This window comes from Phodopus roborovskii, unplaced genomic scaffold (assembly GCF_943737965.1).
Source record: "Phodopus roborovskii unplaced genomic scaffold, PHOROB, whole genome shotgun sequence".
NCBI classification, from domain to species: domain Eukaryota; kingdom Metazoa; phylum Chordata; class Mammalia; order Rodentia; family Cricetidae; genus Phodopus; species Phodopus roborovskii.
In genome coordinates this window covers 25,451,710-26,028,425 of record NW_026126434.1, presented here as the reverse complement: position 1 = coordinate 26,028,425, position 576,716 = coordinate 25,451,710, and the positions used below count along the sequence as shown (strand labels likewise).

General features: G+C 42.1%; 5 protein-coding genes, 1 non-coding gene and 1 pseudogene across 7 annotated transcripts in view; 2 read left to right on the top strand and 5 right to left on the bottom strand.

The window, feature by feature from the left end:
* The window catches only part of Zfand3 (zinc finger AN1-type containing 3), a 191,604-nt gene extending 13,883 nt beyond the window's left edge, over nt 1-177,721 (top strand). The window contains exons 2-6 of the mRNA XM_051187085.1: nt 42,729-42,769; nt 117,801-117,983; nt 135,259-135,324; nt 159,844-160,011; nt 175,709-177,721. Coding sequence (XP_051043042.1) covers nt 42,729-42,769; nt 117,801-117,983; nt 135,259-135,324; nt 159,844-160,011; nt 175,709-175,863 — 613 coding nt within the window. The 3' untranslated portion in view covers nt 175,864-177,721. The remainder of the gene's footprint in view (nt 1-42,728; nt 42,770-117,800; nt 117,984-135,258; nt 135,325-159,843; nt 160,012-175,708) is intronic.
* An 8,662-nt stretch (nt 177,722-186,383) lies between these two features.
* Btbd9 (BTB domain containing 9) lies at nt 186,384-529,325 on the bottom strand. 2 transcript variants are annotated; one of them, XM_051187068.1, is made up of 11 exons: nt 528,323-528,391; nt 491,353-491,564; nt 488,604-488,967; nt 487,034-487,298; nt 479,585-479,804; nt 476,054-476,173; nt 306,227-306,336; nt 272,459-272,648; nt 247,410-247,517; nt 196,497-196,575; nt 186,384-186,897 (listed from the first exon to the last, which is right to left on the bottom strand). In XM_051187068.1, exons 1-11 carry the CDS (start codon nt 528,374-528,376, stop codon nt 186,700-186,702), a joined length of 1,920 nt encoding a protein of 639 aa, XP_051043025.1. In that variant the 5' UTR covers nt 528,377-528,391; the 3' UTR covers nt 186,384-186,699. The 2 variants fall into 2 exon arrangements, with proteins under 2 accessions (XP_051043025.1, XP_051043026.1); XM_051187069.1 differs by lacking the exon at nt 528,323-528,391 and adding an exon at nt 529,069-529,325 and having other exon boundaries at nt 186,387-186,897.
* On the bottom strand, nt 292,948-293,707 carry LOC127224197 (sigma intracellular receptor 2-like). Its single transcript, XM_051187090.1, is given in 2 exon segments — nt 292,948-293,573; nt 293,575-293,707. Coding segments are annotated over 2 exon segments (531 nt in total). The 5' UTR covers nt 293,704-293,707; the 3' UTR covers nt 292,948-293,171.
* Nucleotides 350,787-351,795, top strand: LOC127224191 (glyceraldehyde-3-phosphate dehydrogenase-like; annotated as a pseudogene).
* LOC127224443 (small nucleolar RNA SNORD65) lies at nt 518,180-518,247 on the bottom strand. Its single transcript, XR_007834719.1, has one exon. It is a non-coding gene; the product is annotated as a small nucleolar RNA SNORD65 (small nucleolar RNA).
* Nucleotides 529,326-543,363: 14,038 nt separating the features above from the next.
* On the bottom strand, nt 543,364-564,730 carry Glo1 (glyoxalase I). Its single transcript, XM_051187087.1, has 6 exons — nt 564,612-564,730; nt 555,127-555,209; nt 551,077-551,217; nt 548,963-549,030; nt 547,960-548,049; nt 543,364-544,754 (listed from the first exon to the last, which is right to left on the bottom strand). The coding sequence occupies exons 1-6, from the start codon at nt 564,693-564,695 to the stop codon at nt 544,666-544,668; spliced, it is 555 nt and encodes a 184-aa protein (XP_051043044.1). The 5' UTR covers nt 564,696-564,730; the 3' UTR covers nt 543,364-544,665.
* On the bottom strand, nt 549,423-549,856 carry LOC127224201 (60S ribosomal protein L30). Its single transcript, XM_051187095.1, has one exon. The coding sequence runs from the start codon at nt 549,789-549,791 to the stop codon at nt 549,444-549,446; it is 348 nt and encodes a 115-aa protein (XP_051043052.1). The 5' UTR covers nt 549,792-549,856; the 3' UTR covers nt 549,423-549,443.
* Nucleotides 564,731-576,716: the final 11,986 nt, after the last annotated feature.

Sequence of the window (576,716 nt, the reverse complement as noted above, 5' to 3'; positions counted from 1 at the left end):
ATTGCTCGTGGGACCATGAAAGTCAACCAAAGGGTTTAGAATGTGCTTCATGTTTTGTTCTAGTTTCCTGTTTATTATAAGGTAAAATTTGTCATAGCCTTTAAATTTCTGGTATCACTGAGCAGTTTATACCTAAGCCGTAAACAGTGAATAAATGAAGGCCTTGGTTTATATTTTGGAACCTCCACTCACTTTTTTTTTTCTATTGAGAGTGTGTAAAGTCCCCGTCTGTAAGTTTACATTTTAATTGAAATTGTCTCTCTGTCCTGTTCAAGCTTTCCGTGGGTGGCGTGGGGTGGGGGATGGAGAGAGAGATTGAAGTGCTCTAAGTCAATGTTCTTAGGTGCTATTGTCCTCAACTGATGCTCTTTCTCACTTGAACGGATAACGTTAAAGTCATGTTGTATTCACTGAGTAGCCACAGGGATTAGGGAGAAAGTTATTTTCAAAGCCAGAATAAGGTCTTGATGCAAGCCATCAGGTGTGAAGTGATCTTTCTGGGAATATAAAATCTACAAGATAACTTAGTTGATGTCTATTCAAGTCTGGGCCTAGAACATTTCCTAATAGTGTTAGAAGCCTTGATTTGTAAGTGCTTAGTAGTAGTCTTACAACGATGCCCCTGAGCCATTTGCACCTGTAATGTCTGTCCTCCCTATTACTTTGTGTGCTTGAACATGGATGAAGAAAAAAGATAATGGGCAAGTTGGGAGTATTTTGATTTACAGTTATTTTGAGTCGGTATTAACCAAACATTTATGCTATCAAGCTTTCTTAAATGATCTTAATTCCTTTTTAGTAATAACATGCTTAAATAACTTTTTCCTCATTTGTCTAATGATTAGTTTTGAGAATTACTATTAGTAGTATAGAAACACAATTGTACCTTACACTTATTTAGAACTTAACCAATTTCCAATATATTCTTGTCTGTCTTTCATCTTCCTAAGTATGTTCAGGCTGGGCAGTTACCTGAATTTTGCAAATGAGACACCTGACTGGTTTGGTGTGTGCCTACTGCTCAGGAGGGCAGGGCAGAAGAAGAGTTTGAGCTTCTCTGGAAGAATGTCATTTTTATGTTGTTCCTTTTAAAATTTATTTTTATTGTTTGTATTTTGATCATAATCTCACCCTTCTCAACTCCCAGACCCATCCCCTTTCTATCCATATATAGCTTTGTGTCCTCATTTTGTTTTTGTTTTTTAAACCATCAAGTCCAATTAGTGCTGCCTATGTAACTCTTAGATGTGTGAACACCTACCTTGTCAGCTTACCAGGGATCAACTCTCTCTCTTTTGGCAGCTATTGGTTACTAAAAGTTCCTTAGGTACACGTAGGATTTTGTGACCACTTATCCCTTCCATTCTGGGATTTTGTCTGGCTTGAGTTTGTACAGGTCTTGTGCATTCTCCCCCAAACAGTCCTTTGAGACCGTATCAACATGACCTTTGATGGGAAGAATCTTTCCATTCCTGCCTTGTTTGCATCTCAACCATGACATCTATATGTAATGGAGAGCATTGCAGTCACAACGAACTCATCAGAAAGTTGAAATTAGTATTACATCATCATGAAAATTGTTGGTATCTGGATTACTTAACAAGAAGCTACAGAAAGGAGGCAGGAGTGTTTTCAACACACCATTTCTCAAGTGATCAACTTTCCATAACACTTGCCATCATATATTGCACTGACTGTATGTGTGTGTTTTCTTTGTATAATAATTCCCTTTGTAAAATATTTTATTTTTGAAATTAAAATATTACATCATTTCTCCATTCCCTTTCTTCCCTTCAGCCCTTTCCATGTCTCTGTCAAATTCATGATCTCTTTTTCTTTAGTTATATATATATGTTTATATTTATCTATCTACCACACACACACACACACACAACATTCTCTCACACACATGCATACACACACACATACTCCTAAATTAAATACAATCTCCTCAGTCCATATAATATTTTTTGTTGTGTGCATATTAATTTCAGAATTGACCACTCATTCTCATTTTTTTCATGATATATTAGTTGCGATTTAATTTGGAGCCTTTTTTTTTTTTGGAGACTATTTTTCTCTGTAGCCCTGGCTATTCTAGAAGACTTTCTGTAGGCCAAGCTAGCCTCAAACGCACAGAGATTCACCTGCCTCTGCCTCCCAAGTGCTGGGATTAATGGTATGTACTACCACTGTCTGGCTAATTTGTAGTATTTTGATGTATATTATCCAATAACAATGGTGTGCTTGTGAAAAGTTCCTTTAGACATGCATGCGTAGTAATGTACTATTATTTTGAAAATTAAAATTTAACTTGTATAATTATTTGCTCAACTTAACATGCTAATGGTATCTCATCAGTAGTCAATAATCAAATTGGGAGATGAAATGATTTGAGAGATTGTTTCCTCATTTCTCCATTTCTCAGGAAGTAATTCCTCAGAAACATGTTAGCAGGTTCTCCCTTAGGGCCAAATTTGTAGGTGAATTAATTAAATAAATTAATAAGAGTATTTTTACCTATTGAAAAAAAAGAAATATTTCCATGAAAATTACACAAAATTCAAATCCTGGTGAATAAAGTTTTAGACTATGCCAGTGACCATTGTTGACCAGTGCCTTCCAGTGTTTGTTCTGTAACCTCAGATGAGGAGTGGAAACCTCTGTTAGGTTGCTGTAGCAGTCTTTGTATTTAAGAGAATGAGTGTTAGAATTGGTTTGAAAATTTGAACCTTTCCTTGCTTGTCATTTGGCTTTGACAACTGCAGCCTAGATTGGACATACAGGCTTTGTCCTTGCATGGTGAGCTTGACTTAGCCCATTGTATTTGGCATTTTGAAAGCACTTTTCTAATGGCTTGCATTGGGATTTGCTTTTGAGAATCTACTAATTGGCATTTCCAACATGGACAGATTGAGGCCAAGTAAAGCCTGTGGGTGCTTATCAGGCAGTGGTGAAGTTAAAAATCACCTGCTGTCAACATCAGGGAGTTTTATTACCGTTTTTAGTTTTGAATAAATGAAGAGTCATTAGATTCCTGGAGCTGCAGACTGAATGGAGAAACTGGTTATTCTCCTTATGTGGAGTATTCCCTTTGTCTCTGTAGCCTCATGAATCACTCTTTGCTAGTCTGTATTTGTGTTTTTAGCTAGGAAATTTAGAAGTAGAATTGCTTGAGTTGTAATAACTTAACCTAGCCATAGAACTGGAGAGGGAGCTGGCCATCCTAAAAGATATATTAAAGAATGAGGTTGTGTTGCTATTTTGAAGCTGGTAGTTTGTGTTTATAGATTCTGAAGAACACTGACAACCCTTATAGACAGATGAGGGACCCATCAGTAGATCTGTTAGCTTCTTTGAAGTTCTGTTTATGTAGAACTTATATAACTTTGATCTGTTTTTGACAAGTGAGGTTCATCAACATGGTTTTCTGCAGAAGAGGAATTTAAATAAAAATCAGCTTTGCTGAGTGGTGGTGGCACACACCTTTAATCCCAAGTACATGGGAGGCAGCGACAGAGGCAGGTGAATCTCTGAGTTGAAGGCCAGCCTGGTCTATACAGTGAGTTCCAGGATAGCCAGGACTACATAGAGAAACCCTATCTAGAAAAACAAAGCGGAACAAAAACTTTGACAGAAGTCTTTAAACTTGTATTGTGTGTGTTATTTGCTGCTTTCCAGGTTGAACAGAATGAGCTTGGGTTCCACATCCCTACTGTTTAGCAGCAAGAGCCTGGAAGTTGGAGTGAAGATAGAGCATGCCAGATTCTATATATTCTGAGAATATGGGGCGATATGATGTTAGTTCAAGAGCAGGGTCCATCATGTGCCTTGCAAATATACTTCTTACACTGGACCTTGAATCTGCCAGGTAGGCCTGAATTCGGGAAGGTTCTGAGGACCTTAGCACTAGGCAAAGTGTTTATCCCTGATTGATTCCCAGGCTTCAGAGTGCACTGTTGAAACAGATGGCTGGTAGCAATTCAAGAAAGGACTAGATATTTTCTATTGGTGACACGTTCCCCTGTGGGGCAGATGTGCCTTGGGAATCATACTTTGAGAACCAGGGCCATAGTTGTTCTTTGAGGGATTTTTTTCTCTCATTGATTCATCTCTTATGCATGTCTGTTTCCTAATATTGTTCTACTATAAGGGATGTCATGTTTATCTCTTGATTTGGAAGTTTTCTCAGGGGAGTTACTCTAGAAAGGGTATGAAGGTATGTACTGGTTATGAAACCAGGCCTAGTTAGTTGAACCTGTAAAACTGCTTGGTTCTGTAGCTAACTCTTTCTGCATTTTTTTTCCTTCTTCATTCCTCCCCCCCACCCTTTTATTTTTGCCTACTTTCACTCTTTGGGTGTGTGTTGGGGAAACTTCCTTCACAAAAACTAATTGGATTTGGAGGTCCTCTCTCCAATGGGGATTGGAGTAGACAAAGGAATGGATGGCATTCCACATTGTCTCCTGAATGATACTGAACACATGTATTGCCGTAATGATTATGCTTTCAGCCAGCCCATTCACACCTTCACATTCACAGGGAGCTGTCTTCTGTAAATGTTGGCAGATGTGAGATTACTGGAGAAATGTAAAGTTGAACTAGAACTGGGGCAGAGAAAAGATAGGATGGAGTAGAAGCAGCATGTAGAGGTGAAGAACCTGTGGATGGAAAAGACACTCAGGTTCAAGTTCTTAAGTGTAAATTTCCTATGATAGTTGCAGTGAAAGCCAAGGAAAACAACACAAATAGCTAGGAAGAAGCCATTGGTGACTTAAGTGAAAATTTAGAGTAGAGTAATTAGAAATTTGTGGTAGGGAAATGAAGCTGTAACCTATAGGCCATTTTGTTAGCAAAAACAAAGAAGTATTCCTTATTAAATAGTTTTCTTCCAAATGGCTTTATTTTTACACAGGGTTTCTTTGTGTAGCCTTAGCTGTCCTGAAACTGGCTTTGTACACCAGGCTGGCCTTGAACTTAGAGGTCTGCCCTGCCTCTATCTCCTGAGCACTGGGACAAAAAGGTGTACGCCATCACCCCTAGCTCCCAAACTATTTTTATTGTTGGTTGAGTATTATTTTCCTCCATTTCACTGTGGGTGGAATTTAATAAAAACTTCATGATTTGCTTAAGTAAAGTTGACTTTACTAGTGTTTTGAGGCTAAGCCTTTAAACACACATTCTCTCTAAATCTAGCTTATCTAAATCTAGCTTATTTTACTCCTCATAGGTATACTTCTCACAGTTTTCCCATCTTGGTTGCATGTCTTCATCCCAAAGTCAGTGACTTCTTTGTTTATCGCCTCTCCATTTCCCACCCATGATTCATGAACTTGGTTTTTGGGGTGTGTGTCTGGCTCTATCCTTGCTCTTCCAGCTCAGGGAGCCTCTGCTTTCTGTTTGTCCCAGGTTTCTTATTGAAGCTGCTTGCTGTGTCCAGAGGTCTTTTTTCTGTTTTTATTCATTGTGCTCTGAGTTGAAATTGTTAGTCCTCATCTACTTCTGAATTATTCTGTTTAGTCTGCTTTACCACCTATTCCTACATACATTGTGCTTGGGCTCTGCAAAACTAGTTATTTATTGTTCTCTCTTAGAAATATTCCATGAAATTATGAATGGGTTTCATAATAACTCTGAGTGTTAAAATAGAGGTTAAGTTACCTTTGATATTCTTTCTGTTCAGGAGAGTTAAGATAGTTTAAAAAATACATGGTACTTCAGCTAGCTTTTTTAAAGTACTTAGGCATGCAGGGATTTAACTAGCTTGTATAAGTTCTGTGTTGAAGTTCTGCTTAGACTTCTTCAGTAGCTCTGTTTTGCTAAGTGGTTCTCCATGGGGTTTTGCAGGGTGATGAATTTTAACTCCTAGGAGGCATGTGACAGTGTGTGGCAAGGCATTTGATTGTCACTGTTTAGTGGGCAAGGGTGAGCCCAAACATGATGTATACAGTATACCAGTTCGTGCAGGTCAGAGGACAACTTGGGTGGGCTGAGGGTTGGCTCTCATGGATTCCTAGGATTGGGCTCTGGTTATCAGTGTTGGTAACAAGTGTTTTACCTGCTGAGCCATCTCAAATCTCTATGATTTTTAAAACAGTGTTTCATGTAGTGCTTTGAAGACCATGTGTTTATTCCTTGAGACAGGTATTAATGCTTCATCTGCTTGAGAGAGAGAGAGAGAGAGAGAGAGAGAGCACACAAATAAAAAATTCAATTGAAACTATGAGAGTGTGTGAGGGTGCCCCTGGAGGCCAGGGGAGTCAGATCTCCTTGGAGCTGGAGTTACAGGCATTATGAAGTGCTTGACATGGGTCCTGGGAGCCCACCTCAACCTCTGCAACAGTGCTGTGCACTCTTAATCTGACCAGCAGTTCACACTAACTGCTGAGCCATCTTTGTGGGTCCCTACTTAGCTTTTTCTTTTGTTTTATCGAGACAGGGTTTCCTCTGTGGCTTTGGAACCTGTTCTAGAACTAGCTCTGTACATCAGGCTGGCCTCAAACTCACAGAGATCTGCCTGCCTCTGCCTCCCAAGTGCAGGGACTAAAGGCTTGCACTACTGACACCCATTGAGCCTACTTAGCTTTTCTGTAATCACTTTTTTTTTTTTTTGCATTTGCTAGTGTGTCTGTTTTCTATAACTGACAAAAATTCTTGAGGCTGAGTTCTTTATAAAGCTCACTGTTTGGTGGTGTAACAACAGTAATGGTTGCTAGCATGGTTTGTTTGATATTGGCAAGGACCTCCTGTTAGATGCCATTACAGTGTTGGGAGCATGTGTGATAGGTAGAGATGGTAATATGGAGAAATGTGGCATGTATATCTTCTGGCTTCTTTCTTCTCCAAACACACATGTATTCAATCATGGCAGTTATATACTAACGACTATCTAAACCTTTCCGCGTCTCACAGACCTCAACTGTAAACACAGTTCTCACCATTGTAACCCCTCACAATTGTCACCTCCAAATTGAGTTTTGGGGGTGACAAACCATACTCTTGAGTTGTAGTATCTGCATATTTTTTTTCTTTGGGGTGGAAAACCCAGATAGAATGAATTTGCTACTAGGTCCAGTGTTGGGCATGTTAATGCTTTTATTCATGGGTCTTTTTTTTTTTTTTTTTTTTTGAGACAGGGGACAGGGTTTCTCTGTATTGTTTTGGAGTCTGACCTGGGACTACCTCTGTAGACCAGGCTGGCTTCTAACTCAGAGATCTGCCTGCCTCCCGAGTTCTGGGATTAAAGGTGTGTGCCACCAACACCCAGCTCTGTTTTTTTTTTTTTTTTTTTTTTTTTTTTTTAATCTCTTTGTGTGGAAACAGGTTAGCTATGTTTTTAATATATGTATCAATCCTTACTTCCTAGAAACCTGCAGGCAGGGCTTGTTGTTGGTGACAGGTGAGGGTTGAGCAGACAGTGACTGGGAATATTGTGACTGTGCCTCAGTTTGGAGATCCGCCTGCCTGTGTCTCCCAAGTGCTGGGATTAAAGGCATGGGCCATCACTGCTTGGCTAAGCACATTTTATTTTTAACATTGTCAATTGAATTTTGATTAATACTGGTCTATTTTTCTGTTTAAAGAGGGTGTGTAATTTATATTTTACTTGAATATACCCACATCTCTAAAGGACTTGATATAGTAGCTTTATGGAGTATCTGTACAAAGCAAAAGGAATGATTGTGTGATGCCATATGCCATAATTAAAGATGCTCATGATCCTTTTTTTCAGGACCAATATTCAGAAGTTTAGTTTTTTTTTTTTTTTTTTTTTTTTAGTTTTTCTCTTTTTTACTTTAAAAATTCATTTACATATCAGGTCCAGTTTCCCATCCTCCTTCCTCCTGCCCCCTCCCCCTCTACTTCTCAGAGACGGTAAGGCCTTGGGAGTCAACAAAGTCAACAAAGTCTGGCATACTCAGTTGAGGCAGGGCAAATTCTCCCTCCTGTTATCAAGGTTGAACAGGTATCCCACCATAGGGAATGGATGGGCTCCTAAAAGCAAGTTCATGCCCTTGGGATAGGTCCTGGTGCCACTGCTAGGGTCCTCCCCAACAGATCAAGTCACATAACTGTCACCCATTTTTGGAGGGTCTAGTATGGTCTCTTGCAGTTACCCTAGCTGTCAGTCCATAGTCTATGAACTCCTACTAGCTCTGGTCAGTTGTCTCTGTGGTTTTCCCCATCATGGTCTTGACCTCCCCTTGTTCATATGATCTCTCCTCCCTCTCTTCAGCTGAACTCCAGGAGCTCAGCTCAGGGCTTGGCTGTGGATCACTGGATCTGTTTCCATCAGTTACTGGAAGTAGCTTATATGATGACAATTAGGGTAGTCACTAATTGATTAAAGGGGAAAGCCTGTTCAGACACCTCTTCACTATTGCTAGAAGTCTTAGCTGGGGTCATCTTTGTGTATTCCTGAGAATTTCTCTAATACCAGGTTTCTCTCTAACCCCATAGTGACTCTCCATCTTTCATTGCTCTCCCTCTCTGTCTCTCCCCCAACTTGGTCTTCTTGATTCCTCATGTTGTTCTCATTCCTCCCTCTCTCCCTCCCAGTTTACTGTTTTCCCTTCCTGAGACCCTCCTTGTATGTCCCTTTTAGGGTTCCTCTTTTTACCTAGCTTTTCTGGGGTTGTGGATTGTTCCTGGTTATCCTTTGCTTTACATCTACTGTCCACTTATGAGTGAATACATACCATATTTCTCTTTCTGGGTCTGGATTACCTCACTCAGGATGTTTTTTTCTAGTTCCATCCTGCAAATTTCAAGATGTCATTGTTTTTTACCTCTGTGTAAATGTACCACATTTTCTTTATCCACTCTTTGGTTGATGGTCATCTAGGTTGTTTCCATGTTCTGGTTATTACAAATAAGGCTGCTATGAACATAGTTGAGCAAATGTCCTTGTGGTGTGAGTGTGCATCTTTTGGGTTATATGCCCAAGAGTGGTATTGCTAGATCTTGAGGTAGATTCATTCCCAATTTTCTGTGAAACCAGCATACTGATTTTCAAAGTGTCTATATAAGTTTGTACTCCCACTAACAGTGAAAGTTTAGTTTTTTTTTTTTTTTTTTTTTTTTTTGTTTTTGCTTTTGTTTTTTTTTTCCACCTAACTTTTCAAAGATTTGTTAGCCACAAATATCTTGGGACTATAGTGTTAATGAACTTCCACTCCCCCTGCTGGCTGACTCTTTAGAAATATATTTAAGAAAAAAAAACAAGAGTTCCAATTCTGTCTTGAGAATATTTGTCAAATTTCATATTCTCTGTTCAATTGGGTAAAATTATAGGTGATGCCATTTTGCCGAAGTGATTATATCCTGTTTTTTTTTTTTTTTTGTTTGTTTGGGGCTTGTTTGCAATAGTCTGGAAGATGTCCATAGACCTTTTAAAAAAGTTAAACTAGATTTTCATTGAAACATGCATCAGAAAGGGGCCATCTGCCCCCCCCCTTTTTTTTCCTATTTTAAGAGAACAGCTTGTTTCTGTGCCTTTTAAAAAATCATTTCATTCACGTGGCATTAATTACAGAATGCAGTTTAGTTTCTGTGCAGTGTTGTGCTATAGGGTAAATGTGGAAGAAGTGATCCTCCATGAGGCTCTTTCTCTTGTGCTTGGGAGCCATTGAAATGTTAGGATAGAGACATCACAGGTAGTCAGTTGGGTTTCAAAGAGGAAGGACTGGCATTCCCAGATGAAGGGAATGTGACAAAAAAAGAGGTAAGCAGAAAATGTTGGTAATTTCCTTAGAGCTGGGGAAAGCACTGTTTCAGGAGCTTTGTGTCTTCACTATATTAACCATACCACCCCGACAGGTGACCCCACTCTACAGATAAAGTAAGACCTGTGACTTTAAAGCTTTGGTTAGCTTTTGTATTTACAGATGATAAATCTGCAGATTTTATTCTGTATGTATCTGGCTACAAGTGAGGGAAGTCTGTACCTTTTTGGCTGTAAATACAGACTATTGGATAGTTTATTGGGACGTAAGTATTGATGTGTGGATGTTATGATCATCGTATATTTAGAAGTACAACTTTGTGAGCATTAGGTGTGGTAACTGGGGTGTTACTTTAACACTTCGATATTTTCAAAACTTGTTAAAATATTGCTTAATATAGAGATGGGAAATAGGAATATGTTGTATATGTTCTGTTTCTCTGTGTCCCTCCTGCATTACTCTGTAACTGGTAGAAATCTTCAGAGTTTTGTGTGCACACAAGTGTCCTTAATAGGGATGGAACTTGTACATATTAGGCAAGTGCTCTCCTACTGAGCTATACCTGTAATCCCTGGAATTCTTTTTGGAAAATGCATTCAAGGAGAGAATGACACAGGAACATTCTGTGGTGCTGGAGAGATTGATTGTCCTATGGTTAAGAGTACTTGCTGCTGTTCTTAAGAATATCTTGGTTCAGTTCCCAACACCTACACCAGGCAGCTCACAACTATTTGTAACTCCAGCTCTAGGAGTTATAAATCCTATGCCCTCTTCCTCCCTCTTCGTACCCACATGCATGTGGCATCACAGACACATATACACATATACACATAAAAAAAATAAGGAATTTTGTGGAATTAAATTTTATTCTTGGTTTAAGTTATGCTTAAATTTAAAGACTTGTTTTGGTATTATTTTGATATTATTGTTGAAAAGTTTGAGCTTTCATTCCTCCCTCCCATCTTCCCTCCCTCCCTCCCTTCGTTTTGAGACAGGGTTTCTCTGTGTTTAGCTGTCCTGGTACTCACAGAGATATGTGTCTGCCTCTGCCTCCTATTGCTGGGATTAAAGGTGTGTGCCACCATGACCTGCTTGTTTTTTCTTATTTTACCTTAGCCAAAAACAATTCATTAAACATATTTTTAAATAGGCAAGGAGTCATGGCTTTGGGCTAGGCAGTCATCTGTTCTGAGGGAAGCAACAGACTAAACAGCATGGGACAAGTGGTGTTTGGATCATTTGCCAAACACTTCTGTCACATCATGTTTGTCTAGAGTGTAGGTGGATTGGCTTGATAGCATGCAGGAAGTTCCATTGGGGAGGGAACTGTTTGGCTTTGTTTGTACTGTATTTTCAGTGTCTAAAACATAATAGGCATGCAAAAAGTATTTGTGGAATGGATGTGATCTAATGAGTAATTTGATTAATTTGCCAGCATAAAATATGCCTAAAACAATAAGCTTTGGAATAAACATTCTGTCATTTCACCTTTCTTTCCAGTGGGCAATTGTAAACCAGCTCATCAGGTATAAACATTTTAATTTTTTTATAGCCTGTTGGTCATAATACTGCTCACTAAATTAATTAGTAATGGCGTTCTTTTTTTTTGTTTTTTTCTTTTTTTAAATGTTAGGCAGGAATGACACATGAGGTTTTGATGACATAGCAAGCTTTTTTATTTGTTGTAAAAATTTGAATGTAAGTTAGGTTTGTATTTTCAGAACTCATATGTAATATTTGCACCTAGTAGTTCAGTGTCATGAAAATAAAGTTTCTTTGTACAGAACAGTTGGGAGTCAAGAACTGTCCATACATTTGGTAGCATTAGCCTGCAAAAATACTTTGTTTTGAAAGGTTTTGAATTACTGAGAACTAAGGCAGAGACTTCACTCTTTATTTTTAAAAAATTTTTATTTATTATGTACACAGTATTCTGCCTGCATGTATGCTTATATACTGGAAGAGGGCATCGGCTCTCATTGTAGAAGGTTGTGAGCCACCATGGGGTTGCTGGGAACTGAACCCGGGTCCTCTGGAAGAGCAGGTAGTGCTCTTAACTGCTGAGCCATCTCTTTAGCCTGAGTCTTTACTTTTTTCTACTAAGATATTTAAAGGTAAATGTTTGCCAGGTTTCCAAAGTTGATGCAACTGTCCTTACCAGTTAGGGACAATTTAAACATTGTTATTGATTTTAAAAATCAAAATAAAAAGATATTTGGCTTTGAGGCTTAAATTATTTTTTAATAGCCAGTTTGTATTTCTGATTTTACTAAATGGTTTTTAGTACTAAGTGTCGGGGGGGGGGGGAGAGAGAAGGGTAGGTGTCACAGATGAGGTGGTCTGTAGGCAGTTTGAAGTCTGATGGTTGGCACAAAAATGATTGTTTGCTGCAACAGTAAAACTTGGAATGGAGCTTTCACCCCAGCCTCATCTCTGGCTGCTCTACTTGGCTGAGTGCCCCAAAGCTATTTCTGATGGAAACTCCTGCTGTAACCTTAGTGAGACAGGGCTCCTTGGAGTGTTCAGCTAGGAGTTTTAAAGAACTGTTTAAAAGGCAAGCCTGACGGCTCATGCCTGTAATGCCTGCATTTAGGAGACAGGAACAGGAAGATTGCAACTCAAATTTGAGTCCAGACTGCACTTTATAACAGGATTCTGTTGTATCCCCCCACAAAAAAAGTTTCTTCCTGAGATTACATTTGAGGGTGGTATTGTGAAATTAGATTGGGTATGTCTGTGGTTTAATCAACACTCTTAATTTGATAGGAGCTTGGAAAAATTTATATTATCTTAATAGGACCCCAGTTTTTTTCTGAGATGATTGGTAGAAAAGGTTTAAATCAAAGGATGACTTTTTGGGCTGGAGAGATGGCTCAGAAGTTAAGAGCACTGGCTACTACTCTTCCTGAGATCCTTAGTTAAATTTCCAGCACCCACATGGTAGCTCACAACCATCTATATTAGGATCTGATGCCCTCTTCTGGCATGTAGGTATACATGTAGAGCGCTCATATATAATATACAAATAAATATTTTAAAAAGGGCCTTTTAATTTTAGACATGGTTAGAAGCCAAGTAGTAGTACATGTGTGTAATCTCAGCACTTGGAAGCATGCACAGGGAGGATTGCCCCATTGCCAGCATGGTCTTTGTAGTTTTAGGTTAGTTGTGGCTACATATAGTGGGGCTGTGTATTGAAACAACAATAAAGAATGTTTATGAATTTTTTGGAATTACAGAAAGCTTGAAATTAAATTTTGGTTCTTCTACAAAGTCACCATTTGATTTTTTTTTTTTTTTTAAATAGGCCACCCCCATTGTTAGATTGTTAGAAGCAGGTGTTTTATGTGCAGACATAGCTGAGGTTCTAGGGCATTGCACTTAATAATGGATTATCAGTAATGTTTGAATTTTATGTGTCTCTTAAAGAGGTCCATTTTTTACTTCAGTCACTGTAAATGTCAGTCAGAAATGCCTTTGAGGCCACTGAGTGAGGTCAAGCCAGAAGTCATCAAGCCTTTTAGGAACTTGTCAATAAAGGGCACTGTGTTACCATGAAATATTCGGACTTGTGCTAAGGATCTGGGATACTTAATGAAGATGGCATCTCCCTTAGTGGGGAAACTGCATTTATCCGCATTGTATCAAATTTGTCCTAGACAAATGATGATTCAGAGTCACGTGCAGTTTAGGAAATAACAAGGGAGGATAGGCATAGAGGATTGAGGATTGACTTCTAGGCACAGGAATTAGTTTAAAGAAGAAAAAAGGCCTTCTGCCCCCCCCCCTTTTTTTTTTTGATTGCTGTTCTGTTAGCAAGCTTGAAGGATGTGCATTCTCCTTTATGGGTGTGAAATGAAGCCTGTTGTACAATCAAGAAACAAATCCAACCTCACTGAAAACTTGATTGCAAATGGTGTATCACAGATAGAAAAATTTGAGGAAATACTCATTTTCTTGCATGAAAAAATGATATGAATCAGAGCTGTCTTAAGTCTCTGTGTTAACCTTGGTTTTCTCTGCTAAGGAGCTGTAGTCCTGACCTCCAGCTGACAGCTTCTGCTCAGTAAAGGCAAACACTGATTGGTGGAGAGTAATTGGTGGAGAGGCCTGGAGCTGTCTGTGCTTGCCCAGCATCTAACTAGAGGAAGGAAGGCTGGCAAACCACTGAGGTGTCTTCTATCTGTGCCATGGCTATTTTGGAGAAAAAAATATTTGAGGTTCTTCTTTGTGTCCTTTGTGTGGGCTTAAAATTTTTTATTCTGTATTATCTGATCAACTAATGAAAAGTAACGACATCTACTATAGTCATCTAAACCAGAAACCTTGCTGAGAAACCCTAAGAGCTCTGATATAGCCAGATCAAATTCCACTTTTTGACAGGGCTACCAAACTCACTTTGTGGATAGGACTTGAATTTGAAGGTGAAGCTGCTTACTATACTGAAAAGGTATTTGTAGATGAAAGCCCAGGCTTTACTTCTGGCTTTGGCTACATGACTTCTCACTTGTGATCCAGAGTTGCTGTTGTATCTGTTGGGATAACAGTTCCATTCCTCCCTTCTTGCCCTTTGCTCCCAGGAGAACTAATGAAGGGTAAATGAGCATATGTGCTTGTTGAATCTTTGTGCTGATTTTAGTACTTTTGGGGTTATTAATGTTGATTTTTTTCTTATATATTTATTAGGTTGAAGGTATTTCTTTCCCTCAATTCTTAATTTCTTCAATTTTTTTCACAAATATGTATTGACTGTTGCCGGATTTTAAAAAAATTTATTGAAGTGATTATACTCTTTTTCTATAAATGTAATGAAAAAAATCCAGCCTATGACTTTTAAAGAGCAATAGTTGAATAGAAGAAAATATAGAAATGATACAGTTACAATTGAGTTTCAAGATGTAATGGGAATTTTAGAGACAGTAGGTATGAACCTAGCTGACAGGTCCCGGGAAGACTTGGAGATGCAGTTAGTTGAGCTGTGTCTTTGTGTGTGTTCTGAGGAAAGGGAAAAAGGAGGATCATGTCTTGGGCACAGGGTCATTGGAGCTTGCTCATCTTCTGAAACAGTGAGGCCTGTTCTTGGTTCAGCATGTAGCAGTTTAGGCTGCAGTTGAGTATAATGTCTTATAAATGCTGTCTAGTTCAAGGCTGTTACATTGTTTCTGGCTTTTCTTTTTTTCTTTTCTTTCTTTTTCTTTTTCTTTTTTTGTAGATCTGCTTTTATCAGCTACTGTTAAAATTTCCATCTGTAGATTTGCCTTGCTGTCATAGAAGTTGCAGAAATTTTTGTGTTTTTGCATTTTGAAGTCTTAAGGCCTCATCATTTATTTTTCTCATGCTGTTAGGAATTGGTTCTTTTACCATTAAAAAATGTTTCTCTTTTTCTTCAGCAATACTATATGTGATGATTTGAATAAGAATGGACCCTAAATAGACTCATATTTAACTGCTTAGTCACCAAGGATATAGAACTGTTTGAAAGGGTTATGGAAATGTGGTCTTGCTGGAGGAAGTGTGTCACTGAGGTTTCAAAAGCCCACAGTATGAAAAAAGAAAAAAAGTCCACAGTCTGTCAGAATTTCTATCTGCCCATGGATCAGCATGTGGCTCTCAGCTGTTGCTCAGGGCCCGCCTGCTTGCCACCATGCTCTCCACCACGAAGATAATGGACTAACCCTCTGAAACTGTAAGTAAGCCCTAGTTGAATGCTTTCTTTTATGAGAGTTGCCTCAGTCATGGTGTGTCTTCACAGCAACAGAACAGTGAATAAAACACTACATGAATCTTAAGTTTGCTCTCCTGAAACATCAGCTTTCTTAGGTTTATTTGCACATTGGCATAGCCACAAGTTCCAATCTTTCTGAGTTTTTGAACATAAACTATGTAATCTTTGCTTTAAAAAAATTGGGGGATTGGAGAGATGGCTCAGAGGTTAAGAGCACTGGTTGTTCTTCCAAAGGTTCTGAGTTCAATTCCCAGCAACTACATAGTGGCTCACAACCATCTGTTATAAGAACAGGTGCCCTCTTCCTGCCTGCAGACAGAACACTGTATGCATAATTAATACATCTCAAAAACAAAACAAAAAACTCTACTTTTTTTTTAAAAAAAAATTGAGATTTTAATTGGAATTTTTAATCAATTAACATTGTAATTACTGATGTGGTTGAACTTGTGTTTACTTTGTTTTACACAAAAGCATTCTATCACCAGATTATATAGCCATGGTTTCTTCCTTTTTTAAACACAGGGTTTCACTATGTAGTCCTGGTTGGCTTGGAATTTACAGCCTGCCTCTGCCTCCTGATTGCTGAGATTAACAAGGTGGCCACAACCACAGTCTATTCTTGGTAGTTGTTTTACATATTCCTGCCATTTTGTTTCTTCACATTTTCCTGATACATTTTTTGGTTAAAAGAAGACTTTTGCTCTACCTTCTCTATTTTGTTTGAGTAGCTTTCTGGAGATATAATTTTGTATACATAAAATCCACGTTTTTCAAGTATGGCATAGTACTTTTGATACACTCTTGCCCCATGTAACTGCAAGGATGATGGACCACTTACAGAACAGTGATCTTCTAAGAGTCCATTTAGAGGTGGAGCCATCTTTGTTTGTGTAAGTGAATTCGTTATTTGCCTCATGGTGGCAGAGGCACCTTAAGGAAGATTTATTTTGGTTCCTGGTTTTAGAGGACTCATGGTGCCTGGGAAGTCAGGAGCTTGTGGTGTGACTTTTTCACGTCAGCAGGTGTGTAGTAAGGAATGAGAATTTGGAAGCAAAGTTGGGCTGTTACAGTTTTTTAAAGGCTCTCCCTCAGTGTCCCCACAGCTTCCCAAAACAGCTTCTCCAGTGGGGATCAGTTGTTCAAACATAGGTGCCTTTGTGATGTGTTTGTATGGGGGTACACATAGGTAGAGCTACATTTCAGATTCAAGCCTAAAGAGTACGCATGCTCTATGATGTTCCCATAATGATGAGATTGCCCAGTGATGCTTTATCAGGCTGTATCTTGTCCTTAGGTGACACAGGATTGTGTATCCAGAGTTGTACAATCATCAAGTAGTCCTATTTTGGTGCCATGCTGGAGATTGAACTGAGTGCCTCACACACATTCTACGTGAAACACATATTCTACGTCTGAGTGTCTCACACATGAGAAACACATGTCCTACCTCTTGAGTGCCTCACACATGTGAAACACATGTTCTAACTCTTGAGTGCCTCACACATGTGAAACACACGTTCTAACTCTGAGTGCTTCACACATTTGGAATGTGTTCTACTCTGAGTGCCTCACACATGTGAAATGTGTTCTACCTCTGAGCTTTACCCTCAGCCCTTGGCACCTTCATTTTATCCCTGCTGCTTGTAGTTTGATTTTGTTAACTTTGTATGAAGACTTTGAACTTTTTCTTTGTGACTCTCTGCCTGTCTTCCCTTCCAGATGTTCCCCTCTACCACCCCCTCCATTTCCACCCGATGACATCACTCTGAATTTTGCCCTTGACAGTTGTCAGTGAGATTCCTTTCTATTCAGATGGCTTAATTGAGCCTGCCATCAGTCAGGAAACTGAGTTGGGGACTCAATTGACAAAGTACTTGCTGTACTGGCATGAAGATCTGCATAGGTGCAAACATGTACCTCCCTCCCTCCCACTCTCCCTACCCTCCTTCTCCTTCCCTCTATGTTGTTCCTTTATTTTCATGGTTAGTTTTTCTATAGTTTCCACGTGTTTTTGGTTGCTGACCAGTGCCTTGAGGTAGTTACTTTTTATGTTCTGTCTGTATTTTTCTTGTTATCTATGGGTCAGTTGATCCAAAAGGAGCATATTAAGTTCAGCTTCTAATAGTCTTAGGATTTAGTGTCTAGAAGAAGTGTTAGTTATTTTTGTTAACCTTTTTATTAAAATATGGCATGTTATGGGCATGCAGGCACATATAACACTTCATCATAACTCAGTTGTCTGGTAGTCTGACCAAGCTGACATGACTTAGAGACAGAGTATATTACCAGTCCTCAGAAGCCATTTGATATCCCTTGCCAGCCACTGTTCTCATGTGTCTCCAGAATAGCCATTATTCTACCTTCTAGTGCCACTGGTAAAATGTATTTGTTGTTGATCGTTATATGAATTCATAAGCTTTGCATTTTGGTTTCTGTCTTGATGGTTATTATAAATTGTGTGTGTATGAATATCCTTAGTGCTGTAAAGTTCTCATTGCCTGAGTTTACTACAGATAGTTCACCCTTCTGCTGTTGAATAGCTTTTGGGTTATTTCCATGTTGTAGCTGATTAAATACACACACGTGCACACACGTATACACATTTCCTACACCTACCACATGCATATACATACCACACATACATACACATACTACACTCACACCTCTCTACACCCCTCCACATTCAAGTGCACACATACATCCTTACACACACCACACATGCACACATGCACTACATCCCCCCCCCACACTTGAGTTTAGCATTTTATGTCGTTAGGGACACTTTCATACAGTTGACCAAATGGTGGCATTTAATATTTTTCTTTTCTGTTTTTTGAGGCAGGGTTTCTCTGTAACAGCCCTGGCTGTCCTGGAACCTGCATTGTTGATCAGGCTGGCCTCAAACTCAGAGATGGCCTGCTTCTGCCTTCCCAGTTCTGGCATCAAATATGTGTGCCACCATGCCTGGCTGTTTTTTTTTTTTTTTTTTTTTTTTTTTTTAAACTAATAAGCTTTAGGAATTTTTAGCTTCAGTAAATTGGAACTGGAGTTAATACAAATACAGTTCATCATTCTTTTCATGTGCTAGCCTCTAGTGTTTGGTCAATAAATTGGTTTTTTGATAATAGAAGGCAAACAACCTTAATTTAGACATAATTCCTTGTTTGTCCTCGATAGAGCTTCCTTAAGTGGACTAATGAGTGATTACGACTTTAGATTTATCATTTATTATATGAGACATTTTATATCCTTTCATACATGGGTAAGTTCTACTAACATAGTGGTTTGTCCTCTCATGGTTTAGGGTAAGTAAGTTGTCTGCTGCCCTGAAGGTTGTTTGTTGCCATCTGTTCATCCTGTTTTTGGGTAGAATTGTATAGTTTCTATCTCTTGTGGCTTAATGAGGGGTTTGCACTTACCATCTCATTTATAATCTACACACAGGTGTTTAAATACAGATGTTGAAAATAGGTTTGTTGTAGTTGTTTTTAGACCTAGTTATTAGAAGAAAGGGAAGATTCTGGAGGGCATATGAAAGATGGAAAAGAAAATGTTAACTAAATATAAAAGATTTTTATATTTCATGCTGAACACTTGGTCTCAAACTGGTAGTATTATTTTGGGAGGTTCTAGAAACAAATCCTAGATATTAATGCTTATATATTTATGTAAGTACTCCATGCATTTTATAAGGAAGACTAGAGAATTTATATACATGTACATATATATGTATGTATGTATGTATATGTACACACACATGCACACACACATACACACATTTTAGAGATTTTTTGGAAAATAGATTTCATTAGTGATGGGTCCTTGTTTATTCTGACAATAAACAGGTAATGCCACTTACTTTTTTTTTTTGGACCATTGTTTCATGGGGGAAAATTCTTTAATGCTGGTATCTTTGTATATATCCATGCATGTATTGGCCATTGATTCTAGAGCACCATGCTAGGCAAGTGCTCTACCACTGAGACACAGTCCTAGTCTTAGTATAGTATCTTATATATGTTCTGTAGCATTTTATAAAAGGAGCTTCAGCTTCCAATAGAAATGGATTCTTTCCTTGGTTCCTGCTGTGTGGACCACTTGCTTGCATCTGGGGAAGCAAAGAGTGGGGAACAGTGTTAAGCTTTTGGCTGCTTCAATTTTGTTCACTTTCTGAAAATAGTGCTGGTCAGGCTTTTCAGAGTGGCAGGGAAGAAGGGGGCACCTGGTAACTCAAGGGATGGAAGGAGAGGAAGACATGGAGTTTGCTTTCCTGTGCTGTCCAGTCTCTTTGCTATCAATGTTGTTTTTAAGTTGCTGAGGGAAGTGTCTCCCCTCTGCCTGGGGTCAGCTCACTATTCGAGGCACTTCTTTGCCACCTATGAGTTTGTTCTAAAGACAGGGTGTGATTGGCTTGATATTACATGTGCTTGTAACACATGGTCTTGCTGATCATCACTGGACTGGGAACCTTGTAGGGAAGCATGCCATGCTCAGCTCATGTGTAGCTGATGTTCAGCCTGAGAAAAGGGACCTTTGTAACCCTTATTTGTAATGTTCTTCATGAGTATGCACTAGAAAAATAAATGTGAGAACATAGGCGGCAGGGGTGGGGGGTGATGATAACACTTCAAACTATCTTGGTATGTGACAGGATACCTGCTCAGTTTTCAGCTTTACTGCTTAAGTTTTGTTTCAAATGCAGAAAGCTTTTGAAGGGGTCAGGTAGGAGATTGATCTTAGAAAGTGGAAAAAATGAAATGGAAACTTGATATCAGGATAACTCGCACTGTAGGAATTAGTTTTTGTGCTTGTGAAATATATTCTGTATGTAACAAATAATGTAGATATTCTAGAGCCAACAAAATGCATTGTTCCATCAAAGACATAATAGAAGTATGTGCCCCAAATTTTTGTTTTGTTTATCATTGGTAAATATTTAAGAAGAATATTAAGTAATTGGGATGAGCAAGCATTGTTTTTTTTTGTTTTTTTGTTTTTTTTAGCATGGATGATAGTTTATTACTGGTGAAAGATTAGCTTGCTGTTACAGATACTTCAGAACATGTGTTTGGGTATGAAATATTAAACAACACAGAAACAGATGTGTGTGACATTTAATTCTTTTGAACAGAGTTTTCTGTCACTGTCAGGATGGTGTGGAGATTTGCTGTGGGGCTTTTGAGGGATCTTGCTATGTGTGGAGGCAGGCCATTAGGTGACTACCTCTCTGTATCCTAGGATTAAAAGAAAAATCTTTTTGTGTGATGTTTTGTGTACTTAACTTTAAAAAGTCTTTGTCTGGATGATTGGCCAATAGAGCATTTACTAAGTTGAAATGTTTTCTTTTCTCCACTCTTAAGTTTTCAGAGGACAGTAAATGAACAACACAACAAAGCAAAACAAAATTAAAGGATTTAATTTAAAAAGCATAGCAGCAAACACTCTAGCTGCCTGGGTTACTTAAACTTCCTGTTGCAGAACTACATCCCAGCTGCAGGAGTAGACCCTCCAGTGGCTGGTGGAATGAGTCCAGGCTTTTCTCTGCATCTCCATCCTGCAGCAGGTGTTTTGATCTTAAAATGACTTTGTTGTGGAACTGAAAAAGAAGAATGTCCTGCTTGCTAGGAAGTTGGAGGAGGATTTTGACATGCTCCAGAGTGGACCATGCCAAGCCTTTTGACACCTGAAGACTGAGTGGAATATACCCTGATCACCCTCTCTGAACTTAAACTTTTAAAAGAAGCTAGTCTGTTTTAAAACTCTTGAGAAAAACATTGGTGGAAATAATTTATTCAGGACTCACTTCAGGAATGTTCTGTACATTGCATTTTTCATACAGCATATACTTATTAATAGAAAGCGTTTTTTAAAGCTGCATGGGAGTCTAGACCATAACTGATTGTTTCAGCACATGTGCTTTGATAAGTTCATGATTAGGTCTCTGACTGTTGTGTGTTTGTGTCTCATGATAGATAGTCTGCAGGGGAAGGAAGGCTGAGATTAATTAAAGAGCTGTGTGAATGCTTGTCCAGAGTGCCAGTCATTGCTAATGCTGGGAGAGCTAGATGTGATTGCCTCTCTGTCTTTCAGCTTAGGCCAGCAAGAAGCAGGATTGCTGCTGGAGAGAGGTTGTTGGCACTGGACAAACCTTCCTAGGTTCTCTCTTCTCTAATTAGAAAATAAAGTAGCTGGGTTACTGGAGTTTTATACAGTTTTTAGATCTCCTTAGCCAGAAGGAACCCACTGTGTAGGCTTTTAAATAAAACAGTAGAGTACTAAAAGCAAGGACTTTTCAGCCTTTGGGGCTTTAATGGAAATTTTTGTTCCTGACTTCATAGGGATTGAAAAAAAATGTTTCAATTTTGAGAAAGCAAGGAATGCAGAGGGGGTTGGGATACAGATAAGAGTTGAAGGCTATTTCTAATTTTAACAATTGTATTTTTCTTTAAATTGTTCCTTGTGTACTGGAATTAGGGTAGAAATTAAGAGCCCAGAAAGCTCCCCCTATAAAAATCACATGGAGACCACAGATAAACTGAGCTGAGCTGTGAAGTAGTCTAATGAAGTCAGATGTTATATTTTAAGAGAATTAACATCTGAATTGCAGTTGCATTCTGTAAGAATACACAATGACACACCCATTTCTGGCTTACTCTTTTAGGGCATACTATTTCTATGCCAGTTGGATCACTCTTGCATGGAACTACTTCTTAGACTCCTTTCTTTTGTCCCACACTTTTCTGGGATCCTTGGAAAATTGTAACTTGACAGCAGACCTCAATGCTATTCTTCAGATTATGTTAATTTTCATTTTTGTTTAAATCTTTTTTTTTTTTTTTTGAGACAAGGTTTCTCTGTAACATCCCTGGTTGTCCTGGAACTCACTCTGTAGACAAGGCTGGCCTTGAACTCAAATACGCTTGCCTCTGCCTCTTGAGTGCTGTGATTAATGGTGTGTGTTACCATGCCTAGCTTAAATTGGTCTACACTTTTAATTATCCACAGAAAGTTAACCTTTAAAATGGGATGGGGTCAGTTGTAAGAGGAGGACTTGTATAAACTGTTCTCTTAGATATTGAGTTTCTTCTGTAGGTGGGTTAATAACATGGCCTACATGCTTTTTTTATTATGTGGTGAAAAGCTGCATTCTCTGTTAATTTCCACTTACCTTGGACTTAGATGCTAGAATAATGTGGCAGTGAGGGAGTATAAGGGGTCTAAGTGCTTTGTCTTATGAGTGTTCATCAGATGCTCAAGACTTCCTCTCCTGCCATTTTGAGCATCATGGGCTTTAACATCACATACTTTATTTAATAAGAAACCAAGACTTGGTGAGTTCAGCTAATTTAGGTAAATAGCAAGGAGTATGTTTGTTGGCTTGTTTGGTAATGTTTAGTTTTTGAGAAGTTGTCAGGCAGTCTCTCAGAGTACCATTTTTGCATTGTTGTCAGTAGTGAGTGAGACTGTATTGGCCCTCACCCTTAAGCACATCTTGTAGTGTTTTGGATTTTGGGCATTTTGATGAAGTGTGGAGGTCTCTCATTGTTTTAATTAACAGAATAAGGAGTTGAGTATCTTTTCATATGCTTATTTGCTATGTGAAATCATCCACCCAATGTCAGTTATTGAACCTAGAGCCTTAAACACACTAGACAACACTATATGTCTTTGGATGTCTCTTAGGTCTTTTGTTCATTTCTTAATCAAGTTTTATTTTGTTAATTTTAAGAGTTTGTATCATCCCCTCCCCAAGACAGGGTCTGTCTGTATAGCCCTGGCTGTCCTAGAATTCACTCTGTAGATCAGGCTGTCTCTGAATGCATGGAAATCTTCCAGCCTCTGCCTCCTGAGTGCTGGGATTATAGGTGTATGTCACTGCTATTGTCTTTTGTTCATTTGTTTTTCAAAATTTTCTTTATTTTCATCCATGTCTATGTGTGAAAATAAAGTCTGTAAATTTCCTTTTTGTACTTGTAATGCCCGTGTGGAGTGTTGGCAGCAAGGTTATATTGGTCTCCTCAAATGAGTTACTTCCTTTCTGTTCTTTGTTTTGTGTTTGATTGATTTACTGTATTACTTGTAGAAATTGCCAGTAAAATCCCCTGAAGTCATTTAACTTTTCTTCATTTTCACTGAAGCTTTAAAGTATGTTTTTTTACATTATAAGATTGGTTAGATTTTCTAGTCTCAATTTAGCTAGTTTTTTTTTTTTAATCCTAGAAGTTTACATTTTAAACAATTACATTTTTTGGTACAGTGCTGATAAAATCCTCTTTTATAAGTTTATGTATGCATCCTTAGGTATACTATGTTAAATATACAACTTCATGAATTAAAAAATGTACATTTTTATTTTGTATCTGTGTCAATATAGTCATTTAATTATCAAACCGATGTAAAGAGTATTTCTGTGACTCAAATAGTCTTCTTGCCCTTTTGTACTCAAACATTCTCTATAAATAGCTACTGTTTTAATCTCTGTCACCCTGTATTTAGGTTTATATACTATAAACATATACTATAAAAATATACTATAAACTATATATATTATCACTTTTTTGTTGTTGTTCAGCATTATCTCAGTAAGGTTTGTTTTTATTTTATTTGTTGTACTAGTTATTGTCATGTTGTGACTACAGAGCAGCTTGCATGTTTTCTTGTGGCTGGACATTGATTTTTGAGCCTTAATTAGGGATGATGCTGCAGTGGATATTATTCTGTATGTACCTTTTGGTAGAAAGATACATGTGTGTCCATTTTTGTGAATGAGTTTGTGAGTTATAAGCTATGAATGTTTAGCTTTTTTTTTTTTATAATGGTTGCATCACTTCACTCTCCTAGAATCAATATACTCTGGCACACACATTTGCCAACATTTAGTTATTTTGGTAGAGGTGTATACTGGTATGATGCTGTGGTTATTGCTTTACTTTTAGTACTAGGGATTGGTCCCAGGCCTTGTTCATGTTAGACAAGGCTCTGTAGTAAAGCTGCACCCCCAATCTCTAATGTCTAGTGATGTAGAGCTGATTTCCATGTGTCTTTTGGACTACACATACGTCCTACAACTGTGAAGAACCTGGGTATTCTAAAGTGAGATTATAGTCTTCTTACAGTTTTATAGGAATTCAAGAGTGTATTTTACATACATCATATATGTATTGCAGCCTTTACCCCAGTTTGGTTTGTTTAATCTCTGATGTTAACAAAATATAATTTACCAATGTTTTATGTGGTTAATGTTAACTTTTGATGTTTTTTCAAAATTATAAATATTTTTATTCTTTTTGCTTTATTTTCATTGGTTTGCTGTACCTATTTATATTTGATATTGGATAATGATGAAAGGTCATTTTTTTAATGTGTGTCAAATTGACTCAGCCAATATTTATTGATAATGTATCATACTCTAACGAACAGTTACAAAATTAACTGTTCTTTGCTTTGATATATACTATACACACTATTGAACATCTTGTGATACATGTTATGGATTACTCTGTTAGCATGTATGTAATTGTATCATTGTAAATAGAATTAGATAACTTCAATGTATGCTTTGTGGTTTCAACACATTTCAGTCTTTTCATGAATATTCATGTTGTTGCCAGGCTTGCTTTATAGCTATTTATCTTTATTACTGATTTTTGAGATGGGTCTGATGCATCCCAGGCTGGCCTCAAACTCAGTACATAGCCAAGCATGACCTGGAGTTTCTGGCTGGGATTACATGTGTACTCCACTATACCTGATTTTATTCAGGTCTTAGGATCAGAATCCTATTTTTGCATGCCTGGCAAGCACAATTCACCATTTAGCAGTTCACTGTTCAGTAATTTAACATTGAAACAGAAAGGCCTATTGTACACCTTTGTGCATATGTGTGGGGATTACTTTTTAAAGAGACAGGGTTTTTGGTATTTAGACTATGCTGGCCTCACATTTGTATAGCTCCTCTATCTGCTTCCCTGAATGCAGGCATTATAGTGTGTGCCACATCTGGCTACCATATCATATTTACATTTAATGTTTTGATTTATGTGGTTTATTTGTACCTTGACCTGGAAAACTACCTTTTTAATTTTATTCCTGAGATTGTAAATTACTATTTATAAATTATTGTCTTGGGTAGACTTGCAGAAGAACTCTCGTTTTCAATAAAGCCTTAGGGGACGTAGGGGAATATAGTTTTATAAGTGATATTTGAGCAGACTTCCTTTTATGTTGAAATTAAATATAAAATTTATAATTTCACATAATGGGTAGTATTGAGTGGTCACAATTGTAGTTGGTTTTAAATTTATTTAGCTCCATAAGTAGAGTATGATGTTTCTATAGTCTAACCTATTTATGGAAAAGTACCAATGTTCTCTTGAACAGGTAGCTTACAGACAGCTGCACTGGCACTTGTAATTACAAAATAGTTAACTCCTCTGGCCAGTGCATGTCAGGTGTGCATTTTGTTCTGGGTAGTGCTCTATGCTTTAGGAATGTAGGACTCTGCAGACTCTCTTTGTGAAGCTTTTATTTTAGTTTCAGGTGGTGATGTAGTAGGAATAAAATATTGTCTTATAAATATTAGAATTAAAGTTTAATCCCAGCACTTGGAGGTAGAAGCAGAGAAATCTATGAGTTCAAGGCCAGCCTGGTCTACAAAGTGAGTTCCAGGACACCCAGTGCTACACAAAGAAACCCTGTCTTGAAAAAGAAAACAAAAAAATATTACAAACAAATATTGGCAAGTTGATTGGTGATTATGGATGAAGAAGAAAAATTAGGAAGTGCTATGAATTTTAGAATCTTGAGAGTTCCATTTTAAAATAGAATGTGTCCAGTGGAAGGAACTACAAGCAATGGTTGCTTTGACAGGGGAGAGTCTGGGTATCTAGAAGCCAAGTGTTGGGATGAGTCATAACTTTGAGTTTTAACCTTTTATATACACTGATTTTCTAAAAACATGTTTTATTGCAGAATAGGCTGTTGTGGTCTTCCCTAGAAATGAAGTTGAGAACAGAGCCATCCCAGTTTCAGTGATTTATTCTTTCTTTCATTGTGGCCAGAGCCCTCTTTACTTAAAGCAGATATTAAATGGTTTCTACTAGTAACTTACTGGAAAAGTGCTTCCTGAGAAAGTAAAGATTTGATTGGCAAACGACTGAGAAATGAAAGGCTATTACAAAACCTTTGCTGTTATTTTAATCATTAATGAGGCTGTTTGTCTTTTGAACATAGAAATTAAACAATCAATAACTAACTTCCTCCATGTTCAGTTAAGCCTTTTAGAGAAACTCAAGTTGGTTGAAGTAGTCCAGTGCATCTCAACAGCCAGTTTAGTCTTTCTTGAGGTTCGTCACAAGCCGAAAGGATTCTCAGGTCTTGCTCTGCTTAATACTGGAGGGACCTGGTGCTGGCTGGGGACTCTGATAGAATTTCTTTTTTTCTGTACCTCTGACTCCTTGAATTAGACCAGTTGATAGGAGTACTTATAGCTGCTGAGGACCATTCTTGATTATTACTTTAGTTTGTTCTCTTTTATTATCTGCTTAAAAATATATATTCTTTCATATGTACTGGTGCTTGGCGTCCGTATATGTTTGTGCAACAGGTGTGTGTCTGCTGCCCACAATGGATATTGGGTACCCTGGGACTGAAGAGATAGATGATTGTGAGCCACCATGTGGGTGCTGGAAATCCAGTCTGGGTCCTTTGGAAGAGAAGCCAGTGCTCTTAATTGCACAGCCATCTCTCCAGACCCAATACATTTGTTTTTCACTTGAGCATCTTTATTTCTAAGTTTGGAAAATGATTAGTGCTCATCAAAGCTAAAGGTGGAGTAAATTTGTAATTGAATTAAAAATCATTTATAGAGATTGTTAAAGCAACATACGAATCCCTATCCAGTGACTCCAGTGTCTATATTGTTAGCTCTTTTTCTCTGGTGCTTTCATGCCCATCTTTACAGTATGTGTAATCAGCAATGGGTTTCATTTGACTAGTATAGTCATTGTTCTGAATTGTTTACTTTGTTACTTTGAAAATAGTTTGACATGCTAGAATAATTTCAGCTTGTGACAACTTGGGAAAGTATAGCAAACTATATTTGCATCATCAAGAATAAGTCTTTATTGGGCTCCACAAAATGGATTTGTTTTTGGTTTTTGTATTTTGCTTCTTGAGACACTATAGCTCAGGCTGTCTTGCATCTCACTCTGTAGCCTAGGCTGGCCTTCAACCTGGGGTGATGTTTCTGCCCTAGCCCCTGCCTCTGAGCTGGAAAGTAAGCATGAACCACCAGGCCCAGTGTAATCGCTTTAGAAGGTGGCTTCTGTTAGCAATCCTTCCTTTGGAGGATCTTTGTACATGGGACTTGTCAAAGCTTAGAAGAGTTTAGTTTCCTTTTAGGTGCTGAGGAGCAAACCTGGGGCTTTGAGCTTGCTGGACAAGCATGAAGACCCAGTGAATCTCCAACTTTGTAGAAAAGTACTTAGCTTACAAGTCTTGTATGTATTGGGCAGAGTAGTGTCAGGATTGGTTATGCAACTGAAAAATGCTGTAATTTAAATGTATAAGTGTTTGTTTTCCTGTTAGGTTCAGTAGCCAGAAACTAAAGTACTGCAATAGCTGATACTTGTTCATTGTTTGATCATAAACTTTTGATCATGATCAGTAGTTTACCATACAAATGTTCCAAAGTTACAAATTACCTTTTTTTTTTTTTTTCCTGGACTTTGTCTTTCAGTGGGTGATCATCTGGTTCCAGATTTTTAGAGCCTCCCCTCCTGTTTTACTACTCTTTCTTGCTCCCTCAGTTTTACCAGAGCCTTAATGACTTTTAACTAGAAGCCATAGGTGGAATTGAACAGAAGTCTGCCCCTTAGGACAAGTATAGTATGATTCTTGAGTGGGAAGGATAAAGGAAGCTTTGTAACTGAGATGTTTAAGCATACATTGATTTTGTTATTAATCTCTTGTCAGATACTGTCACAGCATGAATAAATTCATCATAACTAGATAGGATGGATAAAAGCCATTTAAAATTTGCAGTTCATCAGAAACTTTAAAAAATTACCTTTTTATACATGAGTTGGGATCTATGCTCTGTACCTTGCACGTTGTTACAAGTTGCTATTATGGAACAATAGCCCCTTTGTGAGGTGTGGGGTTTGTTTTGTAGATATTCCCATAGGGCTCTATGAGGAAATTCTAAAATAAAAAAACAGATTAACTTAAAAAAAAAAAAAAAAAAGGCAAAAGCAACCTACTTGGCTTACTTGGAAGGGAATAAACAACTACAGGCTACATACAGTTTTTGCTTTTCTGGAATGCCAAATTTTAGCTCAGAGCAAATTCTTCAGCAGAGCAATAAACCTTTGAAAATTGCTTTATAATGGAAATGCTGACAGACCATTAACTATAGTGGTGCAAATGCACTGATCTCTCACACACAAGGCTGTCCCAAGTTGCTAAATAAAGCATAGTTTGTTGGGTAGTGTACATTCTGTAGAAGCCTATATGGGCCTATATAGTTTGTCATGTTATGCTACCTAATTATTAATGGGGATACTCAAAACAGACCACCTCTGACATGCAGGAGGAATATCAGTTCAGAAGGAAAGAGAGTAGTTTAGGCTCTGCTGATGCTGAGAGCTCATTTTATATTTGCACATTGGAAAAGGCCCAGGGTAAATTTAACATGATGCATTTAATCACCATTCCAATTACAATGCCACTGAAGCAGATCAATGTTTTCTTACTACCAATTCATTGGAACTTCTAGGTCATAAAGTATCATTATTAGGCATATTGGAAAGTCTCAGCCCAGTGGAAATGGGGATTCTGGGATTTTCCAATTGCTTTGAAATAATAATAGAGGCTGCCTGGATGTACATTTTTTTCCATGTGAAACGAAAACTAGAATTTTAAGGGATTGAAATGACAAAGTGATAATCCTATAATGCCACAGGGAAGGGTGAAACAGAGTCTTCATATCTAAAAGTAAAATAAGGGCTGTGATGAGAAGAGATGGCTACTTACACAGCAGCCCACTTAGTGACTGGTGTCCTGGCTCATGAGCTTTGTGAGGTGGGTCTCATTCTCACTGTGTTCACAGAGCCAGGTGCACAGTTCAAGTCTTGGGTAATTACTTCATTCTGGTTTTGTCAGGCACCATCCTACATGTTTTGTAGGGTTTGCGTGTGTGTGTGTGTGTGTGTGTGTGTGTGTGTGTGTGTGTGTGTGTGTGTGTTATGCACACAGGCAGCTGGTCTTGATTCATAGAAGATTGCTCAAATGCAGAGTTAGGTACAGTTTGATAGCGGAGTATCATGAGTTAATGCAAACACTCAAGCTATTTTGGTTTTAGTTATGCCCTGAAAGGTACAACGTATAACATCTTAGCTATATTATAAATGTTGAATTCCTATATTTCAGAGCAATGCAAATAAGTTCTTTTTATTTCTTAAATACCAGTCATAGTTCTCACTTGTATCTTGTGGGGTGCCTTAGTTTGGATTTCTATAGCTATGAAGGGACACCATGACCCTGTGGCAACTCTTATTAAGGAAAAATATTTAATTGGGGTGGATTACATTTTCAGAGGTTTAGTCCATTATTATCTGGTGCAACATGGTGGCATGCATGGTGCTGGAGAAGTAGTTAAGTGTACTGTGTCTTTCCTTGCAAGCAACAGGAAGTGATCTGTCTTACTGGGTGTGGCTTGAGCATATATGAGACCTCAAAGCCTGTCTCCATAGTAACATACTTACTCTAACAAGTCCACACCTCCTAATAGTGCCATTCCTTTTAGGGCCATTCTCTTCCAAGCCACTTCATGGGGCCTGTGACATGTAATTAAAACATGTCTTTGGGTGTTTGTATTCAGCTATATTTTCTCCTCCCACTTTTTTGATTGACTTTGAAATGAGTGGTGCCAGTTATCTTTATTTGGTTCTCTGCAAGTGTTAATGAGAGCAATAAAATAATAGTGTTTTTGTGGAAGGAAGCAATGATGTGTACAACTGAAAAACCATTACCAGGACAGGCTGGGAAGGATGGCATTTTCATCTTCTCATGTAGCTCGTTCATAGTTTTATTGCTAGAAAGGTATTAACAGGCTATTTAATTTATTCCATTTTTATGTTTGAGTTAATCTTGAAAAATATTAGGGTTTGAATCCCAGCTTGGCCTCTAATCAGTTTATTTGTTTTGTTTCTCTGGGCTTTGTTTCTTACACATAAAAAAAAAAAGAGCTTTTGTAACTACCCACCTTACAGGTTTCTGAAGACTAAACCAAAGCTCACAGGGTATTTTCTTTGTAGCAAAGTGGCAAGTCCTCAATAAGTGTTAAATGCTGTGGCAGACCCACACTATGACCTGTGGCATATACACAGGTAGAAGGACTGGCTACTTAATGCCTCAGCAATAAAGGTGCTTGCCACCAAGCCTGGCAGCCTGAGTTTGATCCCCAGAACCCATTTGCTAGAAGAGAGAACAGACTACTTCAGGTTGTCTTCTGATCTCACCCTTCTACTTACATACCATGGCCCACACACTCCTTCAAAGCTATACATACGCAAATAATATTTTAAAAGATAGAGGCAGCAGACAAAAACAGGTTTAAATAGGATGAAAATGGCTGGTTCTACAACATTTTATCATTTTATAGAGCCCTTCCCCAGTTGAGTGGCCATTTCCCCTCTTTGACACCTCTTTTTATCCGACCCCTGGGACCTCCAGTCTGCCTTCTTCTACCTATATGGATGTGTGAATTTTACTGTTTGCCTTGTTGGGATCAGTCAGTGGCTGTGACATTTGATTCCACTAACAGTATACAGGGTTTTCAATGTTTTACACCCAGGATACCACACTTTCTGTTTAGTGTGGATACTTTTTATTATGGGTGTGACATTTGTTCTATTGTTGCTTGGACTTGTATTTTGCTTATGGTTTGCTAATCACAACTAGCATCTTTTATGTGCTTTTTGCTTTTTTGAAGTCCTAGTTTAGATTATCAAATGGCTTTTGAAATGTGGAAGTAAGGGATTGTGGTTTATACTATTCAAGTGAAATTATATGGAAACTTATTACCTGTTTTTGTAGAAATGTAACTCACTTTAGTTTTATATGTTAGCCCGCTGATTTGACTTTTCAGTCAGTCCTAGAAGATAATTGAATGCACTCACTTTCCAAATCATGTCCTCTTTCTTCAGACTATAGATTTGTTCCAATTCCAGTTTATTAACAGCTTTATTGAATGTAATATACATACCATAAAAGCTACTTGTTGTTGTACAGATGAATGGATCTTACTAATTTATAAAGTTCCATGCCCATGACTTTAATAAAATTTCAGGTCATTTCTATTATTACTCTGGAAAAATTCCTTCAGGCCTGTTGACTAATAATTTCTGTGTCTCTTTGTGTGCTGCACATCCCATGGCCTCTTACTTGATTTGCCTTGAAGAGTTGTGATACAACTCAGGCTTTTGAGATTAACTGCTCTGAGCAGAATGTTTGTGGTTCATCTACATCACATTTAATACCTTCCCAGAGTGCTACTTATTGATAAAGAGTGTTTCATTCTCTGGGTGATGGAGCATACAGTGTGTCCATTTGCCAGTTGATGGACAGGCTGTTATATAATGGGAATTTATGGACTTTTTGTTTTTTGGATGTACAGTCTTTTTTTTAACACCACAGAGGGATAAGTCTGTATAGGGGAGTGTCATGGACTTTTGTATTTTAACAACCCACCGATTAACATTAACACCCACACTTGTCTTTGGAGATCAGATACTTTTCCACTGGTGTGAATACTCTAAATACCAGGTCACATAACCAGTCTTGTTTGTCACACTTAGGAAATGAGCAGTTAACATAGTTAACAGTTAACAAGCAGTTAACTGTTTGGTAGACTGCATTGAAATTTGCCCAATTATCACTCAAGAAGCCCTAGTAGTCCCTTTCTCACCTCTCAAATTTAGGATCTCAAAACTCGTTCATGGGGTCTACAATTGGTTATTACTTCTCTTTAGTTTCTTTCATTGTAGCATAGATCTCTGACTCTGTTTTTCTTGGCTGAGGTTTGGCAGAAAACCATCCAGTTATCTTTCAGTTGGGACTCATTTCTTGCTTTCTCTGGACCTCTAAGCAGTTTATTTATTTATTTTATTTGCAAGATACTTAGTATTAAGGTGAAGTTGTAGAGTATTTAAAATATACATAATATTTTAAGTAGTGTTTGAAGCCATGCTGATTGCTGCTTTATTCACTGTAGTTAAGAATCTGAATCAACCTAGATATGTATCAACAGATGAATGGCTAACAAAAATTGTGTGTGTATGTTTATATGCTTGTGTGTGCATTTAATAAAATACATTCAGCTCTAAAGAAAAATGCAACCACAGGATTTGCATGAAAATGGATGGGTGTAGAATGTAATACTAAGCAAGGTCACACAATCTCGGAAAGAAAAAGAACTGCATGTTTTCCCTCTTATTTGGAGCCTAACCAAATGTAAACAAATGTACATGTGGCCACAGTATAACACGTTTCAAAGAGGACAAGAAATATCCCCTGAATATTAGGGGATGAGGAAGGAATTGAATGCAGGTAATGGGACATGAGTCATGAAAGGGGGCATATTGTTAAATCTTTTTCTAATTTCAACTCTTATTTATTTATTTATTGTTTGTTTGTTTGTTCTTGGTAGTGGATGAATGCATAAACATTTAATAGTGAAAGTGTAAAATCCAGTGAGAAACTCCACTGATTCTGAATGCCTATTTTAACTATATAAAAGTTCATTGAAATGTGTAGACTTTGGATCTGGTTAATTTTGGTATGTGATTTTCAAGTTTTTAATAATAAAGTTAATTTTAAAAGCCTTAGTGGTTGAGTGAAAAAAGTGAAATCATAACATCATAAAAATAACTTGCTTTTAAAAAATTATTTTAGTGCCTTTTTAAAGTTTAAAAACATTAGTGGTTTGAGTAGGGGGCAATATAATGCCAGGTCATATTCTCATTTGCGTAGCAGAGTTTGAGTGAATCAATAAATTTTGGTTTGTATTTGTTTGGTAAGTAATGTATAGGATGAAACTTTCTGACCACATGGTATTTTATTTCAGAATGTTTTTTAAAATTGTTTGAGTATCCATTGCTTAAAATAATTATACACTGGGGGCTATGTAGAATACTTACTTTAAAAGAGCTTCCTGGACCAGTGAGTTAGCTCAGCTGGTAAAGACATTTGGTGACAGGCATGACACCCTGAGCTTGATTGCTAGAAAGTACATCGAGGAAGGAGAGTCCTCTGCCCTCTATTGGTTCACACACACACACACACTAAATAAATAAGTGCAATTTCAAGATACCTTCTTAAACTGCATAGCTGAAAAGATGCTGAATTCTCTTCCTGAGATTTCTTGGTAAATATACCCCATAAAGTGCAATTGTGTATGAGGATGCTTTGAAACTTGGGGCCAAAGCTATGAAAAGTTAGGGGAGTACTGGAAAATAAACTGCTGGACTGTTTATAAAGTATCTCAGAAGAGGGCCCAGGCTGAATGTGTAGAAATAAACACATTTGGAACAGAATATCAGCTGACCAAAGATCTGTTTTTCAGAGGAAGATGGCTGGGGTAGGGAATGTGGCTAGTGGCCAGGTACTCTAGCATTTTGGGAGATGAAAATTTCTTTCTAGATTGCCTAATCTTTGAGAATTTTGGGAATAAATCGAGAAGGAATTTTTTTGGATCAAGAGAAACCTCTTCAGGTCAAATAGAAAAAGGAGGTAGGAGACAAGGAAGATGGCTAGACAACCTCTCCCTACCTCCGTCGTCCCCCCCTACTCCACCCCCAGCCCCTTTCTCTTCCCTGGAATGCAAAGGTCACCTTAGAGAACAATTGCAACAGGGCCATAGTTAAAGAAGCAGAAATGCTTGCCACAACGCCACATGACATATTTCCTGATTCCCTCTCACAGGTAGCTCCTTGGTGTGCTGCATCTTCATTTGTACTTAGAAGTTTAGAGAGGAGTTACTGTGGTAGCTATACATGAAAGTGTGAGGTAGATTTTCTTTTAGGAGTTGCTTGTGATTTTAAAGTGGTGTTTGAATGCCGTTCAACACTCAGCAAAATGGGAGAGAAATCCATAGAACCCACTCAAAAGAATTTTCTTGATAGTAAATAATCTCTTTTCTAATAGATCAGTTAATCAGACAGACTAGATTTCCCCTTTTTGGTTTGTAGTTTTTTTTTTTTTTTTTTTTTCTTAAGCTCAGATAAAGTTGTCTGTTTCTTTTTTCTGGATCTCTGAAACTGCACATTATAGTGCTGGTTAATTATGGATAGAATCTTGGAAGGTTACATCTTACCTGTGAAGTGAGAATGTGTTATATCAATAATGTCTGTAATTAATATGGAGTTATTTGCTTTGCCCTTGTGGTTTATGGTGGATTGGCTTACCTCAGCATGGGAAAGCATGGCAGAAGTCTTTTATTCAAATTCATGATGAAACCGATAGGTAATTGAAAAAATGTGTTAAGACATGGGATCCTTAAATATAACTTGGCTGCCTGAGCATAAACCTGAATGCATGTGGTCTTTGTGTCTCACTATGTTTACTTTGAATTAGTTTTTAAAATGAGCAGGATTGGCGTTGCTGCAGTTTAGAACTAATCCCCCTTATTAACACATATGTCATTTCCTTTGAATATTCCTTTAGAAAGGACACTGTACAGCCATCCTCTGAATGACTGAGTGATGTACAACAGCCAGGATGGCATCTGTTTGAATTGGCTTTTTTTCTTGTTTGCCTGGAATGAACTGGACTGATAATTTAGTAGAGCTGTTTGCTGCTTCCTGTTTATGGTAGGAGTTTAGACTATGCTATTTTAGGTGGCAGGCAGGCACTAGTATTCATCTAATCTTGTCTAAGGCAACTGAAACTATTTTAGAGTGAACCCATTTGTTCATTGTACCTTTCCTCCTTTGTTCTCTGTCCTCTTTCTCTCACCCTTTCATTCATCTGCCAGGTGTTAAAGAAGGTTGACTGAAGATCTGTGATTATTCATCATTTGGAGATTAGTGCTTGCTGTGTAACAAAGAGATCTCACTAGTCCTGTTGGTCCATGCCAGCACCTCTGAGGCTGAGGCAGGAGAGGTGCCACAAATAGGAAGTCAGCTTGGATTACAGAGTGAGATTTTGTTTTAAGAAACCAAAACCAAGGGCTAGAGAGATGGTTCAGCAGTTAAGAGCATTGGCTGCTGCTCTTCTGAAGTGTTGAATTCAATTCCCAGCAACCACATGGTGGCTCACAACTATCTGTAATGAGATTTGGTGCCCCCTTCTGGTGTGTAAACATACATGCAGGCAAAATACTGTATACAGAATAAATAAATAAATCTTAAAAAAAAAAAAAAAAAAAAAAAAAAAAAAAAAAAGAAAGAAAGAAAGAAAAAGAAACTTAAACCAGACTAAGCAAAACCAACCAGAGGGCTGGAGAGATGGCTCAGTGGTTAAGAGCATTGACTGCTCTTCCAGAGGACCCAGGTTCAATTCCCAGCCCCATATGGTAGCTCACAACTGTCTAACTCCTGTTCTAGGAGATCTGACACCCTCACACAGACAGACATGCAGGTAAAATAACAAATGCACATAAAAGTTAAAAAAGAGTAGTGTACACACACACACACACACACACACACACACACACACACACACACACACCCCAAAATTAGAAGTATGTCCCTTTGTAGAATCTACGTATTTCTTGTTTTAAACTCATCGCTAGCCTAGAAAAGTTACTGCAAGAATATTGGAAGAACTTGGTATGGTTTTGTTTGAGTTTTTTTCAATACAGTGTTTCTCTATGTAGCCCTGGTTGCCCCAGAATTTGCTCTGTAGATGAGGCTGGCCACAGAGATCCACCTGCCTTTACCTCTCGAATGTGCCACCATTGCTCAGCGAGCTTGGTGTGTTTTATTCTTTAGTTTTCTAGTATTTTTTACTGATGAGTGTGCTGAGGAAAATAAATACATAGGGGGACTGGATTATCGATTACAATGTTTATGCTGACAGTTTTAGGAGGGCTTGGCAGTGGCATGTATGTGCATTTTGGGTACTGAGAGGTAGTACTCTTCATAAAAAACACAAATTTATAGAATTCAAACTAATTAGAAAATATTACTTTAATTACCCACAATTAATTATCCTGAAGGTTTGTTTGTTTGTTTTTTAAAGGTAAAAATTTGTAGGGGTTGGAGAAATGGCTCAGTGGTTAAAATGTGTGCTGCTTTTCCAGAGGACCTGAGTTCAGTTCCCAGCATCTCCATCAGGCTGTCTCCAAGGGCACCTGCACACATGTGACAGATACAGATACACATAAATAAAATCTTTAAAACATTTTGTTAGTATTTCAATCCTGGTGTTAATGCCACAGTTTACAGGGATGTGTAATCACTGCAGTCAATGCAAAGAGAAAAAGAAAAAAGCTATAGCAGACAGAAAACGTGAAGAGCCGCATCAGATTGACACTTTGCTGCATTAATTGATAGCTGCAGATTTGCAGACTATTGTGACAGTCCTGAACAAGGAAGGTTTCTGTTGAAGCTGCAGTAGCCACTCTTAACTAGGATTCATTTCTTTAATGTGTTTAAGACAACTGTCTTAAAGCAACCTGTAGCTTTGCTGACACCTTTCCATGTTCTCTCCTGTGCTTTTAAAAGCCTGTTGCTACTCTACCCACCACAGTTTCACCAGAACTGCCCCTCCCTCAATTTGGTTGCTGTTGTCCACTGTGATTTCTAAAACAGTATTTCCACTAGTACTATGATTATACCAACATTTCTTGCTTCATTATAGACATTTTTTCCTTTACCTTCATTTTCTATCTTCCACCTTGGTCTCCACATCCTGATCTCCACAGTGGCCTCCTCTACTACTTTAACCACCGCTGTAGATGTCACCACTATCCTTTCCTTAACTGTCTCAGCCCCACTACTTCTACCATAGCCTCCTTGTCACCATGGTCTCTGCCATGCTCAAACTTACTTCAACTACTACAGTTTAATACTCACTTCAACTACTATAGTTTAACAACTCAGAAGTTGCTAGCTCTATTCATATGACTTCTTTGTGATTCAGTGGACTGCACATCTTGTTGAGAACTCCATAGTTAGCACCTGTTAATAAATAGTGTGGTATTTCTAAGTGTGGTGGTGCACACCTTTAGTCTCAGTACTCAGAAGGCAGAGGCAGAGGCAGGGAGGCAGAGAGGCAGAGAGGCAGAGGCAGGTGGGTCTTTGAGTTTGAGGCCAGCCTGGTCTACAGAATGAGTTTGAAAGACGCGAGGGATATTTCTAAATAAAACCTTGTCAGCTGAATCATGATCATCAGAAATTGTGAAAACAGATCCTCTTCCTCTCCTCCCTCCCCACCCCTCCTCCCTCATTCTCTCCTCCACCCTGTCTCCTTTTCTTTTCCTTTTGTCTTTTAGTCTTGATATACTTTTCAAAGTGGTCTCTCAAATTTCTTTCTCTGCCTTCATTTAGTATCACCACTAAATTTTTATAAACTGTTAGATGGCTGCCAAGGGGTACAGAATCCTCTCTAGAAATTGCTATGGTTCCATTGCACCCAGTCAGCTTGGTATGTGGACATTGCTGTACTCTCCTCTTCAGGCTGGGTGGTTTTGTATTTGGGTGTCTGCACCTGTACATGGATGAATGTAAGAGGTTAAAGGTCAATATTGGATGTCCTCTGCTACCATTTTCCATTTTATTTTTTTAAGACTTTATTTATTTTTATGTGTTTGAGTGTTTTGCTTGAATGTTTGTTTGTGCCTCATATGTGTTTTGGTGCCTGTGGTCAGATACCCTGGAACTGCGGAACTGAACTTAGGTCTCCTCTGAGAACAGTAATTCTCTATCCCTTCCACCTTATCTTTTGAGACAGAGTCTCTTAGTGAACTTGGAGCTTGTTGGTTAAGCTGGAGTCCTTGGAGATTTCCCTCCCCCACCCTCAGTGCTAGGTTACAGAAGTGTACTGCCACCCGTTTTTATGTGGGTGCTATGGGTGGGACTCAGGTCTCCATGCTTCCACAGTGTAAGCACTTTCCCACTGAAAAAGTTCTCTTTAACTGTCACCTGGGGCTGGGTAGCTGACTCAGTACTGACCATCCAAGCTTGTAGACTGGAGTTTAGATCTCCAGAAACCACATAAAAACTGGGCAGCTTGCTTGAAATCCTTCCTAGCTCTCAGGAGGTAGAGACAATGAAATCCCTGGGGCAAGATTAGCTAGACTAACAGAATCAGGAAGCATCAGGCTCAGTGATAGACCCTACCTAAGGAAAATACAGGAAGTGATTGAGGAAGATGCACATGCACCTACATGACATAGAAATGCCTGGTGCACCTGCATGCACATGCAAAGAACACATGGTGCACATGCATGTTCCCCCCTTCTTCCATGTATACAGCACATGGAAAACATCCAAAAAACTCTATTCTCTAATTTCAAAGTTCACATGAATGATAATCAACTTGTTTACCTGCTTGGGTTCTTTTGCATGGCACTTTTCCTACTCTGGTATTTAATTGGTGGAGGTTGGAGCTGGGCTGGGGTTTGGGAGAACCAGAGTTCAATTTTCCCTCCATTTTGAGATTTCTTTTCCTTTGTTGAAAAATTAAAGTTCAAAAAATTAATATCCCCAAAACCCAGTGTTAAATTAATATAATTAAAATTGTTCTTTATACAAAATTGGGGAGGAGGAAAACACACACCATTAAACAAGATAATCATTTTTCCATAAAGCAAAGACTTGAAAATAAAAATACCTAGTATTGGGCAGAATGTTTTGAAAAAAGCAAGTAAAACTGACACAGGACGTAACTTCACACAGCATGTACAAAATTCACACTTTTTCATCTAGTAAACTCTCTGAAACATTTTTAAAGAAAAATCATTCAGATACAGGTTCATTACCAGAGATCTATGTCTAACAATATTCATTGTGGCAGTATTTATAATAGAAAAATAGCTGGGAAAAAGGTAATGCATGCAATAATAAGAGTGCAACAAAATATAGTGTGAATACACAGTAGATTGAGTGTTTACAATGCTGTGTAGCCTAGAACAAAATTACAGAGCAGCAAGAGAAGTGGGCCAGAAATTGTTCCCTGACCTTCACTCTTATGCCATCGCACATGTGTGTCCTCATACAAAAAATATGAAACAGATAAAATGACAAATGAAAGTGACCAAGAGCATTGTTGCTTTTATGGCACTAATAGTACTTGATATTGTTTAAAGATCATCAATAAACCAGAGGTGATAACATTAACCTAATCAAAAGATTCGGATAGTTAGGAGGAGAATTATGACTGTAGGTCATCCTCAGTTACACAGCAAGTTTGAGGCCAGCCTGTGCTTCATACTGCTCTGTCTCAAAACAAAAACAAAAGAGCAAAAAGACAAGTGCTGAGATACACTTCTGTGGGTTGTGAGGGGGAAAAAAACGTGGAACTGATTGAAGTAGTTTTTCAATCTGAGAGGTCTGAACTAGGTGGGACCACTTCACAGTGACTTGCAGATGCAGGGAAGAGCATGGGAAAGGCTCTAATGGTCCATTCCGAGAACAGAAAAAAGGCCAATGCAGTATGGTGAGTGGAGGTGAAAATAGAAAGGAGGAGGAAGGTTGGCAGAGCCAGACCACAGAGGACACACAAGGCCTTAGCAGTAAATGCATAAATACATACATACATACATACATACATACATACATACATACATACATAAGATTAAATTAATGACTGTAGGAAATGGTTGTGTGACATTAAGAAAACAGCCTGCTGGATGGTGGCAGCACACACCTTTAGTCTTAGTGCTTGGGAGGCAGATGCAGGTGGATCTCTGAGTTCAAGGCCAGCTTGGTCTAGAGTATGAGTTCCAGGATATCCAGGGCTACACAGAGAAACCCTGTCTTGAAAAACCAAAAAGGGGAAAAAAAAAAAAAAAAAAAAAAAAAAAAAAAAAAAAAAGGCATAGCATCCTTTTAAAACGATTACCCTGGCTGTTAGGTGGAAAATCATTGTAAGAAGGCAGGAGACAATGAAAAGCCATTTGTGATGGCCAGAGGGTTTGAAGGGCAGAGGCTTGTAACAAGTATGGTTGCAAGTGGAGCTGGTGGGTCTTGCTGAGTGTCATCCAGAAAACAGCAGAAATGAAGGGAGTTAAAGCTGCCACCTGAGATTTTGATTTGAGCAACTTGGAAGAAGTATAGCTGTTTTTAAAGGTTAGGGTAAAAGGGGTCAGCCAACTCTGGAGGATGGTGAGAGTTCTGATTTGGCACTTTGAATAAACTAGCTGAAGAGAGATCAAGGAGACTGAGGAAAAAATATTATTTTGTCCTCCCACCCCCACCCCGCTGGATTGTTTTTTCTTACAAGTTTTGTGGAGCTAGATTTTACAACAGGTGAGCATGGAGCTGCACTGCTGCCAGCTCTGTGCGGGCGCAGGCTTGCCAGTAGACCTTGTACAGCTGGCTCTTTAGATACTGCATGAAGAAGAGAAAACATAGGGATTAACCTGCTTCTTTGGGGAAGTTAAAGGTCCCAGAAGAATCCTTCAGCCTCCATCTCAGCTGACAGGAGTACTGGTTGTCTAGTCTTGTGTAGGTGGAGGCCAGAGTTTGTTGTACTTTATCAGAGAGCAGACTTGACCTGTACAGACCAACTCTGCAGTTGTGGGAGCATTCTCATGAGCTGCTAATGTGCTAGACTGGTATTGGTGTGCACCCTTCGGCTTCTGTGGAGAGCAGAAGCCCTTGTTTTTCATTGTGAAACGAATAGACTTCAGTGTTACATGAGAATTATTTTTCTGTCCTGTAATCTTTGGCATAAATAGTTAAATACCTCCTGTGGGAAGCTCCCCCACATCTCCCCCCCCCCCCCCACAACAAGTTGTGGTTGTTAGCATTATGAGTCAAGGTTTTTGCTATGTAGCCCAGGTCTGGCATCAGCCTCCTTTTTCCCAAGTGGTGGAATGGTTGGTATGCACTACCACACCCAGATCTGAGGCTTATTGTAAAATTTAGTAAAGGACAGAAGAAAATTGGCTTATTCTATTTGTCAGGGCAACTCTGACCAAAGGCTTAGTGTTGGGAGGAGAGTTGCTTAGGAATGAAGCTGCAAATAGGTCAATTTGCCCAATGTAGCATATTCTTGGAAGTCTTTGGAAGGACCTCTAAGCATGAGTTTGCTTGGAACAGGATGGGTCAGGTAAGCCTCAGAGAGTTGCACCTGGTGTATAAATTGATCTTTGTAGGCCTTGGCTGGCTGTGTGTTACTAGTGCTGTGTTGTGAAAAGGAGGATGAGAGGATGGCCTAAGAGTTAAATCTGACAGGAGTTCACATATGTAACTATCTGCCATCTCTAGATGTATGTTTTGGGAAAGCTGTTTGCAGGTCAAATGGGGATGAAGAAAGTATGCTGTGGTCTTTTTTTTTTAGATCCCCTCCCCCCAGTTTAAGAATATCTTGGAGGAGATGGGGAACATTTCCTTAATACTCATTACTTATAGCCAGTTATAGAGTGTTTCCTGGTTATACAGACAGGAATGTGAACTTTTTAAAATAGTGAAACAGGCAATATGGTCATATCCATCTGAGGGATCCTGGGATGATAAATAAGATAATGTATGTTAAATGTCCATCCTAGTTAGTAGTCAGTGAATTATAGCTATTATTAGCAGATGAAAGGACATGAAAAAAGAATTTGATTGGGAGCAGCTGAAGGAAGAATTTAAAACAAGGTCATTATTGACCAGGATCTGAATGAGAGGAAAGAGGAGGAGATAAAAGTGATGGGGACAGTAGGTGCCAGTGATTATGGGTGAAACACCTTTGCAGACATTTCTGCTCTTCACAGAAAGGCTGTGGTAAATTCTGTGAGGTAAATTGACCCCTGAGCTACAGTACTCCTAAACATTGCTACCCTAGCTGTTAATTGCAGCAAATAAAATAAAATAAAGCATTGGCTCTTGCAAAGGTAAAAATAAAAACCCATGCATTTTACTTTAGTTTTGTTTGCTTTTGTTTTGTTGGGAATGGGATAGACAGCTGGCCAGACTTGCTGTTAATTAGCTTATTAGAGCAGTTGTCTGGCCAGTAAATTCTTTGCCTGCATTTAATTTTTTGTTTTGATTAGAATGATATGGAATTTTTAGCTCTTCTTTCTTTCTTTTCTTTCTTTCTTTTCTTTTTGTTTGCCCCAGGTCCAGCAAGACTATGAATCTCTGTTCCAAATGCTTTGCTGGTAAGTGCAGAAAAGGGTTTGGGTGTTTTGTTTTGTTTTTCGTTTTGTTTTTTTCTCCAACAATTTATTTATTTATTGTTATTTTAAGATTATCTAAGTCATTTGTCCCTCCTATGGATTTTGCATGGGGCTCTGTTTTCTTTGTGCGTGAAAGCAGGTTCTCTTCACTGGGTGCTACATATGCTGGTTAAGATTGATGATTCGCCTCTCAGGCTGAAATGGAATTTTATGTATACTTGCATCAAATACAGTTTGCTCTGTTTACTGGGCTACAGAGGAATTTCAAAAATGTGTCTAGTTTAGTAGGGTCCTGTATATTAATCTCTGATCTTGATTTAAATGATTAATAGTAAACATTGCTTTACAATGAGAATACCACAGGAAGAATATTTTCATGTTGGAGTCAGGAAGCGAGTCATGCTGAGTTAGTCCCTTCTAATCAGATCCTCCTTGAAATCATCTTGGGTAAGTCACTTCATCTTTTTGGACTTTAGATCCATCATTTGTAAAATATAGGATTGGGGCTTGGTGCTTTACCATCCCCACATACTGATTGAGTCCTTGAATTATAGCTCTTTCCTGAACTTAAAATCCCCAATTTAATTTCTTAAAAAGCAGTTTATAGCCAGAGATCTTCCATAACTCAGTTCACTCTTTACTGATGAAATATGTTTAGTTTCTCTTTAATTTGTCAAAAGTAAGCAACACTGAATACTATATAGAGTGTTATGGACAGATTTTAGTGATATACTGTTGGAGCAGACAACATGGTGTAGCATAAACTGAGCTCAAGAACAGACTACACAGTGTTGGTACGGACCTTTAAAGGGAGAAGAATTCAGGAATGTGGGCACTGGTGACAAAACAGACATTCTGTAGAAACAGAAATGAAACAGTGTGCACACATAGGCCAACCCCCAACTCGGTATGAGCTGGTGATGAGCCAAGTTGGTAATTACATTTTAAAAACATGGCTTTCAATTCTTGAGAAAGACACACCCAAGTTGTAGGAGAGGATACACATATATCTCAAAGGGACATAGAAAAATTCATAATTCTAAGTTCTTTTTAGTAAATGCTCTGAGCATGTTTCAGACATGCCTATGAGCGTTGGCTAGAAGAATGCATTCTTTTGGTAGTCGTTAGGTTTGAAGATGCAAACTGGATGGTGGGTGGTTGTGCGTGGGGGTAATTCTAAGGATGCAAACTTTATTCAGAAGGCTGCTAATGTTTAAGTCTCTTTATATTGGGTTGTGTCTGTCATAGTTATATAGGCAGAGAGGAAGCCCAGTCAAGAAAGGAGCTCAGAAGAATTCAGGCAAAGCAATTTTTGTTATTGTTCTTTTCATCTTGGATTTATTATGCTATTTGGGTAAAGAAACAATCAGCCTGCAAGCTTTAAACCTTGACATTTGTACCTAAACTAAAGGGTAGGCGGGAATTGTGTGGCTGCGTGTGAGTGAGTGCGTGCGTGCATGTGTGTGTAGCGGTAGGGAAACTTATCAATTTGTATCAGTTTAAAGTTTGCAACTAGACTTTTAAAAGAAAAGCATTATTGGTAAATTTGAGCCTCATCCAGTTTTAAGCACATTATGCCAGATTCTGTGGAGGGCAGTATTAGTATTATGTAAATAGTTGTCATTACAGATATAAACAAATATTTCTTCAACAATGAGAACTTCACTAGGGTAGATGAACATAGCAGATGCAGTTTGCAGTAGACTATAGCTCTATCCTCAAGAGTACTTTGAAATGATCTTCCCTTGGGAAGGCCAGATACCTTTGAATAAGGTAGCTTATAACAAATACTTAAGAAGAATTGTCTCATGTCCCCAGATGAATATAATGTTTAAAAAAAAAAAATCAACAACAGAGTCAGTTTGTGGTCTTCATGTTGGTTTAGATTTATTACAGTTTTACTTTCTTTGGCTATAGTTATTTATTGCTGCTGTTCTGTCATTCTTTTTGTACAGGTTTCCTTTAAAGAATTTTAGGAGAGGGCTGAGATGTAGTCCCCTTGACAGCTTGTTTAATTAATATGCATGAAGCCCTGATTTAAATCCATAATAACCCAGGTAAACTGAACATGCTGGTACCTACTAGCACTTGGGATGTGGAGGCAGGAGATTCAGAAGTTTAAAGTCATCCTTGACTGCCTCCTGAGTTTGAGTTCATGAAACTCTGCTTTAAAAAAAAGAATATTTTCTAGATTGTCAAGTACTTCTTCTATTACTTGCTTCTGCCTGCTTGTGCAGCACTTGCATTCTTGAAAAAGAAAAATTATCAATGATCTTTAAAAATACATTTGTGTATTGTTTGATTATGAAGATAGAGAAGCATAGGAAGTATATTATTGACATGTGATGTATACAAGATAGCATGAAGATTTCTTTGGCTACAGCTACTTTAATTTATTAAAAGCCAGGTGTAGTGGTGAATACCTTTAATCTAATCCCAGCACTCAGAAGGCAAAGGCAGGCAGATATCTATGAGTTAGTCTGTCAGGTTTATGTAACAAGTTTCAGATCAGAGCTATATAGAGAAACCTTGTCTCAAAGCTAAACAAAGCAGAACAAAAACAAAAGGCAAGCTATACACTTTAAAAAATGGATATCACTTAAAGAGTACCTCTTAGGTACTGGTAACCTAGATATCAAAACATTTCTTTTTAAAATGTGTTTTTAAAAAGGAAGCAAGAGTATGGGACCGGAGAGATTGCTCAGTAGTTAAGAGCAATCAGTGCCTGCCTGCTCTTGGAGAGGATCTGCATTTGATTGCTAGCATCCACCTGGTGGCTCAGAACTATCTAATTCTAGTTCCAGGAATTTGATGTCTTCTGGCCTCTGAGGGCACCATTCATGCACATGGTGCACAGATACACATGCTCGCACCCATGCATGCACGCACACAGGTGGGCAAAACACCCATATGCATAAAATAATAAAATCAAGTTTGAAAAAGCAATACTAATGTCCTCACTGTTTCTAGGCTAAAAGAAAAATATTTCGAAAAATCATGGTAGGCAGTTTTCTTTTAAACAGTGTGTAACTATATTACTAGTTTTCTTACTGATGTGACAGTATCTGACAGGGACAACTTAAAGAAGGTGCTTATTTTGTTTTTAATTATGAATGCATTTTTGCTTACAGTATGAGAGGGGAAAGTCTGGGACAGTGGGGAGAGCATGGCATGGTAGCTGCTAGAGTATGAAGCAGTTTGCTTGTATCTTAAGGTCCATCCCCAGCAACCCACTTCCTCCATGTGGACTAGTGGTTCTCAGTGTTCCTAACATTGTGACACTTTAGTACAGTTAGTTCCTCATGTTGCGGTGATCCCAACCATAACGTTATTGCCATTGTAACTTCATAATTGTAGTTTTGCTACTGTTATATATTATAATGTAAATATCTGTGTTTCCCAATGGTTTTTGGCCACCCCTATGAAAGGGTTGTTCCATATTGAAGGGGTCGTGACCCTTGGGCTGAACTGCTGATCTGCACACAGCATCTTAAAGCTTCCACAATGTCACAAAATAGAGCTATCCATGAAAGACCAAGTGTTCAATCATATGCCACTGAAAGGAAAAATTTCACAGCTAAATGATAACTATAATTTAGACCCATTTCCCATTTAAGAATAACCTAAGACTTAGTTTTTTCATGATTGACATAATACTGAGTAAATAAGAGAGGGATGATTATTCACAGTGAAAGCAGTTTTTTAATCTTTATGGAATAGGTCTTTTAAAATAAGTTATGAATTACTGATTGTTAGCTGACCAATTTAAAATGCAGCTAAAACTTTTTTTTGGTGGGGGAGGTTTTCAAGATAGGGTTTCTGTGTGTATCCTTGTCTATCCTGGAAACTTGCTCTGTTCTCCAGGCTAGCCTCTAACTCACAGATCCATCTTTAAATTTCAAAGTAATAATGAAATCTCACTCTTTAAAAATCACTTTCATCCATTTCCTTTTCTGTGTATGTGTGCTAGGCCAGTGGTCAATCTTGGGTATTGGTCCTCAAGTTTTTGACAAAGAGTCTCTTACTCTTTGTCAATTCAGGGATCCTCCTGTCGCTGTCTTACAGTGCTGGGATTACAAGTTTGTGCTCCTATGCCTGGCTTTTTATTTTTATTATTATTTTAAATATATGTGAGTGTTCAAGTCCTCTTGCTTGTATGGCAAGTACTTTACTGAGATGTTTTTCTTAGGGTGTTAGAGATTAGACCCAGGACCTTACACATGGTAGGCAGGAGCCCTTTAATGGCAAGATGCTGCACACTGTTCATTCTGCTTTAACTATTACCTTTGGCTTTTACAAGCTTGTGTTATTTTAACTGTTACTGTTAAAGTGTTGTCATAACAGTTGACCCTCATTTGGCTTTAAATAACAGTGTTTCTTTTCTGAATTCTGGGAAGCCGAAGCCTCATTCAAGGATTGGTTTTTCCTAGAACTGCAGAAACAGATCATCCATGTTTTGCCAGTAGTCTGATGTTCCTTGGCTTTTAATCATTCTGTTGTTGGCTTTCTGTGTGCTCTGAGTCTGTCTTCTGTCTCCTAAGGACAAGTGACATTGGAGTTAAGAATTGTTCCTTATTCAGGATTTTTTTAAAATTGAGGAATCTTTAATTACATCTTCAAAGACCCCCTTTTTCAAAATATGGTGGACATATTTTGGAGATGGAGGTGGACGTATTGCATCACTTAGTCCACTTTAGGAATATGTAATTACTTTTAAATCAAACAGTATGTAAGAGGCTTGTGCTCCAGTAACATTTCTTTATCACAGAAATTCAGTGACCTCCCATATCTGAGAATTACTTGGTTTGGAGATGGTTAGCTTTTATGTCATAGACACGAAGAACAGCCTGACATAATTGTAACATCTCCTTTAGCGTGTGTACTTGGGGGATAGTGAGCTAGCAAGATGAGCAAGCTCTATCTGACAAATATGAGTAAGTAATTGGTGATAGATGCAGGGTGGTATTGCTCACCATGGGGTTTTTATCTCCGTGTGTGCTTCTCTGGCTTTGACTCCACATAGCTATTGGTGCTCAAAGTATTTCTTGATCTGTTTAATTTTGTGGATCTCTGGATACTTTCCCTCATTATACCCCCTTTGAAATTAATCTTTCACCTGCAGAAGGGATATCAAGTGAAAAAAATAGAGACATTATCTTTAAGCTACTAAAGTGTAACTAAACTTTGATTTTTAGTACTATAAAATTTTATATCAGAAGTCCACAGTGTTTGTTGACTCCTAGAGTCTAAAATACATCTATCTTTTAACAGTCTGAATTCATATCAGAGGCTGGATTTAACTTTCTTGGTTTACTCTTTCACTGAATATTAGATACAAGAAAGAAAAAGACCCTTAAGACTTTGTTTGGGTTTGATAGAAATAGAGGACTTGTTTGGAGAAAATTAAAAACAGTACACGATCAAACAGTGTAAGGAGGGTACTTGGATGTGAGCCAGAGTAACTGTAACAGAAAGATGGAGTATGGACAGTTACATCTCTGTTTTCAGAAGGGTGTAAAGTCTGTAGTAATTGCCCTGGTGACTACGATTGCTGTGTACAGTGTCATCTCATTTGATCTCAGAAGTTTCAGATCTTCATTTTCCAGATAAGGAAACTGCAGCTCATGCCAAGATTAAATAGATTTTAGAATGAAGACTGGAGGTTGGTTCTAGGTATTTGAATGCCAGTGACTAGGCAGGAAACGGCGATAGAGTAGATGGAACTATAAAAGCTCCGGTGAAGTGGATTTAGAGGAAGCTGAGTAGCAGGTTATAGCCTAGTCAGTGCATTAGCATGTAGTTCCTCCTTTCCCTTGCTCTTTTCTGTGAGTTCAGTAATAATTTGTTGCTAGAGCTCCAGGGAAAATCAGAGAAGTCTGCTGGAACCCTCACAGATTAGCTAATGCAAGAAGGCTGTGTGTGTTTGTGTGCGTGGGGGGATATTTTTTGTATAAAGCATTTTCTATTTTTGTGGTGAGATTTTAATTTCTTAACATCCTTTTCTTGTGCCTTTTCATGTAACTTTTAGCTCATTAACCTTTCTTTCTGTACTGCATAGCAAAGTTTTATTTCTAATTTAGTCTCCTGTGTTTAGCATCTCAAAAAGTTAAAAAAGGTTTGGAAATGTGATTTAATTTTGGGCTTGTTGGTGCTTTGTCAGTGGGAAGGCAAAGATGACTTTCATATTTAGACAGTGTAACTGTAGGTTTTGATTGTTAAACTGCCTTGTTGGTATTCCTGTTCTCATAAATATGTGCATAATTGTGTTAAAGAAACTGGTTTCTTCATATCCATATTTAGCAGCTTGGTTGAGTTATGGAAAAGCCTGTCCTCTGGCTGTGTATTTGCTCATTTGGAAACCTTGTATGGTTTATAAGGACACTAGTGATTTGTTCCCCAGCTTCCCTGTGGAATTTGTTTCAAATTACAGTCTAATTCCACTACCCTGTCCCATATTCCTGAACTGTTAATTTGTACATTTCAATGCAGTTTGCTTCATTGTGTGCTTTTGTAATCCAAACTGAATGTAACGAGCTGTGTGCTTTAGAGACCTGGCTTTGCCTTGCCAATTAGAACAGAATGGTTACTGAGATAGAATATATTTTAAATAAACATGGTACTGCCGAGTGGGACTGAGACTCATTTGGGTGTCTGCTAGACAGATCAGTACTTTAGGTGAAAAGAGTCTAAGGACTTAGCTCCACAGAGTGGTTTTGTAACTTTCCTCATGTGACTTCATCAGTTTAAAGCTTTGCCATTACAAATCTGCCCTTTTCTCTTTGTGATCATTTGAGACATGGGTTAACAAAATTCTCTCAATTCCTAAGCATTCAACCAATGAATGCTGTAGTTCTTGAGTTTTGCTTGCTGCTGTTTAGGAGAGTGAGGGCATATGAAACTAGTGATTATTTAGATATAATTATCCTAGCATATGAATGTACTCAGTGGAGTAGAGATGCTGTCTTCAGAGTTGCATGAAATTATGATGATTAATTTGAAGTCCTAGAATTTCTGGGATACTATTTTATCTTTAGCTGATAGTGGCAAATACTAGGTATCAATGACTTAAGACTGGAAGTCTAGTTTCAAATTTTATCAGGTATTTAAAATCCCAGATGTTTTTGGATAGATCATCATAGGCTAATAAATTTACCAATTCATCCTCAAGAAAGACCATATTTTGGTGTTGTATTTGCATGTACTCTAAAAACAGTAAAATTATTTTTAGCTGATATATCAAATAAACTGTAGAAATTAGCACTGGCACAGTTAAATGGTAATGTTGCATATGCTTTTCTATATTGTGCAGGAATTATTTTGAAAAAAAAATCAAATTGTACCAATTGCTTTGAAATAATAATGTCAAGAGAAAAATTGGATAAGTAAAGAGTTGGTAATAAGTTTATTCAATATTTTAATGTTTGTTAACCCATGTCGGGAGAAAGTAAGAAGAATATATCTTCTGAACAGTTCAATTAAAAATACATAGGACTATGTTAATGAACATTTCTAGAAAAATGAGCTGCAGCCAATTAATTGGGCTTAAACTAAACATATTTTTAGCTGTGTCCTATGAAAGTCTTGCAGGTGCTACTGATATCTTTTAAACTACTTTTATTTATGTACTTTATGTATATGGGTGTTTTGTCTGTATGTACATTTGCACATCAGAATAGGGCATCGGATCCCATGGGACTACAGTTGTAGATGGTTGTGAGCTATCATGTGGGTCCTGGGAGTTGAACTCAGTACCTCTGAAAGAATAGCCAGTTCTCTTAACACCTGAGCGGTTATCCCTCTAGTCCCATCTACTAATGTTTTGAAGAGTACTGGTAGGCATGATATTATTAAGTGCCCCATAGTTCATTTCTGAATGTTCACACCCACTATTGATAATTATCCTGCTAGTTTTCTGAGTGAATGTATAGTAAGGCTTAAGCTTGTTCTATCTTGACAAACAGCTTAGCAATAGGGTAATGAAATGTTATACAGACTAGGGCAGATGATTTTGTTTGAAATTATTTGACACTTGATTTGCCAGCTTTATGTGAAATGACAGTGGTGTACTTTAGATTCATGGCATGCATTGGTAAGCTCTTAGTTTCCATGAGTTGTAATCAGGAATTCTTGTAGTACTGGTCCCAAGTTACTGGCAGCTGAAAGCTGTTGCTGCTGTCTGCTCATCCTGTCCACTTAGTGCACAACTTGAGTGCCTAGCACTTTGTGGTTTTAGGAAGTCTGTAGTCTTATATATGTAATGGTGACCACATACTATCCAAGTGAAAGGAATTTTAGAGCTTTTAGGTGTAAAATACCAGTGCTCATTCTTGGTATTTTCTGAGTGAAGGTTGAAGGTGAGCTATTAAGGTAATGCTGGAAAATCAGCTGTTTTATCTTTTGTTGTCAGTTAGCTCCATCTTTAAAGAATATCTATTTATACATCAGTTTCCTTTCTCCTTGTATGAGTATGTTATGTTAGTAATCTTAAGATAACACTAGAAGTCTTTAGATTCTATCAGGTTAGAAATTTCAATGGGCAAGAAGAAAATCTACAAGGGGTGGCAGATTTGGGGGCGCCTCTGCTTCAAGAGCACTGGGATTAAAGTTGTAAGCTACTCTTTAACATCTTAATGTTTTCTCAGGTAAGAGTTGTTTGCATTTTATGTTGGATTATATCACATACATAAATTAAAAGATGATTTGAATGTCCTACATTATTAGTGCCTTAAAGAAGTCCTTCTCAAATATAATAGAAGTTTTTATTAGAGATATTTATTTTAACTTAAGATCAAGTATTTCATTTCCTGGTATACATGTCCCTTTAAAGTGTCCTCTCTTGTTTTTGTGTGTTGATGGTTATGGCTAGGGGAGTTCATGGTAAGGGGAACATGAAAAGTTAGTATTCATTTTCTCAAATAAGATCACTTAATTCATCATCACTTTATAACTTTATAGCATTGTCAAGGAATTCATTTTTATGCTGCTTTGTACAGTATAAAAAGCTTTAAAGTATCTTGCTACCACATATAGAAGGCATAATGCTAAGTGAAATAAGCCAATCATAAAAGTGTGACCTACTCAAGGAACCTAGGCTAGTCCATTCATAGACACATAAAGTGGGATGTTGGCAGTAATGGGAATTTACTATTGGATACAGAGTTTTCAAGATAAATTACTATCTTGACATTAGACATGTGACAGACATACCACAATAAAAATATAATTTTGTTTTTCATGATTTAAAAATAAATATTTATTCACAAGTGAAATGTTAAACAGTCTCTGAACAAGCCATCTTAGTAAAAAAAAAAAAAAAAAAATTAAAAACCTTTCCATGAGTAAATATAACACTCAGAACAGAAAATATCTTTTAATATTTCTTCCTGGCTAATCTTTGTAGATGATGGCTGACTGAGCATATGTGACTAAATCAGAGAAACTGTATTGTAGGAAGCCTTGGTGAGTGAAGTCTTGAGTGCATGTTTATCGTTGACATGGGCACAGCCATGCCAGGACCTGGTAGCCTCAGACCCATGAGAAAAATTGAACCTTCCACTATGAGGTTCAGAGGGATAATAAAGCCTACCGTGGGGCTTCCAAGTGTGAATTGTGACAGTGCGTGCAAAAAATATCTACTGTAGCTTTCTTCTCTGAATTTTATGACCTGATTCTACTTCCTTGTAGAGGCTGCTTTTACTTGGATTCTACTAAATCTGTCCCCTTGTTAAGCTGTGTGCAGTAACCCTGCCTCCTGCTTCCACTGTATGTAATAAACACACCCACCTCCCAGGGTGCTGTGGATTCATTATCAGAAAGCCAGCCTGTACCATCCCCCTTTTCTGCATATCTGTCACTTCATTCCCTCACTGCCCCAGTCTCTGGAGCTATGAAAGGATATGACATCCTAGTGGACTCTTGTCACATGGTGACCATTATAAACCCTTCACTGTGAATCAAATTAGATGACATTTATGAAATATGTTTTTAAAGTATCATTAAAATTATATTAGCCAGGTGGTGGTGCCACAAACCTTTAATCCCAGCACTTGGTAGGCAGAGGCAGGTGAATTCTAATCCCCCATGTTCTCTGGTATAAGGTGAAGTGTCTCCCTTTCATCTCTGCTTTTATCTGAGTCTCCTTTGTCTCTCTGATGGTCTGCTTCCATCTCTGTGGGACTCTGCCCTTTGAACTCTGAGTTTGCTGCCCCCCCCAATAATTCACCCACCTTACCAGTTTCCCACAACTATGGGCATCATTGCCTTTTGTGTCTGAAAATAGCTTCCTGGAGTTTGCAGAGATCACTTGTGGAAAGCTGGGGAGTGCACATATCTAATACTAATGCTGGGGATGGCCATATTCCAAGGGCTTCCTGAAAAGTTATCTGCCTAGTGAAATCAGGTTAAGTGAGATACATTGTCTCAAAAAATGAGACTAGTAGAGAAAGATACTTCCAGACTTTACTGAACACCTTACCCCCAAAGCTTCATTTACTTCTAACAGGTTTGGTTGTTTACACTGGGGAGATAAACGAGTTCCTCTGTCCATATTAGCTAGAGGTGGAGGCCCTCTTAGTCATCCTTAGATAAAGAAACTATTTAGTTCTGAGAAATAGAAATATCTCAAGTGCAGTGAAGATCCCTTCCTTTATTCCTTCCTTCCTTCCTTTCTTCCTTCCTCTTTTTTTTTTAAAGATCATTTTTCAGTTTAGGGATTTCATCCTATCTTAGGAGTTTATAGTGACCCTTAATGTTAGTAATGTGTGTTTGTGCACGCCATTTGTTCCCATGGAACCAGGCAGAGATATATAGGTAGTATAACATTATACATTATGCATAATACATAATATTTGGTCTTTTAAGGTGCAGCAACAGAATGCATAGTGATGGATCATGAGAAGAGCATGCTGGCTATGTCGATGGAATAGTTTTCAAGTGCCAAAATAGTAATTCTGTTGTGATCTGGAAGCTGTTGTAAGCTGCTGGGGATCTTAATGGAGAGTTGAGTAAGGTCATTGATACACTCCAAGATGACAATATAGCTTAATGGGTGAAAGGACAGTTCTGAGCCCTTTCGTGGCTCTGCCATTTGTCTCTTGGAAAGTTATCAGTTAGATTTACATAATATAATAGATGGAATAAAATTCTAAATCACAGTGAAATAGGCTGGGGAGCAAGGGTGATCTAAATTACCCTGGAATAAGATTTCGTGGGTTGTTGTTGGAATTCATATGTTGAGAGGAAGAAATAAACGTGACTAAAGCTTTATAGTTGCTGAACAGAAAAAGAAAATTGGTAGTGTGCGATGGGAAAAAGGGTTTGGAGTTGAAGGGATGTTGAATTTGGTTTTGGACTCAGTTATGATGAAGCTGCATATATTCTCCAGGGGCTATGTTAAAAAATCTAAAATCAGTTTCTAAACATTGTCACATTAAACAACTGAGATCCCTGCACATAGCTAGTGTTTATTAAATCTTTGAATGACCAATTAGAACAATAGAGCTGGAGCTTGTACACATGGCAGTAGTACCCAAATTTGCATGTACCTGAAGGTATGTTAAAACGTACTGCTGGAGGGCTGGAAAGATGGCATAGTGGTTATTAGCATTGGCAGCTTTTTCAGAGGATTTCCTTTTCCAGCTTACAACCACCTGCAACTCTAGTCCCTGGAGCTCTGACACTCTGTTCTGACTTCCACAGGCACCAGACATGCCTGTAATAACAAGACATACATGCAGACAGAATACCCATGTGATTAACCAGCCACATTTGGATGCTGTGTTGATAAGTTCATTGTTGGCATCTTAGAATACTGTTGTCTGATAGTTTGTTCTCCCACACTTCTATTTTGAATAAAGCAGCGAAAGTTACTTATTTTTGAGAAGCTTCAGTAAGGGAGGTAGGACTTACTAAAGAGAAGATATTCCCAAATGTATCAGAGCCAGAGTTTCTACTAATGTATCCCAAACATATTCATGCCATATTAACCTTTTTAAAGTTTTTAAGAGTTTAATTTATAAAGAAGCCAGAAAGAAATTAACAGTAGCGAATAATAGAATGATTTTAACAGTGGCAAAAGGTGTGAGTGAGGAAGAGGAATTTCGAATCTTTTGGATGCAGGTTGATTAACTACAGCTGCCCTAAAACTGTGGAAAGCTAACTGCAAGGACTTGGAAAGGTTTTCACCTTTGGAGTCCTACTTTTAGTTTCTTTTCAAAGGAGTTTGTGAGCGGTGCTTAGCCAAGGATTAGTTGCCCCTTATTTCTGAGGCAGATTCTTAAGTATGCCATGCCTGCATCACTAGTTTCTCTAGTCTGACTTTGGGGACAGGCAATACAGAGACACTGTTCTGTGAGATCCTCTTTTTGGTTCTTTTCCAGGCATAGGATGGTGATCTCAAATACGCTCAGTGATCTGTAGTCTGTGGACTTCTGGAATACGTCCCTGGGTGCATCTCTGAGTTCATTTATGAAATGTGTTCCTCTGTCCTATGAATTCTGCTTTGTTTTCACCAGACTCTTGTTTCTTTAGTTGAGGTCATTTTCTGGGCAGGGCCAGTTACAAACTTTCAGGTCCAAAGTATAATGAAAATGATAACTCTTTGTTCAAAACTTGTTTCATATTTTAAGAGAGCAACAGTGGAACATTACAGGGAACCTAGCCCCTTCGTACCTGGCAAGGTCACTTGTCTGTGAAGCAGACCTGTTGCCGGCTTTATCTCATCCTCCCTTCTTTCTGCATGGCTTGGAAACTATCTTTAAAGAAAGTGAGCAAAGACAGTTGGAGAGCTATGTCTCACCTTTTAGTGCTGACTTTATTATCTGTATGTATGTATGTATGTATGTATGTATGTATGTATGTATGTATCTATCTATCTATCTATCTATCTATCTATCTATCTATCTATCTATCTATCTATGTATGCATGCCAGATGTCCAGATTGCTTCCTTCTGCCTCATGTATCTTGTCTGAGTTATTTGGTTTTCTCAGGCAGGAGGCAAAATCCAATTTGTGTTACTGCATCTTGTACAGAAGCAGAAATTTGTAGTCTGCATTTGTTTAAGGACCCTAGTAGATGCTTTTTCTTATTTGGCCTGTTGTTGGCTTGGTGCCTTGTTTAGATCTCTGAAGTAGACCCTCTCATATCATTTGCTGTTCTCCAATTTTAATCCCTGGACTACGGGCCTTCAAGTGGAAGCAGACCTCTTGGGAGCCGTCAACTTGTTTTCTGGGTTGTACATCTGGTTTCTAGCAAGGGCTGCTTTCTGTTGAAAGCGCTTGGCCTCTGTCCTCTTCCAGCCTGCATTGAAGTACAAGTTGCAGACAATTGAGGACAGTAATTTACATACCTTCTGCAGAACACATCCCCTTGCACCGCAATTTGGTTGGCATTTGTGCAGTAAAGTATTAATACCGTTTCAGATATGCCCTGCTCTATTAGCAAGAATATACAGTGATACAAAAATGAATTTGTCAAGTTTTTATGGTGGCATGATCTATTGTACAATATTAATTCTGTTGCAGTATTATTAAGTCATTTTTCATCTTCCTTCAAATTAATGTTGACGTTCTATTACTGGATTTGCTCCTGTCCCCAGATTAAAACATAAAGGAAAAAAATTCCCTACTGCAATATTAAAATTAATTGTAAGGTAAGCAGTACCATGCTTGGTGAAGTAGAATCTTCCTGGAAAATAAAATAGGAAGGAATTATTTCTGTACTTTCTACATGCTCTCTCTCTCTCTCTCTCTCTCTCACACACATACATACACACACAGAGGTTTGTTTGTATATATACAATTGGCACATCTAAGGAAACCAGGAGAGCATAGCAAGGGACAGGAGTTAAAGTACATAATTTCTTAAATGATAATAAATCAGTGGCCTAGGCATGTGCCACCACTGCCCAGTGTAGGGAAATAAATTTAACCAGAGTGGCAGTGGAGATGCATGCCTTCAATCCCAGCATGTGGGAGACAGAGGCAGGAAGATCTCTGACTTTGAGGCCAGCCTGGTCTACAGAGTGAGTTCTAGGACAGCCAGGGATATACCCAGAAAACCCATCTCTCCCTCCTTCCTTCCCTCTCTTCCTCCCCCCTCCCCCATTTGTATGCATTTTTTTGTAAGTGACATAAAGACTACAGCAGCCCTTAAGAGAGCAAAGGTTGGGGCCAGAGAAGTAAAGTAGATGTAGAATTTTCTGGTGGGCTCACCATCTGAATACAATATATTTTCTTGTTTTTAATGAATTATTATGAGCAATATTCATATAAGAGTAACGAACAATGAAAAGTTAAAGGAATTTTCCTTAGACTGTAAATGTAGCAAGCTTTTATATTGGGTGATTTTGGTATACTAGCATCATAAAAGATGGAAAATACTGCTTTATGTAGTTTCATGGAAACTAGGGATCTCGTCCCATACTGAGAAGTGCTGTGTGATGGAGTTGTTGTAAATGACTAAGTGAATGAGCAAACCACATTTTATTCTTAGAGGCTTTCTGTTTGCATTCATCTTGCTTGTCTAATCATTATATACCATCTACCTCTGTTTATTTTCTTCTGTTTGCCATCATGAAAAGATAATGAAAAATTCTGTATTCTTAGTGCTGTTCCTTGGAAGCTAAAAGCAGACTGCAGAGGCAGTGTCAGCAGGCTGCTTTCACCCCTTGAAAGATTATGCAAATACTGTGGCCATTGTCGTGAAAACTCTAGAATGAGATCTGTCTTTCACATTGTCTCATGTTGCAGTGTTGCCACTTCCTTCTTACTATCACTGTCATCTTTAAACAACAGAGTTGATAGAATTGATGAGTAATGATAAAATAACTGTCAGAAGAACAAAAATGTCAACATGCTTTTAAAGAGACAGGAAAACCAAATCACTGAACTCTCATAGTGCTGTGGGTAGATATAATGAATCCAGTGTACTAGTACGACAATTACAAGGTGTCTAAGTGTTTTGTTGCTGTGAAGAGACACTGTGAACAAGGAAACTTTTAGAAAAGAAAATATTTAATTGGGGCTTACAGTTTTAGAGGTTTGGTCTATTATCATGGTGGGGAGCATGACAGCAGGCAGACAGACATGGTGCTAAGAGTTCTATATCAGATCTCTGGTAGGAGGAAGAGAGAGCAACACTGGGTTTGGCATGGGCTCCTAGTGACATACGTCCTCCAACAAGGCCCTGTCTTCTAATCCTTTCAAATAGTGTCACTCCCTGGTGACCAGACACTCAAATCTGTGAGCCTCCACGGAGGCTATTCTCATTCAGACCAAGGTGACTCTTAACAAAGAACAAAGATTTTTTTTTTACAGCTGCTCAGAACTGCTACAGAAGAAACTCAAAACCAGAGCTGGTCTAAAGATCCAATTTGTAGGTACTGTCGTCAGCAGTGTATGCATTCCAGCAGCAGAACTGTGGACTAAGGTAAGGTCGGTTCCAGTGTCTCCAACTTTAGCTTCTACAACAGATGGCATTGGACAGCAAACTAGAACCTGAACATTTCTTGATCTTGTGGTTCTTTCTGGGAGTGTTTGCAGTTTGTGTGGCTTCCTACTGTGAATAAAACACTGTTGCCCCTGATGTAGCTTCCGTAGCTTTTTCACAAAGCGTTTCCAAGTATCTGGAGTCCCTGTCACTACAGATGCCCAATGCAGTAAATGCCCATTACTCACCCCAGAGACAGAGAGAAGTAAGACTAAAGCATTTCAAGTCTTATATGGGGAAACCACTAATGATGAAACATGTTTTAGACAGTTTTCATGTTCAACTTTTTGAAACCGCAGTGAAAAACACAACTGTGGCAGGTCTGAACAGCAGGTATTGCATTCATCAGTGTCTTCTCTGAGAACATACTAGGCAAGTCCTAAGATCCCACATGCTCCCAGGAGATACAGCCTTTCCTTCTCTAGAAGAGCAGCTCACCCTCAGACTGCAGTCATGCTAGACATCTGGGGATGGACAGGTGGTAGCCCTCTGATGTAAACAAATCATTTTTAAAGCCGTTTACAAGTCTGCTTCAAGATCTATTTAAAAAGCTTTTTTTCAAAAGAATCTTTAGGTTTATTTACTTGATGTGTACTTTATATGTATGAATGTTTTATCGGAGGCGTGTGTATATGTAATAACAGGTTCATGTTTAGAGCTCTCAGAGGTCAGGAGAGCGAGTCAGATCCTCTGGAACTGAGCTACCATGTGGGAGCTAGGAATCAAACCTGGGTCCTCTGGAAGAGCAACCAGATCTCTTAACCATCAAGCCACCTCTCCAGGCCCCCAAAAGCTTTTTGAAAAACAAGTTTTTAAATATTTCTATAAAGAAAACAGGCATATAAGGAAATAGGTGGAAAGATAGTAATAGAACAGTCTAGGATTGGAATAAAAATAAGTTAAACATTCTTTAACTCACAGTTAAATCTTTTAGTTGGTGTTAAAAGGTCACAAGTATAGTAGAATAGGAAAGTGGGGGGGGGGGGAAGGAGGAATCGATAGAAGAGACTTAAGTATGGGTAGGTTGGCCGGAGAGGCATTGTCTGTTTGGAGCTTTGTGAAATTGCCTTAAACTCTGTCATTTTTTTTTTTTTATACCACCTGTCTCACAAGTCTTTGGAACCCCCACTTAGATAATATCTCTAGACCCCCCCAAAAAAAAACCACGCTGATAATTAGCTTTCCTGGGATCATTGTACTTTAATAGGAAGCATAAAAGTAGATGTTTTCAGCAAATATGTTTGACATGATGACTGCCATTTTAAAATAGGGGAAATAAATTCTCAACATTTGGCTTCTCATTGCAAAATATCATTCCTGGGTCCCGCCTTTTAAGTTTCTGTGTGGTTGTCTGTGGTTGAGTACATGTTTTTCCTTTAGATTATGCAGGTCCTCTTCTCTGAATCTGGCTCTCTTTGTTTAAGTTATGGGACCAGCCATTAACCTGTGACTTGCCCATTTCCTATGTATGTTTAGTGACTTGTGCTAGTTAGTGACAACACTAATGAAATCCATCAGTTGCTACCTAAGAAAGTAATGTAAGGACTTTCAGAGTGATAGTGATGGTTGAGTGATATAATAGGCTTCAGAAAAGTTGTTTATTAAGTTACCACCAATGTCTCCTATGCATAAGGAAATGCATCTTTGGAGTGAGAAATAATGTCATTAGTTTCCTTAAGTGTCAGATAGGGGATAGCCCCCAAATGTGGGTTTCTTGGCCTGATTTTAGTGCTAGAAATAAGTATTTTAATGAGTTAATATGAAAAAAAAAAATAAACCAGAGCTCTGTCTCCTCAGAATTTTGGGGCCATTTTGAGCAATTATTTATTCTCTTACTATCCAAGAAAATTTAATTATCAAAGAAAAGGAAAAGTAGCTGAAGAAAGCAGAAATATCCCATTATTGAACCATCCTTTATTGAGGAGAGAAATTTTCCCTCTGTATTCATCAGTCTCTTAATATATAGTATTTAGTTAAAAACAAAGGTCCTCCCATATTTATCCTGTTATGAAGTCTAAGTCACATTTCCTGCCTGTAGGGAATAGATGAGCTTTGAAGTGAAGTTTAAATTCACCTGCTATAAGGCAAGGCAAAGGAGAGGCTTCAGAGGTGAATAGCTGAGCTCTGATTGTGACCATCGTAGGCTCAGAGGAGCAAGTTTCTAAGTTTCAGAAAGATGGTGCAGTAGAAGTATTTATCATTACTTTTAGTTGGACTATTGCCCAAAAAATTTATAATCAAATGTGAAATTAGTAGGAAACAATTCTATTTTATGGAATAAAATGTTTTGAGACTGAGTCCCTTGTAGCTCAGGTTGGCCTTGAATTGGCTGTGTAGCTGATAATAATAGCCTTGAACTACTTTTGATTATTCCCCGCCCCCACCCGAGTGCCGGCATGGCAGGCTTGTGCTACAAACTTGTTTCATGAAGTACTGGGGTGTTATGTTATATATGCCAACTGAGATATATCCCAGCCTCATCATTTCGTGGGCACTTTAACATAGAATCTGGGTATAGCAGCCAGACTGTAAAACTAAAAAATAATAATCATACCAGTAAAATTGTCCCTTTGGAGTGGCTGCTCCTGATTGCCTATAGAAATAGATGAATACATATAATCTCTATAACCTATGATATATAGTAAACTGAATGCCTTTCAGTCCTTCTTCAGAGAATCTAAATCTTCCTCACAGTGCTGTACCAGAGTAGAACTTCCGAGACCACTCACTCCTTAGCAGTGTTGGTTAGGTGAGAGGAGAGGACAGGACAAGCCTGTCCAGATAGTTCACATTTGGACGCTGCCTGGAAACTGGCAAAAAGATGTAGTCACCCTTGCCCATGATTTGGTTCATTGCCCTTCCTTTAAAAAGGAGTATTAATACTGTTGTTGAGCATGTCTTTGAAATTTTGACTTACACAGTTTTAGCAGTATAAACTGATGGAGTAAATTCCAGCTTCTCATTCTAGGCCAGAAATCTTCTAATTATCTGAGTACTATTAGATGTACAGAGCAGAGTTCAAAACCACTGGTTGGTAAAAGTTATTGGAGTCAGAAAAAATATATGATAAGTTAATTGTTGTCACATTTTAAATTTATATTAGGTGAATACATTCATTTTGCCAAAATGTAGAAAACTCTAGAATAAAGGGTTTCCATGGTAACATTATCTTAGCCTTCACACACCTGCATCATTACCCCATTGAACTGTGTGATTAATGCTTTTTCCTGGTAACTGTAGAAGCACAGAGGATTCTTTATGTATCACTGAATATGAACTTTAATACTGCTTTCCCAGTAAGATGTGTAAACATGTGTGCTCAGTATGCAATTTGACCTTTTGTTTTCTATTCCTGCTAAACTTTGTCCTTCCTATGGCATCTTGCTGCATCTGTTGCAATCTCTCCCTTCCACAAATGTCACTGTCCTGAAACATGCGTATTTTGTCTTTCCATTTCTGATGTTCTATGTTATTTTTCTCCATGTAATTTAAGCTGTTTATTTTCTCTGAATACAGTTTCTGTCCATAGGCTTTTTTTTTTTAATTAAAAATATTACCTTCTAAATGCTTTTCTCAGTTCCTTGGCTCCTTGAAGCCAGGCTTCATTAGGAGGCAAACATATTTAATATTAAATATTGATTTGTTTCCATAGTTATGCCTGTTCACTTAGGATTTGGCCTCTGCTTAGATTGTTAGCCCCTTTTACACACTTTATTCTTCCCATATGTATTGTTTACTCTTTATCAGGGACTCTTGCTTGGGTCCTGCATATTGTGCATAAATAGTTTTCATTTGTGGGTGTGTCTCTGTGTGTGTCTGCGTCTCTGTCTGTCTGTCTGCTTTTATAAATTATTTTTGCCTGCACCTCCTGCATACCTGGTGCTTGCAGAGGCCAGAAGAGGGTGTCTGATGCCCTGGAACTAAATTCACAGATGGTTGTGAGCCACCATGTGGGTGCTGAGAATTGAACCCAGGTCTTCTGGAAGAGCTGCCTCTTAACCACTAATCCTTCTTTCCAGCCCATTTGCATATTTTTAAGATGTCTAGTTTTTATTCATTATGTAGATACCTAGTTGAAAATGTATACCCTTAAGGGACTCAGGAAAATGAAACTGGCAAGGTTTGTGGCTTCAAGAATACTATATTCTTGTGAGACAGCAGATAAACAGGTATATAAATACACAATATATAAATCTGTAGTGCCTCTAATGGTCGTGAGAGCTATGGAGAAAAATAACCGTGGTTAAAGGGAGAGGTGCTGCCATGGGAAGGGAGTATGAATATGCAGTTTTTCTATTTCATACATAGTTTGTGATTTCCTTTGCATTAACATCTGTAATCTGGTTGTTAGATGAAATGCTATGCTACTCTTGGTGATGAGCCTCATAAAGGGAATATTGGAGAGTCTAGGTTACACCTACACAGAGTAGCTATTGAAACACCAACAAGCGGCAGTAGTTGTAGCTCGGCTTTTCTCTGGCTTTCCGTCATCATCTTTTTGGGGAGGGTTCAGATGATGGTTACTAGTGAAGGACAGTGTAGCTAGCCTCACACTCCAGTTATGGGTCACCATCAATTGGAGGTCTGTTAAAATGCAGGCTTCTTCTTGACATCTACCTACAGAGTTTGATCTTCGTAGATTTGCAGCAACATGAATCCTGGACAGTACTGATTATCTCTATTTTAGACTTGGCTTATGTCCCAGAATCCAAAGATTTTTGTTAAATTCCTGTTCCAATACTAACTAACTGTGACTTGGGACCCTTTGTTATATGTTCCTCCCCCCCCCACTACAATTTCCCTACTTTGTACCCTGGGTCTGTTTTTTTTTTTTTTTTTTTTAAGTGTCATTCCAATAGAGGAATGCTTGCTGTATTTCAAATACTGCACACTTTGAGATCTGGTTCGAACCTGTAGGAAATTTAAGTTGCTGGTGCTTTTATCATGCTTTCTTTGGTTGGAATGTCTAACTTGTTACTGTCCAGGTGTGAAGCATTCATAATATTGTTAGTATTTCAGTTGGAACCTAAGCAAAAGCAAAATGTAAATTTTACTTTGATGGTTTTAACCTACCATGGTGAATGAATGATTTCTTTATAAAATCAAATACAACTTTGGGCATTTTAACATTTCTTTTTGTTCATAATGAAATCTTTTATTATTGGATATACTTGTGTTGTTGGGAAGACTTCGTGGACCAAGATGCTTATGGAGAACCCTGACGTGAGACCTACATGATAGAAGGAGACAGCTGACTCCTGCATTTTGTCCTCCTTACCACTGCGCATGAAACCCATGGGTGTACATTTCATATAAAAAGTACTGCATGTAGTTTATACTTACAGTCCTTTTACTCCAGACTAGGCAGATTGTTCTCTCAGTCATACGTTTAGATACAGGAAGCAACTTCATGGGCTCCCCCAGAAGGCAGCTTCCTTTCTCTGCCCATGTAATGAACATGAGCTCTCTGGATTTCTTGCTCATGGTACTGCACTGTGTACGATAGCTCCTGTAAGTTTATAACGAGCAATTTGATTAGCAGTTTTTAAAGAATGTTTTCTTCCTGACTGGGTTTCTTTAAATTGATGTTTTCTTCAGGATTTTTTTTTTCCCCCAGACTTCAGTATTCACTTATCCTTGAAGAGCTTTCTTTTAGATTTGCATTTCTAGACAGCATTTTCTTTGCTTATAAAAATAGACAGGATTTTATGCCTTTGCTGCCCACTGCATACCAGCATTTAATTTCTCATCTCTTGCTATTGAGGAGTTGTTTGGCATTTGGAATAGCAGCAGTGAGGGGATGAAAAGAATAGAACTTGATTGACTACTTGCCCCACTTTGCAGCTAACTTCTATGAAATGCTTGGGGTTCACACTAATTTTTGAATTTAATTTTTAGATAATCAAGAATTTCTTTTCCATCCAGAACATAATTACCACTTATTAGTGTAATTTTGAGTGTGTGTGTGTGGGGTAGGTAGTTCTCTCCCAAGACTTTGACCTTAAATTAAGCCTACAGAAAAATTGGAACCCTGGAGCAGTGAGTGCCTAGATTACTAGTTAGTCATAATAGATAGACCCGTGTTAACATTTTTCAGCACATGAGTTCCTTTCTTCTGACAGTGGTGGTGGGGAGTCCTCCTTTGTGTTCAGAGGTCTGTTCCCATGGTTGAGCAAGGAACTTAGTTTTCCTTTAGTAGCTTCCACTAAACCATATTAGGTAGACTACCTTGTATGTGACTAGAAATATTTATGAGCTGGCAGAAGCAGTTAAGTATCCACTTCTGTGATGGAGAGAGGCTGCTTATTACAAACTTAGACATTACTTTTCCCCCAGAAATTGCCTGTCACTAACCCCAGCAGTAGAATGACTAATTACGAGTTGGAGTGTTAACATTCTTCACTGTTTTGATGTTGTATGCTTGGCAGGGTATATGGTGTACTTCTTTTTTTTTTTTTTTTAACTTTTTCAGGGTGTCTATATTTATCAAAACCATGTAGATGCCTTTATAATAGTAAATATGTGATTTGTAATTCTTATTTTACAATTTCTATCAATAAAGCACAGCTGCTTAGTTACAAATCAGAATGGATTAAGCAGTTTGTTGTACCATGTGGCTACCTACCTAGAATAATTTCAGCAGTGAAGATTTGCCAGGAGTCTATAGCACTAGATATTTTGCAGATGCTGTCCTATTGCTAGGAAACATTTATCTTAGTGGCCACATGTCAGAGCAGGATTCACAAATTTGTGATGGCCAGTGAATTTTCTTATGGTAACAGAGAAGGGGTGATCCTAGAGAATTGTGATCCCCTGGATCTGACTGCCCTTGTCAATGGATGGATAGCTGTTAGGTAGCTCTTTGCATGGGGTAGTGAATCTCTGGAGAGCCAGTGGTAAATAACAGGAAGGTGATGGCCTCTCTGAATGACAGAGATGTCTGTAAGGTTATTAGTTCTGTGGATGCAGTATGCAGCTGTTGACTCCAGTCAGAACTCTTTTATTTAAGACTTTATGTGAATGGTTGCTTTACCTGCATGCATATATGTGTACCATGCCTGGTGCCTATGAAGGTCAGAAGAGTGTGTAAAAATTCCCTGGAACTGGAGCTAGAGAAGGTTGTAAACCTACCAAGTAAGTGCTGGGAGCCAAACTCTGGTCCTCTGGAAGAGCAGCCATACTCTTAAATCACTGAGCAGTCTCTGCAACCCTTTTAGTCAGATAGTCAGATTTTATTAATGGTCCCCATCCCGTTGAGGTGACCTGAGTAGACGTTTGATAATCTCTGTCTTAATGGAGGGAAACTTCTCTTGTCTGCCAAATCCTTTCTAATTGGGTTTTGAGCCAATAAATCCTCAGCTTGATCTGCCATTAACAGTCCAGTCTGTCTGTTTTGTGTGTGTGTGTGTGTGTGTGTGTGTGTGTGATTTACCTTTCCTTTTTTTTCCCTCTACCTTTGTCTTCCTCCTCCTCTCCCCCATACCTCCTCTCCAAAAGGAAGAGTGGTGTTGGCTAGACTTGTTACCAGTTCCTTGGTGTAAGCATGTCTCCTGTTCAGCTTCCAAAGTATTGGGCTGTGCAAGCACTTTTGTGTTTTTTATGCACACCATATTGGATTTGTATGAAGGGAAGGTTCTAGAAGAAAAATAAAAATTATCTTTTGGAAATTTATATTAGTAATGTTCAATGATAATTATCTCTTAGTATCATTGTTGTATGATATAACTGGGGTGGGAATTGAAAATGCTTAAAGAATTCAGTTGATAAATATTTATTGAATTATGGTATGTCCTGGGACTGGATAAAGCAGGACATCTGTGAATGAAATTTAGTTACAAAAACTTATAATGAGTAAAATATTAGTACTTGGTTGAGTAAAATGAGAAGCAAAAATATTTGAAATGCTAAAAAGTTAGAATAAGTATATTATCAAGTTATCCTAAATAATTTTTTTTTTTTTTTTTTTTTTTTAAATCTCTATGTAACAAGCACTTTGGTATGAAAAAGGTGAATAGACTTGCAAAGCCTGTTTGGTTTTGCCAGTATCAGACATTACAACATATTCACAGCTTTAAGACATGTTTAAGTACATGCAGTGTCAACTATGCTTGTTATATATGGATGTTCTTAGTTCTTTCCTCCGGGAAGGGTGGATGGACATCTTCACTGTAAGGATACCAGTATGCAGAGAGACTATTGAATCTCTCAGTTGCAGAGCCTGAATTCAGCTAGGTAGCCCGATCTTTTTTTCTATTTTTTTTTACTAGACTCATACCCTCTAACCCTACCATGACAGATTCTGCATTTTCGTTTCTTTTTGAGTTGTGGTTTGTCAGACTAAGGGATCCTGCCCCTGAAACACACGCACCCACGCACACACTCTTTTATTGGAAAATTGATTTCATTATATTCTGCTTCTGTGTATACAAACTTTTTTTATTTAATTTATTATTTTAAATGTCAATCCCAGTTCCCTCTCCCTCCCTCCCTTTTACCTTCTATGCCCCCTCACATGCACCCTGACCACCCTCCCCTCCTATCCCCCCACACCAATTCCACATGTAGGGCAATGCCATCCAGGTGGGGTCATGTAGATCTGTCAGGTCATTTGAAGTAGGGACTAGGACTTCTCTCCTGTCTCTAGGTTAAGGCAGTATCCCTCCATGGGGGATGTGTTCGCAAGGTCCTTTTGTGCACCAGGGATATATCCTGGTTCCACTGTCTGAGGTCCCTTAGACTGTTTAGTCCTTCTGGCTGAGACCCATATTCAGGGGGGCCTGAGTCAGTCCCATGCTGGATTGCCAGCTATCAGACTGGGGGGCCGTTAGCTCCTCCTTGTTCAGGTCAGTTGTCTCTATAGGTTTCTGCAACCCAGTCTTGTCCTCTTCTTCTGCATCTGGATTCTAGTTCGACTCAGTGTTTAGGTATGGGTGTTTGCTTGTATTTAGGTATGGGTATTAGATGAAGGCTCCATAGATAAGTTAAGTTATTGATCTCACTATCTGGGAAGGGCATTTATGGTAGCCTTTCCACAGTTGCTCAAATTAATAGTTGGCGGCAGCCTTGTAGTTCTCTAGACCTTTCTTTGGGTTCAGTTTTCTCTTCAAACAAATAATGGCTCCCTGTTTTATTCCCCCCCCTTTCCTTCTCTCTCTCTCTCTCTCTGTCTCTCTCTCCTGTCTTTTATTCCTACTCTGACGCAATCTTCCTGGTCGCACCCACTTTCTTCTCTTCCCCCTCTCTCCTACTTCTCTCTCCATTCACTGTCCCCCCCCCCTTCCCCTGTGCTCTGGGGGGACTTGTCCCTTCCCTCTACTGTGAAGGACTTTATATGAATTCTTACACCTTGTATCCTAGTTCCTCTGGTGGTATGAATTATAGGCTGGTGATCCTTTGCTCTAGGTCTAAAATCCATATATGAGCGAGTATATACCATGTTCCTCTTTTTGTGACTGGGTTACCTCATTCAGGATGATTTCGTCAAGTGCCATCCACTTGCCTGCGAATTTCAAGATTCCATTATTTTTTTCTGCAGAGTGGTATTCCATTGTGTAGATGTGCCAAATCTTCTCTATCCATTCTTCAGTTGAGGGGCATTTAGGTTGCTTCCAGGTTCTTGCTATTACAAATAATGCTGCTATGAACATAGTTGAGCAGATGTCTTTCTTGCATGGATGTGGATCATTTGGGTATATGCCTAAGAGGGGGATTGCCGGGTCCTGTGGTAAACTAATTCCCATTTTCCTGAGGAACTGCCATACTGATCTCCAAAATGGCTGTACAAGTTTGCACTCCCACCAGCAGTGGAGGAGTGTTCCCCTTTCTCCACATCCTCTCCAGCATGAGTTGTCATTGGTGTTTCTAATTTTAGCCATTCTGGCAGGAGTAAGATGGTATCTCAAAGTTGTTTTGATTTGCATTTCCTTGATAGCTAAGGATGTTGAGCACTTTCTTAAGTGTCTTTCAACCTTTTTGATTTCCTCTATTGGGAATTCTTTCTTCAGTTTTTAATAGGGTTATTTGGTGTTTTGTTGACTAGTTTCTTGAGTTCTTTGTATATTTTGGAGATCAGCCCTTTGTCAGTTGTAGGATTGGTGAAAATCTTTTCCCAGTCTGTGGGCTGCCGTTTGGTCTTGTCCACTGTGTCCTTTGCCTTACAGAAGCTTCTAAGTTTGAAGAGGTCCCATTTATTAATTGTTGCTCTCCGTGTCTGTACCCCTGGAGTTATGTTCAGGAAGCGGTCCCCTATACCAATTTGTTCAAGGGTACCTCCTACTTTCTCTTTTAAGAGGTTCAGTGTGGCTGGATTGATGTTGAGGTCTTTGATCCATTTGGACTTGAGCTTTGTGCATGGCGACAGACATGGGTCTATCTGCAGTCTTCACACCATCATCCATTTGTGCCAGCACCATTTGTTGAAGATGCTGTCCTCGCCCCATTGTATTCTTTTACTTGTTTTGTCGAAAATCAGGTATTCATAGGTGTGTGGGTTAATATCAGGATTTTCAATTCAATTCCATTGGTCTACCTGTCTATTTTTGTGCCAATACCAGGCTGTTTTCAGAACTATAGCTCTGTAGTAGAGCTTAAAGTCAGGGATGGTGATGCCTCCTGATGATGGGAGATGCCATTATGTATATATGTTTTATATTTCTCCTCTTGTTTAGATGTTGTGTTTATATAACTCAGAAATGTAATGTATAATTTAGTACAGGTTTTAGATAGCTACCCATAATAGTCAAAACTTATAGTTAAGTTAGTTAGGATTTCTAGATATACAGATATGTATTTAAGACGAATAGGCATTCTTCAAATCTTTCAAAGACTTAAACAATATGGCATTTAAAGTGGTTTAGGGTTTTTCTTGACAATGAGACATAAATGCTCCTGGCAACACCACCTGAGTCAGAAAGGAAGATGAAGATGAACATTGAAGAAACTCGTTATGGAGTTTACTTCTATATGGCAAGACTAGCCATTTGGACAAGATACTGCTCTTATCTGGACTGTTTGACTTTGTGCTATATAAACTGGACATGCAGAACCCACAGAAAAGTGACTTGATTCAAGATGGACATTGCTACAGAGTTCCTGTTTCATGGAAGAATCTGCCAGACAGTCTGCAGGACACAGAGAAAATTGATTGACAAACTGCCAATACAAGAAGACAGTTTAAACTTTCCTGCTTTGCTGAAGAGTTGGCCAGACATACTATGGCCTATGGGCTGAAGATGGAAGATTACATAACTTCTGGTGACTTACCAGGCAGTGAGTTTTCTCTGTCATTTCTAGAATTTATATATTATCCTTCTGTGGTCTTTGAAGGAATTGAAGACAAATAGTTATGGTTATAGTTTTCCTTAGTTAGGCTTAAAGATAAGTTACATATAGGACTTTAGACACACAAAGGTAGAATAGATGATGGAATATTTTCTTCAAATCTTGCTAAATGTTAATGGACTAAATAATGTTAACCGTGATTCTTATTTGATAACTGCTGTGTGATATATTTTGCTATGCTTAGGTTAAAACCCTTCTATTTATTTAGACAGAAAAGAGGAGATGATGGGAGATGCAATTCTGTAAATATGTTTCTCATACTGGTTACTGAATAAAGCACTTTTGGCCAATAGGAAAGGAAGATAGGAGGGAGTAGGAGACAAGGGGGACAGAGGAAGTAGATAGGAGGAGTCAAGATGGAAAGTCTGGAGAAGGCAGAACTGCCAACCGCCTCTCCCTGGTAAGACCACGTGGAAATACATAGAAATGGGTTAATAATTAAGACAGAGCTAGCGGATAAGAAACAAGTAACTGGGCCAACAGCATTGTATCAAACAGAGTCTCTGTGTGTTAATTGGGGTTGGTGTGGCGGTGGGAAAAGACTGGCAGGGGGAGGAAAAACCGTACTCCTTACATCCTGAAGTTCTTTTTTTGTACAGTGTTGTTTTGGTTATCCTGGGTCTTTTGTTTTTCCATATAAAGTTGAGAGAGAGGGCAGCCTTGTCCCTTATTTTAGAGGAATCGCCTTAAGCTTCTCTCCATTCAGTTTGATGTTGGCGGTTGGTTTGCTGTATATTGCTCTTATTGTGTTTAGGTATGTTCCTGTTATCCCTGGTCTCTCCAAGACCTTTATCATGAAAGGGTGTTGAATTTTGTTGAAGGCTTTTTGAGCATCTAGGGAGATGATCATATGGTTTTTCTTTTTCAGTTTGCTTATATGGTGGATCACGTTGATAGATTTTCGTATGTTAAACCATCCCTGCAATCCAGGGATGAAGCCTCCTTGGTCATGGTGGATGATTTCTCTGATGTATTCTTGGATTCAGTTGGCCAGTATTTTATTGAGTATTTTTGCATCGATATTCATCAGGGATATTGGTCTGTAGTTTTCTTTTTAGTTGTGTCTTTGTGGGGCTTCGTACCAAGGTTATTGTGTCCTTGTAAAGAGTTTGGCAATGAACCTTCTGTTTCTATTGTGTGGAACAATTTGAGGAGTATTGGTATTAGTTCTTCTTTGAATGTCTGGTAGAATTCTGCACTGAAGCCATCTGGCCCTGGGCGTTTTTTTGGTTGGAAGTCTTTCAATGATTGCTTCTATTTCATTGCGAGTTATAGGTCTATTTAAGTTGTTTGTCTGTTCTTGATTTAATTTTGGTGGTAGTTATCCAGAAATTTGTTCATTTCCTTTGAATTTTAATTTTTGTGGAATACAGGTTTTCAAAGTATGACCTGAAAATTGTCTGGATTTTGTCTGTGTCTGTTGTTATGTTCCCCTTTTCGTTTCTGATTTTGTTAATTTGCATGTTCTCTCTCTGCTTTTTGTTAGTTTGGATAAAGGTTTGTTGATTTTCTCAAAAAAACCAACTCTTTGTTGCATTGATTTTTTTTTTCTTTTTCTTTCTTTCTTTCTTTCTTTCTTTTCTTTTTTTTTTTTTTTTTTTGTATTGTTTTCCTGGTTTCTATTTTGTTGATTTCAGCCCTCAAGTTGATTATTTCCTGGCATCTACTCCTCTGGGGTGAGTTTGCTTCTTTTTGTTCTAAGGCTTTCAGTTGTCCTGTTAATTCTCTTATGTGACTATCCTCTGTTTTTTTTCATATGGGCACTTAGTGCAATGAACTTCCCTGGTAACACTGCTTTCAAGGTGTCCCATAAGTTTGGGTATGTTGTGTCCTAATTCTCATTGAATTTCGTTATTTCTTCTTTGACCCAGGAGTGGTGCAATTGCACATTGTTCAGTTTCCATGAGTTTGCAGGTTTTGTGCGATTTGTGTTGGTGTTGAATTCCAATTTTAAAGCATGGTGGTCTGATAAGATATAAGGGACTATTCCAATTCTCTTGTATCTGTTGAGGTTTGTTATGCCGCCTAGTATGTGGTTGATTTTAGAGAAGGTTCCATGTGGAGCAGAGAAGAAGGTATATTCTTTTCTGTTTGGATGGAATGTTCTATAGATGTCTGTTAAACCCAGTTGAGACATAATTTCTGTTAGTTCTTTTGTTTCTTTGTTGAGTTTCTGATTGGTGGTCCTGTCTAGTGGTGAGAGTGTTGAAGTCTCCCACTATAAGTGTGTGAGATTTTATGTGAGCTTTGAGTTTTAGTAGTGTTTCTTTTACGAATGTGGGTGCCTTTGTATATGGGGCATAGAAGTTCAGAACTGAGACTTTGTGTGCGATGAATATGAAATGACCGTCTTCATCTCTTTTGATTAATTTTGGTTTGAAGTCTAACTTGTTAGATATTAGGATAGCCACATCTGCTTGCTTCTTGGTTCCATTTGATTGGAAGATCTTTTCCCAACCCTTTACCCTGAGGTAATGACTATCTTTGAAGCTTAGATGTGTTTCTTGTATGCAGCAGAAGGATGGATTCTGTGTTCGTATCCATTCTGTTAGCCTGCGTCTTTTTATAGGTGAGTTAAAACCATTAATGTTGAGGATGAGTTAGGACCATTGATTGTTGATGCTTGTTTGTTTTAGATTTGTTGGCAGTGGTATTGTGAATATATTTGTCCTGCTTTACCCTTGGTTTCTGGTGTAGTTAGATTATCTGTTGCCTACATCTTTGTGGGCCTAGTTAAAACATCCTTGGGTTGGAGTTTTCCTTCCAGTGCTTTCTGTAGGGCTGGATTTGTAGATACGTATTGGGAAAATCTGGTTTTGTCGTTAAATATCTTGTTTTCTTCATCTATAGTGATTGAGAGTTTTGCTGGGTATAGTAGCCTGGGCTGGCATCCATGGTCTCTTAGTACTTGTAGAACATCTATCCAGGACCTTCTGGCCTTGAGGGTTTCCATGGAGAAGTCAGGTTTAATTTTGATAGGTCTGCCTTTATATGTTACCCGTCCTTTTTCCTTTGCTGCTCTTAATATTCTTTCTTTATTCTGTATGCTAGGTGTTTTGATTATTATATGTCGAGGCATCTTTTTTCTTTGGTCCAGCCTATTTGGGGTTCGGTATGCTTCTTGTACTTTCATGGGCATGTCCTTCTTCAGATTGGGAAAGCTTTCCTCGATGATTTTGTTGAATATGTTTCCAGCACCTTTGAGGTGGGCTTCCTCACCTTCCTCTATGCCCATTATTCTTAGGTTTGGCCTTTTCATGGTCTCCCACATTTCCTGGTTGTTTTGTGTTAAGCATTTGTTGGATTTACGATTTTCTTTGGTCGATGAATCTATTTCCTCTAGTTATCTTCCTCGCCTGATATTCTCTCTTCCATCTCTTGAATTCTGTTGGTTATGCTTTCGTCTGTAGTTCCCTATCTTTTGCCCAGTTTTTCTATTTCCAACATTCCTTCAGTTTGTGTTGCCTTTATTTTCTCTATTTCAGTTTTCTAGTCTTGAACCGTTTCCTTCACCTGCTTAATTGTTTTTTCTTGGCTTTCTGTACTTTCTTTACTTTCCTTAAGAAATTTGTTCATTTCTTCCACTTTTTTGTTTGTTTTTTTTTTCTTCCATTTTTTCTTCTATTTCTTTAAGGGATTTTTCTCACATCTTCTTTGAGGGCCTCTATCATTTTTAGGACGATCATTTTTCATCTGCTTTGTTGTTGTAGTTGGTGTAGATTCCCTAGATTCTGGTGGTGTCATGTTTGTCTTTCTGTTGTTAGGTGTTTCCTTGTATTGCTGTCTTCCCATAGTTTCCTCCAGTAGGTGTTGGTGGGGTCTCTCCCTATTTGTATGGTACTTCCCCGGTGGGCTCATGTGGGTCAGAGGTTCGATGTCTGTAGCTCTGGGTGGTCCAAGCTCTCTAGAAGGTCTCTCCACAGGCAGGAGCCCAAGGATGGGGGTCAGCGATCAGTCTCCAGCAGATGACTGGCGGTGGGGGTCAAAGACCCCGAAGGCTGGGAGTCTGGATGTTCCTTGTGCCTAAGGCAGATGTAGCCTGGGCCTGGTACTGTCCAGCTGAGGCCTTTAGCAGAGGCCCTGCTATGGGGGTCAAGGATCCTGCTGGAAGGAAGTCAGAGTGGTCCTGCAGAGATAGGCGGATCTCTTGAGAGGGGCCCGAGACTCCAGTAGAGGACTGGCGGTGGGGGTCAGAGACCAGGCAGGTGGAAATTATGGGTGGTCCCGCGTGGATAGGCAGGTCTCCTGTGTTCAGAGCCGCTCCCAGAAGTTCCCCGAAGTTGTCTGGACTGTTGGCTCTCCCCTCTGTCCCAGTGCTCAACCAGAGCGGTCTACAAATTCTTTCAGTTTGTAAATGTGATTGTGAGCTTATGGTCTCTTGGGTCAGATAGTTGGCATACTTCTTGTTTTGTTTTTAAATTATTTGGAATTGGTACTCATCATGCTATTGGCCTCATTTAGCTACATTGGGGTTGTTTTCAATTTTTTAATTATTATATATAATGTCAAATGAACATTTCCTGCATTCTTATGTTTGGAGAAAGGATCTATGTATCCCAGGCTGACCCAGGACCCAGAACCCCTGCTCCTACTCCTGGAGGACAATGCTATCAGACTGAAGCACCATATTCAGCTGTTGAGTTACTTTTGTAGGGTGAATTTCTGTAAGTAGGTCATATTTACTTTAGAACTTAATATGAGTTTGTTTGTGTTCAAACTGTTTAACTGGTTATGGGAATTTGTTACCTTTATTATAACATAGATAAGGTAAAGAAAATGGGCAAAAAGAAATGTATCCTGTAGTCCTTTGCATATAAATAATAGTAAAGAGCTAAAATATTGATAGTTTTCTTCCTGCTTGCAATGAGAAAAGGAAGAATTGCAGAGATAATAAGCAGCTGTTAAAGAGAAGCACTTTAGCTTTCAGTCATTCTTTGGCTATCTTAGGTTTTGTATTTTTAGGGAGAGAGCTGACAGCTCTCATCCTTCATAAAGAAAATCAAGGTGGAAGAAAGGATTCATAGTCCTGATAGAGCATGCAGGAGTGTCTGCTGACTCTGGTGAGAAGAATCAAAGTGGGTTTATCATTCATACAGCCAGAAAACCCGGCATTTAGTCAATTTAGATGCATAGTGGGTGGAGAAGAATAAGTCTCAAATGAAAACACAGAGGCAGCTCTTACATCACCTTCTCCTGAACCCTAACCCCTCTTCTGCTTGAGGTTAAGACAACAGCTTCAGGGAGCAGTGGCTGCTGACAAAGTGTGGGTGCATTCAATGCATTCTTCAGGTGCTTTATGTTCCAGGCAAACTCATTGGAAGTGCTTTATTCTTTCATTGAGGGACAGGATCACATTTTCTTTGTTCTTTCAATCTTGGTGCCGTGCCTGGTACACAGTCAGCTCTGTAAATGCTTCACTTTTATTGTGATGTCCAAATCCTAGAAACAACTAAAATGTCCATTTAAAAAATGTGGATAAATAAACACAAATTGTAGTATATCTACACAATGAAATATTAATTACGAAGCCACAGTTAGATACAGATTAATCTTAATGGTAGATTTGCAAATGAAAGAAACTGAAATGGAAAGGCTGTATTCATGTAATTTCATTGTTTTAATGTGGATAATGGAAACTAAAGCATTGGTGCAGAGTTTAGTGACATTTTTTTTAATTAGTATTTTTTTATTTATGTAAAGCCAGTGACTTCTAAGAGCCAAGGGAGAGGATTGGTGAAGCTCTTATCTGTGACATTGATTGGCAGGTATATGGCATTTGTCAATATGTAAACCTTTCAGTACAGAGAGTCAGCCTTGATGTCCATAAATTTAAATCATTTAGGAAATTAATGATGTCTGAGGATACAGCATATGACAAATCAGCCTTACTGTATGTAACCACCTTACTAAGGAGAGCAGGGTAGGGTGCTGTAACTAAGTGGAGCCTGTACTACTAAAAGCATAGGAAGTGTACTTAAGTACAGCTGTCGTTGGTACTGTTGTTTTCCACGGAGACAGGAATGATCCTGACCCTGCTGTATGTGTACCCTGGAGCTGGAAACTTAGTAAATGGAGAGGGATGGGAAAGCCAGGAAGTGTGGGTGGGGGGAGGAGAGATGGAGGAAGGAACAGGAAAACAGAGGGAGAGGAGAGGGAGAGAGTAGAGAGAGCACACAGCAGTGGCAGCCTAGAAGCATCAACAGCAGCGACTTCCAGGAATTATCTTAAGAAGTCCCTCTGGGAAGAGCACCTGTGTCCCAGCCAGCATCCAGTGTCGTCTTCTGTTTGAGATATACTCCTCTGCATGATTGACCACCTGAACCTCTGGCCCACCTGCACCTAGAGGAGTGATCACCAGAGCCGTGGCCCTGCCTGCACCTGGGGGATGATCAACTGAGCCACAGCCACAAACTGCACCAATTGGAGGTAGAGGGATCCCTTGAAGCACAGATGGAGCTCTGCCCTGCCTATACCTGGATTAGTGATCAGGTGAGCCACAGCCACCAACTGGACCAGTTGGAGGAAGCGGAACCACCTGTACCTGTTGGAGGAAGAGATGGGTAGACAACAGTGCAAGCATACACTCAACAACAGAACAATATGGCAACACCAGAAACTAGTGGTTCTACAACTGCAAGACATGAACATCCCAACACAGATGAAGCAGAAGAAAATGATTCTGAAGATGATTGAGGCCCTGAAAGAGGAAATTAAAAATTCCCTTAAAGAAATGGAGAAAAGACCAAAAAAAAAAAAAATTGGAAAAAAAATCAATAAATCCCTTTAGGAAAATCAAAATAAAGCAATCAAACAGGTGAAGGAAATGGTTCAAGACTGAAATAGAGGCAATAAAGACAACACAAACTAAAGGAATTCTGAATACGGAAAATCTGTGTAAAAGATCAGGAGTTACAGATGTAAGTATAAACAACAGAATACAGGAGATGGAACAGAGAATCTCGGGTGTTGAAGATACAATAGAGGAAATAGATTCATCGGTGAAAGAAAATGATAAATTGAACAAATTCTTAACATAAAATATCCAGGAAATTTGGGACACCATAAAAAGACTGAACCTAAGAATAATAGGGATAGAAGAAGGGGAAGACACCCAGCTCAAAGGCACAAAAAAATCTATTCAACAAAATCATACAAGAAAACTTTCCCAACCTAAAGAAGGAAATGCCTATGAAGGTACAAGAAGCCCACAGAACACCACATAGACCCGACACTACCCCCCCCAGGTTCCCTTGTCACATAATAATCAAAACACTAAACATATAGAATAAAGCAAGAATGTTAGGAGCTCCAAAGGAAAACAGCCAAGAATGTTAAGAGCTCCAAAGGAAAACGGCAAAGTCAGACCTATCAGAATTACATTCGACTTCTCAGTGGAAACGATGAAAGTCAGAAGGTCTAGGAAAGGCATTTTGCAGACACTAAAAGACCACAGATGCCAGTCCAGACTAATATACCCAGCAAAGCTTTCAGTTACCATAGGTGGAGAAAACGAGATATTCCATGACAAAACCAGATTTGAACAATAGCTATCCACAAATCCAGTGGTACAGAAAGTACTAGAAGGAAAACTACAACCGAAGAAAGTTAGTTACACCTACAAAAACACAGGCAATGGATAATCCCATACCAGCAAACCTCAAAGAAGGGAAACACATACATAATACCAACAACAACAACAAAAACAAGAGTAACAGGAACTAGCAGTCACTGGTCATCAATGTCCCTTAATATCAATGATCAATGTGCCTACAACAGATTGGATATGAAAATAGAAGCCATCCTTTTACTGCATACAAGAAACACACCTCAACTTCAAGTACAGACCTTACCTCAAATCAAAGGACTGGGGAAACATTTTCCAATCAGTGGAACCTAAGGAACAAGCTGGTGTAGCTAACCTAATATCTAACAAAATAGACTTCAAACTAAAAGTAATCAAAAGAGATGAAGACCATTTCATATTTGTCACAGGAAAAATCCATCAAGATGAAGTATCAGTTCTGAACATCTATGTCCCAAATACAAGGCCACCCACAAACTTAAAAGAAACATTACTAAAGCTTAAATTATACATCAAGCCCCACATATTAATAGTGGGAGACTTCAAGACCCCACTCACCACTGGACAGGTCTGCCAGACAGAAACTTAACAGAGAAATAAGGGAACTAACAGATATTATGACTCAAATGGGCATATCAGACATTTATAAAACATTCCATACAAACACAAAAGAATATACCTTCTTCTGAGGACCTCATGGGATCCTTTCTAAAACTGACCACATAACTGCCAAATTTAGGTCATAAAGCAAACTTCAACAGATAAAAACAAACAAACAAACAAAAAAACAAACACCAAAGAAAAAATTGGAATAACCCCCTGTATCCTATTGGATCACCATGGCTTAAAGTTAGAATTCAGCAACACTCATTGAAGAAAGCCCACACATTCATGGAAAAATGAACAGTGCAAAAGTGAATTACTACTGGGTCAAGGAAGAAAGAAATTAAAAACTTCCTAAAATTCAATGAAAATGACCTCACAACATAACCAGGCCTATGGGACACAATGAAAGCATTGTTAAGAGGAAAAGTTCATAGCACTAAATGCCCACATAAAGAAGCTGGAGAAATCCCCCATTATGGAATTAACAATTGAAACCTCTAGAACAAAAATAAGCAAACTCACCCAAGAGGAGTAGACAACTGGAAATAAACAAATTGAGGGCTGAAATCAGTAAAATGGAAACAAAGAAAACAATACAGAGAATCAGTGAAAGAGTTGGTTTCTCAGTATACATGAGAGACCCCCACAGTTATCTAGATCTGGCTGTATTACAGTCTCCTATTTAAAATGGCATGGTATTTACTTACAGTTTATATACTTGTAAATATTTTAAATAATTTATTGATTACTTATGATGCCTAATACCTTTGAGTGCTATACAAGTAGTTACTGTATCATATTGTTAAGGACTAGTAACAAAAAACTATAGACTTAGTACAGACATTACATTTTAAAATAAAAATCCTTAATAAGAGGGTGTCGTCAGATCTCCTAGAGTTGGATTTACAGGTAGTTTTGAAGCACTTTGTGTGGGTAATGGAATAAAAGTTTATTTGCAAGAGCAGTTTGTAGATTTCACCACTGAGCCAAGTTTCCAGCCCCAGATACTACAGCTTTACAGAACATTCTAAACCTTTGGTTGAATCTGAGTGTATTGGCATAAAGGAAGGATTTGTCAGACAAGAGGCATGTTGCTTCAGGACAGCAGGATGATGTAAGATTTCATTGTACTACTTAGAATGAGGCAGAATTTAAAACTTGGGAACTGTTTTTTCATTTTCCACTTAATAGTTTTGTGTTGTTACTTACTGTGGGTAATTGAAACCATCAGAGGTGAAGGTCTGGCTGTACATGCTTGGAAGAGTCTGAGCAAGGGAGAAATCTGGGTTCTAGCACGTGGCTTATAGCATGTCACTTTCATTGGAGATGACCGGTGCTCCTTTTTTGTAGGCTTTACCTTTCCCGCCACTTTGTGTTGTGTGTTTGTGTGGGGCCATGTTGATTGTAGCAGTGACTTACAGTGGCTGCACAGCTCCGTTGTGAAGGCAGAAGCTTTGTCTTGGGTCAGGATTGGGGTGCAGAAGGGGGACAAAGCACAAGTGTTCTGATTGAGTGGACAGTGAATACTGTGGTGACTGTAGTTGTTTCCATGCGCTCCTCTTACCCTGTACTCTACAGATTGGAATATTTGATGTGTAAAATATGTTTATAACTGCCAAATTTAGGTTTTTAGCTTAAAACATTGTTGCAGAATGGGAAGGATAAGAAAAGTGAATCCACGGGTACTTCACAACTTCTGTTTTATTGTTAAACCTTTTGCTTTCCCATTAAAGCTGCTGAATAACATCACAGTCTTGCAGATATACGGAGAATGGCATCTTCTTTGAGGGTCTTCTCTCAGAAGTTACCAGGTTGGGCTTAAAGCCTGTAGCATACAGACTTGAACTCTGCTGACTCCTAGCTGGTGATTTTCTTGATGTCACAAATGTGTGTAGGTGTGAGTGGACAGTGAACTGCTTACCCTGTAACAGACATGATGGACAGCTTCCAGTGAGATACTTAGCCTCTGAAAGCTCCATGGCTTGGAATCCTTTATGTGACAAGATTAAAAGTGAGAGACAGCTCAGCAGATTGGCTCAGAATATCTTTAGTGCCATTTCCAGCCCCAAGAGCCCCATGTGGGATGGTTTTATTTTGAGTTGTATTATGGATGTATAGTATATGTCTGTTCTCACTATATAGACCCATTAAGCATGCTTTGAAAGGTGAAACTTCAGTCTCAAAGTTTGGCTCTAATAGCTTTATCAAAAGATGTCAGACATTGACAGATGGTTTCTAGGGATAATTCTTTGCAATCAAATCTTAATTTCTTTATCGTGGCAGTATATAAAAATGACTGTAGGCATTCATTATTGCATTGCCAATAATAACTAACAATTGCCTGCCAAAAATACACTGTAATAGCACCCGACTTTCCCAGATCAGATTATGTCATATAGGAGGAGCAGCTCTTAAGCAAGGTCCACAAGGCTCCATCTTTGTCTGGTTTCAGATCTCAGCTCTAAGTCATTTATGTATTTGAGAGGTAGCCTATTTCTGTAATGATATATCTGAACCACAGGATTCTTTTGTGAAATAAAAATAAGTTGCATATTAAAACTGAAAATATGTATTTCTTGGCCATAAGATTATTATAAGTTCCTTTTATGACTGGGGGGGGGGACCTCCAGTGGAAACAGTTCTTATACTTGAGATTTAAAATTAATGAAACCGAGCAGAGTCTCATGAAGCCAGACATTGCATATTCAGTGGATCTAGAGTTCTGCTTGTGCCATATTGTTCCATACAAACCATAGGGTTCTGAATTTGCCTTATCACTTAAAATTACCCATGTGCTTTTTGTTTTCCTTCTCTTCAGGTAAGAGGATTGGGAGCTGGGCATGGTGGTACACACCCTTTAATCTCAGCACTGCAGAGCTGTTTTAGGACAGCCAAGGCTTTATAGAGAGGACCTGACTGAAGAGACAAAGAATGAAAGAAAAGGAAAATAAAGGATTAAGAACTAGTCTTGCACACTTACAAGATATATGCATTTTAGATAAAAAGCATTTGTCTAGTAGCACATGCTAGAGTTTATTTACTTGTTTATTTATTTAGGGTCTCATTAAATCCTGGGCTGACCTAGACTTCACAGAGATCCGCCTGCCTCTGCTTCCTCAGTGCTGGGTTAAAGGTGTGTGTCACCATGCCTGATGCACCACATATTTTAATGGGCTAAATATTAGTGTGATTAAATCTACTCTCTGTGACACTTCTCTCTTTTTTCTTTTCTTTTTGTTAGGCTGTACTAGGGTTGTATATAGAATCCATTAAGAACTCTGTACTTTTTTTCCCAACTTGGTTAAAAATAAATCACTATTGTGTATGTTTCAGCATATGTGGTAAAATTCTTTACTATAAAAACCAAGAAAGTGTTGACAAAAGCTGCTTTTCTCAAAACATTGAAATGAATGAGTTCTTTGCCAGAGGATGCTTGGCTTTCTGTTCATACAGCACAGCACAAGAATCTGGATACAATAAATCAAACAATTAAAATATTCCTTTAAAATTATTATAGTTATTGCATTCTACATAGGTAATAACATGTAACTTGCCAAAAGATGAGTTTTATTATAGCCAAGGTTTTTTTTTTTTTTTTTTGAAATTTGATTAGCTTTCAAGAACATCAAAAAGTAGGATTCAAATAGTTCTTAATTACGTAATATCAGGAAAAGTAGATTATTTGGATGTTATAATCTCTTAAACTGAATGTACACTTGAGAGGGTGTGTTCATGTGTATAGATATTAGGCAGTTTTGTTAAGCCTGTAGTTTCAGTTCTTTGAAAGCTTTAGGTAGAAATGCTATATGTGATCAGAGGTCATTCAGTCAGAGCAGTGTCATCTGGATGCTGCATGAGCTCAGTGAAGGCCAGCTGGCAGCTGCCCTGCATAGTGTCTCCTGAGGAGGACCATCAGAATCCATAACATGGCTTACTTTTGCTTTGGTTTCCTGAAGAAATAGCTTCACCATGGATCATCATTTCCCAGAGAAAAGTGATCATCTTTTATATGCACACAGCACATTTACAGCATACACCAGCTCCTGTAAGAAAGTGAGTTCAGTGGATGTAAGTTAAACTGACCAGCTGTCGCATCTGTTCTTCTACTGTAATAGAATGTAGGATGCCATTTCACACCAGTTTTATTTCACAGTAAATAATTTTCATTTTATACACATATGAGAGAGAGAGAGAGAGAATGTGAAATAGGCTTGATTAAAAAGCTGTTCTTTCTAAATAAATATAAAGTTGGTTTTCTTTTGGAACTCTGCTGTTCTCAGAGTCATTAATGTACCCAGCTAAAGCTGTTTCTTAGTGTTGTGAATCATATAGGCTGTTGAACTCTTAGGTATTCCTCCACAGCACACAAAATTACAAAACACTGATTCATACTCAAAACACTGGTTTAGGCTTCAGAGGGTTGCTGAGGGAGGAGGGAGGAAGAAATAGTGGATTTCTTGGATTTCCAGGTTCGAGTATAAGACTTAATAATCAGTTGTAGCCTGAGTGTCTCGTTGTGCACACTGGAGCCAATGTAACTCTCAGTAAATTAAGCCACACCCCGGGATTGGGAGGATTTCAAAGGCCAAGGTGGTTTTCATCGATTATGTAGACATTCCTACTGGTCCTAGTAAGGATCCATATGTGAGAGAAGACAGGGGTGTGAAGTAATTTGAATTTGGGGCATCTCAGGCTTTTGTATAGCTTTAAATAGTTAACATTTTTTGAGAATGTCCAGCAAAGGTTTTCTGACTTTGAGTTTGTTCAGTTGGAAACTTTCCACTATAGACGTGAAGTATAGCAAGTGTAGCATGTGTAACAATGTAGGATACACTGACTTTATGAAAAGGTGATGGTGTCCTTAGCTTTACTACCTTATATAGCATTATTTAGTCCTTGGCTCAGGATTTAGGAGTCAACAATGAAATGATTATAGTTAAATTCAACAATAATATAACATTGTAAAATAAAAACTTTGAAGTGCCAGCCTTGTTAGCTTAAGTTAATTCTGGCTAATGGTAAAATTATTGTTAAAATTAATACTAAACTCAGTAGCTAGAGGGAAAGGTAGAAAACTTGGAAAAAAAATGACCAAGAAAACAGTTTCTGTCATTTCAATGGAGACTCTTTCCTCAAAGAGATGGATGGTATCCACCCATTGACTTCTTAGAAATGCAATTCTCTTGAGATTTTAGAATTGATAGCTTGAATTCTAGAAAAATTTCTAGGGCCTTGCAGCTAAATGTTGGGCCCAGGTGATAGCTGCAGTAGGATCATGTGGGCTGCTGGAAATGGAAGCCTTAGGTGCCATCCCAGACCAGCTAAATTAAAATCTGCTTTCCTGACAGACACGCGGCAGGTAATTCCTGTGCCTTCGAGGTTGGAGACAGAAAGTTAGGAACTTTGAAGTGGGCTTCAGTTATATGAAATTAAAAAATGTCCCAAACCAGGATTATTGGAAGAAATAGAATATTTAAAGTGGCAATTAAAACTAACCTAAAATTGCAGTATGAAAGAGGCCTTAGACCTATATTTTTGAGAATGTGATTGATGTACTCTTACTTTACCAGTTAGACAAACTGGTGTATCTGTAAGGCTTGGAAAAAGTATATTTTGGGGGGCTGGAGAGATGGTTCTGGAAGAGCATTAGCTGCTCTTCCAGAGGTTCTGAGTTTAATTCCTAGCAACCACAGAAGATCTGGTGCCCTCTTCTGATATGTAGGATCCTATGCTCCCTTTTGGCTTACACAGACACCACAGAAACCATGTGGTCATATATACCTGCAGGCAAACACACTGGTACACATAAAATAAAAAGAAAAGAAAAGAGTATACTTTTTTTTTTTTTTTTTTTTTTTTTTTTGGTGCTGGGATTTATATTTTAAAAACTCAGCTACAATTTCAAATACAGGAACATTTCTTAAAGCAGAAAGTCATCTCACTTTTTTGTCAAAATCATTTAAGTTAGTTTGCAAGAGAGGGTTTTGAGCATGAGATCCGAACTCTAAGCAGAGATCTGCCATCCTCACCCTATTGCCCCTCTTTTTTTCTCCCTCCCCAGCCCACACTTTTTTTTTTTTTTTACCATTGGAAGCTTAGCTAAGCATCTATCTGAGTGGCCTACAAAGTTCTGAGCTTCCTGTGGGATTTGGCAGTACTTAGACTCACTTTAAGGCCCAAGTGGAGGGCACAGATTCGGAGTAGTTAGATATATGTAACACATGATATGTAACACATGGAATTCCTACTGGTAGGAATTGAAATATGTAATCATTCTTATAAGTTTGTATCCAGGATTCAGAGGTTTTAGTCTCTTTATAATTAAGAAGACTGGTGATACTTGCCTACAGGATAAGTAGCTTGGACTTTTATATCAGAACTGTTTTCCTTGGACACTTGTGCTATCATCAGTAGCAAGTATCTGAAGTGCCTCTATGGAGGGGACTGTATCAATGTAGGACCTGAGGGAAGGGAGTATTCATTGGATTCCTTTTTGTGACTTGAATTTTGAGCCCTATAAATTATAATGAATAGCTAGTTAAAATTTAAAGAAAAAGATTCTAACCTCTTTGACTCAGAGTATGTGGTCTCTGTTGCCAGGCACTGTTGTGTGGAAGGGGAGAAAAATGCTAAGTTTGGGTGGCATTTTAACAAAGGGATAAATGCTGCCGGCCTCATTTCCCACTGACATCTGATTTTTTTTTTCCCCCTCTCAGCAGCAAATAACGTCCAAATGCTGCTGGATATCAGGTTATAAAAGAGCCAGTATTTACCTCCCACTCTTCACCCACAGTATAAAATATCTGAAAATACTTATATCAGGAGAGACAAAATGATCCTCTAAATTTCTCCCATGTATCTGTTAGACTGTAAGAGTGTGCAAAAAATGCATTCTAAACTCTTGTCAGATCCTGTCATAGCCCCATATGTATTGCCACCACCCAGATTTAGTTTTGGAAATGTGGTCCTTTGTGGGGACTTTCCCAGATAATTCCAGGGGCAGTTTAGATCTGCTACAGCCAGTGTTTGGTGCTGAGACTTCTATGCCTGGGTCTGGATACATTTTAGAAGAATAGATGTAATGACTGGTAGTTACACTGTGTAACTAGAATACTGTTACCTTCTCTGAAACTTAAGTTTATGTCTTACCTGGTGAAATAAGACTACTATAATGGGTGGTGTGGGAGAGTGCAGATTTCAATTTTGGTTTCTGTCAGATAACTAGGACAAGGCTGAGGCTGCCTGTGAGTGTTCAAATGCCTCTGTGCTGGACTTATCTGGGACTCTGTTTTATATACTACATGGCTAGTCCAGGTTCAGAGTGTGCTTCTAGCCTTTGTCTGCAACCCTTGGTATGTTGCTGCAGTGTACGAATGAGAAATGGTGAAAAGTCCTTAACTTCTCTGTTTTAGACTGTTAATTTAGGCAAATATTTGTCTGAACACTGTATTGGGAACATAAAAGATAGCTGGTGAGTGCTTAACTGCAAGATCACATTAAGATAGAGGTTCCCCACAGCCCATTTTATGTATCTTAACAATTTAAGAATCTCACAGAGCCCTGAAGAGAATATGGACCTAGACAGTACTGCTATCCTCAGATAAACTGCAGCCCAGCAAAGTTCCCTTTACTCCTGGATTGGGGGTGACACCACAGGTATCTTGGGTATGCCTAAAGTAAGATTTGATTGTTCTATACTTATTTGGAGGATAGATTTTAAAAAACATTAGGTGTGTGATGTGTGTAGACATTATGTGTAAGAATCATATGGATTTTGTACATGACTATATGACTTTCAAAAGTAATTGCACTCTGAAATTCTAAGATAAATGGTCTATGGAGAGCTGTAAAGTCAGCATTAGGTCAGAAACTTGTTTTAATTTTTATCTAGTTTTTACCTAATAACCTTGGACATGTCAGTTTTACGCACTAATATTTTTCTTTTATTAAAAAGTTGCCAACATTGTTGTCTGAGGCATCTTAATATTGTGTGATAATGGTATTTTGTATGGCAGTTTCATAGATCAAGAAGCTGGTTGGCTAAGATACTTTAGTAGATGATTAAAAAAGTAAAACCGAAGAAATCAGGAAGTCAATGGGTAAGAAAAAACAACAATAATGTTAATAATAGTTTCTATTAAGGAAATTAGATATTTATGACCACCAGCTCTGGGATGCTCCTCTTCTTCTTTCTTTTCCTTTTTAAAAAAGCATGCTTAATATCTTACTTCCCAAGGCTTACCCTTCCTGCTGTGAGTGAGTGCATGCTGTCTGCTTCCCTCTGACCTCTGTATTGCTACTCTGGTGCTCATTCTGACACCCAATGCCTGAATTTCCCCGCACTAAGCATATTTCCTTACCTGTGCCTTTATGCTATATCAACAACTTGTGACTCCACTGTTCAGCTGTAAACTAGCATGGAAAATTAGGTTGATATTTTACAAAGAATTTGGTTGAGAACTAATTCACATCTCTACAATAATTAACTTAGAACTTCAGTGATTCTCGTCACTTCCATCACCACCATCTTAGCTCAGAATGTTTTCACCTCCCACTTGGGGTGTGCATAGACTGTGTACACTGTATTGTGAATCACGGTCAGTATGCACCCCCTAGCCACATTTGCACACTAAGTTAGGGCCTTTTGAAGATAATTAATGACTGAAAGGATGACTCAGATGGTGGGGATATGAGCATCATGTGGAGAGTCTAGAGAAATGTGACTTGGCTGTGCTGTTCAGCTCAGTAACTAGGGCAGAGCCTGGGGAGGGGAGCGATGGGAGTTCCCATTGGTGCAGGATTCAGTGTGTGGGTTACATGAGCTTGTTTCAAAGGTTTAATTGCTAGCCTATGTATTATTGATGCCCATGAGAACACAGAAATTAAGACTTGTTTCACGTGGAACATGTGGTAAGCAATAGTGACTGGATGTTTTTCCAAATATGAACAATAAGTTGGCTTTTGTTTTTTAAACCTTTACAAGTGCTTTGCATGTGTATATCTTCTCCTTTGTGACCATGCAGACATTCATGATGTGTTTTCTGGAAGAGGAAAAAGTACTTTTAATTGCTAATCCATCTCTAGTCCCTTAATATATATTTTTAAGGTATTTGTTTTTAACACATGTGGATTTGTGCTTAGGGCATTATTGTTAAGATACCAAGGCTCCTTGATACATGCCCTCAGTCCCAGTGCCTTGGAGACAAAGGCAGAAGGATCTCTGAATTAAGACGAGTCTGGTCTACATAGTGAGAGACACTCTCTTAAAAGAAAGATGAAAGGAAGAAAGGAAAGAAATAAAAATAAATATGTGGAGAAAAGGAAAAAATGTATTAAAAATTTTATTTGTTTTTATTTCATGTGCATTAGTGTTTTCTCTGAATGAATGTCTGTATGAGGGTGTGGGATCCCCTGGAACTAGAGTACAGACTGTTGTGAGCTGTCGTGTGGGAGCTGGGGATTGAACCTGGTTCCTCTGGAAGAAAAGCCAGTGCTCTTAACCATTGGGGTAGCTCCCCAGTCCCAGCAAAAATTTCTGCCAATCAAATAGAAATGTTTTGCTTTTCTCTAATTTTTTCATGAAGTTTTATGTTCTCTGAATATTATTTTCCTTCTCACAGTCAGTAACACCATTACTTTTATATTAGTCTTACTCGTGTCCAGAAATCTCTTAATAAAATGAGTATATACTGTAGATAATTGTTTGGGATTCTGTGGAATAGGACCTTAAAGCCACTCTGGTTTTGTTTTTGTTTTTGTTTTCAGTTAAAAATACGAAGTTATATATAATAATAAGTCATTTAAATTTTTGGTGAAAGTATAATGTGGACTTTTAAAATGTGGAAGAGAAGAAAAAGTTTGCCATTTGAGAGTTGTATGTATAGCACTGTTAGGCACACTCTGTAGTTGTCAGTGTTCAGGAAAATGGTAATTAGCTGCTTAAATGCTATCTGCATTGTGTTTGGGCAGTGGAGCTTGTGGCGTGCTGTTGCAGTGCAAACATTCTTATCCTTATTGGACAAATTGCATCTTCTCTTCAAGACTTGGATGAAGAAATTGGGCAAAATATCAGAGTAGCCAAGTTTGATATTCAGTACACTTTATTGCCTCAAAGGAACCTCTTATTTCATTTTAATAGTGATTTTTGTCTTTATGTAATGAGGTGTTATGGTACAAAAATCTTAACCAATATCAATAAAGGATCCTTGAGAACAAAGTAAGGGGGATGATGGATGCAAGAGACTTGGTCACCCTCTAGTGGCCACTGTGGCCATCTCCTACTTCACCTGTCATTTGGGAGGGAGGGATGCCAAATTCCATTTTGTACTAGAGAGTCCAAACCACTAGAGTGGTAAGAATAGTGGAATACCACTAGCAAAAGTATTAGAATGTCAGCATCAGTTATCTTGGGAGTGTGATTATTTCATTTATACTTTTCACATATTTTTAAATTTTATTCAGTTAAACTTTGTTTTCTTGAAAAATAAAAAGGATGCTTGAGAGGCAAACAAAGTATACATAGTATTCACCAGTATGTTCCAGGCACTGTTAAATACATTACATACATACAGTCCTTAAAGTACAGCTTTGGATTGCATGAAGAATCTATGTGCCTTGTGTTTCACTCAGGCCCATTGGTGTTTTCAGGGAGTAGCAGTTGCTGTCTCGCATTTCTGCGGCCGGAGTTTCTGCCAATAGTATTTCCCATATATTGAATCACTCTATCTCAGTCTTGCTGGCTGAAGCCCATTTTCTTTCATGATTATCTCAAATGTCATCTTCCTTGTACACTGCTCGTCATTCCAGTGAACCTTCAGTAAATGTAGCCTGAATTTCTGTTTTAAACATTTTAAATATGGCACTTACTACTTTTTGCTGTGCTTTTGTCTACTTCCTGCCTTTGTTGTTTGTTTTTGTTTTTTTACCCAACTGAGTCAGAAAAGAAAACACCTAAAGCATTTGCTTGAAACTATATTAGGAGTGCCGCCTCAGGAGACATTTCTTGTTCACCTTGTAGAGTGTAGAGATAGTGGTATTTCCTTGTTTATTTGATTTTCATACATGTATGGTTTTTTTTTTTTCCATAGAAGAGATTGGGTGTTTTTTAAACACATTGTTTAGTTGGTAAATATCATAGAGTTTAATCTCCTCATTTTTGTCAATAAAATGACTAGACCAAGACTGATGGAAATTTAACTCCACATTGATCTATTTAACATTACACCTGTACCCTTGATGCTTAACCGTGCTTTGTAGTTTTTTTTAAAGATGCAATCGTTAATTATGATAATGTGCCCACTCATTACTAATAAGGGACATGCAAATTAAAATAAAACTTAGATAATTTCACACTATTATATCAACAGAAGTTAAAATATCTGGCAATATCAGCTATTTATGTTGTAGGATTTGCATTCATGGAAAAGTTGGAAACTGTTTAGCAGCAGTTGAATATATTGTTTATCTGTAAACTGATTACCATGTAGTTTAGTTACATGGACTGCATCTTAGAAATGTGGTTAAAATGTTTCTGAATGATGCATATGTACTGAATGATGCATAGTTTAGAAACATGCAGAGTCATCTCTGGCTGTCTGCCTATGGATGCTTGGTATTAGAAATAGGTGTACCCAGACATGGGAATGCAGGTCCTGACTCAGAATTTTCAGGATAGTAGTTCCATCTGGGAAAGAGAAGGGAATAGGAGTGAAGGACAGTGTATGAAGAGCCTTAGATTGAGCTGCTAGCACTCCTTTTCTTTTGAGACATGAAAGCAAATAGAGTGAGGTCCTGAGACTGAAAAAAGCTAGACGGTAGATGCAGATGTCATGCTGTTTTTGTAGAAAATATATGATGGAGTAACTGTGGGTGTATATGATGTAAAGGGTCACAAATTCGATCATCAGTAGTATATAGAACAGAGAATGTAACTGTGAAGCCAAAGGCAGTGGTTCAAATTTAGGTTTTAGATTCAAATCCTAGTTGTGCACCTACTAGTTACTGACTTGAGCCTTGTTGGACTTATCCTTGAAATAGTAATTACTAATCTAGGGATGTGTCTGTAGATTTGAAAATAGAGTGTAGGCAAAGTTTTCCCATTTTGGGATTGTCTTTCAGATTACCACACAGAGGCTTCTATTAATTGTAAATGCTTGGCCAATAGCTCAGGCTTATTACTAACTAGCTCTTACATTTTAAGTTAACCCATATTCTTTATTTATGCTCTGCCATCTGGCTGTACCTTTATTAGCATGGCATGTTCATCTTCTGCTCCCTCTGTCTGTCTGGCAATTCCTGATTCTGTCTTTCTTCATCCCATCATACCCAGTTTGGCTTTCCTGCCTAACTGCATCCTCTTGGCCAGCTTGTTTATTAAACCAGTCATAGTAACATTTATTCAAACAATGTACAGAACAATGGAGAAGGGTATACTGAAAGTGGTGAGCACTCAGTGTTCTGCATCCGTGTGTAGCACGTGCAACTTGTTTTTGGTCTGCTTACATAAGTAAAGATTTCTAAAATACAAAACCATACCCACTCAGAGAACATATTTATGTTGTATTCTGAATTCAGATCTATCTCAGATTCAGTTTAAAATCTTACAAGACTGCATTAAAGTTAACTTACTGTGCTTTCCTAATCACTGCCCCCCAAAAAACATTCCTTTAAAAATAAATCAGTTATTTACAACCTTCATCCACTAAAACCTCCATCTTTAGTGGGCTGGTCTGGTGTGCAGGCCAATTTATGTCAGACACTAGGCATACGCTAGAATTATTTGGGGAGAACAAACCTCAGTTGAGAAAATGTACCTAGATTAGCAGGTGGGTAAGCCTATGGTACATTTCCTTAACCGGTGATTGCTGTGGGAGGGGCCAGCTCTATATGGGCAGTGCTACTCCTGAGCTGGTGGTTCTGGGTGCAGTAAGAAAGCAGGCTGAACAAGCCATTGGGAGCAGTAGCAGTGCTTCTCCATGGCCTCTGCATCAGTTTCTGCTTTCCAGGTCCCTGCTTTGCTTGAATGCCTGTCCCGACTTCCTTGTTTAATAGACTACAAGTCATAAGCTGAAGCAAACCCTTTCTTCTCTGTGTTGTTGGGTCAGCGTTTTATTATAGCAATAGAGACCCTAAGTAAGACAGCCAGTGAACAGTATGAATTAAGAAATAAAACTGGTGTAGGTGCAAGAAATGAAATGGTGTTTCGAGGACAGGGCAAAACTTGTGAGGTGGCATTTTTAGTGGTGATTTTCAGTACAGGATCATAATGTCCTTTTGAAACCTTGTTTGCATGAGATTCAGGCAGGAGTCGGGTAGATAGACCTGTTAACTGTTGCTGTTTTTTCCTCTTGTGCTCACCTTCTGGTCACAGCCATCTAGTTTGGATATGATGAAGTGCATTTTTTTTTCAAGTTTCATTTTTTTTTTTTTTTTTTTTTAAAGAAAGGTGTGCGCATGCACGTTTGCAGGCACACACCATGTGAGTACAGGTCACAGAGGACAGAAGAGGGCATCAGATCTACTGGAACTGAAGTTCCAGGAGGTTGTAAGCCTCCTGATGTGGGTGCGAGGAACTGAACTCAAGACCTCTAGAAGGGCGGTACATACTCTCAGCTGTTGAGCCATCACTTCTAGCCCTTGGCATTTCATCTTAGAAGTTCCTCCCAGAAATAGAATTGTAGGCATTTTAAAGCTATGGTGTTTGACAGATGCCCACAGCTAAGGATGGTAAAGATTCTGAGCCCAGCTATGTGGTAGGAATGCAGCAATCAATGTCTTTATCTATATCCTTTCACTGATCCAAATACCTGTCCTTCAGGCAATTCACAACTTGAGACCAAGGGCTGGGGAGTCAGTGGTAGGTGTATAGGGATTTTTTTTCTTTCTTTTTTTTATACACAGGAGGAAGAACCAAATCAAACGGGTCTTCTCATGGGTGTTTGGTATTCAGTTAGAAACACTGCCTTTCCATTCCACAATGATTTCAGCTGGTATTTGAAGTTTGTTATTAGTGTGTCCATTGAGCCATGAGTTCCTGAGCTAGCTCAGTGTTTTTAAAATGAAGTCTGAAAGCTTGGTTTGCTTATTGTCACTAAACTACTGTTTACATATACTTACTGGCACTTCAATTGAAACTGTCTTTTTGTTTTGTGAGCATTAAACTGTAAACTGTCCTGAAAACACATATGTTTAGAATGTCTATGTTTGATGTTTGAAAGATTGGGGAGACCTGATGTTTCTGTCCTGCTGGAGAGAGATATCCCTGCTAATTTAAACAAGTAAAACCAGTCCTTTTCTAGAGGTACATTTCTTTCTTCTCTTTCAGAAATTAATAACTTCCTTTATGTTTCATCTTCCAACCAAAAACGTGGGCCTGTTTGATTTATATAAATATTTATTAACTATTTTGTTTTCAAATTACAGAAAATGATTTCCATGTCAGCACTTTTGGATCTTTATTCTTGAATTTTGTTCTCTTCTTCCAACTTCTTAGTCCTATTTTCCCTTTCAAGTGTATTTTTTTTTTTTCTGAGAAATTGTGTGTAGACTCCTTTGCAGACATTGGGAGTTTATACTTGTTGGGGAGCTAAGGTTGCACTGTTAAAGCCCAAGAAGCCACTTTGTTAATACAGCATGAATCTTAGCAAATTAAATGTAGCTTTCAGATTGGGGTAGGTCAAATAATGTCACCTTTGAGTAGATTCCTGAATAATTCTCTCCCACCCTCCTCCCACCATTCCTCCTCCCTTCCCTCCCTCCCCCCTCTCATTTCTACCTTCTTTTGTACCTTTAGGAATGAAATACCTTTGAACTTGTCCTTAATTGTGGAGTGGCCCACATGGCACAGACTTTAGATAAAAACAGAAATAGACCATAGCTCTGCTAGTGAAGTGATACATGCGGTGGAAATGTGAATGTATCTAGGCTTATTTTCCCACTTGTAAAATGAGGATAACTGTACTACCTCCAGGGCTGTGGAAATTGTAAGAAAATATATATGTTGACTGTATTTTTAGAGCCAGGGCATAATTTGTGATCCAGTACCTATCAGTTCTCTTTCTTTTCTGTTAAGGTTACAGAATTGGAAAAACAATTTAGATAGTGGAATAAGTTGATGATAAAAGCATGTTCCAAATTATCTCATAAAGTATGGTGCTTATATGACAATGGTAATAACAAAGAAATCTGCACAGCGTCACTGATGGTGTTGTTTACAGTTGAGTAGTAGTACCTGTTTTCCAGAGTGGAGATCACTGTTATTAAGGAAAGAGAGCCACACAGTGGCATGTGGGGGGGGGGGAATGAATGGGCTGGGGGTGGTGGGTAATTTATAAAGTACCTCTTCTCATTTTGCCCCTTTGCCCATTACACAGTCTCATATTGTGCAGATTACTACAGGTCTTCTCGCCAAATGACTTTTGTATCTCTAAGTTAATTTTCTGCCAGAATCACTTGAGGCTGATGACTGGTGTTTGTAGAGCCATTAAGCTCACTGCCAGGATATGTCCACTCCTTTCCACCTCTCCCATTAAAGAACTGTCACAGATTTGCAGATCTGCCCCCTTGCTCTGCATTAATTATAGGGGGCATGGGGTATGGTATAGGGTGACCTGTAAAGGAGTTGGTCAAGTTGTCATAGATGGCAAAGAAGGAAAATGTAAATTCTGTCACCAGGTGGGTCAGTTTTATTAGAGATTCATACCTGCATAACTAGAAAAGGTAGGGAAGGAGTTGAATTGTTTAAATTCTGAGTCTTGGTTAACCTTTCCCTTGCCTCATTCCACAACTTCTAACCAGTAATATGCAACAGTTCTGAGGCAGCACATATTGGAGGAGTCTTGGATTAGAAGCTCTCATTAAGGTTGTATATAGCACCCTGCTGAGCTTTACAATTGGTTTTGAAATGAAAATCTGTTAGATTAGAGCAAATATTATCGTAGCTGTGGTGATAAGTAATGTGGGGAGATGAATGGTTTGTCTGTGAAAGCCAGTGAGCATTAAGTCTGCTTCAGTGCCCTGTTTGAAAAGGTTGAGGTGAGAGAGGCGCCAGAGAAGTGGGATGATAGTGATTCCACAGCGCCTTTCCCTTGATAAACCAAGGCAGCTTTAAATTTCAATTATACCCCCAAGGGTAAGGTAGACTGGCAGGAAACTGCCTCCTTAAATGACATTGAAGAATCTCACTTCTGGCTTCTGGTCTGTTGTGTTCTTTTCCCCCCTTTCTTTTCTTGGGAAGGTTGTGGTTCTGTAAACTCTCTTAAGAGCAGGCATCTGAAGATGCATGGGTGAAATGTGCCTCATTTCCTCACCCATTGCACACACCACATTGAAGGTAAAGTTGATTTCATTCCACCTAAGTTTCATTCCACAGGACTGCCTAGAACACTACTTGCTTTCTTCATTCTGTTACAAGCACCTCTGAGTTTTGAGACTTAACCTGTTGAAGCGGGGGAGTAGCATCCTCACCATTGAGTGCTATGGTGCCCTGGCAGAGAAGGATGAATTTGGGTGAGCATTTGATGAGCCATTAGCACTTCAATATGAGTCTGTATAGCTGAGTGGACTTAGGGTGGTGCCCCCACTTTTCTAGCCTTATGATTTGGAAGTCAAGTATCCTTATCAAGATTAAAATTACTTTTTTTGTTATATTCTTTTGAAGTGTGGTGTCCTGTAAACTCTTGTTCAGAGTGCTCTCTGTATCAATAGCACCAAGGATCCTATTAGGCATCCACTCAGACCGTGTCTCTGACCTTGTCTCCTATAGGGAGTATTTAAACAAAATCTTAGAATTACTGCACATCAGAGTTGGAGAAGCTCTGTAATGAACTACATCTGCTGTACTGTTCCTTTTGTCCAAAGCAAGCAAGAAGCTGCAGAAAAAAAACAGGAGGACATACCTTTTGATTGAATTTACTGTCAGTGTAGTGGTGTGCCGCTTGGGGCTGCTTCTGCTCCTTCTTGGAGATGTTTTTACAAAGCCAACAGAGCACACAAGTCAGCTCTTTGCTTTGTAGGTGTTTAGGAACAACAGCTACCATTTATTGAGCGTTTTATTGTGTTGCAGGCACACTGAATTTAAAAAGTAATTGGTATTGTGTGTGTGTGTGTGTGTGTGTGTGTGTGTGTGTAGGGAGGGAGGGAGGGAGGGAGAGGGAGGAAGCAAGTTAGTCAGATTTTTTTTTTTTCCTAAGAGTAGGCAAAAAGAAAATACTTTTCCTTAATTCTTAATTTGTAATAAATGACTTTAGGGTCACCATTATTTTGGTCCTATTTGACATAGCATGATCTGACAATGTCAAGTATAGACTAAAGTTCACAGCAGATGAGGGTTCTGGTAGCTCTGCCACTGTTTACTGTGGTCTGCTGTTACCCTTATTGTTTCCCATGTAACTGTAGAGAGCAGGGAAGTGTCACCCTCCATAGTGTGTAATTTGCAGGATGTTAGCCTAGCCAATGCACCACAAGTCTGTAAGGCGAAGAGGTTTTGCAGCTACGCCAGTCAGATGCTGCACGGATGGTGAAGGGGTCTTCTTTTTATTGTTTTTACTTCTACAGCTCGACTGGTGAGGGATCTATGCTTGTGTGTGAGGGTATTTCCAGTTAGACATTCCTCTTTTCATTGGGAATAGTTGATCTGATGAGGCATCACTGTTGACGGTCCTAAGACATTTTACTAACAACATGGAAGTTTATTATTTTAAAACGATATAAAAACAGAGGTACATGAGTGACACCATGTAGATAGTCATCATATCTGTTTCAAAACAACATATTGTATATGGTAAAATATGTAATTTTCTCAATTTAAAATATTCAGAAAGAAAATCTGGAAGGTTTAGAATCTAGAATTTATGCCTCGTAATTCAACTTTTTGGCATAGGCAGCAAGGAAGCGCCTTTTTTTTTTTTTTGGGGCCAAGAGGAAAAATATCTAAATGTAAGGTGAAAAATGTTGGCCAGGCGGTGGTGACACATGCCTTTATAGTTCCAGCACTTTGGAGGCAGAGGCAGGCGGATATCAGTGAGTTTGAGGCCATGTTGGTTTACAAAACGGGTTCCAAGACAACCAGGGCAACAAAGAGAAGCCCTGCCTCTAAAACAAAACAAGCAAACAAAAAAAAAAAAAAAAAAAAAAAAAAAAAGGAAAATGTCAGTAGTTGGTCAAGACAAAAGTAGCATTAGCGTTTTAAGTAAGTGGTAGCTATGTTTGAGCATTGACACTTGCTACTTTGACCTTTTAAAGTTTTCATGATATTCACCAGTTGAAGACATCACTGTGTTTAATATATCCTTTAAAAAAAAAAAATTATTGCTCAACCTGGAAGTTGTGCTAGCAGGTAAGGTGAAATTAGCCCATATAGCCATTATTGGATAAGTGTTTAAACCAGAGTGATACTAACAGATAAAATATTATGTTGGAATGAAAAGTGATAGAATATCTAAACACTACATGGGAGAAGGAAGACATAAAAGACCATTTACCATATGATTTCACTTTTATGACCTTTGCAAACAACCCTATACAAGTAAACTAAACTAGGTTGGTGTTTTCTTAGACCTGGGAGTTAGAGGGAGGGAGGGAGGGAGGGAGGGAAGGAGGGAGGGAGGGAGGGAGGGGACGGACAAGAGACTGACCGAGAGTGGGGGAGAGGGGAACTGTATTTTGTGTGGATGTCAGAGGTCAGCTTTTAGGAGTTAGTTCTTATCATCTATTTTGTTTTGAGGTAGCACATTCTTTCAGATGAGCTTAAAATGATTTTCACATCTAATCATGGGCATCTGTCATGTATGGTACCTCTTAATAGCATTTTAGAAAAATAATGTTGTTTCTGTGTCTGTGTGTCTCTCTGTCTCTGTCTCTCTCTGTGTAGAAGTAATGTAATACTAGATACTTGGGAAACAGATTTAGCTTTAGTTTCTGTGTGAACATTAGCTAGTTCACTGTAGATAAAGTTTTAGGTTTAAGTGTTTGAATTGGTTAGTGCTCACTAAGTAAGGAGTTGTTTCAGTTTTTTTGTGGAAATAGGGAATTGCTATTTTTCATATTTTCTCTGCTCAGGGTAACAGTTCTTTAAGGCTCCAGGGCTTTAAGGACAAGAGCCTCAAGATGCATAATGGACACTTGCCTCAAGCAGAAGGCGGTTGTATATAGATGCTTGCTAGTTCCTTGCTCAGATTCTTCAAGGTTAGCAATGGTTAGCAGTGCAGAACGTGGTGATTGCCTTCCATGTCACTTTCCTCCTGCTTTTGAAAATAGTCTTTCAGTTCTTAATCTAGCAGTGCTTGGAATGCTTCATAGTTGACAGTCATCTTTCCCATAGTCCTTGCTCAGCAGCCTGTGTAGGACACACAGGACCCTCAAGGTCTCTCTCAAAAGAGCCACAGTTGAATAGCAGAAAGCTAGCCTGTTTTTGTGAATATATTTTAGACAACAGCTTCATTTTAAATGGTACCTCTTCTTAAATGGAGCATTTTAAATTTAGAATATATTGCCTAGCTGCTTTGGAATTGAGTCTGTAAGTATTAATAACAGTTCCAAAAAAAAAAAAAAAAGCCAGTGTATAACTTTCTATCTTTCAGGAGCTTTGAGAGAGGAGCAAAGGGTTTTGAAGCAAGCAAACTTTTGAAGAAAAAAATGTGCTTCATGGTCAGTCGCCTTGGTAGGCATAAAATATTAATATTTGTACAAAAAGGCTGTTGCTCCCAGCAAATGCTTTGAAACCCACCTGCGTGTCTTAGGAGGGGCAAGAGCATGACAGAGTGAGCACAGTACTGAGTCAGCAAAAGTTCTTAGCGAGCCCCTAGCTGTCTCTGGCTGATCACAGCTAATCCCTCAGGAGCAGAGTACTCCTGCTGTGGAATTTTTCTCACACTCCTTTCCTTGGAGACATTGCTTCTTTAATGAGGCTGCATGGAAAGGTGGCCAGTCTGGCTCTCTAGGACACGGTGTCTCTAAATTTCTCTTGGAGTGCTTAGAATTTGTCTCCAGTTCCTTATGGTAGGGAGTCTGTGAGTCTGCTCCTTGCCAACATCTCAGAAAGGCTATCAGTCTCAGGAAGGCTCTGCCTTTGTTTCTGTTCTGTACTTTATACACATGCTCTGCATGCAACCCTTTTATAAGACAGTGGCATTTGTGAATTGGAAAACATAAATTTATAACTTCCTTTATAATTTTTGAGCAGGGTTTGTAGGCACTAAATGTATGAAAAACATATTAAGAGAGTTTTAGCAAAGCATTACATGAAAGTTTCTGTATTATATTATTTGTATTTCACATTGTTTATTATCTAGGTAAGATGCCTTTGTTCTGAGTTTTTTTCCTCCACACACCACAGCTCTGTATGGTTAGGACCAGAAGGTACCATCTCTTTGTAACTAAAGGCTGTTTTACTTAAGCTTCTTTGATGAATAATCCATTCACTGACCAGACCCTCACTTTGTGGTGGAGCAACAAAATGTCAAGGTTAAGATGCTGGTGAGGGAATTCCAAGTTGCAATTTCTCATCTTGGCTTGAAGTGTGCAGTTGGATTTTGTTCTGGCTTATATGGAGTAGATTACAGTTGCTCTCTTTCCTCTCTGAAGAAAGCATGGAATAGAATTAAGCCTTCTTTTCTGCTGGTAAGGAATTACTTTAATGACTTAGGATTTGTATTTAGTGGGTTTGACTTTAATTCTCTTTTTCTTGGTTGTCCTTGAGTCTTAGAGAGTCATAGGAATAGGGAGTCAGTAGACCATAGCTCCTTAGTATTGGCTCCACATAGATATTTCAGGTAAACCTGAACTCCTACCCTAGAGAAAAACCTGAGTTAGTAGAAAACACATTACATGTAACAAAAACACATTACAATGTAACCAGGCTTCTTAGCATCACTACCATGGTCTTCCTGTTTCTATCTTTGGGTCAGGATTTCATGTAGTCAAGGCTGATCTCAGACTTGATTCGTAGCCAAGGATGCCTTTGAAACAGATTCTTTTCTTCTGTAGCTGTTTCCTATGTGCTGGTATCACAGAGCCATACAACTATACCTTGTAGAGTTATAGTAGATCATCTTTCAACAATACACATCTTTAAAATAGAAGGTCTTTTATTTATCCTCTGCCAGTTTCAAAGATGAACAGTGCTTTTGTTTTTGAACTGCCTTCGTCTAAGGTATATTCACAAGCCACTGTAAGTTGAGGCCACCTTCCTGACTGTTGCTGTCAGGTGTCAAGGATGATAGTCATTTCACAAGTTGAGTTTTACAAATTTTCAGCTGTTTGATCTCAGCTGAAATTCTGACTTAGTTTTACCATTTACTTTATCTTTATATTATTATTAGTTATTAAGAACTAATATATAAATAGTAGAAATCAGGTATATTCCTTGTGGTTTTTTTTTTTTTAACTTAATTTATTAAATAATCATTTGGCTCTTCAATGCCAGGAAAAGACATAGCATTCTGGTTGTTTGGCTTAATCTCTTACTCAGTGAGTAAAGGCACAGACCTAGAATATATAAAGAGTATCTGTGTATTGATTTAAATGTTGACACTGCCCTCTACTTACAAAATAACCCTGTGGGAACTGGTGAGATGGCTCAGAGGTTAAGAGTCCTGAGTTCAATTCCCAGCAACTGCATGGTGGCTCACAACCATCTCTAATAGGATCTGATGCCCCCTTCTGGCCTGTAGGGATACACGCAGGCAGAACACTGTATACATAATAAATGAATTTTTTTTAAAAAAAAAAAAAAATAAAAAGTAGAAGTCTTTATTTAAAACCTGGTATAGACAATAAAAGATGTCTAATAAAAGATGATATCTAACTGGTTAACCATGTGCAAAATAATCGATTGTCATCAGAGAGGTGGAAAGAAACGAAGTGCTGGTGAGGGTGTAATATAGCAACAATCCCTAAGCACTCTGAACACAAGAGGGTATAGCCTTACATCCCTTGTATGTATGTGAGGGTTTGCTGAGTTGTCAACTTGACTGGATTTGGAATTGTCATGGAAACACACCAGCAGGTATGTCTTTGAGGGTTTCCCCAGACCATTTAACAGAGCATGATACACTCTGCATGGGCTTTAGACCCTAGGCTGAATTAAAAGGAGAAAGGAGTTGAACCAGAGTGCTTCCTGAGTGCAGATGCCATATGATCTGAAGTTCCTCTTTGGCTTGGCTGCCTATGTCATGCTGTGTATATGGAGGACAACTTGCAGGAAGGAGTTTGTTGTCCTCAACCATCTGGGTTCTGGGGATTGAACTTAGTCAGGCTTGGGGACAAGCACCTTTAACAGCTGAGCTATATCATAAACCCCTTCATTGGAACAACATTTGTTACATGCCTCTTCTGTTGACAATACAATACATTCTTCTTTAATTTTTTTTTCAAGTATACTTGTGGTCTTTATGTATCCTTGATATTTAAAATGTGTTTCTTATTTGGCTATAGGAATACAAGTTGACAGTTTTTTGTCTTCAGCATTGAATGTGACACTCAGCTTTGTTATGGCTTTCATGTCACAACAAAGACATCTTCTTAGGTTATTCTTCAATGTTTCTTGCTGCCTTTTAACTCAGTTTCAGCTTTTAAGTGGGATATGAACACACACACACACACACACACACCATTTGTGTGTGCATGCACATACTAGTGTGTCTGTGTATCAGTTGGTATTTGTTTTGCTTCATGTCTCTTGACATGTTGGATTGGGACTTGGCATCTTGTTAGTAAGTTCAGGAAGGTCTTTGTTTCCTTTTGCCTTCCTGATAGTACAATTGCAGATATGAGACATCTTATCCAGTTGCCTTTGAATGTTGCTGTCCATGTCTTTGCCTCTCATTTTGATCCAGTTTGGGTAATTTCTATAGACTGTCATCAAAATATGAATTAATTCAGAAATATATACCAGTGCTTATAGGAAAACTGATTACAGAGACTGGGGAGGTACACAGGCAATTTCAAAATAATCACAATAAAACAAAGCATTCATAGAAAAGGACAGATTTTATTCAAAGAAACAATACGATTAACAACTGTTTATTCGAGAGTATGAAGTCCAAGTCCAAAAAGTTAGTGAGATGTCATCATTAAAGTAATTGTCAAATTAGAATCCAAACATAATGAAAGAAGAAAAGGATATTGTCATGCAAATAAGACCTGAGGCATCCTCTCACCTGCAGATCTGCATGTAAAAATATCAAAAGAAATCAGCAAGTCCACCAAACCAGCCATCAAACAAAAATCTCAAGGGAGGAGGGAAATGCTAGATAAGTTGGTAGAGAGAATGAGGAAGGGGAACAGAAATTAATAGTTTTGTATTTCCTGTTCATTCAAAATGATGACAGTAATAGAGGAAGGGGGACAGTGCAGGTGCACATAGTTTGCTAAATACCTGGAATGGCATTAAAACAGAAATTCAATTAAGAATGTGATAGATTATAGAATATAGTTCAAGTTTTCCATAATTCAAATTGCTGGTTTTTAACTTTTTTAAAGTTTTTATTTTTAACATTTTAAGTATTTTGAGCTTTATGCTTTTGTTTGTTTCCTTGTTTGTTCTCTAAGAATAATCTAGGTTAATCTATATGTACTTGGATTTACTAAAAATTTCATTCTTTATTTTACTACTTGGTATTTAATATTTAAGTTTGATGCTCACCTTTCATAGTTACTCTTCTCATCACATATTTCTGGGTCTATAGCACACCTGTGTTTTATGCTAGTGAGCCCTGCATTTCACCTTGCTTTTCTAGAAACAAACAAACAAACAAAAACAACAAATAGACTATTTAGCACATTCATTCCTGTTTTTAGTTCAAGACTTTCCTGCAAACCTGTCTCTTAAAATTGGGGCTTGGGTTTTTCTAACTGTGAACTAAGATAATCATAATCTCCAAAGGTGGTAGTTTAACTTAAATCACATATAATTGTTGAAGATTTTCCATTTGGATGTTTGCAACACATCCACACAAATGTACCTCCTTTTTATATGTGTTTTGCCTCACTGGACTACTATTTATAGTTTTGTATTCTGCTTAGAGTGTTTATTTTTTTGTACATAATGATCATTCTATGTTAATCATAGTAATACTCAAAAGTATATTTGTAATGTAATGGCTACAACAGTTATATGTTACAGCAAAGATAATTTTTTTTGAAGATGTTCTTTGATGTGTTTTTGGTTTTGGAGACAAGAATTTGCTGTGTACCCAGACCAGCCTGGGATGTGTATCCTTCCTTTGTCAGCCTCCCAAATGCTAGGATTACCACTCCCACCCCCATTTTGTCTTCATTGGGATTGTTCCCAGGGCATTGTTCCTGAAAAACCTGCAGCTCGATGGATCCCACCCTCCCTCCTGCTTTCTCTACCACCCATCCAGGGAATCTGACTCAGGGCCTTACTTACACATGCTAGGCAAGCTCTTAAAAACTCTTAAGATGTTCTTAATGGTATCAATATGCAAACTGCACAATATGCAGATGTGTTTAATCATTCTGTCACAGTATATCAAGTGTTTGAAATATAGTAGTAATACTATAAAGGGCATCTCTGAACAATTACATTGTATCATAAATACCATTTGGCCTTTGCTCAGTAGTTATGGAGATACACTGACAAAGGCCTTAAATGACAGAGCAAACTATGGAAAGACATGTACCTTATTACTCAAAAGTGGGAAGCAAAACAAAACAAAACCAAAAACCAAAAAAACCTCTCGTTTCTTCCTTTAAATACTAAGAAAAATGATCTGATCTGGAGGACTTAAAATTTAAAAGAATAGCTCCTAATGAAAGAACATTACTTTGTGCATCTGTTTTCTGCCTTTTTTGTCTTGTTAGATCTGAAAGACCATTAATTCAAAATTGAACTAATAGAAAAACAACAGATTTCCCTCTCATGTTCCTACTTGTTATTTTGCACAGGTTTGACTTATCCTGTGGCATTTTATGTGTTGTTACCTTCTGATGGAACTTAAATGATTCATTTAGTAGAGGTGTTGTCTCTTTTATATGTAAGCACGAGATATTTAAGTGTAAGAATAACCCAGATGGAGGGCGAAGTCCAATTTGACCAACCTAATAGATTTTTGCTAGATTGTTTTCCTGGAGGTTGTCCAGTATCTCCCAATTGGATTGTCACCCTTCTGTAGCCGTTTGGTTAGGAAAGCATATTTGTATTTATGTATTTATGGATCCAAAGGAGCTTCAAGAAAATTTTCATGAAGCCAGCAGGGGGTGTACATCCAATGTTTATGAGAGCAACTTGAAAATTAGACTGTATATTTTGTTGTGGTTCTGTGTTGTTTTGAGACAGTGTTTCTCTGTGTAACAGCTCTGGCTGTGTAACAGTCCTGGAACTTGCTCTGTAGACCAGGCTAACTTCCAACTCAATAGAGACCCACCTGCTTCTGCCTTCTGAGTGCTGGGACCAAAGGCATGTGCCACCATTGCATGGCTAGATTGTAGTTTTAAGAGTTTATTACCAAAGTCTTTAAAAAGACTTTTTTGTTTTGGTTTGGTTTTTTAATTGTGGATTAAAAACTATTGTGAAATAAAATCAGAAGAAAAAATGTTTTAAGGAATTGTTGTCAAAACTAACAATTGATCTTCTCTGTAAGTGGGAACTGGAGTTATATGAAAAACAATCAGCTTCTAAAGAGTGGTTCTCAAAATATAGTGTCTCTACCAGGCACTTAAATGTGGTCTAGCCTTTTTTTTTTTTGTCTTTAAAAAGATTTATGAGTCTGTGTGTGTTTGTGTGTGCCCATACCACATATATGCAGGGGAGCTGAGGAAGGCAGTATAGGGTGTTGGGTCCTGTGGGCTGGAGTTACAAAATGGTTATGAGTCTGCTGGTGTGGGTGCTGGAAACCAAAGCACTGATCCATCCCTCCAACCTCAAAAAAGAAAACAAACAAACAAATCAATCAATCAATCCAGAGATCAGCTCTGAATAGTGTGTAACCCTCGATGACCCGGAACTTTATAGACCAGGCTGACTTGGAATTCACAGAAAGCCACTTGCCTCTGCCTCCGTGGTGCTAAGATTAAAGGTGTGTGCTTTAAGATCACTCCTGTGATCTAGACACTTTTAGGGAGGAATGGAATGGAACAAGAACTATAGCTTATTCATCAAGTGGTATTTATTTTACATTTCTGATATTTAATTAAAGACAAGTGTTTTTAAACATTTTAGATTAAACAAATTATAGCAATGACTGCTTTAATTCATGTAACGAATTTGAAGATCAAACTTCAAGGAACGAGAAATTAACATTGCACATTACAATTTTGAATCTGATGTTCTTTCTGTATGTTATATGTAGACTTAGATGTCATTTCAGGAGCCCTGACATCTCCCCCCCGACACAGGATCTCTTACTGGACTGGACCTCAACAGTTGTATATATATATGTATATATATGTATATGTAGTATTTTAGTGATTGTGTGGCTTGGCTTTGAAACCTATAAAAATCATCTTTACAAAAGGGCAAGGTGGTGGTGCCCACATTCTTGGTTATCAATATCTATGTTTAGATAGATTTAATTGCTTATAATTAATATGTAGGAGTTCCTTGTTAACATAATTTTCTTATTGTGAAAGTATACAGATTTTCTTTTTTTAATCAGTGGAAATGGTTTGGTAAAATAACTGGTAATATAAGTATACAGAAGATGTTGGTTCTGCCACCACAGACCCATACTTTCACCTTCTTGAAGTAGGTAGTTGAGTGTGAAAATTTTGGAATGCTGGAGCATAGTTTTTCTTCCCACTCAACCATTTACTGAAAATTAAACAGAACAAAGTCTCTGGTAGTTGTTCTAAGGGCAAGAAGCAAATGGAGAAACTCTTAAGTCAAGAAAGCTATTCAATCTTGATGAGAACAGCAAGAGCCTGGGCATCTGAACTGTAGCCTTGAGCTGTTATCTTTCTTTCACAAAAAGCATGTCTAGGGTTCAGAGAATGGAGCTTGCCACTAGCTAACCATAGAGGTCTGTACAGACAGACAGACAGGAAGTGATGTAGCTGGGCAGAATCAGGATATAAGCAAGGACAAATAGGATATCACTCCTCTTCTCTGCGGAGATGCTTAGGAGGTAAGTTGTGCTGTGGCTTGCTCCTTTCTGATCTCTGAGCATATCCTTTTATATCTGACTCTGTCCTTTTATTATCTAAACTCCATTTGCATAACCTCCCCTTACCAGCTCCAAGGTGTGGAATGTGGGTCCCAGGAGAGTGCATAGGTTAGGTACACTGGGCTCGATCTCTACTGGCTGATCCCGAGTCTAGGAATACCATAGGAGGAGCCAGAAGCATCTTTTAACTCCATACTCTACAGGCTCTATTCTGGGCTAGTGGAGACTCCTTGCTAAGAGGAATAGGGCTTTCTTGACTTGGGTGCTTGCCATGTGACCACACCCTGCCCCACAGTGAGTTCATAAGGTAGAGGCTCAGGCTCTATGCCACAAGGGGCTGCCAAGGAAGTAGACAACAAAATGGTCTTCAGATAGTGCAAATGTGCCACACTTAGAACAGACAGCAGTTATAAATGTTTCAAAGTGATATAAATAAGTTTAAAGCAAGGTTTGACTAGTGATTTGTGAAGTACAGAACATCAATAACAAGATTATTAAAATGAGCAAAAAAGAAATTGAGATTCCAGAAACTAAGTTACTATGAAAACTTTAAAATCCAAAGCTTATAAACTGTCTCATAAGGTATCCAGGAACTGTAAAATCAGAATTGATCTTCTTTATAATGTATTACAACCTTTTCTCTCTTGTACAGACATATACCTTTTTCCTTTTCATTTAGCTGTATGTATTGTATGATAGACTAAAGCTTTTAAAAATGCAGTATTCTTGCTGGGTGATGGTGGCAAATGCCTTTAATCTCAGCATCTGGGAGGCAGAGGCAGGCGGATCTCTGTGAGTTTGAGGCAGCATAAACAAAAGTCACACACCTTAAAGTAATATTCCCTAACAGATAATAACATTGGGTGATACTCATAATATAATTGAAAGACCACAGTAGACAGGTAAAAGATGTGTAACTTTAGTGTTAATATCATATGCAGACCCAGATAGGGTTCCCACAAGGGGCATAAGCTGTTGACACTTCTCCTTGAGCCCTTAAAAGAATCCTGAGGGGTGGATGTAAGCTTGTTCTGTCGTTGTTCTGGAGACTAGCCATATGCCTGTGTAAGTGGACTAGGTGTTGTAGCTTGTGCCTTTAATCCCAGCATTCAAGGGCCAGCCTGGTATACATATAGTTTTATGCCAGCCAGAGTGAGATAGTTAAGACCTGTCTCAAACAACAACCAAATCAAAGTGTGTCTAACTGACAACAGTCTTTCACTCTGCTCTTTAATGCTTACTGCAACCATTGGGTGAATCAGAGATAGGGTGCGTATACTTTACTCTTATGTTACACGGAGTGGGCTTTCCTCATAGGATTTAAATTGTATTGGCTATGATGTAATGTGTGGGAGGGCAGGAGACATTGCAAGTGTAGGATAACAGAAAGGTTGGGGCATAAAGGCCTAGACCACAAAGTGGAACAGTGCTGTTTCTGGAGCAGCTCGGTGGCAGTTAAAAATCAGTGACATTGGATTTCAGAGGGTCAGTCAGTGTATCCAGGTGCTTTGGTTTTAACCTATCACCCTGCTGCTTTTTCCCTTTGCCATTTTGAAGATCCATAGGATCCTCAGAGAAGCACTCTTGGAACAAGTCTGTCTCTCTCTAGCCTGTTGATTTTGCTGTTTCCTGCAGGTAAAGGTTGAGGTATTAACAGTGCAGCCATATGATTGCAATCAAAGTGGAGAAACAAGAGCAACTTGTAATGAATCTTTCCAACTGAAGCTTAAGCAAATGTATAATTTTAATTAGGACTGGAAAGAATGCACAGAGAAATGATAAAGCCGAGATATTTTCAAATGATAGAGGTAAACCTAGGCTCCTAGGATGGATGGTTTTTTGAAACAGTCTCCAAAGATACTCCAAAGAGAGGTCAGTTTGGAAGGCATTTCCCCATTTGATGTTTTAATTGAATCATTTCTGGCATGATTTACAAGATGTAGAACTCCTCTGTGATACCAATAGAGATCATCATAGCTGTTTGCCTTGCACACAGCAGTAGTCTCCAGGGTTCTAGGTGTTATTCTCAATGCAGGTCTTGAAAATGAAGCAGACTACAGGTGGGTCTTGTGCTCTGCTTGGCTCACACTGTTGAAGCCCAGATCACACCCTGGTTTAGAATTGGTTAGTTTGAAGATCAAGCCAGTTTTGATCTGGTTAAGTTTGCTTTTAGAGTGGAAGTAAAACCATGGAGCTTAAAGTAACAGTTGGGGTAGGTTAGAAAAAGATACCTGGTTTCAGTCTGAGATCAACAGACTGCTTGCCAATTACGTATTTCTCTGTTTCTTTATATAGTGTCAAACTATGATTTTTAAAAAGAGAATAAGAAATCTGCCTTTATTAAGTATACTATTTCTTTGAAATTCACTTTCTTATGAAAGGACAAATAGAGATTATTTGGAAACAATGGCAAGATTTAAGTTTGTGGAATCTCAGAGTTTTGTCTGATATTGTTTCCTAGCAAGTTGAAGACTGAATCTGTAACCAGCTTCATAACATATATATAGGCTGTGCTGACTTAAATGGGCTCTTCACTCTTTACATTTTATTTTATTTACTTGTTTGTTTGTTTGTTTGTTTGAAACAGGGTTTCTCTGGTAAGTGGCTCTTCTGGAACTTGCTTTGTAGACCAGGTTGGCCTCAGGCTCACAGAGCTCAACCTGCCTCTGTCTCCTGAGTGCTGGGGTTAAATACGTGTACTACCACAACTGGCTTTATACATATTTTTAGTCTTTCTTTGTCAAGGATTTTTTTCTTTTTTAGTTTTTTCATAATGATTTGTTTCAGAAGACAGAAGAGTGTGATAAATCCATTAACATGGAATTATTCTTACAAGTTTAAATTGAATATATTAAATTATGTATTTTAGTACAGATGTATGTAAAACCCAGCATTGAAGAAAGCTAGCTTTAGTGAGCAACATGCAGTAGAATATAATTTCTGTAAAATGTCTACATTACAAATAGAGTGCAAGGCAACACAGCTATAAATACATGGCCTTCAGGGGGACATTCCAAAATCATGGCCATGACTCTTACAAGGCAAGGCCGTACCAGGGAAGACAGCTACAGCTTTCTGACAATGCATGTGTGCTTAGTTCTGGGTTGTGGACAAATGATATTTGTCATTGTTTTGTTTTTAAACAGTATTGAAGATCATGCATATTTAGGAACAAGAATAGCAGCAACAAAAACCCTCAGTCATTACATAACTTTAGAGAAAACATTGTTCCTCCAGATGTAGTGTATTAAAGATAGTGCTTTGTAAGCCTGCATTTCCTACTGTTGCCATTTTCTGTATATGCACATTTGCCTCTTCTGCAGAACATCAAAATCAACAGGCTAGAGAGAGACAGACTTGTTCCAAGAGCGCTTCTCTGAGGATCCTATGGATCTTCAAAATGGCAAAGGGAAAAGGCAGCAGGGTGATAGGTTAAAACCAAAGCACCTGGATACACTGACGGACCCTCTGAAATCCAATGTTACTGATTTTTAACTGCCACCGAGCTGCTCCAGAAACAGCACTGTTTCACTTCTCTCTCCATCCTCCATCTTGGATCTCCTCCCTACTACTTCCGGAATCCTCCTTGTCTCCTAGTCCCTCCTGTCTTGCTTTCCTATTGGCCAACAGTGCTTTATTCATTAACCAATACAAAAACATATTTACAGAATGACATCTCCCATCATCTCCTCTTTTCTGCCTAAAGTAAAAAGAAGGGTTTTAACCTTAACATAGCAAAATATATCACACAGCAGTTATCAAATAAGAATCACAGTTAACAATATATAGTCCATTAACATTTAGTAAAATTTAAAGAAAATATTCTATCATTTATCCTATCTTCGTGCGTCTAAAGTCTTATATGTAACTTATCTTTAATCCTAACCAAGGAAAACTATAGCCATAGCTATCTGTCTTCAACTCCATCAAAGACCACAGAAGGATAATACATAAACTCTAGAATGACAGAGAAAACTCGCCTGGTCAGTCACCCAACATTCTTCTGTAATGTTCCATCTTCAGTCATAGTGTATCTGGCAGATTCCTCAGCAAAGTAAGAAACTTTAAACTGTCCACCTGTATTGGCAATTTGTCAGTCACTTTTCTGTGTCCTGCAGAGAGTCTGGCAGACTCTTCCAGGAAGCAGGAACCCTGTATTAATGTCCATCTTGTATCAGCAGTCACTTTCCTGTGGGTCCTGCATGTCCAGTTTATACAGCATAAAGTCAAACAGTCCAGACAAGAGCAGTATCTTGTCCAAATGGCTAGTCTTGCCATATTGGAAGCAAACTCCATATGTGTTTCTTGGATCTCCTCCCTACTACTTCTGGAATTCTCCTTGTCTCCTAGTCCCTCCTACCTTGCTATCTTATTGGCCAACAGTGCTTTATTCATTAACCAATACAAGAAACATATTTATAGAATGACTTCTCCCATCAGATCAGCAGTTTCCATTAGCTTTGTGGGGTGACATGTCTACTGTCGTTGGTCTTTTGGGTGTCTCATAGAAGGGCTTAGACACTTGAATGCTCTAGCCTCAGTTCATTCCTGACACTTTAATGACTCAGCAAGGACTTTGCTGAAGAAAATGTGATTTTCCTTGTCATACTCTGTTTTAGTTTTCAAGAGGAAAGATGAATATAACTTATTAAATTGATAAATTCAAATTAGAAAGGAAATTGGTAATGCGCTACAGCCTCTCCTTGCTGCTAGCCCTTTGCCTTTAGTTTGACCTGTAGTATTATTCACACATAGTCAAGTGAATTTAGAATCATCCACGAAATGGGAGCTTTGGGGCTGGCTGTGTTTGGGATTTTCTTTTGATGACATTTGAAGATGCAATGGTAATTATGTTTTAGATGTATATGATTTGTGCTGAGGCAGTTGAAGGGTGGAGTGCACAGGGAACTGTACTGCTCAGCTGCCTCTGTTGTGTGTCCAGTACTTTCAGAGCAGTTTTAGGGTCCATAACTTTAATATGACACATCTTGACTTAAAACCTATTCAGTTCTATTTAGCTTATGCTCTGCCTGTATTCTTTGCCTGGAAATGTAAAGTAACATTGGAAAGTCACCCATAACTATGGCTTTTCCTTAAAAATTCTAACATCCTAGTTCTTAATTCTATGTGTTCCCTCTTCTGTAGAAGAGACAGTGGACTCGTATAGTCCTGGCTCCCTGTATAGGTGCTCCAAGGCTGTTCCCAGGATTGGATGTTGGCTCATCAGTAGTCTCCATTTAACTACAGTTGCTGGTTTTAATATGGGCCATTTTAGATGTTTTCCTTTGTGAAATCACCCACATTATTTTTTACTTGATTTTCATGATCTGTTTTTAAAACAAGTAAAAAAATTAAATTTGAGTGTATATGTATGTGATTCATATGTGAGTGAGAACAATGACTGTTTTCAAATGAACTTAACTGCACAAAGGGAAAATTCAGACGTAGCACCAGATAAAGAGAAGATTCTGACTCAGAAATGCATGCCATAGATGTCTCTCTAATCATCAGGGTTATTGCAGGTTGACATCTGAGCTTCCCATGGTTGAAAGCAAAACCATTGTATGAGCTTTAAAGGAGATAGATTAGTGGCAAACAGTTGTTTTTAGAAACAGCCAACAAATGGCTTGTTTCACATGACTGTTTATACCATCTCTCATTAGAAACCAGGGGCCTTTTATGTAAACGCTTAGGACTGATGGTGAGAACTGAAATGCACCTTACTTTTCCTTAGCCAGAATTACTGTTAAGCACTGTATCTCTGATGTGAGATTTAAGCTTTTGGGCAGCATTGAGCAGGATTGAGAGATTCTGAGAGTTCAACTTACACAGAATACAATCACTTTGTGTAGCATTGATGCCAAGAGGAATTTGCCTGTATTACACACCACTAGTATTTTAAAGATAATTTCAGGTGGGTAGCATCTACCTTCCCCTCTCCCAATCAGAGTGTATTAGCCATCCTTGCAAGAAAATATGGTCCCAAATGTATTAGTTTAACCAAATTTCAATTTTTGTAAGTAAAATTTAGATAAACCAGACATTGCTTACAAAAAATTTGGTACATATGGTGATTAAACCAAGGAGGTAAGTGTATCTCTGGTGTATGTTACTATAATACTAATGGACTGTTAGATATTTGCTGTAATGTCAGATGTTACTTTATGCCTTGTAAATGAGATACTGTAGTCAGCACAATGAATGCCTGTGTAAGGAGCAAGCTTTCCTGCAGACACCTGTGGTAGTTTACACTCAGAACAGTCTCTTGCCTAGACATGAAGAAATTCTGGCATGTATACTTTCAGTGCTAAACCAGATTATAAAATAAATTTAATTACATATGAATAAACTCTGTCAGCTTCATATATGGTTGACTATTTTTGAAAGCAGCATTTAATGACAGGCTTTGAGAGCCAATCAAATGTTATCTCTGTTTCTCAATACATGTTTGCAGCTTTGTGTTTGAATGTAAGCATATAGGAGGCAGCTTTAGAGAACTTTGGGGTTCTGTCAAGACCAGTTACCCATACTGAGTAGTTGGGAATACTTTTTTGAGTCATTCATTCATTCATTCATTCCGTTGGGGGGGGTGAGCAGGAATTATTTGTAAAGCCAGACATCTGCTTATTGACAGGGATGCTTAATGTTTGTACTGTGAGTGGAAGCATTCTTGCTTCCTATAAATACACTTTATAGCATTTTAAAATCCATTAGTGTCTTAGAAAACTAATATTCATTAACTTTGTATTCACCAGAATCCAGTAAGTTAAACTCAGCAAATCTAGGTTGTTAATTATATGGCAGGCATTGTGCTATGGGCTGGGTCTATGGTGCTTGAGACATCCGTTTATCTAGCATGTGTCTAAGTGCCTTCTGCATATGGGTAAGCCTTTACATTTGGTTGTACCAAGTTTCTAACATGGGGCTTGTGAAGGCTAGACAAGAACTATACCCTGAGCTTTACCACCCTCTGTGGTGAAGACTCCAAGAAAGGTAGGTGTGTGTGTGTGTGTGTGTGTGTGTGTGTGTGTGTGTGTGTGTGTGTGTGTGTGAGTAGCATTAAAAGATAAGTGGTGGGTGCCAGTATGGATCCCTGGGTTACGGCTCCATCATGCCATGGAGAAAAGCCTAGAGTGTTCAGAAAACCAAAGAAACCAGTAGAAAGGCACAGGTGAGGAGGAGCAGTGGTTTAAGATTAAAAGGCAGCCAGAAGCCATTTTCCCCTCAGATTTTATATTATTCTTGTGTGTGAAGTGAGATGTATTTAGTGGGGGCATGCTCATGCCACTGAGTTTGTGTGGCATAGTACATGTGTGGAGGCCAGAGGATACTTTTAGGAGCAGAATCAGGCTCCTCTGATCACCAGACTTTCCTGCCAAGGCTTTTCCTCCTGAACATCTCCTCCAACCCACAAGTGCTCTCTTGAGGGGACATCCCACTTTTTAGCCATGTCTAGATTTGATTGTAGAGGCAATGGGTGAAGGGGCATTCAAGGGTTTAGATACAGAACTGACATCAACATTTGGGCTTTAATGGGAGTTTTATTTCTTTGTTTTTCACAATCATTCTAATTGTTTTGTGGAGAATAAGTTACAGTGATCCCAGAGAGGACACAAAGATTTCTGCTAAGTTGAGCTGATGGAATTTGGCAGGTGAGATATTAGGATGGAGTAGTAGTAGAGACGTGCATGTGGTCAAGAACGTTAGCAGTTGTGAATGATGAGGCCTGCTGGAGCTTGAGATGGAGAGTTTAGGAAGGGAAGATAAGGGGACGTGCTCCCCAGGCTTCTGTGTTCAGCCTCTAGGTGAATGCTGTTGCTAGTTCCATGAGACAATAGGAAGAACACAAAACAGTTTATTTTAGATAGGGCCTTCTGTGTCCTATGTGAATTGGTCTGGAAGCCTGACTGGGATAGTGTGGGAATGAAGAAGTGAGAGTTTAACATGAACAGACCTGCATACAGAAAGCGGGGATTGAGTGGACTGTGCTTCCTCTGATAGACATGTCCTGGATGCTCAGAACCCAATGTTTTGTTAAGTACAGCATAAAGAGGAGGAGGGGTTATCTGGTCTGCATAGGTGATCTCTGTAGGGAAGCACTCTCAAGTTGCAAGTACCTGAGAGGTATATATATGACATATATGACTTATATGACACATATAAGTCAATCTTTTTGGACCAAAGGAAGACTGCCATTTCTGTGGATCTGAGCTGAGGCAATGGGCTTTTTGACATGGCTGTGCCCATGTCAAAAATACATATTCACGCAGTGCTTGATCTGTTCCCCACAGGACCACAGGAGTTATTTGTTTATCAATGTCTGTCTGTCTGTCTGTCTGTCTGTCTGTCTGTCTGTCTGTCTGTTTCTGTCCCTTTGTTTCTCTCTGGGTGTGTAGCATGTATTTAACCTTTCCAGAAGCTTGCAGAAAGCAAAATATCTTCGTTTAGTCTGTTCTGAGGTTCACAGTCTTTGTAAGAATCAGAGAAATTAATCAGCATGAGAAGGTAAGAATCTGGCCCATAATTTCCCATTTCATCATTAACAAAGCCAGAAGAGATTATTCATGGAAGGAGTTTAAATGAACCCACCCTATTAAGATGTGTTTTCTCTTTAAACTAAAGTAGTATACACGGTGGCTTTATTGCAAGATTTTCTATTGTTCTTACCTCTTGCTTAAGCCAGGTCTTGCTTAGCATTAACTCAGGGTAACATCCAACCCCTAGAATTTTATTAAGATTTTAGTCAGAAGATTAAAAGTCTAGTTTATGAATTAGCTGGCTTTTTATAACTTTTTAAAGTAGGACACCCAAGTTGGTAGTGGGTGAGGGCTCTAGCCTCTGATGTATAGAAACTGGGAAGATGGGAAGAACCTCAGAGCTCTGCTCTATTAAAGGGAGTTTTTATGCAGTGCCTTGCATGAACCAAACTTCTGAGATACAGGAAATGAATTTTTATTTGTAAGTGGGTTGAGACAAAACTCTTGGCAACATTCTGCTTTTTTCTTTAATTGACTGCTTGAAACATGAAGTACTTTATGGCATGAAATAACCAAACAACAGCTTCCAGTGGGAATAGGAAGATGGAATCTGTGCTGAAGGCAGTTTGGGTTTGAAGACTGGAGAGGGAATGTGCAGAAACCCCTCCTGTAAGCACTACATTTCTGGTTTCTCTAGTGGTACTACTGTCGGGTGAGCCCAGCCCAAGGCCTAGCTCCAGCACTCACTCGCAGCTAGCTGCCCATCCCCTCCATATCCCAGTGTATTTGGAGAAAGAATGTACAACTACTGGCGGTAGCCACACTATGTAGAAATGCTAACTCAAAAGAAACTATAAAGGCACACTGAATTGTTAGTGGTTCACACTAGTAATTGATAGGTATTTTAAATGTGACCCAATGGTGGCATTTTGTTTTAGATTTATTTCTTGGGTATGGGTGTTTTGCCTGCATGTGTATCTATGCACCATGTGCTAAGGTCAGAAGAGGATGTTGAATCTCATGGAACCATAGTTACAGATGTTTGTGAGCCACTGTGTAGGTGCTGGGAATTGAACTTGGTCCTTTGGAATTATAACAAATGTTTTTAACTGCTTAGCCATTTCTCTAGTCCTGGCTTTTTTGAATGGAGTTTCTCTGCATTCAGGTTTATGTTGGGGCTGTTGAGCTTCAAGTATTTGAACACCACTGAAGACTGATGTTGCTCTGAGACTTCTGCCCTCAACTCTCATGGAGGGCCCTGTGGGAAAGACAGTGCGTTTTTTTCTTAGCCTAGTTGCTATTATTCTGTTCACAGTGCTAAATACAGTTGACATGTCCTGGGGCTAGAGATGTAGCTGAGCTGGTAGAATGCCTGTCTGGTGTGCACAGGGCCTGTAGCATGACCCAGTACCACAGAAGTGGAACTGAGCAGTTAACCATTCAGTAACCCATAAAGGTAGTAGATTCAATTAGCAAGAAGTAAAAAGTCAGGAAGTCCCTAGGATTGCTGAGCCCACACCCTTATATGGGTATTCACACAAGACACTTGGTATTTTGAAACAAGGCTCCACCATCATCTGTATTCAACTAGTTTCTCTTTTAAAGACAGCTTTTGGCCTGCTATTCATCCTTAGTAGAAACTGAACATTTGACAGTGGACCACCATGTTACCATGCAACATGATCTGTCTAGGTCAGGGTGAGAGGGGCCAAGGGTAGTGACAGGGTAGGGAAGGGGAGAAAAAGACAAGTCTCAGGTATTTGTCCACTTAGGTAGTTGACAATTCTGGAGCCCCATTTTTGTCTTGTGACCCCTATAAACTGTGAAAGATTGATGGGTGTAACCCTGATTCTCATCTTTCTTTTTAAGTTATACTTACATGATTATAAACTCACAAAAAGCAGTGTCTTGTAACTATTTTATTTAAGCTTAGTTTACTTAGTTGACTAAAAAACCATCTTTTAAAATTAAAAAGATAATTTTTAAAAAGAACGTTTATGATGTTTTGACCTGGCCTAAAATGGGGCAGGAGGCACAGTTTTGCTGAGACTTCTGTCATGTACATCTATGTCCAAGGGTTTGTTCAGGTCCCCTCTATCTTCCTATCAAGGCTTATGTGTGTAATTTGCATTATGTGCAAATTTAGTGTTTTCTTTTGAATTTCAGATTTTCTCAGTGATGACTCAGCAGAGTATTTCTATCTTGTTGGTAAATGACAGAAAAACACTGTGATTCTTGTATATGTGTGTGGTGGGCTGTGTGGACTCACAGAGTGCTGCTGTTAGAATCTGACATTATATATGAATTCTTTAAAAATAAGCCTCCTTCCTTCCTTCCTTCTGATGTCCTGTCAGGTTCTCTCGCTGCTTAGAGAATGGCTGGAAATGAGTAGCACCTAAGAAGTGGCTTACTTAATAGACTTATACTTTTGAATATGTACAGAATATGTAACAGTACAGTAAAACATGGATAATTACTCTTGATTGCTTTCTCATGTACTGTGATGGATTTGTTTTGGAGATTTCTGTTTTTCCCATTTATTTCAGAATTTTAGAAAAACAAGTGAACCAAACTTTTTAGTTCCTGATCAGAAGCAGCAGCTGTCTGTGGACCTCTCATTCTCTGGCCTCATTTGGCATTTTCCTTCGCTTTTTGCCTTACCCTGCCCCTTCACCTTCTGAATGGACTTGTGGGCTTCATCAGTCCCCTTGTTCCAGCCCTGCTTTCTCTTGGTGTTAGTTAGAAAGTAGGTGCTAGATGAAATGGATGAGCAAAGTGATGCTTTCAGGCATGCATGGGGCCAGAAGGAAGAACTGCTGTTTAACTAGTGGGACAGGCCTTGTGTTACAGTAAGTTTGTGTCTGTCTTGAGGGGTTGAGGGATATACCAGATCCCATTTCAGTGTAGTAGATTCTATTTCATGTGTTTCGGGCCTTATAAAATTGCCAGTTGTGTGGTACATGATTGTAATCTTTGACATAGGGGTACGAATGAGATGGTGTAAAAATCTTTTATACTTTGTTATAAAATATAAAGGGCAATATTTCATTCTATCTGTGTAGCACTTGTTTTGACAAATTCTATACAATAATATTGAGACAAATAATCATTTTGAAAATGTCAAAACATTGAATAAGAAAGTGGCTAGGAGAAATTCACAAATGAAACCATGCTGCTGGAAATGGGAAGGGCTTGACCTGGTCTGAGCTGGTGCTTTCCATCTACTACACCCTGTGCTGTTAGTAGGGGCCATGAGCTGTGTCTTCAACTGGAATTGCCCTGCTCTCCACTTGCTTTTAACTACTCACAAACTAAGTAGTGTTACTTCTGCTTCAGAGTTTTCCTGAGGATTAGTTGAATGAGTTACACTGATAGCTAGCTGTTATGCTAAGAATAGGTTAACATGCAGTGGTCCTGATAAGGTTAAATACATGATAGCTGTGGCTTCTCTCTTTCCATGGTAAAACCATGTGGAATTCTAAAGATCATGTCTTCAAATTGATAAATGCAGTCTATACTTCATACAAGAGTTAGTTACTTTAATGAAAGTATACAGAGAATATTGTAACAAAAACATTTGTATACCCATCATCAACTTTAAAAAAAAAATCAAAGAGATCACTAACCAGAAAACTACTCTCCTTCTGTCTTTTTGTCTGTTGTAAACTAAATGGAGCCCGTTTCCTTTATCTGTTTTTTCCTTTGCTCTTATGTTCATTTATTTTATATTTATCTTCATTACTGATAACACACACACATTCACCAACATCTGCCATTTTATATGGGTTTTTCTGGGGTTTATGCTATTTTTTATATTGCCATCTTCCTTTTGCTCTCACCTGTTAGTGTCAGTCACTTTTATTTTTTTCCCTCTTCCTACTGGTTACTCTTGAAATGCTAACATCCATCTTTTGGTTTTAAAAGCTTAGTATTGAAATCAGTGCCTACCATCATGTGAACAAGAAAAGGCTTTAATTTATAAATTTAAAATTTAAGTCATTCTCTACAAATTGTGCATGGGGTTTTATTTTTGGTTTGGTTTGGGTTTTTTGATGTTGTTATTGATTTTTTGTTTTGTTTTGTTTTGGGGGAGGGTTTTGAGATAGGGTTTCTCTGTTTTGCTTTGGAGCCTGTCCTGGAACTAGCTCTAGCTGGCCTTGATCTCACAGAGATCCACCTGCCTCTGCCTCTTGTGTGCCGGGATCAAAGGCGTGCACCACCAATGCCCGGCTTTGGTTTGTTTTTTAATTGGGGATTTACTTCTATGCTTTTCTTTTACTTACTCACATTAGTCATTTTGCTGTTGGATGTAACTATGATACTAACATAAATGTTTTCTAGTGACTGCTCTGTCTATAAGTTTAATTAGCAGCTTTCTTACCTCCTTTTCTCTTTTAGATTTTCAAAAGAAACAACCAGACGATGATTCCGCCCCAAGTACAAGTAACAGCCAATCAGATTTGTTTTCTGAAGAGACCACCAGTGACAACAGCAATACCTCCATAACCACGCCAACTCTTAGTCCCAGCCAGCAGTCGCTTCCGACAGAGCTGAATGTATCGCCACCGAGTAAAGAGGAATGTAAGTCCCTAGACACAAGAATCATAGAACAGCCCAACATTTTGCATGAGTGCCTTGGTCTTGAGTGCTTAACCTTAGGTTCTATTCATTTAGTGCTCAGCAGGTTAGAAAAGTGGTGTCAGCCATTCCATAGAATGTTAAGGTCTCAGGAAATAGCCTTTTACATTTACTATAGAAGGATATGCTGTTTTTGAACCCACCTGGAATCTGCTGGGAATGTTTAAAAAAAAAAAAAAAAAAATTCTAAAAAGATTTATTTGTGTGTGTGGGTACACACTTGCATGCTGCATCCAGAGGGCAGAGAACAACTTTCAGTCCCAGGAGCAGAACTGAGGTCCTCAAGCTTAGTGACAAGTGCCTGGACCCACTGGGCTATCTCATCATCCTCTGCTGAGGTTTTAAAGAACACTTTGTCTTTATTATCTTCCCTGAGCTTAATTTAATTTGTTCAAATAGAAGGAAACCCAAAGACTCTGCTTTTTTAAGTCTGTAGAGAATTCTAATGGATAGTAAGCATTTAGAACCCAGGGGCCTTAGCTTGAACTTTGCCTCTGCTAACTGGCCTTGATTAGTGTTTAACTTGGATAATAAAACACAGGCTCTGTGAATAAAGTAGAAGATACTTTCTTTTATTTTTGTTTAATTTTTAGTGGTTGTTGTCATGTTGTGCGAATGCATGCATACATGTAGAATGTGAGGATGCAAGTGAACCAAGCCAGCATGCACTGTTCTGTCCTGTTAGATTATGGGACTTAGGGAGTGAACTCAGTTAGTCAAGCGTGGGTCAGTGCCTCTATCTATTGAGCCATGCCGTTGGTCCTCTTGTTACTCTTTTGTATGTGGTATATAAAGATACTGTTTAGTTAACCTTTATAATGCTAGAACTGTTTCTTTTGGGACACAATTATAACTCATAATATTTGTTCAAATTTAGAAAGATATTATGACATAGCAGTTTTTGCCTCTCATGCTTTGCTTAAACTTGGAATTTAGTGTTTCAGGTTTAGTGAATATTTAGAGATGTGGTAGTTCAGGCTATGTACTAATTTGGGGAAGATTAGCAGGGAGCAAATATTTATTTAAATCCTTTCATGAGTTATATTGAGACTATAAAACAAAGAAGATTTTATTGCTTAGCAGGGACATGTAATACATTTGTTACTTTAAATCAGAGGATGGCAAACAGTAGTGATCACCCTGCTGTCCTCTCTCAGAGCAATGGGAAACTACCTGCTTTTGCTGAGTTCTTTATTCTGTTGGCTGTGCCTGCATCATGCTGACTGTGGAGTGGGTGGTTTTGGGGTGTATGATGCCTCCATGTGTGTTCTTTTTGCTTACAGTTGCTTTGGCTTTTGTGGATACTTTGTGAATTACTTAAAAATTTTCTGGTTTTATTTTCTATTTCTGTGAAAAAATAGATGCCATTAGTATTTTGGGAGAGATTGTGTGGTCATTTAACAATGTTCTGCTAGTCCATGAATATGGGGTACCTTTCTCTGAGAGGAGTTGTCTTTTCTTTCTCTCCCCTTTCTCTGTGTGTATTCTTGAGTTTCTTTCATTGGTGTTTTATAATTTTCATTGTAGAACTTATGCACGTACTTAATTAAATTTATTTCTAGATCTTATATTGGTTTGTAGCTATTGTGAATGGTTTGATTTCTTTCTCATCAAATTTCTTATTGATGCAGAAACACTACTGGTTTTTTAAAATTGATTTTGTATCATGAATATTTATTGAAGTTATCAATCTTAATTGTTTGGAGTGAAGGCTTGAGAACTTTCTACCTATGAGGTCATGCCATCCAATTTTCCTTCCTCCTTTCTGGTTTGGATGGTCTGTCTTTCTCTTGAATAATGGCTTTGGCTGGGTCTTACAGTTCTATGTAGAGATGGTACTAGAGAGCCCCTTATCTGTCTTCAGAACTGAGGGGAAGTAGATTTGACTTTTTTCCATTGGTTATGTTGTTTGCTGGGTTGTGTGTTTGGCACACATGATCTTAATTGTGTTGTGATATAATCTTTCTATATGCCTAATTAATTAGAGCTTTTATTGTGGGAAATGATTTTTTTGTTTGTTTGTTTGTTATTTCATAGTCTCACTCTCTAACCCTATTGGTCTGAAGCTGAATGAAGCTCACAGCAGTCCCCTGCACTCAGTAAACCACTAACTCTTATATTCACCTCAGGCTGAAAGGGCTGTCTTGTCCTCAGCATGACTGACTGGAGACTAAATCTCTGAGAGTGAATATTGAATGCCTCACTCCTATCTTATATACTTCTCTAGAGCTGGGATTAAAGGCGTGGAATCCCAACTACTATGATCTCATTTATGTGGTCTGTTTCTCTTTTAGACTGGATCATTTTTGTGTAGCTTAGTGTACCTTGAACTAACAGAGATCCATCTGCCTCTGTCTCCTGAGTCCTGGAATTAAAGGTGTGTGCCACCACTGCCTGCTTCTGTGGCTGTGGCTAGCTTTGTAGTTTGATCTTCAGTGACTTTATTAAATCATAAATGAACAGGTTATGTTCATCAAAGTTAGTAGTCACTAATTTCTTTTTGTGTATGTGTTCTTGTCTTGTTTTGGTGTTGAGGTAATGTAATGTTATACATGAGTTTGAGAGATTTCCTTCCCCTGTGAGGTTTTGGAGTGAAGTGGTGTTAATATTCTTTAGAGGTTTGGAAAAATAGAGCAGTGATGCTATCCAGTTCTTTTCTGTTGGTAAGTTTTGCTAGCTCATTGTTGGTTAATTTAGATTTTCTATTTTCCATGGTTTAATCTAGAATTTTATCCCTCTTTTTAGGTTTTTCAGAATGTGGGTGAATAGTTACTTGTAATGACTTCTAGTAGTCCTTTTTATTTCTAGGCCATCATTTGTAATAAAATCTTTTTATTGTCTCTGATTTTATTTATTTGACTATAATTTTTCCCCTTATTTTTAATATTGTTGATTTTTTTTTTCTTTTCTTTCTTGTGCTTTTTTGTCCCCCAGTTTAAGTTTGTTTTTGCTTTGGTTCCTACTCTCCCTAATAATTTCTGATTGGTTTGTTGCTTTTCTAGCTCCTTAAGTTGTCTTGTCGGGTTGTTTTGCTTTGTTTTGCTTTGCTGTGTGTCAGGGTCTCATTGTGTTGCTGTGCTGCCTTGTCTTATGTCACCTTGACACAAGCTAGGGTCATCTGAAAAGAGGAAACCTCAATTGAGAAAATGCCTTCATAAGATCCAACTGTAAGGCATTTTCTTAGTGATTGAAGTGGGAGGACCCAGTCCATTATGGCTGGGGCCATCTCTGTGATGGTGGTTCTGGGTTCTATAAGAAAGTTGGAGCAAGCCATGGGGAGCAAGCCAAGTAAGCAGCACCCTCCATGGCCTCTGAATCAGTTCTTGCCTATAGGTTCCTGCCCTGCTTGATTGAGTACCTGGCTTCCTCCAGTAATGGAAGTGTAAGCCAGATAAACCCCTTCATCCTCAGCTTGCTTTTGGTTATGGTATTTTGTTAGTAGTAGTAGCCCTAACTAAGACAAGTTGCCCAGGCTGGTTTTTCTTTAATATACGCCATTGATTCCCAGAATGTGGCTATGAGAACATTCTTGGGTTGTGCCTACATTATTTTGGTTGAACAGGATGCACTTTGCTTCCCCAGAAACTGGTTTCTGCTAATGCTTTAGCTCACCAGGAATTAAAAAATGGGGGTGGATGTTGTCAAATCTCACCAGTGAGCTTGGACTTGTCTCGTCTTTGCAATCCTCCTGCCTCTACCTCCTGCGTGTTAGAACTATAGAAGTAAACCATCATCCCTAGGATGTAGTGCCTTATATCATGTCCTTTATAGCCTGTTGTTGATTCTAGGGAAGCCTTACCTGCTCTCTGCAAAGTGAGTATCACTGCTACCAAGTAGATAAACTTTTTATTTGATTTTCCAATTAAATTTCTAGTAATCTCTAAAGGGAGCCAGTGTGCCTCTTTTTAGACTGGCTTCTGTAGGAGGGTAGATATTGGACAGAACAGGCTAGCAGCTTCCAGTAAAGTGTTTGGAAAATATTACCTATTAAAAATATTTTATGACTTCCTGCTGGGCTGGTTTTAAGTGAAATATGGAGGAACGATTTATTTACAGTTCTCTCTGTGTGTGCCTTTCTCTTCCCTTTTCTCTAATGAAGCTCCAAGCATCAAGCCGTTTATCAGAGATAATTATACAACAGATGGAGCTTTTCTGATATATAATAGTCTCAAAGTGGAAGATTCTCTCCTCTAATAAAGAATGCCTAAACTTTAAATGTCTCTTGATTTTAATTTAGAGCTTTTTTTTTGTAGTGTGTTTATTTATTGATCCTAAGGCTGGCTCTACAAAGCACGCTGCTTTCACTGGGGCCTTGTTTTAAAGAGATTGATACTTTGCAATACAGTTTAGTAATGTCCATTATGTGTTTTACTGAATCAAATAGCTCTCACTCAGGAATCACTGGATGATCTCTAAGTTAGTTCTTGTCAGGATACAGGATTTGCATACACAGACTGTTGGTTTCTGCTCTACCTTGTTCACGTACCTGCAGTGTCGTTTGACCTTTAGCTTGTCAAAATAAGAGCCCAATTAAAGCAAAACTATCATTTTCAAGTTCCTCACCTGATGTTCTTCAGCTTCAAATCCTGCCTTCAAGTAGCAACGTGAAGTACGGCAGCATCTTCAGATTCTGGGTTAACAGAATGACTAATTTGCCTGTCTGTGTTCTTTGCCTATTTAGCTACCCCTACCTTGCTCATGTGTAGGAATGCTTCATACATTCAGGATAAAAAGTCTTTGTTAAATGTAAAAGTGGAAACTGTAGAAGTGAACAATTCTCAAATTGTGTGTTTTGTTGTATCCCTCTTTCTCCTGCCTGGGAGTCCTCCTTTTGCCTACCTGACCATGCTGTGTTTACTGTTCCCTGCAGATAACCAGAATTTTGATTTTCAGTTTGGTTTAATGCTTATGCCACAGTAGTGTGTTTACTTCAGTGTGTTTACTAATAGCCACATAACCCCAGTAACCGTTGCATTGGTAATTCTTTTGCAACTGTAAGTATTCTATGCCACTATTACTCATGTTAATCTCTTACTGGTCCCAATTTATGAATTAAGCTTCATTGTGAGTATGTATAGGAAAAACACAATGATACAGAGTTTGATGCTTCTGCAGTTCCAGGGTATCTTTTGGGAGATCTTAAAGGATAGCCCTGCAAATAAGAGGGACTATTGTATTACATACAACATTGCCCATTTATTTAGGTTTCTAAATTATTGAGAAAAATTACGTTATTCTTAATTTTTAAAAATTTCTTTTACTAAAAGTACTCTAAATGTTAAAGTATATTACAAGATTACAAACTACAGATGACTGTATATGTTGGGGGGGTTATGCTTGCATGATGATGGGCAAATGTGTGTATTTGGGTGCTTGGTGGGTGGAGTGCACGTGGAGACCCAAGGTTGACATCTTCAGTCTGTGCTGTCTTATATTGGGTCAAAGCTGTGAGCCCAGAGCTCACCTGTTCTGTTAGTGTAGCTAGCCACCTTGATCCAGACATTCTGTCTGCCTTTTGCATGCTGGAATTATGAGCAGACTCTTGTGGCAACCGTATGCAAGGGAACCTAAACTCTGGTTCTCTTGTTGCAGAGCAAGCATTTTACTCACTGAACCATCCATTTCCCCAGCCCTAAATTTTAATTTTAAGTTACCTATAGTGTTGTTTATAGTTCCAACTTCACCTTTATTATCCTGTAAGTAGTTGATTGACTGGAAAATTTTTAAGTCTGGGAAGTTGCTATTGCCACTCTGTTGTTTTTGTTTTTTTAAATAGGAATATATCTTGAATCTCTCTTCTTGCTTCTGGTTTTCCTAGTACAAAAAAACCTGTCAGATGAATGTACCAGTGGTAATCATGTTAGAAAAGGAAGTTCTCTTGTTGACTTAACTCTTCCAGTGTGGGAATCCAGATTTTTTTTAAGTAATATTTTTATTCTTTGAAAATTGCATGCATCTATGCAGTGTATTTTGATTACAATCACTTCTCACTTTACCCTCTCCCCAAATCCTCTACTTCGAAACACACATCGCCCTCCCAAATCCATGTCCTCTTTCAGATTCTTAATCTTGTGTCAGATGTCCTTCTCCATGACTAGTCCTTGGTGTGGCAGATCTTGTGCTTGCTTCTGAACCAGACTCAGGCTTTTCTTTGCCCAGAAACCACCTGACACTCATAGAGCCATTCCATTCATGCTCTCTGAGGCCAAGCTCAGAACCAATCCTTTAACCTGTTTCCATTAAGGAACCCCTAAACCACTCATTTGTGACACTTGCTTTCAAACTGTCTTTATTGTTACCTTTTAGACTTGGATTTTCATCTCTCTCTACCAGTTTAGAGTCTCAAGTCTACAGAGGCAAAGCCTCTTTTTTATAATGGTCTACTAGACTTCAGAGGGCCTGGCATGGTGCAGTGCTCAGTCAATTCTTTAACTATGTAGAGAAGTTTTATTGTTAATTTTGATATTTCCTTAGGACTACTTACTTTATGTAGTTTGGGTGGTGGCAGTGCATGCCTTTAGTTCTAGCACTGGGGAGACAGAGGTAGGTGTATCTCTGAATTTCAGGATAGCCAAAATTACACAGAGAAACACTATCTCAAAACAAAACCCTACTTTATATTTTGATACATTAGAGGTCCCATTGTTTGAATTTTAAATAACTGCTGTTTAATGTATTAATATATAATAATACATTTAATGTTTAATGGTAGAATTCAGTAATCTGAAGACATAAAAATTTGAAGTTTGTGTGTGTAATGTGACGATTCATCTCAGTATTAGTAACAAGTGTCTCTACCTGTCTGACCCTGTATGGGTAGCCAACTGCCTCTTGTCAGAGAAGTTTTTGCTCATGGGTCTTTCTTTTATCTTCTGAATTTCCCCTTTTAGATTCCTCTCTATAGGAGAGAAGACTAGGAAGCTTCTAATACTTTTGCTCAGGGTCTCTGAGGCCTGAAACCTAAAAGTTTTGTTTCCATGGTCTTGCCTGATGGCTGTAAGACTTTCCAGTTACTGCAGACCTGGCTCAGTGTTCATGTGCTCTTGCCACTGACCAGCTTTTTACATGCAGAGGCTCAGAGGGTCCTCTCCCTGGATAAATGTTCTGCAGTTGTCTAAAGGTAAAGGGCACAGTGAACAATGTGTCATGTCACACTAGCTTAGCCTTTGCAGTTGTCATGTTTTTGTTTTGTGTAGGTATAGGAAATGCATGACACTGATAACTTTAAGCTAAACCCAAGCTTTATTTATGGCAAAATGTTTGGCTGAAAAATCATAAGAGAGATCTCTACTTGGATATGTTAGAAATAATTATTTTAACTTTGTAGAAATATATTTGGTGTTTTTGCAGTTCTCTGAAACCTCAGGCCTGCCAGGATAAAAATCCCAACCATATTCATTTCCTCCATTGCCTCATAAGGCATTTCACATTTCAGTTCATCACCAGGGGTGCCACTTTAGTAAAGGATTTGTAAAATTTCAAAATACCAGTACAATCCTTTGACTACTTAATTCAAATTGTGACATTTCTAGTCACTCAAGGGCAAAGAAAAATTTCCTAAGACCTGGCGGTATGGATTCTATGTGCGCCTTTCATTCAGTGTGAATCTTAACCCACCACTTCTGCTAGGACAGTGTGCTTTGGAGGGATTGAGCAACGAGTAGAGATGGGCCCCTGTATCCTTGTTGTTTTTAAAAATCCCATGGAATAGCAGCACCTGTGGTCTGGACAGATGTCTTGTTTCATTCTTGCTGATACCTCTTAGGAAGAGAACACACAAGTCATGTCCTTTTCTGAGGTGGGCACAGCAACTTTTTGCAATTCTAGTGCAGACAAGATTTATGAGAAGGGTCTTTCTGCCTATGTTTTTATTTTATTTATTTTTATGTTGTATATTTAAGTGTTTTGCCTACATGTATTCATGTGTACAATGTACATGGAAGTGTCTGTGAAAGGCCAGAAGAAGGCATCAGATCGTCACCAGCCACCGTGAAGGTGCTGGGAACCAAACCCAGGTCCTCTGCAAGAGCAACAAGTGCTCTTAACCTCTGAGCAATTTTTTCAGCCTGATTGATATATATATATATATATATATTTTTTTTTTTTTTTTTTTTTTTTTTTTAAGGAAAAAAACCTTCCATTGCCAACTTTCTCCATCAGTGTTATGAAAATCATGCAAATATTCAGATCCCAGTTGGGCCTTTAATGATCCTGTAAATAGTCAGAATTGAAGCCTAATACCCATATTAGATGTGCTTTGTCATGAGGAAACAAAAGGTGTGTCTAAAATTAGAAATGACTTTTTTTGTTTTGTTTTGTTCTGGTTTTTAAACTTTTCCCAAAGGGGCTATGGTTTTGATCCCCAAGATGACACTCAGTTCGCTGCTTTTTTTTCTTAGGCCTGTCACATTCTCATCCCGAGGATCTGATACTGAACACATTTAGCTGCTTACATAGAACCACTTGAGTTCTATGAAACATTGTAGCCATCCTAGATAAACAGCAAAATCAGTGCCCTGATTTAAAATAACTATGGATTTATGTCTCTTGACTTCATTTACTTACATGTTAACATAGTTTTAGATTAAATAGTTTATTTACACTGCAAACATGGATTAATCTCTGCCAAGAGTAATAATGTGAGAGGGTCATCTTAAAAGAAATGTGGGAGAATTGGAAAGTAAGGGTTCACTGTTGTGTTCTGTGCCTTAAGTTGTAAACCGGAGTCTGAGAACCTGTTATATCCCTCCCAGGGTCTTGGAGGCCATTCTGACTCCTTATAGGTCTGTGTAAGAGTGGGTTCCTTTGCAGGGATAGTGCAACGGATGTGTTGTAGAATCAGGTGTAAAACTTGAATGCCATCTCTTAAACCTGGGACTCTAAGTTTTTTAAAGTAGTTGTGTTTCATAAAAGATATATTCACGTGTAACTTTGTTAATTTACGTGAAACATTTTTGTATTTTTTTTTTTTTATTTCAGATAGGTAAGTGTCAGTCAATACGGTGCATGTAAACCAAAGTTCTTTGTGATCTTCATTCATTTTAATTATAAAAAGATTACTTGAGGATGAAAAATTCAGGATCTGTCATGTGAGATTAGCATGTAAATGTGGCATAAAAGAAAATATCAACTGTTTTAATTTGTATGACGGTTCTTCCATGTATCCCATGATTTTTAGCTTGGATTGTTTTCATCTAGTGTAGAACTGTTTTTGAACACTTGATATGCCAGATGTCTTAGACCGCCTCTGCCCGTGAGGGTCCAGCCTCAGTGCTGCTGTTCAGGCCTAGAGATCGTGGTCCTTCCATAGCTCCTCTGATCCTAGTGTAGCTGCCCTTAGTGTTCCTTGAAGTCTCCATGAGTCCAGGCATGTGGGAAGCACTTCTAATGTAGCTGTGCTCCTGGTGCTGCTCTATAGGAAGGTGTTGTGGGGAAATTTTTATTTCTAGTGAGCAAACGTGGTAACTGCACACACATTTCCCATTGTTTGCAGAGATGGGATGATAGTCTATTATTTTGTTGAACATAATCAGCATACGACAAATAGCAAGGCCTGGCCCACTTTGAAAATCTCCTGAGACCATTCAGATATAAGTTAGGGAATTATGAGAGGTCATGCAGCAAGTTAAGATTAGGATTTCTGACAGAGAGCATATATATATATATATATATATATATATATTATATATATAGTTCAGTTTGAAGAAATGTGAGGCCATCATCTGTGTTGGTTTTCTGTAAACTTAGATTCCTACCCATTATATCTTTATGTTTACTTGTTTTTAAGCAGAACTTTTCAAACCCAGTTATGTAGATAGATTGATTAGGCATGTCCCTTCTGGTTATACTAACTCATTAATTGCAGGTGGGGAGTAATTGTGGAAGGTGTGTGTGTGGGGGGGGGGGTCCTGTCTGAAAATATGACTGGTTCTTCTGCAGCCTTGTCTGTCGTTGGTTGTTACTACTATCTGTTCTTGGCTACTTTAAAATCACCACATACATGTTGAAGGCATTCGGAGAAAGACTCCTTTTTACCCAAGAAGTAGTAATTTTGTAGGTTTTTATTTTTAACATGACCACAGAAAGGTACAGGTCTGTGTTTGCTTTGCTCAGGTCCCTGTACCTCTTTGAAAGGCTTCATCAGCAAGCAATTCCAAATTTCAGAGAGAGGAGAGAATTATGCTGTTGGAGCTGTCTGAGGTCACCTTTAGAATGGTGAGCCCGAAAGAATGAACTGCTGCACAGTAAACAGTGTGTGGATTATGATGGAGTGAAATTGACCAGCTGGGTAGAAATGGATGATACATTTCTAATAAGCCCACAGTGCCTTTTGGTTGGAAGTTAATTAGATACTGTTATGTAAATGTCATGTTAATTAAGCAAGAAAATTGAAGTGTTGTAAATCTGCTCGAGGAGTGACTATTTTTGTGTATTAATGTTTTTCAGTTACCTTGGAAGGGCAGTAGTAGAATATTTGATTATTGAGTTTCTGGCGATTTTAGCTGACTGACTCGTTGACAGTCTATTTTTTTCTAATCGATACTTTAGCACCTGGTTTAACTACAGGCAATGAAGGCTTGTTGGGAGCAGAACCAAAAATAATCAGCCATAGCAGCTGCTTTAACAAAATCTTTTAGAATAGATTGTTCTCTACTTGAAGGAAAATGATAAATGCTATTTTTCATATTTGTTTTGCCTTGGATTTCAAGTTCTGGAGAGCAGTGCTTGTCCAAGTGTAGCCGTTCTCTATGCCAGTGCTGTCTTCTTCCTCGAGTCCTCAGTAGCCCGATCGCCTGTGGATTGAATTGCACTGTGAGATATCTTGAGCACAGCCTTGGCCCTTTTGATATGCTCAACAACTATAGAAGACTGAAAAAATTCAGAATTCTGATACTTCACTTTGAAATGAAATGTGACTGTTGATAGTCAATGGCACACCTTTATGTAGTCCTGATTTTTACAGGTTACAGCAGTGGTTCTCAACCACTTGAAGTTATCTAAGGAAACTTTCGTAGGAGTTATCTAGGACCATAGGAAAACACAGGGTATTTACATCATGATCCATAACAGTAGCAAAATTACAAGTTATGAAGTAGCAATAAAAATAATTTTATGCCAGGATGGTCACTACAACATGAGGAACTGTTAAAGAATCACAATATTGGGAAGGTTGAGAATCACTGGGTTACAGTGAAGTGACTGCAAATTTATTCTTTGTCTTCACCCTCACAGAGCTGAAATCAGTAGTTTCCCCAAGAAAATCCACTGCTCTGTTGAATTTGCTATTTAAAGGATAGTTTCTGCTTGTTGGGAGAACAGCTGAAGAATAGCATTTCGTAATGTTCCTGACATTTTGCATGTGGCCTTGCATTACATGTGACAACCTTTAATACCAGCATAGAAACAGCCCCGGAAGAGCAGAAAGACTATTCAGACTTCCTGATTATAAACCACAGGCTTCCCCAAGCATCATTCTCTTGTAAATCAAAAAGTAAATTGAGAAAGTTGGCATTTTAGAAAGGAGTCTTCCTATTATAGCATCAAATGTAATGTGCTAGTCTGTTATTAAACACCTCTGGATAATGAAGGATCTTGGAAAACTTATTCACTTTAGCAAAGGAAATCAAAGAGAATACATGATGATTGGCTGAAAGGCATCTCTGGGTACTTTTGTGGGACAGGGTCTTGCAGTATATAGCCTAAGCCAATCTCCTACTTGAGATACTCCTTTTTTGGCCTCCCAACTGCTGAGATTGTGGTTGTGTACTGCTTCTTGAGCTTGGGGATCATTTGCTTTCCTGAGAGCCTATTTTAGTCAGGGTGTCTACTGCTGAGATGAAACACCATGACCAAAGCAACTTAGGGAGGAAAGGGTTTATTTGGCTTTCACGTCCCCATCACTGTTCATCACTGAAGAAAGCCAGGACAGGAACTCAAAACAGGGTAAGAACCTGGATAAAGGAGCTGATGCAGAAGCCCTGGAGGGATGCTGCTTACTGGTTTGTTTTGCTGGTCTTGCTCAACTTGCTTTCATATAGAACCCAGGACCCATCAGCCCAAGGATGGCTCTACCCACAATGGGCTCCCTAATCAATCACTAATTAAGAAAATTCCTTATGTCTGATCTTATGGAGGCATTTATTTTCTTAATTCAGATTTCCTCCTTTTAGGTAACTAGTTTGGTGTCAAGTTGACATAAAACTAGCCTGCATAGAGGCCAACGTATTAAACAAGTAATTTTGTGATTTTTTTTTTTTTTCTTACTATAGGCACAGTCAAAAGTTGTCTTTCTGAAGTTGCCACAATCCAGGCTACATATGTGACACAAACTTGATGGCAGTGACTGTAGCCTGTGCCATGGTGATCACTCCATGAGCCTCCTGGTTTCCCAGAGAGCAGCATGCTGAGTTTCCTGCAACAGTGGTGCTTTGTGCCCTATACTAAACAATTTCCTTTACCTGTAAAGGATCCTCTGAACTGCTCAATGGGACACACACTGGTCTCTACTAGCATCTGAGCTCCCTGTCTTGTAGGCACAGAATATTAGTTAATGTCTTTTTTGGCATCACCAGTTGTCTTGGGCCTATATGGTTCACAAGATCATGATTTTAATTTCCTCTGCTTAGCAATGTATTTATTTTCTAAATTTCCCATCTTCATCCATGTAACTCACAGTCATACAGTTGCTTCCTCAGCTCAGCTCACTCTTTTGGTTTTTTGAGACAGGGTTTTCTCTGTGTAGCCCTGGCTGTCCTGAAACTAGCTCTGTAGATCAGGCTGGCCTCGAACTCAAAGAGGTCTGCCTGCCTCTGCCTCCTGGGTACTGGGATTAAAGGCGTGCACCACTGACTGGCCTCACCTCATATATATTTTACTGACTTTTCTGCCCTGCTTCTTAGTGAGAGTAAAGATGGCCAAGAATGGAGCAGAGCTCCCAGTGTGCTGCAGGTACACATGCTAGCTTCCTCAGGCAGTAGAGAGTCCAGAAAGGAACACCAGTCCTGTTTTTGGTGGAGTGGACACCTCCGTTTTGACTCTTGCCAGCAGTTCTCAGTACCATTTTGTTTACTGGAACCACATGGGACATAACATGTTTTCCTTGTTGATAGAAACACTTCCCTTAGTTACCTATATTCATTATAATTAGTAGTCTAAGAGCAGATACCATTTTTAGTTTTACTTTTTCTTTCCAGAGCTTGTGGTTTGGATGACACACAATTAATATAGGATGCATGTGTGGTACTCATCAGTTTTTGATCTGTCAGACCAAACTTCATTCCAAGTTCTCCATTTATAATATTGCCCAATTATCAAAGCTGGGATATATTATCATTGTCAGTTGCTGTTGGTGTCAGTTTTTCTTGGCTCAACTGTGGTTCTGTTTGTACTTTACTGTAATGGAGTGAATACATTGGATTGGGCTGCTAGCTTAACAAGCCTCTGGAGAACACTTGTATGGTGATGTATGTTGAGATGTTGAGCTAGTTCTGTAGCTAGAAGGTTATTTGCCTCCCCCCCCCCAGCCTACAGAAATTAAATTTAAATAGATTTAAAGGGTAAATTCCTAATCTTCAGGTGAGGTAAAAGTTCCTTTATTTGATAATTACCTGGGCATTTGAAGACATGGAGTGTTAACCCATGAGTTCCAGACATGTCTTTCATTGTTTTAATTCCATAATCTCTTCTCATTGATGTCCTTTAAGAAAGCATTGAAGCACTCTTCACTGAATTCTCTCCACAACTCACTATGTTGTGGGAACCCTTGATCCTGGCCAAATTCTGAACTAGGAATTTTTAAAAAGCCATCATATATTGTCACTTATTGGACTGTTAATACTTATGGTGTATCCAACTAGTTTAAATATACATAACTTTCCTGCTTACCTTGACTCATTCCATCAAGAATTCCATATTTAGTGCTTAGCCTGTATTTTTTTAAAAAAATTATTTTGTATGAGTGTTTTGCCTGCATGTATATAAGCACTGTATATGTGCCTAGTGCCTGCATAGGCCAGAAGGGGGCATTGGATCCTCTGGCTAGGAATCAGAACTGGGTCTTCTGAAAGAGCAGCAAGTGCTGTCAACCACTGAGTTACCTCTGCAGCCTTAGTATCTCAGAAGATGTTCTACTATTTTGGTCTGATGATCATTATATAATTCATTCTAGTACAGCTTGAGCATCTGTCTTAATTTATGTTTCTAATACTGTGATTAAACAGCATGGCCAAAAAAAACTTGAGGAATGGGTTTATTTCATGTTACAGCTTGAGGCTATACCTTCCATACAGGGAAGTCAGGATAGGAACTCAAGGCAGGGACCTAGAGGCAGGAATTGATGCTGAGGCCATGGAGAACTGCTGCTTACTGGCTAGCTTCTCATGGGTTTGCTCACCCTGCTTCCTTATACCATCCAGGACCATCTGGCTAGGGGTGGTATCACCCACATAATGGGCTTGGACCTTTCCACGTCAATCACCCATCAGTAAAATGCATCACAGGCTTGTCTGTTAGCTGTGATGTTGGAGGCATTTTCTCAGTTGACATTTCTTCTTTCTAAAGGATTCTAGGTTGAGTCAGATTGACAAAACTAGTTAAAACAGTGCCCTTAATCCAAGCACCCAAGGTGCTCCAAAATCAGACACTCAGGAGACACGAGACATTGATCTCATGTCCTGGGCTACTAAAGATACTGTGTGCAGTGAGTGATGTATAATGGAATATGATGTTCAGTCTTGGGACTCCTATCCTCAAGATAACTTTACATTTGAAATATTCCAAAAATCCACTAGAAGTATCCAAATCCAAAACAGTTTTGATCCAAAGTATTTTGTATAAGGAATTCTCAACCTGTATTCCATTATTTGCAGTCCCTTTATATTATACCTCCATTAAAATTTTAAAAATCTGTTTGCTTCCCTAATTAAATCTACCAGCATTATTAGATACCCAATTTCCACATAGTCATGACAAGACAGATGACAAGTTTATTTTGATGAACGAGAATGTGATGATACACAACAGAAAGCCTCACAGTTCATGAAGCCTTTTTACCAAGATAGTCCATGGACCCTTTGACTAGTGAGCGGCAGCTGTCATCTTTGAAAAAGCCTCTTGTGGGGCTGGAGAGATGACTCAGAGGTTAAGAGCTCTGACTGTTCTTCCAGAGGTCCTGAGTTCAATTTCCAGCAACCACATGGTGGCTCACAACCATCTGTAATGCGATCTAGTGCCCTCTGCTGGCCTGCAGACATACATGTAAACAGAATATTGTGTACACAATAAATAAATCTTTAAAAAAGAAAGAAAGAAAGAAAGAAAGAAAGAAAGAAAGAAAGAAAGAAAGAAAGAAAAAGTCTGTTGTGTCCCAGAAATCCGAATGTTTTCATTAGGAACAACAACAAGATACTTAGAAGTAGGAGCCACAATATTATGGGGAGCCATGAATCAGTTCAGAAAAGTATAGAGAAGGTGGGCAGTGTTTGGCTTGTATACGGCTTGGCTCACTGCCTTTGCCTGTTGCTTCTTTTCAAGTCTCAGTTGCCCTTCTCTAAGCGGCTCAGATTTTGCTGTATTTAAGCATTCCCTGGGGAAAGTTGACCTTTGGTAGGAATAAACATTCAGTTGCAGTACCCTGCCCTCTGAGAGGTCTTTTGAAGTTTTCTTGCCTTGTTTTCAAATTCTTTCATTTTCCAGGTGATGTTGGCCAGTGATGAATGTCCTTCCTCTTGATTGCATGTGACATTCATTATCTCTTTGATGCTCTGGCACTGTATTCTTCTCCATCCAGCCATTTACTGCTGCTGTGTATCGTTCTTACATACATAAATTCTGTCTTCCTGATAAGATTGCAAACTCTGTGGGACTAACCTGTGTGGTGCACCTTGGTATTTTTCAAGTGCTTTTGGAAGTTAACAGCACCTTTAATTGGTACTTCTTCCTTAAGTATGTTCCTTCTGTGACTTCTACTGTGTACAGGTTGTTGCCATTATGGTCTCGGACTAGGAAAGAATGGTTGTTGATGGGCTTCTTAGGTTGAATCTCAGTCCCTTTTCCCATGATTTTACTGGTTATTTCCAGCAACAGGTCTCAGGGCTATTTCACTGTTCCCTTTCAGTGAGTAATTTCAGTGATACAAAGTCTTGTCATAGGTGATATAAAATTGTGCCAAGTAATTGTTTTCCTTTGCTACCTGGTCACCTGAAGAACCTTTTTAGAATAACCTAACATTTGCCTGTGTGTTCTATTCCTTGTGGCCACCAATATTGCTTTCTCAGGGCAAGTTGAGAGTTACTGGCATCTATGTTTATACAGCAGCTTCCTGTTTTCAAAGGTGGGACTCAGTCATTGGTGAGGCGGGGGGGGGGGGGGGGTCAGTATCAACTTCATGTTGTCTTGACAGTCCTTATCCTGAAGAATGGAAATACTGCTTTTCAAGCTGCCATCTACTAACTAAACTCTTCACACTCTATGTATCAGATTTCTGAGCTCACCAAGATCCCATGAAGATACTCATCCACGCTTCTTAGCAGAAACTAAATGTCCTTCTTTGATAGCAGTATTTTCTTTATATACTAAAGCAATCCTTGTTTCTTCTGATAAGCCCTTTGCTATCCCTTAAGAAATGCCCTTTTTTTAAGTAAGGCCAGCCTCAAAGTAAATTCAAAATACTGAGATTAGGAAAGACATGTCTGCCTGGTTGCTTAGTGGAAGAATTCATTTCCCAAAATTTGGGAATTTCTTCTCCCTTGGATCTGAATTCAAATTAAATTTTTGTTTTATTTTTTTTGAGACAGGATTTTTCTGTGTGACAATGCTGGTGGTCCTGGAACTATCTTTGTAGATCAGGTTGGCCTTGAACTCTCTGAGATCCACCTGCCTCTGCTTCCTGGGTGTTGGTACTAAAGGCATGTGCCACCACTGCTTGGCTAAAATTAGATTTTTATTTTTTTTAAACTCTCAACATTATGTGAGACCTAAGAATGTTTTATGAAAGGTGCATTACCTTGTAGAAAGACTGACATTCTGTGGACTCCATTGCTAAGCTAAGCTATTAGCTCTTTAAAGGAATCCATGCATGGTCATCACTCCCGGCATATCTGCAGAAAGATATTGTGCTTTGTTAAGTTTCTCTTTCTTATTGGTGGTGGCAGCTATGGGCATGTGGAAGGTACCTGACTGATGGGTCTGGTTTTTTTTTTTTTTTTTTTTTTGTTTCTAGGTGGGCCATGCACAGACACAGCTCATGTCTCGTTGATCACACCAACCAAAAGACCCTGTGGGGCAGGTATGTACACCATCCTCACCTGAGTTCTTCCAGAAATTAGCCATTGGCTCTAACTTGGTATGGGTGCCCCAGGGGATTGTCTAGTTTTTTTTTTTTTTTTTTTTTTTTTTTTTTGTTTGTTTGTTTAATCAATTTCAGAATGATATATTTTGTACTTGGGATTGGATAGAGTTTGGATAGACACGAGAGTGATATTCCTAGGAGACAATGTTGACTGAATACCGCTGGCAGGTAGTTCCAAATAAGTGGGCATTTACCAGCTTGCTAATATCACAAGGATGTTGACCCGTAAAAATGGGGTATTGCGGAGTACTGCCCACTTGCCTAAGTCCTGTATCTCCTAAAAATAATGTTTAAAAGCATAAAGAAGCATTCATATGTACTAACTTACTTGTTACAGTATCTTACAAGTTTTGGGAAATTACTTGTTGACGTTAAAGACTTAGGGTCTGCTGAAAAAGTCTTCTGGGATGGATGGTGCCCCAAACATCTTTGCATCTGTGACATTTTTAATAAACACCAAGTCATGAATCTTGTAGCCCTTTAAAAAGCAGTTCTAATGCCCACTGCTCCCTAAACCTATGGCTTAATTTATTTTAAATGGTTTGCCTTTCTAGTAATGCTACCTGCTGTTTAAAATATCTCAAGGTTAGTATTCATATTATATAGTTTTTTAAAGGTCACAGTCGAGATGGTCTTCATAACTTAATTTAATCCTTTTAAACTCTGAAACAGCAACAGCAGAAACTGAAGTTCAGCTTTAAAGCCTTAGCTCCTGTAAATTCAGGCAGTTGCTGTCGATGTTTAGCTGTAGATGTTTATGTAGACCGTCTTTGTGCAGACTCAAAGTAACATCCAGGTGCTGAACTCTTAAAAAACTAGGTTTTACTCTTTTCTTTCTAATGGCCAACTTTGAGGCAGGTGTGTGTGATAGTCCTGGCATGTTGTCATCACTCCTGTGCATTTCTCTGCATGATTGAGGTGCAGACCAATTGCCCTGTAGTGAGGTCAATTGTCCTCATTGGCTAGTGGGAGGTTGGGAGACCAGTTCTGCAAGGTGGTTCTCATTCCTCTCTCATAGATGGAAATGATGCTGGTTCCTAAGTAAAACTGCTCATAAGTAGTGTGGGCAGGACTTGAATGTCAGTCTTATAGATGCTAAGACCTGTTGTATTACATTGTATCATGTTACTACTTACCACATTTTTATTACATGCTTTTGCGCTGCCCCCCACTCCCCAATAGAAAAGTATGTCATTGATTGAAGTTTGGAAAAACCAAAACACAGATTTGGTAACCGTGTTTAGTAATGTAGTTTAAAACTGCAATTCTAAAACCAGAACAGGTTTTCAGATTTGTTATTTTGGTTTTTGAGGCAGGGTTTCTCTATGTATTCCTGGCCATCCTGGAACTTGCTCTGTAGATCACACTGGCCTTGAACTCAGAGATCCACCTGCTTCTGCCTCCTAAGTTCTGCCATTAAAGGTGTACACCACCACCTGCTTTTTTAGCCATTTATATAATGTGGGGTTGTTTTGTTTTGTTTCTTTATTTTTGTTCAATGTAAGAAGAGCTCACATGGTAGATATTGAATAGTTCCTTGTTTTATATTTTATAAATGTAGTAGTTTTTTTTTAAGTGTTATCAAAATACCTGACCGAAATAAATTAGGGGAAGAAAGATTTATATTGGCTTCTGATTTCAGAATTTTTCAATCCACTATAATAAGGAAGCTGTGATGTACGAGGTAGAGCCTGTTCATATAGTACATAACAGGAGGCAGAGACTGGTGTTGTACCCAAATTCTGAACCCAGAAATCACGAAGAGACCCATTCCAATGCAAAAGCAAAGAGTCTTTGATTATTTAACAAGTTAGCTGCATTAACTCAGGCCCTTTATCCATTCCACATGGCGGGTGGAATGAGAAAGACCAGAAGGGACCTCGAGGTGGGGGATTTATTGGGGGTGTGCAAGGGGAGTATTTAGGGGTCTGTAACAGTTTCAGGATTGGTGCCGCTTCTGGGATTGGGCGACTTGTCCTGTGTTGATTGATTAACTGGTTGCCATGGCCTCTATATGCCATTATTATGCCACTTTTACCATAAAGCACATCCAGAGCCCACCAGCTAACTTCTGAGTGGTTCATTTCCACAAGGAGGGTATCTGACCTCCTAGTGACTAGGGCAGGTCTCGAAAGGGCAGAAACTAAGCAACATGTGCAGAGTCAGAGGTCTACATCTTGCTGGGTCTTTTCTGCAGCTTGTCATGGCTGCTAAAGCAGGGGCCCAGGTGAGAGTCTGGTCCCTTCAGGCAGGACCTTCAAAGGCCTTCAACCTGTGATTAGTTTCCATTCCCATGCTCTAAAAAATGTTGTCACAGCTTTCAAATAACCCAAAAATGCTAGAGACTTTTGAAAGTGTGAATGCATATGGGACATTTCAGATTTCCCTAAAGACAATGTCAAACCTATAATTTAAAACATATTCAGTCCAACTTGAAAGACCCCAACAGACTTAGCAGACTCAACACAATTCAAACTCCAAGGCATCTATAAAGTACATTGCCCCCCCCCCCCACCCTTTTCCTTCCTCTTCTTTCCTGGAGTGAGCCCAACTGTAACTCTTTCTTGTTGGTCCTCCAGATAGAGTACACCCTTAGGTCTGCAGTCTCAGCATTTGAGACAGAAAATTAGAAATTTGACCTACTTATGTAGCATGCAAGTTCCCATCATTAGAATATTAGGGAAGATAAGAACCTTTCTTTTTTATTTGCATTTAATGTAACCATCGAAGAAAGATCAAAACAATAAATCTGCCATGGTGAGGAAAAAAGTATTAAAAATTTTTACCTTGTGCATTCATCATCTTAGGTCTTCAGGGAGTTCATTTGATCCTTGGGGGAGGGGGACAAAATGAATATAAAATATTTGACAAGGTTTCTTTTTCCTTTTCCTTTTTTTTTTTTTTTTTTTTTTTTTTTTTCCTCCTTCTTCTTCTGATTGTAAAGGGTACCACTTTGTCGGGTCCTGCCCTTAAATAAGTACTTCCCACTGAAATCTGTGATGGTGTGTTGAAGGGGCTGACTCCTGCCAGGATGTGGGTTTGATAGCTGAGAAGGGAAAGGAAAATGGTCTCTGCTTTGCTTTGTATTGGTTGTTGCTGGTTTGTTTTTCTATTAGTCAGTGTGCCTCAGTTTGTGTTAGAGAATGAAATGAGGGACTAAGGCACTTGGTGTGCACATGACTTGATGCTCTGTGTGTTTGAAAACCACATATGGTGTGTAGATTTCAGAAAAAGCTAGGTAATACTTCCTTGCTTTTGACTTCTCCCTGAATGGTAACAACACCCTCTTGCCACCAGTTGCATGTGTCTGTGTTTTAACTTAGCATGGGGTGTGGCTTGTTGTTTTAGAATGGCATGATGGATGAAGGAAACACTTGGCCCTTGATTTTGAACCTTTCCTGTCCCTGTGCTTTGAGCAAATTCAGTTTGCTCAGGTTCATGAATACACATGAATAGGGCATTTTTAAAAACTTTTATGGTCATTTATTTTATCATAGCTTGCACTTTTACCAAGGAGAAAGAGGCTGTTCTGTTGTTCCACAGGTGCAAGATGCCAGAACCTAAAGCGTTTCTGAAGGATGTAGAGACATTCATACCTTACTCCTCCTTTGTTGCTTTTGTGTTGGCTGATCTAGGTAGTGCTGTTCAGGTGCTGCTTGTTAGAAGTCATTAGGACAGGAATGTCACCGTGCAGCCCAAACACTCTTACCAGAATGAGCACCATAGAACAGCCACAAAGCTGAAGTATAAATCTTGGGTGCCTGGCAATGATACTGCCCATTAAGGAGACTTTTTTTCCTGCCCTACTCGGTTCCTGGCTATACTAATAGAACAGCACATCAAGCAAGGCTGTAAATAAAAGTTATTACCTAATAGGTGGGTGCTGGAGTGGAACGGAGGGAGCCGAGGCGTGGAGGCCTTATTACTGCTCATCAGCAATTATAAACAGGATAAAGTGTGTGGGACTTGCGCTGATGCAGCGGCAGCTAATAGAGGCTAGGATGACACTGGGCCATGAGAGGATGATGTATGCTGATGGGGTTTTACTGCCTCATCTTGCTGCTTGCTTTCAAGACAAGTTGTGTTATCTGTTTTCCTGTTTGCTCATCTATCTAAAAGGAGACAGTTCCGTTGCCTCTCCTGCCAGTGGGTGGGCTGTCTTGAACTCCTCTTGCCTGCATCTGTTTGTAAAGCATCACCTCCATGAGATAAACACCTCTGGAAATACTTCATTATTGTGGCCAACTAACACGGTATTCTTACTGGATTGCTTGCTGTGGTAGTGGTAGAGCACATCTTCAGAAAGGGTGTTTCTGTGGCTTATAGGATGGGTAGGGATTGATCACTTTATTAAACAGCCACTATGACTGCAGCATGCAGAAGTGATGTTGCTTGCCCCTGGTTAAATTCAGAAACAAATACAGCTAATTGCAGCTTAGAGAACAGCAGACCAAAGTTGGAGGGGTGGCTCTGTGGTCAAGATCTCTTGACCGCTTTTGTATAGAACCTGAGTTTGTGAGCCGCCCGTTATGGGTGCTGGGAACCAATCACTCTTAACACCTATTCCAGGGGATCAGATGTACTTTTCTGACCTCTGTGAGCTGCTGCATACATGTTGTGGTCAGACATATCCACAGGTCTTGCATGTGTGCACACATGTACACATAAAAAAGATAGGTTTTAAGTGAGGGCTGAGATTATGCCAATCACAGGAACAAGTATAATATTGAAGTAACCTTTGAAGAGGTTACCTTCTCCTTGGGAAATTCTTAGAATTCAGAACCCTAGAATCATTAGGAGTGATAAAGGGAAACTGGTATGTGCAGTCAAAGACTTAGCAGCAGGATTGTGGTTTGTGTGAATAGGAAACCTGAGGCACAGCAGCACCTGAGTGTTGTGTAAGCAGCTTGTGTTTGAGGACTTGAGATGATGCAGCGCTGCCCAGCTCTGAGCACCCCAACCACAGCAGTCAGAGCCTTACAGAAACTGGCACAGAGGAGTGCTTTTGAGAAGGGCATCCCAGGATGATCCCAGACTTCAAGTATTCTGGTTATTCAACTCCTTGTCACAACCAGGAAACTTCTTGCTGCTGGAGAATTGTAGTTTTGTTACGCAAAGTACAAGCTGAAGGGAGACACTCGCTTCTTTTTCTTTGATGCCTTAAGCTATGGAGTAGGTAAAGACACCTGGTATATATGATAGTTCTATTGTTAGGAGCCAGGCAAACTGAGAAGTAATGTTATAGGAGGGTCCTTCAGTCTGCAAATGTAGGTTTTCCCCTTTCCATACAAAGTAAGATTTGAACCCAGAGATATAATCCCAGCATTTAGAAGGTGGAAGCAGGTAGATTGGGGTTCATAGCCAGCCCTTAGCTATATAATTAGAGGCCACCTTAGCTGACTCTATTTAAAAAACAAAACAAAACAAAGCCAAAGAAGAACAAACCATAAAATTTACTTGTCAAGAAATGACCCTGATTTGTTGAGTATTCTGCGTAGTGGCCAGTATAACGAAGAAAAGGAGACGACTCAGGAACCAAGCAAATAATGGGCTGATGACAGGGAAGACAGCGCAAAGGGAAATGGTTGGTACTGTTTTCGGTTTCTGATAAGCTACATTTTACATCATTGAAGATGAATGGTTCTCAAGTTGTGGGTTTCGACCCCTTTGGGGGGGGGTCACATGTCAGATTTCTTTCATGTCAGATATTTATGACTCATAACAGCAAAATTATAGTTACAAAGTAGCACCAAAATAATTTTATGGTTGGGGATCACCACAACATGAGGAATTGTGTTAAAGGGTTGCAGCATTAGGAAGGTTGAGAATCACCATTGTAGATAGTAATACAGTTAGAAATAGTGGCCTATTTGAGTAATTATCATCAATCTAGAACAATAATTAAGCTGTGCAGGTTGTTAAGGGAATGAATACAAGGAATAAAGGACTAAGGACAGAATGTCATTGAGTTAAGGAAGACAGAGAAAGAAAAAGTTTCTCTACGTGGCTGGGAAAGGCTCATGGAAAGAACCAGGAGGCGGGGAACTAGGGACCTCTGTATGGTGTGAGGGGAAGCCAGAGCTTGTGCACAACCAGGCAGGCTTTTCTTTTTCTTTCCTTTTTTTTTTTTTTTTTTTTGGTTTTTCGAGACAGGGTTTCTCTGTATTGCTTTAGAGCCTGTCCTGGAACTAACTCGGTAGATCAGGCTGGCAGGGAGTGGGCAGCGGTCTAGAGGCAATCTTACTCCACACAGCCAACCAGTATTTCCTGGACACTGTGTGTTACTACCTCATATGCAGAGAGTGTTACAATTTGAGGAGACACGTTTCCTCCAGCCCTGCTTTGATGGACATTCAGCTCGCACTGGTCCTTACCCTGGTGCTTGTAGTGTAGTATCCTTTTCCTTTCCCTTCCCTCCTTCCCCCATTTATTGATTAATCACTATCTTCTGTAGCCCATTTGTACTTGTGATTAGAGAAGTCCTGTTCCCTGTTTATTTTGTCACATGTGTATATGTATGCATATGTGTGTATGTATATATTCAGCTCTATTCCACAAGCAGATTGTCCATGTTACTATCACAGGTTGTTCATAAAACAATAAATCCATGTGCATAGTTGTGACTCTAAGAATGTTCCCTGTCAGACCATCAAGTTCTATATATATTTCATTTTCTATAGGTCTGATGTCATAGTACCTGTACATTTGAAAAAGAGTGTTTTACCTAATAGCCTCATTGGCTGTTATGTTCCATCAGTTCATCAGAAGCCATGCCAGATTTCTCTTAAAATAATGTCTATACCTTTTGTCTGAAACCCGCCTTGTAAAGCTTTCCATCTTTTAGTCCCTGCCTGGGTATGGTGGCCTTCAGGCCTGGTGTGTTGCCATAAAGCTGCTTTCCTTCCTCCTGCCCTTTTGTCCCCTTATGTGCCCAGTACAGCCCCGAGGTTGGGCAGCGGAGGAGATTGGGAAGTGTCCTCACTGCTGCAGCTGCTCTAGAGAGTTTGCCTGACACCTCATGACCACAGCCTCCTTGTTCCTGGCATTTTATGTTATTACTGAGAAGTCAGAATGCACTGGGTTTAACTTTTACAAGTAATGTATCTGGAAAAGTCTCATTTTAAAATACTTTGAATAAGTTTTTAATTTTTAGTGTCATAGAATTTATAATAAAGTGCCTAGCAGCTATCCTCTGTTTCATTTAAGATATTGAGAGCTTGGTAAGTGTCTTCAATATGAAGTCCAGTGCCATTCTTCCACTCTGGAATGTCTTTGATAGTCCCCAACCCCAGCTTTGCCCTCTCTCTGGAACTCATAAATTAGGTGTTGGAATGGCTGGCTGATAACCTTTCTCTCCACTCTGTGTTGGCTGGCTGCATAATTGTTGTTCAATCTTTCTTGGGGTTTTATTCCAGTCATACTTGGGACACTCAGTAAGCTTGCCAAACATTTTCTGAGGCTTCTTTGTGGTGCTCTGTTCTTGTTCATGACATAGTTAATGACACAGTTTCTTCTGCACTTTGTAGCAGCTGCTCCTTTTGCTGACCTATCTTGAGGACAATTTTTCTGTTTACCTTGGTCTGCATGCTCTGGTTCTCATTTACCAAGCTAAGTGTAGTTTCTGGTGGCATCTAAGAAGGAAGCCCGAGTTAGTATGGTGGATGGGTTCTTTCTACCATGTCTCTTGAGTGGGATTAAGGAGGTATGCTGACCAGCAGAATTAGTTGTATGCAAGTTGAGAACTGCTGTCATGTATTCACATTAAGGAAGAGACTGTGAGTCTGAGACCATGGACACACTGTCCAGCCTGCTCAGATCATTTAGAGAAGTCCTTGCCAGAGTTTCTCCAAGCAGCAGGCCGGCTGCCAGCACAGCACTTGCAGATTCACACAGTACTTTTGAGTGGTTCCCTGGCCTTCTGCCCTAGTTTCACCCCCACCTCCCCAATCTCCACCCCTTCCTACTTTTTCTGAATCCAGTTTTGGGGTTTTCTTTGTTCATAATGACTTGTAGCCACCAAGGTCAGCTGTAATCTCTTTTGTAATCCACTGAGAACATCTTTAGAACTTTCTAGACAGGGTTTTTCCGTATTGCTTTGGAGCCTGTCCCGGAACTAGCTCTATAGACCAGGTTGGTCTCAAACTCGCAGAGATCCACCTGCCCCTGCCTCCTGAGCTCTGGGATTAAAGGTGTGGGCCATCACTGCCTGGCTCATTGTTCATGGCTTTTTTTTCTATCTGAAAAAGAACCAGAAAATACATTGGACTGTGTGGTAGTTGTCCCTGTCCTGTCCCGTGTTATCTCCTGTAACACTAATTGTGATTGGTATTAATAATAAAAATTCAGAATCATCTATCAGGGGTGGAAGCTAAAAGATCAGAGAAGCAAAGCGGCCAGCTGCCAGTCCTCAGAATAGTGCCCCAGACTTGCCTGAGCCCTTGTCTTCTCCTGCCTTATAGTTCTCTGTCCACCCAGCCACATTTTATCCCTTTGTGTCTCCACCTCCTTAGTGCTGGGATTAAAGGCATATCTCTCCAGGTGCTGGGATCACCTTTGTGTGAGCTGTTTGTCTTTTAGAGACCCAATTTAGTGTGGTCCAGGGTTGCCTTGAAGTAGCAAGTCGTCTCTGCCTCTTCCTCCTGAGAGTTAGGATTAAAGGTGTGTACTACCACTGGCTGTCCTCTATGGCTGACTAGTGTGGCTATCTTTGCATTCTGATCTTCAGGCAAGCTTTATTTGTACACCATAAACAAAAGTATCACCACTGTCCCATCAAGTACTCTGCCACTGAGCTATATCCCCAACTTTTTGACTTTTAATTTTAGGACAGATTTTGTTTGTTGTGTTCCTCTTTTTTTTTTTTTTTTTTTTTTTTTTTTTTTTTTTTTTTTTTTTGTCCTTGTTTTAAAAGTTAATATTACTGTATATATTCATGAAAACCAATCCTTTCAGAGTTTTTTCAAGTTTGCCGTCTTTAATAATAATAAATATGCCTTATTTCTCAAGCTCCCTCTCTTTTGTTTTTAATGTATAATCACATATTTCCCTTTTTTTGTGGGGTTCATCACAATTTAGGGCCGATGGAAGGTTACTCATTTTTGTGTGGCTAAAGTCATGGTTTAAAAGAAGATTATTAAATCTAAACCAACAACACAAAGAAACACTTTAGCCAATAAATTTGGTTGTTCGTGATTAAAAATCAGAAGGTTTAACCTTGGAGATATTTTTGTCACGGGGGACCTCATCTTATGATTAGGTATTTGAACAGCCAAGTGCCTCTGTGGACCCTGTTAACCAGCCTCCCACTACATATGTGTAATTATCTTTGGTGGATGCACATACTCTGCTATAAAAGCTTGTGTGCCCTTCTGCTCCCTGCCGTTCTGAATTCTCTGTTTCATTACCACCATCCACCTACAGAGTTTCAGAAAGCCATTCCCAAATAGCAGAACCACAACTTGGAATTTTAAGTAAATCACATCTCTATTAGCTCTACAGATGGGGGAATTGGTTACCTGTTCAGCATTTCCCATATTCATCTGCCCTTTCAGAACTTATTAAAAATGCATACATGTATAAGCTAGAAGTAGCGCATTGAGCTCAGTGTGTCCATTTTCTGTTACTCCAAGGAGGGCAGAGGCTGCAACATGATCTTGATGGCTTCTACCTTGAATGTGTTCACTTGATAGAAAGTGTACTGGCAGCTGCTGATTTTTTTCCCCCCCTAGAATAAGTTGAACTCTTCTCCAAAGATAATGTTACTACATCATAGTTTGAATTACACACACACGCGCGCGCGCGCACACACACACACACACACACACACACACACACACACACACACACACGGTGACTTTTAAAAGATAAATGGTTGGGGAAAGATTTGTGCAATAGCAACTGAATGGGAAGTGCTCACTGTAGCATTTGTTTCTATCCTGGCACAAACTGGTACTTCTTGTAACTGACAAGATTCAGCTCCACATTTCCCCATGACAACTGTTGATAATTACATTTGTAGAAGAATAAAATCACATTGTAATGTCTTGGCCATCGTCATTCCTAGAACAGCAGGTGCAGTAATTGACATAATTAAAAATTGATCCTTAATGGGTTTGGAGTGACCTGTCAAAGTCTGACAGATCATAAAGAAGACTTAGGGGTAAGAATGGACTTCACAAACCTGGATAGGTATGGGTCTCAGCCTTTCTGCTGATTACCAGCTGATTATCAGATTTTGCCACCAGACTGTAAGTGGGGTCAGTGTTCCTTTTCTAGGGAGAAATGCAACAGGCTTTCTTGCCAGTCATCTGTAAGCTTGGCTACTCTGCTCTAATTATGTGTGGGATTTTCTTTTTGAACATATTTCAGGCTTAGCAGAAAAGTTAGGAGATTGTATAAAATTCTCAAGTACCTCCCATACAGTTCTTCAGAGTTAGCGTTTTAACCACAGGGACTCTACCACTATGTGTTTGTCTGTTCACATGCATCTGTATCCCTTATTTTAGAACAAGTTGCAGACTCAGTAGTCTTTCATACAAATCTTTTATGTATAATTTCTTAAGACTAAGAATTGATAATGGTACAGTTCTCAGAACTTAAAATCTAATTTTAATGTAATACATAGTATTTTTAGTTGTTTCAGGTGTGAACTAGCTTGATAAATCTTTCTTCAAAAAGAGTTGAGAAGAACCAATCAGTTGAATTGAGGTTAAAATGTTACTTTGACCTCTCATGTTTCAAATATGTATTGCAGACAATTCTCATAATAATAATTTTATTAATTCTTCCCCTTTACTTTCCTAGCAGCTCATTTTATGTATGGGGTTATTTTTTCTCCTTTACAAACTGTTGTTTGGTTGGTCGTCTGTCTGTCTGAGACAGAGTTTGACTATGTAACTCTGGCTGTCCTTGAACTCATTCTGTAGATCATCTGAGCTAAAACTCACAGAGATCCACCTGCCTTTACCTCCTGAGTGCTGGGATTAAAGGTGTGCACCACCAATGTCTGGCAGTTTTGTTTTTTTTTTTTTTTTTTTTTTTAAGGTGCCTTTCTCCAGCTCTCTTAAACTCTTGGCACCTTTAGAGCTCATCATTGATGCAACCCCAGATATGGAATACATGCTGCTCTTGCTTTGATTGAGAAAAGGCTACAGTGTTCTTTCTGGGCACAGGGGAGAAATTTGAAGTTAGATTTTGTTACCAGCAGTTTTACCGCCAGCCTGGTCCCACAGCCCCAAATAATACACAGAAACACTATTAGATATAAAGCTATTGGCCTGTTACTAGCATTTCTTATTGGCTAGCTCTGTCTTAAATATTATCCTATTTCTATCAATCAAAGTATTTCCACGTTTTCTTGGCTTATCCGAGAAAGGGTTGGGACCTCTGTTCTTTTGGTCCTACATTTTGAATCTCCTCCTACCTCTCTCTGAATCCTCGTCTCCTAGACCCACCTATCTTGCTTTCCTATTGGCCAACAGGGCTTAATTCATTAACCCATAAGAGAAACGTATTTACGGAATGACATTTCTCATCAAGATTTAGTGTAGCCTTTCTTCAGAAGTTGTTACAATGTGGCACCTAGGTTTTTTACTTATAGGCTTAAGGATTTGCCCTGACACTAATGAGTCAAAGACTAGATTTTGGGTAGAAGAAACTGATAGGTTGGAAGGGGAACTGAATTAAGCTCAATGCTAAATTGGAAACAAAAATAGTTTAAAAACAAATCAGCTGTTTAATTTTAGCATTCACCCAGTCATGCATTCAAGCTGATTTTCTTTAAATAGCAAAATAGAAATGTTGAAAGATTTTCCCTTTCATTAAACCTGTAACACAAATCCCCTGGATGCCAGTTTCTCATGACAAGATTGCCATCATGAGGAACTTGGCTTTACAGGAGTCAAGTCCTGGCTTCCTTCACTGTCCTCTCTTCCTTATTGCTGTGTTGAGCACCAATGTAGCTAGCAGTGTGGCTTGTATTGTACGTCAGATAGGTAAAACAGAGATTTAAAAAGCCCTCCAAGGAAGGATAAAGTAAGATGTTAGATGGAAGTGTTTGTCTTTAAAAGTAACTCATGAACCTTGAATAGCATCTCATTTATCTTCATCCATTTCCCTGCCCTATTCCTGTAGTCAGTGTTTCAAAAGATGGGTTGTCAATCTTCTTGGCAAAACAAACAAATAAACAAACAAGCAAGCACGCTTAGGCTCACACCCAGACAAGTCATTGGTGCTTTGGAGACCAAGATACTGGGTATGATCTTTTGAAGACACCTTTTTCTGTCTGTACCCTCTAGCCCTCTTCAAATATTAGGCAGTAATAGGAGGAAGTAGCTGTGTTTACTAGAGTTACCCACAATCTCAAAAGAGTTGCAAAACTCTAGAGGCCTACTATGAAAACCTCTAGACTTAATGGGATTGGATAATAGAAGATTTGTTCCACATTTCTAGGAAGCTTAACCCTTAACTTTGTGTTTTGAGAAACTAAATGCTAACAGTATTATTTACCCTGCATATAATTATATGAAAATTAGTGTGAATGCTTCTACTCTTGAAAACACGAAAATAGAAACTCTTATTTTTTGGGAGTACTGCAGAAGATAGCAGGGCAGAAATTCTAGATGATTCTTCTAGTGAATCCAGGTCTTTGGATTTTTACCCTTGCTGCAGATTACAGATTTGTAGTCAGGAAAATACCAGTTAGAACGTGTGTGGCTGACACATATGAATTCTTTCCTTGGAGTTTCTTTCCACTTTCTTCCTTTCCCCTTCTCCCTCCACTTCCTGAATGCTGGGTTCTAAACTTGGGCAACCATAGCTACCTCTCTTGAGTGTATCTTTAAAATTTTAAGATGTATGAGTATTTTTTCTGCATTTAGGTCTGTGAACCACATGCATGCCTGGTGCCCATGGAAATTGGAAAATGGTGTTGGATCCCCAGGAACTCTAGTTACAGATGGTTGTGAGCCTTTCCTCCCCCTCCTCCTTCCTTTTGACACAGGGTATCATATAACCCAGGTTTGTCTCAAACTTACTATATAGCTGAGGCTGACTTTGAACTCCTAACCCTATTGCCTTTACCTCCTGAAAGTTGAAATTACAGATGTTTACTGTTCCTGGTTTATGAATGTATACTATGCAAACGCTCTACCGAATTATGTCCCCAGCTCAAGTTTCTTAGTTTTTCTTCTCTTTCTTTCGTCTCTTTAGTGGTGTTTCCGTATTCTGTGGTATGCTCTACTATGCTGATAGTTGTTTAAAAAAAAAAAAAAAAAGTGCTTTGTAACATTGAACTCTAAGGTACCAAGTAGGTCATAAAAAGAAAAGATTGTATATTGAGGGTTATTTAGCAGTCTGAATAAGATGTAGGGGAGCTGTGGGAATATAGTTCAGTTGGGCTGGCAGGAATGGTTTTGCTAATGAAGATGCCCAAATGGGGAAGTGGTGTTAGGCTGAGCAACAGTCCCAGAAAAGGACTGCTGTGCTTATTGCTGGCTCATAGACTCTTCTGACTAGCTACCTCTTGGGACTTAGCGCCTGATCATGCCCTCTTAGTAGGCTTCCAGTATTTGTGGGCTACTGGCCTTTGTGTGTATGTTTATAAGGCCATTTGGTATATAATCTGGAAGAGCTGTCGGGGAGTTGAAGCACTTTTGATTTGTGGGGGTCATGGAAAGCAGAGGTAAGTTGATTTGCCTTTCCTGACTGTTAAAATAGAATTTCAGATATAGTTACCTAACTTGGTCCTGAGCACTTTATATCATCCTATAAGTAATCAGTTGGTAAAGAATGTGGATTTTTTTTTTCCTACAGAAACATGACATTGATTGAAATTCAATATTGAGCCCAAGATGTGACAGATAGTACAAGTTACCACATTAAGAAAGATGATTTTATATAAATTAAATCACTGTAATTACAGAAATCCAGAGAGTTATTAACAGATGTGGGAAGAACAGAGTCAGATATCATATAAATCATACTCTAAGACCAGTGGACAGAGTTGCTTGACAGACAACTGTCCCAGAATTGATGATGGTCAGGTTTCTGAAACAATGTGAGGGGCTTGTCTTCACTTCCACTCTTAGGCCAGACTTTGTTTCCTCTCTTGTTCTGGGGACCATTGGGCCTTTGTGTGTATAGAGTGTGGTGTTGCCTATGGAAGAGCCAAAGTAGAGTCTTCATGGGTGACAGCCATTGTGTGGGATAGCATGATGATTATGGGACAGGCTCAGAATCCAGCTTTACAGAGAGCTGCAGCTGAGACTTGGGGAGTTCCTTTACTCTGTGTCTTGGTGTCTGCATCTGTGAGATTTAGGAAATAATAATACCTACCTTAACAGCTTTGCAAAAAGTAAGTGAGTTAACATATGTAAAATGTTCAGAACATTGTCAGTTGGGGGGGGGGGGCGCTTGGCAGTCTATGAGATCTCTGGCCGTGGAACCAGTATTTATCCCTAGTGCACAAATGGGCTTTGGGAGTCCATTCCCTATGGAGGGAGACTCTCTCAGCCTAGATACATGGGGGAGAGCCTAGATCCTGCCCCAAATGATGTGACAGACTTTGATGATCCCCCATGGGAGTCTTCACCCTCCCTGAAGAGTGGATGGGAGAATAGGATAGTGGGAAGGGGGGAAGGGGGATAAGAGAATGGGAGGGAGAGGGAACTGGGTTGTGGGATTGGTATGTAAAATAAGATTGTTTTTAATTTAAATAAAAATTTAAAAAAATACTCAGAACATATGTGTCCATAATATATTCTTTATGTTAGCATTTGATTGTAGAAGCTGAACAAAAGGAGTTGCGTCAGTAATCTATCTGCCTACTTGGATGAATGGTTTTAAAAATTATGTTGGATAAGCGTGTGTGGTGATGCATACCTTCAATTCCAGCATGAAGGTGGCAGAAATGGGTGAATTTCTGTAAGTGAAGTTCTCAAGGCCAACATGGTATACATAGCAAGTTTCAGGCCAGCACGGGCTACACAGTATGACCTTGTCCCCAAAGAAAACAAAAATATTATATTGGACAGAAGGTTACATGTCATATGATCCTATTCATATGTCAAGAATGTCAAGCATTCTTGAAATAACTGAAGTTATAGAAATGGAGAACAGATAAGTGATGAAAAGACAACAAACAAGGGGGTTTGGAATAGGCATGGTTCTAAAATAGCAATCTAAGCCTGGTGGAGTAATGCATACCTGTGATCCCAGCACTTGAGTTTGAGGTCATTTTAGACAACACAGAGAAATTCTGTAAGAAAAACCAGCTGCATGAAGGGTTCCTGGGGTTATGGAAATGTTGCATGTCTGAAAATACCATCCACATCAGTTGCTTGGCTGGGGAAAGTGGGTAAAGAAAGAGTACAATAAGTACATTTTAAATTCCCTTATAACTATGTATAAAAAGGTCTAAGAAGATTATTGATAGAGGAGAATTGGTGATGAAACCCATTTATGTGCCTGTGTGGACAGACCAATATGTTAAACATCAAGAAGGAAAATTGAGCTGACCATTGACAGTGAATGATGCCTTGAACTCCTGGGGTGAGGTGGGGATGGGATTAAACTAGGTGCTGTCAATCAAAGGGAAAAGATGAACAAAACCTTTATTTGCCATTTCAAACATACAAATAAGCAAAACCCCTCAGATGTGTCCTGCAAGTACCTTTCTTCAGGCTCTGTGAAAGTCCACTTAGACCTTATGATAAAGAGAAGGTAGGTGAGTAATAGCTTAATATGGATGTAGTGCATTAGATGGACATAACAGAAGAGGGCCAGGGTGACACTTGGAAACTAATGCTACCTGCCTTCCTGATCACATTGAAGGTTCACTCAGGGGATGCCCTTTTCTGGTCTTTCCTTTCTTCCCTGAATCAGCTTCCCTCACTCAAGAGTAGAATTTCTACTTTTTGTGTTCTTAGCACTCTATTCATGTGCTAATAATCACTTGCTAGGCTATGGATGGTAGGTAGATAGACAGACAGACAGACAGACAGACAGACACACACACACACACACACACACACACACACACACACACACACACGTTGACTTTGTCATCCTGCACAGAGTGGTCATTAGTCTAGAGGCCTGAACAGCTGAACAGTTACACAGCTCAAATAAACTAGGGGCTTTGCTAAATGAGATTATGCTTATTGAGAATGAACTTTGTTATGCTTTCTGTTTGTTTTGTTTTGTTTTTCAAGGCAGGGTTTCTCCGGTCCTGGAACTCACTGTGTAGACCAGGCTGGCCTCGAACTCACAGAGATATGCCTGCCTCTGTCACCCTCATTTATGATTTTAAAATAAGTGTTTTCTTAGTTTTTAAAATATAGCAACTTGAGCTATTAACAATGAATGCATGTTTTAATTGCCCTTATGAACAATATCACACAGTAGCTCAGGAGGGGAAAGGCAGTGTTCCACAGGCCAAGTGACAGGGGAGACTTAGAATGATTTGCATGGCTCCCTGGGTCAACATTAGTCATAGAGAATACAATCAAACTGAATGAAATGATGAGTGAGTAGTAGTACTAGTAGTTAAGTTTAACAGCTCATAAAGGCTGTTAAACATCCATCCTTGCCAAGGTGTAGATAGATGGCCTTACCCCATGTTCAGTGTGTCAGGACTCCAAAGGACCTGTGTGGGTGTGCTATTGGGTCGTGTTGGGTGTCTGCTGAGATTTGTGGGTTTTCTGTTTTGGTTTGGTTTTGAATATGAATTAGAGAAGTGTGCAATTTAAAATCTCCTTTCTTAAATGATAGTATCCTATATAGGTTCACAAACAGAATGAATTGGGATGTGGCACATTCCTCAGGAAAACTAATAAAGTCTGTGTGCTACTACTGTAAATGATGTCTTCTAGTCAGGAGAAGTCTTTACAGTATGGGGGCAGCCTGGTGATAGAGCATTTTCTAGTGCTCAGGGGCTGTGGGTTCAGGGATGTTATTGATAATAAAACATTTGTACAGGAGCACCTTACAGATTGCTGCCATGTGGACAGTTAGCTGAGAGCATTTACCCCTAGAAGGTTTCTGTTGTGGATTGGTTTTTAGTCATCCTGAGGGTTCAGAGACCCTCAGAGTTTGGTGCTTTCCCGAGTCTACTGATGCTACCCCCACCCAATTTCCCCATCTTCTGTTACCAGCAAGGAGAGGCAGAAGTCTGTGTTCATTTTTATAAGGTGTGTGAGAGGGGTAGCTCCCCGTGTACCTAAGAGCACAGGAGATAGCTAGAGAAAATGGGTTGGAGTAAGGACTGATGTTGGAAGGTGGGTGGGGCTCATGGCTAAACATTGTGCTGCCTAGCAGGTTGTGAACACTTGACTGTTAAGTGGTTATGGTCTGGGACTGGCATCTAGCTGTATGTGAGGTCAATTCATCTCCCTAAGAAATGAAAGCATTCTTTACAAGATTTTAGTCATCAACCTCTAGAATCTCACTCTCTCAACATGCAATGTTTTTGTTTTGTTCCCCCCCCCCCTCAAAAATGTATTACTCTGAAAATTTTCTAGGGTCATTAGAAATATAACAAAGGAAAGGAAAATTCCATTTGAAGTTTTTGTGATGCACAGAGTAAAATGCCAGGAGAAGCTGAATCTAATCCCTTCACATGCTCCAAAAGGAAAGTATAGGAAGAAACCTGTAAAACAGCCCTTTTCAAGTGTCTTTTTTATCAGTGTTCCAGGGAGGGTGGTGGTTTTCGTGGGCCCAGGTTTTAGCAGCTTAAGCTCCTTTAAATGTAGGAGAGACAGCAGTGATGGGTGAGGGTTCATTAATTATTGTTCTTACTGATGTTTGCACAGGCTGTTGGGATCATAAATGTCAGTCTGTCAAGAGACTGTGATAGATTCTTTGAAAAAAAAAAAAAAACTGATTGAGTATCTCAAAAACTGCCACGGAGCCTGAGATTAAACGTGTTCCTCTGTTTCTCAGAGGTGTGGAAGGTGTGGGCAGAGGGGTTGGGCCAGACTTGCATCTTTGTTGCACTTTGTCTGTGGCTCTGGGTGGGGTTTTATGTCACGGGCTGGCAGGAGCAGAGGGTGAGTGTCTGTCTGAGATGTCAGTAGGCTACAGCTGCTGTTAGCAGCCTTGGGTGGGCGTGGGCTGGCAACTGCACAGTGCTGGGAAACTAAGAGAGCCGGAATGTAGTTTTGACAGGCCTGACACAATTCATTTGGAAATTTCCAGGAGAGAACATGAGTAATAAAGACAAGAACAGTGACAGTAAGGAACAAACGTGGATCTCTGTCAGAGACTAAACAGTTTGAGAAGCAGCAGCCCTGTTTGTTGCTGTCAGGCTTCCGTTGTAAATGTATTCCTGAGTTGAAAGACTCAGTGCTAGTTACTGTCTGCTCTTGGCTAGCAAAGTCCAATTAGAAGAATTTCTCTCTGTAGACATTTATTTTTTTTAAAAAACACTGTACTTGTTTCCTCTGTCACACATTGAGCAGTAGTTGCCTTCAGACCAAGAAATTGGACACAGGTAAAATAGGTGGAAATTTTCTTCGAAGATCCCACATGGTGTCTTTTTCATTGTTAAACACCAAGAAAGGGGGTATAAAGTGCCAAGAGCTGCGAGCCTGGCATGGAGTGCAGCAGCCTGTGTGGGTATACCCAGCCTAGAGTCGTTCTCAAGAGGAAGCACTCTGGAAAGGGGGGGGGGGGTTTAAAAAAAAGGAAAAGAAAAGTGCTTTGGTGTGGCTCTTTATGAAGGGCCTTAATTAGAAGTCACTCCTAACTCCTGGGGTGGGAGCTGTGTCTAGCTTGCCACTGCAGCTCCTCCTGCAGCTAATGAGCATGTTCCTTTCTAGGACCTGTGTCTTGTGACAGTCAGAGTGGAGTGTGAGAGTTATTTCTGTTCACCTTGCTCTCCACATTTAACCCTTACTGCCCAAGTTCAGCATATGCAAATAGATTAATTAGATGGTTTATGTCATTGTTCCCAAACTGAAAATGCTTCAAGTTAGAGGGACTGAGACTTAGAAACAGATGGTGAATAATCACAGTTGGTTCCAGGTGAGCAGTAGATGGCTCTTTTAATGTTAACCCATGTTTAGTCTCTTCTGGTAATCTTTTTCTAACTGACTGACAATGTATAATTGAGTAGTTGAATTATTTAGTTCATTATTAGGTAATTAGAATCCCTACACTAGACATCTGTTTCTCTTATTTAGGCAATTCACCTCAGGCATAAAGGTTCATTAAATAATTAGTAGAGGAGGTAAAATTATTCCATAGGCATGATGCTTAGCCTATAGACTCCTGTTTATTTCATTAGCTTCTGGTTAAAACACCAAGTTGACCTGTGGAAAAATGTCAGAGAATGACTTGCTTCATCAAAAAGAGACATAAAGCTCAGTTAGACGCCTGGATGGCAACATGCAGCAGACAGTTTGGAGAACTTCATTCCTCCTCACATTAGAGGACACTAGGGTTTCTTTGCATTTACCATAGACCATCAGTGAGGGCAGAGAAAGTCAATGTATCCCAGAGCTTTTAACACTGGACCTCTTAGTGTCTGGGAGGGGTACATAATTCTAAGAATGCAGTCTGCTGGGCAGTTCATCTTAGTGTGAAGCAGTGGGTTCTCAGTCTGTGGGATCAAGCAACCTGCTGCAGACCCTCAAAGGAATAACTGGCCATCTTTAGGATGGGCAGTGCATTGTAGCCAAAAACTGTTGGCAGCATGTGAGGTCTCTCTTAGGTCTGTTATTCCAAGAATGCCTCCTTTCTGTTGCCTACAGGAGCATAGAACTTCTCAGTAGTTAAAGTAAAGTTCATAGGAACCATGTAGATTTGTTCCCTAGTGTTGTTGTTGACACTCTCAGGCAGAGTCTGATTAGGTAAAATTAAGAGAAAAAGAGATCCAGCCTTGGACCACCCTGACTTTGAGGGACCCCATTAAAGCAGGTGGGTGCTCGGTGAAGACCTGGCAGTAAGACCACACAGACAGCAATTTGGTTCCTAGCCACAGTGACGTGCAAAGCATACTCTTGTCTTCACGTCTCCTCCCTGATGCCATTGTGTGCCACAGGACTTCCCTCTTGCTCTCCTGACACCTGACATTAAAGTTTCCTCTAGAAATAAACTGTGTGTTTGACAGAAGATGGCACACTTGGCTTCAAAAGAGCTTTGAATTCCTGCTCTGTGCTTTTCCGGACACAAGTACCTGTAAACACAAATATTGTAAACCCAGAGAGAGATACTGGAGTTCAAGCTGAAGATCAGAGAAGCAAAGCAGTCAGCCCCTAGCTCTTAACCTCTATGGGTGTTCCTGTCTCTACGAGTCCTCAGAGTTCAATGCAGGCTGCACTGCTCTCTACCAAACCTCAGACTGCAATCCCCTGAATTCCTATCTCCTCCTACCCTGTATTCCTCTCTCCACCCAAGCATATCATTCCTGTCTCCACCTCCCTTGTGCTGGGATCACCTTTGTGTGATCTGTTTCTCTTTTAGACTGGATCAGTTTTGTGTAGCTCAGGGTGCCTTGAACTAACACAGACCCATCTGTCTCTGTCTCCTAAGTCCTGGGATTAAAGGTGTGTGCCACCACTGCCTGGCTATATGGCTGTGGCTACATTTGCATTCTGAATCCTCAGGCAAGCTTTATTAAATCATAAATAATACATCACCACATGTACCTGTTAGAGGTGTGTGTGAAAGAGGCCCATGATCTGAGGACCATTTTCACATTATAAGTACAGTGGTATCATACATACCTTCTGCATTTAGCTTGCTCATTCATTCATTCTTGACAGGGTCTCACTGTGACTCAGCTTCATTTACTTAGTTGTTTGTTTGTTTGTTTATTGGCAGGGTCTCACTATGTAGCCCTTCTGGCCTGAAAGTTGCTGTGTAGACCTGGATGGCTTTGATGTGTACAGATCTAGCTGTCTTTACTTACTGAGTGCTGAGACTAAAATTGTAGTGTGCCACCATACTCAGCTTTAACAATACTGATTTCCTTCCCTCCCTTCTTTCCTTCCTTCCTTCCTTCCTTCCTTCTTTCCTTCCTTCCTTTCTTTCTTCCTCTCTTTAAGTTTTCAGGCTGGAGAAATGGTTCAAAGGTGAAGAGCTCTTCCTTCTCTTGTACAGAACTGTAGTTTAGTTCCCCCACAAGCTGGTTTATAACTACCTGTAACTCTAGTTACAAGGAATCTGATACTCTCTTCTGACCTCAGAGAGCTTCCACGTATATATAGTGTTGGCTATACACACGCTCCCCTCCTCTTCTCTCCCTGCCTCTTCCTCCCCTCAAAATAATTTTAAAATATAGAAGCTTTCCACTTAACTTCCATCTTGTATGGACCACACCTTTTAAAAAGATACTTCAAATAGGACAAGCAATATAGGTTTTTGTTAGGTATCTAAATAGGGTTGTTATCACAAATAATGCCTTTTTTTTTTTTTTTTTTTTTTTTTTTTTTTTGTGGAAAAGGACCCCCAGGAGAGCAGTGTAATACATGAAGCTGAATTGGGGGGGGGGGGGGGAGGCGGCTGGCTGCTTTGTAATGATTTACATCTAGATTGTTGCTTTTTACTCTTGTAGAGGCAGGAGGAGGGCTAGCCTGTATGGCCGCCTTAGTAACCACACTAACTGGGTCTGGACAGCTTCACTCAGCAGAGCTAGGAAATAGGCTGAACTTGCTTTCAATTGTTTTCATTGATGGGCTTATTTAGTTGTTTTGTGTTGTGGGAAATGTCATACAGGACTGGAAACACTGTATGAGATGAGCAATGAAGCTTGCCACTGTGAAGAATGGTGCAGTGCATCTGTATGCTGCTGTACTGGTGGGCTGCCCTCCTGTTGCTTTTGGAGCCCAGAGTCTCTGGTAAAGCTCAGCATCCATTCCACACTGAACAGGGTGGGGGATGGCACAGAGATAGCCTGTGCCAGCACACTACCTTCTCAGAAAGTCCCTTCGCATAGAAAACAGACTGCCAGGAGAGGATCTGACCAGTGCTTAGTGTAGCAATGGGAGGCTTGTCCATCAATAAGTAGGTGAATAGGTCATGTGTCGTCTCCCCTCCCCCCAGAAGAGCTAAAAAATATTTGGTTTTCGTTCCTGTGGTAGACATCCAGCAGACAAGATACTTGGGTTTAGTTTGCTCATAGTTTCAGTCTATTGCAGAAGGGAGGGCAAATAGAACGGCTTGTGTCCTGGCAGACAGGAAGGATCCAGGGGAAGATACTCCCACCTGGGACACACACCCCTTCCCTAGCCAGGCCCAGTCTCCCACCGTTGTACCACTTCTCACCCAGTCTCTCTATAGTTTGAATTAACTAGTGGATGGAACTGTTAGCAGAGATTGTCTCAGAGCTGCCTCACAGACACAGCCCGAGTGTGCTGTGCTCATCCCCTGGTCATCTAGTCAGATTAACAAGACTCATCCTCACAGGAGGAATGTAAGGCAGGGAAAGAGAGGACCGGGATAGTGTGGGTGGGGAGAAAGGTGATCTACATGTGATAATCCAGGAGCAAGGATGTAAAGGGTTGGTGTAGACCTGGGTGACCAGTGTTGTGCAGAGACCAGAAAATGGGGGTGGAGCACAGGAAGAGAAGGCAGCAGGACCCAGTGGAAAAAGAGCTTGAAGGCAGACTGTGTAGTGCCTTGGGGGAGGGCTGGTAGTGGTGTGAAGCATTGAGTTGCTCAGGGAAGTGGTCCAGGAGTTCTTGATGATCTAGGCTGGGTGCAGTGTTGGTTTAGACCACAAGTAAATGGTAGGTGAGGTCTGGTGACAGAACAAACTACCCTGGGGCTTTGGCCAGAGGTGCCTTCCCAAGAAGCAGTGATGGCCATTGCAGATGTAGGAGCTCTGTGTATGGGCAGGAGGGCCCCGTATCCCATCCTTGGTTGTACTGCTCACACAAGAACAAGCATGTACCTCAGAGTAACTAATGACCAACCAGCCTCAGCCGAGGACAGGAGTTATTTAAACCTGGCTGCATTTTAGTTACTTTCTGAGGGTTTATAAGGATAAAATTGTCGTTTATCATACCTTCCTATAGCTGCTATTGTGGTCCCAATTTGTGCCTCTATAGCCCCTCCCCCACCCAGTGCAGGCAGAGACATTGCTTATGAACAAGTAGAACTCCTGTCTGTCAAGTAGGGCATATATCAGTTTTAGAACCTGGCTAGTGTGTGCTTAGATACTTCACTAGAATGGGTTATTACTCGCCCATAAAAGGTCCTTTTGGAGTATAGAATTACACTAAGGCACTGGGATTGAAACGAGTGAAGCGAGTATAGTGTGGCAGTTTTGTTTTAAAGAGTTGGGGCTGGAGAGATGGTTTGGTGATGGAGTTGTACACTGTTCTTGCAAAGGACCTGGATTCAGTTCCCAGCCATCCCAGTTACAATTCCATCTCCAGGGAAGCTGACACACTCTCTTCTGACCTTCATAGGCACCCAAACTTTTGTATATCCCACCACCATAATTAAAATAATTACACAGGGTTTCTCTGTAGCTTTGGAGCCTGTCCTGTCACCCACTCTGTAGACCAGGCTGGCCTCGAGCTCACAGAGATACATCCACCTGCCTCTGCTTCCAGAGTGCTGGGATTAAAGGCATGTGCCCCACTACCAGGCAGAGACAGGATTTCTTTATGTGGCCATCGTTGTCTTGGGGAACTCAGAGATTTAACTGCCATAGCCTCCTGAGTGCTGGGATTAAAGGCATGTGCAACCCCTGCCCCCCCCCCCCCATCTTAAAGAAAAATTACGTTCTTGGGGGCTGGGAAGTAACTCAGCTAATAGAGTGTTTGTCACACACAGAGCCTTGGATTTGCCTTGCAGCTCTGTATAAACTTACATGTGTATAATGTTTGCCCTTGGGAGGCAGGACTAAGGAGCAAAGTCCAAGGTCATCTCCTAATACAGAGGTTCTCAATCTGTGGGTCATGACCCCTTCTTTGACCTCTCCCCCACAGTGGTGGAAAACCAGATATCCTGTGTATCTGACGTTTACATCATGAGTCATAATAGCAGCTATGAAGTAATAATGAGATATTTATGGTTAGGGGTCACCACAGCAAGAGGAAGTGTATTAAAGTGTTGCAACATTAGGAAGGTTGGAACCATTGTTCTAATACATAGCAAATTTGCGGCTGGCTTGGTTTGGAGACACTGTCTCCAGAACAAAAGTAAAATGTCCGCTTGAGGTGGAATGAGCAGTGGGGTGTTGTGAAGTGGGATCCCATCTCTGTCTGGAATGTTCTCCTGGGGGAAGACATTTAGTCCCAGAAATAGAACATAGAGTTGCTTTTTCTTGAACTGCTGCTGCCCTGAGCTCATGCTGGCTTGTCATGAGTCAGCTCTGAGGTACGACTTGGTTCCAGTGTTGCTCACACTGGCTCATCTGGTTGCTGGTCAGGAGCACTACTCTGGACAGTTGTATCTGCCCAGTCAGGCACCGATCTTGATCCCCAAATGTGTTGTTTTGGTCAGATTCACAATCTGAGAATGAGGCTTCACCTGTGAAACGGCCGAGACTACTAGAGAGCACTGAGCGGCCTGAGGAGAGCAGCCGGTCGAAGCAGAAGAGTCGGCGTAGGTGCTTCCAGTGCCAGACCAAGCTGGAGCTGGTGCAGCAGGAACTGGGATCCTGTCGCTGTGGTAAGTACCCCTGCCTAAGGCACTTTCCTGAGCCCTTGCTGTCTCTACATGGCTGGCTGCTTCCCCTGTTCCTACTCGCTGCTCTGCTGCCTTCCAACCAAATTAGCAAGAGTCTGTGCTGTGTACCATAAAACTCAGAGACTAAACTCATCACTAAGCTTTTAACAACATATGCTTTCTCCCTAACCCTTGATTATAGTCTGGTGAGAAGACTTTTTTTTGGAACACTCATTGATCTGGTGAGTTAACACATTGAAGCAGCTGGGATGTCACTTCTTCCTTTATTCTGCAGAGCAGTGCTACCTCTTAAGGTTCTGAACACTGAAACAAAACATAGGCAAATTCTGCTTTTCTTCTTGGCCATATATATCAGGCCACAAAGGTAAAGGTTACAGTTGTATTATTTTAGGCTCACTTCAGTTTTCCTATCCCTATCTTTATTTCCAATTTTTGAAATATGGTATATGAGAAAGACTGGTCTGTGGAACAGGGGTGTCATTTGACAGACTCTGAGCCTGGCTTTAGCCTCTGAGAAATCTCCATTTTTCTATTCCAGGAAGTGGGCTTTACCTTCTCCTTCACTTTTGACCTATCCTATGTTATAGTTGCTGACACAGGGAGCTGTGCAGTTCACTGTATAGTTGTAAAGTTGAAATGTGGGGGGCATTGTCTCTTCTGTGCTGTGGAAATGAGAAAGCAGGAGGATGGGCTGACTTCTTGTAGACATTAGGTTGGAACACTTGTTTCTGGCATGACCCCTGCCCTCTCTTTCTCTCCCTCCCTGGTATACATTCAGCTGTGGGGCCAGGGATGTGGGGTGTGGCATTCAGTTCTGCTCTGAAATGTACATGGAAAAGTGTAAAGAAGAAAGTTGGGGTTGGCAGGAGCAGACATTGTCCACTGGGTATTAGACTGAGCTTATCGGTGAGACAGGGTAGGGTTCTGTGGCAACTAAGGAAGATTTGAGGTCTGGCGGTTTCAGTCCATCCAAAGGTCTAAATGTTCCTGAGGTTATAGCTTCTTGCTTCTTTGTGGGGGTGAGCTTTGGTGACTTAAAGATTCATCCCTCCCTGGCCATTTGTTCTGTTGCTCTTACTGTGTAGGCTGGTTGTTTCCCAGAATGGTAGAGATTTTCCTGTTTCCTCCTCAAACTGGATCCTTGGTAGAATGCAGGACTTGCTGAGACAGGTGAAGCAGTTGGTGCATGGGGCTCTTGCTGATGGGCTCTGGCTAATGCTTCCTCCTCAGGCAGGCAAGGGAGAGTTCACAGAGTAGTTTGGGAGCCCTGCAATGTTGATGCAAACCACTCAGTTTCCAAATGTCTTAGCACCCAGCTAAAAAAAAAAGTCCAGAATAGTTAATAGATGCTGACTGCCCTGGAAGGTGTTAGAGGGAAGCATGGTATTTACTACTGAAAGTGAAGACTCAAAGCAGTTGAACTCAAAACAGAACACTTCTCCACTGCAGAAAAATCTTCTTCTGTATATGTTTGCAATCTTTTCTTCCATTCTGTACAGGTTATTAACTGCTGACAAGAAATTCACATCTCATAAATAATGCTTAAGAGCCATCGCTATATAAATTGAATGTGTTATGAATTGTGATGGGCCTTTTTGTAGCATTCGATGCCTAGAGCAGGAAGAACAGAGGATGTCATTTTCATTAATTTCTAATGAGGTGCCAATTAAAGGCAGAGGAGACGCTCCAAAGGGAAGAGTGGCCAAGCTCCCCTGAATCCTCCACCCCGGGGCTGTCATCCAAGCACTGCTAGCAAAGCCTTCTCTAAAAATTCCATTAAATTACAGTCTCATCCAGAGCACACACAGACACATTCAGCTTCCCTTTGATCTTCAAAAGAGCAATTTGTAAGGCTAGTTCTGAGCCTTCTCACATAGGACAGCTGTAGGTGATAGGAATTGTTAATTGCCAGGACGTTCCCTGAGCTTTCAATAAGGGGGTGAATTTTGAAGATGAATTCTCTCCTCTGCCTGTGACTAGATAATTTAAGTCAATAATACCAAAGGAACACCCTTTTCCTGTGCTATCTTCCTGCGTGCCAATTAGAAAAGGTGTGTGGTGTAGGTGGGATGGGCCTGCATCCTAGAGCATCTTTCGCAGTCTCGGGACAGTTCTTGGGACAGTTCTCGGGACAGAGAACAGTCACATAGAGTAGGTTTGTCACCTGACTGGGTGACAGAACTGACCATTCCCGTTGGAGGTGTCTTGTCTCCTAAGACCACCTAGAGTGTGTTGTAACTCAGGCTATTGTCAATTGGCCATGCACAGCACCTGAATGCTGTGTGTGACCCCAAGGCATGGCTTTGTGATAGCTACGCATTGCTTCTCAACACCACAGAGTTAGTTAAGTGCTACTGTAAGAACTGTACATTTTTGCATGCTTTTAGGCAAGTCCACACGGCCAGTGCTGCTTTTATGATCTCATGGTTTTCAGAGTCAATTCTCTGCCGGGCCTCTGCAGCTTGTTGTCTTCACATACCTCTGTGGTCACTTTGCCTCTGTAACTCACTGTCAGACCAGAGTGACAAGTATTTTTTGAAATGATCTCAAAGCATTTAGTAAGTTTTATGAGGCGTAAGAGACACATAGGGTGAGCTCATAGTCTGGGGCTTAATGTGTCGCCTGGGAGAACTAGCTGGGCAGTGTGTTGGGACATGTTTGCTGGCCCACTCCCAGAAATTCTAGTTAGTGAAATAAGTCCCAGGTGGTTATTGATACCACTCTGGACAACCCTTAGTCTTCGAAGCTTTTCAACAAAAGATTTTCTGGGCCCATCCAAACACATTAGCAGTGGTCCCCAGGTCACAGTAGCACAAGCCTGCCTCAGGGAGCCCACACCAGCTGTCCCCGGGTTGATCAGAGATGTCTGCTGTCAGCATTGCCCTGCCACAGTGCCTAGCCTCTCAAGGACATTTTGATGAAAGCAGGGCATTAGCACATTGTCAGAGTATTTTCCACAGGGTGCCTATTAGGCGCACTACAGAAGGTGGAGGAGAGCTTGTCTCGGCTGTGCATGTGAATGAAATAACGTCAGCACTGAGAAGCTAGGGGATACCGAGCCTCCCAGAGGGAAACTGAGCAGAGCCTCACCACAGTGTAGAGTACTGTAGCTGACAGAATGAAGCTGAGTTCATTAAGAAACAGACCCCAAAGGAGGGTGCTGCCCATGCCACCTCCTGACTCTCCTACTGCCACCCTATCCCCTTACATGGAGGGTTCCTTTTCAGTGGCAGCTTGAGGTACTAATGTCTTAGTTCCAGGAACAGGGACAGCATGTTAGAGCTTGCTGGACAGCTTGCCCTAGACTGCATTTTGCAGACAAGAGGGGATTATTCTTAAAAGAATTGCTGATATTTTTATAGTTTTCATCTAATAATAAATAATTTTGGCTGCTTTTCCAGAAAGTTTTTGTAGGTTCATATAAGTTGTATGTGGCCTTATAGTTCCACCATTTTGGATGGACTCAGCCCCCTCTTTAGTCCTTTTGCTTTCCTGCCCCAGAGTTTTGCTTTTGCTAGAATTTTAGTATCAGTGGATTCACAGTGTACAATCTCAGGTCTGTGTCATGTGGCACACTTTGAGTGTCATCTGTGTTGCTGTTGGTCAGTTATTCTTCCTCTGAGAATGCCACACTGAGAGGGAATAGCCCATGTTTATAAGCTGCAGTGAGCATTTCCGTGTCAGTCTTTAGGTGGGTAGACATAATATACACATTAATTTTTATGGGGTAGACATGTGTTAAGTGGTAGATGTGCATCTGACATTAGCCAGCAGCCTTCCCAGTGTCCGGTGCCAGCTCCCAATTCATCATGGTGCTTCACACTCAAGCTTCTCTGTGCCCTTGACAACCTCAGGACTAGGTCTTTTCCTCTGACTGCCTAGCAAACACCTGTCTGCCAGTGTTACTAATTTTCTTCTTCTTGGGCCAGGGAGTGTCTTCTCTGTGTGCTTTGACTATGTAGACATATTGAAGTATCACTTCACCTTTCAAACATTGTTCATTTTACAACAAGAGTAACTGTTACAACAGATCGGCTGGTGGGATGAGGACACAGGACCCAGCCTGCAGCAGCTCCTGCTCTTGAGTCTAGTGGTGATGGCTCAGAGTTGCCATCTTAACAATTTCCAACCCACAAATACAAATACCTCTTCATTCACTTAGGTCTTTCAAAAATGCCTTAGCCATGTTTTATATTTTCAGTATATATCTTTGTTCAGGTGTCCCCATGTGTTTTGAATATCTGGTGGTACTGTGCTTGGAATCCTCAGGAAATGGTTGATTTTCCTGGAACCTCTCTGGTCCTGAAGCCTGGCCAGACCTCCTGTTAGTCCTCCATTCTGTAGATGCTGCACATGTGATCTTCCCTTACCCAGTCTGTGCCTTCCTTCCATTTCTTTTCCCTGTTTGTTGGGTAGATGTGCAGGAGGGGGCTGGAAGGTTAAATGCTAAGTGTGCACTTCCAGTACCCTTGCCTTCCTTTGTCTTAGGCTGAAGTTAAACATGACTTAAGGGTGAATTTCCCATAGCTGCTCTCACCCTAGTGTTAGTTGTTCTTAAGAAGGAATGTGTCCAGGGCAGTGTGGGAAACACTCACAGCCTGCAAAAGCAGATGGCTTAGCAGAGAAGGTCATGTGACTTGTAGGCGGGTTTTGCCATCCCACAGCTTCACTTGTGTCTGTGGAAAGATGCTCACTTCCTGGATCACACTGTGGCTGTTGACTGCTTATTGCAGCTAGAGGCTTCAGCATCAGTTAGTGCTCCTTTCTATTAGCCCTTCCTTCCCTCCTGTCTGTACATGCCCAAACCAGTGTCTTTGCCTCCTTAACCTCCATTTAGTTCTGCCCCTGAATCTCTTTAGATTTAGGACCCTGTACATGGTCTCTGCAGCAGAGTAACACCAGCTAACACCCAGCTACTCCACACACATACATTTGTCACCCATACACACATATCTGTGTGTGTGTGTGTGTGTGTGTGTGTGAGTGTGTGAAATTGTATTTCATAAAAATGATGGGCTATAAATTTATTCTTACAAATTAATGATAAGTTTGTAAGTTTTTGCCAGAGAGGTATCTTTTCCAGGGTTTTTCGTGCGTGTCTAAAGCTAGTTTGTCTGCTACTGGCTACTCCAGTGTCCCCAAGTGTTCTGTTGTGACTCCCCTAAGCAGGGCAGAGCGTTCCCGGGGAGGTGCCTGTTCTTTAAGTAATCCCAATACATTCAAAGCCCACAGTGTAAGCTCATTGTCTCATAGAAAACAGAAGGTCATTGAAAGACAGTTTCTAGAAATTTCAGCTGAGTGGAAATCTAATACATGCGATTTTTGCTTCAGTTCTGACTTGGTTCATTTGCTAGGCCAGCCTAATGGCCTGGCATGATCCTGCATTCCAACCATCCTCCCTCACCATCCCCATACATGAACTTCTGAGGAACTGGTCACTTCTTTTCCCTTTCACTTGGAGTGAGTTATGCTTCTTGAGTATTGGTTTAACATCAGCCTCCCTCCCTCCCTCTGTCCCCTTCCCCTTCCTATGCCATCCTCCAAAATCCCCAGGGACCTGGACTGTGTGGTGTCCACAGCCCCATGTGTAATGTAAGTGGGTTGTCTGCATGTATGTGTGTGTACTGTGTGTGTGCCTGGTGCCACTGAAGCTAGAAGGCTGTTGGCTCCCCTGGCACTGTAAGAATAGTTGATTGTGAGCCACCATGTGGATGCTGGGAACTGCATCTGGGTCTTTGGAAGAATATCAGGTGCTTTTAACCACTAAGCCATGTTTCCAAACCCCATCCTCCCATGCTGTTGTTAAGTCATATTCTGGGTGAAACCTTATCTAAATACAGTATTTTTGGAGGACAAGGTCTATATCATTGTCCCCCCCCCCCCCCACACACACACACACATCTGGAGTTGTATGTTCTTGTCCTTCCTGGCACTGATTACATGTTCTCATTGCCCATGAAAACGGACCTCCTTGCAGGGCACCCTGTGTGGTTGATCTCCCTGGATGCCCTGCTTTATTACCCATGAACTGATTGTGTTGATTCTGTTTGCAGCTGGTTTCTTGCTTTGCTTCCCATGACCTCCGTGCATCTCAGAGCTCTTTAGCTGCAGGAAGTGGTGGCTTCTTTCCCCTCTGTTCAGCCAGCAAAGACCATGCGTCTGTATGCAGGTGGGCAGTAATCTGTTGACTCCTTTGTTTTTGTTAGAAGGATTTTGCTACCACCTGCCCTCCAAGGTCAGTGTAAATGAAGTTCATGTCTTACTCTGGAAAGTACCTTTACCTAAACAGACTAAGGTCTTGATGAGGTCACACAACACATGTTCTGGAGACATAGACTCAAAGAAGGGAGCCACTTCAGCTTTTCTGTCTTATAGACAGAACACCATCCCATGGAAATAGCTGCAGCAAGTGCTTTCTCTGAGAGCATCTTAAAGGCCAGTGTGTCTCCCACGAGCCTCAGTCCCATCACTGTAATGTGTTCTTGGGTTGCTGGCTCCCATGGTACCAGGTGATATGGTCATTACAGCTGTTCTCTGAGACTCAGAAGCAGGCTGCTGAGGAGTCAAGTCCCTGGAGCAGGACTGAGTGGCTGAGAAGCTGCATCTCTCCCTACCTGATGGGGAAGGGGTCTGCTGAGACAGGCTCCACACAGCGGAGTTCTGAGACAAAGCAGAAGTGATCGTGTCACGGGGCTTTGTGCTTCACTGGAGTGCTCAGAACAGCCAGGTAGCTGGCCTCTCAGCAACTGTCCTGCCACATCCATGGCTGCAGGGTTACCCTCTTCCTCTTTTCCCAGGAGGCTTTGTAGGCAGGGAAGTGCTTGCAGAATAGCTGCTCAGTGTGGGGGTCAGTCACCAGTACCCCAGAGTTGGCTTTCCCAGAGACTCTCCTACTGTTAGGACAGGGAACCCCTTCGTGTCTAATCAGAGGCCTCACCACCCATGCACATGCTACTGTATGGTGCCTGGAAGGCAGCTAATATTGGCCTGTGGTGATCCCCGGCTGTTCCTGTAGCCTTCTGGAGGCTTCACTCACTCTCACACATCTTCTAGGAAGGTCCTACAGGGCTGTAGGGAGCAGGTCCATGCCAGCTTAATGTTCTCCTCAAGTCAGCAGTTTCTGTTGAGTCCTTAGTTGTCGGGATACCTACGTTTGCTGTGGAGGAAATGGCTGGTTCTGGGTTGTATGAGGGTGGTAGGTAGAGGATGCTTCAATTAAAGCCAAGTCCTGTGGGCCCCAGGGACAGATTGGAGTTTTTGTGAGGCCCAAGAAGCCTCTTCTTCAGCAGGATGTTCTACACATGCCAACATCCTTCCTCCTTGTTCTGTGTCATCCCTGGCCCTTGGGAGGGGACAGATGAGTCAGCACAGTGAGTCCTTGTCACTGGTACATAGGGCAAGGTGTTTCTTTCTCTGGGCCAAGCCCTGCCAAATTATAGATTTATGTTAATATTCTTGCTTCAATTAAGTTGTTTTTCCCTGGAGCTGAACTGTTATATCAGAATTAATTTTCTGTTGAATCTGGAGTAACTGACCAAAATACTGGGGAGAGGAAGAAGCAAACATGAGTGGGCACTTGTGATGAGTTTGGTTCTTTGCTGCCCATACAGCTCATTTGTAATCCCTGGGAGCCTCTCAAGCCATCGTTATGTATTACGTGTGAATCTGAGTAGAAGTGTGGATTAAATACACCCGTAGAGAACAAACCTATTAGTGCCCAAAGGCACATGCCTGACGCACCCTGGTCACTCGTGGAACTAGAAGTGCCTGTGCTGGTCTTCTTTGCAATGGGAGAGGGCACCTTCACTAACACTGAATATCCCTTTATGCTAGAAGTGATTCCTTTGTTTTTAATGAGTCGTCCGTTAAAGTTATTTATTGTGTTTATCTTCATTGGGTTCCCCCAGAAGAATGGAATGTGAGTCTCTGAATGCTGTTACTCTTGGGGAGGCATGCAGCACATGGATAGACATGGTCAGTTTAGTTACATCGGGTAGACGCATCACCAAGGTATCATATGGTGACAGTGGTGGGGGTGGGAGTCAGTGCTGGCCAGCTGGGAGGAGGCGTCCTGAACCAAGAAGACAGTGGGCCTGCACGGGACAGCTGATGGTGTGGGTTCCCAGTGTGGGACTGGGTGGAGCCCAGTAGTGAGAGAGTGGGATGACAGTGCCCAGCTAGGGGTTTGTAGAACTTGGCAAGTTTATTTTTCCTAGCATTGAAGGGTTTTATGCACAAGAGTGACTTACATTTTAAAATACCCTTGTGGGAGGGAAGTGGAAATGATGGTGTGTGTATGGTCTCAGGAATAAGTAAAGGCTGATGGCCATGGCTTGGCCTCTAGGGAAGGGTAACAGAAAATGAGATGACTTGAAGTTTATTATATTCATATATTCTGTTATATCCAAAGAGGAATTAACAAATATGAAACAAATACATCTCACTCTAGTTATTCTAAGCATTGACCCATATGTCCCAAAGCCCTTCTAAATGCTGTAAGAGAGGGGCCTCTGGCAGGCCATGGTGGAACCATTGTTCCTATTCCTTTGGCATGTGGTGTGTATTCCTGCCACGGTAGCTTTGCATATGATGGAGAGAAGGGCAGATTCAGGATGTGACTTAGAGGTTGTCTGAAGAAACCACTCATGAGGATAATAAGGTCCGCGTGAGGAGAAGGGAAGGAATGGAATCTGGGATTTGACAAGAATAGTACCTGGGTGGATATTTGCCACTTATGAAGCAGGGAAGGGTAGGTCAGTCAGTGTAGGCTTGAGAATTCGGTTCTGTCCTGAGCACAGTACAGGGGAGTTTCATATTGGCCAGCCTGACTGGGGTGACAGAGGGTGACAACACAAAGTATGGGCAAGCACAGACGCCAGGATCTGGCTGAAAGGAGAGGGTGAGTGTAAGGAGTAGGTGTCCGTCCCCGTCGTCCCCCCCCCCCCAGTCTGGTCCCACCGCCATGCCAGCCCCAAATAACACACAGAGACTCTGTTGGCCAGGAACTAGTTTCTTATTGGCTATCTCTGTCTTAATTATTAACCCATTTCTATTAATCTAAGTATTTCCACGTGGTCTCATCTTACCGGAGAGTGGGCCAGAGTTCTCTCCTTTCTCTACATGCTGACCCCTCCTTACTTACTACTTCTCCAATCCTCGCCTCCTAATCCCGCCTATCTTGTTTTCCTATTGGCCAACAGTGCTTTATTCATTAACCAGTATGAGAAACATATTTACAGACTGACATCTCCCATCAGGTGAGGATGAAGTCATCCCCTCAAACTCATGGTTGGCCTTTGCCTGTCCTTTAGGCTGAGAGGACAGTGTTGTGACCTCTGCTCCTTTGTCCAGCCTTGTTACTTTGAAAGAAATGAGCACTATCTGAGGCGCCCTGGGGTGTGTGGGAATTACAGAACTATTGGTCCTTGGCTTCATCAAGTCTAGTCAGATAGACCATTGAAGTGAAAAAATTCACACAAGTAGCTTTAAAATTATAGTTGTAACAAGTAATTAAAATAGTTCAAGATGCCATGAGAGTCTAGGGAATCATGTGGGAGGCACTTGTGTGTAGGATGGTGTGTGTGAGAGAGGCAGCCTTGGGGTCTGCCCCTGGAGGGTTGCAGTGCAGTCAGCAGGAAAACGGAGTCTGGGCTAAATGTGGAAGCTGTACCCATTGTCACTGTCTTGTGGAAGACAAGGAGGCTCAGAAAGAGATGCATGTCAGGGCCTGCTGAAAGCAGGAAGGTCACCCCAGAGCAGGCTTCTTGAAAACCTACATTGCTCTACTGCAGGCCCAGATAGAGGCCACAATGAGAAAAGAAACAAAAAACAAGAAATGTGAGCGCTTCCAAGGGCTAATACCCGCCCCCCAGCTCCTGAAGGGCTTGGAGAAGGTAGTCAGTTCCTGTGGCAGAAATTTCTTTGAGCCATTTCATGGTAATAAATGTTCAGCTCTACACAGCAGAGCCCAGCAGCTCCTCCTCCTCCTTGTGCATAGGGGCCAAAAGGCTTGCTTGGAGGAAAGTTTCACAAGCTGCAGCATCCTTCATGGTGTGGCTACTCAGTCCCCTCCCTCATGGTGGCAGTGGAGGTCAGAGACAGAAGTCGGGTAAAATGAGGGTCCCCAGTGGGTGACAGGACACTGCTGAGACAGGGTAGAGAGTGGTGGGGACATTTTCATGGCTGGAGTGTAGAGGAGGAGTAGTGATGGCCAGCTGCAGGGTGGGGGGCTTGTGGTTTTCAAATGAGTGCTTACCCAGCTGGGCTGTGACAGTTTGCCTTCACCCCTGACACTCTCCGGCCTGAGATGAGTGCCGGGCGGGTCCCATCCACCAGTGCACACATGTACTGAGCAAACTCCTTTCTCCTCTCCCTCGAATTCCGTTTTGTTAGACTATGTAGCATTTGTAGATTTAGGTGTTTGGTTTGGGGAAAGCGGGTACATGTTCTGCTTTAGAACCTCCCGGTGGGGCTCAGCACCTTTGGCTGCAACTCCTCCTTCCCCTTGGAGGACTGCTTGAGGATCATCAGGGCTTTGGTTCCAGGGCCCTAGACAGCTGGGCACAGACTCAGCTCATTGAGCTGACTTCAGGTCTGGTTCTTGGATAATGACTTTCCTTCAACCGTGTGGAGCCAAGGGTGGGAGAGAATGTAAAGCAGACACATCCCATTCCCCGAACACCTGCAGCTGCCTCCCATGTGCTGGGCCTGATGAAATAAATGCATTGAGATCCTTTAATGCATTGCAGCTACAAATTCTGCCTTGGGCATTGGGTCAGAGGATGTGGTGTAATCCAGGGATTTCTGCTGGTGGAGTGTAAGTGGCTAATGCTTTCCAACAAGCACTGCTGTACCTACCACCTGATGTTCCCAGTGTGCACTTACAAATGAGCTGGGGGTTTGATGAGCTGTCCCCAGGCTTAAGAAATCTCCTTCCTGGAAAAATGGCACTTGGTTTACTTTGGTTGATTTTGTTTTTGTTGTTTCCTTGAAGACAGGGTCTCATGCAGCCAAGGGTGACCTTCAACTTCTCATCCTCTTATACCTTCCTAGTGCTGGAATTCCAGGCATATGCCACCATGCTTGGTTTTATGCTATTCTCTATCTCCAGTACTGTTAGTTTCACTTTAGATGCCATATTTAACTCCTATAGTACTGTGATTTGGAGATGCCCCCATGGAGCACTGAGGGGTCCTGCATAGCTTCTGCTTGCTGTGCCTATGTAAGAATGACTTAAGTCTCACCTGGACGGCATGGCCTAAGCCTAGCCACAATGTTGTACCTGTGGTCTGGGGGCCGGTGAGCATGTACTCTGTGTGGGCAGTTTGTACACTGCTACCTCACACTGCACACCAGCAGAGGCTTTTGCATGCCTCAGTTCTCCAGCTTGTCAGTATTTTTAGGATCTGCTTGAACCTTTAACAATTTGAAATTCAAATGCGGAGGGAAGTGTAAAAGTGGGGTAGACACACTGAGCAGTTGAGGCTTGTCCTGTCCTGGTCTTTAATGAAACAGCATAAGAGGGCTTCCAAGTGGGGGACCTGCAGGAAAGCAAGTGCCTCGTTAATTAAAATCCAAGAGTTCAGAGCTGCCTGGTTTTACCAACTTGAAATGGTGTTCCTACTCTGAGATGAGGCCAGTAAGCAGCCTTCTTGCCAGGTGTAGGGTAAATGCAAATTCCAAGGAGAAACAGCGGTAATCCTTGCTCAGATCCTAGAGTAGGAGGGAAATGCTCGCTTGCCTCCTAGCTCTTCCCTGCCTTCTTTGTAGTGGTTATCCCTCTGGACAGTGGCAGGGAACACTGAGAGGAGGGAACTGTGAGGTGGCTACCTTGTTCTGCTCCAAGCCACCTCTCTACTAGATTGGGTGGTACTCACAGATGTCAGTTTTTGCTTAAGGGTGCAGCAGGGAGTACTGCCCTGCTGCTTTGGAAACTCTTCAAACAAGGCCTGTCTGCCTACTGTGGCATGTGTGCATGCTCTCAGTGCCCAGGCTCAGAACATTTACGTCTTGTGAACATTAGCTGTGGCAGAGAGCATCGGAATTAATATTAATGGAGTGAGCTTCGGCATTGTGTGCTAAAGGGTAAGAGTAGAACTTGGCCTCCTAACAGATGGTGTTTCACACATCAGTCACAGGGCATCAGCTTCACATCTGTAGTACATGGTTGGCTGGAGCCATGTGTCCTGTCTCTGAATCCAGATGTGCTAGGCCTGTGTGGCCTGTGTGTGAATCCAGATGTTCTAGACCTGGGCCTCCATTGGTGCCTCCTTTCACTTTCGCACATACCTGGTGCTCATGGAGTTGAGAAGAGGTTGTCAGATCCCGCTGGAACTGGAGCTGCCTGGTTGGTGCTGGGACACAAACACACACAGGTCCTCTTTGGGAAAAGCAGTGTGTGCTTTTAATCACTGAACCATCACTCCTGCTCCCTGGCAAACTTCATTCTAGACAGAAGTTTCTGCAGTTAGGCTCTGAGCCTCTGGTACTTCCCTTGCCTCTCATGCTTCCCTCCTCCAGTTGCAGTCCGGCCAGACCCTGGCATGATAGGGCCACTCATCTTCCTAGTGCTGCCTGCTGAGTTGAAGAGGTCTTCCCAGCCTCTCTGGAGACCAGCGCACATCCTACGTTGTGGGGACTGGTGCACCTATGGTTGAGCCTCCCTAACTTTTGTTTCTCAAGCTCAGACTGGCCTGTCAGAAGTGGGGATAGTGGCTGGTCCACATAGAGGGTGCAGCCCAGAGGAGCAAGGCAGGCATGGCCCTGGAAAAAGCATGCTTAGAGGGCTAGCTGCTACTTCCCTCCCTGTTTGATGAAGGGTGTGTCCCAAATTGTCCTCCCTCACTAGCCAGTAGGCAAAGAGTTACTCAAGTCCCTGAGCACATTGGAGGAGTGCCAGCTTCAAGCTGTTGTCCAAGGAGCTCACCTTCCTAGGCTCTGCAGAGCAGGACAGGTACCATGTTACATGTTGGGGTTGGACCGCACCTGTACGTCATGTCTTTACAAACACTGTCCTTGGGTGTTCTGTTTTAGGAGTGAGCATCAATTGTCTTCAGCCGCCACAGTCCCTCTTAGTACTTACACCATAGTGAGGATAAGCTAGTACATTGAAATTGCTTCCAAAACTGCCTGCTGCTGAGGAGGGGGCTTTGTGTAAGGGGAGTGGAGCTCTATGTGAAAGCAGAGTCTCACTTGAGCTAAGAGGAAAAGGGCTGTTTGGCAGGCGCCTTGCGAGTAACAGCCATGGTATCACAGTTGTTGCCGCCTTCTTTGACCTTTTCAAGAAAGAACCCAGAACTGTTTTGTCCCCCTCCGTTTCTGAGACCCCCTTACCCACCTTCTGGGCTCTAGGAACGACTTGCAGAAGTTTTAAGCCAAACGCAGGCAGTGATTTCCAGTCCTTTTGTCTGTCACTCAAGAGCATCCATCTCCAGAGTAATGCAAAGTGTGAGACCCCTGCAGCGGTTTCTGGAAAGGTCTGTGCTGTTCCCAAGAAGGGAAGGTAGAGATTTGTTAATCTAGCTGCTGCCTGGGCGTCATCTGCAGTTCTCCTTTGTAATAAACTTTCCGCTTTCCTTTGTTTTGAAAAAATTGAATTTCACCCACTAGTTATTCCCAGATAGTGCTGTCAGAGTGCATCCTGCACTCTGACAGCAACGCCAACATGCATTCAATGCTACCTCAGCACCAGGGACAATTCCGGCCTGATGGGTGACCCTGATGGGGATTGAGTAGAGCCTTTACTATGCGTCTAATAACCTCAGTGTAGCCATGGGGAAGTGGCCACAGGTCCTGAAGTCTCCCCAGGTCCTGAAGTGCAGCTGCCGCTCACTGAGTTTCTGGCTTGCCGAGCTTGGAGCCCGTTCTGGGCTGCATCTGACAGATGCTCCAGGGTGTGGAATGCAGACTCTTGGCTCTGAGCACCCTAGTGGACAGAGGCTGCCAGTGTGTTTCCCTTGCCGGCTGTAGAAGGGTGAGGATTTTGAGCTAGCAGGAAGGCTCCAACTCACCTGATTGCTGCTGCTTTCCACCAGTTGAGTAGAGTTAACCCCACCATCCTGATGAGAGGGGCAGCAGGTACCCCTGCCCTTCTTCTGTTGGTGCCCCAGCTTGGCAGCAGCTTCCCCTGTGAAGCTTGACCCATGAAAAATGATTGAGCATGTTAGATGGAGGATGTGTACCGAGGGCATGGGCTCTGCTGTGGGATTTCAGAAGACAGACAACTGGTGTCCAGTATCTGGGGTAATGAACTTAGCACTAACACTAACACATAAGCTCACTAATCCTAACTCTGCTTTTCTACCAAGTGCGAGCTTGCCTTTTCGGGAGACAAAGATTTCATGTCTGTTCTTTTCTTTAAACCCAGTCCCAATTTAGAGTCAAGCACATTGCCCTTCTCTCCCTGGGAAGCGTTAATAATGTTTCTCCAACAGTGGATGGCCCAGGCTGTACCCCTCCACCCACCAGCTGGAAGCATGTGCCCTTGTACACAGTGTAAGCAAGCAGCTGCCAGGCAGGGTGATGGGCATTTGTGTCTTTTAAGACTGCCTCCCCTTCCACACATATCTCCCCCTCCCCCACCCAAGACTGTTGGAATGAAGGGAATCCTTACATTTAGGGCACCGCATCTTGAGTTAATCCTCCACCTCAGAGCTTTGTCCGCTCTGGCCAGTTGGTCTTTAGCTTCCACTGCTCTATAGATGTAGAGGGATGGAGGCGAGGGGTGAGCACTGAGAGCTGCTCCACACACAGATTAGGAAGGCATTTGCATCTGTTAGGGCCTGCCATTGCTGCTGAGTGAGGCCCACAGGTCTGGGAGGCATGGCTACACACAATGGTGCAGATGAGGACAGAGGGAGCAATTGGCGCTGGCAGCAGCCCTCTTGCAAGAATCTCCAGACTCTGGAGAGGACTGCACAGACCTCACCTTTCTAGAGGTCACTGGGGAGGAGCAGTTGGCTTCATATACTTCATTCTCCTTTATGCTGGGAGCTGAGTCTTGACCCCAGGGCCGCCGCCTCATTTCCCCGAAGAACACCCTGTCCACATGCACATCTCCCTGCTCTGTAGGCCTCTCCTCTGTCCTTGGGCTTCCTCTTCTCTTTGCCAAACCTGGGTCTCCCTTGGACCTACAGCTGCCTCCACAGTTTGGAGGGCAGCCTAGGTGGGAGCCCTGAGAGAGGGCCCCATCTCATCTCTGCCCTCTCAGGGAGTTAGAGCATAGGGTCCTTGCAGATGACATCAGTCAGCCCCTGCTCCCAGCAGTTAGTTCTTCCTTTCCTGTGTAGTGACCTTCCTTCTCCAGGGCTGGAAGCACCCATTTTCTGTCCAGATCCCAAGCCACTTGTGGGTATGATTCCATCCCCAACCCAGCCCTTAGCTGGCCTTAGCTGTGTAAGCCACTACATGTGTCCTGTGGTGGCTACCATAGCTTGCCAGGGCTTCTAAGCTGGCATGGTTGTTGCAAGCAAAGCCAGAGCCTACACCCTACCCAGGGGAAGGAAGGGCTCCAGGTCCCACTGTGCCAGGGAGATGTGGGGTGGCAAGTGCTGGGCCCATGGGAGAGGTTGGGATACTGAGCAGCATGAAGCCTTGCACCAATCCCATGTCCCCTGCCATGTACCCCCTCACTATGCCAGCCAGGCCCCCTAATGACCTGTTCCCTCTTCCTTACCTGCAGGTTACGTGTTCTGTATGTTACACCGTCTCCCTGAGCAGCATGACTGTACATTCGACCACATGGGCCGCGGCCGTGAGGAAGCCATCATGAAAATGGTGAAACTGGACCGGAAAGTGGGGCGCTCCTGCCAGCGCATCGGGGAGGGGTGCTCCTGAGGGCCAAGCAGGGCCACCACACGACGCTGTTCTTAGTTCACTAATGTTAGCCTTATTTAGGACAAAGTCAGCCAGACACCTTGTACTGGGCACGCGTCAGACTACAGCCGGCCGTTTCCTTTCTTTAGCCAGCCATCCTGGTACTGTAGTTTAGGGGTTGATGGTGGATGAAATTGATTTCTGGCTGGTTACTAAGGTGCCTGCTAGCCATTGTATAAAATTAAAACATGAAGAATATTTTTTTTGAGCATGGCTAGTGGATTTAAAACAACACATACCTGTCACTGCTGGAGTCAAACTTACAAAAAGCCTTAAGAGGAAAGTGTCCAGACCGGACTGAGTCGCTAGAGGAGGCACAGGCCTCACAGCCACATGGGCGGGTGGCTTTGACAGGAACTCTTCGTGTCCGGCCTTTCACCTCTTCACTTTTGCTTGGTCCCAGCAGGACCTGATGGCCACGTGTGCCTTGGCCACGGGAGGCTGCTGAGACTGGCCACGTGGCTGGGCTGGGCAGTGGCCTCGCTCTCCCTCAGTGCTGGAAGTGGGGGGTGGGGGCCGATTCTAATGGAGGAAGCCTTTTACCTGATGTTATAGGGAACTCGTCACACAAGAAGACAACTTCACTTTAAAGTTAGCTCCACTCAAGATTAGTCCACGCATGCTTCCACCTTTCCTGCACAGGATCCGTGGCCATGACCCACTGGCTCTGGCTGCAGCTTGACAAGGGTAAGAGTTGCTTGTGGCAGCCTTGTACCTGGGCCTTGGCAACGAGATTTCTGTATTTGGAGTTTTTTTTTACAAGGATGTTCCATAGCCACAAGAATAAGTGGGTGTGCCGGGGAAGCTGCTGCCCTCCCGGCAGGAGCCACCTCTTGTTTTGATGCAGCCATAGTCTGAGGACAAGCAGGCCATCCACCTCAGGGTAGGTTCAGGAAGGGCAGTGGGCTCCACGGGGCCATGGTGTGGCTCTATCTAGAATGTCTGATGGTGGCTCTGGTGGGAGGCAGCTCTCAGCCTGGACCAGATGGAGCAGGTATGTGGGGCTGGTTAGAAACCGATAGCAGTCAGGTGGGCAGGGCTGGGTAGATGCTAGGATTCCCTTGAAAGCCTGGATCAGGTCTAAGTGCCTGCCACACAGGTGCCATTTGTTCCAGTCTGTGGCTTGGCATGGGGCTGTCCACCCCTGTCTGCTGATGAATGGTTTAAACCCACAGACTTTCCTTTGTGTAGTTGAGCAAGGTCTACTTTCCAGATAAACAGTGCATTTGCAAGTACAATTTCTTGATCCAAAATACCGAATAGGAAATCATGTTCTCCCCACCCTACATCCACTCTGCACCCGCCAGATGGGACCCAATGCACAATCTCCAGCCTTAATTCTTGCTTCAGGACCCAGACCAGCGCCTCCCTCTAGGGCAGCCCAGGGCACTGGGGGCCAGGTCTGCCCAGCGTTTACCACTGTTGTTAAGCCACAGCCCTCTGGCCACATGGCCATCCTCAGCGAGGCGTCACGTGCCCTTCTTAACCCCTCAGGTCCCCGCAGCACTGGGAGGGGGGTGCCGGGGACCGTGTACCCAGGGATCACAGCCAGGTTCAAGCCTCCTGGGAGAACTGGGGAGGGAGGGAGGGCTTGTTCCCTGCAGTGTCTGTTCTGTGAAGTTTGTTACATGTAAGGGAAGCGGAAATTCTTGTATCTTTAAAGAGGAAATCTTATTTAACCCGTTGTGTCCTAGATTGACTTACACACATAGCCTAGAGCTCAGTTTTAGTTTAACATTGTGAAAATATTAAAAGAATCTTGTAACTTTATTCTTTTTTTCTCCTGCTGAAAAAAAAAATTAAACCAATCGTACAGACATTTGGATTGTCTATTTTGGCGGTTCTCCTGGTGCCCCCAATGGCCAGGAAATGAATGCAGCGCGTCCCTGGCCTGTGACTGCAGGGTGTTCTGCAGTACTCGGTGCTTGGGGTGATCTACCCAGTGAGTAGCTGCTTCCCTGGTGTCTGAGGCCTGGAGGCTTTAGTGCAGGTATTGCAAGGGTTGGTATGTCTCTGGAACCATTCTTGTGGACCCCAGGTATGGGAGGGTTGGGTGTCTGTGTCTGTGTCCTAGGGATGCTCAGGGCTCACAAGTGTTAGATCCTAAACCTAGCCCATATGTCAGAAGCATCATGGGGAGAACACAGCCAGGCAACAGTGGAAGCCACATGCCTTTGCCTTCATTCATTTTTTTTCCCCCTTTTGGATATTTGTTGGGTTTTAAAGACTAACTTGTGAATTACTTCATGCCTCATATTCACCTCTGACTTCACTTAGTTTTATAGTCATTTTTTTTTTCTTCACTTTTTATTCTAAGGATTGAACCCAGGTCTTGTGCACACATTGGGCCTTTGAACCCCTTTACTCTTCCTGAAGAGGCCCTAAGTGTTGTCAACCTCGGGCCCTGTGACACCTGGGAAATGGCTACGGGACCCAGGTGGTTTGGGGTTTGCAGTACTCAAGGAGGGGGTGGGGCTGGCACGGTTCCTGAGTGGAAGACAACCTCCTTAGCTAGCAACATACCCTACGAAGGAAGGAGTGGGTGAGGCAGGCAGGCCCAGGGACTAGCACTGTTGTGGGTGGCTAGGGAGCATCATGAAGATGCCCTCCTTTTGGAACACATCCCTTTCCTACATCCTTTCTTGTGTTGCATCAGAGAATGGAGCCTGGTGCTGTGGATTGGAACCAGGCTGCCTGGGGCAGGACTTGGTAGCTGCTGCTCAGGGAGGGTCCTGAGGCAAGAGGCTTGCTTGGAAAACAGAGCACAAGATAAGTAGCAGGGAAGAAGGAAGATAGAGGGAGAGGAAGAAATAGTCCAGACTGCCCCACCCTTGCCCATCTAGACCCAGGCATGAAATTGGCCACTTCAACATTTCTGGAAGGTGGTAACAGTTACTTTTTAAAGGGGAAATAAGTTGCAGGGCTGTGGGCTAACTAGAACCCTGTGGGGATGTCAAATGTGTCCATGCAGTTTAAAATGGGATGTTTCCCAAATGACCCAGCTACTCCAGACAACCCAAAGCAGAATATGGCGCTGCAGTCAGCAGCCATAGGGATGCCTCAATCCCAATGTCCACACAGGGAGAGTGGGTTGGTTGTGTGAGCTTGTGAAGCTAGAGCCCAGAGCTTCCTGCTGGGAAAGGGCTCTCCTACCAAAGCACAGCCCAAGTCCTCCTGGATTGTCCTTTTTAATGTTGAAATTCATGTTCTGAGAATCTCAACACTTGCCACTGCAGGCCAGCATGCTGGAGAGACCATGTGCTCAGACAAACGTCCTTCAGGGCATGTGTCAGACAGGTGGGGAGTGAGCTCTGTCCCACCTCTGGGTTAACCCAGTACCAGGCAAGTGTGGCTGAGACAAGCTGTCCTCAGACCTGACCAGAGCAGAGCACAGTTCAGATTTTCAACAAAATTGCCACCAGAGAAAGAATGGTCTCTAGTGGAAAGAAGAGCAGCAGTCCATATGTGCAAGACCAAGCCTTCCACCCGTCACAACCGAAGAATGTTTCAGAATCAAGGGCAACACAAGCAGAAGCTGCAGAGTGGGCATGCGCAGTGAAGGGCAGCCCTAAGGCGAGCTGCAGAGTGGGCATGATGTTGACAAATGTGCCAGACAGAGGAGAGAAGCTCAGCCGTTTGCCCCAAAGTACTCACATTCAAAACCACAGCACGTGTGCCCCATCGATACAGACTGCTTGGTGGGTTTGTTTTGTTATTTAGTATGTCTGTTAGATGAAAACAAAATGAGTAAACTGCTTGGCTAGACGGTTCTCAGAAAACATAGAAGGACAAACAGATGAGAAAATGGTGGAAATACAAGCCCAAACCACAAGGATGCACCAGTCGCTGCAGCCATTGTGAAAACAGTTCTGCATGTGTGTCTAAGAGCCATCTGCATGTCTGTGCTTGGAGCACTGTTTGCAACAGCCCAAATACCAAACAGTGTCCATCTGCAGACGAGTGCCCAAGGGTTTATGGTTACATGATGGGTGTTGGTCACCCTAAAAGAGGTTGAACTCCTGTCCCTGTGGCAACATGGATGAACCTAAGTGTCGTGTAATGTGAAACAGGCCAGGCATGGAGACAGATACTGCATGACCTCGTGGAGCTCTAATAGCTCTCTCGAATGGATTTGGGAGTCGGATATCATGGAGAGTGGATGAGAGTCTGGTTGGTAGGTACTAAATCAGACATTCTCAAACTACAATTTTATGTCTTTTGTCCTATTAGTTCTTTTTCATCATAGATCTGCATAGGAGTAATTTCTAATAACCATGTGATCCAGCCTACTCAGCCACTGTCATTCAAGCAGATGTTTAGGACAAGGGCATAGCAGCATTCTGCCGCAGTATCACAAGAATGGTCTCTAGCCCAGGTACTAATGCTGACCCTCTCCACACTGCTCTTCCACACTCCAAACTAGCATGGCCCACCATGCCCCACTTAACAGCAGTCAACTGCTTTTCTAATCCACAGTCCCAACAAGCAGCATGGTCAAGGCTGTTACAGCAGCACCCTAAAGCCTGCTACCAGATTCTGCCAGTCACTGTTTTATGCTGTGACGAGACAGCTTGACTAAGGCAACTTAGAAAGGCACATTTAATTGGGAGCTTACAGTTTCAGAGGTCCATGTCCATCAATGGCGACAGGCAGGCACCATTCAGGGGCTGTAGCTGAGAGCTCACATCCTAATCAACGGTGGGAGGCTCAAAGAGACTGGGCCTGGCAAGAGCCTTTGAAAATTCAAAGTGCATCCCCAGTGACACACCCCCAGCAAGGCCACATCCCCTAAGCCTTCTAAACAGCCCAACAACTGGGAATCAAACATTGAAGCACAGGATCCCCGGGGGGGGGGGGGATATCCTCATCCAAATCAACACAGGCCAGTTCTGTGTCCCAATACAGAGTACACAGTAATCGACTGACAGCACCCTTTCAAACCCTGCCTTTGAATGTCCCATAGCAAGTGATGTTTATGGTACTGGATGATGTCCTGGCTCTAGATGCTGTCATGCAGGGCTCAGCCTGTGTCGCTCTCTTGCATGCTCCTCTTTTCTGTGCATCCCAGCCTGGCCTGCCTGGGGTGGGCTCTCCTCAGCTGTGGTGAGGCTGTAATGTGGAACGTGAGACACAGACTCACCCGTGCTTTGCCTCTACTGGTGCGGATGAGCTGCGAGGGTGACCTCAACCTTTCAGAAACGATCTGGAAGCCTTACCTGGTTGCAGTTGTAGCTTACTCTCCTACAGAGAAACAAAGCAACGGGGCCCAAGCAGAGACTTGACAAGGCACAGTTGCAATCATTTTCTGCAAACCCCAGCTCTCCAGCTGATGTTTTATGGAGGCCAGCAGCATCACCTGGCCAAGAGTAACCTGAGGAAGCGAGTGTTCCATCTCCTCAGTGTAAACCTGACCACAGGCAACGTTCCTGTGGTTTGCTTTGCGGACCTGCTGGTGCCCCGCCAGTCTGGCTTCTTCCAAGGGGCTCCTGGTTGGCTTTCCCTCTGAGCTGGTGCAGGGCATACCCACAAACTCACAGCCTCCTAGTGGTCCCTTCATGATCCATGGGCGATCTGGTACAGCAGGGCTGGTCCCCATCTCAGAACTGCCCATGGCTCCCACTTTGGGGACCAGCCAGGCAGGGCCTCCCCATGCCTCTAGACCTCACTCAGCTTAGCTCAGCTGTCACTTGTGGGAGTCTACCCGGACCTAAGTATACCTAGCTCACACTGCCAGACCAACCTGAGGAACATCAACAGGCACTCACCTGAGTGCAGGATCCCTAGGGATGCACCGAGTGGTACACATCCACCTGAATCCCCCCACCTGAAGTCTGCTGTGACCATGTTCCTCTTCAGATCTCAGTTCAGCAAGGATTCTGGATGTCCCTTGGAACTGGAGAAGAGGGCCGATGAGTAGTGACAGGAAAATAGCTAGAAAAGGTGTCACAGAGCTGGAAGGGCACTGCACCCTGAAAGGTTCTGCTGCGTGGGCCTAGTGGGGCTACGGCCACCCTGACCTCAACACAGGCAGTGAGTTCTGAGCAGACAACAGAGGAAGGGCTGTGGCGTGCTCTGGGTGGGAAGCCAACAGGGTCCTGTGGCGAAGACAAGGCTAGGGATCCTGGAGAAAGCTGCAGGGGCAAGGTATGGAGAAAGTAAGACACAAACTTGGATGTAGAAGTCGTTTTATTTCTGTGGTTAGCCCACAGTGGCCCTGTACACAATGAACTGAGGGCCGTAACACAGCTTGCCAGGTGAGGATACCACAGCACTGCAGGGTCACACCAAACACTGCCCTGGCAACTTCCTCAGAGAGCCAGGACCAGCATGGTCCCCACTGCCCATCCTCCAAGAGACCCTGGGAGGTGTATGGGGACAGCACCCACCACCTTCACAGGCTCAGGAATGGTAACCATTGAGGTGGCTCAGATTCTCTGGAAAATCCAGTCTACACAAGTTTGGTCAGAGTGGCTCACAGGTACTACCCATTGCCACACAGATGGAGTGCTGTCATTGTCCTCACTCCAAAGGCACCGCCCAAGCCAATCGCCTTGCTTTCCCTGGCAGTGGGGATAGGTGTGGAGGCACAAAGTGGCTTTGAGAACATCAGTCCCAGGCCAGTCTGACGACGAGCTTCCTAGGCTTGCATGGTGTCCTAAAAGGCCACTTTAGGAGGCCACCCTGAGACCCAGAGTTGCCCTAGCCCTGGGTTCCCAAGGTCCCAGCAGTCCTGACTGAGCTCCCGCCATGGCCTGAAGCCTATTTTAGAGGGACTACACCTGTGACAGCTGAGCACCAGCATGTCTTCATGTCAAGCTACAATAGAAGGAGGGGTGGAACATGGGCCGGAAGCAGCCGTCAGGGGCTGTGTGGAAGCCTCGGCTACATCTCCAGCACAGCTTTGACCACACCTTGTTCCTGGCCATAACTGCTAGACTCCCAGATTTTAGTACCCCTCTTGCAGGTCCCTATACTGTGCTGGTCTCCCTCAATGGGCTGGGGACCCTGTTTTGCCACCTTCAAAGTAGTAAGAGCCACTGCCACTGGCTTTCAAAGGTGACAATGTCAGGGACAGGTGTGTGGCTCTGGGCCACCACTGCACCTCTGCTCACTGCCCAGGGCTATAAATACTCCAGCTGCAAATGACAAGTACCAAGAGGACATTAATTCTAAATTAGAGTTTGTGATTGTGTCCTTGGCTGAGGGTGGGAACCGTGTCCCACCCAGAAAGCGCCACTCAGTCTGACCTCTAGCGGCAGAGGTTGGAAAGCAGGGTTTGGAGAGGGGACAGTAGCAGAATGAGATGCCACAGACCCAGGTCAGGAGTAGCTCAGGCAGAGGCAGAGCCCTGCCCTCTGCTAGACTGGAAGCATATTCTGGAACAAGCATTCATTCCTGTGCATTTGTCAAAGTGAGGGACAAGAAAACAGGACAGGGAGAAACAGACATGGGGGTGGAGTGGGAGGGGGTGTCTTCCCTGCCCTAGGGAAGTGCAGCCTATACAGGCTCAGTGCCAGGGATGCCCAAGGCCCCATCCAGGGAGAGTTGGAAGCATTCCGGCAGCCCATGGCCACTTCAGCCACTCCACTCCCTTCTGGCGACCCCAGAACCCTGATCGTGGGGTGGTCCACTTGGTAGCATAGGGCACTGTAGTTCCTAGGGCCACTAATAAACGCTCATCTCCTGCCACAGCCATTGACAGGGTGAACACTCAGAATCAATAGCTGTATTGTAAAATAACCAGAGCATGGCCGGTGCCCGCAGTGCAAGGTCACCTCAGCACTGCTCTGGGGCAAGGTGACAGCAGTAACATGGCAAAGCTTAACGAGGAACCTCCTAGAAGGAGGCGGCTCTCTGCCCTGGCACCTTTGCCCCCATCTAGAGGGACACCTGCAGTCCTGGGCAGGGCTGAGTAACCTCAGGGCCAGGCAGGCCCGCCATGCCATGCCCCATACTGGCTGTAGGTTTCTCCCTCTTCCTGTGGCCCTGCAGAGGCCATGGTTACAACTCCCTTATCTCCTAAGTTAGAAAGAACAGGAGATTGATGGGGTTACCTGTGCCACTCAGAGGTTTGGCAACTATGGAGATGGCTTAAAACTCAGGTGGAGAGGCAAGAAATCAGCCTAACACACCCAACCCCTCACTTGCTGCAAAGAATTCCTTTTCCTAAGTCTTCTAGGAATAAAAACACTGTGTATTTGTCAGGGATTGACATTTCATTTAATAAGAGTGGAAAAGTGACAGCTGAACGAGCCATTGACGAGAAGCCACGTCTACATTGGGCTTGTAACTCCATTAAAATCACAACAGGAAAAGTACCGAGGGTTTAGGAGACACCAAGCCTGAGTGTGAGGCCGCCTGAGGCTGCTGTACAGAGAACAGCTGCCTTCGAGCCTATCCCACAGCCCAGAGCGCCCTGCCCAGCACCCCAAATAGTCCCCCAGGAGTCCCTGTGGGTGACACTAAACACTTCTTCCAAAGCCCCGAGGGCAAATGCCATCCTAAAGAACATGATCAAAGGGAGGGTGGCTCGCCTGGGAGCAGAAGCCACCTCACAGCTGGCAGCAAAGCCTGAGTCACATGGTAGTCACACTCGCCAAGCTGAGCCCACTTGGCGGTGTTCCCACACTTTTGCCCTTAAGGGGCAAGGGCAGGGCTGAGGGAGCAATGGCTCACACTGTCTGTCCCCTAGCTTGACTAGGGCTCCTCGGCACCCAAATGGTCCTCAGAGCCCAAATCTACCAGTATGGTGCTTGGGGAGTGGGATCCGAGTTCCAGCCCACCTATCTTGCTGTTAGCAGTTCAGTTCAGCTCAACACGAGTCTGTTACCCCAGAGGAGAATCCTGCAGGGGACAACCCAGGCTCTGGCTCTGTGGCATGCCCACCAGCCAAGGGTGAGGTCCGTGCCTGGTGGGAGATGAGGCAGCCCGTGTCGTCCTGCACCCTAAGCAGGCATCAATCCAAGAAAGGGTTCCCAAGGGCGGCCCCAGGGTCAGCCCAGACAGCTGAGGGCTTGCCATGGCTGTTGGAACTTCCCCCTGGCATCTGTTACTTTGATGTCCTGTCTCTCCTCCTGCTTGTTTGATGAAGGGCAATGGCAATGCCCAGAAGGGAACCAGAATCTACAGTCTCACAACCTGAATATGCATCTGTCCGAAGGGAGAAAGGAGGCCACAAGGTGAGGGTCTGGGATGGTGGGGTATGGGCTGCCAAGAGCACAGTGCCCAGTGCAAGCCAGGTGTGTGTGGTGACATCTGGGGGACAATGTGGCTTCTTGCCGGCTCAGCCCCACTGCCCCAGAGAGGCTGCTGGGCTCCAGACCTGCATCTTGCCTTCCATGTTTATAAAGAAGACTTTATGGTAGCACGTGTGCCCAGAACTCAGTTGCTGAAGCAGAAGGATTGCCATGAGTGTGGCCAGCCTCGGTTAGTTAAGGAGGGAGGCTCTACCTTCAGCAAAAAACTGAACAAGAACAAAGCAAACAAGCCCGAACCTCCACAGCACTGAGTTCCTCGTGCAGAGCAGTGGGCACTACTTAACTAGAGATGCTCAGTGGGTAGTTCTCCAGGCCCACTGGGGCAGGGTGCTGCGAGGCCCCCTGCTGTCTATCCTCCTTAGCAGAGACAGTACACACACAGCATTGGAGCCAGACATTCCAAGTGTGCCTCAGGGCCAGCTGTCACCCTAGGCCTGAACTCACAGAGAGGAAACCTCCACTGCAGCCTGAGGCCACATGCTGTCACCTCTTCAGTGAGAAGAGACCATTCCAATTAAGTCAATCCTTTCACTTCTGGAATAGGATCGACCTGAAGCCCCACCCTCCTCACAGGAAGGGCTCAGGTGATCTCACAGGGCCTTGGGATACTGCAGGGAGGCCCAGAAACTGGAGCTGTGCCTGGACATGACAGAGGGAGTGGGTGGGGCTGCAGTAGTCAAAGCTTCTAAGAGCTGTTTGTCACCTCTGTCCGCAGGCGGATGAGGGGGGGAGGGGCGGGGGGATGGACGGACGACTGTGCTCCTGACACCCCATCTGTTGGCGAACCAGGGCCGGTGAGCCATGAGGCCCAGCAGGATCAGCCCAGTGTCGGCAGTGTCTGTCTACACAGGACCTCTAGCAGCTGGCACAGTAGCTGCTTCCACGCCGGCCTCCCAGGCTGGAAGGTTCGTACACATCAGGAATGACAGGTTAATAAAGCGGCAATTTGATCAGTTATTAACTCCAGTGTCCACAGGATTGATTTGCACATTGTGTGTCTGGTAGAACTGCAAGCATTTTTCTGATCAGGCTAAGTGCCAGGATGAGCTGCATCTGGTCTCATTTAGGAGGGACAGCCTCTGCTCTGCCCACGTGCAAGCACTGGAGACTGAGGACACCCGTGCAGCTGCAGAAGGCCAGAGCAGTTCCACAAGCCTGCAACACCCGTGACTTAGCAAACAGAGATAAACTACACAACTACAGACCACCACACAGCGCAACGGTGCCACAGAGGGGACACTCCAGGACTGGGCCCTTTGGTTGTCAAGGCCTAGGGTTCCTTTTTGTATTGAGCTTGGGCCTGGTACCTTGGTAACATTAGAGGTAGGAATTAATGGAGGAGTTGAAGAATCAAGACCCACTTCCTGCCTTGGAGACTGCCTGAAGACTGGCAAAGCATGGGTGCCCTTCTGTCCCCTGAGGGAAGAAGCCTGGTTGGGGGTGGCTTCTGCAGCCAGGAATGCTCCTCCTTGGGGGTGGGGGAGGGGACGCTCCTGCTCCACCCAGGCCCACCCAAGTCACAGCACGTCCTCTGCCTCCTTTATTGGTGCTGTTGGTTGGGTGAGCGTGAGTTGGGGCTCGGACTCGGGGGTAGTGAGCTGGCGCTGGGTGCTCGAAGAGCATGAGGGTCGAGCGGCTGACTGGGGGTGCTGGGGTCACCTGTCGCCGGCTCCTCACTGCTCCCGTCTTTCTGGCTGCTCTGCTGCTCCGGACACTCAAAGTGGACACAGTGGAACACCTGGTAAGAGACAGAAAGGGCGGGTGAGCGGCTCGGCCTGGGCCCTGAAGCTTGGAGCCGAGACGATGCCACGCCCAGGTGTGCTGGCTGAGTGCGGGATCTCCCAGTTCCCAGTGCGCACCTGGCTCCTTGCCTGTCTCAGCTACCTGAAAGCAAACAAGGTTTTAGAAGCAGGTGGTCAATCATGGTAAATGCAAAAAGACAATTCCAGCGTTACAAAAGCCCAGGCTGGACCACTCAGAACCAGCGTTTCTCCTCTGACCCCTTTCTCCCTTTTGAACTATTCCTTTGCCAAAAAAAAAAAAAAAAAAAAAAAAGAAGGAGGGGGTGGAAGAGAGAAGACAGAGGAGAGACAGAGGAGAGAGGAGGGAGAGGAGGGGAGGGGAGGAGAGGGAGAGAACACAGTGAGTTCTTATTTAAATATAAATAAATTTTTTCCAGAATTACGAAAACGTGTTCAAGTTTCCTAGCTAAAACCTTTCCATAATTGCTTTCAGGTTCTGGCTGCTTCATTCATAAGTTAGTTAAGTTCTCTTTCCTCAGCCAGGTGTTCTGGCCTAAACCTATAGTCATAGCCTTTCAGGAAGCTGAGGCAGGAGGACCTGGGGCCAGGCAGCCACTCTTTGTTTCCTTTGAGCAGAGCAAGAGCACCCAGCCCCCTCCTCCCTGCCCCTCCGCCTGCCCTCTCTTGCTCTGCCAGTTTTCTCCTCAGGCCAGGAAAACCTAGGAGATCTCTCAGTGCCCCTCTTGGGACAGACACTTGTAGACCCAGGCTCTGCAGCCCTTCTGCCTGCAGGAGTAACTAGATGATAAAAACCCTAACCCGGGATGGGTGAGTGGCTCAGCCCATGCTGGGCAAAGCCTGGAAGATGCAAGTTGTCAGAGGATGTGCACACCGGGTGCCTGGCTTCCCCACTGATCTGTCCCCTCCCACTGCCACTTCACCCTGCATCATTTTCTCTCACTCGAATGCCAGTGTGTCCAACTGGGCTGTCAAGCCACATGTCAGCGCCAGTGCTGTTCTCCTGGGGACTCCTCATCCACAAAGGCCATACCCAGTTCTCCCCCAGGCCACACAAGTCTTGAGAGTCTACCTGAGTTAAAAGACACAGGCTGAACTTTCCTGCAATGAGTCCCAGGGGTCCCGCAGTTGCAGGGTAATGTAATCATCAGACATGAAGAACTGTGACCCCTGACCCAGCTGTTCCTGCAAACCCTGAGTCGCACAGGTGAAAGCCTCCTTGGCAAGGGTGATACACAGGATGCCATTCACCCAGTCACAGCCTCTAGAGGAAACGCCACAGAGTGGGGGGAGGGCACGAAACTGGTTAAGAGTGAGTGACAAGAGGTCAGGGAGGAACAAGAATGTGACATATACCTTAAGGGCGTGAAGGGTGAAGGCGTGCCAGGGCATACCTGGACAAGCAAGGAGCAGCCCAGGAAGTCAGCACAAGTCAGGGAGGACAAGGTGGCCTTGCAGGACAGGGCTGCGCTTGCGCTTGCCACTGTTGCTTAGCTCTGGGAACTAAGGCAGGTGTGTATGGAGCAGGGGTGCAGGGACTGGCTGACAAGATCAGGCTGGAGCAGGGCTGCATGCGGCCAGAAACATCTAGCCACGACAAACTCCTGCAAACCAAACTTTATCTATAAAGACTACAGAAGAAACACGAGTGTGGTGACAAATTCAAATGCCACGCTTAGAAAAAGCAGACGACAAGCCTTTGGGTACCCTGAGGTAAAGCAGCCGTGTACAATCTAGGAAGGAGTCACACTTAAAGGATACTAAGAGAAGAAAGAAAAGGAGCCTGCAGCATGTGGCAAGGACTTGGTAGAGGAAAGCCACTGGCCCTGCAGCGAGCGACCCTGGGACTCTCAGACAGGCTGTGGCCTTGAGAACACTCCACAGACAGCCCTCCCCTGTTCCTTCCCCTGGGTCCCATAGATGCTCACAGCAACCACTGAGCACCAACTCTGACCAGTGCCGCTGGGGTGTGCTCACTCACCACAGAGAGGGAGCTGGGGACCTGCCTAGCCTACTGGGGTGCTGACACCAAGGCAATGTCAGGATGACATGATGCCTGGAGTGGACCTTAGGGAGTACTCCAGAGAAGTGTTCCCTATAATAGAGAAGACTGCATAGACCAGGCCCCAAAGAGCTAGGAGGCAGGATGAGTGGCCTTGGAGGCAGAGGGGGAGTCCTGGAGTCCTGGTCCAGGTCTAGCCCTGAATCTCACTCTGGCAGTTGCCTTCCACCTGCTATTGTCACCTCTCTGTGACTGTGCCTGGTTCAGTCGTCTCAGCGATGTTCAGGGCAAGTCATATGCACACAGTTCCTGCACTACCCAAGATGTTTATACACGCTGTGTAAATGCCATGGTACCTGCCGCTCTTCAGCATCACCATACACAACACAGGTCAAGACCCCTCCCTTTGACCCCAAATACCTTCCAGTTTGTACATGGACCTGGAAGAGCTTGTAGTTAATGGTTTCTCTTCTCAAATGGAGATGAAACCTCCTACACTTCAGGGCAGCCATGCTGGGCCTGAGGCTGCCTATAGTCAGGCCCTCACAGAGACCTCATAGAAAGTGGCCTTCTGGTCTTATAACTTGTATGGAAATTGGTGTAGGAAGCGAATAGCTTGAACGAGTGTGACTATCACAGAGGGCCTAGGAAATGTGTCCTTGCTAACCCACCATGCTCCTGCCCCTACTTCCTCCCCTCCCTTCTTCCTACCATGCACTTATGGGCCTCACATGAGATGAAATGGCCAAGTCCTGGCTTTCTCTTTGCTTAGGAGCTGGTGTGATACAATTTCTCTCCTCCAAACCTTCCCCAGACTGCAATACTCCTCGGAAAGGATGTGACCAAAAGTGAATGAGGCATACCGGGCAGAGGCAAACTTCTGATTTATGCAAAGCCATTACCATGGTCTCCACATCATTTTCCCTTCAACTTTTCGGCAATCGTGTATCCCATTAGCCTGTTTGATTGCTGCTGTTCATGAAGGGGCACCTTCGCTGAACCATCTTCAGCAACATAGGATCTCTCCCCCGAGAGGAGCGGCCAATTTGCAATGCAGTCATGTGTATCAATCAGACCCAGTCTTCCTCACACCCGGCTGTCCTTTCTTGTGGCTGCTGTTTATTATCACTTTGCCAGGCCTCTGTGGGAGCTGTAATCCTGGACGTGTCTGAAATGGTCTGGCATGTTCCTTCCTGTGAGCCCATGCAGTGTGTGTGTGCCATCCAGACCCTTTGGGAGGTATACAGCCCGTGCAGTGAAGTCCAGGATGACCTCAAATTCATTATAGAGCTGAGGATGGCCTTGAACTCCATATCTTTCTGCCTCTACCTTCCACCCAAGTGCTGGGATCAAAGGTGCACACCTTGCCAGGTGTTGGTGGCACACGCCTTTAGTTCCAGCACTTGGGAGGCAGAGACAGGCAGATCTCTGAGTTCAAGATCAGCCTGGTCTGTAAGAGCAAGTTCCAGGAGAGCCCCCAAAGCCAGAGAAACCCTGTCTCAAAAAAGCAGGGGGAAAAAAAAAGGAAGGAAGAAAGAAAGAAAGGAGAAAGGTGTACACCTCAGTATTATAAAGCATAAGTACCATTTTCATGAGTATTTATCCCTAGGCATGGGATTAAGATTCTGTGACAATGCTTACATACATGGCACTACTTTAACATTATAATATCACATCCTCATAGCTATAACTCTACTGTTTGGAAAGTTCTAGAAAAAAAAAACAACCTTCCCCTAGGTGTCCCTAGAATTTCCTACTTCTGTGTTTTTCGTTGTTATTTCTAAGTTTTTAAATTTGTTTCACTGTTTTTAATGTGTGTGTGTTCCTGAGTGAACTTACTGCTGGCTGTAGAATCAGTCACCTAGGAGACTGGAGAGGCACATCTAAGCTCAGTGTGCCTGTGAAGGCCCTGCCAGACAGGACTGAGGGGCAGTGACACACCCTGACTGAACAGCACCACCCTGCCACCATGCAGGAGTGCACAAGGCCAGGTGACCAAGATGAACAGGGGTTTTTCTTAACACCTGGGCAGAGGACGCAAAAAGCCTGACTAATTCAAGTAGTTAAAAAGAGTCATCTTGTTATGTTTGGTGGGGTATATTCAAGTTATTTTAAAAACCAAACCAAACCTATGGAACACAAGTGGAGAATATCCTTGCATCCCCGGTTTCTGGGGTGCCTGAGTTCCCAGTCCTGGTAGAAGTGGCCTAACCAGGGCTTCCTTCTACAAAGGAGGAAGGTGAAGTGACCTGGGGTCATAGAGTGGTGGGAGGTAAAGGTGGCAGTGTGGTCTGCCCTGTCCTTCCCATCACAGTGTGGTCTTACTGTCCTCCAGGCCTCCCTATCCTTTTCTGAGGCCACCTGACCTGGACCGCTGCGCCTGTGTACTGCTGAAGTCTGCTTCTCCCTGAACCTCTCTCACTTACGGCTCCTCCCCACCCTCTGTCTTCTCCCCTCTACACAGCTCTGAACTTTCTCACAAGCACCTCAGCTCTCCCACCTCCCACGACAAGAGGACACACAGGCTTATGAAGGCCCCAGCTTCTCCCCCTCGCCACTCCTAATCTTGTCAACAGTGACTCCTGGAACCAACACTCCAGCCCACTCACCCTGTGGAAACTGCTGTGTGCCATGCCATACTCTACCTTCAAGAGCTGCAGTGCATTGGGCTCTAGGTCACATCCTCCTGCTGGAGCTGTCCACCAAGCCTGTCTGGGTACCCTACACCATTGTCTTTCTGGATCAGCACCTTACCCTAGTCCACAGAGCCTTGTCCACGGTGCCACAGGAAACCTATGTGTGCCAGGGTCAGCTCACACAGTGTATATCTTGTATATCTTTCTCTGGCTACTGAGACACAACACTCCAGGAGGGACAGGCTCACCCCAGGAGCAGAGGGGCCTGCAGGGGGGGGGGGGGACGTGTCTCATGCAGGCTGGAGCTGTCCTCCCTATTTGCTCTGAGTCTGCTGCATGTCTGCTGTGGCCCTGGGAATTCTGAGATGAGGCTGCTGTGAGGCACCTTCTGGGCCTAGATGTTGTCTCTGGGGAGAACATGGATGGAGTCCTTCAGGGGTCAGGGCACACTCCAGGGGGGATCTGGAAAATAATTACCCCAAGCCAGCAAGTTTTCCAGAGTCTGTTGTCCTGGTTTTATTTTCACTAAATCCACATGTTGCTATGGGAACGAGGAGGCACTAGGATCCCAGAATCACTCACTGCCTCATGGAGCCTGTGAGGAGTGCCCAGCTCTCATGCAGACCCGGACTTGGCTGCTGCTGCTGGCCTGTGTGACCCTCTCGCAGCAAGCACATGGCCGGTTACAGTTCCTGGCACATGGCAAAGTGTGGAATGACTTGCACGGCCCTGCTCCTCCACTTGCTCTTTTATAGAAGAAAGTCTGCTCTTTGACTGTCCCTGCACCCACCTGCATCGGGCCATCTCAGCTACCCCTGAATAGCAGTCCACCATGTCACAGGACTTAGAGATACAAATGTCACCTGAAGTACAGGGCTCTTCAAGGGGTGCACTGCCAGGCAGAGAGGCTGCAGTCCCCGTAAGGAAGTGCTCTCTCAGTCTCTCCTAGACCTAGCATATGCGGTGCACAAAGCAAGCCCATCAGAGTGTGGTGCAGCTTCCTGAGGTGTGGGCCAGGCAGCCCACGTCAGCCCCTCACTGTGTCACAATTTTCTGGGAGACACCGCAGTCAGATGTTAAGAGCCAGCCTTTAGAAAAATGGCTTTTCACCATTAAGAAGGCATGGTTCAGGAGCTCTAAGAGCTTCTGTACTCTAGTGAGGATTTCCTGAAACCAGCAAATACGAATACTTATATACCTGGTACATATTCTCCATGGTGCCACATTTTATATAACGGTATAGACAGTTTGTTGAGAATTCCATATACCTAGCCACAGCCCTGGTGAAGAGCGGGACTCTGCACTTGCCTGACTCAAGCCCTCCTACCCCAGGAACTCTAATTTGGCTGAGACAGTATTGTTCCTTGCCTTTTTCCTTAGCCATTTTGTCATCTGTAGCATTTCTCCCGGCCTGAGGTGTATGTAAAGGGGGTCCTACTACATGGGGGCCTTGGTGTCCTTCAACACACTATGATGTACACCCAGCATGGAAGGGACATGCTGTGTTGTCTGCCATTTCTTCTGCGGGCAGTGAGCACTGGGTCCTACAGGGAGGAGGAGGAGCACTACTTCCTGGAGCATCACTTCCGGGAGGACAGCAGGGAAGGTGGAAAATCAAGTGTGCTCAGATAGCTGGACCTACAGGGAGCAGGAGTACCTAGAGCTGAGGGAAGAGGGCGCTTACCACAGCAGACACATGCTAATAACCCTCGGGACATAGCAGAGCCTGGCCGGACACAGAATCCTAACCTGCCTGGGCCTGGCAGCCTCATCCAGCCCTGTTTGTATCTGCCCCATTATCCTAAGCCAGCTGGACACTGGAGGTCATGGCAGAATCCACCACAGAGTTGAAAAGCTGTCATCTTAGATGCTCCAGGCTGTAGAGACTACGGAGGGGCTCTAAACCAGGACACCTTGTCCCCGTGAAAGCTCTTCCACTCTCAGGAGCCTGTGTGGGCACCCCACACCCCTGCTCCGAGGCATGCCTTCTCCGAAGACCTCCCCAGCAGGGCAGCACAGTGCTCAGCCTCCAACTGTAGATTTTGTGACCAGTAAATAACTAAAACAAACAAAACTTAGAAGCCAGGCTCTCCTGTGCAACTTACAACAGTAACGGCAGAGCATCGCGGGCCTGGGGTACAAGCACTCACCTGAAGGGAAACAAGTACTAGTCTAAAATGAAATCCCCCAGACTCATAAGGGAAGACCCGGCCCCACTGCCACGAGACAGCAGTAGAAGGCAGGGCCTTTGAGGGCCACACTAGGCTTAAAGGGGACCAAGGTGCAGGGCTCTGTGGAGTCCTCACAGGAAGGGAGAGGGAACCAGATCTCATTAACTCCCTTTCCAGGTATGTGCTCCAAGAAAGACCATGCAAAGATAGAAGGCTGGCCCAGCTCCCATACCAGCCAGACTGCACAACCTGGCCTGAGCTCTGAGAAACAAGTGTCTATCACGTCAGCCATACAGTGTGTGGGGCTTGGCTCCAGAAGTCAAGCTAAGATTGCCACTGAAGTCACCTGGCAGCTGAGCAGGGGCAGGCTGAGGAAACCCTACTTCTCCTCAGCCCTATTTATGACAGCATGCTACTGGCTCCCTGGGCCGACAGAACCGCGCTTTCCTGAACATTCATCCCCAGCTTCCTTTCCGTGGCCATGCCCCACGCATCAGCTCTACACTCCTGCCCGGGGACATCACTTCTCCTTTAGAGATATATCCCCAGGGATATATCTGCCCACCCAGCCCTGAGTCCTCCTCTGTCCCGACAAGCGACAGTCAGTCATATCCTTTTTTCCAGAGATATACAAAACTCTGGCAGTCTGCCACATCTTCCATGCCCTGGGAGATGCAGCCTGCTTGCTCCTCAAAGTGCACTCTGGGAATGATGGTTATGGATTCTATCCTGAAGCCCTGTTCATCATGTATCTTATGATTCAAGATGTTTTCCAGGTGTCAACACTATGCTGAGGCTTTTTTTTTCTCAGTTAATAACTGACCCTGGAAGGCAGCTAGGGAAGTTAGTCATCAGCCAAATGAGGTATATGACCATAAGAGGCTGCCCTCCAGCTAGGACCACCAACACTGTCCAGGCACCACTGAGTACCTGCAGAGAGCTGGGGGACACACCCTTAAGAGAGACCCTGCACCCTGTTTTATAGCATTGTGATAGGAAAGGCCTGAGAAAGAACCACTTTGAAATCCCATGACCAAGGCTCTTTCCCTTTGCTTTGGTCACCAGCCTCCTGACCTGAGAATCCCCTCCTTATAACCATCATCATGGAGTTCCATCTAGGCATTTACGCAGAAGATTAATCTTCCTGTGGGGACGGGGACTCACTGCATTAGAAAGACTTTGAACAGAAAATATTTTACTTTTGTTATTTGTACAGATAAAGTTAAATGGTAAATATTAGAGCTCAGTGTTGCACAGATGGGAGATCAGTGGTTACGAGCCCCTCCTGCTCTTCTAGAGGAATCAAGTGCAGTTCTCAGCATCCATTCAGGCAGCTCACAACTGTAAGCCGGCTTCCCTGTAGCTGCAGATGCCCATATGAACAGTTATACACAAAATTAAAAAGGAGATGAGTTTAAAAAAACAACAATTGCAACTTATTGGTCAAATTAAAAAATTATGAATTTGAAAACAAAACATTAAATGCAAATTCAAATTTGGTTTTGATATAACAGAGAGACAAATGGCCTTATGACCTGGCATCTACTTACCTATTTATTCGGGTTTTAAGGATACCCTGCTAGTACAGCCCCGGCTTACCCGGTGCTCACTCTGTCCCCAGCCTAACCTTGAGCTCAGAGCTGTCCTGCTACCCTGCCACCCTTATGGCCTGAAGTTTAGATGTCTGTAAAAGTATCAGCTGATTTACTATTCCGAAAATTTCAAGTTAGTTTTGGAAGCAGGAGAAAACACTTGGGGTCCGTTTATCAGCTGGTCCCTATAGGAAACACACTGTAGGGTCATTATTACCCTAAAGAAGTAAAAAAGGCAAAATGGATCTAAATGACAATGCCATTTCCACTTTTAAACCTGTCCTTGAAGCACCAGACATACCTGGACATTTTCTGGAGAAAGGATGCTCGAAAGTAACGGGCACAACTGGGCCAGTTCTACTATGTGTGGGTCGGGTGCAAAATGACAATGCAGAGAGAGGTCTGTGTTTTGGAAGCAGGGGATACCCCCCTCCACCCCAGCATGTCTGCCATGCTCTTCAGTTTGCTACCTAATGTGTTTCTCCTTCACATGTGGGAACACCCTGAGGCTAGTGCAGCCCTTGAATTCTTCAGGACCCTATGTGCACTCAGACTCACAGGAGTCACCCGCTTGAGAAGAAAGGGCAGGAGGCCAGCATGTGAGACCCATTGGTGTGGACTCTAATGCCAGCAGGCTTTCCTTCTATAATATAGCCCAACAGTGAAAACACCAATCACAGCCAGAAGGAGCCTAGAGCACACCCCGAGCGCACAGGCTCCCATTACGGCACACCCATGAACCAATCCTGAGAAGAAGCAAAAAAGACCAGGGTACATGGTACCCTGCATGGTACCACTGCAGTAATTACTTCTCATTTTCCATCTCACTGTCCCCATGTCTTTAATCGGAGCCTCCGGAGGTGTGTACTGATGTGGAATGGTGATCAGGAAGACAGTGACGGTGCACCAAGCCAACAGCACAGCTCAGGGTCTCTTATGCTATTCTCACCCAGGCTGGCGGAAGACTCCGAGCAGCAGCTGTTGGCTTTCTCTTGCCAGTGAACAGAACCCTGACAATGGCATCCCCTCTGGATGAGGGTGGGGATTCCTTTATAATGAGTTGCAGTAACAACAGACCATTACCAGGCAGGGCAGAGAGATCCACTTAACCGGGGTGTGGGATGCAGTGGTTACCTGGTTATCACGAAACAGCACTTCTCAGGAGAGAGCCCTTACCTCATTTGCTGTGTTGTGTGTTCCGACGATTCGGATGAAGGAGGCAGGCTGTCTTTCAAAAGTGACTGACTGCCAGGACCTGAGAGGAAACACAATAATTTTCCTGGTTAGCTGGTACAGCCAGCTTGGCTGACAGTTTGGCAATGGGTCATGTCAGCTCCTGTGCCAGGAGACCCAGTCTACAGGGAGAGGAGGTTGGGGGTAGGGTGGGGCTTCCACCGTGATGTCGTGGAAGAAGGCAGGAAATGCACTGTCCCATTTGGGAGCCGGCCATCTCACCTGAGCAGGTACCACTACTGTGTGTAACTGCCATCAAAAACAAAGCAAGACTGTGGACACGCTTGCCTGGTGACAATCAAGTGTGGTGGGGTTTATATACAGGAGTCCTCACCCACAGCGTGGTGCCCCCCTCACTGGCAGAATTAGCAGAAGTTCAGCACAAATGTCAACCCTGAGTCAGGGGTGGGCGCCTGCACTGGAAGCTGTTGGGAGGAGAGTCCTGAAACAGGGTAGTGGGGTGGCTGGGTGGGACAGGGTGGGGTGGGTCCTGTGCCTGAGCTTGGAGCTGCAGGGCTCACTGGACCAGAGCTGGCCCCTAACAGGTAAGTGCCCTGCAGTCTCCAGCCTTTCCTGCTCCCAAACATGGCCCCACAGGGCTTCCTTCCTTTCAGGACTAGCCTATCTCTGAGTGGCTTCCAGAGTGGCTTCCAAATCAATCTCTATTTTAGTTTATCCCCCTCCCCCCCCCCCCGCCCTCCTCTCTCCCTTCTCTCCTTCCTTCCCATGTATGTGTAGTGTGCATGTTGAGACCAGAGGTCAATGCCAGGCATCTTCCTTTACTCTTTCCACCTTATTGTTTGAGATACGATTTCTCACCAAGCCTGGAGACAAGATCTGTCACTGAACCCAGAGCTTGCCTTTTTCAGAAAGACCAGCTAGCTGGCAAGCTCTGGAGATCCTCCTGACTCTCTGCCCCTCCTGCAGCACTGGAGCTGCAGGCACACACTGCTGATGGACCTGTCCTTTAAGTGGGTGCTGGGATCCAAACCCCGCTCCAGCTTGCACAGTGAGCATGATTCCCACTGAGCCATCACCCCAGCTGCAACCCTGACACCTAGAAGCTCACCTAGAAGCCCACATGGGTGCAGGAGGAGCCCTGCTCCTGGCCTGGCCCTCCTCAGCTCATGAGCATGCACACTGTGACTGCGAACTCCGGGACAATCTATAATCCATGTGAGCAGCTCACAGTTGCGCCGGCCCTCCTCCCGCACTGTAGAAATGCCAGCTGCTGTGAAGCTGTTTCCAGTAATTGTCTAATTACCAAGGAATGCTAGCAAAGGAAATACATGTATCTGCAGTTTGTTTTTCCCATTTGGCTTCAGGTGTTCTATCTTCCTCCTCACTATGCACCTCCCACTGAGACCGACTCTCCGCTGCCCGGACACCAGTCCTCTTAGGGTCATTAAAAAGTCATTACCATCCTGTGCACAAAGGCTTGCCTCCGGAAGCAAGTTTTTGAAAACAGAGTAAGAAAAATCACTTTCTCTGTAAAAACACTATTACTCACACTTAGACAACCCACCTGCCCATCCCCCATGCATGCCTCTCTGCCCTGCATCTCAGCAGGGTCTCCTGCTCTTGGGGTGCCTGCCAGACAGGAGACAGTCTGTGGGCAGGAAGGTCTGCAAGGCTGTGGGGGTTCTAAAGAGTGGCTGGGGAAGCAGACTGTGGGAGGCATCAGAACTCTGCCTTCATCCTAGGACCAGGACACACACAGGAGCCTGTAACCATCCCTGGGTTTGAGAGGAGGGCGGGGAAGGCAGGAGACAGAGCAGGGGGTCTTTCTAGCCTGCACCCATCACGGTTCCAGAGACTTTAGATTTAAGGTAAGGCTACATGGGGGACCTCTCAGGCCTCATAGAGCACTGGACACTTTGCTTGTGGGCAGGCCAGCATCAGACCCAAGGCCCCTGCCGCCTCTGCCACAGTTCGTAAGTGGGTCTGCCTGGAGTGTTCTTGGCACACAGGTCTCGTTACTGGCAGGTTCCTGGCCTTTTCTCTCCCACTTAGGCTTCTGCCTGGCCTGGGGCTCGGGGCAGGGCAGCAGCTGAGCAGGAGAGAGCCTGAGTTTGTGGAGTAATAAGATCAGAAGGTCTCAATTTAATACTGCTCCTCCATTACATTGCATTAGTATCTAATCACATTAGAGTTCATTTTCACTAACACAGCCTGAGAGTTGAATATATGATCTCATTTCCAGCAGAACTAGACACCAATCCAAAGAGCAAAGTAGAAGGAAGCTGCCTGGATGGGGATGATCACCCCCACCTCCTCCCCTCCCCACTTCCCGGAGTGTGATCCCCAGACTTTGTCAAAACCACTTCAAATGATGTCTTGTGAAGAAATGGACAGCTTTGGAACACCATCTGAACCACTTGTCACAACTGCAGTGTGACTCAGGTCAATGCTCGGAATAAAGTCTCACAGAACCAAGAAGGCCAGCACCAAGGACGCTGTATCAGCCAAGGCTGTGGCCATTCCTGTGAGCTTTGGAGATGGCTGCTCAATGGCCAACTTGTCAGGCACATCTCAGGAAGGGTCAAGGGTGGCTCTGGAATGGCAGATTACCTAACCAAGCCAGTCTGATGGACAGCAGTCCCTTCCAAGAGTAACCCTTCACCATGAGGAAAACTAAGTCCTATGGAGGTGAGGCAATCCATTCTCAGGAAAGCTCCTTAAGCTCAGGAAGTGAACAACTCAAAGGCTTCAGGAAGTCCCTGAAACTGACCAGATTCAAAAGGTTTCACCCTCCCCAAGTATATAAAATCAGTGAGAACTTCTCAGACACTCAGACTAGAAGACTCAGCTGCCTGGTAGAGAGAGGCTCAGACCAGCTCAGCTGTCTGAGAAGACACTGCAGCCTGTTATCTGCCTGTGGCTTGCCCTGTCTCCAGGTTCCCTTCTGTGAGCTGTCATGCACTCCGGGGTGGGCTTTGGTGATGCAGTTGTCTGAATCACTTCTGATCCCATAAGTAATCCCTCATCCATGCTGCTATAAGTAACCCACAAAACTCACTGGCTCACAAAGCTGGACTTCCATCTTTGGTCTGTCGCTCTCTAGGGTGAGGAGACGTTTGTTAGTTCATGTCTCGCTAGGACAGTACCTAGCATTATATAGGCTTGGCTGAAGGATCTGAACAGGAGCAATAGGTGGAAAACAGATATGGTCTTCATTCTGAGATTCATTACATGTCCCAAACCCCAACTACACCTGCAGTTCTAACCCCTACTCTGGCTCTATAGAGACACAGCACACTTCTCCCAGCTGCCTGTGGAATCCTCACTTGAGGACACAACCAGAATGAGGTCTTAGTGATGTCCACTTGGGGTTTCATGGGACTCCTATGTGTTCGGGTAAAGTATGGGATGACTGCCATGATGCTGATGGCAACCCTGTATTGGGGCAGTGAGTAACAATGCAGCTCAGGAAGGGGAGAAACAACTCCTACGAGCTGTCCTCTGACCTGTACATGCACACTGCTGACAGGCTGGTATGAGTAACACAGTGTGTACAGTTGGTTGGTAGTGTGTACACACACCCATGAAAATCAGGCATTGACCTCACCTGCTGTGAGGAGCTAACAAAGGCCACGAAGCAGGAAGATGCGAGAGAAAGCGCATGCCATTGTATCATCAAATGTGTGTTCAGCACACAGGCTGTGATTCGGGTAGGGTAGACTCAATTTGGGCCTTGGAGCTGGGCACCTAGGTTTGAATCTCAAATTGAATCTTTTTGGTTTTGGTGTTTTTGTATTTTTGAGACAAGGTCTCTTTATGTAGTCCTAGCTATATGTGCTATCCCTAGAGCTTAAACCAGGCTGGCCTCCAGCTCACCTGCCTCTGCCTCCTAGGGTGCCACCACACCCAGCCCTCAATTTGAACTTTTATTAATAAGTTTCTCAGCCTGTCTGGGCCCTTTGTCTTCTCATCTACAAAGTAGGAGTAATGACTGCTGTCTAAAATATGTTTATGAGGACTTAAGCACAGCACAGAAAGAAACACCCAGGACAGTGTTAGCTTTTACTAAATGCTAAAGAAGGATGAATATGGGCAAGCCAGACTGCTTCCCTATGCCTTGTCTATGAACCATCAAGTTTGGGCACTAGGATGCCCAAGGATACTCCATCAGCAGCCCCTCCTTTGAGGCAGGCAGGCAGCTGGGTTTCGGAGGAACTAAACGTATTGATGAATGCATTTTTGAGCCTGCACCTGCTGGATGTCCAGGGATCCATGCACAGACAATGTAGCCCTGTGGCATGTATAACCTCACTGGGGAGATTAACATTCTTCTACACACTAATTAGTGAACAATACAAATAGCACAGTGGTCCCAACACACAAACTGGTGTTCTAAAAGTCCCTTCATGACTTGTGTGACACTCGCAAGTGGGGATTAAGTTAGGAAAACAAGTAACTAAAACAATCTTCCTATAGCCCCTGTTGAGGAGTAAGCATTACTAACCATCACCCATACCAAGTCAGAGCTCTGAGCTGGAGCACCCAGTGTCCATCAACAGGAGTGAGAAGTGTGGGTAACCATTACTCTACCTGAGACAGGACAGCATAAGGAACCTGGTTGGTTGCCAATGCAGGGTCAACAACAGAAGCAGGACCTGACGACAATCAGGTGTCTTTTTCCACCAAACGGTACAATGGAGACTTCCAAATACCTCTGCAGGTGGAGCACCAGCTATCTCCTGGCTCTTACTCCTGGGCCCCACAAGCTACTGAACTGTATTCTAGGGCTGGAGATCATAATGGTCTGAGCCATGGGGCATGTGCACAAAATATGTGTACACATGCACACACAGAGAGGACCACACGGTGGCTATAGGAAAGTGTTTTCTCCCTGAAGTCTCATTTACTATGTGTTATGGGTGACTGTTGTATAGTACTTACCATTAAGGTTATGTGCCCAGGAGTGTGTGCAGGAGATCAAAGTACAGTGGCTATATGCTGTTGGCTATTAGCATGCCTTCTTTGATTATATGTGTGCATTTGCTAGGGCTGGGCCTGAGCTGTCAGGCAACGGCTCTCCCATTCAGCTGTGCCCCATCCCTACTACTGGTTTCTTCTCTGCACACACTAAAGAGGCTCTGTAGCTTCCTCCAAAGCCAGCACTCTCAGAGCCAGATCCAAGGTCAGAAGATACCCTAAAAAGCCAGGCCCAGGCAGGTGGCATATATTGTGTGACATCACACACAAGACTGAGACAGTATGCACAGACATAGGGATATATACAAACTACACAGTGTCTGCAGGCTTCTATACCGGAACAACAGTATTGCTACAGGACACCATGTGACAGGAAACAATACACCCCAAACCAGCAGGGACCTATATGCCAATTGTCCTTTGTTCATTATAATGACATCTCTATAACACTGGCCTTGTGGAATTGGCTGCTCCATCAGGCAGAAGGTGTCATGACATATTCTAAGACCCCATAGAAAGAGAGAAAGAAGTGACCCCTATTCTGAGAAAAACCTCAGTCTATGCCTCAAATACCTCAATTTTTATTCATTTAACTCAATAGACTCCTCCCTCTATTAAAGTCACCCATGTGCAGAGCTACCCAAATTCCTAGAGCTCATATTCACCCCGCAACTCTGAACTTTTACCATGTAGTAAAACTTCCTTCCTCTCAGCTTCTTGCCTGTCTCTGAGTTCTTTTTATGTTGGTGACAAGAACTGGGAATTGGTGACTAAAGAACTCTGAGATCTCCTCAGTCCTCAGCACTCACATGAAGTAGAGTGAAAAGGGCCAAAGAAAAATATCCTGCCCCTGACCAGGGCACCAATCCCTGTGCTTGCCCCAAGGTCAGGCTGCAGAATCTCACCAATCCCTGAGCTCAAAGTCCCAACAATCCTGAGGTCTCCTGAGTTTGAAATAATGCCAATCCCTGCGCTTGCTACAGAATCAGACTACAAAAATCCACCAATCCTAGCCACCCTGGAAAGCTCCCTCCCCTCAAGAAAACATATATAAGCTCTGTGCCCTGTTCAGTTTGCTGCTGCTTCTCACCCTTCCCAATAAATTTCTTGAGTGATTTTTGTTATGGGGTGTGACACTTTTGCTGGAGTGGAGTCCAGGTGTAACAACTTTTGCAGGAGCAGAGTAGAGTGAAGTGAAACAGAACTATCACCTTTCCCATAGTGGAGCAGAGCTAGAACAGTGTGGCAACCTGAGCAGCTGTAACACTTAACTACTTTGCTGGAAAACTCTGTGGGAGCAAAGTTGTTATGCTTGCATTGGGAAAACCTTTCCCTGGAGCAGAACTGTAAGCTACTATGTTTATGGTGACCCTGTGTATTCCTTGGCTCCCAAATGCCATGATATCTTTCCATTTGAGCTGCAATGATTATACACCATTCATGAAAATGTCCATGTTTCTTAAATATTTTAAAATATCCTAGAAATACGTGTGCTAAATTTGAGCCAGTGATAGTCTCTGCAGAGAGCAGAGAAGGGGAATACTGACAGGAGCAATGTCAATGTTAACTGCAATATTTCATGTCTTTGATTAAAACTAAAAAGTACTTGGAAGTGTGTGTTAGAAATATTAACAACGGTCACTCCTGGGCAATGAGAATGGAAGCCAACATTATATGATTTTTTATTCTGTATATCTTAAACAGCTTTTGAAATAGAGAAAGGGATTAAAACAGTATCTATTTATGCAAGAAAGAACTCACTGTATAGTGGAATTAACTTAGTGCAAAATACATGACTCTTTGGGGGTGGAACACTATGGATGGGTGCGATTTAGGTGCTGCTGCTCTTGAACAAGAACAAGACACTGAGAGGATTTCCACCCAGCTGTCCCTTGTGCTTCCTATGCCAATGGTACCTGGTCTTCTTTGCTCTGGTCTAAGCAGAATCAAAGGCAGTGATTTCTACAGCAGGACTGTGAGACCTTGTGAACACAGTTCAGGAATGCAATGCATTCAAGTTGATCCCAGTTAAAGGTGCACCATGGGCAAAATACAACAGTGTGAGTAACTAAGGGAAGTGCTGTGCAGATTACTCAGATAAGTAGGGTCTCCCTGTAGAGGCAGCTGAGCCTCATAACTCTGAATTTGTAATGGAGAGGGTCATGCCTGGGTCAAAGAGCATTCCAGTGAGAAGACACCAGGAGGCATTGATATGCTATCTTGATGGGGTGGCAGGTGTCTCCCAGTGATGAAGTAGCCCCTGCTTGATGATGGTGTTCACAAATCCATCTGCAGACAGAAAACCTCTGCTTTCTCAGTGTAAGATATTTAAAGGTGAATAATACATCAAGCATCAGCAAAGAGTAGATCATTGTACTGAGCATAGAGGCTGAAAGCAAACAGAAGAGAATGGCTCAGAAGATGTGGATATAATTTAATATGTAGGAAAGCTTGAGGGGGGAAAGCCCCTGTTATCAGAAAGAAAAAACAAAAAAGCATTACTCCTCTGAGACAATAAAATGATACAAAGAGGACCCTTTGAAAACAAAACAACAACAATAACAAAACCAGTGCTGTAAATTAAAACCACCAGCTGAAATTAAACAAAAAGGTCCCAGGATGACAGAGACAAAGAGGAGAGTCACTATTCAGTCAGACACGCCTCTGAGAAGGAACAGTAAATACCAGCTAGGAAAACACAAAGACAGGTACACAGGGTCTTCCCCAGGTACAAAGGTCAGAGGCTTCTGGGCCACCAAGTCCCCCATAGCACATGGGAAATGAGGAGCAACCATACCAAGGCTATGGTTCTGAGAACCTCCCCAGTGTTCCAGAGACTCTGAGGAGAGACTGGTGATTTAAGAAAAACAGCGAGTGAGAAAAAGACACCATGAGGCAGGGTTCAAGCAGAGGGATCTGTTATTATTTATTAGGGGAAGGGATCATAAAAGGGGAAAGAAGAGGGGAGAGGAGAGAGGAAAGGGGGAGAGGGGGGGGGAGAGAGTGGAACAGAGAGAGGGAAAGAAAAAGGGAGGTGGGTGGGGCCCTGTTAAAGGGGAACTCAGTGACTGTGCACAGGAGGTGTCTTAGTGGCTGCAGCTGAGGGCGGATCCTGTCAGAACCCCAAGGACAGGCCAGTACAGATGCCTGAATGCTGACACCCAGGTCAACTGGTGATGGAATCAGACTGACTAACATCAGAGGACAGAGGAGCACTTCATCCCCATACTGACTAAAAGCCAGTCCCCAGCCAAACTGCAAGGCAAGTGAGAAAGAACAAAGTCACTTGCATTTAGGTGTACGTCTTAAACAATGTGCCTTGAAGGAATTACTAGCAAGCTACTAGAAAAAGATGCTCAGCCAAAGAACTCAGCTCCAACAGTGCAAAGTCATGAGATCCAGAACACAGAGCATGTAACAGGGCAGAGGAACAGGAAGGTGGGTGATGGGCTGCAAGTCCCCAAGAGTGCTGTGCAGCAGGGCTGCCCTGGGAAGGCTTGAGGAGAGCAATCAGTGTTGTTCATACAAAGGTAAGTGGATGAATCCGGGGGAAGTGCCTTGAAAACAAGTAGTTAACAGGCACAGAAAAGTAGGTAACTTCTATCCTCCAGGACACGAACAGGAGCAAAGGTGGCCACAGTGGGCCACACTGCTTGGTTCAAAGCAGCTGCAGGCCCCTTAGTGCCAACCTGACTTCACAGACAGCGAAGCTGCAGTCTCACACAGCAGGGATAGAGGGAGGAAGGGCAACAGAGGGAACTGAAACTTCCAAAGCAGGAAGGCAATGGAGAAATTTGATAGTGAAGAAATAGCAGATCAATACTTTTAAAAAATAGTTAATTTTCTTTGTATGAGATTTTTGCCTACATGTATGTCTGTGTACCACATGTATCTGCAGTAGCCAAAAAGCACATCAGATCTGCTGGAAATGCAGGTACAAATGTTTCTTAGGCACCATGTGGATGCTGGAGACAGAATCTGGTCGTCTGCACGAGTGGCCAGTGCTCTTCGCTTCTGAACCATGCTCTGGTCTGTATGACAGTTTAGAAATGTCACAGTGTGGACCAAAGAATAGCAGGAACGAGCATGTTCACCTGATGGTCACAGACCAGAGTTGACACTGGACAAGTGGGCTCAGAAGCGTTTTGAGGCACTGCTAGAGGAGGAGAAATGTGAACTGATGAAGGCCCAGCTAGTTAATAGTACTGGTCCCTCAAGCTAGTGGCCCCACTCTTCCATGGAGGGTAGGCTCCCACTCTGAAAGCAGTGGGAACACAGGCTACACTGTAGTGCCCCCTCTGGATGGACAGAAACAACCTGGCTAGACAGCGGCACACCCCTGTTCCCCACAAGGACTAGGCAAGCAGGACAGAAAGACATGGGGGGGGGGCACGAATTTATTTCTAAATCTCTGGAAGAAAATGGGTGAGAGGAAGACATCTAAGTTTTTATTCTGAAGTATTTTAAAATGCATTCTTTCTTTAAATATATCACCTTTAAAAATTGTACATGCTTTCTAAAATAGGAAAAAGGGAAGTGGTTGCCTTTGTGGGGAACCTGGGGTTAGGAGGGGTGAACAAGAAGGGGTTGCTGCTTCTGCTTGCTAAGTCCAGAGGTAATAACTGAATGAGAAAATTGTGGAAATGTACAAATTTGATTGAAAAATTTAAAAACAAAACAAAAACTAGCAGAGTCAAGAGAGGATGCTCAGGCAGTGGTGACGAGGACCAGGAAGGGCTGGCACATTTATTTACAGCCTTGGAGAGCAGGGCTAGAAGGCAACCATGAGCCTTTTGGGAACAGTTCTTGAAAAGGGAAGAGATAACAGAGGCTGTCTCCCTGTCAGATGAGCTTCCAGGATGACAGTAGTGGCCTCCCTAGTCCAATGACACTGAGATGTGACAGGTATTAAGGCTTACAGTAGGCATGGAGACTCAGGGAGAGATGTCTCTGATAGTTCTCTATGAGTGTGCTCCTTGTGCTGATCCCACAAGCTGCCTGCCAACCCTCTACACAAATGGTGCTTACTGTCTGGATATGTGATGGGCCAAGGACACACTCCTCTCTTTAATCATATCTAAGAGATGATCTACGGCCCATCGGGGTGAAGAAGAGAGGCGTCCACACTGGGTGAGGCAGGAATCTGCCTGCTCCATCAGCCTTCACTGATCTGCACCGCTCTCCAGAGGTGACACCGGAGAGTATGTCCTCCTCCCAGACATCAAGCCCACAGTTCTCATTCTAGAGAGCTCCAAGGCCTGGATGTCCAACACCACCTAACACTAGGCCCATGAGCAGGTCTGGGTCTAAGTCACAAGTCCTCTATTTTGTTTGACACTTAACTGATGTAACAGCTATCTCAACTGCCCAGACTTCCTGGGCACTCTGGCCTCCATCCATCCTCCATTGTTGTCTCTTCAACAACTATTTGTTAAAAGCCTTTACCTGCCAGGCTGAGGGAAACTGGGATGAATCTACTTGATTCCACTACAGACCCCAGGTGGCAGGGAATTGCCCTGGGAGCCCTGAGGCCCGTGCTCACCAGGACTGGAGAAAGTACACAGACCTATTTTGCTCATTTCCTGGTTATTTTTACAGGTTGAGTTAGCATTCATTTATAAATTGGGAGATGTTCCATTAAAATACAGTGTTTGGTTGTTTTTGAAAATTAGAAAATCCAGCATCAGGGCAGCTGCAAGTGGAACATGGACCCGAGCCCTGGCCTGTGGAGCCTTTACCTTGGAGCCTGGCTGCTTTATTCTCTTAGTCACAGTTTAAGGAGGCACACAGTCAGGGACTCACCCGAGTAGGTTCAAATGCAAACATCGGACATCTACAACTACAAGGTACCATAGCTCAGCATATTTTCTTAACAGAGAGTGTCTGTGTGTCCGTGTCCGTGTGTGTGTGTGTCTGTGTCTGTGCACATACATGTGTGCTGTATGTATACATACTCCCCATGCTTCCTTCCCCAGCTTTTTTTTTTCTTGGCCTCAGGACACATGCAGATTGGTAAAAGCATGCCACTGAGCAGGTCTTAGGTCTTGAGGCCTGCTTTGAAGCCATTCATCACCCTGATCACATATCAAAAGCCAATTCTGCACCAAAGTCAGGCCAAATAAAGCTGAGTCCTGGAAAGGGGGGGGGGGGGTGTATGTTTGGTGGTGGTGGTGGTGGTTGTTGGGTGTTATTTTTGCCTCCTTGGGGAATTTCACTGTGTGGACAGGGTGTAGGGTTTCCAGGAGGGATCCTTGCCCAGGGGCTAGGTGGTCAGAAAAAGTGGCATCCTAGGGATGCCTTCTGCTTGCAGATGCACAGGCACTTACTGCCCTAACACATTCTGGCCTTGGGTTTTACCTCCTCTGCTTGATCATAATTTTCCCTTTTAGAGGAGTTTCCTCTCAAAGAAAAGGTCAGGACCCTCCTGCCAGCTCAGCCTACAAGCCCACACTGAGAGCTTCTAATGCCTGTGGCAGTTCCAGAGAGAGAGAGCGTCCAGGGACATTGGTGGAGTGTTTGAATGAGCATGGGGGGGGTGTCTGTTTTCATACTGCACATCCCACTCAGCTGCCCACCCCCAGTTCCCCGCTCCCTCTCTACCATAGAGCACTCCTTGATTCCCCTAAGGGGACGTAGTAATTGATGATTAGCATTCCAAAGCTTGGCTTACATCCTGCTAGCCCGTCATATTTAATTACATTTTAACTATATTCGTCTTCGATAATAGCACGAACATAATTTAGATAATTATCTCACTCTCTTATTCTCTGACTCTGTCTGTCTCACTTAGAGCTCTCTGCTACAAAAATCACTTTCTCAGCTCAAACACATAAACAGACACTGGAGCTGAGGGCCTCCCTCTCCCTGCAGCCACAGCTGTGTGAGTGTGCAATGAGCTAGGGTATCATGCAGGGGGGGAAGAAGAGGTCTGCTTCTGTCTGCACATTCATGTCTGTGTAAAACTAGCAGTGGGAGTGTGTGTATGTGTGCATGCACGCGTGCACACACACGCGTGCATGTGAGTGCCAACATGGATGTGCATGTGTGCACTTGCCCAGGCAGCAGCTTTTATGAGACACAAAGAGGAGGCCTAGTCAATCAAATGAGCATCCGCAGAGCACCCTCCTGGTCTGGTATTGCTTTCTTAGAAGGTTAGTGGCTTCCTCACAACCAAGTTCTGTTGACACACTCCTACGTGTCTGCAGACACTTGTGCAGAGAGCACTTCTGTCATCGGGTTTCTCTGTCAGGTAAGGAGCAGGGAACAGGGACTCTGCCATGGACCATGTGTTTTGAACACACACCACTGCACATACAAGTCCTAGGGTCTCCAAAACATCATAGGCCACCCGAGTCCCCACCTGAAGGCTGGCTCTCTTTTCCCCATACAGGCCTGGAAACTGAGGAGAAAAACCTCAGAGTTTCTAGTAAACTCTGTCATTGTTGAGCTCTCTTTCAGACTTACATAGTAAAATTCAGACACCAAAGAAGATCCTGAACGAATAAGGGAAAAGGAGTTCAGAAACACCTTCTATGGGGCTGGAGGATGGCTCAGGTAGTCAACACTTGCCTTACTAGTATGAGAACCCAAGTCTGGATTCCCAGAGCCCACACAAAATACTAGGTGTGGCGGTCCACACTAGTAAACCCAGCACTAGCATGGCAGTGACAGGCAAAGTCCTTGAGCTCATTGGCCAGATAGTCTGGTCTATTTGGCACAATTCCGGGCCAGTGAAACACTGTCTCGAACTAAAGGACCAACAGCTGAGGTGTCTGACTTCCACATGTATGCACACATGTGCCTCCCACACAATCACATCCCTATAAGGAACGGCTCCCATCTAAGCTAGTCTTGTTCAGAGTTTAGGATTTAGACAGGGTCTGAAACAGACCTCAAGAAACAATTTACAAGGCACAGCGATGGAAGGAGAGTCACCGCCACTGCACTCTAGGGTTTGTCCATGTCTTTGGACAATGTGGATTTTGCATTTAAAGAATTCTCTTTGGCAGGGTGGTGGTAGCACACGCCTTTAATCCCAGCCTGTGGGAGGCAGAGGCAGGTGGATTTCTGAGTTTGAAGCTAGCCTGGTCTACACAGCTAGTTCTAGGCTGCCAAGGCTACACAAAGAAACCCTACCTCGAAAAACCAAAACCCAAAAACCAAACCAACCAAACAAAAACTCCAAACACCACCAAAAAATTCTCTTAGGCCTAATCTTGCCGATGTTGAAGGATTATCTACTTGCTGGTAGTCAGTCATCCTCTATGCCCGCAGAACATAGAAGCTAAAACTCCTTTTCCCTCTGAAGATCCTGTACTGTGGGACATTTGGGAGGTAGAACAGGAGAGTGTATCACTAAAAACTAAGGGACATTCAATACTTCAGAGTACACTCCAGAAATCAGTGTCTGAATCAGCATCATGCCACCAACAATGGTAGTCTGGCCTTTCTTTTGCTGTGTGCTGGTATATTCAACCCAGGGAGACTCTTGTGCATGTGTGTAGGCAAGTAATCTACCACCGGGGCTAAGCCTTTGTTTATTAAGACAGACTGTTGCTATGTACCCTGGGGTCTGGGCTCAGATCTACAATCTTCCTGCCTGGGATGACAGGTGTATACCACCAGGTCTGACTGTTCTCACATGACTGCTCACATGACTGGCCTAAAAGTGACTGATGGGCGGAAGGGAAACAAGTGATGTGTGGATGAGCTGTAACCTCTGCCCTGGAAAACTTAGGAACCACTCAAGGTAGTGACTGGAGAAGAGGTCATGGGCTCTTGTTTCTGGTATGGCCCTCCAAGCAAAGCAGAGTCCAGGAATAACCCCTCAGACCAAGATTCTCCCCTAATACACAGCTCTAGGTAATCAGCCCCCTTCCTTAGGCCATGATAGCTACATAAGATGATTAGGACTTGGAGGAGGTATGCCCACTCAAAGGGCCCATGGGGCTATGACTTCTTTCCTATGTGCAAAGCCCCTACTGGGAACACATACACTTCTTTGAGCCAGGCCTACACTGGCCAGCCTCAGTGGCTGGAGGAGAGCAAGGCAGGACCTTTGGGCCTGGCCTTGCACAGGCTCCACATACTTCTTTGTTTCATGCCACTTATGAGGGACCATCCTAGGTTTGCTCCCTCTGCTTGGCTTAGGAGGAGCCAGGTTTTTCTGAAATGTGCCTGAAATCTAGTAGCAGACAGAGTCTCAGTCCCCACTGAGAAGGGAGAGAACAAATTCAGTCTGTCATTGTCCATTGAGTTTGCTATCCCTGGCAAACAAAGTTCAATCAAGGTAACGACGAAGTAACGGCAGTGTCTCTTTTCTGCCTCCTAACTCTTAAGAGGCCACTGTCTCTGATGAGTGCCCTCCTCCTCTCCTTCCTCCTCCCACCCCTGGCTTTCCCAAGACATACCCTTCTCCCAGACTCATGCTGGTGATGTGAGAACCTGGGCAGGAGCCAGTTTATAAATGTTATGAATGTGACTATTTCATTTCCCAGTGTTTTAAATACTGAAGGGATTTGGAGTGCAGAGAGGAACAAATGCCCCAAGTTTGGGGTTTTAAAATACAGGGCTGCTTTCATGGGAAGGCACACCCTACAGCCCATGCCAAACAAAACCCTGCCAGAGCTCAGAAGCCATCCACAGTATACCCACTAAGCAACTAAGAGGCCTTCTAAAAGGACTGCCAGGCCTTTTCACAAGCAAACCTGATCAATTTTATAACTAGAAATTACACAAAGGCCCTGTGGGTACTCCAGAGCTGATAACACCCTAGTGCTCAGGACCTAACATGAAGGATAGTCAGTAAAAACTTAAAAACAGACTCCCCTGCTGCCAAAGGCCCAGGCATCTGCAGCTGAACTGGAAAGAAATTGGGGGCACTAAGGAGAACAAGAGGGAGAGCGAGGGAGGGAGGGTGGGAGGGAGGGAGGGAGAGAGAGAGAGAGATCCCCAGAGTCCAAGGAATGTGTCTATATGATGAAAAACTATCCCGCTTGGCAGGAAGCTTCCCAAGATTAGCCTGGAGCCATTTGATGCAATAGACTCTCAGAATATTAGTGCTGCAATAAAGGTGACAAGTCTTCCAGGCAGGTCCTATAAAGACCCCTCCAGAACTGTTTAAATGCCACATTCAGCACAGTTAAGGCAAGGCAGCAAATGTGAACACAGAACACAGAGCTTGGCCTACAAACTAGGAGAGGCAGCTCATGCCTAATTTAAGAGAGACCACCTCACTTTCTTTTCTTTCTTTCTTTTTTTTATTTTTATTATTATTATTTTTTATGGTGTTGGAGTTTCAAACACTACTGAAAACAAATGAATACCACATGCCTACCCACAAACTTGGTGTGCCTGAGTTTCTGGGTCTCCCCTTTGCTGGCCCAGATGGCTCTCCAACCCTTGTATGGTTTGCTCCCTCAAGGGCCCTGTTTGCCAGCACCTGGCTCACAACCAATCTCCAGCTGCTCCCAGGCTCCTGCTGGGCAATGGCCTAACCACAGACAAGAACTGGCTTCCTGGAAACTGCTCCTGCCTGCAATTCTCAGTGCCAGCTCGCAGGAGTAGGGCTGGCTCCTTGTGAGTACATAGCATATCTAGACGCTGAGGACAGGTGACAACATGGCATGCTAATAAAGAGCGAAGTTAAATTATTTAAATTAACTTGTGACACAAAAGCAGACGCCAAGATGGGGAGGGGGGTTTAGCTAGGCACTTGGGGATCTCTCATACTGATCTTACACATTGGTTAGTGGGCCATCGGCTTCTCTTCACCCCAGGTGCCCTGCATGGGACACCTTGCTCTTTGTAAGAAGCCCTATCCCTTGGGCTGGCAACCTCAGACACTCCCACCCCATTTTTTTCTGCACACTGGGGCTTGACGCATGTGTATGTATCTACCCACGTTTGTGAGTGTGCCAAGGTATAATGCAATGTATTTTTAACACCTGCTTAGAATCTGTCAATGCCCTCAAGGCTAAGACATCAAAAATGACTTCTTTACTACTACACAGTAAATGAATGGCCTCGAGATGCACAGAAATACGGGTTCCCTTCTGAGTCTGCCCCTGGCACTGCAACCATGCCAGTCTCCTGCCCTTAGGGTGTACAGAGTTGAAGGCAGATGCCAAAAAGTCAAGTTGCATTCAACAAGGATAAAAGTTAGCCTTGGCACATGGAAATCTGCAATAAAACACTGCAAGGCTGTTGCTGGAGCTAAATCAGCTTATTTTTCAGTATTATTTCTTGGAGAGGAGGGCTGCTGGGTGAAGGGATGGGTAACAAGACTGACCACTAACTCTTTTTGATTCTATTGTCAGGCTCTAAAATCAGATAGATCAGCTATTAATCTCAGAAAGCCAGCAATGAATGTGTGCAATAAATTTGTCAGCAGTTTATGAATAAGCACTCGGTCATGAGGGCTTACTGTCAGGCAATTCACCTTTTCCGTGATATGTCCTATCACGTGTATTTGGGAGCAGCTTAGAAAGAATATTATTTGTGTTCCTGGAGAGCAGAACATAAACTCTCAGAGTGATGGAGACATACAGGCAGGCTGCATTATCTGCCTCTGGGCTCACTAAGCAAACAGTTTGCCAATGCTCCAGTGAATAGCACTAGGGGACAGCAATCACTCTTGCAGGGCAGGGAGAGCACGCATCTCCTCAAAAGCTGCTAATGAAGGCCCCGTTAGTGCCGGATGACGTCAAATGTGCCCATTGGCTTTCTGTCAAAGACTGTCAAATAGAGCTGTTGGTAATCACAGCTGGCAAGTTGTTTAGTCAATATTTTTGAAAAGTTCAACCAAGTGTGAGAAAGCACCAAGTAGACTTTCCTAAAGCGGCCAGATGATTTTGCTGGTTCTCCCTCTGCGATGGTTGGTGAGCCACCAGGACCAGTGGGGTCATGCTGGGTGGTCCTGCAGGCCTGTAGGTGTGAGATACACAGACGGATGGATTTCAGCAACTTTGCAGCTCTGCTTTCCCCAAGTCAGCAGCTGTCTAGGTGTGGGATTTTATACCAAGGAGCCTTTACACCATACACACACAAAGTAAAACATTAAAAAACAAAAACAAAATTCCTGATGCTGGTAAGTCTATCCTATGGATGGAACAAACACACAGCTACCTTGGGAAAGTTTCCTGCATGCTTGTAGCAGGCTTACACTCTATACTCCTGAGTGTTCTCATTTCTCCTTAGTCCATAGTGCCTCTTCAGCTACGAAAGCATGGAAGACTTCACCATAGCAGTCAAATCCCTACCCATTCCTGAGAGGTCCAATGTACACTGAACTATGTGGAAGCCATCACTTTACAAGGAATGCCTAGAATAGTAACCACCTTCCAGCACCTTGGTGCTGATGTAGCCTGGGATTCCCACTGCCCTGGGATGGGCCATTGGTACAGTAATGATGTGCGTGTTCTCATGTTGCCTCAGGCTCAAGCTTGCCGGGTTCAATGTGGAGGATGTGTGCATGGATGGATGGCCCAACCCTCAGACACAGGTGTGGACTGCAGGCTGGGATCATACACTTTATTCTTTCAACTTTCTCCTATCAGCCAGGCAGTGGTGGTGCATGTTTAATCCCAGCACTCGAGAGGCAGGCAGATCTCTGTGAGTTTGAGGCCAGCCTGGTCTATGGAGCTAGTTCAAGGACAGGCTATAAAGCCACAGAGAAAGCCTGTCTTGAAACCCCCAAACCACCCACCCACCTACAACTTTCTTCTATCTAGTTGTATTTTGGTTTCTATTATCCAAATCCCTGCTGTTCTCACATGTAAAAAAAAAATTGGTTTTGTAGTAGGGGAGAACAGTGGTCACTTCAGGCTGGAGAAGGGGCAAAGGAGGCACATTTCTAGCATATTCCTGGCTGGTATCATTGGTCTGGAGGGCATATTTTGAGAAGCTCTACTCTAGTCCAGAGCCTGACATGACATGCTCATGAGGAGGAAGCCATGGCATTCCATTAGGAGTCAAGGCTCAGGAAGGTCCTCGCAGTACAGTGGCTGGGTGGCTGGCATGAAGGCAGAAGTCCTGGTTGAGTGTGGAGGTCAGCCTACCCAGGGCCACTGGGATGGGAAGCTGTAGTGGAGAGGGAAGGCAATCAGATTTAGAGTCTTCCTGGGTGCTGGCCCAGTATCTGCCCCTTCAACAGCTGGCATAGTCTGAGTCATGTGATCCTAGATTCTTGCTGGGAGTGATGAGTGGAAGAAGGTGAGGTGTACTAGCTGTCTGCTGCTAGCTACTCGTGTCCTTGAAGGATGTCCTGCATTTGCCAGACCCAGATGACTGTCCCTAATGTGTCAATTCTGCCCCAGACTCTTCTAGGAGAGTACAGCAGGGACACAGTCACTAGCTGGGCCTGGGCCTAGGTCCTGCCTGTGTGGCTGGTTTCTGGGTCTGTAGAATCTGGCTCTCATTTGTTCTTTGCAGAACCTCTCTATACTTACAACTAAGTCTACCCCCAGGTCAGCAAACTAGTTCCCAAAGGGCCAGTATTTAAAGTTTTGAAGGACACAAAGGTCTATGTGACATATTATTTAATTTTTTAAAAACAATCCTTTAAGAATATAAAAATCATCATAGCTCAGAGCCTATACAAAGGAGGCAGTTGTGACTCTGGTCCTGGCTCCACTCAACCCTGAATCTCACTATGGTGGTTTGGGAGAAAATGATCTCCAAAGGGAGTGACGCTAGAGGTGGAGTAGATGTGGTCTTGTTGGAGGAAGTGTGTCACTGTGGGGGCGGGCTCTGAGACCTTTTACTCAAGCTTCACTCAGTGTGACAGTCAACTTCCTGTTGCCTGCCAAGATGCAGCATGCTCAGCACCAGCATCAAGTCAGCCATGCTCCCCGCTGTGATGAGAATGGCCTGAACCTCTGAGACTGTAAGCTGCCACCCCAACTACATGTTTTACTTTATGAGTTGCCATGGTCATGGTGTCTCTTCACAGCAACAGAAACCTGAACTGAGACACTCATCAAAGGTGACTTTTCCAGCCTGCCCTGAGCTGTAGCAGGGTTTCTGTTTGGTATGTGGATTTTGAGACAGGGTCTTGCCTCAAGCTCATGTTCCAGCCACAACTAGCCAGAATTCTCTATGAGTGCCAGTTTCTGAGCTGTGCTATTTCTAGAACAGCCCCCTGACCCTGGCAGGCTTCCCTACCTAGGACAATTTATTTGTTTTTGTCTCGTGTGATACAGAAATTAGACTGTCCCAGTAGAAAGGCCCAACAGTTATGTCCCAACTCTCCTGGTCTTAAGGAACTCTTAGCTTAAGAGTGTGTGGCAGGGTCAGACTTTTACAAAAACTGAAGACACTATAGAGCAATTTCAGAAATTTGGGGCTGGTTGGCTTATCTAATACTCCTTACTTTGAAATCAAAATTGATAAATAAACTGTGTTTCTTAGCACAAAACTTAGTGTCCAACCATTTCTAGTGGTAAATGGGTTTTATCTGGTGTGGGAAAACCATCCCCCACTGAGCATGACTTTAAATAGACTGTCCACTCCTACACATTGTTGACATCAGTTCTCCAGGCTGAGAAGCCCTTTGTACAGCATCCAAGAAGATACCTGGTTTGCCAAGAACAGGAAGACTGCTTCAGATGCAGGGTGAGGAGAGAAAGGACTACACCATTGCTTTGACTCTTACCACATTAGCCACCCAAATCCCCATCTGAACACCCATCCTGCTGACCTCTGGCTCTTCCATCATGCCATCCCATTCAGGATTCTGATGAACTGGCATCTCATCTGCTATCTTACTGCATAACACAACAGTACCCTTTGGAAGTCATCAGGAAAACATAAAGGCAGATGGGGTAGGAGAGTTTTGCTCCTGCAGTGAGGTAAGCATTCACACAAGGGACAAAATCAGCTTGGCTTTGCCACCAAAACTGTCTGTGGACATTTATTTTGCCATTCTACCCCACAATGACCCAAGATTTCATATACTCTGAGAAAAGTGGGTCTGCCTACCATCTCCCATCCTTCTCCTTTAAGATTCTCTCCAGGGGATGACAACTAGACCTCTTTGGCCAATGTATTTTAATATGCTGGATTACGATGGTATCCCATGTTACTTAATATGGTAATATGGTACATCAAACACATGAGCTGAAATGGCTGTCTGCGCTTCAGAGTAATAGTCAAACCACCGTGGCGCTGAGCTGTTGACTGTCAGGGTGCATGCCCCAGCTCAAGTGCTTTACAATTTGGAGTGTGGTTCTGCAGGTGAGCTGGAGAACAGGAAGATGGGGACTTGGTGGCTGGCACATGGGCAGCTGTCCTGAAGGGTCAGTGTGCAGCTCCTCCCCACTGTGGTTCCCAGAGTATGATCTTTGCCAGCTGCTCCATGGCAAGCAGGGTGGAAAAGTCTCATACTGGAATTTACTACCGGCTCTCTAATGTGTCAGGAATAAGTGTCCTGCTGACACATCACCACTAAGGAAGGGTGTCTCCCTCTCGTGTTTTCAGTGGTGTTGGAAGCTACCCTTCCTGTATGGTTAACAACGTACACTGCTCTGGCCAACAGTGATCCCTTCTTCAACCCTCATAAAGTTTTATAGTGTATGATTCATTTCCGAAATGAGACTTGATAATGCAGATTTATCACAAGGTGTCTGCCTTTAAAATGTGATTTAATGATGTTCATACTTATTGGCTGACATCTTTATAAAACTGTTAGTGTGGAAATATATTTGTCTTTTTGAAAGTAATTCTTCCTTTTACAAGTGTCGTGCAAAACAAGAGTCATACATTAAAAAGGCAGCAAAGAGAGAAACGGTGGTCTAAGTATGCTGAGGTACTGTCAGCCAGGATGGGCCCAGAGCCTGCAGCTTGCTTGTGCCACTGGGTGTGGCACCATCCATCGCTCCCTTTGCACTTTCCTCACCCATGCATCAGGCTGCATCAGAGCTGCTACTGTGTCTGGAGGGAGAAGGCGGCTCTCAAGGTCATCCAGATGCACTACTGCAGTAAATAAACAAGCCACTGATTATGATTTACCTCTGCTTTTCTTCCTACCTTAACCTGGTTTATGAGCAGATCTTGTTGATTTAGCCTTTCAGCCAATTAGAACAGAAGGTTTGATTGACAGCAAATGAATAAATACCACTTTAGTGTTGGAGACAGAGTCACCCTCCCCTATTAATCAGGCCTTCTGCCGGCACTTAGGTAACATGATATTTATCATGCCTCTCCGTTACAGTCCCTTGGGGTGTCATTTCATGGCCTACCAGTAAAAACTTCACATTTACAGCAACTGCCCCTCTATTACTGCCGATAATATCTAATTGATATGTCAAACCTCCAAGGGGTGCAGTAAATTGGAACACTGACTCCCCAAAGAAAACAAACTAGCAAACAGGTAAATCAGCATCTGTCTTCCTGGGATTACTCAGCCACTTCCGTCCAAAAGTCTCCCCACAAGAAGCCATCACCACCATCTTGCCCCCTTCCCAAAATCACAGTGAGCCCCGAGCAAAGCCAGGGCATACACACTGTGTCTGAATCATCATTCCAGGATAAGCGTGTCCAGAGTGTAGGTGCCACAGGCATTATGTGGAGTGCAGTTGGAAGAGAAAAACAATGAATATTCTGCCAGAGTAATGGCCTCATCTGTCTTTCAAACATCCCTTACACAGGGAAGGACATTCACAAGAAATGAAGTCAGAAAAGGAAGAGCTGGCTTGAGCACCTACCACGAGGCAGATTTACCTGACACTGAAATACACAGTTTTTAATGCTTCCAAATCACACAAATGAAGCCTTAGCAAAGACTAGCTTAACCCTGATAACTTGCTCATTTATTCATTGAACAGACAAGGGGCTGGATTACATGGTGCTATGGCACACAGCCTTGACGATTCCAGCTGTCTCTCAGAAATGGAAACACCCTCAGGTCAGATGCAAAGGTCAGATATGGACAAGGGGCATAGATGGCTGATGACACGTGGTAGGTGTGGCCACAGGGTTTTCTCTGGCAGAAGATTCCAGCCTCCCTGGTCTTCCACGCCTGTTTAAACTTATTCTTCACTTGAAAAAATAATCAACTTAGGCAAGCTGCAGAAATGAACCTCAGGTCCTGGCTAAGATCTGTAGGTAAATACCACAACAAGCAACCAAACATCCCCTTCAGATCAGTCAGTCCCACGAAGGCACCAATGACCTCCCTTTAAACACCAGACAGGCTGAGATTACAGTGCGTGTCTGTAATCCTAGAAAAACGAAAGGCTGAGCAAAGAGGACCATGAGTTTGAGGCCAATCAGGGATGCAGATGTTGTCTCATGTCAAACAGGCAAACCCAGTCCTCCACGCTCCACACAGGCGCACCAGTTTCACACTTCTGCCAGATGTTTTCTTGGACTCACTTTGTTGCTTTCCCTTCTTTAAAAAGAAACCTGGTCACATTCAGCCCCAACAACTTCCCCAAGCCTTAGCCTGTTGTCATCTGCCTTTGGAAATACTGGCCAGGTTTACTGTTTTGCACAGTATTGCAGTAACTGGAACTTTGTTACAGGTCCAAGGTCTGGTTACACCTATGGTGAGCCTGCGGCCTGTGCAATCCTGAAGTCCCCAGGCCTGTGCAAGCCTGAAGTCCCCAGGCCTGTGCAAGCCTGAAGTCCCCAGGCCTGTGCAAGCCTGAAATCCCCAGGCCTGTGCAAGCTCGTCTCTGTGCTGTCATCATTTCTTGGATTTGCTGTCTGCTTGCTCAGCAGGGAGCCCCTGGTCCATGAGTGCCATGCTCATCTCAGCTTGGACATATGAACACTTCTGGATGAGGCAACCCCACTGTGAAGAGAGAGCAGGACCCTCTGAACACCACACCACTGACTGCTGGAAGAGGATCCTTGGGGCGAAACCAACGTTGAATGTTGGTTCAATGCCTCACACAAAGGCTTCCTACAGGTTACCAGCCCACATGTAAACAAGAGCGATGGAGATGCTTCACCTACTACAAAGTCAGAGTCAGGAGAAGGGAATGCAGGACTTGAAAGGGAACGTGTAAGGGGAAAAGCTTAAGACCAAGAACGTCAAGAGACAGGCTAGTTCCATAGTACACCGAGGAGCAGCATACAGATGTTCATGCAGACCCAGTACTCCCACTGTAGGTTTTCATGCTTACCCATTTAATCACTTATCCAAGCATTGCTCACAGCAGAGCAATACAGAGATCGTTTCTGTATCAGTGGTGCTGACACTGTTTACAGGGCTTGATCCTCACAACACAACTGTAATGTCTAGAACAAAATTGCAGTTCTACCATCTAATTAGGCAAATACACACAGGATTAGAAAGGCAAAGGCAGAATCAAGGAACCACTTTCCATTGGAATTTCTGCTACCTATAGTGGAGATGCCTGAACAGGCTCCCTTGTGACACAGAAACATGCCTTACCACAGACAGGAGTGTGCAAAAGAATAGCTCCTCTGTGGCTGCCCCAGGACACCACAGTCTTTATACCTGTGTTTTGAAGAGCAGAGGTATGCAATCGTGCCACACACCCATCTCTGCATGTAGGTCCCCAGGCCACCTGTCTTTTTTTACCACATCAGGAGTATGGGGGAAGGGTGCCACTTCCTACCTGATCCATGTTACCAGCAGGAGAGGCAGAATGGCTAGGTGACAATGAGAAAGCTGGCCACATAGAACCTAAAGGTGAAGACACAAGTGCCTCATAAAATCCACAGGGACAGCGGTTACGAGCAGTTTCCTACCAGCACTGGTCCCAGGGCCATGTCAGCCCCAAAATAACACACAAGAAACTTTATTAGTTATAAAGCTGTTGTCCATTGGCTAGATCTTCTTATTGGCTACCTCTGTCTTAAGTATTTCCATGTGGTATTACTGGAGAGTCCAGACCTCTTATTCCTTGCATGGCTTACATCTTGACTCCTCTCTACTACCTCTCCCAGAATCCTCCTTGACTCCTAGTCCCGCCTATCTTGCCTTCCTATTTGCCAAAAATGCTTTATTCATTAACCAATAAGAGAAACATATTTATAGAATGACATCTCCCATCAGAAAGTTTATGGATGCCCTTCTCAGGAGTCATTCATTTAGTAATAAGATGATTTCATATCTACTGGACATTATAGAGGACTGAGAAGGTAAATATGAACAAGGTGCAGCCTCCGTTTTCATGGGAAAGAAATAGGTTAGTTATAAACAACGTAAGATTACCAATAAAGACAGCTGCACTGAAGGCAAAGAGCACAGCACTAAGGATGACAGACCAAGTCTGTGTGGCTGGGGAGAGTCACTCACAGAACATCAGGGACTTTAAGAGCTGCAGAGAAGTAAAGGTGTATCAGACAGTCAGACAGAGCCGTGTTCACTTCACTGATAGCTTTGACTGACACATGTCTACCACCTAGGATGCTGAGACCATTGACACCTCTCTTTCACAGGGGTCCCAAGCCTAAGGTCCCTCGGTGTGTTCTGGTCCAGCGCTCATTCCCTGCTACATCACTGCCATCTCAAAAACCACCTATCTGACTTTGTGTTCTCTGAGCTTCTGCTCCAACCACAGATGCTTTCAAGTTACCCAAAGTAGGCGGACATTTAATTCAAAGGGGCAGAAGTGTGGACAATTAAAGGCCAACAACCTGGGTATAACAGCTAATTGTGGCACCATTTTTAAGATGGAGCAGGGGAATGAGAGTGTGGTAAGTCTTCCCAGTCACAGATGGAAGTGTATGTGCTTCAACTCTGCAGGAGGGGTCAGCAGACAACAGCCTTGAGGGCAGCAGAGGACCCTGACAACTGTGCTATGCAAAGCAGGTAAAGACCAAGGAGTGTGGCTGGGCAGAGCACAGTAGAGAAAGGTCAAGCATCAAGGGCCATGCCAAGACCTGGACTTTGGAAAAACAAGTAATCAGGTTATATGCAGACCATAACAGACTAGAGCGAGCCACAAAAAAGAACAAAACCATGGCAACATGGATGAACCTATGGGACATCATGACAGTGAAACAGGTCAAGCACAGAAAGACAAATGCTGCGTGATGTCACTTTAGAATGGAACCAGAAGATGCTGATGTTACAGAAGCACAGAGGAGAGGTGACCACACTGGGAAAAGGACAGAGATATATATAGGCCAGTAGGTACAAAGTCACACTGGAGGAGGGGGGGGGGGGCGACACGCTGGTAGGTATCCTAGGGTGTTCTGGGGTAACTATGGTTAATAATATTTCTTTGACTATGTCAAAATAATCAGGAAAGAGGATTTTTTTAAGCTCTCAACATGAAAGAGTAAATACATGAGGTATAAACATGCTAAATACTTAAATTTAATCACTATATAACATATACATATGTATAAACACCATACTGTTCCCAGTTATTACACACCCATTAAAACTAACCCACTCTCTGCTTCCTGGCCATCAGGAGGAGAGCAGCTTGGCTCTACTACCTGTTCTTTGCCATGATGTTTCTTACGCACCTTGGGCCCCAAAGCAATGGGCCTTGCTAACCATAAACTGAAACCCCTCAAACTGAGAGCCAAAATGAGCCTTCTCCTTTAAAACCACCACAACAAATTCGCTTCATAACCAAGAACATATAAACCATGTACATCTTGCTGAGATAGAGGGCTTGCCTGTATGCATGAACACACAGCACAACACCCCTCTCCCTTGGCACAAGAGGCTTCTAAGCCACTTGGGGTACCATGGGGGATCCAATTAAACACAGTTCTTCACAAACACAAAAACACTAGTTAGGCACGAAACACACTGCTGTCTGTGGCCTATTAAAGGTGAGCCTGCAGCTGATAGAGCAGCCCCAACTAAAAGACAGCAGGCTGCTTTGGAAGCAATTGACTTAGTAACCACGGTTTGACCTAGGATTTTACAGCTCAGACAGAGGTTGGGGCAAGGTGAGGGTTACCACTTAACACGAGAGCCCCAGAGTGGTTCTCATCCACCCTGCACCCATGTCTCCCTGGTGCAAAGCTGCATAACAGGGAAACCAGAGGCTCTACTACAAGGAGATGCAGAGCATCGTCTGGAGAGGCAGAGAAATTTCCTTTCAAGTTTACCGAGAATTCTGGGATTTAGATTTCTCTCCAAATGAGCCCACTTTGGGGCTTTGTACTTTGAAGTCTTGGCAGCAGTCATTAGTGATGCCACTTGGTGTTGTTTAGGGACACGTGCTTATCAGGTGACTCACGGATGACATTCTTGCTCTGCAGCAACTTAGCTTCAAATTCCTCAGGTCCCTTCTGAAGATTTTTGACGGCCTTAAACGACGAGTCTTTTAAAACCAGCTGGAGCTGTGGGGCTGCACAGAGCAGTGTGACTGACTGTCACCATCTGGCAAACAATCCCACTCCTGTCCTTGTTCCCCCTGCCCCGATAAGGCAGGGAAGGAAAGTGATCTGACAGCTGGGCTGGCTCAGTGGCAGGCTGAGTTATCACACGGAGGAAGAGCTTTAAGAGTGGTTTAGAAAGGCCATGCTGAGGCCTGCTGAAAGGCGCAGCTCCAGCCTAGGGACAAATGTGGGATCACTTTCTGCAGGCTTGCAACTCCTACCGCTGATACAGAATTTGTGAAGGGGAATGGAGAAGGTGGTGCCGGGACATAGTCTCCCCTTGCTGAGAGCTGTGGCACCTCATGTTTGGATTAGCAGACAGACAGAACAGTGGCCTTGCTTGCTCGAAGTGGGCACTTGGGGTCTTGCAGAATAAAGGCTGGGCTTTGCTCTGAAGGCAGACACTATAGGACATCTTTTTGCTTTTGCTGTAAGCCTAACACTGCTAAGAGCAGTCTCTATAAAGGAAGCGTTACATGTTAAGAGTTTGTTTTGCTTCTTAAAAAGACAGGATTCTCAGCCTGTAGTCCAGGCTGGCTTGGACTCCCTTTGTAGCTGAGGCTGACTTGGAAGCTGAGACCCTCTTGCCTCTCTCTGCCTTCTGATACTGGGATTATAGGAGGTGTTTTATTACTGTATGTTCAGCGCTCTTTGCCTGACATAAAAACAAAACAATGGCCAGCAAAGAGAAGAGGGCCACTCCCTAAGTGTGCTGAGGTGTGGCTGACAATTTTTGGTGCTGATCTCTGGGATCATTACATAGAATTAGGATCTCAGCCTCACATGGTAGTTTTATACACATTTAAAGCTAATGGTCATGACCTTACAACAATTTGGGGGACTTACCTGGATTTTATCTCAGTCCTGAACTCTCATCATCTGGCTCCCTTCCACGTTGCTCTTTAAGAGTGGACACAGGTACACAGGTGTGTCCTAATCCATACACAGGTCCAACAGGAAAGCCATATGGATACATGGACACCATGTTAGTCAGGGTTTGTGGCAGCCCATGGCAACTATTAGTTCCTATTGAATTTGTGGCTGGCTAAAGACTATAGCTCTTTGCCTATAAACCTCTCTCCAGCTTGACTGCCCCATCCTGTACTTAGAGAATTGATTTTCTGAACCTAAATGGAAGGCATCACATTTATCCCCATTAAGTCCCATCCTGTTGCTTTGGTCCCACTTCAGGGCTTGCAGAGATCATTCTGAAAATCATATCTGCCATCTACCACATTATTCATCCCTCCTAACCCCTCCTAACCCCGACCTGTCTTATGCAGAAACCTGAGAGGCATGCTTTCTGAGCATGGAGAGCAACAAAATGTTCAGGACCAGGGACAGGGCAAGAAGCCATGCAAGGCCTTTCTCTCCTTGCTGGACCCCAGCCTGCACTGCCACCTGACTAGCTCTGTGTACTCAGTAGTCAAACACTTGCCACCATCTCCACTGTCACCGCCTTTGCCCAAACCCCCACCATGTGTTATTTAGGTTTTCCACGGCCTCCTTCATGGGCTCTACACTTACCCCCATCCAATCATTCCCTATATGGCAACCATAGCAAACTTTTAAAAGGCCAGCCTGGGCTACAAAGGGAGGCCATGTTTCAAAACAAAACAAACAGAAAAGCATTCCTTGCATACCCTCCTTCCCCAACTCTCCACTGCTCTTTGAACAAAACTCAGTTCACACCAAGGCCTAAATGCTGCTTTGATTTCGATTGCTCCTTCGTCCTCACTCGCATATCACCCTTGGCTTCCTTGCCAAGCCTCAGCTGTATCCACACTGTCCTGACGTGCTTATCCCTGCTTCAGGACTTTGGCCCACCCGAAACTCTTTCCTGAGCCCGGTAAGGCTGGTGTCTGTCACTGACTGCCCTGGCTAGTTTTATGTCATCAGGAGGAGGAGACCTCAATTAAGAAAATGCCTCCATAAGATCTGGCTAGAGGCAAGCCTGTAGGGCATTTTCTTAAATAGTGACTGATGTGGGAGGGCCCAACCCATGGTGAGTGGTATCATCACTAGGTTGATGGTCCTGGGTTCTATAAGAAAGCAGACTTAGCAAGCCAGTAAGTAGCACTCCTCCATGGCCTCTGTATCAGCTCCTGCCACCAGGTTCTTTTCCTGCTTGAGTTTCTGTTCTGACTTCCTTTGATAATAAGCTGTTATATGGAAGTTTGAGAGAAATAACCCTTTCCTCCCCAGGTTGCTTTTGGTTGTGGGATTTCTTCACAGCAATAGCAACCCTAACTAAGACACTCATCTTGGCTCCAATGTCTCAGAGAGCCTTTATGGACTAAGGTAGTCCTTGCCCACTCCTGCCTGATCACTCTCTGCTGTTTTATTTGCTTCACAGAATTTAGCAATAGCCATAAGTTTATAAGTATCTGGTATTTCTGCCATTAGGATGTAAACTAGGAAAGTGACAATATTGTCTGTCCTGTTTGGTGCCTAACACTTACTAGATGCCCAATGATTACTTAGAGAATGAATGGATGGTGGTGAGAATTAGAGTAATGGTAAAATTCAAATTTATCTAGAACTTCAATGGCATTAATAAAAATGGCTCTTAGTTCCAACTATTATGCCATTATTATTATCTACTTTTTATCAATATTTTATGATGCCATCAAGGAATCAAATTGAATTACCTGCACTAAGTTAGGTCAGACAATAATTGGTAGTAAAGCTGCATTATGTGGGCTAACGCAGACATGCTATTTATAACCACACTCGAAGGATCTTTACTTTGTTGGTACAACTCTGTGGCTGAAGGATCAAACTGTTTTCAAATCAAAAGAACCACTTAAGAGAGTGCTGCTCAGTTAGGCCAAGTTCATTCAAATGCCTCCAACTCCTGCATTTATATACATTTATGCCCAATGTAACATCAAGGGCAGCTCGCTTGATTTTAAAATCTGACTTTTATTGACTTAGAATACCATTGCAATGTCAGCACAAGATCATCTTTACAGTGGGTGCTCACGCCACTAACCTACTGGCAAACACATAAAGTGGGCTGTAACAGGGGCTGGAAAGACCATGAGGAGCCAGGCCGGCATGTGCCAAGTGACACTGGGCAGCCTCTCCCAGGGGGCTGCAATGGCCTAGCTCCATGACAGGAGGGCATAGGGGCCTATGCTTTGCCGTTCCCTCACCCAAAAGCAGCAGAATGAGAGCTCTGGATTTGAACATGGAGCGAAATATGTTTAAGAAGGAACCCTGTCTACTCACACTGGAGCAGGAAAATCATGGGGACCAAGGAGCAGGCAGGGGAAGAGTGCTTCTTAAATATCCAGCACACACACAGTAAAACCAAGAGGTGTGGCCTTCCCCTGCACAGAGCTGCCCTGCTCCCTGGTACAGGCTGTCTCAGGAAGCAGTGTCAGGCCTGTCCACTCTAACAACTTCATTGCAATGTAATTCACATACAATGAAACCCACTCTGTAAAAATGTACTCCCCCCTTCCTTTTTTACTTCCTTTTACTATCCCCACAATCAATTCCAGGAGCTTAACCTTTCCACTATGGCAGAAAACAGTCTGTCCCGAGTGGTTGGTCACAGGCATTCCTCCCCAACTGCACACAAGGATGCTCCACTCTCCTCTCTTCTACTTCTGGATGCTCCGTGTTCAGGGAATCATGGAGTCAGTTGGGGGTCTTTTGTAATTGTGGGTTTTGTCACTCAGTAAAACACTTTCAAGGTCATCCTTGTTGAAACAAACATTGGTCCTTTATTCCATTTAGTTGCCATATAATATTTGATAGTCACACCATATTTTGTTTACCCTTCTTATCCAGGGATATCTGAATTATTATCATTCTGGGGCCATCGTGACTAAGGCTGTGAGCATGCGCAGTAGGACCAGCGTGCTTTCTTCTTTGCAGCAGAGTTGGGAGTTGGGGGACAGGTGAAGCTCAGGACCCTGTCCCTTTCTTTCGTGAACAGTTGTGTTCTTTTTAAAGAGTTAAAAATCAGCTAGCTAGTCATTCACAATGTCACATATAATATACTTTGCTGATACTTTGAGACATTATTTCTCTTATCAACTCCCCTCATGAGTCCTATTTTACCAACAAAACCCACTCTGAGTTTCACATCTTTCTCCCATTTTGGCCAAACAAATTCAATTAAAGTTGCCTGTATTAGGGTTGCTTGTGTGAATGCAGCCACTGCTGTTTCCCTGAGAACAGGAGGAAACTTAGCAGTGGCTACATCACTGAAGACCATTGCTGTTACAGGCTCTGGGATGCAATAGTCATGCCATGACCAGAAGACAGTGTTTTACAGGCTCCTTCTCACCCTCCAGTTCTTCATATTCTTTCCAATACCTCATCCATGATACTATCTAGCTATATTCTTAAGAAACCCAGAGATCACTTGTGATTTTGGTTAAATTACTTTTTTCCCCATGAGTGGCTGCTCAGACTGTTGCTTCCACAGACTTCCTAGGGTGTTGAAGGCACAGAAAATCCACTTTACAGCATTCAAGAGTTGAGTGGAGCGAATGCTCAACCTGAGTGTGATCAGAGCACGAGCATGGACACAGTGCTGACTGGCTCACTTTTAGCAGGTACTCAAATGCTTGCTCAAGGAAGGAAAGCCCTACACACACACACACACACACACACACACACACACACACACACACACAGCTTTACTAGACATAGTCAGAGGTGCTCTGGAGCCAGCAGCAGTGTCTACCAGAAGAGAGCATCTCATATATGCAGGCTGGGATACATGCTCTGCCCTGATGAGCACTGTCCCCAGGCAAGGAGGAAGTAGGGACACAGAAGAGCACACAGAAGTTCCTTAAGTTCCTCAAGACCTGGTGATGAAGAGCACCAAATGCAAACAGGGAAACCTGCACAAGAACTGCACCACTATATGAAGCTCTTCCCTGGAAGCTCCAGGCTGTACCTCCTTTAACAGGGCTCCCTAGAATATGACCGTATGGAGAGGCCAGACTTCCTCCCTCTTAAAGCCCAGGCTGGCTGGCCCTCTCCAGTAAGCCTGCACTAGCCTGGGAAGCTCCATTGCCTTCTGGCAGTTTCAGGCAGGGCAGTAACAGTGTCCTTAGTAATAGAGCCCTTCTATCCAGACCTGAGGGACGACTCCGATTTCCACTCTTTAGGACAGTGAACATGAATTTAGTTTGGGTTTGGGTAAATCTCATTTTCTACTCTTCCACAGCAATAACCTTAATCTAATTTACTATTAGAGTGACAAAATCCATGTTGCAACACCATAAAAAAGACAAAACAGTATCCAAAGTCTAATTACTCACTCACTCATTCCTCAGTTTAACTGTTCATTTATTTTCATGACATCATTTTTCAGCTCCTAATACACTTCAGCTTTGGTGGGAGGGGGCGCTGTGGTTCCAGGTGGAATGGACTGACCCTTGAAGACAGACCAGACAGAGCCTGGAGTCCATCAGGGAGCGTCTGTGCTGCAGGCTTTAACCTGACAGGGGCAGAGCGGTGGCAGAAGGGGCCCTCCTCACAGCCCCCTGCTGCACTCTGCTGCAGACTGGGCAGAGACAGGGCTCAAGAAAGCCTGAGCTCTGAGCAGCCACAACACCTCCCTGGCCTGCTGGAGCCGTTACCGCTTCCTCCTGGCAGGTAGAATTTAACATGAAGCATGAGCTGCTACTGGGTGACAGAAGAACACAGTCTGAGGGTTGGTGACCTTTGTATTCATTTAAACAACTCAACCTCCCATCCAGAACAGTCACCTACTTCTCCTAGAGAAGGGCTGGCTGCCACATTTGCATGCATAATGTGCCCAGAAGCCTTCTTTATAATGTTTACTTCTCTGTTTCTTCCAAATGAAATCACTGAAGGGCAAATTTGATTTTCAAATCAGTTTTAAAACATCTGCCTTCTAAAAAAGCAAGAGTAGAGAGATAAGGCTTTGAGATTACAGGCTGGAGCTAATTATTTTAACTGATACTACTGTGTCCCAGCTAAAAATATACATGCTAGGACGTTTTTAATGCAAACCCAACACCTACTGCGTGTTAATATTTCATTAGGAAACAGCAGCCAGTCATGAGGCTGCACTTGTGATCTGAGAAGGACAAGGTGACCTTGCTGACCTCTATAGCAAGCTCTCTGACCTTGTGCTCTGGCACTAGTACCCACTGTTCTAACTGACTCTCAATGTTAGCCATCATTTCCAGGAGGGGAGGTGTTTGTCATAGGTAAGTGTGTCCTTTCGTTTGGGGTTGTAGCTTTGCTCTACAAGTGGGAGCTGTGATCCTGCTGCTGCGTGGGCTCAGGTACACACATGAGGATAAGGAGAGAGAGGAGTGTGTTCTTCCTTACCTGGAAGTGTTTAATGTTCACACATACATGGAACATACATGTCTGTGGCCATCTATACATCTGTGCAGCCATGGCATCATGCCAAGACTTTGGAGCCATGCATACAAACATTAAAAGAAACTTCAGAGCTAAATCCATCCTGCCTTCTGCTTTATGTAACTATTACACACTTTTATTGTGAGCATAGCAACAAATACGCTCTTTTACTAAAAACAGCTGTATTTTCGGAATGGCCTTAACAGTTGTGGAGACAGAGGCACAGGGATCATGAATGATCTGCCCAGAGACACTCAGCCAGCCCACAGCAGACCAAGGCTGGGCTCTTCCCTCATCTTTACCCTCTCCTTCATATGGCAAGTCAGCAGAAACTATTCCAAAAGCAAAGTCATCAGCATAAAGGCCAAGGCTGAGGTCTGTGCATTGAGCGCAGGTTCAACACTCATGTGCACACTCGCCTGCTGTGCTTCACCAAGAGGCCTGTCCCACCCTGGGCAGACCCTAAGCCCTCTAAGGTATCCAGTATACAGAAGATGTACAGGAAATCCGCAGCCACAGGGGGCCTGCACAGCTCTGTTTCTAAGGGAAGCCTGGACTTTACAGAGCGCTGCATCAGCTGTGTCCACTGCAAGGCACTGAATTCTCCTTTGGGCAGAAAAGGTATCCTAAAAGAAGGTCAGAACCTGCAGGTTAGAGTGCACCTGGAAGCAAGTGTGGGCTTGCTGTCACTGCATCTCCAGAGGATGAGCTGCAATCAACCGAGCTGGAGAGAAATGACTGAAGCCAGAGATGGGGTAAGGCTGTCTCACTGCGAAGACCACATGGCTCTCAGCACACTGCTAACTGCTGAGAGCACCACATTTTAAGGTTTCTACAGAAGGCCAGTGACAGAATGAGGCTGGCGTGCTCATCTCTACAGCAAGCAGCCGCAGACCTCAGATACCCACAAGTCACAGGAAAACTCAGGCAAATGATTGACAGTCACATAGACAGCAAGAACCAACACTTGCTGCTTTATCCAAGCTTTCATAGGAGAGCGTCTGTCTGATGCACAGGTCTCCCCTTCAGTGCTATGGATCTCTCTGGATGTCTGAAGAGGCCTGTACACACTCTTCCGAATACTTTCAAATGTACAGAAACAACCTAGCAGGAAAGCCAACGATACTGAAATACACATGACCACAGACATCTGAGGTGTAGCAATGCAGCAGGAGCCCTGAAGGACAAGCCTACCACTTGGGTAACACAGTTGCATGTGACAGGCAACACTCAGGAACCTGAGTCTGTGGAGGCAGATGTTCTCAGGCAGGGAAGAAGGACCTCACTCAGGAAGCAGTGACACCAGACAATCCACCGCTTCCCCTGCTGCTGGGGTGGGGGCAGGCGGGGATGGGCTGCACTCCTCAGTCCCTTTGGTCCTCTCTAGAATTACAAGTTTTCCAGAGTATCCCATTACTTTCCCTCTGCAGTGCTATTAGGAAACCACATGACTTAGCTGTTTCTAAAGAATGCTGACACAGTTTTGAACAATTTGAAAAACCACCCCTCAGCCTGAAATCCACATCCTAACAAGACCAAATGCCACCCATCTGCTTTGAAGAAAAGACCCTCCCACTGCTACCCACAGTGTTACAGGACTCAAGAGGGCTTACTGCAGCCGTGAGGACCCACAACAAGCCAGACACGCCCCAAACATCTGTAACTCCGGTTCCAGGGACCTGATGCCCTCTTCTGGCCTCCAAATGTGCATAGGTGTGTATATTTGCACACATGTGTGAACACAATCACCCAGACAGCTAGGCAGATACATACATACACAAAACAAACAAACAAACAAAAATATTTTAAAAACTGGAGTTGGAGAGATGGCTCAGCAATTAAGGGTACTGGTTGCTCTTCTAGAGGACTACTGTTCAATTCCTAGTGTCCACACTGCAGCTCACAACGGTCGTAACTGCGGTTCCAGGGGATCTGATGCCTTCTTCTGGCCTCCATGGGCACCAGGCTCAAACGGTATACAGAATATATATGCAGGTAAAACACCCCTACATATAAAGTAAAAAATTAAAAAAAAATTTTAAGAAAAGAACTGGAGACAGGCACGATGGTCCACTCCTTTAATCCCAGCACTTGGGAGGCAGAGGCAGGTGGATCTCCATGAGTTCAAAGTCAGCCTGGTCTGCAGAGTGAGTTCCATGATAGCCAGGGCTATACAGTGAAACCCTGTCTCAAGAAGCCAAAACAAAAAAACAGAACACAAACACACACACACACACACACACACACACACACACACACACACACACACACACACACATTATACTGGAAATCCTAAATGTTATTCAAATGATCTACCCTAACCCCCCATCCCCCACCCCCAACCCCGACCCTAAGACAACAGGCTGGGCTAAAAATTAAAATTCAGGAAACAAGTGAAAATGTGGCTATCAATAGCACAAGGACTCTCAGGATTTGGGCAGCAAATGAATTGTTCTATAGACATTTGATTAAAATTGTGTTTCCACCTGGGTCAAGGCATTTGAGGCATAGAGCAGACTCACTCTTACATGCAGAGGGGAGATTTCAATGAGAGACACGGCTAAAGGGAACAAGCAGCAGCTCCCAACAGCCCCAGTCATGAGATGGTATGTCCAGCTTTGGGTCTGGGAAACAAAGGGCTTCAGAGATGGATGGCCAGGTGGATGACAAGCATGTCCCTGGCAGCCCTGCAAATGTTAGCTGCCATCATGGGTGCCATGGGGCACCCAGCCCACTCCACTGCTCAGCAGGTGAACCTCGCAAAGGCACATCTGCTTACTATTTATAGTTCCAATAACTGTCTTTGTAAATCTGCTCATTTATCCTGTGGTTTGGATACTTTTCTTTTTAATGGGTTATTGTTTATTTTTAACTAATTATTATTTAGTTAGCATACAAAATAAAGGGGTTTCATTGTGATATACTTGGCTTATAGTTGTCCTCTGCTAACCTCTCCTTTCCTTCCTCTCCCTAACAATGCAGGTCCTCCTCCTCCTCTTCCTCTCAGGCTCTCTTCTGCTTTCATGCTATCCAGCTCTCCATGTATGCTTATATCTAGACTCCATGTATGACAGGAAACATGAAATCTGTCTCCTCTCACAGTCTCTCCTGGTCCACCTTCACATCACCCTCCTCCTTTGCCCTGTAGTTTTACTGGACACATCCAGTTCGCTTTGAGGTAGTACATAAGAAGGGGGCAGTGGACAGGAGTTTCCTGTGATGTGCATGTTGTCCACCAGTGTGGTGGTTCCCATGGGCTCACATATTTGAGCGCTTGGTCCCCAGTTAGTGCGGCTAAAGGCCATGGAATCTTTAGGAAGTACAGCCTTGTTGGAGGAATCACATCACTGGGGCGGGCCTTTTCAGGGTTTCTAGCTTTAGTCTACTTTCTGCTCTCTCCTCAGCTCCCTGTAAGCAGGTGAAATGTTGCTAGCTGACTTCCAGTTCCAGCTGCCATGGCCATGTGTCCTGGCCATGAAGGATTCTCTCCCTCAGGACCAGAAACCAGAAAGCTTTTCTTCTCTGGGCTGTTTATGCATGCTTTCACAGCAACAGAAACGTAACCAGCACATCAGACATGCTCTATCTTCCCTGTTCTTCACAACTCCTCTAGCACACAGAGGTTATCAACTTGTTCTAATGAACAAATATGACTGTCTGTACCAAGAAGGCAAGATGGCACAAGGTCATGTTTTAAATTATCTGTCAGCTACTACTTCTGCATCTCGTTGCAGCTGTTCTCTGGTTTTAGCAAGTCACAAAGGAAGTTGAGCACTGGGACAGACATCTGCAGGAAGGCTCTGTCAGACAACAGTGCCCAGCAATCACAGAAACACCAGGCTCGCATCACAGGGATCCACAAGGCCTCTCTGACATCACAAAATCATCACCGGTGAGTCCTGCTCAGGGTAGAACCATCAAGAGGTCTCCAGAAGAAAATGTATGGCTAAATTATGTAAGCTCTACCCCAAAAAGGGGAGAGACAGGCAATAAGGTGAGAAAGCAAGCTTAGATTATTAAAGATGTATAGTCTTATGGTACTGAGATCATGAAGGGAAAGCAAAGACATGTTGATACAGAGGTGCGGAAGGTTACAGTGTAAAGCTTTTGTATGTATTTTCTGGTGAGTAAGACAATTAAAAATCAGTGCAATCACCCCATCCAATCTTGAAAACATGTGACTTGGGTGAGAAAAGCACATGGCATGAAGAGATTCTCCCTCTCTCAGGAAGGGTGCTGAGTCCCTGGGACAAGTCCCCTTTACACATAAGATATAATCTCTTACAGGAAATTCAAAACAATAACTTGAGACTTGGCAGTTTTACGACCCAAGCTACTGAGCAAGCTTCAAGATACACCAATCCCTTGAGAAAAAGTCAGGAGACAGTGGAAGCCAGATCAGGAACGCACAGCATCATTTAATTACATATGGCTACTTTAGAACTGTTTTATTTGCCTTTAACAGTTCAGGGCAAGAATAACCATTACATATTATGGACAAACTTGGAAAGCTGACTTGTCAATCTATTTTGTAGGAGAAATATGCCTCTGAAACTATATCATGTTGCTGTGAAGGGAAAACACCAAACATTTTTGGCTATAACTAAAGCCAAGCAGAACTCCCTTGTTTTCAAGCAAAGTGGAAAATGGCATCTTTCTTGGTACAGGGTCACAGTTAATATAGAGTACAAGTGCTCATTACAAATGGACTGTACTGCTTACCATCAGAGAGGGCAGCTAGGAAGGTGGACCAGAGTGTAACCAAACACCATCCATTACTGAGCCTCCCCATGGCTGAGCTACAGCTTCCGTACAAACTAACAAAAAACCAAATGGCAGAGTGCAGGCTGCAATCCTGCCATCTCTGGGACAATGGGCAAAGGTGCACTTGAACTTCCCTCTAGCAGGCTGTGGGAGACACATGGTGATTTGTATTTATCTGCCCAGTCAAGCCCACCTGCCTATGTTGCACAATTCCTAGTTACTCATGCACTTTACCCCTCAAGACTCAACTGGAAAAGATGTGGCCTGCCTCCTTGTGTCTGAAATCACAAATCTTCCAATTGCATTTGGATCATGGATGGTGTCTTACTCTGGCAGGGTCCTAACCCCTGGAGTGTGCTTAAGTCCACAGGGTAGGTGGCAGCTCAGGGCTGGGCCTAAAGCCATGGCTCAGAGTATATCTGCCAAGTTAGTAAATCAGACTTTTTGAGCTACCCTGGACCACATGCCTCACAGACAGGGGTTCCTAGCCCCAGGAAGTGATTCAGTATCAGTTAAATTATAATGTTAATTAGGAAGGGGCAATAGAAGAAAACTGTCCCACAGTATCAGGCAGTTAGTTCTCTTCTCAAATGTGAAAGTTGTAAGAGGGTTGTGTCTTCTAGGCCCTGGAATCTCCTCAGACATTTATAGCTAATTAATATTAATGTTGGAATATCACACCACTGTGACATGAAGTTATAAATCTGAATTCAGACTACAAATCCACAAATGCCCCTGTAATTGTGGCTGCTTTTTTTTTTTTTAAATCAAAGAACCTGACTACTGCTTGATGTTATGCGGTTCTCTGGTCACTGGGCAACAGAACCATCTTTGTGCAGTGGGGCTCCCAGTTAGCCTGCCTGACAGCAGCACCCACTGACAACAGGCAGAGGCTTTGGAAATAGGGGCAAATGGTGCTATGTGGGCATGAACTTGGTTTGCTTAAACCTGTACCTTCAACAGTAGGCTGGCACAAGACTGGACCTTCAGTTAGGGAAGAAACAAAAATTGTGTTCAGAAATGTAAGACAAATAAGTAGGCTTCCAGGGTTGTTCCTGCTCATATCTCAGAGCACTCTAGAGAAGGCCATGCAGTCAGAAGATGCAGCAGCTCCCTGGAAAACACAACCAGCTGCTCTGGCTTAGCACAGCCATGCAGTGCTGCCTCCAGCCTGCATGGCACCCTGTGCTTAAGTAGAAATTCACCTGGGGCTCCGAGTGCCAGAGAGAATTATTAAGATGGCTTCTGTTGGGGGATGGTGGCGGTGGACGACATGGGTTCTCTGGAGAGGGAGAAGGAAAAACAAGATGGCCATTCAGCAGGCCCAGGTTGGCAAGCATGTCACTAGGGCACAGACATTCTTTTGCTCTGGGTATGGTTGTATTATGGGCTCTGTATTGCTGTGTAAATCTGGATAAAAGGGAGAAAACAGAGTCTGGAAAGAGAGAGCCTCTCCCACCCTACCGCCACAGCAGCTGGCAAATGTGTTCAATTCCAGATGATCACCACCCTGAAACTACACCCAAAACTTTGTAAAGAAATGTTTACTACTGATACTCAGTGCATAATTTACAACATGGTGCTGAAATTCATTTAGACTCCATTTCAAGGGATCATGAAAAAAAAATGTCAACTGTGGGGGAAATATGCTTTATGGATCTTGGCTCAAAACAAAAGGAAAAACACACATGCAAGTCCCACTCTGTGGAAGGAAAATAGTTTTAATAAATGGCCTAATGAACAGTGTAATGGTTTTTTAAAAGTAGGTAACAGGAAGAAAAAGTAAGAAGAACAGAGGCTAATATGCTGTAAAACCTGGATAATGAACCCCTGGGTGATCCAGATTTGAAAACTGGTGTAGGGACTGTACTTTAAAAACGCAATTTTAAAATATGAATTATGATACAGCTATTATGCTATACAAATTAACATTCTGTGGAAAAAATAACAGTGATTGTGGACAGGAAGGCATATAAAATATAGGTGGGTTTCTATAGTCTATGCCTTTGTTGCAGCTCTGGAAGTCAGTCCATTTCAGACTCATACCTCTATATTTTTTAAAGATTTATTTATTTAGTCAGGTGGCAGTGGCACACACCTTTAATTACAGCATTTGGGGGGCAGAGGCAGGTGAATCTCTGGGAGTTTGAGGCCAGCCTGGTCTACAGAGAAAGTGCTAAGACAGGCTCTAAAGCTACAAAGAGAAACCCTATCTCTCAAACAACAACAACAACAACAAAAAGGATTTATTTATTATCTATACAATGTTCTGCCTGTATGCCAGAAAGGGGCACCAGATCTCAATTAAGGATGTTTGTGAGTCACCATGTGGTTGCTGGGAATTGAATTCAGGACCTCTGGAAGAGCAGCCATGCTCTTAGCTTCTGAGCCATCTCTCTAGCCCACTTCTACATGTTTTAAAATCTGAGTTCACAGGACTTTTGGTTGTGAAAACACTGTTGTTAAAGCCATGGTGTTAGTTGGGCAGTGGTGGTGCACACCTTTAATCTTAGCGCTCAGGAGGCAGAGGCAGGTGGATCTCTGAGTTCAAGGTCAACCTGATCTATAGAGTGAGTTCCAGGACAGCCAGGACTACACAGAGAAACCCTGTTTTGAAAAAAAAACAAAACAAAACAAAAAAACAAAACAAAGACAAAAGCCAAGACCCACCCCAAACAAACAAATAAACCAACAACTGTGATGTTACAAGTCATACAAACTGCCAATAGACATTAAGTTGGGAAAGCACTGTATTCTCTACCTCAACTTTCCATTTGCATGGGGGATGCCTGGACTAAGACTTTCAAGGACTCATAAGCAGTTTTTGATGCTAGTACTCTGGGTTGTTTTTGTTGTTGTTTTACAAAGGGGTAATAGGACTATGACTAATACAATGTCTTGGCTTCTTCAGGATTTCTCCTGGTACTACAGCATTGCCTCCTATGAAAACTATTCAGTAAATATGAGACTAAATGGAAGTTGGTTGGGCTGTGTATATGATTATAAAGCAACGGAGGCTTCTGTGGCACAAGCTGGTCCTGTACTTCAGGGGACAATGACGGTTTACAATGAAAAATGGCTGGAATTTTATAGTATCATTTCCTCTCAATCTATCTTTCTCCCTTCTTCCCTTCCAGACCTAAGAATACATAAAATTATTATCAAATTTTATGAAAAAGTTTCCAAGGATAAGGTCAGTAAGGTGGGTGGGGTTTTAGGAGAAACTGGGGAAGCAGAAGCTTGAAGGTGAGCTGGAGCAAGTACAGATGACTGTGCTAAAGCATGGACTTGGAACTAGCCTGGACTAAAAGACAAGTAAGAACTTGGCTGGGAGTTGAGCACAGCAGTAAGGGTTAGGAAGCTTGGTTGTAACAGAGCAATATGGAAGGAAATTACACGTGAGGTCTAACCACATGCTTTGGTTATGAATAGAACACATGAAAACAAGACAAGAGGTGGTCATGAGGAGACAAAGGTACAGTCTGTGACTGTCTCCAGCAGACAGCTGAAGCTGCTCTACAGGGAACAAATTATGAGCAATAACGACGCAGAACTGGGGTTACAGACTTTAGACCAGTAAGAAACAAATGAGATAAAAGGAATCTCTCAGGGCCTACTAAAGACACCAGGAAAGAGGTCTGTAAGATAGAAGCCATGGGAAGAGAAACATTGGAGGAAACGGTAGAAACTATGAAATAAATAAAAGCCAACTGTGGAGAGCAAGTGAAGGAAAAAAACTAAGTGAAAGATGTCCACAAAAATGGGCACAGTGGGGAGGAACTGCAGAGCAGGGCAAGAAGATGGTGAGTATGAGCAGTGTGAGGTTTAGGTTGTGATGTCTTTATTAAAGAGGCCAATGGAAATGACAAGGGGGGGGGGATGAAGCCAAGAGACTAAGAGTGCTCCTCGGCCACAGAGCTGATGATGTACACACTGAACTTCCTGAAGTCACCCCCTTTTACTTAAACCTAGAAAGAAAACACAAGTGTCTTTCCACTCTGGGATAGGCCTGAGCCAGTATTAATCAATATGTGATCAGCAAGAAACCCTCACTGGGTCTTAGAGGTTGGTTCATGATTTCCAGGATATCATCTGGAAACTGAGGCAGATCACTCTAAGAGGTGTGTGCTCTCCCTTTCTGTGCCTTCCATGTTTCAAAGATGCTGTCTTGATCATGGATTTCTAGAATGTCCATCTATGACAACTGCTACTGTAGTACCCAGTGCTCAGTTCTAGGGCTGAGAGGCAGGTCCTCACCTCACAGTGTCTACAGCAGCAGACAGAAGCAATGGAACATTCCCAGCCAGTGCTGGAGCATGATGCTTTGCTGCTGCCCAAGGCCAGGAGAGGTGGCTGAGCTCCGGGACCTCAGAGCCAGGTCCACTCCGGCTGTCAGAGTCTCCTTGCAGGAAGAGGCACACAAATGCCTTGAGTGGTTTTGAGTCCCTCTCCAGAGATCAAGGTCAGTGTTCTTAAAAAATGTTTGTTTTAACTATTTATTACTTTGAACATTCAAAGAAACCATTGAAACCTATTAGCCCGACAAAGTCGGAAATTTTAAATCAAACCCATGTCTGAAGAGAAAGGGACACAGCTGGCACAAGTTCTAAAAACACTTGGCCTTCCATAAAATCTTTTCTTCCTTAGCAGGAGCTAAAGAGAGAAGTGATGGACTCCTAGCCCACGACCAACCTCAAGTGATACCCTGTTACTGGGGATCCAAGTTATGAACAGAGGGGAACAGAGACCACTGAACCTCTGGCAGAGATGAAATAAGAGTCTGGGGAATGGGATGTCACTGAATCAATGATGGCAGATGGACAATGGAAGAGAAGTTGGGGAGATTATCAAGATCAACAAAAATGACACTATCAGGGCCACGCTTACCTTCTCCCCCAAACTCATCTCGCTCCATGCGTTAGCATCTGAACTAGGACACATGGACTTTCTGACGAAACTCTGAGATGACAGCTAAAGGGTGTCTAGATAGTATAGCTAATGCAAATGTAGCCAATATGTGTGCAGACTGGGAAACAGTGATGGTACTTACACATCTATTCACTCAGACCCGTAAACATGGGCCCTCGATGAATGCTAGGTCATGGCTAAGTGCTAATGGATAAAAGAGTGTGGAAAGGCACCAGATCTCTGTTCTCTTGGAACCTGTCTAGTGGAGAACAGCAGCAATTTAAGTACAGGCAAATGAATGCTATGAGAACCCTCAGTCATCTGGTAGGTGGTAACAGAGTTTTCTTGAAAGGGAGAGTCTTGACTATGTAACAGTGATGAACCAGTCAAATGGCAGTATCGTAGACTCCAGACTGGATGGGCCATCACCACATGTACAAGGAGTCTGAGCTAGGAGACAGCACACTGTGTGATGGAAATATAAGGGAAGTTACAGACAGACCTGAGGGCAGTAAGTAAGGTGGGTGGCTGGAGAGGCAAGCGAGAGCCAACCAATAGAGAGGAGCCCAGCTATGGGAGGAATTGTGGTTCAGATTCAGAGAACAAAGGCTCCTACACAGGGAAGATGTGCTTGGGAAGTCTACTGTCTGCAGAGATTGTACAGAGAAAAGTGGGGAAACCAGTTAGTCAACTGGAGGAATGATGGAAGTTGAACTAGTATGACATTGATTTATTCTTGTCATTTGAGATATAATATTAATATGACAGTTATCCCATGACAACTTTCTGATCATGCACACGTCAAGCATGTTCACATAGCTCACAAAGAATGTCTCATTATGGTATGCTTTATTTTTTAAATAAGAGGCACATGGAAAGTTATTATCCTCACAGAATAATGGAGCTCTGTGGCTAAGCATGAAAGCACTAACTAGGATTCTCAGTTGCTACTCACGATGACCATTTCAGTCCATTTCCCTGGGCTGTCAAATGTTCTGGGTAGAGAAGGTTCTTAACTCAACTCAAAGACAGCTCTCAAGTGAGTGTTCAGGAAATTCACATACTCCAATCTGTTTCCCACATGTCTTTCACCGTATGGGTAAGTTTTACACAAACATTTGATGTAAAAAGGCTCCTTAAAAGAACAGGTGTGACCAGCTGCCTGTCTGTTGATGTTTCGGTCTCTAAGGCAGTCATCTGCTTAAGACCTTTCTCTGCTCAGAGGCAGCTGTGTGGCTCAAAGGGGCCTCTGAGTATGGTGAACATACAGGCCCCTCCACAGATAAGCGTTATGCTCAGGGACCCAAGGGTTTCATCTGAATTCTGTTAGAGGTGGGGGCAGGGAGTGGGAAAAGGAGGGTGGGGATGTGCTCCTCTTACAAGGATGGATTTTCTCTGTCCAAGTTCTTGACAAAGATTAATATCAGAGTTTGCCCTTTAAAAAAAGAAAAGGATGAACATGACTGGCTTCCTCATTGTCAACGTGTGAAAAAAAATGGAATTAAGTATGAAGAAAGGAAAATAAAAATCTTCATCCAGCTATTTGAAAGTGACAATTACACAACTGGCACCAATTAATTGGCTCATACTTCCAGAAGGAAGGAGTAAACACGCTTGCTAGTCCTAACCCTGCAGGAATGAGAAGAGGAGGAACCTGGATTTTCAACAGGGTCTCAGCAACAACCCTTGCCTGAAATCCCAACCTGGCACTGAGTGAGAACGCCTCACTAACAGCAGCAATGGTGAAACATTACCCTCTTCAAATCCACTCGTCAGCTGCAATGGCAGAGAGAGTCCATTTGGCTTTTGCAGAGAATCCAGGTTCGGTTGCTAGCACCCACCTGGTGGCTCACAACCACTTACCTCCTTGTTAACTAGCCTCCCTGGTTCTGTGCATTGTAGCTTGGTTATTTCAAATTTTCTATATTTTTGACCAACTTATAAATGTTTCATGGAAAAATATTTTTAGAGAAAGCTTCATTTGAGGGAACTTTGTTCTTGCCAGAGACACAAATGCTCAGTAGCTTTGTGCCCTGGCCGGCATTTGCATAGCCTGGGCTGGCAGAGCAACCTGCTTTATTCTGTCAGCACTAAATCAAGGAAGTGGGTATTGTGTGGAGTTCCATCCCAGCAGCTCCTCAGGTCCTTGACACCAAGGGCCCAAGCAGCACCCTCCTCCAATCCCTCCTGGAGAGCCCACCAGCCTCCCACCTGAGCTAGGCTTGAGCCTACAGTTTATACAGCATTCTGATGAAAAATCTTCTCCATGATTTCCCCAGTAAGCACCTCGCAGTCCCTGGGTCTTGGTAAGACCTGCCTGGGGCTCCCCTGGTGTGCTCCCTGCTCACCATGGATGGCATCCACAGTGGAGGAACTGCATGCCCCCAGCTGTGTGTTCAGACACTCAGACCCCAGGAAGCACGTGTCTGTCTGGCTGTTCTGTCACTGGGGATCTGAGAAAGAACCAGGAATTGTGTTTCTTCTTCCAAGTGCTTCCCTGGCCGAGGACAACAGGACATCTTAGGGTGGAGAGTTACAGCTTCAGAGTCTATTCGAGAGTGTTGTAAGAACCAAAAAAAAAAAAAAACAAAAACAAAAAAAAAAAAAAAAAAAAAAAAAAAAACAGCTCATTTCAACCTAGTGATGGACTTTGCCTTACTTTTTCTGTATCATCTTTCCCATTTTTGGTGACTAAGTTTAGAAAGCAATTTCCCCACCTATGTTATCTCTTAGCCAGAACTCAACATAACAAAAGCTTTGAGTTAGTTCTGGAATTCATGGATAGCCAGGAAATTTGGAGTTGTGTTTAAAGTGCTCATTGCCACAAACATGCCAAAAGGTAGGTGTTTTGTTTGTTTTTATGTGTTTGAATGTCTTTCTTCTGCATGCATTATGTATACCATCTATGTGCCCAGCTTTCTCAGATCAGAAAAGGGGCATCACATCCCTGGAACAGTGGATACGTAGCCTGAACTGCCCATTTCCTGTGACAGGCAAGATTCCCAGGGGAGGGACTGGGACACTAACCCAGCCACATAACATTTGACCTACATACAGTCTGTCCTACCTAGGGAACGTGCTGGGGTAAGGGTGGCACAAAACTGTGAGGGTGGCCAACCAATGACTGGTCCACATTCCACAAGAGGAAGCTCACCCCTGAATACTGACTGCCTCTAGTGCTGGGATCCAGAGGCTGGATAGCCTAGAGACCTAGGATAGGACCAATTATGACTTGGGGTTGGGTTGGGATGTCAATGTAATGATGTTAACAATATTTTGCTTTACTCATACAATGATGCCTAGCTCAAATGTAATCAGAGAAGCTTCATCCAGTAACTAAGAAACAGATGCAGAGACCCACAGTCAAACAGTCGGCAGAGCTTGGGGAATCCTGCAGAATAGGGGGAGGAAGGATTATTCAAGCCAGAGGGGTCAAGGGCACCACAAGAAAACCCACAGAATCCACTAACCTGGGCGCATAGGGGCTCACAGAGTCTAAACCAACAACCAGGGAGCCTGCATGGGATCAACCTAGGTCCTCTACATATATGTGACAGTTGTGTAGTTTGGTCTACTTATGGGACTAACAGTGGAAGCAAGTGTTGTACCTAATTCTCTGGCTGGCTTTTGGGAACTTATTCCTCAAACAGGGTGCCTTGTCCAGCCTTTCATACAAGGGAGGAGCTTAGCCCTACCCAAACCTGATAGGCCATGCCTTGTTGCTATCCATGGGAGGCCTGCCCTTTTCTGAACAGAAAGGGAGAAGAGGGAGGGGAAAACAAACAAAAAGAAAAAGAATAAAGCTTCCTCAAATGTAGCTTTTTCTTAAAAAAAAAAAAAAAAAAAAAAAATTCCCAAGGAATATGTGTGAATTGGTCAAACATATAGAAAATTAGAAATAATTTCCATAACATCTGCACAAGGGCAATACTATTATCATGGCGGCATAGTTCCTCTGGGTTTGCTATCTTCTCCCCCTTATTTCTGATTACACTCTTCTAATTCTGCTTTATCATCCTCGGTGTACACTGTTTCTCTCTGCAACACCATGTATAATGAATTCTTACGCTGGAAAACTGTTACAGAAGGGAGATGGGCAGACAATCTGGCAGGCAGACAATACTCTGTGAGAACACTGGGGCCGGGTTAGGCCAGGGGTCCTAGATTACAACCAGAGACCTGTCAATGACAAGATATCATTCCCATCACACCACACAATTCATCAGACCTAATTTTTCCATTTGCCAAAATGCTTGCCAAGGCACTGGTCTGGCAGAGAGGAGATGGCTAGTGTCTCTACTACTTTGTCAGACAAGTAGATGGTTACAGTGTGAACAATATGGGGTCAGCACTTGAGAAAAAACACCCCAACAGGAAGTAAGACAGCTCTGTGACAGGTTAGGTAGAGAAAAAGACAGAAAGCAATTCAAGGCACTGGACTACCAACAGCTGACTCCAAGGGAGCCAGGCAGCATTTGGGGGACTTTAGATGCAATATGGCATATACTACATACATTTTTACTTTTCTCTATTTCTGAAAGTCTCTAATATAGCTTCAAAAAACTACAAAGGAAAATCAGGCCTGGTGGCTCACATCTGTCATACTAGCACTCAAGAGGCAGGAAGATCACCACAAATCTGAGGCCAGCCTAGTCTACACAGTAAGTTCCAATCCAGTCAGCAATACCTACCTAGTGAGAGCCCACATCAAATAAACAAGGCCAGAGAGATGTCTCAGCGGGTAAAGTAAAGGCATCTGCTGGTAATTCTGGGCACCTGAGCTGGATCCCCCATCCCTATATGGTGGGTCCCTCCATGGACTCCTTCATGCTAGTTGTCCACTGACAAATATGAGAAGTAGGAAAGAAAGAGCATGTGCAGGGTATCCATTTCTTCATCAACATAGTGAGAAGTCAATGTTCTTACAGGAGGGACCAGAAAGCAGAAGTCAGGTATGTTGTTATTTTTAAAAACTACATTACAGTAGAGCTAAAAATGAGTAGGAGATTAATAAAGCTGGTAATGAATAATGAATAAGATGCTGCTGACAGTATAGCAGTCAACAGGAAACAAAATAAAAACCTCACAAGCAAGCTAAAGGTACCAGCTACCTCTGAGGAGTACACAGCAAGAAGTGAAGGTCAGTTCTTGCTCTCCGCTTACTTCCCCTGGTACTGCTTAATGTTCTACGTGGTGTTTGCATTTGCTGGAAAAGATGAGGGTTCAACAATTTGGAGGAGAGCAGAGGAAAAGAACCACGTTTTGAGTGTAGGGGCTTGAGAAGAACAAGAAGTACAAAAGTTGTTAAACTGTCAATACCAAAGCACGATAACCACAATAGGAAGAATCCTTCACCTTGAAAGCAAGTAAGAGCAGGGCCAAGCATATAAGGGCTAAGGCCTTTGTGTACCTGATCACCCACCCCCACTCATGCTCTCTCTCAGTATAAGCAGGTTACAGCTCCAGCAGTTAAAGAACCTCCTCTTGACATCTACTCTGAAACATAAGTGAACTATTCGTACATCTTATGAAGGACCACATTAAAGGTGTGTGTGTGTGTGTGTGTGTGTGGGTAAACTGAGATTACATCTAAAAATGTAAAATCATAACCATTGGCTCAGGGATACCAATGGAGGGGACCAACTCTTGCCTTCCTCTTCCTTCTCTTTTGTTCTGATGAATCATCCATAGCTTATTAATATGTAAAATGCTACTGGAGAATCTGAGTGCTACAATCGAAGTAGAAATCTTGTCAATTATTTAAGTCCATCAATTAATGGAAACAAACTAATAAGATGCTGATGGCCGTGCAAAGGCACGGAGAGAATCTGTACACATTAGAGTCCCTCAGCCTCAAACCCTGTGAGCTCAATACAAACCATTAGGACCGGCAGGCATCTATGCAGAAGGAGTGAACTCTTGGGATTGTAAAGAAAAGTACAAATGACAGAGGCGACTGTCAATAATGCCAGAGATGGTGAGCTGTGGGGGAGCACTCTGGCCTGGGAGTTGTGCTCAACAGCTGGCTCTGGAGAGAGGAACAGGGCAGGTGGCTCGTGGGGCCTAGAGGCATGCCATTGTCTGTAAAGGGTTCCAGCAGCTTGGGAACAAGACCCCTCCCCCACCCCTCATTTCCTGTTTCTCCACCCAGGGTGGTTTGGTGTTCTTCAGTAACACCTGGGTACTATACAGCCTGTGCTAAGTAGCAAGGAGTCCTGGATTAAATTTGACCTCTGTTCTTTGTGAAAGATGCTTCATCTCTCCGAACTTAATTTTCTCTTTTATAAAATGAGGACAATATCCCACTAAGCACTTTGTATTCAGACAATGAGATACAATATATGAAAGTGCTGGGACACTAGTTAGCAAATAATGGCTTCTATGTTTTCTACGCGTGGCCAAGGTGCTCACAGGACTCATGCTCCCTTAAGAAGTGGCAGTCCAGGCACACCAGAGTGGAAAGGATGCTTCTGTCCCCAGTGGCATGTGACTAGAAGGAATGCACACTGTGTAAGCCAGAGCTTCTTAGAACCAGCTACAACTTCTCTTTCTGCTTCCATGACCTGTGTCTGCTAAATGCAGAAGATGCTAATGAGCCCAAAATAATGATGAACCCACAAGAAGGAGCCACTTGAAAAGCAGGAACACCCATGTGGACTGTTAATCACACTGTTACATGAAGCTGCTTAAAGACTGTCATTTACTTGTTATAGCCCTGAATGTGAACTTCACCATAAAACAGGCTATGTGGTAACTATTCGAATAGTAGTGCTGATGGTGTTGAACTCTGAGTCTAACACACTGTCATCAATGACATTAAAAAATCATGGACCAGCTGCATAGTTCAATGGGAGCAACTGCCTAGCAGAATTCTGGCAACCAACCAACCAATCAACCACAAAGGCAGACATTAGAAAAGAAATTATAGCCAAATAAGTGTATGAAAAGATGCTTAGCAGCATCACTCATGGGAAATGCAAATCAAAGCCTCAAGGGGCCCAATTCATTGCCCCTAGGGCTGATTGTAGCTCACACAGCCTGCAAGAATGAGGAACTGGTCTTTCACATGCTGCTGAAGGCCATGCAAAGTGGCTCAGCAGTTCTTCAAAGAGCTAAGTACAGTTACTCTAATAGCAGTGTTGAGTTTAATACTGTCATTGATGCCATCAAGAAGTGTCATGCAACATTTTTGCTCCTAGGTATACATCCAAGAACAACGAAACAGTGTGTCCATACACTCTCCTGTAAGGAATATGCAAAACAACCTTATTCATTAAAGCTAAAGAGGAAAAACTAATTCAAATATCTGTCAGGATGAACAACCAAAGAAAATAAGGTCACACACTAGAATATTATTCACCCAGACAAAAGAAAATCGTCATATGTGACACAATTCATCTCTAGGATGAACTGGTGAACATGCCAAGGAGAAGAAAATGAGGACAAAAGATCATACAGCAAATGATTCCATTTCCATAGGCTTCCCATAGTTTGCAAATCCAGAGACAAAGTAAATTACTAGATGCTAGAACAGCTGGAGGGAAATAGGTTTACTTGGGGGAAGGCGTACTGAAATCATTGCAGAACATCAGATAGTGATCAATGCATAATTGCATAATTCTGTGAATGCACTAAAAACCACTGTTACACACATTGTAAGTGTGAACTTAGAGCACATGAAGGTGTTATCATTTGGATGTAAAATGCTCCTCAAAGGCCCATGCTAAAGGCTGGTTCAGTCGCCAGCCTGTTGTGGTTCTGGGAGGTGGTAGCCAGAGGCATGGCCTGGAAGGTGATACTGAGGTTCCAGGGCTTCCTTTCCTCCAGCTCTCCACAGGCCACTTGGAAAGCTCATGACCATGGGCAGGAACCTCTGAAACACAAGCCTAAGTAAACCTTTCATCTGTGTAAGCTGTTTCTCAGTGCTGAGTCATGGGGTGGAAATCTGACTAATAGAGGATTTTAATTTGGTTTTTAAAGATGAAATCTCAGCTTTGCTGTTTTGTCTCCCAGAAGAAACTCTCCCACAATAGGTATCACGCTCTCTTTATGCATCATGGTTAAAGAACTGGCCAGAACCCACAGACCCCTTCTTTCTAGGTATTCCCACAGCAAGGTAAGCTCGAATAGACACCCAGTGCCGAAGGCCTGTGAAGAGCCCAAGGCTCATGGCTTTCCTTAGTTTAGGGCTGGATGAGGTAAGGTAGGTTTGCTGTGAATAAAGGCACTAATGAGGAGTAAGAGTCCCACACTAACCACTGAAGTTAAGTTCTCTGACAAAGTAAAGTTCCTAAAAGGGTAGTGTGGGACTTGGAGGTCAGAGAGAGGACTACACAAGGAGTCTCTTACTTTCCCTGTTTAGACACGTCAATCACTTCCAAGTTCAGTTCACAGGTACAGCTTATATGGGCACGGAAGGAAACATTTAAATTCTTAATAGTCAAGACTGAAACAAAGGATCATGGGAATACACTTCACCTCCCTGGTGGGCCCATCAATCTTCTCAGGGGCCTCTGAGCACACAGAGGGCGGCCCTTGTAGTGAGAGGATGCTACTTACTTGCAGGACACTTTTGTTCTATCAGCCACCATGGTCCACTGCTGCTGATTGGTGGAAACCTCAACGTAGTAACTGTAGCTTCGATCGTCACAGTCCCAGAGTAATAACCTGAACAAAGAGAAAACACTACATTGTCTTTGCATCCTAACTGTCATGGGGCTATATCATTCCTTCCCTGTCCTCTGTGCCCCACCTTGCACCCAGGCTGTAGAAGGAGGGTGAATCCCAATGAAAATGTACGAAAAGGACTGGGCTCAGGCTGTGCATTAGCTCTTTGGAAGTCTGCTTCACTTCTCAACCAACCCCAGGAAACCTCTGTCCCTTTAGCAACAAAGTTCAGACTGGCTCAGGAGGGAGACTGTTCTGTGTCTTCTTTTTAGGCTCTCCAGCTGTCATTTGTAGCATCTGAGCTAGCTGAGGAGGGTAACATCCCAGAAACACTGCTCAGGGACTCTGTGCTTTCTAACTGGTGCTATTAAGCACTTACCGTGTTTTGTTTCTTCTCATTTTTACATCGTTTCCCCATGGCTGTGGTAAGACTACTTGATGTGGAAATACAGCTATCCCTTAACATCTATAAGAGACTAGTCCCAGCACACCCAAAAGTCTGTGGCTACTCAAGCCTTTCGGTAACACAATAGCATATATATTTTATTATACAAAATCTATGTAGTCATATATATTCACATACCTCTGACACACATGAATACAAATATATATAGATAGATAAACACATATAAAGATGTGTGTCTATGTGTATGTGTACATTTTCCACAGACAAGGTCTTATGGTGTAGTTTAGGCCAATAAGCCCACAATCCTGCTTCAGCTTCATGAGTGCTGTGATTACAGGGTTATTAACAGCTTACCTGGTCTCCTCATAATTCAAATTATCCTCAGGTTACTTATAATACCCAATATAAAGCAAATGTGATGTAAATAGTTTTGTTCTGTATTTTTAAAGGAACTGACAAGAACAAAATCCTTTTATGCAAACAAAAAATTTAAATCCGTGTTCAACTATGTGGACCTCAAGTTTGTGAGGGCCAAGTGCCCAGAAAACATACTCATTATCCGGGAATTTACTATATCAGTTCTGCTCTGAGCCCTCTTTCTGCTCAGCTGAGAACTTCAATGGACTATGAGTCCACTTACATGAAGTTCAAAGCAGAATATACTTACCTACCAATTTCTAAGGAAGGTGTTGATTGGGAAATGGGATGAGGGCAACTTCTAGAAGGCCAGAGATGTGCTACTTTGATCTTAGTGGTAACTAATAGCTAGCTGCAAGAGCATGTAAATATTCATCAGGCTATGCACAAAAGATGTGTGACCCACATACCCTACATGTGTGCTTCTTCAATTAAAAACACAATCTGAGCCTCTCAGTATGGGATCTATAACTGTCCCAGCTGTCTTTGCCTACACAAAGTATGAACAGGAAGTCATATGCATGTACTTGCAGTCAGCCACCTGAATGTAGTGCCCATGTCTACATAGTCTGTCTGTACCTGGAGCTTGGAAGAGCCTCTCACCTGGAGCCCGTGCTCAGTGGATGTCAGCTGGGCAAACACAGCAGTAACAATGATGATTCTGAGAGAACCTCATTTCCTTAATGCTTATGTGGGTCAGGCCCCAGGTTAAGAGCTCTGCAGTCTGGTCTATTATACCCACCTGAATATCCTCTTAGCAAGCATGCTGGCATTGCTCACATTATATGCATAGTAGAAGTAAGCCTTGTGGCTGTAAGTATCTTATCTAAGCCCACTGTTGGTAAGTGAGGGATGCAAGACTCCAAACTGATGTCCTGGTCAAAACCCAGGTCTGTTATTCCAACTTCATTTTTTTTCCTTCCTTCCTTCCTTCCTTCCTTCCTTCCTTCCTTCCTTCCTTCCTCCCTCCCTCCCTCCCTTCCTCCCTCCCTCCCCCCTTTTTATTTACTTTTGGTTTTTTGAGACAGGGTTTCTCTGGATTGCCTTGGAACCTGTCCTGGAATTCACTGTAGATCAGGCTGGCCTCAAATTCAGAGATCCACCTGCCTCTGCGTCCCAAGTGCTGGGATTAAAGGAGTGCACCACCAACACCTGGCTCTTGTATTCCCACTTTATGTATCTGGATCGTATTCCTACTTCATAACTGCCATTCCTAGGATATTCTTTAATCTCACAACTACAGTCAATGAAAATCCTTGCACAAGTTTTGTGTCATGTGTAAGGCTACTGTGGAGAATTACTGCTGCTATGATTTGTTTCTGGACATTTTACCTAGGGCTGGCAAGTGTTCCACCACTAAGCTATGTTCACAGCCCTCTTACTTTGCTTTTTGAGGCAGGATCTAAGTTGCCAAGGCAGGCCTTTAACTCTTACTTGGTAACCCTAGGAAGGCCTTGAATTTTTTCAACCCCTGGCCTTTCGGGCGTCAGCAGCTAGGATGACAGGCCTGTGCCCAAGGCCCAGTTCCTTTTCCTTCAGTTCTTTGTTTCATAGTTCTGTTTGCTGACAAATAATAGTAATTTGCTATTACACATATGGGGAAATCTCAAGTTAATTAATTGTTCTCTTCATCTAATAGTTCTAATAACAAGTTTCCCTAAAGACAACCTTCACTAGGATTCTTGGGAGTTTTTGTTTTGTTTTGAGATGGGGTTGCCCAGGCTGTTATAGAACTCACTTTGTAGACCAGGCTGACCTTGAACTCAGAGATCTGCTTCCTAAGTGCTGGGACTAAAGGCCTATGCCACCATGCCTGGCTCTCTCATTAGGATTTGGGATTATTACTGGGAGAACCAGAGTGTTACAACCACCTATCCTTCCAGGTAACTATGAGTAAGTGTCTTGACAGGGTACCCAAATAAAAACCCTGGTCCCTGTGGGGCGGAATCTAACCAGATCTCACAATGTTTTGTGGAAAGAGATCACCTTGAGGATACCAGACATGGAAAAATGAGCAGTTGAGTATGGTGACTGTCCTCAGAGATTTCTGGAGTGATGATGGAACTAGAAAAACCTGTAAACTGATTGGTGGTGGCACATGACTTTAATCCCAGTACTTGGGAGGCAGAAGCAGGTGGGTCTCTGAGGTGAAGATGAGCCTGATCTACAGAGTGAGTTTCAGGACAGTCAGGACTCTTACACATCTCAGGGCAGGGGTGGGATTTGGGTAGAGGACTTGTAAAGTTACACCTCTGTCATCTATATCATAGGTCCTGACTTCATAGCATTTCATTCTATGGATGCCCCACAATATAATCAGTCTCTTAGGACTCAACATTTAGGTAGTTAGTAATATTTCACTGTTAGGAAAATTCTTTAATAAACATTGTTAACTAAATCTAATACTTTCTTGAAAGTTTGTATAAAAAAATTCTCATTTTGAGTCTGTGGTATGTAGTATAAAGTAGCTATAGACCTTTCTTCTCCCACACCACAAACAAAAATCTGTAACAGGTTGTACTGCCAGTAGTTTTTAGCCAGCACCTTGTTCTGTACATCTTATTGATAATCTACTTAGAAACACTGCTGCTGTTATAGATGAAACACATTTCATTAATCTGCAGGTTTTTTAAAAACTTATGCTTGAACTTGAACATTCTGTGCATTTTCTATATTTATCACATTTGTTAATGACTTACAAAATGTCCTCTACATTTAAAGGATATTAATTCACTGCCTATCATAGTTGGCATGCTAAAGATATTAATTTTTATTAGCGTAGTCCATCGATCTTAACCTCAATAATTTCTCCTAGCCTAAATTTTTTTTTCTTTCCTGAATAGCAGCCAAGAGCACACACTGGTTGAGACATCGCCTTCCTAGTCTTCTATTAAGAGTCCCTGGGGAATGCAGGGTCATGGTGACTCTTAAGTGGAAAGGGACACTGATGGATGGCAGGTTATCAAGTCTAGGGCTATCTTCTCCATGTGCAGTTTTAGAGGGATTCTAATTCATGTACCAGGATGCCTATTTGCTTGGAACTTAGGCTTCATCAGGAATAAAATCCTTTTGTTGATTCAACTGAAAAAGCAAGTACAGTTTAACACCCGGAAAGAAAAGCTGGCTCAATCTCCTTTCTTTCTGCGGGTTAGAATTCAGCTCTCGTTAGGCACAGGGTAAAGCTGTACCACCTCCCTCACTTGCTTCTTTGTCTGCCTGCAAAGGCTGTTCTTAGGTATTTGCACTGACAGCATAGAGACATTTCTGGCTTGTAATCTGGCTGGGAATGTTTGCAGAGTGTGATCACCCAGTACAGACGCTCCTTGTGACCTTAAAGGAGATGAGCTCCTTAAACATACCCCTCCCTCCCTACCTCACTATCAGAAACCATTTTCAAAGAGGCCGACTTTATCCCACCAGACATTCACCAGTACAGATCAGGCCTGTGAACGGCTGCCACAGACTCCCCATCTAATGAGCATGGCATGAAATGCCCGGTGACATTACATGCTGTCTCCTCCATCTCCCCTTGTTCTTACAGTGGAGTCTCCCTAAAAGCAGTGAAGTGCTGGTTTAAAAATAAATTGATTAGCAGATGTGATTCTGCTTACATCTTCCATAAATGCTCTGGCTGGTTGCATACCATTGATTACCCAGGGCTCAGTTTACAGCAACTAATTGCTCTCCTTGCTGGTGTTTTGATACAAAATTCGATAGTGAATATGATTTCAAAACTCTTGTCTTTGTGGCCTGAGTCAGAAGTGACTGGAGGCAAACCCAGTGGACTGAGTTTTCCCTTCTTGAAATAATTGCTCTCTCATCAATCTGTGAAGAAAGTTTCCAAATTGTAGCATTCTAATTGGAAAGCCTGCATTATGCATGCGATGACAAACTATGTTGTGCTGAATGGCTTTTTTTTTTTTTTTCATCCCTTTCTTAAGGGACTAATTCCATGCCAGATTATGAACAATGGCTGAAGCCGAACAGAAGAGATCAACAGTTTCTCCACTGAATGGGTGCCTTTAGACCAGGAGCAAGGGCCTGTTTGCTTGTCCCTAATTGCCTATCTTTTGTGGCAGCCTTGCTGGAAGACACAGGGACACAGCACACTGCTGCTATTGCTAAAAGCTTCCTCATTTGGGGAAAACAACCAACAAAAGCAAGAGCAACTACTCGGCTATTAGTAATGTAATAACTTAGAGAATTCATTTATAAACTTTCTATCAAAGATATTCATAACTTCAAACATGTATATATAATATTCTTAAAGAACCCTGAAGTTCCTCAGAAATAACTATTTCATTTAACAACTCAAAGGTTATTTACCAAGCACCGCACACCATCAGCTAAGTCCTTGAACCTACTCATCTTCAAGTTCACTCCAAGTGAACTTCAATCTCTGCCTCTGATGGTTTCCCCAGGTTCTTGTGGTCTGAACAGTTTGAAATCCTCTGCATAGGCACTGGAGGGTTTGGTGTGGCTTTACGTGACAGCTTGTAGCCCCATTTCCAAGTAGGTGTGAGAGTTCTTGGGTACAGTTTGTCCCGCAGACCTGGCTGCATCCTGAGAAGCAGACCCATGCTGGGCTAATCACATTTCATTTCTCAAAACTGGAGAATGTAGTGAGTGTCTAGCTTAATTGGCCCTGCTCATTTAAATGAGATAATGAGGCAGCAGACATTCCAGGGTGGTCCTCCTTCATCACAGGCACCCGGAAGGATAGAGCCATGTGTATGAGAAGCAGAGCCAGGACACAGTGAGACCGAGCTGGGCTGCTCCTGACTGACAGATCTCTGTGTCTGGTTTCAGTCCCATGACCTGCCACCAGGAAGCCACCTTCATGGCTTAGGTCTTTACTTGGCTGCTGTCACCTGGAACCAGCAGATGACTCTGGGAGCAAGAGTGTGTGACAGTGAGTAGAGGCTGTGAGTGATGGGGTGCTTGCTGCCTTGGTAGTAGCAGGGCTCTAGAGACAACAAGGAAAGCAGCGGAAGAAAGGGAGGAAAGCTTGCTTTTGGATGAAGGTCTTCCTGCTGCAGGACAGGCAGTTTCTGTAGATGTGGAGGGTGGCAGGACTGAGTGAGGTGTTACAACGTAAAGGGATGGGCCTCTGCAAGGACTGGCTAATCACCAAGCACACTTTAAAACCACCCAGCAGAGATGCTGGGAAGCTTGACTAAGTGACAAGGAGGGCACAGTGCAAGGAGGTGGGGGTGGGGGTGGGGGAGGATCCAAGGGCCAGGAAAGAGCTGAGCTCTTCTTGGCTGAGGGGTAGACTGATGGAATGGAGCATCTGGGAAAAGATCAGATGCTGAGTCCAAGTAGGAAACTGAAGACTAAGCAGGGAACTATGGGGCTTTCACCTCATTGAAGAATCCAGTTCTCACTGTTCCAATGCAAAATAGAAAGACACAATGTGAGAGCACCTTTTTTTAATACCTGAGGTTGGTCAGTAGACAAGGGGCAGACAGGCTGCAACAGCTGACTGAGGAGTTAACAGAGCAACACTTTACTAATGAGGAATAGGGGTTTCCCTAAGATGAAAGGTCTTCCCTCCCTCCCTCCCTCCCTCCCTCCCTCCCTCCCTCCCTCCCTCCCTTTAGTTTTTCGAGACAGGGTTTCTCTGTGTAACTGTCCCGGAACTCGCTCTACAGACCAGGCTGACCCCGAACTCACAGAGATCCACTTGCCCCTGCCTCCTGAGAGCTGGATTAAAGGCGTGCCCACCAACCCTTCTGTTGGCTGCCACAGCACTGGATGGTGTACTTCTCAGGTGGCAGCAAGGGCCAGCTGAGCAGAGCAGCTGGAAGACTGCAAGTCCAAAATGAGAGTCTCAGCAGGAGGCTAGAACCATGTCACATTGTTTTAGCAGAGCTCGAAGAGCCCAAATGTCTGCCCTGAAGACCCAAGACATGAGAAGAGTGAAGGAGTTATGACCACAGAGGCCACGCCTCCAAGTAGGCTACAGTCTCCACAGTAGTTGGTCTTCTAAAATCAGGAGGAGGGAACTGCAGGCTTCTCCCCAGAAAGAATACTCAATCTCTCAAAGCTAGGGTGCTGTGTCTGTCAGCTTTCCGCCACTGTGACAAAATACTTGAGATACTAAACTTTAAAGGGGGTAGATTTATTCTGGTACACAGGTTTTAGTGTTTTGTTTTCAGATAGGGTCACACCTGGAACTATGTAGATGAGCCTGGTCTCTGACTCACAGAGATCTGCCTGCTTCTGTGTCCCAAATGTTAGGAATAAAGGTGCATAGCACCATACCCAGCTATAGCAGGTTTTGATGTTTCAGTACCTGGCTATCAGCACATTACTTCTTGGTTCATGGTGAGACAGTGAGCGTGCAGTGAAGGAAAGTGCTTGTAGCCATGTGGCCAACAGGGAGAGCTGGAAAGGGCCAGGGCTCTAGCATACCCTCTAAGCATTCTGCAGATGGCCCGCCGACCTCCCTTCCATAGGCCTCACTTCTAAAAGGTTCCTCCAAGTCTGGAAAGCATGTGGGCTGGATACCAAGCCTTCCTATCCAGGCTGCAGCAGACACGGAAGATGAGCTCTCCAGGGGAGTTAGAAACAGTGGGCCTGCTCAGGGCTAAGTGGCGCTCAGGCTCATGTGGGTTTGGGGTCTGTAGTTGGTATTTAGGCACTGAGGCCCAAGATGAAATAAAGGGAAGTGGCAAAAGACGACACCTGGGCTGTCTGTGGAGGCATCTCATTAGGACAAATGGAAATAAAATCAGGCTGCATCTTTAGTTCTGACTTATACCATAATCCAGGGAACTATAAAAGTGGGAAGCAGGCCTTGGGTGCAGTGCAGAACAGCTAGACAAGGAAAAGCTTTCCTTACTTTGAGACAAGACATAACTATCCACCTTTAGCAACTGCTGGGGCCTGGTTCTTTTTCTTGGGAACAGTAAGTGTTAATTAAATTCAAGGTCTGGATGATAACATAAGAGCGTACTCTGTATAGTAACAGGGGTTCAACTGTCAGTCAATGCAGAACGTGGGATTGAGTAGTAACTAAGCATTTTGTCAGCTCATATTTGAACAGACCACAACCACTGTCTGTGCACCCATTATCACACTTAGGGAAGAATAACAATTTAAAATCCACATACTTCCTACTTCTCAATGCAAGGATCTTTGTCTAAGTCACTGGTTGGCTTTCTGGCATGTGCTAAACACTGCCCTAACTACATTTAGATTATTTGGCAAAACTTTATTTTTTATTTAACAAGTAAGTTTTGGCCCAGTCTTATGATCTGGATTTCATAGCAGGCAAGGTTGACCTTTATTAGAAAGGGGAGGGAAGGGGGAAGGAAAGAAAAAGAGGTAAAGACAGACACACAGACACAGAAACACACACACAGAGAAAGAGAGAGGGAGGGAGGGAGGACAGAAGAGAAGAGGGAGACAGGGTTCCTCTTTTCTCCCCCTGCCCTTCTAGTAACACTTCTCACTAAGCTCTGCTTGCCTGGCCTGTTTGTTTCCTGCCTCGGTCAACCTTGCCTGCCATGGAATCTAAGTTTCTCCTGTCGATTTATCATAACACTTCTACTCTGTGCTTTCCATGTGAGTATGAGGGAACTATGTCTAGGCCAACGGCCTCTGGAGAAAAGCCCTTTCTTGTATTTTGAAGCTGACTCTTGCAATGTAGCCCCTTCCTTAAGCAAAGAAGGTGGCACCAAATGGTCACTGGTGACCAGCCTTGTGGTATGTGACAAGGTGAAGCCTTGTGTTTCTGCAGACCTTTTGGGTGTGGACAGTTTATGCAGGTAAGCAGCTTTTACAGTTCTTTCCTGGTGTTTAAATTTGGCAATGCCAGGTTCCCTCTCTGCAGCAAGGCCATCTACCCTGATCCCAGAAGCTTCCTTACCCTGAAGTGAGATGGGCTCCCAGCAGGCACAGAAAAGGATTCCCAGGAGGCAGAGCCCAGGGGTGTGGTTTCCTAGACATTCAGCCAGCTCACTTACAGCTTCATTGGTCGGGAGCACTATTAGTAGCAACTATGTCTAAGAGCTAAAGGCAGCAACATGCATTTGTGTGACCTTTTCTGTCTCCTTCCCCCGGATTCTATGAAGTTATAGAGAGGGTAAGACAGATCTGACAAAGAGCTCAGGACTCACTTTCTTATTCAGACACACACACACACACACACACACACACACACACACACACACACACACGGTTCCTACAGGGTGACATGGTCCCACCCTGGGCCTCCATCCAACAGGCAGAGGAGGAGCAGATTCAACTGGTTCCACATTTCGTGCTCCCTGCATAACAACACCCAAAGGATGCTCCCCAAGGAGGGGCACCTGTCCCTGGCATACTACCCTCAAAACTGGCTTATGCTTTAGGGGATGTACAGAGCAGAACTGCAGAGGATGGGGGAAGAGCATGGGTTACAGATAAACTGCACTTCTCCCAAGCTCACTGCTTTCTTCCTCCCTTCCCTGCTCCTCCTTTTTTTGGCAATGCTGGGGACTGAACCCAGGGCCTTGCACCTGCTAGGCAAGTGCTTTACCAACCAAGCTACAGCCCTAGCCCACTCACTGCTACTTCATCTCTGACTTTATTCATTTGCTCTTCCCTCTGACTACATGTTAATGTGTGCTCACATGCATACAGCCTACACAAAGAACCAAGAAACAGAGTAAAAAAGAAATCCAATAAGCCCACAGCTCCTATCTACTCCCTTGAGTCAAGTCTTCACAGGAATTTGTGTCTGGGGGAGAACTCAAAATTTAGCTGTAGGCAGATCTCTGTATTCTCTCAACCTGGTGAGCAAGAAAGAGAATGGAAGGGCAAAACAAGGTAGGAAGGTTTGACTCAGTGTTACAGGCCAGAGAATATTCCAGCAGAGACTAAGTGTAAGGCAAAACCCTTCCTATTTAATCATGTCCTGTCTCTATTTTTTGCCCTTAGCAAACCTCTTTTCTGTCTCTCTTAACACAGCCAGTACCATTTCTTCCTCTGACCTCTTCACCCGAGTCAGATCTGGGTCTCCACCTCTTTCCCCAAGGACACAATCTACAAAGTCCTGGGCACTTGCTGAGTGACTACAACAGTTCAGGCTGGGATCTCGCACCACCTCCTGTGCTGGCTGTGCCTTCCTGCCCCCACACCTGTAGCCAGTACCAATTCTCCCACGTCAATGTAGTCAATGTCTGGCTAGCTGGCGTATTTACTCGTCTTAAAATTTCTTCCCCACATATTCATTTTCTGATATAATTTTCCACATGAAAGCCACCCTCAGAAACACAAGACCAAAGCAGCAAGTCGAAAAAGCTGTACAGTGTGAGGTCTTAGAGAGGTAGTTTACTCTGTTACAAGGCTGAGGTGTGATAAATCATGACTCCCCATGTGGTACATGACTTACCATTACAATAAAGACATTAATGAGAACAATAACAGCAACATCTTCTCCACAGCACACAAAGGTGAAATTCTGAACTAACTGTAAATCCTTATAAACAAAAGATAATTAATCAATTTAATAAGTTGCTGGGAGATTAATCTTTTGAAGAATGGCAAGAAGCCAGAAAATATGCAACATTTTATGTGTTTTTTTTTTTTTTTTTTTTGTAATGGCTAGAGGAAAAATGGCTAATTACATTTTTTCAATAGGATCCTTTTGATCACTGGCCACTCGGTACAGTTTTCTTGATCCAAACCATCAAAGCTGGGATCACAAGTTTTAATTCAAACATTTTCAGATGAACATTCACAACTTTCCTAACTACTCAACAGCCATAATTAAACCAGACTGGTGTGGGTTACAGGACCAAAGGCTAAGTGAGCAGTTGCCTTTCCCCCTCTAGAATCGCCTACACTGATCTGCCCAGAGCTGGAGCCCAGGCCACGGCTGGCAGGGAAGGGGTCTGATCCCCCTCACTGCAGCAAATGAGGAAAGCAGTCTCCAACTCCTGCCCCCTCACTCCTCCTCCCACGTTTGCTGGCAGGAGGGATCCTAAGACAAGAGGAAAACACTCCCCCTTGGGAATGCATTCTGCCTGAGCTGCCTTTTCAGAAATAACCCTTCCAGGTAGGTGTCGGCATGAATATTCACCAGTGTGTGCTGGGCATAGGGGCCAGTCTCCATGCCATGTACACTAATCCTTCAAAATGTATTCCAGGCAAGCCACTAGGGTAAACTCCCATATAAAAAGCAGGGTTTTCAGTGATGGATATTGGAAGGCTGAAAGAAGGAAGCAGATGAATAAATCACTCTGGAAGCTCTGTGGCAGCAAGATCACCCCCACCCCACCCCACCCCACCCTCACCCCTGCCACACCGACTGGTGCTGCAGGAGGTGTCACTAGAATACTGTACTCTGGGAATTAAATGCTGTCTCTTTCATTGGCTGCCTCACCCTTACTTATCAAGAACAGCAAACATTTATCTCTCCTCTGCTCCTCCATCCTCTTGCTACAGCCCTTTAACTAACTTTCCTACTAGGGTTAAGAGGACCCGCAAGGACTTGCTGACAGCACATGCCCTATCAGGTCCGCGCCCTGCACTCAAACACTTGCAGAAAACACACAAGAAAGGACTTGGGACCTAAAAAAAGATTTGTGTCCAAAGGGGAAACCTTTCATTGGGGCCCTCCCTCTCTAGTGCTGAACCCCCAAGAGCCAATACCAAATTTATGATGGGCAGAGGAGGCTCTGGCTAATGTACCCTGAAGGGGTTACACCCAGGACTACTCCAAGGATCTATGCTGGGCACATCTCCAGTCAGCTTCCAAAGAGTTAGTGGCAGCTCTAATGGCCTGGGTACATTCAAGAGATGGGAACTGCCACCCATGGGAAGAAGCAGAAGTGGTCTCCTCAGCTTAGGGGGCCACAAAGGTCTCCACAACAACCGCTCAATGTGGCCACATGGTTTATAGCTTTACCAGATGGAAGGCAAGAGCCCAACTCTGCCCCTGTCTTTCCCTACAGACATAGGTCTCATTTAATCTGTTAAGTGGAAGGTGAGTGTGAGCGGAAGGAGAAAGAAATACATGGATTTTAATTTAGAACGATTTGTGGTTGTATTTTTAAATGCTTTTTTTTTCTTTCAATAAAAAACAACAGATGAGAGCCAGGCATAGTGGCACACATCTTTGACCCCAGCACTTGGGAGGCAGAGGCAGAAGGATCCCTAAGATGGCCAGCCAGGTCTACAGAGTGAGTCCCATGACACCAGTGTTATGTAGAAAAACCCTGTCTTGAAAAAGAAAAAAAAAAAAACAACAAAAAACAAACAAACAAACAAACCCCAAAACAAAACAATAGACGATATATCCTTTGGTATTCTGATAAAATAGCCACAAGACAGATAATTAGTTGAAGGAGAAAAAAGGAAACAAATATTTTTAAAAGTATTCTTGAGGGGCTGGAAACATGGTTTGGTGGTTAAGAGCACTGACTGCTCTTCCAAAGGACCCCAGGTTCGATTCCCATCACCCACAACTTACAACTGTGACTCCAATTCCAGGGATCTGACACCCTCACACAGACAAGACACAAATGTAAGCAAAATAGAAATGTACATAAAATAAAAAGAAATTAATAAACAAAAACAAGTATTCGAAGATCCTCACGTCTAGAAGAGACCAAACCAGAGCTCAGCGAACAGGAGATCATCTGCCTGGCATGCACAAAGCCCTGGGCTCTACCTCATACACCATAAGGGAAAAGTACAATGAGTCACAGCTAAGGCTTCAAGTGCCAGTTCCTCCACAGAGCATAGTAGGGGAGCCCACTGGGTCATGGCATGTGTTCTGCTCCCAAACCAGATGCTGATTTTTAATACTGCTTTTAAAAGTAGGTGTCCAAGTATTAGCATTTTCACATTTTGGAACTGTAGAAGGCATATGAATCCCAGACTCTGCTTTTCCTGTGTAGGCTAGGGATGCCAATGAGGAAAGGGTCTGGCTAGATTATGCAAGGGTCATCTGCACTTGGCTTGTAAAGAGAGCTTACTGGAGCACAGCAGTGTGCAAGTGTGACATAGGTACTGCTTGTCTCTTTACAGGAAATCGGGCCAAGCCAAGAACTGAAGCCAGTCTCACTGAATAGCACATAGCCGAAGAATAAAGGCATAGTTTAAAATAAGGTTGAGCTTAACCTAAAAATGTCTAAAGTCTCCTTCAACTGAATGCTTCAAAATATACTTTTTTTTAATGTGGCAAATTCCACATGGAGTTAAGATTCTGCTTTAGTCACAATTCCATCTTTGTTACTGTGACAACTGCACTGACAATTCTTGGCTTGCCTTTCACACCAAATTTCTAGTATTTTCCCCCAACAGCTATAGTTAGAAAGGTAGGGAGGAAAAGAGAGGAAGGGAAAGAGTGAGGGACCGAGGAAAACAGAAAGTGAGTGAAGAGAGTAAAGGAGGGAGAGGGGGGAGGAAATAGAGGCAGAGAGAGGAGGGAGGAAGGCAGTGAAGGAGGGAAAGGGAGAAGGGAGAGAGAGGGAAGGAAGAAAGGAGGGGGATAAGGAGGGAGGGAGGAATTTACTTAAAGTAAACCTTTCCCAAGTCCTCCTTATTCCCTGAACTGATTATAAATACCGAAGGTGAATGTTCTCAGGTTGAAGCATACAAAAAGGATGGTCAGTGGCAGATGAACAAGTTACAGAGAAACTTCAAGTCCATAAATATATGCCAAAAAAGTTACATAGTCATTGACAGGGCAATGACTCTGACAGAGAAGCTTGAGAGGAAGATGACCCCAAAGACCAAATCCCGCTAGCTAAGCAGAGAGTGTGCAGCTGCTTGTTGATGGCCAGGAAAGAACAGATTTGTACAGATCTTTTCCTTGCCATCTCTCTAGTGCTGCCTTATGTGATTATAGAATGCAATTTACAAGATAGCTGACCAGAGTCGTTCAGGTCCAAAGATCAACAAGACCTTATAGAACTTGGCGTTTTAACTGAACTCCTCAATCTGGTATCTGTAATGAAGCCAATTTTATATGCCGTGAGTCTTGAGCATGTTCTTCCTAAATAGAACCAGTTCACCTCCACAAATTCTCTACTGGCTTCTGAGTCAACATGGACAGCTAAGATGTGACCATAGTAATAATCATGACAGGTTTTTCTATCTTTCTAGGAAGATTGCTACCAGTAAGATATTTACCTGGTTACCACTAATTATCTGTAGATAATGCCTTCTCAATTTCTTAACAATGTTACAATGAATTTTCCAACAAACAGTATTTTATTGCATTTGTCTTTTTTTTTTTTAACATCACAGAAATAAACATAGAAAAGTCAGTATTAGAAAGATTAAGTGCCAAGAGTTTGTAGTAGATTTCAGTGGACATTCAAATAGTATATGTTTAAGGGACTTGGGAAGAAGATCTATCATCCTAGACTCCAGTAACACCTATCCCAGGTCTGCGAAGGGGTGGATAAGAAATGGCCCCTTATAGACTCGTATTGGAACACTGGGTCCCTAGTTGGTAGTGCTCTTTGGTGAGGTATAGATGGTGCTGCCTTGCTAAAGGAAATACATCACTGGGGGGAAGGGGAGGCTTTGAGAGTACATAGCCTTGCCAAACTTACAGTTCACTCTCTGTTTCATGCTTTATGTGATCTCTCAAGCTTCCTGTTTTGGCTCCCATGACTGCCCAATGCCATGCCTCTCTGGCATGACTGACTCAGTCCCTTGGAAACATAAGCCCAAATAAACTCTTTTTGTCAGCTGCCTTGGTCATGGCATTCTTTCACTGAAACAGCTAAGTAAAAGCCAAGGAAATTCCCATAAAATGAGAAGCAAAGCAGTACTGTTTACTAATAGAAGGCTCGGTTCAAAACCCTCAAGCAAAAGGCAAAGAGCACATCCTGTTCCTGGAAGGAACAGCCTCCAAATTTATTACCTCAAATTTATTATTCTCCCCACTAACATTTAAGGAAGTTACAACCCAAATACACAGTCTTTCACTAGAGAAACCGGGTGATTATGAGAGAACACTGTCCATGCTCTAGCTACCCCTGAGCTGAATCTTATGCAGCTGCTGTCTCTAAGGTGAGAGGCACAATGGTCTGCCCCTGACCAGTCTGTGTGAGGACAGAGAAGAAAGGAGGAAGAGGGAAAGCAGAGCCTTTATAAGTACAAGACCAGACTGGAACAGTTACCAAAGACTCCAGACTGGCCAGCTCACACCTGGAAAGGAACCAAGGGGCCCAAATCATCCTTTACTGAAGGTGGGTGTGGGGTCAGCAGAAGAAATGTCAGGAGGAAAGCAGAGGGTATCCGAATGGTGCAGCTCTTGGGTGTCCTCGATGGCTGTACAGCCAGAAACATCCACCACACTCCACTCTGATACAACACAGGACACTGCCTCATCCAAGAAAGAGATGAGAGAAACAGAATAGACATAGTAAGACCATCAGCACCCACATCTTCGTAGAAAGTAAAGTTTCTTGGTCCATGGTAAGTGGACATGACTTTATTTGTTTGTTTATTTTTTAAGGCAAAGTGTTGCTATGTAATCCTGAGTAGCCTGTAATTGACTATGTAGTTCAAGCTTCAACCTTGCAACAATTCTCCCGCATCTGCCTCCTTAAAGTGATCCTGTAAACCAGGATTACAGGTGTGTGCTAGCATGCCCAAGGGGACATGGTGTTTTAAACTCCATATTTAAACAGTGAAGATGGTATTTCTCTACTTTTTCCTATGTGGTTCTGGGTTTGAACTTGGGAGTCTTATGCTTGATAGACAAGCTCTCTAGCACTGAGCCACATCCCAGTCCCTGTTCTCCTTTAACTGTAAGTCAGCTAGGATCTTGTGCGCCTCCCAAACTTTATTATGTGCATGATTTATCACTATGCTGGCAAAACACAGGGACCAGTTACAGACAACCTGATTAAATATTTGTAATAGAAACATAGTTTTTCTTAAGAAGTAAATTTCATGAATAAGAAATCAAACATACATAATCAGAAATGCCTCTCATTCTGGATCAAAAGTGTACAGTAAGCAGACAGCTTTTTTAATTTACAGAATATTTTTGAAGCTGAGACTAATATAAAGCACAATTATTATAGTACTGTTTTAGACACATCCAGAAGCTGTGGCCTCAAAGGACAGCTTTTAAAAACAAATGTAGCTGGGCATGGTGTCCTATGTCTATGATCCTAGCACTTTGGAGGCAGAGGCAAGAAGATGGAGAGTTTGAGGCCAGCCTAGAGTATGCAGTGAGATGTGAATAAATAAAAACAAATGGAAGGCTGGGAGTATAGCTCAGTGGCAGAGTGCTTACTTAGCATGTTCAAGGTCCTGGGCTTAATCCTCAGCACCAGAAAAGAGTCCTCTCACTGTTTCCTGTATTTTAAATGGGTAAAGTACATCTCAATAAAGCTGCCTTTAAAAATAAGAAAGCACCAGAGGGTTTATAAAAAACCTCAACGCATGATGATTCTGGCACAGTGTATGGCTAAGAGAGCCATTTCATCACTCTGGCCCTCAATTTCCTAGCCAGTGTTGCTAGTATTAACCCGATGACCTCATCCCACCTAATAAGCACACAAGGGCTTCATCCCAGGGTAGGGATATAAGGGCTCTAAGCAAAAGCGAAGGCTCCTCCCTATGAGAAGGGGCAGGCTTGCCTGGAAGGCTCAAATAGTGTTCTTTCTTTGCTCTTTTCCTTCTTCCTGTCTAAACACAGACTTGCAATTAAAGCTCAAACAGTTGTCTTGTTTCTTTGGGGGCAAAAACACAAGTAGAAAAGGGGAAAAAAATATAGTTTGTTGAATTGTAAGATCTCACCTCTATAGATTACGAGAGAGAGATACCAATAAAATCAAAACAAAGTAAATAAAAAATAATTTAGATCTTCCTCTGTTAAGCTCCTTTGGAGTAAATGAGTACTAGCAATTACTATAAATGCTAAGTCTCAGTTGCCACAGTTAACTGACTTTCAGTGACTTACAGCCTTAGGGAAAAAAAAAAAGAAGGTTGACCCAAAGGTAAGGTGCCGTCTCTTCTCTTTTTCTTTTTGGAACTAAAGAGGCTGGGTGAGGAGCAAGTCTCAGCACCAGCAACCTCATCCTTGGTCTCTGTACCTGTCAAATGACAGTGAGCATAGCTTGCACACAGAACTACTTGGGGGAGAAGATGAGAGAGGGATCAGCACTTAAAAGCCATCAGGTGCTCTTCCAGAGGAACTGAGTTCCATTCCCAGCACCCACATGGTGTCTCACACCCAACACCCTTTTCTGGGCTCTGCTGGCACCGGGCACACACACAGTACACAGACATGAACACAAAGGAAACACACAAATCAAATAAAAAGAACTACTGGTAGACATGATGAGCAGAAGTATTAGTCAGTCCTTAATAGTAAACTGAGGAAACAGAAGCCATCCTGAGTGGTGCTGGGTTACAGGAAAAGAATCATGACTTGAGACCTGCAATGTCATCATGGAGGGACATGGTTTCAGAAGGAAGAAAGACAATCCTTCCCATTAGGACTCAAGGGCAGCGAAGAAAGAAGACCCTGGGGGACATAAGGGCAGGGTGTGCATTTATGTAGTAACTGATCCCTCTGATACTGGATCTGATACTTCACTGAAAGAGGCAGCCCAGCAAAAAAAAAAGTCTCCTCAGCAGGAATGAAACCCATGTGTCCTGGCAGGCAGTTGGAGAGGGTCCTGGGAGACTAGGCAATCTTCCTAGCCACTGCTGTTCACCAGAAGGATGTGAGATACAGACAGACAGAGTGGCCAGGCAAGAGGAGCCAACATAGGACTCAAGACTTGCTTGGTCTCAATGGCTCATTTCTTACCTATTTATGAGAATGCTCCTAGCCAGTCCTCTGTGGCTGTGTTTTTACAAAGGGTTAAAGTTAAAACATACAAACAAAACAGCAAGGGGAGGGGAGGCTTGTGAGTGCACACCATGACACTTGAGAGCTACTGAGACACAGCAAAACAGATGAAGAAGTTGAGGTCCCAGAGGGGAAAAAGTTTTTGTTTTAAATTTAAAGGTACTTGAGAAATGTGAACTTCTAAAGGTAGGCTAACTGCTCTGGATTGCCCTAAGGGTTGAGCTTAAGTAGCTATGATCCCTCATGACTTTCAGAACAGCTTTATCTACTTAGTGCTCAGAAGATACACAGAGAACATCTGGTACTAAGTCTGTAGACATTTCCACCATCTTCTCAAAGTTCTTCTACCAACCTTCCCAACAGCAGCCACGGTTCTGACACTATATGGCCTGCTCTGGGGTAGCCACAGCCATCAGCCAGAGCAGGACACGGTGGAGTTCCCAGAACCCAAAGCCAATGCACTGTACTCACTCAGTCTTCCGAAGCAAATGAGTGACTGTGAATTTTACATAATTAACAAAGCATGTGTTTGTGCAAGAAATATTAGGTCAAGTAGGGTTAAAGCTTGTGTAAAAATGTCTTCCTGGTAGGCTAGTCTTTGAAAAACTAATAGACTTTTCACATTATCTGTCTGTGTGTGTGATGACTAGCTGTCAAGTTCCTTGGAGAATCAAGAGAGATAAATGGCTGACATGTGACATAAATCTCTCTCTCTCTCTCTCTCTCTCTCTCTCTCTCTCTCTCACTCACTCACACACACACTCACACACTCTCTCACTCACTCACACACTCACTCTCTCTCTCTCTCTCTCTCACACACACACACACACACACACACACACACACACACACACACGGGGTAGGGGGGATTTAACCTTTCTTGCATTTCCAAAGAACATGTGAATCTGTCACCCCTCTTGTGCTTTTCACATGCAACTTAGTTGCCATAGTAATTCATTCTCATCTTGAAATTCTCTACCATGGAAAATGGCTAGGGTCTATTTGCCGTGCCCCAACACTCTATCTGCTGCCAGGCTCCAAGATTCTTGGCCTTACATGTTCACACAGTTCAGACTCCAGCATCTGTTGGGAAACCACAGATACAAATTTTTTGTGATTTCTCTGGAAACCAGAGTGCTGAGGTCTGTGGGTGAGGAGGAGACGTCAGCATGATGCAGATGGGCTCAGGGAGAAAGAGCACTTAGTAAATAAATCATAGACCAGCAAGACAAGGAAGAATTCGTCAGTTCAGGTCTGTGACAGACGGTGCTCAGCATGACTGATATGAAGCAAATTTGGTAAAATATCTTTCCAATTTCAACTAGAATTATAGGCAATCTTAATCCAAAGCAGAGGAGTCATATATTTAGATGCTTGCTGTATTCTTTAGACTATAAAAAGGAAATTTCTAGCTCTCTAGGTTGCAAAGAAGGCTGTCTTAATGTAAATAGATGTGCTGCTGCCCCAGTGGCACTCAGACAGGAGGAAATGGGAGCAGAGTGGGATGAGGCTGCGGGCATCCTTCCCTGTGCTGATGCTGGTGCCTGCCTCCTGAGCGAGCTCCTTCTCAGTCAGCTGCCGGCCCACATCTTTAGCAGTTTGCTCACACACACTTAGATCAGCCACACTGAGCAAATATGATGTCCAATTTAGTTGATAGATAGAACTCCCTTTAGCTGCACTAACACAGTATAGTCAATGAGTGTTTACCGTGTACTCACTGCACACAGTGCCATACTATGCACTTGGAATTTGCTCCAGAGACCAAGTCCATCACAATATTAAAAAAAAAAAAAAATCACTATCTTCAATTTGAGATTTCTGAAATCCTCCAGGAAATGATGGGCTCACACACAAATAGAAATATATGAATAATTATAAACTATTATTTGAACCATGAACTTCAATTCCTTTCCTCACTCTTGTTGAATAAACCTTAATTTAGAGCTATTAAGTAGGAGACAAAATGGAACAGCCTCCAATTCCTCCTCCTCTCTGTGCCTGTCCCTCAGGAAAGGAGTGGAAGAGCAACACTCTGGCAAGGTGGTCAGCAACAGGAAGGGGGAAAATAGCCAAACGGGGTCCTTGGAACTCATAACCTGAAGAGATAACCCACAGTTGGCAGAGCTGTTCTTCAGTAAAAGGGCAGCTAACCCCAGTGTGGACCTAGCTGTTCACAGAAAAAGACAAACAGGCTCAAGAGAAGGCCCACAGCCACATGTGAGTCCTTTCTTTCTACATTTCCTTTTCTTTTGCTATTACTTTTTACCTATGTGTAATAACTCTAGGACATGAACTGATTTGTGCTTCAGTCACTCCATGCCAGATTATCTTATATAGGAGGCAGACCTGTGGATTTTTTTTTCCCTATTGAAAAATAAAAAGAGCCTCATCACCTCAGACCAAAGAGATTATGAATACCCATCAAGAATATCCTTTGGGTTAGACCCATTCAATATGTACACATGTGTATATTCCAACCAAGTACTCAGACTCAAAGTATTCTTGTATCATTAACACCTTAACCTATGTTTATTTAGCTCCATCTATTGACAATGGACCTCCTTGGGCAGCCTATTTACTTACAATTAGGTTTGTTATTTAAAGCAATATGGGCATTTTACTTACATGATTGCATGTATCAATTACAAAACCTTTCTTTCCAAACTAATGTAAAATTTGTTAATTTAACTGATTATCTTACAGTTAGGGTTTAGGTAAGGTCTGTCATCTATCAGCTGGGAAGGGCAGGCAGGTGTTCAGTGAACTCATTACACGGCATTCTTGGCTTCCCCTCCCAGACTAGAGGGCCCTTAACATGATATCTCCATCAGCAAGCAGAAAGCTAATCAGTCTTAAACCCAGGTGACTGGGGGACTATAACTAAGACATAACATGATCTGCTTAGTTATTATGACTCTCGTCTGGTCTTTTTATGTGGTCAGGCCTCTAAAGATTCCCTGTTATTTAAATTTTAGTGTTTTTAGAATGCCAAGAAAATGATATAATTACTACTCAATTACCTACTTTTAAGGCACATTCCAGGAAATCTCTCTTTCTTCCTAAAAGCGAGTAAAGTCTGCTGTGCCTGTAAACCTAGCAACAAGAACCAGCTGCTTTGTTTCTAGTCCCGCCCAAGGGGGGCTGCTAGGCAAAAAAGCCCCTCAAGGAAGGGCATGATGTCAGGCTTCCCTCTCTTCCTTTGCTCCCATACCTCTTTCATAAAGCTTGTGATGGACTGCATGGGGAAGAGGTGGTTTGCAGAAGGGTGCAAAGTGTAGAGACAGTGGTAACAAAACCCCTCTTGGCTGTCAACCTCCAAATCTCCCAGGCCTCACCTCTTGTTGTCCTTCCCTCCTCCACTCCTTGGTGCCCTGTCTATGGTACTTTCTCTGGGTCTCCAGTCTGCTTGCTTTCCACCTCTGCACACATGTCCCGTTCTCAGACCACCTGCTCTGAAATTGAACTGTTGCCCTCCTTTCTGTTTCCTCCTCCTGAATTTAGCATCCAATAAACATGATTGTTTCTTTCTTGTGTCTCTGCCCTGAATGTCAGCTCCAAGAACATGCCAGTGCTCAGCTTGTTTACTCAATGCTGTGTCCTGAGCATCTACCACCATATTTGATACACAGAAAAAAGCCAAGTGTCTTTTGAATGAATGAAAGAAAATGAAGGGATAGGAAGGTGATCAGAGATCATGCTCCAGCCACCCTCCCCAAGGTACCACAGGGTACTTACTCATGCCAGCACAATAGCAGGACTGGGCTCTGCTGACTGTGGGGCCCAAGCACTCCCTCTGCCAGGAAAGCTAGCTCTGCTTGTCTGTCTACCCACGTGGCAAGCTCTCAGGAAGACTAAAAAAATCTTATCGGTAGCACACTGTGTACCATATGAGGAATAAAGAGCATCAACCATTGAGATATTAGCCTGAGAAGTCACCAACTGTAAAGAAATCATATTTTCAAAGCTTATGTGACAGGGGAGGTGAGTTTCCAGGTTCCCAGCTCTACCACCACTGTGCTGGGCAGAATGAATCTCAGGTCTGTAACACTTGCTCTGTGGGTGTGGATTCCCAAATCCCTGGGTGGCTACAGATACAGTGACCAGGAAAGCAAGTCAGTCATCATGAGCGATAGAAGCTGTGGGTCAAATGCTACTGACTAATCAGCCCATTGCTGGTCAATTGCCATCCCCAAGAGAAGGTGCCACTGACCTAGCTTCGCGTCAATAAATGTCTATCTGGGCACATCACCTGCTGTAGCTGCAGCCTGCCCAGACACCCAGGGCTGTTCACGGGCACTGGTGGCCAGGAAAGCTCCCTCCCTCCCTCTTAATAATGTCACAGAAGAGGCAAATGCAGTTCTGACAACATAATGTTAGCTTCACCAAGACGTGTCTCTTTGAATGCCTGGCTAGTTATGCAGTGCGCCAGCTGAATGGATTTTCTTACTGAAGAAACAATAGTGGGCTTCAGGAAGCTAGAGGCACCACACTGTGAAGAGAAATACAATTCTGCCTCAGGTTGTGTGCCTGCTCATCGTCTCTCCTCTGAGTCAGGAAAAAAGAAATTGTTCGAAGGAACCATTTTCATTCCACACTTAGATAAAACCAAGTGGGCCCATTCTATCTGCCCAGGACCCCAGCAACACACTTTTCTCAGACAGAGTAGGAATTCAAGTCTTTGGTAGAGCTTGAGGCCAAGGTGGTCTAGACCCAGGATAAGCCCTTGTTTGTTTGAGCCATCATTCTGGCAACCATCTCATCGGGCCTCTGCTGGATTTAAAACAGTAAATTTCCTCTTAAACCTGTTGTAAATCTCAGTCTGTTCACAAAGACTATGTCAGGAGCACATTCAATCTGGCATGCAAAACTGATTTTGAGTTATCTCAGGCCTCGAGTAGCAAGCAAGGCTGGGAGGAGTCAACAAGTCAACAACTGGCGCCAACGACAGGAGTTCTACACCCAGGGCAGGTGCCCGATGAAGGAACTGCCTGGTTCCTGTCAAGTTTATACAAACCTAGACATAACTGGGGAGAGGAAATCTTAATCAAGAAAATGTCTCCAAAAGACTGGCCTTTGGGATGTTTTCTTAATTACTGATTGATGTGGGAGGGCCCAGATATGCAGGACCACACTTGGGCAGACTGAGTAAGGAGGAGGAGCAAGCCAGTAAGCAGCATGCTTCCAAGGCCTCTTTTATAGTTCTGCCTCCAGGTTCCTGCCTTGATTTTCTGTCTACACTGCCCTCAGTCATAGGGTGTGCTCCAAGAGTTTTAAGCTGAAATAAACCCTTTAACTTACAAGTTGCTTTGAATCATGGCTTTTATCACACCAAAAGAACCCTAATTAAGACAGAGGCTGTTTCAGTACGCTCAGACAGAGATGAATGCAGGAACACTGAAGAGACAGCAAGAGGGAATACGACCCAAGACTCAAAAGCATGGCGTAAAGGAGCACAGAACCTACAGACAGACTGATACAGCAGCCTGGGTGGCCTGAAGACACAAGAGACCAGGCTGTAACAGGGGTCACTTATACCGGTTTCCTCTGAACTAACCACCCCGCTTTGGGCAAAAGGGAGTCAGGAATGCTGTGGCGGGGAAGACAGGGTCAAATGTAGATCATGTAGAGAAGTGACACCACAGGGTTTCACTCGATTACACGGTGGACAGCAGAGAAGGAAGAACTCTGGGAGTTTAGGAGGCAGCACAGAACCTCAGGACTGACTTCTGGGCAGAGGGGGGATAAAAGAGGGGAACAAATTTAGGAAGGCCTTGTGGTTTTGGCTTGGTCCAAAGATGTCTGGAGCCACCAAGCCAATGTGGAATACTGACACTGAGGTACGGTGACCGGGATGGGAAGGGGAAGGACAACAGAATTTTGCTGTAGCTGTCTTGGTGTGAGACAGGCATGGACACAGATGGTGTGGTGGAGGGCAGAGTACCCAGTACAAGGTGAATGAATGGAAGTCAAAAGCCATTAAAGGAGACTGGACAGAGGTACGAAGTTGCCCGTTTGCTTCAATCTTCATTGGAAAGAAGACTGGCCCTCAAATTAGAAACGGCAGAACAAACATAATAAAGAGAAAATTGAAGTCCCAAATAGGTGAAGTGAAAGAGAGTGTCTAGTCAATTTAAATGATTTCAAGTCTTCTGGCTCAGATGAGTTACACCCCAAGCCCGCTGCAAGAAATTGCAGATGTAATCTCAGAGACACGATTGGTAATCTTGAAGAAATTGTAGGGGAGTCAGTGCCAGAAGACAAAAGAAAGACAACTGTTAGCACATTTTCAAGGAGGGACCGACTACAAAGGGAAACACAGACACAGTTTATATCATCCATGACAAGAGTCCTAAGAATGCTTACTAGGTAGACTGTGGGGACACAGTACTGCATGCACACAGTTCAGAAGGGTATGGCTGGTGAGTTAATCTGGCCTGAGTGCTCAGCCTCAAGTATGAAGCATCTCCTGTGCTACTTGGGTAGGAGGTGGCTCTGGGTGAAATGGGGTTAACTGAAATGAAGAAAGCCAACAGTCTTAATCCAAGACCTCCAGCACTGGCTCTTCAGCACCCGTGGGAACCACAGAGCAGCATGAAGCCATGGTGGTTGTCCTGAGCACAAGCAGGCCTAGGGCAATCCCAACCTGCCAACACCTCCACCCTCAGCAGACTGGGGTAGACAGACATTCATTTTTTCCTATAGGAGCCCTTCAAAGGAGATGCTGGGGGAGAGTGGAAGAAGCGGGGAAGGAGAGGGTGGGGAAAGCAGACAAATGAAAAGAAATAGTACCGGCCCTTAAGAAATAACTTTCTGGGGGATGTTACCAGTCTCATGCTTAAAAACTAATAACATCCTGTAAGCCAAGCAAAATTAAAGTTCCTTTCTTAAAACAAAATGGATCAAGAACAGACTCAAACACATGTCCACTAAAAGGATTGTTAGAACTAGGCTTCTTATCTGGGTCTCTGGTTCATATACAAAGGTGTTTATGGAAGGTGAAAACGGCTTTTTACCCACGTCATCCCTCCACATCACCCCACTAGTCTCTAACCCACACATGGCAAGGCTGCGGGAGTGAGATCCTCAGAGGGAGGCTTCCCATCCAAATCCTTCCCTCTCAGCTGATTTGACGTCCACTTTCAGCACTGCTCCCTACTAAACAATCCAAACAGACAGCTGGTGTCTCCCTGCCTGCCTCCCATCTTTATAATAGGAGAATTTCTTCTCTGAAGAGATTGGTGACTATGTGTATCTGCACTTTTTGAACTAACAAATGCAAAGAAATCTTACCGTATTGACCCAATCATGTATGGCTGTGCCAGCTGAACCACAATTGCACCACTTCCCAGCTGGTGACACGTGTAGCCAGAATCCCAGTCATAATTCTTAGTGTCCCCATTCAGCAAGGCATTTCGGCTGCGACTGACTCCTTCAATCACGCTGGCACAATCGGCAATCGTTGCAACATTCTCCATGGGAACTGTGAATCCAAAGCACAAGATTCAGCATCAGGATAAGAGAAGCCAACTACATCCCTATAGCATGCTTAGAACAAAACTAATTAATTAGCATCTCAAATCAACAATAAAAAGGAAACTAGAAACATCCCGATTATCTTCAGATAAGAGTTTCCATGCCAAATAATTAAACAAACAACTGAACCTTCGGGTTGGAATATCCAAACCATATGTAGCAATTAATTCTTAAGTATTTCATTATAAAAGCATAATAACAGAATGTAGAAATATAAGATACATCTCAATGGGAAACTTTTCATCAGTCTGGATGGATTTTTAATGTGTTCCTGGTAGTTAAATCCAGGGTCTTGCACATTCTAAGCAGGTACTGAGCTGTGCCCTGGCCAGTAACTCGGTCTAATTAGCTATAGCTACATACATGTTGAGTAGAAAACTTATACATTCTGCAGCTCAAAATCTGCAGCGCAGGAAATGGGCTGCAGACACAGTATCACAATACATAGCTGGTTTTACCCCAACCCACCCACTGTGCTTGCTGTTCAGTGTGTGGCTAGACAGGGGCCCTCCTTTGCTCAGGAGCTGCCAGATCTTAAAAAAAAAAAAAAAAAAAAAAAATATGTATTTTGATTCTGAGTCTCTGTACTTCAACCTGCTCATTTATAAAAGTCAAGGGCTCCCACTAAACTATAGCTGCTTGGTTTGTTAGAGACTCTCCAAACACTAAGATACCGATGATAAAAGACAAGGGCATGGGAAGCCCTGGGGCTGAGTATTCATGTTATACAATCAAAATCTAAAATCTTCTTTAAATGTTTAAGTCATTTAACCCAAAATCTAGTTATCCACTCAGAAAAGATAGACAGCAATACCACCACCATGCACCATACTAAAACATTGTAATTTCATAGAGGTGCAGAGTGAATAACTTCATGTCATCTTCTAAGGAATGAGTTTATTTTCAAAGTGGGACAAGCCTATACTTCAGTGAGGCCAACTAATTGCCTCACTCTCCACAGATAAGGAAGACCAACCGCAGACAAGGAAAACTGGGAGGAAGGGGAGGAGGACGGGTTTGTCATGATGAATACCTTATTCCAAAGCAAGGAAAACAAAACAAAACACTGGAGCATTCTGAGGACAGTTTCTTGGTAGGAAGAAGGCATCTTTTTAGGATGGCTTTCAACAGAGGTGAATGCTAGCCTTGGAGAGTAAACCCTGCTGCTTCCATCTCCTGGGAAAGGGGAGCACTCTGCTATTTGGGAGGCAGGATTTAAAGGAGCAGAAGACACAAGAAGAGCACTGGGAGCAAGACTCAGACATGGGGAAGTTTAGCCTGGCAGGAATGCACAGCCCTGGCCATCAGACTCCTGTGGCAGCACACGTTATCATCCACCATGTTCTCCAGCCACTCAGCCAGTGCCTCTGCTGATTACACCTCTCAGAGCTCTCAGTACAATAGCAGCTCTTAAATGTTTTTCCTAAAGGGGCATATTCCTTTACTCACATTTCATTGGCCAATGCAAGACCTTACTTAACTTGGGGTTAAATGAAGGTACCCACCTTGCCCTAGGTGCAATTTATGGATATTACAAAATGCAATCTCCTGCCCATGGACATTTTGATGGTTAACATTTTTCTTTCCTTGCCCTTATAAAGAACAGTGTCTTCTAAGTTTCTGAGTATCAGGGTTTTTTTTTGTTTGTTTGTTTGTTAAGGAAATATGTAAATGTGCATACACACATGTGCAGTCATATATGAAACAGAGTTACACTTGGGTGTATGGTAAGATATGGTACTGTGGATGTATGCCCTTCAGCTTCCACAGATCCTACCAAATTATATACCAAATTACTTGTAACGTTTACACTCTCCACTCACTCACTGCTCCATGTCCTCAGCCACTCTGGGAAGTCAAACAGGCAGGGGGTGATTGGTCTATCAGTAAGGTTTTTGCCTCTCACCTTTGTCAAATGAACTTTATTTTCCTTTTTTTCCCCTCTACAAAATCCCCCTCAATCTTTATTCTGTGAATTGCTCATTTTTATCTTTTTTTTTTCCTTTTCCTATTACACCTTTCTTTCTGTTTTCATCTGTTCCTATACACATCTGCCCACTTCAGTAGGGTTTTCACAGAACAACACTTAAATCTGTTCTCTGTTTCTGGCTTCACCGAGCTCTTCTCTCTATTATTTCCTCCCTTCTGTTCTGCTATTGGGTTATTAAAGATGGATTCAAAAGTTTGGTGATGTTCTATTTCCTGGTGAGTATTCTCATCCTTACAATCTTCAAACCTTACATGTATAGTGCTCATGGGATTTTTCTACACAAGAATATTTTAATTTTTTTCATGCACTTTTAACACCATTTATAAAAATCAGAAAGATGGTGAGTTTCTGCTCCCCCTATCCTCAAACCAATGATCAGCCATGGACACCAGGGACTGTTACAGGCTATATATAGGTTAACTTGGCTTTGTGTTCGATGGGAAGCCAGACCAGGACAGACATTCACAGTTAGGTCTTAGAGAAGACATGCACACACTCCAAGGTACACACACAGACCCATTACACCAGTGTCATCTAATCGTTCCCATGTTTCTTTTCAAGGGAGACCTTTTTTAGAACTTTAATAGCTACTTGGTGGCCAACATCCCAACCTCTGAGAGCACAACATCAAAACACTGCCACCTCTTAACTTTCATTCCTACTTTTTGGTTTAGATCAGTACAATAGAGCAAACGATGCCAGGACATGGAACAGGGAGGGCAAGATGTGTGTCCAGAAGCCATGGGTGATGGCCTGCTATAAACTACTATCAAGTGTGATAATCACTCCAGCCATGTCCCAGTCATAATATCTAAGCCAGTATGTAGATCGGCCAAAGTGACCTGAGTTTCCTAAGGGCAGGAGCAGTTTTTTTCCCACTGCTGTGTGAGGCTGTGGCACTCATTTCCCCTTGTTAGCAAACTTCTTCTCCAAAACAACTAAGATCTGAAGTTACAGATGGAAATGGACAAACACTACTTTTTTTTGGGTGTGGGGGAGAATCTCCTTAGGAAAGTGAGGCATGATCAGTCTCTGGGTGCTGACCTTGACAGAGAAGGGCCAGTGCTTATCAGGAGAGCACATGGCCCTTCTGCCCTGGGAAATCCCTTCATCAAAATCTGATCCATGAACAGAAATGCTGGCTACCCATGGTAGGGTAAAGTACTTTGGGTAAGAAACCATTCTGGAGTGAAAAAATGAAGGGAGGGATATAGATTACATTGTGGCTAAAATTTTTTTAAATCTTTTTTATTTTTATTGTTTTAAATTTTTTCATACACTATATTTTAATCATATTCTTTATCCTCTCCCAGGTTAATCATATTATAGGAGCTGTGACAACAGAGGTTTGTCCTGAATGTTGCTACTAAACTATACCCACTAGAGGCAATTTCCTTCATTTCAGCAGGAAATACTAATTCTTCTCCTAGAGAAGCAAGCCTCAGCTTGCCTCCCTGGCCTGCCTAATATGGCCCTTTGGGAAGAATGAGACAGCGCCCCTATCTGGCTACAGCACATGGACAGTGCACAGCTGCTCTCCCTAGAGAAATGGGCCACTCCCCATTTAGAACATTCATTACTGTCTTTCATATGAGCCTGATAAATTTATTAGAAACACCATCTGGTTGGGACTCAGCTTTGTGCTATATTTCCAGTCTTCTAGTCTCTTGCCTGATCCCACTGGAATTTCTGCCCCAATTTGTGTCACTTTGTTTACAAACCCATGCTGCCAGAACCAAGCATCTTGTGCCTGTCTCTTCCTGGGTTTCTGCTGCTATCCTCAGCCCCACCCTCAGCTCCATTCCTATTACAACAGCCAGTGCTAGGAGCAGGAGACAGCGGAACTGCTTGGGCAGAAATTACTTTTCCCCTCCATGCACAGTGCAACTCTGCTCAGACAAATTTAATTTGCTGCTTCTGAATGCAAAAGGTGCATGTTAACGAAGTGTACACATTCTGCAAGTGTATGAAGAACGGAGTGCCTGGGCTGGGGTAGTGGCAGAAAAAGCCATCTGAGAACACTTCATAGTTCCCCACTCTTACGTAGTGCCAGGGGTGACCAGCAGCCTGCCAGTGAATTTAATTTAGGAGTGATAAATTCTTTAAAAGGCAGTGTTAGTTCACTAGGACATGACTTGAGGGACACTCATACCAGCTATATTTAAAGATAAGAATGACAACCTGCTATTTGCCTGTCTCCAGAGATCATCTCCAGACATGGGAGAAAAGCTTTACTTTTTATTTTTTTAAATAAAAAAGGGGGCTTTAAAAAACATGCTTTATGTATATTGAGGATTTTGTTTGCATATACATCTGCACACCAGAAGAGGCCATCAGATCCCATTACAGACTGTTGTGAGCCTCCATGTGGGTGCTGAGAATTGAACTCAGGACCTCTGGAAGAGCAGCCAGGGCTCTTAACTGATGAGGTATCTCTCCAGCCCTGAGAAAAGCCTTCTTGAAGCAGACTCCTCCCCTCCCCCCCCCAATGAAACAACACTTGGCTCTTACAGTAGACCTTAGACCCTGTGCTTGCAGCAGCTTTATCCACTGTCTTCCTGGCTGCTGGATACAAAGTTACTTGCTAACAGCAGGCCCCCCCATCCCCGCAAAAAAAATAAATGCTTAATAGACTCATGACACATTTTTCTTGAAAGATTTTCTAAGTCGAGTGCCAAGATTTAGACACAAAGTATTTCCTGATTAAAAAGACAAGGAAGACGAGGAAGATTGTTTTTACCTTAAGGGCCTACCTATCCATCTCTCCATCTCACTGATTTCTAAGGAGACTAATAACCCCAGGGCCCATCCCCAGGCCTGAACAGAACTTGCTGATTAGACAAACTTCCAAGCCAACTGGAACCCAACCTTCTGCCGCATTCTTCTACAGGAAAAAGTATCCACAGCTGCTTTGTCAGAACAGCTGTAAATGAACAATAGCTAATTAGAGAACAAGGCCATCTTTCTTGAAAACTATCAAAACACTGCACAAATGTATTTCTCAAAGCAGTACCGAGTTACACTGATTCCTGGTTTTATCTACTGGAAGAGAAATCACTATCAACCATGCGCTATATCACATCTGAGGAAAAAGTCATTGATTACAAGTTATCATTTGCCAAAGTTCCCCGGTTCCTCCAGGAAAAAAGGCTCCCCAACCCCCACCTCACACAGCCCAGAAAAATCCACTGACTCTCCAGTCCCTACAGAGGACAATAGGAGAAGGGAGGCCACAGCCCTACCTGGTGCCTACCCAGCCCTTTGCTCTGCTTTCTTCTTGGTCTTCCTCTTGTAGGTGAGTGTCAATCCACACATTCTGGCCACTCCTGTGCCAGCTCCCATCATCACACTGCCACACACTGCACAGCTGTACTTCACATCACCACTTACTCTGCACACTGTACGTTCACAACCAAGCTCCATCTTGGCCAGCAACAAGAGGAGCAATAGCTTTCCAACCTTCAAATATGCTCCTAGCCCCATCCTTCAAACATGTCAACTCTATGAAGTTCTAGCTCTGAATATTGCAGAGTATGTGGGCCACTTAAGAGCTGAAGAAGAATGGGCGACAGATAGCAGACCTTAAATAGGGAAGTTACAGGGATAAGAGAATTCACTCTCTCCTCACACTGGGGTCTTTGAAGGAAACACAATATTATCTAGCCATGCTGTTGATTATCTTCTGTGGTTTAGAAACCCAGAGTTTAAATGCTGGAAGTTTTAGCTGATCAATTTTCCAAAAACCTTCAAGAATCAAGCATGAGATGTTTAGCAGCGCTGTCCACTACAGTGTGTCAAAGGGATTCTCTCTGCAGGTGAATGTTGAAACCTGGACAAAGGCATTTCTAGCTGTATGAAGAGACAGCCAGGTATCCAGCCTGTCTGAACTCAGGCAAAGTCTCATTGCAATGACATAATCTGCCAGAGAATGAGACTGCACCGAGAAGCTATTCGTATTGCTAACCTGGAAAAATACCCGGCAGTCACTGAAACTGCTTTTGCAAGTAAGGGAACCTTCTTAACTCGAGAAGCTACACAAGAAAGGCATCTGGCTGTGAGTGTACTGTAAGATTTTTATAGGGATTATGTTTCCTGTGTCTTGAGAGATGCTGAAACCAACACCCTTGTTCCACGGTACTGTATGAAACCACTTGTCAGGTCACAGGAATTCTGTGACCTGAAAGTAGAGATGTCCTTTCAGGGATGGAGAGTAGCTTTTCACTCTGTCTATAGACTAAGGATATGCAACAAGCTGTGAAAAGTCCCACAAATGTGGAACTAACTCTTTAATAAACTGTCAGCTTTTCTTTGTTTGAGCTGGAGGCTGCATCTGGTTTTAAATTCAGCAAGCTTAAGTCAACTTGGTTCTAAGATCACAAATAGCCCTTGAGTCTTAAACGTTGGATGATTCTTTAAATAGCATCAGTAACTATAAAATTTAAGTTTTTGCTAAAAGCGGTAGTAATGGTGAACTTTTCAAACACCACAGAGACTCCTGACATTACTGAGAAGCCCCCGTTGGGTCTGTGCAAGGACGCTGCTCAAACTCCCCATGAGCTTCCTGCCATAGCCCCTTGAAGCCTAAAGAGGAGATTGACAGGACAGTGGGTTCTCACAGGCAATGGCTTTCAGTTGGCTCTGGGCTGACCAGCAGACAGTCGTCTCAGAGGAGTACTACTGGCCTGAGGAGCAAACACACTGTGGCTAAGAAGCTAACGGTGGGAGAGCCTCTGACCCCTAGGGCTCAAAATAGGGCTCTTTCATCAAGCCCAGGGGACAGCCAAGAACAGCCTGTCTCCTACACCTCTTTGTTTTCAGCTCAGGCACCATCAGGCTACAGCAAGCTAAAGTGGTTATGCCCTGGGCAAGGACCTAACAGGGACCCTGTGGAATGTGGCCACCCAGCTTCAATGCTAGCTGGAGCCCAGAGTGTGCCGGGACAGTTGCACTTACAGAAAACACCATCGGGAAACCACAATTCATATGACCTTCTGGGGCCAAGGTTAACCTACACAGAGGAATAAAATGACGCTATGGCTCTTTATAGAATTTTATAGCGTATGATTTTTAAAATGACTTGTCTAAAACAAAAGATAAAAGCTTCTCACTGTTGCTCTTTCTAGTTACTTTAGGGGTCTGCAGTTAGTGGTATGGAACATACAGCAGGCAGCATTTTAAAATGACATTCTGAATACTTTCACAACCCTTAGGAAGTTCTTGGCTTTGCATTCTAGCCCACCTGCCCTCATGAGGGAAAACCACGCCCCTCACCCCACCCCATCTTCTGCTCCAGAGTCACTACAAAAGGCAAAGGCTGGAAAGCAGGGTCCCAAACTAACCCTGACAGTGACAGCAGGTTTCTAAGCAATCTTAAGGAACTCATTTAACTATCTCCGACTCAGTGTTCTACTGGGTGATGAAGACAGCTTCCCCTCTTCCTCCCCATCTTCTGTGACACAAGCAGCTCAGTCAGATGAGTTTTACACAGCATTCTGAGTTTCAGACAAAGGAGCCTTTGATGTGGTCCTTCCCCAGCCACCAAGAGTCAGGTCTCCCTTACGGAACGGTGCGTGGGGCTGGTAGTCCAGGTCTGAGAGTCACACAAGATTTGTGTGCTCATGAACCACCTTGTGACTGTACAGGATGGGGGTAAAGGAAGAGGAGCCAATAACAATTCTACTGACCTGCAAAACACTATTAGCACTTGCTAGTGTAATATGCAGCTGGCAGTTTCAGAATAACCGAGAAAGCAGTTCCTGCTGGTCGATATTTGCTGGGGACAGCAATTTCTGACCTACTGAATCAGATCAAGATCATCTGAGTCATTAGAGCAAAGAAGCCTCTGTGCTAACGGTCCAGGGCCAAGCAGTCTCCTTCGCCAAACAAAAGCTTCTGCCCATACCTTCCTTCCAGGCCAGCTATGCTTCAAGGTTCCAAAGGCTATCACAATTCGAGGAGTAAATCAAAATTCATTAAAAAAAAAAATCACAGCTGTAAGTGGGCTTATAATTTATCAGCACTATGATAAGTGAGAAATGCCAGGTGGCTGTCCCACACTCCTTAGGAGAAGACAGGAGGGAGAGAGAGGAGCAGAAAGGGAGAGGAGAGAAAAGGAAAGGTCCCCTGCAGTATTTAGATGGTCTTCAAATGTTCATCATTTCCTTGGGGTGTGCTCGTTGCCAAGCTGACAGATGTTGCAAGAAACCTGTACTGTTCTGAAGAAAGGCTAACCTTTCAAAAGTGGAAGGAGGCGGAGGAGGCCCACCGCTCAGTGAAGAGATGACATTAAACTGGACAGTAAAGCACCCTTGGTGTGCTGGATCTGAAAGGTGGTGTGATAACCCCACCACAGAGGACTGGCCTGGGAGACATCTCATCTTATTATGGCTTTCCTTGCTCAGAGTGCAAACTGTTTTTAAACTAAATACTAGAATGATCAAGGCACTTCAAAGGTTTTTTATTATGGTTTCAAACCATCATGATTCTAAGGGATAAATTGCACAACCTGGGGAGTCATGGTCATCTATATGTAACTCCCAAGCACCACTGGCTTTTCCATTCACACACAAACACACTTTACAGACACATGCATGCATGCACACATGCACACACGTACATATGCACACAGGGGCAGGTTTTTCAGAACAGACTTCACAACTGGATGCAAATTTGCATGACTCTCTTTTGCAGGCTAGATGCTTGACACTTCATAAAGAAAGCCACCCAACAGAGGGCTGAGAAGGCTAAATACTAATTTATGATATAAAGTGGGCTCTGCAAAGCCCAGCCCATTCCAACAAAGCAGCAAGCAAGCACGTGATGGTTCTGCTGAATCTCCTCAGTGGTGCCCAGTGTCCATGTGGTAGAACTGGCTGCCCATGGCACTCTGTCCTCTTCCTGAATAAGACAAACCTCTTCTTAGTTTTTACATTCGCAGCTCTAAATCCCCACTCAAAATCCCCATGGTCTTGATCATCAATGTGACCATTTGTCATTTTTCCTGTGCCCTAGTTTCACACAATGTTTTGTTCAAGGCTTCGTTGAGGGGTGACTCACCCACTGTCTTCTCATGGAAGGCAGGCAGATTAACTAATCTATCCATTTAGAGATTAACAGTAATGGGGCACAAGGAAAATTATACCTCCAGCCTGAAAACCCTGCAATTGGGAAAGAATTTTAGAAAAGAACACCTCCATTTATATCAATTATCTTGTTTATCAAAGACAATGAACTGCTGGCTGGTGGCAGAGAGGTTCAGGATGTGCGGTGGGGAATAATGGGCCTCACCAACCTGGAGGCTGATAGCCATTTGCCACTTCACTTGGAGAGGTGATGCTCACAGTTTCTGTTGTATAACTTTCCTCACATTAACTTTGAAATGTCAAAAGCAGGCAGTTAATTGTTTATTATACAAAATGTCACATATGTAAAACACTCAGATATAAAATTATTATAACTGATCTTCCACAGAAATCCTGCCTTTCTGCTTTACAGCTTGTTTGTCAGTCTGGAGCTCAGTTTAATTGCCGTTATGTAGGCTGTGCATGCCAGGCAGTTACTGTCTGAGGAATAATATTCTCTGCATTCGCTCTGTCTTCAGCCAGTTGAATAATAAAAATAACATGATATGAAAATTACTATTATGATTTAAAATATTCGTCCTCAGAAGAATGGGGGATGTCAGAGCAGCAGCATCACAGACCCTGATCGTGTTCTGAGTCCAGAGACATGAGGAGATGCTGATTGAAATGGCTTAAATTAACCAGGCTGGGTACACACTGCCCAGCTTTCTCAGCTGCTGTGTGGGCACAGATGTCATGAGCTCTGAGTGGTGAAGTCACCTACCCTCAGGACTTAAAGCTCAGTATATGGAAAATGTATAGAGCCCAAACCTGCTTCCTGAGCTGCCCATTATTACAATCTTGCCAAACTCACCCTCTGGCAATCTTGTTTTATTTAAGCTCAAATGACTTGGTTTCCCTCAGGAGCCATAAGAATCACAAACACAGGAGTGAGGTAGAATCCAGAAAGGATGCAGGAGGAGTACAGCCCAGAAGCTGGTTTCTGTGGAGGCCTGGCCAGAGAACTGGAGGGTTCTTGTCCTATTAGACACAATGTACATTGTCAAAATTCCTGTGGCTAAGATGACTGGATACCAACAGACACCAACTCACTATGTAGTTGCTATGCTTTCCAATCAGCCTAGAGACAGTCAAGAATAAGTCCATTTTACTTGAGCAAATAGGTATAAAAATTCTAAAATAAATATTAGCCAAGTGAGTCTAATAATTATTTTGAAAACTTACAAGGCAACATGTGTCCAAGAAACACAAGTGTAAGCATTGTCAGGGTGGCTCTTCTTCAGCAGGTGAAAGGTGAGAAAGCCTATGATTTCTGAATGATTTTGAACAAAGGAGTGGTCCAGTAAGATGACCTTGAGTGGAGATAGGAGAATAGTGAGATGGCCTAGAGGGGCCAAGGGACCACTGCTGAGCAGACAAACCACAGAGACCATGAGGAGAAAGGCAGCAGCTGGCAGAAGGGTGAGGGTAGCAACAGTAATGAGAAACCAAATAGAAATAAGAGTGCCAATTTCAACAAAAACAATGACACACCCCTGTATAGCTAGGCACTCTTAGGAGGGCGAAAAGACGCTAAAGTGTCAGCTGTCTAGCACTCAGGGGGACTACAGAAATTCACTAACACAAGATCATAATCATGAGGGTACCGAGACAAAGCAATGCCAGACCTTAACAGACGGGGTGAGAAAAGTGCAAAATAAATGATTCATAGCACAGAACAGCTCTTAAAATCAAAACACACGCCCTCAACTGTAGCCTTCTTCTTGTAAACACACACACACACACACACACACACACACACACACAGGAAATTATTACATACACTAGATAGAGCTGTTATACAGAGAAGGGGCCCAGAGTAGGGCTCAAAAAGGACCTGCCAAAGAGAAGGCCTTGCACAACCAGGAGCACACGTTTTGATCTGAGGTCTGTAATTAAGACAACTCTGTACTTCAGATTCTGATTTAGAAACCAAACAACCCTCTCCACACTACAGGTAAGGTTCCCCTTTCATTCTAGATCAGAAAGGCTAAGGGAGAGAATCTTACTATGAAACAACATTACTGATGTAGTCAGTTCTCATTAGTCACGAATCTACTACACTCAAGAGAGTCTGTCTTGCTTATCATAGAAAAATTCAAAAGCAGAGTGGGAATGGGATTTGGTTGAGCTGGTCCTCAGAATGAAATATGTTATTTTGTCTGTCCACCCATCCTTCCATTCTTCTTTCTCTCCTTCGTTTCTGAAAATAAGTAGTCTAAGAGGAACATTCTAGATCTCTGAATATCAAACAAAGAAACTTACTCAAACCTTGCTTGCTCCAGCAGTAGATGTACTAAAACTAGAATGACAGGCAAATTAGCATGGCTGATACACAAGGATCTCATGCAGATTCATGAAGCAGTCCATATTTTTTCTATGCGTTATATTTGGTTTTATTTTTTTTAACTAATTACTATATGTAAATAAAAGATTATCTTAAAGAAGAAACAAAAGAAACTTAATAGTCTTGGAGAAAGAGAGGTAGGAAGACAAAACTAGGAAGGGACAATAAATAGAAAATTCAAGTTACTAAAAGACTGCCCTAGCAAAGAGGTAAGGCATGGTCACATGAAGCTAAGAAGAAGGAAGCATAAAGAAGTGTCCCTGAAGAATGGCAAGGGTAAAGGCCTGTGGTCTTTGGATGAGAAGCCCTGCCAGGCCTGAGCACAGAAAGGCAGGTAAGGATCTGTACCAGATGGGGCAAATATGCTGGTACCAGGCAGTGAGGACTGTGGTAAAAACTCTAAACTTCACCCTGTGGGCAATGGAAAGCCATAATTTGAGTCAAGGTGCCTTCTGATAGGCTAACTCTGAGATGGACTAGAGGACATGGGAAGGCCAGACAGCTGACATTATAGAGGAGAGGAGGTGGTGTCTTGCTTCTTGGTAGCAACAACAGTGATAAATGGGCAGACTTGTCATTTGAAAGTTACTTCTACAATATAAAACATCTCTGATCATGTGTATGTTATTGTTTCCATGGTTCACTGAGGTGTCTGAGAGGCACCTCCTCTTTTCTGTAACTGGCATCTACTGAACGTGAATTCATCAGAGCAACACTGGGGAATATGAAGATACACCCAGGGTGATTGATTCCAGTCAGAAGGAAGGAAATGGGGTTTTAACTATCACTTGCCCCCAAAGCCAACCACTATAGCCAAGTGATAGCTGTCCTGTCAGGCTGTGGATAGGCTGTGGGACAGGCATTTGGCCTCTTTGCACTGTGGGGCCCAACTGCAGGGATACATTTCTGAATGAAAATCTCAATCAATTCATATTTGCTATTTTACAGATTCATTTCTGGAAGATGCCAATGTGAACATTCTAATACCTTCTGCATTTTTTACATCTCACTTGAGTCCCTCACTTTTACACTCTGCTTTATTACCATTTTAGTTGATTTCATCACAGCTTCGTGGAAAACAACTTCACTGACGACCATTTCCTGTCATTATGGGGGCAGAATTGCAGTCATGGCCCACTTGAGCACTCCGTAGTTTTTATGATAATTTTACCACAGGTAATGTGTGTGATTTTTAAGTACATTCTCTCTTGTAGCACTGTACCAATCCCTGTCCTTAGAATGATAAGTATCTAATGCAGCTATAAAGAAGCATACCCATCTTCACAATATTAATGAGCCAATAAATTCATAAAGATTGCTGTGCCCCTGCCTGGCTCACCTAACAGGCTCCCATTTTCCATGCCACTGCTTCATTCTATACAAATCAGTGACCCACCCTCATCTGTGGCACAGGGTTATGAAGTGGTGAGGGTTCAGTGGTGTGGAGACCTTCCCAAAAACATTAACTGCAGCAAGCAATTGCTTCCACAGCCTCCAAATCCTACTTTCCTGTGACCCACAAAAGCATGGCCTGCCGCATATGCTAGTTAACGTGATGGCGTAGTTCCCAAAGGCTCCAGGAATTGTTTCTTCCCAATTCTCCCTCCCATTTACAACATGTTCCCTAATATCCACACAGCAGCAACATAACCCAGAACTCATAGATTGAACATGCACGGTGTAATGGGCTCTGAAACCTGCAGCAGCCTGTGAGGTTAGCACAGTCACGCTGGGAAAGCTCCATGCTGGTCCCATACACTGTCATTCCTCACCCAGCCACATACTGTCCAGACTCGTCCACAGACTCGATCACCACACAGTAGCTACTCTACCGTATTCCACAGCTTCCAACTGGGTTCTCCAGTACCTGATTCATTCTGCAGGATCATCAAGTGAGTCACCACTCTGTAGGCCAGCATGTCCCCTCACACACAAAGAGGACAACATAGTTTAGAGTTCTGAGGAACTGGCCCTGTCTGCCACTCAGCCATCTCTCTCCTTTAAAGAGGGCAACATGGCAATAGTTTTGTTTTTGGCTAGGAGATGAGTCAGTTGGTAAAATGCCTGAGGCATAAACATGAGAAGCTCAGTGCGATCTCCAGCATCCGCTAGGTGTGGGACACACTGGGGGTGGAAAGAGGTGGATCCTGAGAGCAGGACAAACTGATGAGCTCAAGGTTCAGTGAGAGATCCTATCTCAAAAAATAAGACAAGGGGAACAATCACAGATATCCACACTGACACATGGCCTCCACATGCACATCTATGCAGCTGTGCAGTATCACCCTAATACAAACCTATGCATAAACAGGCACACAAGGAACATTCATCTCTGGCCCCCCATTTATATAAAAAAGTTTCACATATTTGCAGAAAGCATGTGAGGAAATATATTTTAAAAATTACTTATAAGTTCATCATTTACTAAGTATTGCCACATCTTCATGCTCTTCACTTTGGTTTTCTTTATGTACTTCCGTAGCTTGAACTTGCATTCCAAAATTCATATGCCCCAGAATTCATACACTGAAGCTCTCATATAGGTCCTTTAAAGATGGAACTAAGATAAAATGATGGCCCTACTCACACATGACCAATGTCATCATAAGAGAAGAGACACCACAGAAGTGACCAGACAGATGCAAGGCCAAGAAAGGACACAGGGAAAGATGGCTACCTCCATGCCAGAAGAGGGCTGTTCAAAGGAAGAGTTTACTGACACTATGATCTGAGCCTCTGACCTCCAGAACCATGAGGAACTGTAATGCAGTTCTGTAGGCCACCCTCCTGCTCTGGTATTTCTATGGCTGTCTTAAATGAATCTCTGTACATGTAAAGATGTATATATTCCCTTTAATTTTAAAATCTCAGCATCACTCTTGCTTCACAAGGGTGTATCTTCCTTATATTTTACATTCGACTGTGGGCATTTTCCTGTACTATAAATGACTATACAGAAATTCTCACATGTATGTCATAACCCATTCCATATGTCCTTACTGTGGGACAATGTATGGCCCTTCCCCTTACCATAGGTACCAAATGCACTGAACATTTTTACAGAGGAAGTTTGAGTATTTCCTTGGATAAATTACTAAAAGTAGAAATAGAAGGTAATGGTTTTATTGGCCAATTTTATGTAAATTTGACACAAGGTTGAACTACTCGAGAAGAGGGACTCTCAGTTGAGAAAATGCATCCACAGGATTAGTCTGTAGAGCCAGATGGTGGTGGCACATACCTTTAATCCCACCACTAAGGATGCAGAAGTAGACAGATCTGTGAGTTTGAGGCCAGCCTGGTCTACAAAGCAAGTTCCAGGACAGCCAGAGCTGTTACACAGAAAAACCCCATCTTTAAAAAAAGAAGAAGAAGAAAAAAAAAAAAAAAAAAAAAAAAAAGGATTGGTCTGTAAGCAATCTGTGGTAGTGTGTGGTGCACTTGCACTTGTTTAAATTAGTGATGATATGGGAGGGGGAGGGCCCAGCCCATTGTGGGTGGTACCATCCCCTGGGCTAGTAGTCTTGTGTTCTACCTGGAAGCAGGTTAGAGATAAAGCTAGTAAGCAGCACCCTCCTCCATGGGCATCTGTTTCAGCTCCTGTCTCCAGTTCCTGGCCTGCTGACTTCCTTCAGTGATGGCCTGGGATATCAAAGTGCAAGGGAAATAAACCCACTCTCCCCTAACATTTTTTAGTGATGGTGTTTCCTCACAGTTAGAAACCCTGACTAAGGCAGAGCTTTGCACCAGGTTCACCGGGTATTACTATAACTGAGCTGACCATGGTGTTTCGGGGAGGACTGTGGCGGTGCTTAGAAAGCTGCTGAGTGCTCAGTGCTGTTGTGAGGACCTGGAAGACAGTGCTGAGAGCCATGCAGATGATGGAGGACCTGGCTTGTGCCGTTTCAGAGGCAAGTGTGAGTCCTTAAAGATGTGAACAAGGTTGTTAGGTACTGAATTAAGAATCCATGATTCTGGTCAGCTGGAAACCAGAACTGAGCCTTAGCACACACCTTTAATTTCAGCACTCGGGAGGAGGCGAATGCAGGTGGGATCTCTCTGAGTTTGAGACCAGCCAGTTCTGTGAAACAGAGAAACCCTGTCTTGGAAAAAAAAAAAAAAGGAGGGAGAAGACAAGGGAAGGAAAGAGGGGGGAGGGGGAAGAGAGAGGGAGGGAGGGAGGGAGGGAGAGAGAGAGAGTGAGCACAACCAGAACCACTAAGGTAAAACCTTTGCTTTACTGGGACAATTGATTATGGTTGAGTAGAGCTGAGAGATGAACAGTAATTAAGAAGAGACTTGCAGACTTGCATTACTAAAAATGGTATATCGGGAGGTATTTCTCTTCAGGATCAGCACACAGAAGCTGTGATCTAGAGAGGAATGAGGCCACATCTCATTTGGCGGCCAAACTTGGTAATGTGTCAACCAGGTATGAGGGTCGCAAAGAGCAGCTGAGGTTTGGAACTACGAGAGGGTAGAGCAAGAGGCTGCTGGTGAAGGTGTGGCCTCAGTTGTAGTAGATGTCCCAGGATCGAAGGGATTCATTGAAAGAAGCTGAGACTTGGCACCATGTAGCAGGGTCAGAGTCCCTGAAGAGAACCCATGCTACTAATATGGTACTGCCCAGGTGCAGCAGAGGACCCCAACAATTTGGAGATATCAGTACCATGGGACAACTATCACAGACAGCAGCAGCTGTGGGTACAGCCAGCCTGAGCCTAAGAGTCAAGCTGTGTGTATGATTAGTGTCAGAACTAGAGAAATGGAGAAGCCCCAAGGCCTTTGAGCCCAGAGGATTATGAGTGGCTCCAGATGTAAAACACTGAACTCTTTATGCTGTTGAATTTTGGTTTTGCTTTGATTTGATTATAACTGTATCCTGGTTCTTCCCTCTAGAATAAAAGTATCTAACTTATGTTTTGATTTTAAAGGAGCTCACGGTTAAAGACTTTGAAATTTTATAGTGACTTTGAAATTTTGGGGAGATGCTGGTTTCTCTGTGTAGCCTTGGCTGTCCTGGAACTCCCTCTGTAGACCAAGCTGGCCTCGAGCTCACAGAGCTCTACCTGCCTCTGCCTCTGGAGTGCTAGAATTAAAGGCGTGTGCCACCACACCTGGTGACACTGGATATTTTAACAAGACTCAACTTTTACATAATGTTTGAATTTTTAAAGACTGTGGGGCCTTTAAAAGTTTTAATATTTTATTTGCAATATTAATATTGACACCTTGGGGACAACAACAAGAAAGGAATGGTTATGGTTTAGTAAGTAATATGTTTGTCAAGTTGACAAGGGGTCAATTTTGTTGGGTAGTCTTTATGTCTACTTGATACTAGGTCATATCATCTTGGAAGAAGGAATCTTAATGGAGAAAATGCCTCCATAGGACTGGCCCATAGGCAAGTCTGTAAGACATTTTCTTAACTAATGATGGCTGTAGGAAGACCAGGCTTACTCTGGGCAGAGCCATCTCTGGACATGTGATCCTGGTTGGGATAAGAAAGCTAGCTGAGCTGGGCAGTGGCAGCACTCAGGACGCAGAGGCAGGCAGATCCTTGGAGTTTGAGGTCAGCCTGGTCTACAGAATGGGATGCAGGACAGGCTCCAAAGCAATACAGAGAAACCCTGTCTTGAAAACCAAAAAAAAAAAAAGGAGGAGGGAGGGAGGAAGAGAGTAAATGAAAAGCTGAGCAAATCACAAGGAGCAAGCCATAAGCAAAGCAGCACTCCTTTGCATCAGCTCCTGCCTCCGGGTTTCTGCCTTGAATTCCTGTCCTGACTTTCCCTCACTGCTGGAATGTGACCTCAAAGTTGCAAGGTGAAATAGTCTCTTTTGGTCAGGGTACTGTATCACAGCAATGAAAACTCTAAGACAAAGGTATATTTAAAGAAGTCTTCACGGACCCTGCCACACTGTCTTCTAGAAAATCTGAACATATCTCAGTAACAAAGTGCTGCTTTTCTCTCAGTGTCCACACTAACTGTTTCAGTGAAAACCTCTCTGCCAACGAGATTTAGTCAAACTTGACAAGCTGATTATCAAGCTCACTGAAAAAGAAAAATTTGAAAGAACAGCCTAAAATTTTTAGAGAGTTGAGTCACCATAAGTGTAGATGTTCAATATGACATTAAAAAAAAAAAAAAAAAAAAGCTTATAAAATAGAAAAGTTATGATGGGTATGTAAAACCATGACACATGCTATTTGAAATCTATAAAAGAAAAGACTAAATCATTTAAAAACAATTTCAAGATTGCTAGTCACATATTTTAGGATTAAAGGTTAAATCCCTACCCCTAATGAAAGTTTAAAAAATGTTAAACACATATACACTGCAAAAATGGCAACACTACTAAGGACCTCCAACCACTTTTGTAGCATGGCATGTGTTTATGCTGTGTGCTGGATGGAGGAGGGCTGTGTGTTCTTAAGTGAATCACAAAATCTAGAAGCAAGGAAACAAATGACCGAGAGATACGATAATACAAAATGTAAAAAATTTGTACAACAAAGACAGCGTAAAGAGCTAACTCAGTCTAAAAGATGTTTGCAATATATTTTAAAAGGCACAGAATAGATGTCCATAATGTAAAAATTACTTAAAAAAAAAAAAAGCTAAGTAGTCAAAAGGAAAAGTAAGCAAAGAACACGTCAAGAGGAAATTCTTTAAGAAAAGAGAAGTGGGGGCTGGAAAAATGGCTCAGTGTAATGTTAAGAAGACTTGTTCTTGCAGAAGATGTGGGTTTTGCTTTATAGTACTCATACCTGGCTGCTCAGAACTACCTGTAATTCCAGGTCCAGGAGATCTGATGCCCTCTTCTTATATCCAAGTGTACATACCCATATTCATACACAAACATTTATATATAATTATTAAAATCTTTAAGATGGGGCAGAAGCACAAAAAGAATTCAATTCTAATGATAACTAGAACGAATCCAAGTAAAAACAGAAATATTTTATTTACTGAATGCATTCCTATACTGTTTATACTTTTTAAGCTATAAATTAACAAATTATAATGATATGACTTTAAGTGGCAGCAAGTAATGCCATAGTTTATGAATGCAATATGGAATAATAAAATTAAGTCAGTTATTATTGTCTTTAACTTCAAATATCTTTTTGTAATGAACAAGTTTGAAATTTCCTCTTTGCAATTTGTAGTTTACAATAATTAACTATATTTACCATGCTGGACAATAGAAAAATAAACAAAGAAACAAAAACCCTGCTCTTTCTGCCTGAAAATTTATGCCATTTGGCAAACACCCCCCCCCACCCCCACCCCAGACTCTGTAGCCATCCTTCTGCTCCCAAGTCTGTGAGTTCAGCTTGCTGGGTCCCACAGGAGAGCGACTGCATTTGCCTTTTTTGTGTTTGCTTTTACCCTGCCTTACATGATCTCCAGTTCCCCATCCTCTGATACATGACAGTATTCCCATCCCTTAAAATCAGATTGTAATCTCTCACAAGCATGTACTCCATCTTCATAGAAGCTGCAGGCATCTCTTACTACCTGAAAATCTGAGCAAATCCTCAGAACGGAGAGTGTATTGCATGATAACTTAGATTTGATGAACTTCCATGGATTTTACTAGTGTTTAATTCACATCCCTGCACAAAGCAGAGGGAGGGTCCCTCTTCTCTACACCCTTACCAAACACTTACTCTTTTAATCTTTGATAACAGTTATCCTGACTGGAAACTTGCATTTCTCTAGTGATTAGGAATTGAAGCACTCCCCACCCCCCCACCCCCCGTTGACCATTTGTATGTCTTATTCTGTGAACTGTCCATTTGGGTCCTTGATATATACATATTTTAACTGTTCTGATTTTCTTTTTCCTTGCTATTGAGTTGCTTGAGCATCTCCTCATGTATTTTAGGGACAAGCCTATCGCCTATCAGGTGTATGGCATAAATACTTTCTTCCCATCTAGAGGTTGTCTCTATACAGTGTTAGTTGTTTACTTTGATGGATAGAAGCTTTTTGGTTCCATGTTGTTTCATTTGTCCCTTTTGCTTTTCCTGTATTTACTTTGGGGGTTAAGGAAAAAAAAACAACAAAACCATTGTCCAGACCAATGCATAGTTTCTCTTCCTATGCTCTGTGACCCCCAGATATTTTCTCTAGTGGTTTTAGTCTTTGTTCTTAGGCTTCAGTTCTTAATCTGTTTAAAGTTGAATTTTGTGTGTGGCTGTGATAAGGGTTCACTTTCATTCTTTTTTTTTTTTTTGATCAGCAGCTACCTTTATTTGGACCATACACACAAGTCAGACAGTAATAACCAGGGAAATATGGCTTGCAAGCAAAAACAGCATGCTTCGCACCCACCAATCTTGTTTCTGTAAGGAGAGCCAGTGGACACACTGCAACAGTCACACTATTACCCCACTCTGAACAGGATGGGAAGGAGCAGAGAGGGAGGACAAAGCTGTCTAGTAGGGAGCTCAGTGTCATGAGACGCCAGAGTTGGGAAGTACAAGTACTAGTAGCGTAACTGGAAGATAGGGTGAACTGTAAATGGTTATCTTCCAACTGCAGCCCATTCTGGCTTAGGCTTGTGAGGCTACAATATTTTTCTTCCAGAGGTAGAGGTATAGGCAGGAAACCATGGTAGTTTTTCATGGGTGTTTAGAGAGATAAAATTTGTGATATTAAAGTGGCCAGAAACACCCACTAATTTATTGACTAGTTATCACAGAGATTGAGTTAGGAGTTAGTCAGGTGTGTGTTCTAGCTGACCAGCTTTTTTTGTCTGGCCATTTTTAGGAATGCTATAGTAGAACTGTGGCACCACCTTGCTGGTCCCCACCCCTGCTGATGGCCTGTTCAGCCCTTGGAAGGTGAGGGCTTGGCATGTCTTGCCGCCATCTTGTTCTTGTGCACTGCTGTTGGTATGTTTCAAATGCTGCTGAGACGTGGGTTCAGAGCAATTTTTCTAGTATTGTCCAAAAGGCAACTGTACTATGGGATCTTCCCCCATCGGGCTAGTGGCTGGCCCCTATTTTTTCTTTCTTTTCTCCTCATACTTATAGTAAGGGTTCCGCAACATGAACAGGAGGAGTATAAGGGGGATTATTAAGTAAGGGGCATAGACACCTGTGAGAGTCAGTCGTTCTCGGAAATTCTCGGGTCTAAGTCCTTTGAAAGTAACAGCTTTGGAGAAATCCTCAAGTAGAAATGTATAGAGGATTGGAATTAAAGTTTTTATGGTGTGAACTGCATAGATGATTGCAGGGATTCGGATCCACCGGCAATTTCCTTTGAAGAAGGCATATGCAGCAACAGGAAAGAAAGGCAGCTGGAACAGAAGTTCACAAAACAGGAAGGACTTGAACCACACTGGGGGGTCCTGCATCAGAGGGTCTTTGAAATCCTTCGAGTACCACCGCAACAGGCTGCTTGAACTCCTGCGGGTACAGTTCTGGCGGCAACACCACCTGCAGTTCAATGAACAGCGTGATGGGGATGTGAGAGACAAAGTAGAGGCCCAGGAGCCACTCGACGCAGCACCTGGCGGCCAGGGCCCCCATGTTTGGTGCCATCAGTTGGGACGAGGCTGACACACCTGCGCCGAGAGCCCGAGACGTGGGAAGAAGCTCACTTTCATTCTTATCATGCAGATATCCAGTTTTCCCACCCCCGTTTACTGAACAGACTCTTCTTTCCATTTTCCATATTCTTGGCATGGTGGTCAATAAACCAAAGTCACTTCAAATGTAAAACAACAGGGCACCCAAAGAGTGATAATGACCATCTTACTGTTATCAAACCTTCTTTAAACATGTTATTCTACTTCATCACCCAAACACCCATGTCAAAAATAATGACACAAATAAAAGGAAAAGAGAATTTCAGCAACCCCATAAGTCCTCTCCTATCATAAAACCAAAGGTAGAACAAGCTTGCAGCAATATATGTAAGAGAGCACTCCTTTCCATATAGCATACACTTGGCACAGTGATGGGGGATGTCCTTCTGTATATGTTTCTCTTATTGGTTGATGAATAAAACACTGGCCAGTAGAGACAGGAAGACAGGTGGGGTGAGGAGATGAGGTGAATGCTGGGGAGAGAGGCAAAGAGGTACCAAGAGGAGATGCCATGGAGCTGAGGAAGGATTAAGAGGTCCAAACCCTTCTCTGGTAAGATAAGACCATGTGGAAATACTTAGACTAATAAAAATGGGTTAATAATTAAGACAAAGCTAGCAAATAAGCAGCCCTAGCCATCAGCCAACAGTTTTATAATTAACATAGCATCCGTGTATTTATTTTGGGGCAAAGCGGCTGTGGAACCAGGCAGGACCTCCACCTTCAGCACAGAGGTAAAAAAAATCAACTGTCGGTACATGTGTGGGCTCCTCTCCAGGTTCTTTATTTTTACCATGTATGTTCCTTTTCCTCTCTCCCCTCTCATGCCCATAAGACTGCTTTTCCTTCCTACATGTCTACTCTTGCATCAGCAGCATGCATCCATTAGTATGTAGCCCTAACTTTAAACACAAGGGTGACAGTCCTCATTTATTCATTTTCTTTTCTTACTTCAGTGTCTAAACTAACAACATTTCAATCTTTGGAATGTGTTAACTTAGCAGACCATGAGCTTTCAGCTTCCCCAAAGCTAAGAACATGACCAGGCTGCACCTGCAATCTACGGCAGTTTCTCCTACTTTGCTGTAACATCATGTTCTCACCAGCAGATCTGACAAATGCTTTGACTTATGACTTTCTTTCATTCTGGTATATAACCACTTCCATATGAAGTGGTTATACACAGGGCATAAGGTGGCCCACTGAGAGCAGCTCTGCCTGAGAAGTGAGTCAAATGCTGAGTGAGCACTGGCAATTGATTCTCCTGAGCTTTTTCCTTCCCTCCTACTCCACAAGGTCTAGCCTGGTCCATGTTCTGCCCCTCTCCTATTGCTACCACCTCAGTCCAGGCTGGGTTTCCTCTTCAGTTCAGTGTTCCTATTCCACCTGCTGACACCTCCCACTAAACAACTGATGGGAGATGTCATTCTGTGAATGTTTCTCTTATTGGTTAATAAATAAAACACTGTTTGCAAATAGGAAGGCAAGATAGGAGGGACTAGGAGATGAGGAGGATTCTGGGTGATGTAGTAGTGGAGATTCAAAATGTAGAGACTTGAGAGAAGAGGTCCAGACCCTCTCTCCAGTAAGGTAAGACCATGTGGAAACACTTAGATTAATAGAAACGGGTTAATATTTAAGACAGAGCTAACCAATAAGAAACACTAGTAACAGGCCAACAGCTTTATATCTAATACAGCATCTCTGTGTGTTATTTGGGGCTGATGCAGCTCTGGGACCAGGCTGGCAGGAAAACTGCTCGTAACACACAACTTCCTTCAGTGTGCTGCTGATGGTCCTCTGTTTAAGCCATTTTCCTCTATTAGCACACATGAGCCTCCTAGGCAGAAACTACACCTCCTGAGTGTATCTCCTCTCCTGAGTGCCTAAAATACACTTTGCAGACTCTTAGTGTCTACTTATGCCAAGTGGTTAACATAGCTCAACAGTTAAGTTTTACTAACAGAAACAGCCTTCCTATTTAGTTTGAGAAATTGGTCTGGGAAGGAACAGCCTCTTGGTACATCATAGTGGAAACTTACTGGCACCATCCTAGGAAACTACCTTCATTAAAGCCCTCAGGGCACCTTGAGAAGCATGATGGCAGCTCCTAGCCACACTGACATCTTCATATGCTAATGAGCTTCCCTAAGGCCAACTCTGTTTCTAAACAAAGTTATGAAGCACATGAGTTATGATGCATTCCTAGTTTAAAGGACACAAAGACCATTTGTGGCCTGATTTCCAACTGTTTGCTTTTCCTGAAAATTTACGCATTTCAAACATACAGTTATCTCAGAGTACCTTTAAATGAGTCATAGGCACAGTCCACCTACTCTATTTCCTGCACTTAGCTCCTTGGAGGCAGATACATGTTACCTATTTTTGTTGCTAGATAAATTAGCAAGTTATGCTCAACAAAATGTATTTATTCAGTTCACAAAGCCATTATCTTACCAGGGAAGAAAATGTGTTGAGAGCCTCTCACATCTCAACTCAACACCTACCCTTTTGCAGTCTGTTTGCTGTCCCCCAGCCCTCAAATTTCCACCCTTGTCAAGGTACCCTACCATGCACCTTTAGTTAGATGGAAGGCTGCTTGCAGCAGGAGGGTGTTGTCTGGCCTCTGTCCCACTCATCTGTTTTCAGCTCCTTGACTAGCCCCTGTCTGAACCCCACTGTAGCTCTCAAACTCCCTTTACCAGCTTGGCTTCTGCTTTACTAATAGAATAAACTGGATAGACTCATAAAAGAAAGCTATTTAAAAAATAAAAAAGAAACACAAATGGCCCTTAACATATATACAGGTGGGAAGAGATCTGGGTGGTAATGCTAAGAGCAGCAGATGAACACAAAGCCAGTACCCCTCCTCCTTTTTTAAAAAACAGGTCACAGTTACGGGTGGCAGCAGGAGTGTCCCAGGACTTCAGCGGCAGACCTGTGCTTTTGGCATCTCGGGGCAACTGCTAACTAGGAACCACAACAGAACGTCACTGGTCTTCCTGGCCCTGTGCCAGCGACACAGAGGTAAACATGGGTCTAAAGCCAATGAGAGCTCTCTGGCCCATGGTTTAAACAGTTTAAAGACGCCTGGATTTAGAACCTGGCTCCATGCTCTGGTTGGTGTCTCTCATGGAGCATGGAGAGCAGGATAGCCAAGGTAGAGGAAGGGGAGGAATTGAGGAAAGCATGCATCTTCCGAAACTCAGCACAGCATCTTCTGAAGCTCCAGATGACCGTAAGAAGGGAGCCCGACTCTTGGAATGCTGAACACCGTTCTAACACCAGCTCCTGTTTACTGTTCCCTAAGGTCTTCTAAGAGCTAGTCTATTCATCTAGAAGACTCACAAGAAAAAGCTATTTAAAAAATAAAAAAGAAATGCAAACGGCCCTCAAACATGTAAAAAGAAGCTCAATTTCTCTCCTAAAAACTACAGTTGAAACTGCAATGAGATTTCTCTCTTCCCTAAACTAGTGAAAGCCCCAGAGCATGAGCATGTGCTCCACTGACACTGCTGTGGGAGTCCACCACATAGCACCAGTGACAGTCTGCACACAGCATCTTCTCTGTGAAAGCCCTCTTGTAGGAATTTGCCCCAAAAGTATATTAGGAAAAATGGGGAAAGATGGACGTACAAGGCAGTCAAAACCATTTGTAGTAGCAAGACTCAAAAATAATACAAAGGGTTCATCAACAAAGAGCTGGTTAAACAAAGTTGGCTCATGTACACAAGCACTATGGAGCTATAAAAACAATGCACAGCATGTTTCTCCATCTTAGCTCTAACAGAGGCATTAAATACCATGAACTGAAGTCCTCTGGGAGAAAAACAAAACACAAAAAACAAACAAACAAAAAACGACTACACCCATATTAAAGATTTTACAGGGCTGACTGGCTGACCAGAATTTCCTGACTATGGAGAGCTGAAATGTAGATCCACAGCAAAAATTATCTTGTGCAACTTTTGCTTCCTCTATAGTCATTCATCGCCTGTCTCTGTGTCTAGCCAAATACCCTGTCAACTCGCAGGGGAAACCTTTGGAATGTGTTAGCAGACCACTAGCTTTCACTGACACCAAAGCTAGCATACCATCATGAAGCACCTGAAATCTACATCAGCATTACCTGCTGTGCAGAGACCTACTGCCACTGTTCTTGATGGATCTGGCAAACACTCGATGACTCCTTTCCATGGCTGTAAGAAGTTCATGTGACTAAGTCTATGTTGGCACATTTTACTAGGGGCACAGTCACTTATGTCTGGCTCAGAATAAACTATCTTATTTTACTTGAGCCAAGAGCTGTGTTGTATTGCACCGCAAAGTCAAACACAGGCCCAAGGACGATCAGGTGAACTGTCACCTTGCCCTTTGTGCCCACCTGTTTGCACTGGCTCCTTCAGTAGTAACAGTGAGTTCTTTCTGTTGTTCAGGCCCATTTTGTTCAGGTTTGGTCTGCTGGCTGGATGTGAGCTAGCTGTTGGCTACCCTCTCACTGTTTTCAGAGCATTTGGTCAAAATACTCATCACTAGCATTCATCCTTTTCTGCTGCCTTCTCCCATGTCTAGTTCTGGGCTCTTGTTGCAAGCTTCTTCCTTTTAGTTTGAGTTCTATGGTTGCCTGCACATTAAGACCCAACAGGGCGGAGGAGTCAGGGGAAAACCCCCCAAGGCATGCAATGGATTCACTGAAAGCCTATGACAATATAGTCCATTGCTTTCAACTTCAAAGTGTGATATGTTGTCATGGGCTACCATATGTTCACATAGGCTATCCTATATACACACAGGGTGTCAGCCCCTCACATTCCTGAGAATATACAGGATAAACATGAGACACAGTGAGAGGGGCCAACCTTGGGAGAGACTATTCCCATTAATGCAGTATAGACTTGACCCAAAACACAAATCCTACCAGAGACAATGGAAGGCTGCAATTTTTGAGAAAACAAAGAAAATGGAAAACTGAAACTCAAGGAAGGAGAAAGTGTTTGGTAGTCAAACCAGTCTTATCTTTTTGGTTGTGAGCCTAGCCTTTAATGGCTGAGCCATCTTTCCAGCCCTCAAGATAGTCTTATGTTAGACAATTCTGGAAATCTAATCCACAAATATATTCTTTTAAATGGTGAACAACTGGTATCTATGAAAAAAAATGTACATTTAACTAAAAGTCCTAGGCAATAAAACTAAAGAATATAAATGGGCAGACTAAGGAATTTAAAAAATGAGAAATGACAAAAATAGGAAAGGGAATTTTAAAAACTATCAAGAAAGAGATATTTAAAAACAGGAAGTTAATAAAGTTTTAGAAGCTGTATCAAAACTGATGAGGTTTCAAGAATTGGTTTTTCTCACCTCTATTCACCTGCCATTGCCGATCCTGCCTCCTACTTTCTACGATTCTCTCCCTCTGACTCCCTTCTCTAGAAATCCCCAAGCAAAAAAAAAAAAAAAAAAAAAAAAAATTCTGTACCACAGGAAAAGGCTCCTATGGCCTATTTGAAGAAAAAGCCTGGAGCAGAAGCGCTCCCGACACTCTCTCTACTCTGGGCAGAGCCTGCTGCAAACTATGCACACAAGGTGTGCCGCAGTCACTGCTGGACTCTGGGATCTGCTGACAAGTTTCCATAACCATACTAATCTAAAAAGCAGGTTTCTCTGACTTTTACTAAAAATGCCCATTTGTAAGGACATATCCTGCTCTACCAATTAGCTCTTGAAATGAAAAAAAAAAAAAAAAAAGTAGGCTAAGTCTGTACAACAGGCTTCACTCTGACATTTTACCTTTCACCAGGTCTCTTACACCTCCAAGGCAGAGAAGAAACTGCCTCCTTGACTGTATGATGAGTGTACTCTGGCCCTGATTTAACATGGCTGCATGGTGACTGTGTTGTGCTTGTTTAACATGTGCTCATGATAACTCTTGGGTTTACATAACCATTTTTGTTCCTTAGCCTGTGTTAAGCTGTGTTTATTACAAGACATTCTTGCTGGAAAACAGAATTTAGAGGGTTTTACTTATGACTTACAACTATAACAAGAACTTTGAGAGATCTTAATTTATTGTGCTTTTATAAATCTGGACCATCACTTTTTAAATTATTAAGTTTGTTTTGACTTTTAATATAAAGTTGGCAACCCTTTGTTTTAATATAAAGCTTGTATCATCTTGGTCTATCATTGTGAGGTTTCTGACCAGTTCCTTTAGATATGTGTCATGTGATACGTTTTCATGATAAATTCCTGCCAAGAAAGAATCTAATTAAGCAAGCAAGCATTCATGTAAACTTACTCCACGCTCCTTCAGTTCACACTGATTTCAAATATCTCCCTTCCTAGGCTGCTAGGATGCTAACAAAGGTATAAATACTGATGTAGGGCAGATAAAGAGAATGTCATCTATGTGACTACATTGAGGAGATGACTGCAAGGACCAAGCAACCTCAAGTCCTTTTGGAGGGTTTCACATGAGCTTTAAACTTAAATAGAAGCTGGGCATGGTGGTGCAAGCCTTTAATCCCAGTACTTGAGAGACAGAGGCTGAGGGATCTCTCCGAGTTTCAGGCCAACATCGTCTACAGAGCAAGTTCTAGGACAGCCAGAACTACATAGTAAGAAGTTGTCTTAAAACAAACAAAACAAACAAACAAATGTACGTAGAATAAAACAAAACAAAAACTACCAGACAAGAGGTGAGAGATATAATTAACAATCCCAGTCAAGGTTTTTTCAATTTTGATTTATTTTGTGTGTGTGTGTGTGTGTGTGTGTGTGTGTGTGTGTGTGTGTGTGTGTGTGCGCACGCACGCGCGCGCATGCACACATGCACCACAGTGCAATTGTGAAGGTCAGAGGACAACTTGTGGGAGCCAGTGCTATCCCTCCACCATGTGGTGGGTGCTGTGGATAGAATTTGAGTCACTAGGCTTTACTTGCTGAGCCATCCTGCTATCTGACAAATGTAGTATTCTTTTGGGGTGGGGAACAGGGTCTCCCTCTGTAGTTTTGGCTGGCCTTAAACTCACAGAGATCCACCTAACTTTGCCTCCTGAGGACTTAAGTCCTTGATCATTTGAGGGGGCAAGCTGTTGCCCAGAGATGACTGCTGTTGCCCTCATATGGAGGACTGTTTATCTTGGATGGCCTTTGACTGAAGATTTAGGACAGCCACTTATCTGAACCTTCAGATTTGAGGAAGGTATGGAATGGGTTACACGGGTGGATACTTCCTGAGTGGTTAATGTGGTTGTTTTCAGTCACATGGGAATCTGACCACAAGAACAGGAGACAGACACACAAAATTAGGCAGGGATGTAGGATTTGTACCCTGCCATCTGCCTCTTGCTTGTGGGCTCCAAAGAAAAGTCCACACTCTTTAGCAAGACATATTTCTGAGTGCCTGTTAAATCTTTATCAAGTTTGCTGGTATAAGAAAAAAAAATTTCTCTAGGACTCTCAACATTTTCTGGCTATGTTTCAAATGCAGCTTCCCAGGTTTCATTTATAACATAAAGATTAATTTTATTATGAAAGAAGTTTTTAAATTTCATAAAGACAAAAAGGAACTACAAAGCATGAGAATAAGATACAAAATTATATTCATAAACTATATATTTTAATAAAGCTGGTTAAATGGAAAGGCATGCTTTTAAGTAAGAAAGGATTTTATATACTGAAATAAGACTTTTGTCCTACAGTCAAAGATTTTCCAAAAACAGAAAAGGTGAAGCCAAAATTAGAATGTTGGCATATGCTATAAGATCTGTGAGAGATAAAATGTAGAAAGAATGTGTAAATGATTAAGTAAGTTCACTATAATTAAAAGTTATTAAAAACTCTTTGGGTCCAAATTAGATGCAAAGATATAAAAGTAAAGTCTAACTTTCTGTTCACAAGAGTACACTTTGCATCAGCAAAACAGCAATGAAAAGACTCAGAGAACAAGGATTCTGTGCTTTGCCCCTCACGCCTGTAGTGCCAGGACATCAATAAGTCAATACTAGGTTTGCATGTTTTCCCAAGGGGCTTGAAGTTTCCTATTATCAGAAACGCAACACTTTAGCAGTGGGGAAAAGTGTGTTAGAAGAAATTACTTGTGTTAGAAGAAATTACTTCTACTTGGGGCATTCCTGCTAAGTTGTGCAATGATTGTGCTACTTATTTTAATGGATAGTATTGAAGTATACATGTAAATCCTGGCCTATTATACAGAGTTTTCATAGTGCCTGTGGTCTTCAAACCTCTACATTGACAAGTGATTGTCAAAACTAAGTAACACTTGTGACTCTCTTAGCTAAAGACACTCCCATTAATTCCACTAAATCTAAGGTCTATCTCTTTTGGAAAAGCAAATTATCCCCTAAGAAAATAATTACTTGGCATCCTACAAAAGTGGACAAGTACCATATAATCTATCTCTGCTTAAAGGGAGACAATACACACCACTACAAAGGACTTTAAAAAATGAAAACTAGGGCTGGAGAGATAGCTCGGCTGTTAAAAAAGGCTAGGCTCACAACCAAAAAATGATAACTAAGTCAGGATGGCAGTGTACAAGCCCTTGAGAGGTGAAGGCGAGAATCAGGTCACTTCTCGCCACAAAGTGAGGTCCAAGCCAGCCTCAGATACTTGAGATAGTGTCTCACGTAAAACATAAAAATATAGAGTCTTTCTACAGTGGGCTCCCAAGAGATGAGTAACTTAACTACTCAGAGTTAAAACCAAGTGATTTCCTCAGTTAGAAAAATATCACATCCAATACTCCACCTCCCATTTTGGTCTCAACGAAAGGACTTCTTACTTCCTGGTGGTTTATTTCCTTTTGTATTGCTGTGGGTCAAGGCAATTTATAAAAGGAAGAGTTTCTTGGGGCTCATGGTTCCAAAGGGTTAGAGTATACAATCATCAGGATTGGGCATGGCGGCGGCAGCAGCTCAGAGCTGGAGAGTGCTAACTAGGAATGGTGTGGGGTTCTGGGTTTTCAAAGCCCACCTCCACTGACACACCTCCTCCAACAAGGCCACACACCCTAATCCTTCCCGAACAGTTCCAGTAACTGGCAGCCAAACATCCAAATTTATGAGCCTATGGGACCACTCTCATTCAAAGTATCACGCCTACTATGCAAAACTTAAAATCAACTCTTAAATTTTATTTCTTACCAACAGAGTCAGCTCCTTCTGAGAACCCTTCCAAGAGGACTTTAAAAGCACTGCATGAGCCCCACCCTCCACTGTATCTACAGCCGAGTACTCCAAGTAACTCCAAGCCCTCTGGGAGGGCTGCAGATTGCCTACCAGACATGGGCACGTGAAGCACAACTGTGGAGACTGGATTTCAGATCTCAGAACTGAAATCCATAAAGAGATAAACATCTTTAAATACATGGAACCCTCACTGGTACCATGTTAGGGTCTCTTGCAACTCTCTGCCAGAGGCTGTTGCAGCAAGATCTACAAGCAGCCATCAAGTGGCTGTGGTGGCAGCAGCAGCAAGGGGTAGTAGGATCAGCTAGGGCCCATTCCCAGAGGAACCCAATCAAGTTGCAGGCTTTTCTGCTAACCTGTACAAGTAAAACAGCATGAAGAGGGAAAAGTGCAGCCCATCATGCTACACATGTGAGCTGTGTAGTCCCAGCATGTGAGAGTCAGACACAGACACACAAACAACACCCCCCCCCTTTACACACATATAAAACAAGAAAGAAATGCTTTGGTGGGTGAAGGGACCAGATCCTCACTCAGCCCCCTGCTTTAGCAGCCATGACAGGCTGCAGATCAGCAACATGTGTTTGCCTAACCTTGCCCCTCCTCCCAGTCACTAGGAGGTCAGATACCCTCCACATGGCAAGGAAACAATCAGAAGTTAGCTGGCGGGCTCTGAACATGCTTTAAGGTAAAAGGGCTAACATTGATGTGCAGAGCATAGCAACTGCCCTGGGAGGGCCCATAGGCCATAGGAACCAATTAAGTTAATCAATCAACATAAGACAAGTCACCCAAGCCTGGAAGTGCACCAATCCTGAAACTATTACAGACCCCTAGACGCTCCCCTTGCACACCCCAATAAATCCCCCACCTTGAGGTTCCTTTGGGTCTTTCTCACTCCACCCGGCATGTGGAATGGATGGTGGGCCCGAGTTATTGCAGCTAACTCATTAATAATAAAAGACTCTTTGCTTTTGCATTGGAATGGGTCTCTTAGTGATCTGGGGTTCAGAATTTGGGCACAACAGTGGGAAAGACTATGATGCAGAGTTGACACCGCTACCTCTGCTCTGTCATTCCTGGTATTAATACATTTAACACTAAAATCTGATTTTAAAATCCACAAATGTTTTAAAGTCATTTTAAGGTCTGTAGAGGAATAATTAGACTCTGAACTGTTGAAGATCGAGAACTGAAAATCTATGAATCTAGACCCTCTATTAGATAACCACAGTATTTTTGTTTTCCTATTCTTTCCAGCTACAACAGGCTTAGTGAGTGGCTCTCAAGGAGGTTTCATCTTAAGAAATCCTCCTCCTGTAAGTACATCTGACCTGTCTGTGCCCCTGTAGTGTCCACTCATTCCCTGGGAGGTCTCAGCTGAGGGCTATGTGCTGCTAAAACGCATATGGCACAGTCAACATGGACATCTGTCCATTACTACTTTAAACAGCTCTGTAAGCTAAGCAAAGGTGTGCTCCTTCCCACTAACACTAACACCATCTCCCTTCCTGCCTGGTGTGAGCAGCTCTGAACTGTAAAGATGACCACCAGGAGGTTCAGAGTGGTTTCCACTGCAGATCATCTGCTGGTGAGTTCACATGCATAGCTGCCTACCAGCACTGCTGCTGTGGGACGATGACAGGCATGGGACTGAGTGCCCTTTGCAGTCACACTTGTATGCCTCATAGAAAGGGGCTAGAAGAAGTGTCCCGCCAAACCCCAAAACAACTTCTTGCATTTGCAATCTTATTCCATCATCTGACATGCCTGAGACTATTATAGACTGGGTCAGCTTCGATTAAATATGTAGAGTGAGAATGCATGCCTCACCATAACAGATATCAAGTTTTGTTCTTTTAATGGCCTCTCCACAAGATGGGCCTGTTTCTTGGATAACTGCAGTATCAACAAACTTATTCTTCCTTCAGTATGAAGGGGACTTATGTACATGGATGCAACATGTATAAGAATGCAATCCTTGGTGCTGAAATTATATCACACAGGTTGTGAATATACAGGCTCTTGGTTTCTCAAATTTTCTCAACAAGGCCTCTCCTGACTGCACACAATGGAGCCTGAAGTCTCCAGAGGACCTAGGAAGCCTGTAGCCACCCCACAGAATTAGAAGACAATACCATCACATAGTGCTTCAAATTTGTTAATTTTCAAATTACTTGAAAGTCACAAAAATAGCACTAATATTCAGTTCTAATTACATCAACAGTAAAGTGAAAAATAATTATTTTGGTTGAGCTCTGAAAATGTTCTTCTCAATGGAAAATTTTCCAGTCTTGACATTTGTGTATGCTATAAGGAAAACAGCAAATGTAGAGAATTTTAGGCTACAATCATTCAAAAATCTTCGACCTTGTTTGAGTTTCTACTCCTCTTTCTTGTTACAGTCACTGTCAAGCTTGAAGACTTGTGTCAGTGTGGATATGTGTTCTAACATGGATGAGAGAACTGAATTCTCTTTTAAAGACATAGAATTCTATTTCAGTTATTTTCCAAAGAAAGCTATAGTAAAAGCACAAATTCAAGATCTCATGAGCCTATCTATGCAGGAAGGTGAGGAAAAACCCAAGGGTATGGGAGTAAGTTGTCTGGAAAGGAAAAGTTACCCTTGACATCACCAAGGTCAAGACCAGAGACGGATGGTATGTAATGGGCTAAGCAATGCCTAAAACAAAGCCAGGCCCCTTCAACCAACTCACACACTCATAAACAAAGTAACCCTGAAATTAAAATACCCTTGGAAAAATAAGCCAGGCAGGTAGCTAAGCAGATTGAATCTGGAATTGACATGTTTATGAAAACATTCCCACAGCTACACATACCATTCATATCAAATCAAAGCCAACATGACTTCATAGCCTTGAAAACTATGACCATCCAATCAATACTAGCCTTCCTCCCCCGCCTCACCTACTATTAAATACAGAAAAGCCTTTGGTGTGTAAGCCCTTTCTTTCTTGCCTATCAAGAGCATTTTCTACTCTGCAAATCTGGACAACTCCTTAAATGCTTTCAATTCCTAGCTGTAGTATAATATTCATATTTGTTTTTCCTTTAACTTTACTGAGTTTATTATTGTGAATTCTACAAATAAAGGCTATACTCTTGTCAGTCATTCGGCATTCAAATTCAACTAAAGTTCTTAAGCAGAGATGATTTAGAGGAACTATTATAATAAGAAAAATCTGAAGGCAAAGTATCTAAGTATATATGCAAAAATATCATTGTAATACTTACCTATGAGGCCCTTCTCCAGAGTGAAGGTTTTGTTTGTAAACATACATTCAAATGCCACAATGTGGAAAATCTTGTTCACTGTGTTGTGAGTCCCAACTATCCGGATATACCTGAGGGTGAAGAGAAAGCACATGTGTTGGAATGCGCTCTGCCACATCCAAGCCAGGCATAGGCAGGTTAAGGCACACCGCACCACACACAGAGTACAGGGGACCCTGAAAATTCTGAAGTCCACCTCCTTGGCTGGCTCATGGCCATGCCATTTCACAGGGAGTTAAGAAAAGCTTGGCTATGACTCGCCTAGAAATCACATCAGGTACCATTTCGTTCAATTCGTGTATGTCAGAACAAATGTAAATCCATGAGACATTTACCCTGGAGAATAACACCCAGCTTCCACCTTCCTCATGGCAAGGAGTCTATCTGGGTTCATGTGCAAAACTACAGGCAAAATCAAATGCATTCAGCTCCAAGAACTCCCACCCATTGCAGACAAATGCATGAAATCAATACCGCTTCCCTGTTTAGAGGGAAACAGGCACAAAAACTCCTGAAAACCACTATGGACATCTTTTATTGTAGTGCTGCTCCCAAGTCCCCACTAGGAAGTGAAGCCTGTATATTTACACCAGTACCCCCGCCCTGCCCCCACTGCTGGGGAGCCTTCTCTGTAGAGAGGACCCAGCCTGCTCTGCAGCTTCCCTCTGGGTCCCACAGCTCTGCCATCTGCACCTGGTGTGGAGTTTCACCGGGCAGGTCTGGAGTGTCTTGGCCTGTTCACCCCATCCATTATCCTAGAGGTTTCATCTCTGACAAACAAGCATTAAAACTTGCAGCAACTTGCTCCCTTAGCTCTAAAAGGACCAACAGTTCATGGGTTAATGAAGACACAACTCCATCTTCTGAGTATTACACAATACCACAGGGAATGTGCTCCATGCTATCTCCCTAGACTTCAAAGGGGGGACCATGATAAATAACTAGATTAACTAAGAACATTCTTCCAAATTATGAACTATGCACTGAGGGATGGGGGCATAAGAGAGAACAGATTTCAATTAGGAAATGACGGGCTGAACAAGGTTTTAGTAATACCCTCACTTTGCACGTAGAACAACCTTCAATTTAGATGATATAATTTTACTTCTAAGTTAATCGCTGCTCACTAATTCCATAATTTCCTAACATTTCTCATCACTCTGAATTAACTGTATAATGTAAAAGACTATTTGAAGCATTCACATTAATGAGACTATATTTAGGGGTTTTGCATTATGGGCTATCTTCTTCCCGCCTGAGTCTCATGGCATTCCCTGTGTACCTCATTTAGCCATCTGCTCCTTAACACAAGCCAATTACTCATCTTCATAACCCATACTAACGGGATCTCCTGAACTAGCTACTCAGGATGCCTGGACTTACTGCAGGGAGAACCATCCTTCCCTTGCTGAGACCGGCAACTGCTCCTACCAGAACCCTGCAGGTGCAAGGAAGGTTTTTCTGATTTCCTCAGCCTCATTGCAGACCAAGAGGGCTGAGTTGGTTGGGTTTTCTTTTGTTTTGGGCAGAGAATTCATTTAAATGAAATTCCTAATGGTCTGAGTCATATAGATTGTGTTGTCTTTTAGTGTGTGCATTCTGGAAGTGAAGGGGTGTACTAAACCTGGCACCTTGGCCTGAATCTAATTCTGATCATTTCCTGTAACCACAGGAACTCAACTAACATAGCCTGAGTGCTGCTGTCTGCAATCTTAGAGCAGGCAGATGGATGGAATCTGATCATATCCTATTCCCAAGGTTAAGTCACCCAAGAAGAATGAGCTCTCCAACTGCGCATGGCACAAGAGCCAGAAGATGACTAACAGGACCTCTTCCCTTGGAAGTGCTTTCTAAACATGGAATCAAGCTCAAGTTTAGAAAACAGTCATTTCCCAATTTTATCCTGATGTAAATGACAGGAGTAGACAAAATTATTCAACCTTTTCATCCCTTGCCACACAGTTATAAGCAACTAAAGATAAACAGTTGTAGTGGAATACATTTTACAACTTTAATGGCAGTGTTTGTGACAATAAACAAAATGATAGATAAGGCTCTGGGTCAAAGTCCCACATAAATGAAGACAGTGTTATCTCCGCCCATAATCCTGAGGTCAAATGGGCCATTCATCACTGTACATCAGGCTTCTTGCTGGCTACAGTAAGCATGCCTGTAACAAGCCCTGTCCCCCTGGCCCACATGCTTTCTAAGCTTGTACAATACAGCATAACTTACAGCGATGGCTTGATGTCCTTATCCAAAGCCACGCTTCAGGAAATGGAGCACAAAAGAAAGGAGCCAGGCCCCCTCTCCTGCCCTGAAGAGACTTATTGGAAGCAGCATGTGGGTCCAACAAATGTCTGGGCTTCACTGACTGCTGACAACTTGGGAACCTACACTAAGAATTCAGAGGCCTGTCATACTTGGAGACCTTTAAGCAATGACTGAGGAGGCATAAGTACCTATCACAGACTCATTTCCTCACTAGAGCTCAGAATGAAGTACCCCAAGGTGGATGAGAAGTTGTAACTGAAAACCCAAGAGAAAGGGTTCTGATGGAGTCCATTTCTTTTTATTTTGTTTTGTTTTTTTAACTTTCCTTGAAAAGCAAAACAAAACGATCCTAGTATTTAATCAAAAGAAGTAGACACCACTCCTCTGCCACAGGAAATCCTGAATTACAAATAAAGCTTGAGGTTTGTTCTTTTCCCTTCAGCACTGTCTCTGGGGCTGTAGTCACTGATGTCACCTGGTAACATGGAAGGGGCAGCAAGGGCTGCATCGGTGTGCAGGGAAGAGCAGTGCTAGAGACCATAGCACTACACTTTGTTCTCCCAGAGGTCCTCAACACAGCAGCTCAGTTTGCAGATAATTAAAACTTAAACTGGGCTGCACAAGGCAGAGAGGCAGCAGATTAGCCGGTTCTGGGGAAGATGAATGCCATCCACACGAGTCCCAGTGAACCCATCTCTTTCCGACACTCTCGGGCCTTCCTTGTGTTCACTGTCTTCAAATGGCTGACAAAGCCTGGACTTTGAACACAGTTCAGAACAAGATATTTCAGTGATGAAGTTCTTCAGAGCTAAGAGACTATGGGTGAAAGGAATTCTGTCTTCTTTAATAAGATAAAGTTAAAATGCTCAGGCCAGCCTACTGAAACTGGAAGGCACTGCCAAGTTTTAGAACAATGTGGCTTCAGAGCAGTGCAGCTCACCATGTAACGATGAGTCATGTGAGAGAAAAATGTTTAAAAATGTTTGAGCTTTGGTTTCCTCCTCTATTAAAAAAGGTCAAAAATACATATCCAAGTCAGGTTTTCAAAGCCAGACCCCATTGCCAGGCGCAAGATAGTGCCCACAGAGGCCACCAAAGCAATATGGGTATTAACATTGTTCTGGACTGCCCACAGAGATAGTCAGTAAAACCCTACTGCTGAAGATACCACATGTTCTGGATACAAAACACAGAAAAACAAAGTTGGAATTGAGCTGGCATTGCGCCCTCTCTCTGTCCTCTCTCTCTCTCTCTCTCTCTCTCTCTCTCTCTCTCTCTCTCTCTCTCTCTCTCTCCCCTAGCTGGTGTTATGCAGGCCACTGAGGAAGAAAAACTGTCAATCACATCCAGTTATAGACCTTTTCTGCTACAACAGTGAACTGCCGGTCAAGACATGCCTACTGTACAATAGTGACACGGATGTTTTGGGTTAACCAACCACTTCCTGATCAGGTCTGAAGCACATTCCAGTGGAGGGAATAGATGCCTAGCATTTGTAAAACTGCTCAAAAGCCTGGGGCTTAGGGGTTGGTCATAGGACCTATGAGGGAACTCATCACTTATGTTTTGCCAAATGGATGTGTAGTTGAACTGCCTCCCAAGTGTTTATACTATTATACCAATGTAGCACTCAGCCTTGACCAGAGAAGCCTGTTCTGGCAATGGGTGATTGTCAAAATGATAAGAGTAGGTGACTATTGGGAGTTTGGTCACAAATGGGATACCTCTCCTACTCCAGTGGACATCATGGAAGAAGATGGCAAAAGGGTGTGATACTGACTTAGTATCACACGGCTGCTGCAATCATGAAGGCACAGAGGGTGTGACTACCTATACCACCCCCTACCCCTCCCAAATAAGAAGGAAATGAGAGAAGGGGATAAGGGTAGAATAGGGACTAGGTAGGGAGAAGAGAGTCAGTGGAGTGGGAAGATGATGGGGGAGGGGATGCCAATCTCAGTATATTATATACAAGGACTGTCAATTTTAAAAATAAGTAACAATCAAATTACCCACAAAAGGCCAACAATAGAAACTCTACAGAGTATTTAAATAAGTTACATATTTTAAAGCACTCAAAGGCAAAGCTTGCAGAGTAAGATGCCCTTAGAGTAAAGTAGACTGTGGGGATGTTAGTTTGTGGTTTGGACTTTGAACCCTGGGCTACCTAGGGGAGGACTCTGAGGACTCCTGACACTGGGACTGCAGGCGTGGTCATGCAGATAAGTGAGGCACCACAGCAGAGGGCCCCATGGGCCAAAGGCCCCGGGCTCTAATAAGAGTGCACATTTCCTGACTCTATGTATGGTATTGCCTACTTTGACCACCCAATCTAAAAAGCCCTCTCCTTGACTCATGGAAGCAAAGGAGGAATTAATGCCTCCACATGAACTAAAATCCTCTTCCCCTCTATCCCAAGCTTCCCTCTTCAGTAGACAGGAGAAGGAAATCCAGGCAGGCTCACCAGGGCAGGGTGGTATATCACCCAGCAAAACCAAAAGGTTCATGATTTTGTGCACACCTTGGAAGTTAAGAGTTTTAATTCATTAAGGAATATGACAGTTCCATAAAGAGTCATAATATTTTGCTTTGGTGATCTCATGGCATTATCTGCCTAACATGGAAAGGTTCAAATTTTTGCCCTTCATCGGTCGATCCTTTCTGTCAGAATGCTTCCAGAGCTAAAATCTCAGCCCTAACACTGAAGATGTCATGCATCTTAACATACTAAAGGGAAATCAGTGAACTATGCATTCCCACTTTTACTCCCAGTCTCTCGGTCCGGCAGACGCTAAGCTGACTTTGTGGTTGGAAATAATCTTTAACCTTTATCTCAGTTACATACTGTTCTGTATTGAGCATGTTCTATCATCAGATAAGATTTAATTTGTTAAGAATATTTAAGTAAGCTCTCAATGGATCAAGTGAATCTAAAATTCAATAGCCTTTTAATCTTTGGGAAACAAAGCTTATTTTCAAATTGGACTTTACATTATTGGCATAAACAGATGCTACTGACAGCTAAGATAGTGTTAAAGCAGTGTACACTTTTAAGTAAAGATCCTTAATAGTTTCTGTTTTCTTCCAAGTGGCCTTGGAGAACTCTGAGGAAAAATCCTGTTGTTTGCTATGGCCAGGGACAGTCTCACTAGGGGATTGGGGTGACCTGGGGTTTGTTCATTCCAAGGTTTCTGTTTGGCCTTTATTTCCCTTCTTCCTCCTGGGAAAGCACATGGTCATCCAAGCCCCAGAGCAACGAAATTCTGCAGGCCACCTATGGTTTCTTCCTCCAATTCTGGGTATAACGTTAATGCCCTTAACAACAGACCACAAGCTAGAGGGGAGTGACTTCTGGTCTTGTTGCTAAGGCAGCTACTGGAAAACAGTTTGCTGCCAGAATGACAAAAAGCTTCTAGAAAAAGCATGCTGCAACAGAAAAGATTTGTAACTCTTAAAAAGCCTTCCCTCTGGCTGGTCTGTGGAGCTTCAGATTCTCCTCTGCAGATGCTAGCGAAGCCCCTGCAGCACTGAACACTTGTGAGGGAGAAATGGAAAGGTTAAACACTTTGCCCAGTGAGCCTATACAGAGGCTACCAGCTCAGAGAGCAACCAGGCCCTTTTCTGTCTGGCTTTGGGCCTGCGGAGAGGGCAATCATACACCCGCTTCTAAGATACTCAACCTGAAGGGCAAACAAAATGAGAAGCCATCTTGTTTCCCTGAAAAACTTGATGCAACAGAGAAGCCAGTACAAGGAGGGAAATTGATGAGTAAAATAATAACCCAGTGTTCCCCAAACAGAAAGCTACCAATACAGATATAAGCATCTTCTGTTTCTCATAAAAAAAAAAACACAAGTGAATTTTGAACAGTAAGTTTCCCTTCCCTCAGATATTTGGAGCTTAATATTGCCATTTGCCTTTAACTTACAAAACTGTATTTGGAATTATTATCCCCCAAACTAATTGTAGTGTCTATATAAATCATATAAAATTATATAAGATATAAAGTTTATTTAGTTCATTTAAATTTTCCACTTCTGCATTTAAGCTCTTAAAAGTATCCTGAGTAAATCTGTCCTTAATCAAGATCTACCTACCAGGTACAAAAAAATTGTTCTAAATGGAAAGACAGGACATAAGCCTTGATGCTAGGCCACAGGCAAGAACAGAAGCACTGTGTAACCCTGAGCAGACAGACCCAGGGAAGACCTGCATCAAGGTCTTCCTCTATCCTGGGCTCCACACGGGGTGGGGGGTGGGGGTGGGGGGCCGGGTAGGAGTGGAGAGAAGGGCCAAGCATTCCACACCTACTCATATGGCAGCATCATCATGAACACAGACTCTCAAAATGTGGGCTTTCAAAGTTCTAATGGGGAAACCCAAACCAAACAAACACAGCCAAAGGAGAAAGGGTTCCCTTTGTCCCACCCCCACTGATCAATACCTATGCAAATGGTATTACTGAGCACTTACTATGTGCCTGCTACTTCTAGTCTGGGTACTTACATGTAAGGTTCCTAAGAAGGTAAGCATTGGCTACCTCGAGAAATGTAATGGTGACTGGCCATGACAGTCTCATAGTGTCAGAGACTGAGAGCACGCGGAGCGCAGGGAGGGAGGATGCCATCCTCAACTGCACTCTGCTAAGCAGCAGCATTGGAATTCAAATCTAAGCTAACAGTTCTGGACACACCACACATGCAGCCTTTCATAGTCCATACTGACATGCAGTCAAATATAACACATTTTCAGACATGTCATCATATGTATATGTTACATGTAAATAGAACTTTGTATCATGACAATGGTCTTATCGTCAGACTGGAGATTGTAAAGCTTGACAACCTGTAACCCCCAAAGCCTTGTGGCCTTTACACCAACCTAAAGAAACCTGTGTCCGGGCAACAGACTCTAACACTAACCAAAATGTACAGGGGAAATGGGCTCAACTCCCAAAGCTCCAAGTATTCCATCTAATGCCTGGAGTCACCAATGTTCACAGGAAACTTCAGGGACCTTCCTTTTGCCTTGGGGGAATTGGGTACCTCTACTCAGAGTGGGAAGGGGAGGGAAGGAGCAATGAGGAAAAGCAAGCCAGCGAGTCACTTGGCACGGAATTCAAGCAGCAGTCTAACTATGTGCAGCTCTCAACAAGAAGCAGAATAGGAAAGTAATTAAAAACAATACTGGAGAAAATGAGGATATTCTCCACCAACACACAGGAAATGCAAACACAGGAGACACACAAGAACGAGCCATAGTGAACATGAACATATACAGTATACTTCTCAAGAGTTCCTCTGGTCTGGTGTGTGACTGATACTCAATTTCCAAACAAAGAGGCAGATTATGGCAGTAGTTTCAATGCTACAGCTATGAGAGACAGTCTTTAGAATGTGAATGCAAGCAAAGCAGAAATGGGAAGATGCTCTAAGTGGCAACATCCGGTCTATAGGGCTGTTTGCAGCTGTTGCAGCTGACAGCAGGCTATTCAAACCTGTCAGTTTTTCTAATCAACTTACAAGGCCTTTTTTGCTGGTACACAGCTATGACGCTGAGTCTTATGTACTGCCAACGTTCACTCTGTAGTCTGCCCTCCATCCATATCTCTTGTGAATTAGCAAGCAGCTTGGGAGGTGGAATAGTTTAGCAAGGCTTCCCACCCCCAAAATGTCTTCAGAGTTCAACCATTTACATCCTGGGCTCTCCTGGTACAGCATCGGTGGTAAGTTGGGGGTCAGAGAGAATGCCAAGCCTTATACTTGCTTCACAAACTCAAGAAAAGAAACATTTGGGGATAGAGTGCATACACAGAGTAACATGATCTTGTAAAAGAGGTTTTTGCTTTGTTTTGTCATTAACAGAAAGATTCTGGGTCCCTGGCAGTAGGACCACGATACAAACCTGGTACATGATCTAGCTTGTTGGAACTCATTCCCTATGGTGGGATGCCATGCTCAGTCTTAATGCATGAGAAAGGGGCCTGGCACTGCCCCCACCTATTGTGCCAGACTTTGTTGACTCCTCATGGGAGCTCTTACCCATGAGGAGGAGTGGACTGTGGTTGTGTTGGGGAGGAGGTTAGGAGGGGTGGGAGGAAGAACTCTGATTGGAATGTAAAATGAAATTTAAAAGAATAAATTAATTATATATAAAAAAAGGTTCTGTCCTATCTCTATAAGCTACTGCTAGCCCTCTGGTCCTTGACCTCTTCAAGCAAACCAAGGCTTTACTGTTTGCTTCTCTTTAATTTAAAAAATAATATTATCGGTGCACATAGTAAAAAGTTAAATTGCCTGAAAGGCTTGCTATGACAAATCTTCCTACTCCATATCCTCCCCTCCCCAGAGAAGCCACTGTTATCTACTTTAATTCATTATTTTAGGATTTATCTCGCATCTATAATCAAAGAGCTTCTGATACTATTTCTTGATGTTCTGGTTTTAGGCTTTACCGACCACTGCTTCCCATCCCTCCAATGTAGATTGTAACTTTGGGCTGGTTAATACTTACTGTTTACATTATGATTATGTAAATGTTATTACACCTAGTTCCTACATAGGGCTTTCCCAGTTAGAAATGGCACTACGCTGTTTGTTTTCTTTTGTTTAAACAGAGCCTCACTCTGTAGCTCAGGATGGCCCCAAACTCAAAAGAAATCTGCCCACTTGATCTTACCAAATGGAAGGATTAAAGGTATGTGTCACCATGAGATCACAGCTCAAGAGATTTTTGTTTAGCTTAATTTTAGTTCCTTCCAGTAACTCTCCCTCAACTGACACACTGCTTTCACAATGCTCTTACACATCAAGGAGGTCTAAGTAATTTCTTTCTCTCCAAATTATCTTCCAAGGCCTCCTGAGCAGCCTCAGCAGAGCCTAGCTGCCCTCTCTCCCTAAGCCCTTGTGTCCTTTCCACAACTGCTTTTAATTCTCTCCAGCTGTCATCCGTTTTGTTCTACAACTCTGGTGGAGTACACTTAGCCAAGAAAGCTTCCAGAGAGACAGTTATTGGGTGATGAAGTTACAAATTTGAGCAAACCTTCAGTGCATCTTCCTAGTCAACTGGCATTGTATCTGGGTGTGGGATTTTACACCACCAATTGTTTTCCTTGAGAGTTTTTGAGGACAATAGTCTATTGTTGGTCAACTGGTTTTGCTACTAAACCGCCATTGTACCACCTGACCTGAATTCTCTTTTTCTTCTTAAAACCATGGCGTACTCCAGAAGCATATAGGTCATCTATAGGTCTGCATTATCAGGCATTACATAAAGATATGTCTTGGAGTCAGTTTTACAATCTGGGAACCCATATATTTCAATCAGGATAAAATTTCTCCAGTCCTTAGTACTAACTTCTTCCCCTGGACTTTCTCCCAATGGCACTTGAAATTCAGTAGTCAGAACCTCTAACCTTGACCTCTATTGTTATGCATTCTCTTTAGCCATGTCTTTTCACCATTCTGATTTTCTTTCTGGTAGAATTCCATGTTTGCTCTAATATATTAAACTTCTAACTATACTTCCTATTCTCTAACGGTTCCTGTTCATGGTGTCCTGTACTTGGTATAAAACTGTTGTGTGTACTTTAATCTCTCTAAAGATGGCAATGGCTTCTCAAGTTTTAATTTCTCTATATACGCTTTTCCTGTCTGTTTTAAACACTGTATTTTACCAGTTTTCTGAAGTCTCATTTCCCATCAAGTTCTGAAAAAGGGAATTAGGCATACAACAGGAAATCTGAAGATAGTGAGAGAGCTTTAGCTTCACTACAGGGTTCCCTAAAGAGGTCAACTGTCAAAGAAAGACACTTCCAGATTCTTCAGCTCATTCCTCTTGGGCTGGCCAGATTAGCTACAGAGACATTTCTAACTCCCTTGTAGAAGGAAGATAAAGACCTGTCTGCTAGAGTTCTAGAAGCAAGGGATAAACTTGACTTAGCACTCCCTTACATTACCCATATCAGTTCAATTCCCAGTTTTCCACTCTGGTTGGGGAGAGCCAGTCAAGTTCTATGCAGTGGGTCTAAAATTCATGTTTGTTTCACAAAGATACAGTCAACCAATCCTCCTCCTTCTAGTCATCTCCTGATGGTTTACTGGTCATCACTGTGTAGTGCCTGGTGCCTTCTCTGAGGACTCAACAGCTTTGGACTCTATTTTCTTGAGCCTCTTATGTCATTAAGCCCTTGTTCACCAGCTTCATGCTTCCTCCTCCCATTTTCCTTATAATTAAGGGGTTAGTCCTAAACAAAATCCCTTTGCTCTGTTGCTGTAAGTTCAATTGTGAAGGGTGTGAGAACCGATGTGTGTTCATATTGTTACCAGCACCTGAAACCTTCACAACTTTTCACAAGGGAACACCTATCTCTTTAGATAGTCTGGAAAAGACCAGGGTCCAAGCAAGGACTTCTGCGGGCCTTACTGAATCTGAAACCTCTAGCTTTCAAGCTGTTGTGGCCACTCGAAGAGAGGTAGGTAGTGTCGTAACAACATTTTGCCCCATTTTCATCCCTACTTCAGCCCCAGGACTACAATTCTATTCCTTATCTCAAAATAGCATTACCTTGTGATGCTTGTGAGCCCCTCTTAGCCCCATTCCTTCTACCAGGTCCTCAAATGCCTGTCTCAGCCAACCCAGCCACTTCATCTTCTAGGCTACTATTTTCACTAATTAAATGTCCAAACAGGGATATGTCCAGACAGACCTATAAATTATCACCATTTGGCAGAAAGATTCAAATGACTGACTAGTTTTCTTCGCTTCAGTCTCTCTCCCTCCAGTAGAAAGGAGAATGTGTTAATTCCCACTGAGTACGGATAAAGGAATTCAGCTCATCGTCATATTGAAACAGCTGCACAGACTGTCCTGGCCGCTCTCTTTATCTCAACAACTGTGGCAAACACCATCTCCACCTCTTCCTGCTCTCCAGCACAATCACCAGCTCCACATGCAGATGGGCTGATTTCCACCCTCGGGATCCCAGACTTGTCTGGTATTCTTCCTGCATATCCGCCATACACCCTTCTTTTGCTGCTGCTGCTGCTACGGCTGCTGCTTCAGAGGACCTGAAAGATTCAGCTGTGGGCCCTCTGGATGCTCCTGAACACCCCAGCTCAGCCAGTTGCATCTCAGCAGAGCCATGGGAATTAAGTGCCAAAGCTGGAGGAAGTGCAATGAGCGCCCTCTTCAATCCTGTGGCTACTGCAGCAGCAGGAGGGGGCAGAAGGCTAGGGTAGGCAAGCAAAGACATACATACTGCCAAGGCCTCCAAGTGGGACACAAAGTGCCAAAGAGGCAGGAAGAGTTTCGGCTGGGCCCAATTGTTTTTACTGCTTGTCCCACGAAGCCCATGGACACCCTCGGGTTAGCTGTCTTACTGGACCAGTGAATGAGTGAAACAAGCAAGACAAAATGTTTCAACTCTTATCCATTTGTCCAACTCAGTAGAGTTCAGTTAAACATAATGGCCACCCATCCTTGTCTGTCTAGGACTGGTCTTGTTTTAACACATCAAATGTCCCATCTCAGGACACTGCTCAGTGTCAGGAAACCAAGTTCCTCCAGGCTTGCAGCAGTCATTTCCACCCTGGGAGCTCAGGCACATTTACATTCCACTCAGCATCTTCATCTTTCAGACCCATTCCTGCCACACAGCTGGTTCTCAGCCTGTATCACACACAGCTACCACAGCAGGGCATTTTAAAAAGGCCAGCTTATGCCTGACTTGCAACAGAAATGGAGCCTATGTCATTTGAGCTCACCCAGCTTCCTTTCTGGAGTCCCTGTTGAAAGGACAAGGCGTCTAGCTCACAACACTGATTCAAAACAACCATAGTGGACCCTGAAAGTGCGACTGGTCTTGGTGCCCAGAGAAACAGCTCCTTCCTCAATAATTCTAATGCTCAATCTCAGAAACAAGCTGGAGACTCTGTGCAGATCACTCTGGTTTGCTTTGCCTGCCCCTGCTCTGGTCAGCATCAGGCCCTTCACTGCTTTCACTATCAGGGCAGTGGAAAAAAGTCAATTTCATTTTAAAGCAGGTTCCTAGGGAAGGATGCTCAAGCTGTGGGCTCACACGGCTACTCTGCAGGAAGAGATGATGGGGCAGGGAGGTCGACCCCTTCTAATTCTCAAACTGAATAAACAGCCAAGCCTGCATTTGCACTGGAAGACTAGGAAAGTTATTAAGTGTCAGGAAAGAAAACTAATGACAAAACTACACAAGATCCCATCTTTTAAAGAGTTATGTTGACAATCACCAGAGGAAATGGTAACACTAGCAATTGTGAAGTATCAGTTTCATAAAGACACTGGAGTGGCCATCTCAGATTCGGCTTGTTCATTTGCCTTCTGGAAGTCTGCTTCCTCATCTGTAGAGGGGAAATTAATGGTATCTGATTTAAGGGAATTTACAGGAACCAGGCACACTGTAAATGTTCAGTGAGGTAGGTGGGCTACTGCAGTACTCAAAAACATAAAATGAGTGCATTTCCCACAGTTTACTTTGATTTCTACTGGGTAACTACCGATAAGGAGATGAATATGAACAAGTCAATTCCTACAGGGTCCACTGTTTTAATATAGACAGGAACTTCCATACCAATCTGCAAATACCCTGCAAACTCTACACTAGCAGCATGGTAACACATAGCAATGACATCACACTCAGACAGGGACAACCAAGAAATTGCTTCCTAGATGTGGTTACCGAGGACCAAGAGATGGGAAGGAGGAAGCTAAAGGAAGTTGGAAAGAAAATCAAGGCAGAAGAGTAGCATGTTCAGAATCTGGGGAGGAGAAAAACTGGACTGAGCAAGAGAGCTGAGACTGGACTGAAAGGAAGCAGCCATGGCAGAAACATGGTATGCAGAGAGGAAGGAAGGAAGGATGGGAGGGAGGCAGGCAGGCAGGCTGAGGGATAGAGGGAGGTGATGAAAAAAAAGGGAGGAAGTTGCAGTTACTAGCAGGCAAAAGTGACTTGAGTAACTTTAAATGCTGCAGGGATAAGTATGAGTGGGAGCAGAGAGGTGGAGACTGCTGCTTCCCATTTATGCGATGGGGAAATGAGTTCTGACTTAGTCTCCCTGAGTGCCCCATGAACCTACCTACCTACTTGCAAATGGGATGGAGAAGTGGTTCTTAAATCAGATTCGGAGTCACACTTATTTGGGGAACTTTGGAAATACATGTATCCTGTTCTTATGGAGTGATTTCAATAAAGTGATGCAGTGTGTCTATTGTGTGGCTTAGCCTGGAAACCATTAGTCTAAATCAGAGGTTCTCAACCTATAGGTTGCAACCTTTTTAGAGTAGAATAACCCTTTCTCAGGGGTTGCCCAAGACCACTGGATATTTAATTTGCACACAGACATTTATATTACAATTTATAGCAGTAGCAAAATTACAGCTACGAAGCAGAAACGAAACTAATTTTATGGTTGGGAGTCATCACAACAGAGGAACTATATTAAAGGATCACAGTCTAAACTACAACAAACAACACAACCATACATGAAAATGCCCACTACAGAAGCAAAGACTAATTATTTTGGAGTTAATGCTCATTTGGATTACTGGGCTGTTAGACCACCTTCTCCATGTGTCTTTGTTTAGTTTTATGGCACCATTACTATTTCTCCCTTATGCCCAGCTTGAAATCATGGTACTTTAGGTGTCTGTGCCTCGTACATGGAGTTTCTGTTCTTGGGAATGCCTCTCTCTCTAACTCTCTGAATGAACTGTAACTTTTCCTATAATATTGCATTCCATGGCCACTCATTCCAAGGATGATTTGTGTCTCCCTCACTGACCTCTGTCTAACTTCTACTGTGGTGTACTCACAGCTCACACTGTTAACTTCTACTGTAGGGTGCTCACAGCTCACAGTGCTGACTTCTACTATAGTGTGCTCACAGCTCACAGTGCTGACTTCTACTGTAGTGTGCTCACAGTTCACACTGTTAAACGTTCACTTTTACTGAAAACTCTGGTCTTTTTGAAAGCACAGCCCATGTGCTATTCAGTTTCCTTTTCAAAACACTCAGTGAAGTGCCCAGTACAGTGCACTGGATGTATAAACATATTTACAAACTGAAGAAATGACTGTAGAAAAACAAAAGGTAATTTTAATGGCTTACATGGGAATTTAACAATGTTTAAACATTGTTAAAACTCACCAAACAATATTTATGTAAAATTATTCTTAAAAAAATATAAAATATGCCTAAGGAACTAAAAACAAAAATTATCCAACTGGCACAGAGTTTGAAACTTGCTGTTTAACGTCTGACTCAAATCAATCTCAATTAGGCAGTATTTTATCGGTCAAAAATTCTTTCTGTGAGCTGGGTGTGGTAGTGAATGCCTTCGATCTCAGCTACCTGTGGTGAGTGAATTCTATGAGTTCAAGGTCAGCCTGGTCTACCTACATTGGGTTTCAGGCCAGCCAAGGTTACACAGTAAGATCTTTCTCAAAACAAACAAAAGCCAAATCCTTTTTGTAAGGCAGCCACATCTAGTGGGCTAACATTATTATCAGGAGGTGCAGGAGTGAAGCTGAAGAATTTGATGATATAGCAGAAGAAAGAAAAACCACTATCGAGGTTTCTAAGTGACAACCGTCAGCAGGTTGGAGATTACTTAAAATACAATAGAATCAAACAGCCACGGAATGATGGCAGGGCTCCTCAAATATCATCACTGAAGAGGAAAGTTCCTTTCTCAAAGGATATTATTGAAATCTGGCTTTCATGATGGTCTTAGAAATAGAGTGTCCCAGAAATGACAGATTTCAATGACCAAAAGAGAAAATGAAGGGGTTTCTTCTGAACTTTATGTTGCTGGAGATCTTGCTCAGGGCTTTACACACGCTAGGCAAATACTTAACCACTGTCCTACACACTCAGGCTTTGAAGGAAAGACATTAAAATCCCCATTGTCTTCACTATTATGACAAAAAGGAATATATTGTCTATTTCTATAGGGTCCATTAACATACACCTTTAAAAAGGCACTGTATTTGGGGGCTTGTAAGTGGGTAAAGTGCTTGCTCTGTTAGCATTAGCTTGTAGGTATACACCCCTAGGATGTATATAAAAATCGGACATGTTGTCACACACCTGTAAACCCAGTACAGGGTACTGTGGTAGGTGAAGTACTACAATCTTACTGTCTAGCCAGTATAGCAGAGGCAGCAAGCTCAAGATTTAGTGAGAGATACTGTGTAAAAAGAAAAAAGAAAAACAGGGTGTGTGTGTGTGTGAAAGTTTGGCCTCTACACAAACAAGTATACTCACACCTGCTCAAGTGTGATTGTACATGCTTACCCACACACTCACACCAATACCAAAAAGAAGTTACTCTAATAAATAAAACAACCAACTGTGCTTTATATGCATTATATATGCTTAAATGTATGTGTGTGTGCGTGCGCACACATGCATGTGCACGCATGTACATCTGTATTATAATCTATATATGTGGCTATCAGAATACTCTGGAAAAGACACAAAAGAAGGAATAAAATTATTTATGCAACAGACAGGTACAAAGGAAAGAATATAAAATGGCTTGAGAGATATATTACTAGGAATAATGGGAAGAAATTAAGAAAAGTGGTGAAGTTAAGTTCCATGGCAGACATTTTCAGCACGGTTTTACTGCAGTGTGAAGGTAGCTTCTGGAATAATAATGCTAATTGTAAATGCCCTCTTAATAAAATATTCGGGCTGCTACAGCCTATTAGGCAACAGTTAAAGTCTCACATGATCTGCCGCAGTACAGCTGTCACAGGAAATGAGGCCCAGGAGTTCTGGGCACTCAGGGGTTACATGGGCCAGGTAAAAGACAGAAGGCCCATCATTCAAGTCATTTAAAATTGGACACAACATTAGGGAAAAGGCAATGGAGCTGAGTGGGATGAACTAGAGAAACTAATGTAGCATTAAAAAAAAAAAAATCACATTCATTGATGCCAAGGGACATTTGGAGGACGCTGCATTCAAATTTGGGGCTCGTTTTGAAGAAACTGAGTGTCAACTGTCCTTGCTCTTGGGGCTGACTCTATAGAGAGAAGCACCAAGCTTAAGTGATGTCCTCACAAGCTTTGCTCTCTGATGATGTCATCATGTATCTGTGGGCCGTCATTTTATGGACATAAAAACAGACAGAAAATACATTAAAGTGATATGTAATTTTCCATGCAAGTGCTCTCAGACTAATAAGAGCTATGGTTTATGATTAAGTGGAAATTGGTTATTTGCTTTAAATATTTATGATAAAAGTACTTAGAATTAACACTTAAAGTAATTCAATCCACAAGATTAAAAAAAAAAAAAAAAAAGCCATACTCCCTATTTGACCTTGGCAGCTAATATGCTATGTCACAAGTCACCTAGGAGTAATAAATCACACCCCAATAACAGGGAATGGGTCTTTCCCTAGTCCTGCTATCAAACTTCCATAATCCTGGGGAGATATTTTCTTTTTCAATTTTTTTCTTTTATTGGAAATCGATTTTTCTTACAATATATTGATTATGGCTTCTCCTCCCCCAATGCCTCCCAGTTGCTCACCATCTCCTCTCCCATCTGGATCCACACCCTCCTGTCTCTCCTTAGAAAACAAACACGTGTCAAGGAACATGCTTAAAATTCAGTAAGATAAAACAAAAACAAATCAGAATAGTACAAAATAACCAAACAAGAAAAAGAGCCAAAGAAAAAGCAGAAGAAACACATACAGATACAGAGACAAACACATTTGTACACACAGGGAATTCCATACAAAAACCACAAAGCTGAGAAGTCAAAATATATAAGCAAAGGACCAAGCAAACAACAAAAACCATCTTAACATTATGAGACAAAAAACCTACAAAGATGCTGCTGAGTTAATTTTGTGTTGGCCATCTATGCGTTCTGGTGTAGACCTGTGCAGGTCATGGGCATGCTGTCATAGTCTCTGTGAGTTCATATGTGCATCAACCCTGCTGTGTCTAGAAGGCCTTGACTCCTTGGTGTCCTCCATCTCCTCTGGCTCTTAGACTCTCTCTGCCGAGGGAAGGGATTTGATGACTACATTCAGTTAAGGGTTTAGCATTTCAAGTTCTCTCACTCTCTGCTGAAGGGGGCTTCTCTGATGATGGCTGAGCAAAACACAGACCTATGAGTATAGCAGAATGTCAATGGGAATCATTTTACTACTATATTCTTTTAGCATAACAGTAGTATTTGGTTTTCACCTGGGTCCCTGGCCTATCTAATCTCAGGTTCTTAGCTACCCAAGCAGTGTTGGATGTGGGTTTCATCTCATGGAGTGGGCCTTTAATCAGATATTGGTTGGTCACTCCCACAAACTTCGTGCTGCTATTGCACCAGTGTATCTTATAGGCAGGTAACCATTATAGATCAAAGGGCTTGCAGTTGGATTAACCTTTCTCCTTTAGTAATGAATCCAATAGAGGGATAATATCCAAAGTATATAAAGAACTCAAATAAAGTGAACATCAAGAAAACAGCCCAACTAAAATTGGGGTACAGATTTAAACAGAGAATTCTCAAAAGAGGAAACTCAAAAGGCTGAGAAGCACTTAAATGTTCAACATCTTAGTCATTAGAGAATGCAAATCAAAATTTTGAGATTTCATCTTACATCAGTCATAATGGCTAAGATCAATAGCACCAGCTCATGCTGGTGAGGATGTGGAATAAGGGGACTTAACACTCATCCATTGTTAGTGGAGGGCAAACTTGTACAGTTACTAGGGAAATCCGTTTGGCAGTTCCTCATAAAGATGAAAATAGAATTATCTCCAGATCCCACTATACCACCCTTGGGCATATACACTTTATTCTTGCTCAACCATGGTCACAACTGCCAAATGGAAACAAATTTGATGTCCATTAATAGATGAATGGATAAAGAAAACATGGTACAATTACACAATGGGATATAACTCAGTTATTAAAAATGTATTCATAAAATTTGCAGGTAAATGGAACCAGAAAAAAAAATCATCCTGAGTAAGGTAACTAAGACCCAAAGAGAAAATATGGCATGTACTCATTTACATGTGGATGTTTGACAAGCTACAATCCATATAACCAGAGGTTAGCCAGAGAGTAAGGAACTGGGGGGAGGGGCAGATCTCCTAGGAAAGAGGACAACTGGAATGGGAGGAATAAAGAGGGAGAGGAAGGGAAGGGGAGATTAAGGGATGGAGTACAGGGAGGGACAGATAAAATTAAGGGCCATTTCAGGGATCATAAGAAAACCTAATACAGTAGATACTTATACTTACACTTACACACAAACACACACACACACACACACACACACACACACACACACACACACAATCTAAATGAAACTCCCAAAGAATGAGAGGAGACAGAACCCCATTTGGACATCTCTTGTCACCAAATGAAGCTTCCAGTACAATAGGTTACATTTAATCCAATTGTTAGCCAAGGGATCCTATGGGAACCCCCAAATAACTAAGTATATTGCTAAGACTAATGGGCATTTTCTATAAACTGTCAGCAGATCTTATTGTTAAGACAACACTTATACAAGTCATTGAACATGAAGAAGTCAAACTGGTGCCAACCTAGAGCCATCTTCCTTATGGACTAGGGGTCACGGTACAGGAAATACTTTCTTTAACCCTATTATGTTTTAGCTTGCCCAAAAGGATAACATGGAAAATATTCACATATCATGGGCTCAAGAAAATCTAAAGCAAACAGGTTGATGAATATATTAATATCCTGTAAAATCTTTTCAGCCAAGTACTGGTTTATATAAATGAATCACAGCCTGGAACATGGGAAGGTTAGGAGAGGCAATTTCAAAGCACTATGGGGAAACTATTAATAACCCAGTGACCATGGAATATCCAAGACTTGGCTAAACTGTAACAAGTTCAACATCAAAGCTAATGTTGAATGCCTCATAGCAATGTGATAATTATAGCAAGTTGCAAAAAATTATTGAATATCAGTCTATACCAGCATTATGTTAACCTCTTTAGACCCTCTCAATTCCCAGGCAGTTACTATCACTATCTATATTTCACAGATGGGCACAATGGGGCTTAACCATGGAGTCTTACTATTCTAAGCTCACAAGCGTGGGAGTGGAAAGCTATGTTACATGTTCAGCCTAATAGGCTACTTCTCCTAACAGTAGAACAGCTTTGCCCCACACAGGACAGCAATTGCAAGTGAGTTACAGATCTTTTCCTCTAGGAGGAGGGTTTCACTATAATAGCAAGGTAGTCTTGGGACCCATGAGTTCAAGTAATCCCCCAACTCAGTCTGCAGGAGAGGACTAAAGCCCAGGCACCCATGTCTGTCCTGTTTTTAAACTTAAACGTGAGTCTGACTATAAATGCTAACCACAACCTTGTGATTAATATGTAGTTATGAGAAATGAAGTGAAAAATTTGACACACAAATATGCCATCCATATCTACCAGTAAGCAGCACTGCTTATGGTCCACTATAATAATCTTAAGATAGGTGATGGAAAGATACTTTCTGTATTTTAAAAAACAGATGGAGGGTTCTAGGTATAGTTCAGAAGCATATTACTAACAGGCACAAAGTGTTTCCTTTTTCTTCATTTTATTTATTTTATGTGTATAAGTGTTTTGCCTACATGTATATCTATGCACTACATGCATGCAGTGCTCATAGAGACCAGAAGAGGCTGGTGACTCACCTGGGATTGACAGTTGAGTCACCATGTGGGTGCTGGGAATAAAAACCAGGTCCTCTGCAAGAGCAGCCAGTGCTCCTAACTGCTGAGCCATCTCTAGCCCAAGTTTTAGATTTAATTTCCATCATCTCAATCAACTATTCATTGTGCAAACGTTAAATACGGTTAGTCTTCAGAAACAAAGGTCAGAAAAAGCCAGCAGAAGCCAGATCCTCACAGGTTACCTATGTACTTTCAACAGGGAGAACACATGCACTCTATACATTCACCTTTGCTTCTGCAAGTTACTGGGGTCCCTAGAGCTCAGGGGGTGAGAAAATATCTGCTTCATTTTTCACAATTAAAAGGAAAGTGTGACCTGCTTCCTAAGTAGATAGCTTTTATTTATCAAAATGCAATGAACTTATAATTATGTTTTAACCTATTGCATTTGACTTTTACGTGTATAGAGAAGGTCATGATTTGCTGCCATGTTGACTCTAGCATCACCTCCTAACCCCTGCATAGGCATTCCTTGGAGCTACCATCAGCTTCCTTTCAATGAGGCCCATTTCTGTGTGTGGATGAATTCTGAGCACTGTCTAAATTGCAAGAATCACTGTACTTCCCAGCACTGGTGGTGCAAGTTTGCTGACACCAAAGGCAGATTTGAAAACCCAAACTTCTGTCAAATACACCATACAAAGCACATGTATGCACTTTTCATTGTATTATAGGACTGACCCAAAAAGCTCATGAAAAACAAACAGTCCTGAGCCACCCACTAACAGGAGAAAACTGCGGGTTTATGAGGGAAGACTTTAAGGCATACTCACAGTTAAATATTTTGGGATTTCCTATACAATGAAATGCTCCAAAGTTAAGCATGTAACTGTGATTGAGCCTATGAAGGCAACTGGAAAGAATAGTGGGTGTAATGGTGATCTGTCTTATGGGCCCTCTTACAGGACTAAAATGGACATTTTCAGCTTTATGGTCATTCCTAGGGAGTAGGAGAATGGTCTTTCCTTCAAATGATCTATGCTGCTTCCCCTAGTGTATCTGCATTTTTGCTACGGCAACTCTGCTGCCTTTGGTCTTTAGTAGTTAAGGCAAGCACAGGAAGCATGCTCTCAGAGTCTTGACTATGGCCGTCTGATAATAGCCCCATTTAACAAGGTAACAAGGCTTCAAGATGAGTATGGGTTCAAAAGGCCAACAAGTTTTCCTTAGAAGTGCACAAAGAAGACCCTTATATGCTGTGAAAAGCCTCACCCACATGTTAAAAATATGAACACTTCAGAACAGGAGTTAATGCAGATAAATGGCTTCTGATTTAATGAAGCACGGTGGCCAGAAACCTGCTGATCTTGCTTCCCTCCAAAACTTGCTGCTCTCAGCTCTGGCTGGCCCTAAGGATGGCCAATAACTTACATTAAGATAAAATAATGCAAAGATTAGTAAAAATTTGGTTAATTTGTCCATCATTTCTTGTAAGTAACTCATGAGAGAGTTAAGATTAGAAATTCACACAACATACTATGTGCAGAAGCAATGGCCTCCTTGGGTCTTCCCGAGGAGCCACTTGGGCGTGTCCTCTGACAGTTACTGCAGCAGGGAGCCCTCTACTACTGGTGCGAACAGATGCTCCTCCAGGACAGGGCCAGATCCTGTTTGAGTGGCATACAGCTGTTCTACGTTCAGATCTGGTGTCCTACATACAAGGACTCAGTAAACAGTGTAGAAAGTCTTAGAAGACGAGGGAGAAGTAGCTGGAGACTTGAAGCTCTCAGTCTGTTGTTTTTTTTTTTTTCAGACTGAAAGGCCAGGGTCTGGGCTTCAGGCCATCTGTAGTGACAGAATGCTGAATCCTGGGAGCTGTGGTCCCTGGCTGCTTCCTTCTTTGTTTAAAAGCTTTCCTTCCTATAACAGATGCCGTCTTCTTCAGAGACTGAAAAGTTTCTAGATTCTGTTAGTACTTTGGTGCCCCAGTCCACAGGTGACAAGGCATTGTATCCATCCATAGTGTACATCCCTGATTTATATGTATTTTTCTAAACAAAATCAAGTTGAGGATGCTCAGAATGACATGCACAATCAACTCTTAACAGACCTACACGGTCTCTCTTCACCTTTCCTGGGCCCTTACTCAGTAGTAAGCAGACATGACCATGGGTCAAACTACCTTGCTCGGTGTGGAAGACACCATTGTTGCTCTCACCACAGATATGAAACGATCACATGGCCTTCCTAGTCTACCAGCAGCGGCTTCTGTGGCCTCGTGTATTTTAGAGACAATATGCTTAACACAAGATATAAGTCACTAGCATGGCTTTGCATCCTCCAGAACTCAAAGCAAAACAAAGCTCTACATTTGACTCTGTTCATCAGACAAGGCCCATATTGAAGTGTTTCTGCTGCAGAAGCAGTATGCATCTGCTTAGGCGCTGTGTACCTAACACATGAATAGTAACAAAGCCAGGCGTGACAATTCCTGCCTATATCCAAGCACTTGAGCAGTTCAGTCGAGAAGGGCTGTGCTTTTGAGGTCAGCCTGGGGTATATACCATGTTGCATGACCAGCTCGGGTGATACAGTGAGGTCCCCCCTTAAAAATAAGGTTTCTGTGTCTCACTTTCATTTTATCCCCTTGATGCAAAGTCTTTCCCCCCTTAGAAAATGCATACCAGGGAACAGATTTCTTTATAAACTTGACTCATGGCCTCCAACTTTTTGAGAAGTTACACTCTTGTGCCAATTGTTTCAAGAAAACCCATACACACACAATTTTAGACACAGAGCCTTCACCGATCCTCTGAAGCCTAGTTTTGGGCTGGGGGCTCTGAAAGCTGCAAGGCTGACTCCATACATTCTCACCCACCTGTCACTTTCATCTCCCTGAGTCAAAACTAACATAAACATGGATATTCATTCCTGGTGCAGATGCTCAGGCTAAGTGTGTGACATGTGACATATGCCTCAACTCAGCTGTCCACTTCTGAACTCATCTTCCACGATTGCTCTGGCTTCTAACTTAGCTCCCACCAATGTTATCTCTCCAGCATGCCAAGCAAAGCATTTTTTCACATTTGACAAACTTTTGTCCCCCCAACTAAGACACTGGAATGGTGCATCTGCTCTACTCATGCCCACTTCCAAACCACCTTCCCACTTTAGAGAATCTGCCAGGTCCTACTTAGAACAGTTCAGTGATCAACTCCCTGGAAAAACCACAAACCCAACAATATAAAATGGCCTGGCAGATACAAACCTAGAGTCCACACCTGGCCTTGAGTTTCATTTCCAGGCTGCCTTGGCTCCTATTGGAGGATTTCCTCCCATTGGGCCACAGTCCCTCTGCACACTGAAACATCTTCAGCACCTCCTTTCTTCTGTACTCTATACAGCAACTGACTTAAAATGACTGTAACCCACACAGAAGGAGAGATACGGGAGAAAAGGAGGAACAGGAAATACTTGAGGCAACCCTGGAGCTCTACTCCAGTGCCTACTTCCTGACCACAGCACTCTGGGCACTGGATCTGGTGTGGCCAATGTTCAAGCAGCCACAGGTTTCTGTGATTCTTTAAGAATGTAACTCTGAAATGAGGGAAACTGGCTACAAACCATCACCAGAAAAGAGAGAGCCGGTCTGCAGGTGACAGCTGAGTTGAGAAAAGAGGTAACGTCCAGTCCTGACGGGACAGCAAAAAAAATCACAACAGCCTAGAGCCACGTCCACTCCCTAGCTTGGTCTCTGGTGAGGCTTGACCCCAATTCCTTCTCTGGCTCCATCAACCCTCCCTGTTGCCCAATTACAAATTTGACTTTGCTTTAATCTGGGTAACTTTCAGCTCTCTGTAATATAAAAGACATGACTGTGTCTGTCATGGTAAAGTGACATCCAGTATGGCATCCATATCACCTTCTTTTATTTCATGACCACTATTACTCACTTGATCTGCCTCCTTGAATATAATATATTACTTTCTATGTAAATGGGAGGGCAATCCTATTAAAAGTCATAAATGTACCTCATTTAAATAAACTACCCAAGCTCCAATGGTACAAAAATCATAAAACAGAATTGAAAACAAATGAATCTTTGCTTTGGGCTTTAAGGCTTATGAATTAAATCATCTATTAATCAGACTTGGAAAACATTAGCTCTTCTCCCATGGTTGCTACTATAGAGTTATTTTAAAGGATCGATAGAGTTCACTAACCTACATGACTTTCTGGTACTCCTACTCTCTGGTTTACCTTAGAACTTATTGCTAATTACTGTAGGTCTAAAAGAATCCACACAGAAGTGACAAAACACATAAATTATTCACAGGGCTATTCATCTGCAATGGACATCCCATCAGATTCAACCTTGTAAGTGTCACAGGACCAGTTATTTTTTATATCAGATTGTATTTTATAGGAAATAATAAAGACGCTACAGCAGTACAATAAATCCCCACTAGTAGCAGATCTGCATTTCATTGCAACAAATGTCTCTACTCTATTAAGCAAGCACTGAAATTTGCCCTTAACATGCTGTGGAGTCAAGAGTTTCCCTGGTGCTATTTGCAAACTTGCAGGTGCTTGAGGATGATGGTTGATGTGGAATACTAAGGATATTTTTGTTATTTGTTTTCCTCCTCCTTTTCAGTTTCTACATGGGAAACAAGACTCTTGGATCTGAAAAGCCTTGCTCTCAACCAGAAGGACCTTGCTCTTGGCATTCATCTTCCTCATCTAAAACATTTTCTCTTCTCAGCTGTGATCCATTTTGTCTCTGTAACAGGACCATGTTTATCATCCAGGACTTATCACATTGCTCTTGCTGACTGTGTGGTCAGCAAAAACCAAGTTGATGAGTCTGGGATGTGAATGCTTGGCAGCCCCCATGGCTCTAATGGATCCCAGCAGTATTAGTTTACTGAAAGAGGACCTGGACAGCCCAGGACAATTCACCATTCTGTGTACTATGCACAGATGACATCCTCGATTCTGCAAGAGTTTTACTTTGGCTTTCTTCCCAAAAGATAGATTCAAACTCTCAAAGTGCCCGGCAATGAAGCAGCAATGAATAAAGTCAGCCTAGTATGGTGGGCACAAACACCACTTAGGAATTCCAGATGACCCCTGGCTGAGGGGACACCTGGAGATCATGGTCCTCCTTCCCAAGGTCACTGCCCTAGCCATGATTCATTAGTATAGAATAGGCTGCTTCTCTGAGCTGCATGTTTTTCTGAAGCAACAGACTCTACTGTCCATCTTCTGTAAATAATAAATCTATCTCACAGCTTCCTAATCTGTTGGCAATCTGCATGTCAGCACAATGAAAATAATGTAAAAAACAAGGTTAGCTCAAAAAACAAGTCACGTACCACAGTGAATCCAGTCAGCATAGCTGTTCATGGCATTCAAATTTTCTTACCAGTATCTAACTGGGATAATGAACATTTGAAGATCCTTACACCTTTTACTGCCTCAACGTCTACTTCTAATTTTCATAAAAATGAAGGGAAGATTAATATACGTTTTTGACAGCACAAAAGACCAAAAGGGATTATTTTATCCATAGATTAATCTCTCTCTCCCTCTCTCTCTCTCTCTCTCTCTCTCTCTCTCTCTCTCTCTCACACACACACACACACAAATCACAATACCTCAATGTAAAATAAGTAGTTTCAATGAGATGCTCCCCACCATCCAAATCCCACTGGAATCACAGTGTACACAATCTCCATCTCTCGGATCATCATCAGTTACACGTGTCATCAATGGAACAACCATCTCTAGAGCCCTGAGTGACAGAATTTTTAGCTATACCGTCAGCTTTCTCATAACCCCAAATCTAAAGTAATTAAAATTTAAATACCACCAAAATTCCTAGGAGACCCTATCTTTGTAAAAACTGCCAGTTTATCCTCTTCCCATGCAGAGTCACACTCATTATTAAAAGACACTCAGCTTAATCACAGCCTGACTAGGAACACTAATTTGTCACTTCCCGGGGCTGTTTCTGCAGCTGTGAGTCGGGGTTTTGCTGGCTTGGTGTGGACTGACATAACCCATTTTCTAAAAGTCAAATACACTGATGCTAAAACAGCTACAGGAATCTCTTGCTCCATCAATCTACAGATTCTCCAAAATGAAAAATCCCCCCCCCCCCAAACACACACACAAAGTACAAAAGTATGAAATCCTGCCCATCCATATTTTCAAGAACAACATATCTCGTGTGAGTGTGTGTGTGTGTGTGTGTTTAGTTTCCCTTTTTTAAAGAGAATCTGTTCTTGACTTCTCCAGCACTGACACCAGAGATTACCCATTTGATGCTAAAAGGTCCTAGAAGGGCTGCTGAGACTTCCTGACTCTTCCTTTAGTATCTCAACCTGGACCAGGAAAGCCACGTTCTGGTCTTCCTCCCAAGAACCTTCCCAAACCTGATATGGTTGTATTACTCTCTATTGCTAATACATTCAAAGCTCTCCTCTCCCGCCATAAGACTCTTAAGACTTGCCATTAAACAAAGGCAGCCAGAGTCTATGAAATGCTACATCAGGCCCGGGATTAGGCATGCACAAAGCCCTGGGTTTGCTCCATTCCCTTGTGCTTCTCTGCAGATCTGGTAAGCAGTCCTTTCTGTAGTAGGAAAAGGGAGAGACTTTGAAAGCCCTTCTGCAGCTTAAGGGCCTCCACCTACTTATGTGCTGAGCAGCACCAAGACACAGTGAGCAGTACTTCCTCACCACAGGAGGCAACTACAAGAGGCTACACATCCTCAGGGGATCAAAAAGTGAAATGCCTTGTTTTGTTCTTTCCACTGATCCCCCTGGACACTCCTAAAAGTAATCTAGGATTCATAAAAATTCCTCATTAAAGTTATTAGTAAATAGATTATACCTTATATAATTATTGGAACACTACCCATGACAGTCTTTGGCTTTTGGGACATACTATTTTGTGTTTATCGGTTTATTTCTCTGAATCAGACAATAATTAATAACATTTTAAGCTCACTAAATACAGAAATTATGAATAAGGAATCCCTGTATTTTTCACATTAATTAAATACAACACACACACACAGACACACACTCACACACACACACACACTCTCACCATGAGGGGGTGTGTTGTAACAGTTTCCTTTTTAATGAAACCATAAAATATATGCTTCAAGAAACATTCTTGCTCTTCTTAGTGGAAGACAGGTATAAACTTAATACTAGGAAAAAGATGTTGCAGAAACATCAAGGTAAGTAACATCTATCTGAAAAACGAGTTGTTTTGTTTTTTCTTTTTTCACACGTTGCTTTTATCTGGTAAATGCAAACTTTGATGTACTGTTTACTTAAATAATGTTCATCATTTTTAAAACCCTGAAGGGGAAATCTGCCAGAGGTCAAGGGTGAAACACTCTCACTATGTGTCTTTTTTCTGGTATGGCATATGCTTCCTAAAGGAAATTCACACCCACTCTCAAGTTCTCATTCCTCCCTACTTCCAGGGTTAGCTGCAATTTTTCTTTCTTTAAGACATTTTTATAAATTCTTTGAGAATTTCATATAATGCATTTTGATAACATTCACCCCTTACTCCCAGATCCACATCTGCTCTTCCTACCCCCAATCTACCCCTGACTTCATGTCTTTTCTTATAAAAAAAAAAAAAAAAAAAAAAAAAAAAAAAAAGCCTATTAAACATCAAAATCCAAACTGTGTAAAGGTAAAAGATGACAAAGACACAGTACAGGAAAGTCACATTCGTAACTTCAAAGCCAGGTTTATTAATACTCAGAAACTTTGGATAATCATGCTATTTAAAATCAAACAGCATTTTAACTTAAGGTGCCCTAAGAAGAGAACATGTGTGTCTTCCTGAAATGTCTCATTTTGGCATAATCAACTAAATGAAGAAACTAATTAATGAAAATTCTTTCAATTTAAAACAAATTATTTGAAAAAGAAAGTTCTGCCTGTATTTAGAAAGATACCTCCCTCCCCGCCTGTGTGTGCTCATGCATGCGCGTTTGCATGGGCACGCGCGCGCACACACACACACACACACACACACACACACACACACACACACACACACACACACACACACACGGGCCCTGAGAGAGAAGGAAACCCTGCCTAGAGAGCAGCATGGAATCAATATCTTTTGTGTGGCCCTGAAAGCACTGATGGACCTAGGGATACACCTACTGTGTCTTAGAAAAGTGTCACTAGCCTTTCTACTCTGCCTGTAGCAACAAGGAAAAGGACTCAGAGTTGGCAGCGACATTTTAGTGATCTTTGGAACACAATGTCCAAAACCACAAGTCAGCTTCCCACTGCAGCTGCCCTGGGACAGCCATCCCTCTAGAGAGTGGAGAGGTAAAGAGCTGGATGACTGTCTTCCTCACATTCTTGACTTTAAGAGTTCATATTCATCCGCTCAAGACTCCTCCCCCATCTATAGACTGACAGTTCAGTCCTTTGACAAAACCAGCATCGAAGGAGAAGACAGCTATGGCAGGGCACAACGATGCCAGGAAAGTTGATGGGAAATACTGGAGATTGGTCTGCAGGGGCTCTTTTTTATGTAAAGCATGGTTGCCAATGCAATAATGAAACATAAATTTGGTCAAAATCATGTTCAGAGAAAACAAATTGCTCATTAAAAAACTGAAGTGCATATTCTGCTTTTTATTAACGGGATATTTATTTCCTGGACAATCACAAGCAGCACAACATGGTGCTAAGGACCTTGGCATGAAGAGGATTTCATGTTAAGTTACAACATCCATGTGTGCCCTCAAGGTGCTTGTGATCATCCACACAGGTTCAAATGGAAACCCACACCAGTAACACAGAAACTGCAGGAGACAGGAGGTCAACAGCAGCACAGCCAGGCAGCTGCAGATGGAAAAGCAGCTTCTGGATCACTGGCCCTCACTGCTAACCACAGCAGGAGAGGTTACCAGACATTTGAACTCTGGTAACAATATCAGACCCTGTTAGTGCTCAGAGGAACTTAACTGGTTGGATTATTGAACAGACTTCATCAAGGAAGACAAGGTCTGTGGGAAAGGGCAAGCTGGAAAACAAACCCATGTGGCTGACTGGTAAGGGGAAGACTGGGCAGACTCTGCAGCTCCGGGTTTCAGATGGACACAGTTTATCACAGAACTGATTTGCTGCAACTTTCCCAAAGCAATCAACCCGGAGTCAACACAAGTAAGCAAGCCAGACAGCCAGACAGCCAGGGTCACTGGGACTGGAAAAGTAGCTGTATCTGCAGCCCTAGATGTCTCATTCTATACAATGAGAAAGCACACTCTAGACTAGATAGCAAAGCACACACTCCAAATTATTTATTGCTATTTAGTGAGCATTTGGAAGCCATGTAAGAAAACTTCCCTATATGAACCATCCCTATCAACCAATGTGGGCATTATACAGAGTGTACAAGGTTTAAGGAAAAAGATTGCAAAAAGGAAACTATAGACCACTTGACTAAGGACCCCTAACATGAAGCTGCTTTATACACATAATATTGAAGGTTATTCCAAGGATGGAGAAAAAGGTTTTGGTGGTGTTTATTTTTAAAATATTTGATAGTGTATTAGAAAACAGGGAATTAAAGAAAGAAAGGGAAGAAAACATATCTTAAATGCCAGAATGTTTTAACAATCTGAGGAACAGAAATACTGTATCTAGAGGTTACAAATAAAAACACACATCACAAATGATGGTGTGTGTGTGTGTGTGTGTTTAAACAAAATGAAAGCTGTACCAAAACTATTCAAAACCCAGAAGCGAGCTGTGTTAACTCTATGATAAAAAGAAAATCATTACATAATCATTAGCCACTGAAAAACATCCTCACATTCTGCAATGCACATCAAATTTTATTGCAATTGTGTATAAAGAAAATTGGAGACAAGTTGATGTATTCTGGCATCATCCATTTTGCCTAGTCCATGCACTCTATGTACTTGAAGACTCTGGTGCTTATTATCCTATATTTGTCCTTCTTGGAGTAGTTATAATCATAAAAGCTATCTAGTACCTTGAATGGACTGGATAATTAGAGTTACAATGACAGCCATCTAAATATACTGCGTGTCATCATCTCCTTTAAGTGCATTACCTTACTCACTGACATGCACATACACCCTTCCCACTGGATGCTGACTGCTCTGAGGCCGGGCTGAGTTCTTAGAGCAAAGTTATGCTTATTACAACCACTTTCTCAAGGTGATGCATGGAGTCTCCAGCATGTCATAAGCTCACTGCCCTAAACCCACCTATTCTGCTCAAAGAGTACAAACGCTTTGCTTGAATTTGTTGCCAATCAATTTTGAGATGTGGCAAGATGAAGGGTAAACACCATAATGCTGACTTGCTGCTCTCGAAAAGTCAGCAGTAACCACACACAAGTGTTGAGAGAATTTTCTCTGAAGAAAGCACACTGGACCACTGCTCCCATCAAAATGACAGGATGAAACCCTCCTCTCACTTAGGAAGAAGGGACAGACGAACTCACCATGGAACCTTTTAAATCAAGACCTTTTGTAATTGTATTCACTTGAAGCATTAGTTGTCCAAATCATACATATTTAATCACAATTATCCCTAATCGGCATAATTGAAATGGATACATTTCTAGAAAATATCAACTACCAAACTGATTCAAAAAGAAAGATACTATAATTCAACAAATCAGAATAATACTATAAACACTAAATATATTTCTAAAGATTTTTATTGTATGTGTTTGTGCCTAGGTCTAAGTGTATGCAGGTCTACATGTATGCAGGTGCCCAAAGAAGCCAGAAGAAGTTGTCAGGTGCCCTGGAATGGACAGATGGCTGTGAGGTGTTGCCTGAGAGCGAGGAACCGAGACCATGGTCATCGACAAAAACAGCATACGTTCTTTAACTGGAGAGCCATCTCTCCACCACCCCCCCCAAACATTAGCTGTATAACTAACAACTAATAATATCCTAACATATCAGCAAATTTCATAGGCAAAGTAAACCAAATATTCAAGCAACAAGTAATTTTAACATTTCACTGGGAAAGGAAAAAGACATTCTATAAAGCCAATATAACTTGAAAATCAGGCAAGGATGTACACAAAAATTCAAGTTGGACTCACTTATGAACAAAACTTCAAAACTGGAAATGAAAGTTTCACAAAATAAATTCAATAATGTATGAATATATAACTGCTTGTGACCAAATTAGGTTAATCCCACAGACCAGATATCTCCTACATTAATGTAATTTACTACACAAACTTTGAGAGGAAAATAACACACATGCGATTTTTTTTTCTTAGAAAAGGGTTAAATCCTCCTACTTTTCAAAAATCAAGAAACAGTTATCAAACTAGACATTTATGGCAATTTCTTTGATCTGTGGAGTTGCACTTACCAAACCTCACAGCAAATGTACTCACTTAAAAATGTAAAGAGGACAACACAGGATGCCTACCATCATCCCTTATGTCCCATGGCCTTTGTATACATTCTGAAATAACTGAGCAGAATACACTGAACTAAAAGACACCACTGTGGTGACATCTGTCTGTCTGGAGGTTCAAAGAATGGAGCTTGCCACTAGCTAACCATAGAGGACTGAAGGTCTATATAGACAGACAGGAAGTGATGTAGCTAGGCAGAAACAGGATACAAGCAGGGACAAACATGAAATTGCTCTCTTCTTACTTATCTTTCAGCATTTCCCTCTATATTTGACTCCACAGCCTTTTATTATCTAGACCAATTAAGAACTCCATTTATACACCGAATGTTACCCAGGGATAAGCTTAACAAAATATGACGTAAAAATCTATACTAAAGAAGATAAAGGAAAGGCTCATCATGCTAATTTGTAGGATGATACAGGGTGGTAAGGATGGCTGCCACCTCCTTCTTTCCCCCACAAAAAACCTGGTATGTTGACCATTTAAACTGAGTGGTAACAGATACCTACTGTATCTCATGGAACCCACTGAACGCTTGAGTCTTCCTGAAATTCACATGTTGAAATCCTAATCCCCAAAAGACAACATTAGAAACTGGGACACTGGAAGGTGACTGGGTCATGAAGGAGCTCTCAGGAATGGGACGGTGCCTTTCAAAGACCCCAATAAGGTATCCCACCTTTCCTCCAGAGCCACCCTAAGAAGAACCAGACAGCAGGCCCCCATATGCCAAATCTGCGGTTGCCTGCATCTTGGGTTTGTTTCTCAGCTCTAGTCTGCTCTTGTTTATAAACCCTGTTTATGTCACACTTTATATAGCCTGCAGATTAACATGCTCACTATTTTAACTATACACAAGCAGGATAGATCCTCTTTAGAGGTAACTGCTTTGAAAAAAATATAAAGGGATATTATTTTCTTCAAGACAGGGTTTCTCTGTGTAACAGCCCTAGCTGTCTTGGAACTAGCTCTGTAGACAAAGCTGGCCTCAAACTCACAGAGATCCTCCTGCCTCTGTGTCCTACGTGCTGGGATTAAAGGTGTGCACCACCAATGCCCGGCTAAATGATACTCTTTAAAAGCTGTTTTTAACTTTGTAATTAGTAAATGGTTCGGTGAGTAAAAAGTTCCCTTCTAAGCCTGACAACCTAAGCTGGAACCCTGAAAGCCACATGATGGAAGGAGAGAAGTGACTTCTGCAAGCTGTTCTCACCTCCACATGTGCCTCTGTACACATGTACACACAAAGTAAATAATACAAACATGTACACACAGAGTGAAAATCGTAAAAAGTACATACATATACACACAAACATTATAACTGTAAAAAATAATTTTGCCCTACTATGGTTTAAACATGTTTATTCCAAAATTCAGGGCTTAAAACCAAATAGCCAGCAGGTGATATTAAGAGCCAGGTCCTTTAGGCAGCAACCAGGCTTCCTCCCGGTTTGCATGGAATCATGGCCCTGATAAAACAGGCTTTATAACGTTTTCAAGCTGCCTTGCTCTTGAGCCTTCTACCCTGTGAGAACACAGCATCCTGCCTCTCTGGTGTAGACAGGGACATGGTGCCATCCTGGATGAAGAGCCCACTCTCACTAGACAACTAAGTATTCTAGCACCTTGCTGTTGGACCTCCCAGTCTCCAAAACTGGGATGAATAAATTCCTATTATTTGGTAATTCCCAAGTGTGCATTTTCCTGATAGAGCAGCACAAAATGAATGAAGACAGCATCTTACAAGTCCATCAAATGTTTATCGAAAGAAAACGAAAAAGAGGGAAGAAAGGAGACAGGCTGGCAGGTGCGTGCGTGCTTCTGGGTTTTGAATAGTTTTGATACAGCTTTCATCATGTTTAAACACACATACACACACACACACACACACACAGAGAGAGAGAGAGAGAGAGAGAGAGAGAGAGAGAGAGAGAGAGATTCAATGATGAAGACTGAAGAGAAAATCCAAAAGGCATAGAACCTGGTGTCTCGCTGCACACCTGGGCTGACAGCTAAGAAGAGAACTAAGGAGGCAGGAACGTTGGGGGGTTTTTGTTCAAGGATGAAAGAGTGGCTGTGCTTGAACAGAGCCTCTGCACTGGCTTATCAGCCCGGCAAGCATGGACACTCTGATTCAATGGTGACACCTTGTTGCTGCTCCTCCAGAGGTGGGGTGTGCACATAAACAGCACCCTTCCTTCCTGCAACAGACCTGCAGTACGGGAATCCTAATCTTCCTTTGGCAATGGTGGTACATGAGGCACGGTGGTTCTGACTCAGTTGCAAAGTAAGTGTGCAATTAGAGCATATTCTGTCCTTAAATCTCACCTTAAAAGTTTTCCTTATTCTTTTAAGCTTGCAATTGATTCTTTCTAATATAATGCCTGTGATACTGTGAATTAGACTATATAAAAATAAAACACACTACATTATATAAAGTTTTACTGCATCTCTGCTGTAACATCAAATGTGCTTGATTCTGTAGGCCTAATTTGTGTATCTTTATACTCACTGAGTAGTTTTCACCTTATGAAGAATTCAATAAAATGGTATTAAAAGAGACAAAGATTGCTGTCAGATATAAATCCCTTTTTATCTTTCCTCTGAGCCCAAGCCTCCACAAATGGTTCTTTTTTAATATGCAAGATGTACCCTGCCAACAAAAGCCCGCTTAGCTCATACAGAAGCTAGATGAGTTAGCATTTAAAACTAGAATAATCCATCTCTGTAAGACACATAGTAGAAGGTCTTCACAAGCAGTCACAAACTGAGAAGAAAAGTCAGAGTATTCAGGTTATAGAAGACCAGGAAAATCTTATTAGATTAATACAGGTAACTCTGGAATGACCTAAAAAGACAATATTTGACAATACTTGAATGAGGTGGGCAACTCAACAGAAAACATTCTCAGAATAAAAGAACTTTGAGGCTACAGAGGAATATATATATATATATATATATATATATATATATATACACACACACACACAGATATACTGAGAAAGAAGTCCTGTTCTACATCAAAGCGAAACATGCAATGTTTAGCACAATGAAGTTCTCTTTTCTTTCTGAGGCAGGCCTAACTATGTAGATCAGGTTAGCCTTGAATCCTCCTGCCTAGAGGTCCCAAGTGCTGGATTACAAGCTTGTGCTGCCAGGCCCCCTGGAAATTCATGTTCAGAATCACTATAGAAATAAAATCAAGTTTGACTTTGATCTCAGCTATCTGCCATTTGGCTTTAGCCTCAGTCTTTGGAGGAGTATTGAAGACTTAACGTCTATTTCATGTCTACTTCAGGGTCAACTTCAGTACCCCTGAAAACATGATCAGAAATGACATGGCCACAGGGCTTAGTCATATTAACTAACAATAAAAACCACAGTCATCTCAACAGTGCACACACTTGTATTTAGTGTTTATATCTGATTATTCAAGCAGAGGTGAGTAATCTAGGTGAAGCTGGGTATAATCTCATGTACTTTTTTACATTTTGACTACATCTCTTGTGTGTGTATCTGTGCATGCATGCACATGAGTGCATGTTCAAGGCAGCTGAAAACTCTTAAGAGTCACTTCTCTCCCTCTACCATGTGGGTCTTAAGGATGCATCTCACACTGTCAGACCCATTCTCATGTTCTTTGCATTGGAAATCTTAACAGTAAATCAACATTGAATATCACTGTAAGGGCAAACTGTTGTAGTAAAGATACCCACAGAAAACTTTCAGTTCCTCATATGAAATTAATCATTAAAAACTGCAATAGTTAATTGAATGGAAAGACAGGATACTAGTACAAGTTAAATAATAAATTTGCTGTGTTTACTGAGAACTTCACACTGTTTTTGAATTGGTATGTGCTTACAAATATAAAAAAATAAGCACATCATTAGAGATTGGACAATATAATATTAATCTTTGTGGTATTATTTTATAAACTATTATTCGTGCCTGTAAAGAAAAAACAGTATTTTTAATTATTTTACTTCATTTATCCTACAAGTTATAATACCTAACTCTACTTGAAGAATACTGATTTCCTATGAGGATAAATTAAGACAGAATATTATATTAAGTCACTTCAAAAAATCTTAAGTTAGGTGTCTGAACACTTACTTAAAATGCTTGAAAAAGAAAAACAAATGAAAATAAACAAAAAACCTTGGAAGTAATATTTAACAACATTCCTAACAAATTGCCTTCCATTTAATGGAGGAAACATTATAAAGGCATACAGTGCTTCTAATCAGATACTAGCTGCAAGTCAAAGTTGCTGTTTCAAGTATGCAAAAGGATGCTCTAAAGCCATGGTTCTCAGCCTTCCTCAGTGACCCATTAACATAGTTCCTCATGTTATGGTTACTCCCCCTCCCCCATTCTAAAATAATTTTGTTGCTACTTTGTAACTGCAATTTTACTACTGTTATGAATCTTAATGTAAATACTTGTGTTTTCTGATGGTCATTTGACCCTTAGAGAAGTTGAGACCCACAGGTTGAGAACCACCGCTCTAAAGGCTGAAGGTTAAATTTTAAAATTCTGACTGATATAATAAAATTATAACAACACACTTGGACTTCAGATACATTTTCTGAGTTACCTGTATCGCCTGTGTAGGTGACTATTTTTAGTCTCAGTTCTCACATGGCCAATATATGCTCAGTGAGCCGCCCATACCCATGAGTTCCATATCCATGAATTCAATCAATCTCTGAATTAAATTGAAAGAAAACAGCTGCATTCATTCTGAAAATGTATACATTCTTTAAAAAAAAAAAAAGTTATGCTAACCATGAAGTATGACAACTGTGTACATGGCATCAGTATTTGAGTAAGTATAAAAGTTATCTACAGGTGACTGGAAGGACACAAGGAGCGTGTGTGGGTTCCATGCAAACAGTGTCATTAGACACCAGAGAACATGAAATTGGGGTGTGGGTTTGGGTATATATGGAACTCCTGGAACCAGTCCCTCAAAGATGCCAAGACAATGTGTGGGGGATACTTTGGAGTGACCTTCTGTGGTGAAAGATACAATGAATAGGGAAACATTCAAGAATTCATCCCTGGACATTTCCCTTCCTTGGAACTTTAAACAACCACATCTTGACTCTTTTTCAATTACTATCATGTTTCTTTAATGAAAATGTTTACAATTTGTTTGTAATAGGGGAAGACTGTTAAATCTAGAAATAAGACAGGCATATGACAACCTTGTGTATCTAACAGTTATCATTCAGCAGCTGGAACCTGGTCAGTATGACAGAGGTTACAAGTAATAGCTACAAGATACAATTATATGGATCTGAAAGAAACTGTGTCACTCATTCTGTTCCTTCTGCACTCAAAAGAGGTATCAGCCAACAGATAAACTATTCCCCCAAATCCTTGAGAACAGGACTTGCCCAGATGCCAAACACATGCCCACAGAATCAGAACAGAGAAGAGCAAATTCACAGTGTGTCAGACATTTGTGGGGAAGGAGGCCTGCAAACCAAGACAGAAAAATAATGGCCCATCTCATTAGCATTCTGCGGTCTCAAAACTGGGTGGCGGTACTCATTTGAAATGCATGTGTTCACCTCTCACTGATAGGACGCGCCACTTCCCCCTTCACACATGCCTTTCTAATCACAGTGCATGGAGCTGTCGTCTACAGTGAAATGCAATCTCCAAGTGAAAAATAAAAAATGATGGGAAAGTATTTTCCTCACTCAAGTGAAATCTGGTTTTATGATGCTGTTGCTCAAGAGACATCTGTTAGTGTATCTGGATTTAAATGTTCAGATGTACACTTTGTGCCAAGAGAACACTTGAGTAAAATCATCCATGACAGAAAGTCTGCTTTGGTGAACTTGCTCTGAAGTGCCTGGTTAAACAGGCTACAGCCTGACCTTGCAGGTGGTGACAGGGCCTGTCTCCTGTTTGCCTTCTATCATGGTGGTGGTGCCTCTCCAACATTAATTAGAGGCTCTTCTGCTTTGTTTTTGAAAAAAAAAAAAAAAAAAAAACATGAAAAGGAAGGTGGAACAATTTGGGAGTAGACTACTTAAGACTTGCTTTATGATTTTCATTTTATGCTTTGTACCTTGCCCTGGATACTGTGTTATTTGTGTATGTTCGGCACACGGGGTAATAGCTTTTCCTATCTCTCCATGAATTGTCAGAGTGTGTTTTAGATTCAACGTAGTCCCTTTCAGAAAGTGTTCTGAAAGAAGCATGTCCATCAACCCTTCAGTTCTGAGTTTGGGACTATATAAAGCACCTAGACTCCATCTAAGCTTTTATCTTAAAATGACTGGCTCCTTATAAACACCAACAGCCCAAAGCCACAGGTCATTTAAACTAACTTCAAGTTAAAACTTCATGACTTCTAAAATATTAAAATCTCATCATGAGAGCTACATTTAAAAGGTTAAAAATTGTGTCTGGTCATGTATCTTTTCTCAATAAAGAAATCTGAGTTGTGTTACACTAGCAAAGGAGCTCTTCAAACAAAGGGGAAATATCAGTAGAATAAAAACAATTTCCTTTTAGGGCTATGTAATGTACCAAACTCTCCACTTGATCTTTAAGCTGTCTTTCACTAGCAGGACATCTCTGATAATTTATAGTATAGAAATTAATTAATAGAAGTAGGATTTAATAAAGAACCTTTTAAACTTACTTTCATCACACTTTAAAGACATATATTATCTCCACAGCCAAATTTCTTTCTACTTATCTTTGCTGGGAAAGTTTCATTTCCTCTAACTCAATACATAAAATCCGCACCTTTGTCTGCCAGAGAAATACGCTCAGGGTGTGGGTCTGTTTCATGGCTTGATACGCCACAATAAATTGTTAATGACACATTGCTATCCCAAAAAGCAAGCAAATGTAATATCATATTCTTCGTGCATTTATTTCAAAAAGAGCCAAAACTTTTCAGAATATATTCCCTTTGCTCTACAACATTAATATCACACACACACACACACACACACACACACACACACACACCGCTACCTGAATTACACAGACAGTGGCTCTGCATGTCACAGGCATGCTCTACGTGACACAAATATCTTATGAAAAATGTGCTATAATTATGCACCACCTTTAAGAAGAGCTAATCACTCAGATGCACAAATGTCAAGCTGGTTACCATCAGTTGACATGATAAAGACAGGATACAAGCTCATGAAGACTCACAAGAAAAATATACTCCCTAAAAAAACTTGGATCTGCTGATTTGGCACAGGGCTTTAAAATCTTGGGCACCATGAATATTAAAGTATACCATGATGGCATATTTTCAGGTTACATTTCTGCTCTGGGTTCTGGTGCCTCAAGCATCGTGTTGGTGATTTATGATTTATATTGTCAGTCAAAGCTCTTAATAAAAATATAGCTTTCTGTCATGCAGCTGGGAATGGGATTTTTCCCTTTCTCTGGAGAGTGCTGCATACATACTGAATAGATTCTAGTAGTAATTATGAAATATGAGGTTAGAGAGCCATCGGTGATTGTCATCATATGCCACTCAAACTTCTCTGTGATGGTACAATGGATTAATTGGAAACAGCCCTCTGCTGGTGCCAGCACTAAACATGGCTGAGCTGTTATAGGTTGGCTCACAGAGGCTTTTCTTCTTGAGGTACAGACAGCTCCACAAGTCTGCACAGGACAACTGCACCAGACTCTGGAGGAGGCAAACCCAGCTTTCCTATGCAGGCTTGACTCCCATATGCTCTTCTCTATAATCCCAGGGGACTCATGCAGTTCACCCACTTGAAGAACACAAGGTTTGTAGTATATTCATGGGTATACAAACCTTACCGCACTTTTAACCTATACCTCTAATCAAGCACCTTCCCATTCTACAGGTGTTAATCCAACCCCCTAATCTACTTTCCCTTCTATAAATTTACCTATCCTGCAGTTTCTCATGGATAGTCAAATACTGTATCATCATTTATGCCTGGTTTCTTTCTCTTTAAACAATGATTTCAATGCATGTTAAAGCAGCACTAGCAATTCATTCCTTTTAATGACTACACAACACAATATTTCACTGCCTGGATTGTGTTTACCTACTCATCATTTCTCATAAGCACAAGACATGGAACTGATGAGTCAAAGGGTAAATATGGTTTTAAATTTTTGAGGAGCAGTTTGGTGGCTTCCAAAGCAATTATACACTTTTTAATTCATATCAGCAGGAGTTTATGAAGGTTTCAATTTCTCAGTAACCTTGCCATAACTTGTTAGTACCTTTTAGAAATGGAAACATGCAATATTTTATAAAAAATAGCATATATGCATAGAAACATATGAATGAAGCACACTGAAAAGCATCATTAAAGCAGGTAAAAATTAAAACACTATCTTTCTCAAAAATAAAATAATAACAGCAACAACAAAGCAGCCTGGGGCTAGAGAGATGGCTCAGCAGTTAAGGGCACTAACTGCTCTTGCACAAAACCTGAGTTCAATTCTCAGCACCCTAACAATTCTCAGCAGCTAACAATCACCTATAATTCCAGCTCCAGGGGATCCAACACACTCTTTTGACCTCTGCAGGAAACTGCATGTATGTGTGCGCAAAGGCATATGCATGCACAAACAGATACACAAATAAACTTGTAAAATTAAAATATGGCCACTAGAAAATCTTGAATTACACATGATTTGTAGTAAGTTTTTCTGATAGAAAAGGAAACTGGTATGGAATGTAACTCTACATATTCAAAGTAAGGAAAAATGAAAGGCTAAAGCTGACAGACTTTTAAAATTATCCTTTGAAAATTTCAACCAAGAGAACAATGCATTTGGGTCATATCCACCCCTTACACCTCTTTTCAACTCTTGCTGAATTCTCAATTCTCAAATTAATGTCCTTTTCTTCTTCTGAGTACAGGGCTCACTACTGGAGGATAGCAAACATGCAAGTCGCCATACCGAAGAAAACCGATTCTCCCTCCCCAAGTAGCTGCTGAGTGCCTGCAGCTCCTAAGGCAGGAGCGGAGTCCCCATCATGTCCAGAAGGAACTGTTCTGGAACAATCCTCCCAACCCCCAAGCTCTTAAAATCTTTCTGACCCTTCTTCAATACTCCCTGAGCCCTAGGAGAAAGGGGTGTGTTGTTGATGTTCCAGGGCTCAGGGATGTGTTGTTAATGTCCCATTTGAGGAAGGACACTCCATAGCTGATTGTACTCTGCATTGTGGCTTCTGTAACTACCTCTGTCTGGTGAAAAAAAAATTTTTTTTCTCTGATTATGGGTGCTAGCTGCACTCATCCATGGTATAAGAATTCAGGGGTGCTGGAGAGATGACTCAAAGGTTAAGAGCACTGACTGCTTCCCCAGAGGTTTTGAGTTCAATTCCCAGCAACCACATAGTTATCAGCTCACAACTATCTATAATGAGATTTGTTGCCCTCTTCTGGCCTGTACTGCAGGTGAATATGCAGGCAGAATACTGTATTTTATATATATATATATATATCTGTTAAAAAATGAATAGGTATTTAGAAAGTAGTTGATATCAGTAACATTTTAAAATGATGGTAGTAGGTGGCTCCCTGGGGTCTATGTCCTCTCCAACTGAAAGTTAGAGGCAAGATGACAGTACCAGTCATGAGTTTCCTCTTACTGAATGAGCCTTAAAGCCAGTCAGACAGCAGTTAGTCACACCATAACTTTTGTGCCACTACTGAGCATATCTTGCTAGGCTGGATGCTACCACTTCGTAGGATCGACAGCTAGGTAGGATTGCCAATAACTCTACACTCCAGGAAACCTGTGCAACACTTTCTAATACTATGAAAGCTATCCATCAAGGAGAAGATTTCCAGCTTGATTTCTTAGTATATGCTGTCTTCAATAACAGGGTCTTATCTTCAAGTTCTGGCAGGAAATAAAGAGCAATGTCAACAGCTCGTGCTGTTTTGTGGGTCTCTTGAACACTTCTGGTCAGAATTTTGATTATACCCACCCTATTCAGCATGAAGTCGTTATTTCATTGTAGTTTTTATTTGTCCTTCTCTGATGAGGTTGATCATCATTTTCTGTGCAAAGCTGTTAAGACCACTAGTATAAACTACCTGTGAAGGAAGCCCCAGGGAGTATTCTGAAGAATCTACCACAGCTTCCATTTAAAGATACCTAAATTTTCTTGGAGAAGATAAAAGCAACAGCCATGAGTGACATAAAAATCAAGAAATAAAGTGCAGGAAACTGGTGCAGGAAGGAACAAAACTCAAGCAGATATAGATGTCTAGGCATATGTCCATCAGTTCTGAGCCACACACACAGGATCATGTCAACTGCTGTCACTGCTTAAATGGACTCATGGTTCTGCTCTCAACATGAGGAAAGCAGCAGAAATTCCTAGTCTCTTCCATGGCAAGCCACCAGCAGTCCATCATGAAAGGTAACTTTATAGACAAAGTCTGTGGAAGACATCCTACATGGAACAAGCCACTGGGCATAGGAGCCACTACCAGTATACCTTAAACAACGCATAAAGAACTGTACAGACTTTAAATACTGCAAAAATAAGTCATTTAAAGAACTGTAACCCCTTTGCCAAGATTGGTATCTATTTCACATTTTGGTTATGGAAGTGATATCAGTATCTTTACACAACAAAATGACAAGGTCTACAAAATCCAAGAATTTGTTTGTTTGTTTATTAAAAAACATGCCGGGCAGTGGTAGTGCATACCTTTAATCCCAGCACTTGGGAGGCAGGATCTCTGTGAGTTCAAAGCCAGCCTGGTCTACAGAGTTGAGTTCCAGAACAGCTAGGGCTACACAGAGAAACCCTGTCTCAAAACAAAACAAAACAAAACAAAACAAAACAAAAATGGATCTGTTTCTTTGTTTTATGTTATGTCATCTTCTGGAGAAAGGGCTCTTGAATTTACTCTATTGTCTCTGCTTTATATGTTTGCTCCGATTCCTTTACCTAACCCTAGAATACCAACCTCTAAGTCACTGATGCGGGCATTGACTGACTATTTATTTACTCAAATGTCAACACATAACTCAGTGGAAGGAACAACCATCGACGGGAGTGGGGAATGAGGGGACTGAGATTAGGGAAAGAATGTCTGCCTTGATGATTGACTCACGGATTTTGCTCTCCATCAAGTCTTCAGTAAAGAATTGTTAACAGCTTTGCGATCCCAGCATCTATCTGCAGATGGGCTGACCCGGGGGCTATGCTATGCTAAATCAGAGCTGTTCACACAATCGAGCACATCTGGGTCCCACTACCTATCACTAGATGCACAGAACAGGCTCGGTGGATAGTCACAGCCTTAAACAGGGGAGAGGGCAATATAACAGTATGTCCCTTGAATGGAGTCACAGGACAGGGTTTCCTATCTCCCCAAGTCTAAGAACAAATCTTCCGATTATTTTACCAAGAAGGAAAATGTTTTAATGATTAGTTCTTTTTTTAACTAATCCTTTTTATACCTCTAACACCAAGAAAGGTTGTTTCTGAAGAAAAAAAAGTCCCTTGCTTCTACCCCCCCTCCCCCAGCCTTTCTCTCACTAATCCTTACCCTGCTGAATTTAATTGCCTTGGCAACACCAAAACAATGTCTGATCCTAATAGGTCAGCATTGATCGCTCTAAACCAATTGGTTCCTTCATTAGCAAGAAAATGAAGTAAAGAGAAAAGGCAGGTGGCTCCCACACAGGCAGCTGGGCTTCTCCACCTCTTCCAGGGCCTCTCTCATTAAACAGGAGTCGATCGATTGGCAACTCGCTCAAAATCCACAAAAACTACTCATCACTTTTGACACAAATCTGTTTAACAGGCCACTCAACTCAAGATTCGGATACCCCAGACAGTCTATTTGTGGGGTGCATCACATTCTTCCCAGACAGATCACTCTGAAGATCATATGGAAAGAAATGAGGGCATGTCATCTACACCACCACTTCCTGGCAGGTCTTCAAGTAAAACCCAACAAATACTAAAAGCAGCTCTTAGAGCAAAACTTCCCAGAAGCAGGCTATTTGCCCCCGATTCTAGACCCTGGCAAAGCAAAAACATCGTTAAGGTGAGGAGTTAGCCTTGATGATGCGGCCTGAGGAAGCAAGCAGCGATCTAAAAGATCAGTACCCCATTCAGTCATCATCAGAGAAGCTTCTTCCTGTGGATGGGAACTAACACAGAGAGCTGGACACCGGATAGTGTACAGGAATCCTCAATGGGACTTCCTCATCAAAGCCTTCCCCATAAAGGTTAGGATAGAGACAGAACATAAGCCAGACATGACGGATGACTCCAAGCAAACAGTGTCTTCTAGGTATAACCAGGACTGGTATGCATTTGAACTACAGAGACTGTGGCAGCAGGCGCAGGGCCTGCACAGGGTGAAGCCAGATGGGGTTCCAGAAGTGGGCATGGGCTCCCACCCCCAACCAAGAAGCTGTCTGCAACTGATACCTGCTGGCAAAGGGAAATTAGTTTTCTCCGATGGCATCTTACTGAGTATGTTAACCACACACGAGGGCAGGCCTCATGCCCAGAAAGAGCTGTCTAACATAAAACAGTTTCAATGGCATTTTTCTAGACTTTTTGGCTCCTATTGCTTTATTTGGGCATTTTTTTGGCTTATTCGTCAGTTGCTTGTATAGTTTGGTTTCTGTTTTTGAGATCTTGTGGGGTTTAAGTATTTGTATACTTGGTTTTTGACACAGAGAGAGAGAAAGAGGGAGAGAGGGGGACAGAGAGAGAGAGAGAGAAGAGAAGAGAGAGAGAGAGAGAGAGAGAGAGAGAGAGAGAATGAGAACATAAAGTTGAGTAGTTGAGGGAACAGGGAGGTAGGGAGAATCTGAGGACTTGTGCGAGAGGAAACATGATCAAACATAATATATAGCCTTTTATTTTTTTAGTTAAAAAAATTAAAAATACACCATCATCAAAGAGAAGGAGAGGGAGTTAGGATAGATGAGTACATAAGGGTTAGAAAAACCAGACACAGCTCTCTGCTCCTCCCTGTTCTAGAGACAGCCACATCTTTTTGTGCAGTGCCAGCCTTGTTTCTGAGACACAATGGTGAAGGTTGGAGTGAACAGATTTGACTGTAGTGGATGCCTGGTTACCAGGGCTGTCATCAATTCTGGCAAAGTGGATATTGTTGCCATCAATGACCCCTTCATTGACCTCAACTACATGGTTTATATGTTCCAGTATGACTCTACCCATGGCAAGTTCAAGGGCACTGTCTAGCCTGAGAATGGGAAGCTTGTTATCAACAGGAAGGCTATCACCATCTTCCAGGAGTGAGATCCCGCCAACATCAAATGGGGTGATGCTGGCGCCGAGTATGTTGTGGAGTCTACTGGCATCTTCACCACCATGGAGAAGGATGGGGCCCACTCGAAGGGTAGGGCCAAGAGTGTCATCATCTCCATCCCTTCTGCTGATGCCCCCATGTTTGTTAAGGGTATGAACCATGAGAAGTATGACCACTCCCTCAAGATTGTCAGCAATGCTTCCTACACCACCAACTGTTTAGCCCCCTAGCCAAGGTCATCCATGACAACCTTGGCATTGTGGAAGGACTCATGACCACAGTCCATGCCATCACTGCCACCCAGAAGACTATGGATGGCCCCTCTGGGAAGCTGTGGTGTGATGGGCATGGGGCTGCTCAGAACATCATCCCTAAATGCACTGGTGCTGCCAAGGCTGTGTGTGAAGTCATCCCAGAGCTGAACAGGAAGCTCACTGGCATGGCCTTCCATGTTCCTACCCCCAATGTGTCCATCATAGATCTCACATGTCACCTGGAGAAAGCTGCCAAGTATGATGACGTCAAGAAGGTGGTGAAGCAGGCATCCAAGGGCCCACTGAAGGGCATCCTGGGCTACACCGAGGACCAGGTTGTCTCCTGAAACTTCAACAGTGACTCCCACTCTTCCACCTTTGAAGTTGGGGCTGGCATCACTCTCAATGACAACTTCGTAAAGCTCATTTCCTGGTATGACAATGAATTAGGCTACAGCAACAGGGTGGTGGGCCTCATGGCCTACATGGTCTCCAAGGAGTAAGAGCCCATCCGGGACCATCCACCCCCAGCAAGGACATGAGCAAGCGAGAGGCCCTGGCTGCTGAGCAGTTCCCATCCAACAACCCCTGACACTAATCTCCCTCACAGTTTCCATCCCAGACCCCCAGAACTAAGGGGCTTAGGGAGCCCTGCTCTCTTGAGTGCCATCAATAAAGTTCTCTGCACCTGTCCAAAAAAAAAAAGAAAAAGAAAAAGAAAAACCAGACCCAACGCAGACCCTAGTGCTTTGCCTGACTGAAGAGGAAAGCACAGAAGCACAGCTAAGGAGTTTGTTCCAGGGTACAACTGGGCAGACAGGCCACACATTCTGCATGAGGTGACACCACCACAGACACATCAAATTCCTATCTGAGTCAGGCTGAAGAGCCAGGGAAGATGGTCGGAGGCAGTCCTGACTGAGCATCTATCTGTAAACACCACAGACCACATCAGGTGCTTATCCTAGTAAGTAGTTGGTTGTTTTTACTCTTTACTCTTTTGGGACTCCTTTTGTTCCTTTTGGCCTGCCATCCAACTCCCAAATAAATCACACACAGAGTCTTATTATTACTTGCAAATGCATGGCCTTAGCTTGGCGTGTTTCTTGCCAGCTTTTCTTAAATTAGCTCGTCTATCTTTTGCCTCTGGGCTTTTTCCTTCTCTTACTTCTGTATATTTTACTTTCACTCTGACTCTGTGGCTGGCTGGCCCCTACCATCCTCCTCTCTTTGTTCTCTCTTGCTGCTTTTTCATCTTTCACCTTTTCCAGATTTCTCCTTCTATTTATACTCTCTGCCTGCCAGCCCCACCTATCCTTCTTGCCTCACTATTGGCCAGTCAGCTCTTTATTATTAGACCATCAGGTGTTTTAGACAGGAAAAGACTCACAGCTTCACAGAGTTAAATGCAGCACAAACAAAAGCAACACATCTTTACATTGTTAAACAAATGTTCCAGAGCATAAACAATGTAACACAACTTAACAACTTAACAACTATAACAACAGCTTACTGCCGCTGCCTTAAGCAATCTCATCCTCATTCTACATACTTCTAAGTTCACAGGTAGAGAGTAATGTGTCCAACACACCACAATGCATGTCTGGCCAGCCATTCATCCAACTACCCAACCTATCCCTGCTTGAAGGGCCCATGCCCTTTTAATGGAACCCTAGAGGGGAATCTGAAAACAGAGACAGATAGTGAATCAACTTCACACAGAATAAAAATTTAAAGTAATAATTTCTAAAAGATATGTTGGGAGGAATATGCAATCATAATCAAGGGCCACTGTTTCATACCAGAGGTTTCTTAGCAACTGCCTGGAAATTCTGCACAACTGGAGTGAAGAGGTCAGACTACCACTTTTGTTAGACCCTTTTCACTTACACCTTCACTTCCCTCTAAAGCAAACTGGCCATAAGTTAGTCATTTTGGCCTAAATTTCAAGTTCAGAAATGGATAAATTACTCAATATCAGTAATCTATGTTTAATAACAATAAAACTTTTAAAAATTTTTATTCTCTTCTTATCCCCATACTCAGTAAAAAGCAGTTACCAATATGCTAAATTTATTCATCAGTCATTTATGAGATACATTCTGTGCTCAAGGTGCTTGCCTGAGCCTAAATGAACACTAAAAATAATAAATACCACAAAACTAAATTATCTAAAAATCTTACCACAATTTTGACTTAGAAAAAATTTCGACAATATTTGACAACAAATTGTTGACATGAATGCTTACCATTAATTTTATCACAAACTCCATAATGTTGGATTTCTTAAACTCTTCATGGCATTAAAAAGTATAAGAAAGAAAAGGGATCATTTTCAGAAGCCCATTACATGCAGGGCACTAGGCAATACTCAAGGGATACAGAAATTAAAAGAATAGGGCACTGTTCATTAGTAGAAAAGACAAGACAGCTGGTCAATTACTCACCCATGATCCACCTATTCGTCCATCCCTCCCTTCATCTTTCTAACAACTATTCAATTCACTGAGGCTCTATGTTATGTTCCCAAGTGTTATGCTGGGCAATGAACCAGAAAGGTGATCCTTGCTCTCATGAACTTGGAGTGTAATAGAAAAGAAACAGGCTACTTTAATAAAATGTAGTAAGTGCTCTAAAAGATGGTGGTGATGGGAAGAGATCATGCTGGTAAGAAGGCTTCTTGTGTCAGGAGATGCCTGAATTAAATCTCAACAAGGAATAGAAGGGAAAACAAGAAGAGAAACAGAACAAAATCTTATCACAAGGATGCCAAAAGACAAGTGAAGACTGTCACAGTTAGTACTTAAAGAAATTCCACAGGTGCATCTTATACTGGTTATCAGCCTCTGATGTGGCCCCAGTACTTGTCTTCTGTCACTCATTGCTTTGTGTGGATTTCCTCCTAATCAGTTTGAGCCTATAGATGACACTGTGCAGCTCTGAGGTTCAGTAAAAGGAAACAAGCAAGCATGTGGGTCCTGTCTTGTTCTCCTGGATTATGCTTTATTGGGGGAAGATTACAACACTGTGTGGACACACTATTGACATTTTAGAGAAGATACCATGGAGCTGTGCACTGTGGAGGTTAATCTTAATTACATCAGGATCAACTAAGAGACATGGGGGGGGGAGAGCCATTTCCAGGAAGGATAAACTGAGGGAAGATAACCTTCCCATCACCTAGAGTAAGTAGTACCTTCCAGCAAGCAGCACAGGCAGAGAGAGATCTGAGATTGGCACCTGCCTGTGAGCTTGTTTATCCTCTTGCTGTTGCCATCTTTTACTGGCACCAGAATATACAGTGTCTTTACCTTCTAACGCAACTGAAGGCCAGTGACAATCCAGGAATCTTCCAGACCTTATTTCCAGAATAGAACCACTGAAAGTCCCAGCTTTGTGGACTGAACAGCTATTAAGTCCTTAGCCTCTCTAGTATAAAAGTCACCCCTGCTAGACTACTCAACACATACTGATTTTAAATAATTCTAACAAACCCCTTACATACCCCCCCACACACACTAGTTTTGTTTGTCTATAGAGCCCTTACATAGGTGCCACATACCTGTAGACATTTAAGGCAAGAAGGTATTGAGTTCAAAGCCAGCCTGATATACACAGCAAGACCCTATCAAAAAAACAACAACAAAAACCTAAAAGACAACACAGCAAGGCATTATGTGCCTTGACAACAGCCAGTGTCTGTATACCAACCATGTGATTACAAGCCTAGCTGGTATCTTGACTATAATTCTCTAACAGACTGCTATGGATTTAAATTCATTCCCTGTCTCCCAATTCATATGTTGAAATGTCACTCCCATGATGATTTTAGGACATGGGAACTTTGGGGAAGACATAGGCCATGAGGTAGAAGCCCTCATAAATGAGATCAATGCCTTGAAAAGAGGCCTGGAGGAGGCTATTTGCCATAACTATCATTTAAGGCCTATGCCACCTCTGGATCAAGCTGAGGCCATGACTTTGGTCTTCTCAGCTACCAAACCTGTGAGAAGCAGTTGTTGCCTCTTTACACTCCAGTTTTTGATAATTGTTCTAGCAGCTTGAATAGACAGAGACATCTCAAGCAAGAGCCATTCAGTTAAACTCCTATTTTGGAATTGTAAACCCACAAAACTGAGGTAACAAGCGCTTGGTAATGTCATTAAATTTGGGATAGTCTACCACACAGCAATAGATAATGTCTTAGTTATCTTAGAGTTTCTAATGCTATAAAGAGACACCATGACCAAAGCAATTCTTATAAAGGAAAACATTTAATTGAGGCTGGTTTACAGATCAGAGGTTTAGTCCATTATCATCATGGTGGGCCATGGCTGCATGCAGGCAGACATTGCGCTGGAGAAGGAGTTGAGAGAGTTCTACATCTGGATTTGCAGGCAGCAGGAAGATAATCTGAGCCACTAAGCCTTGCTTGAGTTCTGAAACCTTCAAGCTCATCCCTATCCTCCAACAAGGCCACAACTCCCAATAGTGCCAGTCCCTATGAGCCTATGGGTCCATTTTCATTCAGACCACAGATAACTGATAAACACAGAACTGAAGACTAAAACGAGGTATTTGAAACAGGCTAGAAAGGTAAGCTAGGTCAGAAGAACAACAGTAAAGAGCACACAACAATGGGGTGTTGCAGTTTATCTGGAAAATAAAAAGCAGCTTGAGATGTTTTGAAACATGAAATGAGAGTCAGATATATTTTAACAAAGACATCTGGCTATAGAATGGACAATGGGAAGTTAAGATCTGAGCCAGATCATCTTGTCACTGGGTTACTGGGTATAAGCCAAAGTGTCTCTACGACTCACTCCCTCCCAGCCCTCTATAGCCCATTCTCACTAGCCCTTTCTTCCACTCATGGCCTTGACCAAATGTCATACAGAATTTGAACAGCCATCATAGAGTTGCAGAGGTCATCAAGGAAGAGCCACTCATCTCAGAGGTTGTGAGGTGGTCACCAATCAGGAGATGCTGCACACATTTCCTTTATCCTACCCTCCCTCTCCACTGGAACCCATCAAAGAAAATATCCACACTCCATCCTTCTTGGGCTCTACACTCTGAAGCTGCAAGACAGATGTAGTAGCCCCTAACCATTAGTACTTATTTTAAAGAAAGAATGTAGACAATCCAAATTGAGATATGCTGTAAGTATAAGATTCACACTGGAGTTCAGAAGAATTCATATTTAAAACATTCATCAATAACGTTTTGGATTATATACTGCAATTGAAGAATACTGGTTTAAATGAAAAAATACAACTACATTTTCATGTTTTTATTTTTATATTTTTAGTAAGACTATTAGAAAACTGAAAATTATATACATTTCTGTCAGGCAATACGGTTTATATCTGGAATGAGCAAGTACAAAACTCTAGGAGAAAAGGACAACTAGCTGCTGCAATGGAAAGAGGTTTCTGGACAGAGCTGCCAAATAGGAAATACCAGCTGGGGAAGAGGAAGGAATTAAAGGTGACACCAGTGATGCTCATTCTCTGAAAGGTGCAAGCTCTGTAATAAGTGGAATATGTGTCACTCCTTTGTAAGCTGGGGACCTGTGTGTCACTTCAGGGAAGTTCTGCAAGGCCACACTGCAGTGTTCTGTGGTTGCAGGGGCAGGGCAGGGACCCAGTAGGACATGAGTGTCTCTTATTAACTGATCCCACTGAGTCTGAAATTGCATGGAGAAGAATAAACAAAGTAAGGCAGCAGAGCGCACAAATCCCCGAAGTATGTGATTCTAAAGTGGGAGGAACACTAGACAGAAAGTAAAGCAGGAGCACAAAGCACTGGGTGGGTGGCATGGGGAAAGTAGGTGGCTATTTAAGGCAGATGGGAACAAGAAAATACACAGGGCAGACAGAAAGATCAGTTCTGTACTACAGACACATCAAATGACAAGGGCTGAGCTGTGCAGAGCCGACAAGCTCGTAGAAGGGGACCAATACTGTTGGAGTAGATAGGAGAACATTGGGAGGACTGTGCATTGTAGGCTACAGATCTCAGACTATGAGGAGCCCTGAGAGACTTTGGGCGGAGAAATACAGAATCTTTACAACTTTCTTCACAGCATATGATCCATCCTAAGCCCAAAGTGCACCCACCCACTTGAACCTAACATGTCATTGGGTTCCAGAGAACACAACTCGAAATGGATGGATCCATTCATTCCTCCAGCCAAAGCAGTTTATGGATGGAAGGCTGGTAAGAAGGCACGCAAAGCCACACTAGCACCAGCTGTGAAGACTGTCTCTGCCTTCTGCTCCTCCACCCCATGCACATGAGGCTACTCTAGAAATGAACAGTTGCTTCATGCTGCATATCACACACTGAGGCACAGTACCTCTGGAGGGCTTCCCATGGACTACACAAACTAAAGAGACAGTAAAAGCCACAGCCTGACTCTTCAGGAGCGGCCTCTAGGCCTTTGCATACTCTCCAGCCACTTGCTCTTCGCTTCCCAGTGACTCTCATGCCCACTTATCATGCCTTTTTTGGGGCATAGAGGTCTGGAACATAAACTCTCAGACCATCAAATAAAATAATGAAGAAGAAAAAGCTAATGGGGAGATAGAATTCAACCTAATAAAGCTAAACACAATTATCTTTAAAATTATTCTCATGTCTCTTTTTAAAAGACCATTGTTTTATTTTGGGGCTGGAAGGACAGGAGGTCACACACTTCCTGCTCACCAGCTCAAGGATTCTGCCACTGCACTACTCTCATTCTCCAATATCAGATGGAGACGTGCTTGCTTACTCTAGGAAGAGGTTTGCTTCCACATCAACTGTGCATTTGGGGATTTTTCACCAATGTCCCCTCATCAGGTTCTATGGTGGGAAGAATACGAAACCATTTTTGCACAATACTGAGAAATGACTGTCTCAAAAGTCAAATGAGTTTCAGAACAAAACCTAAACTAAATCCATTGTACAAAGCTTTACAATGGGCCACATCTAAATCCTACTGATGTCTTAATCTTTCTGGATTTTAATATAATACATCTAACACTGCTTATATTTAGAATATTAAGGCCATGTGGAGGTAAAGCATCAGAATTTCAAATTGCCTACTGGTTGAACTACAAATACTAGACCCATCATCACATAAAATGCCCCAGTGCAACAGAAGAAATACTCCATTTGGGAGTATGATGACTCCACCCTGTCATCTGTCATCTGTGACTGTTTACTTAACCTTCCTGTAAATGAGATTATCTGTCAGAAAGACAAGGCTACTAGGGAACAGTACTGGATTTGATTCCCTATATAGACCCACCAGCCACTCTAGCTGGGTTAGATTATCTACGGCAGACACTCTAAGTTGCCTATGCTTACCACATAGTTGGCCTGGAATAAAAATTACATTTCCCAAACTCTCTAGAAGTAAACCTTCTGACTACCATCTGGTTTGTTTACTATTTCCCTTTGTCTTGTTACTTCTCCTTTGCAATCTATTCTTTCAGTTATTTTTGCAGTGATAAAAATTTAACTTGAGGGCCTTGTGCATGCTAGGTCAGTACTCTGCCAAGGAAATTCATGCCCAAGGCTACCCTACATTATCTGCAAGGCTCTCTCTGCTACCCACACCCTCAGCCCAGATCCTTCAACAGCATCTGTTCTCAGCAGCCACTCCCTTTCCTTCCCTTTATCATCAAGCTTCTTAAACTCAATGCTCTTACAAGTTCTACTTCCTCATTGTAGGTACAGCTCCCAGGATGTCCATTCTCCTTCACTCTACTGAACTGATGTGAAAAGTAAATTTAGGTGTTCATAAGGCCCAATGGCCCCTCTTCAACTTGGTGGCCTGAATGGCATCTAGCTCCATTAACCACCAGTTTTCCTCAAAAGTAATCCTTCCCTCTGACATTTCTTTGTCTTTTTGAGGTGCTAGAGACCCAACACACGACTCTGTATATGTTAGATAAGGGTTCTACCACTGACCTATGCTGCTACCGTCTTCAGATTCTTCCACTGCCCACTCCCTCGTACCATTCCCTAGAATGACATGACAACAAACCACCAGATGTCAAAATAGTCACAGCTCCATCCTGTATCCCCTTTTCCCTTTTCAGATCAGGCTGTTACCTCTTCTCTCACAGTATCTCCTCAGTTCCCTCCATTCACGATGAAGGTATCAACTGGTATTTATGGACTTTGACCTTTCTACATCTGCCTCCTCCAGTGGACATTCATGGAAATAGGGATCATGCCCATTTTGATGACCATTACATGTCAGAAAAATGTTTACTGAATATAGAAACAGAGCAATTTGTAAAGATATAGAAAGGAAGTTGTCTTTCTAATGTAATATTTTAATCTAATAGCACCAACATCTCTCTACTATTGTTTAAGAACCCACCATACCCTCCCATCTCATCTACTTTTCAGACAATGTTACCATCATTTTGGTAGTAGGGGTTGCAGCTAGAAAACTCAAGCACCTTTAATTTCTTTTTCATTGCCTGTTTAAAAACAAAAAACAAAACAAAAAAATGGCCTGCTTGCTTCATGTAACCCATGTTGGCCTTAAATTCCCTTATCTAGTCAAAAGTGGCTCTCAGCACCTCATCTTCCTGCTTCCATTTCCTAAGGACTGGGATCACAGCATGGACCACCACGCTAGGTCAACAGCTGGTTTCTAGATTCTATTTTCAAACTGCCTGTAAAGCCGGGTCCAAGTCACTGTTCCTACTGTTCCTCAGTCGTCTCCTGTCATCTGAAAGGACTGCCCTCCCTCCCTCAAGGCTCTACAACGTGCTATGTATGCTGCTGAGACTATCTCTATAATTAATACTTCCAAGAGGAAGAAGAGACTCATCATCATACAGATACAAAGGGATCAACCCTGAGAAAATGGAAGAGGAAGAAACCTGGAGCATCTTCCACACTACCTCGTCTATTGTCTGGGTTCCAGGTGAGAGTAACTAGAAGTCATTTCCCAGAGGAAGCATCCTCAAGTAGTTAAGGACGTAGGTTTGAGGGGTAACTAGGACAGGACTGAAGAAATACCCTAGACAAACAGAGAGAGAGAGAGAGAGAGAGAGAGAGAGAGAGAGAGAGAGAGAGAGCACTCTTTACATAAGAAGTTCCAACTGCAAATGCCGAGTGAGAACCACATGGACAAATCCACAGAAGGGGCTGGAATCTGCCTCTGCCAGAGTTCAGAGTGTGAGGCATGAGCAATGGTGACTGAGCACAGAGTGGGAAGACCATGAAGTCCCATAGCTCAGCTGTGGCTCCAACACTGTTCCAGGGCTTCAGGATGAAATGAAAAGTGACTTATTAAATATAACTAGCATAGTATATGACACACAGTAAGTGGTGAATACAAGTTCACTTTATATAATCTCTTTAAGAGATTCCAAGGAAGACTGGCTTTGTAAATTGATTCTAATATATTTGAAATAGTACTGACCATTTTTGTTGTTGGTAGTGTATGTGTGTGTTTTGTCATGGTTGTGATTGTTTTGAGCCACTGTCTTATGTAATTCAGGATGGTCTTGAAACTGCTATTTAATCAAGGATGACTCTGAACTTCTGATCTTCATTCTTCTACTCTAAGTGCTAGGATTAAGACAATATTCTTTCTAGTGGTTATTATACTCAATAAACAAAAAGTTGAATTTCTATGAACAATAAACAATATGACAAACAAATTAAGGAAATCAGTTCCACTACAACAGCATATAACAAGAGCAGCAGATTGAGGATATGGTTCAGTGGTAAATGAGGCTCTGAGCTCCATCACCAGTATAATAACAACAACAATAAATGTCAAATATTTAGGGAGAAATGCCACAAAAAATCTAAGACATAGAAAGCTGTATGTGTTGGGACAAGTGACTATGGTCATGTGAAAAAAAATGGAAGAATTCAGACTCATAATTCATGTTATATAAAAAAATTAACTCAACATGTAGGATAGATTAAGTATCAATTCTAAAACTAGAAACACAAGAAAACTGAGATAGTTAGCTTTATGACCTTGGGTTAGGCAAGAGTTCCTTAGACATGAAAAAGGGATGGATTAGGCTTCATCAAAATAAGAAACTTTCGTGCTTCAATGGATATTACCAAGAAAGTAAGTCCAGGCATACAGTTTGGCAGTAAAGCAGACACTTAGCACACAGAAGCTCCCTGCCCCCAATACCAAAGCAAGTGTGGTTGGAGCATAAAAGAGACACTCCACACAATGGGAGAAAAATCTTTCTAAATTACAGCTATGAGAAGGATTTATAACCTATAATATGAGAAGAGCTTTAAAATCCAATGACTAAAAAGACATTAAAAGGAAGAAAAAAAAACCAGCATTAACAATTTCTGGGCAAATAAACAAACAAAAGGACTTGGTTTAAAAATGGACAAAGGAGCTGGGTAAGACATTTCCCAGAGATGATCTACAATCTCTAAATAGGCACAAAGATGCTCCACAGCATTACTCCTCAGGATGAGCACATCAAAGCCACCCCGAGGTGCCCATGAGGATGAGGACAATCAATAACTCATGATACAGTGGGGACATCAAGTCAGAATCACCCACAGCACTAATGGGACTCTCCCAAGGAAAATATTCGGAAGTTCCTCAGAAAGCTCAACAATAAGCTGCCACACCGAGGAAGACCTACACACATCTACAAAGACACCCAACACAGGTGTTCCCAGCAGCTAGTCATAAAATACCTACCCGCTAACAAATACCTTCCTAAACAACTGCTCTGCACTCACTCACACCGTGGAACACTACTAAGTCACGAACAAAAAAGAAGTGCTGACCCTTGCTACAACACTGCTAAATGTTCAGAACATTTCAAAAAGTAAAAAAAAAAAAAAAAACCAAAAAAAAAAAGGACTTATGTTATGACTATCTCTTTTTTTTTTTTTTTTTTTTTTTTGAAAACTGGAGAAGTAGTGATAAAGTCACTCATTTAGAGCACTTGCCCATTTCCTCCTAGCCCACTCAGCACTCAGTTCTGTGTCTTTAACATCTTATAACAACAGGATACAAGGTGTGTGAACTCAGCAAGTAAGGGAACAGCACAGACAGATGTGCTCTTATCCAGCACTATCCAAAGTAAGGATGCATACATTATCAACAGCATAGCCGGGACAATGAAAGTCGGGCTGTAAAGGCTGAGCGCTTCAGTCCAGACCAAGTGAAGAAAAAACATCTCAAGCCACTAAATACACAACCCTGAGTCTGTCTGGCATGCATGAGATCTCATTCTGCCAAAAAGCAAATTCAAAATAAATATCAGGCTTCTAGAGGAAAGGAAACTCAAACAAGCAAAACCATTTCTAGCTGTTAATGAAGACAAGAGAAAATAAACAGATGTGTTTTGTTCTGGGCTTGTTATTAGTGAGTTGGCCAAGGTTGGTAAAGCAGGAGATAAAAAGAGCCTCGGGCTGTAGGTAGAATGATGGCCTTCAACTTATACCTCCTATTTCAACAACATTCCAAAATTACTTCGGAGATAGAAGTTTGGCCTTTTTGGTATCTGTCAATTAATACTGAAAGAATGAGGTGGGAAACAGGAAACATGGCTGTTGATGGCTCATAGCTTCTGCTCCAGGGATACAAAGAGACCCTTGGATGTCCCACACCTTCAAACAAACTGAAGGAGTCAGTCCACAACCTAAGTGTTCCCAAAAATTACAGAAATCACCTTCTGCTCCTGGCTCAGACAGCTTGGGCAGTTCTAGGACATACTGTGGGCACTGGCTTCTGTCTGGAGTGCTCAGTCCAAAGTGTGCTAAGGAGAGGCCTCTAGCACCTTCACAGCTGACCTGGGCAGGACTAGGGTGGCATGCGCATCACTCACTTTGAACATTTAAAGAAAACAGAAGCATTGTAACTCCAGATAATTTAGAAATTGGCACAAGAGTTTAAAAAAATAAATCCAATTGGACAATTATTGTAAGGCTCCTGCCAACTTTTGGTTTTTTTGCCAGAGAGAGTAATGATTCCTGCCAGTCATTCGAAAAAAGAATAGCTTCTAGAAAATCCAAATTGCAATGACCTAAAAACGGTAACCCTACATCAGCAATAAGAACTTGTAGGGAACTGGAGATCTGGAAATCAGATTCAAACTCAGAAACTTAATCTCTGCTTCCACAATGGAGCTCCAAGCTAGGAACAGAGCTCAGTGGAAGCAAGCTGGCCTAGTGTGTATGAGGCGCTCAGTTCATCTCCCAGCAGTGTAACAAATAAACAAGTGTAAAAATACACAAATCATTGTGGAGTTCCTTGCAAAGATGCTTTACATTGTATTGGTTCTGGAGTGCACACCAGCTATAGAGACCTTGTGCTCCCAGGGCAACTGCAAAGACTTTCAAGTTATTGTGTCCAGGTTTATTCTATGAAAAGCCACATATGTTTGTAAATAAGCCAAAGCCAATGCAGCCACGAAGTAGACAAAGCCCACAAGTCACTAAGGAGCTAAACAAATTGGGCATGGTGGCACCCAAGTGTAATCCCAGGACTCTGAAAGCAGAGGCCAAGACAGAATCATAATTCAGCACCCTGGACAGTTCTCCCCTCCGATGAGCAGGAATGTTACAAATGAGGGAGTAAACTTTGGGAAGGGGAGGTGGGGGTTGAGACTGTTGTTACTTAATCAACAAAAGCTGTTAGAGGATCTTAAGAGGCATGTGCTAGGAGCTACCCCCATGGTGGGCCTCCAAACCCAAACCTGAGCCCAGCAAGCAGGTCAGGTCCCTAGGCACTTATGAAGGGCAGAAGCGATGAGGGAGAAACCCCTACAGCTCTGTGAGAGGGGCACCTAGCACCTTCTCTCAAAGGGCCAGCCTACATGCTCTAACATTCTACAGTAACTGTGAGGAGCAGCAGCCAAGTTGTAAATGCTGTTGAGAGTTGTTTTTTAAAAAAAAAAAAAATTCCAAATTTATCAAGTTTAAAGCAGCCTTACACCACACTGCACAGAGATAAACACATGACATTCCCAACTGCAGAGTTCAGTGGTAGTGAGAGGACTGAGAAAAATCACTTGGATACCCCAACACAAAGGTTAAGAGACTGGGGGTTGCTCAAGGACAAGTACTACAAAGCACACATGTCTTTGTGCATCACAATTTCTGGAGCCAGTGTTTGCCCCAGTGCCCTATCATTACCTTACTCAGTGACCCACCCCCAAAGAAGTCACACCATTAATAATTGAGAGTTGGGTCCAGAATGAAAGCTTTCAGAGACAGCACATGCCTACTTTGGCCACTTTAGTTAGTGAACACATAGTCAGGGGACATAGATGGGGAGAAATGGAAGGAAGATAAATAGGGATGTGCTGGGCCTGGGATGCTGCCTCCACAGGTAAGAAACACTTGTTACCAAGATAATTATCTGAAACACTAGCCCGGGGAGGGAAGATGGAGACAGGCAGATCTTGGGAGCTTCCTGGCCAGCCAGCCTAGCCAAAATGTCTCAAGAGGGTCTCAAGAGAGTGACAGAAGACACCTATTGACTGATGCCCATGTGTGTACATAGGTACCACAGCCACATACCCATGTGTATACATCACACACACATATACACTTTAAATGTATGTGCTACAGGACCACAGATGAAGCTCCACATTTACACTGGCAATGGCTCGAGCTTCAATCTCAAGAAAACATCCATCCAAAAAAGGAGTACTGCAGCTGAGCATTTCTCAAATGGATTTTAATTTTATTTTATTTTCCTTCAAATCTGGAAAACTATCTAATAATCACACTTTTAACTGATCTTTTATTTTCCTTTTGAAGCCACTTGCAACACATCTGCTGATCATACAACAAAGAGAAACTACCACAGATTAAACAATGAGTCATTTTGGGTAAATGCCAACATTTGTTCCCAGTCCAATTCAAATGCAGCTTTCAGAAGGACCCCAGAAGGACCATTTTGGAGCAATAGAAGAGAATCCACTGTTGTGTATTTATTTTGAATTCTAGTTCACTGAAATGTTATATCTATGACTAAGGGTTATTGGGCATGTTAACTGTTTCCGATGAATGTGCACAAGCCCAGAGCAGGACAAGGAGCAGACCAGCCAGTTCCTCCTAGGTGCAACCTGCAGCGGTCCCTTGCTGACTCTGACTGGGTTTTAAAGAATTCTGGTTATATGCCTGAAGTTATTCTCCCAGCAGCAGCTTGCTAGATTTGCTTCAGTTAGGACCAAGAAAAAAAAAAAAAAAGGGGGGGGGGAGAGGTTGGGTAGGTAAAGGTTAAATGCAAAGAAATATGCAGGACAAATCAGTTCAGGGACTGTTTTCAACAAAAAGCAAAAGTGTTTCATTTTCACAATGCTTTCCTATGTTGGAGTTCACAAAGAAAATCAATAGGAAAGAATTATGCATATAATTAGAAGCCTGGACTCGGTTACTAGGCTGGCACAGTCTATGGTGCTTGCCCACCTATCCGAATTGATTTAGGAATCTCTGTACTCAGGGCCCCAAGTGATAGAGAAGCAGATGCATGATCAAAGGAAGGCTGCTCTCTGTTTGCTCTCTGGGGATATTTGATTTTTCTTTTCTCCCAGGGAAAGAAAAAAAAAAAAAAGCTGCTAGTATATAACCTAGAAACTAGGCTTTTTACTTCTTCACAATGCAAGGGCACAATGCAGGGCCCCCATGCTCAGTGCTCAGGTGCAGTAAGTGTGGTGGCTGCAGCCCCACAAGACACTAACAGTCAGCTTCTCTTCACTGTTGTCTGGGGAATCTCTTCCACCAAGGCAAGCTGTTCCATAGCATGCAGAGTATAACTGCAATGGCCTACATGCTTCTTTTAAAAATGTTTTTACATTATGTTATTTCCTTTACCCACTTTCTCTAATGCCTATGATTTAAGACAATGGAAACTGAAGAGTTCAAAGCACTGTGGTGCAGGCAGTAAACGGACACACTGGAATTTGTTTTCCTCTCACCCACAGTATTTCCAACCCCATACCGACACCTTGGCCCTGCATAAGAGATACAGTTTTGAGGGCCATTATGTCTGCATACTGTCCTACTAAGTGCCTAATAAATCTAAAACACACGCTATAAATATTCCAGAGAAAATAGTTGCTATGTGGAACAAACAGACAAAAGAAAGATGTTTACTAAGAACAGGCAACAAATTTTATTATTCCCTAACTCTTGCAGTCAAACAGTCTAAAAAAAAAAAAAAAAAAAAAAGGCTTAAGGAAGCATTTCCAGTGTTACATCCTAGCCTATTCTCAGCATACACATGCAGGCTACACAACTGTTAAGGGGGAAGGTCTACAGGGCTGCTGCAAATGTTAGTACTATGGAGGAACAGAAAACTAAGCAACCATTCAATGCTGACAGCCCATAGCCCATGTCTGAGTTAAAGTTCTTAGCATCATCCTTTATCTGCAACGCCACAGCACCATCCCCAAGACAGTCTATAAGGCTTTAATAAATGTGAACTAGTTCTGGTAAGAAGGTAACACCTAAAACAGGATAGCAGACAGCACCTATTCTAAAATTCTTATTTCTAATGTACAGGGTATTTCCAAAATATAGACAAAAACATGCTCATATTTACATTTCTGGTTGAGAATTTAGCTCACAGGCTACCTCTAGAACAGTGCTTCTCAACCTATGAGTTGTGACCCTTTTAGAGGTTGCATTCCAGATATCCTGCATATCAGATTATAATTATGATATCATTATCATATTACATTATGATTTATAACTGTAGCAAAATTACAGTTATAAAGTAGCAATGAGATAATTTTGTGGTTGAGGTCACCGCAACATGGGGAGATGTATTAAAGGGTCATAACACTAGGAAGGTTAAGAACTACTGGCCTAGAACATACAGCTTTAAAGGCAGCTCTGTGTGTGTGTGTGTGTGTGTGTGTGTGTATGTATATATATGTATATATATATATATGTATGTATGTATATATATATATATATATATATATGTGATTTCCTAAATAGAAACTAAAAGCAAGGTCTAACGCAAATGAACTCATCTAGTCATTTGAGCCTGCTCCTATATACTCATGTTTTAAAGCTAAGCCATTATATTTTCTGTGTCATAGCATTATCAATGTTATTAGTTACTCTAAGAAACTAAGAACTTAAAATTTATATTGAATGCCATGTAGGTGATACAAGTCTAATCACCTATTTTTATAATTTGAAACAAAAATGCAGTCAGAGAAAATCTTAATGAGCATTTATGAAACAGTAATTATGGCATATAACATCCTTTAAACAAAGAACTTAAATATCACTGATAAAAATATGAAAATGTTGCCTGGCCACATGTCTTCTATGAATGAGATACCTATGTTGAGTTTTTTTGGGGGAGAGGAGAATGCCACTTAATCACTACCTTTACATATGTACAACGCCATCTCACAGTCTCTTACTAATGAAAGTGAGTTTATCACTAGAGGTTATCTCTAGCCCAACCTTGTTCTCATGAGCTCCAGCCTCACATTTTCATGCTGGTTAGCTAAGAATTTCTACTAAGTAGTAGTTCTCAACCTTCCTAATGCGATGACCCTTTAAAACAGTAGCCCCAGCCATAAAATTATTTTTGTTGCTACTTTATAACTGCAATTTTGCTGTTATGAATCACAAATGTTTGTGTTTTCCAATGGTCTCAGGGTCCTTTAACCCTCAAAGGGTCATAGCCCAAAGGTTGAGAACTGTTATTCTATTTGGATTCTCTAACCGGCTAAGGAAATTCAAGCTGGTCCAAACTGAGAGGAAACATGACTAAGACACAGAGTAAAAGTAGATTTGAACAAACAAATTTTATACTGTTACAAAAACTAAAGGATGTGACTAGTCCCTTGTTCTATACAAAAAAAAAAAAAAAAAAAAAAAAAAAAAAAAAAGCTCAGTAAAAAGGGAAAGCCATACTCCTCAGCACTAAGAATCAGACCAGCTGATAAGGGTAACTCTGAACAATCAAGAAACAACAGTCAAGAATGTGGAATAAAGAGAGTAAACATGAAAACATATTGTGAAACTATAAATAAAATAGCCTAGCATCAGCACATTAATAGAAGGCTGATGGACCCTGGAGAAATCAGATACAGAAACAAACTGCTTATTGAAAAGAGATGCGCATTGTCTGCCAGACATCTGGGATCAAGGATGGACCTCTTAGTAAGTACTATTTGGGTAACTAGGCAACCACAGAACAGATCTGCCCTTCATATTACACATGGGGGTAAATTCTAAATGAATTAGAGATCCCAACATAAGAATCTTTAAAATTAATATAGAGTAAATTCTTCTAAACTTGGAGGATAGAAAAATATTCTAAACTTGGCTCAAAATCCTGAAGCAAAGAGCAAAACAAAACAATAACAAATCTAGCCAATTTAACTAGATAAAAAAAACAAAGCTGGGTATGGTGGTAAACGCCTTAAATCATAATACTCGGAAAGTCTAGGAAGGAGGAGCTCTGTGAGCCAGAGGCTAGCCTGATCTATACAATGAGTCCCAGGTAAGTCTGGCTACACAGTCTGACCCTGTCTAAATAAAAGAAAACTCAATATAGTGTACAGCAACAAAAATTCCCAAACTAAATAAGGGAAGGTTACAAATAACAAACAGGAAAACACATCTATAATTTTTTTGGATTCTCCCCCCACCCCATTTTCATTTTGTCTTGTTTGAGGTAGAATGTTGTTGTATAGCTTGGGTTACTTTGAATTCACTATGTAGACCAGGCTGGCCCTGAACTCACAATCCTTCTGCCTAAGTGCTGAGATATAGCTAAGCTAGGCTTAGCTGCATGCTTCTGCTTTGAATTTATCAAGAAAAGGCTGAACTCCTGGAATCCAGTTGCAGAGAGGGAGGAGTTGAGTAAGACCAGCCTGGAGAACCCCACAGAAACTGCTGACCTCAACAAGGGGAAGTTCACGGACTCCAGTCTGACAGCTGGGAAACCAGCACAGGACTGACCCAGACTCTGCCCCCCCAAACATGGGTCTCAGTCAGGAGGACTGGGCAGTCTATGGGGCCTCTGGTAATGGATCAATATTTATCCCTAGTATACGAATGGACTTTGGGAACCCATTCCACATAGAGGGATACTTCCCTCAGTCTAAACACATGGGGGAGGGCCTGGGCTCCCCAAGGAAGTCTGCTCCCTGGGAAGCAGAAAGGGATAAGATGGGGGTTAGTGGGGTGGGGGGGAACAGGGGAGGACAGAAGGGTGTGTACTGGGATTGACATGTAAAACAAGCTTGTTTCAAATTCAAATTAAAAAAATTATCAAAAACAGGAGGAAGGAAGGAAGGAAGGAAGGAAGGAAGGAAGGAAGGAAGGAAGGGAGGGAGGGAAAGCTTTTTGTCAGTAGCTGGGACTGACTATGCAGGCTGAGTTGGTGCTCTACCGCTGAGCTACAACTCCAACTATATCATCATTTTTAACAAACAGCTGGAAACTGTATTTTATTGATGAGCCTGTGGGAAAGGGTGCTCTCATTCCTTGCAAGAAGAACGTCAGGGTCTGAGTAAGGAGCTTTAGCAGCTGCCTAAAGGGTCAGGTGTGCAGGGCATCCCCCACAGGAGACTTCCACACATGTCATGTATGTATAATCCATGCCAACAATGCCTAACCCTGAGGAAACCCTACATGATTCAAGTTGTCTCTTCCTCTCTCCCTGCTTCTGCCATGCACAGCTTCCTTGCTCTGCCTCTCCTCCCCTCCCCCCACCTCACCTTTCCTTCCTTCTGTCCCAGCCACACAGCTTAGAGTAGGAAGGCAAATGCCCACATAAGGAGGGGACACTGCACAGCAAGTGCTCATGGGAGCAGGTGGAAGGTCATGGCAATGGGATGAAGGGAAAGCTTCCTAGTTTTCAAGAGCACCTGGTGATTTAGATACTTTTAAAGGAAATCTCCCAGTTTTTAAGAGCTGGCATCCAATTCTGATTTCTTATATAGGCCAAACAAAAAAATATCACTGTACAGACCTCTACTCTGAAGCTTGTTTTAAGCCTCTTCTCAGGGCACTCTTTTCTTGATGGATAAATCAGATGGGTTACTACCAACGTTCAAAATCCAGAGATGAAAAGGAAATAACTTTCTAAAAATGTGTTGTGACTGATAATCTGATATTTTAGTTTTATATGTCATTTTTGAATATCCTCAGACTGTGTCTCTTTTTTCTTTTATCACCTAATTAATCTTATTCTATACTTTTATGTAGTGAGATAGTCATTCTGTGGCACTGACCACGCCCATTGGGGGTGGAGCCATGGGCGGATGCGACCTGTGGAAGGAGGTCTGAGGAAGAGGGGGGGGGAAAGCTCTCTGGCTGGCAGGACTAGGACAGGAGAGCATCTGGTGGTACTTGTTGGTGTTCATCTGTCTAGGTTGTAAGTTATTTCTCCCTGAATAAACATCTATTTGGCCTATTTATCCTGATCCTTATTTAACAGCAATACTTTTATCCTATTGCTTTTAAATATCTTAAATTTAAGTTACAAACAGAGTAATGGGTTTTATCATGGCAGTTTCAAACATATGCATGCTTACACATCATTCTAGTTTACTACCTTTGCCACTGCCCCTCTGGCTGGTTCCCTTCCATTCTCCCAGTCACCCTCTTGCCTATCCACAGCATGCAGTCTTTAAGGAGGTTGCACTGTCCTATGCTGGACAAAAAGCTTGATAGAAACATTCTTTTAATGCTGAGAGCTTTAAGCCTTTCTTTCCCACTGACCTTGTATCTAACCATCGGCAATGTTCCATCTGTGAAATCGAAAGCATAGAGTACATGCTTGCAGCGACTCTGGAATGTGTACAGCATTTACCAGAAGACTGGACCACTGCTACTGTTGATATTATGCTATAGGTGCCATTAGCATCTGCACTCTTCAGAACACCCACAAAAGTTTCATGAAATTTGGATGTTCTGTTGATCACTGCTCTATAGGTATAGACTGTCTATCACTGACAAAGATAATTGACAAAATTCACTGTTTGCAAGAATACAGCCACTGCTGCACAGAGCCTCACACTTGTCAAGATGCTTATTTAACACAGATGTTTCATGGCAAACTGCAACACCCTCCCCTGCTGTCTGTAACAGGAAGATATCCATAATTGTGGGGTCATCCAGCAGCTATTCTATAGTTTTTATAGAGCTCTTTTTTTGTTCGCTGTATCTCAAAAATAATAGCTAACACAGACTTTCCCAATAAATGTTACTAACCTCTGAATAATGGAGGAAGCAGTCACAGAACTGCCGATGTGAATCCGTCATCATTCCCTAAGCATTAGTTATGAGAGACAGGGGGGGGGGAGAAGAAAAAGAAAATGAAAATCCTTTGCCCTCCCTCTGGGCATTGCCCTTTCTTTCCTTCCGTCAGTCCCTACTACTTCCCCACTTCCTGGGTTTTCTGCAGCTGCCACTGCTCCACCCCACACCATCCCATTAGCTCAGTTCCACACTACTCAGGCCTGCTGACTGCTGGGACTTTCTGTGACATATGCCCAATTCTTTTGGAAAGACACTTTCTTTCTTCTTCCTGACTCTTCCTCAAGATCTTTGTGGGGGGGGGAGGCTTCCTGCTTGCACCTATCTGACAGAAGGTTCATTCTTGTTTGTTTCAATCTACATACTCTGCCCCTGATGTAGTCCCCCAGAGGGTCAAACTTTGCCTTCTTCACTTCTGGGCTCTAGTACATGAACACTGACAGCTGGTATTGGCTGAGTAAATAAGCATATGAAGATGCTATTTTGTCGACTTTTCATTTAGCTGACTTTTACAACATGAAGCAGTATCTGCTTTGAGTAACTGATCACCCCAACTTGCTTGCTCCTACGACAAAGGTATAAACAAAGTAATCAGGGAGCTGAAGAGCTGGATCAGGTGGTAAAGGGGGCTTGTCATACAAGCACAAAAGCATTCCATGTGAACACGCTAGGGATGGTGGCGTGTGCTATGAAGGTTGATGACAACAGGACCCCTGGAGCTCACCTGACAGCCAGTTTAAGTGAGCCCTAGGCCCACAAGACTCTGTCTCAAAGGAAGGAGACCTGGACACCCTAGATTGTTCTCTAGTCTCCACTCACATATGCACAAACAGTACGCAAACACACATGCACACACAGAGACAGAGACTAAGGACACAAATCTTTGAGTCATCTGTTACCGGCTTTCACCATGGAAAAGGCAAGCAGCAGAGCACTGCACTGGGAACTCTTGCCTCCGATAATTGAAGAATGTTTTTTTCTATTATCATTTATGTCTTTGCTTATGGCCCATAAAGAGTCAGATTTAACTGCATTGGAAATTTAAGGGGAAAATATAAAGGATCTTGATGAAACAAAAGTGTTGGTATGAGATGAGCCTTCCAAGGGAAATAAATTACATAAAATCACTCTTTCTGACTCTAAGTATAGGGAGAAATATGTGGAGGGGTGCACAACTACCATGTAAATGTGTTGAGGCTCAGATGCAGAAATGGGCCTAATTGCATATGAGGCTATCCATTTACAAATCAGACAGTCTGGAATCATCTACTCCAATATATTCTGGCCCATTTCTCCTCTTTCCTACCACTTCCACCTGGCTCCCACTCCAAGCAAAGAGAAAGAAGGGGCTAGAAAAGGAGTAGTGAGAAGCAGAGAATGCATGCATGCATGAATGAGAGAGAAAGCAGGTGAGCAAGTTTCCTGCCTGCTACAGAGGTATCTTAGGAAAACCCCCAATGGGAACTTCCTAATCTCTTCATTATTACTCCCTAAGGAGCCAGTTTTGTTTTATTTGATACAGGGTCCCCCTTAATACCCCACATGCAGCCTATGCAGCTTGAATATGGACCCTTCTTGCCTTTACTCCTGAGTACTAGGACTACAACAGCCATTACAACTAGCCTAAAGGAGCTTTCCAAGATATTTTTTCCATGTACCATTTTATGTATTTCTGTACTTCATATATTAAAAACAGTAAGTTCTAGGCTGGGGATGGGGAGAACTGCTCAGTGAAGAAGTACAACTCCATCTTAGCTTAGCATGGGAAAGACCCTGGAGTTTACCCCAGTACTGAAGAGGCAGGCAGGTAAGTTCTTCCCAACCTAGGAACAAAATCATTGCCTTTCCCAATGCCAATGTACGGTTCAGAAGGTGTGTGTGCCATAACCACTGTTAAGCCAGGAAGGCTACAGACCACTAGCCTACTTTCATGAAATATCTGTGTGTGTATTTGTCTTTATTTAGGATTATTGGCAACCTGGCCCTTAACATGGTGTCTTATCAGCTCCTTAGGTGTAGACCTTGTCTCTTTACTATGGTCTGCTAAGGACACGACCACCCTAGATTCAGTGCCACAGGGGCCCATGTCCTCTGCTTGCCCTTTCACCATCTTGGTGACTCAGTAACATCCTGATCTGGTTGGATTGTGAGCAGATTGGATTATAAGTTTTGTCTGTGTTCTCTGATCATATAGGAAGGGCTATGCAAAGCAGGCAAGGAACCTTTTCTATCTGCTAATTATCTTTTTAAGGGTAGTTATGAAAATAATTCTCATAGCTATTCCTACTACACCAAATAACCACTGTCAGAGATTTTAGGCTCTGAATAATCTCCATTCAATTGATAAATGTATAAACAAACTGTGATATATTAATGAACTGCAATGTTAGTTACAAAAGGAATGAAATAATATATATGTTGTAACATGGCTGGACCATGAAAACATTAAGTGAAAGAATAAGAGTCTAAGTGTGGCTGGTCTTTCAAAGGCTCATGTTTGCAAAGTCTGATTCTAGGAGAAGTGATATTAGGAGATGGTGAGACTTTATGAGGTAGGGCTTAAGTCTTCTTGTCAATTCTACCCTTGGAAGACACTGAGGCAATTCTTGTGAGATTCTGAGTTAAGTTTTGTGATAGAGTTATTAAAAAAAAAAAAAAAAAAAAAAACTTAGCCATCCTGTCTTATTGTCTGGCCATGTGACCTCTCCTTCTCTAATGCATTCCTTCCAGGATGTCATCCACCATAGGTTTCTCAGCCAGAAGGACATTCACTGGAACCATGCCATGCTGTTTGAACTTTGCAGCCTTCAAAACTGTAATCCAAATATAACTTAATAATAAAGTATATAGCTTCTGGGATTTCTTTACAGTAACAAAAAATCAACTAGTATAAAGTCAAACACAAGAACAGAGTACTTGCTTAATCATGGATTCTATTCCTAAAACACACACACACACACACACACACACACACACACACACACAAAAAACAAATCAAGTCAAAGTCAAATACTAAAAATCACAGTACTGAATTGTATCACAAAGAAGCTGTTACAAAAAGCTTAGAAATGCTTATACATCTCACTGATAAGATCTTGTCGGTCTCTCTGACCTCCCATTGTGACTACAAGAATCTGAAGTTTGGGATGTGGCTCGATAGCAGAGCACTCGCATGGCATGTTCAAGTCCTGGCCTCACACCAGTGCTAGACACATCATCAGAGCATGACCTAAGCCCAAAAGGAAGGTTAAAATACTAATTCTGAAAGACTTAAAAACAATGGCTTATAATATTAAGAAAAATAATCTTACCATCTTCCATGGTACTCAGAGAAATCCTCTTTTCAACTAACTAAATGCTAAAAAACAAGGGACTATAAATTAATTACACTTGACCTGAAATATTTACAGCAGATTAATCCCAAGCTACTCTTACATCTATAAGTTCTGGAAAATTATCAACAAAATCTCATTTACCTGACAAAATCCTTTTTAAGCTTTTAATGTTTCTTTAAGTAGAAGACTTAAATATATAAGACCAAGAAAGCAAGATTTCCACTAAAAATGAACACAATTCTGTGCCGTGACTATGGTGACCAACATTCAGAACTCACACAGCTCTAGGGGGTATTTCTAAAATGCTTTATAAGCAGCAGTGTACATACAAGGCCCAACATAAGATTAAGTAGATGGAATCCTGTGTGCTGGGCAGGGGCAGTGCCACTCACAGCTTATGAAACTCCTTAGCAGATGTGGTGTTAATGTGAAGCAGCCCCTATAGACTCACACACCTGGACATCATCCCCAGGTGGTGGAGCTGTCTGCCAGAGCTGTGGGACTGTACTGTAGTACGTGGGTACAGAGGGTCACTTCAGGTGACTTGGGGTTTTATAGCCCTGCCCCACTTCCTATCCATTTCCTGCTTCCTGATTGCAAATTCACAAGACAAGCCACCTCTTGCCCCTGCTATCTGTCAAACTTTTCCCAGCACACTGAACTGTACCCCTGCAACAGTGAGCCAAAAGATCTTCCTCACTCAAGATGCTCGTCAGGTACCTAAAGCATAAGCAATGACTAAAAGCTGCACCTGTGCTGTGATCCTCTGGGAACGATCCTTACTTCACAGTCCATCAAAAGAGGGACTTCCATGCAGCTATTAAAACTGTCATGAAGGGGCTGGAGAGATGGCTTGGAAGTTAAGAGCATTGACTGCTCTTCTGGAGGACCCTAGTTCAATTCCCAGCACTGACGTGGCAGCTCATAACTCAGCTCACAATTCAGGAGATCTGATCCTCTCTTCTGGCTTCATGGGCACCAGGCACGCACATAGTGCACATACATACATGCAAGAAAATCTGTCATACACAAAAATAAATCTGTTACATTGCACCCCATCCACACCCCAAAAGTCACAGGGCTAAGACTGGCTAACATGTTTAAGACTGTTAACGTGTCTTAATGTATATCCAATGAAAATCCTAGAATGGTTTAGAAAGCATGTATAACTTTTAAGAAGTAATATTGTTTTTATTTTTTTACTTCTAAATATTTGTTTTTGCCCTGCTGGGGAAGGAACTCAGGCTCTTACACATGCTAGGCAGAAACTATCTCTGAGCTACACTCCAAGCTGAGCTGTTTAGTGGTTTGTTTTTTTTTTTTTTTTATTCTTATCAAAAAATTTTATTCTTATTCATGAATATATTAATGATTTAAAAACATGACTTCAGTCTTCCTTTGTACAGCACACCCAAGGCTGTCCACCTTCAAGACAGCTGCACAATGCCCTTGTGATCTCTGAGCACTGGGATATCAGCCATGAACATGCTGTGTATTTAACATGTTTATCTATAACCAACAAATAGATGGAAAATAATCTGGCTAAATTTTGTGATAACATCAAACAGTAAGGCATTAGCCAGAGGGTGAGAATTCAAACCAAAGTTAAATTGTCAATGGACTAAGTAATTAAACTTATTAATGACAAATACAGGCTACATTAATAATGCAAAAGAAATAAGGAAAGGGCGTCCACAAATACAAAATGCCAAAAGCTTAACCAAAAATATGAATGTCTGCTGTTGAAAATAATGATCAGGCAGTCTGTTTACACTGTGGATCAGTATTAATGAGCTCAGGATGCAGCACGGGAATTCAGATGACTAATTAAGAAATAGTTCTTGTGGTATATAAACACAATGTAGTGTTATTTAGCCCCAAAAGAGATGTAATGCTTCCATCTGAAGCAGTGCAGAAGGAACTGGAAGACACCAAGAGAAACAGACATGCAAATACCACAGTCTCACTTATGTTTAGAGATCACTGTTGCTCTCAAAGAGTCTAGAATATCCTTTGCCCAAGCCTGGGAAGGTATGAGGAAGCATGGCATAAAAAGACTGTTGGGGCTGGCAAGGGCAGTTGGCTGGAGAAACACTCTGTTTGACCGCACAAGGTAGCTCTAGTCCCAGTATAAACCTAGAGGAGATGCTGAATATCCTCACACAAAGACATGGTGTGCATGTGAGGCCAAACACCCCACTTCATCTGATCACTGAATACCACATACTATATTGAAATGTCACCGCACCCATAAACACACATTGTTACCATGTATAAATCACCAATTTTCTCTATCATTAAGAAGAAATAACTCCTCAAACAGACAAAAAGCAAGGCATCAAATAGTTTAGAATCTGTATGGTGAGCATTTTTCTAAATCAGAGGGTCCCATGAAGGTGGCTGTCACCAGAGGGGCACAGTGCAATCTGCAGGAGTGCTCGGTTCCAGTCTAATTCTTTTGATTCATTTCTCTTTTACGGCATAATATTGATTTACCCCACCTCCCTTTTCACTGTGATGTAAGCAGAACACAAAATGTAAAGTACTGAGTAGAACTTAGCACACTGCTATGAGATGAACCCTAACCCACACCCATAAGCTCTCATGTGCTCCTTCTTGCTAAGTCTCAATAGACAATAAACTGAGTTTTCCTATTTTGCTCTCTTCTTTAAGTGACTTGACTATTTTTGACCCTGTGTGTTTCTTCATAAATTTTAGAATTAGACTATAATATTCCATTAAAACAAAACAGTTGCATTATACTCATTTAGGAAAATGTTACATTTCTATAATGGGCACTGGGTATTTCTTTCAAAACAGGCATGTTTGCCTAAAAAAGAATAAGAACCACTGTTCCCAGCAAAATAAAGTGGCATATTCAGCCAAGGACCATGGACCTAATGTTCTAAGACCTGAACCTTCTGTACAAAGCTAAACTTCCTCAAATGATTGCTGAGAGGACCTCAGCTAGACACCTTTCTCCAACACCATGACATGGCCACCAAGATAGTGTACACAGGGTTTCCACTGAGTCCTGCATTACTTCAAAGCCCTGGAGGACAAGCATATGAGGGCCAATGAGATAGATCACAGTAAGTAAACTCCTAATGCTGGTTTGGAAATGGGAGTCCAAAGAGTTAATGAAACTTGAAACATAGTAGGTCAAAAGATAAAAAAGTTATTAAGATTCTGTTAAATAATACAATAAAAATGGTAACACAGACAAAATGGATTAAAAGACTCATTGTAATCTTAAAAATTTAATTCAAACTCATTGGTCTTAGATGAATAAATTATTATATTTTTATTAAACAGTGTCCATGAGAGGCACAGCTCTTTTACTTACTGGCTACACACCCCTGGGCAAGCCATTCAACATTTCAGAAGCTTGATTTTCTTATCAGCAAAGTGTAAATAATATTGGCTATCTATCCTGTCTGTGTGTATGTGTAAACATACATACATACATACATACATACATACATACATACATACATAATTACATATGTGGAGTGTGTGTGTGCATAGCTTTTGTTTACCTTGTTTTGGAACATGCATGAGGCCCCATAATGACCTCAAATTTCTAATCTCAAGTGATCTCCGGCTTCAGTCTGCATATTAGCTAGGACGACAGGTACACACCGTTTTCTGGCTCTACTGTCTTTGTGTGTGTGTGTGTGTGTGTTGTTGGCATCTGAACCCCAAGTCTCATCCACTATCTATACATACCTAAGCCCTAACTTCACTTTATTTTATATCAAATCACAGAGCTTGTTCAAGGTATCAGCTGGGGCCTAAGAAGCACTAACTAGGTAGAGGGTTACTCCCATCATTTTTATACTTACTTATCTACTGTAGCTTGTGAATAAGTTCCAATGAGCCATGTCTCCAAGTCATTTGCATCTTAAAGCTTTCCTCTCCCAATTGTGGAATGGAAATCTTTATTTCCCTTAAAGGAATTTCAAGCCTCAGCAAGCAGATGGTATAGTCCATTCAAAATTTATCCCACAAGGTCATACTGTCCATTCAGTTTTGTAAAAATTCTGAATCAATTGAGAAATTCTGTGACACTGGAAAAGAGTGACACAGTCCCACAATTGGCTTGATGCCAATGCTCCAGATCACTGTGAATTCTCAGTCAAGTATGGACCACAGACATTAGATGGCTCTGCTATCCTCCTAGGCTTGAATCTGAAGGAGTTACAGAGGCTTCCAAAAGTTAAGTCTCTTTTCAAAACATGAAAATTTTTATTTTATTTCAAATGTTAAGGAGAATAGTCTATACTAGAAGACAGCATTACATGATAGGAAAAGAAATGATCCTGCAGCCAGACAAAGCAGGCACTCCTTAGTTCTAATACTTAAAGCAATACTGGAAGTTGGAGATGCAGCTGAGTGAGAGTGTCTACTGGAATAATCCAGGTCCTGGCTCAATCCCCAGTATTGCCTAAAACCGAAACTGTAGGTTTTCGTATCTCAGCACTTTAGGAAGCCTTCCTTCCAGTTTTGAGATTCTATGTGTAAAGCACACCTAAAGAGAGAAGAAGGAATTCCGGTTCACCCTTGCCATTATGTTATGTAATGTTAAATTGCCCTTGAAGCGTAAGTTCATCAATGCTGTCTCTATGAAAAGAGAAGCATAACAGATTCCAGGAGGCAGGGGGCTGCCATCAAGAGTTGTTTCAAGCCTATGGCACACTTGGGGTTAAGGAAATAAAAAAAGGTGTTTGATGAGTTGTCTGGATTAGGAGTCCACCTAGCCTACAATGCCCCAGAAATCCTTGCATGAAGCTCCACCTCCCCGCTGTGATTTGCATCCTATACATTAGCCAGCAGGACCTCTCTGCACAGTGCACATGCACAGTGCACAGCCCCATGCACAATGCTCACAGAGGTTTTCTGTGCACAAAGCACCAAGAACCCCTGTACTTGTAACCCTGCCAGCCAATACTGCTGAGCCTTAGCTGCTGATTAGACAGCTTAAACACACATGCAACTCTTCATGGCAAGCAGGCCTACCACACACCAGTCAGACTCCAAGGCAGGTTCTAGGCACTGGGCTTTTGTAAAATCACTTCCAATGATTCCAGTACGCAGCTGGAGTAGATAAAGTTCACACTTGGGAGGCAAAACAGCCACCAACTCTTTAGCTAACCAAGCACAGAAAAGCTTCCTCTCCGATAACAACAAAGGATCCCAGCAGATGCAAGTGCTGGAGTTCTGAGTTTCTAACCTGTGTGTCAAAGGGTTTGTGTGTTTACCAGTATAGTGGGAAGATTAAATTATAATGGTCTCATGACAAACTGTGAGCAGTAATGATAATTGCAGGTAATAGAGAACTAACCAAAAGGAGAGAGAGCCCACAAAGACTTGTTTCCACCTCATAAAGGAAACACTAATTGCATCCTCTCAGGTCAGCCACTCTCCCATTAACTAATTACAGTGCAACACAAGAAAAGTGAGGTAGGGCCTGTGTGCTGCCTTAACTAGATGAGTCTTACTTGATGACAGGACAAAGCTGGTCCTGCTGCTTTACCTTCATAGTCTGTTGCTCGTCAACAGTGTACGATTTGAGGGAACTTTTTCCTGGACACCATAGAAGTGTTAAAGCCCAATATTTGTACTTTCATGTATTTGCACAGAGGCAAGTAGGCTTCAAAGAACTGAGTCACAGACAGCAGCTACTCTGGAAGCTGGAGGCGTCTGAAGGCTGCCTGTGAGGCTGCATGTGAGATGAGGGCAGATTGTGATGCAGAGATTAATGAGCTAGATGTCTGACAGATGAACATCACAAGGTGCTTCAGAGAGGATTGCTCTGGTGGACCGCCCCTCTATAGCGCTACTGAAATGTAAGGACAAGGTGAAGTATTGGGGAGGGGATTAGGGGATGGAGGCTTCTGTCCTCCTGAGTGTCTGCCCACCTCTACCCCAGAGCAAGCAGCTTCTGGCTCAGGGATGTCCCCCTCCCTCTCATCTCCTTTCATTCTCTCCATTGGCCCATAGTGTTTTTATCTTTGCAGGTTTCTTTGGAGGACAGAGCCAATCCAAACTTGTGTGATGCCCTACTAGCTGGTAAATAGATACCACTAATTTAAGTATAGCATATAAATATAATTCATTATCCCATCAAGTACCTTACAGGCACAGGACTTAGACATACCCTTCTTATGTCCAAAATGGCATGACAAACTCTACCAAACATTTGACCAAACAGAGTAAACTGTGCCTATAGGGAGACTCCAATTTTCCAACAACAAAACAAAAGAATAATCTATTTACTGTGGAGAATAACTTATTTTTAGACAAGTCAAATTGGTTACTAATGCTATGAACCTTCTCTTAAATGCTCAGAAACCCTCAGGTTCTATATTTTTGCCAGAGATAAAAGCCAACCTTATTTTTCTTTGTGTAAGAATTTCTCCCTTGGGAGTGGAAAAAATAAACAAAACCAGGTAGTATTAGTTTTCCTTCTGGAAAGTATGGTGGGTGGAAACTCAAGAAATAGACATGAAGCTTTTGCGAGCTTCTGGGAACTAAGGTGCAAGCCCTACAGTGAGCCTAACCTCAAGCAGAGAGGTCGCTCACTTCTTCTTCCATGGATACTCTAAGACTACTCTGGGACTGAGATGGTAAACAGCACAGAATTAACAATCACCCTTCTAGCACCCAACTCCCATTCTCACTGGTACCTGCTCTGTGCCCTGCCTCATTTCACTGTGGAACAACAACCTTTGACCCCTTCAAGGCCTCTCTCAGGTCATACATTTCACCTACTCAAAGACTTTGCTCTTATTTCCTTCCCCATATCATAATAGTCTCCCTTTCTAATTAACCATCCAATTTGCATACAAACATATTTAATAGATATGCATTAAAAAAAAATGAGTTTCCCAAGGCATCCTGACGTCCCAACCCTCCCCAGCCACTGCTCCACTTCTTACCTAGTATTCTCTCCTACCACTCCAAGACGGTATTCATTTCTACCACTCCATGCAAGGGCTCTTGTCAAGGACACAGAAATATACCCTTTGCCAAAACAAGGGGTCAGGTCTACCCACCTCTTATTTCTCAGCAGCACTGGATGCAGTCAAGTCTGTCTTTAGATGCATGCTATACTTTGCTTCTTCAATGCCGCCTCTTCAGTGTTCCTTTCTCTTTCCTCAGCCCTCAACTCTCCCCTTTCTCCATAGGCAATCTTACATAGTGCTATGTTTTTAAATGCCCATCTCTGTCAGGAACCATCAAGGTTCTGACTTCTCTGCTAAGCTCCAGGCTCACGTGTGCAGCACTGTGCGAATGTGTCCATTTAACATTTCATTTGGATATATATGCAACTACAAGTCTTAAAACAAATAACGGCATCAGCAGCTACACTGACCTTTACTGAGAAATTACAAGGGTTAATCATGTTTTAAGAGCTCCAGTAGTATTAATTCATTCACTTTTCACATCAACCAAAAAGCGTATATACAATTACCATACCCATTTTGTAGATTAGGTCATGGAAAACATTTGTCTAATAGTCTATAGGCAACAAACAACAGAACCATAAAATTCAAAACTAATCCTTCCTCCCCAACACCTCCAAAACCCTACTAAGCCCAGGGCCCATGTACAAAGGCAAGCCATTTACCACTGAACATCTCCGACCTTGACACAACATCTTGACTCCTATCCTTCAGACCTGTTCTTCTCCATCTATGTACTCAACCTTAACATTTCTCTTCATGCTATCTCCATTTCATCATTAAATTCCAAATACATCTTGAGTTTGCCTGTAGCTCTTTACTTCTACTAGACCCAAGGCCCAATATCTCCCTTCTCATTCAGATCAGGCATAATTTGGTTTAGTAGTTTTTTGTTGTTGTTCTTGCTTTTGTTTGCTTGCTTGCAAACAAAAGCAAGAATGTTTTCTTTCATGGGATGGCGGGTAGAATGCAACAAGGATGAGGTGGGAATATGAGGGGACCAGGAGTAGAGCATAATTGGGGTGCATGATAAGAAACCTCCAACGATTCAATAAATAAGGTTTTAAAAAATGTATTTTCAATAATAATAATAATAATAATAAAAAGAACTGGCAGAAGGATGACCTAACTCCTGTGGTCCTTCTTTGCTTCTGCTCTCATCAACCCCTTCTCTTCTCTCCCTCCCCTCCCCTGACTCCTGTGTGTTGTGTACACACATGTATTTAAAATGTTCCTTACAATTTTCTAGTGGTTTCTTGTCACCTCATTTAAATAAAATTAAAATTCCTTGATGTAGTTTATAGAGCCACTCTCCTTTTCCTTTGATCAAGTCCCTTGCCACATCCTCACCTCACCCTGGCACATCTTCTTTCTGGTCCTTGAAGGTACCCAGCAAAGCTCATTCTAAACTTGATGCTTCTGCAGAGCATGCATCCCCACTGCCTGAGAGGCTTCAATGAGATTCCGACTTCCTTGATTCCTTCCTGACATGTATCAGTTCAAACCATACCTTCTTCAACCTCCCTAAACACAGTATCTCCTCTGACTACCATGCTTTTCTTTGCTCTAGCACTAAGAACAGCTGTACCCATGCACATCTAGCTGTTTATTGTACTTCCTTCCTCCACCACACAATATATTTATCCATGACAAGAAGGACTGGCTAGGGCAGTGAGTGGCACTTACCCAGTATTTTGGAAAGATGAATTGAATTCAAATTGCTAATTCTCTTACACATTCTCCCATTGGTGAAGTTAGTAGCTATTCAGAAAGTGAGTGACTGCACACGCATTCTGTCTTAGCTGTTTTGTGTGCACAAATCAGTTACTCTTCTGGATCTATTCATTCTACCTAGAAACTTTTAGAGAACCAACACAGGCCTTTTCTTGTTCTGTGTAAACTGTGCTTAAAACCACAGTTGGCTTGTTTTGTCACAGCCAAAGGGCTGTACAGGTTCCTGCAGCTCACTGTAAGCCTGAAGCAACAGCATGCACCCATACACTTGATGTTCTCCTTTGAGATGTGTATGAGGCACAAGACACTCAGGACTACCATCTAACCTCAAAGAAATCAGGGTTAAACTTCTATACAACACACCCTAAAAACCAACCTTCAGTGTGAGATAACTACACTAAAGTCTTCTCCTACAGTGCGGCCTGATGTCTTGGACCTCCTTGAGCTGAGAAGCAAACTCTTGAGCCTGGTAGGTCCTGGGTTGGCTTTTGTCATTATCTCTCATGAGCTGTGAACAGGACATGCTGTAAATGGCAAATATGAACAAGGAAAGCTTACTCATACAAATGTGCACTTGTAGGACAGCAGAACACTCAGCTCTTCCCAACTGTGGTTTCTCTGTCCTCCTAAGGATGTGGAATCAAAAAGCATGGCATCAAAACCAGGGGAGCTGATAACAATATAAAGTCCTATTGAATACAAATTACAGTGAGTCCAAGACTTAAAGAGTAAGGAGCATATGCGCACGCGTACACACACACACACACACACACACACCGAGAGAGAGAGAGAGAGAGAGAGAGAGAGAGCGCCAACCCAGGACCTTAAAGAGGCCTACATATAGAGCCAACTGGGATGGTATGTGTGTATTCACGATTGAAAAGTCAAGGAGACACAAAGACAGGAAGAACAAGAACACTAATGACAAAGCTCCCCTGGAAATGTCTCACAACCTGGGGGAGTCATGTTGGGGACAGGCATTCTACACATTATCTTGTTCCTGTCCTCTACAACTCTGAGCTGTGTCAACTGCAGGATTTGTTATCTTACAACATTTTGAGAAAGAAAAAGAAGTTATAGGAAGATGCAAAGAGGTTATCTGGATTCGTGTTCTTTTCATATTATTCTTCATCTTTACAGCTGTTCACTGAAGTGTGGAAATGTTACCTGTTGTTTTCTGCATCTACTGTTTTATTATCATTTTGAGAAAGAAAGACACCTTGAAGGACTGTGAAAACTGGCAATGCCCTTTCCCTACATGTTAATGTGAGCTCCTCTCATCTCATCTCATATCCAAGACATATCTTACATGGCAATGCTTATGAAGATTGTAGACTTCTACTCAGTGCGGAGTCCATACCAAGACTGTCTCGCTAGTTACAATTCAGAGAGAAACAGCGCTGAAGTGTACATGATTAACTCAATACAATTTTAAAGAAGGGGACAGTGCTCAAATAGGGTTTCTGTAAGACAGCTTAGCCTCTTCTCTGGGTGGCTGTGGGAAAAGGAAAGGAGGGGACAAAAAAGACAAAGGACACAGCTCAGATTGTACATAACCTTCAAGTCCCGCAGCTGGACATGGCTGGGGCAGGGCTTCCCATTTAAAGAGCCCACCTTGCTGCAATGCTCAGTGTTCTCTGGGGACAACAAGAGAAGGATATTCTCCCCAGACTGACAACCCTGAATCTCAAGTTTGGATTCCAGTGCAAATAAGCCTCCTATCCTACAGCTTGTGGTACCATAGTGCATATAAAAGCCAGTTTCATATACTTTGGATCCTCTGTGAGATGAAGCCACAAAACAGTATTGGCAGTTGAGAAACAGTGAGGAGTGGTGACATACTGCAGTCTTCAGAGCACAGGGGGCAAGTGGGGTGCTCAATTCTTCCAATCAGAGTGAAGGAAAACATGAGTCCAGAGCACAAGATAAGCACCATCCAAACAGCACTGCCAGCAAGACGGTGTTCTCAACACGCCCTGCTGAAGAAATCTTAACACTCAACACACTGGCTCCTGGGACAGCTACAGAGGCAGAGTGCCCAGACATTTACTGAGCACTAACACTGAACTAATAGTTCTAGATTGATGGGGGAATGTCCTTCTGTATATATGTTTCTCTTATTGGTTGGTGAATAAAGCACTGATTGGCCAGTAGCCAGGCAGGAAGCATAGGCGAGGCTACCAGAAACGGAGAAGGCTGGGGAGAGGGAGGCAGAGAGAAGCCACCAGAGACGCCATGCTGCTGAAGGAGTAACATGTTGGATTACAGGTAAGCCACAGCCTCATGGCATTACATAGTTTAATCGAAATAATTTAATAATTAAAAGACAGCTATCCAGTAAGAAGCCCTGAGCCATTGGCCAAAAAGTTTATATTTAATTAATATGTCTCTGTGTGCTTATTTGGGGCTAATTGGCTGAGGGACCAGTTGGAACGGAATCTTTGGTCTACACCTTGACAAGGGTAAGTGAAGACCGGCTGGAACAGGTTTAAGAAAGAAGATTATTTCTGGGAAATGTCAAGCATTCTCATATAGCTTTCCTCATTCTTCCATGAAGTCACTTTCAACGTGTAATAATGCAAGCAACAGGAGCGTACATGCTCAGTGTATTTATAGCTGCTCCATTACTTTTAGGTATGTCAAATAATGGCTTAACAGAAGTATTTTATTGTGTCGACTGTCTACTAAGATCTTCTAACATACACTAATTAAAAATTTATGCACATTTTATTCAAATGATAAAGAAGAAACAATGAGCAATAGTGGGTCTGGCACCGGCAAGAGGTCAGGAGGTCTGGGCACTCTAATTTAGTGTTGGCCAAATTCAGAATATCCCTCTTGCTTTTCTAATTAAACAAAGTAATTTATATTTCTATAATCCATTTTACCATGGACTTCCAAGAAACATCCAATGGAATAGTGAGGATGCCAAATACCTATCTATGAAGGCAATAAAGACAGCCCTGACATGGAGTGTAAATACTGCTCTTCTTCACAACTCGAGGTAACCTAAGTGAAAGAGACACTTCCTGATAAGCACAAAACTTCTACACGCCCCAGGCCCAGGTTCAGTATGCTATGGGGCTGCCAGCCAGGACACAGCATAGCCCAGGGCAGGTACAGAAGTGGAGTTCTAATTCTCATAGTGGTAGTAGCTCCTTTTGACAGGCCTGTTTATCTTCTCCGTTTCTCTGACAATGTGCCTACAACTGGAATGAGGAGGTAGGCACAGGAGGTTTCTATCCATCTCTAAATGTCATATATGTTAGGTAATACAATACAGAGAGTTACAAAGTGGAAACCTTATGGCACCCTGAGAGACACAGAGAAGTAACGGTAGTTAACAGTTACTGAGCTTTTACTATGAACTATTTACTATGTATGATTCAAAGTGCTTTCCACAAATAACCTCACTATTCCCCAAATCTATAAGATAGATGTGACAAAAATCCAGTTTTACATATGGCATAAACAAAAGTCACAGCTGCACAGTTACATATAATAAAGTATTGGGCTGGGGAGGTGGAAGATCTCTCTCTCTGTCTCTATATCTGTGTCTCTGTCTCTCTGTCTCTCTCTGTCTCTCTGTCTCTCTCTCTCTCTCTCTCTCACACACACACACACACACACACACACTGCACTCTTGCTAGCATTAAGCCTTCCTTCTCTGAAATTTCTTAGAGGAAAGAAGTTCCTGATTTAAGAAACCAGGGAACAAAGCTAGGGAGAGCTCCAGAGCATGTGGATACACAGAAATATATGAGCAGTATTGTAAGCACCTTTATGCTGATGTTGGAGAACTGGCTTTCACTGGCTTCCAGCACTATGGCAGTGGGGAATTAACAACACATCAGAGCTCATACTATCAGAGGCTCTAGATAAATTTACATTTCAAGGAAAAACAAAGTACTGACACCCCAGGGAGGCAGAACATAACAAAATCTAATATGATGCCATAAGAAGCTTTACCCTAAGTGTTCCACTCAGTAACAGATGCTTTGTCCTATGAAGACAGAGTTAGAGGAAGCTTATGTGCCATTGTCTACATTGTGGTATGGAATATAAGAAAACCAAGGCTTCATTTCTAAGAACTATAAGGAACTCAAGCTGGACAGAATCATTTTGATTTCTGTTTGCTTATCAAGCAAACATTTACTTAGCAAGTAAATGGACTGTGGTAGTCTGACCCTGTGACATAAAGGGCCACAGAAACAATTTCCCATACCAGATTCTTACATAATCAAAGAAGGAAGGATTTAGACTGCTGCTAGGGACATCAACAGGGACAGTACCCCTGACATTATAGACAAACGTCCTCTATGAACAGAAAAGCAAATACATAACACATTTTAGATTAGTTCAGCTCGACCCTGCCTCTGGGAGAACAGAAATGCATTTCTCCTTGGCTCAATGTCCTGCATCCTGAGGATGCACCCCCTTACCTGCTCACTTTCATTTCTTTGAGGTGCGTGCAAGCTCATTTTGCAACAGGCACCTGTCATCATCACACATCCCTCATACAGCCTGCCACTTCTACAACTGCTTCCCACTTTAGAAGGCAGCCAGTACAACTTCATCTGCCCTCCAAAACACTTCACACTACTCTCCACAAAGGAAAAGGGGGCAGAAAAATCTCCTCCTGTTCCAACACAGACATCCAAGTCCTAAGGCTATCCCTCTCCTTTAAAAATGGCCATTCATAATTACAGCTGTTATCAGCCACTCACTGACATGGAGAGGCATGTCTCCTTCCCACATAAAGCACAACAGAGACAGGCTTGCCTGCTCACGTAGCTGGATGGCCTTGTGCACGTGACCGGTAGTAGCCTAAGTCATGTCTGAGCTCCAGTATTTCATTGATAGAGAGAGAGCCTCTAGAACTTTCTGCTCAGTTTCTGTGATCATGGGTGCACATATTGAAATAGAAGTTTCTGGCATCCAGGAGCCCTGAGCAACAACAGTGAGCAAAGCCTCCTGATAACTCATTGAATGTGTCACCTGAGAAACGCTGAAATCCTTGGGCTGTGAATGAATACAGTGCAACCCCATCTACTCTACTGATGGGTGTTACCCTGTCTCCATCCTATTACCTTCTTACATGGAGCACAGGAGACAAAAGCCTCTTGGGTTCTGGTACTAGCTGCTGACAACCATCAAATTTAACCAGTGCAAGGTTGCAGAGTCTAATAAGAGACCCGGGAAGATCAAAGTGTATCAGGAAAGATATCAACCAAACAGCAGGTGTAAACTTAATGTGAGTGTGTACACTGAGAATGCAAATGTCCATCAGGACTTGTTTCAAGCCACTCTTTCTATTATTACAGTTTCATTATTCTGACATGTCATACATTCAAAGAATACTGGAGAGCCCATCAAAATAATCTCAAAAGAGAAACTTAAGGCAATTTCATTATGCTTTTTGCATCATGCACAGGCACATGGGTAGAAAAAGAAAAATGTCCAAGTTAGCCTACATTAAAAATATTTCATCAAGTACATCTTGAACTGAAAGAATGGATGCTGTAATTCCAGAGACTATTTATGTGTCACTATATAATGATGGCAAGATGAGTGGGGGACGGTGTTACAAAACTCACATGCTCAGTCTCTGGAAGCCTGAATACAGAGCACTGTACCAAGCAATGGTAAGGGGTGAGTAAGAACACTATTGTTAATAGATAGTAGAGGTGAGTAAGAACACTATTGTAAATAGATAGCAGAGGTAAGAACACTGTTGTAAATAGATAGTATAGGTGAGTAAGAATACTACTGTAAATAGTAAACAGAGACCATGCTGATCCTAAGGAAAGGCTCCACTGAACCTGTGACAGCTAGTACCACAGCCAGAGTCATTTGGGAAGAGGAAACCTCAGTTGAGAAAATGCCCCCACCAGATTAGCCTGAGGGTAAGCCTATAGTGCATTCCCTTGACTGATGACTGGTGTGGGAGAGCCCAGCTCACGGTGGGCTGTGCTACCTCTGTGCACATGTATGTAGTTCTCAGTGCTATGAGAAAGAAGACTGAGTAGGTGATGGGGAACAAACCAGTGCAGCAACATTCCTTCATGGCCTCTGAATTAGTTCCTATCTTCAGGTTCCTACCTTGAGTTCCCTAATGATGGGAAGCTAAAATAACCCTTTCTTCCCTAAGATGCTTTTGCCCATGGTGTTATATCACAGCAATAGAAAAACCCTGACTAGGACAAAGCCAAAGGTAAAACAACAGAGCAAAACAGAAAATAAAGCACCTGGGTGGGGTGGTGGAGCTCCACTCACTGGTTCAGACAACTGGTCTCCCTCCTTTCCAACAGAGGGGCACTAGCTGAAGACAGGGTTCCCTCGGCATGAACCATCACAGAGGCGGACCTCAAAAGTGCTGCTGTTTCACATGTCCCTGTGCTGTACAGCACAGACAGCCCTAATTAAACAGCTGTCTTTAGAAAGATTTGCTTAGTGTCTGTCTACCAGTTGCCAGGCAGGTAGATGGACTTAACAGTCATCCAACAGTCTTATTTACCAAGGGCATCTGCCATGTACTGGGGGCCAACTCCACACCAGATATCAGACACCTTTACATTTACGATTGATTTCTTTTAGCCTTGCCAAGAGCTATGCTATGGAGAAACAGGTCTAGGACTGGCTCCATCTTCCAAGTGAAAGAACCAGGCAAAGATGAGGATCTGACCGAGGAAAAGACAGCTGAACTCAGGCCTGCCAGGCACCAAAGACCATGCTCACACCACACTGTGAATAAGCAGGAAAATCAATTGCTCCAGCATACACTGCAAAGTTCTAAAGTCAAACCTGTATATAAATCTAGACAAATTAAGCCAGGGCAGGCAAAACTGCTGTACACCTAGCTAATTCAAATGCTAAATGACCCTTAAAAATGCTTTTGTTAAAAAAAAAAAAAACAGCAATAATTCCTCCCTGAGTTGTTCATCTTTTTCTTTGCTACTGATGGGAACTTTGATTCAATAAAAGATACCATTGCTTGAATTTCTGCCATCAGTAAAGTTTCCTTTTCTAAGAAAATTTAAATGTATCCAGTTCTTTAAAAAAGTGACTAGTATTAAAACAAAATCATGAAAATGAAGAAAATTTTGTTTTTGGTCAACTTTTATGGATCTTTGCAATACATATCAATTAGAAAGACGGACTTTGTATTAGGTCACATAGTAATTACAAATAAGATGTCAATCCAGGGGTCAGGAAGACAGAGTTTCAAGGGACTTGTCAATCAGTGGGTATATTAAACAATAGGCAAAAGACATAACAAAGAGCCGGAAGAAACAAGAGCTCTAGGAGTCATCAATAAACTTGCCAAAGGGAAACAAAGAGGAAAGTCAGAGACATTACAATATAGACTGTGTGCAATCATGGTGAACTTTGCCACAAAAGGATTTATCAGTACATATCTTTTCTCAACACCTAAAATCTCAAAGCAAGAAACATTATAGAGCTGACTCACTCAGGAAAAGCCAGAAAACAAATAAAATTTGATGGGGGTACCCTTCTGTATGTATGTTTCTCTTCTTGATTGATGAATAAAACACTGTTTGTCCAATAGCCAGGCAGGAAGTATAGGTGAGGCTATGAGATGAGGAGAATTCAGGGAGAGGAGGTGGTGAGAGGCTGCCAGGAAGAGATGCCATGTAGGGAAGATAGGATACTCCAGATTTAGGAAGAGATGCCATGTAGAGACCGGGAAGACAGGATGCTCCAGATGTTCTCTGGTAAGATAAGGCCATGTAAAAATACAGAGATTAGTAGTTATGGGTCAATAATTAAGAGAGAACTAGCCAGTAAGAAGCCCTAGCCATTGGGCAACAGATCATAAATTAGTAAGTCTTTGTGTGCTTATTTGGGGCAAAGCAGCTGTGGAACCAGGTGGTCAGAAACCTGTATCTTCAAAAATTCACCCTGAATTTTTACCTGCCTTCTTACCAAGCTATACATCACAGCTTATTATGCTGGGAAAACAGCTCATCTTGACACAACTGACATTTAGGCTTTTTGATCAAAAAGTCAAAGAAGTTAGTGGCAAGATAGATTCAGGCAACATTTGAATTAAATTATAACCAACAGAATGAATGAACCCTGTGGACAGACGGTGACACATCAACACTGGTCCTGGTTCAATAACTTGCAAGTAGTCTTAGAGACCTATATTTCCATAACCCTCCACAAGGCATCTGAGATTAAAATGCAGCTGCAGCTCTGGTCAACTTAACCCCAGGGTCCACACCTTGCTACAGCAATCAGCTGGGTCAAGAGCTACACAGAAGGAAGGAGCTAGAGCTGGAGCTGCAGCCTCTGCTCTTCTGCCATCAACACTCTCAGGACTGTAATCTTTTGAATGTGAAGAAGGACAAGTGACATTTCTAGCTGACACATGTGACATCTCTAATGTAATACAAGAAGAAATGAAGAGTAAGTCACAAGAGGAAGATGTAGTGGGAGAGGATTACTTATTCTGACCAAAGGACAAGGACAGCACACCATCTCTTTCCATCCCACATCAGTGACTGACAGTTCCCAAGCACACAAAGCGGCTCTCATTTCATCCCTTCTCTTTGGCTGGCACACAATCTCTTAATAAAGGGCATTCTAATCAATTCTTTGTTCCCCAGTTTCCATTATAATATTTATGAGGACCATATGAGGAAATGATTGATAGAACCACATGACCCATCTAGGTACTGTTCACTCATACTCAGAGACCATGCAGTCCTCATGTTTACTTCTGGGAGCTACAGCTTTCAAAGCTCACAGAAAAGCTGAGATCACTCAGAAACATGAGTCTAGGCTAGGGGAGGAACTCAAAATCAAACAAGTGAGGGCCCAGATATGCTCATCCTGAGGCCTTCTCAGACCTCAGGAATGCTCACTTGGGAAATACCTATTGTTGTGTGCTGGAGCCACCGGGAAGGAAAGAGAAAAGAGAAAAATACAGTGTCGGCTCAATAGAAGACTATCCAACCTACAGCTCTGTCCACATAACAGGTCATCCCAGAAAGCAGTGATGGTTTCTGGGAGCAGTAGACAGCCACATAGCAGAGGTGCTCCAGAAGAATTCTGAACAACTGATTAAATGTTTGAGATGAAGTCAGGGTACAAAATGAACTAGAACCATCAGTGGGGCATCTATTAATATATATATATTAATTATATATATTATATATATATTTTATATATATATATATTTTATATTATATATATATATTAATAGTCAGACCTAGCATAGTGATGCATCCCAGTACACAGGAGGCAGAGACAGGTAAATAACATGAGTTCCAGGATAGCCAGGGCCGCACAGAGAAATCCTGTGGTGATATTTTGTTTGTGCTGTAACAAATAAAGCTTGCCTGAAGATCAGAGTGCAGAGCTAACCACTAGTTAGTCATAGAGGCTGGGAAGTGGTGGCACACACCTTTAATCCCAGCACGAAGGAGGTGGAGATAGGAATGATATGGCTGGGTGGAGAAAGGAGTATAAGGCAGGAGGAGACAGGAGATCACTATTGGTAAGTTAAAAACAAAACAAAACAAAAAACAAAACCGAGGTACTGGAAACCCACCAAGCAAGTCTGTCCAATGTTGGGGAAGGAAGAATGGTTTTATCACAGCCACCTGGTAGCTGAAGACTCAACTCTACTTGGCTTTGGTACCAAGATGTTAAGCTTAAGATCATAGATTACTGGAAATCAACCACCGCTGATGTAATAAGCCAATCAAACCAAAGTAATAAATCAGAGCAAAGCATTCCTGGGTGGCCCCAGGAAAAAGGAGAGAACCATGAGGTAAATCCAGAGATGGGGGCTTTTAATGTCCTCGGGGGTGGCGCCACCAATGATGGGCTTTTTAGGGGCAGAACCTGGACTCAGGCAACTCCAGGGGAGGGCCCCAGCTGCTTGGCACCCTGAGGGCAGGGTTTGGAACTGGAGATCCCAGCTGGAGATCCCAAACATTCCAACCTCTAGATAGATAAAGACATCAGTAGGGCTTCCAAGTAAACAACTGCATTAAGTCTGAACATTTGGTCTGAGATCTGTGGAGACAGGATCTTACTCACTTTGGTCTGAGGATTCAGTAGAGGTGAGAACAGTGGCTGACTGCTGGGCTTCTCTGATCTTACAGCATTTACCTCAACATCTCACTCCAGGTTTCTATTATTAAGACCAATTAGAATTCAAGCTACAAAAGCCTACCTTGAAAATCAAATGAACATGAGTACACACACACACACACACACACACACACACACACACACCATGCGTGCACACAGATGCATATACATGATCAGAAAACGATTTAACAGAACTTTATAAAATAACCAAGGGGAAATAACCCTTACCAAGCTCTCCTGGTTGCTCTCATGTGCACAAGACAGACTAAATCAGGTGACCTAGGGATCTCTTTTCTGTCCCCTCCACTTTGCTTCCTCTGTAGCCCGAGGTTAGAAGGCCTCTCCTTACTTGCCCTGGGAGACCCTATATATACATACCATCCTATCTCATGTGTCTGTTCCCCAAGCTCTGTGGATAAAACAGTCAAAGTTTCTGCATCTACATTTTTAACAATTCACTCTGCTTGTGGCATGTGTCACCAAGCCCTCCTGATCCCTATCTGACTGTTTCTTTTCCATTGCTACCTGGCACTAACTGCTCTTCGTGAAGCTGTAATCTGGACGGTCAGCACCATGTTTTTAATAATCAAAACCATGGTCTTTGAATGTTATGCTTCAAAGAAGTTTATGTATCTTTAAATACTGTATACCCTCTATTTGAAAAGACCTAGCTATGTTTTCGAATGTAATCATGATGAGAAAGATTGGCAATCTTCTTCCCTTTTTCAGAAGCACTCGTGGCCAGGCTTTCTACCTGGAGGCAATCCCATGCCACCCTCTGCTCCCTCTCTCCACAACACTTCTAACAGTGGTCATTAACTAGGCCACCAACCTGTGTACTTTACATGCTGCCATTTGACTATGGCTTATTTTCCCTATGGCCAAATGGACCTGAAGCTCAAAAGGTCAAGTAACTCATTTCCAAAAGTCAGAGCATTATAAAAGATTCATGTGGAGAAACAATCCAGTTTATTTGGTTCTAGGGCCAACATACCACTATACTATGATTCCTCTGAAAACCAGTGACAGTTCCAAACTTTCAAACTGAAAAGTTTACCAATGCTATGGGGTTTTAGCATGATAAATCTACTGATAGTGCTCTGGGTGAATTGGGAGGGAATTACTTGGAGGTTGGGAAAACAATTAACGATGTAATAATTTAGGCATGAGGCCATAATTATCTGCCCTGGATGCTGGCCATGGGAATAGAAAAGACAAAGATAACAGAAATTATGAAAGATGAATTGAAATAACCTGGCAACTGTTGAAATATTCGAAGGAAGGAAAAGGAACCGAAGCTGATTTAAATTGTATGTCGGTGTGACCATGAAGTCAAAGGGGTGCCATGAGCTGAAATAGGGAAAAGTTTATGGAAAAGAAATGATAAATCTGTCACAATTGTTGGAATAAAATAACACTGTGACCCAGATAACGAAAGGTAACTACTTCAGAATTCGCCTGTTTTCAAAACAAGTGTAAAAATATGCCTTTGTTACTCATGTAGGTGACAATAATACTGATGAGAAAGGATGTTGAGTTATTTAAGAAAACAGACCTGTGACCTCAGTAAATATCCTGGTATCTCTTCCATGTATTCCCTTTCTCTCCCCAACTTGCAAAAACTGCCGTGCCTGCAAATTCCAGCCCCATTCCATCTGAAGGAGATGGTTAATAGGTCTCATCTGTTTAGCTGGAAAGCATGTAGCAGGTCCTTCAAGAGAAGACCACAGACAATTGTCTGAGTGGAAATTTATGCAAAGTAACAGATTAGTAATAGTTTTACACCAGCAGGGCTTCATGTCTCATCATTTTATACAGACTACTAATAGAGTTTAGTATTAGAATTTGAAAAGGAACAAAAAATGGAAAGCTCTCCCTGTAGAATTTATTGTACTCTTTCAGCTATTATGAGTTTCATTACAGATTTCTACTCCAAGGCATTATTCTTTGTTTTATTTTCAAAATGTAGCTCATACTTTTAAAATGGCTTTCTGAGAAACTTCCTCCACATTTGCATGAATTCAAATGAAACTTGTCCTCTACCTGCTGCCACCATTCTGTTCAGCAGCTTGTTACATATTTTATAGGGTTAGGATGTGATTAATAACGGACCCCTCTACGGCATTCTTTACTACTACAAAATCAATAAGGCTCAGCAAATAGACACAAAGAATGCTTTTAAATATTTGGTCTTACAATTTTTAAATGGCACGCTCTAAAACAAGTACTATGCCATGAATGAGGACACAGATCAGGGCAGTTGAGGACAGCTGGCTAAGGCTTAGGTGAAGAAGGCTTCCTACTTGGCTCCTTCCAGTCCTCTGCAGCAGCAAATGTCCTCCCGAATTTCACCTCAACTAAGGATAAACAGGACAAAGGACTTACTTATTTGACCCCAATGACTGCTATGCAAACCAACAAGGCTGCTTTTAGTAAAGAGACATTCAGAACATGGCTAAGTTTCCAGTGGTATGGAGATGTTGAGGATGCATTTGAAACCCAATCCTATATCCTGGATGCTCACAAGACAATGCCATACAAACAGGGTTGCCTCAGTAGAGCCAACAGTGGCTCCTTTTTAAAATGAGGAATAGAAAAATAAGTGCTGGGGTGTTTTTGAAAGGTACTTTGAAGGTGCCTTGAATAATAACTGATGCACTCCAAAATGAGAACTCCAAGTGAGTAGGCTTTGGTGTCAAGTAATTATGCTAATGCTTGCACAACGCACCAGTGAAGTTCAGGAACCAAGCACTACCTGATAACTGTCAGCTCAATGTTCATGTCCTACACTGCCAGGGCTGTTTCACTAGAAATGAACATGAAGTATTAGTACTAAAAATGGGGAAATACTTTCTTCTGTACTTATTAGTCCATTTTTTTTTAAACTAAAGACATTAAAGTCATATACAGACTGTTGGACACAAAACACTAAAAAAGTCACCTCTTTCCTAGGAAAATCCAAAATTTTTCCATAGTGTGTGTTTGTTTTTTTTTTTTTTTTTTTTTTTTTTTAAGCATCATTACTATAAAATTACACACTGGAGAAATGCTGCATATTCCTGACAAAATGAAGCCTTATTCATTTGACAAAAACTTATTTTAAAGACAACAAGATTCAATACAGTATTATTAGTTTAAGGACCACCACTGTTATCTGAGCTGCCCACGAGAGGCCAACACTCCTCTGGAAAGAGGAATAAAACTGAAAATTCTTTCAGCCTTGTAGTAAAGCAATCACCATGAATAAAAACAATTAACAATGACAAAATAAAGTTGGCCCACTACTCACAGAGTGCTGCCCATGATATTTCAGTTTAAGTATGTATTAACAGATATGGAAATTAATCACTTGGTGTACCATTATAAGACTAAAGAGGCATAGATCTATTATGTACCATTTACTCCCCCAAAGCAATCACAAAATAGTTCCAACACCACAAACATACCCAGAACTGTCTTTTGGCAAACAAAGGTCTGTCTTCCATGGTAGATCATCCTTTTCACAAAATGCACACATATGAAACCACTCCGTGTATGACCTTGTGAAGTTTACTTCCTTTACCTTGCATGACAACTAAGGAGACATGTTCTGTGTCTTATCTGAAGCTCTGTAATCACAAACAGTACTCTATAGCACTACTCCACAATGTTGATGCACCGCAATTTAGCCGCCAAATGCAAGGCAGTAAAAGGATTATACCCCACTTTTTTTCAGCTGTTAATAATGTCACTTTAAGCATCCTTCTTAGGCTTCTGGATGAACAAAGTTTACATTTGTTTCTAACACAGAATAGCAGGGTCAAAGATGAATGCATGTTTATTTTATAAGAAACTGTCAAATTGTTTTTCAAAGTGGCTGTGTATTTTTGTATTCCTACCAACATATGAGAATTCCAGATGTTCCCTCCCTCATCCTTGCCAGATGTGGTCCTTATGGATTAGTTTTAGAGAATTATTATGTGTTACAGTAGTGTCTCATGGAAATGTGGGTGTCTCATCATTTCAATCTGCATCTAATAACCAAGTGAGTTGAACACTGTGCAATGTGATTAGTGACCACCTGCACATTGTCTCTGGTAAAAGACCTATTCAAATCTTTGGCCTTACAAAGTAAAACTGGTAAGCAAAGGGGTGTGGTTCAGTGGAAGAGCCCTTCCCTAACATGTGTGAGGCCCTAGCACAAACAAACCCATCTCCACAACTGGGTTGTCTGATTACTTATTGTTGAGTTTAAAGAGCTCTTTGTATATTCTACCTACAAATCCTCTGCTGTATATTGGATTTGCAGGTATTTTCTCTTCCTATACTGTTCCTTATATCTTAATTATCAGCATTTTAAAACCCCAGTCTTTTAGCACAGTCTTTCATTACACCATGTGGCATGGCATTATAATACGCATACTAGAAGACAAAAGGCACGGCATCGTTTTCAGAAAAGACTGCCTGGGTGAGGCTTCAAGTAAGACTCAGACTGGAAGTGCCTAAAGAGAAGAGGATTAGGAAGAGAGAAGGAAGTAAGCAAAAGCTTGTAGTTAAGGAAGTTCAGCAAGACCAAGAAGAGAAGGCAGAACATCCAGGCTTAGAGAGAGGGTAGTGGAGGGAATACGGGTGTATGTACAGCAGAGGCAGAGTCTGAGCCATTTTTAAGCTTTCCCCAGAGCAGTCTGAAAGGTGAGGAGCCACAGACAGTAACTCCATCTTTCCGTGTATTGTTCTATAGTCTCCCACATCCTGTATCTCGATCCCATGCATCTCCCCGTCCCTCTGCATCTGCCCTCTACCCCTGTACCACCTCTCCACAAATAAAACAGTATCTAAGAGATGAAAGGGAAGAGGGAAATTTTTTTTTAAATCTCATCATGGAAGCAAAGAAATACATCTGTCTACTAGAAAAGAATTCACTAGAAGCAATCATGGAGACAATCAGTTATCGAGAGCTACACTCTGGGCAAGAAATGATGCTGCAGTCAACCAGTCAACTGGACAAGGCAGTGCAGACAGAGGAGCCAAGCCGGATCTTACTGTTAGAGCTAATAAGACTCACAACAGACTGTAGAGCGGAGTGGAAAACAAGGAAGAAGGGTTGAGAATGACTCCTGCAACTAGAGGTTAAGTACTAGAGTGAGGGGCCATGGCATGTACTGTGATGGGAAGGAGAGATGGGAGGAGTGGAAAGTCAAGTTTTCCATTCAGGACATGTTACATCTGAAATGCCTAACACTCATCCCAACAGAAATTTCTAGACAAATGGTTGGAACACAAGGGACAGCCTGGGAAAGAGATAAATGTGAGAGCTAGAAGCATATATGTGCAGAAGAAAGGGGCTTGCTTGCTCTGGCATGCCAACAATGGTAAACATTACACCTCAACAGTCATTTTACATGCCTCTCTCCCCCCACCTGGCCTGTACATTCTACCAACATACAAGCAGTAGCCTCTTCCTGTGTCTAATGAATCTTGGTGCCTGATACCCAACAAGCATTGTCACACAAGCATGACAACACAATGTGTAGTGGTGCTCAGACACCCGAGGGATTGTAATACAAGAGATGAAGCTTTAGACACCAGATCCTAGTCCCCACAACAGGCAGTGATAACAAAACAAAACAAAAACAAAACAAAAAAAAAAAAAAAGCAGCCTTCAAATCTCTAGATTAAAAGATCTGTTTATAACTTCAAAGAAGTCACATGTCACTGTGGAATCAACCACCTAAAGGATTACCACTGCTACCAATGCTCATTTCCTATATTCAAAATGAGTTCTCCTGTTTTAAGAATTTGCATAAGCTAAAAGGGTGGGAGGACTGGGCTAAATTGAGACTTAGTATCTTAGGATTTCACAGCCAAGAACAAATAGCCCACTGCTGACCCTGAGAATGCTGGAGATCCAGTAGTTCCCGCCAATGCTACTTTGAATTCCTTTTGGAACTACTAAAAGACTTAGAAATAGCCTAACCACAAGCCCAAGATAATCTACCCAGGATACTACAGTCTTTCCTCAACTGCTGAGCTTTATTGAAAGGAAAATGAAATGTAATCAAGCAATGCCTGGAAGCAATAGGTTCCTATCCCTATTGCAGATAATTTCCCAAGTATGCCTGAGTTTCACTACAGCAACATAAAATATAAACACATGAATTATCACTTGGAGGTCACAGCGAGGTCACTGTGATTATCTGGAAAATGGAAACTGGCAACTTACCATTACATACATAATGTCAAACTAAAAAATACACCGATTGCCTTTCTCCTTCATTAACAAATGAGAATATACAAAAAAGGGCAATTTCCTATAAGTATCTTTACGAGCTTAGCATTTTAAGTATATAGTATTAACTTTTCTATTAAAAGTATTATTTCAAAATGCCAGGTAGAGCCATTATACTTGCAAATCTGCTCTCCTTTTACATCACAGACATTGTCTATCACTGCATACACAGGCACTCCCTAACAATCCTGCAGCTGACCTGCACTAGACAGAGCCATGTCACTGGTTCTGCAATAGGCTGCAAGTGAACAGCCATGTCACTTTAATGCTAAAGACTTCAAAAGCAGTTCCCAACTCCAGTTTCCCCATGTTCTGCATGAGCAGTTGGCTGTAAGCAAGTGGGGACTCCATCAGCCTAGGTCCTCAGAGATTGCTTACATGACCTACTTTAGATGTTTAATGTCAAATAAACTTTTATTATGCTATGTTGCTAAGATTTTTTCTTATTGTTATGCAACACAGCTTACCCTATCCCTCTAAATAAGCCATTATCAACTAAAGTCTTGTCCACAGAATGAGTAACCTGAGGGAGATGCACTCAAAGACCAATTAGTCTCCCAAGCCCATCTTGCACTTCACACAGCATGTTTAGTTTACAAGTGTACCTATTTGCAAAGACTAATTTCTTCTATGACAGAGGTCAACATGTAGTCACGGATATTGTACATCAGTGTCGATTCTTAAATGGATGTGTCATGGTTGGCAGCACTGCACAGTCATTTGTGACTTGTCATTTGTTTCATCCTCTTGAAGGGGACACTTCAAGCAAGCTTAAGATGTACCCAAACAGCTTAACAAAATGGGGAATCAACGCTAAGATCTTTTCAGGGAGTTAGAATGTCCATCTATATACATTAACACATATGTTAACAGACCACGCCACTACAACACAACCTGCTATGGGCCTGCATCTAAACCCCCAAGGTAAGAAGAACAGGCAGTCTTATTTCACTCCCGAGTTTCTACATGCATTTTAGTTTTGTGGGGTTTCCCCTTTCAGCATCACAGCAGTCATCAAACAGTTGGATCCAAGAGATGATAAAGCCAGTCTGCCCTTCTGCCCAGGGTGCCGACAGCACACTATTTGTTTCTGGTTGGTAGCATCAGCCTGACATCATCATACATGCTATAGTTGTGTATTTCCCCTTTCCAAGAGAGAAGGGAACGGAATTCACTAGTGCAATGTAAGAACAATAGGACTCTACACAAACAGTAGTGAACACATACTAACTAAAAGGAAATGTCTCTTCATATGTCACTCAGACATTGGTCAACCTGCAGAATTTGTAACTAATCATTTCAGTCAATGTTTTAAAAATCTAGCTGACTCAGTAATTGATGAATTACTAATTACCTCATAGTTAGGTGACAAAATTAAAGTTTTTTTTTTTTTTTGCTTCCAGAAATCGTCTTCCCTCTACAGGTGACAGGAATAACATGGCAAGTTGGACAGGCAAAGGCTTCTATGGCTCCAAGGTGAGAACCTCAAGCCCTGAAAAAAAAATCCAGGTTGATTAAACTGTGACCAACATAATTCCATTGCCTTAAGAAAAGCCAAGTCCTCGGTGGTTTCCATAGCTTTGTTGGCTTGTCATGGCACAAACTGCAGATGTTCTGAAGTGATAAGCCATCACTAAACTCCAGATAATGACCTAGCTACTGACCCTACATGTCTCCTTTGTCACCTTTGAAAAACTCCTTGCCCATCCTCCCACTTTGCTTCCAACCTACAGTGCTTCCTAGTCATTACTGTCTTAAAATCTCTGAACCTTCAGCTAGAAGAGCCACAAAGTATGCATACCACACACCGTGGTTGGGCCATTGAGGCTAGGCCAGGTGGACAGTGTGTCTACAGTGCAGTCTCCCTACTGGCAGACAGCATAGGGTCAGTATGTCACTTGAAATGTTTCAGATGTGAAAGATTCTTGGATTTTTGAGTATCAGCATCCATAATTTTAAAAATACAAGACATAAGCTTCTCAGGTGTTATGTTGATATTGAAATGTTCTGGATTCAGGGTTTGGATTTTCAAGTGAGAGGTGTCTGACACCTACCATGTATCATGGTCTGTTTCTCCATTCATCTATGATCAGCATCTGGGCCATTTACAGTTGGGATATAACACTGGGGATGCTGTGTTTCCCACACAGCATCTTTCTAATAACACGTGCTCATCTTCCTGGATAGACCATGAGGGTTTCAGTTGAGACCTAAAGGAAACTAAAAACTCTTTTTCAGTGTGGGAGGCACTTATACCTATCCCCAACACATCATTGATAGCCAGGGCCTTCACATACTTGACATCACAAAAGATGTTCTTTCTCGTTTGAATGAGCCCAATAGATTAATCATATTTTGTTTCTGATTTGTTTCCCTACTGACTAATGACAGTGAACATCTTCCAAACCTTTCAGGTAAGGTGTTTCCAAGCTTTTGCTGACAGAAAATGTTAACTAAACTCTTCACTCTGGATCAAACACAGGACTTGGAAATGTCTTTTCGGCCTATGACTTGTCTATAAAGTCTTTAAAAATATTTCATAGGAGCTACAAGTTTCGCAGTTGATGAAATCCAATTTAGCAACTTTTCTGTTGTATGAAGTATGCCTTGAGTGCTGTATCTATAAACTTAGCCCAACCCAAAGTTACAAGCCTTTCTCTTAGATTTTACTCTTCCTCGTAGAAGTTTTATAATTTTAAAAGTCTACATATATAGCAATGGCCCATTTTGAGATAGTTCTGGATTTGGTGGGAAATCTTCCCTTTTCCTAATGAAATGCCTCTGGCATCTGTGCAAGCAGCTGTCCAGATGATGAGGGTCTGTCCTGTTAGCTGTTATATTAGCACTGCATTGGCTTTGTAAAGCAGCACTGTAATCAAAGTCAGGCATAGAGCTGTTCGGATTTTCCTTATTCTTCTTTCAATATATGTACACTTCTTTATATCCATCTCTCTAAAGCTAATTAAAGCCCCGGCTCTCCATTTTTCTTCCTTAAGGAAGGGTTAAAGTTTGTAATGTTTACTTGTGGCCTTAAACTAGAACTTCTGAATATATTGCTATAGGTACAAAACATTCACAGAAAAAAAAAAAAAAAACAAAAATTTTGAGAATGTACTCTATTAATGGCTTACTTTGAGAGATGCAGGTAGGGGCAAGGTCTCTCAATTATCCTGGAATATGCTATGTATAGAACAGCCTGTCTTGACCTTGGAGATTGTCTGCCTCTGCCTCCCAAGTGCTGGGATTAAAGGCACATGCACCACTATGCCTGGCTAACTGCTTACTATTTCACAAACTCCAAGTGCAGAGGCAGAGAAGAAGCTCGGACAGTGTTGTAGCACCCATAAAAAGCAAGGGTGCCCCGAGCAAACAGATCTGGAACAAACATTTGTCACTCTGTTTAAAAGCTGACATAGCCAGAATATATGCTAGTAAATTAAAACATCAGAATTCAAGAGTAATCTCAAGCATAAAAATAAGTCCAAACCACCTCCCAGAAGCCACTAAAATGCAGCACCACAGAGCATGCTAAACACTGTTTCAACTAAATGCCAGTGACAGTTTTTCCCAGCCGTGATCCCCAATCAAAACCCTGGAATCTTGGGAACAGAAGTCATTGGGAGAGATTCCAGAGAGAAGGAGAGGGGGAAAGGGGAGTGGGTTGGGGTGGGGTGGGGGGTGTCCTGACTTTGATCATGAAGATGACATAAGTTTTATTCCTTTAACTTTGGTTTCTCGAAATTGTCAGGCCCTTCTTCTTTCCCTCTGTTTCCCCACACACATCCTGGGGAGAGGATACCTAACACTTCCATATGAACAAACATAAAATTATTTGTCTGTTTCTGAACATATGCTGGGTCAGTAACTCTGCATACAAATTTCATTAATAAATCCAGTGTAAAACTCACAGAAACAACCTTTACCCACATCGGGCCACAACACTAATTTAGATATTAGTGAGAAATATGATGAACAGTGTAACTCAACCCAGAGTGAAATACAAGAAATATCTTTGTAACTTCCATCCGAATCCACAGCACCACCTTACATGGGGTCAGCTAAAAGCCTACCCTATTGCATACAAGACAACTCCACAGGTCACATCCACCACAACAAGGCAATCCAGACATTCTGCTGGCATTTCAGTCCAAAAACTTCATCAGGAAGAAAAAAAAAGGGGGGGGGGGCTTCTCATCTTGACTATTATCCTGGCTGCAGAATTTTCCAGAATTACGAGTGGACACCTTTAACTCTTTCTCTTTCACTGGCCCTCCCCTCCTCCAGTTATCACAACAGCCTGTTCTGTAGAGTGTTCCCAGAATGTCTTTGGAATCTGATCCTTCCTTTACACTTCCCAAGTTCAGACGCTCTGCTTCTCCCCTCAGGCTTTTTTATTTTGCACCTTCATGTGGCATTTACTAAACCACACATACACAGACCTTAGTTTGCTATACATAATTCAAAGTAGACCTTCTGAATTCTACTTCTTCTACCCTTCACTCCAAGCTGCATCATTGCATTTCAGAACATCTCTGTAAAGCATCATTTTTACTGAGTTATTCCTACTGTTCAAGCCCCATGAACAGCTATCATGTAAACTCTACTCCCTTACTTACAGGGCACATTCAAAGCTCCAGAGTCTACCATCACTTGGTATCAACCTTATTTCCTACTACCCACATCCATAACTCATATTATAGTCAGAATATGTTCCTTCCCCTTCTTTTGCTATCTTTTGCCAAAGACATACTTATTTGCCTCTTCTGCCTAAAAGTATGCAGAGCATCCTCCAAGGTCAAGTGTAAAGGCATTTTTGGAAGCCTCCTATTACCATCATTGCAATACAAGCTTCCCACCTCTAGAATTCTGAACTATCCAGTACTTTTGTGCCCTCAAAAAAACACAGATTTTGCATCTATTAATATGAGAAGACACCTAAAGGCAAGAATCATGTCCTACTCTCCTGTGTGACTCTGAGTTTCTTAAGACAGTACTTTAATAGCCCACTTAAAAGAGTGGGAGTTCCTGTTCTACCCTGTGCTACAGAAGGCTCAGACACTAGGATATTCAGTCAATGAAATAACCACAACCCATAAACATAAAACTTTAAGAGTATTTCCAGGTAAAAAATAGTTTCTCTACTCCTCAGAGGGCCTTTCCTCTCTTCTCTTCTTTTCTCCCCTCCCTCCGTCCCCCCCCCCATAAAACTTCCTTTAGCCTTCCCTCCCAATAACCAGGTATAGGCAATCACAAGAGGGTGATCTGGGGCTCATGCAGAGGTGAGAAACAAGGATGGGGGCTAGCCAGAAATGCACAACTAGCCAGAAATTCTGAGGCAAAAGCAGCAGATGGCCACCATTTGCCAGTGACTCCCAAACATATTTCATACCTCTAGAGAGTCTCTGGCACCTGCTTATCCACGCAGCCTGAAGAGTGTGCAAAAAAGAGACCAGGGTGTTAAGAAGTCCACTTGGAGGCCTCACAGCCTCATCATCTTTTGAGAGACTTGACTAGATCATTAACAGGCAATATGGTCATGTGACAGGGGAACAGCTTTAATCTGGACTGCACAAATGGCCAATTTTCACTTCCACATATAGACATCTATTCCATAGGCCATTCAGTCTATGGAATCAACTTCCACAGTCAGCATCATCCACTGCAATCTATTCGTTCCATCTTGATACTTGGAAGCTATACAAAACACTCTAATATTTAACACAAAACTATCCATGTGTATAAAAAATTAATAACTACCTCAAAAGTTTACTAATAGCAGATAATATCCCGTAGCCCAAACTGTTTTACTCAATGACAAAAATGTCCAAAGAGAAAAAACAAGGAAAGAAAAGAGAGGAAAACATATTTAGTGAACAGTAAATTTCAATCCTTATTAAAGACATAAATACATTTTGTTGCTAGTAATCTTTAGGGTATCTGCAAGCAGTAAGCTTTGCAGTTATTAAATGGGCTTTGTTCTCTTCTCTGTAAGAACAAGAAAAAAAATAACCACAAGAGAAGAGGAAATAAAATAGATAGCCCAGGCATGAAATGCAGCTTCATTCTCAAACCCACCATGCTGCACAGTACTGCAAACCCAGAGCAGGCTTAACAGACAGCAACCATGATCCAATCCAGAAGGAAGGCTGAGAAAATCAAAGGCTAAAGATGGGAGCTGGACATGCCGCTGTGTCTGTGGGTGTCAAGTGTGTTGCACAGTCTACTGGTTGGGGCGTGAACACAGGAAAAGCACCCATTTGGAGAACCTTATTGATCGGATTCCATTTCTCTGTCCCAGTCAACACTGGCCAGCCTTTGGAACACTACCCTTTTATTGTGAACATGATGATGTTCCCAAATGAAACAGTCACCAAGAGATGAGCCCGCAAAGAATGGAGAGGGCAGGGCAAGCAGGCTGTGTATTCATGCCACCTCAGAGCACTGGGAGCCAAGCAAAATGGCAGTGGGTCATCAGGTGGAGAGTGCCACTGGGGAGCCCTGCCCTGTCACAGTTCATGAATGACTCATTGCTTCTTCTCCAGCATGCTCTGAATGAAGTAGGAAATCAGAAAGAGCAGTTTTCCAAGACTCATGCTACACTAACATTGTTTGGGAGTTTTTCTTGTTCTTGTTTATTTTTAGTCTCCACAGATGATTTTTTTAAAAGCAGGATATAAATGTTCCTACCATCTCTTCACTATTATAGAGGCAAAACTGATGGTCTTAATTTTCTGTAAATAACATTTCATTTCTTATTCAGACAATGTCTAACTCACTATGGACACTCCTCCAACTTCACTCTTCCTGGCACTGGCATTTCACACTGGTATCACTATACCCAGCAGCTCAGTGACTTAAACAAGCTGTAAGGTCTACCTACAGGGTCACACATCTCAGTAAACCCTTGGAAGAGATAAAACCCCAGCTTGGGCAGCTTAACCAGCCACTTCAATCTGTTTCTGATGTGCAATCATCTTTTCAACCGGTCAACACATAGCCAGGTGTGCTTCTGTCACTGGGCAAGTCAGGCCAGGGGAGGCAAGAGCAGCCCACTCTGTGCAAGCAAGGAACAGCTGGGCAGTCACTTTCTCTCACTTCTAGTGAGAGATGATGACAGCAGCTGGACCTGAGCACAGGCAACCAGAGAATTCAAACCTGCAGGCTGATCCAAACAAGCCAAGGAAGCTCTCCAGCACCAAACCTCCCATTCTCCACACCATCTCCCCAGCAATGGACACCAGAAGAAAGAACCAAAGGGCCATGCCTGGAAATTATGTTTCTTCATTACTAAAAAGAAGATTGAACTTTTGCTATTTCTGGCCTATTTATATAAATAGTTTTGAGGCAGTGGTTATTAAAGCAATAATGATACTTCTTTCGAGCTGGTTATATTGCAGTTTCAACCTCTACAAAGTGGTTAGAAGTCGGGGGGGTGGGTTGGTGTGGCACACAACAGTGCTTCCCTGGACCCTCTGCTGTAAGACTCTAGTTTGTCTTTGTGGAAATGTATTCTATGTAGATTTTCTGCAAAGTGCCCTGAAAATTCCATAAATACCATCCTGCAGGGATTTCATTTCTCTGCAGTGTTTCCACCATACTTGTGTTCCTTACCCCACTAAATATATGCTGCAATACTAACATTTCCATAGACAAAGTACCGCACACCAATAAAACACAACGCTGTTTACATACAGTGCAGATATATAACATATTTTTAGTGTAGGTTATGAGCAATATTTTTAGATGGATGGTGCCTGCAGTGGTATTAGTAACAAACTTCTACTGTAAATTAGTGGCCTCAATAGAAATTTATGTACCATAAAACCCAGCATGAAACAATAAGTTAGAAATATTTAAATAACATTTTACAGAGTGTTAAGCAGCAAGTATAACTGTGTTGGGCTGGTTGGTTACTGAAAAGGAGATGTCAAAGAAAGACACCCACATGCCATGAGGTAAGCCTGTGGTTTTTATAGAACACCTGGAAAACAATGCATAACAAAGAGACTGCACCTTACTAATGTGTCAAAGGTAACCTACATGAGCAAACATGTGAAGATAAGAGTGTCTTGCTACTACTAACATGAGGCCCAGAGCCACCCACATGAGGTGAGGCTTTCCCTCAGCTTAGTCCCTTTTTCTAAGCCCTACTGGGCCAGTCTAAGCATCCTGGCTTTCTCAGGTCATAATCTAGCACAGGTATAGCTGCGCCCATTCTCAGGTCATAGTTCAGCACAGGTATAACCAAGCCCATTCTCAGGTCACAGTCCAGCACAGGTATAGCCAAGCCCATTCTCAGGTCACAGTCCAGCACAGGTATAGCCAAGCCCATTCTCAGGTCACAGTCCAGCACAGGTATAACCAAGCCCATTCTCAGGTCACAGTCCAGCACAGGTATAACCAAGCCCATTCTCAGGTCACAGTCCAGCACAGGTATAGCCAAGCCCATTCTCAGGTCACAGTCCAGCACAGGTATAACCAAGCCCATTCTCAGGTCACAGTCCAGCACAGGTATAGCCAAGCCCATTCTTACACTGCTCACAATTCAAAGAGAAGAGAATTATTTCTACTATTTCATGGGGAAAACCAGCTTCCAACTCATTTATTTCTCCAGGTTTGTAAAGTAGAACTGTAGAAAGATCGATTGTAGAGTGGTCTAGGGTCAAGTATGTGGAATCATGGGGAGTGAGGGTTAGCTGGGAGGGCTGAGGAAGAAATATTCCATCTGTGTTTCTCTTCAATATATAACAAGAAGACACCAGGCCTTCAGGATGAATATGGCAGAATGCCACGTCTTCAAACAAAAAGAAAATGATGGCTTTATCCTTTCTGTTTATTTATTTGAAATTCAGAAGGAAAAAATGCAATATTCCTTTTTAATGTGTTGTTGGACCCTAAAATTTAAAAATTCTCAGATTCATTAGTAATGTTCCCAAATAAGATGAACATTAGAGCTTTGTTTCACTAAGACAAGAATGGTACTGCATTCTGGAATTTTTTTCCCCACTTAGTCATTCAACTTTCAACCTTAAATGTCACGTGTCTTGAGATTTGCATTCATCATTTCTCTCCTTATCCAACTTATTTTTGGCTGGTCTTGTCAATAATGTCTTTATTCACCAACGGTCTAATGCCCTCATTCATCGTCATTTCTGATCGTTCTCCTCCTGCCCTGAGCAAAATGGAAACTCTAACATGAGTTAGGCTCCCATCTGTCCTGCTCACTTCTTATGACTCTGGCAAGCAGCTTTGATCCTATCATCACAGGAGTCCCCACAGTTGAGTTAGGGAAACACACAGTAAATAAAAGCAAAATGACAATCGTGTAAGTGAAGCTGTGGTTGTTAAAGCAATAATGGTGCTTCTTCTGGGCTGAAAATGTTTACAGTTTTGATCCCCTACAAAGCACTTAGGAGGTCAGAACAGGCCTTCGTCTAAGGAAGGACAAGGGGACTGAATGAAGACAGTAGGAGCTGGTGGTCAGGAAGGCTTCTCAAGTATGGAAGCTGTGCTGAGGCCAAGGTTAAATATGACGTTGCAGGTGAGGTGGTAACAAGTAAGAAAACTGAGGAGAGGAAAGGGATCTGTGCAGTTCAGGACATACAAGCAAGGTAGCAGGGGAAAAGATAATGGCCCTACTGAGGGGTAGGGTTTTATCTCATACTTCCAATTCCCGGGAAACTCAAGAGTTAGATACATGATTGGATTCATATCATATAATTATTACTCTAACCATGGCAGAAAATGTAGTGGAAAAACCTGGGTATGGTGACATACTCCTGTGACATCAGCAGTTAGAGGATGAGGAGGAGTGAAGCCAGCAGGGAGACAAGAGTGAGACTCTGTCTCAGTCAATCAACCAATATATCCATCAATCAGACCAGCAAATGGCTTAGCAGGCGAAAGCACTTGGCACCAATCATATAAAACCTGAGTTCAGTCTGCAGGACCCACAAGACAGACAGAACCGATCCCTACAAGTTATGCTCTGATCTCTGCATGTTTAATGTGGGTTGTATGCATATGTAAGAGGAAAATAGATGAACTATAAAACTAATTCTAATGTTGCTGTAGTAATTCTAGAAAGAACTGAAAGTAAGCTAAGTAACAGAAGACATCTTCATTCCCAGGTTCCCATTTCCATGAATGAATAAATACCACAGTCCTTTCAATAGTTCTTTCTTCATGATATTCCCCCACCCATCCAAGGAAAAAGGCATGTTCCAGTCTCTTCATTAAAAATAGTGACACTGATCTTCTAGAGTCAAGTTATTAGCCAGGATTATGACAAGGAAAAATTACATGATATCTAATGCTTACAACTTAAAGTTAAAATTCTTCAACTTCTCCTTTAAGTGTTTTATAAAAATAGAAGTATGTAAGGAAAATAGAAGTATAATTTTAAAAAAAATAAAACTTGTAAGAATATTCATCAAAACATATTTACAAAAGCAAAACAATCTATACACACTTCAATATATAAGTCAAATTATAATTACGCTTTGTATCTATATACATATGGGGGAAAGTACTATATATTATATATAATACAATTAGAAGTTCAATTAAAAAATAATATAGACAAACACATACATGACCAAAGCAAAACAAATTATCAGATTAGTGATCCATAGACCATGAGGTTATGGGTGATTTTACTTTTTCAATATGTTTTTCTATTTTCTAAATTTCTATACTAATACTTTTTTTAAAAAAAACTTTTTATCTTTATTTTATGTATATGAGTCTTTTTGCTTACACATATGGCTGTGTACCACATGCATCCAGTGCCCATAAAGGCCAAGAATGATGTTGGGTCCCCTAAAAGTAGAATTACAAATAACTGTATGCTTCCCATGTGAGTGCTGGGATCAAACCTGTGTCCTCTAGTAAAGACAGTGCTCTTAACTGTTGAGCCATCTCTCCAGCTCCCATATTAATGCTTTCATTATTTCCCAGTAATCATTACATTTAAAAACAAAACTTTCAGCTTTCCTCCATGACTCACCCATCTTTCATGCGGAGCCTTGGCTGTTTGCCACAGACCTGCTAGTGACTCTGGCTGTATACTGCCCACCCAGCAGGCTGGAGCTACCATTCCCAACGGCTCTCCTTACCTTCAGTGGAGCACTTCCCAGACAGAACACTCTCCCCTACCCATCCATCTTCCGTCAAATTCATTATTTGCGCCGTGTTGTTCATTTCTTCTGCTCCACACAACTAAATACAGCCCCTTCTCTGTGGCCTGTGGACTCTGTTGGTGGTTCAGAATGAGGAAGCCATTCCTATAGAGCCCACTGTGCAGTCCCCAGAACAGCTCTACTAGGATTTCCTGAGCTAAGGCCACTGGGTGGCCTGAAGCTGCCCTTACACCACGTGTCATACCATGGATGGTCATGGCTGAGAAGAGGCCTGAGTGTGATTCAAGGCAGGCACCTCTCTGGGGTCCTTGGCAGAGCCAAGTCTAGACATGCCTGACCCATAGGCAGCAGTCTTCTGTCCCAGCTGGTTCTATGGAGCTGACTCTGAGACATCTCCCCAACTCTTCAGAGAATGGGAGCTGATGAGACATTTTGGCAAGGTCCATTTGAGGTCCTGAATGTCCATCTGGAAGGCCAGAGGAAATTTACTTGGGGCTTCCACTGTGTTTTTCATTGAGAATAATCTGTTAAACATCAAAATCAGAGGCTTGATGGACAAAGTTGGCAGCACAGTTTTTAAGTTTAACCATTAGGCATTTTCAAAGTATTCTCCAGTCAGCACAGCATGGAGGCAGAATAATCTCATCCAAATCCCTCTGAGGGATATAAAATTAAAAGCATAATTCAGAACGCTTAGGAGCCCACCTCCTCCCTCCCAGCACCTCTGGAAGAATGGAAGCAGGCCTGAGTGAACCCATATATGGCAAGTGCTTACAGACTGGTGGAAAAAATGCTTTTAACAACTCCAGGAAGACATATTAAAGTCACTGACAAATAATTATTCTGATAAAGCACTGGGATCCTATGAGGGTAGGCTGTGATTGAGCTGACAGCTTTGCTTAGAAACACTGGTTCTAAGAAGCAACAATTAGTGGTTCATTTGAATGCTGCTCTGCTCTGGTCCCATCCAAATCCCCGTAGTTTCTGTCACACCATAGTCTTTTACCACATAAACTTCAGTCTTATCAAGACAAGAAGGGCAAGAAAGTCTTTCAAATGAAAATAATCCAAATAACAAAGGATCTATTTTACTGTTGTGAACTCTGGCAATTTCCTCTTTGCATTAAAAAGATAATAAGTGTCAAAGCAGTTATTATAACACATGACAGCTTTGGAATAGAGACAACAGAATCAGCTCACACACTCACCATGGACACATGGGAAAAGAGCAAACAGTTTTTCTAACAGATTTCTCTGCCGCAATGCCAATATGGCAAATAATCACATGAAAATGTTATTACTCCACCTAATGTTCCCGTGGAGCCTCTAAATAGACAGCTTTGTTAACTGGTTGACATATGCACAGGAGCAAGGACAGCAAAAACCCCAGGAAGGGCCCTGGTGGTGATGCCCAAAGCTTAGGTGGGGTTGCACCTGGGATGGGCGGGGTCTTCGAGATGATGAACAAGATCTGAGGACTGAAGCTGCCGACAACAGATGTGTATCCTGAAATGGAAGAACCTCAGAAAGGCCATGCATTCCACTGAGACAGAGGCTAAGGGATGGGAGAAGGATACCATCTTGGCTTTCTCTAATCAAAGCCAAGAGCAGACAAATGCCATACAGGATCAGAAGGAGTACTCAGTACAGTGGCCTTGGAACTGGACAGAACACAGGCTTTTCCTCGTGGAAAGCTTAGTATATAAAGTAGGTGTACTAAGAAAATAATGGAGAGAAAGCTGGGTACCATGACTTCAGGAAACAGAGGCTGGAGTATTCCCCACAAATTCTACTCTAGGCTGATATGTAGCAAGCTTCAGACCAGCCACATAGCTATGACTCCTTCAAGCTTACTTAAAACTACAATAAAATTTAAAAATTTTAATTAAAACTCAATATATTAAACAAAGTAAAATGTATGAATAATATATAAAAACAAAAATGAAAGTTACTTGAATTTGAGAATTCCTCACTTCTGGAAATTTCCATCTGACATGTTTAGATAATATATGAAAAAGCAGAATGTAAACTACCATATTTAGACGATGTGAGCTAAGGAAGGAGCCCAGCTGATGGAATTACCTGTCTAACAGAAGTGAAGCTTTGGGTGCATCCCTATTGTCAGGTAGAGACTGTGGTGACCCATAACCCAAATCCTAAGTGGAGGCAGTAAGACCAGGACCTCAGAAGCCCCATCAGCCTCTGGTATACAGTGAATCCAAGGCCTGGCCACATGGGGGGGGGGGAGAGACAGAGAGAGAGAAAGACAGAGAGAGACACACAAAGACAGTGTAAAGGTATCAGATGCCTGGAGTAGTCATTTCAACTAACCTTTGTGCAGAATGTAATTTCTAAGTAAACAACACCTGCTCATTTTAGAAGAGCAAATTCTGGTCTGTGGGATCATGTTTGCAGTAAGATGCTTGGAGGCAACACCGTGCTTTACTTAATACTGAAAAAAGCTTGTTTAGCAAACAAAACTATCTTTATCTGCAATGCTCTACAGCCTGTGCTTTACATTTCTGCCCGTACTCTTTAGATAAGACCCACAGTAACTGCTGCCAATGCTCACATCTTACTGAATTATGAACTGATTTTACTTCCTGTCACCCTAATGCTATCATGACTTAATGCTATCGGGGAGCAAGGAGGCATCAATGCTGATTACAGTTAAGAGAGTGTTGGTGAAAGCAATCCTAACTGGGGACCATACCCCTCCCAAAGCCTCTTCAAGGTCTTCTTGGCCAGGCACCTACCTCTAAGACTGCTGACCTGACTCAACCTGAGGCACAGGGAGGAAGGTCAGGTAAAAGCAACAGCAGCTCCATGGATGGCAAGCAATTCTAAATCAAGGCTCCAGTGCAAAATGAAGTTGCTTTGTGTTAACTTATTTTCCATGGAGATTAGGTCTTGCCCAGTTTGGCCTTGAACATCTCCTGTCTCCACCTTCCTACTAGTTGTGGACAGTACTGCACCCAACCAAAACTATGTTTTTGAAATCTGGTCCCATCACCTTTTTTTTTTTTTTTTTAAGAGCATTCAAACTCTCTGATTTCCAGTTTCTTCATCTGTAGAAAGGAGACCACCTATGTTGTAGAGGAAAACTGTGATGTGAGTTTATAGGAAGAAATTAGCACATGATTGGTTTGGGCTGTTCTTACTATGGAAGCCAGGTACTATAGAGAAGGGTTGAAAAGTTCAACCAGTATTCACTATAGTGTTAGCAAATGAAGCTCAGGTAAACCCCCTAAATAAAGCCCCCCCCAATAGACCTCAATTATGTTGAAGACCCTGAGATCTTGGAGATGGCAGGAATACAGGACATTCACTAATAAAAAATGCAGACATCAAACGAAGGCCACTCGCTTGTGAGAGAAGCACAACTGAAGCCAGCAGCAGAGTGAAAGCGCAGCCTCAAGCCTTTTGGAGCCCAGATGATGCGATTCAAGCCCCAGACAGCAGACATGGACCTTCAGGGCTTCGTGGTAGGCATGCTGGGCTGGTCTTGCTCACCTCCCCCAGAGTAGGAAGGATCCTCTGTCCATTTTAAGTTGGGAGAAGGCAATTTGCTTTCTATTTTATAAACTGTGCTCAGTTAACAGGATGCTTTGACTTTTAGAAGAAAATTTTGAACTTTGGACTTTTGAACAGGGTTGGAAATGTAAGATGGGGTGGGGAGGGCTTTGGAAGTTGGAATGATTACATGTTTTATTATGAGATGGCTATGTGACTAGAGTTAATGGGCAGAATATTATGATTTAGATTGTAATGTTTCCCTAGACTGGCTGGCAGAACTGTCTGGAGGTGTGGGGGTTATGGAACTTTTAGAAGGTGGTACCTAGTTAGAAGAAAGGGATCACTGAAGGATAGGCCTTGATAGGCCAGCCCAGTTCCTCCCGAGTCCGCGCTCTAATCCACCCAGAGATGAACATGTGGATTTCATGTCCCTGCTGCCACAGATGAGAGGCACTCCCATTGCCATGCTTTTCCTTGCCATGACCAGAACCATCAAGCCATGAACCAAAACTATATTTGATCACAAAAAGGAAAAAGTAACGAATACAAGCTTACCATCTACATCATCTGACACTGGCCTGCTAGTGTTTCTGAGCTTGAAACAGTCTTAGTATGATTTAACCATTTCCGTCTTGCCTCCCCCTTTTCATGGGTGTTACTCATTCTTCTACAACTACTCTCTCCTTTGTGTACTGGAGTGCTGCCATAGCCATTTCCGTGCATTCTGTCCTGAGAAGGCTGCTCCGGGCAGGGAGCAAGATGGGATCTTAGCTTCTGGGATGGATTTGGACTATTTCACTTTCTTTTAAACTTGGTATGAATCAACTACAGGAAAGGCCTGAGAAGTTCACTGTCCATGAATAGGGGATTGAAAAAGAAAGAAACAAACAAACAAAGGCCTGAAAACGAAGGAAGACTTTGGAAATTATTAGAAGGCTGCTTCCACTAAATACCAAGTTGCCTCGGTATGCCCATCGGCCACAATTCTATCTTACTGTTCTCATAATGAAACAGAGTCACAACTCCAGGACTTGCTGTGTCCCCTTTGGTGTATCTGAACATCCTATTCTGTCTGAAGCAACACTGGCGAATCTTCCTTCAATCATTTCAGCTGAAGATAAAGACAAGACAAGAGTCTCATGAGTCCTCAGAAGCTCCCAAACTTCTCTGTAAGGCACTCTGCTAGCAAATGGAAACTACAAACATGAGGCAAACTGTAAGACTGGAGGTTGCCCTGGGCTTTAGCTGGCTGGAAGATAGTTCCCAGGCATACAATGAATGGTGAGTGGAAGCTGACGGGGACCCATGCACAGCACAGCAATGACAGTAACTCTGACACATGACCCTCCAGTTCCACAAAGGCTTTCCACTCGTACCCAGTTATGAGACCTTGGCTAGCAGAGCACTGCCCTTCCTGCTAAGTCTACCTGGTAATCCATATAGAACCGAGGGGAATTACAAAGAATACTGGCCTAAGGTTGGGGAAAATATCTATTAGACAACAGGAGGTAGCGATTTTCTTTTCCTTTCCTTTGTTTCTTGTTTTTTTCCCCCCTATCTTAAAAGAAATTCAGTGTTTCCCAAAATTTGGAAGGCCCAGGTCCAGGTTAACACTCTCTTGCTGGAGGACATCTGCGTGACAGAGCCCCTAGACCACACTGATGGATGTTGTCATTACCGCCCAATTTTACCCCACAGTGAGCATTTTTATTTTAGAATCAAGCCTCAGATAAGGGGCACAGAAACCTTTACATAAAACGTCCTCCTTTAGAGTCTTCAAAGAGATAAAGGGGAGGAAAGGTGACACTGCACACTTACCCGAAGGCCTCATTTGGAACTAAGAACATGTCCCTATCCTAGGAACCAGATAAGGGCTGTTGGGAGCTACAGCTTTGCCCCTCCCTAGCCGTTTGGCTCTGGACAAGCCTGCTAACACTCCACCTCCTGTCTACAAATATAAAGAACTACTTTCCTTCATAGGGCACTTGTGTGGAGAAGGACAGTAGCCATCCAATACCCTCTGAAACTGCTTAGTAAACAAGGGTTTATACCTCTGCCACTCCTGAAGTTTTGTGTAAGACCCTCAGACATTCCCACAACACTCTGTTTAGGAGCTTTCTCAAGAGTGTGGGAGAAGCTGGCAAAGTCCTGTTGACGGCCAGGGACACCAGTCGGCAGGAGAGCACTTGCCTAACATGCACAGGGTAAGTGGGTAGGTCCTGTCACTTGGGCACTGGCAATTTGCATGCTCTACTCCAGTCTCTCACTTAAGTTGTACATCAGCAGAACCATCAAACTCTTTCCAAAAGGTTAGTATAGAACTGAGGCACTGAAGCCCTCTCTATGCCAAATAAAACAGAACATAGCAGGTCATTAACCCCACCGGACCCTCATCCCAGGAAGTGGACTTGTACTCTGAGAGCATCCGAACAGATGCTTGGCAGCTGCCTGTCCAATGACAGCTTCAGAACCAACACCCAGACAAGGTCCGCCCTTCCTGAATAGGTCATTATGTTGACAGGTACAAAGCAGCCACCCACCAACAGGGCTTGGCAGTACCAGGTAAAGGCTTGACTGTGTGTTCTGGTGAACTGCACTAACAACTGGATCTCAACAGTGAATCCTCTCTTGCAAACTCGCCCTACACACAGAACACTGTATTTAGATGCCAATGCCTTTCCATCTGTAGCAGCGTATCACAGGTAAAACTGAAGACAGAAGAAGCAACAGACCCCTGAACATCCTAAGGAGGAAAGACAGAAAGATCTGCCTCCAACCCGAGGGCACCACAATGGCGTGAGGGGGAAGGGCAGCCCACAAATGGGAAGATGTGAGCACATCTGCACAAGAACCCAGTGTTCTTCAAGAGACAATCACAGCATCATATAATTCAAATTAATTCCTTTCCAAATGAGAGGTATGTAAGAGAGGGGCTTACATAGGCAAGAAGTCACAGTGCAATGAGTGAGGGAATATAATCCCAGCAGATACCTGGAGAGATGTTAGGCTGTCAGATGAGGTAAAATACAATGCGTCCATATGTCAAAGGGTTCTGAAAAGTAAAGCTCAGGGAAGCGAAGGCGGCACTGTAATGAGCGTGGAGAAAATGAACTCTGGAGTGGGCACTCTGCTCTCAACCTTCTTCAGCTGATAATCCACAGACCTCTGGAAAGGAGAGGCATTCGATGGAGAGGCTGGGCCTGCCTCCACCTGCCTGTGGGGGTGCCAGCACCTAGCAACCAAGAGAGACAAAGTGTAGTTGAGAGGTAACACACACACACACACACACACAGAGAGAGAGAGAGAGAGAGAGAGAGAGAGAGAGAGAGAGAGAGAGAGAGAGAGAGAGAGAGAGAGAAGAAGAAGAAGGTGGCAAGTGGGAGAGAGGGCTCCCACAGCAACGGTGATGACCTGAGGTCACACAGAAAGGGAAGGGGCTCTAAGGGTAGAAAAGCTGCTTTACTCCTCTTACAATCAACACTTAGTGCAGACAGGGTACAGCTTACAGTACATCACACAAATCTGGAGCACCCACACAACATTAATTTCAGAGCACGAATGGAGATTAGGCTCTTACACACAGCTTCTTTGACAACTCGAGTCATGTTTCACTTAGAAGAACAAAGTACTCATTTTGTTGTACTGGCTTCCCCCAATCTGAGTGGCAAGTATTTGGGAAAGCACTGTATATGCTCAACTGGACCTGTCTGTAAACCTGCTGCCATTCACACCAGCCTTCTCACTGGTCTACCTTGCATGAAAACCACTGCCCCTGCTACTCTCAGGTCTCCTCTGTACACACTTGGCCCACTTGCTCCTGAATACAGTGTGCTCCCACAGTAACAGCAAACCAGGCATGATGATTCCTCCCTATTCAATAGGGTTGCAAAAATCCCACATCTTCCTGTGTGGTCACAATGGGATCCAGTTTTTACCTTTGGCTGCTCCTCAACTCTTTAGAACAGTGACAATTTATTCAGCTTAAGAGAACTCAAGCTAAATTTTCCAAGTAACACAAACACTTGAATTTATTCGTGCTCTCAGCGCACTTCCTCTCATAGCACGTGTTTGTGGAGCTGTCACTCCTGCAGCTCAGCTCTTGCCAACACTGGGCTACATCTGACATACAAAGATTACTGCTCTAGCTGAAGAGAGATCAGTTCAGCGGGAAAGACAGACGTGTAAACAGATCAGTATCTGAGACACGGGCCTGGATAAAGAACACAAACTATGGCGCACAAATAACTCAGTGAGGGTGGGGTGGGGGGAGAAAGGCTAAGACCATCACGTGCCACAGAACCCAAGAGGGCAAGGTCCATGAGCATGGAAGTGATGTTTCCATTTCTACCTCAACCTACGCCATCCCAGGACACATTTTGCCTTGCCTCCTGGTACCTGAGATGTCTGTAACCACATGACTATCAAAAACTGATCCTCCTGAGCTCGAGATTCCGGTCACTACCCCAAATCAAGGGACCACATGATCCACTCCCTTGCATTCAAACCCTCTTCCCTGAGGCAAAACTGCAACCTGCACACGAAACCACCTGGCCATCCTCCTTGACCAGGAACTGGCTTCTGCCTCCCGGTCACTCTTCTGTCTCCTTGCATTTAGTGTTTCCTGCCTCCTCAGACTCCGTTCCCTCTCCCCACAACACATTAAAATAGCCTTCCACAAGGTCAGCAACGAGCCCCATATTGCCAGCCACCCCTCATCTGTGCTCTCTAGCATCCACAGCCTGCTGTCTCCCCTCTGCTCCATGGGAAGACTCTTCCTCACAGGTCCCTGGAAATATCCTTTTCTTCCTGAAGGCTGGTGGCCCCCACAAGTCCCCACCTAGACTCCATTCACTTTTCTTCCACAGTTGACTTTTCTCTAGACCATTCTCATACCAGACCAGCGCTGGTCAATCTTTCAAAAGTAAGAACTGAGCTATGTGATCTGTTGCCTAAGCACCTCAGCTTGCACCCATCACTGACTTGTCACATCTTTAGAAGGAAATATGTGTCACCAGGGCCTAGAAAACCTGGGCTCGTTCCTCCGCCCGCTTTTTTAGCCAGACTTTCCCCCACCGTCTACAGTCTGCCCATCAGGTTTCACACAGTCTTTTTCCAAAGCAGCATACTGCCTAGTCAGTCCTTCCTGTGCTGTTCAAATGGCTGGAATGTTCTTTATTAGCTCACTACTGAGCCAACATTAGAATTATGATTCAAATTCTTGACTCAACTGCCTTCTTTACAGAGGCCTTCCCTGTCTGCCCTGCTAAACTCACCACCTGCTGATCCGTGAGCCTGCCCCAGTTCCTTTGAAATATTCCAAGTATTGCATTTAGTTCTCGCCTCCCGTTTATCTCTCTCCCCTACTAAAATACAAGCTGTAGAGGGTGGGGCCTGGTCTCATTCTGCTTGTCTGGCTCCAGGCCATGTTCTGTAAAAGACACTGTGATGAGGATGGAGTACTGTCATCTCTTTGCTCCTTACTGCACAGGGCCACACAAAGACAAAGGGAAGAACTCAAACTAAACCGTGCACAGGGGGAGGACCCATCCTAGGCCACCAGAACTCGGGGCCCAGAATGTGTTCCCTTTTGAGTTCAGAACATCATTTCTACCTGATTGTGTCTGCTATGGATCAAATAAAGGAAACTGTGGTTCAGCGGAGTAGTGTCTGCTCTAGAGCTGACACTTTGGGGACTCAGGAGGCAGAGGCAGGTGGATCTGAGTTCAAGGCCAGCCTGGTATACACAGAGTGAATTCCAAGCCAACCAGGCCTATATAAAGAAATCTTCTTTCAAAAAAACAAAAACAAAACAACTATGACAAAAACAAAAAAAAAAAAAAAAAGAAAAGAAAAGAAATATAATAATGAATAAAATCCCTGTTTAGAAGAAGTAACTCTTTGAAGGGTTTCAAAAGTATCCAAGGGAGACCAGACACACAGACATTTCCCAGAACGAGACCTGAAAACCCAGCAGGCCTTCCTGAACAAGTCAGGTGACAGCAGGGGACACACTGTAGAGGTGGGGAGGTGAAGCTCAGGAAAGGGCAGAGCTACACAGGCTCTTAGAGAGATGGAGGAGTCAGATCCTCTCTCTGCACAGAAGAAACACCCCAGTCAAGGGCAGTGGCCTCGGGTCAAGTCTGCAGATACCCAAGCCAAGTCTACTGTGCTGTTCGGAAATGCGCTACACACAGAGGGCCACTGCACAGACAGAGGGCCACTGGACAGCCTTTAAAAGGTCAGACAAACCTGCAGGGCTGCAGAGAATGTGACATCAGGGAGTAGCCAGCACCTCCCATTAAGAAAGATTATGGCCTCTTTTTTTTAACATTTAATATTTCACAAGTAGCACACACTCATAGAAAAAATAGAAAATGTAAAATATTTAAAGAATAATCACAGTCTCTGCACTTAATGATAAAATACTTAACAACAACTGTATCTCCTTACAGTTCTTAAAAAAACGTTACTTTACAAATCAGAATACTGCTTATTTTAGTACTCTGTCACCTAACACCTCAGCATTTTTATGTCCCATAAATTTCCTAGCATGTTTAATGTATACAATTCTATGATATATTTGCATTGCAAATTCTTAAGTAATCCTTTAAAGACCAGCACACAGAAAGACAGCTTGCCTTGCCCTGGCAAACAACGCTGTATTATTCAAAATATTTTTCTATCTGATGATCACAAAACAGTTTTTCTTTGCTTCTCAATAAGCTTGATTCTCTCTTTACATAGCCATTTACAATCTCTCCACTTCTGCAGGGCCGCTGGGTCTACAAGGCCCCTGTATAACACAAGTGAGGATGCATCAGTCCCTTACATAAATTTGTATAGTATTTGCATATATCTGGTGGCACATCTTTTTGTATACTGCAAAGCCGCTCTAGTTAACTTGTAACACCCGGAGCAACACAAACATTGTGTGAATAGCTGTAATGTTTAGGGACTAATGAGGAGAAAAAAAGCCATGCATGTTCAATACACATTCACATTTTTGCTATGAGTTTATGATGAATGCAGTGTGTGCAGCACATGAGTTTCTGCTGTCCGCCTTCCTCCTTGGAGACAGGGTAAGCCCACCAAACCTGGGGCTAGGGTGGCAGCTAGCAAGCCCAGCAATTCAGCTTTTATTGAGCTCCTCACCCTTGCAGAGCAAGCACTCATCATTGAGCCACCTCTCTAAGCCATCCACATACACACGCTTATTTTCTGTGATCACTTGAGTCATGGTTGCAGAGATTCACTGTACTTCACAGGCTCCAACATTACAAGTCCTATTCCCACTTCTGTTTTTATTATAAAAGCCACAGAGCAAAGATTCCCATGGTTTTCTATCACAAATATTCTATTTCCCCACTTTGCTATAGCCTTTTTTCTTGTTGCTTTTAACTTCACAAATGCAACATTTCTATGGGGTCAAATCTTCTGAAATCCCTTCGTCCTCTGTAACTCAACACAGCTCAGCAGCAGCCAGTGATGATGTACTGGAGCTAGCTAATGACCTGCTAACCAGTCATGTAGAACCCAGCCTGTGCAGACCCCAGAATCTCTGCAGCCTGCTGAGGCTCCCCTAGCTAGTGGCCACTGGAAAGAAATGCAATGGAAATGCTGTCAGACAGAGAGAAGGTCTCTCTCCGTGCTTGCTGGGTAACATACACCTGTCAACCAAATGAAAGGTGTGGCCACTACGGTCTCAAAGACATGGCATTCTAAGGCCCCCTCATATCTGACATGTGAAAGGAGACTTGGGACTCCAAGTGACCTGTCACTGAAGAGTGGAGGAGGTGAGAGGTGACATCTAACAGGAGAGAATGGCTCTCGTCCTTTTGCATTGTAGGTTACAGAATTCATTTCAAGTAAGACAATGTGATCTGGTACAATGATTCTCAACCTGTGGGTTTGTGACCCCTCTGGAATCAAACCACCCTTTTCACAGGGGTAGTCTAAGACCATCAGAAAGTACAGGTATTTACATTAAAATTCATAAGAGTAGTAAAATTACAGTTATGAAGTAGAAACAAAAATAATTTTATGATTGGGGGAGTCACCATGACATGAGGAGCTGTGTTAAAGGGGTGCAGCATTTGGGAAAGTTGAGAACTGATGAATCGGTTAAAAAAAAAAAAAAAAAAGTGGGTCAGAACCAATGCTGACAAAAAGTTCAACCTAGTGTGGGCACTTTTCCAGGTAATCATAGGCCTTCCTCTAAGTCACTCGGGAAGCTACTGTTACTAGCTATGGACATAACAGACCAAAAGATCTAAAGTAAAACAACAGTGGGGGGAGGGCACTGTGCACACAAGCTTTGAGGTCAAACAGGAAAGCCCGTCTAGGTCATGGCATTGGGAAATGGCTCTTTCGGGCATGTAAAATTAGTCAGAGACAGTACCGGGAGCAAAGGCAATGAAACACCACGATGGATGATGGAGAGAACACAACGTCAAGGGATGTCCCTATCTGTAGGACGTTCCTGCAAACACAGAAGGGTGGCATGTTTTGGAGTGTGAACTGTTGGCTGAGTAATGGCAGTGAACAGCATCAGTGCCAACTCTGTCCTAAGCCTGGTCACACAGGACTGAGAAACTGCACTAACCAGCCAAGGCCCTGACCTTGTTACTGCTAACTACCGAGTGCTTATTACTTGTATTTTACAAGGAATCATTTTTCCTTACATAGTGAGTAATAGTACCTGTTCACATCTTCGTTTCACTGCTACATTAAATAGGACTTATCTATCTTCTCTACTTTAGCACTGATTAAAACATAAAATGTCTTTAGGAAATGTATTGTCCTAGTTTATGGTTTGATCTTAGCTGCCAAACATTGGCAACAGTGTATCTCTTGAGGAAATCAGCTTGTCTATTCTTACATACCAACAAACACTAAGAAAACAAAAGCTCTCATTCTCAAGAGAGAAGACAAGGCAAAGGAGAGAGAATGAAAGAAGAGACCCAGGGCCATGGCACCCTCAGCCCTCTGCCCTCTGCCCTCTGCCCTCTGCCCTCTGCCCGGAGTGTGCAAGTGGGTGCTTCCTTGTGCCTCCAAGATGGCAGACACCTCTCACCATCTGTTCTCTTCTTGTACTTCCCTTTTCAATGTGGTTTGCTGTCTTTTTTTTTTTTTTTTTTTTAAACACAAAAAAGAGCCACTTTCCCCTTCCAAAATACATACAGGGTAAAAATTGCAACTAGAGTTTGTTGGGGGACCCCCCCCCAAATCAGGCTCAAAATTCTGTTTATTCTGTTGTGGACAACATGGAAAACAACAAGACCCCTTCAGATGAGAAAACCTGCACACAGCCTGAGGCCGTGTGGATGCAGACAGAAATGGCAGCCAGACTATCCCGTGGAACCCTCACCCAGGCTCCTGTTTCAGTCTCCTCTCGGGCTCCCTGGCTGCACCAGGAGGGCCCCCCCCCCCACTCCCCAGTGCTTAAAAGATCAGGACACTGGAGCTCAGCCCTTCACTTTCTACACAATAAAAATGGGGTGACACTTATGCCCACGAAGATAATATGTACAAGGATCAAATGCAAGGAAGGGCTCCAGGGCAAAAGAGGAAAAAAGACTAACCATTTAAAAACTGTATCACTCTCTCACTCATAAACTTAGTACCCTCTTCTCAAAATTGCTCTGCATCCTGTACTCAAAAATGAGCATACTTTATTCCAATTATCCATGTGGTGGTTGTTTTGAAAGAGCACACAAACAAGATCTTGGTTGTGCTTGTATATGCTTGCTTACAAGCATATACTTACACTTTTACACACACACACACACACACACACACACACACACACACACAAATACTTAAAGTATGGCAAAGAAAATCATACTGAATCACAAACATGGATTCGCTTAAAAACTTGTTAAACCTCGGTCAATGTGCTGAATGACTGCAGTGTGCTCATAGAATCACCTTCAAGCTTTCCACTTAAGATTTTATTCACAAAATACTACCATGCATATAAAAATTATATTAGGATATAAAAATCCGTGATAAAGAGTTGACAAAATCTGTTTACATGTTTTTTTTAAAAACCTAAACAATTTTAATCCAGAATTTGATCTAAAAATCCTATTTCTGTATTTTAACCCTTAATATTCTCCAAATTAAGAAAAATTCCATAGTTTAGAATAGTAAGAAAACTTGCTGCAACATAACATAATCATTTTAAATAAAAGATATTTACCAACACTTCCAGTGGGTAAAGGTTCCCTCCTCCAGCACCTGGAGGAGCAGCATTTAATGAGGAAGAATTACTTATGCCTACAAACAAGGCTAAAGCAGGCAGTTTTGATGTGACACATCATAGCAGAGCAAGCCAGCTGCCAGAGACCTGTTACCTGGTTTTGATTGAGACTCATCTGATTTCCAAGGGTAGACACAGCTTGGAAACCAGCAGGGCTTTTGCCCTTGCTCATTATTGCCAGTCAATGGCAGCGGTGTCTGGGCTGACACAAGGTTCTCCCTTTCCCTGCTGAAATGGTTCTCACTCATCTCGAGGGTGCTAGGATAAAGACAGTCAACGTGTAGGGACCCCCCCCCTTCTCCTTTACAGTGCTGATGGTAATCTCATTTAGGAAGCATAGAGCTATGAAGCTCCTTCATTGCAAGAATGAGTTGTAGCAGAAAGGGATCTCCAGCTAACCTAGTATAGCAGTTGTTATACGGCAAACAAATTAAAAAAGAAGAACAGTGTGGAGAGAGGGCAGGGCTAGCTAAGAGGACAGCATTAACTTGTGCCAGCCTGGGCCAGAGGGAAGCTTCTCTGCAGTCTGATCATGCAACAAAATGGGGAGACTAGTTTAGTGTTTTCGGCTATAATTAGTCACATTAATTAATGTTAAAAAACAATGTTAACAGTATATTATTTTCATCTAGTTAAATAAAGGATTATACACATTTGCGTAAATTACACCACATTAAACATTTAAATAACTTGAAATGAAGCCATTACTGTCATTCAAACAAGTTTCCACAGCTAAAGGCTGAATGTTAAGTGTGAACTGATTCAGTATTATAAGAATATAAAATCCTTTATCTTTTCAGTGAGATTTGATGACGTCTCCCTTGAAAAGGTGGTTTGCAGTCGCATAGCGCCCTCCAGTGGTCAAGTGTTCAAAATGTACATTTCAAAAGCCAATGTTCAATTTTTCTTTCCTACTGAACAATGACATGATGACAGTGACATTAGCTCCTTCTTTAACACAGCTGCTTATCTCATCACATACTGTCAGTGTCACACTATCTTCCCAGTGTTGCTGATTCCTCACCAAATTTAAACTTTTTTATTAAAATTTGATTTGTCCCTTCTAAGACAAACTCTGGAGCCGGGTTGGGGGATGGAGATGAGGTAGGGGGGAGGGAGACCTCACATGAATTTAATGCTTCATGATGAGTGAGTGGATTCTCCCTGCAATCCCAGGTTATCGACTGGCTGGACTGGCCGGTAACTAATTCCTAAATGCTCAGATTTAAACTAGACAGCAAGATTATAAAAACCATGGAACTCTAATCCGATTGTTGTACAACATGATGAGAAATACAAAAGCAAGTTAAAATTATAAAGTTTCTTTTACTCCTTTTCTATGTGAACAGTTTAAGATCCAGACAGTTTTCCTGAGATGGCAGGAAGCTGCTCCCCAAGGCTAATCTATAATGCTTCTAGTCTCCAAAAAAAAAAAAAAAAAAAAAAAAAAAATTGATCTCTCATACTCAAAGATCATACTCCATTCATAACAAGAATTGAAATGAGTAAGTTCATTATAATATTCCTGGTTTTCCACTCAATAAAAAACCATAAGGCATGAAGCCACTGCCTCACACCATAAATCAAAGTTACCGAGTGGAATGAGGCAGTTTATTTTCAAAAGAATAATAAAAATTATTGAACAATTTTTCCTTCTTTTGCTTCTCAAAAGAACAGAAAACTCTGAACTTTTGGGAATGGTTATTTTTTTCCCGGGGAGCAGTGATGCAGCTCTATAACAAAGAATGACAGCTTGGGGCTGAATGCAGGTCTCTGCACTGGGTTCCATCTCATGGCAGTATTGTGAGGCTTCAATGTCATAATACAAGTACTACCTACATCTGGCCCTACTGCCTCAAACACAGAGCATCCTCAAAGAATCTTCCCCCTCCCCTTTTACCAGTGAAAAAGGCAAAAGGCCTGTTCTCACTGCCAGGGGAACTTGAGCTGGCATTAGCAGACAGGGAATCACATGAGTGGATGAAGGAACTCACTTAGAACTGCTTTCTGTGAAAGCCTAATTCTTTACTACCACACATTGGAAAACCTAGAAATGTGTGCTTCATCTTACTACTTTCCCCATAAGCAGAAGCACTAGGAGACTTGAGTCAGTCAAGCTGACTTAGGCTTGTCTGAGGAAGACTGGAGGACAGGGTGTTGCTGACCTTGCCGACAGATCTGGTGAGGACACTGAAGGGGAAGAACAGGAAGGCAGCCCCGAGGGATGGTGGCAGAGAGCAGCATGTGCTCGGGAATAAAAATGTCTTACTTAACCCAGCTCAATTACTCTACCTCCTTCTTCACATTTAAGGGTTTCACGCACAGTGACAGAAGACAGGGGTGGGCACAAGCTCAGTTTGAAAGGACAGTTTCTGAATTATGACACAGTGTATATAGGACACTGGAAAATACTCTCTCTGCCCTAGGTGACAATAGAAACAAAGCTGTTGAGCAGCATTATGTGAAAGTGACCTTCACTGTGCTCTGTTACAAGTCAAGAACAGGAAATATGCTTGTGGCAAGTAACCAACCTCACACAGATGTCAGGTGACCGTAGGACGAAAGACAGCCTTGCTTTGACTCTTCTACAATCCCAACTTTTAAACTGGTATCTTCAGTAACAGTAAAGGTGATGGAAGGCTTCCAAGTTTATCAAAAGGAACCGAAGTTTTACAATGGTGAAAGCATATTTTAAAGATGCAAGTCAGTTCAGGGGAAATGAGACAGTACCAGGAGAAGGGAGCCATGGGATAACTTTAAATTGGGGCTTTGGGCTAATGGTCATGTCAATTAAAATGTAAATGGTTAAATTTCCAGCTTCTACTACTTGCCAAGTTCCCCAATGACTCACTCAGTGACAATGGCTGTCATGTGTCCCCTTGCTGAGCCAGTGCCCTAAACAGTGTCCAAAATGCTCAAGAGAGTTACCACCACAACCCAAAGCAGGTGGGACTGCCTAGATGAGCAACTGACAGACAGATCTGTCTGTCTGTCTCTCCAAAGAACCATTCTGGGGACTGGCTGTTTTCAAGCAGAGAGCCAAAGCTACCAGCATGCCCTTGTCCCCCACTGTCAACAACGGAAATGCTTTACCCAAAAGGCAAATGTCGCAAAAACAGAAGTAAAATCATCTAGGGAGAAATGACAGATGGGTCTAGATACATAAGGTAAAGGACAGAATCGGTTCTGGTGACTCTCTGAATATTCATAGAATCTATAAAAGTCCAATTCTTTCGGAATGCAGTCTGTTAGGAATGAATATGCAACTATACCAAATAAAAACACTGTATTTCTCCAAATGTACACAAGGAGGGAATTTTCCCACCTCCAAGTGCTGTCATACACAGCTGCTGAATAAAGGGTTATCTGAAATTCATACTGATTTGTGATTTATATTCTATAAAGCAGATCTCAAGAATGTTTTCCCCTCCTCCAAACTGTAGTCTCTCTTGAAACATTTCTTTCACTCATCATGGGAGATGACAAGCTCTCCATGGATATCTGTTTTAATTCAGTGTATTTATTTTAATTAATTATGTGTACTTGTAGGGGGGAGGGGTACACAGAGTGCAGTTGCCCATGGAGGCCTGAAGTTACTGACAGTTGTGAGCCATCTATAGCCATCCATCACTGATGCTGGGAACTGGTGCTGAGGTTCTCAGGAAGAATAGCAGATGCCCTTAACCACTGAGCCATCTCTCCAGCCTTTCAGCAGATGCTTCTTAGGTATATGGTGTTGCAACTGGCTAGCTCCTTTCCCAAAATGCTCAGGCATCCTGGATCCTATACAGGGGACATTGTGGCAGCAGTATGCAGGTAGAACATTAGGAAAGGAGAGGGTAGGAAAAAATAAGAAAACAGCAAAAGAAATAGTGAAAAAGACTGTTGACGCAAATGGCCTGTCCTTAACACTGCAAAGCCACCGATCATCAAGGGAGTCTAGGTACTTCAACTACTAAATAACAGCTGCTGCCCAGTTCTTCTCTCCAGTTCCGGGCAACACTGAAGTATTATTTCAAGTCCTAATTAAGCAACCTTGGGTCAAACTACATGCAACCAGCAGAGGCGGCAACAGCCAGCTCTGCAGAGAAGTCAGTCGGGAAAGTGCATGCATTAGGCATGTGAGAACAGATGTGCTTAAGGCTAAGGTGCCCTTAGACTGAGCACTTCTACTGGAATCTTGTTGACTCAACAGGAACACTATCACATCACTTTGCCATTAACAAACAACTCTAGCAAGACTAACATTCAGGTGTCTCCCAACAAATGACCAGAGCCAGAAATCTGGTCATTTGTAACAGTGGCTTACTATGTGGGTCCGGCTGCTGCAACACCTGCCTGTGGTACCCATAGCCAGACCCTGCCAGCTTGGTCTTCCCACAGTGAGTCTTCTCCAAGACTCACACAAGGTTTTCAAGGACAAGCCACAACATCAGAACTAGTCTGTCATCCACACTCCATATTCATAGGCAGAGAACCACTATAAATACTTCCAAACAGCAGATTGTACCAAGGAGCTATATGGAACATAAATAAATTGCTTCATTATTTAGAGGCAAAGATAACTTCTCAAAGTTGTATGGTTCTCTCTTGATATGTTCTGTAGTACTAATCAAAAATGAAAATACACAGCAAGAAACGACCCATAAAGGACTGGAGAAGACCTTGCATTCTAAATGTCTTTTCCAAAAGGCCCCTCCTATCCCTCCACTCACAGCCCAAACTCAACAGTAACAGAAAGCAGGCACGGAGAGGGCCGACACATGGACACTAGATATGGACTACTGGCCCTGCACACATTTTGATTGTAAATATTAATTCTTCTAAAGCTAAGAAATTCACAGTACCCCTCATAAGCTTCACATTGCATAGTAAGTTTTCGGACATCACTTTGACCATGATAATGGCTATGATTGATACTAGGGCAATTCTAGGTCCCATGTTGATTTTCTTGCAAAATTACACCCAAAACAAATGTGAACCAAAAAAAATTCTATGTACTGAAGTTAAACTTTCACATATTTCTTTTGTTGTTGTTATTTGTTTTTTATTTTTATTTATTTATTTATTTATTTTGGTTTTTTGAGACAGGGTTTTTCTGTATTGCTTTGGAACCTGTCCTACAACTAGCTCTGTAAGACCAGGCTGGCCTCAAACTCGCAGGGATCCGCCTGCCTCTGCCTCCCAAGGGCTGGGATTAAAGGCATGTGCCACCACCACCCAGCTTCTCTCACATATTTCTAATCGCACAATCATACAACACTTTTTAAAAACACACATGGTAACAAATGACATAGTGTATCTGGGGTGTGCACATTAGTAACTGCTGGTGGTATTTCTTTTATGATTGGCCTTTTCCTGAACCTATCTTCTGTCAGCAACCTTATTTTCTCTTTAAGCAAACACTATTTAGCGATAGACAAAAGAGCAGAGGAAAAAAACTATTAACAAATTAGGTTCTTTTGCCTCATGCTCTTCCACAGTGTGCTAAGGGCCGCACACTCGTCACCACAGTCTCGCAGCCTCGGGAGCGCGGTGCCCAGGGACCGCCTGCCTGGCATTCAGCACACAAATCACTTTGACTGTGATCATATGCATTTATCTTTATTTTTAAAATGTCCTCATTGTTTCCAATGGCACTTGAGTATTATTATTACTAATCCAGCTATTCCTAATAATGGTGTTTAAGTAACTTGTCATCTTGGGAACCTTACAGACAATAGCTAATTAATTGTCAAGCATTTAACGTAGCAGAATTCTAATCTCCAACCTCTGAAGCGGGGTATTTATTTGTTATTATGGTAAAACTTTTGTTTGAATTGCTTATTTATGCAATATATCTTCTCTATCACCTCAATTCTAATTTTTATATCTGCTTTGTAAGTAAAATAAACCATCCCATGCACAAAAGACACAGACAGTGCACTTCACACACTGTAATGAATCTCTTGTGGCTCCTTTTATTCACACTACAATAGATTCTATATTACCATGCAGAAGAAACCAAACAAAACACCATACATTATTTTCCTTGTTTGCAAGATATGCTCTCAGGGTTCCGATAAGAACAATAACTTGAAGGTGTAGCACGCTATGTCTTAGTGTGCGAGGAAAAACTACATTCTGTTGACATCTTGTTCCTACTTTCAAACAACCAGGTGGGTTCCAAATCAAGTGTCAGAGCAGCCCTGGAAGTTTCCTGTTGAAATGCAGCCACATTCTTCAGAGACCTCATCTCTAAGTCTGCCAAACATCTTAGCTGAACACTGTGTTGACAATTTTTTAACTTGCATTAGGCATTTGAAATCAATATTTAAAAGGTATAAACAAGACCACTTTTGTCTGCAAATCTCCTCACACACATAACCATACAATCCTTTCCATATGACAATGCAAATGGTCTGAATCCATCAGAAAAGAGAAAGATGTCAAAGACAGCCAGATAGAATCCCTTCCTCCTGCCCTTAATGAGGTCTCCAGAGCCAAAGGCAAACCAGTAACAAATGGTACTTTCCACATATTGGGGTGGGGGAGGGGGGAGAGCTTGTCATCGGAAATTAATTGAACTTAGCCATGCCAAGAAAACACTGGTAATAAACCCTCCCCATCTAAATTAAGGGTTTTATACCATGAAAAAAATTTATGGCAGTAATTTCATCTGGGTTTTTCAAGAAGTGCTTGCTGATTTTCTTGTACTCAGTAGAAAAATCCCAAAGGAGCCATGGAGACTGCAATAAGGCAGACTTCTAAAGAGATACCATTTAATTTCTCACTCCTCCTCCTGCACCATCCCCACACTTCCACTTTTCTCTAGCTCAGTATTAACTCCCTCAACACAATCCTCCTCCCTGAACTCTCAATCTCCTAGGCTGGAGAGGTGCTGGATCGGCAAGTGCCGACCTCCAACATGAGAAGGCTGGGGCCAGGCAAGAGCCTCAGAGGCCCTTGGTGCGCATGCATCCATCCCTGGGTTTTGTTTGCTTGGGTTTGTTTTAGGATCTTACCAGCAACAGGCCACCTTGATAAAACACTGCAAAATTGTAACCTCCAAATAAATCTATCACTCAGCACCTTTAATGTTGACATCAAGAACTGATGAACAACTTCAGTTCCCAATTTGTGGGTCCCATCAGTGAGAAAAAAAAAAGCAACCAGTCACTGTGATTCTTTAGGGGTCTGCAAGTCCCCATGGGCACAGGCACCAAGCCTTCCTGAAGACCAAATACATCCTCCAAGAACAGGCAAAGCATTCCTTTGCTAATGTCCACAGGGACTGCTATGATTAATAAAACAAATACATTAAAAACCAAAACTAATGCACAGTGGCTCTTTTGGCATATTCTCCATTAATGAATGTTATAAGTAAAAAAGCTAATTTACATTATTGAAGTATTTTTGGATGTCAAAATAAGCCTTCATGTTAAGAAAACCAATGATACATGCTAGTATTTCAGTGTTTTCTAGGGGTACAGATGGGCATTTGACACTGGCCCATCACAAGGTCAGGATTTTGTATTGGCCTCGTTGCATTTACTCTTGCTTTCACAGTGGTCCCTACCGCAGTTCCATGCACCTCTTGATAGAAAAAGCAAGGAAGTTCTCATAGTGGGAGCAGGGAACAAGGGGTCCCCACTGGACACTTCAAGAGTTCCTAACTGTAAGGAATTAATGTATGGTTGTGCTTCCCCTGGGCTGTATGACCTGTGGCAGACAAAGTGAGAAACAGGGATGAGACCCCAGATGCCTTCTACTTACTGGACAGCTGTGAGAGTCACAAGACCACTCTCTTAATGAAATTTATTTTAGAAAACAACTACTTTTCATTAAATGCTATTTATACAAACAGTCAATGGGCTCCTGATTGTATTTGAAATTGACAGATAAATAAATCTTGATAGATGGAACCCACATCCGTTCTTTGGTGTGCTAAGTTCTTACGTTTATAAAGAAGCAAAGGCTTAAGAACTTAAGTCCTATTAGGAACTGAACCTGCAATGGACTGTTGTGCCTTAGAGCCATGATGAGCCTGTGATGGTGGGGATGCTAAAGAGTGGATTCAAACATGGGGCTGGTTAACGGGACCCTACTGCTCTCCATGCTCCCTTCTAAAAAGGGCTTCTATAATTTCATCTTAGAAGACACATAAAAGCACACCTCCCTCCTCCTAGGGCCATGGCTCCTGACATGGACTATGAATAATAATGTACCTTCATTTTACTCCACAAAACAATATGAGAGCATTAATGAGCAAATTAATATTTTTCCACGGTTATATGGTCTTTGTGTCAATACACTATTTCCAACAATTTGGAAGCAAGGCAAGTTTTAAATTTAGCTGTTTTGTTTTTTAGTGTTACTTAAAAAAAATTTTTTTCTTTATGTCTAGCCTTCTGCAATTTTCAAACTGACCAGTATCATTTACTCAGATAGGAAAGGAAGTCAGGGAAGAGGGCTTAGAGAAAAATGGCTGCTCGCCACATTTTCAAAGCATGTCCTTAGGGCTAGGTGGCAAGGTGAGTACATAGCAAACAAACATCCTACTGAAGAAATTCCCAAAGCAAATAAACTGACACCAACTTTGCAGAGGTAAAATGGCTTCATCTTCTGCAGGTCTTGCCCCTGCATGGCAGGGAAACAGGGTAGCTTAATGGGTACACTGTACCCACAGATGCTGGAAGATTGTTTGGAATACCTGGCATCAGACCATCAGAACTATTAGAAAAATTAAATGAGCATACTTGTAATGTGATTCAATTCAGTGAGCATTAACTGAATGCCTATAGGTTCCAGTCATTAGTCTAGGTGATCATGAAGAGGGGCTAAGTGCCACAAAACTCACGCTGGCGGGCAGCTCACTCTCAGAGAGGAATCAGGCACACCTCTGCAGCTCACTGTGGAAGTGATGTAAAAGGTGCTGAGTGTGCAGATCAGAGGGTACAGTAGGCGGGTCTGGAGCAACTAGTAAAACAAATAATCCATGGGGAAGTGTAGCATAACCTGTGAACCACACACCTTCATTCAACTCTCACCACTTGCCAACAGCCTAACTGACATGCTGAATCTCCATTCTCCATGGATGCTACTTCTGACTTCAACTACTGCCTTCTCTCTTACCCAGTCCCCTGGAGTCCTACTCTAAGCAGAGGTTCTGACTACCTCCCACAAAAAGCACAAGGGAGTAAGCGCTGGCCTCTGCTTACCCATCCCACTGTTGTCCTCTTCCCTCCCTTCAGAAGGACAAAGCTACTGAGCAAAGCTCTTCACAAAGGCTCTCAACCCACCCACCAACTCTCCCTTCCCAAGTACCTCTGCTCCTTGGCCTCTTTCTCCCCAGCTTCTCCTTGCTTTTTGACCTCTCATTCCCAGCATTTAGACATGCTTACCCAGCAGCCCTCATGAGATGAGACTGTATTCTCTGGATGCCCCATAAACCCTGGGGCTGAAAGTTGGAGGAAGATTATCTTTGTCCCCATTGCTGCTCTCAAAACCATTTTTCTTCTCCTTGGGCCTGAAACTTTCCCTGTCCTTTCAAGGGTCAAGCCCCACCTGCTCAGGGCACGGTTACCTCCCAAATCGGTACTCACACTGCTGGACTGAAAACCACACACCTGCCTCACTCCCATACTCATCCCTGTCATCATGTCAATTATTGTGCCATGTGCAAATAAAATCTTACCCCTCACTCAAGTCCTTGACATCTTCATTTCCAGGGATTTTTTTTTTCTATTACACTTTAGTGACCTAAATCTCATGGACAATTTGCTTGATTTAATCTAGAGAAATCATAGACCTTCCAATATTCTAAATTCAAATATCTCATGTCCCAATCCTCTTCCCCATTCATTTGCATTAGTGTCCTCTTTGTGGAACTTCTTCCCCTAAGTGAACCCCACTGACCCTACCACTCTCAGAACCTTTCTGTCCTCACTTCTCTTTTTTATTCAACCTAGAAGTGATGCCCATGTCTCCTAATTCCCTTGTGGAGTATCCTCACTTCCCTGTCTCCTGACATACCTCCTCCATTATGCCTGTCTGGCAACTGCAGCCCTAGATAACCTATAGTATTTGAGATCAAACCAGAATATCTCTGAACACACACAAGCTCATGCAAACACATGTACGCACACATGCTCATGCATACAGCTGGAGAAAAACCAAATACTTAGCCTTCATTGCAAAGTCAACACTGCCTGAGAATCCCATTGTACTCTGTGCTTTTTCTTGAGGAACCATTGTCTACTCTGTCTATTCTAATCCTGATGCTTCCTTGTTGGTGTGACTGTCCTAAACCCCACCCCTTCTGATTCCTTCTCTCTCTTTCCCTTGGAATTAACTCAGACTGCAAATACTAGGCTCTGCCGATGAGCTATTGCAACACACAACCCCTGCTCCTTTCAAAGTAACAGTTTCATACCTTACCTACTGAGGCTATGGAATGTCTTCATGTTGTCACTAACACTACACTGTTGTGGGCATCTAAATATCTCCTCCTTCTGCCTTCCTCTATCAAGTCCAGTCTCTGCAGAAGCACTCTAGACTACATCCACTAATCTATGTTGGTGGACTGCTCCCCAGGCCCAGAGGAGATGAGAATGCCAATTAAAGCACTATTCTTAATAATTAAGTAGAACACAAATAAACACTCATCAAGAGTGAAAGGCTGTGGATGGAGAGATAGCTGAGCAGTTAAGAGCACTGGCTGCTCTCATTTGGGTTAGAGGACTTGGGTTCAATTCTCAGCACCCACAAGGGCAGCTCACAACCACCTATAATTGGAGTTCCAGGAGAATCCGTTCCCTACTTTGGAATCCATGGAAGTGCTTGTCTTTAGTCCCAGTACTGGTGAGGCAGAGGTAGAAGCAAAGGTAGATGGGATCTATGTGATGGCTTCAGTGAATAAGAAATGAAACCATCAGTTTAAAAGAACAGGGGTGACAAGAGCCTCTCACTTTGCATGAGCATTTGTGTGCACTTCACTATGTTACTGAAAATAATTCCATGATCCCAGGCATGCATATGGTGCACATACATACATGCAAGTCAAGACTCATACACATAATATAAAAGTAAATGTTTTAAAGTGAAAGACTAAGTACATTATGGCAGATCTACCTGCAAACTGTCACACCCCCCCTTAGATGTCCAACCAGATCCACACTAGTAGGACTCATGTATAGGCCCACTGCCCCACCACCTTGCACATTCTTCTGCCCCTACCATGGCATTGAATGTGAATTTTGTATTCGTAACCACTAATCTAGAGGACACCAAATCCACACACCTTTCTGGCCTCATCAGAACCGTTCAACAGAGTGGTTCACTCTCTGTGTTTCTTGCATGCGGTGTTCCGGCTTCCATGACTAGTACCTTTCTTCTGATTCCCTCCAACTTCACTAGCAGTTTGCTCAATTTCTGCAGCCATCCCCTCTGTCTGACCTTAGCTGAGGACATTCCCCGAACCTAGTCCTTCATCTCCTCAGGTGGTCTCGTCCATTTTCAGTTTTAAGCACCTTAATATGACAAAAGCTTCCAAAATAATACTTGAGCTTGAGGATGTTCACAGACATATAAATATATACTTCTTTAACCTCTATCTATATTAAATTTGTTTTTAAAAAAATCTCCATGCAACTGAATTTTGGCCTACATACGACAAGAAATCTCTCTATTTTCCAAAGAGTTGCAGATCAAACCCAGGCAGGACCTTGTACATTCTAGACAAATGTTCTACTCCTGAGCTACATCCCCAGGCTTGTATAAAATAAGCCGTCTTGATCTGCATGTCTTTCCAGCCCCAGTCAGCACTGGAAATGTGGGTGTCTCTCAGGAAATGGTATCACTGTATATTCAGACACTCAAGTGTTTCCCGCTCCCTGGTCCTAGGTCCCTCCCCTTCAGACATCAGACAGACCACATCCATTCTGCACAATGTATTACATTAGTCACTCTCTTTACCTCTATTGCCAATAGCCTAATCCAAGCAACAAGTAACTTGACCTATTTCTATTTTTGCCCTACTTCAACTTATAACCCTTTCTCCACAAAGCATGATGAATCTAAACAACCCTCAAGAAGCCAGTAGGTTGAAATGTTTTCCACATGTGGGCAAAAGAAGCATTAGCAGAAATGCAATCTCTAAGAATGAAGTAACTCTTTTCCTCTCAGTGCCATTCAGTCATTCTTTGCCACAGCTAAACCATGCCCTCTTTGTTGCTAAGAAGTGGTGCTGCTAAGAAATGGTAGGCCTAAAAGAGTCAGCACAAACCATCTGTAACCTTTCACATTCATCTTATAAATACTGGCCAGAAAGGCATGATACCCAGGGAAATGCCAGTCATTCTAGCACCTGAAATAAAGCAGTGCTGTGGGTTAAAGTGGTTCCAGATCTTCCAGAGGGAGCAATAATTCACAGTGCTTTAGCACTAAGTTTGCATAAAATATAATAAAATGACACAGAATTAACACTTAAAAGAAAAGGCTAATAAAATACTGAATTTGGGGGAGAGGAACTGCACAAATAGAAACATCTTTATATTTCCCTTGTTGCCATGAATGCACTGACTTTAGTATATATTTGTTGAACACTTGATGACTGATGAATAAATACAGTTATTAAAGCAGTGTGTTTTCTTACTCTGATCAAAGAGCCAGCTACCCTGAGCTTCATGTTTCCTCATAAAAAACATTCGTCACATGCTGAAACCTACCTCATGATGTGCTAGCTGGTATGCCATATATCAGGACCTGCAGGAGCCAGATTTCTGCACTTCAGAGAAACTGTGTAACACCTGCTGCTGGTGTTGGCTTGCAGTCCCTGCATCACCAAACCAATACGGACACCTCAGTCCAGCAAGCTTCCTTCAACATACTTAGTTCTTTCATGACGTCATCCTTCAGTGTCACTTCTGAGCGCCAGATCAGCATGCACACCACTTAGTTCCTATGCCCATGCTACCAACGCAGCTGCCATCCTACCATCCATCACACATGGCTATCTCTGCCAAAACCACATTTCCAGCTGGAAAACTCCTACATATCCCTTAAGACATTCGATAAATGCAAACTTCTTTTCTGAATTCCCCCAAACCAATTCATCATTCCCTCCTCTGTGTTAGGCTCCCATAGTATTTCGTAAATATCTTCAATTATCATAATTAACTGAATATTCATTAGAAACAACTGAAAGCTTAAGAGGAAATCCGAGATTTGGGGCTTGAGTCTCAGAAATGAGAGCATCGCTTAGAAAAATCACAGCAAAGATCTAATTGGACAGTGGGCAGGAAAAGCATTTGAAACACAAGGTGACATTCTGAGAAGGGCTAGCTACTTCAGACATGCACAAGTGGAAAGGGGAACGAAAGAACTTGGGGCCCTCATCAAAGTTCAGAGTAGGAACTCTGAGCTTGGTCAGAAGAACAATCGAGAGTGGAACAGAGTAGTGGGACTGACTGTGTGCACATCAAACACATGGTGTCACTGTCAAAATCATGTCAAAAGCAGTTCAACAAGTGGATCAGTTCTCACTAGGGTCAAACCATACAATCTCTAAGTAAAACGTGCAAGGAGTAAGACACTTTGAAGCACTTAGTCCTAAATGGGATGTCTTCATCAAACCTCTCCCAACTCAGGAAGAAGGGACGCATGCAGAAAAGGAAGCAGAAAGATTCTAAGACCCAGAGAGATGGGTAACTCCAAGGAAGCAGTGTCCTTCACAGACAAGAGGGCTGGTGCTCATTAGAACAAGCACAGGGCCTGCTCAGCTTAAAGCCAGATGGGGTCCCAGTATGGAGGGGGCAAGTAGACAAGGGTTCTCACCCCTAACCAAGAAACTATCTGCAACTGATACCTGCTGACAATGGGAAATTTAGTTTTCTCCAATGGAGTCTCATTGGGTGTGTTAACCACACTCAGGAACAGCTCCATGCTCAGAAATACCTAGACAACACAAAATCTCAATGCATTTTTCTAGACTTTTTAACTTCTAGCGCTTTGTTTGGGCATTTTTTGGCTTCTAGTCTTTGGCTTATATACTTTGGTTTCTGTTTTGGGGGAGGAGTTGTGTGTGTTGTTTATGTCCTTTGTTTTTTAAAGACAGAAAAGTGCACAGAACTGGGTAAGTGGGGAGAATCTGGGAAGAGTTGGGGAAAGGGAAAGCATGATCAGAAAGCATGATATGAAAAAAGTTCTCAAGTTAAAACTTAATTCATTAAAAACTCTTAACCCAGTGTTTGCCCATAAGAACCCAAGGAACCCTTAGGCTGACTTAGCATCTAAATTGTTTTTCTTAGTAAGTCATTTAATAAAAGCCCGTCTTGGTTAAAAATCGCCACAATGCTTTCCATAACCCCAGTGCAAAAGGAAGAGAAGAAAACTTGCTGGGACTGACATTAAGCTCAAATTAGAGGGGCTGTTCATAAGAACCCAAGGAATGGTTCCCTCTTGGGAGAGAGCAAGATCAGTCTCAGAGCATAGGCATGCCCATACCATGTGCAGACACTCTCACTGTTGATGCTGGCTGTGAAAGTCTCTGGTGATTAGAGGCAAAAGGGTCAGTACCACTGAATGGAAACGTAAGTGGAGGCTCTTTGATTGGGGACGGCTGTCTGCAGCTCCAGCACAGCGCTCATGCCAACAATTATTTTTATTTTGTAGCCTTCCTAACACAGCCCAGGTTCCAAATGCAATAGATGAGTCTTGACTGTAGATACAAATTGCCAGCTGTCTCCTAAAGGACAACCCCATTTAGTGGAAGGCGAATGCACACATAGAACAAAAGTAAATAAAGACGGGTACATATGCTCCAGTTTTCAAACTGAAAAGCAACAGCGAAGAAAGAAGCAGAGGAGGGAAAAGATTAAACATGAAGAACAGCTGTCACCAACAGCAGACGCTCTGACTAGTCAACCCACCTAATACCACAGTGCAGCAAGAGTGCCAATTAAAATAGTTGGTGTGGAGATTCAGACCCAGAGATCTTAAAGCTAAGGAAGCCAGGAGTCCAGCCAATCCACCTCTTGCCATAGAAGGCCGCGCTGAATGCCAATGTAATGTGAGCAAAGTGTTTTGTAAACTGACATGTTCATAGGTACACACACTACCATGGGTATACCTAAAATATTTCTATTCTTCTTTAAGTTGTGTTTTTGTAGAATGTACCAAATCCATCCACATCCATTCATTTCCAATAAGCAGAATAGTAAATTGGTATTTTTTTACTTTTTATTTCCTTAAGAATCTTCAAACGGAATATATTGCCCGAATTATCTTGTAGGCTCAGCACATGAATGGAATATATAATTTAGAGGAGAATGAAACATGAACAAAGCCCACACCCTTTTATGTCTTACAAACACATCTGTAGAATGTCACTCAAGCCCATTAAAATGCTTCCATGCCCTGGGAGCCCCTCTCTCTTCACAGAAGCAAGCACTCATTAAAGGTTAACACAGGAAGAGGAAGGGGATGGCTGGCCTTTCCTGACAAAGGAGGAGGGTCTAGGGACATGCTTTCAGTGGGCTGAATTTGAAAGGGGCGAAGATAAACTGGCTGGTTTCACACCCACCTTAAAAGGGCTACTTCATCCAGCTGAAAAAAGGAAGTGAATCACCACAGCTGTTAGGGCCCCCTCGCTAACAAAGAAGAACTTCTATAGTGACCTCAGGGTGCCCTCCAACAGTGCCTCCTCCCAAACAGACTAGCACCATGGAAAATGTGGCCAAGAAGAACACCTTTAGGCTTTATCGTTTATTTCAATTTGTCTTATAATTTTAGTACGCCTACATATGTGAATGTAATTTAATCTTAAAGTATTTGGGAAATACATTTAGTCCAGTTGTGCCTGAAAATAGGAAAGAAAAGGTAATTTCCCGTTTTACAGATGCTTCCAGAACTGTCTGAAGATGGATTAATCAACAGTTACTCAGCTGCAGAATATTACTCCTGTTCCTCAGCCTTTGTATAAGAACTATTATGTCCATTAGATATGTAGCAATTCCTCCACCTACTCTTGAGGAGTGGGTTTAATGAAGTGCTTTTCTTATTTCTATTCAAGGCTTTCTTTTCTAGGACGACACAGTCGGGCTTCTCTCTGACACTACAGTATCACACAGAACCTTCAGTAGGGTTAAGAAGCAGGACACCAAGAGGGAAGTAAACACATTATTTTAAAGGGCATCACGATGGGGTTTGAACTTACTCCTGGACTAGACTTTAAAGTTCAAGATATGTGGACACTGGTATTAATAATTTTCTTTCTCAAAAAGTCTGCAAACCACAGAGAACTAGTCATGTCATGGTATAGACAATGATAGCACTTGTTTTTACCTTGCCTACCTGATCTAATAAGAAGCTAGTCAGTAGAGGGACAGGCAGGACTTGAGGGCAGAGAAAATAAGGGGGAGGAAGAATCTAGGCTCGGAAGAGAAGGAGGGACAAAGAGAGGGAGACACCTGGGGCCAGACAGACAGACACAGAGAAAGCAGGAATCCCTGAGGCAAAATGTAGGTGAAGAGAAACAGGTTAATGTAAGTTACAAGAGCTAGTGGGACAAGCCTAAACTAAGGCCAAAAATTCATCACTAACAAGTCTCCATGTCATGATTTGGAAGCTGGTGGCCCAAGAAAGCCTGCTAAGCACCATTAAAAACTGCCTTCAAGTTAACAGACATGGAGACGGCACGCCTTCCATTTTCAGTTTACATAGGATGAGCAATGGAGGCTAGGAGAAAAGGCAACAGACACTGAGCCCCTTCCCTCCTCCAGGCTTCAGATATATGAAAAGTACACAATAAATCAGAAAGTACTACTTCATGTACCAGAAATTAAAAATGGAAGCTGAGGGTGGATCCATGTGCTATGTCTCACAATACAGTTTCAAAGATAATTGGTAATGTTCTCTTTCCCCAAAGAAGTGAGGGTTAAATATAGTTGCTCTGTACAGAGACGGATGATCTTCAGGATGTGTAAATTATACATTACAGTTACATAACAGGCTAAATCACAGTCATCAACAAAAGAAAATTTGGCACAATTTGTGAATTTTTATGATTCTAGCTCATAAGCAGAACTTCAGAAAGAAAGGGGAAAAAAGCCCTACCTTGAATCAGCCACTCAAGTAACCTTAAAGTGCTCAAGGCAAGTGAAAGGGGAAGGCACTCATAGGCAGACTAGAAAAGGGGATCCAGAGCAAGGGACCTCTATTTCCATGTGTTAGTTATTTTAATAAAATAAAAACACTCAGCCATCCCACAAATTAATACAAAAGAGATGGATACAACAAAGCTGGCCATGTGTTTAAGCACCAACACAGACTTAAGGTGACTCTAGAGTAAACACAGCCACCAAAGTCATATGAAGGAACACAGGCCCTTTCAGAACACATACAAAATCCAAGTAGCTCAAACCAGGGCCTAGAAAAGGACTCCCACACCCCCTAAGCAACTCAACCAGTGCCATCCAGTGTGGGCAATTTAGAGGCAGTCAAAAGCATTCAGCAGGCAACATTCTGGGAATATCCAAGCGCTCTGTCTCAGCTCCTGTTCTGACACAAAAGCTGGAAGTCTCCTCAGGCCTGCTACATGCAGCCAATTACCACTCATCTCTGGCTAGCTCCTTCTTTAATCTCCCACACAAAACAGCTGCCATTACTGTGTAACTTCTCTTAAGCAGTCATAGCAATCTGATAAAGAACATTAATGGGAAAAACAAAGAGATAGTTAAGCAAAGGAAATACAAATCATACGCGAAGCATCAGAGAGCGGACCAAGCCAAGCATTCTCTCCTTCATTCCATCCCACTGTGCTTCTGCTGTCGATTCAGCACAGTTTTTTGTTGTTGTTTTCACTGACACTGAATAGAAAGCAAAAACCGCTCTCTTTGAAACAAAACTGGCCTTGTAAGAACTTTGAAGATTCAAAGCCAACACTCAAGGGACTTCCAAGTGTCTAGCATGCCAAGAGTCCATCAATCCTGATGAACCTGGAGAGAACAGACAATCTAAGCATGCCCAGAGCCACTCTACTCCACCTCAGCCATATTTCAGAACCACTTCAAGAAGTCGGTGTTGACCCAGATCCACAAGCAGGATGATTTGTGAGCTCTGAAAAGCTGCCAATTCTTCCCACAGGAGATTCCCAGACCAGACCACAGTGAATGTCATGGCAGGTGGGGTGGAGCATGCCAGCCACATAGAGCTTTGAATGACAAAGCAGTAGCCAGCCTGCTGTGTGAGTCTAACTGTTCCTTGTTAATTAAATACCAAAGTAATTTGAAAAAACCAAAACCCAAATCCTCTCAAGGATCTGCCCCCTTTTCCTGCCCTTCTTGCTTACATCCTTGCTTCTCCTCTTGTTTTTGTTGGTATCCACTCAACTTATTTGGGATTTATAGGACATACCACACTGAAGAGCATAGCATACAACACCTAGTAGCCTCAAAGAGAGAGCTCAAGTTAGAAGCACAAAGAGAGTTTGCTCCCTGTAACTTTCCATCAACTAGGAACAGAAGGGAGAAGGAAATAAAGTAGATAAATTTCCCATCTTCTCTTTCCCAAAGACAACTCAGTTAACTTCCCCTCCTCAAAAGTCTCACTAAGCAGATCTGATGGCAAGGCCAAAAGCCATGCCTACTGAATGACATGCTATGTCCCCTTACAGCTGGGTGTGAAGTCAAGGCTAGTTCAGTAACATAACTCATGTCTTCACATCCTTCCTGGCTTCGATTCCTTTTATCCCGACTCTTACAAACTTGGACCTGGACTTCTCAAAGAAAGCGTCAACATCTTCATCTTTGCCTCCGGCTGCTTTCCAGAGAACCCAGAATTAGAGCCTTGGTTTAGAGGAATTCATCCTGGATGAAATTAACAAGAAATCATTAAAATGTACACTTCCAAGCTATAGTAGTCAAAATAAAAAATCCTTAGAAAAAGTAAGAAGATTAAGTACCAGAAACCTAAACAGACCAGGAATGAGACAACAAAGGTCACCAAATATGGAGTTCAGAGAGCTCTGAGAACTACACACAGCCTAAGACATGCTACCAACAAACGACAGAGAACAGTTAGGTATTTTCACTAAGAAATATGCTGAGCTGGGACCAAAGTCCACAGGTTCACATCTGTTTACTATGCATGTGGCCTTAGATTCTATCCTAACTACCCCAAACATATAAACAAACAAATAAAATGCAAGAGATGATATTTGTTGCTAACAGAGTTTTCATTCTTTCTAGCAAGCCTTGATAGTACTACTATCCTCCCCACAAAGGGGGTGGGGGCTGTATCCCCTGAACAGGTGGAAATCTCAAATAGTCATCACTACAGTTCTTCTCTGGAAACTAGCTATAGGTTTGGTAACTTCAACTAGTTCTAGTCAATGATTTATAGCAGTCCCCAAAGGGCTCTGAGAAAGGCAGTTAGCACTTCAGAAAACTGCAAAGATCCTCTCATGACTCCTATATCCTTTCCAACATCATTAAGCCACCAAATTAACCAGTCAGGAAGCAGGCCAATCTCTGGGTTTCTACCTAAATATGTGTACTTCCTTATTATTTTTAGTGTTTGAGTCACAGTTTTCTCTTACTTGCAGCTAAAGGTATCTTCAATAACTACATAAAGCATCTAATTGCTTAGGGAACAGCTGAACACCTATAAGCATGTGCCATTATGCAAGGAGTAAGATTAGATTTGAAGTAACTGGTCTTTATCCATAAGAACTTACATTCTAGTCTTTAAGACTTATAAGACAAAAAAGAAAATTGACAACTCAGTTGCAAAGGTATAACAATCAGCGTGGGGCAGCATCTGAGGCCGCATTGCAAAGGAGCTGGAAACTAATCTGTGTGCTTTTTGAAGAACAGTGATTCAGTGATTCAATTAGTGTAACTCAACTGGAAAAGAAGCTCTTTGACCAGCATAGCACCTTAGCATGTAAAAAGGCAGTTTCCTTTACTCTTAATGGATCCCAGACTAAAGGTACACTAGATAAAGCAATTCCCTCAAAAATTAATGTAAGATCATAAAAAGTGAGTCTTCCGAGCTTAGCTACACAGTATGAGACTTCATCAGAAATCAGTAAATCTATATTACATCCCTGACATTCACCAACTATCTAAACCACAACCTGCTTTTTCACCTAAGTGAGCTCAAGGGTCATTTCTATTGCTTAGACCCAGGGTGCAGACTAGGATACAGCCCGAGATAATAATAACAACTGTAGACAAAGAATGATGGCCATTGTAGCAGCACCTGAAAAACCAACACGCAGAAAATAGCCTGACTGTTCAATAAGAAACCAATGAAAATGTTGCAGTGTAACTAATGTACAACAGCAAATACTCTAGATAAGATCTTAAATGATAATTACCCCCACTGACATATACACATACACATGTATCATCATATTCATTGTTGATCTAATTTTTAAAAAACAGTAAATTACACCAGAAACTGGGGATATGGCTCAGTTAGAAGGCTGCTTGTCTACCATGCTGAGTCATGAATTCATGCTTGGTTCAAAGCCCAGTACCACATAATAACAGGTGTTGTGGCACATGCTACAACTTTGGCACAAGGGCAGTGGAGACAAGAGGTTACAGGTTCAAGGCAGCCCTCAAGAACACTAAGCTTGAAGACAGACTGCCATATACATAAGACCCCGACTCCAAGAAAACATTATATGGAAACACAATTTTGAGCCTTGATTATTTCTCAGTTCAAGACAATTTTTTGTTGTTTTGCTTTTGTTTTGTTGTTTTTTGAGACAGGGTCTCTCTATGTATCCATGATTGGCCTGGCATTCACAAAGATCCACCCACTCTGCCTTGAAAGTCCTGGGATTAAAGGCAAGTACCACCACACCTAGGTTATGATTTTGTTCAAATTTATATGATGTTTCTCTAATAAACACAAATAACTTTCAGGAAGAAAATGAAGTAGTTTTTAAAACATGCACTGCTATCAAAGGTTGAAATGTATATACTAGAGCTGATGCTCTAGTGGTTTAGTGTGTGTTAAGGTCTTAAGCTCAATACAAAAACAAAACAAAATTAGGTTTGTTTTGTTTTGTTTGTTTTTGCTGATGTCCCACCCTATATGATCAAAACACTTATACATGCCTTGACTCTTCCATTAATTTCAAAAAGAAGCAGAAGCTCAAATGTTAAGCTCATGCCCTATAACAACAAATACCACTTTGCCCTTTAATAACAGGACAAATTGGTTCATCTTTTATGTTTTGATGTCTTCATTTACAAAATGTAGAAATAACACCATTTGAAAGACAAATGAGATGTATCTGCAAACTTGTCAGCATGGTACTTCCTGCACAGCACGGTCATTAACACCCTGCCTGACCATCCCCACTGTCTACTTCTACCTTAAGATGTTATGCCTGTCTTGCCTCCCTCCTCTCACTCACTGTCATATACTGTTCCCAAGTATCTGCCAGGTCCAAGACCCCACTGCCTGCTCAAGAACGTGCTCCCCTTCCTCTGTGTGCCTGTGGGCTCCTAATACCCTTCCCACCTGCTCCAGCCAATTCATTCCACTCTCCTCCCTCAAATTCTCATTCTTTCTGAGTCCTCTTCTCCCTTCCTCCCCCACCCTGCTTCTTTCCCTCTCCCTTCCTAAATACACGTCTACCTACTTTTGTAAATATCAATTTGGATCTAGGGCAGTCATCTTGTATTTATTCTCCCACTCATATACCCTAGACATACAGAAGCCAGCTTCCCATATCTTACTGAAATTCGGCCTTCTAAAATTACTACCGTTTCCTGTCTCTAGGTCCTTAGTCCTTTATCCACCACTGTTTTGGGCCTTACTAGGTGGTTCTTCTCTCCAGTTAAGCATTCTGAAACTCACAATTAGGAAGGAACTCCATTGGGATCAAGACGGTTCATTCATCACTCCTTCCTATCTCCTTTCCTTCTCCCTCCTCCCTTTCTCTGTCTGTCTCTGAAACAGACTAGCAGTGTCAAAGGGAAGTCAGCAGCTAGATGTTATCTGGACAGTCTGGGTAGATCAAACCCTCAGGAGTGACCCAAAACTTGATTTAAGAATAACATACGCATGAGAAGAATTTATTCATTTACAATTATATTTTGTCACAAGGTAAAGAAAGTACACACACTGACATCATCAGAAAATATATACTTAATTGTTAAGCCACTTCAATACAAAACAAAACCAGAATCAGGAATTATTTCCCTAGGAAATTACTGTAATTCCAGATCACTCTTTTTTTTTTTTTTTTTTCATTGTAAGAAATGCCTTACACAGAAATTGGAATATTTACAGACCTGTAATTGTTGTTTCTTTTCTTTGTGTAGAGGACTATGTGGGAATCAAGAGGAATCTGTACTCCTAAGAAGAGAGGCATGGGACCCACAGAAACAATGATACTGACATTGCAAACAAGCCCCTCAGAAGGGCTCCACCTCACTAACTCAGGAACCCTCTTATCCTCCACAAATGGCCAAAGACCCTCTGATGGGAGCATCTCTATGTTGTGTAAAATCCACGGGGCAGGGACCAAGTTTACTCTTCCTTCTACCACAATGGCCAGCATCCCTCTTCTAATCTATTTTTGAGAGGTAGGGATCGGATGGAGTTAGGGAAAGTACTTCAAACACTAGCTTTCACATACTGGCAACATGACATTGAATTCTGTCATACATAAACATTAGCTATATGACAGAGAAGCAGACCTCCATGATTTCATTTTCTCCCATTAGCAAATTATAGCTGATACATGACTACCAAACTTGAGACCATTTCCCAGCATCCCGGGTAGAGTAGGTAGCTAATTTCCTACCACTAGAATGTGAGTGGTAGTAATAGACAACACTCCAAGCCTTGGTCTTGGAAGTCATATCTAGGGGAAAAAGAGTCATGGCCACCTTGCAGTCATAGGATCATCAAGGGAAGAAAACCAGCCTGATCCAAACAGTCACCACATCTTCTGGGATAACTGCTTAGTCCATGGCCATATTCATACACATAGATGAAATCTAAAAGTATACATCAGTAGTTACAATACTGAAGTAACCATTCCACAGAAAAAAATTTTCCAATCTAGTCTGAATCTACTCCTGCACACCTGATTTTCTAGGAAGTCATTAAATTCATACAATAAAAGTAATGGTTGAACCCAAAGTATTAAACCCAAGAGACAAAACTGCAAATTACTTTAGGGAAATTAAGTGGTTTCTGAGGAACATGTACATCATCAACATTAATAATAAAAGGCAAGTGGGAGTGGGAGAAATGATAAAATTATTCATTTTAACTCTAAATGATCTTAACTCTAAATCCAAGTATAATCTAGGAGTGACAGGTATTAGCTATATTACATCCTTGTAACGTTCCTTATTGTATCAACTGGAGAGACCTCAAATTTTTTATCTAGAGCAGTTTTTAATCTAAATTTACTAAGTCAACAGCTCTTTGCTTACTGTTTTTAATTACTTGCTCTACTTTTAACTGGCAACCAGTAATTAACATTCATTCATGCTTATAACTCTCAGTTCAATTCCATGTGACCATCATCAGACTTATTATACACCAATCCCTCCAGTCACACAAACTCAGAGCTAAAACCAATAACCAAGATGGGGAGATTGAACATAAGGAATCTGAATCTCTGCTGTCTGAATTCTCTAGGGCAGTTTGTATTTAAAACAAGATGACCACAGTTCTGTTCAAGAATTAAACTGTCATGGCTAAACACTGATTAAGTATGCCTGCCAATCACACATGATCAAAAAGAACTCACAGATGACTTCTACTTGGGCTTGTAAATGTTTTCTAAGGTATTCATGGAGATTTCTCAGAAAAACAGGAGAAACGATGTGCACTCCTGAGGTCAAGGCAAACAGCGGAATCAATTCATGTTTGGTCTTAACACCAATCACAAACAAGAAGGGGCACTAACCAACCAACTGTGACATTTGACACTAAGTACTAAAAATGAGATATAAAACAATCTTGTCAGGCTCTACAGGGCTCAGACTTGTGTCACTAAAGAGAAACTGTATTCTCTTAGTGTTCACAAGCTCAGGAAAATACATACTTCTAGAAACCCTGAAAAGGTTGGAGTGCCAGTCTTAAAGGTCTCTCAAAAAGATGAAGGACAGTGATGCTGGCATGATTGGTGTTGTCTACTTAAACAGTAAGGGGTTACAAGCAGGCATGGTGTGCATGTCTGCAACCTCAGCCCCTAGCAGGATGAGGCAGGAAGACTGCAGTGAGTCCAAGGCCAAACAGAACTAAACAAAACAAAAAGAGAAGGCTTTCTATTAGTACCAATAAAGAAGAGGACATGTGAGTTCAGAATATTTGCCTATACAGTCCAAACTGCAAAATGAAATGAAATAGGAATCAATGTGTACTTGGAAGAACAGGAAAGAAAGAAAGAAAGAAAGGAAGGAAGAAAGAAAGAAAGAAAGAAAGAAAGAAAGAAAGAAAGAGAGAGAAAAGAAAGTGAGACTGTCCTTCAATGTGTCAAGCAACCTTCAGCCAAGTCTCCTCTTTTGATTTTTTTTTTTCCAGTCCCCAAGAAAAGTGCTGATGTTTTAGTTGGGTTAGGTGGTAATACCCATGTTGGAGGCTCAGTAAGTTACTATAAAATGCCCCACAGCAGGGACCATTTTATGGATTAGGCTAGTAATCCATGAGCCGAATTCTTTATAAATAGGTTCATGTTACAATAAACTTTATTGTGTTATAACAGATTCGCTGATGTACAGTGTGTTACACACTCGCAAATCCCAAATCTATAAAGAAGCATTTATTTTTTATTTAAGACTTACAAAACCATGTCCATCTTAAGACACCTCTAGGCACTCGTGGCATAAAAGCACATAGAAAACCCTAGCAAGGAGGAAAGACAGGCTCTGCTCAGACTGCCTTTGTTCTTTTTAAAGCACTGGACAAAAGCAGTGCGCCTTACACCTGAAGGTCAGCTCAAAAGGCTAAGTTTATAAAGACTTAGAAAATGAAGAACTCCATCTCAAGAAAACACTGCTATCCATGGACACCAAAGACTTAAGCCAACTAGCAGGAGAGCATCGGCAGTGTCTCCCTGGAGGCAAGCGTTAAAGATACCTAAAGGCTTAAGTATAAATGAAAGGAAAAAGTTGCTACTCTGAATTTAACTCAAAAGCAAAACAGAGCTATGGTGTCTCCTGTAGAGCTAGCTCTATGTTGCCTACCGCTAACACTGCATCACCTTCCTGCAGATTACACTGAGCAAGGCCTTCTCTTTCATATATATTCACAGCTAGAGCAGAGGCACAACAACTCAAGAAAACACAAAAGCTATCACACAATGTCAAACAAAAGTGAAATGGTAAATAGAAATTAATGACAATATTTCTGGCATTATTAGATAAAGGATTCAGACAGTGAAATGTGTTTTATTCATATTTATTCTAATTTTATGTCTAGGACCCTTGCCCTTCAAGAAAAAGCAAGAAAGCTCTTAACAATGAGTATCAAAATAAGAGTATGTAAATAAAGATTACTACTGAAAACAGACCATAAGCTTTTCCCATTACTTCGGTTTCACAATCACATCACCTGTTTTTAAGCAACAACTAGCACGCAGTAAGTATATATAAATATTTGAGTAAATGAACAGAAAGCAGGGAGAGTTCCAACAGGAGGGAATTTTGAAACTGGAGCATGAACACAGAACTCAACAATAGAATTTTCATCCTGGGACTGACCACACTCCAAAATATCCATGAGGTACTAGTCAAAAACCCTGTGCAGGCTTACAGAAAACCAGCTACTTCCTCTGACTGTGTGTGAGTAGAAACCTTGGGTTTCTAGAATTGCCATGCTTACTAAAAATCAAATAAGATGACTTTATTTCTCATGTAGGAAATGTATCCAGCTTAGCTAAATGTTACAGTATAAGTTTATGTAGAGAGGGTAGAAGGAAAAGAGGCAAGATGAAGTTCTAGTGTTAAGGCATGGCACTCAGGCTGGACAGGCAGCCCTCCCTCTCAATAGTGGATACCATCTACCCCCACAGCTTCAACCATTACATGTCACTGATCCCCAATTTATATCCTGGCCAAATCCTTGCTATATCCTAATCTCTCTGGAAATCCCTGTGCTCATGTTCACAGACATCTTAAATTTGTTCAGCTCCAACACTACATGTGTGGTCTTCACACATGTACAATAGCTCTTTCCTCCAAACTGCTATCTCAAATTTACTAGGTTCACATCAGGAAACCAGCATCATGGTAAGGCGTGCACATCCCTCCATCTTTTGACACAGGTGGTGGTGGTGGTGGTGGTGGTGATTACATAATCTTTGAAAATACTTAAAGCCACTGAATTGCAGAGCAAAAAAGATTAAATGTTATGGTATATGAGTTATATTTCAACGACAACATAAACAATCAAACAACTTTTTAAAACCCACAAAAGAACTGAGAAATCAAGCAGAGACCAAAGAAATACAAGATTACAAGCAAGCATAATAATCTGAGAGAGGGTGGCCTGGATCAGAAAAGTGGCAGTAGGTATGGGGAATGAGTTCCAACATGCTGAAGGCAAGTAGTTGTGGTTCATGAGGAAAAGCAGAAAGTAAGATGACAGGAAGCTGTGGTTTTGGTGTTCCTAATACAGATGTTGCTCTCTCCCCCAGTCCTCCTAAATACATATGTTGCTCACTCTCCTCCCCCAGTCCTCCTTATTCCTACCAGAACCTCTAAAACTGTAAATCAGGTCACAGCAATTAAATGTTTTCTTTATAAGATTTACCATGGTCATGGTGTCCATTTCACAGCAATAAAAAAAACCTATGACAGCTCCCATGTGAGTGCTGGGAACCAAACCTGGGTCCGGAGCAAGAACAGCCCATGCTCTTAGCCACTGAACCATCTCTTCACCCTAGAGTCTTATTTTTGATATTCATTTAGTTATTCTTGATTCAAAAATGTTTCTTTGCAGCAAGTCTGTAAGTATATTATCCTCTAGAAACACATCAAAAACAGTTATGTTTTATTTTCAGTAAAGAATGATAGAATTATTTCAATTTCCCTCACCAGAATGGTATGGATTTTCCAGGCTGAAACGATTCATTTCCCTCTCATTTACACACTTATCTGTGAAGGAAGCATGAAGTGTGCCATAGGAATCATCTCTCTTCAAAGCCCATTATGTATGCTTTGTAATTTACTGGAAATTGAAATGATCAGTAATCATTTCTTCCTATTCTCTTGTCAGGCTAGAGTCCTTTTTCTTTCTTTATTTTTCTTTTTTCATTTTTAAGAGATTTCAGGTTTTAACCAACATATTTTTAAAAGTCATATATCCTCTTCTTTTAAAATGAAAATGTGCCTACAAAGTTCAAATTTCTAAACTAGTACATGTCTAGATGTCAAAAAACAGGACAGAGCAGTTTCAGCAGTTTCACAGAATTTCTCTTCTGCCCGATTCAGGCATTTTTTTTTTTTTTTTTTTTTTTCTCCCTGGAGATATGTAAATAAGAAGTGAGGTCCATACACAGAAGGAAAACACAGTGCCAAGACATTTACCTGAAAACCATGCTATAATTCAAATACTATTAAGGGTCACTGTCAACATGTTTAGGCCAAGAGCACAATCTGCCTTTAAACTGCTGTACCTTGATAGAAGGGATAAAAGTTTGACATAGGATTCCTCTAAAGAGAGCAGGGCAAAAGATGAGCAATAAATTCCTAAGGAAGTAGATACAGCCAGGCAGATATTATAGAAATGGACGAGGAAAATCAATAACCACAAAAGGGACAACAGAACCTATGGGCAAAGGGACCTGTAAATCCTAAGGATTAAATCCTCCATAAGGTGTCACTGAATTGGAATTTTTCCCCCAAAAATCTAGTCTTGTGATTTAAAAAAGTAAAGTCTATCTTCTTAACCGGACTTCCTAATATGCTTTCAAAGGTAAGCCACAATGTGACTCTTGTTAATGCCCAGTTCCATAAATATGCCTGGCACTACAGAGGCAGTCATAAAACATGTCTGGGCATTCCAATGAGCTCTCAAAGCTGGTAAGGTAAAGCAGGTGCTAGGAGAGTTGTCACTACCCCCAGATGCCAATCTCTACTGTCTTTACACAGCTCTGTCCCCAAGCAGCTCTCGAGTGAAACGGATAATGGACATGAATAGCCAGCTGTGGGCTGACACAAAGGCACTCTCAAAGTCTTAACTACCTGGTCCACATGACATTCCCAAGTTTCTGGAAAGGTCACACCTGCACACTGACATCCTAGAGCCTGTCTGGGAGGCATCATCCTAGTCCCTGACATCTTAGGGTTTTTTTTTTTTTTGTCCTACTTGAAAAATTGGGAAACACAGTAAGAGTTCAGTGGGCCCTGACTGTCAGATTAGGGGAAGGAAGCAACTGAAACAGCTTTGTGGAGAATGTAAACCCCTCTGTGGGAATCACTCAGTGGTGGGAAGGTGTCTGCCCCCCCCCCCCGGCTCCCCAGCCCCTTCCAGCCCACCCTCCAGTAAGAACAGTCACCCAATCCCCTATGGAAACCAGGACCATTTCCTTTCTGCCCCTCTGCTTCAGCCCTCGAGGTCTCTGTATCACTCCAAGAGCGAGACATATCCTGCCATGGCTAGTCACTGTTCCTTTACCCTGGAACACTGCCACAACAGTTTATTTCCTAATCTCTTCAGGTCTTTACTCAGATTGTCACCTTTAAAACGAGGCCACGCCAACTGCAAACCCCACTCCCATAAATGTCTTATTCTCTCTGCCCTAGTGCACTTGTGTTTTTTTCTGTCTGTCTCTCCCCATTAGAACATAATTTCTATTATATAGGCATTCTGTACTGTCTATACTTGACTGATCCTGTGTCTGCCCATGAAACTCAGGCTGTCCTGACAGCACAGTCTGAAGACTCTTCACAGTGAAGGCCACGCTGAGCTATGAGGAAGGTGGAGTGCACTCTAAGCAAAGACTGTTTAAACATACAGAATAATGAACTCACACACTGTCGTCTTGGAATCTCTAAGCAGTCTGGTTTGGTTGGAGCTTAAGGTTTCAGCAGACAGTGAGCCCAGCAGAGCAGCAGGGATCTGATGCTATAAAGCAATCATTATGTGCCAGGAATTGTTCTAATTCTCCCCCAAAGAAGTCACCATTGTCTTCCCCATCAAAGGGGTGCACACTGAGGGCGGAGCAGTGACTCAGAATGAACTGTACCCCAGCTCACTATACTATACTGTTTGTGCGCTATGGATCTGCATTTCACGAGCCAGGTAAGAAAGGGCCACTAACAAGTTTTCCTGTGGGAGATAATATGAGTTTTCATTTAAAACGACATAAGAATAGACAAGGACAGACACCAGCAAACTCCAAGCTGGACATACTGACGACAAGAGTAAGAAGTGGGGATAGACTTGAGGAGGGGAAAACCAGAGAGTAGAAATTAGGGGGGCTTGTTGTTTCTAATGGTGTGCTCTGCCTTTTATCATTCTCCATATACTTACACTTAAAAAAGAATTTAAAATATTAAATGCTGAATTCAAATCAGAGTAACATTCTATGAACTAGTCAGGCAGGATCTGTTGAGATGGCATCAGGGCCTTTGGCTTATGAGGAAGATAGTTAAGGGTCCTACCTTTCCCGATACCCAGTTCATTCTGCAATTCTGCCACCCACACAGGAGCCTGAAGCAGTGTCCAGCAAACCTGGGCTCAGGTGCAAAGAGAATGGGCAAATGTAATGGGCAAAATGGTGAGACTGCATGAAGTGCTCTGCTTGAAGCCACCACACTGAGTATTGCAGAAACATCAAGTACTTCCAAGCGGAAGGAGAACAAGCTGGGTGGAGAGGGCAGTCAAGACAAGAAAATGCAAGAATTCTACTACTGCATGATTGTTCAACAGCCATCAATGTGACTCACTGGTGAATAAAGCAGTAAGATTATCTGTTGTTAATGCACTAGGAAAAACTACCATACATTAAGAATGAGGCAAATAAAAGAGCCAAAACAAAACAGGATAACACCTGTAGTTGAAACTGACAGCAAATGCTTCCATCCCTCAGACAGTGGTAAAGGATCTATATTTGATGCTGACTAGATTTGAAAGAGACAGCCTGGTCACTGAAAGATACAACTTTGGCCAGCTTTCCTTTATTCCTAGCATCTTTAGTTCTAACGTTTGAGTATCGAAACTAAAAATCTAGCAGATCTTACATAATCGTCCCCAATATCAGCTGAGGGTTGAAACACACAGCCCCTATACAAGGCTAAGGCTGGAATTTCAGTCTCTATCAAAGATTCCAGATAATGTAAGATATGTGGTCTGCTATGAAAACTATCAGAAATAATCAGAAAGAATGGCAGGACTTCACATTAGTAATCTAGCTAGCCAATATATTTGAAAACACCTAAGACTACAGACTAAACCATTGGAAAAAGGTTCTAGATCCAGTAGAATTCTGGAGATTTTTACACTGAGCACAGAGAAGACAGCCAGCAAGACAGGCTGTACTGGTTTAGTGAAGTCTTCAGCTACAATGTTTCTCTAATCCATCTTTCACACCAAAAGTATATTTTCTGGTCACAGAAAGCTAATGTTTTTAATACAGACTACTTGTCTTAAAAATGTATAGTAGCAAAGAAATGTGACAGACTCAGTGAAATTACTAACAAACTTAAGATAAATAAAGAATTAAAATCCTTGTATGGAAAAATTGTTCACATATCAGGAACTATTTCCTTTAGGATTCAGCTGAGCAGAAATGAAGGACCACCACCTTCAAGTAGCAGGTTAGCCCACTCAGAAATAATTATAAAGAAAAATGTTTGCACAATGTTCAATGCATAGAGAACCGAAACAAATGTAACTATGAAAGTTTAAAGGCACAAAACAAAATGAAACAAAACAAAACAAAAACCATAATCTGTTTAGGTTGAGTCACAAAACTACAAAACTCTTGGGCATAACATACATGTAACTGTTACATATGTCACAAAAGATTCTTTATCCCAGGAGCAAAACTGTCTTCTCAAGTTGTTTGTGCTCTTTGCTATACTGAAGTCTTTTGAGGTCTGGGCATCAAAACATCAATGGACTCCTAAGTCCTTATGGGGTACATCCCTAGCCCATAGAAGGTAAGCGTCAGACAACAAGGTCCTAACAGATACATTTGGATGGATGGATAGATAGATGGATGGATGGACAGATGGAGGGAGAGCAGGAGGGGACGGAAGGAGGGAATTCTGTCAATGTGTAGTTTACAAAAATCCCCTTGTTCTAGCATAAAATTCTGACAGCAATGTGAAGATTTTACTAAAAACCTATTTCGTGAGTTTAAACTGGAGGTGGTAACAGGACTGCTCTGCTTGAAAGCAGAGGGGGAAATACTGGAGGTACTGGGAACCAGTGAGACCAGCACTGAGAAACACAAATGTGCACAAGGAAACGAGCGAGACCAGTGAAGTAGAGACAGCAGAAAGGCCTCTGCTGCTCCATCCTGCACCCCTCCTTTACCCTCCCTTGCCCCAGCCACATAATTCCTTTTCTTCTTCACCTCTTTCCACCTTCATTGAGAGGAAGGTCAAAGCTCTCCAAGAAATTGTCTCAAAACTCTGTCCCTGTTTCATAGCATTAGCTAAATGTGATTCCAGCCAAAAGTACAGTTGGGCAGTTTTACAGTCTAACATAAAACACCAGACTTACAGAGAACTTCAACATTTTCTAAAATTTTACTGCATATGTGACAGACCTGACTTTCAAGAGGTTCATGCTTCATTATATTATTCATTTTTAAGTTTTTAAAATAATCTGTGGTCTAAAAATGTTATACCTTTAAGGTAACTAGATAGAAGTTAAAAGGGGAAAGTACAGTATATAAATATACTATGATCTATTATAAAAAAAAAAGAAAAACTAAACAGATGGTCCATTTTGATGAAAATACACTCTTAACCATACAAACTATATAGTATTGATTTTTTTTCCTGTTTCTAAGAAGGTGAATTTGAGAGTAAAATCCTTGGAGAAATAGAAATTAAAACCTATAGTGGCACACACTTTTAATCCCAGCACTCAGGAGGCAGAGGCAGGTGGAGCTCTGTGGGTTCGAGGCCAGCCTGGTCTACAGAGCAAGTTCCAGGACAGTAAGGGCTACACAGAAAAACCCTGTCTCAAAAAAACAAAACCAAAACAACAAAAGCCTGTGGCTAGCTTGCTAGACAAGCTGTGTGACCTGCCATAAGATGGAGTGTCAGTCACACACACATTTCACAGCTATGAAGAATGTGGTTATGTACCATCACACAGGTGCTAGAGACAGCTCCATGGACCCTGCTATTGTCCTTAGCTCAAGGAATGTATACAAACTACTCAATGACAGCATCAACCTTTCTCAGGAGATGAACTTTTCCAATAAAAGAAAAATTAATGGAAATACCAGTGACTTTAAATGATGCACGTAACTAACATGTTGCCACTTAACTTGCACAGATAAATATTCCAGCCTACATTCAAGGGGAGCATGAATGTAAATGCACTGTGATGAATGAGTGCTCTTTAGAGAACAGCTTTAAGGGACACGTTTACATTTCACTTCTATAAGAAAAATCTGACTTTGTTAGATCACAACTTGCATATTGTTGGAAGCTACTAGATAATCAACTGTGTGTTATAGTTTCAATCAACATCTGTCCTTTTACACATATTTCAAAACTTCCAAAATAATAAATTCTCTGACAACACTACAACCTTAGGGTATTTCCCCAGATTCTAAGACTTGGGGGAAAATTCCAAAAAGAAACGTGATCCCCAGGCTTCCAGAGCCTTGGCTGGATTGAAAACAGCAAGCAGCTGGATGCATTAGACTTCATCTTGACATACGGCTAAGTCTACCAATCAGTGACCAAATGAAGGAGGAGAAAACTGCACACACATTTTCCTTTTCAAATGGATTAGGAAGCTCCATTACATTCATCTTCAACTAAGTAAAATCACATCTTTGGACAAAGAAACAAAGGCTTCAGAAACAATACTGCTGTATTTCCTCCACCCCTAAACTGGAATCTCTATTTATACAACTCCTTTTCATTTAACAAGATAAAAGCATAATAAGGGTTAGCTATTCTTCTGGAACATTTTATTCAGGATGAGCCGATCCTACTTCTCAAGTGGCTACACAGTGTTTGTTGCTGCTGTTCATTCCCAGCAAAAGAAAACACAGAAGACAAGCACATAACCACTAGGGGGCAGTTCCTATCATTCTAGCGGAGCTATCTGAAAAACAACATTCAAAGTGAACTCTCTTAAAATAGAGGTCAAGCTTTAATTATGAATATGGAAAAGGACTTTGGTAAGTTAAAAACTGAGATTCAAGTATATTTTATCTTCCATTTTTACAAGAAACAAGAAATGAATGCATCTGTATGTTAACCAAAATGGTAGCAGTAAGTAGCTAACACACACCCTGAGTAGTCTTAACACCATTCTTCCTGTCTCAGCACATTTACAGTGAGGAATATTCTTTCAAAACTACTGGATACCATCAATATTCTCTAAATTTTTAATAATCTGATCCCTCTCTTGAAGCACCTACCTACCATTGTTTCATCAATGGCTCTCTGCACGTGGACCTGGCAATTCTGCAACTTCCATTTTCCTTACCTTCACAGAATCTGTACTTCCTTACTTAGCTTTAGAAAAGCCTGCCATTTTAATCTTATAATTGAGTACTGATTTTACATCTTCCCAACTGCCTGTGAAACACTGTGCCTGATGGGACAGATAAGGGGATCCCTCCGCAGGGATCCATGTCTGAGCAAGAATTAATTTTACATATGGACAGTTCATTCCTGAACATTTTTATACTATGAGGACTGCCGCCTCCTGTGAAATCGCTGAAATTGTGCAGTGTAAGATAACGCATCCACACATGAAAGCCACTGAGAGCACAGAAAAGTTCCTGTTTTCTTGAACCAGAGCCATTTCAGAGGCTAAAGCACAACCTAGCATGCTCCCTATTCATTGTCTCCATGGCCTGCCACCACTGAGGAAAGCCATACCTGTAAGGGTCTTTTATGGCACCATTCTAACTATAGCAGCAAAATATAAATCCCAACTTATTAATTTAAGCATCTAAATGTACATCTGGCAACTGTCTGAACGCAGACCTACTGATGACATAATAAATATGCTTTTAAAAAATGAAATAGTAGAAAGATATTATCCTTCAATTATAAAATGGGCAGGATGATTGAAGGGAGGGGGAATTTGATCATCCTGGCAGTAAGAGTTATTACTTCACAATCTTGAAGTCCAGAATAAAACTGTATTATCACTGAAGATAACGCCATGATAAAGATAGAAAGGACAGTTGTTGGTATTTAGACTACTGGCCTGTCTTGACAGGATTCACCCTCAGCTGCAGCCACTAAGAGCACCACCTGTGCACATTTGCTACCTTCCCTTTTAAAAGGGTCCTGCCCACCTCCCATCTCTGTCTCTCCTCCGTCTCTCTCTCTCTCTCTCTCTCTCTCTCTCTAAGGCCAGTCTCTCCCTTCTCCCTTTCTCTCTCACTTTCCCCCAATAAACCCCTACACCCAAGTTCTGATGCATGTCCACTTTTTAAATTACAACAGTGCTTTACATTTAAAAACAGACAAAAAGACCAGCTTTAGCACACCAAGCATAATGATGCAGACAAGGTTGAGGCACAAAAATCGTGAGTTCAAGGCCAGCCTGGATTACATAGTGAGACCCTGTGTCAGAAAACGGAAAAATAAAAGAATAAGCCCCAAACCTCCAAAGATCAAGTTGCAAGTCAGACTCCTTCAGACCCAGGTTCTGCAGGGAAGGCATATTTAAAAGTGAGTAACAGTGATATACGGTCATAATGTCTGTTCCAAGGATAGCTATGTGTGGCTATGTATTCTTTTCTAAGATGACAACAAAATCTAGTAAGGGCAATGTGAGTGAGTCTAATAATGAGTGGCAGTCCATGACAATGTTGAAAATAATCTCTCAACTGAGCAAGATTTGAGAACCTGTAAACCCAACATCCTCTGTGGGATGAGGATGGTGGCACAGTAAGATCTTGGTCATATTCTCAACTCCAATTAAGCCTTCTTTTCTTAGCTTCCTTTCTTTGCAGAAGCTGAGTATACACACAGGTCTCCCAATGTTTCTACCTGAAGTTCCAGGATCTCCGTTTCCAAAAGATACATACAAACCAGAAAACAAGCAGCAGAGCCTGGCAGTTACCGTCCCCGCAGTAACTCCAGATTTGCTCTCCAAGCCTTTGTAGAGGCTCTCCATTCTGTCATCCTTTGCCACCTTCTATGCCCTGGACCAGCCACACTCCACCCTGTGAAGCAGCACACACTTGCTTCTGAGCATGCTTGGTTGAATCCCACCTCAGGGAACAACTGCTGCAAACCCACATTTACCAGATGGGCAGCCAACCCTGCCTGACAGTGCCAGTGCCCAGGAAACTCTCCCTTAGCCCACAGCCACTTGCTCCTACCTTTCCTTACACCTTCTGCCACTCTTGGCACAGTTGTCCCCAAGTCTGGAGGACACCACTGGAAACCAGATCCCTGGCCTGCACCATTTAGAACTGTATTTACCCTCATTCTCTGTGTCCATTTCACAAAATGGAAGCAGATCTTACTCCACTAGCTGTCTTTCCTACTTCGGCCTCAGCTTCCTGGATCCTTTCCCTGACCCTGTGATCATCAATACCATGGGCACACATGCCCACCTTCCAGGCTGCATTCTTGTATTCACCTTCACAGTACAGTTTTTCAAAAAGTTATTGACTTTTCTTTTTCCATCACCTCACCTCTCAGAACATTTTAAAATTCAACCCCTTTTAAATTAAAAATAATGAGAGTTAGAGCTGCAGCTCAAGCATGCACAATACGCTGGCTTCAATCTCCAGGACAGCATGCCTGGCTGTTTGAATAGGAACAGCCCCATATAGAACAGAAGATTTGAAAGCTTGGTCATTAGGGTGTGGTGCTACTTGATGGGGATTAGGATGCCTTGTTGGAGACAGTGTGTCACTGGGGATGGACCTTGAGATTTCAAATGCTCCAAGCCAGCCTAGGCTCCCTCTCTTCCTGCTGTCTGCAGATCCAGATGTAGACTCTCAGCTCCTTCTCCAGCACCACGTCTGCCTGCATGTGGCCATGCTTCCACCATGATGATGACAGACTAAACCTCTGAACTGTAAGCCAGCCACAATTAAATGCGTTCCTTTATAAGAATTGTGTGATCGTGATCATGGTATCTTTTCACAGCAATAGAACACTAAGACAGCATGCATATGCAAGTGCAAGTAAACACACACACATACACACAAATGATATAGTAAGCATAACAAAAGACAGGTAAAATTCTACTACTAAGTTCTCCTTTTTCTTAGCTCATCATCAAAGTTCCTAAAGTTATCAATATTGAAGTTTGATATGTATCCATATCATTTTGTTCATGTAATTCCATATGAACATTTTATATATACATATAATATGTATTATATGTACATGTTATATATAATATATATGGTTACTAACAAAAGAAGTATAAGTAATACTATCTATAATATGTGTTCTGTGCAACTCTCTAGGAATGTATAGGGTTACAAGTATCCATTTAGGCTGGGTCTTGCCCTTTAGCCCAGGCTAGCCTCAAACTCTTGCCTCTGCCTCCTACGAGCTGGACCCTCACATACCTGGCTGTATACTATAGAACTACTTTAACGGCTTTCTTATTGGTGGGTATTTCAGTAGTTTTGTGTTATTGGTGCTATAAACAATACTGCAGAATGCACCCTCATATGGGTTATCTTTGAACACACTATAAGGCCAATGACTGCTGGCTGAATGGACATAGTCATGTTTAATAGTATAATGGTACACATTTTCTTCTCTAACCCACTATATCTGGCTTCTGCCACTAGTGTCCCACTGTCCTGTTGTTTGTCCTGGTCAACAACACACTGCTGGCAATACCTGGCACTGTTTCTTTCCTATGTGACTTCTCAGCAACACCGGACATCACCAAACTGCCCCTCCCCCTGGGAACCATGCCTTCCTTCACAGTCTCCCCTGACTAGCTACCCTTCTTTCATTTCCTTTGACAAGTCTCTTCTGACTCGGCCACTTTATCCACCTCACACTCTGGTCTAGCTCCTCTTTTCTTCAGCACTCTGCTACATCTCCCTTGTGCTTCTAACTGGTCCCCATGGTTTCGGATTTCTATTTCCAGGCATCATTCTTCAGCTCCACACTTCTGTATTTAACAGTACTCCTTAGAAGACTCACAGACAGCAGAGCGTCTCCAGTCCACTCATTTCTAATGTCACTGCCACCATCTTCACACAGTGATCTCCAACCACTCAGTTACCAAAAGAGCACCTTTCACCTGCTCTCCCAGTCTCCACACCCACCCACCTCAATCCCTGCCCTCAGAGGTGACAATGTCTCATAAAGCCGTTTAACACCTTCTCCAATGCCTGTACTTTCAATAGACAACTTCAGTTTGTGACAACCTTATCATTATGTGCCTCTACCTTCTACCTGCCACTCTCCAGCCACACAATTTCATTTCTTAAAACAGGCCAGGCCCTTGATCTTCAGGGCTCTTCCATCTGTGTCTGTTTAGATGCCTTCCCATTTTATCTTGGTCTAACTCCTGATGTCACTCAGGTCTCTATTAAAGCATCTCTTCTTGTAAAGACCTCCCAGACTTCCCAGTTTAAACAGTATTCCTGCTATATCTTGAGGTCCAATTGTGCTTTCCTTCTTTCCATCTGTCACAGCTTACAAATATTCCTTGTAACTGTCACAAACTCTCCTACTAAGGGCCACAAGGGCCAGGGTTGTGTAACTAATGCTCCCTGTAGCTCTAGCAACTTGCCCAGGGCCTGTCACATAGCAGGAACTCCATAATTATTTCTTAGATGAATAAGGAGAGTATACTTTGACTTTATTTTGGGAATTCAAACATTTAGTGTGATTGGCTAAGCAAATAGAATTTCAGGAATTTAACTGAGAAAGTAATGGTTCAGAAAGAGGAAACAATATCACATATTTGATACTAGTTAAGAGATTTTTAACTCCAAAATTCAATATAATTCTAGGATGAATTAATAAATAAGAATGAAATAAGGAGCTCACTATATAAAAGCAAAGGAGGTGCAACTGCATAGAATACCAGCGTTTTCCCTAAATATTAATTCTGCAAGTAGCTCAAGTGTGCTGTCTGTCAGCAATGTTGCAATTCTAGTGCCCTAGGTTCTAACCCATGAGGTCTTCTCTTTGACTCAACTATTTCTTCTCTGTATTCAGGCAGTCATCACCTGACACCATCTTTTATTTAAAACAGCTTTCACTGTTCCTCTTTCTCCTCATTTTAAATGAAGACACTAAACACCGATTAGCAGACACTCCCCTAAATGAGTTCTTGCTTGGCCTTGGCACTGATGGTATTGGGGGCTATAGTGGGGCTGTCTAAAGCTCTACCGGCTGCCTTTTAACCCTGCTTCTCATTACCACAATTTAGCAATACCTTTCCCCCTTCAAAAAGATCCCCAGACACTGCCAAACACACACTGAGAGGCAAACGCACCTTAGTTCAGAGCTACTGTCCTATAAAGGGTCCTGGGTGGGGTGGGGGGGAGAGAGCTTAAAATCATTTGCCCAAAACTCAACCCATCTTTCCAGACCAACTCAGATTTCTTTTATATAAAAATGTGTGCTCATGTCATATTTGCTCTTCCCTTCTCTGTGACAATGTGCTCATGTTGTACTAATTAGCTTTTCTACTGTAATACAGTACTTGAGATAGTTGACATAAAGCAGCAAAGTTGTCTTTGACTCATGATTTCAGTCATTTCAGCCCATGATCGACTACATCTATAGTTTCTGGACCTATGGTATGTGGTGGGGGTGAGGGCAATATGTCACAGCAGAAACGATGTGAATGTATTGGTGGAAGCAGGAAGCATGGTAGTAGGAAGCAGAGGGAGAAGTGAACTACCACAAACAGGACAGACCTTTCCAGAGCTCGCCCCAGGCACCTACTTCCTCCAGCTGGTCCCAGTTCTTTCCATCACACATTATAAAAGTCCTCATGATAGAATTACCTTCCAGGACCCTAAACTCTGAGCATAGCTGGGGACAAAACCTTCAAAACACTGGGTCACCACACCCTAATCATAACACCAATCAACAGATGGCAGCTTAATTTTATAAATAACCTGTACAATAAAACAAATGGGTAACAGTTGCTCTGTAGCCCAGACTGATGTAGAACTGACTTGGTAGCCCAAGAACCATCCTGAGTGCTGAGGCTACAGGTATCGGCCACCATGCCCAACAGGAAACCATGACTTGCTTATCATTTTTATTAAATTAATAAAAATAGTAATACCTCCTGTTGAAACAGATATGGAAAAAGAGATGCTACTATACACTGCCAGGAAGATACTACACCACAGTGTTTGTGGGCAGGACCTTTAATATGATCATAACCCTTTGACACTGCTTCCTTACAGATAAGCAAATAATTTATAAGTCTTACTGTCCTGTTGCTATAAACCTGGAAACATCTTAAAGGTTCATCAACAGGTAAATGTTAACAGCAATACAGTTAATATACTCTGCTACTGATAAAAGAGATAAATCAGATGTTTATGTAGTAATAGAAGGACAGTCACAATGACAACAAGATAGTGGCAAGGTTTCAAATAGTATATACTAGCTATACACCATTTTTCTTTTTAAAAGCTTTCAGTTATCGTACAAGCTAGCAGGTCTCTTCTTCATCTACTCCCGTCTTGTGTGTTATTACACCTTGTTTTTACTCCTCTCCCCACCCCTCTCTGCTCCACTCTGTCCCATTTGTTCCCCACAAACACTCTGCCTTTGTGCTTTCATATGTTACAGGCACTCCAGAACCTTCTCTTCCTCCTCCTTTTACTCATGGTCCTTTCTACTTTAATGTCCTACCCACATACATAAACACAGTATTTTTTTTTCTGACTCAAGCTTATTTTGTTTAACAGAATTCCCAGTAACATGTTTCTGCAAATGACCTGACTTCATTCTTTATGGGCAAATCAAATTCTACTGCATTATGTCCCACATTTTCTTATCCACTCATCTATTGGTTGGACTGGCATCTAGGCTGGTTCCGTTTCTTAGCTGTTATATCATAATGTAACAATAAGCATGGATGTATGAGTGCCTCTATGCTATGCTAACTTTGAGTCTTCTAGGTGCCTATCCACGAGTATTTGAGCTGGAGCATAGGAGAGTATGTTTTGTTTTCTAAAGGACTTCTAGACTCCCACTAGCAGTATGAGGATTCCTCTTGCCCTACATCCTCATTCATTGTCTTGATGAAACAATTCTAATTGAAATGAGATGGAATCTCAAAGCAGTTTCAATTTGCATTCTCCCTGATAGCTGGGGATGTTTGAACAGTTTTCTGACGATTTTTTTGGCCACTAAATACCATTTTTATAAATGACAAACTTATGTTATGACTATACGTAGGAAAAAAAGACAATATACACTATATATTCTGATATGTGTCAAAAGAGAAGTAAAATTTCTATAGTCATTTTAAATTTATTACAGAAATAACTCTTTGTCTTTTTGTTTGTATTTCTAAACAGGTTTCTCCATGTAGCTCTAGCTGGCTTAGAACTTACTCTATGGATCAGGCTAGCCTCTAACTCAGAGTTCCACCTGCCTCTGCCTCCCAAGTGCTAAGATCAGAGGTGTGCACCACCACTGCCCAATGATAACTCTTTTTTTTTTTTAAATCTTGTGGAATCATCAGGTTTATGAATCATGCCTTAAGTTTTTTAGTTTCCTTAAAGTAGGCTTATACATGTACTACCTTTATTGCAACCAAATATCACGAGTTGAAATATTGCTTCTGCCCTAGAGAAATCAGTGGTAAAATGGAAGTTAACAGAAAAATGCTTTGTTTGACAGCTTATGGTGTGATAGATCCATGAATCATACTGAAAATTTGTCCCTTGAAATCAAAGAAAATATGTTTACACAAAGAACACGCCCCAAAGTCCTCCAATAAAGAAAAGTGTTTAATCAAAATATTTGTTGACAGCTGGTTAGTGCTGATCTAAAGTAGAAAAGAAAATCAGTGTCATTGTAGTCTTTTGTTTTAGATAAGAGCTGAATATGCAAATTAGCCCAAAATGGAGCCTCATTATCTGTTTTACACTTCAAGTGTGATTTTAAGCACTGTACGTACACACACACACACACACACACACACACACACACACACACACACATCTATCTCAACAAACCATGCACATCATCTGTTCAGAACCAGGAGCTGCACACATGCTTCTACAACATTAACTGCAAGGCAGATGGTAGGCACTGATCAACAGACACAAAATAAACCCCCTAAGTCCTACTCCCTCAAACAGTCCCTCTCATTTTCTTTCCTTTAGAAAAATATCAAGCAGCTTTTCCTTACTATTGATTTGAAACTCCACAGTTACAATGGGCAATGCAAAGAGGATTTCAAAGGAGGAAAAATGTTTCTTGGCACAGATTTGCTTTCATAGTCTTAGGCAGGAGATAACACTAACTTTGAAACTCACAACATACTGTATTTTTTTTTTATCAGCATCTAATGTGTAAATGAGCTCTTTCTATAACTAGAGGTTTAGCTTTCAAAATACATAATTACTGATCATTTTAGTCTGCATCACATTTCTCTTGCAGGGTGAAATGAACTAAAACAGCTGTTACGTCCTAATAGCTTTATAATGTGCAAAGAATTTCTATGACTATCCGAAATTAAACCTATAGCTTCCCATCAGGCAGAACATACCATGTGTACATATGACCCACATTATTTGGAAGAACAATTATTAACTTATGAAACTATAATTTGAAGCATAATGAAGGAAAGCTACTAAGGAAAATCCTGCAGTTCATGAATGAGGTCAGACACCAAGTCCCCTGCCCAGGTCCCCATTGTCCTCTACAGCACTTGGGCTGAAGAAGTCTCCATGTTCCTGCTGCCACCATTCCTTAAGGGATCAAGCCCTCTATTTTCATAGTGGGAGATGAATTTCTAGAAGGTGAACCACACCTGGCACTCTGCCCAGAATTTCTGGCAGCCAACAAGCAATCTGGTTTTACTGCTGGTCTGCTGTCCCCTGCACTAACCTTGTACCCACACAGAGCACCCTGATATGGGGAACTGGTACCATTTATAATCATCACCAAGAAAGCCCTGATCATTTTATTAACTATGGGACTGGCATGCTTAGTTCTCTTTAAATGTATTTCTATGAAATGGAATATTTAAAATCTTGTTTCCTAGCAGCTCTTTCTAACAATGAGGAGGGGAACAGCAATGTTAAGAGAGTTTTCCAGAAAAAATCTAATATTATTCAGGCAGCTGCAGTGAAGGATGTTAAGAGGGTTAAGGAGAATCAAACATCTGATAAGTACTTCCCAAAGGAATGTAAAGCCAGGCCCAGGAACACAAAATAAGCAGGTAAGTGCACAGGGTACATTATGTAATTCTGGGTACCCTCAAGCTATAAATATTAAAGGTCAGAGCAATCACTGGTAGGCAGAGTAGGTGACATTTGAATGAACACAGGCCCAGCTCTCCACTGAGAGAATTACTGACCACCAACATCCCCTCTGGATTACTGTATCCAAAGCAAGCAGGACAGGAGGTGACTGCCATGCACACTGGAGCTGTATCCAAAGTTTTCGTCCTAGGCTTGGTTATTGCTCCAGCTTCCCTGTCTTCCCACACTTATATCAACAAGGCTTTTACCATTGAGGCCACTTTCTTATCCACCCAGATGCTGGGCTTGTGGCCCTGGAAACTCCTCCCTACAAACTCCATTAATTGGTGTGTTCTAGCTCCCAACTCCTCCATCTCTGCTGTCTCCCATGTTAGAGGTCCCTGGCTAACCTTCAAGAATCCAGTGCTCTGGGCAGCTTGCCTTCACTCCTCCTCTGTCTTCTACTGAACAGAAAGTGTCCCATGCCTAGTATTTCACTGTCTGCTTGCTGGTTTGGGATTTCCTGAGTGTGATTAATAATAAATTCTAGGAGAACAATTTCTAAAAGAAGTCTCTTGTATGAACATTCATGTTCACATTCCCACACAGAGCACATACCACAATGATGTGTTTATGAACGGAAACGTTTTCCTAAATAAATAAATAAACCAAAAAAACTGTGTATATCAGGTCAAATCTTGGCTCCAAAAGAGACTTTCTTCAGTTTTCAGAAATTTTTACTAGTCTCTAAAAAATTCACCCAGTTTAGAGTTCTTCATAGGGAAAATTTCAGTTATATGGAAGAATTAAAAAGCATAACTTTAAATAAAACCAAATAGATTCTAGGTATCTACAGAGTTATACAAGACAACACGAAAAGGTGCCATTCACATATGTCCTCTGAGCCCACTGTTATCCTCAAGCTCAGATGACCCTGGAGAACTGAGTACCAGGCAGAGCCTGCCTTTCAACATCCTGAATACACAGAACGTCCTCCCTCTTTCCTTTCCTCATGTGAACGCTTTGTCTTCTAAGACACAGGTCAAATCTTCCCCGCAGGAGCATCCTCCATCACTATGATCTTATACCTTTCATATTTTACTTTATTAATTTTTATATTTACTAATTTATTGGGCCCCTAAATGCATGTCATGGTGCCTGTGTGGAGGTCAGAGGAACTCTTGCAGGAACTGTTTCTCTCCTTCTACAATGTGGGACTTGGGGATCAAACTCAGGTCATCAGTCTTGGCAGCAAGCACCTTTACCCACTGGGGCATCTCTTCAGCACAACTTTATCGATCTTTAGTAGACTATCATCTCCATTACATCGTGAGTCTCCTGAAACAACTGCATCTTGCCATCTGATGTGGGTACCGCCCACACATGGTGTCAGGTGAACGTCTGAACAGATAAATCCTTTAGCAATAAAGTAAATACATATTGATAGGGGTGAATCATGAAAAAGGATGTGTGAAGACTGATCAGGGAGGTACCAACCTCTGCTTGGACCTAACTGCTTGGGAAGCAACCGCTAACAGAGTAAAATGAGGTTCTTGCCCTTCCATAATGAAAACCAGCAACTGGTATTTGTGATAATAACAGGTTATTAGTGCCATTAGCATCCTCTTCATGCAATGAGCTTGTTAACACACTCTAAAATTACAAAACAAAATGCGAAGGAAAAGGACAACTCTGATCTATTTTCTCATGTTCCAACCCCCCACTATACACAAAAGCTCAAATATTATTCTTTAAACCAACAACATAAAACAAAAGGCCTGGATTCAGCTGAACAACATGCATAAACAGCCATTTCTCAAAGGTCTTATTGAAAATAAAGCAGTGGGGTTTTTTTGTTTTGTTTTGGTTTTTGGTTTTTTGTTATTGTTGTTGTTGTTGCTGCTATTTGGTTTTGTTGTGGGCTTCCCCACCCCCACCCCTTACCCTCATAACAGGATTCTAGGTGAACATAATAATTTCTCAACTTAAAAAAAAAGAGAGAACTCAAGATGTGAAGGGATCTTGTGGAAAGAGATTTCATAATATATGTTGTTTGTTTCTAAATACAGCTGCAGCAAAACAAACCAGGAAGTAAGAACACCGGTGGGGTTCACTCTATGTTAACAAAGCCTGAAATGATCTTAGGAGGAGCCAAGGGGCAGACAGATTTAAAGCTCTATTGACAAACTGACAAAGCATGCCTAAAACAAGGACTTCCAGATGCTCTTTGGAGCATTTTAAAAAGAAAACTTCAATTGCTCATCATCATTAGCAAATGTGAGCTTGTCCACTCGGTGGCTGTGACCGGCTGAAGCAGAACAGCCTTCAGAAGCAGTGAGCCTCCTCGAGTATTGCTGGAAACTGGGGTAGGGGAGAGATATCACTCAGTGGGAGAGTGACCCCCAAAGAGCAGCAAAGGCTTCTGGCTACTGTGTCCTCCAACTCTAGAGCAGGGCTGTTCCTTTGTTTTGCCAGGCTTGATCTGGTTTGCTGTGTATTCTGGATGTTGAACCCAAGGACTAGTGTGTTAAGGTGTCTCCATCATGCTGCACAGGCAGTGACAGCCGCTTCTCCACCTCCCTCCAACCCAGCAAAGGCAGCGTGTGACACACAGTCAGACCCTCAGCTTCCCAATGCCTGGGTTCTTCATCTGTACAGCAACAAGGCTGCTATGACAATCACACAGGGGAATAAAATGTGCCTGGTCCACAACAAGTGCTTGATAATCATCAGGCTGCTCCCTTTCCAGCCTCCTCATCCCTCCTGTTTTTCTGACTCCTCGTATATACATCCAGTTACTCTTTTTTTATTTCAAAGTTCCCAAAGAAGGCCTGAACACCTTATTTATAAGAAGCTAGAACAACTGTGCTGTGGAAGCCACATGTCCTCTGCACTGTGCAGCTGACGACTCCTGAGCTTGTTGGCACACAGTGGACGTCCACGGACTCTGGGCATAATTAATTCTTGCCCATCAGTAGGAGACTCAAACAGGACAAATAGTTTCACATGTTATTTCACAAATCACAGACTTCAGAACAATTTATATTTAAATACAGTTTTATTTTAAAAATCATTTCAAATTCTCTTCTGCTCTAAGTAAAATTGTTATAATTTAGTGACACCATGTGGCTACGTTTTGCTTAGCATGCTTAGAAACGTTCCTCTCTCTGTAGGTTATCCTGTGCTAGTTTCAATTATGATATCAAAGTTACAGGGAGAAGAACAATTCAAACTCAGGGTTTGCTAAAACAGCTACTTACTTTAAAGTGGAGACCTGCCCACTTCTTCTACAGCTTAAATAGACCATTTCTCAAATGGTTGAGTTCTCTGATCCCATGAGGAGAGTAAAGGCTCAGCATAACTGCCTAGGAATCTAAAGCCTCCGGGTGAACTGCTCAATTGTGCCAGTGCCTGCCTTTAAAAGCAAATAAATGTTATCTGTGCCCAGTTAGGGAGTGGGGGGGAGGTGGACAATGACACACACACACATACACACACACACACACAAACACACCCACACACTGACTGTCTCCACAAAACAGAAGGGCTTCTTTTGTCATTTGTTCTCTCTCCTAGATCCACAGCCCTGCGTAGATACTATAATCTAATGAGAACGAGTGGGGGGAAATGCTGCAGCTAATGACAGCAGGGATGAGAGGAACCAAAATGTATGGTAGCAATAAAAGAGATTCAAGTGCCCCATGCCAAAAAAAATGGTACAGTTTTAGTACACATCTAATGAGGCTTCCCAAAGAAGACCAACGACATGAGTACCATTCACCATATACCAAAGAAAGGCTAGATGGTCCAAGAAAAACCCAGATAATGTCATTTCCTATAGCTCAGCTTACAGCACCACCGCCCTGGCAACAGTACTTAAAAATGCATGCCTGCTTCCATTGATCCTTGTTATCATAGTGCCATCTTGACAACATGTACTTATAAATTTGTGCATATGCCTCCCCCAGCTGACAAATGCAGAAACCTTGACATCCATCTGAGTTACAACCTCAGGATCAAGTGCAATGCATAGCACAAAGTAGGTGCTTATTTTCTGAATGAGTAAGAGATGGATGAACAAAGAGAGAGAATTTTTTTTTTTCCTGAGCTAGTAAAGCATACCTAAATCCCTGTTCTGAGTGAAAACAGAGCCCCTCTCGTGAGATGTTTATCATCACTGAAGGCCTCTAATGTAACCCCTGAGGCTACAAGACAGACTGGCAGAGGTTCTGCAACACCCTTTCCTTTTTCTGTGACATGCTTGGCACAGTATAATTTCTCACTCTAAGAAAATAGGAAGGGAAACAACAGTAATTCAAACAGTCAACAAGAATCAAAGGAAATCACCGTGAAAGCGTCAAGTATATGCTGGAATCCAGCACCTGAGAAACAAGGCCAGTCTCAGCAGGACGGTAAGCAATCATGGTTAAATGAACAATCCTAAGTAAACTGTCCTAACCAAACCACTACTCTCCTGTCTGCCAGGATTGAGTATTGAATTATAAGGAGTTTTTAAAGAATCAGAAAAACACACAGCATTCTTTGGCATTGCATTGAGGAACACCTTTCTAAACAAGATATAAAACTAGAAATAATTTAAAACCACTAACTTGACTACCTTTTTTAAAAAACAATGTAACATTCTATTTGGCAAAACAGCATCAATGTAACATTGAAGCCTAATATCAAATCACATAGCACACAAGAGAAAAAAAAACCACCCACCCACACACACACACACACACACACACACACACACACACACACACACACGTGTACATATGTCTATATCAATGCAAAGTTCTTAGAAGTGACATAGTATGGTTTGCTCTGAGGATGAAGATTGCACATAAACTGCAACTCACTTTTCTTCACCTCCAGCTAAGGGTTAAGGATGGGGAGAGAGTGTTAGTCTAAGCTTTTGGCCACACAGAACAGCCCCCACTTCAAACACAAACATTCTTGGCAAGGGTCCAGAAAGAGTCAATCATTTCCCTCCATCCATCATTCAAGGTTGAAATAATCACTGGGGTTTAAAGCCTGGTGCTATCTTACTGCCAGTAGACACAATCTACTACTAAGCAAAATTGAATGCTGCCTGGATTATACTGCACAAAGTATTGGAATGGCAGACTTAATGATATATATAATCAAAATATATGAAGCTACTATAAACATTCAAAAAATGAGAAAACTATTAGTTACTGGTACACTGTTTATGGCAGGTCTGGGACTGCCATATATGACCTGACAGTAGAGGGGAATACTCAGAAGGCTTGGCTGCTTAGGAAAGGCACAGTGGTCTTAATAAAAGTCACAGTGCCAAAGACAGAACCTTCTCTGATGATCAAACAGTTCAGATTCTCAAAGAGTGGACAAAATAAAATAAACCTATTTCTGAGTCTGCTTTCACCCAGATATCATGCTCAGTATTTGCCACCTGACTGTCAAGGCCAAGTTCATGAAGAGTGCTGTTCCTACTGGATTTCCATAGGGGGAGTATCTGACTATGAAGCTGTGATTGGTGTGAGTTCCATCTACAGCACAGCTCAGTTTCAGACCACAAATGATCACTGGCTTTTGTCCGGTCTCAGGAAGAGGTGTAGGTCATCACCCACGCCTCAGTTTAATAAAGTATCACCTTTGTCAATGTACCAGATCAAAGCTGCCACCCACACAAAGCATTCAAACCCTTCATTATGAACCTCAAAATTCAGTTTTCTAAAGAAAATAAACTCCTGAAAATATAGAGCTATGTGTCATCTCAGGCCACCACTCGTACCCTCTTAATGAATGCAATACATACCAACGTTGATTTATGTTCTCACCATCAGTCACTATGAAACTGTACTATGTAAGGAGTAGCTGTCACAGTCTAAATACTACTTAAAAGCACAAAGATTTAGAACCCAGACTCCATGCCTCTAAGAGCTTGTAATTTCACTCTCAGAGACAAAAACAAAAGAAACACAAAAGATGCTAAAGAACCAAGGCGACACACAAATACACAAAATTAGCTAACAATGAAGACTAAACCCTTACAAACTGAGGAAGTCTTTCTTTGCTGAGTGAAGTACCTGCAGCTAGTTCATTTAGAGCATTGTTTACGCAGCCAATAAATGACTGTGCATCCCCGGATTGTCAACAAGTCTAACGTTTAGGTTCATTTTAAAATACTGTCAGAACAAAAACCTAACCCAAGAAACAGAATTTATGAGAAATGTAATAGATATACTAGAATGGTTATAATTTCTTACTAATATGGACCCTGAGATTCCTCTCTTTTCTTGCTATCACCATCCCTAACAGCACCTTTGCTCAGATTTGTAGTTTGGAGCTAATGAACTGTGGCAGCATGAATGAGAACAGCTCCATAGGCCCAGATATTTGAACATTTGGTCTTCAGTTGGTAGAACCGTTTGGGGAAGATTGAGAGGTGTGGCCTTGTTGGAGGAAGCTTCTAACTGGGGCTGGACTTTGGGCTTTCAAAAGCCCAAGCCATCCATGCAGGGGATGTGGGGCTGAGTATGAGTGGGTGGGAGGGGTGTGTGTGTGTGTGTGTGTGTGTGTGTGTGTGTGTGTGTGTGTTTGTGGTAAGGGTGGGTACTATGTGGTGTATGTATATGTGTGTGTGCATATGCATGTGCTGAGAAGTGGTGTAAACAAACTCTCAGCTACTGCTCTAGCATCATGCCTGTTGGCTGCAAGCTCTCACCACAGCAGTTATAGACTCGCCCTCTGAAACTGTAGCCCCAATAAACTCTCTACAAGTTGCTTTACTCATGTGTTTTGCCACAACAACTGAAAGTAATTAATACATGTACCAAAACAAAAGCTGGCAGCACAAATAAAAAGTGACCCTGGCAAGGTCAAATACATATAGAAGAGAAAGAAAGAGAGGGGGAGGGAGGGAAGGAAGAAAAGTACAAATGCTCATGGGAAAGTACATTTTCTAAAACCTAGAGTCTAACTGGAGGCAGATCACCATCCTTCCAGCTGGAACTGTGGGGGACAGGGAGAAACACAATGACTCTCACAGCTGGAATCATGACGACTTGTTCTTACAGCCATGTTCCTATTGCTTCAAACTACATACAGATGTGTTGTCCTTCCTTCCATGTCAAATGCTTAGACTGACATGCTGCTTGTTTTTAATCTGCTTCAACCATTACAACCTGAGTCAATGAAGACTTCAGCTCCTCCTCCTCCCCAACAGGTCTCTCTTCTCCAAGTTATCTGTTGGCAGCTCTGAGATAGGGAATCTTAACTCAATTTATGGTCCTTCTTACTTTAATCCATCCAAAATTCCTCTAGGTAAAAGAACTGAAACATTTTAGTGCCTCTTTGGGGAAATGAGATTGATTTTTCTTCATTTTCATAGAAGAGAGTCCCTGGGTAGCAATACTGTGCCCAGTTACACCCACAACAGAAGAGTCCGTGTGGTAGAAGGGCTTTTGTGGGATTCTTGCACTGAGTAAACCAGGAGTTCACAGAGGTGACTCCTGACCAGGACACTGAGCCAAGGACATTCTCACCTGCCTATGTCAGTCACACCTACAAGCTAAAGCAGATGACATCTGATGAGGGGAAGCAGGTAAGACAATGGTGAGAGGGCCTCGCTCCACATTCTCCCTGTTTTCCAACCATTTCTTGTCCCTTCCCGTCCCTTCCCTTCCCTTCTCTCCACACCTACATGAGCCCACCATGTTCTAGCTTTAACTTCTTGCCCCAAAGATCATCATCAGTGGAAAAATGAACAAGTCCGTATAATTTTCAGGGAACTTCAACCACCCTTTTCCAACTCCCAATTTCATGAACTTATATGTTTTGCAGAACTACAGAAAGTTCAGATAGTGGTTTTACCTAAAGAAGAACGTAAGCTATTAGAACAGTAATGTTTCGATTCTCTCTCAAACAGTCTTCTGGGGGCTGCCAAACAACAGAATCAGCTGGTACGGAGAAAAAAGGGTACAAGCATGAAGCCTGCTAGCTAAGCTGGCTTTGCACCCCACTTAAAACACCTGTTCGGTCAAACCCTACCTCCCATCCCCTCATATGGACGAATGCTCTGAGTATACTCTACACGCATACATACTATCATCCAAAACTCTCCTCCTGGCTCTGGACACTGCCAGGGAGTCTTCAGAAGGATCTTCCCTGGATGTTAAGAAAACACCACTGTCTAACCACAGCTGCCTTCTCTGTGAGGACAACAGTGAGTGCAAAGAGCATTTCAGTCTTCACATTTCCACAGGAAAACACAGCACAGAACATGCTAGACAATTCCACAGTGCATCCACATACTAGGTATATAACTATCCATATACCATATAGGTTTTTATTTTGTTTTGTTGGGTTATATATTTTTTTTTTTGGTTGGTTTTGGGCTATTTTTGTTTGTTTGGGTTTGTGGTGGGCAACCTCCTTCTCAAACACCAAATGTCCATAAAGGAAGATAAAAATCAGTGCTGGACAGGAAGCAGAGGCAGGCGGATTGCTGTGAGTTTCAGGCCAGCCTGGTCTACCCAGAGAGTCCCAGGACAGACTCCAAAGCTACAGAGAGGAACAATTTAGTAACAATGAGTACTTACCTGCAGACGCGAGCTGGAAAATACAGTTTTTGCCAAGACCGACACAGGTAATGTGAATGATCTATCACTCTGATCCAATCAAGTTCATCCATGGACACTTCGATAAAATAGGAATAGGACCTATGAAGTAAAAAGAAAAAATATAGTACATCGACAATAAAAAACCAAAGTAAAATATTAAAAGGTACCAAACTACAGAATTCACTAATTACATTTCCTGTTTCAAAATCACATTTATCAAATTCAGGTAGCAATAAAAGCTGTATAAAACACTCTACAGTAGCATTTACCCCACATATTGACATTTCCTCTCAACTTGTCTTTCTGCCTTAATCAAATGATGAATTACTTAAGAGCAAAATGAGACAGAAGCTCCTTTTTCTTTGCATTGCCAGGATGCCTTGGCCAAGCCACATTAGCAGATTAATAAAGCCAAGAGGGAGGAAAGGAGAGACAGAAAACAGGAGGTTAGGACAGAGAAGGTACAAGGACAGAGAAGCAGGCCAGAGCGCTTCCTCCAGCCATGGCCTAGGTGCTCTACACTCCCTCCCTTCTCAGCAGGGAAGGCCACATGGAATGGAGGAACAGTTCCCCACAGAAGCCTGCTTATCTCCAGACACCTCTCAGTCCCCTACACCACACTTAAAGCAGCTTGCTGGAAAAATAAACAACATGGGAGAAAAAGATAATGCCTGTTTCTTTTGGATGTAACTTAAACCTTGCCAGCTAATAACCTGGCTGTAATGAAAATAGCCCATCATCCTTCCCTAGTCAGCTGCCCAGGACCATTACATGCTGGTCCCACACTGGAAAAATCTGTATCTCCTTGTCAAGAGCCAAATTTAAATTTGAGATGCAGTTATTACTTGGACTGTAATATCAACAGGAACAATCTTGGAAGATTTAGGTGACCATAAATGTCAGCCTGCAGCCCACAGTTGTGGCCAGAAAAGGTCAGCTTATTTTGTGTCAGGCCCCCATTTTCTGCTGTACCCTCAACTCCCATTCATTTTATTGCTCAGTCTCAAACTGGTTATAACCTTTTATTGAACTTCTCTGGGTTATCAGTAATGTGGGATATAATTTTACAACACATCAGAATCTTTTTGGCTTGAGATTTTTGAATTTTTCACCTTTACTTCAAATGTTAGCAATATTGTGAGAAAAGAACATGGTAAAGCGAAGTCCTCTGTGAATGTAACATAGATACCAAAACAAACTGGTCTATAAATATTTAACATCAGGGAAACAATAAGCTGTGCTTTCAGGTTCAAGCACACTAACCTTTTCCTTTATCATTTTTATTCCAATTTCATTATTAATTAGATGAATGAAATACGTAAAGCCTTTAGAGTACCTACCATATACAAGTAATGAAAGTGCAATATAAATAATATTACATTGTTACTAGCCAAGGATTCTTGGAAATGAGAAATATGAATGAACTCCAACCACTTTGTCAATTATGCACCAAAATTCACCTACATTTGAGAAAAAAATAATTTTTAAAGGATTTATTTTAGAGCATGAGTGTGTGTGTGTGTGTGTGTGTGTAAATGCCTAGAGTTACAGGTGTTCATGAGCCACCCAATGTGAGTGCTGGAAATCAAACTCTAGCCTTCTCCACAAGAGCAGCATGTGATCTGAACTACTGAGCCATCTCTCCAGCCCTATGAAATATATTCCTAATAAAAACAAAACAGAGCTATCACCTAGGGATCTCAAAAATACACTGCACAGACAAATGCTCTCACCTTGAAAAGATTTGTTCAAACATGACTTGAATGGCCCAAAAAGCCAAGGTGGTCACCAGTGTGCTAACCAGGACACACTCTCTTCCTTCCATGTGAGCCTGATAATGATAATTACCACTGAGCCGACAGGCCCAGACCCAAAAAGGCACAGCAGGATGCCTAGGTCTTAGGCCAAACATTAAGTATTAACAGAGACCATTTAGTTATGCTCATCACTGCCCTGGTGCTTCTGCCACACAGGGAATGGACCACAAGCCACAGTGGACCAAAGTATGACAGAGTTGCTGGGAGAAAAACACTCTTGAAGCTGCTGAAACCCACCCCATTTTTTTTTTTTTCCACAATTGGATTTTATTCCAAGGATGCTCCAGCCATAAGATGGTTAAGTATTTTAAAGGTATTCATAATATCCAACAATAAGGGATCAAATAAACAATGTTCACTTATTTGGAAGGTTGCCAGGTAACATTTCAAAACTAATACAATGTTTAAATTCAGTAATTGAAACATGAAATTAAAGCCAGGTGCAGTGGGTACACACATCTGTAACACCAGAATTTGGGAAACTGGCAGAAGGAATCCAAGTTTGAGATCAGGCTAGGCAAATTATCAAGACTCTGCCTCCCAAAAGGAAAAATTAAGAGTAAAGGTAAATTTTCCATATAGCTAATCTATGTTTTGTGAAACTATGCATGCAAAGACTTTGTAATATATAGGCATATGGATGCATATGTATGAGATAGACAGACAGATAACAAAGAAAAATAGTTAGAGACATACAAACTTAAATGATATTACCAGAAATTTTTATTTTCTTCTTTATGCTTTCTGTATTTTCCAAAATAAAACACTTATTCAGTGCTTGTGTATGAAGGGAACAAAAAGGGGCTAGAGAGATGGCTCAGTGGTTAAGAGCACAGGATGTTCTCCCAGAGAACAAAGTTCAATTCCCAACACATGTATGGTGATTTATAACTGCCTGAAACTTCAGTTGCAGGCGATCCACTGCCTTATTCTTGCCTCTGAGAGCATTGCACACACATGGTACACATACATACATGTAAACAGAACATTCACTCATAACACACAAAATCAAATACGAAAAAAACTTTACATTTTAAAAAGGGCATTTTAAAGAAATCTTCCTTTAACTTTTTTCCTAGAACTAACTGAGAGAAACATCAGGAGGATCACAAAGAAATAGGCCATTTAAACCTGCAAAAACTAAAGCAGATGGTCACTGAGCATCTAACAGCCTTTCCCAGTTCCTCTGGACCACTTCCTTGCTAGAGAGTTGTGCATTGAAAAAAATGCCTCCATAAGATGTAGCTGTAAGGCATTTTCTTAGTAATTGATGGAGAAGGGCCCAGACCATTGTGGGAGGTGCCATCCCTGGGCTGGTGGTTCTGGGTTCTATAAGAAAGCAAGTTGAGCAAGCCATGAGGAGCAAACCAGTAAGAGCACTCCTCCATGGCCTCTGCATCAACTCCTGCCTGCAGGCTCCTGCCCTGCTTGGGTTCCTGTCTTGACTTCCTCTGATTATAAACTGTGACATGGAAGTGTAAGGTAAAGAAACCTTTTCCTCCCCAAGTTGCTCTGACTGTAGTGTTTCATCACAGCAATAGTGACCCTAAGACAGAAGTGCTCTCTTTCTCAATAACTGCCCCCTTTTGCCAGTAAATAAAGTGGAGGGGAAGAGAAACCAAAGCAGATGACCAAAGAGTTAGGTCCTCTTCAGCAAACACAACATCAGCATCTCAAGACAGAAAGGCCTCACCGGCTGTCACGGTCCCACAGGAGGAGGCGTATGTGGTTGATAATGGATGGCTGGCCGAGCTTGATCTCAATGCCAGAGCGGCAGTCATCATCGATGGGATGCCTGGAGAATCCATGGTCCAAGTCATAATTTTGAGTGTCACCATCCAACAAGGCTGACTTCAGCTCTCCTTTCACAACCTGGGCTCCATACTTCATGGTTGCGATGTTTTCTTCTGGTACTGCAGTTAGAAATCCAGCAAGCACAGTGGTTATTTTTAATCATTCTATATGAATGAGGGAAAAGTGAACTTAAAGCATTCTAGTTGATTCCAGTATTTAATTTTAAGTTGTACAGGACAGGCAAGTCTATGGAAATGGAGAAAACAAAATGTCCACCAAGATTAAAATAGCATTCAGCACTCAAACTGAATGTCACTACACACCTACAGTGAGCCTGACACTGAACATTAAGAGAAAAATACTAGAAACACAAGTAGTAGGACAAACATCCTCTCTGCAGAGTTCATCCTGTTAGCAGCTTTAATTTAATGTCTGCTGAACAAAAACAGCACATCAGATGACCTGCATCCACCATCCAGACTGAGGACAGGTATATGGCAAACAGGCCAGACATCTGCTCAAACAAGAGAAGGAAGTTCCAAGTGTTAGACGAGTCAATTTGCCAAGCTGAGAAAATAAGGTTCTACCTTAAAGAAAATAAATATCACTTGAGTTTTGTCTTAATGAAAATTCAAAAGCTGTCATCAGAATCAGTGTTGTAGTTGTTTGAGGCCCTTCCTCTTTCCAATGAGAGATTACTGTCTGGGACTTTAAAGTCATCTCTAACACATCACATTTCACATGTAAGGAAGGTGTCTCCAAGAACTGATACCTAAACCTAAAACCAGCACTCTACATAGAGGACACAAAGCTGCATAAACATGCTTGGCGGCTGAGTCATAATTTAAACCAAGGCTGAACTGGATGTGTCACTTGGGAGAAACTACTCCTTTTAAATGTCAATTTCTTAAGAGGACAATGCCTATACCCTACATGTTCTCTGTAAAGACTGAGAAGATGCTTGTAAAACATATAGTATGTTCTTTAAAAGATAAGTCATTACTATATTTCACATATGTAAGAGAGCTATGCAGGTTTCCCAATGTGCACATAGAATTTGGCTATGTGGTATGAAGGGAAAAGTGAGAGACTTATCAGATGTACAAGAAGACAGTAGGGAAGAGGTCAGTGCTGCAGATATGGTGGGAAATTGGGTTTGGGGAAGTTTACAAATGAAAACAGGTAACAGTGGCTCCAGAAGAGGACAACAAATGGAGCTAAAAGCAAAGGCAAAAGACTAAAGCAACTCAGCAAAACAAACTAAGCCACTACAGCAATGCTCAACAGCTGAAGCAAGGACTTATACTCAATGCCGATGACAATCAGTATTCTTCAGACACTGCCCATCAGTATCCTTCAGACACTGCCGCAAGCACTTTACAAATGTTAATTCCTTTGATTTAGTCCCCAGAGCACAGCATAGCCCTGCAGCTATCACAAATGAGACACAGAAGAACAGTAAAGCCCAATGAACTTACTGTCCAGCACGCAGCAGAGCTGTGTCAGACTCAGGCATCCAGGGGGCCCAATGCTAGTTTAAGACTCTGATCCTCCTTCATAAGCCAATTTTGATGGGATTGTCACCTATAGCTCTGACAGTGGGACTTGTGTCAAGCCTCCAAGCTTAGACACTAGAGCCACCTTGACTTTGCTTAAGATAAGCTTCTTTCAGGACTAAAATCTATCAAGCCCTGAAAAACACACCAGGCCCAAGAGTCTCTAATGATTAACAGCTGAAATCTAAAGTAGACATGAAAGTTTACTGGGACCAAGTCTTCTCTTAAGTTTATTTCAAGAGTACTTGAGTGTTTTCTAGCCATTTTCAACAAGTTCATTGCCCGGGAGCATCTTCCACTCCAACATGAAGATCATTTACACAAGTGGAAATTCCCTCATGGCAGCTAGAATATGAGTACACTGCTAGGTAAAAATACAGCTCCAAAATATTTTTTTTTCTTCCAAATCTATAATTAAATGATGAATTTAAAAGGAAAAGTAATCCTGGAAAAATCTAAATTACAAAAGTATTCAAACCATGAGTATTCCTCTTAGTACCTGTATCTCTCTATCCATGAAGAATAAAACTCAAACAAACGAACAAAAAAGGCAGCAGCAGGGATTGAGCAAGATTATAAATGGTGATCTAAACTATCTTTATATTTATAATTTATATTTTATAGCTATTAAGAAAAAATTGATCTTTAAAGTCCTATAGCTAGGTAAAAAACCAACCCACCATTAGACATGGGAAAGTGGGGGAAGGTGGGGTTATTTCAAGGCCCTTCCTCTCTCCAACTCAGATTAGTGTCTAGGACTATGAAGTCATCTATACATCAAGTTTCACAGGTAAGGAAGGTGTTCTCAGGTACCAACACCTAATCACCGACAGGAGGCTGCATAAACATGCTCACAGACAGGCGGAGTCAGAATTCAAACCAAGCTACACATCGGCAAAAGCTAAGCATGGGACTAATTACCCTGTGTTTTCTTTTATGTCCTAACCATCATTTGTGACACAGCACTTGAGACAGGCAGGCATTTATACCAATAAATTATTTGGATACAAAATAGCTCTGTCCACTAGAATCTCTCTATCCAATTCTGTCACCTAAGTCATCTCCTATACTCCCCTGACCAACTTCCTGGAATGTAAGGATCCCCCACCCCCATTCCTTGTGCCTCCCACAATATTTCCTAACAAGCATGTCATTACAAAAGACTTTCCCAAGGCTCCAGTCATGCTTTAACTTTCCCCATTAATCTACTATTTGTAGGCTTCTCAATTCTGGTACTCAAACATACAAACTGGAAACAAAAAAGAAACCAGACAGAAGAAACGATGAGAGAGCATCTGCTTCATGAGGCACAAGTCCCACAATCTGGTCCCAGGCTAAGTAACTCGAGGAAGTTACCAAGGAAGGGCATGCAGCTAAACAGGACCACCATCCATTTCTTTAAAGAAACAGGTGTTCGAAGCGGCCTCCTACTCAGCCCTAGATGTTCAGCATCTGATAGGACACTAAAGACCTCCACAAAGGAATGTACCCCAGAGATGATACAACAGTACAAGGAGCAAAGAATCTTAAAAGGTTAGGTCCATGTTACAGCTGTCTTCATGTGGCAGGAGAGAAAGACTTCAATTCTAGTCTAGAAACAAGGAAAGGATTCACTCAGCCATATATTTTTAAAATCTTGATTCAGACACTGTGTCAGGTGCTAAAAGACTACAGGCAAAAAAGGATCCAACTATATCTCGAAGATCTAATGAGCACATGTAGACAAAACACCAATTATATCACAGTTGCAAAGATCCCTAGTCCAGTGACTGGGAACCACATATACATACACACACCCCAACAATTTACCTCAGCAATCAAGAACATTGACTTTTACTCAAAAAAAAAAAAAAAAAAAAAAAAAAAAAAAAAAAAACCTGAGGCTAGAATCTATGATACAGCTCTCTGCTATAAACATGCCGAAATAAGAAATTACTGTTCTCTTTCCCAGTCTAAAACATGAAATAAGCCAGGCAATGAAGGCACACGCCTTTAGTCTCAGCACTCGGGATGCAGAGGCAGGCAGATCTCTGTGAGTTTGAGGCCAGCCTGGTCTACAAGAGCTAGCTCCAGGACAGCCTCCAAAACCACAGAGAAACCCTGTCTCAAAAAAACCATGAAATAAACAAAATAAAGTATAACTCAGCCTCATTAGAAAAAGCACTGACTTTCAAGACAGAAGCAGCTCCAGAGGTAAGAGAAAACTAAATGTTCAGGGAATGGAACAGAGGCAGTTCAAACAGTCTAAGGAAAAAAGTAATTCCATTAAAAAGCTCATTTCCTTTCCCTAGCTGAATAGATAAATGTTTATTATATATGCAAAAACTCAAACTACCTTCTAAAGAAACCAACCTCATCACTGAGTAAAAACTTCTTTGGGATCACCCTTTTGAAATGGAGTGGAATCTGCAATTTAGTAACACTTTGGGGTAGGCATCTGAGAGAGAATCTTCCAGAAACCAACATTATAAACTCACAGCAGCAACAACTGTGTTGAGACAGGCCCTCTGCATTCCCAATTAGTAACTAGAAACACCCCAACACACACACACACACACACACACACACACACACGCACACACACACACACGCACGCACGCACGCGCGCACATACCCCAGGGAAGAACGCAGTCACAAATCCCCCAGCAGCTCCAAAACCAACAAAGCTAGCTTCAAAACCATCAGCCTAACACTTCTGAGACGTTAGACCTCATTTCCCAATGAGAGAAATGTGCTAAAATAATCACCTGAATGTTTGGGTAGTTCTTAGAAAATAATCTCTTTAAAAGGATCTGTTAGGAATGTACTGTGCTTCCTCAGTATTTTTACCACTAATTTTACTACTTAAATACTATAGAAGTCAGAAAAATACCCTGCTATTTAAATATTACTCAGTGATTTCGTGATTATCAAACTTTCATAATCTATTCCTTGTGCTCTGCCTGAATTTCTCCAAAATGATGAATTTAACATTAATAAGCAATAACCACAGTAAACACATCATTCCAGAACTGAGTACGTCAACCAGTCCTTTCCTAAGGTCTCTCCCAGATTTCTAGAATCTGTGACTTACACATGGGCTGACCAGCCAATCAATTCCAAGAGACCAGTATGTATGACATGCCCAATATACCTAACACCTACATCCATGATCCAACCCATCTTCAACAAATTCAGTTCTAGAGCCCTATCAGCCAATCATAGGGAAGAGGGGAGGGACTTACATAAAAGGATAGAAATGAGGATTTGGGAAGTGTAGAATTCACTCATCTTGTATGTCACCTTTCACCCTCTTACTCCAGCCCCTCCAATTGCTTCCTAGACCTCTCCAGTTCCTTCTCTGCAGCTACACCATTGTTCCTCTACTGCCTTTTGCCCCAATTCACAAGGCAACACACTTAGAAGCATTATCCTTTCAAACACAATGGCTTTAGACTATTCACAAACTTGCACCCAATTTATATCCGAAGCCCTCTCAGTTCTCATTCACCTTGACCATCTGGCATCATGAGACTTACTGACTGCCTCTCCTTATAGCAGCTCTCCCCCAATTAGCTTCTGTGGCCGCCTTCTCTGCTGTGTCCCTGCCTCTCCAATTCCTTCTCCACCTTAAGCCTCCAGCCTATAGATGTCCAAGTCTTTGACTTTGTTTTTTTTTTTTTTTTAACTTCTTTTTCTATACTCTTACCCAGAGATTTCAACTCTTTCTATCACTAGCTTTGACTGCCCCCTGAATACAAGTAATATGCTTCTACTTCCTATCAGCCCTGTTTCCTGAATTCATCCACCAAGGATTCCCTTGCTTTCTGCTGGTCAGTGTGTTGAATGGTCAGGATAAAAGATTAATAAGTCAGACCCACAGAAAACACTGTCTTCAAAATCCAAAGTTAAGTAAAAAAAAAAAAAAAAAAAAAAAAAACTGTTTACAAGACTGTTGTGGGTGTTGACAATTTACACAATGCATACAGAGATGAGGGAAGCCACTAACCCAGATAGCAATAGGTCCTGTACTGAGCTCACATGCTGTATTTACACAGATTATTCAAATTAGTTCTCAAGACTTAAAATCAAGTTTGTCTGACTGAGGGACTCAGGAGACAGCTCAGTCTACAGAGTGCTTATCAAACTAGTGGTGAGGACCTAAATCATTTCCCAGGGCCTACATAAAAGCCAAGTACAACAGCACACAGTTGTAAATCCCAGCGCCCTGGGGAAACACAGGTGAATCCCTGGGGTCTGCCACCAAGTCATTCAGCCTAATCAGTGTGCCCCAGGCCCCAACCAAAGACCATGTCTCAGAATCACACCCAATGCCTCCTGAGGCTCATCTCTGACCTCCACATGCATGTGCACCCAAAAAATTTGTGAGGCCAAAGAACCATTTGTCAACTGAAAAGAAATCTAGATCTGACAGCTCAGGAAATAAGCCTGTGCTAAGGACATCTCATTTAGAACCTACCAGCATCTCAAGAATGTCTCAAACTAGTCAAGGAAGGTAACACCCCAGGAAATGGCAAAATCCAGAAGTCCTCAAGCTGACTAACCCAAAGCTGAGCTCAGCATCTCTCTGCAGCAGCACTGCTGGTTCAGTGGCCGAGGACATAAAACATGCTGGGGTTAACCAGCACTGCTTACAGAGCATCCTAAGATGAGGTCTTGGGACCTTACTCCTCAATTTTCAATCCTCCCATCACCGAGCTCTAATGTACCCTGCTATACTTGTGTCACTTTCCACCTCTCTGCCATCACCCACTGAGTCAGTTGAGCAAACTAAATTCCCTCCTCACTGGTCTTCCTGAAGCCAAACCACCCTGGCAAGCATCACCATGGTGTGCAGGCCACTCTCAAATAAGCTTCTTATTGTAGAGAAGGGAGGTTTGAAGCAGCTTTCAAAGACCTCCATGGTCTGAACTGGCAGGCAGCCATTTGATCATGCAGCAGCATATGCCTTCTGCTCTATCAAGCCCTCCAGTCCTGGCCTGAGATACACAACTCTATTCATCTCACCTATCTTCAAAAATGGCACTCACACAATCACAATGCCACTACAACCGAACAGGAGTTGCATGCCCTCACCTCAATCCTTTGAAGCCACCTTTCCCTGAAGCTAGTGTTGTGTTTAGCTTGTCACAGACCTTCTCTCTTCCATGATGAAACCGGAAGGGTCAAAAATAGAGGCTGTTCTTCACTTCTGCTGCATAGTTTAAGAGTTAAAGGCACAGCCTACAGAGGCAAGCTACGAGCGGTTCTCAGTGCATCATCCTCTGTGTGACTTTGGGCAAGTTACCTAGTTCTCTGCCTTTCATTGTCTTCATTTGTAAAACAACCAGTTAAAAACAGGCTGCATCTCCTCAATGGGATGTGAGAAATGAATGGTTATGTGATCCTGATCCTGACACAGAAAGCATTTGATAATTGTTAAATGCTATTATTACATTTGCAAGAAATATCAGACTACTGTTATTAACATCAGCCATTGTCACCATTAGAATTACCAGGTGTGGTACCTCAAGAATCTGGTACACACAGCATACATGCAGTTCTTGCTACAGGAAGAAGGAAAAGTCTCAGTTTGACAAGCAACTTTTCAGGAAAGTGTGTACTGACATTCTGAGGAGCAGATGGACAATGTCCAGGAACGACAATAGCTGTGCTGGATTGGCAGTAGCTCATCCTGTTAAGGTGAATGACAAAGAAAGCAGAGCCCTGGCATATGCTATGCATACCTGCACCACAGTTCTACAGTTCTGCAGTTAGGACTGGCAGAAGATGAGATGGGGAAACATACTTACTGAGCATGCCTCTGTAGTTGAGGTCCATGTCCCGGCTCTCTGAACGCACTTTAATGGCGTCTAGAATAGCATCTGGAGACAACAGTCCCGAAGGCCTCACAACATTCAGAAGCTCAGTGAGGCTCATCAGAGGTAAACGTACAGCCTGCATGATTTCAGCATGATTCTCCTTTGCATTGTGCTTACACCAGTTTAACAAGGCTAAGAAAATATCTTTCTCAGGAGCAGCAAACGAATCTCTTAAAACGATGTTCAGCAGTGCTGTCTGCAAAGGAAGAAAAGGGAGCTTAAGAGTCAGCATGGACAGGCATATGAGCATAGCCATGGAGTCAGCAGCAGAGCCCCACCAGACCACAGTAGCATTCCCTTCCCTTCCCTTCCCTTCCCTTCCTTGTACCTTAGCCTTCCTATCTATTCCCTTCTCCCCTCTGGCAATGTGAACAAGCAATAGTAATGAGTCAGGTCTGGCAGCTCAAGCTTGTAATATCAGCATTTGGAAGGAGATAGAGGGATTACTGTGGATCTGAGGTCAGCCTGGGCTATATAGTGAATTCAAGAGCATGGGTTACTTCCAAAAAAAGGAGAAGCAACTTTCCTACTCAGGCCTTTTGTATCACTATATAAGATAATTAGTCTCCCCAATACAGTTATAGCCCATATTCTCTTGTTTTAAAGAGATTTACTTAGTTTTTAAAGTTATAATATAGAATGAGTAACTTTTCCATACATTGTTTTGCTCGTATGTGTAACACTTCTCTGCCCCGCTCCCCCTTTCCATGGCCCTCCTCTTGCTGGTGCTATCTCTGGCTCCCATTCTCTTCTTTAAGATCTTCTTAAATGTGTGCATTCTCTTAAAAAGTGTGCATTTGTAAGTCAGTAAGATAAGCCTAGAATTAAAAACCATGGTTTTAGTCCTTGGCTCTCTGGACTGACTTCCATAAACACTAACGCAGCCCTCAAAATTTCTTGCATAAAGTGGAATAACCCAAAAAAAAAAAAAATCAGAATTCATGCAAATCAAGACACATAGCTCTTTATATGCACACATACACACACACAGAGAGAGAGAGAGAGAGAGAGAGAGAGAGAGAGAGAGAAAGAACAGAGACACAGAAAGACAGAGAGCCACACTCCAGGTTCAATAAACTGTAAACCAGCAAGAAGAGGAGCACCAACAGTGACTTAAGAGACATCCACCGGCACTTCAGATCTCATTTATGAAATTTCCCTCTATATCCCAACCCTAAAGACTTCCCTTCTGCCAAAAAAAAAAAAAAAAAAAAAAAAAAAATCCTAGTTATATTCAGTTATATTCTATGTCAGAGAAACACAACATCAAAAAACAATATACAAAAAAAAAAAAATCTTGACTGTCATATTAAAACCAACTACCCAGCAGAGTAACCTTGAAAAGAGAAAGAAAAATGGAACCAATAGCCTTAAAGACCTCGTGTCCCAGAAGCCAGGAGCAAGTACTAGACCAGATGACTTCTCTGAGACCACTGTGGTGTGGTCCCCATGAGAGTACAAAAGCATGCCGAGGAGGAAAGGAGGGCAGAGAAGCACACACCTTGGAGAGGGAGAGGAAACCTTCACTGGCGAGCACCTCCTGGGCATTTCTGTCCATGAACATGCAGCACATGCAAGTTAACTTGGGGAGTGAGTAGAGACTGGCAACATCAAAAGTCATACAGACGTTCTGAATATTAAGTATGGTGCAGAGGTACTCAGAAGTAGAATCCTCTAGCTCTGGAAATCCATATTTATGAGCCAAGCTCAAAAACTCCAGCAGCACCTCCTCCTTCTCATCAGTCAGTGTCGCCCGCCCAGTATAGATGTATTTGAGCAGCATGGTGAATGCTTCTGCAGTGGTGTCTTGGAGGGGGATTTCTGCTTCAGGCTGAGACTCTCGCATCCCACCATACAGTAGCGCTCTGCACACCAGAGAAGAAACAGTCAGAAAACCTCAAGTACTACTGGCTACAAAACACATGTAATAATGCTTACCAATACTATACAGACATAGATTTGCTTAATGACACAAAGATTCAGGTGAAGAATGCTCAAATGACTGTAAATGATCCTTTAAAAGAAACATGAGGAATAATTTAAAAACCATTCTGAATTAGTATCATAAACAACTGAGCTAAATGAGATAGCCTGAGAATGCAAGATTACACACAAAGCTGGAAGTCAGCTTTTGGAAGGAACGATGAACTCAATATAAAGATGTTCCAGGTCCACAAGCAGTTTAGAAAGTAAAACCCTATAGGAAAATGAAAAGACACACACTAATGGGAGCCTCTGATATCAGCACAATGAGAAAACTGCCATGTTTTAAGGGACTATGTAAATGGGCCCCTCTTTTTTGCAAGTAATTTAGTAATATACCTATTCAAATCTGAAATGTGCATACCCTTCGACACAGTAATTGTTCTTTTAAGACGCAATTAGAAAAAATATAATTCATTAATGATATAAAGGAATGAATACTGAAACATTGGGGAAAATCAAAATGTCAAGATAAACATGGTTGAAACACTGTGACATGCATATTCTACATGACCATTTCCTAATGACCAGTCAGAGTGAAGGGAGTTTGAGGCTTACTGTGAGAAGTCCCCTCTTGTACAGCTAGTACACCCTTGCCAGGAAACTGATAAGCTCTGGTGACAAGATTTAATCAGGACCCCTCCCCACTCCACCCTAACTGCTGCTGTTAAGTTTGCTTTGCACAAGGATACTGTTATCAATGAGAATCTAAAAGAGTTTTGGTGGTGGCATGAGTTTAAGCCCAAGTGAGTCACAAAATACTACAAGGGCTCAATATCCACAGAAGGTCAATGAGAGGAATGTATTCTATTAGCTCAATACCAACTTCAAGTTTCTGAAAATTTTTACATTTCTTTTAAAGAACATAATGATCACATGACATTCATATAGTTTGCTTTTTCTTTTTCCGCAATTGATCCACCCCCCCCCACCTCCCTTACCCCCCGAGACAGGGTTTCTCTGTGGCTTTGGAAGCTGTCCTGGAACTAGCTCTTGTAGACTAGGGTGGCCTCAAACTCACAGAGATCCGCCTGCCTCTGCCCCTCGAGTGCTGAGATTAAAGGCATGTGTCACCACCGTCTGGCTCCCAATTGATTCTTAAGGAGAATAAAATATACAGTATTCAGAAATAGTAAACATAAGGCCAAACGGTTCTATGATTACTCAAGAAATGGTCTTTAAAAAGCACTTTCATAGTAGTAACTAGACTAAATGCAAGGAAGGGAAAAGGAAAGGCATGTTAAGGACAGGAACCATAAATGACAGCCATGCTAAGGCCAAGTGTTATGGAAACTGACCCTTAGAAAGGGTGACAGGTTCTTGATGATTTCTAAGCTTCTGATTTCACTTCTAGTATTTTCTTTGTAAAGACTGGGAAGTTGTGAAAATGCCCATAAGTTAACTATGGTAGTTCTAGCCAAAGAACACACACTCCCAAGAAACACAATGATGGCGGATGTGACTCCAAAGTGTGCCTACTGTGCTGTCCCCGTCAAACGAATTTTCCCTAAGCCACCAGGCATCTTGACTTCTCCAGGTAAAACTGTGACTGTATATAGCAGGCTGTATCATAATATACAGACAAAGGTTTAGTAATGCCAAAGATAAACAACTACATAAGCAGTAAGTCACTGGTGGTTTCCACTTAGCCAACATGAGATAAAATGTAAGAGATCAGTAAATTTTATAACCTGGAAAATTCATGATCTAAGAAATAGCTATCTATAAGTGGGGTTTCTTACATTTATAAAATATGCATATATATACATATACATAAACATCTGTATATAGTTTTATTTCTAATGTAACTCTGAAAGTCTTGGTCAATACTTGTTTCTTTTAGTAAGATCAAACATATCTGAGAGCTCTGTTAGGTGACTCATAGGTGTTGGCTGAAGTCATCCAAGGCCAAACCACACACATTCTGGAAAGTCCACTCACCTGTATGATGAGAGCCCAGCCCACCAGTAACTCAGTGTAAACCCATCAGTCACCTACTTGAGCAGAGGGTAAAAGTGACAGACACATAGCTTGAGAAAGGCTCTTCAGACCTTCAGAAAGAGTTATTGGTACTATCTGGGCCAGACAGCTTTCTAACCCCTTAATTCTCAGCTGGCTCCTAAAGAAAAGGTAACTCTCAGAAAGTAACAAATCCACAAAGAAAAGGTTCTTTTCCACATTGTACTAAAGGATCCCACTTGTTGTTACACTCAAGTTACATATTTTTCACACAATGACTTAAATCTAAAAAGAAAAAATATACTTACCGAAAATACTGGCACCTAGCTGCTAAAATGACCCTGTGGGCAGGAAAGCGCTTCTTTTCCACAACAAATGTGACGTCACCATATTCTTCACCAATCAACAAGGCACCAATATGCTCAGACAAAATGTGCACATGATCAATTTCCCCCACTGCAGTAAAGGGGCGAAGAGGGTGGCTGTTACTCATTGTGTGGAATAGATGGTAGTCACTGACCTGTCACACAAAGGAGGATTGTGGGTTGGTGAGGAAGTTACAGGCACAGAAAAATCACACATCCTATCATCCAACCAAACTTTACTCCAAAGTTCATCATCAATGTTTTGGTTTGTTTTTCTTTTTGAAATAGTCTTCAAATATTCAGTCTAGGCTAGCCTAACAGTCAATATAGATCAGGCTATCCTAAACCTCACCATCCTCCCACCTCAGCCCAAAGTGTCAAAGGTTTCCTTTTTCAGATGATGATGATGATGATGATGTTGTTGTTGTTTGTTTTTTAAGACAGGGTTTCTCTGTGTGGCCCTGGCTGTCCTGGAACTCACTCTGTAGACCAGACTGGCCTCAAACCACAGAGATCTGCCTGTCTCTGTTTCCTGAGTGCTGGGATTAAAGATGCACCACCACCACCCAGATGATTTCCTTTTTATTAATCTACTTATTCTAAGAAGCAACTCAAGCTGTTTCAAATGACCTTAACTGCCTCATTGCAGTAGGAAAGCAAAAATGCCTGGATATTCACATACTAGCAGTGCTTGGAGCCATCACAATCTAGAAACACAAGCTCTATACCAAACAGCACCTCATGGAACAGAAAACCAACCAGCCAAGGATGCCAGCATTGCACACAGACTGATTTAGCAAGGCTGGCTTTCCAGTGCAGATCTAGGAATAAATTACAAACTAAATTTAATAACATTTTTATGTAAGAGGTTTTGGTCTGAAACCACCTTAAATAATTTATGAAAAAAAAAACCAACAATCTTCTGTGATCACAAAAGTGACTTGCTTTATTAATAAAAAAGACTTGCTTTAATAATAAAAATTTACAGGAGCACCATAGCCCTCTTTCAAAATGAGAATCCATCTAGCATATTCTTTAGACTGCTACTTCTCAGCCCGGTGAAGTGCCATGCACTTCTAATCCCAGCGCACTCCAGAGGCCAAGGCAAGATTATGGGTTCAAGACCAGCATGAGGTACACAGTAAGATTCCTATTTCATGCTTGTGGCTCTAATGATGAGAATACCAGAATTTCACTATATTTATAGGCACTGCTTTGCCTTTATGTGCAGTCTGTCTATAAAAATAAATGAGAATCAAGGGGCTAGAGCTTGAATAACACATTCAAAAGGAAAGTTAAGACTTTAGCTAGAACTGCTTTGAAGGTTTTATTTGTAAGCATGTCTTTTTCAGATGTAGTATCGCAGCAAATTCATGAGGGTCTTTACTAGCCTTCAGATCCCCAGGTATAAGAGGTGCCTGGTGGCTCAGAACTAGCCTCTATATTGCACAGAGACCAAGGAAACTGAGCCAAATACAGTCTTCATTGGACCTCCACCGTCTTCAATGATGCTTGAACCAGCAAAAGCCTGAAGAGCTCTCATCGTCAAACTTCCACATGCAGATCTGTTCCTAGCAAGGTGTATGAAGTCTGCCTACTGTGACTGCAGGGAAACCTTAATGCACAAAGTTCTTTAGCTGCTTGTTATTACATGACCAGTCCAAGAGAGAGACCACCAACAGCAAGAGCTGTGATGAGAGAACATGGACGCCTGGCAGCATCCTCCTCTGTTGCCAAAGGGTGATGGTTTGATAGGTTCATATGCTTGAATGGCTAATCCCCAATGTGTGTCATTGTTGGAGGTGTGACACTGGGGAAAGGCTTTCAAGTTTCAGAAGACAGCTCATTCCCACCATGCATATCCCACCTCCTCACGGTTTGGGATGTGAGCTCTCGGCTGTTCCTCCACATGCCTTCACTCCACCATCACAGACCCTACCCTCTGAAACCATAGTCCATTTACATGCTTGCTTTTAGAAACTGCCTGGGCCATGGTGTTTTAGCACAATGAAAAAGAAAACAGGACACAAAACTAACTCCCTTTTCCTCAATTGTAGCTTCTACCTCAAAGAGTCAAAACTCAACCGCCTTCAGTCATTTGTACATGAAACACCAAATGCACCTTAATAGGGCAACTTCCAAGCATTAGCAACAATAGAAAATGTGTACTACGACAATTTAACATAGAAGTTGGGGCACTCTCTATAAAGGTTTCATAATAAATACTTTTGGCTTTCTGGCACTACACAACATTGTCACCCATATTCAAGTCTGCCTTAAGAACTTAAAAGCAGCTATAGGCAATAAGTAAATGAATGAACACAGCTGTGGGGGTCTAACAAAGCCATTTCAAAAAAGAATGAGAGAATCTCTGAGTGACTAGCTCATTGCCAACATAAGAGTCTGGGTTCCACTCCAAAAAACCCACATTAAAAAGCAAAACCTGGGGCTAGAGAGACAGCTCAGCCCTTAAAGGCTAAACTCACAACCAAAAAGCACACAACCAAAAAGCAAAACCTGGGGGCTGGTTCAGAGGTTAAATGTACTAGCTGCTCTTCCAGAAGACCCCAGGTTCAATTCCCAGCACCCATATGGCAGCTTACCACTATCTATAACTCCAGTTTCAGGGGTTCCGACACCCTCACACAGACATACATGCAGGCACACCAATGCACATAAAATAAAAATAAATAAATCATTTTTAAAGAAAGGATATGATGGAAAACAAATTGTAATCCCAATAATGAAAAGCAGAGATAGGTGGGTCCCTGGGGCTCAATGGCTAGCCAGTCTAGTCTACTCAGTGAGCTGCAGGCCTTTGGGAGACAGTACTGAAAGAAAGACAGAGGGAGGGAGGAAGGAAGGGGTTGGGGGGGAGGGAGGTAAAAAAGAAAGGTAGATAGTGCTTCAGGATGGATTAAGACCCAAAATTGTCCACTGACCTCTGAGACACAAACACAGGCATAATACATGCACTTGCATACAAACACTCATATTTAAAGCAAAAAAAAAAAAAAAGCTTTGATCAGTAAGTCACAGTTTGCCAAATACTTGACTAACTTGATCAAGAACTCTAGATGAAGGGATCAGACAGGTTTGAGATTTTTCTTTTCTGCTAGTTTATCCCACTTCCTATGTTCAACCACCAAACTCTGAAAGCTACTAAATTCTGACTTTAAATCCCATTCCTCCCACACTCACATCACTCTGCTACTCCAAACCAAACAGCCTATTTGCACTGATAGTATGCACCACATGAGCTCATGAATATCCTCTGGTGTAACATCTCTTAGTATTCATCTAAGTCATGGCCAAGACTCAACCCACTGCTGAATGACTCTGGCTAAACAATGACTGATTTTCAGTTAACTAGCTCAGTGGGATATTTACAGTTCATCAGCTGACAAATCATGAACATTAATTCTGGATATGTAAATATCTGCCTTAATGGGCTCACCAAATCTTCACTTCTCAATACAATTTCACTTTACTAAATTTACATTTTAATTATGTTTTTCCAAGTGGAAATATAAAGTGAATAGCTCTAGATACAGAAAGCATCCACTTAGTGTAGAATAAACACAATTTTTTATTGGCATATAGAAATAATTTTAATTAGACCAGTGATTCTCAACAAGCTTGCCATACACTGGAAACACAGAAAACTCAAAAAATGAAAATAAGATGCTTGAGTCCCACCCTTCAGAGTCTTATTCAATTAGTCTGGAATGGGACACAGGCACCAAAGACACCATACTAAAGTGATTCAAAGAGCACTGTGGGAGGGAAGGAGGGAGAGAGGAAGAGAGGGAGGGAGGGAGAGAGGAAGAGAGGGAGGGAGGGAGGGAGGGAGAGAGGGAGAGAGGGAGGGAGAGGGAACTGGGATCGACATGTAAAATAATAAATTAAATTAAAAAAAAATGCTTTGACTCCAAAATTTAAGTTCAAAGACAAGTTACTGGGGAAAAGGATTTCTATTTTTGTTTCCACAGAAAATGAAAAGATGTGGATTCCTTCCAGACTAATGTGGTTTGATCAAGCCAGAACACCTGAAACAGAGTACCAGGTGATCCTACATTCAAAACAGCTGGACAAAGCAGCCTTACAGACTACAGCCAGGATTTCTGAATCTTCTTTGAATCCCCCTGACAGTGCCCCTTACCAGCAGGAAGTAGTTTGGAAAGAATGATGCCCAAATTCCCAAATATTGTCTATAAATGTTTGTTTTCATTTAAATGGACGAGGTTATATACAATAAATAATAATAAAAAAAAAAGAGTACTGTGGAGAAGAACCATCAGTTTAGATTGCTGTGGGTTCACATTATGGTTTGAATATGGTTTGTCCTTTGATCACAGAATCATGGAATCAACAGGTGATAGACTCAGGAGATAGCAAGTAAGTTTAAGAGATGAGCCCACCCACTGGGAAGTCTTGAGGACAAAGGGATTAAGGCAGTTCTCAAGGGACCTTTTACAATTTTCTCAAGAGTTGAAATTACATCAAGCTTAGGCCCACTAAGTTCTCTGGCCTCCTGTTTCAAGACATCTTTTCTTCCTTCTGTAAGCATTGCAGCTCAGACAGAAAGGGATTCTGGCACTCTGGAGCCAAAGAATACCAAGTGTTACAGCTCGGATGGAAAAGTATTCTGGCAATTGGGAGCCAAAGAATACTACAGGTCACACTAAGCATAGCAGCTTACAGACCTGCTTACACACACACACACACACACACACACACACACACACACACACACACACACACCTACCTACCTACCTACCTACCTACCTACCTAACAGCTTCACTCCAGCAGGAGAGGCAGGGGAGGACTTTCCCAGTGAAGTTGCTGCAGTTTGGTTCCTGTCCCCCCAAAAAGTGTTACAGCCTCCCTAACTAAAGTGTTACAGCCCTGCTCTGCTCTGCTCTGGCTCCTGCAAAAAGTTGTTACTTCTCTCCATTCAGGAGAAGAAGTTCTCACCCAAACCTCATTCAAGAGATATTATTGGGAAGGAAGAATCCAGCAGAGTGGCTACCTCTGCCAGGGTGGAAGAAAACAGTCTCAAACTCAACAAGCACAGAATTTATATAGGGCTTCTTAGGAGTGGAGTTTTTCCAGGGAGATTTCCAGGGTGGTGATTGGTTAGGTTTCAGTATCTGAGCTCAGATTAGATAGATATTGTGCTCAGGGACTGGTTGGTTTTCTGCTGAGGATCAGGAGCAGATTTAGCTCTGGATCCAGGGCCAAAATGTGTTTGTTTCAATGGTCCTTGTTAGCCTTTTGGCTCTCATTTTAGGGCCAGGGTGTGTATTGCACTGGCTCTGATTCCAGGACAAAGTATGTTTCTTTAGCACTGGTTTCAGGGTCAGGGTGCATTTTTTTGTTTCTGGTTGCAGGGCCAAAGTGTGTTTCTTTGGCTCTGCTCTGGGTGTGTTTCTTTGGCTAGCCTCTTTCCCCTACACCTTCTACATGTGTTCCCATCATTGTAATACCATCTTGCCAACATGAAGTCCTGGGCCAATGGCAGGACTATGCCCTTGAATTTCCAAAATACTAAGCTAAATAAACCTCTGTTCTTTATAAAGCCAGACTGCTTCTGCTATTCCGTATAGTTATACAAAGCTAATACAGCTTACATTCCCTAGGCACAGAGGTTCAAAGGCAAAACGTATCCACAAGAAAAATAGGTCCTGTCCTAGGTTAAAATTGCTGCGATAAAACACCAGGACCAAAATCAACTTAAGGAAAAGTGGCTTTATTTCACCTTATAGTGTACAGTGCATCAAGAAGGGAAGTCAGGGCAGGAACTAAGGCAGAAACTTAAGAGAAACTGAAGCAGAGGCCATGGAGAAACACTGCTTACTAGCTTATCCCTAAGGTTTACTCAGTCCACCTACTTATAGCACCCAGGACCATCTGCCTAGACCAGCACCAGCCTCAGGGGTCTGGGCCCTCCCACATCAATCAAGAAAATGCCTACAGACTTTCCTACAGGTCAATCTGATGGAGGCATTTTCTCAATTGAGGTCCCTTTTCCAAGATGACTTCGGCTGTGTCAATCTGGCAAAAAACTAAGCAGAGCAAATTCTACTTTGATATTATTGCAAAGACACAAAAAATGCTAACAAAGTTATCAGACACATACAAAGTATGTACAGACACAGAAAATTAAGTATTTTTTATCAATAAACTAGCTTAGCTACAGATAGTTTGTGTGTACTCTACATCCATTTTCTTTTTAAAAGCCTATTTTAAAAATTACACATCAATATCTCTTTTTGTTTGTTTGTTTGTTTTTTGTTTTTGTTTTTCGAGACAGGGTTTCTCTGTGGTTTTGAAGCCTGTCCTAGAACTAGCTCTGTAAACCAGGCTGGCCTCTAACTCACAAGAGATCCGCCTGCCTCTGCCTCCTGATTGCTGGGATTAAAGGGTGTGCCACAAACGCCCAGCTTCACATCAATATTTTTAAATCATCAATATTTTTAAGTCATCAATCTTCACTTGATGAATAATAAAACTGGGGGAAAGATGACAAAATCCATGGAACTGAGCACTAACATGACATACTTCTACTTTCTCCATTCAGTTGCATTCACCCCACACGTCACAATTCAGAACTTTATCATCAAACAAGGTAATTTCCACCCTCATGATATGGGTATATAATAGATGATTATTTTCTCAAATTACATTTTATAACTCTGTCACTCTGCCTTTTAATGCTTATTTTGCCCTGTCATATGAAATCCAGACACTTCAGCTATAAAACAAAAATAGATCATGGAATGTGACAAGATGGAAAGGGAACCACTGGGAACAAGAGAGGACAATGCAGGAAACAGGACAGTACCTGTAACCAATCAAAGCAAGGTATACAAAGCCCTTTTCCAAATTTATTGTATGAAGTCAATATAGTCCTGTCATGAAGACATTACCACATCCAGACTCAAACAAGTTAATATTATTTTAAAAAATTCCTCACAAAAATACTGGAAATAATGAAGAAGGATTCATAACAAAGTGAATGAATTACAACAACAGAAAATATGTACATAAATACTCAAGTTTTACAATGCTCACTACAGACCTTTTTAAAATTTTATCTTTATTTATGAGTTGGGGACATGTGCACTTGAGTGCAGAAGCCCCTAGAGCTGGAGTTACAGGAAGTTGTGAGCTGCCTAATGTGGTGCTGGAAACTGAACTCAGGTCCTCTGTAAGAGCAGTAAACATGAGGTGTCTGAACCCATAATTACAGACTGCATGATAAAAGCTGTAATTGGTTACACATAAATGGATCCTCAGTGATCTACAAGCACATATTCACACCCTAACAGGTATACACATCTGGTTAATAAGACACATGAAATACTCAGGTTCTGGAATAAGTCAATGATGTCTACTCTCATCACTATTAACATTTTATAAGATCAAAACTGATAGGATTCAGAAAAATTAACAGAAATGGGTTAGGACAGCAGCAAAATAATAATCATCACTTGCAGATGACTGCCCACATGAAAAAAAAAAAATCATGAGAATCAACCACAATCTATTTTATAAGATTAGGGAAGTTCACTGTAGTATCCACATGAAGTTAACTATAATGAAAATCTATGGCTTTCTCATGTGCCACCAACCAAAAATTGACTAGAAATAAGAGGGAAAAGACTTGAAATATAGAACTTAAAAATACAAGAAGTATATAGGAATAAAGTAAAAGCACATGTGAAGGAAGCTTTAAGCCTCAACTAAAGGATTTAAGAAAAACAAAGAGGTATACATTTGTTAAGGAAAGATCCAATATTGTGAAGACAATCATTCCTGAACCATCACATGAAAAAGCATGCTTAATATTTTATATTGAAAACAAAAAATGCTATTGTAATAGAAACTTCAGATGGTGAAATTCAAAAGAACATCCTTGGAAGAATACAAAGAAAATATTAGGGGGATATAGCAATGTAAATATTTAAAGGAGCTTGCCAAGCAACCAAAAAAACCCAAGTTCAGACACCAGCACCTACTTAAACAAGACATGGTCTTGGTCTTACATGCACCTGCAATCCCCAAGTTAGGAGTCAGACACAGCAAGATCTTGGGAGTGGAGGGGTGCTGTGTGCCTGCCTAATCAAAAAACACAAAGTCCAATTTCAGGAAAGACCAAGCTTCAAAAGAATAAAACAGTGATAGAGGAGGACATCTGACACCCTCCCTCTGCATACAAATGCACACGTAACATTCTCTCTCTCCTCCCTCCACTCTCCCACACACATAGCCCCAAAGGAAAATGCATCACATGAGCACACATACTTTAAAATTAAGACTGTAAGGTCTGCAGCTGAAGCGCAATGGAGCAACACTGTCACACACACTGAAGGCCCCTTGTTCAATCCAAATCTCTTTAGAAAAGGAAAGAAAATTAATGTATAGATTTTATATTTATCATGTTCTATTTGTCTGGGGTGCAGGATTAAACCCAGAGCCTCACACAAGTTAGGCAAGTTTTGGGTTTATGGGTTTTTCCACTCTCAAAAAAAAAAAAAAAAGTCAACTTAGCCATGCCAAACAAAGTCTAAATGTCTATTTTCTGAGGAATTATAGTCAAATAGTAACATCTCAAATATTATTATTTAGCAATATTAATATTATAAATTATTAAGACAAAGGAGTTAAATACCAATAATGAAAAAAATACTTGTTTTTAGCACGGCTGGTATTGAACTTGGATTATACATATCAGGCAAGCACTCTAGTTCTGAAACAAATATACATCACTGAATACAAAATGCATGCTCACACCTTTAGTCACAGCACTCAAGAGGCAGAAGCAAGTGGATCTCTGAGTTTGAGGCCAGCCTGGAATATAGAGTAAGTTCAGGGACAGTCAGAGCTACACAGAGAAACCCTATTTCAAAAAACAAACAAAAAAAAAGACAGTACTATGGAAAACTTTGTTCTATTAAGTAAGTAAAGCACAAACACTGAAAAAAGTCATTATCAAAACTGCTAGACACAAAGACTGTCTCTACAAATAAAAACTGAGTCCTAACTGGTGACACACTCCCTTAATCCCAGCATTTGGACAGTATAGGCAGGAAGAGCAGGAAGAGCAGGAATTCAAGGTCATTCTCAACTAGAAAGGGAGTTTGAGGTCAGTTCACATAAGAATTGGGTAATAATTATGCAAGAGTAGTGTAGCCTTGGGGACTCTGTCTATCTGGTACGCCTCAACTTCAGATCTTCCCTTTAGACTCATCCCAGTTTGAAGACAGACATCCTCGGATGTGTGTGATCTCACTGACTCCTAGTTATATAGACTCATCCCAGTCTGAAGGCAGACATCCTCGGATGTGTGTGATCTTATTGACTCCTGGTTACAGTCCTGAAGTCTAACTTGATTTCCATAAGATGAGGAAATCTCACTTTCCCTTTAAGGTGGTAGAAAGGCAGGGCAACAAGGGCTTAGGTTAGGAGAGGAACCCCCCCCCCAAAAAAAAATGTCCTAACCAGGAATGGACCTTCCATGCTACCTTATTCAAATACTAAGAGGTACTGAACTCTTAAGTGAACTTTATATTAATTAAGGATAATAAATGGACTATTGTTCTTAGCTGACTTTCATTACTTCAAAAGCATCAATTTTCAAAATAAGGCAAGTCAGCATTGCTAAAATACTGATGGTTACTGCCTGTTTGTTATGCAGTAAGAAACACACGCCCATTTTTTCCTCGCTCAATAATAAACAATGTCCCTCAGTGAAATGAGAGCACCATATGCAGCTCATAACAGTGCCCTGTTATAAATGCCTCTTAAAGAGGAAAAAATAAAGTTGTCCTAAATATCCAATTCCTTACTTAAAACCACATTTGGAAGCAGTGGTTTACAAGCTTTAACTTAAGGGCTATTTTAATTTTGGGGATTCAGTCTGTTCTCCAGTATTTTGTGAAGAAATCAAAGTGGTTTCACAAGGTGGAGATGCCAGCGAGTCCTTGAGCCCTGTGTCTCCCCTGGGAGCCCTCTCCACCCTATACATTTCCTGACTGAAAGGCCTTTATGGGGAAAAAGACCTTCTGCTCTTTAATTGCAAAATATAAATGATCTTTCTCCAGGGGAAAGAGATGGCATTTACAAGCATATGGTTTAGCAATTTCTTTCTGCTCTTGGTACCCATGTGGTATGTAATTTGAAGTAGGATTCCTTAAACTTTAAATTAATAGTGCTCAGGGAGTCAACTACACCCTGTCTGCATCTTAAACACTCTCACACTCACAGAGGACCCAATCTACTTTCTCACCAGAACAACACTTGGCTTCTTTTGATGTATGCCCTGCTCCACCTGTCACTAAGTCTGAAGACCACTCTAGAGGTGCAACCTTCAATTGGGTATTCTGAAAGCTTATTCTACAAGGGGCAGTAAAGAGCAAGGACAGGAAACATGGGGCTCCCAAGGCAAGATTCCTACAGTCCTTTGTTAGGGAAAGACATCCAGACTACCTTCAAAGTCCTGACATTCTACCATTGTATGTTTGTAAATAAGCACCCACAGACATAGGTCAGCTCTGACAGACCACACCGTAACAGAAATCTTGACAAGATTACCTTACTGAATGTACATAAATCCATTCACTGACTACCACACTGACCCTCTACTTCTCTCTCATGGGATAAACTAGTTTCTGAATCTGTACATCGGTCAACAGACAATCAATTGCCTGAGCTCTTTATAATACAGTCCAGGGCTGGATGACAGAAACATACTCTATTCAGATTAAAACAGCCATTTCAGTCAGGTGTGGAGACACACCACACACCTTTAATCCCAGCACTCAGGAGGCAGAGACAGGCGGTTCTCTTTGAGTTTGAGTGAGCCTGGCCTACTGTGGGAGTTCACAGCTACACACAGAAACCAAATCTCGAAACCCCCTCCCCTGACATTTTCACGTCATCTTTAGGAGGGTCACACATAATTTTGATTTACTAATATGGGGAAAACAATTCATATTTGAACTGTGATGTAAAATCCAGACTAGAATACTGTTAATACACGTATGCCTCCATATATACTGCAGGGTTAACTAAACAACCTATAACAAACTTAGCACATTATAATAAAAATTAGAACAGCAAGCTCAACTCAGCATACACTGATGAACATGTCCTTCCATATCTGTAAAAAACTCCGATGCAGGACAGGGGCTGGGTAACAGTACTAAACATTATGTAGTAGCCAGACTGAGAGCTAACTAGACTCCTTCACACACTGCAATAATATGCCATTGGAGGCTTAAGAATGCCACATTTCCAGTCCCTCAATGCTTCATTTGGTTAGTTACTAGTAAGCTGCCCAAGGATATATATACATAAAATGAAGGGCTACAACAATGCCCATTAGTTGCCAATATTTTTTGTCAGAGCTTATGAGGGGCCTTGGCCCATCTTTTGAAAAATTTTCTTTTAAACTAGGAAATGCTCCAAGCTCATACCGGCAATGATAGCTAATTTTGTGGTGGCTGAGCAAGACTGCTGCTTTATTATCCCAGCACAGGGATGGAAGACTCTCAGGAAAAAAAAAAAAGCCAAATTCATAATTTGCAATATCATTTTTATTTCTATTCAGTTAAGCCTTTTGCAGTCTGTGGGTCCAAACTCTAATTAAAACAATTCAAATGCTGCAAAGCACACACCACAGCATTCAATGAGGAGGGCATTCTCAAAGTGAGTGCCAGAGACCCAAATGAGCAGCTCCCATGATTTCAAAGCTTGCTCCTCCTTCTTCCCTACAAAATCCTTCTTCAGCCACTTAGGAAAGGGTAGGAATAAAATCCCTAAGTTCTGAGTATTTACCCGATAGCCAGGCACCCAGCCATCTACCACCCCTCAGTCTCTCAGCTCGTGATTGCTCCTCCTATGACTTCTAATGGGGTAATCCCCCATAGATGAGTGACTTTTATGAGAAAAGTCACAAATCCTAACTCCAAGAAGAAGCTATATTATTTACGTCTCCAAATTTATGTAGTTATCTTTTTCTGGGCTTTTGACCTTATCAGCCCCAAGCCCACTGAACACTGTATGAACTGAATGATAAAAGCAGAAAAACATATGCAGCTAAAGCCAAAAAACAATGAAATAGTCATGAATGGCACAGAGTTATTACTTGTAATAATATTTAAAAACATAGAACAAGTCATTCCTATTTAATTTCTTCAGTGGCAACTTATGGGGCTATAATATTCTTGTGTAGATTTGAATTATATGGTTTTCCTAATTAATAAAGGTTATTACAGCATGAACTCCCATTAAAGCAGTGGAATCATCAACTGCAGCAATGTAATTTCTTTGTAGCAAAGCTGCTGTGAACATGAGCATTATTATCTGTGTAAGGGAAATTGGCTTTTCATTTGCAGAATATTATAAAAATGTTCTACTGTGTATAGTTTTGACTGTAGTTTGCTATACCTCAATATCAAGACTATTTTTTGTAAAATTATGAAATAAAAAGAAATTAACTGAGAAATTAAATCAAATCTAAAATCCTAATTTGTAAATTCATTTATGCTATTCTATGACAGAATTTAAAAGAAATATTTATAATTTACACTAGCCTGTTTGTTCCTTCCCCCATATGATCTTGTTAGTTTTGTAAACCCTGTCTTTAATGCCAACCTAGCATTCCATTGAGATGAAAAGACTCCATAATGTAGTCTAAAAGATGCTACTGAAAACCATGGATAATGGTGACTCAGCTAAGGAGCCACTGAACTCAACAAGAATCTTCCCAAATCCAAATCAAGGGTGTGTGGCTCAGAATGGAACAAACAGACCTAATTCAAGCAACAACATTCATTCTAGAAACAGAAAAACCCTAGGCAAAAAAAGAAAATAATGTTTAAGTACCAAACTTCCTAGAGCTCACTGGGAAATGGATTTTTTTCCTATACAACTGTCACCCTTTTAAGTTTTAAACTTAGGTTTTACCCCCAAATTTCCACAAGTCCTCATATAAAGCATGGTAAATAAGAATCTGGGAAACGATAGGCTGATGGATGTTTATTCCGGGAGAAATCAATTACACCAGAAACAGATGACCACCACAGGTTCTGGTCCCAAGGATGCCTCCAGATGCTTTCTGTCTCCGACCAGGAAGTAAGAGAGAGAGCTGGGATCCAGGACCCCAGACCTAGTCCCCCTAGGTTACGCCCACACCTGTCCCCACACCCCAAAGGACATGGTCAGTGCAATAGGTGCCGGCAGGGTGGATATCTCACTGCACTCATGAATAACCAAGTGTGTAATTTGCCTCTTGATCTCTTCTGTGTACATGCAACCTTCACTTACACTGTAAAAGAATTTTTTAAAAAACCATAAACATGAGAATAATGCATTTCCCTTGCTGTTTTAGAACAGTAAGTGAAGGCTCCCTTGTATTCTGTACACTAACGCCCCCAGACACTACTGAATAATTGATAGGGTTATGATTACACTGCTATTTTCTGTTTTGAGCAGCATTCACGAACCAAACTTAATTCACATCTCATCTTGAATTCTTTCTCTTTTGTCAGGGTCAAAATTCCTATCAAGGGTGATATGTTTCTTAGAATTTTGTCAGTTGGTTCTTTACCTAATGTCATAATCTTCATATGTGACCAGCTCAGCAACAAAAGCAACTTAAAATGTCACTAACACAATTTTTTATTACATTTATTTTGTGTGAGGGGAGGTGGGTGTGCACACCTGCCAAGGCATACATGCAAAACCAGAGGACACCTTGCAGGAGCCAGTTCTCTCAGTCACAGGGACCCAACTCAGGTTCATCAGGCTTGGCAGCAAGTGCCTTTGCCCACAGAACCATCTCCATGGCCCCAATACAAATTCTCAGGGTCCATCAAAGGAAGACACCAAGAGGACCATGCCTTTGCAAGAGGAGTCTATAATTCAGGCACCAGAGAAATATATTGTCACAGATGAGAAATTCACACAGTATAAGCAGAAGTATCTTTAGAGGTCATTACTAAGTGGGGGAAAGGCAATATTTTTTTAAATTGTGTTAAGTTGGTCCTTCTTCTATTGTACCATCATTATGCATTTGACAAAACAATCCATCAGCAGAAATGCTATAGTAGACACTGCTGATAGACAAATGTCAGTTTCCCCCTCAGTGCTTATAAATGAAGAAGCTTATGTTTTTCTTGGCAAACAGTGGAATCTGTACTCCCTCTTGCTCTACAGGCACCTGCTCTCACAGGTGCACATGTACTCCCTCTTGCTCTCAAAATGTTCAAGCCTCCAAGTCTCTACCTGGAGAAGAGGCCAGGGCAGATCAGGCTACATTCTGTGGTCCTTTCAAGCTCTGAAACTGGGATTAAATCACCGTGCAGCAAAGTACAGTGCTGGAAGTACAGACTGTTCCTTGGAGCTGAGCTCTGCAGACTAGCAAGAGTTTATATACACATACACATTTTTATGGCCCAACAACTGTGTTTCTAAGAATTTTTAAGGCTATTGACTAGTTCTACATTTAAAAAGCTAGGGAGAAACTAAGTCCTCAGCAATACAATAAGACCAAAATAAAATGAGATGCATTCATTAATAAGAATGGAATAACTAGACAGGCATGGTGACACAGTGTCTTTAATCTCAGTACTCCAGAGGCAAGAGGATATTTGAGTTCAAGGCCAGCCTGGTTTACCTACTAAGTTCCAGGCTAGTGCCAGGGCTACATGAGACTCTGTCTCAAAAAATAAAATCAAAAGAATAGAAAACTCTACATGTTTTTGTTTGCTTGTTTTGGTCTTTGCTCGTTACTGGGGCCCTCACTCTGCACATTCTGACCTGACCAAAAGAAGTGACATGAGCAGGCCTCAGGACAATAAGACCCACTATGTAAGCATACACCTTTATTATGTGCATCTATTTTATATACGTGTATGTACACATATTTATATGAAGACACTCACCACATATGTTTACTTAATTCGTTCAATTCATATTCTGACACCTGGCATGTACACCTAAATATAGACTTAGCTAACTAAGTAAACAAACATTAAAAAAAGGACCTAATAACACCAGGTTGATGGTGCATGCCTTTAATCCCAGCACTCGGGAGGCAGAGGCAGGCAGATCTCTGAGTTCGAGGCCAATCTAGTCTACAGAGCTAGTTCCAGGACAGGCTCCAAAGCAATACAAAGAAACTCTGTCTCAAAAAAAAAAAAAAAAAAGTAAAAAATAAAAAGGGACCTGAAGAACACACAACACACTATTACTAACAGAACCTCAAAGAGAGGGATGAGTGAGTAACTGGGAAACTTTGTGTTTAAATACAATACATTTCTGAAATGACTCTTTCTCAAATAACAGACTGAGCTTCTATATAAGTAAAATTTAAATTCTTTTCAAAATGGCAACTAAAGAGGTGATAAATTTATTAAGAGGCTTTGAATTTTTTGTTTCTAAAAGAATGAGAGGGGACCAGCAAGATGGCCCAGAAGATAAAAGCATTTTTGTCCAAGCCAAACAACCAAGTTGGATCCTGGGACCTACATGGTAGAGAATCATGAGTTGTCCCCTGACCTACACACACACAATGGCACACTGCATGCACACACATGCACATGAATGCACAAACACACAGTAGGAATGCTGGCAATAGAGATTTCCAACTTGTACACAAAGAATGCAATGAGAGTTGAAGGAACCCTGATACTGACAGTATTTAGTTAAGACAGGCTTTTAAGAATTAGCCAAATATATCCAAATTGCAACCCTTGGAAGACAAGAACCTCCTTCTTCCTGAACATATAATGAAGTATAAAATGTACCATATCTTATGCATCTCAGGACTCAGCTATAAATGTATAAGTCCACCCGAGAGGATGAGAGGATGCAGAGCTCATAAGGCCCACCCTTCTCCAGGAATTTTTAGGTGGGTGGTTGCTAGGTGGAAAGGGCTCACAAGGTTCTATCCTCCTCCATGCAATCTACAGGCAGCTAATGGTTCCTTCAATGGTATAGCCATTGGTAAGTTACCCACACTCCTATAAGCAACCCTAAATTAAACTCACTGGTTTGCAAAATAAACAAAAAAAAAAAAATAATGGAAGTAGAAGGCAATAAAGTTGGGAAAACAAAGGGGTTTATGGGGAGTAGGAATGGGACTAAAGAGAGTAAGTGGCAGCTGTGGGTATGTTCAAAATACATTATTATGCATATGGGGTATCATAATGTACCCTATATGTATATATAAAACATAAATAATTTAAATATCTTAACTATCTAAACTAAATGTTCTAAGAAGTTTTCCTTGAGGCTGGAGAGATGGCTCCAAAGTTAAGAGCACTTACTGCTCTTGCAGAAAGCAAAAGATGACATTTCAAGTACAAGATATTCATAGCTCTTAAGAGTCAGGAAGTCTTTCCATACAAACTACTAGAGTGGTGGGTGACCCACAAATGCCCATCTGTTCCTAAGGTGTCTATGGCACGAAGTCCTGTGGATACAAAACATGCCAAGTAATACTTAGTTTGGAAGAAAACAAAACAACTTAGCTTCAACATGATATGAGAGCAAACTTCTCTACCAGCCTCCATTCCCACCCAAAACCCAGTTAAAAGAAAGGGGAGCTGGAGTTGGGAGGGGGATCACACCCAGGAGTGTCTATGCTGCCTTTTTCTCTTTCAATGCCTGGTCTGCTGGCTTTTCCTCAGGCTCCTCTAAAGAGTTGTATCTGGTTGACTTCTCTGAATAGCATCTGACTTCGGTGTCCACCACTCCTTGCCCTCCCCCAGAAGCTGCAATGACAGTGGCCCTCACAGTACACACAGCTACTGAGCACCTGGAACATGGCCAGTCCAATGTAAAACACTATCTAAGCGCTAAATGCACATCATATTGCCAAGACTCAGAAAAGCACTTTTTATTCAGTTGATGTTAAAACACTGTTTTGATATTGAAGACTCCCACTTCATTAGACTTTGTGAATTAATTTCACCTGGTCCACTGTACTTTCTCCTTCAGCACGGCTCCTGGGGCATTCTGAGGGTCACACAGTGCTTGCACTTGCAGCACATATTACATCTCTGGAGGCAGCAGGGCTTTAGAAAAAGCATCAGAGAGGTTATCAAAAGTCACACTGCCTGGGTTCAAGTCCTGGCAGCACCATACTACAGTGTAGCCTTGGACATATAACCTAACCTCCTCCTACACCCCCTTTCGAAATGTTCTTTATAATAAACAGTTGTGTCTGTGTATGGGGTGGGACCCATGTGCCATGACACACACAACACAGTGGAAGGAAAACAGCTTTGTGGAGTCGCTCCTCCTAACACCGTTCCTTGGGCCTGCAGGGATTGAATAAAGGTGGTCAAGACTGGGTGACAAGCACTGTAGCTGCTGAACCACCAGCTCCCTAGCCTAAACCTCCCTTTTGTTTTCTATGTAATGTAGGTGATAGAAAAACACTACCTTCCCAGCATCAGTAAAACCTCACAGTATGCCTATTGCAATAACTGTTACCACCACTATCAGAACATGATGAAGACAAGGACAAAGTTAACAGCAGATCAAAGATGGACAACAGGTACCAATACTGGCAACTCAGGACTGATGCCCTGATTAATGCCAAGGAGACACACTTGAGAACAGGTCTACTTTAACATATACACAAGGAACGAAACAGATTGAAATCTGAGCTCTCTGGAAACTGCTGTGTCTGATGACAGCATTGAGTGTTTCCAGGGCATTCCCTTTCCACATAACTCAAAACATATGAGCAACCAGAAACAGAGGAACCAACTGCTGTCCCATAATAGTGGAATGGGCCTTAGCCTGAGCAACCTGGAGCCTACAGTAACCACACTTACAATAAAAGGGCTTAAAAGTCTTCCAAAATCCATTCCACCTTGGAATGTTCTTCACTTTTTTCCAAGAAGAATGCCAAGCAATGGCTAACTACCGTGCCCCCACATGAGAATGAGAATATCCAACCGTAGCACTGACTTTGCTGGCCCTATACCAGCCTTCTCTCGTGTCCAGAGGAAGCCAGGATGTGGCATTGCTGATATCATCCACTGTCTCCTCTTAGCATTCCAGGCTTTTAGCAGCCATACAACATGTGGACTCTATGTTACAATATTTGAATGTCTGCTATTTGTTAACTGTTTCTTCTTAAAATTTTATGTTTATTTAATTGATGGGGTCATATACACACTACAGCATGGATGTGGGGGGGGACAGGAACAACTTCCAGAATCATGTTTCCTTCAACTTTGTGGGTCTCAGAGTCCAAACCATAATCATCAAATTCAATGGCAAATGCTTTACCCTCCAAGCCATACTGCCGGCTTAATTTCATTACTTTTATATCAGTTGGGAAGCATATCTTTGAAGATTCATATTAGCATTATATTTTTATTATATTCTTTTTACAAAATGGACTTAAGGAGGATGGAAAACCTCACAACTTCCATTTTTCCAATGTCCTCCTCAATTATTAAAGAAGCACTTGCAGGACACATGACATTATTCCTTGAAATTAATTTTCACAATTACATAGACCTTTATAGCTAATTCATTTCCCAGCTCGCATTCTTCAGAGGGAACTGAGAGTCACCATCATCTAGTGGCTCATTACATGTGCTACAAAATATTTCATCCCAGCTGTAAAGTTGACCATAGTAAATATGTTTTGTTGCCTTAATCAAGATTTATGATAATATAATAATGTGATTTTAAAGGCCACATGCTAAAGTACTTCCTAAATTAATAAAAATACTAAGCACTTAACCTATAGCACACTAACATCATCACACAGTCCTGCAGGTGGCTCTTTGCCCATGTGCCCATGCCCAGTAACAACTGATGGAAGACCTGTCATCAAATCCATTTACTTGATTTATTTTACACTAGCCTTCTAAAGCCGCATACATAATAAGAACTCACTTTGTGATGGGAAAATAAATTATTTAGTCTGTACAACCTGACAACGTTACTATTAAGTTACTAATTCACTGAGAAGGGGAAAATTCCCTATTAGCCTTTTTCATGCACAAATTAGATACTGAGACCTGGGAAATAGACATGAGAGAATAATCATAACCAGGGTGCTAGGGGGATGGTTCAGTGGGAAAGTGTTGGATCCTCTTAATACTCACATAAAAGCAGGCTTGGTAGTACACACCGATAACCCCAGGACCAGGATGTGGGGTGGAGAGATGGGTAGATCCCTGGAGATCATTAGCCAGCCAGGCTCTATGTTCATTAAGACACTGTCTAAAACAGTGGCCCTCAACCTGCAGTTGTGACCACTTTGGGTCAAATATTAAATATTTACATTATGATTCATAACAGCAAAATTAGAGTTATGAAGTTGCAAGGAGATAATTTATTGGTTGGGGTCACAACATGAACTATATTAAAAGGTTGCAGCATTGAAAATATTGATTACCACTGGCCTAAAGGAATAAAGCAAAGAGTAGTAAACTAGGATATATGAAATCAACCTCTGACCTCCACACAGACATACACAGGTGTACCTACATACATGTACGTATGTATACATGCATACTGCATACATACACACACACTTTTTAACAGTTTTTTAAAATGCCAAAGTCCACAGTCACCTGTCCTCCAGATTTCACTTTAACTTCTAAATTTCTGTCTAGGCCTGAACTATCTGTTTTCTTTATGAACCCCAGACTCCTCTGTACCGATTTATGTGCCTGCAGTATGGTCCCAACACATGTCCCTCCTGGCACCTCAAATCAACTAACTACTCAATGAACCAACTAATCTCTTAATAACGGCTATCTGCCTCCAGTGGCCTGCATCTTAACATAGTGCTCCAAGCCTTTTTAAGAAACCCTGACAACTCCTCCCTGACCCCACAGTTCTAACTTAATTGTCTAAGTATGTGTGTCCCACTCACTCCTATGGGAGTGGGTCTGGGTCTGAATAAAAGGGTCTGGGAATGAATAAAAAATGAAAAAAGGAGGGCCAGGCCTTGGCGCACACCTTTAATCCCAGTGCTCAGGAGGCATAGGCAGTCGGATTTCTGTGAGTTCAAGGCCAGCCTGATCTACATAGCTAGTTCCAGGATAGGCTCCAAAGCAAAACAGAGAAACCCTGTCTCAAAAAAAAAAAAAAAAAAAAAAAAAAATGAAAAAAAGGGAGAAAGTTGGTTTAACTCTGGGAGTCTGTCCATCTACCTAGAAAAGAATGGACAACCTCCTTCTCCTGTCACCATACCTTCCATGATATACTCTCTCAAACTGGGAGCCAAACTAAAAACTTTCCTTAAACAGCTTCTTGTCCAGTATTAGTCACAGCAACGAAAAAAGTGACTAACGTGTATTTTAACTTGGGTTTCAAACAACTCTCATCTGGACGGCTTCAACAGCTTTCCAACTATCCTTTGCATCCTACTTTATTCTCAAGCCCATTTCTACACTGCAAAATGACCAACACAAAGTGAAGATAACTGTATTCCTCCCCTTGAAGCTTCTATAGCATTAATCCGATAAAAGACTCTGGAGTCAAAAAGACTCTGCACCTCCACACTTCCCCTGTGATTATCCCACAAGCACAACGATGCCTGAAGTAAACTTAACAGTGCCTGGTACATACTAGTAAGTACTTAACAGCTGACAATGAACAATGATCCATTAGGCTACTGGACAAAGTCATAACTCATAAACAGCACATATGTTGCCCCCACCCACCCCTTGTTGCTAAAATCTCCTCCCAGAGGGAAAAGAACAATGTCTACACCCTTTCCAAGGTCCCAAGACAAACTGCAGGGTCCCACACCAAAGTTCACTCTGAGGAACCCATGAGTGTACTGGGTTCCTCAAAGTGGTGGGGTGCTTCTTCCCCACAAACCTGCTCCAGGAAAGCCTTTACCCAGGGAGGTGGTTTGATGAGAATGCCCCCACCACAGACTCAAGCGTTTGAATGCTTGGCCCAGGGCTGGTGAACCTGTTCAGGAGGATTAGGGGTTGTGGCCTTGTTAGTTGTGGCACTGGGAATCTGGCTCTGAGGTTTCCTGAATGCACCCACTCCCTTGTCCCTCTCTCCTGCTTGTGGGTCAGATTTAAAGTTTCTCAGCTACTGCTCCCCACCATGATGATAATGGACTCACCCTCTGAAATTATAAACCCAACGAACTCTTTCTTCTGTAAGTTCCATGGTCACAGTATCTCAGCACAGCCAGGAAGGGCCTCCCATAACTGCAGAGATGGAGGCCCCTGCCCTAGGCTTCCCAGACTGCACTTTAACCCTTCCAGGAGGCCACGTGTAATTAAAACAGAGTTGCATAACAGGTGGTAGGGAACAGCTAGGGCGAGGGTCTCGAGATCCTCCCAGCCCTCCACAAGGAGCCAGCTGGGATGGCTCCTTTACAAACTGGCGCAGCTGATCACTCTCAGGAGGCAAGGCTAACACTCTCCACCCCTCCTATGGCCTATGTTCTCTTTGCACCCCCTCTTCTACAAGAGTCCCTGGGACTGGAAAGAGGTGACACAGAGGTCTGATATTTTCCTGCAGTGCCAGTGAGGTACCAAACCTTCATGCCCTTTTACCATTCCTCCTTCTCAAGAAAGTGGATGTTGGCAAACCATGGGGGTATGTCTTCTACAAAACACCAGTTATGAAAAGGACAAAAAAAAAAAAAAAAAAAAAAAAAAAAGGTAAAAGAAAAAATACCCAAACAGGTGAAGCCTACAGTAATAACCTATAATTGTAAACATAAATGAGGAGAAGCCCCTTCCAGAGTTCATCAGTTAGCCAAGGAATTTTAGTTGCTTCTCTGGAGCCTGTGACTGTCTGGTCACAGGTTCTTTTCTAGGACCCCAATGCTACATGTAAATTTCTCCTGTGGACCAGGCCTTAAGTCGACAGAAAACTGACTCTAAACATAAACCCTCACACCCACACTGCACAGGCTAGCACATCTGGCCTAGCAATTCAACGTCTGCATGCAGGACCCACAGCTGAGTAGGACTTTGGGACTTATTTCCCTAGGGGAGCTAGCTCACAGAAAGGAGACATTTCCCACCCACTCCTAGCTTACTTTGTTCAAGCCTTGCAACTACAGCACACAAAGTCTTCAGTAACAGCATCTACTATTTAGTTCTGGAATGCATCCAACAACGGTGGCAATAGGCTTTTACTGTTTTAGGAGTCTCTAGGGCCTCTGCGGCTAACAATTCTCAAGGAGGTAACCCACTCCTAGCACTGGGATTCCCATATGGCTTCCTGGAGCATCTGCTTTTACCTTCTGTGTGCTCACTAACATTACAGACACAGGTTATTGCAAACTTTTCCAGTCACCCTGGTGAATGTCAACTAAATCTCCCAAGAAACCACAGCAACAACTGGTCCTTGTAACCTTTGTAAATTAACAAATTAACTCCCCATGCTTGCTCCTTCAGAGGCACCTTTTTTTTTTTTTTTTTTTTTTTTTTTTTGGTTTTTCAAGACAGGGTTTCTCTGTATTGCTTTGGAGCCTGTCCTGGAACTAGCTCTTGTAGATCAGGCTGGTCTCAAACTCACAGAGATCCTCCTGCCTCTGCCTCTGCCTCCCGAGTGCTGGGATCAAAGGTGTGTGCCATCACTGCCCCCCCTACCCTCCCACCCCCACCCCCACCTCTGCAGGACACCCTTAAATGAGCACCCCTACCTGATGTCTGAGGGACTTCGGAGACAGCCTTGGTGAGGAGCTTTCAAAGCCCATGGTCATGTTTCCAGTATTTAGTGGGTAATGAAAGAAAAAGCCCACAATGAAAGAGATACATAAATAAACACAAGGAACTAACATGGCGTGAAAAGACTCCATGCATTCCCACCAATTGCTTCCTGCATGGGTCATGTTTGGTACAGTTGCATGAATAGGGAGCACGCAGCTCTCCACAGCCATTTTCTCTGTGTCATCCCACTTCCACACCTTTCCTTAGAGCCCACCCTGCATTTCCCCATCCCCACTGAATTTAGCAGAGCTAGATCACTTTGATCAGCCCTGCCGAGGGCCAAGAAGCAATGAGAACTCATTCTCTCCTGCTTCACCTACTACTAATTAGGTTGGTTGCTGGGTCAGATAAAGTTATCTGGGCACTGTGGCTATAGCTACAGCTGTGGCCTCTCCATCCACCACACCTGCCTAGTGGGTGTGGCCCTAGCACAGTCTTTTGCAAGAGAGAAAGCTTAATCTAGAGAGATGACTGCCTATAATCCCTGCCACCCTCCAGTACGGGATATACACAGTCAACAAACCCAGCTGGGATGATTCTTTTGCAAGTAGGCAAAAATGAATGCCCCAAGATGTTGGCTGCTTGGCTTGGTGGATAGTCATATACAACACACCCCTATACTCCTCTCTGAGGATGCCTTGCCTCTCGCTCTATTCCAGAATCAAGAGTTATGGTTAAATACTGTTACCTACCTTGCCCTCTGCCCATACACACACTCCTTTCACCCCCTACATAGGCAAGGCCCTTTTTCAGTGGGTTCTAACAAGTATTATTTTCACCAGAACACCAAGTACACCAACAGTTACAGAAATGGAAAGATGATCTTATGCAAGTAGAGAAATGTCTAGTAATGATGGTAGCTAATAATTAGGGGCTGATGAGCTAATCAAGGATTTTAAATAAGACTAGTATTTTTTCTTATAATCAAAATTGGCTTATTTAGGGCTGGAGAGATGGCTTAAGAGCAATGGCTGTTCTTGCAGAGAACCTGGGTTCAATTCCCAGTACCCACATGGCAGCTCACAACTGTCTTTTAACTCCAGTTCCAGAGGATCCGGAATCCTCACACAGACATACATGCAGGCAAAACACCAATGCACATAAAAATAAACATTTTTTTAAAATTAGCTTATAAAGCCAGGTGGTGGTGATAGCAAACACCTTTGATTCCAGCACTTGGGAGGCAGAGGCAAGCAGATCTCTGTGAGTTTGAGACCAGCCTGGTCTACAAGAGCTAGTTCCAGGACAGCCTCCAAAGCCACAGAGAAATCCTGTCTCAAAAAACCAAAAATAAATAAATAAATAAATAAAATTAGCTTATTTAGTAAACCTGCAAGAACCTGTAGTAAGAAAACCATGGTATGGTAACCTAAAGGCATTATCCTCCAAGATGCAACAGAATAGGGAAGTGTTGTATACACTTAAGAACAGGAAGGAGGTGAACGCAGAAGGCACAGTTCAGTCATCTCAGTTATATAATGGATCTGAGGCCAGCCTGAGATACTGAGATCCTGCCTCAAAAACAAACATAAGGAAAAGAAACCTAGGACTTCTTCGAAAGACAGCCTAGTGGCTGCCTCTGTGTGAGCTAGCTGGTGAGCAAAAGAGAGGAACAGAGGAAATGCTTCAGAGATCCATACAGAAACTGAAAGGATTCTGGGAAAGATGAAAAGCAAAGCTGTAGAGAAAGACTGAACACAGCCTTTTCCAAAGAAGTAAGCCAACAAAGGCAGGTAATCCTACCCTGGGACTCACCCACAGCCCTCCATAAGCCTCAAATCCAGTTGCAGGTGTTGATGAGACAAGAGCTCCACTCGCAAGTCAATAGCAAGAGAAATCCCATAATATCCCTCAGAGTGCAGCAGCCAGGAACTAACTTGAGAGAGAAAATGAGCCACCCAGGACACCCGAAATAGAGATCTCACCCTACAGAGCCTCAACTTGCCCTGCCTTAGCTCCTGATTGAGGATGCCAGAGGAGCTGTGAGAATTCAGGGAGCTAAACACTGACAAGCTAAAGGTGGCAGGAAACTCCTGCTCATGGGAGGAAGTGCAGAGGAGGAAACAGCCAACCATAAACTGGGAGTTACCCTGAAGTTTGACAACTCTGGGCCTAAGGCCAGAAGATGGATCGAATTCTGTGGTCACATCTTTTGCTGCTGTGGTCCTGAGGACTCTGAAGGTCCTGGGTCATACCCAATACCCACAGTAGCATCCCTCCAATAAGGTGAATGTTAACCCAGGAGACCTGGGAGCACAGAGGGGTTCCTGGGCCCCTACTGATCTCAGTATTATGGCTGTTTTCCTACTGGCAACGAACCTGGAAGACACCTTTCAACTAACACAGGGATCAGTTCTTTGGAGTCTCAGAAAGCTGCTTAGCCTACAGAATGCAAAGCTAAGTGTGGTCAGCAGAGGATCCTGCTATGCAAACAAAATCAACAGCAGACACTTCGAGCAAACGCTGAGCAGACACACAGCCAAAGAACAAGAGTTCATATATTCAGCTGACCTCATCCCGTCCATGCATGTCTGGCAGCCTCCAATTTCTGAAGGCTCAAAAAGCAGCTTCTCCACAACCACTTTTTTTCCTGTATGATTTGCTTTGTTCTACTTGTTTTCTATATTGTATTATAAGGATGGAAAAATTTAGCCTAATTTTCCCTAGACTCTGCCCCCTAGCAGTGAGTAGGCAAAAGGTCATTCTTGACTGTTTATGACAGGGCATTTTACGGACAGCACCTGTGAGTGAATGAAAACAAGAAATGAGCCGTGCCACACTACCCAGAAGCCCTATCGAAAGCAGACTTCCTGGGCTAAGCGCAGGCTTGGATAGTTCAAATTGATTGGTCCACGCTGGATGCTACGAGATGATTAGTTTGTGATGCACAGGCTTCGTTGTAACCCTATAAAAGCTGTCTGAACCCAGGGTTCCCAGTCCTCTACCCCACGTGGAGTATGGCTGTGGACCCCAGTGCACTGGAAGACCTCATGTTTTTGCATCAAGACCGCTTCTTGTGAGTGATTTGGGGGGGACCACCTTTCCTGAGTCGGAGCGTGAGGGTCCATGCCCTCTGCGGGTCTTTCAGTATCTGGTAAAAAGATTTTAAGTTCTTTTGTTATTCTCCTTCACCTAATTTAGTTGTTTTTTGTTTGTTTGTTTGTTTGTTTGTTTTTATTTTAAACAGTATTTGCCTTTTCCTTAGTTTGTTAGCCCCTGAGTTTTTCCCCTCTTTCCTTTCCCCACATTTAGTAGTATTTTGACTCTGCTATATTGGCTTTTTAAAGACATTGGTGGCAGATGCCTTTAATCCCAGTACCAGGGAGGCAGAGGCAGGCCAATCTTTGTGAGTTTGAAGCCATCCTGGTCTATAGAGCTAGTTCCAGGACAGGCTCCAAAGATACATAAAAACATTGTCTCAAAAAAAAAAAAAAAACTTTACATCTTTATTATGTTATTCCCCTTCTTACATTTAAATAAATAAATCAACACAGTGACAGCCACCTAAATTTTTCAAAGCTATCAAACTAAACAATGGAGAAAAAAAACAGTGCCTTAGTGTTTTTATTGCTGTGAAGAGACACCATTACCAAGCCACTCTTTTTTTTTAAATAAAGATTTATTATGTACACAGTGTTCTGCCTCCATGTCGGCAGGCCAGAAGAGGACACCAGATCTCATTACATTTGGTTGTGATCCACCATGTGGTTGCTGGGAATTGAACTCAGGACCTGTGGAAGAGCAGGCAGTGTCTTAACCACTGAGCCATATCTCCAGCCCTGCCAAACCAACTCCTATAAAAGAAAACATTTAATTGGGGCTTGCTTATAGCTTCAGAAGTTTAGTCCATTATCATCACAGTGGGAAGCGTGATGCCAGGCATGGTGCTGGAGAAGTAACTGGGAGCTTTTTTCTTTTCTTCTCTTTCCTTTTCTGGTTTTTTTTTTTTTTTTTTTTTTTTGGTTTGGTTTTTTTTGTTTTGTTTTGTTTTGTTTTTTGTTGTTGTTTTGTTTTGTTTTTGTTTTTGTTTTGGCCATAGGCTCACCACTACCAATCTGCTGGTAATTCCAGCTATGTTTGGTGATCTCATCATTTGAAGCTGACAGTTCTACATTCCTGGTCATGGGCAGTAGGCACAGACAGAAAGACACACACACACACAGTGGGAGAGACAGACACAGAGAGACAGAGATTGGGCCTGATATAGGCTTTTGAAACCTCAAAGCCCACCCAAGCAACACATTTCATCCAGCAAGGCCACACCCCCACTCCTCCCCTGACAGCTCACCACTAAAGACTAAAAGCATGGGACAGTTTCATTCAAACCATCACAAACCATCTTAAAGGTGCTCACCACCTTAGTCACCAGGGAGGTTAATGCTTTGACAGTCAGCAAGAAAACAAAGGGCACAGGTTACAGGTGAGGATTAGAGTGGGAAGAAGGAAACCAGTATTTACTGCCAGTGTAAACTTGTACAGCTGCAATGAAAACTAATATGGAAACGTCTCAAAAAAGCTAAAGCTAAAACAACCATGGGACCTAGCTATACAACCCAGAGTGTATATACAAAGGGCTCAGTCAACATACCAGAGACACTTGCACACCCACGCACACAGCTGCACTGTTCACAGCAGACAGCAATAGGCCAGTCTAGATGTCCATCAGCAGATGACAATATGGTACATATACACAATGGGATTTTATGCAGCCCTAAAGAATGAAATCGTCACATCTGCAGGAAAAATAGATGCAACTGGAAATCATCAAATTAAACAAAATAGGCAACATTCAGACAAATACTGCATATTTTCTCTTGTGTGCAGATCTTAGGTTAAAATTATATATAATAAATATGTGTGTATAAAACTAGAAGTGGACTCATGGGAGGAAAGGAAGAGATCTTAAGAGAGGTAGGAAATATCAAGGGTAACAAGCAGAAGTGGAGGGGAAACTGGGGAAGAGGAAACTGGCCAGAGGAAGAGAGGGACATGTTGGAGAGCAGTGACTTATATATTAAGACTCCACTGTAGAACCTATGCTCAACTTTAAAGGTTTTTTAAATAACTAATGTAAACACTGAAGCATGCTATATTTACATAGGCTATTTCTTTAGAGCTATATGGGGCCTTTTTTTCATTAGTGCTCATAAGCAAAAGTTCTACCACTAAGCTATGTGAAATTGAATTTTTAACCTCTGATCATCTTTTTTCTATGTTTGTTTATTTATTTAGAAATGGGACTCCTGGGTAGTGGTGACACATGCCTTTAATTCCAGCATTCAGGAAGCAGAGGCAGGTATATATCTTGAGTTCAAGGCCAGCCTGGTCTACAGAGCAAGTTCTAGGACAGCCAGGGCTACACAGAGAAAACCAAATGAGAGAGAGATGAAGAGAGAATAGTAATAGATGCCCATTCTCAAAGCCTGTCCTCAGAAGATACTAGTTACAAGAGAAAAACAGCAAACATCACTGGGAAGAGGCCAGCAGAGCCATGTGAGCCAAGTGACTGAAGTTAACATGCCCAAAGGGGTAATATCTCAAAAGAAGCACTGAAGAACACTGTGGTGTTCCTGCCAAAAAAGCTAACCAGACAAACCTAAGAAACACTGCACCATAGCAAAATATATTTATGCATGAATAAAATGTCATTGTGAAATCCATTGTGTAGTACAACTGATACATGCTAGTTAAAAACAAAAATATGGCAGTGTTGTGAAGACAAAGACTGAGGAAGCAGCCCAAACAGTCCAAAAGCAATCACCTGAGCATATTTGGTTTTTTAGAAGTGGCATTCATAGAGAAGCCAAGTGGGATAACAGAAGACACACAGGTGAGACATGCCTTCAGAGAGGCCAAGGAAGCACATGTCTTCTGGAAGCTTGTGAGGTCAGTAATGTTACCTAGAATTTTTTAGTTTACTTCTTTGTTGCTGTGATAAAACACTGACCAAAAACAGCTAAATTCTGGGCTGATTTCTTACACTGCAATAGATGACTGGTGCAGTATTTAGTAGCTAGCCCATTTTCAGAATTTTAATTTCTGAACAAATATTTATTGTGAGGTTGAGTGAAACTGACTTAGAATATTGCAGTCTGTATTTCTAGGAATGAGGAAAACAGGATGAGCAGAAGTAACTCAGTATAAATGACTGCATTATATCACAGAAAGAACGAATTGATTCTGTTAAGACTTAAAAATAAATACTTAAATGCAAGGAATAAGTGACGCAGACAGAGATTAGCTACTACATCTCAAGTATTACATTGCTGAGGATAAGATTTCAAGGGTATCTTGGTTACTTTTCTATTGCTGTGAAGAGACGCCATGACCTAGGCAACATCTAAGAGTTTATTGGGGGCTTACAGTTTCAGAGGGTGAGCCCATAACCATCACAGCAGGGAGCACGGTGGGAGACAGGCAGGCATGACCATGGAAGAGTAGCTGAGAACTTGCATCTAATCCACAGGCTGGAGGAGGCAGCAGTAAAGCCCAACACCCAGCCCCAGTGACAAGCTTCCTCCAACAAGGCCCCAATCCTTACCCAAACAGTTCCACCAACCGAGGACCAGCATTTAAACATATGAGTTTATTGGACCATTCTCATTCAAACACCACAAAGGGATGTTTTTTACATACTGAATTTACTTCAAATGCTATTGATTAGCTTGTATTAGTCTAGTTCTTTCTCTAGAACATGTGCTTGTATAAAGAAAACCAAATGTTTATGTAAAATGTGTAATTCAAAAAAAATAGCATTTGTTCATAGCATTGTGACCTGTCAGGTTCCTTTGCTCTCTAAACTTAAATATATTATCAAGTTATCTTCAAGCATTTAAGAATTTACTAAGATTCTGACCTGCCTTAGCAATTTTTGGATAATCTGCAGGATGTATATCTGTGTGTGTTTCCATCAGGGAATTCACATGCCAGGACCCCATGCAGAAACCAAGACTCAACACTAATTAGAAAAAGCACTGGTATTAAGAGTCCAAGCCTAGGGCTGAAGCTCAGTGCCATCTTTCACTGGCTACAAATGACAGACAAACTGCTCCCCATTCTGGAACTCACTTGGTTCATTAGTAAAACGGGGATAGTTGTCAGGTTTTTAAGCTCATTATTAGAATTAAAGAACACACAGAAAGGATGTCCCCTCACATATTATTGCCACTCAATCCATGGCTCTAGGTGTTAATGACTCTTGTATTAGTCAGCTTTCTATCACTGTGACAAATGCCTGAGAAGTTGGAAGGAGAAAAGAGGTTTCAGTTGATGAGTGGCTGATTCACTGCCTTCCTGACCGGTGCTGAAGGAGTACATCATGGCAGAACACACATGACGTACTTATCTCAAGTGGCTAGGCAGCAAAGCAACAAACATGATTGGGATGGGGTCCCAAAGCTATAATGGCATGCCTCAGTTACCTAAATTACTTCTCATAGTTCCTACCTCCTAAAGGTTCTGCCATTTTTCCAACAAAGCCATTAGCATTAATAGGACTCTGGGAAACATTTGAGATACAAACAGTATCAAGCACTCTCCTTATATGAAAGCTACTCCTTGGATTTGGAATAGCCTCCAAAGGTCCATGCACTAGGACTTGGTGCTCAGTCTGATTAGGAGGGGACAAGAGTCTACCTTATGTCATTGAAACTATTCCCTCAAAGTGACTGTGGAATCCTGGATTCCCTAGCCATGATGTGCTTCCCCACCACAAACAGACATCACAGGCCTAAAAGTAATGAGTTTGCCCAATTGTAGCCATAAAACCCCTAAACTATAAGCCAAAATAAACCCATTTTTCCTATTAAGCTGGTTTATATCAAGTATTTGTCACAGTAAAGGGAAGTTGGCCAACACACCAAGTATGCCTCCCAAATCATGAACTGTAGGGACACAGACCATTGAATATTTTTGTATCTCATATTCAAATGCAAAAAGTAGCCCAGGAGGGTTAGTTTGTCCAGATTTATGGCTTGTTTTTTTGTTTTTGGTAAAGTGTCGAATATCCCAATGTTGCTTCTCATCCACTATGTAGCTGAAGATGACCATGAACTTTTTCTAAACCTTCAGCCTATACCTCCCAAGTGCAGGAGAGCACAGGTATAGGCAGCTTGTGAGCCATCATGCCCAGTTTATGCAGAATTAGAGATCAAATTCAGGTTTTCATCTTGCTAGGCATGACTAGATCCTAAATGTCCTCCAAAGCATCTATCAAGTAAGCTACATCCTTGGTCCCAGACTTGTTATAATTCTGAAAGATTACAATGGCTTATGAATTGAAATCAAAACTGAACACTTACCCACTCAACAAGCACAAGTCCCTAGCCTGCAATCAATATTTATAAAGCTTAACATATTCCTTGTAGCAGTCTATTTTCTTTCTCTAATTGCACTCTCTCTTCTACCAAATTACAAATTGGATTGCAAAGAAAAAAAAAGCTAAACATGTCTGTACTCTTCATGGCCCCTTGCATACAAAAAGCTGATAAATTTAACTTCAAGTTCTCAATACACTGTTCTTAGAAGTATAATTGGAACATTTTAAAAATAAGGCATCATCCCTCCCCCATCCCCACAACAAACATGTGCCCACATTCAGCCCTGTGATTTACAATCAGCTCAGGTGCCCAGAACAACGATCATTTCTTCAGCCTAACACTACACAGTAGTTACAGGAGAAATAGTAACTACTTAATATCTTGACAGAGAAAACAACAAAGAAAGAACAACCCCTTTTCAACTTCCTATTAGAAAAAAGAGAAATAATACTAACATCTGTGCTATATGCTAGAAGTCCTCAGTACATGTCATGTAACACAGAAGACCTAAGGTATATCCACAGACAGCCCCCCAAGACTCAGAGTCCTCTACATCCAGCTTCCACGGTTAAACTTCCTGTTTCTATCCTTTGGCTTTGCATATTTATCAAATTTTCTATAAACTCTCTAGAAACAAAGAGTGTTTTCTGTTGCTGTGATAATACACTAACTAAAACCAACTTGGGGAGGAAAGGGTTTATTTCGGTTTATGGTTCACAGTCTATCACTGAGGGATGTCTGGGCAGGAGCTCAAGCAGGAACTTGAAGGCAGGAAGTGCAGCAGAGAGCATGAAGGACACAGTTTACTGGCTTGCTCCACAGTTTATGCAACTTTCTTATACCACCCAGTACACCTGCCCAGGTATAGCAGCAAGCAGAGTGAGCTGGGCCCTCCACATCAATTACTAATCAAGAAAATGTCCCACAGACACACCCACAGGCCAATCTGTGGAGCCAATTCCTCAATTACTTCCCAAATGACTCTAGTTTGGTCAAGTTCACAAAAAACCCAGCAGATTTTACAACCTGAACTTTCATTTCACTAACATGAAAACAGGGGTGAGAAAGAAATATCTAACACAATGCCAAATACACAAGTTATACATCAACTTACTAAAAATTTTTCTGGTTATTTCATGAGTGTAAAATTAGAAATAATTTCTTCATTCAATGTAATGAACTCACGAGTGAAATGGATGTGAAAGACACACAATCACCCACAGGGATCGGCATTTTAATTGGTTCATTCAAACACTGTCACATAGCAGGCATTTGGTAGATTCTGGGGAAGACCACTACAAATGAGGCCCATAGAACTACCCGGAGGCTGTTTGTGGTGGCGCACACAGGTAGGATTTGCTGAAGAAACTACCCAGGTGATGAACCAATAGCCTGGAAACTATTACATTCCTGATTCTTCTCTGAACTTCTCCCTGGCTCTCCAAAACTTTCACCATCATCTCAATTCCCACGCTCATTCCTCTTCTACTCACAAGGTTTTCAAGTTTGGTCCCAGAATAGCATCACCTGGGCACTTGTTCAAGCCCAGTCTAGACTTATTTGATCTGAAACTTAAAGAGAACAGGAAGAATTTCTGGTTTTACCAAGGCCCCCATATACTTCTGATGCATGCTCAAGTTTGGGAACTGCCGTGGTTTTGAGGGTCTCCAGAGTTCATCATGGGTTAGAAGCTCCTACAACTCTGAGGAAACAAATTTCTGTTGTTTATAAACTATTCTCCAGTATTTTCTCACAGAAACAGAAAACAGAATGAGTGCTGATCTAGCCAAGGAATGACCTGAACTTAAAACACTGATCTATCTGTTAGTTTTCCCATGTTCCAATTTTTGTTCTTTCCAATTCCCATTCTGTTTTTTGTTTTTGTTTTTATGTAGTTGAACTGTCTACTTCTATATCTATTACTACTATTGAAGTAACAGCTGCCTTTTGTTTAACATTTGTACGAAAGGCATTCGAGGCTATCACCAAGTACATAGCATATTATTCAGTTTTCACAATAATTCTTTAATTCCAACAAAAAGCCAAGGATAAAAGATATTAATCTATGCAAGGTCACTCAGTCAATAAATAGCACAACAGGGATTTGGCCTGTTATCCTCTCATCTCCAACGCTCCCAAAGTTAATAACTATTCTATATACTCCTTAGAAAGCTGCTATGCCTGTGGTCTGGACTGTCATTCACACTACGCTGTTCCTGGTCTGCTTCAACTCTGAAGTAGAATTTTGAACTACCTGCATAGTGGATCTGTCTACTGAGACTCCCCATAAGTTCCTTCAAATTAACATAGCACCATTGCTTCTCTGCACTTAAGCCACCCCTCCTTTATTTTCTAAGTTAATGGCATCATAATTACCCACTTGGTCACAGCAGGCATGTCATCTTGAACTTGTTCTTCCTCCCTTCTATGTGTTCTTAAAGTTCCAAACTTCTAACAACTAAAATGTTCCTGAACTCTAACCATCCCCACTCTCCTGTCTTGAGATACCAGCGCATCCCTGCCTCTCCATTCTACTGCAGTCCATGTGGGAGGGACTGCTGATTACTTCCTGGTGATGTGCTTCATCTACTTTCCTTGGCTTTCCATTGCCAATTAAACAAACAGTGGGTCTAAACCTTTTAGAATAGAATGCCAGGCATGGTGGCACACCCCTTTAATCCCAGCACTGGAGAGGCACAGGCAGGTGGATCTTTGTGAGTTCAAGGCCAGCTTGGTCTACCTAATGAGTTCCAGGACAACCAAGTGTGGTAACATCTTGCTTGTACAAATAAAACTTGTCTGAAGAACAGAGGATGAAGCTTGCCATAAGCTAACCATAGAGGTCTGGAGATCTGTGCCGACAGGAAGTGAGATGGGTGGATAGAAAGAGGAAGTGAGATAGCTGGGCAGAGACAGGAAGTGAGATGGCTAGGCAGAGAGAGAATATAAGCGAGAAGAAACAAGAACTCACTCTCTTTTTCTGCTGAGAAGCTAATGAGGTAAGGTGGCTCTCTGATCTCTCAGCATTTTTCTCTATATCTGACTCTGGATTTTTATTATTTAAACCAATTAAGAACCCCAGTTACAACCAGGGCTGTGAAGAGAGAGCCCATCTCATGGAAGGAAAGAAGGAAGGAAGGAACGAAGGAAGGTCTAGATAACTTATCTCTAATATACTATCCCATCTCTGGTGTCACACACTAAACAGAGAAGAAACAACTCAAGGTGCTTCCAAAAGGACCATTCTATTTTAATGTTCAGCAACATTTCTTAGACTGTCTACCTAGAAAGTTCCCTTCCTCCTCACACACAGCAGAGCCCTGTGGGGTTAGACTCTATCCTCTTCTCACCTAATCTTTGAACATCCATGTGTTCCCAGTAGTCAGTTTCTCTAGTACTTTATTAATTCTCAACGTGATTAACTTATCACAACATGTAACAGCCAGTGGTTTGTCATCTCTGATTAACACTTGTATGCCAAATATATTACAGCATCTCATTCATCTATGCCCTCACAGCACCTGACAGAAGAGCTAGTTATAGCTAGCACCTCATAAATATTTGCTGAGTTGTTAAATAATGCAAAATTTGCCGGGTAACGTTACACATCTCGGTTAGCAAATTGAACCCCAGCCTTACAAACCATTCTAAAGAATTCTCTTTTTGTAGGGGAGGAGGGACAAGAGTGACACTGAATCTCATGTAGCCCTGACTGCATCAAAATCACTGTTGCAGAGGATATTGCTGACTTCCTACATCTCTTGCCTTTACATGCCATGTACTGAGACTACAAGTATGTGTTGCTACAAACAGCTCAAGAATTTTCTGATAACAAGAAAATGTTACAGATAGTTTAATATTCTCCAACAGTGCGTAATTACTGTCAGGTCTTTTTTGTCTGTGTTTCTTGGCACTGCTCTTTAAAAAGGCTTCCTTTCTAGTTAACATATTTGTATTTTTGTCTCCCGATCAGCAGTTATTGTTTAGCAGGGCGCTGTGAGAGACAATCTCAATGGAAACTGTGTCACTGAGTATGGTTAGATGATGACTTTGGTTACATATTTCTGTAAATATCCAGAACAGCAGCCTAGACCCATTAGATAGATTTTGGGGGCTGAACCATGCAGTATTCACAACCTAGGATAAATGCATAGGGATGAAGCATTTACTCCAAAAATTGAAGGATATAGACATCTGACCCAGGCTCAACTAGATATCCTTTAAGTAAATATAACAGTAAATTTGAAGCATGGCATAATGGCTCTTATTTGCATTCCCAGTAATCAGGAAGCAGAGTCAGGAGGCTCATAGTAAGTCTGAAGCCAACATGGTCTACATCAGCCAGGGCTATACATGGTAAGACCCTATCTAAAAAAGAAACAAAAGGTGTTTCAAAAGAGCAACACTTGTAACTTATTCCTGTCTTAGACTTTATTCTAATTTATACCACCCCATTCCCCATACTTGATTTGCTGTTGCTGTGATAAAACACTGATAAAAACCAATTTGGGGAAGGGTTTATTTTGTTGACAGGTTAATTTTCCATCATCAAAGAAAGCCAAGGCTGGAACCTGGAGGCAGGAGCCAGATGTTGTTTACAGAATTGCCTTCTACAACCCAGGACCACCTGCCAGGTTCTGTGGGGGGAGGGGAAGGATCAGGTAGGAGGCACTCCTATATCACCTATCACTTTAAAAAATGTCCCCACAGACTATACACAAGCCAATATGATGGAAGCAATTCATCAACAGGGATTTCCTCTTCCCAGGGATTCTAATTTGTGCCAGGCTGGCAAAAACTAACCACAGGCTCTACCCTATTATTAACGGCAGATCTGGAACACTTCCCCTCCCACCCTGTTAAATATTCTCTATTTCTGTTTAAGAAAACTTTTTCTGCTCCAGTCACATGTCTCAAAATATCCCTCCACCATCCAATAACAAATTCTTACCCCAGGACTTCTTAATGCTTTCCTAAATCCAACTTTGCACTTCTTTTAAAGGCCAGTCATAATCTTACCTTCCAGAGCTCCCTATCTCTGACCTCCTCTTGTCTAAATTTCTCCTATTATAGTCCCATCTGATACTACTACCTCATTTAGTTCCATGATTCTTTTACATACACAGGCTTTCTCTTCCTGACTGGACTGTTCATTGTTAAAAGAGAAAAGCTGGTCATCCTCTCGCTAATTTAGCACAACTCTAGAAAGAAAGAAGCTGTAGCATTAACTATGTGAGGGCTAAGACTAAATGTTTCTCTAGTATTGACAAATCATTTATGCACAGTGTGACGCTGAATCCACTGTGTGTCTACTCTTTAGCATGCGGGTTTTCTAGGAAACACGGGCAGAAAAGGAAAGCAGATGACTCTAGTTCCAAACGTTCGTAAATGAAGAGTGGATCTGGAGTATTCGGCTTCACAGAGTGAGCTTTACTAATGTGAGAACTCCAGATGCCATTCTTGACAAAGCCTCGGTTATAAAACTGAATCTCTGGATGGAAAATGAAGTTATGTCACCCGGTTCTTATGCATACATCATGATTAAATGTCACTGTTGCCTAACTTGTCACTGGTTCTAGGCATTGTCTTCAACAAGTAAGGGGGGGGGGACGATTTCTTCCGTTTGTCTACATTACTCCTCCATCACCAAGGATGGTTTGGGCCACCACCACACATCCAACTCAGTAGAGTCCAGCACACTAAGACAGTACTGACTGGTGGCTAGCTTCATCTTTTTACTCCAGCTTCACCATTCAAGCCCACACGTGGAATGCAATCTATATTTTCATACGATTAATAACAGCCTGCACTGCTTCCGGGGAAAATAAACGCAAAAGGCAGAGCTGCCCTACCCTTGAGGCCCTTGCAATGGTCCAAAACACAGCACAGTACTCTCGGAAAGACATACAGGAGCAGTTTTGAGTCTATGAGGAAGTAACAATACTGAATGGGTATGGTCCTCTGGCTTTAAAATGTGTACCAACACCGGATTAAAAAAAAAAAAAAAAAAAAAAAAAAGGTCAGAGAAGCACGTGAGCATACACGTGAGGCTGGAAGATCCAGGCAACAAGTTGGCCACCCTACACTGACAGGTTGCCTTCCCCCAGGTCGTGGGTGTGCCCGAATGTCGCGCAGGCAGAGACTCAAAAGTCTCCCGTAACTACGCTCCTTTTATAAGACCCGCCAGGATAGAACCGACAAAGCCCCTCGCGGTTAGTCCAAAACTTTGTGAACCCCAAGGGTCCCCATTTCCGCGTTTGTCAGGCTTGCACAGTCGCATCTCTTGTCCTGGCGCGAGGCTGCTGAGGAACGCGGGCTTCTCCCGCTTCGAATTCCTCAGTGGAGGGGAAACTGGCAGCGACATCCCGGAATCCAGTCACTCGTCCCTCCGCACCATTCTCCAGCGCGCCCCCAACAGCGCCAGGCCCGGGAACTGACCCTCTTCAGCCCCCGTCCCCGCCCCCGGAACCAGGGGCGTGGAGCGGCGCGCACGGGTACGGCGGGGGAGGGGGGAGTGCGCGTGTCCGCGCCCGCGCCCGAGCCGCGCAGCAGGTGCGGCCCCGCCCCACCTCCCCGAGCGGCCCCGGAGGCGACTCACCCCGACGATATTCCTCAGCGACCTAGCCGCCGCCACACACGTCTCTTCCGCCCGCAGCGACCCTGCCTCGTGGCCACCGCCCCCTCGACCGCCGCCTTCCCCGCCGCCGCCGTCGCGGCGCGCGCCCGCCTTCACGCACACCGCCGTGGCCGCGCACGCGCTTTGCGCGCTGGCGTCACTTAGCAACGGATCAACTGTAGGCCGGTAGGACCCAGGATCTCAGGGCCCCGGGGCGCCTCAGTCGGGGTCTTGCGGCGAGTCTCCGCCCGTCCGAGCCACTGCCCCTCCTGAACTGGGCCCTCAGGGTGTGGCTGCCCTGCCAGCACCTGGCTCAGGGTAAGTCACGTCATCACACGTCACTGAATAGCGTCATCGGTCGCGTCACTGCGCATGGGGAAGAGCCGGAGCGCTTCTAAGAGAAAGCTATAAGCTTCTTTAGTTAGTCGCCTACCTGGTGGACAGTCGGCTAGGTGCGAAAAAGTTCTACAGGGAGAAAGAGTGAGCCAAGAGAGCCATTAACGGCACGACGGTGCTATGAAGGCCACGCCTGGAACGCCATGACTCAGTTTCCTCGTTCTGAAAAGTAATACCCTGCCTGCCTGCCTGTCTGCCTGCACTAGAAAGGTGTGAATTTAAGACGAAATAATGTGTACAAGGCTGCCGGGGAACCTGGTTTCATTCGGATTTCCGATTTCAAGGCCCTGGCAGAAATCGGGACATAACCACTCACCCATTTACCATCCAGGACTACTGAATGTAAAGTATAAAGCCCATTAGACTTCATCTTTCACATAAGAAGAAACGATAGAACAAGGAAAGTGGGGGCTGTGGACTTGGAAGCCATAGAAATAGGGACTTAATTGGGTTCGACGATTTGAAGACGAAGACAATATCCTGGCAAAGACACCTTAAATAGGAAGTGAAAATGAACGGAAAAGCAAGGGCTGGGCCAGGGAAGCCCATCTGAGTCCATTGTAGTACCCTAGAGAAGTGATCTTAGAACAGCAAGGCACTGGGATGAGAATGAAAACATGGAGGCCAGGATTCTAGTATGGGTGCTGAGATAGGTGGTAGTGACGTTGTCTAGCAAAATGGAAAGAAAGTTGCCTTTATGTCCGAGTTAACTAAATGACAACGGCATTCCTGACCGATGGCTATGGTAGAACAATGCATTTGTGCAGAAATATGTTGGTTGGGGAAACATACTCCTCTCAAATCTTTCATGTGGGATGATGTTAATTTAATACTTCTAGCTTTTGCTTCACATGTTCCCAGTGTACTTTTCCTTAGAGAACTGACTTCCAGATTGGTAAATTTAACAGAATAAGCTGGACATGGGAAGTCTCTAAAGAAACTGTTAGTGTGTGGTGGGATAAAGATGCCTACTCTGGGGGTACAAAGCAAATCCTGGGGTTTAGCAAAAGAAACTGCCCAAAGGAAATACCCAATTCTACCTTTGTGAATTGTTTTACAGAATGATATTTCCCACAGACAGTCCCCCATCTCCATAATCTACTACTATGTTCTGTAATGTGACAGAAGGGAGTTTGCAGATAACAGTTCAGTTAAGGACATGGGATGCACCGAATTGCCCCCCTAGGATGGGGACAAGAACATAAGAGTTGGAAAGGGCATATGAAGGAAGTACAGGTCACAGAGATTTGAAGATAGTGCCCAGTTAGCCTTGAAAATGGATGATATTTTGCTTATAATCTAACAAATAAAGCTTGCCTGAAGATCAGAGTGCAAAGCTTACCACACTAGTTAGCCATAGAGGCCAAGCAGTAGTGGCACACACCTTTAATCCCAGCACTTGGAAGACAGAGGCAGACGGATCTCTGTTAGTTCAAGGCCTAGGCTACAAGAAATTGATCCAGTCTAAAAGAGAAGCAGCTCACACAAAAGTGTTCCCAACAATTGGAGTGGCATGACTTTAATCCCAGCACTAGAGAGGAATATAAGGCAGAAGGAAACTGGAGCTCAGTGCAGTCTGGAGATGCAATCTGAGGACAGGATCACCATTTGGTCTGAGCATTGGGAGAGGCAAGAGCTCTCTAGTGAATGGCCATTTTGCTTTTCTGATCTTCAGCTTTAACCCCAATATCTGTCTCTGTATTTTTATTATGAATACCAACTAGGATTTATGCTACACAGGCAGTCTATACAAACTGGAAAGGGCAAGCAACTGAATTCTTGAATTTCAGACTTTTGATTTCTAGAACACTAACATGAATGTTGTTAAGCCTCTCAGTTTGTATTAACTTATCCCAACAGCTATAAGAAACTAGCACATTCAATAATAAAGATGACAGTCTCTTGAAGCATTCTCCTTTATCTAGAAAAGAAAAAGCACACAGTTTGTCAGGCTGCTTCACAGACTAAGCACTGTGACTATGGTGTGATGAAGGGGCCCTCAACATTTAGAGGAAAATGTCAAACAGCCAAATAACACAGGTCTGTGACTGATGAGAGAAACTTAGTGACCGGTCCTGAAATCATTAACATGTGTGCCCTTGAAATGGCTTGTGGGAACCTGGCCTTTGTTTTCTTTTTGCTTCCTGGTCATGAGGTGAATGGTTTTGCTCTGACATGCACTCTGTCACTCCACACACCTAAAACAATGGAGCCAGTGGATACCAGACTGAAACGTCTGCAACTGTGACCTGTAGCACACATGGTTATCTCATGTTTTTGTTTTGTTAAGGTGATGATGGGAAACTATCATGCCACTGGAAAGAGATATGCATACAAGTCCACTCAGTTACAAATGCCAAGTGAGCAAATTTACTCAGGGTTTCTGGGCAGGGAAATGAAGTGGGAACATGGTTATGCAACTCAGTTATATAACTGGTATCACCTATAAAGAGAGACACATCAGTTATCCAGAGTGGCCCAAGGGTTTGTGACTTCCAACTCATAAAGAAAAGTGTCTGTTGCTCATGAAAGGGACAGAGAAAATCACACAACACTGTTTATAACAGCAGTCTTAAAAGTCCAACTAAGGCCATCTCACCAACACTTGAGAGTTAGTCTGAGCTGTGCCACTCTGTCCAGACAACTGTGGCTATCACTTATTTATGTAAGCTGTTCACTTTGGAGGAGAGGTAAGCAGGTGGGTAGACTGCTAGTTGCCATGAATGAGCTTTTTTTTTTTTTTTTAATTGGTTTGGTTTGTTTTTATTTGTTTGTTTGTTAAGGTGTAGGCATACTATAGCAGAGTACATAAGGGTAAAACAGTTACTAGACCAAGGCTTAGACTCATGACAGGCGGTCCCTTTCTAGGGAACCTTCTGTTGGAACCCTGATTTAAATGTTCTTTCTTTATACTGTTAATGTAACACCCATGCATTGTAGCATTTATTGTAATAATGATGCTTACATGCCAGGCACACAGTTCCTGCACCTGCTGCTTATGTTTCAATATATTATAGGCCTCATGAGCTCATTCAAGTCTTAAGACAGCGCTTTGAGGTAGGTGATATTATTAATTCCAATACTTACAAACCAAGAAGCTACATCACAGAAAGTAATCACTCAAGTTGACAAAATTAATAAGAGATATATTAAGCCGGGATTCCCAATGCTAGCACCCATTTATTGTCACTATTCATGCCATGTAGATAACATGGCTTACACAACTCATGCCTAAGGTTCATTTTTTCCCCCCAAGGGGTATGTTTTGTATGTGATCCTCCCAGGTAGATTTATTAAACAGTCACTTTGCTGGTAGCTCTACATTTTATAAAAGCCCATTCAGATTTTCTTACAGTCAAGAGTGAGCAATGAGGTGGGGCAGATGGCTCAGGGGTTAAGAGCATGCACTGCTTTTGCAGAGGATCTGTGTTTGGATCCCAGCACCCATATGGAGCAGCTCACTGCCTGTAACACCTGTTCTAGGGATCCAATACTCTCTTCTGGACACCAAACTTCTGTAGTCACATGTGCACATACCCACACAGAGATAACACATGTATACTAATACTTATATACTAATGTATATACCAGTATTTTCTTGAAAGGAAAAAAAATTAATCCAAACCTTCCATCATCCTGCAACATAGCATTTCAATACCTAAATAGCTCAAGCAGATGGTTAATGTTCTGTACCCCACTTAGCAGATTTTGCCATGTGGTATAACAGACACATCCAGCATTGTCAGACTTGAAATCTATTAATCTCTAAGTATTGGCAAATAAAATGAACTTTTAAAAAAGAGAAAATAACTTGTGAGTTTACAGACCTTCTGCTCTACTATGTAAAACTTGATCTTGAACACTTTTCCCCCTTTATTTTTGAATACCTAGTTTTATGAAAATTCCTAGTTTGCCTGTGCCCAGCTACTACCATAGAGACAGGAATGGTCATGTAAAGTTGACAGCCCCCACATGAGGTGGCTTACTGTTCATAAAAAACTGTCAACCTCCTTCCCATCTGCTGATATTACTGAATTCTAACAGTGTGTATCTGTCTTTAGCCAAGCACATGATGCTAGCTTGAACCACAGAAAGCATGTTTGTCCATATTTTCCTGAACCCATGCCCGCAAATTTTCACACCCACTGCCATGAGTGTTGCACCAACTTGGCAAATATCATGCCTCCCCAGAAGGAACAGCCCCCCCCCCAGAATCTATGAATGTCTGTCCTGTAAGACTTACTGTGGACTTGATGGCTTTCCGTTCCCCACAGCCTCCAGTTTAAACATTCGTTTCTTGGTCTCAAGTTACATTTTAAGAACTCAGTAGATACTGGGTTGGACTGTTCATGTATGGAACTTTTGTGTTATTGCAGAAAGTTCTGTTGGATTGTGCTGGTCTCGAAATTCTCTAGATATGAGAATCAGGCAGAGTGTAAGAATGGCTTGGATACATTGATACCTGTCACCAGAAATTCTCTTTGGAGAGTTCTGAGGAAGTCTCCTTTTGTTGCTGTTTGACAAACACCCATAGGTAGCTCTGATACAGAACATGCATATGCTTCCCTAAGGAAAACCAGTGTAGGGTAAGGGGGAAGATGCTTTAGATCCTCAGGTTTGTCCTAGTTTAGTATTGTAAAATTAAATAGCTGCTAAAAAACAGAAGTTTTTAAACCTTTGCCAGAAAAAGTGCTAAGGCAAATGTTTAAAAAAAAAAAGAAAATGGGCAAAAGAACCAAGTCTGCTTTGCATAAAATAGAAAAGTGCAGATTGCCAAAGAAGCATGAAAAGGCATCCCGTTTCACTTGTCCTCAGGGTATTGAGTCAAAGAAGACTCTGAACCTCTACACCTTCCTTGGAAAAGGAGTGTGTCAATATGTATTCCAATTGAAATGTACCTGCTTGTAGATGTTGCAGGGAGCCCATTCTCCCTGAAATTTGCAGGTGTAAAACACACATACACTGAAAATATTTACTCTGATACTAGCTGCATTTCTATTTATTGTTTTATTTTTGTTTGGTTTTGGAGACAGGGTTTCTCTATGTATCCTTGACTGCCCTGGAACTCACTCTGTAGACCAGGCTGGCCCCAAACTCACAGAGATCCACCTACCTCTGCCTCCCAAGTGCTGGGATTAAAGGTATGAGCCACCACTGCCACCACCACCACAACCCTACCTATCCCTCACCCCCACCCCCAGCAAGTGGCTGCATTTTTAAAAATTAAATAAAATGGAAGCACCTAGAGTTTCTTCAGTAGGGAAGTTAGCTGAGTGATTATGAAATATACTATGGAGTACTTTTCAGCTAATAAAGAGAAAGACATGCATATACTGAATTGTAAAGGTGCAACTTGCATTTTAGGGAAAGATGATTCCCCCTCCTGGGTCTCCAGAGAGGCTGGGGTCACAGACATGCTCACCACACTGACTCACAGCTCTGCTGCAGGGCACTAGTTGTGTAGTGGTTCTGTGTGTGGTTCAGGAGCAGCAGCACATGGCAATTCTTCATAAATGCATGTTGCAACAAACCAGACCCTCTGAAGCCTAGGATGAAAGCCTGCTCGGCTAGGTGAAGGCCAGAAGTCTCTTTCAACCAACCGTCATGGTTTAGATCAGACTGCCCTGCAAAACCCCACACTGAAGGCTTGATCCTCTGTGCAGCTGTATAAAGAGACAGCCTGTGGAAGGTGACTGGATCACAAGACCTCTGACCTACTAATAAGTGGGTCTACTTATAGACTCAAAGCTTACTGGGTTTGGAGAATAAATTTTGTAATAAAAATAAGATCTATCTTTGCCTCTTAGCTATTACCAAACAAGAAACTCTCCTCACCACACTATCCCTGCCTCAACAGGCCCAGAACAAGCAGGCCCTCAGACTAAAACCTCTGAAACCACCTCTGGGGATGGAAGGGTTTGGCTTAGGAGATGGAGCACTTGCTGCTTTTGCAGAGGACCAGGGTTGAGCTTCCAGCACCCACATGGGGCAGATCACAACCTCCTGTAACTACAGTTCCCGGTGATCCAGCGCCCTCTTCTGGCCTCAACAGGCAACCCCCACACACACACCAAATAAAAACCCATCTTCATAAATTATCTCTTCTTGGTATTGTATTTTTAGTGACAGAAAGCTGAACATAACTACGCCATCATGTTTTTGTTTTGTTTTGTTTCTAATAGCTTTACTAGAATATGAGTCTGTTTAAAGAGCACAGTTGAATGGATTTTAATGTGTCCACAAGGCTTTGCAAATGTCTATTCCAACTTCAAACCTTTTCAGTGCAACAAAAAGAAATCCCAACCCTTTGTCAGTCACTTCCGTATTCCCCACCCCTCATTCCAGCCCCAGGCAACAAGTAATCTGCTTCCGGTCCCTGTAGACTTGGCAGCTCCAGACATTTCAGAGGAACAGAACCATCCAGTCTGTGGTCCTTTGTGGCTGGCTTCTTTCATACACTGTCGTTTCCTCTTGAGGGTTACGATATGCCAGCATCTGAAAGGGGCTGCTTTAGGATAGAAATAAAAAGGGAGCAGTCAGTCAGAGTGTGACAGACCAAGGACATAAAAAGAAGAAAGCCCTGATCGGGAGATAGAAAGAGGCGTAAGGCCAGAAGGGCACATAAACGGCAAACATGAAAGGCGTTTCTCCATGTGGGAAAATAAGATTATCAGTGTTGTTCCCAAAGTCTAAGAAGACCGAGACACACGTAGGCCAAATAGTATTGTGCATTAATTAATTATACTTCTGTGTTTGCTGTGCCTGTTACAGCTTTAATCTTTTTATCTCCTTAACTGATTTTATCAAAGAGATGATAGGTAAGGCCATGAAAGTGAGAGCCATGACTGAAGAAAGACGAGACTGCAAAAAGGGCAATGCTGAGAACTGAGTATTAAAGGGATATTTTCTGTTCCAGGCACAGACACAAAACAGTTCCCATTATCTCCCCCTCCCCCTCTCCCTTGAACCTGGTGCTCACCTTTACCAATGGAGTCAGATCTTCTGTCTGGAATCAGCTCCCTTTTTAATCTCATCTGTAGTAAAAGAGAAGAGAACCTGGACACAGAACAGTTAGGCAACTATCAGCATCGTGTACTCCAGGCTGTCTGGCCTGCCAGCTTCTGGGCCATTCCCTGTCTCCTCCTCCCATCTCATCACAGGAGTTATGGGATTACAGATGCATGCCACCATATCCAAGCCCCCCACCACTGCCTTATTTTTAAATGTAGGTTCCAGCTTGTATGGCTACTGTTTTTAGCCTCTTAGTTATCTCCCCAGTCCCTAAAACAAAAATCCTTTTAATAAGCGGAGTGTGTTCTCCAGTGACTAACTGTTCTCCATGGTAAGGAGATAGCAACATGATTGATCCAAAGGGACTGCTTTGTTCTAACCTACAGAGTGTTCCTCTTGTCACTCTTCTTCCATATTAGGTAGTTTCCTTTGGGGCAGGAGCATTGTTTTTAACTGAAGTCTAACAGGACCAGTGAGGCACACAAACACAACTTGTTAGACTTTCACAGTGTACCCTAGCAAAATGAAAAAAAGAAAACATTGGAACATTGTGTGCACCATCCCCCCAGGTCCCTATGGTTCCAGTTAACTCTCATCCACTCTTTCCCAGAGGTGACTGTAATATCCATCCTTCTGAGAAGTGAACATGGTGGACGAACAGCTTATGTACTGGCAGAAAACCTATCAGACACAGAGCTGAAAGTAGGAAGTACCGTGACATAACTAAGTTTCTTAATTCAATAGGAAGAAAGGTCCCACTGTGATAGATGACTAGCAAAGCCAAAGGGGCAGATGATGAAAAGTTATGGAGAGAGCTATGAGAACATGGACTATAAAGGGAAAGCCAATAGGCAGCCAGCCGATGTCTGCTCTCCCTATACTCTCAAAAGAAATCAAAGATGGGTGAAAAAAGACCAACGGCCACTCATCCAAAACTTACAAATGCTTACCCAAGCTGGGCAATGGTGGTGGCACACACCTTTAATCCCAGCACTTGGGAGGCAGAGGCAGGTGGATCTCTGTGAGTTCGAGACTAACTTGGTCTTCAGAGTGAGTTCTGGGACAGCTAGGGCTGTGACACAGAGAAACCCTGTCTGGAAAAAAACAACAGCAACAACAATTGCTTACCCAATTGCTTTTAAGATTCAGACTCCACTGAGAGGTTGCCAGGGAGACTGACCCCACCACATCACCTCACAGGAAGTGAATCAGTCATGATTTCCCACAATTCCCAGGAAGGATGGTACTCTCCGTTTTCCAGCTGCAATTTGCATGCTTCCTGTCACAATTCTAGGTGCTGCTTAGCCACCAATTCATGGTGAACATTGATAACTAGTGGTACCATTTTAAAGTGTGGTCCATGATTGATGAGCCTCATCAACCCCACATGGGGACTTGATAGAAATGTTCATGGTATGGCTGTAGAGGTAGCTCAGTGGTCAGGGTACCTGGTGGACAAGCATGAGGACCTACCTTGGGATCCCCAGAACCCATGTGAAAAAGCTTGGTATAGTAGCCGTTGTCATCTGTAACCCCAATACTGAGCTGGATGGAGACAAGTACATCCCAGGGGCTCAGTGACCAGCCACCTAGCTTAAATGGTGAAATACAGATTCAATGATAGTTCATGGGGTTTTTTTTTTTTTTTTTTTTTTTTTTTTAAAAACTGAGGTGTAGCAATGTAGGAAGATACCCTGATGTCAGCTCCTGGTATCCACACATTCTACTTTTCCCCTTTCCACCTCTTTCTTCCCATTTCTCACATGTCTACAGCAAATAAAAGTTCATCATAGAATCCTCTGCAGACCTGGCCCATCAGTGGGACCCAAACACAAACTCCTAGTAATTCTGATCGTGTGCCTAACTGTGAGATCCACACATGGCCATCAGATGCTAGGAATTGCCACCGGCAGATCCACATACCGTGGTTAGTATTGATTTTAAACCTAGCTTGTTCCTGTTGATACTTGGCTCTCTGCTGTTTTGCTCACTTTGCCTCCACAGATCATAATTTTTCTCAGTACAGGAACTATCTTGTATCCTCAGCCTTGTTCTACAAGGACATTTAATATGATTTTGTGCCCCCAATCATGCTGTGCACACTCCATTAAATCTTTATATCATTACATGACATGATGTTGAAATTATTAACTCACCTCTCTTCCTGTCTTGGTAACTCATGGCCCACCTCCATTCAAGCATCTAGACCACAAGCCCCTGCAGTGCTATGCAGGAAAAGTGCTCTTGACTTTGAATACCCTGAACCCTGAAGCTGTCACCTGGGAGTCAGAAGGGACAGCCCTGAAGACCAGTGAGCCCCTATGTTGTTCCATATATCATTCTGGAACTGATAAAAAGAAAAGATCATGGTCCTGGGATGTAGTTTGTCTGGGAATCTGTAAAGGCAGCCAAGCTGTCTTTGGCTTCTGGGTGATGTCAGCAGAGCGTTTGAGGGGTACTGGCTGTGAGGACTGTGCCATGAGACTATGGCTGCTCAGGAATCAGCTGAGAGTGGACAGAGCACATGAGAATGTGTCCATTTATTTCCTGAGTGTTTTTTTTTTATCTATTTCAACTTTTAAAAACTGTAAGTAGACCAAGGAAAATTTGAAGGTCACTCAATTGAATTTGATCATTTAAAATACAACTTTTCAACTACAAAGCGTTTCACACAACTTAAATCCCTCTAATCCCAGCACTTGGGGGAGGCAGAGGCAGGTAAGTAAATTCAATGCCAGCCCAGTCTACAGATGGAATTCCAGGACAGCCAGGGTTACACAGAGAAACTCTGTCTCAGAAAACCAAAAAAGAAAAGTTTGAACATCCGACAAAAGGATTTGTTGTTGTTTTGGATTTCTTTGTTTCAAGACAGGGTCTCACTGTGTAGCTCTGGCTGTCCTGGACTTCAAACTCACAGAGAACCACTTCCTCTGTCCCCCAAGTGCTGGGATTAAAGGCATGCACCACTACACCTGGATTAGACAGGCATGTTTATGATACCTCATTTTCTCAAAGGGTAAAACAACCTAAATATTAAATTAAGAAATAGTTCTCATTATTTGGAAAGTAATACCTGCCAGGCTGGAGAGATGGCTCAGCTCTTGAGAGCACTGACTGCTCTAGGGTTCAATCAATTCCCAGCATCCACATGGCAGCTCATAGCTTTCCATAACTTAGTTTCTGGGGATTCATACACCCTCACACAGATATATTAGCAGGCAAAACACCAATGCACATACATTAAAAATAAATTTTTAAAGAAAGTAACGTCATAGCTGCTCACTTTGAATAATTTGAAAAATTCACAACAATAGCAGGAAGTAGCCAGTAATGAGCCTAACTTGGTATTTCCCCCGACTTTCTGTGGTTCTTATCTTCACTAACATCAGGAGCATGATCTACACAGATTTGTTTCTGTCTCTTCACTTACTACCTTATGGCATCCTTCCATTATTCTCTTTAAGGTCTAAAATAATATTTGAATGCTTAAATGGCATTAGGAAAGTTAACATTCTATCATTATATGTATATAAAATTAATTATCTCCTCATTTGGGGGCTTTCTCCTATTTTTGCTACTGTAAAAGAGTAATGCAAGCAACAAGTTGCATTTAATTTAGAATTTAAAATCCGTGATTATTTTCTAGCATACAGAAAATACCACAGGATTAACCAAATAAAGGGAGCTGACCATTTTAATGCCTTTAAAGTCTTAAAGCCTATTGTAAATCTAATGTGCAGGTTTTTTTAATTTTAAAATTACATTTTGTGTGTGTGTGTCCTTGAGTGCAGAGGCCAGAAAAGGGTGCCAGATCCCTTAGAGCTAAAGTTTAAAAGGTAGATGTGAGTCATGAGTACCAGAAACTGAACTCGGGTCCTCTGCAAGAGCAACAACTGTTCCTAGTCTTATCTCCAGTCCTAATGTGTAGTTTGATGATATCTATGAAGTAACTATTTAATTACAGCTCTAAAAGTCCTGGATACTAGCATTTAAAAATATTCTAGAATATGCTCATTAGCATCATTTTTATGCTATTTATGCTAATATCAAGTTTATGCATTTGCTGTACAGTTTCTCTTAACTAGTGATTAGACTGAGCTGGGTCATCATTTCCTCCAACTGGTTAAGTTCACTTAACTGTCACTAGTTGGCCATTTTCTGGGTCACCTGGGTGTTATTGCTTCCTTGGTGTTATTGTGCCATTGTGTGTGTTACTAACACATTCCAATAGTTTGCCCTGTAATTTTAAGTATGCAATTTAACAAAATACTGTGTAAAACACTGTTCAGAAGGGCTTCCAAAGGCAAACAGGTCAGACAAGTAGCTGCTGATCAGAGGTTAAAAAAAAAAAACCCCTGTCCACAAGGAGGAAAGCAATGAAGTGTGGACCAAACTCATCCCTTTGTAAATGCTTCCAGGTCATACTCACTTTGAGGAAACTAGAATCAGAAATCTTGAGGCCAGTGGTTTTAGCAGGGCAGTAGTGACCCCTAGGGGTTATTCTGGAGACAGGTGGAGGCCATTTCCAGTTGGTTTTTACTAGTGGCATTTAGTGCATGAAGTGCAGGGACATTTGACATCCCAAAATGGTCTGCACAATATTTAACCCCAGAGCATTCATATAGGCAAAAGCCTGTTTTTTGTTTTGTTTTGAGTTTTTTTCTTCTCTCAAAGAAGTGAATCCTAACCAGTTTTGGGCTTCATATCTCCCCACCTCCCCCCAGCCCCCACCCCGTTTTTCAAGACAGGGTTTCTCTGTATTGCTTTGGAGTCTGTCCTGGAACTCACTCTGTAGACCAGGCTGGACTCAAGCTCACAGAGATCCACCTGCCTCTGCCTCCCGAGTGCTAGGACTAAAGGTGTGCACCACCAACACCCAGCTGGTTTTGGGCTTCACATAGTTCACTTTCTTCTAAAGAGTACAGTGTAGAAAAGGAGGTGGGCAGAGGAAAAGGGTAATTTGACCTCAGCAGGCCACAAGGTTAAGTTATTGATGCACACTGAATGCAAGTGCCCTCAATGAGAGGGCATTTTACCTGCTGTCTTCCACTTAAAGATATATAATTGCACTTTCATCATCGTCATCAAACAAAATCAGAAAACCCCACTGTGAAATAGTCTAAAATAACTAATACACCATAAAACTGTTGGTCTTGCAGAACATAAGGAGATGAGAGTTGGGCTAAGGAACCTTGGGAAATGTTTTCAATCCTTTCCCTGACAAGTGAGGGTTCCTAGGTTACTTTCTCCCTCGAGACGTCAATCTACACCCAGCACTCAGACATCCTTGATCATAAACAGTATTGACCCAAAGAGGAAAACACTAAGTGATAGAATGAGAAAGCTGGAAACATCTGGAGTGCTTGCTGTACAAAGCCTCTATCAACCCTTTCTCAATCTGCCTCAGTGCTTGCTACTTGGGCCTTTCCATGTTAGCAAACGCATCATAGGAACACAACCGTCTCCACAGTCATGTTGTCAACAGTAATTTCTATGCACTGTGCTATGGACAACTCTGGAGCCCTTCCAAACTCCTATGTCTAAACCTATTCCCCAAATGATATTTGGAGATATCCTAATTAGGGTTTTTATTGCTGTGAAAAGACATCATGACCATTGGTAACCCTTGTAAAGGAAAACATTTAATTGGGCCAGCTTACAGTTCAGAGGTTTAGTCCATTATCATGGCAGAACATGGTGGCATGCACGCAGACGTGGGGATGGAGGACCTTAAGAGTTCTACGTCTTCATCTGTAGGCAGCAGCAAGTGAAGTGTGACATTGGGCGTAGCTTGAAAATATGAGACCTCAAAGCCCATCCCCACAGTGACACACTTCCTCCAAGGCCACACCTCCTGTAACCAGGCATTCAAGTATGTAAGTCTGTGGGGGCCATACCTATTCAAACCAACACAAATGAGATCTTTGCATGCAGTTATGGTGAAGCCCTCTGCAATGGGCTGAGTGTCTGGTAAAGACAGACATGAAATAACTTCTACCATGTGAGAACACAGACAGTGCCTGTCTACAAATCAGGAAGAGGACCTTTGTCACACACTGCATCTGCTGCTGCCTCCATCTTGGATGTTTCAGCCTCCTGAAGTGTGAAAAATGTTTACAATGCCTAGTCTATGGTATTTTGGTAACATTAGCATATTATGAGCTACAATTACACAGTTTGTTAAAAAGTGAGTCTTTGGCCACTGGCTCTTTATTTAAGCCACTTGCAGTACCAATCCCAGGACATGTGTGCAGGTCTGCAGAAGACCAGCACTCTCCGTGGCTGCGCTAGAGTACTGCCATCTCACCATGGAGCAGCAAGCTTCTTCCCATCAAAACTTTCCAGGCAAGTGTATTTGAAAGTACACTGTTCAGATTCCTGCCAAGGCCTGGCCACAAACATTTTTCAATGCATGTAGTAATGAACTTAAAGAATAAGGGTTATCTTTGGAAGTCTTTTTCCCCTTAGAAATAAGGTTCAAATTGATAGATTAATTGGGTAGGTTTCCCATTTGGTGACTGTAGTACTGGACATTCGATCCTCCTAAATTCCTGTGAGCCACCTATAATATCTAGTCTTTCCTGAATGTACTTACAATTCCCCAAAATCCTTTACTTCTGTTTTTTTTTTTGGGGGGGGGGTGGGAGGCCTCGAACTCACAGAGATCCTCCTGTCTCCCGGTCTCTGCCTCTTTGAATGCTGAATTAAAGGTGTGAGCCACCACATTTCATCAACCATAGAAACTACCTGGCTTACAGTCTGTACAGAATCATGCATACCCATGGCTCAGCATGCAGGTTCAGCATGCATTTACAAGAAGACTTTCTCTTCAAGACCAGTCTTTTATAGGAAAGAACTTGCTACACAGGATTTTACATACTAAACAGCGTTAAAGGTTTATTTCAGTCAATGATTTGTTTAAACTGCTCACATAACTTCATTTCATCCCAAAAAGAAGCAAAGTGCTTCTGGTGGGGTAACAGTTGACATCACCCATTCAGACATCTTCCACTGCAGCCTGCAGGAAACTTCAATGTAGCTTGACCTCAAAGTGGGTTTTATCTTCCAGACTATAAGTTTTCAAAATGCCTCTTAGAAATCCATCAGTCAATCAGTCAGCAGGGTAGACCATTGAGCTAACTCCCGATATCTGAGTTATCACTGGAAATAATTTATCCTAAGTGAACACATGAAGACCTCGGGTGGGGAAGACTCATGTGAGCCTCACACACAGTGTCACCTAGAAGGGCCTGCACCATAGACTTCCATACTTCTTTCACTGTGGTTGTTATGCCCAGGAGCAAAGGGCACAAGGCCACTCACTCACTGCAGGTTTCACAGTAGAAGACTAACACAGGAGGTACAATGAGACATAAAAGCCAGATACTAAAAATGATGACACAACCAGGTCAATTTGTATCTAGCTGCTTGTTTTCTCACATGGTAGCTACAGTACTCATGAAGTATGCTGCAGCCTAGCCCATTGTCTACCCAGTAATACTAATCCCCTCCTTCTGCACGTTCCCAGAAAAATAAAGTTAGTCCTTGAACTTTGAAGGTACTTTATATATACAAAAAGAAAAAAATTAGTATTTCTATCCGTGTCCTTGTCAGCATGATTCAGAACTGCTCTCAAGAGTGCCTCCTCTTTTGTAAAATAAACACTATGCTGTTTGAAGTACATATGAAGTTTCATTCCTGTTCAGTGTTCTTTACTTTCCATTATGAAAAGTTATTTCTGAGGAATTGAAACCCCAGAAGGTAACAGCCCCCAAAAAGAAAAAGAAACATTTAAAACAAAACTTTAAATGATGAATCAAAACCACATTCGAGAAGTATTTAAGAAACAGGCTATAACAGATGTGGTCTCTGAGGGAGGGAATTGTTACTAATTATTATCTAAAAAGTCAAGTCACACAACTTTGTCAAGGTCATAAGATAAACTGGTACTTAAAAATTGGGTTAACTAAATACGAGGGGAGAATTAAAAAAAAAAAAAAAAAAGAAAGAAAAACAAAGCCCTGAAACAGGATAATGAAAAGGATTTCAGAATGCCTGAACTGTAGCAGAGATCCCTCAGTTCTCGATGCCTCCGGTGCCTTCACATCTTGTATCATGCGGCTGTTTCTTGTCCCCACCTTCACCGACACCCCAAAGAGCATTCTTGCAGAGCTAAATAATCTCTGCTATTTTGTTAGGATTCAGAATTTCAATCCAGTAGCCGTCAGGATCTTGAATGAATGCCAGACCTTTCATTTTACCTGTATAATGAAAACTTAATTACTAGAAAGGAACATTAAAAATCAAACACATTTTCATTACAATTTGAATTTGCATCTGAATGAGATGCATTGTTGATAACTTTCATCCTAAAAAGTTTGGGTTATAATGGTTCTCCTAATGCCTGGGATGTGACCTTCCAGGAGCTGAAAACAGCCCTGTTAAGTATCAGGTGCTTGCCTCACCCATCACTGAAATTATTTTAAGAAGGAAAAGAAGATAGAGGTTTGCTCAAGGGAACAGGTAATGTGGCCTCTTCACACAACTGAGACACCAGAGGCTTGGGTCATGTAAACTCTATTAAACAATACAGTAGGTAACCCAAGTCCTGTCAATCAGTCTGTGGCTCCTGGGGATTGTAACCAGGATAGAGCTGTTTACTTAGATGTATAAATGTGGCCTGAGAGATTGATTTATTTGGGGACTAAGATGCCGAACTTACCTGATTCGTGTGTCTGCCTCCTGACCCCAAGGCCGGGGAATACAAATAAGGGTGAAAAAGACAGTGGAAAACATAGATAAGCAATCTCCAGGGTGGTGGCTGAGGAGGAATGGGTGAGGATGGAGGTGACTGTTTTAACCTGATCCATATAGAAGGTAGTTTGGAGTCAGCACACAAGTTCTGAATGTGTGGCTGTGGGAGAATAAACAGGGTGTTTGCTTCTGCCTCCCCAAGGCAAACACCACCACCCCTGCACTTGGGAGGGGCTCAACTACTGATTCCCAGATGTCCTCAAGAGTGAAGGGGACACAGAGAGCTTGTCTAGTGAGGAAGCTAGGAAGAATAAGCCAGCTGGCCTTCCTTACTGCTCCCCCCCCCCCCCACACACACACAGGGCCAAGTATGGTGACCATGGTGACCTCAGGTGTGTCTCCTACTAACACTGCTTTGCCTTGAAGGCGGAAAAGCCTCTGACTGAAGAGCTGTCATTTCTGGGAGGCAGGAAACTCAGCTCAGGGCTCATCTAGCCTGTCTTCCTGAGATCACATGGTCCCTTAGGGACAGTCCTCTTCTGCCAGTCATGTGGCCTGATGGATTACAACAACTTACAGTTGTTGGAAAAAAATAGCTCAGAGGCCAAACTAACATAATCTAGGAACATAATTATATGGATTATAGATTCAACTTCAACATGCAGTATTAGTACAATGGACTAAGGGCTATTAAAGCGTGTAAAAGTGGTGAGAGCTATGAAGCATTGTCCATGTGAACAAAGACAGAAAATGTTAGGGAGCAAGGGATGAAAATAGAAACAGACTCCACAGAGGGTAAGGTTGACAGAAGTGGCTAAAGCATGTGCTTGCAAGCATGCGGACTGGAGTCTGGGTTTCAAGAACCATCCCAAGAAGGCAGGCAGCAGGTGGGCAAGCCCAGTGAGGGGCTGGGATCTCCAGGGAGCTCAGGCTTCAGTGAAAGACCCTGCCTTATTAAAGTGGGGAGTACTTGAGAAAAATGCCCACTGTCAGCAGAGGCCTACTATACACACACCACACACAGACACTCTCACACATGTATACATACCACACACATACACACTGCGCACATACACACATCACAGACACACACATGCATATACGGCACACTCATATACCACACACACATATACAGCACACTAACACACAGACATGCATATACAACACACTCACATACACACCACACACACATGCATATACACCACACTCACATACACACCACACATATGCACATACACCACACTCACATACACACACACACACACACACACACACAGGCACGTACACATGAATATATACCACACACAGACACACACAACACACAAAGACACAAAAGAAAAACAGAAAGATGGAAAACTCAGAATAGATAAATGTGAGAGAAAAAGTAACTGGTAAAACAAAAAGCTCCTGGAAAAAACCAGAACACAATATAAAGTACAAAGACACTGCAGGCAGCAGAGTTTTCAGGGCACTTGTACACAGAATGGCAGTCAAATAGTGTTTTCAGGAGTGAAGGAAAATGAACCTAGGATTCCCAACAGAACTCATCCATCTGTGCCTGTTTCTCATGCATCTTTCTCAGAAATCTAACCTCACAAAACTTTAGGACATAGTTCTGGCTGAGGTGCTAAGACAGGAAAATCCAAAAGATGCTTTAGGAGAAAACTGGAGTGAAGTTGTTCAAAATACTGTGCTATATATTTCTGAAAAGATGTGAAGGCCAAAGACAGCAGCTAATGTAAGCAGAGGGAAAAGCTGTTCACTTATTGAGATCCCACAATACATGTTTACTTGAAACAATTTTATTGAAATGTCTTACTTATTTTTCTCTGGGTTTTTGTTATGTGGTTACTTGGTTTTGGTTTTTTTTGGTTGTTGCTATTTGGTTTTGGGTGCTGGAAATTGAACCCATGACCTAGCAGAGTATGCTAGGCAAGGGCTCTACCAATGAGCTACTTGCTGCTTAAGCTCACAAAATGTCTCAAACTGTGGTGGCACACTATAAAATGTACTAGGGAGGCCAAAACAAGCGAATCACAAGTTCATGGGCAGCCTGGGCTACATGGCAAGAACCTATTTGCAAAATTAAAACTAAATTGTAAAAAAATTAAGGCGGTAGGAAGAGATCTAAGTATAATAATAATAATGGTATATATAAATCTATCAGAATTCAGGTATATGCTATCTCAAGACATATACCCAAAGCATAAGCATAAAATTGTATAAAGGAATGAAAAACATCAGTTATTCACTAAAGTAGGCAAAGTTAAGAACAAAACACACTTCCAAGAATTCATTTAGTAGCAACTACCCACGCCTCAAGTCCTGAAAGCTGAAAGCCAATAAGAGAAATGGCAGGGCTGGGAAAGGGGAGGCGAGGTTTCCACGGGTCTCCAGAGCCTGTGTCCAGTCCCTGGTGAAGCCACACTACACGCTCTTCCTGGTCTCTTATGAGAACCAGGTATATCTTTCATGTTCAGCTAATACTGCTTGCTGAAAAGAGCTTCCTGTTCCATACATCCAATCAGCATGACCCCAACAGCCACTTAGACATATTAACCAATCACAGCTGTGCATCCGTGGAGAGTGGGCTAACCAGACACAGCTGTGCGCCCACGTGGAGAGCAGGCTGATCAATCACAGCTGTGTACCCACGTGGACATCGGGCTAACCAATCACAGCTGTGCGCCCGTGGAGAGCAGACTGACTCACCATCATCAGGTTTCTTCACAAACTTGACTCCCAGCTCTTCAAATCGTTTACAGGCACTGTAGACATCAGGGACAGCAATCCCAATGTGACCTTTGGTGAAACCATCCCCCCAAAAACAAAGCACAGGAAGACATTATTACAAGAGTTCACTCAAGTGCCACAAATGGCTTCCAAAACAAGGCCCTAGAAAACAGTTAAACAGTTCTAAAATTACACATGGAAGGACCAGCAGCTGTCTGACTAGCCAGTTATAGTAACATAGTTGTTTTGAACTGTTATTTTAAATAAACCAATACTAATGCATAGTTCAATCTGTTTAGAATAATCTTTACCCAAGAGGTCATCAGTTACTCATGTTTATGGGTTAATTACTGACATTCACTACATAACGAACCTGAAGCCATCTGACAAGATACATATTTTTAGATTTATTTATTTATTGTATATGTAATGGGTATTTTGCCTACATGTATGTATATGTACTATGTGTGTGCCTGATACCCAATGAGGTCAGAAGAGGGCATCAGATCCCCTGGAACTGGAATTATGGATGGTTGTGAACCACAATGTGGATGCTGGGAACCAAGCCCAGGTCCTCTACAAAACAGCAAGTGTTCTTAACCACTGAACCATCATCTCTTCAGCCCCTTGACAAGACAGACACTACCAGGAAATGGGATTATTATTAACCATAGTTATCATTGTTTTCAATTGAACACTCTCCTAGAAGGAGATGGAGGGACAGCTTAGTGGTAGAATACAGAGTTTACTGGAAACATAATACTGTGACTTTACAGTATATTATAAGACATCAAACACAGTGTTTGGCCTAATACTGAAATTGGATAACTGCTAAATAAGATTTTCAGGAAATAAAAGTAACCATATCCCTAATAAATTACTTATTCTGGAAAATTAGATCATTCATGTCTTAGGTTTACTGTAAATATGTACACCATGTAGAATCACACACATACACAAGCATACAATGAGACAAACATACCAAATCCCCGAGGGTCTGAGTTGCTGTTGTGGTAACTCTGGGTCTCATCATCTTCGGTGCCCCAGTTGCTACAGAGGAAAAGAAAACAACTGTGATAGCAGGCCTTAACTGTTAACTTGAGGGACTCAGAACCAACCTAGCAGACCTCAGGGTGTGTATTTGCATGAATTCCCAGAGAAAAGACCCACCTTTCAGCTGTCCTGCATCTGTTCCTGCTACTCTCAGCTGATAGATGTCTGCCTTCCATGGAGCTCCAAGGCCTCCCACACCAGTTTACGACTATTGAAGCATTGAGATTTGTGGACAGAGCAGCTAATGGGTTCTCTGCTTTTTCTGTTCAGAGAGCCATTGTTGGGACTGCCCAACCTTACTGTGTAAGCCAATCTAATAAATCTCCTTTTATATTTACATTCTTTTTTTTTTTTTTTTTTTTTTTTTAAGAGCTCTGGTGGTTTTATTAAAGGAAGGCTTTTCTGGTTTACTACTTCTCACCAGTCTGTTCTGGCATGCTTCTAATAATATCAGAGTCACCTGGGTCAATGATAGCCAGTGTGCATACTCTGTAGTATTTTCCACATGCTGTGCCCAATTCAATGTTATTGCCACTGTAGTGATGGACACCGGTTTTAGCCAACATGGCATAGTATTCTATTTCAGATTTCCTCAAAGCCGGGCAGTTGTTGGCGAGGATAACCAACTTCGCTTTGCCCTGTCTGATCATCTTGAGAGTCTGTTTGTATCCCAGCACGTACTTCCCACTTTTCATAACAAGCTGGAGCCTAGAGTTGATGGACTCGAGGGACTTTTTCGTCTTCTTTGCGGCCACCATCTTCCTGCCTTAGGTGCGGGACAGCCCCCAACCAAGAGCAGCCGCCAAGATGGCCGGGGATCAAGAAAGGGTTATATTTACATTCTTTTCTTTCTTTCTCTCTTCTTTTTTTTTTTTTTTTTTTGTTTGTTTGTTTGCTTGCTTGCTTGTTTTTCAAGCTTTGGAATCCTAGAACTCACTCTGTAGACCAGGCTGGCCTCAAACTCACAGAGATCTTCCTGCCTCTGCCTCCAGAGCACTAGGATTAAAGGCGTGCACCACCACTGCCCAGGTATGTCTGCATTCTATTGGTTCTGTTCTTTTAGAGAACGAGCCTTGCCTACAGTAGCAACTTACAATTCTGACCTGAGAATAGCCTATGAAAGGGAACCTCTCTGCAGGGTACTATGTGTGCATGCTACTTTACCACAAATATTGAATTTTTCACCTGTAGAAAGGGCAAGCTGGCAAAGGTTAAGGAGATGGTCAAACCCAGGCTCCCAGATAAGAGCATGGATAAAAACCATAACAACTATCGTTTTCTGCACTAAGTTCTAGATGTGTCATCAAGCATCAAAACAGCTCCATGGACATGATTTGAGCATTTCCATCTCTGCCACTTCAGCAAGTCAGTCTGAATCAAGGGATACATCCTAACACAGGCATATCAAAACAAAGGTTCTTTTCTTAGTTGCTAAAAAATACAAAGAAATTGTAAAGAAATGAAGAATCACTTAATTATGAACTTTTAAATGTTGAGTTTATAAAAATGCCTTAAAATTTGAATGTTAGTTATTATAAAATGTGCTGGCTCTTTAAAAGGAACATATTCTATAACATTTCTGAATCAAAAACTAGAAAAATAATAAAAGGACAAAAATATAAATATCAGAAGATTTTAGAAGAATCTATGCCAGGCAGTGGTGGTGCATGCCTTTAATTCCAGCACTTGGGAGGCAGAGGAAGTTGGATCTCAGTGAGTTTGAGGTCTACAGAGTGAGTTCCAAGACAGCCAGGACTGTTTCACAGAGAAACCCTATGTCCCAAAAATAAAATAAAATCTGGATCTGTAAGATATAAAATTAATAATCTATAGTTTGACAAATACCTTGTCACTTCAGGGTCTTATATTCTCTAAAAGAAAACTGTTCTCTCTGCCCTAAAGAAATCATAAGATTAACACAAAGGCCCAAATATCCATCCTTTAAAAAATATTAAAAATTGATTTAGACTGGTAAGCACAAAAAAGGATTCTTTAAAATACCTTATGGAAACGTAGGATAGACAGACAAAGGCTCATACGCACTGTGTCAGCTCAAGTGTAGCTTTTCTGGAAAACGTCCATGCTGTTCTTTCACTCTTATCTTTAGGGATGTCATTCTTATCCTCATAAGCCAAGAAATAGAGCGAAAATTTCATCGAAGGAAAATCAAACTTTTGGAGTAGCCTGAAATTGAAAGCCATAGTCATTTACAATAGCAAACATTGATAACAAACGCAACATAATACTTAGATTCTACTAGTTACTTTAGTGAGAAAACCATGTAAAAAAAATTAGTGGGGAAAGGATCTCATTTATAGTTCCATGTATAAAAAGACCTGTGTCTGATCCCCAGCACCCATGTAAAAAGCAAGGAGCGATGGTGTGTGCTTGCAACGACTGCACTGGGAAGGCAGAGACAGGCACACCCTGGGGCTTGCTGACCAACAAGGGTGGCAGGTACCAATGAGGAGCCTTGTCTCAAAAACTAAAGTGGTCCGCTCCTGGGAAACAACACCCAAAGTTGATCTCTGGCCTTTATACATGGTATAGCCCCTTGAGTGCACTCAATTATTCAAATTTAGTGACATTTAGCTAGAATCACAATGCTTGTTTATAAACAGGGAAATCTAGTGTGGGTTTTTGTTTCAGTAAACAATGCTGTTCCCTATCATTCTTTCAGTTAAACACATCTACTGAGTTCTTCAGGAGATGAGGGTAGGTGGCAGGGGAGAAAGGCAGACTAATATCACAGAAAATGTGAATGTCAACAATAGGTGGGTTAAAGTCTCAAATACTGCAGAAAGGTGAAACAGGATTAAGACTTCGTAAAGGTCACGGGACATAGAAAGGTCCTGCAAAAACAGCTGCAGTATGGCAGGGCATCTATGCAGGGACCAGGCAGAAGAAGGGGAGTCAAGCAAGATAGGGCAGCTAGCAAAGCAGAGCTTCTGCAGACCTGATGCAGAGAGAGTGACAAGGAACCAACGGAGCAGAGGGCAAGAAACAGTCTCCAAAGACTGTGTGTCTGTAGGTGGAAGGGAGAGAGTCGATCGATAGGACAAGGAGACACGGGAGGAAGGATGAAGGAGCCCCGAGGTTCTAAAAAAGGTAAGTTACAGTTTATCAAGTAGTTTAAAGAACAGAAGATCACAGGCAAGCAGAGCAATTCACATAATGCCATCTTTTTAAATCACTGAGGATTAATTACGCTCAAGAGCAAGAGCTCAAAGCCTAGCAAAATGTCTGTGTGCGTGCGTGCGTGCGTGTGTGTGTGTGTGTGTGTGTGTGTGTGTGTGTGTGTGTACATGGGCACATGTATAGGGAGCTGCCATGGACTACTCCAGTCAGGTATGGGGGTCCCTGGGATGAAGGTTCTCAAAGACTAGGTGGGTAAGGATTCAGCTGTGACAAACAGAAACAAACACAGAGGCAGTTTGAATCTGAGTGTATTTTGCAGTTCTCAAGCAAGGTGTTTTTATACAGATATTTTCTCAGGGAATGTTTTTTTTTTTAAACAAACCCAAACATATGGCATTATTGTTGCTTGGCACAATGACACAGAAATGCAAAACATGAAATCATCCAGAGTTAATCAAAACACAGAATTGTCCTTGGTTAACATAGAATCATCCAAGGCTAACCCCATATTTCTTAAATCAAATTAATATATTTTTATGGTCAGTTATTGTTTAACATCTATAACCTGGTTCTTGTGAGTTTTTTGAAATACTGAGCTGTCTTAACTATTTCAACTCTTTCTTATTAAAAACTTTCTTTACCAGACTATTTGTACTTATATGAATGATGTGAATGATTTGAAAAGTGCTGGTTTTTCTGAAGATGAGGTCATGGCTAGTGACCCCATCTCAGGGGATGGTTTCTTATCTCTATATCTCTTGCTTGAAGTGTCAAATGTCAACACAGGCTTTAAGGAAAACTTGGTTAATGTGGGAAAAAAAAATAGAAAAACAAACAGAAATTGGTATGAGAATCACAGTCCACAATTTTTCTCCGGCTGAGAGTTTTCACAACCAATTCCAGGAGACCTCCTTCTTTTGAAGTTATTGCCTCAGTCTGTGGAAGTTGTCACAGGGAGCATGCATGTCCATGTAGATATTGGTAAGAGGTTGATACAGGGTATCCTCAACTGCATGTGTACGTGCGTGTGTGCGTCCGTGTGTGTGTGTGTGTGTGTGTGTGTGCATGTGTATTTAGTGTGTTTATATGTGTGTGCGTGCATGTGTGTTTGTGTGTACATCGGTGCATGTGTAGGGACTGTGCATGTGCATGCAGATAGTGGTAAGAGGCTCACATGGTATCTTCAGCTGTTCTCCACTGTCTTTCACTAACTCTCCACCCCAGAGACAGTGTTAGTAAGTGGCCCTAGCTGGACTGGAGCTGCTAAATAAGCTAACCTGGCCTCAATTGTGACACCCACCTGCCTCTGCCTCATGAGTGGCACGGCAGTCTTAGATTCTCTGTCTCCAGCAACAAAACTGCAGGTCATACCATCACACCCCACCCTTTTATGAGGGTTTGGGAGATTGAAATCTCCATGCTGTAATGGCAATCACTTCATCAACTGAGCCATCCCCCTGCACCCCAAGCAAAGTTTCCAGAGTTCTGCTCCAGTCTTTTATCTACTTATCCCTGTTATCAATATGCATGGACCACTAGATTTATACATAGATTAACTACAAATAAATTTACTCCTCAAAAAAAAAAAAAAAAAAAAAAAAAATCAACTGTCCCCCCTCCGACTAAAGTGACTGTTCCAGCCTTAACGGCCAATCAGATGGGAACCAAAGCAAAGGAAATCACTGCTTTCTGCAGGAGTGAATCATATTAGTGTCAAGTCTAGTTCTATCTGGGAGCTCTTTAAAAACAAAGGACGTTGGTGGCACATGCCTTTAATCCCACCACTTGGGAAGCAGAGGCAGGCAGATCTTTGTGAGTTTGAGCCCAGCCTGATCTACAAAGCTAGTTCCAGGACAGGCTCCTAAGCAGCAATACAGAGAAAGAAACCCTGCCTGGAAAAACAAAAAACCAAAAAAACTCCAAACAACAAAGGTCAACAGTGGCATCAACTGCATGTGGATTTTCAACTCTGCCAACTGTGGAGCCTGAGACCAGAAACTTCATTTCTTCACCTGTAAAGGAGGACATAAGCTATTTGAAAGGTCTGCTGCAAAGGCACAAGAAATAACAGGGTTGGTGCCTGGCCAATAGCACATGCCTGATGGGTTTGCTTTCACTCTGTCCTATAAATATGCTGTATACACATGGAAAGCCACCCTTTCTGGAAAGAATCACAAGAATTTAAGAGCGGTTTGGGGACAAGAACCCAGAGAAGAACGTTATTTCTCTTCATTTTGTATTTCTAAGTGGCTGTTTTCTAAGCATACATAATACAGATATATTTCTTGGGCTGTTCTCTTAAAATGTGTGGAAGTGAATGGAAGGCAGTAACTTAAAGATCATTTCACTTAATTATGTGTGTTATCAAAAACCTCATGGTATTTGAAGAAATGAACCAAGAAAAGTCATATCATCAGCTATACCCCAACAAAGCTGATGGAAAAAGAGAACTCAGCATCCCAAAGTGTTCAGAGTTAAAACCCTGTGGCAAGAGATAATGCAGCCTATACAAATGGAATCAGGGGCCGATTTTAACCCATTAATTTTCTAAATAATATGCCCTGACATTAATGATTTCCCAAGCAAGCAGGGCTAAAAGCAGTCCAAGCATTTAAAGGGTCCGAACAGATGAATGATTTGGCTGGCCAGCTCTCAGACAGAAGGGAATCTGCAGACAATGAATGTGCACGGTGCCTTTTGTTGCCCTTTAACCAAAGTTCTATCTAGTCAGGAATCCTTGCAGGCTCCTCAACCAGACTATTAATTAAAAAAAAAAAAAAAAAAAAAAAAAAAAAGTAATTTTAAATAATTACTTCTGAGAGGAAGGGAACATGTGCCACGGCACTGGTATGGAGGTTAGGGGACAACATTGGGGGAATCAGTTCTCCCTTCTAACACTGCGCCATGTTTTTTAAACGCTATGGTTTTCAACATTAAGGCAATAGGAATACTCACGTCAGTCCAAGAACCCTAGTATAAAAATCCAGGGACTTCTTAGGATCCTTAATTCTCAGCATCGTTTGCTGCATTAGGAAGTCCTAAGGAGAAACAAGTATCCATTAAGTATCTTTAGCTTTCAAGGTAGCAAGCAGCTTTCACTAGGCTTTCTGTAATGAAACAGATACCAGCACTGTAATGCAAACAGAAAACAGGAAAGGAAACCCCATCTTCAGTCTCAACAGTAGCTTCCTCAACCAGTTCCCATACCTACCTACAGCTCCACTCCCATGCTCTCTGCCCAGTGTGATCCAATTGCAGGCTTCTTCTGGGTGTGGCAGCTGAGAGCCAGTGAGTTACCATTCCAGCAATGCCCTTCAACAAACAGTGATTTGAAACACCTGGCTTTCTTAGTCACTGAGGCTTGGTGGGCATTTGAGCTTGTTTTGGGTTTGGGGCTGCAGAGGCAGTAGCTCATATAGCACATGCTGGCCTCAAACTTGCTGTGTCACCAAACTTGCTATGGCCCTTGACTGACCTTTCAGCTTTCACACACAAGTCCTAAGGTTATGGGAAAGAGCTACCAGCACCCGTTTTAGTGAGATGATTATGAAATGATTGACTCCAAGTGAAATGACTGCCTGAACCTCCCCCCACCGACACCTCCACACACACACTGGCAGAAAACTTTTTTTTTTTTTTGCTGGCAATCCACACTCTATGGGGTTTCCGGTGACAACCTTCCAAATAAACTACTAATGAGTGCATCCCTTCTCTACCTTGATTTTGTACAACTAAATCTACAATTTTATTTTGCTTAACAAAGAATCCAACACACATACATGCACATACACACACACACACACACACACACACACACACACACACACCTTTTTTCCTCCCTGGAGACAAGGTCTCATACAGCCCTGACTAGCTTGGAACTAACTAAGCAAATCTGATCTCACAGAGATCAGCCTGATTTCTCTTCCCTAGTGCCAGGATTAAAGGTGCAAGTTACCATGCCTGGCTCTACATTGCTTTGTTAGTCCTTGGGCTCTGGCACACTCTTTGCAGGAAGAAATTGCCTTGAGAAGCTACCTCACCTTGGTCCTTCCTGTCACCCTGAGACTATAGTGTCTATCAATTTACTGGTGACCATGTTAACTGGCAAGACCTTACAAAGGTCTCAGACTTCTGGAGAATGAAGAAGCAAAAAAGTGCCTTAACACCTTTGTGAAACCCTTCAATTTCCACAGGAAACAAAAAATAAACAATGTATGAATCCATAGGGTTAAAATTAAGACTAACACTTTGGTTAGGAGTTGATTTTGTTAGACATAGTAACCATCTTGTTTTTTGAGTCAGGGTTGCCTGTAGTCCAGACTGAACTTGAATTCACTAGATGGCCAAGGATGACCTTGAACTGCTAATATACCTGACTCTACCTGCTGGGATTACAAGTGTACATACACCGCCTTGCCCAGTTCTGGGAATCAAAGCCCAGGCCTTGTACATGCCCTGATAATAGTATGAAGTATTTATAAGCACAAGTATTATCTCCACTTATGAGAAGCCAACACTGAGTAATTATACTAATTAACTCTTGTATCAGGTTTTCTTTTACCACAGGCACCATTTACCCTAATCACTGTTATTCTATTATACTCGTGGACTTAACACAACAAGCCTGAAAACTCTGATCACCCTTTTCAGCTTTGATAGTTAATGCTGTCAGCTCACAAGATCTAGAATCTACATGAGGCAAGTCTCTGGGCACTATTTGGATTAGGTTAAGTCTCCAGGCATTTACGAAAGATTTAGGGACTTCTTTCTTTCTTTTCTTTTTTTTTGGGGGGGGGTAGGGGAGATTCAAGACAAGTTGTTTTTGCCTGTCCTGGAACTTGTAGACCATGCTGGCCTCCAACTCAGAAATCCACCTGGCCCTGCTTCCAAGATGCTGGGATTAAAGGAGAACCCCAACCACTTACCCAGGTTTGTTTTTTGTTTTTTGTTTTTTTTTTTTCAGTCTTACTTTTGGTTTGGATTGATTTTTTTCCAGAGCTGAGGACTGAACCCAGGGCTCTAAGTGATCTACCACAGAACTAAATCTTGAGTAGGTTAATCAAAGTGGGAACACCCACCACAAATATAGGTAGAACCATTCCATGGCATTGGGTCCTAGATTGCACAAAAAGAAAGCTAGCTAAGCACAAACAATCCTCACTCTCTGATTCCTGTCTGTGGCTGTGATGTGACCGGTAGCCACCTCCAGCTCCTACCACCATGACCTCCCCACCTTAATGGAGTATGACTAACTGCAAGCCAAAATAAACCCTTTCCCCCAAGTAGCTTTCATCAGGGTATGTTATCACGGTATTGTTGCTGTGGTTGCTTCAATAAAGAAGCTGACTGGTCAATAGCTGCACAGAACAAGGTTAGGCAGGAGAGCCAAACTAGGAGAATGCTGGAAGGAAGAAGGGCAGAGTCTGGAGTCACCAGTCAGACACGGAAGAAGCAGGAGATGAATGTTCCATGCTAATAAAGGTGCCCCACACGTGGTAGAGGGTAAATAAAGAATATGGGTTAACTTAAAATGGAAGAGCAAAGCTAGCAACAAGCCTGAGCTATTGGCTGGGCATTTATGATTTATATTAACCCTCTGAGTGATATTTGAGAGTGGCTGTGGGACAAGAAAAACTCCACCTACAAGTAACACTTCAGCCAAATAGCCTCCTCCCCCTAACTTACATCATCTGAAATACAAATACACTATTGTCTATCATGAAGAAATTACCTTAAAGAGCACTTAAATTCATCGTTCAGAGGTAGCAACCTCTGGCCAGATCTTTGGCCTAAAATGGAGTCACCTAAGATACCAAGATGGACAACCCCTGTAGGACCCCAGCCCCTTAAGGGAGATGGAAACTGAATGTTGTATACTTCTCACAAGTCTGCTGGCCCTTCGTCAGGGAGCTTGCCCACAGCCTCCTGCTGCTATTCTAAGGGCCAGAGGACCCCTTAACCCCCAATAGAACTTTGCTTACTTTTGCCTATGAGAATTCCTTTTTCCTTAATGTTCTTCTCCTGCCCAACTAAAAGCACCCCTATAAAACCCCCAAACTCCTTTTTGGAGGTGCCGCATCCTCTTCTCCTGGGGATAGCTGGGCAGTTCATACCCTGCTCTTTGAGCCTTAGTGCGGCTCTATGGTCCGTTTCTCTTACTATGCCACACAGCACCCAGGTAAGATGTGGCTGGCTCGAGGCTCCATTTTTCTGGATCCTCATTGTCTTTTCACATCCAGAGCTGCCATCCCCTTTGGCCATCAGATAAGGAGATGAGTAGCTCACTGGCCAGGCACTGACCATCCAGTTCTGTCCTCTGAACTTGGCCATGAAAATACCTACAAAGTCATTATGGGGCTACAGAGAAATGAGACAAAACAGACTTTTCACAAAGCACCAAGACCACTTTCTTGTCACATGCTGGTTTAAACAGAAAGTAAAACTATAACAAGCATCTCTCTCCCAGCGAATGTGAGTGCCTGCTGCTCCCCTATCAATTACTGGGCTTGTGTGGAGAAGCCAAATCTGCCGAGATGCTGATGTGTGCTCTTCCAGGCCACACAGAGGTAATTTCAAAGGCTGTCCTTGGCAGGCCTCACCAGAGAAAGCCGGCCTCTCACACTAGGTTTGGTACGGCCCCTGGGGGAAGGAAGAGTTGCAGATAAAAGAGCAGCTCTGAACACAGTCCAGATTACTTTATTACACATTAACTTGGGTTCTACTGGAAGCGACTCTGAAGATGGAATTAACTGACCAGATGGCCTTAAAATACAGAGATTGGGGTTGGAGAGACAGCTCAGTGGTTAAGAGCACGAACTGTTCTTACAGAGGACTCGGGTTCAGTTCCCAGCACCCACACTGGGTAGCTCACAACAATAACTCCAGCTCCAAGGTATCTGACACCCCTCCTGAACTCCACAGGTACTTACACTCACATGAACATACCCACACATAGACATGCCAACACATACTTAAAATTAAATTCTGAGCCAGGCAGTGGTGGCCCATGCCTTTAATTCCAGCACCAGTGAGGCAGAAGCAGAGGCAGGTGGATCTCTGTGAGTTTGAGACCAGCCAGGTCTACAAGAGCTCGTTCCAGAACAGCCTACAAAGCCACAGAGAAACCCTGTCTAAAACAAACAAAGAAATGAACAAAAAGGGGAAATCTTGAAAAGAGCAGGGGACAGACCAGCCTCAGTTAATAAGTGGTTCAATGCAATCACACAAGACCTTAAAAGCATCAGAAGATGGGAGTCAGCACACGACAGAGATGGTGAGGAGAGGTGTGGTTGCAGGGACATCAGAACAAGTAAGCTGTGGGGGCTGGTTGAGTGACAGACCACACCATTTTGGCCACTGACAACCAGCAAGGAAACTGGGGTGTTGGCCCAACCTCTGAAAAGGCATGAGATCAGGCAACAGCTGGAGCCGGAAGCAGATGCTTCTCTGGAGCCACCAGTAAGGAATGAAGCTCTGCCTATATCCTGATTTTAAACCAGTGGGACTCTTGTCAGACTTCTGTACAGCTGTGAGGTCATACACTTCTTTGTGTACCTATAGCTTGTACTTGTGTAGCAGGTACATACACACATGTGTGTCTATGTATGTGGAGGCCAGAGCGTTGTTAGAAGCTGTCTACCTTGTTCTTGAAGGCACAGTCCCTCATTTGACCTGGGGATCCCAGAACAGGCTGGCTGGCTGGCCAGAGACCTCCATGATCCACCTACCTCTGCCTCCTTACTGCTGAGCTTACAAATGCTCAACACTGTACCTGGCTTTTTTTTTTTAAACAAGGGTCCTGGGGGGTGAACTCAGGTCTCCCCAGCTGCATCCAACACCAATGGTCCTTTTCTTCAGTATCAAAAGGCATCCCTTTGTCATGCAAAGGGAAAAATACACATATATGAGAGGGACTATTTGTTCTGAGCTGGCAAAAACACAGGTCTACAACTGTGACAGTGACAAAGCCATTACTTCCTCAAGCTCTGTTTCCACGCCTTTGGGATGAACACAGTCTATTGCAGAGCTGAAGTACAAATTCAGTAATGTAGTAAAGTACATAGCAGAATGCCTGACCTGGGGCAAACCCCTTTGTTTGTCTTGCTGCTGCTGTTGTAAGACGAAGCCTGAGGTTCCATTACACTGTTGGTTTTGCTTACCAAATCTGCGTTCCCAGCTCAACCCTCTAACCTCAACTGTGGACTCCCACCTCTGGCCTAGCCACCACATCCACCTGTGCCAGAATATCAAAAGCACCGAAACCCAAACATAAGAGAGAATGCCCCAGCCACTCCTCATTAGCCCAAGTGAGATAGGCATGAAGTCTTCCTTGGCTCTTCTCTCAAGTCTCCCAGATTCAATCCTAACAACCTGAAGTGAACTGAACAAGTTCTAAGCCAAGCCTTGGCTGCTTAACCCCCTGGAAACCCTCCTTCTAGCCTTCCTAATAATCCATAGCTCAAGTCCTGCCCAGTTCCACCCAGACTGCTCTCTGCTTTTTGTAGGCTTACTCAAAAACAATTTGGAGTGATAGTTCTAGAATCAAAATCCTGGGTTAAACAAACAAAATCATAAATCCTTTGTCATGGACTCTCAAGGCTTCGGGAATAAAAGTCCACAAGGCCCCACATTTATTTGCTACACACTTGTTCAACATCTTTATCACTACTCCTCCCTTACACTGATTATTCTGACATTTTCTGTCAAATGCTTATCACTGGAAAAAATGTTCTCCCAACAAATATGTATTTATTTCCATTATATCTGTATTATATACTAGTATAATTCTAGCCTATGGATGTGTCTCCCAGGGTCACAGCACACACAGGCTTAGCAAGCCCAAAATTCTGGGTTCAACACACTCACATACTCACCAAGTAGAAATCTTTATAGGATGAGAAAAACAAACACTACAAGAGTTTTCAAATTTTGAGTACCCGATGATTGTTTTGTGTTCCCTCCCCCCCATTCTCTATCTACATTATATATATGTGTGTGTGTGTATGTATTGTATATACATTATATATAATGTACCTAATAAATATAAAATGTAGGTTTAGGTTTTACACACACACACACACACAATCATAACCTAACCTTCTTAGACATGACATTCAGGGTTCTCTCCTCATGACGGGTCTCCAATCTGCCTGGCTAGCCTTCTCTACCATTTCTTCATGTGACTCCCACCATCATAGGGCCTGTACTGCACCCTTGGACCACCCTACTGCTAAAGCAGTTTCCTTCCCTTCCCCTGGAATATCCCCACATAAATCTCTGGGTGTGGGAATCCAATCCATCCAACATGGTTCTACCAACACCTTCTGCTTAATGATTTACTCGACTCTTGCAGCTGAAACACTGCCTTGAGCTCTACCGTCACAGACTAGCATAATCCATGCCATGCCATCTCATCGTACTCACACCAGCTCTCTGGGTCATTTTAAGTTCCTTTTATGTGCCCCAGGAGCTCTGCCAAGATGGGAGTAATCAAGGACAAGAGGGTGCCAATGCAGGATTCCATATTTTAAAAGCTCTGTGCTTACAACACACCCACCACTGCTGTGACCTTAGAAAACTATGATGGTTCATCTCCAATTGACAACTTGAAAATGGTCTCAGAATCACCTAAAAGTTTGAGAGCAGCTTCACTGATTAGGGAAGACACACCCTAAACATGGGGTGTGGGGGGGGGGCGGGGGGAGACACGCCGTACCAAAGACTAGGCTTTCAGACTGAATAAAAAGTTGGAAGCCAGCCAGCTACACACACACAGAATCGTCTCACTGTACGTTCCCACTGCAAACACAATGTGACCAGCTACCTCACACTCCTGTTGCTGCTAGCTAGAGTCTCCCTTGCCCCATGCCTTCCCACCTTCATGGAATGCACCCTCGAACTGTGAGCCACAATTAGTCTTCCCTTGCTCATTAGCAGGTACTGTGTCACAGCAGTGAGAAAAGTAACTGCTGTGGAATAATCTTTTGCACACTGTGAATGTGTGTCATTCGGATTCATTTCATAAAAAGCTGAACAGCCAATCGCTACACAGGGTTTTGGGGGCAGAGAGAACAAGGAGAAGGAGGGTGGAGTAGCCAGCCAGACAAACAAAATTGGATAGAGGTAAAAGCCATGTGGTAGTATCTGGACTGAAACATATGGATTAATTGAAGTTATAAGAACTGATTAGAATCAAGCCTAAGATATCAGCTGAGCTTTCATGATGAATAAGTCTCCATGTGGTTATTTGGGAGCTGGCAGGCAGAACAGAAAAAAAAATCCACCTATACTATAAGTCACTAATACACTTGGAATGCTTTGTAGTGCCAAGACCCATTCACCTCAAGTCCATCAGAGTCGGTATGTTTGGGGAAGGGTGAAGCCCTCATCTTGTTTATGCCCACCCAAAAATGCCTACCATGTTCTTTGCAGTTAGTATACAATCAAGCTAACTTTTCCTTCTAATTCATGGCAAGTTCTACAATTACACTTTGAGATATCTCAGAAGAAGAAAGGGTAGTGGCTGGCAGTATGGGTTCCTCACTAGGCAAGTCACTCAATACCTGTGTCTAAATCCTCTTATTTGTAAAATAGAGACAATCCTCCCTTCCTCATGGAACGGTTATAAATTAAAACATCAACTCAGGACCTAGCACACTCAACATACACCAGATGTCATGTAATTCTCTTTACATCTCCAAATGCTATGTCCATGACCAAAAATGCCCAATATCAAAAGATAATTGCAAATCAAGAGAAAGTTGGAGAAAGTGGAATGTAATCAAGATAAATACATTTCATATATTTTTAAAGATCTCCCTGGGATTTTTATTTTATTCATTCATTCATTCCCTTTTTAAATTTTATCTACATTTTATTTATTTTTGGATGTTAAAGACTGAATTCAAAACCAAGCTCTGCTCTATACCACACCACATCCCATGGGAATCTTACTGTTTGAAACAGGATGTTACCTAAAACTCCCAGTTACATAGGAAATTAGCTGACACAGAATAGTACCTGGAACCTGATTTTGCAATGTAAAGAACAGTCTAGCAAGAGCTGGATGTGATGTACAATCCTTTAATCCCAGCACTTGGGAAACAGGCAGTTGGCTCTCGATAAGTTTGAGGCTAGCCTGGTTTACAATTTCCAGACCAGGCAAAGCTGTATAGCTAGACCATGTCTAAACAAACAAAGAAATGAAGAATATAAGAAAATAAAACAGCTAAGTTGGTTAAAAAAAAAAAAAGAAAAGAAAACTATGAGAAATGTAGGAAGCTAATTCACATGGAATGAACCAGTTTATAGTATACTAAAATAACTAGGGGATTGATGAGATGGCTCAGCTGGTAAAGTCACTTGCTGCTTACTAAGCCTGAAGAAAGACCTGAGTTTTATCCCCAGTACCCACATACACAAAAAGAAAGCTGCCCAGATGTATGCATGCACGCACACACGTTTAAAAATTAAATGCATACTTAGGTGTGTGTAAGTGGAAGGTGAGGTGTGTAAGTGGAAGGTGCCTTAATTTTCTTAATGACTCAGATCTAAGTACACACCTCGTGCAAGTCAAAGGCATCGGCAATTACAGTATGTCTGACTCTCACTGCCCTTAAGGCAAAGAACAAGCAGGGAACAAAGCTCATCACCATCTATCTGCCCCTCCTAGAAGCCCGCATAAAGCTCACATTCAATCTTCAAGGGATTTACAAATGATACACCTAAATGAACATATGCAAAAGTGTTTACTGACACAGATGACTACACAAGACTAAATTCCTCCGTCAGCCACAAAGCCTAACTTTTGGCGGTGTAGAGACAGTAAGGCACCACACCTAAATGAGTTCTCATTGACTTTAAGTACAGTGGTGTTACTTGAAAGCTTTCCCATGCCACGGGTTATGCCCCTTCAAGGGCCAGAAGAGTGTCTGAGAGCCCCTTCAGATCCAAGTCCTGTAATCTCCCCACCAGACCCACGGTGGACAGAAGTGTGGTCCTGGCAACAGCAAAAGCCAAGAAACGTGGTTAAATTGGAGCAGCCGCCGCAGTTTGGAGGAGAGAAAGCTGGAGGCAAGGCGACTACAGAAAATGAGTGCGGCTGGGAGGGACCAGTTATACATAGCTCTTCAGCTATGGGAGTTCTGGAACTGCCCCTCTAAAGGGCCATGGCGTCTGATGGAGGGGCAACTACACCGAGATTTGGGCTGGCTTCAAAACACCGTGCAAAAATAAACAAATTAAGGCACATGGGGTCAGATGTTTTGAAATAACTTTCTGAAGAAGTTGTTCCCCCGCTGCTCTGTTTCCCTCCCTGGGCCTTATCTTTCCAGCTCATTCCACTGAGCCTTAAGCCGGCGGACCTGCAGCTGCAGTTAGGCACGGGCCTGCCGGGCCACAGTCCCAGGTCCGCTCCGGCAGCCAGAGGCCCTGTCGCCCACCTTGGTGCTGGGGTCCGGGTCCGAGCAGCAGCTAACGGCGGCTTCATCCGTGAGGCCGCTAGGCGCGGGTTGTGGCTCTGCCATGGCCGCCTTGGAGGATCACTGACCAGTTCTAACAAACCAGCGGGCCAGAAGCTCCGCAAAGACCGTGGGCCGCTGGTGCAATAGACTGGGTGACTCGCAAGGAGCGGGCCACCGCGGCTCCCAGCCAATCGTGATGCGTATGGTTGTTGGCTTGCTGCTGATTGGATCCCGATATAGCAAAACTACAATTCCCAGGATGCCATTGTGCACCATGGCGGCAACTCTTTAAAAAACTTGGCGCTTGATCTGCGGTTTGGATGCAAACTAGCCATCCCTCAGGGCATCAGCTTCGCAGAAAACTTCAACCTGGTGAAAGTTACTCTTTTTAGAATAATGAGAGTTTCAACTCGGAGTTAGTTTGTTTTTTTTTTTTAATTGTGTAAGAATCCTAAGTTTATTTTCTCACTTGAATTGGCCAGGATAACCGAAAACAATTCGAGTTTAGTTAAAAAAAAAATCTATTAAGTTTAAGTATTGCTTGTACTATATATTGGCCCCAGGATCTTGGTATAGTTACTGATCTTCACAGAGCCTCTTTATAGAATTTGGACTTTATTGAGAATTGAATGAGGTCTAAGCCATGGGTTGACTATGCAGTACAGACAAAGCACCTGAGACTGAATGGGATTTTAATGATTCAGTTCTGCACACAGAGTGTGTATACAGAAGCCATAGGATGTCACATCTTAAATTAGCTTTTAAAATGCTGTGATTGGTCATGTACGGCGACTCACATCTGTAATCCCAGTAATTGGGAGGTAGAGGCAGGAGGATTCAGAGTTCAAAGCCAGTGTGGACTACATAGTGAATTCAAGAACAACCTGGGATTCATGAGACCCTATCTTAAAATAATTACTAATAAATAATAATAATAATAAGGCAGCTTTTGTTCTTGGGGAGTCTTCACTTGGCCTGCCTCTCTCTTTTTCTTCCTCCTTCCCTCCCTCCTTCCCTCGATCCCTACCTCCCTCACTTCCTCCCTCCCTTCCTGCCTCTTCTCTACTACCACATGAACTATACTATGGAGAGAAATGTGACAGAAGCTGGTATCTCTCATGTTACAACATGTAACAGAAGAAACACCATTGAAAGGGACAAAGACAACCTGGTGTTGGGTGAAGAAGGTATGGGCCATACACAAATAAGGCCAGTACAGGTTCCATATGCAGAATATGTAAAAATTCTTACAAAGTGGAGAAAAAACATAAAACAAAAAAGTAGCACAGAGAAGAAATAGGCAGATTTTAGAGAACACAGATTGTGGACTCCAACCTTTTCCATACCCTCAGGCTAAGTTTTTAAAGTTAAAAACCATCACTGTTGTGTTACTGTGGAAGGCAGAAGAACACTGGGATTAACAAACATTGGCTGGCAGAAACCTAAATTATTAGAAATGTTGGAAGACTATTTGACAACATTTAGTAGAGTTGAAGGTAGCACACTCCAGGATTCACTATTAAGTTTTTATCCTAGACAAAGCTTATTATACTCCATGTGACAAATAGAAGAAACATGGTTTGAATGGGGGGACATGGCAAGAGCTACTTGTTCAACAACAGGAAACTAGACAGGTTACCATTTTCATAAGACTGGATAAAAAATCAACCAGAAATACATATTCCAAAGTGGATAAGCCCCACCGACAGAAATGAAATAAATGAGCTGACACAGTCTCAGTTGGCCTGAGGACCTGAATTTGGATCCCCAGAAAGCTGTGCTCTGTGGTGTGTGCCTGTAATCCCAGGGAGACAAGCAGATTCCTGGAGCTTGTTCGTTAGCCAGCCTAGCCAAATCTATGAGTTTCAGGTTTAGTGGGAGGATCCTCCTCAAAAATATAAAAGGTGGAGGGAATCAAGGAGAGACACATGACACCCATTGATGCTCTTTCCATCTGTAGGCAAATGTGCTGACAAGTATCATACACCCAGGAAACACTACACACAGGGTAGGGAACACCACACACACACACACACACACACACACACACACACACACACACACACACACGAAGTAATATCAGTGTGTTGTTGGTTACTTTGCCCTTTGGCTCTTCTGTGCTTTTTTGGGGGCCCACCACCCAGCTCCAAATAAATTGCACACAGAGGCTTATTCTTACTTATAAATAAGCCGGTCCTTAATTTGGCTTATTTCTAGTCAGCTTTTCTTAAATTATCCCGTCTACCTTTTGCCTCTTGGCTCTTACCTTTCTTTATTTCTGTTTATCTTTTGTGTCCTTCTTATTCCATGTCCAGCTGTGTGGCTGGGTGGCTGGATGGCTGGTCCCTTCTTTTTTCACTCCTCATCTTTCTTCCCAGATATTCTCTCTGCCAGCCTCACCTATCCTTTCTCCTGCCTAGCTACTGACCATTCTGCTTTTTATTAGACCAATCAGGTGTTTTAGACATGCAAAGTAACACGACTTATCAGAGTTAAATGCAACATAAAAGAATGCAAGATACATCTTCGCATCATTAAAACAAATGTTCCACAGCACAAACAAATGTAACACACTTTACAATAATATTTCACATTAGTGTAATTGTTAAAAAAAAACACATAATACAATATCACTTTTCAAAAGATTTAAAATATGTAAAACAATACAGTGTATTATTTATAGCCAAACACAATCCAGTCATGAAATCTGGAGGCTCCTAGGAATAAGCAAGTTCAAGGTCAAGAACTGGATTTCAAAGAGTGGCACACACCTTTAATCCCAGCACTCAAAAGGCAGAGGCAAGCAGACGTTTGTCAGTTTGAGGCTGGCCTTGTCTACAAAGAGAGTTAACTTGTTACAATCATATCTTTTGTCTACCATGAGGAAGGAGAGAGACAACTTCTGGGCTTCAAAGTCTTTAATAAACTACCACATAAATGGGGTTGCTGATGGAGCAGGGCTGCAGGATAAGGACTCAGGTGGGAGCCTAGCTTCCCTGACAGCCCCCGGAAGGCACAAGCAGGGTTTATAACCCCAAAAGTATAAACACACCTGTGCTAAATTACAGTTACATCTTTTACCCATCAGGATTGGGGGATGGAGTGGGGTGGGAGAGGGGGACTTTCCTTAAGTGTTCCATCATTGTCAACTGGCATAGAATGAATGCTTTTCAGTCCAACCAATCAGATTTATTTGTTTTCTGTTGTTAGCAACAGTCATAATGTTCTAGAGAACTGAGGGCATAAAGGACTATTTCTGTTGTTGAAGAAGAAGGTTGGTCAGCCATTGGAAGTCCCCAGCTCCCCTAGGGCTTGGGAACCTGAAATTTGTTCCAACCCTACAGTTAAAATGGAGTCTGGAGTTAAAAAGACAGCACTTAGGACAAGGTGCTTTTGCTTGCTCCCTTCATTCTAAGGACAAGAAAGACAAGAGAGGGAGATCTCCAGGGAATGTAAGAGTGGACTGTGCTTCATTTTAAGGTACACATTATTTATATATAGGTTAATGTTCTATAATATCTCAAAAAAAAAAAAAACTAAAAATGTAAGTACTACATGTACAAGCAAAAGAACATATTCTGGGAGAGAAGCAATTTAGAAATGGTCCCTATTTAAGCAACTCTGAATTCCAATAATTTCCAAAGAGCTCCCTACCCCCTTGTTTTGAGACAAGTTATCTAGAACTCCTTATAGCTGAGGAAGATCTTGGATACCGGATTCCCCTGCTCTTTATTAAGGTGCCTTGGCAGAGACATGTCTTCACAGCGTTTTTAAAAAATTATTTCACAAATTTAATCGAATTTGTCAAGACTCTAATGCCAAATAACATCACAGTCTTCAGGGGACACAATTCAACCCATAATCAGGGACATGGATCTGTTACTTTGCTTTCATTTCCCAAGACAGGGTTTCTCTGTGTAGCCCTGGCTTTCTTGGAGCTCTCTCTGTAGACCAGGCTGTCCTCAAACTCACAGAGATCCTCCTGCTGTGTGACACCACCACCTGACAAAAATAAATCTTTAAAAATTAATTGCATACATTTTACTAAAATGTTTAGTTACTTAAGTTGTTATCCCACAGCAAGACTATGTGGTTTTGCTAGGACAATGACAGCATAACAGATACTGATAACCTGTGCAGTTTTGTTGAATTTACCCTGTGACAGCTGAGCATTTTGAGTAATTTGTTTGGACTTTTTATTTTTGTCAACAACATATTGTTTTGCCTACTCGATGAAGCTCCAAGCCAAACTCATCATGAAGTTGTAGAGTTTTGAAACCCGAAGAAAGTTAGAACATTTGTTCTTCAAATGAGGACACACAGGAGTAGAGTTGATTTCACAATTGGGATGAGTCAACAAATTAATTATAGCTAAGGAGGACAATTACAGGACTGCATCTCAGGTTTTCTGATTACCAGTTCAGTACTTTTGTTCACTACAGTAGTACACTTTACTAAAACTGCTGCTAATCACAGTGAATATAGGTTAGGCCCTTTCCATGTGCTACTGTGCCAAATGATTCTTATATAATCCCCTTGTGTTTTCTAGGACATTTTCTTCTCAAGGTCCAGGGCACTTAATGTCTTAGACATATATATATGTCATGGCAGTGGAAGCTTGAGGCAGCCAGTCTCACTGTTTATGAAGGTGAGAAGCAGGAAAGATGGATGCTGATGCCCAGCTACTTACCCCTTTGTACTCAGTCCAGGACCTCTGTCCATGGGATGGTGTTTCCCACTTGTAGAGTGGGTCTTTCTATCTTGTGTGTGTGTGTGTATGTGTGTGTGTGTGTGTGTGTGTGTGTATCTGTGTGTGTGTGTGTGTGTGAATGAGTGACATACTATCACATGCTATATGGTGTTTACATTCTTGTGCCTCGAGAGAGCTGTTTTATTTGGAGTTTTCCTGTGTCTTGGGCATCCCAAGAGTGATCTCATTTGTCACTGATCCATGAACCTAGTTTTCTGCCAAACTAATGAAGCTATTGTATCAATCCTGGTATCCACAAACACAATATAGCAACATGAAAGCTTCCAAACAAAACTCTGTATCTGTTTAGTCTTATTTCTTTTAAAAAGGTTTGTTTTTGTTAATTCTATGTTTGCATCTGTCTATACATGGGTATGGCTTGTGCCTATGGAGGCCAGAAGAAGGCACTGGATCCCCTAGAGCTGGAGTTATATAAGTGACTGAGTAACCCTGATCTGAGGGTGGGATCTGAACTCCATCCTCTGCCCTCTCACTCTTAACAGCTGAACTACCTACCCAGCCATTAGTATTATTTCTTTACTACAAATTTTAAAAGGAATAACTACTAGTTAAGGTATATGAATATATTTAAAATTCTATGGGATATTCTGTTCAGTAATTTGTTTCTTAACTAGGTTAGAATATATAGATGTAGGCATCCTTTGAGAAGATGGCAAGGAGCCAAACCTCAGAAGTTTAATCCATGACAAAAGAGGATAAGTTAACTCCACCAACAGGAGAGTGATGCTCATGACTCTTAGCCTAGTAAATGACGGAATGGACACATGGGTTCACCAGCATCTCTGCTACCAATGGCCTCAGCGGACACTGGACCAGAAGCAGGTGGCAGTCATGGGCAGCTTGGGAATCTAGATGACCTGCTCAGCATCTTATATAGGGAACAGTAAACAAGTTGGTCTCTGTCTCCTGGGAAGTGAGCACTGATTTCATCATGCAGTACATGCTGGGACCTTATTTTTGTTGCTGAGGTAGCTAAGGGAACAGCTCAGGCTCCCTAAGTCAGGTTTTGAAGTTGGACATAGTCTCTGTCCCACGGAGGAACAGCCTCTCCCTAAACCTCATACTCTATCGTGCTGCCTGGCAGCTCTCACTGCCCTTGCACTCTGGCTTATTTAAATTGACATCTGTTACAAGGTTTCCCTTGGCTCTTGTTATCTCAGAGAAAAGAATTCAGTCAAGAGACAGCATGGAAGCAGTTTACTTAGCAAAGCAAAGCAAGAACCCCAAAGAGATTGAAATGGATTGTCCCAAAGGAAGACTGGATCTCTCCTTTAAGATGGTTCTTCTGGGGATGCTCTAGAAAATCCTACAAAGGGGGAGGGGTTGGAATCATGACATAAATGGTACTATAGGAGCTGTCTTAGATACTTGTCTAGTTACCAAGCAAGATATCTGACAAAAGCAACTTAAGGCAGGAAGGGTTTATTTTTGGTGCATGATCCCCAGGTTCTCATCAGTCTATGATAGCATAAGAATTTTGTAACATTGCATCAGAAGTTGAGAAGCAGAGAAAGATGGATGCTGACACTTAGCTCAGGTCTTGTGTTATTCAGCCCAGGAACTTCAGCTCGAGGAGAATGGTGTCTCCATTGTGTGGAGTGAATCTCCTACCTCAGTTAACCTGATCAACTAGACAGGCCCTTACAGACTTGACCAGAGTTTTAATCATTAAGTGATTGTAAACCCCATCAAGTTGATTCCATTTTGTGCTCGGCCTCCTTGTTCGTACTTAATGACTTCTGGCTCTAGACTCAAATTCCTGGAAGATGAGTTCTCAGAAAACAACCCTGACTTGGTGATCCTCACCTGGAAATTCACATCACAAGCATCTGCTTTGTTATAAGGATATATAAACTTATGGGCTTTTTGTTTTGTTTTGTTCGTGGTTTTTTTTTTTTTTTCTTCTGTAAATTGTTTACAGAGACACCCAAAGATTCTTTTGGGTTGCTTTGATCACTTTACTTGGCAGATCAGACCAGCTTTTTGCTTGCTTGCAAGGATATTGAAGGTCCTCCTGAGGTTTTCTCCTTTAAAAACCCTTTGCTGTATGTACTGGGCACTGGTGGTGACACATGCCTTTGATTCCTAGCAAACAGATCTCTGAGTTCAAAGCCAGCTTGGACTACAGAATGAGTTTACAAACAACCAGGGGCTAGCTATACAGAGAAACCTTGTCTTGAAAAACAAAAACCTTCCTACATGATACACCTGAGACTTGGCTTTAAGGTCGTTGTCCTGCTAGCAACAAACAATAAATTCTTTAATTAAAATTAGATTGAGTGGCCCAGGGGCCTCAAACTGCATACCATTATCACACCCCTTTTCTTCAGTCTTCCCAACCTATTGCCAATCATTCATAGCAAACTAAGGCAACTAAGTAATTCAGTCCCTCAAATGTAACACTAAGAATTTTAGGAAATGTAAAATACATAGACATTATTAGCAATTTACACAGTTCTGTGCTGCTCCCCTTTCCTTAGAATGTGCTCAAGTTACTGGCACATGGGCACTGAATTCTCTCCGTGTTTTTACGAGTGTAAAAAGGACCAGCTACCCACACCCACACCCACCCTCCCGTCCACCTCCCATTTACCATCTCCAGGTACATGCCCCTCTGCGCAGAGCCCGCTAAGACTGCATGGGTGAATGAGTAATCTGATGCGAATGCCCTTGCATTGCAGCACCCCACAGCTAGGCACCCCGCGGGAAGCCGCCTCTTGGCGCGAGGGACCTTCGCCCAACCTCCCTTGTACTCCCAACGGCTGAGCCTGGGTGACAGCGGAGGCTGAGGGCAGCTCCACAAAAGCAGCCAGGTTGGGGACCTGCTTTGCTGATCTAAGGTTCCAGACAGCCAGACACCAGTTTGCAGGAAGGCGAGTGAGTGGCTTTTCGTGGCCCGTGTAGCCGCTATCACCTGGGAAGTGTCGGACTCCCGCCCACTCCCAGTGGAATCGCTGCTACTTGTCAATCCCTGTCTTCAGCAGGCATCTGACTCCACATCCTGGCCTGTTTCTTTTTAAAAATGAAAGTTAGGAGTTAGGAGTGAAGCAGCTGGCAGTAAAGGCTTATTAGTATGTTTTGTTTGGGGGTCGAAGATGAAGAAGCAAGGAGGGGCTGGGAAGGAGAAAGACAAGCAAGAAAAGAATGAGGGAGGAGGGGAAGGGAGGGAAAACTCAGAGGGAAAAAACCAGAGGCTGGCTAGATGGCTCAGGAGTTAAGAGGAGTTAAGAGTACTTGCTACTTTTGCTGAGGACCTGAGTTTGGTTCACAGCACCCATGTCAGGAGGCTGTAACACCAGCTCTGGTGCATAGGCCAATGGAGATGGTTCAGGATGCTCTTCTGGCTTGTTTGCCTGCTTTGGGAACACACACATGCACACTTGAACACACACACACACACACACACACACACACACACACACACACACACAATATAAATCGTCTCCCCTTCCATGCTTATTTTCTACTCCTGAACTTAATCGCCATTCTTCTGCACCCCTGACTTCTCATCACAGAATTCACCAAGGTTGCTGAGCTTACTGTGGCTTTTCTGGCTTCCCTGCATGTGTCCCCCTCCCCCAGGATTCACTTTCTTCACAAAACACACTCCTCTCTCACCACCACCCCCCCTTCTACCACCAACCCTACAGATCTACTTCACATCTCATCTTCATCGGAAATTATTTTTACCCAGAAGTTTCTCTACTTGCCAACCTCTCTCAGCCGTCCTTCCTTCCTTCCTTCCTTCCTTCCTTCCTTCCTTCCTTCCTTCCATTCATTCTTTTTGTTGTTGTTAATTTATTTTATGAGTGTGTGTGTTTTGTCTTACATGTATCTCTGTGCCTGGGTACAATGCAAGCCTGGTACCCACAGAAGAGAGGATCAGATCCCCTGGGACCAGGGTTACAGAAGGTTGTGGTCCACCATGTGGTGCTAAGAATTGATCCAGGTCCCCTGTAGGAAGATCCAGTGCTTTTAACTGCTGAGTCATCTCTCCAGCCCCTGAAACCACTTTGTATTGGCAGTCACCAACTTTGGCTGTATTTATTAGTCTCTCTTGCCAATTTGTGCATTTTGCTTTAGTGGGACTTGTGATTTTAGATGAAGCTGTCAGGTCCAAAAGAAACTAGGGACAAATGGCTAGCTGTGCTACCTATTAGCATACCAAAGTGCATACTGGCTTCCAGGCTCTCAGTATTGCAAATACCTACTGAGAGTCCATGCTTGGCATTGTGACTCTTTTCACCCTGCCCCCTACCTTAAACTTCTCCAGCTCAGGGTTGTTCCTTCTCCCAACCTCTCATCCCTGTATAACCCTGCCATTCTGGCTATGTGCCCTCTTAGCACCCTCTTGGCTGCCTCTGTCTGGGTCCTCCTCTCTCATCTTCCTCTAGGTCTTCCAGTCTTCCTCTCTGGCTCTCACTTCCTCATCCACTCATGGCCCAGTTCAGTCTGCTGGCCATGTTCAGTCTACTGCTTTCTTTCTCTGTTCTGTACTCTTCTAGATGCCTCTGGCTGTACTCTCCCTCATATCTACAATAAAAACTTTGGAGCAGTCACATCCTCACTTTATACAGTAACTGCAGCATCCAAACACATAGAGGACTCACAAAAACCAGGAAAGAAGTAATACATTCATAGTTGAGGCTATAGGAATGGGTACCAGAGAAAATAGTGAGATGCAACTGACTATGCATACAACATATAGGTATGCAGCTAGCACCTCCAAAGAGTCTGTTGGCCAGGAGTGACCCAGACAGGGCTGTTCATCTGGAATCATTTGTTCCAGGATTGGGGCCTATTTCCTTGTTGTGGGCCAAGATCTGTGAGAAACTTCTTTCATACTCTGGCTTTCTCTTGGCTGTACATTTAGAGCCTTCAGTTATTCTACAAAGGTTTGATGATTTAGTAACTAGCCCTGTTTAACAAGATCAGCCTAGCATATAGCCACTAGCCCCATCACCATAGTAACCTTTCTTGTTCTCATAATTCCTGATCTTTCCACCCATGTCCACGTCCATTCTTTATGATTTTCTACATTCTGCTTGCAAGAACTATTCTCCTTCCTACATCCTTGTTCTGCAAACTAAAATCTTTCACTATATGTACATTAACACATACATATATAATGCATAGGGATAATAAATTTCTATTTGTTGAGATTTTTTTTTTCAATTACACAACCTACTAAAAGTTTCAGCACAGTTTAAAACACATTTATCTAGTGTGTGTATGTGTATTGCTGTTTTTTATTTTGTTTTGTTTTTCAAGACAGTGTTTTTATATATTGCTTTGGAGCCTGTCCTGGAACTCTGTCTGTAGACCAGGCTGGACTTGAACTCAGAGAGATCCACCTGCCTCTGCCTCCCGAGTGCTGAGATTAAAGGCGGCTGCCATCAACACCTGGCGTGTTGCTGGACTCTTAACTGCAAACCTATCTCTCCAACACCTTGGGGAAAAGAATTTTAAATAGGAAGGTGGAATGACTGATCTAAGTTTAGAAAGATCCCTACATGGACTGGAGAGTTGGCTCAGTGGTTAAGAACACTGACTCCCCTGAAAAGGACTGGGATTGGATTCCCAGCACTCATGTGGCTGCTCACAACCACCTGCAACTCCAATCCCAGGGCTCTGAAACCTTCTGATGTCTGCAGGCACCAGGGACTCATGGTGAACAAGCAGGGCAAAACACTCATGCACACAAAAATAACAAATAAAGCTGGGCAGCGGTGGCTCATGCCTTTAATCTCAGTACAGAGGCAGGTGGATCTCTGAGTTCAAGGCCAGCCTGGTCTACAGAGTGAGTTCCAGGACAGCCAGGGCTACACAGAGAAACCCTGTCTTAAAAAAGCCAGAACAAAATAAATCTAGAATAAAATTAATTAATTAGCTAATTAAAAAAGAAAGACTACTACTGTCTACTTAAGTAATTGGAAAGACTCATGGCAGCTCTGAGTGTTCATTAACACTAAAACAGGCAGTCAGGTTTGCAAGTCTCCTCTCACCCAGCCCCGAAAGCACAAAGATCTCAATTCAATTATCTAAAATCCCCAGGAAATAAACTGTGTTGGGTAATAATATTTTCTGAAAATTTACTCTGTGCTTTCACTTTTAAAAAATAGTGTTCATTTTGTGATTGAAAACTCACTGAGATTTATTGCATACTGATTTTGTAACATATGATGATTCAATTTTAGCTTTTCTTTGATAGTGTAAATAATAGTGGCTAATTTAAAAAGACCAGATAATGTGAGAATATTAGTACTTTCCTTCCCTCTCCTCTGCTTTCTCCTCTCCCTCTCTTTCTCTCTCCCCTCCTGCCCTTTCCTCTCTCTCTCTCTCTCTCTCTCTCTCTTACACACACACACACACACACACACACACACCACAGAGATCCGTCTGCCTCTGTCTCCCAAGTGTTGGGATTATGGTTGTGTGTCACCATTCCTAGAGTCTCAGTTCCTGTTTGTGCTTTTTTTGGTTTTCTCTTGGGACTCCTGAAATAGAATGTCTGTATTAAGCCCAGCCTGGCTTTAAACTTGCTGCCTTAACCTGTTGAATGCTAGGATTATAGATGTGTGCCATTGTACTAGACCAAATGCCTTAACAGTCATATCAAGTTTTGTTTGGTTTATTTTATTTTATTTTGCCTACATATATATATTTGTACCATGTGCATGTCTGGTGCCCAGGGATGTTAGGAGAGGGTGTCAGATCCCCTGAGACTGGAATTACAGTGTGAGCCACCATGAGGGTGCAAGGAATTGAACTCTTATCCCCTGGGAGAGCAGCCAATGGTTTTAAACACTAAGCCATCTCTCCAGCCCCTAGTTAATTTTAAATTATTTTGTGTTTAATTATGTGTCTGTGCATGCATGTGAGTGTAGGTGCTCAATGGTGCCAGAAGAGTGGATTGAATCCCCTGGATTACAGGCAGTTGTAAGCCATTCAGTGTGGATGATGGAAGCTGAAGTCAGGTCCTGTGCAGTTAACAAAAAAAGGTCCTGTGCAAGAGCTGTATGCACAGACAACCACTGAGCCAGAGATCCACCCCAGTGACAGTACCTTTCTGAGGACACAAACAGGAAGTGCTTTAACCACTGCGCCACACTCCCAGTCCCTTTTGATTTATATTGAGATGGGGTCTCATTATGTATCAAAGGGTTACCCTGAATTCTTAATCAACCTGCCTCTACCTCCCAAGTGGTGGGATTACAGCTTTGTGCCACCACCACTGGCTTAAAACTTATTTATTTTATTAGGTTATTTCTAAAATCACCATATAAAGCAATGGAATTCATAACGGCATTGTT

Excerpts from the sequence above, each read along its gene's own strand:
- LOC127224201 (XM_051187095.1), bottom strand. The coding sequence starts at position 549,791 with ATGGTGGCCGCAAAGAAGACGAAAAAGTCCCTCGAGTCCATCAACTCT.
- Glo1 (XM_051187087.1), bottom strand. The coding sequence starts at position 564,695 with ATGGCAGAGCCACAACCCGCGCCTAGCGGCCTCACGGATGAAGCCGCC. Across the intron at positions 551,218-555,126 it reads ACTAGGGTTCTTGGACTGAC|GCTACTCCAAAAGTTTGATT; the intron begins GTGAGTATTCCT and ends TTTCAATTTCAG. Across the intron at positions 548,050-548,962 it reads CTCAGACCCTCGGGGATTTG|GTCACATTGGGATTGCTGTC; the intron begins GTATGTTTGTCT and ends GTTTCACCAAAG.
- Btbd9 (XM_051187068.1), bottom strand. The coding sequence starts at position 528,376 with ATGTCTTTCCGAGAGTACTGTGCTGTGTTTTGGACCATTGCAAGGGCC. Across the intron at positions 479,805-487,033 it reads CAACTACAGAGGCATGCTCA|TACCAGAAGAAAACATCGCA; the intron begins GTAAGTATGTTT and ends TTCTAACTGCAG. Across the intron at positions 306,337-476,053 it reads TTTCCAGCTCGCGTCTGCAG|GTATATCCGGATAGTTGGGA; the intron begins GTAAGTACTCAT and ends CTTCACCCTCAG.